At 42.2% G+C, this 565,249-nt stretch overlaps 4 protein-coding genes, 3 long non-coding RNA genes and 1 pseudogene across 7 annotated transcripts; 5 read left to right on the forward strand and 3 right to left on the reverse strand.

Moving 5' to 3' along the window:
• Positions 1–53,788: 53,788 nt before the first annotated feature.
• Positions 53,789–283,763, forward strand: LOC132886008 (B-cell receptor CD22-like). The gene is made up of 18 exons (XM_060920549.1): positions 53,789–53,912; positions 99,837–100,106; positions 100,954–101,235; positions 140,979–141,251; positions 141,375–141,710; positions 145,468–145,725; positions 146,421–146,669; positions 174,402–174,437; positions 178,177–178,446; positions 273,327–273,584; positions 274,611–274,873; positions 274,936–275,074; positions 275,453–275,545; positions 275,734–275,784; positions 277,478–277,552; positions 277,918–278,007; positions 279,243–279,298; positions 282,376–283,763. Exons 1-18 carry the CDS (start codon positions 53,789–53,791, stop codon positions 282,376–282,378), a joined length of 3,126 nt encoding a protein of 1,041 aa, XP_060776532.1. The 3' UTR covers positions 282,379–283,763.
• A 1,719-nt stretch (positions 283,764–285,482) lies between these two features.
• LOC132882339 (uncharacterized) lies at positions 285,483–302,642 on the reverse strand. Its single transcript, XR_009654203.1, has 3 exons — positions 302,575–302,642; positions 294,174–294,314; positions 285,483–293,928 (listed from the first exon to the last, which is right to left on the reverse strand). It is a non-coding gene; the product is annotated as an uncharacterized LOC132882339 (long non-coding RNA).
• A 4,013-nt stretch (positions 302,643–306,655) lies between these two features.
• On the forward strand, positions 306,656–467,632 carry LOC132886016 (B-cell receptor CD22-like; annotated as a pseudogene).
• Positions 351,427–353,715, forward strand: LOC132882377 (uncharacterized). Its single transcript, XR_009654207.1, has 3 exons — positions 351,427–351,512; positions 353,149–353,204; positions 353,643–353,715. It is a non-coding gene; the product is annotated as an uncharacterized LOC132882377 (long non-coding RNA).
• Positions 386,102–387,792, reverse strand: LOC132882317 (uncharacterized). Its single transcript, XR_009654190.1, has 3 exons — positions 387,739–387,792; positions 386,929–387,003; positions 386,102–386,586 (listed from the first exon to the last, which is right to left on the reverse strand). It is a non-coding gene; the product is annotated as an uncharacterized LOC132882317 (long non-coding RNA).
• Positions 388,628–392,699, forward strand: LOC132882180 (uncharacterized). The gene is made up of 8 exons (XM_060915468.1): positions 388,628–388,960; positions 390,095–390,243; positions 390,511–390,721; positions 390,961–391,040; positions 391,484–391,558; positions 391,832–391,891; positions 392,082–392,295; positions 392,552–392,699. The coding sequence occupies exons 1-8, from the start codon at positions 388,765–388,767 to the stop codon at positions 392,644–392,646; spliced, it is 1,080 nt and encodes a 359-aa protein (XP_060771451.1). The 5' UTR covers positions 388,628–388,764; the 3' UTR covers positions 392,647–392,699.
• A 2,011-nt stretch (positions 467,633–469,643) lies between the features above and the next one.
• LOC132886026 (zinc finger BED domain-containing protein 5-like) lies at positions 469,644–471,047 on the forward strand. The gene has a single exon (XM_060920567.1). It carries the CDS (start codon positions 469,644–469,646, stop codon positions 471,045–471,047), a length of 1,404 nt encoding a protein of 467 aa, XP_060776550.1.
• A 57,308-nt stretch (positions 471,048–528,355) lies between these two features.
• Positions 528,356–530,194, reverse strand: LOC132886034 (zinc finger BED domain-containing protein 5-like). The gene has a single exon (XM_060920578.1). The coding sequence runs from the start codon at positions 530,192–530,194 to the stop codon at positions 528,356–528,358; it is 1,839 nt and encodes a 612-aa protein (XP_060776561.1).
• Between the last annotated feature and the right edge of the window lie 35,055 nt (positions 530,195–565,249).

Consider the following 565,249-nt stretch of genomic DNA (forward strand, 5'->3'; position numbering starts at 1 on the left):
AGATGCCTCATTCATGTGCTGCGTTTAACTGTACCAACAGGTTTACCATCCAAACGGGATCACATAGGATTACCTTTCACAGGTGAGACTGGAAAAATACTTTTCAATACTGCTCCTTCAGTCTTCAGTTTCCCAGCTCATCTCCACCGGGTAGGTGTATAGTTATAAGCAGTGAGAATTAGATAATACAGTGCCACACTATGATGAACATTTTTGAAGGTATGATGAATGTTTTTAACCTTTCTGAATGTGAAGGAATCAGTGATGTATTTTGTTTTGGTATGACGTTAGAACCTGGCCGAACTCAGTTTGGCAGTCATTCAGCTCACTTTATTCAACGAGAGTAGGTCTGTGTGGTGACTCAATAAATAAAACAGTACATTTTTATTTTCGTTCACTATTTCCAGTTTTTCCACTATTTCCATCATTTATCATATTCAGTCTTGTAGGTTGGTTATTGCGGCCTCAGGTTTTGGTAGCTTGCTACGGTATGCTGACTGATTAGCTTACCTGAGCTATCTATCACATATCTGTCGCTAGTTTGCAGTGTACAGGGTATTTCGCACACTATTTATAACCATCACATTAAAAGTTATGTGTTGTTTTGATGCCTGTTTGTTTCCCAAATATACGTGTCTCTCTTAATGGGTGAATAAAAGGCATCGAGTTAAATATTATTGTAGAAAGGGGCTTTATGAAGTTCAGTCCATTTACTTGCATTGGTTTATGGGGAAGATTTGCCACATCAAATATGGCAGACACACTGACGTATCCCAGCAACGGGCCACCAGCTCAATGCAGCGTCTATGTTTATATGTCTATGGATGCGGAAAGCAATTCAGTACGGTCCTTAAAAGAAGTTCCATTTCGTCAGCGATCAAATCGAGCTAAATTGGCAACAAAACAAGCTATACCCCCCTCGACCAAATCTAAACATAAAACAAATTTCAACAAGGGGGGGAATCATATACTCAAGGTTTTACTTCAACATGGTCCCAGCGCAAATCCTGGCGAGCTGGCTGCAAGAACGCCTCAGCGGTTTTCTGCTACCCCTGCTTACTTTTCCACCCTGGAGGTGGCTCCACGGACAACACTGCTTGGACGGTCACTGGAGTTTCGGACATGCATCATTTGTCAGAGAAAATAAAAAAACATGAGTCATCAAAGAGTCACATGGGCAGCTGCCTGAAATTTTTGGCTTTTGGGAGAGTGAACATCGCTACACAACCGGATGAGGGCTACAGGCTAGCAGTTTGCCGCCACAACGATGAGGCGAGCAAGAACAGGCACATATTAAACCGGCTCACCCAATGCGTGAAATTTTGTGGAGTGTTCGAGTTAGCTCTACGAGGCAAAGACGAAACTGAGGGCTCTAGTCACCGTGGTGTTTTTCTGGGTTTGGTTGACTATTGACTTGCTACCTAAGTCAATTTACTTCAGTCCTGTGGACATTTATGGTCCGTGTAGACATAACGGGGGAAAATCACCCCCCTGAAAAAAAATTCAGGAGCCACCACTGGAAAGATGAAGTGAAAACCAGGAAGAGAAAGCTTTAACAGAGGAAGAAAAGGAAATGTAGTGCCTATCTAGTGTGTACTGACTAATGTAACCTCATCCATCTCATTATCTCTAGCCGCTTTATCCTGTTCTACAGGGTCACAGACAAGCTGGAGCCTATCGCAGCTGACTACAGGCCAAAGGCGGGGTACACCCTGGACAAGTCATCACAGGGCTGACACAGACAACCATTCACACTCACACCTACGGTCAATTTAGTGTCATCAGTTAACCTAACCTGCATGTCTTTGGACTGTGGGGGAAACCAGAGCACCCGGAGGAAACCCACGCGGACACAGGGAGAACATGCAAACTCCACACAGAAAGGCCCTCGCCGGCCACGGGGCTCGAACCCGGACCTTCTTGCTGTGAAGCATCAGCGCTAACCACTACACCACCAGTGGCTAACCTGTGTTCTTTAAAATATAGATCAACTTATTAGTGTCAACTGAATGTGTATGACTACTTTCTTTTTAAACAAAATACTCTTACTTTTAACCAGTGTTAAGAGGAATTATTAATCTAAACCAGACCTGGGCATTTTACGGCCCGCATCTGGCCCTTTGGTTCATTCTGACCGGCCCGCGTAAGATTAATTAGAAATTACAAAATAAACGTATTTTCTAATTTTACCTCATGAATGGACTGAATGTGCATTGCTTTTATTTTGAAGTTGTGTTCAACAAAAACGCATGAACATGACATGAAATCCCACGAAACCTAATCCCGCGATAACTACTTCCGTAATTTGTCCAGACCAACCACAAACTTGTACGTCATCCTTCAAACGGTCCAGCCAAATCACAGTGTGATGTCACCAGCAGGTGCCGGAGCCGATCTGTAGATCTGATACCTACACCGAGTCGACTGATCATCTGTCAGCTGTGCTTCGCATCTCCACCTCAGACATTCAACCCGACTCTGATGCACTCAAAGACCAACAGAGACTAGATTTCTCTCAATGAACAAATAAAAAACTGAAAAACACCAAATGAGGTGATTAGACTACAAATGTGGGCATCATTATTATAATATGATGTATCTTGCTTGATATTTGGAATAGAAAGACAATATTGTGATGTCTTTGTGTTTTTTTTGGGGTGAATGTGACTGAAAAAAAAAATGGTACAAACGTTCACATTTTGTTAACCATTGTTTTGGGAAATTTGATTGAATAAATGACTTTTTTGTAAGGCAACCTCGTTTCTTCCATACTCTTACCAGTCTTAGCAGGTTGTAAAAACAATATTATTTATTGTTTTATATAAAGAAATACAATTAATATTATGCAGAATTTAGTTCAGCCTTTTGGTCCAGCCCTCCACAAAATTTTCTGTTTCTCATGTGGCCCCATGGAAAAAATAATTGCCCACCCCTGATCTAAACCATGCATTTAAATGTCTTTCACTTAAAATCACCATGCATCAGTTCTAACATTTTACCATTAACTAAAATGTATTTGTAATTACTTCCCTTCTTAATTAACACTTACCCTTTAAATACTCTTTTTAGCTTGAACAAAATTACTACTTGTCTTACTTAACTTAAAATATCAACTGAGTAGTCAGTGCAACTGTTTTAGAACATATGAAAGATTTACTTAGAAAATAGTTCAGCGTTTAAAGGCTTTTCAAATCTCTTCAATTGGCATTCACAGACACATCGAAAAAGAAAGGGGGAAAAACAGGGCCCAAGAAAAGAAAATAGCCGGCAATAAAGCAGCCTAATTTCGAATCCCCAGTTCAAAAGGTGCAGCCTGAATGCAGCTCGTGTGCGGTGTAACCTTAAACAAAATGGCTGCTTCACCGTGCAGGCAAAAACACACACATGCTACCTTTACTCAACTGGAATGTAGCCTTATACACGCAGGGTCCAAGGCAGCAGGAGGAGAGATGGCGAGAAGAAACGCGTGGATGAAGAGAATATTCACAGAGCTGAAGAGAAGACTCACGCAGTTGAGCATCTTGGCAAAGTCCACCATTTGGCAGCGCTAGCCGGCTCCGTCGGGGTCTTTGTGTCCGCAGTCGCTCCACACCGGCTTTACCAGTCGAGCTCGCTGCTCGCTGCTTGTTAGCAAAGTCCGGGCAAAAATACTCGCCACTAAGTCAGCAGCTCACTTAAACTTCTTTCTGTCTTCTTGTGATGAGCATTTCACTCACACTGACAGAACTAGCACCATTAAAGCTTCTCTCAGAGTCCCGGCTGAACACTTCCACTATAAATGGTGTAGAAATCGCTTAAAACTTCGTGTTTCACTCCATATCAGACAACACGCTTCTCACGGCTTCTTCTTCTCTTTTAATGGCAGATTATCACAATCTGTGTATACCGCCACCTACTGTACAGGAGTGTGTAAAGGGACTGGACAGATTCTGTCAGATTACTAGGCTACAAAAAATATATTATATTCTTTTCATTAGACCTGTATCATTAAGATAAATGATTAGTGCTTTAATTCTATTTCGCTGTATTCCTTCTTCCTTTAGTATGTTGTGAATGTCTGAACCTGCTTCAAGCTCCAACCATTTCTGTCTTTGATAACTGTATTTACTACAATGAAATAAAACATGCTCAACATCTTCCTTAACTCTACATCCTTGACAAAGACCATCACTTTTATCTAATATCTGTAATGTTGCATTAAGACCTGTGTGTCCCAGTCTTAATCTTGTATATACTACCTCCTCATTTCTGTTAAATCCCATTGACGTTATTCTTTTCCCCCATACCTGACTCTGCATATTCAAGTATTGTCTACCTTTGGATTCTGTTTCCCACTCTTTTTGCCATCTTTTCATAATCTCTGTTTTAATTAAAGCTTTAGCTTCTCCTTTTCCCAGTGGAATATGAATGTCTATCTGTTCTTTATCAATGGATTCTTTGGCTATGTGGTCTGCTATTTCATTGCCTTTAATTCCTATATGGGCTGGTATCCAACAAAACTCAATAGTAAGTCCCATATTCCTTATGTGAACTAAGAGATGTTTAACTTCAATTACTAAGTCTTCCCTTGTTGAGTTACCTGATAAAAAAAACTTTGTAAAACTGACATTGAATCTGTACATATAACTGACTTGAGTGGTTTAATTTCTTCAATCCATCTTAATGCAGAAAGAATTCCAGCCATTTCAATTGAGTAAACTGATAGGAAATTATTCAGTCTATAGCCATATGTTTTTTTTTTTAAATTCTGGAATATAAATTCCAATGCTACATTTACCACTTAATAGATCTTTTGATCCATCAGTATAAATTTGGAGATATCCATAGAATGAAGAAGTCAAGTATTGTTTGCAAAATAATGCAAAACTCTTTTGATTTGGATAATCTTTCTTTGCCTCTAGCTTTCTCACGGCTTGCTCGGTCGTCACTCTCGTCCCGCTCCCGTCTCGCTCTTCTACATCCGTTTCTCTCACTTCCGGCTCCTCTGACCTCGCATGTGATTGGCTCATTCACCAAAGTTCCGGAAATAAACGAATTGTGAAGTCAGTCAGCAAAACCATGAGCTCACAGCTACTTCAGGCAAACTGTTGTCATGACAACCGAAAATCCCTCAGGAGAGAAATACACCCAGCACACACGCACGCGCCGCTTCCAACACACGTTAATTCACAATTCTGACGAAAACAAACCACAATATAAAACTCAAACAAAACGCTTTCACTATAAAATAAGGGGGGGGGGGGGGGGGGGTTGGAAAAAAAAGTTCACCTCAGATAAATAACCGAAAAAAAACCCGCTTCGCTAAAAAAACCACAAACATTTGTTTAACTCCTTCCTATTCTGACAGGCATATTTAAAGCATTTTCACATATATTATTGCACAACAAATATTTAACATATTAAATGCTGTATTCAGTGAAACATTAACATTACCCAATACAGTATGCATTTCTCTCATTGCGCAACATCATTACTACATTGCTGGTCAATGAATCTTAACATTTTCACCTTAAATACTATTTATTCAACTGTGAACTTATTCATTTATATTCTCATGAACAAATTTCAACAGGGTTACAAATGTGACATCAGGAAAACTACTGTTTATTACTGGAGATGACAACATGTGTGAAAAGTTATTGTACCAACCTGGTGTAGCAGCCTTTAACTGGTCAGCTACATTAATAATAAAACTAACAGTCTTTGTGAAGGGTAGAGATAAAGCAGAGGAGTCAGAGTCTTAATCCATGGCATTTATTTCTGCAACACAGATGACAGGATGGGCATTCACACACTTGGATGGGACAAAATGGTGGTATTCCCCTTCCAAGGCCGAATCCCATTTCACCCCTTGGACCAACCCCTTGGCCCTTCCCCTCCATTTTGCATGTTCACGTGAAGGGGTAGGGGTATCCCAATCCCAGTTAACACGGAGGGGTAGGGGAAGGGGTAGGGCTTCTGTACCCCTCCAAACGGAGATTTTCCTGGAGCTGACTCCGAACGAAGGGGTTTGAGTGATTTCCCACAATGCCATGCGGATTTCAGCGAGATTTCATGAGGATTTCAGAAAGATGGCGGTTCCCGCGGCAAAAGATTGTCATAAATGTATTTTCTCCATTATTTACGTGTTTTAAGTTGTTATCCAGAGGAAACACGCCGCTTGATTCGCTTTCGAGCTGAGAATGAGCAGCGATTTCTGAAATCCAAGCTGCTGCTAAAAAGCTTTGGGAGTGAGTATTGTTTTCGGTTGCTTGACTGTGTACGTTTTGTTCTGTTATTCTTGCTTTTATTGTTTACATGAGTGTTCTGACACCTCATTCTGTCGGATGTGGTGCACGAAGCGCCAAATATCCCATTCAGTGGTGTTAGTTAACAAATCACACCCTGCCAGCAGAGATTTCTGGTTCTGCCTCTGGCTCTGACTGTAGCGGCTGGTCGCAGCCAATGACGCATTTGGTCACGTTTTGCTAACGTAAACGCTGACGGAGGTACGCGATGACGTATGCGATCGTTGAAGGGCTATCCCAATACGTAAGGGTTGAATTTCAAGCCCTATCCCTTGTAGCTCAGTTTCAAGGGGAAGGGCCAAGGGGAAGGAGGAGGGGAAGGGGGAGGGGTAGGGGTAGAAATTAGAATTGGGATTGGGCCCAAGACTTCCCAGACTGTGTGACAAAATACCTGAACTAAACTAGCCAGTATAGTAGGCCTATACTGTGTTAAATAAAAGTATCAAGGCATTCGTATTACAACCCCGATTCCAAAAAAGTTGGAACAAAGTACAAATTGTAAATTAAAACAGAATGCAATGATGTGGAAGTTTCAAAATTCCATATTTTATTCAGAATAGAACATAGATGACATATCAAATGTTTAAACTGAGAAAATGTATCATTTAAAGAGAAAAATTAGGTGATTTTAAATTTCATGACAACAACACATATCAAAAAAGTTGGGACAAGGCCATGTTTACCACTGTGAGACATCCCCTTTTCTCTTTACAACAGTCTGCAAATGTCTGGGGACTGGGGAGACAAGTTGCTCAAGTTTAGGGATAGGAATGTTAACCCATTCTTGTCTAATGTAGGATTCTAATTGCTCAACTGTCTCAGGTCTTTTTTGTCATATCTTCCATTTTATGATGCGCCAAATGTTTTCTATGGGTGAAAGATCTGGACTGCAGGCTGGCCAGTTCAGTACCCAGACCCTTCTTCTACGCAGCCATGATGTTGTAATTGATGCAGTATGTGGTTTGGCATTGTCATGTTGGAAAATGCAAGGTCTTCCTTGAAAGAGACGTCGTCTGGATGGGAGCATATGTTGCTCTAGAACCTGGATATACCTTTCAGCATCGATGGTGTCTTTCCAGATGTGTAAGTTGCCCATGCCACACGCACTAATGCAACCCCATACCATCAGAGATGCAGGCTTCTGAACTGAGCGCTGATAACAACTTGGGTCGTTCTTCTCCTCTTTAGTCTGAATGACACGGCGTCCCTGATTTCCATAAAGAACTTCAAATTTTGATTCGCCTGACCACAGAACAGTTTTCCACTTTGCCACAGTCCATTTTAAATGAGCCTTGGCCCTGCGAAGATGTCTGTGCTTCTGGATCACGTTTAGATACGGCTTCTTCTTTGAACTATAGAGTTTTAGCTGGCAATGGCGGATGGCACAGTGAATTGTGTTCACAGATAATGTTCTCTGGAAATATTCCTGAGCCCATTTTGTGATTTCCAATACAGAAGCATGCCTGTATGTGATGCAGTGCTGTCTAAGGGCCCGAAGATCACGGGCACCCAGTATGTTTTTCTGGCCTTGACCCTTAGGCACAGAGATTCTTCCAGATTCTCTGAATCTTTTGATGATATTATGCACTGTACTGTAGATGATATGTTCAAAATCTTTGCAATTTTACACTGTCGAACTCCTTTCTGATGTTGCTCCACTATTTGTCGGCGCAGAATTAGGGGGATTGGTGATCCTCTTCCCATCTTTACTTCTGAGAGCCGCTGCCACTCCAAGATGCTCTTTTTATACCCAGTCAAGTTAATGACCTATTGCCAATTGACCTAATGAGTTGCAATTTGGTCCTCCAGCTATTCCTTTTTTTGTCCCTTTAACTTTTCCAGCCTCTTATTGCCCCTGTCCCAACTTTTTTGAGATGTGTTGCTGTCATGAAATTTCAAATGAGCCAATATTTGGCATGAAATTTCAAAATGTCTCACTTTCGACATTTGATATGTTGTCTATGTTCTATTGTGAATACAATATCAGTTTTTGAGATTTGTAAATTATTGCATTCCATTTTTATTTACAATTTGTACTTTGTCCCAACTTTTTTGGAATTGGGGTTGTACAGTAAATGAAACAAGTGTCGTTTTCCAGATTGAATGGAATACTTGAATGATCGGATGATACATGGACCATTCTAGGACTACATTCCATCAGAGGCATTGGTGTGTGCAAGGCGCCGTTTCTCTTTCTGATGGGGTAAGTTTATTAATCTAAGGCTGTGTGGTTATTTTTGCATGTAACGGAGAGTATTGTGGTTTGGTTAAGCCTAGGTCACAACCGGACGTACGATTTTTTGGCCATGTGATTTTTGGCGTTTCCCAAATCGCTGCGTTTTTATTTTTTTTGTTCATGGAGAAAGACACGCGTTGGCCGTAAGTTTGTCTTGCAACCTGAAAAAAACATAAGCGCCCGTAGAGTTTGTTTGACATGACAAAGAACCTTTGGCTTGAAAATCAGCGCATCACACGTGCGCTCTCGTGCGTTTCATGTGCGCTCTCCGTGTGTTTCTTGTGTTTTTTGCATGTAGACCGGCCGTAGGAGCACGTACTGTACGGCTGGTTGTGACCAAGGCTTTACATGAAACTAGTGTTGTGTTAGTTATGTCATCATCGTGCTATCTTTCTTTCTTACGGTGTGAGTAATTTTTCAACCACAAAACGTTAAAGTATACTTTAGGACTTATTTTTGTACTTCATAATTGTTTTGGGCATACTTTGCATGGAAGGAAAATTGACGTGGTGATCTTTGTTTACATGAAAGTGGCATCGTGCTAGCTAGTAGGGGGTAGGGCTTTCCTTAATATCATGCAAATGAGCACCATTATGTGCCCGCCCTACACCCAGAGTAGCTGAGATGGAAAACTTTGAGGGCAATTTTCTCCCTTTTCTGTTTTAAGAAGTATACACTTTCAAAAGGCCACACATTCTTCAAATATTGTCAGATCTCCACATGGAAGGCATCATTGGAAAGCTTAGAAACTGTACTTTCTGAATCTGTCAATAACTCAAAATGCCCCCAGGCAGACATGTGTCCCTGGATTCTGTGATCTGCCACATATACTTCATTTCAGTGAAGACTACATATATACTTCATTTCCTACTCAAAGAAAATAATAAAACAAGAAAAGAGAGGAAGTGGAGTAGAGACAAGAAGTGTTAGTGTTTAGGGTGTTAACCTAATCTTCTGGCAAGGTAACGGCAACAGGTGGTTTGGCCAGAAAGCGTGCGCTACTATGGCCAAAGCTGTCAGGAACGCAGACCCCTTTATCCAGCTTGGCGTATAGAGTCGCTATTTGTTTGTGTAGCATGCATGTGATACCAGCAGAAAAGACCCAGCCACAGAGAAGAAGTCCCAAAACAATCAGACTTAGGGCAGATCCTAGGTCAAGTGACTCTCTGACCCGGGTTTGGGAGACTATGGTTGAAATTCCATTCTGATCTACACTAAATTTCACCATTTTGGTCCCTTCAACCAGCAATTGCTGTTGGAGGGTGTTACCAATCTCAAGGTCATAACCTTCGAATGCGTCTATCATCTCAATCTCCGAATCGTACCTGTCAGTACTAAGATGGTGTAGGGTGATGTCACCTATGTGAATGGTGGCTCCCTGTGGTACACTAAGGAACACCGTTTGGTTTGGGATTTTCATTCTTGTGGCTGTGTGGTGCTGGTTGTATGACATCAAGATTTCAGTTTTTGGAGTGTTAACAACCCACCGACTACCAGCTCTCTCTACTCTAGTTTCCATATCCTCGTCCTTTGCAGACATTTGACCTACACACTTTTGTTCGGGCGCTTTCGCCCTCAGACCACACAGGCAATCCGTAGTGTCTCTAATAAATGGGTTGCTTGGGCAGACCCAGTGGATGTCTTTAGTGGAGGTGCACATCTCTACGTTGGGAATAAAATAGACAGAGGGGTTGTCGTCATGGTATGCTACCATGGGTGGTGTCTTTATGTGTATGCGAACATTGTTTTTCCAGAAACCCACATTGAGGACAGACTTGAGTCTATATATGTTGTTTCTCTCAATGATGGGTAGATTTAGTATGAAACCTATCTCTAAATCTTGTGGACTCACAAAAATGGGGATAGCACTGCCAAGACTATAGGCCAGGTGTACTTGCGAGGAATGCACGTCTCTAGTAGTGGTGAATTTTAGTATATTCTCTACCATGTCAAGGGGTGTGAGATACGATGGGACCTTGCCACTACTCAGGGAACTGATCGAGTCACCAACTTCTCTAAGCAGGTCTTGCATTAAATCCCTTACTACTCTGATGTATTTTATCTCGTTCTTGATTATTTCGGCCAATTTGTCTACAGTCTGCATAGTGTTATAGATTAGATCAGTATGCATGTTAACAGTTAATATAGTTCCCTGCAGGGATTTGCCTAAGCCCTGCAGCTCTTCTTGTTGGGCAAGCAGTTTCTCTCGGATCTCTGGCATTTCCTTTTGCAGAATGCTAACTTCTCTTTTCAGCATATTCAAACTGACTGTGTTGGCTGCAGAGAGACCAATAGAGAACAAGGATCCAATGGCAGATGCACCGATAATTAAACCCCCGAGGAACCTTTTCTGACGTGTTTTACCACTCAGTTCTTCCTCGGTGACTATGAATTTTTGTAACTGTTCTAGCATGTGGGTAGTGGTGCGTTTAGTGTGTTCAACTGCGTTAGATATCTCTCCCTTTGGTCCATTATTATCGGTCGAAGGTAGCAGTGCCTTGAAGTGGTCGCGGTATATGACCCATGGGTCTAGCCAGGCGTATACTCGTTGAGTGTGGATGCGACAGTTTGTAAGAAGGAGCCCAGGAGCCTCCTGCAGGATGATGCCAGCTGGGGGGCCAGGCTCCACCACCTCACTTGACTGATTCAGTTGTAGGGTGAGGAGGATGCACAGGATTCCGAGGGAGTCCATTCTGTAACATACAGAAGGTTTTTTTTTATTTTATTGGGTTGGTAAATGTGATCGGGAGTGTTAGTATATGCTTAAAGATAAGTGATGCATACAAGCTAGGCAGACTGGATGGCCTAATTATCACTGCACTTCCTGTTACGCACTTCCTGTTTCCTGAGTTGTTCGCGCCGAGTCCTTTTTCCCGCGAGTGCCGGCGTTAATTACTAATCCTTTTTTAACTTTTTTTCTATAAATAAATTTCCAGTATCGTCTTCATTTTTATTATACTGTCGCTTTCATTTTTGTACTTTTCACTTTCGCTTTCCTTTTTCCGGTTTTTTTTTCCGGTTTTTTCTCTTTCTTTTTTCGGAAGAACGCCGAGACCGGAAGCTTTCTTTTTCTCTCCTCCTGTGTAAAGTCCACAAGCGGAGGCCATCTGATCTGCTTTAATATCAACAGATCTTCATTTAAGGTACGTGAATCTTTTCATCATGGCACACCTTCAGCCTGTTCAGTGTGCTGAGTGCAGGATGTTTAGTCATTCTTCCTCCGTCACTAGCGATAGCTCTATTAGCTTTACTTGTGATAAGTGCAGATTAGTTAGCTCTCTGACGGAGAAGATTTCAGTGCTAGAAGCGCATGTCCAGGCTTTAGAGCAGGTTAGTGAGCGTGAGAACAGTGTAGTTTCTGTTAGGGAAAGTCTGGACGCCCTAGGTGGAGTTAGCAATCCCCCAACTCCGGCATTAGAGCCCTTACAGCGGGGCGAATGGGTGACGGCTCGGCGGCATAAGCGTAGAGCCAAAGCTACCGCTGAGGCTCGCCCACGGGAGCACCACTCCTCTCCGCGTCACGTGTCGAACAGGTTTGCTCTCCTTAGTGATGCACCCACTGAGAAACCTGAAAGAGCTCTGGTTATAGGGGACTCTATCATACGGCACGTGAAATTAGCTCAGCCTTTAGGGGCACCAGCAGCTTTAGTCAGGTGTATACCGGGAGCCAGGGCGCCGGACATAGCAGGTAATCTTAGGGTCCTAGGCAAGCACAGGTTCTCAAAGATAGTTATCCATGCAGGAGCTAATGATATACGCCTTCGTCAGTCTGAGGTTACTAAGAGTAACTTTGTAGAGGTGTTTAAATTAGCGAAGGCGATGTCCGATGCTGTAGTATGCTCTGGCCCCATCCCAATGCGGCGTGGCGATGTAGCTTACAGCAGGTTATGGTCGCTGAACTGCTGGCTGTCCAGGTGGTGCTCTGAAAACAGTGTGGGCTTTATAGATAATTGGGCTAATTTTGAGGGCACTGCTGGCCTGTTAGGGCGGGACGGTATCCATCCCACTCGGGAAGGTGCTGCTCTCATTTCCTGCAGCATAGGTCATAGTCTCAGAACAGGCCTAGTTAATTTCTGACAATCCAGAGCCAAGGCCAGGGAGCAGACGAACAGGCTAAACCGACTGTCTGCTAGCTGCACAGAGTCGTCACTCAGGGCCCACTACATCGAGACTGTGTCTGTTCCCCGAGCTCAACAAAAAGGTAGAAATTTTCAGAGAGTTTGTTCCAGTAACCTAATCAATATAAAATTAGATCATACTGACTGTACAGCTGCTGCCAGCACCTTTGATCTAAAGGTGGGGCTATTAAATATTAGATCTCTTACATCTAAAGCGCTAATGGTTAATGAACTCATTACTGATCAGGAGTTTAATGTACTGTGTTTAACAGAAACATGGATTAAGCCAAATGAATATATAGCATTAAATGACGCAAGTCCTCCTGGATACAGTTATATACACCAGCCTCGTCTAACTGGCAGAGGAGGAGGCATCGCGGTTATTTATAACGATTATCTAGGTGTAACACACAAACCTGGTTATAAATTTAATACATTTGAAGTTCTTCATACTCATATAATGTATGTAGCCTCGAAAAATAAGTCTACCCAGTTAATTCCATTGCTTATTATTTACAGGCCCCCGGGGCCATATTCTGAGTTTCTTTCTGAATTTGCAGATTTTATCTCAGATTTGGTTATTTCCTTAGACAAAGCTTTAGTTGTCGGAGATTTTAATATTCACTTTGATAACCCAGAAGACCCTTTAAAAACAGCGTTTGTGTCCATCTTAGATTCAGTCGGGATTAAGCAGAATGTCATAGGACCGACCCATAATGGTGGTCACACCCTTGATCTAATACTAACATTCAGATTAAACGTAGACAATATAGTCATACTTCCACAGTCTGAAGTTATCTCAGATCATTGTCTCATCTCATTCAAAATATGTCTGAGTAATAATATATGCACCTCACCATGCTACTGTATTAAACGTACTTTCACGTCAACTACTGCACAGAGCTTTATAAATGATCTCCCAGAGCTGTCAACTTTGATTGGGTCACTGTCGGCCCCTGCGGGACTCGATCAGGCAACTGAATGCTTGGAGTCAACATTCCGCCATACTTTAGATAATGTAGCTCCTCTAAAAAGGAAAATGGTCAGAGACAAAAAATTAGCACCCTGGTATAATGATGACACTCGCACATTAAAACAGACCACTCGAAAATTAGAACGTAAATGGCGTCAAACAAAATTGGTAGTGTTAAAATTGGCGTGGAAGGAGAGCTTCCTGAAGTATAAAAAAGCTCTTAGTGCTGCGAGATCAACATATCTCTCCTCCCTAATAGAAGATAACAAAAATAATCCTAGATTCCTATTTAATACTGTAGCAAAATTAACCAGGAATAAGTCCACTATCAACACATGCACACCTGCAGTATGTAGTAGCAACGACTTCATGAATTTTTTAATGACAAAATTGAGAATATCCGACAAAAAATTCAAACTACTAATTTAAGGTTAGACAATGAAAGTGACCTTGTAGTTAACAATATAACTGTATCAGATCATCAGTTAGAATGTTTTACTCCCCTAAAAGAAACTGAATTACTCTCATTAATCTCTACATCAAAAGCCTCAACTTGCGTACTAGATCCCTTACCGACACATCTATTCAAACAGATAATGCCTGGAGTAATTGAACCGCTTCTAAAAATAATAAATTCTTCTCTTATGATTGGCTCGTCTCGTCTTCTTCCGCTTTATCCGGGACCGGGTCGCGGAGGCAGCAGTCTAAGCAGGGAAGCCCAAACTTCCCTTTCCCCAGACACCTCGGCCAGCTCCTCGGGAAGAACACCGAGGCGTTCCCAGGCCAGCCGAGAGACATAGTCCCTCCAGCGTGTCCTGGGTCTTCCCCGGGGCCTCCTCCCGGGGGGACATGCCTGGAACACCTCCCCAGGGAGGCGTCCAGGAGGCATCCGAAAAAGATGCCCGAGCCACCTCAGCTGATTCCTCTCGATGTGGAGCAGCAGCGGCTCTACTCCGAGCTCCTCCCGAGTGACTGTGCTTCTCACCCTATCTCTAAGGGAGCGCCCAGCCACCCTGCGAAGGAAACTCATTTCGGCCGCTTGTATCCGCGATCTTGTCCTTTCGGTCATTACCCAAAGCTCATGACCATAGGTGAGAGTCGGAACGTAGATCGACCGGTAAATTGAGAGCTTCGCCTTTTGGCTCAGCTCCTTCTTCACCACAACGGACCGGTAAAGCGACCGCATCACTGCGGAGGCTGCACCGATCCGCCTGTCGATCTCACGCTCCATCCTTCCCTCACTCGTGAACAAGATCCCGAGATACTTAAACTCCTCCACTTGAGGCAGAACTTCTCCACCAACCTGGAGAGGGCAAGCCACCCTTTTCCGGTCGAGAACCATGGCCTCGGACTTGGAGGTGCTGATTCTCATCCCAGCCGCTTCACACTCGACTGCAAACCGCCCCAGTGCATGCTGAAGGTCCTGGTTTGAAGAAGCCAACAGGACAACATCATCCGCAAAAAGCAGAGATGAAATCCTGTGGTTCCCAAACAGGATTCCTTCTGGCCCCTGGCTGCGCCTAGAAATTCTGTCCATAAAAATTATGAACAGAACCGGTGACAAAGGGCAGCCCTGCCGGAGTCCAACATGCACTGGGAACAGGTCTGACTTACTGCCGGCAATGCGAACCAGACTCCTGCTCCGTTCGTACAGGGACCGGACAGCCCTTAGCAAAGAGCCCCGAACCCCATACTCCCGAAGCACCCCCCACAGAATACTACGGGGGACACGGTCGAATGCCTTCTCCAGATCCACAAAGCACATGTGGACTGGTTGGGCAAACTCCCATGAACCCTCGAGCACCCTATGAAGGGTATAGAGCTGGTCCAGTGTTCCGCGACCAGGACGAAAACCGCATTGTTCCTCCTGGATCCGAGGTTCGACTATTGGTCGAATTCTCCTCTCCAGTACCCTGGAGTAAACCTTCCCTGGGAGGCTGAGAAGTGTGATTCCCCTATAATTGGGGCACACTCTCCGGTCCCCTTTCTTAAAAAGAGGGACCACCACCCCAGTCTGCCACTCCAGAGGCACTGTCCCTGACCGCCACGCGATGTTGCAGAGGCGTGTCAACCAAGACAGCCCCACAACATCCAGAGACTTGAGATACTCAGGGCGGATCTCATCCACCCCCGGTGCCTTGCCACCGAGGAGCTTGCAAACCACCTCAGTGACTTCGGCTTGGGTAATGGACGAGTCCACCTCTGAGTCATCAGCCTCAGTCTCCTCAGTGGAAGACATGACGGTGGGATTGAGGAGATCCTCAAAGTATTCCTTCCACCGCCCGACAATGTCCCCAGTCGAGGTCAACAGCTCCCCACCCGCACTGTAAACAGTGTTGGCAGAGTACTGCTTCCCCCTCCTGAGGCGCCGGACGGTTTGCCAGAATTTCTTCGAGGCCGACCGATAGTCCTTCTCCATGGCCTCCCCGAACTCCTCCCAGTTCCGAGTTTTTGCCTCCGCAACTGCCCGAGCTGCAGCACGCCTGGCCTGCCGATACCCGTCAGCTGCCTCGGGAGTCCTGGAGGTTAACATGGCCCGATAGGACTCCTTCTTCAGCTTGACGGCATCCCTTACTTCTGGTGTCCACCACCGGGTTCGGGGATTGCCGCCACGACAGGCACCGGAGACCTTGCGGCCACAGCTCTGAACAGCTGCGTCCACAATGGAGGTAGAGAACATGGTCCACTCAGACTCAATGTCCCCCGCCTCCCTCGGAAGCTGGGAAAAGCTCTCCCGGAGGTGGGAGTTAAAGACCTCCCCAACAGAGTGCTCGGCCAGACGTTCCCAGCAGACCCTCACCATACGTTTGGGCCCGCCAGGTCTGTCCAGCTTCCTCCTCCGCCAGCGGATCCAACTCACCACCAGGTGGTGATCAGTTGACAGCTCAGCCCCTCTCTTCACCCGAGTGTCCAAGACATAGGGCCGGAGATCAGATGAAACGACTACAAAGTCTATCATTGACCTCCGACCTAAGGTGTCCTGGTGCCACGTGCACTTATGGACACCCCTGTGCTCGAACATGGTGTTCGTTATGGACAAACCGTGACTAGCACAGAAGTCCAATAACAAAACACCACTCGGGTTCAGATCGGGGAGGCCGTTCCTCCCAACCACGCCCCTCCAGGTGTCACTGTCATCTCCCACGTGAGCATTGAAGTCCCCCAGTAACACAATGGAGTCCCCAGTCTGAGCACTCCTCAGTACCTCTCCCAGGGACTCCAAGAAGGCCGGATACTCTATACTGCTATTTGGGCCATAGGCACAAACAACAGCAAGAGCCCTCTCCCCAATCCGAAGGCGCAGCGAGGCGACCCTCTCGTTCACTGGGGTAAACTCCAACACATGGCGGCTGAGCTGGGGAGCTATAAGCAAGCCCACACCAGCCCGCCGCCGCTCACCACGGGCGACTCCAGAGAAGTGGAGAGTCCAGCCCCTCTCGAGGAGCTGGGTTCCAGAGCCCAAGCTGTGCGTGGAGGTGAGCCCGACTATCTCTAGCCGGTACCTCTCAACCTCCCGCACAAGCTCAGGCTCTTTCCCCCCCAGCGAAGTGACATTCCATGTCCCAACAGCCAGCCGCTGTGTCCGGGGATCAGGTCGTCGAGGCCCCTGCCTTCGACTGCCACCCAATCCACATTGCACCAGTCCCCTACTGCTACCTCTGTGGGTGGTGAACCCACAGGAGGTCGGGCCCACGTCAGCTCTTCGGGCTGAGCCCGGCCGGGCCCCATGGGCAAAGGCCCGGCCACCAAGCGCTCGCATACGAGCCCCAACCCCGGGCCTGGCTCCAGGGTGGGGCCCCGGCTGCGTCATCCCGGGCGACGTCACGGTCCTCGGATTTTTCTCCATAGGGGTTTTGGTGAACTGCTCTTAGTCTGGCCTGTCACCTAGGACCTGTCTGCCTTGGGAAACCCTGACAGGGGCATAATGCCCCCGACAACATAGCTCCTAGGATCATTCAAGCACACAAACCCCTCCACCACAATAAGGTGGCAGTTCAAGGAGGGGTTATGATTGGCTATGTACCCAAATCCTTTAAACTAGCAGTTATCAACCCCCTGATTAAAAAACCTGACCTTGATCCCTGTCAGCTGTCCAATTATCGGCCAATATCAAACCTCCCCTTTATCTCCAAGATCCTTGAAAAAGCTGTGGCACAGCAGTTATGCTCATATTTACATAGGAATAACATCCATGAAATGTATCAGTCAGGATTTAGACCTCATCATAGCACAGAGACAGCACTGGTTAAAGTAGTAAACGACCTACTGTTGGCGTCTGATCAGGGCTGTGTCTCGCTACTTGTGTTGCTTGACCTTAGTGCAGCATTTGATACCATTGATCATTCCATTCTTCTGGATAGACTAGAAAATGTTGTGGGAGTTAAGGGAATGGCCCTCTCCTGGCTCAGGTCTTATCTAACTGATCGTTATCAGTATGTTGATATAAATGGTGATATTTCTAGACGTACCGAGGTAAAGTTTGGTGTTCCACAAGGTTCTGTCTTGGGTCCACTGCTTTTTTCTCTCTATATGTTACCTCTGGGCGATATTATTCGTAAACACTGTATTAGTTTCCACTGTTATGCTGATGACACACAGTTGTATGTCTCTGCAAAACCTGATGAGAGACACCAGCTTAATAAAATTGAGGAATGTGTTAAGGACATTAGACACTGGATGCTTATAAATTTCCTTCTGCTTAACTCTGACAAGACTGAAGTACTTGTGCTAGGACCACATACAGCTAGAAGTAAGTTTTCTGATTACACAGTAACTCTGGATGGCCTTTCTGTTTCTTCACGTGCAGCAGTAAAAGACCTCGGAGTGATTATTGACCCCAGTCTTTCATTCGAAACTCACATTGATAACATCACCCGGATAGCTTTCTTTCATCTCAGAAATATTGCAAAGATAAGAAATTTAATGTCATTGCATGATGCAGAAAAACTAGTCCATGCTTTCGTTACCTCCAGGTTGGATTATTGTAATGCCTTACTGTCTGGATGTTCCAATAAGTGCATAAACAAGCTCCAGTTAGTTCAAAATGCCGCAGCAAGAGTCCTTACTAGAACTAGAAAATATGACCACATCACGCCTGTCTTATCCACACTGCATTGGCTCCCAATCAAATTTCGTATTGATTATAAAATACTACTATTGACCTTTAAAGCACTAAATGGTCTCGCACCACAGTACCTGAGTGAACTACTGCTCCTCTATGACCCGCCACGCCTACTTAGATCAAAAGGTGCAGGCTATCTGCTGGTACCTCGTATAGTGAAGGCTACATCAGGGGGCAGAGCCTTTTCTTACAAAGCCCCACTGTTATGGAACAGCCTTCCAAGTAATGTTCGGGAATCAGACACAGTCTCAGCATTTAAGTCTAGGCTGAAAACATATCTGTTTAGTCAAGCCTTTTGTTAATGGTGTTTATGAGGTAAAGGAGTAGATCTGGAGGGTCCTCAGACATAGAGTGTTTTGGTAAACTGGGATGTATGGATGCTGTCAGTCCCCACTCGCTTGCTCACTCGAGTTTGTTGACGGTGCAGTGGCTGGCTGCTTTATGTCCCGGGGCTCCCTCATGCCTGTGTTACCTTCTGGCTCTCTCCTTTTAGTTATGCTGTCATAGTTAGTTGCCGGAGTCCCTGCTTGTACTCGGTGCAATATGTATACTGTTCCTACTTATTCAGGTGACATTGGGCATACCTAACCACCTGTGTTTTCTTTCTCTCCCCCCCCCCACCCCAAATCTGTCCCTCTGAGTTACATGGAGTCAACAGGAAATCTTTTGGTGGAGACGGTGGGGACCTCGACTGGCTATCGTAGCCTGCAGGGAATCGGCCGTCAGACATTCTGTCGCATGTCCCAGACCCGGTGAAATGTAACTGAATTGTCTTGGCCAGGCCTAAGGGTCCCATCTGCATCTCATCATTGCTGAGGAGTGTGCTCCCATCACCCAATCAAGCATCCAGCCAGAGCAGGTCATGATATATTTTTTACCATATTAACATGCCATTGTGCGTCATGCCTGATGTAAAGACTCTCGTCTCTGCGAGCCTACCACACAGATTTAATACTTGTCATTTTTAGGGCATACCTAACAACGTGTTTTCTTCCCCCCCCCCCCCCATCTGTCCCTCTGAGTTACATGTTGATCCTGGGATTGAGATGCTGGCCTCTTCTGCCCCTCGGACCTGCTTGATCCATCCTGGTGCCCTGTGTCTGGTCGGAGTTTTATCGCCCCACTCCTGTGAAGGACGGCCCCATGAGGACAGTTGAGGGTTATACCTGTTAAAACTGTTAATATTATAGTCAGGCTGTCTGTTGTTGCCCAAATGAGGATGGGTTCCCTTTTGAGTCTGGTTCCTCTCGAGGTTTCTTCCTCATGTCGTCTGAGGGAGTTTTTCCTTGCCACCGTCGCCACAGGCTTGCTCATTGGGGATAGATTAGGGATAAAATTAGCTCATGTTTTAAGTCGTTCAAATTCTGTAAAGCTGCTTTGCGACAATGTTTATTGTTAAAAGCGCTGTACAAATAAACTTGATTTGAAACTTGATTATCATCCACCCCCTTTTGGAATGAGGGCTGTTCAAAAGGTTTGATTTGATTGCTATGAACCCATCGGTAGGAGGGCGTCTGATTAGGCCTGGATGTCCTAATGTGGTACGTGACGGGGGACAGTTTTCCCACGATTTCGAAAGGTCCTGACCAGTGTGGTAGGAACTTCTTTGAGATGCCTACCGGCTTGGTAAAATTGAAGTAGAGGACTTTGTCGCCTATTTGGTATTCGTGATGGGAGACTTTTCGATCGTAGTAGGCCTTTTGTCCCTTCACGCTCGTTTCGAGATTCTTTTGGGCCCATGCAAAGGTGGATTGCAGGTGGCGTTGTAGATCGCTGACATATTGATGTGCGGTGTATGCGGTGGCGACGCTCATGTCCTCTGGTCTGTATAGAAGATGCAGTGGGAGAACCATTTCTCGCCCAGTCATCATCTCAAAAGGTGTGACTCCAGTGGTGCAATGAGGGGTGGACCTGATGGCCATTAGCACCAAGGGAAGTTTCACATCCCAATCTTTACCATGGTGGGTGACATACTTTCTCAGCATTCTCACAATGGTTTGATTGGCTCGTTCAACCTGACCAGAGAATTGAGGGTGGTACGCAATATGGAATTTCGCCTCAATGCCTAACATGTTCCACAGTGCAGCCATTACACCAGCAGTGAAATGGGTGCCCTTGTCTGAGTCGATGGATAGAGGAAGGCCCCAGCGACTGAACACATGGTTCATGAGAAGGAGAGCAGTAGTCTCTGCGGTATCATTAGGGGCTGGTAGACATTCTATCCATTTTGTGAAAGCGCATGTGATGGTAAGGAGGTATTTGTTACCCCGGGAAGACTTTGGGACCGGACCGATCCAGTCCATTTGGAGGTTGGACCAAAGAATTACCAAAGGTAATTCCGGGACTTTGCAGGGGAGCTCTATTTAGCGGTTGGGATGGGCAAAATTGACAACAGATCAGGCATCCTCTGACATACTCTGTTATGTCTTTGATCATGAGAGGCCAATAGACTATTGTCTGGAGGGTCTTATAGGTGGCCCTAGCTCTCCTATGGCCTCCACATGGGCTGTCATGAGCATATTGCAAGACGATCCCCCTGTGGTCCATTGGGACGACCCAGCAGGGTGGTCCTTGGCCATGAGGCACGTACACCAGGAGCCCTTTTTCAAACTCCAGGCAGTGCTGGAGGTTATAAAGGTGTTTTAGGTCTTTTGACTGTTTTAGCGCCACTTCTGATATGGGGAATGCCTTTGGGTCTGTAAGAAAGTTGCGAATCTGACTGATATTTGGGTCCCTTTCCTGCATAGTTACCAGGTCTGCATCGCCTGGTTGTCAACCTAAATGGACGGTCAACGACTGGGGTGTTAGGTCTTCGCACCTGTCTCTAGCCTGTCGGCGAGTAATGGCGTTCACAACATGACACGATTTCTCAGGGATCTCAGGGATCCCTCCTGGAACTCCCAGGGGGGGCCGTTCACAGCACCCGCTTTGGCGAGGCAGTCAGCCTCATCGTTGCCAATTTTATCGGGTCCAGGGACTTGAGAGTGCCCTTTCACCTTTTTCCAATACACAGTCATTCCTTTGCCTGCCACCAGTTTGTCACATGCCAGGAAAAGTTCAGAGTGTTTCACTACTTTTCCTCTAGCATTTTTCATGTCATTTAGTTTCCATGTGGGGAAGTGAGAAATGAAACTGTGACGGGCATAGTTGGAGTCAGAGCAGATGACTAGTTGCTCAATGCCCACTTCGCTGGCTTGTTGCAAAGTGATGAGCACTGCCACTATCTCTGCATATTGGCTTGTCCTAGCTCCAATTTGGTATTGGTATTGTCCTTCCAGAGGACCTGTTGTCCAAACAATACCAACGCCGGCTCGCAGTTTATTCTCATGATGGGAGGAACAACCATCCACGTAGACCACGGGAAGGTCTTTGCACGAGTTATCGTCATAATAGTGGTGATCCGACGGAAGGAAGGGTGTTGTTAAGAGGACAGGATTCTGTTCTGCCTCCTTTTTGCAATCGCAGTGTTGGCAGTCGGCTAAGCCTTGGCCCAGTGCCATCTTATGGTTTTGGGCATACTTCACCTCAATGTCGTAGCCCTGTAAGGCCATCATCCATGCCGTGATGCAGCTATTGGACACCCTTCTGTCTCTTAGTCTTTGACTGTTCAAGAAAGAGACAGGTTGGTGAGATGTCTCTATCACCACTTTCTGACCACCAATGTAACTGCGGAAATGTTCGACGGCCCAAACAGTGGTTAAGAGGGCTTTCTCGCAGTTTGAGAATTTAAGCTCCACACTACTAAGTGAACGGCTAGTGTATGCGATGACTTGCCTGTCCTTATCATACTGCTGTGATAAGGCAGCACTTAGGCAGTGAGTGGAGAAGCTGGCTTCAAGGTAAAATGCTTTGTCCTTGTTTGGATAAGCAAGGCAGGGGGCGGAGCACAACTTCTGCTTCATTTCTCTGAAAGCCTGTTCTTGAGGACCGTCCCACTGGAACTTCTTATCCTTTCAGAGAAGCTCGGTAAGTGGTCTCGCAATTTCTGCGTAGTCCTCAATGAACTGCCTGGAGTAATTGCAGATGCCTAGAAAGCTCCTAAGTTCTGACACATTAGTGGGGGCTTGAATGTTTTGGATGGCTCGGATCCTCCCAGACTGGGGTTCGATGCCATCAGGCCCCACGAGCAGGCCAACGTATTAAACTTTTGTGCGACACCACTAGCCCTTAGTAATGGAGAGTTTGGCTCCAGCGTTAGCAAGTTGAGTAAGGACATGTCGAATCTCCATTAAATGAGCTTCGAACATTTGTGATCGGATCAGAATGTCGTCAACATAAATCAAGTTTCCGCGAGCAGCAGCATCGCTCATGGCCTTGTGTAGGAATATGTTAAATTCCGCTGGTGAGTTGGAGTACCCAAAAGGGCATCGGTTCCAGGTGAACCGTTGATTTGCAAAAGAGAACGCCAGTTTATACTGGTCTTTAGGATCGACTTTCATCGTCCAGAATCCACGTCGGCGGTGGAGAAAAACTTAGCGCCTCTCACCTTGGCGAGTTCCTGGTCGAGATGGATCATTGGCCATCTTGACAAAGGGACTTGCTTATTCAACTGTCTGTAGTCAATGGTGAGGCGCCATTTGCCGTTAGGTTTCAGCACAGGCCACAAGGGAGAATTGTATGTGGAATTACATTCTCGAATGATCTGCTTCTCTAGCAAAGTGTTTATGAGCTCTTGGATAGAGTCATAAGCTGCTAGAGGAATTTTGTACTGGCGCACAAACATTGGTTGTGCATCCGGATCCGTGGGGATCCGTACGGTGTGGAGGTCGGTGACTCCGCAGTCGTTAGAGTCCCGTGACCAAGTGTCTTTGAAGTCATAAAACAACTGGCGGAGTTGTTATTTCTGAGAGTCCGAGGTTAGGCTATCAGTCTTAGTAAGCTGTTGTTGGACCTCCAGGTCGAACCCGGGATACGGTTCGCCTATTGAGGGATCTACAGCGTCTGACACAGGGGTGTTTTCATCTGGCTGAGAGGAAAGTGCATATATCGTCATGCCCTCTTCGGTGTCAACTTTAGCCATGAAAACTCTGTCATCGCACAGCATATTGTGTAGCTTGATGCGAATCATGTTATGGGGACAGTAAAGAAGCTAGTCCTACCGTCTTCTGGTCCGACCAAAGAAAGAGGCAGTTCGCCTATGACTGGAATCGTTAGTTCAAAGTCATGGAATGATCTGTCTATCAACAGACCTAGGGGACGGCGTGCAGGCACAGTGACAGGAGAGTTGGTCAAGTTTTGCACCAGGATGTAAGAGGAACGATGGTTCAGCTTAAGCAGAGGAGTACCACAAACTGTTAAGTTGCGTTCCAAGAATGGGGGCAGAGGCTGGAAGTAAGCCTCTGATGATGGGAGCTCTTGACCTTTCAGAATGACTAACTTAAGGGGAAAACCGGCCGTCCTAGCAGGAATGACAACAGCAAACTCACTAGCTACCTGGCATGCCTGAGGGATGGTTTGTCCAGAGAGCATGCGCTCGAGGTCAGCGAGGAGTGGATGTTTGTTGATGTTGGCTTGAGTCCAGATTACCTGGTTCACCATGTCTATCTGGATTCCTAGACTAACCAGAATGTCTGCTCCAATGAAGAGTGGATTGGAGAGTTGAGGGACCACGCTCAAGAAATGTCAACAAAGTCTGGCTGATGGCCGATTTCTCAGACCAAAGCGTCATAGCTGCATTAAGGACCGTGGTTCCGTTGACTTGCACTTCACCCGATAGAATAGGGCAGTATATAGCTGAGTTTGAGTTGCTCAAGGAGCAAAGGAAGGAAGTGTGGTTTTCCAGAGAGTTGTGGCCACTAGGAGGAGTCACGATGTCTGGTGTTCCGACACCAGACTCTGTGTACAAAGACATGAACTGAAGTTCGTCGGGAATTTGGTCTCCCGTGGCGCCTGGTTGATCGGTGTCTGCACGGATCTCGTCACAGCGGGCTCGTGCCTGTTTTGAGGAACTCACCGACTGGTGGGTCATGATTTGGGCACACAATTGACTGCGACGACAATTAATGAGTGGCGCCAACCTATCAAGTAGGTCTTGGCCAATCAGTAGTTTTTCCATACCCACAGAGCTGACATAGGTGGGATGTATGATTGACACACCTTGGAATGTGAGTCTCAACCATGCCATTCGTGTTACTGGGGCTTTGTTCTGTGTGAAGCTGATTAAGTTTATATTGCAGGTCTTTGTTGGAATTGGGTCACCTTGTGAGAGCCGTGTCTGAGAGATGGTGGCGATGACTTTAGCACACATGATCATGATCTCCGATCCAGTATCCAGGAGGGCGTGGAGGGTGATAATACCCTCGACCACCACGGTGGTGTAAATGCGCTTAGCATTGCCCTTTCTGACCAGATCACCTAAGAACTGCATCAGAGGTACGTTTTGTGGGTGTGCCTCCACCACCGGGGGGGCTCTGCATCCGGACCATCGCCTGCTGTTTCACAGAAATCTTCTCCCCATTTCACGAGATATACTCGTGGTTCTCGGCCTAGTCATGCCAACGGGCGGACTTCGCCATCCTTCTTGGGCTCTTTTGTTTTGTTGGTTGAGGAATTTGACTGGTTTTGTAACAGTTTCCTAAATTCAGCCAAGCAGGCCTTCAAAGAGTCCAGTTCTGAGTGGGACTCATCAGGTTGGTCTGAGTCACTGTGTCGGCTACCTTTGCCCCTACGTGGAGTGTTACGGTCGGAACGCTCCTGCCATTTCTGGCCGGAGCGGGGGTTACAATCTTGCCACTTACCGCCTTGTTTCTTATGACTCTTTCCGTATGAGGAGCGGTTGCCATAGTCACTATGGCCTTGCCCTCTGTCCTTCTGAGCCTTACCTTGCTGTTTCTTCCCTTCACCCTTATGATGGTTCAGTGAAGGGCGGTTCGGACCGGGATTTCTCCAATTGGGTCCCCTTTTTGGAGCTTCCCTTCCTTCTAAGGTTAGCGGGGGCCCGTTTGCACCCTGGAGACTAAGGACTCTGGGATCATCGTCATTCCCATTTGCGGGTTTAACGATGGTCTCCCAGGTCATTTGGGCTAGTTGCCTAGTGTTCTTCATCGAGTAGCCATGTTGCCGACACATCAGTGTGACTTGATTCCGCACGCATGGGTGGAGGTTATGTAAGAAAAGGGATTTAAAGCCCCTATCTTCTTCTAAACCTAGTGCATTGCTACCCTGGAAGTAGGCGCTACGTAGCCGTCTATAATACTCACGAGGTGCCTCAGACCGTTTCTGCCTGATTTGTATTGCACACAATGTCACAGAGGTTTCATCCATGTACGGCGCATATTCTTCCCTCATGTAATTGCGAAGTTTCGAATAACTATCGCGAACACCTGGGGGTAGTGTCTCTAAAAAGGGACGGACGCTACTACTGGAGGTCTTCCAGACCAGTTTAAGCTTCTCTCGCGTTGTGGCTCTTGGTAGGTCCATCAGGCATCGGTCAGTTTCTCGTAAGTAATCATTTATGTTGGTTCTTTTATTATCGGGATCGAATCGCTCGATATCTTTGTCAAGTAGGTCAATTTGCCATATGCGGAGGGCTTGGTGCACGTCCTTATGCGACCCCCTTCACTCTCCTGAGTGCTCACTATCTGAGCTACTCTGGAATTGCTCCCATTCCGCACGAGAGTCGTAGTCTGATTCACCCGAAGGCGGATCAGGGAAGCTGTAGCGCACTGACCTAGGTGTGCTACGGGCCTGGGCTCAGGATGAGCGCAGGGCAACTCCACCCTGGCTAGACAATGACGGAGTCATGTAGCGAGTTGATGGAGGTTGGCGGGACGCCTGATGCTCAACCAGGTAATCCTCGGTGTCCAGTTCGGACGCCTCTTCCCGCTCTAAACTTTGACGCATGGTTGGGGGTCTCTCGTGCCCCTCGCGCCCTTCTTTGGGGTTCTGCTCCTTGGCAGCCCTTCTGGCGCCTTTCTCGGCCTTCTCTAGCCTTTCGGCGCACTCATCAAGGGAGTTCTTCAAGAGGCTACGCTCCCTAGATAAATCATTGACCTCGGCTGTCAGCTCGGCATTGCTGGAGGCCAGTCTATCAACTTCTCTGCGGAGGGATCTGATCTGTTGATCAGCATCTTGGAAGTGTAACAGGAATAGTTTACCTAGTGCATCTTGGACACTGATTGTTGTTTTCTTTGGATCTCTCATTTGTGTTATTGAGTTGATTATGCTAGCTTGGCACTCATGCCTACTCATGCCCCTAATGGTTGCCCTATTGGAGTTAGAGCAGTGAATGAGGTCTGCGATGACCTCAAAAAGGGGCACGTCTTGCTCATTGTCTTCAGTCTCTGAGACACGAGGGGATGCCATTTTATTTAGATTGGGTACTGGGTAATTAACCAATCAATGAGTCAATTATTAATTAATTATTATTAATTAATATTAACCATGTAATTAATTAATTAACAAGGTTTGTTTGTTTGGAGATGTTCTCTTATCCTAAGTTATCAATAGGTTGTTAGAATTTGTGATATGTGTCAGATCACAGAATCCAGGGACACATGTCTGCCCAGGGGAATTTTGAGTTATTGACAGATTCAGAAAGTACAGTTTCTAAGCTTTCCAATGATGCCTTCCATGTGGAGATATGACAATATTTGAAGAATGTGTGGCCTTTTGAAAGTGTATACTTCTTAAAACAGAAAAGGGAGAAAATTGCCCTCAAAGTTTTCCATCTCAGCTACTCTGGGTGTAGGGCGGGCACATAATGGTGCTCATTTGCATGACATTAAGGAAAGCTCTACCCCCTACTAGCTAGCACGATACTACTTTCATGTAAACAAAGATCACCACGTCAATTTTCCTTCCATGCAAAGTATGCCCAACACAATTATGAAGTACAAAAATAAGTCCTAAAGTATACTTTAACATTTTGTGGTTGAAAAATTACTCACACCGTAAGAAAGAAAGATAGCACAATGATGACACAACTAACACAACACTAGTTTCATGTAAAGCCTCGGTCACAACCAGCCGTACAGTACGTGCTCCTACGGCCGGTCTACATACAACGCAAGAAACGCATGAGAGCGCACATGAAATGCATGAGAGCGCACGTGTGATGCGCTGATTTTTGAGACACAGACTGGCCGCAGAGGTTCTTTGTCATGTCAAACAAACTCTACGGGCGCTTGCGTTTTTTTCAGGTTGCAAGACAAACTTATGGCCAATGCGCGTCTTTCTCCGTGAAAAAAAAAAAATGCAGCGATTTGGGAAACGCCAAAGATCGCACGGCCAAAAAATCATACGTCCGGTTGTGACCTAGGCTTAACCAAACCACAACACTCTCCGTTACATGCAAAAATAACCACACAGCCTTAGATTAATAAACTTACCCCATCAGAAAGAGAAACGGCGCCTTGCACACACCAATGCCTCCGATGGAATGTAATCCTAGAACGGTCCGTGTATCATCCGATCATTCAAGTATTCCATTCAATCTGGAAAATGAGGTTGTGGTTTTTTTTGCTAGAAATGGTTATCTCTGATGTAAATACCGTGTGTCAGCTCCTCTGCGCTCTGTTTAGCTTGCTCATTCCATAGTGAAATTACATGCCTGTATGCAGGTTAAGTAGCCACGAGCTCAACTCGCATCATGCAGCTGATTCGCGAAAAAAAAAAAAGACTTAAATCATCATGTGAATGGCCCATATGGTAATTTACCCACACCCCCCAGCAGGCTAAAGTCCTGACAAAAAGGAGACAATTTGCAACAAAAAATGTATGCTTTTCCAACAAAACAATCTATTATCTGAAATACTGATTGCATTCTTCAAGATCTCAACTTGCACATGATGGAAAAAACCAAAAATCACAAATTTTGAAAAAAAAATGCTTCTTTTGCAATTATCTCGGATTCGTTTCGGCCGACATGTGTCCCTGGATTTGGTGAGGGGTCACATATGGTTATCACACTCCTGTTAACCGTTTTAACACACCTGGGGATATACCTTAGCAGTTGCTGAATCAACTGGTAGTTTATCTGCTGCAACAATACTCAAGAAGTCGACAAACCAATCGCCTCACACGGGGCACCAATTATGTAGGTGTAATTAATGATTTTGTGTATTTAGGATGGGATAAGTGATCAATCTTTAATAATTACATGAAATCAGTCTCATTGAATCGTTTGAAGTGAATCATTCAAATGAATCATACCATTAATCCTGGTACTTAATAATAATAAATTACCAAACAGCTAAAATGGTATCTTCCAAATTATTATTGATCACTAAATTGATCATTAAATCATCTGCACCTTTTTGAATTCTTTGGGAGATTGGGCAACTTCAAAGTATCGAAACAGTAGATAGACACCACACACAATTTCAATAATAATGGAGTTTATTATAACAGAGATAATAAAATTAATAAAAAGAAAAGGAAAAAATAATATTGAACAATTTAATAGCAGCAGAATTGAATCTTCTGTAAACAGTGTGTGTGTGTGTGATGTGTGTGCGTGTAAAAGAATTAGCTTTGTGGCTAATCAGATACAGGAATGCTAGCTGCCCTATGTGTAGCTACGTGGTTAGCTCTGTGACTAACCAGACAAAGAGATGCTGGCTAGCATATGCTTCTTCAGGCCTAGTAGGCCACGTGTGTTAAAAGCTAAAGTTAACAATTAAAATACATTCAAACGGTCATCCGTGGTATATAATAATAATTTCCTTCTCACCCCCGGCGGGGGTGGGGGGGTGGTATCCATGTCATCCTCAAGCTCGGGTCCTCTACCAGAGGCCTGGGAGTTTGAGGGTTCTGCGCAGTATCTTCGATGTTCCTAGGACTGCACTCTTCTGGACTGAGGCTTCAGATGTTGTTCCTGGGATTTGCTGGAGCCACTCTCTCAGTTTGGAGGTTACTGCCCCAAGTGCCCCCACTACCACGGGGACCACGCAACCCTTGACCTTCCACATCTGTTCCAGCTGCTCTTTCAACCCTTGATACTTCTCAAGTTTCTCATGTTCCTTCTTCCTGATGTTGGCGTCAGCTGGGATCGCCACATCTATCACCACCACCCTCTTCTGCTCTTTGTCCACCACCACTATGTCCGGTTGGTTAGCCAGGATCTGTTTGTCAGTCTGGAAGCTGAAGTCCCACAGAACCTTGGCCCTGTTGTTCTCAGCCACCTTCTGTGGTACTGTATGGCCCATTGGGACTTGGGTACTTCTATTCCATACTGGTTGCAGATGTTCCTGTATACTATCCCAGACACTTGGTTGTGCCTCTCCATGTACGCTGATCCAGCTAGCATCTTACACCCTGCTACTATGTGCTGGACTGTTTCAGGGGCTTCTTTGCACAGTCTGCATCTTGGGTCTGATCTACTCTGGTAGATCCTGGCCTCTATGGCTCTTGTGCTTATGGCCTGTTCTTGTGCTGCCATGATTAGTGCCTCTGTGCTGTCTGTCAGTCCTGCATTATCCAGCCACTGGTAGGATTTCTTGATATCAGTCACTTCCTCTATCTGACGGTGGTACATGCCATGTAGGGGTTTGTCTCTCCAGGTTGTCTGTTCCTCCTCCTCTGCACTCTCATCAGGGTTCTGCTGCCTGAGACATTCACTTAGCAGTTCATCCTTTGGGGCCATCTTTCTGATGTATTCTCGGATTTTCGATGTTTCATCCTGGACCATGGTCTTGATGCTCACTAGCCCTCGGCCTCCCTCTTTCCGCTTAGTGTATAGTCTCAGGGTGCTGGACTTGGGGTGGAACCCTCCATGCATGGTGAGGAGCTTTCTAGTCTTGATATCTGTGGCTTCTGTCTCCTCCTTTGGCCAGGTTATGATACCAGCGGGGTATCTGATGACTGGTAGTGCATACATGTTGATGGCTCGGACCTTGTTCTTACCATTCAGCTGACTTTTCAGGACCTGCCTTACTCTCTGGAGGTATTTGGCTGTGGTTGACTTTCTTGTGGCTTCTTCATGGTTTCCATTAGCCTGTGGGATGCCAAGGTACTTGTAGCTGTCTTGGATATCACCTATGTTGCCCTCTGGTAGGTCAATCCCCTCAGTCCAGATCATCTTGCCTCTCTTTGAGACCATCCAGCACACTTGTCCAATCCGAATGACATCCCTATGTCATCGCTGTAGATCCGGGTGGTGTGGATCAGCGAGTCTATTTCTCGCTCATTCCTGGCATACAGCTTGATGTCATCCATGTAGAGCAGGTGGCTGATTGTTGCCCCACTACGGAATCAGTACCCGTAGCCGCTCTTCGTGATGATCCGACTGAGGGGGTTCAGGCCTATGCAGAACAGCAGTGGTGATAGCGCATCTCCTTGGTATATGCCGCACTTGATGTTGACTTGGGCAATGGGTTTTGAGTTGGCCTCTAGGGTTGTCTTCCACATTTCCATTGAGTTCTGGATGAAGGTCCTTAGGTTCCTGTTGATCTTATACAGTTCCAGACATTCCAGTATCCATGTGTGTGGCATTGAGTCGTAGGCTTTCTTGTCGTCAATCCAGGCAGTGCACAGGTTGGTCTGTCTCTTCTTACAGTCTCGGGCGACTGTTCTATCGGCCAGTAGCTGGTGCTTGGCTCCTCTGGTGTTACTGCCAATCCCTTTCTGTGCCTCGCTCATGTATTGAGCCACATGCTTACTCATTTTTGCCGCAATGATGCCTGAAAGGGCCTTCCATGTTGTGCAGAGACAAGTAATTGGCCGGTAGTTGGATGGGATGGGTCCCTTCAGGGGGTCCTTCATGATTAGGACTGTCCTGCCTTGGGTTAGCCATTCTGGGTGGGTTCCATCCCTCAGCAGCTGGTTCATCTGTGCTGCTAGGTGTTCATGGAGTGCAGTTAGCTTCTTCAGCCAGTACGTGATCATATCAGGGCCTGGTGCTGTCCAGCTCTTCATCTTTGACACTCTTTCTTGGACGTCTGCCATTGAGATGGTTACTGGTTCTTGTTCTGGGAGGTTGCTGTGGTCAGCTCTTAGGTCCACTAACCATTGGGCATCGGTGTTGTGTGATGCCTTTCTTTCCCATATGTCTCTTCAGTATTTTTCCACCTCAGCTCTTGGTGGGTCTGACCGGTTGTTGTTCCCCTGCCACTGAGAGTACACCTTGGCTGGTTCAGTGGAGAACAGCTTGTTTATTCTCCTGGCCTCTCCCTCCTTGATGTATCTCTTCAACCGGGTGGCCAGAGCTGTTAGTCACTGTTTGGCAGTTTCGAGTGCCTCTGGTATGGAGAGTGAGTTGTACTTCCTGGGTGCCCCTTTATTCACCATGTTCCCTTTCTGTAGTTCAGCTAGCTGGCTAACTTCTCTCTGTGCTGCCTTTATCTTGGCCTCTAATCGTCTCTTCCATGGTGGATACTGTTTGTTATGTCCCGAGCCCACCTTGTGTCCAAGCATCTCCATGATTACTGTTGCTGTACTGTGTATCAGCTTGTTGGTCTCAGTGATGGTTCTTGTGGAGATTGTCTTCAGAACAGCATTCACATCTACTAGTAGATCTTCTGAAGGTACTTGGCAACTCAGCTTCGGTATTCGTCGGGGGCTCCAGGTTTCCAATTGGGTCACGATCTTCCTTCTCAGGTCAGCAGCTCTTGTGTTGAGGCTGTTAGCTGTTGGGGCTTGGTACCCAATCTCTGGTTGTGGGGATGATGATGACATCTCCCCGCTGACCTGTCTTCCTGGCTCCCCCTTGCCATAGCATTGTTGTTGTATTGCATTAATCTCTAGTTGTGATAGTAGATTTTGATTACGGATGTTGGAACACTGGGCTAATAGCTGTTTCTTTGTTTCGAAGTATCCAATGGTCCCACATTCGCTGCATGTATCCCCTCTCTCTGGGATTGCTTGTATAGTAGCATTCCAGCAAATCTGTATTTTCTGTCCTTGTCCATCGATGTCTTGTTCCAGTAGCCCATTTCTCATCAGTTTGCCCTGGTTCCCTAGCAACTGATGCAGACCTTGTTGACCCAGGTGACGTCTGAGCCGGTATGACTCTATCAGTTATGTCTTCACTCATTCCTGAGGTAGGCTGATATATCATGAGGGGTCTTGCCTAAGGACCCTTACTGGATGATGTTTTGCCCCGACCAGGATTCGAACCCCGATCTCCCGCATCGTAGTCAGTGAGCATTATCACTGTACTATCCAGCTGATATATATATATATTTCCATGTAGATATGATAATGGAGCCATAGAGAGGACCTCGTGTGTAGTTCACACGATTCAGCTGGTTGTGAACATGGTCCAGAAGGAACCCCCAATCTGAAGGCAGTTGGAGAAAGTGAGACACTTGCTGAACAAGTTCAGGAAGTCCTCTGTCGCCACAGAGCGACTGCTGCAGAAGTGTGCACTCGTTCTGATAAAAGATTGTCCCACCAGGTGGTCAAGTTGCTTTGCTATGATTTCACGCTGCCTTGAAGTCAAGGAACATGTTTCAGCTGTGGCTGAGTCCATGGGCTGGGACAGCCTGCAGCCCAGTGAGTGGCAGAAGATTGGGATGCTGAGAGACCTCCTTCTTCCATTTGCGGAGCACACCAAGTCACTTGAAAGTGATACTCAATCACTTTCCCTTGTTGTACCAGCACTCATGGATCTCAAAAACCACCTGTCAGAGTTCTTGCTTGATCATGGAAGAACCTACAAAGATGCTGCTACTCTGGCTCATAAGATGCTTTCTAGCATGGACAGGCGCTTTAGTGTGTTTCTTGACATAGCAGCTGACAACTTCTCACCACTTCCTGCTGCAGCTTGCCTTGCGGACCCTTGTGTAGCTGAAACCCTTCTGGAAAATGATGACAATGAAGTACAGAATCTTGTCAGAAAGGCAGAGGACTACATAGCTCATCTTGTGCCACAGAGACTGCAAGTCCAAGAAGAGCAGTTGACCGATGATGAGCAAGATACCAATGAGAGTGCAGAGATTTAAGTTCTTCAGTGCCAGTCGTCCATTGAGGCCCAAGACAGCCAAGACAACAAATATTAGACAGGAGATTTTGAAATATAAAGAGGGACTGTCCGAGTTCCACTATGCTGCTGCTACTAGTGCTGAGGGTGAGGAATCTGGCATCGAGTATTGGTTAACTCAGTGTTCTACTTCAGTTCCAACACTGAAACCTCTGGCCTTGGACCTCCTGGCGATGCCAGCCTCTCAGGCATTTACAGAGAGGGTCTTTAGTGTAACTGGTGTAGGGATCATGCGCCATTTTGTGTCTAAGAACTACAACTCCCAGCCAACTTCAGCATTGACTACGTCACGCCTGGGTGGGATCACTCACATCTTCAGCAGCATAGTGGAACTCGGACAGTCCCTCTTTATATTTCAAAATCTCCTGTCTAATATTTGTTGTCTTGGCTGTCTTGGGCCTCAATGGACGACTGGCACTGAAGAACTTAAATCTGCGCCATTTTGCAGGGGTTGCCCCTGGTGCCTCTGCACTCTCATTGGTATCTTGCTCATCATCGGTCAACTGCTCTTCTTGGACTTGCAGTCTCTGTGGCACAAGATGAGCTATGTAGTCCTCTGCCTTTCTGACAAGATTCTGTACTTCATTGTCATCATTTTCCAGAAGGGTTTCAGCTACACAAGGGTCCGCAAGGCAAGCTGCAGCAGGAAGTGGTGAGAAGTTGTCAGCTGCTATGTCAAGAAACACACTAAAGCACCTGTCCATGCTAGAAAGCATCTTATGAGCCAGAGTAGCAGCATCTTTGTAGGTTCTTCCATGATCAAGCAAGAACTCTGACAGGTGGTTTTTGAGATCCATGAGTGCTGGTACAACAAGGGAAAGTGATTGAGTATCACTTTCAAGTGACTTGGTGTGCTCTGCAAATGGAAGAAGGAGGTCTCTCAGCATCCCAATCTTCTGCCACTCACTGGGCTGCAGGCTGTCCCAGCCCATGGACTCAGCCACAGCTGAAACATGTTCCTTGACTTCAAGGCAGCGTGAAATCATAGCAAAGCAACTTGACCACCTGGTGGGACAATCTTTTATCAGAACGAGTGCACACTTCTGCAGCAGTCGCTCTGTGGTGACAGAGGACTTCCTGAACTTGTTCAGCAAGTGTCTCACTTTCTCCAACTGCCTTCAGATTGGGGGTTCCTTCTGGACCATGTTCACAACCAGCTGAATCGTGTGAACTACACACGAGGTCCTCTCTATGGCTCCATAATCATATCTACATGGAAATATATATATATATCAGCTGGATAGTACAGTGATAATGCTCACTGACTACGATGCGGGAGATCGGGGTTCGAATCCTGGTCGGGGCAAAACATCATCCAGTAAGGGTCCTTAGGCAAGACCCCTCATGATATATCAGCCTACCTCAGGAATGAGTGAAGACATAACTGATAGAGTCATACCGGCTCAGACGTCGCCCGGGTCAACAAGGTCTGCATCAGTTGCTAGGGAACCAGGGCAAACTGATGAGAAATGGGCTACTGGAACAAGACATCGATGGACGAGGACAGAAAATACAGATTTGCTGGAATGCTACTATACAAGCAATCCCAGAGAGAGGGGATACATGCAGCGAATGTGGGACCATTGGATACTTCGAAACAAAGAAACAGCTATTAGCCCAGTGTTCCAACATCCGTAATCAAAATCTACTATCACAACTAGAGATTAATGCAATACAACAACGATGCTATGGCAAGGGGGAGCCAGGAAGACAGGTCAGCGGGGAGATGTCATCATCATCCCCACAACCAGAGATTGGGTACCAAGCCCCAACAGCTAACAGCCTCAACACAAGAGCTGCTGACCTGAGAAGGAAGATCGTGACCCAATTGGAAACCTGGAGCCCCCGACGAATACCGAAGCTGAGTTGCCAAGTACCTTCAGAAGATCTACTAGTAGATGTGAATGCTGTTCTGAAGACAATCTCCACAAGAACCATCACTGAGACCAACAAGCTGATACACAGTACAGCAACAGTAATCATGGAGATGCTTGGACACAAGGTGGGCTCGGGACATAACAAACAGTATCCACCATGGAAGAGATAAGGCCAAGATAAAGGCAGCATGGAGAGAAGTTAGCCAGCTAGCTGAACTACAGAAAGGGAACATGGTGAATAAAGGGGCACCCAGGAAGTACAACTCACTCTCCATACCAGAGGCACTCGAAACTGCCAAACAGCGACTAACAGCTCTGGCCACCCGGTTGAAGAGATACACCAAGGAGGGAGAGGCCAGGAGAATAAACAAGCTGTTCTCCACTGAACCAGCCAAGGTGTACTCTCAGTGGCAGGGGAACAACAACCGGTCAGACCCACTAAGAGCTGAGGTGGAATACTGGAAAGACATATGGGAAAGAAAGGCATCACACAACACCGATGCCCAAATGTGCCCAACCTAACAGCTGACCACAGCAACCTCCCAGAACAAGAACCAGTAACCATCGCAATGGCAGACGTCCAAGAAAGAGTGTCAAAGATGAAGAGCTGGACAGCACCAGGCCCTGATATGATCCATAGCTAACTGCACTCCATGAACGCCTAGCAGCACAGATGAACCAGCTGCTGAGGGATGGGACCCACCCAGAATGGCTAACCCAAGGCAGGACAGTCCTAATCATGAAGGACCCCCAGAAGGGACCCATCCCATCCAACTACCAGCCAATTACCTGTCTCTGCACAACATGGAAGGCCCTGTCAGGCATCATTGCGGCAAAAATGAGTAAGCATGTGGCTCAATACATGAACGAGGCACAGAAAGGAATTGGCAGTAACACCAGAGGAGCCAAGCACCAGCTACTGGTCGATAGAACAGTCGCCCGAGACTGTAAGAAGAGACAGACCAACCTGTGCACTGCCTGGATTGACTACAAGAAAGCCTACAGTAGAAGCCATTCATTTGTTTGCCTGTTTCCGTGTCGTAATCCCCCACACATGACGTGTTGATGAAGCCTGGACTGGCAACGCCCCTTAAAAAACACAGCTGCAATACCATTTTTTTCCACGGGGAGGAGCAGTGATTTGTGAAGTTGCATTGACAAGCCAGATCAACATTTCTGAAGAGGATGGCAATAAACCAGAGTTTAAGTCCCGTTGAAAGAAGTGCAGTTTTCTCGCTTACCATGTCCAAAACCTGACTTGAGCTGAGGCAATATTACGCCAATACGGCGCATTGCTCTAAACGTTGGTGGTATATCTGGGTTGTTATTCGTTTGTTCAATAATGCTGATTTGTTTACACTGAGTCTCGATGATTAACTATGCAATATTAGTTAGCTGTACGGCCTTGTAATGTCTGTCATTCATTTGTTATAACAGACAGACAGTTGACGTGGATTATTCAGGCATCGCGTGGGGAAAACAATACAAACATAAACACTTCTCAAAACATCCACTTCAACATGTTCCAGGTTTCCTACAAAACTGGCATGACTTTCCCTTTGTGTTGGGCAATGTATCAACATCGGGTTATTTGAGCTGTTGCTCATTTTATTGGCGACTGTTTGCCTACATCTGGCGCTGTGCATATGTGGAGTACAACGATAAAATAATGTGTTCTTACTTCCCTTTTCTGTTTGCGCATTCCCATTATATTCACCAGTTATTTCATTTTATTAAATGCGGATTGATTTTGTCATTATGTCACACGAAGTTTGCTCCGAGCTAAGCTGGCAATTTAGAAGCACTTCTCCATAAGCAAACGGAGAGAGGGGAGGGGAGCTGCACAGATGCAGCTGTGCATATTCTGATTAATGCAAGAACAAGATAAGTAACAGTAAATAGCTGCAACTGGCTCCTGCTGGGGCTCAGCGCTTGCACTGGCTATGTTTCTGTTTTCATCTTTAAAAAATCTTTATCTCAAACAATCTCAAAAATCATAGCTTGCTACTGGTAACATCATAATAATCTACAGCACAATTGGTCTGTTTCTTAGCACAGGGTGCAGCAGGGTGTCCTGGGAAAGTGAAGTGCGTATTGTAGCTGGCTGACGAGACAGCAGCAAGACCACTAAAGTCCGCAACGCGACTGCTTTTCACTAACCTGGAATGAGCGAAACATTACGCGCTCACTGGTTGATGTCATTCCAAATCTATATATAATGTGAAACCATTCCGCATTGAGCGTCAAGAATACCGATTTTAACTTTGTAACATTTTGTGACAAATTATTCAGAAGGTGGCCATGAGCACACCAGAATCTGCGGTCTTCGCTGGTTACGAAGTTGCATTATTGCTGTCCTGGCCAGAGCGTTGTGGCCACAGCCACTGCTCAAAGTCTTGTGTACAAGCAAATATAATATTCGCTTTTTTTTTTTTCAAATGACGGCCGAGAGATCCGGGGCTATTCCCGGGAGATGAAGTTGCAAAACTGTGCAATAGACACGCTTTCATGCCAATAGTTATTTGCATTTACATGCTTAGGCTACAGTTTTTATCTCCTACAGGAAGTGATTCAACGATGGACATCATATTTTAATGATGGAAAAAATAAACAGAAAGCATGTGATCTCGAATCTCCTGTGTTTTTATTGGTGGGTGAGGAAGGAAGACCGATCAGGAAGGCTTAATATAACGGCGTAATCCTACTGCAGTGGTGAAAACCGGACGTCTCCTTTTCTTTGACTTGGAAGAGCTGATTTTTCAGGCATGTTAGTTTCCTGCGACGCAGCCGAAAATCAGCCCTTCCCAGCGAGACACATTGTATTAGACAAGAATGGGACAGCATTCCTATTTCTAAATTTGAGAAACTTGTCTCCTCAGTACCCAGACGGTTGCAGACTGTTGTATTGAGGTATTTCACCTGACGTCACAGGGTCACGTGACACCCCAGTGTCCGCCATTTTGGACGGCAAGCTAGCTAATGTCAACAACAGTAGCTGGTATGTTACTGTAGCAATGTTTACGTTCAGTCATTTGGATGACTGTTAAAACCTTTCAGTCTCAAGTTTTTCCTTTACTGGATTTACTAGTTTACTGAGCCAGCCAGCCCTGGAGCACTAGCTAGCTAGCCAGCCAGCCGGCCCCGGAGCGCCAGCCAGCCGGCCCCGGAGCACCAGCCAGCCGGCCCCGGAGCGCTAGCTAGCCGGCCCCGGAGCGCTAGCTAGCTAGCCAGCCAGCCGGCCCCGGAGCGCTAGCCAGCTAGCCAGCCAGCCGGCCCCGGAGCGCTAGCCAGCCGGCCCCGGAGCGCTAGCCAGCCGGACCCGGAGCGCTAGCTAGCCGGCCAGCCGGACCCGGAGCGCTAGCCAGCCGGCCCCGGAGCGCTAGCCAGCTAGCCAGCCGGCCCCGGAGCGCTAGCCAGCTAGCCAGCCGGCCCCGGAGCGCTAGCCAGCTAGCCAGCCGGCCCCGGAGCGCTAGCCAGCTAGCCAGCCGGCCCCGGAGCGCTAGCCAGCTAGCCAGCCGGCCCCGGAGCGCTAGCCAGCCGGCCCCGGAGCGCTAGCCAGCTAGCCAGCTGGCCCCGGAGCGCTAGCCAGCCAGCCAGCCCGCCCCGGAGCGCTAGCTAGCTAGCCAGCCGGACCCGGAGCGCTAGCCAGCCGGCCCCGGAGCGCTAGCCAGCTAGCCAGCCGGCCCCGGAGCGCTAGCCAGCTAGCCAGCCGGCCCCGGAGCGCTAGCCAGCTAGCCAGCCGGCCCCGGAGCGCTAGCCAGCTAGCCAGCCGGCCCCGGAGCGCTAGCCAGCTAGCCAGCCGGCCCCGGAGCGCTAGCCAGCTAGCCAGCTGGCCCCGGAGCGCTAGCCAGCCAGCCAGCCCGCCCCGGAGCGCTAGCTAGCTAGCCAGCCGGCCCCGGAGCACTAGCTAGCCAGCCAGCCGGCTCCGAAGCGCTAGCCAGCCGGCCCCGGAGCGCTAGCTAGCCAGCCAGCCAGCCCGCCCCGGAGCGCGCTCAGTAAACTAGTAAATACAGTAAAGGAAAAACTTATAACGGGCCATGTCTCAACAGACTAAGAAGTTATTTCAATGACATTTAATAACATTTTGTTTATCCTGAGGACCGAAAGTAAATGAAAATGTGAACAAATCTTAGCTGTCAGTGAACAATCCTGGTGGAAGCAGGTAAACGTCATTCTCCAAGCCTGCTAACCTCAATTTTTGCAATTACCTCTCCCTCTGCTCGCCCTGTAAATGCCCTACGTCGCTGGATAGTGAAGGTGTTTTCTGCATCTCGCTCCTTTTTCTTTTATGTTTTTCGTTTGTCGCCTTCCTCGCATTCAAACTGATTCGAGCCGTGCCGTCCAAAATGGCAGCGTCACATGACTTGGTCACGTGAGTGAAATACCTCAATAGAGCTAGTGTGCTACACAAAGGAAATATTACAATTGCTGCCATAGATCCCTAACTGTTTAGACAAAAAAAAAAAGTAGACCAAGGAGAGGGGGATTAGATTTAGCAACAACTGAATAAAGATGAGTGAACACTTTCACAACTATAGCCTACATGGGGAGAGCCAAAAAAAGACCAAAAAAAAAAAAAAACAAGTAGACCAAGGAGAGAGGGATTAGATTTAGCAAAAAATGCTGGTACATTGCCTGCTCCCATGCTATTCGCTACTTGATAAAAAAAACAACAGGGAAGTCTGTCACGTCCAGAAGTACACGTCTTTGATATGCAGCGGAAAATCGCCATGGAAAAAAACACTTTGAGGTAAGATTTGTTTCATATTGACTGGGCATTTAAACATATAACTACTTTTCCTGATATATATGAAACATACAACCTACATACAACATACATACACAACCTTTATTCTGTGATTATTGGGCGTGTTACATTGATTCCGATAGGCGTAAGCAATATACCCCCTCTGTGAAGATTCTCGACTTGCCTACAGATTAACTCATGGTATTGAATCCCATTTTCATGTATCTTTCTAAAAATTGATTTAGCTGTTTACACATTCATTGTTAAAAGACATGTTCTTGAATTCAGCACCTTTTGTAAGGCATAAAGCTCATCAGGAATCCCATTTTCATGTATCGTTTTAAAATTTGTTTTCTTTGTTGAGGACGTGTTCTTGAATTCAGCTTGCCTTTTGTAATGCATACAGCTCGTTAGGCTGGAATCCCCCACTAAATGTTCACATTCCAGACCATTCTCACCTCAAGCTGGACCTCCCACAAAACCTGTCCATTTGTGATAAATAGCAAGATGTTGCCCATTTGATTTATTTCAGCATTTTGGTATAGGACAACAAATTTCTTTGGTGACAATGGAGACTGCTGAGTTCTACATGGCACGGACTGTCGACAGACCAAAACGTCTTGTATCCAAAGTAAGTTCATGTGCGTAACTTTCTATGCACTGCAAAAAAATTCTAGTTTCTAGTTAAAAAAAAAAACATCCAGTTTAGGACATCCAGGACTCCAGTAGCCTATGCTACTAACTAAATATTGCTTTGCTTCTTCTAGACAGCACAGCCCTTGCAACACGCTGCCAAAAACGGGGGTCTGGTAGGCCAGCTGGCACTCCTGCAAAATCCAAAGTGCGCCTTGTAAGGAAGAAATCGGTAAGTTGTCTGAGTTAAGACCATCCAAATAAATGACCCTAATGAAGCCATTGTGCATATAATTTATAGGCCTATCTTTTAATGTTTATGAATTGTGACTCACATCTATCATTTTCATTTAGGCTGTGACAGTGGCAACAGCCAGCAGCAGAACAGACTGCTCTGGACTTTACAAGGAAGAGATTAGGATTATGAAAAAGCGGCTAGATGACATGGACAACTGCTTGAAGACAGTGTCGAGAGAATTGGAGGTGGAGAAGCAGTTTAGAAAGGCTGTGGAGGAATGTCTTAACAAGGCAGTGGAGGACCGTGCGAAGGCAGAGGAACGCTTCAAGAAGGTGGAGGAACTTCTGCAGCGGCTGGTTAACCCCCCACCTGCGGCAGCGCAGCTCACAGCTCACCAGGCCACGGCAGCGCAGCCCACAGCTCACCAGGCCACACCAGCACAACCACCAGCACTGCACGCAACTGCTAGTGCTAGACGGCAATTGTCTTTCAACGCCACCCCACCAACCCTTGGACCCAGGGTCCCGGCTGGAACTCCCCTGCCGGACATTGAGCTCAGGGTCCTCTCTGCTGAGCGAGACGATTACCTGTTCAGGCAGAGCCAACAAAGAGGCCAGCACAGGCCAGACATTTATGCCGCGAATGTGTTCATGGCTCTGACGCCATTCGAAGAGTATCAGCGGTGGGGGAAAATGGTTAATTGGAGTGGATCACAAGGCAAGGCCACCTTGCCGCACAATCTAAAGAAAAAAGTGCATTAATTAACCACAGAAAGTTTTCCTGATTTGTCTCCGGACAACTGGGTCAAAATCCGAAACCGGATCAACGAAAGACTGCGAAGCCCCCGAAAAGTAGACCCTGAGGCAGAACGAATTGGCCACTGACATCTTGTTTTTTTAGGCTACAGTACTTGTCTTGTTAAAACGAAAAGTGCTTTTGTGCACATGTCCCCCCAGTGACATCAACCATTTTTATACCTTTTTCCCATTCCAATTTTGTTGTCAAGTTTGCACTAGCTAATAAAATGCACAAATGAAAACACCTTTCTACTGTCGTTCATAATAAAAGCCTGTAGTCTAAGACATTAGGAACATAGCTGATGAAATAACACCAGTGCAGGTAGTTATGCCAAAGGGCAGTATAACGCCTACACAAATATGGATAACTATCTTTTTTCAAGAGTGGATGGGTTCAAAATGTTGTCGTATGGTGGTGGAGGTGAAAAACCGCATCAAGGTGAAAAACCGTATGTCTTCATAATCAAAGCAAAGCAGTAAAAAATATATCTGGATCTGGATATCCTGATCTGCACAGTCTTTGTTACCCCGGAATGCACGGTAGTAGAGCCAAATATTAATTGCAGTCCATTACTTTATCATGTTTTCAGTGAAAAAGGCATGAGAAATGAATTAAATGTTTAGAGAAGTGAATATGTGCAGTCGTAATGCAAGCAATGTTGCGTATATTTTCTATATTTCTATAACGTAGGCCTACTTGACGTATTTGATCATTGAATATGTTTGTTTGTTATTGTAATTTTAAATTTTTGAGTAAGCCAGGATTCCCCTGGCTACCATTACGACACGCCCCTGAATCAGTCAGAAACTAATTTCAGGCACTAATTACACTCGAATCAACATGAACGTTTCGTTCATGTTTCATTCATCTTCATGTTCGTCGCTCATGCCTCATAATTTGAAAAATTCACGTTCGTTCTGTATTTTAGAAATGTGTTGCGTTCAACACAACACAACTGTTGAACGCGACACATTTCTAAAAGACTAGTAAAACTGTTCCCCAGATTTGCATTTGTTTAGCTCAGAGCACTGACATTTACATCTGAAAGCCTCTCCTAATTGGGGGGGGGGGACATGGGGGGCCAGTTGCCACGTCACTTTTGCCGCTTTTCCACTACAAATGCGGCTGAGTCGGGCTGAGCCGTGCCGTGCTGAGTTGGGCTGAGTTGAGCTGAGCGGGGCTATTGAAGTTGCATTTCGACTACAACCGCGCTGAACCGTGCTGGCTGGAAGTGGGTGGACACATTGGGTGGAGTTGGCGAAAGTGGGTGGACGTCACGTGATGTCGTTAAGCGGCGCAAACAGTGACATCAGTGATCTTTTAAGCGGTAGTCTCACAACCCGGATAGTAAACAATAAACATGGAGGACATGGAGTCGTTAGTGTTGCTGGTCTTGGTGCTGTGTCTTGTTGTCACCGACAACGCCAACAGATACTGGCAAGAGCGTATAGATGAGGCGAGGCGCATAAGGCTTCAGAAATTCTCGTAATTCGTAATTATTCTTCTTCCGGGTTTGCGGTGTTTACAGATCCCAGTGTGCTCACGGGGCATGTGTGGGCATGTGAGGACACTCCTCCTCACCAATCAGTGCACAGGGGAGTGTCTGCTCACGCCCCCAGCCTCACTCAGCTCGGTTTGGCTCGCTTCAGCCCCACTCCAAAACCGTGCGAGTTTTGGGTGCTAAGCAGGGCTGAAGCGAGCTGAGTCGGGCTGTTCTAAGGTAGTCGAAACGTGAGCCGTGTCGGGCTGAAGTGAGCTGAAAAAGGGTAGTGGAAAAGGGCCATAAGTGTCAGTTTGGAGTCAGATTTATGTAATTATGTAATTGATTAAGTAAGAGACTCAATAACTCTATCGGCATAAGTGGTCTTGTTTTTTTCGTAGGGAACCATGGCGGCAGTGAGGCATTAGGTTGAAAATACACAGTGAAATAAACAACGCAGACCGCTCACCGGTCAGCACTATTCCATGACTGCACAATGATGTTACAACATAGGCATACAGTTAAAAACAAGAATAGAGACGTTCGTGCCTTTTTTTTATTAAAAAGGTGCACATGTAATCACAAATCTTAAATCACAAATCACAAATTTCAACTGAGTACGCTATTTGAAGACAAGGTATCATTTCCCACTATACCCTCCTTTGTTGCTAATAACCAGATTGATTATATTTGATAAACCTGATATAAGTCTGTTGCAGAAATCCACGGTCACTTTTGTGTTCCAGAACACTTGCATGGCTTTGATAAGCTCCTGCTTTGTACCTGGCTTTGCATCTTTGCGGATATAGTCCTTCATGGCGTGCCAAACCAGTTCGATTGGATTCAAGTCTGGTGATTCTGCTGGAGTTTTAACCCAGTTGATGCCCTCTGATGCTAAGTAAGCCGCAGCTGCGGTGTGCTTTGGGTCATTGTCCTGGAAAAAGCGGTGATCAGTCCCAAAATATTCCCTGATGTATGGTGCTGCAAATTCTTTTATGATGGTCTCCTCAAAATATTCTCTGTCCATTATTCCCTCAAAAATGACAAGGGGACCTGCTCCATATCGGGAAATCATTCCCCATGCATGCAGCTTCAGTGGGTGTTTTGGTCGTGGCTTTGAGACGAAGTGTCCCTTTTTATGGAAACTTTGTCTTGCAAAGTGTTCCAATGCGACTGTTGTTTCGTCAGTGAATAGCACATTGTCAAACAACTCCCCCTCCTCCTTCCACTCAGAAGCTTGTCGCAACCTTGCCTCTTTGTTGCGTTCCTTCAGCATTGGACAGAAACGGGTGGAGGAAAATTTCCAACCCATTCGTCTGCGAGCGCGGCGTATGCTTGTTAAGCTCAGTTCAATACCAAAATCGGCCTTGATTCTTTGTTGAACAGCCAAGGCATTCATTTCAGTGTTGGCTTTAGTCATCTCGTCGATTGCAGAGAGGACATTGCTGTGAAAATAAAATGAAACACGTTAGGTTGGAAAGTCTAATGGTAGGCTATAAGTGGCCTTCTTAAGCCGTTTCACGGGTTGGATACTTACGTATGCAATTTCCTTGGACCAGACTGACGGGGTGGCCTCTCTTTGTAGTGATATCTCACAGCTTGCATTGTAACCTTAATTCCACGGCATGCCAAACTTTTTCTTATTTCTTGTGTGGACTTTCCTTCTCGCCTCATTGCACGAATCTGTTGGGAACTCTCTCTGCTGATGCTCGTCATATTTTTGTTGTACTGGATCTAAGTGCAGTCATATTATATTGACAGGGAGGGGGGTGGGGGTGTGATGGGGTGTGTCAGTGGTCCAGCTTGGATGGCGAACACGTTAACAAGCAGTGCTTTTAGGTGTGAAAAGGGCCGGTCTCAACAGTCTGTTCAATACAGCAGTCTACTGAAGGCACAACAGTGAAATGCACACATTTTGTATTGGGTCAAAGCTGGGTCGGCCAAGATGTGATATACATTGTCTGAGTGATGGGCAGTATTCCATTTATAGTTTGAGAAATTACATACAATTTTACCCATGACAAGTATAGTAGTATGCTGTCAGGTTTGTTTCATAAAAAATAGAGTACAGTGAATGGTTTCTGTTTACAACACGATGTTTCATTCGTCCCGCATACGTGTTTCAATTGTCCCGACAGTGCGGGACAGTTGAAACGAACAACATGTTGCATTCAAAGTTAAAATCAGCGTGATACCTTAACGGCTGTGTGAAATTACATCTGCAACTAATAGAATACACATGTGGGTTGTATGATCTATGACAAAGTAATTTTCATCTGCTTCATTATCTTTGAAAATAACCGTTAAGTAAAAAGTGTTTCATTCGTCCAGGCTCTCCCCCTACTTGGAAATGGACATACCATTTCACCCAAATTACACAAACCAACAAATTCAGCATCTTTGTAAATTTTACTTCAACCACATGTTGCCAGAATTGGTAAATGACTACATGACCAACAACAAGGAAATGTAGACCATGCAGCAGAAAAAAAATGCTCATGTAGGGTACAGCTGACTGTTGTTTAAGTTTCACTGAAAGAATGCCTGGGATCAATCGACCTTAGGGGCTTTGTTATTGTTCCCGTCCTGAATGGGTGTATACACGGCTCTGGTTTTCATGTGAGAGGAGCGCCCTCTAATGGCAACACTATGTAATGCAATGAATGAGCGTGTTTGGGCATGTTTAGACTTTGCATAGAACAAGGGGGGTTCATGGAAACCACATGGGAGACGGCAGGAATCCGCACGGTATCCGCACGGAGAGGAAAAAAGTAGAAGGCTCCTACTGTACGACTCAATGCCACACACATGGATACTGGATTGTCTGGAACTGTATAAGATCAACAGGAACCTAAGGACCTTCATCCAGAACTCAATGGAAATGTGGAAGACAACCCTAGAGGCCAACTCAAAACCCATTGCCCAAGTCAACATCAAGTGCGGCATATACCAAGGGGATGCGCTATCACCACTGCTGTTCTGCATAGGCCTGAACCCCCTCAGTCGGATCATCACGAAGAGCGGCTACGGGTACCGATTCCATAGTGGGGCAACAATCAGCCACCTGCTCTACATGGATGACATCAAGCTGTATGCCAGGAATGAGCGAGAAATAGACTCACTGATCCACACCACCCGGATCTACAGCGATGACGTAGGGATGTCATTTGGATTGGACAAGTGTGGCCGGATGGTCTCAAAGAGAGGCAAGATAATCCGGACTGAGGGGATTGACCTACCAGAGGGCAACATAGGTGATATCCAAGACAGCTACCAGTACCTTGGCATCCCACAGGCTAATGGAAACAATGAAGAGGCCACAAGGAAGTCAACCACAGCCAAATACCTCCAGAGAGTAAGGCAGGTCCTGAAAAGTCAGCTGAATGGTAAGAACAAGGTCCAAGCCATCAACATGTATGCACTACCAGTCATCAGATACCCCATTGGTATCATAAACTGGCCAAAGGAGGAGACAGAAGCCACAGATATCAAGACTAGAAAGCTCCTCACCATGCATGGAGGGTTCCACCCCAAGTCCAGCACCCTGAGACTATACACTAAGCGGAAAGAGGGAGGCCGAGGGCTAGTGAGCATCAAGACCATGGTCCAGGATGAAACATCGAAAATCCGAGATTACATCAGAAAGATGGCCCCAAAGGATGAACTGCTAAGTGAATGTCTCAGGCAGCAGAACCCTGATGAGAGAGCAGAGGAGGAGGAACAGACAACCTGGAGGGACAAACCCCTACATGGCATGTACCACCGTCAGATAGAGGAAGTGGCTGATATCAAGAAATTCTACCAGTGGCTGGATAATGCAGGACTGACAGACAGCACAGAGGCACTAATCATGGCAGCACAAGAACAGGCCATAAGCACAAGAGCCATAGAGGCCAGGATCTACCAGAGTAGATCAGACCCAAGATGCAGACTGTGCAAAGAAGCCCCTGAAACAGTCCAGCACATAGTAGCAGGGTGTAAGATGCTAGCTGGATCAGCATACATGGAGAGGCACAACCAAGTGGCTGGGATAGTATACAGGAACATCTGCAACCAGTATGGAATAGAAGTACCCAAGTCCCAATGGGCCATACAGTACCACAGAAGGTGGCTGAGAACAACAGGGCCAAGGTTCTGTGGGACTTCAGCTTCCAGACTGACAAACAGATCCTGGCTAACCAACCGGACATAGTGGTGGTGGACAAAGAGCAGAAGAGGGTGGTGGTGATAGATGTGGCGATCCCAGCTGACGCCAACATCAGGAAGAAGGAACATGAGAAACTTGAGAAGTATCAAGGGTTGAAAGAGCAGCTGGAACGGATGTGGAAGGTCAAGGGTTGCGTGGTCCCCATGGTAGTGGGGGCACTTGGGGCAGTAACCCCCAAACTGGGAGAGTGGCTCCAGCAAATCCCAGGAACAACATCTGAATCCTCAGTCCAGAAGAGCGCAGTCCTAGGAACATCGAAGATACTGCGCAGAACCCTCAAACTCCCAGGCCTCTGGTAGAGGACCTGAGCTTGAGGATGACATGGATACCACCCCCCCCGCCGGGGGTGAGAAGGAGATATTTTTTTTATAAAAGCTTTTTAAACATTTTAGCCCTTACATTATTGAACTGAATACAGTAGTTCTAATAGTTAACGTCATATGAACTTATTTAGTTTTTATGTATATGTATTAAATCGTGACCAGTTTCACAAATACTTAATGAAAAGCATTATTTTTAATCTTTCAACTTTCTATAGCATTACTTTTTATTCATTAATAAAGATATGACTAGTTACATAAATATTGAATGAATTAATGGTTTCATACACATACTGACCTGTAATCCTCCCCTTCTTGCTGCTCATCGTCATCACTGGCATTGTCGGGCTCTGCATCTGAGTCCTCTTCAGAAGTTGTGGCAACTTCTGCATGTGTGTGGAATGAAGCCACCATGTTGCTGCCATTGTCAGTGATTGTTGTGAGGACCTTCTCTCTGGGTAGCCCCCACTCTTCCATTGACTCCTCTACAAGTCTACTAATTGACTCTGTGGTGTGAGGATGAACCATCTCCTTCAGGTTCAGGAGTTTGTGTTCAGCTTTGTTGTTCTCAGGGTTGAAGTAACAGGCGCTCACTCCCAGAAAGGATGCGGTAAGTCCCTTTTTGGTCAAAATATCCAACCCTATAGTTATTCTGCGTGCTGTGGCAAGGTTTTGTTTGATTTTGTCTTTCTCTTCTTTGTACATTTTTTCAATCAAGTTTAAAATTTTATGTCTTTTTGGCACTTTGAACTTTTTGTCCATTTTTGTCATCATAGTGACAAACTCCTCATCTTCAACAATTCGTGCTGGGAGTCCTGTGCAGCCTATCCACTGCGCTATCCCTTCTTCCTTGGTATGTTGCTCTGGAGAGTTGTCGCTGTATCTCCTTGTGGCAAAGAAATCTTGAGCACTAGTTGGTTTGTCAATCTTCTTGGGCTGGACATGTTTCATTGATGTCCTTTCTGGAATCTAGCACAGGAATAGATACAATGTCAGGACAGAGGCAGGCCCCTGGAAAATCTGTTGTACTAAGTGGCATAAATCTTTACTATTTGACATTCCCCTCAATGACTAACTATTGGTTGTGATTTGGCTATGTTTATTTTCAGCTATGATTGTTTTAGAAAAAAATAGGCATGACAAGACCATAAGGCATGACATTCAAAATATGCATAGTGCTCTTAATCATTTACCAACATCCTTTCCACAAAACGTAATTAGTTCTAGCATTTGGCATATTTAATTTAACTCCACACTGACCATAGGTTGATCACCTAAATCAGTGGTTTTCAAAGTGTGGGAGAGTCAGCCCCCCTCGGAGAGCAAATAAACAACAGCACCCCCCCCCCCCTTACAATTTTTGTTGTTGCTATACTTAATGTTCCATTCGTATTTTTAAAAAATGGTTGTTGTACACATTTTTATTTTTTTATTTTTCACATTTTAAACATCTGTGCTTTTTAAAACATCTTGTTTTACACATTTTAAACATCTCATAGCATCGTTAGCTAGCACCTCTTGGCAGACAACACACTGTGGCAGTGGAGCATCTTCAGATCCAGTCCATGAAAATCCAAACTTTAAATAATCGTGGTCATACTTCCTTCTTTTTTCAGTCCCCCCGGGATTCCGCAGGCCTTTTTTGTGATTGTTGCGGGCTAAAATGTCTGATGTTGCGGGGGGGGGGGGGGGGGGGGGTTCCAAAAAATTGCGATGAAAGTTGTGGTGTTTTTTAGGTTTTTGTTGCGATTACATTGTGGGAGGAGGTGAAAGTTGCGAGAAATTGTTGCGATTTTCTCTTTTTGTGATTAAAATTGAGTGATATGTTAAATATTAAGTTATTACTGAAAAACTATTGATTAAAAAAACAAAGACACTGAGAAATGGTCCTATAAACAACTTTACCAATATAAAAGATTACCAGGACTACAAAAATGCAGAAAAATAGCCTTTACTTATCCAAATGCACCTGTTGGTTCAAAAGTTAAAGTGCATAGAACCTCACAGCACAACATGAAGTTACCTTAAAATATAATATAAATGCCTCAGCTTTCATGTAAGAAAAAAAATCTATTAATGCTAGTACTGTGTGCAGGCAGTCTCTCTTGAAGACTAAATTAAACAATAATTATAAACTAATAAAATAAATGGCTCAGGCTTCATAGAAGAAAAAAAACAATTTGAACAGAATCTCACAGTATGATGCTGAAGCTGCCTAAACAATGGAAAATAAAATACCATTTTGGCAAAAATGTTGGCATCCATTAATTTCTTGTATTAAGTAAAAAAAAAAAATAAAGTGCACACAGTCCTTCACTGTAAACATAACACACTTTCAGTAACAGAATTTAAGCCTACATAAACACTGACTCGCACATCATGCAATGTTGCCAGATACTGCTGACGTTTTCCAGTCCAAAATATGTTCAAAACCCGCCAAAATGCACTTGAAACCGCCCAATCTGGCAACACTGCATGCATGCTGCTTCTCTTGAACGTATACACGGAAGTAAGGCAGAAGGTAGTTTGTCAACGTCACCTCAAGACGACACCAACGATTGGTCAAATTTGTGGGAAAGTTGCGGTGATTGGATATAATTGCAACACCGCCCTGAATTCGCGGGGATTGGTTGAATTTGCAAATCGCAACATCCTGGAGGCTCTGTTTTTTTTTGCTTGGCCCAGACTCTGTCTCCTCACTCACTGTAGCTTTAGGTACTAAAAATCGATCCATTTTGTCTCTGGTAAAGGCTAGCTGAAGTTCACTAAATGTCTGCAATAGTAACTTATTCTGGTTTATTTTCCTCACATTGCGCCCCCCCCCCCCCCCCCCGAAGAACTCTGGCGTCCCCCAGGGGAGGCATGCCCCACACTTTGAAAAGCCCTGACCTAAATAGTAGTACAGATCTGTTTCAATTTTACTCTTAAAAGAAGTGAAACAGGATAGGCTACACGAGAGCAAGTTTTTTTCTTGCCTGTTCCATTTTCAGGCTTGTTATTGACTTGCATGATTAAGCACAGCAAAAAGAACAAAAACACTGCCTATCCTTGTACACGTGTACGGAGTTTTTTTTAAGTAGGCTATTAACATTTTTAAAAAATACAAGGCCACGAGATGCAGAGCCTCAGACACATTCCTAAAACCAGTAGCTCGGTTGTAATGAAAGCTTGGAAGCATAGACCACCGCGATGCATTCAAGATCACTCTAGACGAATATTACAAACAACCTGTTTTCTGTTTGCTAACCATCTAAACTGCCCTTCATACCAAACGCTTCGTACCTTCAAAGTTTGAGCATTTATCCACCAATGCCATGTTATCAGACAGGATTTTGCAAAGATCGCTAAGTATCCATGCATAAGTAATATTATTTCTCCAAAGCGCCCCATGTCTCTAGCCCACGACGTAACGCGAACAAGTTAACATGTTGCCCGAGTTACATTACGTCGTGGAGCTAGATATATTTCATTTTGGAGAAATAATATTGAATACGCATGGACACTCAGGCATCTAAGAAATGTGATTCTGATAAGATAGTGGATAAAGGGGAGACTATCGAGTTGTAGATAGAGGCATTAGCAAGCTACAGCCTACCTTAGACAAGTAGCAAACAGGCAGTGTGTTAACTTGTAAAGCTAATGTCTAAATTTAGCCAACACCTTACAATAACCTTAGGGTAGACATTATTCATCCCGAAGAAAATAACAGATTCTTGTGAAACATACAAACAAACAAGCATAGGCTACGCTTTCTTAAATAGTTTAGAGAGTAACGTGTTCATGGCTTACCTGAATTTCATTGTGGAATGCTTTTAGATGTCTTTTTAAATTTGTAGTGTTTTTTCCAGCGATTTTGTGACTGCATTTCTGCCCGTCTTTGTCTACCACACATTCGGTCTTGTTCTCCACTTCATTGTACAGAAAGTTTGCCCAAATGTCTTCTCTTGTCTTTCGTCCAAAGATCCCCGGCTGGATGGCCATCTCTGCATAGTTTTAAATAATGCCGCGAGGGGGATGAGTAAACCTGTGTCTGCAGTCCCTAACTACACAAGCACGCCTACAGCAAAAAATAATAATGTGCCTAAAAGAGATGAAATAACGTCTCATTTCATTTTTGTCAACAAAAACTAAGAGACATTTTAGCAATGTTTTTATTTCTTAAGCCACATTTCATCTTGTTTTTATTCGTCATCTATATTGCATTATATATTTAATTATAGTTATCGTCACAAGACCAACATTTACGTCTAGTCTCGTCTCGTTTTTGTCACATGATAAAGGTTCGTTGATGACAATATTTAGTCAAAATTTTCGTTGACGAAAGCAACACTAGCAGCAAGCGAATCCTCCAAATATAAGTCATCCTGTTCATCCCCCGACTCACACATCTCACTCAGGATTGACTCATGGGCATCACTGTCCATCTCAATTGGCAAAAAATTAGCCAAGAGGAGCAAATTGCAGTGAACAATCCTCTCCTGACTATTACTTGTGTTCCTGACACGGTAAGTATGGCACCTGGGGTCAGTGGAGACGACGATGTATGGAGTGGACCCCCACCTGTCTGCTAACTTCCTGCGTCCCCGTGCACCCTTGTTCGCCAGCAAGACCCGGTCGCCTTCAGCAATGATGTGCCTCTTCATTTTCCTATTGTACAAGTCTGCTTGGTGTTCTTGGCTTGTGACAGCGTTGGCCTGAGCAGCTGACAGAGCCTCCTTCAGATCTTGCCTCATCCTAGCAACATACTGATCATAGTCCACAATATCACAGTCCCTTTCAGCATTTTGAAACATAACATCGACTGGTAGACATGGTGCTCTGCCGTACTTTAAATAGAAGGGTGCATAACTCATCGATTCACGTGCAGTGCAGTTGTATGCAAATGCTAAGGTCTGTAACATCTGTGGCCATTTCTGCTTCGCTCTAGGAGGAAGGGTTCTGATCATGCTGCCCAAAGTCCTATTGAACCGTTCAACATTCCCATTTCCCATGGGGTGGTACGCCGTGGTTTTGGACTTCTTAACTCCAGCAACTTGCAACAATTCTCAGATCAGTTCACTTTCAAAATTGGCACCCTGGTCCAAGTGAATTCTTTCAGGGAACTCATACACACAAAAATATTTGTCCCAGAGCTGGCGTGCAACTTGTTTTGCAGACTGGTCGTGGCAGGTGTAGGCATGGGCCATTTTAGTAAAATGCTCAGTGACCACTAACACGTCCACGCTTTTCCCATTCAAGTCCTCCGCGGACCAAAAATCAATACACACCAGTTCCAGTGGACTTGTGGTCCTAATGCTTTCAAGAGGAGCTCTAGCTTCTGGTTCAGAAGTCTTGCTGACCACACATCGCTTGCAGGTTTGCACATATTCTCAGACATCCTGTTCCATATCATCCCAGAATAACCTCTGCCTCGCCAGCTATAATGTTCTGTGCTGCCCCTGATGGCCTGCGTCATCATGGATGCCCTGCAGTGCTTGCCTAGCCAAAGAAGCAGCAACCACATACTGGTACCTTTTCTTGCCAGTCAATGAGTCTTTGTTCACTCTGTAAAGTAACCCATCAAGGATCTTGAGCTTGTCCCACTGCTTTAACATTTTCAAGACACTGCCCGATTCATGAGCCCTTTCCCTCCTCGACGGCCACCTACCACGCATGACATAAAAGAGGACTCTGGAAAGAGAACTGTCTTGCTGCTGTTTGCCTTGCAGCTCCTGGATAGAAAACACAGGTAAGGGGCTCTGGCCAGTAGGAGCCAGTTGCTGCACATCATGGACAAGCCAAGAGATGGCTCGCCCATCCGGCCCCATCTCCCACTCAACATGACCCTCGAACATGGCTTTCACTTCATCACAGTCATGTGAAAGATGTTCCAGCCGAGTGGTGTTTGTGCAACAACTGACCTCTTGTTTATTGGCACTCAGCCTAAAGACCTCCTGTATAACGTTGTCTTTAATCTGTTGTGCCTCCTCAAGTAATGCTCCGTATGGCTTAGACACCAGCCTCTTACTGACACAACTCTGGACAAAGGGCTGTCTGCTGAGGGCATCCACCACAACATTTTTACTGCCAGGAATGTACTTGATACTGAAGTTGTACGGGGCTTATTTTGCGACCCATCTCTGTTCGCATGCGTCCAACTTTGGCTTGGTAAATATGTATGTTAATGGATTATTATCCGTCCAGACAACAAACTGGTGACCCTTTAGTCAATGGCTAAATTTATCACAGACTGCCCACTTAAGGGCTAAAAACTCCAGCTGGTGCGCTGGGTACTTTGTCTGGGCATGCGTCAGAGACTTGCTTGTGAAAGCGATCGGACGGGCCTTTCTCTCACCTTCTGGAACTTAGGAGATGACTGCACCCAGCCCATCTAATGACACATCTGTTGACAGGATAAAGGGACGGCTGAAATCTGGATGAGCTAAGACCACTGACTCGAGTAAGGCTGACTTAAGTTGTTCAAAAGATTTCCATTGGTCACTTGTCCAGTCACTAGGCTTGAGCTTCTTAAAGGCAGTCTGACCTCTGTTCTTTTTTGGTGTTGCTGTTAGGGCAAAAAGAGGCTTATCAATGCTCGAACAGTTTTGAATGAAGTGCTGATAATATATCACCATGCCTAGAAACGACTTTATTTTCCTCAGAGAAGGAGTGACACCATCATCCAGCATTAGCGCTTCTTCAGTCATGGCAGCAATTGCTTCTACCTTTTCCAGATCGGTTGACACGCCACTTTCATCAACAATATGACCAAGAAACTTCAAACTTCACCAAAGAAAATGGCACTTTTTAGGTGTGAGCTTCAATCCGTGTGCACTCAGTCTGCTAAACACTGCATCAAGCTGCTTCAGAGCCTCACCTTCATCAAGTGCAAAGACCAGGAGGTCATCTAAATAGCACAGCAGTGTCAAAAAATTCTGGTCACCAAATATGTTGGTCATGAAGCACATGAAACTAGCTGGACCATTACATAGGCCCTGGGGCATGCGACTGAACTCATGCAGCCACATGGGCGTAGTAAAGGCAGTCAGCTTCTTGTCTTCTTCACACATGGGGATGTTATAATATCCTGATGTTAAGTCCATGGTGCTGAAGAATGCACTTCCTCCAAGAGCAGCCAGGCAGTCTGCCTGATGTGGCAATGGATGGGCATCTTTGACAGTCCTAGAATTCAGCCATCGATAATCCACACAGACTCTCAAATCACCGTTCTTCTTCCATACGAATACCAGGGGTGATGCCCACTCACTGGAAGACTTTCGGATCATTTATTTTTCCTCCATCTCAGACAGCACCTATCTCAGCTTTTGGTAATGCCCAGGTGGAACACGGCGATACGGCAGTCTGAATGGGCGAGAATCAGTCAGGTGGATTCGATGAACAAAGTCAGTGGCTTCACCACAGTCTAACTTGTTTCTGGAAAACAGACCTTCATACTTTTTAATCAAGTTGCATAACTGACCTTTCCAATAACACGAAACATCACATGAATCAATGTCACTCAATCCAAGTTGCCTCAAAGCATCACTAAAGTTGGTGGTGGAAGGCGATGAGAGGAGACCACCAGCATCATGCATGCTCTGACTGTGAGCTCAGAGATCTTTTTGAGGGGAATGGGGAACATTCACATCCAAATCTTCCAATGCAACACAAGGAAAAACATCGGATAATTTAGCATTCCGCCTCAATGTCACCTGCTTGTCACTTGGAGTGATGATTTTGACTGGCACCCATCCGTCACCTGACATTGTAGCCACAGCTCTCCCCACCATGATATTCTTATGTGTGTAGGAACTTGGAGCGTCTACGAGTACAGCACTTCCCACTGAAACAGGCGAGTTCGCTGGAAGCCTTCCCCACACAAGATGTTCATGATGTGGCAGCAACGTTACAGCTTGTGTCAGCTTAGCCGTGCCTATGATGTCAGGAATCACATCCCCCTTCCATCTGTTAATTCCAGATAACATATTCAGAAAATGTTCAATTCCCGGGTCATTTGTTGAGTCAGGCTTTCCCATCACGCACCAGTAACAGGAGTTTTGTTTCAGCTGGTGAATCAGATGCTTTATCACATTTGAGCCCAGAATCAATTCATCACATTGTCCTAGCACGACCAGCATAGGAACACTCACTTCTTGTCCATATACATTCATTTCCAACTGATAAATGCATTTAGGTTTAACTTGCACTCCGCCACACCCGACTAGTACAATGTCAGTGCCCAGATTGCTGCTTTCAGGACATAAGCCAACACTCTGTTGTTTCTGTTCGGCCTCTTCGTTCATTGTACAGGCCATGGACCCGCTGTCAATTAGTGCATGCAACGAAACTTGATTCTTCACAGCAACATCAATATAAAAGAGACTATCAGATTTAGCTAACTTGTGCACATTCTGGTACACAATCATACATCCACTAGGGGCACACTTGCAACTTTCTTCATAAACAGATAGCATATCATCTAAACTGAGGGACTGACTAAATGCACCCACATTGTCCCCTCCCACATGTGGGTGGCTTAGTTTCCCTGAGGGGGCACAATGGGGTTGGGTTTTGTGCCGCGCACTGGGCATTCTCTTCTCTGATGGCCAATTTCAAAGCATGCAAGGCATCTCTTTTCTCTCATGCAGTGAGATCTCGTGGCATGAGCAGTGTCACTACAGATGCGACAGGGAGTGACACGAACCCACTGGCCTGGCTGTGAGACACCAGGTGGAGAAGCCCAGTTTGTCTTCTCCAGCACTCTCTCTAGCATACACAGGACACACTCAAATGCACCCCCCTCCACACCTGAAGGCTCGCTGGGTCTGGACGGGCTAGTCAAACTAGGCACGCAAGCACTCACTTCCTCCCTAACATCTGGCATGGAGTAGGCAGCAGCTGCTGTTACTTGGAGTGGTTTAATGCCCCCTGACTTCTTCTTGGACAGGCACTCCCTTTGATACTCATCAATTGCTTCCTGTACCTCAGTTGAAGTCCACCTGCTCATAGGCTTGCTCTTAAACACACTGGACAACTCAGGATCATTGCAGTTCCTAATGAACATCATTGAAATTTCAGCACTCATGTTTTCCAATTTCCTGCCCTGCTTTTTCAGATGACGATCTGCCTGCTCAGTCGCTGTATTCAACCACACCCAATAATCCACTGGATTCTCACCTGCACTGGGTTGGGTGGCATAAAAATCCGCCAACGGTAAGCATGATGCAGGACTCTCACTGAAATATCGCCTCAGGATATCATAAATCATGTCAGGCTAAACTGCGTTGTCTGGTGTCAAGCTACTCTTTAACCCCACCTTCACTATTTTCTTAGACCTCCCCATCAAATGACTCAGGATCTCATCAGTTTGATCTGGGGCTGGACAGTTCTTTTTCCACAAATACACTTCCATCAGCTCTATCCATTCTTGCACCGTGCACTTATCAGACTCCTCTCCTCTGAACACAGCAGGCTCACGAACATCTGGCTTCACTACCACATTAACTTTGGTGAGATCAAGAGTGCTGCTGATGCTGCTGGGGTGATCATGCCTGTCTGCTACTACTGGGGAGACTGGGTCACATGTCGGCGAGATGGGCTGAGTTGTGGTGAACAGCCGGCTGGCTATTGAATCTCCAATTCAGTTCCCTAATTCAGTAATTAAATCACGGAGCTCAGCTGTAGGATCACTGCTACTGGGAGCTAAAATGGGCGTGGAGGATGTGGGCCCTCCAGTGGGTGTAACTGCTACCTCTACCCTCACTGGCAAATCCCCCTCCCCATAGCTAGTATGTGGATGTGGGAAAAATGTAGAACCTACATGGTGTGTAGCCATAGCACCACCCACTCCCAATGTGTCTGTGAAAGATAACTTTTTAACTTCATCCCCCTTGAGAAAATAAAAGCCTCTGCCCCTACCTCTCCCAACTACTGGAGTTTCAAAACTGTCTTTTTCAATACCACTAGCCATATAAGTGGTCTTGATAAACTTGATAACTAAATATATACACTACACATTAAAAAAAATGAAATTACTCCATTCACCTCTTTAGCAAAATAAGTGAAAATTAAATGAAATAGTAAGCACTTATGCAAGAAACATCAATTAACTGAAATCTTTGTTGGTGACAATGACGAGGATCCACTGGTCTCTGCACCATGCACACAATACCTCCACTCTGCAGGCAGCTGGACCCTGGTAATTGGCTGTGGCTGATCGGTTGAATCCTTGAAAGGTCACGGCACCAGTTTATGTAGCAGCCTTTAACTGGTCAGCTACATTAATAATAAAACTAACAGTCTTTGTGGAGGGTAGAGATTAAGCAGAGGAGTTGGGGTCTTAATCCATGGCATTTATTTCTGCAACACAGATGACAGGGCGGGCATTCACACACTTGGATGGGACAAAATGGTGGTATTCCCCTTCCAAGACTTCCCAGACTGTGTGACAAAATACCTGAACTAAACTAGCCAGTATAGTAGGCCTATACTGTGTTAAATAAAAGTATCAAGGCATTCATATTACAGTAAATGAAATAAGTGAAAAAGAAATACACATCTTATTAACTTTGCACAGGCAAACATAATGTTACCTGCAACACAGATGACAGGGTGGGCATTCACACACTTGGATGGGACAAAATAGTGGTATTCCTACAACATAATGCACCAGTTAGCGCCCACTTATCACCCGCTTAGTGGCTAGAAAAACAATCGTCTTTTACACGGGTTTAATTACGCTAATTTGTATATTCGACATCGGAACGTAACCTAAGTATCACAGAATATTATCACATAAGAAAATAAACAAAACTCGCACATAATATAGAAAATAAACAATATTAACAAGTTTTATTCATGGAGGAATCATAAAACCACCTTACCCCTTCCAAGACTTCCCAAACTGTGGGGAAGTTCTCAGGTGTTACACTAATTACCGCCCCATCAGAAACAATAACCACAGGATCTTAACCTATATACAATACAGTACAGATTTGGGGAAGTTCACTAAAGAGATATTTTATTCATGACTACTACACTGGAAATAATGTAAATAAAATGAGCATTAGCATTTAATAGAAAGAATATATTATTTTTCATCTCTCATCACACAAGGTCATTTTAGTTGTGTTAAATCCAGTGATGTTTAACAAAACTCTTAAATATCAGCAACATAGCACACTGCATTTTTGACTCTATCATGGGAAAGGCCTTTTGTTATGAAGTTAAACGTCATTTAAAAAAAAACTTAAACTTGAATGGGATAATCAGTGACTATTATATCCTCATGGCTCACTGCATTAGCAACACAGCTAAAGTCACTAACACAAGCTAATATTGAACCATTAACACCACAGTTGATACCTTTCCCATGTTCTTCCCCCGACTGTGGTCAAGAGATACATGGGAGCATCTGTGTGCAGGTAGCCAAAGATAATACTTTGTTTTGAGTGGCTTTATTACCATTAAACAAATGCAGCTGAAAACAAAGGTCTGCTTTGCAGCACTTTTTCCCCTTTTCCCTTATTTCTCCAGGACTACATTACCCACAATGCATTGTTGTTAAAGCAGCTCCCCAACATTTTACAACACAGTGCAGGTGGAAAATAATGACATTAACCAACATAGCATTCATTACAATCAATCAACAATAAATAAATAAGCAAGCAAGCAAGCAAATGATGCTATAAGTTAAAACTGCAGTGTTCTAAATATTTAGATCATTTATACAACATATTGCCTGATAGGTTCAGCTTTTATAAAATATTTACAGGGATTTCCTTTTCAGGACATTTCTGAGGAAACTCACCTTTCTCCTTCGTGGTCCTGCCTTCAGGTGAAGAGATTTGGTGCCATTCGGAGATGTTTTTGCCTGTGTTTGGAGAAACTTGCACAGAATTTTAGGACTTGAACATAACTCCATCAAATTGGAGATTCAGATGGACAAGTACGTTGGGCATCCCAAAGAGCTGAAATTTGACGATCACCATTTACTAAAAATAAATAAATAAATAAATAAATAAAAATTTTAAAAATCTTATGATACACTGTAGATTCTTAAAGCTCGGAGTGTCCACTCAGAACCACTACTGTGGATTGTGACATGACAAATATATTCAATACTGAACCCAGGCACCCCAAAACAGGCAGAAATCCCATTTACTGGCCTCTGGTTAAACCCATGACAGTCTGAAGGAGGTCAGGATTAAAATTATACTACAGTTACCACTAGAGGGAGTCAAAGGCAATTTATTTTCACTTTTCAATCACTGGCATACTGAGTTACTGTAGCCTTCCTGTCAGTGTGATCCAGTCTGGTCATTCTCCTCTGACCTCTCTCATCAACGAGGTGTTTCTTTTTGTCTTTTTCTTTGTGTAATCAATACACACTGTTGTGTGTGAAAATCCAAGGACATTTCTGAAGTACAAGTTACTGCATGAGTTAATGCATTGTGCTGCTGCCACATGGTTGGCTGATTGGATAACTGCATGAATGAGCAGGTGCAGAGGTGTTCCTAATAAAGTGGACAGTGTGAATATGATAAACATTTAATATTTTTGCCTATTTACAGCACTGCTATTCAGTGTGTTATTCTTGAGTACAAATTATTTTCATTACAGCAAAATGAAACATTATAGATTTTACAGTGCAAGTCTTAAAACAGGCCTAATGTAAAAAATAAAGGGACAGGAGCGACCATGACTGTGTCAACTAAAATATAAAACTGACGTACATACATCCTCCCCCTCTCTCTGTCTGTCTGTCACAGGAAGTGGTAAGGCTTTAACACACACCACTGCTCTGTCAGTCAGTCAGTCATTAGAGTTACAGGATGGAGCTCGGTCCACTCCCTGTGATGCTCTGTGAGTAAATGTTCTTTTTGTGTCTTCATTACAGTGAGTGGTGGGGTATAAAGTTCTTCATCTGCAGTCTGAATGTCCTGAGTGATGAGTTTATTGTGTCATTAGGACATTGTGTGTATTTTGGCATGACTGCTCAGGTGGATCAGTGTATCCATATCTGTTATGAGAAGGGTTTAGTTTGATGTGTAACGACTCTCAGTAACGATGATGGATCAACAGGTAAGAGTGCAAGTAGAGCAGGTTTAAAACACAGGGTTTAAATAATCTCATGAGTGTAAATGAGTCTGTATTGTTGGAATCTGTTCCTGAACTTCTGTGTCCTGCTGTCATCTGCTGCTCAGTGACACCCTCTCATGATCATTTGATCTGCTCAAAGAAAATGACTGGATGGTGTTTGTACTTTCATCAGTGGAAGTCATGGTTGTGATGAACTGAAATGTCTTTAGCTGCTGTGGTGAGACTCTGGAGGTCTTTCTTGTGGTTAGAAAGATTTTAACAAAACCATGTTAGCATTAACTAAATGCCTAGTTTCCATTTTTGTTCCTATTATGGTCTGTGCAGGGAAACATCTTACCACAGGAAGTTCACTATAATACACACTAATACCACACTAATGCACAGAACTTTTTTTTCAATAATCACTATTCATTATTTACCTTTTTGTTAAAAATAATAGAAAATAAGAGCAGAAACAAACATTTCTCATAAGTCCTGTACACACACAGGGCAGTGACCGTGTGAGAGGCCTGAGAGCAGAGACCAGTTCAAGGATGTGGTTTATTTTCTATTTTAATATCAAGGTGCAAATTCAGCTGTGAAGAAGGGGGGAGGTGTGAAAGTGGACATGTGAAAGCAAGAACTAACTTTTAACTTTGTAACTAATGGACTTTACTGTGAACAGAGAAGTTTTAACAAAACCATGTTTGCATTTACTGGACTTACTGAGAAAATGCCTTATAACTCAATACCTAATTTCCATTTTTTTTGACTGAGCAGGGAAATACCTTACTACAGCAAGTTCACTATAATACACACTAATGTCTCGTGTGTGTGTGTGTGTGTGTGTGTGTGTGTGTGTGTGTGTGTGTGTGTGTGTGTGTGTGTTTTAAAATAGTTATTCTTTACTCATTTGTGCAAAAATAAGCACTTATGCGGAAATAAACATCTCATTTGCCTTGCACACACACACACACACACACACACACACACACACACACACACACACACACACACACACACACACACAAGGCAGTGACCATTTCAGAGAACAGAGACATGTTGGCAGTTGTGGTTTAGCTTCTTTTGAATTTCTTTTTAATTCAGTGATGTCAGTTCAGCAGTGAAGAAGGGGGGAGGTGTGAAGATGGATTTTGTTAAAGCAATAAATGACTTGTAACTCTTCAGCTGTTACCCCACTGACACTTATTGTGTTGTTTTAAAGCCAAAAATTGTCCAAACTGAAAATATTTGCATGTTGCATGGATTCATGTTGTTGAGGCCAAATTCTGAACCTACCACCAGCATCATGCAGCAAAAATCAAGGTGTATTAGACCAGGTGTCCAATTTTCAAACACCCAGTTTAGGTGGGCCTGTGCCCACTCTAGTCTCACATTCCTTTTCTTGGCTGACAGGACTGATCTTCTGCTGTTGTGGCCCATCTGCCAAAAGTTTTCACGTTTTTTTTTTTTAGATGTGTTTCTGTTCAGAGTGGCTATTTCAGATCTGCTGCATTTGTCTACAGGTCATAAAACACCCCCTCAACCTGAAATTCCTGCTTGTGAACTCCCAACTACGAGTTCCTCCAAGTTCAACATGGCCATCAGACTTACACCAAGGAGCATCTCTTCAGGTGATGATCCATGGGGCAACTTTTTGGGCAATGATGCTGGGCAGTGTTCCCAGCAATGGGCAACCAGGTGAGACACCGGGCAACTAATTAGGGCAAGAGACAATTGACAACAACCAATCAGATAAGAGCAAATCTGTTGCCAGGGAGACAGACACCGCAAAGATGGACACTGAAACATTTGCAGCTGTCACTTTTGTCTCGGCTTCAGCCTTTATTTCGCTCAAGTCAGTATCACTTCTGGAATAAAACTGAATAGACACTCTGGTCAAAAGATAATGTGTCATTATTTTTGCATTTATAAATAAAAATATTCTGTTCATAGCAAACATTTCTTAAATCTCTTTAAAAATGCTACTAGCCTCAATCACATTTGCTATAACGAATAACTGACATATACATCACAAAAACATAATGGCAAAAACAAAATCATTTATTTCTCATGTCGGCAAAAAAAAAAAAAGGACTGGGACCAGGAGATGCTGCTGAGGAGGAAAAGGGGTGACAGAGCTCCTGAAAGGCTTTCTTTCTTTTTTACATCCCAAAGTTTCACCCTCAGGTCCCAGAAGCATTCGTGCTCTGTATGTGAATTAGATCAAATGATAAGTTAGACAATCTCTATCGCAAATTTAAAAAAAAATGAGCTGCCCACCACTTTTACCTTAATGCAAGAGAGCAAACATTATTCCTACATAGCTAGCGATAGCTAAATCCCATTTAGTTTCTATGGAGCAGTGGTTAGGTAACCCCAGTTTACACTTAGGTCTTGTCTCCCTTTTTCTTTGCTCCACTGCCGCTGAGATGCTGCCATCTTTGTTGAAAATTTCAGAAGCTCTCAGGTGGTCATGTGATTCGCTGCTAGCACTCTGATTGGATGATCTTAAAAGTTGCCCAAAATGATCAAAATTGTTCAGATAGAAATTATGTTGCCCAATCTCAGTGGGAAAGTGTTGAAGTGCAGTTGCCCAGCAACATTGCCTGAAAAGTTGCCCCGTGTATCATCACCTTTACTTTTCAGTGAGTTATGCTGTATATAAAAAGGATTTGCTTTAGTGAAGTCTATAACACTGATCATACAGTTTGTTGTATTGAGAAGGAAGGCTAACAAAAGATGAAGATGGAGGCACCCATGTTTTCCCCCTTTGTACTTTGAAACAATGGAGGTTAAAATGATGTCATTCCGATCTCTAATTTAACTTTTTTGAGGTCAGTCAAATGTAGAATTCCTGTAACTTTACTTTCAGGCCATTCTTCTCTGACCTGTCTCATCAACAAGGCATTTCGACCTATTGGGTTGTGTGGATCCCCCCTCTCCCCATTTCTGTGTAAAGTCTAGACACTGCCTGCAACCATATCACAGTCAAAGTGACTGAGATCAGTTTCTCTCATTATGATGTTTGATGTGAACATTAACTGAAGATCTTGACCTGTATCCTGGGCTGCTGCTGGCAAAGTGAATGGTGGTGACAATTATAAGGACCCACAACATTGCAGTAGTTCACAGGCTCCTTGTTATCACTGAATTGTTGTGTGCATGATTCAGTAAATCACACTAATTGAAACAGAATTTAAGCAAGACCATCACCCTTGATGAAACAAATTTCAATTTCCAAACCTGCTACAGTCGGGCTACTTTTATCTTGTTTCTAATGTTAAGGCAGCGATATTCTGAGAGGAACATCTCTGGCTAACGTGACTGGTTAGCGTTATTTTATTTGAACATTGCTGAAAATATCTTTGTGAAGTGCCCAGGCAGTCGTATCGGTTTGGTGTTTGTCCTGATCCAGTATTTGTGTGCGCCTGTGCTCTCACAGCTAAATGTTCTCAGAAACAGTTTACTGCTTAGCACTTTTCACAATGGTTTCTGTGCTCAAACAAACATCTAAGCAGTGAAATAAGTGTGTGGTAGTTCTTTTACTGAATAGAGAGTGTGGTAGATGACTTTTTTCATATCACGGACCATGGAAATGGTAGGGCTCTACTTCGGGAAATGAATATTTTTTTATAGCGACTTCTCTCCCTTCTCACTGTCCTTTCCTCTCATGGGCAATGCATCTTCGAATCAGTTGCATAGGAAAATGTGATTTGAAACAAAGAAATACAGAAACAAACATTTGAATTCATGTGACTGCTCTATTAGCCAGTCAAACTTCACTAAAATATATATTATTTACCAGCTGGGAGGTCCATATCATGAAATACCGTGACCAAGGTCTTGAAAATACTGACCGAGGCCTCTGGGCAGAGGCCAGTATTTTCAAGGCTGAGGTCACGGTATTTCACGATATGGACCAACCTTAACCTGGTAAATAATATATTTTTTTTTTCTTTACCATATTCTCACAGAAAATATGAGCACCCGAAAGGGAAAACAAAGCCAAGGCAAGCCGGCATTTTGAATCCTCATTCATGGCTGTAATGCAAATGGCTTCCTCCTGGGTATACAAGTGCACTTCCATAGCAAGAAAAAAAAACAAAAAAATATGTTGCTGCCTATGTAGTCCTCTATTTATACAAAATTGAGTCATTCAGGATTCAGCCATCTTTTTGTTCGGCGTTAGCAACAGTTACAGGTTTTCAGCTTTCTCCTGAAATGTTTTCTTTTATTTCATCTTCATCAGGGTAGTAAAACTCACTTTCGCTGTGAACACTGTTGTTATCGCTATCCATGCTGTAAAATTAATGCGATATACTGAGAAACGTGAAAATAAATGTTGCCAAAAATTGCTACTTTGTTTGTCGTTGTGAACGAGCGAGTCGCCAAAGGTCCGTAACCAGGGTCCATATCAGAGGATTCTGGACCGCTTGCGAGCCAATCAGAGCACATGATTTGATGGAAACCAGACCATGAAAAAATTATTAATTTTATTGGTTGGGGAACTGTTGGGCCTGACCAATTCAAAATGTGTTCCACAGTCCATGTTTCATTCTAAGCTGGAGTCTGATCCAATAGGCCATTTGCAGGAATTGGTCACGCATCAGTTTTCCCCATAGCAACAAGCCCATGGTGGGCAAGCTAACTTGATATTCCTTGACAACCACAAGAGTTTGACTGGCGATGCGAAGCAATCCATTTCTGTAATAGCTGTTTTTACCTTTTCTACTGTCTTTTTTTACCTGCATTTTCGTGTGTACTTGGAAAAAGTTTGTGGTTTTAACTTCTGTTGTAAGTTAAAGTGAATCATTGGTCACAAAAGAGTTTTTTGGACTCAAGTTGATCGCCGCTGAAAGAAATTCACATGCGAAATGGCGGCTATACCGGTATCTGTATTTACAGTATATATCTGTATTTATTTTCAAGAATCTTCACACATGAAGCGAATGATAAAGGTAGAAAAGGAGAAATTATAAGTTATAAACATACCTGAGAAATCCACCATTTCACCAATGCGTCTTCGAATCAGTTGCAAAGGAAAATGTGATTAGAAATAAAGAAACAAACAAAGAAACATTTGAATTCATGTGACTGTTCGAAAAGCCAATTAAATTCACTAAAAATATTTAATTTTATTGGTTGAGGAACTGTTGGGCCTGACCAATTCAAAATGTGTTCCACAGTCCATGTTTCATTCTGAGCTGGAGTCTGATCCAATTACAGTGCACTTTCATGTCTTTTTGGAGGGAGGGCTAAAGGGAGGGGGTGGGATTTTTCAGTTGGATACTTTCAAAATCTGGTTTCTCAAAAATTACCTACCCTAGCTTTAAATTGCAAGTCAACGAGGTTAGCTGGCTCGTCTTATGTACTGGGCATGATCATGCAAATAATAGTAGGTACTATTAGTAGTTTCAAGTATGAACTGCTAACTGAGAGCACACAGTGTTAATGAGGAAATTACTTTAAAATCTCTAAGGACACATTTTCCCCTATTGAACTTCCCTGTATATTTGTTCATTAGTCCGACTGCACTATTCTTCCAGAGGAGCCAAGAATTCCTAGCTGTGACCCCACCTGTATCTGCATGATTTAATACACTGTGCTACTGTCACTTGATTGGATGATGGATAATTGCATGAATAAGCAGGTTTTCCTCATAAACTCAGATATCCCAAGTCTCCCGGAAGTTCCAGGAGTCTCCCGCATATTGATAGCGGCTCCCTGATGCCCGCACATTACAAACAATCTCACGGAATCTAGAGCAAGTGAGCAAGCTTCATCCCAAACCTTTCGACCAGTCAGTCAGTGCATAGAGCATGAAGAAGAGTAACAGCTGCTCCAGCCATTTTCTGGAACCCAGGAAATTAATACATGGTACAAATCATCGTTTTTTTTTTTTTTTTTTGGTGTTCAGCTTTCACAGTTATGATAAAGCAGTGTCTCTTTGTAAATGTCATCTTTGTAAGCTCACTTGTTAGGCAGAAGGCTAAATAATGACAATAAATTACTTTCATTTTACAGTGCTGGAGTGGCAGGAGCAGGCGTTGCGCAACAGGAAGGAATTTGTTCGGATTCACCTCCAAAACTAAGTCGCTCATAAAACTACAACCTTTTCTAGTTCTAACAGAACCAATTAGGACCATACACACCCTTTCTATTTTGTGCTACAACGTTAAGTAGAGGTGTGTGTTGGAGGTCAATGCGCAATTACCGTTATTTTTATTTATTTATTTATTTATTTTTTACTAAAATCATCATAGGCGGCACGGTGGTGTAGTGGTCAGCACTGTCACCTCACAGCAAGAAGGTCCGGGTTCGAGCCCCATGGCTGGCAAGGGCCTTTCTGTGTGGAGTTTGCATGTTCTCCCCATGTCCGCGTGGGTTTCCTCCGGGTGCTCCGGTTTCCCCCACAGTCCAAAGACATGCAGGTTAGGTTAACTTGTGACTCTAAATTGACCGTATGCGTGAATGTGAGTGTGAATGGTTGTCTGTGTCTATGTGTCAGCCCTGTGATGACCTGGTGACTTGTCCAGGGTGTACCCTGCCTTTCGCACGTAGTCAGCTGGGGTAGGCTCCAGCTTGCCTGCGACCCTGTAGAACAGGATAAAGCGGCTAGAGATAATGAGATGAGATGAGATGAGATGAGATGAGATGAGATGAGATGAGATGAGACACACCACCTAGTGGCCAGTATTTGGTAAAGAAATAAAACAAAAGAGGCTGGCTATGATAAGAAAATTCTTCAACCCAGAAACAGATGGGAGCTCCGCTTTTAGGCAGTGTGTATGGTAAATCTATATATTACTTTGTTTTGAGTGGCTTTATTGCCATTAAACAAATACAGTTGAAAACGAATGTCTGCTTTGAAGCACTTTTTCCCCTTTTCCCTTATTTCTCCAGGACTACATTACCCACAATGCATTGTTGTTAAAGCAGCTCCCCTACATTTTACAACACAGTTCAGGTGGAAGATAATGACATTACCCAACATGGCATTTGTTATAAATGAAATGAATGAATACACAAACAAATTATGCTCTGAGTTCAAACTGCAGTGCTCTAAATATTTAGATCATCTATTAGTCATCTATTAATCATCTATTTAGATCATCTTAGTCATCTATTACAAACCTATAGCTAAAATTTCCTTTTCCATGGTTAGCTGGGTTGAGTGTCTGTGTGTATGCATGTGAATGTGTACCTGTGTGTCTGTGTGTGTATGTTGTGGGTGTATGTGTGGGTGTGGTTGTGGGTGTATGTGGATGGTTTTGTATTTCATAATTGTGCCAAATGTAGGATGACCAGACATCCTGGTTTTACTGGGACAGTCCCGATTTGGGGTTGTGTGTCCCGAGTCCCGACAAAAGTCTGTTGGGACATGGATATGTCCCGGTTTTCGCCACTCGCGACGTTTGCGACTGAGCAGCGTGGGAATCATTAGCGGAGAAATGTCTGCATTTACTATTTTGATGAATTGACAGGAATCGCAAACTTTCCTGGTTACTGCCCCCTGGCCCTGTGGCATGGGTGTTTATTTAGCCACATTATTCCAGACAACAGAACGTGTTGCCATGCAACAATAAAATAAACATTAACTGGCGTGAATGTTCTTTGTCTAGCAGCTAGCAGCAGTAATGCCACAGCAATTATGGCGAAAAGAAAATGTACCCTTTCCAAAGATTTACAGGGCACCTACCCCTTCCTCCAAGAGGTGCAGAACAATGCGCACGAAGCCTACTGCACACACTGTAAGTGTTCCTTCTCGGTAGCCCACGGTGGTAACGCCGATATACAGGATCACATTAAAACTCTTCTTGTAAATATACGTAGGCTAATGCATTTTGTTTAGGGTGGGTGGATTGACAGTTGCCTTAGCTTTGTTCCTGTGCTTTGTTCTTGTACTGAGTTGGGTAGCCTATGTTGCAAATGCTGTGCGCTCCTGTGGGGGCTTTCCTTGGGCTGTCGCCCCTCTCCTCCTTTATTGCTGTTTTGTTTGAGTGTATATTCTCAAATCACTTGTCTCTTTTTTGTTTCTGTTTAATATACCATTCTGACAGTTTGGCCATAATGTGTTGAACAGCTTGTTGCACCTTCCATTAAAGTGTTCACTTTTGTACACATCTTCTTGCTTTATTCATTCAGTTGTGGGGAATGGTTAGTAAGGTTGATTCTGACCTAGGCTATGTTGAGGTCACATATCTACTTTTTAAGTTCATGCTATACTGCATACATTTTTAGAGATATAGCCTGCATGTGCATATGCATTCTTCTTGGTGTTCTCACAAACAGGTGAAATAAATCAGTTTAAATTTGGCCTATGGACATAGCCTGGCCTATTCTCAGCCATTACAAAATCTGTTGACTGACCATAATTTAACTGATCTATATACCACTATGCTACTAGATAATAAAATGCCTGTTTGTTTTATTTCATGTGAGATGTTGATAAATGTGAGCTTCAACAAAATGATAAGAGCACCTCTCTGAGTGTCACGTTTACGTAAAAAAAAGGTGTGCGTGCACGAGCATGGTCGTGCGCAAAAGTATCCCGGTTTCAGACTAGGGAAATCTGGTCACCCTAGCCAAATGTCTTATGGACCTAGATATGTCATACGGTGATGAGTAAATGCAGGTTGTCATAACTGTTTTGCATATTGTATGCCTGACTATTTTTCTTTGCTGTAATACCTATTACTTACTGTACCATGGGCCCCAGCTTATAAGCTTATTCTTAGCTTCACTTGGGGACCCTTTTCCCCATGCTGTCAAATTTTTTCATTACATACAATTGAAAGTTAAATAATGGTGTGTGTGAAATAAATAAATCTGAAAAATCTATTATACAACATATTGCCTCAGATTTCAGATTTTATAAAATATTTACAGGGATTTCCTTTTCAGGAAATTTCTGAGGAAACTCACCTTTCTCCTTCATGGTCCTGCCTTCAGATGAAGAGATTTGGTGCCATTTGGAGATGTTTTTGCCTGTGTTTGGAGAAACTTGCACAGAATTTAGGAGTTGAACAGAACTCCATCAAATTGGAGATTCAGATGGACAAGTACTTTGGGCATCCCAAAGAGCTGAAATGTGACGATCACCATTTCCTTAAAAAAAAGTGAAATACTCAATTTTTTGGAACTTTTCACTGCATATATTGCCCCAACTAGGTGAGGTTAAAAATAAATGAATGAATGAATGAATGAATGAATGAATGAATGAATTATTTAAAATTTAATCTTCTGATACACTGTAAATTCTTAAAGCTCGGAGTGTCCACTCAGAACCACTACTGTGGAGTGTGACATGACAAATATATTCAATACTGAACCCAGGCACCCCAAAACAGGCAGAAATCCCATTTACTGGCCTCTGGTTAAACCCATTACAGTCTGAAGGAGGTCAGGATTAAAATTATACTACAATTACCACTAGAGGGAGTCAAAGGCAATTTATTTTCACTTTAACTGGTGACTCTAAATTGACCGTAGGTGTGAATGTGAGTGTGAATGGTTGTCTGTGTCTATGTGTCAGCCTTGTGATGACCTGGCGACTTGTCCAGGGTGTACCCCGCCTTTCGCCCGTAGTCAGCTGGGATAGGCTCCAGCTTGCCTGCGACCCTGTAGAAGGATAAAGCGGCTACAGATAATGAATGAATGAATGAATCACTGGCCGCCACATACTGAGTTACTGCAGCCTTCCTGTCAGTGTGATCCAGTCTGGTCATTCACCTCTGACCTCTCTCACCAACAAGGTGTTTCTTTTTGTCTTTTTCTTTGTGTAATCTATACGCACTGCTGTGTGTGAAAATCCAAGGACATTCTGAAATCCAAGTTACTGCATGAGTTAATGCTTTGTGTTGCTGTTGATTGGCTGATTGGATAACTGCATGAATGAGCAGGTGCATAGGTGTTCCTAATAAAGTGGACAGTGCGAATATGATGAACACTTAAAGGGCTGATGACACGTTTTTGACATCTTTGGCAATGTTTTATAACATAAAAAGTAATTCCCGATGATCCATATATTAATTCATGAAGGCGCCTATTTTACAAGTTATGATAAAAAACGCGGCTATTTGGGCAAATTTGATGGGGCTACAGCACCCAGGAGCCGAATGAGGAGGAGGGGCTATATGACGTCAGCGAAAGAATCTTCCTCCTGACTTACCAGTTTGTTGTTGATGCGACAGGTGTTCAGTTTATCATTATTAGTATTATTATTATACATTATATATATATATATATATATATATATCATCTCATCTCATTATCTCTAGCCGCTTTATCCTTCTACAGGGTCGCAGGCAAGCTGGAGCCTATCCCAGCTGACTATGGGCGAAAGGCAGGGTACACCCTGGACAAGTCACCAGGTCATCACAGGGCTGACACATAGACACAGACAACCATTCACACTCACATTCACACCTACGGTCAATTTAGAGTCACCAGTTAACCTAACCTGCATGTCTTTGGACTGTGGGGGAAACCGGAGCACCCGGAGGAAACCCACGCGGACACGGGGAGAACATGCAAACTCCGCACAGAAAGGCCCTCACCGGCCCCGGGGCTCGAACCCAGGACCTTCTTGCTGTGAGGCGACAGCGCTAACCACTACACCACCGTGCCGCCATATATATATATATATATATATATATATATATATATATATAGTTATTATGCCTTCGCGTTGTGTTGCCGGCTTTTGCTACAAAACCCACAAGGATGGGGTAAGTTTATTCAAGTTTCCCAGAGATCCCGAGCTGCATGCGAAGTGGGTGAAGCAAGTCAGGCGCACTCGTGACAAGTGGGAGCCCTCACCAACATCCATCCTGTGCTCTGAACACTTCGATTTGGATTGTTTTGACACCCTTCCCAGCTTAAAAGAATCTCTTGGGTGTGCAGTTCAGCACAAACTTGTGTTACTACCATCAGCAGTGCCTACAGTATTCCGGAGGGGGTCTACTAGTAGCTATGCCGGATCCAGCAGTCACCTGGGACAAGGCGACTCCTCCAAAGACAGTCCTCCTGTCAGAACATGTGTTGTGAAACGACATAAGATAAAGGTACGTAGAGCTATAGAGTGCTCCGAGATGATGCTAAAAATAGTAACACTGCGGTCTGCGCGGCCATCTTGGAAGTGACTCGCTCCAGAGTGCTCATAGAGTACACATCATAGAGTACACATTCATGATAATCATGAATGTAATCATAAAGTCGGCGTGATATCAGTCATGTATTTGCTTGTGAAAGCTTGCGGCTTTCATGTAACTGCCGCCTAGCAACGAGAGGCAAAGGGTAAAGAGGGTAGGCTATCATAGATTCTATTCGGAAGAGATCAACACATGATTGCTTAAAAATTAGGTATTTTAACAATTTGCATCTGTTTTGTGATTATCGTGACACTTGTGTGTTATATAGAACTGTATGTCTTATCAGCACATCGAGGATCTTCCACCGGAGGCTTTAGCAAGTACTCGTAGCAAGACTACACTTTACCCTTTGCCATGCGTTGTTAGGGAATGGTAGCAAGTACCCCGATGACCGACTTCAAGAATATGTAGAAAAAATTTAGAAATTATACTTTCCGAAAGTCATTTGAGCTTAGTGTATTGCATTTCCATTTATATTGTAGGTTCTTGCTGATGTTTTTGCGGAGTATGACGCAGCTGCTGAATCAGAAGCTGCAGAGTTTGTATGTACTAGTTGTGAACATTCACATTATTATCAATCTCATTTATTTAAAATCAGATAAAATCATGCCATCATGATCACTGCTTAAAGTACCAGCATTTGGTTGTTCTTTTGTTCAGAGGAAGAGCTAGCACTAGAGAGTTCACCAGCGTTGTCATGCGCCATTTCCATTGAGTAGAACAGCCAGTGAACCGCAGCGTGTTCTTCCGCTGACGTCACAGCATGGCCGCGAGCCACGGACCCAGTTTTCTTGCGCTGTGCAATTAAAAGTTGGATATTCGCGTAACAACAGCTTCTTTTCACGTAATTATAACAGAAATCTAACGTTTGCCATGTTGTATAGGTTATTTAAGAAATTGCATAGAGTCATGTTCGTGTCATCAGCCCTTTAATATTTTGCCTATTTACAGCACTGCTATTCAGAGTGTTATTCTTGAGTACAAATTATTTTAATTCTGGCAAAATGAAACAATGGATTTTACAGTGTGAGCCTTAAAACAGGCTTAATGTCAAAAATAATGGGACAGGAGTAACCATGTCTGTGTCAACTAAAATATAAAACTGATGTACATACTCTCTCTCTCTCTCTCTCTCTCAGGAAGTGGTAAGGCTTTAACACACACCACTGCTCTGTCTGTCAGTCAGTCAGTCAGTCATTAGAGTTACAGGATGGAGCTCAGTCCACTCCCTGTGATGCTCTGTGAGTAAATGTTCTCTTTGTGTCTTCATTAGAGTGAGTGGTGGGGTATAAAATTCTTCATCTGCAGTGTGAATGTCCTGAGTGATGAGTTTATTGTGTCATTAGGACATTGTGTGTACTTCAGCATGACTGCTCAGGTGGATCAGTGTATCCATATCTGTTATGAGAAGGGTTTAGTTTGATGTGTAAAGACTGTCAGTAACGATGATGGATCAACAGATAACAGTACAAGTAGAGCAAGTTTAAAACACAGGATTTAAATAATCTAATGAGTGTAAACAAGTCTGTATTGTTGGAATCTGTTCCTGATCTTCTGTGTCCTGCTGTCATCTGCTGCTCAGTGACAACCTCTCATGATCATTTGATCTGCGGAAAGAAAATGACTGGATGGTGTTTGTACTTTCATCAGTGGAAGTCATGGTTGTGATGAACTGAAATGTCTTTAGCTGCTGTGGTGAGACTCTGGTGGTCTTTCTTGTCCACAGAAAGGTTTTAACAAAACCATGTTAGCATTAACTAGACTTCCTGAGAAAATGCCTTATAACTAAATGCCTAGTTTCCTTTTTTTTACTATTATGGTCTGTGCAGGGAAACATCTTACCACATGAAGTTCACTATAATACACACTAATACCACACTAATGCACAGAACTTTTTTTTTCCAATAATCAAGAATCATTATTTACCTTTCTGTTAAAAAAATAATAGAAAATAAGAGCAGAAACAAACATTTCTCATTAGTCCTGTACACACACAGGGCAGTGACCGTGTGAGAGGCCTGAGAGCAGAGACCAGTTCAAGCATGTGGTTTATTTTCTATTTTAATATCAAGGTGCAAATTCAGTAGTGAAGAAGGTGGGAGGTGTGAAAGTGGACGTGTGAAAGCAAGAACTAACTTTTAACTTTGTAACTGGTGGACTTTACTGTGAACAGAGAAGCTTTAACAAAATCATGTTTGCATTTACTGGACTTACTGAGAAAATGACTTATAACTCAATACCTAATTTCCATTTCCATTTGTGTTCCTGTGCTGGGAAATACCTTACTACAGCAAGTTGTGTGTGTGTGTGTGTGTGTGTGTGTGTGTGTGTGTGTGTGTTGGAATAATAATCATTCTTTACTTATTCGTGTAAAACAACAACAACAAAAGCAGTTATGCAGAAATAAACGTCTCATTAGCCTTGTTCACTCACACACACACACACACACACACACACACACACACACACACAAGGCAGTGACCATTTCAGAAAACAGACACAAGTTGGCAGTTGTGGTTTTGCTTCTTCTTTTTCTTTTTTTTAATTCAGTGATGTCAGTTCAGCAGTGAAGAAGGGGGGGAGGTGTGAAGATGGATGTGCTAAAGCAATAACTGACTTATAACTTTTCAATTGTAACCCCACTGACACTTATTGTTGTTTTAAAGCCAAAGGTTGTCCAAACTGAAAATTTTGCATGTTGCATGGATTCATGTTGTTGAGGCCAAATTCTGAACCTCCCACCTGCATCATGCAGCAAAAATCAAGGTGTATTAGACCAGGTGTCCAATTTTCAAACACCCAGTTTGGGTGGGCCTGTGCCCACTCTCGGGTCAGATTCCTTTTCTTGGCTGACAGGACTGATCTTCTGCTGTTGTGGCCCATCTGCCAAAAGATTTCACGTTTTTTTTGTTTGTTTGTTTTGTGTGTGTGTGTGTGTGTGTGTGTGTGTGTGTGTGTGTGTGTGTGTGTTGTGAGATGTGTTTCTGTTCAGAGTGGCTATTTCAGATCTGCTGCATTTGTCTACAGGTCATAAAACGCCCCCTCAACTCAAAATTCCTACTTGTGAACTCTCAACTACGAGTTCCTCCAAGTTCAACATGGCAATCAGACTTACCGTACAAAAAGGAGCATCTCTTCAGGTGATGATACATGGGGCAACTTTTTGGGCAATGTTGCTGGGCAGTGTTCCCAGCAACAGGCAACCAGGTGAGACACTGGGCAACTAATTAGGGCAACAGACAGTTGGTAACAACCAATCAGATAAGAACAAATCTGTTGCCAGGGAGACAGACATGCAAAGATGGACACTGAAACATTTGCAGCTGTCGCTTTTGTCTCGGCTTCAGCCTTTTTTTCACTCAAGTTCGTATGACTTCTGGAACAAAAGTGAATAGATACTCTGGTCAAAAGATAATTTGTCATTATTTTTACATTTATAAGTCAAAATATTCTGTTAAAAGCAAACATTTCTTAAATCTCTTTAAAAATGCTACTCGTCTCAATCACATATGCTATAATGAATAACTGACACATACATCACAAAAACATAATGGCAAAAACAAAATCATGTAATTCTCATCTCAGCAAAAAAAAAAAAAGGACCGGGACCAGGAGATGCTGCTGAGGAGGAAAAGGGGTGACAGAGCTCCTGAAAGGCTTTCTTTCTTTTTTACATCCCAAAGTTTCACCCTCAGGTTCCAGAAGCATTCGTGCTCTGTATGTGAATTAGATCAAACAATAAGTTAGACAATCTCTATCTCAAATCTTTTTTAAAAATGAGCTGCCCACCACTTTTCCCTTGATGCAAGAGAGCTAACATTATTCCTACATAGCTAGCGATAACTTTCAGCTAAGTATGCTCGCAAAAACCACTGCTAGTTAGCTAAATCCCATTCAGTTTCTATGGAGCGGTGGTTAGGTAACCGCAGTTTACACTTAGGTCTTGTCTCCCTTTTTCTTTGCTCCACTGCCGTTGAGATGCTGCCATCTTTGTTGAAAATTTCAGAAGCTGTCAGGTAGTTGTGTGATTCGCTGCTAGCACTCTGATTGGATGATCTTAAAAAGTTACCCAAAATGATCAAAATTGTTCAGATAGAAATTATGTTGCCCAATCTCAGTGGGAAAGTGTTGAAGTGCAGTTGCCCAGCAACATTGCCTGAAAAGTTGCCCCGTGTATCATCACCTTTACTTTTCAGTGAGTTATGCTGTATATAAAAAGGATTTGCTTTAGTGAAGTCTATAACACTGATCATACAGTTTGCTGTATTGAGAAGGAAGGCTAACAAAAGATGAAGATGGAGGCACCCATGTTTCCCCCCTTTGTACTTTGAATCAGTGGAGGTTAAAATGATGTCATTCTGATCTCTCATTTAACTTTTCTGAGGTCAGTCGAATGTAGAATTCCTGTAACTTTACTTTCAGGCCATTCTTCTCTGACCTCTCTCATCAACAAGGCATTTCCACCTGTTGGGTTGTGTGGGTCCCCCTCTCCCCATTTCTGTGTAAAGTCTAGACACTGCCTGCAACCATATCACAGTCAAAGTGACTGAGATCAGTTTCTCTCATTATGATGTTTGATGTGAACATTAACTGAAGATCTTGACCTGTATCCTGGGCTGCTGCTGGTGAAGTGAATGGTGCTGACAATTATAAGGACCCACAGCATTCCAGTAGTTCACAGGCTCCTTGTTATCACTGAATTGTTGTGTGCATGATTCAGTAAATCACACTAATTGAAACAGAATTTAAGCAAGACCATCAGCTTTGATGAAACAAATTACAATTTCCAAACCTGCTAAAGTCGGGCTACTTTTATCTTGTTTCTGATGTTAGGGCAGAGATTTTCTGAGAGGAACATCTCTGGCTAAGGTGACTGGTTAGCGTTATTTTATTTGAACATTGCTGAAAATATCTTTGTGAAGTGCCCAGGTAGTCGTATCGGTTTGGTGTTTGTCCTGATATTTGTGTGCGCCTGTGCTTTCACAGCTAAATGTTCTCAGAAACAGTTTACTGCTTATTTAGGACTTTTCGCAACAGTTTTGGTTCTCAAATAAACATCTAAGCAGTGAAATAAGTGTGTGTTAGTTCTTTTACTGAATAGATAGTGTGGTAGATGACTTTTCATATCATGGACCATGGAAATGGTAGGGCTCGACTTAGGGGAATGAATATTTTTTATAGCGACTGCTCTCCCTTCTCACTGTCCTTTCCTCTCATGGGCAATGCGTCTTCGAATCAGTTGCGAAGGAAAATGTGATTTGAAACAAAGAAATAAACATACATTTGAATTCATGTGACTGCTCTATAAGCCAATCAAAGTTCACTTATATATATATATATATATGGGTGTGTCTCAGAAACTGGGTACTGTGGGGGTACCCCATTAAATATACTCAGTCAATAAACTATACAGTTTTGAATGGTGATGTTGGTTTTAATTTGAAATAAAATGATGAAAGAAATAATATAGATAAAACTAAATCTTTGATGTGAATACTCTATTCAGAATTTGGCAAAAATTCTGCAAATTTGTTGAAAAATGGCGGCTTGATCTGGGACATGATAAATGGTTGACTACATCACATTCCCTAAAAAAGGTTGTAGTCCACTGAAAAGTCTCCCGTTTAGATCAAAACACACGATCGTATTGCGTATGCGGAAAATGGAGTTACAACGGTGATCAAATATTTTGCATGATGTTTTATTATGGTTATGATTATTCTGAGAGCGCACCAATCTTTAGGTGTATAAAGTTACAACTTAAAATACAATTCGTGATAGGAAAGCCTCAGGGTCAAGGTCACTACCTCACCGAAAGTAGTAACTTAAAATCACTACGCCATATAAAAATTTAGTTATAAATCTGCGATTTTGTTTTTTTAAAATGAAAGCTGAAAATTAGGTATAGAATATGTTTCTTACAGAATATGTTACAATGGTAGCTGGTCTTGTACGAATTTCTCATCTCATCTCATCTCATTATCTCTAGCCGCTTTATCCTTCTACAGGGTCGCAGGCAAGCTGGAGCCTTTCCCAGCTGACTACAGGCAAAAGGCGGGGTACACCCTGGACAAGTCGCCAGGTCATCACAGGGCTGACACATAGACACAGACAACCATTCACACTCACATTCACACCTACGGTCAATTTAGAGTCACCAGTTAACCTAACCTGCATGTCTTTGGACTGTGGGGGAAACCGGAGCACCCGGAGGAAACCCACGCGGACACAGGGAGAACATGCAAACTCTGCACAGAAAGGCCCTCGCTGGCCACGGGGCTCGAACCCGGACCTTCTTGCTGTGAGGCGACAGCGCTAACCACTACACCACCGTGCCGCCCTGTACAAATTTCTGAGCTATAAAATGAGTTGTGGTCTATTTTTTACTGTAGCATGTTATTTGTGTGCGGGGAAGGACACACATTAACAATTTTCATGTGTAGAATGGAATTTTCCACTCCAACAGTTAGAAATTGATCGTGCTTCCATTTGCAGTCTTTCTGTTACGCGAGTGATCTGTTCAGACGTTATCACTGAAAAGGTGAGTTTTGACAGTTTTATTTTGTTTTAGTCTTGCAGTATAAGGCAATAGAATGTTTCTTTTTCTTCTCCCTTTCATATTTCGTAGTGTTTGCGTATTTTTGGCCAATATTTTGCAACCATGGCCAATTTAGATCGAACTTTTGATAGAATCTACGGCCAGTCATTTTGCCCCGCCCCCGCCTCACGCTCCATCCGGTGCGGTGGTGATGTCCCATTGCTCGCGCGGCGCACCAGAGACCCGCGCGACCTTCAGCCGGTCCAGTCGCTGTTCTTTTACCACCGCCGTTATTCTCATCTTTCCGGTGTGTTCTTGATTTTTCCATTGTGTCCTATTGTCCTATTTCACCTTATCAAATACCCAAAATGTATCATATTATTCATATTTAAGTGAATAATCAATTCCGTCATCATAACTTGGCATTTTTAACCCAAGCAATCAAAAAGAGTAAATTTATTCAATCTTTTCACTCATCTGTGAAGGAGGGGCTTTAATTCTTCATAATGTAGTTATTTTATATGGAAATCAATTTTACAAAAGCATTTGAATTGTAATAAAAAAAATTTCCATAGTGGAGGCCAGATAAAGCATATGCTATCTTTGTTCTTATTCAACATAAAAGAAACATTGAGTGTTAGGTAAATGCAAAAAAAAGAGTAAAATTAGAAAATTTATTTATTTTTCATAATGTCCCAAATGAGAGACCAGTTTCTGAGACGGACCCATATATATATTATTTACCAGCTGGGAGGTACATATCGTGAAATACCGTGACCGAGGTCTTGATAATACTGACCGAATCCCTCTGGGCCGAGGTCAGTATTTTCAAGGCCGAGGTCATGGTATTTCACCATACAGACCGACCTTAAGCTGGTAAATAATATATTTATTTTTTTCTTTCCCAAATTCTCACAGAAAATGAGAGTGCCCGAAAGGGAAAACAAAGCCAAGGCGAGCCAGCATTTTGAATCCTCATTCACGGCTGTAATGCAAATTGCTTCCTCCTGGGTATACAAGTGCACTTCCATGGCAGGAAAAAAAAACCAAAAATATTTTGCTGCCTATGTAGTCCTCTATTTATGCAAAATTGAGTCATTCAGGAGACAGCCATGTTTTTGCTCGGCGTTAGCAACAATTACAGGTTTTCAGCTTTCTCCTGAAATGTTTTCTTTTATTTCGTCTTCATCAGGGTAGTAAAACTTGCTTTCGCTGTGAACACTGTTGTTATCGCAATCCATGCTCTAAAATTAATGCGATTATACTGAGAAATGCGAAAATAAATGTTGCCAAAAATTGCTACTATGTTTGTTGTTGTGAACGAGCGAGTCTCCAAAGGTCTATAACCAGGGTCCATATCAGAGGATTCTGGACCGCTCGCGGGCCAATCAGAGCACATGATTTGATGGAAACCAGACCACGAAAAAAATAATTAATTTTATTGGTTGGGGAACTGTTGGGCCTGACCAATTCAAAATGTGTTCCACAGTCCATGTTTCATTCTGAGCTGGAGTCTGATCCAATAGGCCATTTGCAGGAATTGTCAGTTTTCCCCATGGCAACAAGCCTGTGGTGGGCAAGCTAACTTGACATTCCTTGACAACCATAATAGTTTGACTGGTGATGCGAAGCAATCCATTTCTATAATAGCTGTTTTTACCTTTTCTACTGTCTTTTTTGACCCGCATTTTTGTGTGTACTTGGAAAAAGTTGGTGGTTTTAACTTCTGTCGTAAGTTAAAGTGAATCATTGGCCATAAAAGAGCGTTTTTTCAACTCAAGTTGGTTGTCGCCGAAAAAAATTCACGTGCAAAATGGCGAATATATCTGTATTTATATATCTGTATTTATTTTCAAGAATCTTCACACATTAAGCAAATGATAAAGGTAGAAAAGGAGAAATTATAAGTTATAAACATACCTGAGAAATCCACCATTTCGCCAGTATGTCTTCAAATAAGTTGCAAAGGAAAATGTAGTTAGAAATAAAGAAACAAACAAAGAAACATTTGAATTCGTGTGACTGCTCTATAAACCAATCAAATTCACTAAAAATATTTAATTTTATTGGTTGGGGAACTGATGGGCCTGACCAATTCAAAATGTGTTCCACAGTCCATGTTTCATTCTGAGCTGTAGTCTGATCTAATTACAGTGCACGTTCATGTGTTTTTGGAGGAAGGGCTAAAGGGATGGGTTGGGATTTTTCAGTTGGATACTTTCAAAATCTGGTTTCTTAAAAATGACCTACCCTAGCTTTAAATAGCAAGCCAATGAGGTTAGCTGGCTCGTCTTATGTACTGGGCATGATTATGCAAATAATAGTAGGTACTATTAGTAGTTTCAAGTATGAACTGTGAACTGAGAGCACACAGTGTTAATGAGGAAATGACTTTAAAATCTCTAAGAACACGTTTTCCCCTATTGAACTTCCCTGTATATTTGTTCATTAGTCTGACTGCACTATTGTTCCAGAGGAGCCCAGAATTCCTAGCTGTGACCCCACCTGTATCTGCATGATTGACAAGTGACTGTGCTACTGTCACTTGATTGGATGATGGATAATTGCATGAATAAGCAGGTTTTCCTCATAAACTCAGACATCCTAAGTCTCCCGGAAGTTCCAGGAGTCTCCCACATATTGATAGCGGCTCCCTGATGCCCGCACATTACATACAATCCCACGGAATCTAGAGCAAGCGAGCAAGCTTCATCCCAAACCTTTCGACCAGTCAGTCAGTGCATAGAGCATGAAGAAGAGCAACAGCTGCTCCAGCCATTTTCTGGAACCCAGGAAATTAATCTCATCTCATTATCTCTAGCTGCTTTATCTTGTTCTACAGGGTCGCAGGCAAGCTGGAGCCTATCCCAGCTGACTACGGCCGAAAGGCGGAGTACACCCTGGACAAGTCGCCAGGTCATCACAGGGCTGACACACAGACACAGACAACCATTCACACTCACATTCACACCTACAGTCAATTTAGTGTCACCAGTTAACCTAACCTGCATGTCTTTGGACTGTGGGGGAAACCGGAGCACCCAGAGGAAACTCATGTAGACACAGGGAGAACATGCAAACTCCACACAGAAAGGCCCTCGCCGGCCACGGGGCTTGAACCCGGACCTTCTTGCTGTGAGGCGACAGCACTAACCACTACACCACCGTGCCACTCCAGGAAATTAATACATGGTACAAATCATCGTTATTGTTGGGGTTTTTTTGTGTGTTCAACTTTCACAGTTATGATAAAGCAGTGTCTCTTTGTAATTGTCATCTTTGTAAGCGCACTTGCTAGGCACAAGGCTAAATAATGGCAATAAATTACTTTCATTTTACAGTGCTGGAGCGGCAGGAGCAGGTGTCGCGCAACAGGCAGGAATTTGTTCGGATTCACCTCCAAAACTAAGTCGCTCATAAAACTACAACCTTTTCTGGTTCTAACAGAACTAATTAGGACCATATACACCCTTTCTATTTTGTGCTACGACGTTAAGTAGAGGTGTGTGTGTGTGTGTGTGTGTTGAGGGTCAGTGCGAAATTACCATTATTTATTTATTTATTTATTTATTTTACTAAAATCATCGTATCTCTGCAACCATAAAATATATATTTTTCAAAATTCCAAAACCTATGATCTTGTGGTGTCCCTTTACAGGGAGCTGATTTTCAGGTGAATTGAACCTGTTTGAAATTTTAAGGTAAAGTCCCTACAATAATCACGGAATTAGCGCGAAGGAAAAAGCCATTACAATATTAATTTATAATTTATCACTCTGTTATCAACTTCCCTGTATGTTTCTGAATCTTGTCGTTGCCTTTTTGTCCACTGAAAAAACATGGTCCTTATTTCCTTTTGTGTGGCAGGTAACATGTTGATGCAGTCTGGGAAGTACTGTCTTCAAGTTGGAGTGATTAAAGTCACCCGCAAAAGTAAAGGCAGCCCCTGGGTGCATTTCCTGCTGTTTGCTAATGGCTGCATGCAATTCTCCCATTGCAAGCTTAGCATTAGCGTCTGGTGGTGTGTATATACAGCAGTAACTATAACTGATGTGAGTTCTCTTGGGAGATAAAAAGGTCTACATTTAACCATGAGAAACTCCGCGTTAGGTGAGCAGTGTCTCTCGGCGACAACAGAGTTTGTACACCAAGCTCTATTTATATAAATGCACAAACCTCCACCTCTGGTTTTCCCAGAGCCATCTACAGTCCAAATGAATGGACATGCCATCCTGTTATCTCTCTCAACTAACTCATCAGGTTTTTCAAATCAAATCAAATCAAATCAAGTTTATTTGTACAGCGCTTTTAACAATAAACATTGTCGCAAAGCAGCTTTACAGAATTTGAACGACTTAAAACATGAGCTAATTTTATCCCTAATCTATCTATCCCCAATGAGCAAGCCTGTGGCGACGGTGGCAAGGAAAAACTCCCTCAGACGACATGAGGAAGAAACCTCGAGAGGAACCAGACTCAAAAGGGAACCCATCCTCATTTGGGCAACAACAGACAGCCTGACTATAATATTAACAGTTTTAACAGGTATAACCCTCAACTGTCCTCATGGGGCCGTCCTTCACAGGAGTGGGGCGATAAAACTCCGACCAGACACAGGGCACCAGGATGGATCAAGCAGGTCCGAGGGGCAGAAGAGGCCAGCATCTCAATCCCAGGATCAACATGTAACTCAGAGGGACAGATGGGGGGGGAGAGAAAGAAAACACGTTGTTAGGTATGCCCTAAAAATGACAAGTATTAAATCTGTGTGATAGGCTCACAGAGACGAGAGTCTTTACATCAGGCATGACGCACAATGGCATGTTAATATGGTAAAAAATATATCATGACCTGCTCTGGCTGGATGCTTGATTGGGTGATGGGAGCACACTCCTCAGCAATGATGAGATGCAGATGGGACCCTTAGGCCTGGCCAAGACAATTCAGTTACATTTCACCGGGTCTGGGACATGCGACAGAACGTCTGACGGCCGATTCCCTGCAGGCTACGATAGCCAGTCGAGGTCCCCACCGTCTCCACCAAAAGATTTCCTGTTGACTCCATGTAACTCAGAGGGACAGATTTGGGGTGGGGGTGGGGGGGGGAAGAGAAAGAAAACACAGGTGGTTAGGTATGCCCAATGTCACCTGAATAAGTAGGAACAGTATACATATTGCACCGAGTACAAGCAGGGACTCCGGCAACTAACTATGACAGCATAACTAAAAGGAGAGAGCCAGAAGGTAACACAGGCATGAGGGAGCCCCGGGACATAAAGCAGCCAGCCACTGCACCGTCAACAAACTCGAGTGAGCAAGCGAGTGGGGACTGACAGCATCCATACATCCCAGTTTACCAAAACACTCTATGTCTGAGGACCCTCCAGATCTACTCCTTTACCTCATAAACACCATTAACAAAAGGCTTGACTAAACAGATATGTTTTCAGCCTAGACTTAAATGCTGAGACTGTGTCTGATTCCCGAACATTACTTGGAAGGCTGTTCCATAACTGTGGGGCTTTGTAAGAAAAGGCTCTGCCCCCTGATGTAGCCTTCACTATACGAGGTACCAGCAGATAGCCTGCACCTTTTGATCTAAGTAGGCGTGGCGGGTCATAGAGGAGCAGAAGTTCACTCAGGTACTGTGGTGCGAGACCATTTAGTGCTTTAAAGGTCAATAGTAGTATTTTATAATCAATACGAAATTTGATTGGGAGCCAATGCAGTGTGGATAAGACAGGCGTGATGTGGTCATATTTTCTAGTTCTAGTAAGGACTCTTGCTGCGGCATTTTGAACTAACTGGAGCTTGTTTATGCACTTATTGGAACATCCAGACAGTAAGGCATTACAATAATCCAACCTGGAGGTAACGAAAGCATGGACTAGTTTTTCTGCATCATGCAATGACATTAAATTTCTTATCTTTGCAATATTTCTGAGATGAAAGAAAGCTATCCGGGTGATGTTATCAATGTGAGTTTCGAATGAAAGACTGGGGTCAATAATCACTCCGAGGTCTTTTACTGCTGCACGTGAAGAAACAGAAAGGCCATCCAGAGTTACTGTGTAATCAGAAAACTTACTTCTAGCTTTATGTGGTCCTAGCACAAGTACTTCAGTCTTGTCAGAGTTAAGCAGAAGGAAATTTATAAGCATCCAGTGTCTAATGTCCTTAACACATTCCTCAATTTTATTAAGCTGGTGTCTCTCATCAGGTTTTGCAGAGACATACAACTGTGTGTCATCAGCATAACAGTGGAAACTAATACAATGTTTACGAATAATATCGCCCAAAGGTAACATATATAGAGAAAAAAGCAGTGGACCCAAGACAGAACCTTGTGGAACACCAAACTTTACCTCGGTACGTCTAGAAATATCACCATTTATATCGACATACTGATAACGATCAGTTAGATAAGACCTGAGCCAGGAGAGGGCCATTCCCTTAACTCCCACAACATTTTCTAGTCTATCCAGAAGAATGGAATGATCAATGGTATCAAATGCTGCACTAAGGTCAAGCAACACAAGTAGCGAGACACAGCCCTGATCAGACGCCAGCAGTAGGTCGTTTACTACTTTAACCAGAGCTGTCTCTGTGCTATGATGAGGTCTAAATCCTGACTGATACATTTCATGGATGTTATTCCTATGTAAATATGAGCATAACTGCTGTGCCACAGCTTTTTCAAGGATCTTGGAGATAAAGGGGAGGTTTGATATTGGCCGATAATTGGACAGCTGACAGGGATCAAGGTCAGGTTTTTTAATCAGGGGTTTGATAACTGCTAGTTTAAAGGATTTGGGTACATAGCCAATCATAAGAGAAGAATTTATTATTTTTAGAAGCGGTTCAATTACTCCAGGCATTATCTGTTTGAATAGATGTGTCGGTAAGGGATCTAGTACGCAAGTTGAGGCTTTTGATGTAGAGATTAATGAGAGTAATTCAGTTTCTTTTAGGGGAGTAAAACATTCTAACTGATGATCTGATACAGTTATATTGTTAACTACAAGGTCGCTTTCATTGTCTAACCTTAAATTAGTAGTTTGAATTTTTTGTCGGATATTCTCAATTTTGTCATTAAAAAAATTCATGAAGTCGTTGCTACTACATACTGCAGGTGTGCATGTGTTGATAGTGGACTTATTCCTGGTTAATTTTGCTACAGTATTAAATAGGAATCTAGGATTATTTTTGTTATCTTCTATTAGGGAGGAGAGATATGTTGATCTCGCAGCACTAAGAGCTTTTTTATACTTCAGGAAGCTCTCCTTCCACGCCAATTTGAACACTACCAATTTTGTTTGACGCCATTTACGTTCCAATTTTCGAGTGGTCTGTTTTAATGTGCGAGTGTCATCATTATACCAGGGTGCTAATTTTTTGTCTCTGACCATTTTCCTTTTTAGAGGAGCTACATTATCTAAAGTATGGCGGAATGTTGACTCTAAGCATTCAGTTGCCTGATCGAGTTCTGCAGGGGCTGACAATGACCCAATCAAAGTTGATAACTCTGGGAGATCATTTATAAAGCTCTGTGCAGTAGTTGACGTGAAAGTACGTTTAATACAGTAGCGTGGTGAGGTGCATATATTATTACTCAGACATATTTTGAATGAGATGAGACAATGATCTGAGATAACTTCAGACTGTGGAAGTATGACTATATTGTCTACGTTTAATCTGAATGTTAGTATTAGATCAAGGGTGTGACCACCATTATGGGTCGGTCCTATGACATTCTGCTTAATCCCGACTGAATCTAAGATGGACACAAACGCTGTTTTTAAAGGGTCTTCTGGGTTATCAAAGTGAATATTAAAATCTCCGACAACTAAAGCTTTGTCTAAGGAAATAACCAAATCTGAGATAAAATCTGCAAATTCAGAAAGAAACTCAGAATATGGCCCCGGGGGCCTGTAAATAATAAGCAATGGAATTAACTGGGTAGACTTATCTTTTGAGGCTACATACATTATATGAGTATGAAGAACTTCAAATGTATTAAATTTATAACCAGGTTTGTGTGTTACACCTAGATAATCGTTATAAATAACCGCGACGCCTCCTCCTCTGCCAGTTAGACGAGGCTGGTGTATATAACTGTATCCAGGAGGACTCGCTTCATTTAATGCTATATATTCATTTGGCTTAATCCATGTTTCTGTTAAACACAGTACATTAAACTCCTGATCAGTAATGAGTTCATTAACCATTAGCGCTTTAGATGTAAGAGATCTAATATTTAATAGCCCCACTTTTAGATCAAAGGTGCTGGCAGCAGCTGTACAGTCAGTCTGATCTAATTTTATATTGATTAGGTTACTGGAACAAACTCTCTGAAAATTTCTACCTTTTTGTTGAGCTCGGGGAACAGACACAGTCTCGATGTAGTGGGCCCTGAGTGACGACTCTGTGCAGCTAGCAGACAGTCGGTTTAGCCTGTTCGTCTGCTCCCTGGCCTTGGCTCTGGATTGTCAGAAATTAACTAGGCCTGTTCTGAGACTATGACCTATGCTGCAGGAAATGAGAGCAGCACCTTCCCGAGTGGGATGGATACCGTCCCGCCCTAACAGGCCAGCAGTGCCCTCAAAATTAGCCCAATTATCTATAAAGCCCACACTGTTTTCAGAGCACCACCTGGACAGCCAGCAGTTCAGCGACCATAACCTGCTGTAAGCTACATCGCCACGCCGCATTGGGATGGGGCCAGAGCATACTACAGCATCGGACATCGCCTTCGCTAATTTAAACACCTCTACAAAGTTACTCTTAGTAACCTCAGACTGACGAAGGCGTATATCATTAGCTCCTGCATGGATAACTATCTTTGAGAACCTGTGCTTGCCTAGGACCCTAAGATTACCTGCTATGTCCGGCGCCCTGGCTCCCGGTATACACCTGACTAAAGCTGCTGGTGCCCCTAAAGGCTGAGCTAATTTCACGTGCCGTATGATAGAGTCCCCTATAACCAGAGCTCTTTCAGGTTTCTCAGTGGGTGCATCACTAAGGAGAGCAAACCTGTTCGACACGTGACGCGGAGAGGAGTGGTGCTCCCGTGGGCGAGCCTCAGCGGTAGCTTTGGCTCTACGCTTATGCCGCCGAGCCGTCACCCATTCGCCCCGCTGTAAGGGCTCTAATGCCGGAGTTGGGGGATTGCTAACTCCACCTAGGGCGTCCAGACTTTCCCTAACAGAAACTACACTGTTCTCACGCTCACTAACCTGCTCTAAAGCCTGGACACGCGCTTCTAGCACTGAAATCTTCTCCGTCAGACAGCTAACTAATCTGCACTTATCACAAGTAAAGCTAATAGAGCTATCGCTAGTGACGGAGGAAGAATGACTAAACATCCTGCACTCAGCACACTGAACAGGCTGAAGGTGTGCCATGATGAAAAGATTCACGTACCTTAAATGAAGATCTGTTGATATTAAAGCAGATCAGATGGCCTCCGCTTGTGGAGGAGAAAAAAAGAAAGGGTTTTTCTGTGTTTATAGGCTCTGAAAGAGATTCTCTCACAACATGAGCAAAATGTCCGCTGTTCAATTAATACTGTATCTTCAGGTACTGTTAACACATCATATCCATCTTCCATCAAATATGTGATTTTCCGATGTGAAAATCAGCACTCTCCAGTCACAAGACAAAGCAATTCTACAGATGCGAGAGCATTCTTTGTCAGAATCTTTCAAAAAATAAAGGAAAAATTCCCTGTGAGAGATCAGATCTTGATGAATCTGTCAGTGGTCAATCCTAAGAACTATGATAATGTGAAACCAGAGCAGATTTTGACCCTGGCAGAAAGATTTCCAAATGTAATGAAGGCAGATGCCAGAGAACAGCTCCATTTAGAAGTCCTGGATTATGTGTCCTCTAACCTGGAAGCACTGGTACCAAATTATAAGAATTTACCAGTTGATGAGTGCTGGGGGAAGCTGTCCAAAGTAACATCTGTGAGCTCAGGGCAGTTGAGATTCAGGGAGCTCTATCAGCTGATGAAGCTGCTATTGGTGCTGCCAAATTCTAACTGTGATGGGGAAAGGGCATTCAGCATGGTGCGTCACATCAAGACAGAATTTAGGGGTCAGATGTCTCACCAAACACTTGTTAATCTTGCAAGACATCAGATTCACAAGTTTATTGACACAGAGTGCTACAAGGTGGAGGTGTCTGGAAAATTGCTCAAATCTGCAAAGCAAGCAGCCTCTAAATACAATGAAAGCTTGCAAAAGGAACAGGCATAGAACAGAGGAAAGGAAAGAGCCCTTTAAGCCTAGGCCTACATGTACAATTAGATTCATTGTCATTCATGGAATTCATTCATTGTTCTGTTAGATTCATCTGTGTTTTGGTATCTAAGTAAAGGAATGTTCTGTGGTGAAATATCTATCTATCCTGGTCATCCTTCCTTATTTATGGAGGGCGGGGTGTCCAGATTCACCCTTTTCCACCAAATCAGTTCCAGGGCTGGTTCGGGGCCAGTGCTTAGTTTGGAACTGGGTTTTCTGTTTCCACTGACAAAGAACTGGCTCTGGGGCCAGAAAAACCGGTTCCAGGCTAGCACCAACTCTTTGCTGGGCCAGAGGAAAGAACCGCTTACGTCAGTGGCGGGGCGGAGTTGTTAAGACCAACAACAATAACAAGACCGCGAAAGGTGGCCATTTTTAAGCAATGAGATATCATGGATGCAGTAAAGCAGCAGTGGTCTGTGGAGGAGACAACCTGTCTCCGAGCAATATGGTCCACAGATGAAGTTCAGACGAAACTGGAGGGTGCTACCTGGACCAAGCCCATATTACACCAAATACAAAAAGAGATGGGGGGCGGCACGGTGGTGTAGTGGTTAGCGCTGTTGCCTCACAGCAAGAAGGTCCAGGTTCGAGCCCTGTGGTCGGCGAGGGCCTTTCTGTGCGGAGTTTGCATGTTCTCCCCGTGTCCGTGTGGGTTTCCTCCGGGTGCTCAAGTTTCCCCCACAGTCCAAAGACATGCAGGTTAGGTTAACTGGTGACTCTAAATTGACCGTAGGTGTGAATGTGAGTGTGAATGGTTGTCTGTGTCTATGTGTCAGCCCTGTGATGACCTGGCGACTTGTCCAGGGTGTACCCCACCTTTCGCCCGTAGTCACCTGGGATAGGCTCCAGCTTGCCTGCAACCCTGTAGAAGGATAAAGTGGCTAGAGATAATGAGATGAGATGAGACAAAAAGAGATGGCTGCGGCGGGGTACGAACATACTCTTGAGCAGATCAGCAACAAATTAAAGAAGCTGAAGAAAGACTTCAGGGACCAAAAAAAAGACCTCGGTCGAAGCTGCAACGGGAGGCCAAGGAAGAACCCCTTCGATATTCTGGACTCAGTCCTCAGCGATAGACCGGCAAATAACGCCACCGGAGCCTTAAATTCAGCGACGGCGATGCTGGAGGCGATGGTGCCGCAATCAGAGCCTGGTAAGTTTCTTTTCAAACATTTTCGCCTTGCATAAAGTTTTAGTTACTTCAGTTAATGTTTGTTTGTATAATGTTATAATGAAATCTGACGCATACTTTCATTCACTAGTTCATTTTTGTAACTGTGAACTTAGTTCAAAAATTTTCACTATGAACTGAACTAGCTCATTTTAAAATGTGTGAACTGAACTTTGAAATAGTTCCTGTAGAAAGTGAACTTTCCCAACACTGGCTGTTTTTATGTGGTTTATAGAGTTGTCCACCATCGGGGACGAGGACCTGATGTCTCCACGCCACTGCAGCTCTCCTGCATCATCCAGCAGCTCAGGACAATCGCCGCAGACCAGACCTGGTAAGTTGTTGTGCTGAGTATCCAGTTGTCTGTCTCACTGGATACTATGCAAACATGGATATATACCTAATAGTGTGACTTTATAATATAAATACATGCTGTAATAAGTGACCAGTCATTCATATAAAATCCCCTACCAATCGTAAACAATTAACTAATGCTCTTATTGCTGAGCTGACATGTTTCTTATATTGTATTGCTGGACCTGTGTTAATCTACTTATGAATAAAAACTTTTAAACTCATTATTCTGTTCTTGTACACAGCTAAGAGGAAGTGAGACAGCAACACTGAGCTCCTGGAATACCTTGAGCGGGCGGACGAGAGGTTCCTGCAGCACAGCAAGGAAATGAACGATGCCTTGCTGCACAAGCTGGAGGCAGACAACAGTGCGTTCCTCAGTATAATGGGGCACATGGTGTCTGTAATGGAGGCGCAAGCCAGGAAATAATCACACCACTTTTCTTGTTTTGCACCTTTGCACTGTTCACGTCACTTTATGTTGTGTTTCTATGCACTATGTAAATAAATGTTTTTTCTAAAGAGACATGTCTGCTTGTATATGTTTTCACTAGTGATGTAAAATTATTTTAACTGTGTAATAAGTACAAGTAAAGCTGGTTAGAGCTTGTGAAAACAAGTAATGAAAGAACTCAACAAGCTACCTTTTTCACTCACTTTATTTACAAATAAATGACTCATTTCTATGAACTTATCGAACTGAACAATTAAACAACATTGACATGAAGTAAATAGCAAAATAACCAAACAAATTACTCGTTCCCTCTGTTAAAGTAGGCCATTAAAGCGGCTCTAATGTCAGCCCCTTCTTGACTGCCATGTTCAGGTAATGCCTGAAGAGGAGGCTGGATGTTGGCATGTCTGTCTTGGTGCTCCTCAGTGAAATTGTTGCCATGTTCCTCAAAGATGTTATGGAGGACACAGCAGGTCAGCGCCATTTTCTTGCACAGTTCCAGCTTGCAGTCATTTCTTTTAGTAGGCACCTCCACTGTCCTTTCAGTCTCCCAAATGCCATTTCCACAACCGATCGTGCACTGCTGAGTCTGTAATCATAGGTGTGTTGTTCAGGGGTCAATCTGCCACTGTCAGAAAAGGGTTTCATCAGCCAGTTCTGCATGGGGTAGGCTGGATCACCTATCAGGTAATGTCCAACCTCACAGCCAGAGCCACACTTTGCTTTGACCTAGAAATTCCCCGTCACTTAGGACTTCCCACAAATGTGACTGTTTTAGGACTCTTGCGTCATGCACACTCCCTGGAAAGCCAACACACACATCCCAGAAAAAACCTCTGCCATCTACAACTGCTTGCAGAACAACTGAATGCCATCCCTTCTGGTTGTAGTAGTCTTGGGGATACTGTTCTGGTGCTATAATGGGAATGTGGCTTCCATCTATTGCACCAACACACTGTGGCACTCTCCAATGACTCTGAAAGAGAGCAGCCATTTCCACTAACCTCTCAGCATCAGGGCATGTAATGTGGGCAGGGAGCAGCACCTTGATGACTGTGTTACAGAAATTCTGAACGCAATTAAAGACGGTGCTCATGCCTACTACAAAAAGGATGGTCCCGTATTCACCGCCAGTGGCCAGCTTCCAGATGGCAATAGCCACCCGCTTCTGGTTTGGGACACACAAACGGTAATTTGTGTTCCTTCTCCCCAAGACATGCCTCACCCGACTGCAGATATACTCAAATGACTCTCGGGACACACGGAAATTCTGCACGAACTGGTGAGAGGTGAAATCAGGAACAATTGTGTCCCACCAGTAGCAAGATCCTGGGTGTGCCCAGACAACATGTGATCTCCGCCTTGCCATCAGTCGCAAGATTCCCTGTAAAGAGAAACATGTATAGGTAAATAAACATGTTGTGTGGAGAGTCATCAATACTCAAACAAATATTCATCATGGTACTTAACCCTTGTGCCTCTTTTTCTCCTTAGATTAGAGTGGGATGTGTATTGAGAAATAAATGTGCATGTGTGAGTGTTGGAAACACAAGTGTTACATTTACTTGTGGAGTTAATGTACAGCACATTTGCCGTACTTTATATTCTATTGACCTTATTATATTTCTATATGTATAAACACAGTCAAAATAATAAAGAAAATTAACAACTGACAAGCCAAAAATGTCCTTAGTGAGGCATAAGGGTTAAAGAAACGAGGTTAAACATAAATCATTCACTCATATTTCTATGCAGTTTGTTTACATTCACTTCAGTCAGTTAAGTTCATTACAGAGCTAAGCATCCTCATATCTACCGCTGTGGTAGATATGAGCGGCGACTTAAAAATCGCCAGTAATATGTTTGTGAATTTGTGACGATTCCAGCAGGGACATAACACCGGCTAACGTTAGCTCATAACAAAGGCTAACATAACCATCTCACATTCAGTGTAAGTAAGAGTCAAAACGTTATTAGGTTATTACCTGTCTCCTAGAACGTAATCACTGTCCAATCAAAACCTGTCGATCAACACAAACATATTGGATCTGCCGTTTTCTGATCCCAATGAAGCACTGTAAAGCCAGAAGCAGCAGCTGTACAAACGCGAAGTCATCCATTGTTGTTGTTGTTGTTGCTGCTTCTTCTTCTCCATGGTGTTGTTGCTTCAATGTTCGCGCCAAGGTTTATGCAAACGCAGTGACGTATATGACGTATACAGTGACGTAATGACGTGGCTCCCCTTAGCACCCCGAGCTATGGAAAAGCAAACTGGTTCTCAGCTGGCTCGCAAGTTGAATGAGTTGTGAACCAGCAGCAGCACTGGCCCCGAACCAGCCCTAGAACTGATTTGGTGGAAAAGGGGCATCAGTAAGGAGCTTAATATATGGCACATTGCAATTATCATAGTTTATGGGTTGGGGGCAGCTACTGTAAGTCCCCAAGTCAGGGTGTCAGCTATGAATCTGAGTGAATTGAGTGAATTCAGGTCTTGGTCATCTCCAAAAGGCCACCCCCAAATCCACCAGAATGCAGGAAATCACATCAACCAAATCCAAAATTTTCTGGGCGGGGGGTGTCCCTGAAATGAATTTTGGCAGGTTGGGATGTCTGTAAAGTGTTCTGTGAGTTTATGTATTACCTCCCTCTCACAAGTGATCTGTCTTAAACGTTTATGCTTAAACAGACACTCTTACTTTATTTCCACTTTTTCTTTCAGCTGAACTGTTTTGATATTTACTACTCTATTTATAAACCAACACAGAACAACAATAATAATACACACATTAATTGGGCTTCTGAGAAACTACATACAGAAATAAATATCTTTCACACTTGGCTAGCCTGGCATGGTGGTGTAGTGGTTAGCACTATCGCCTCACAGCAAGAAGGTTCTGGGTTTGAGCCCAATGGTTGATGGGGGCCTTTCTGTGTGGAGTTTGCATGTTCTCCCTGTGTCTGTGTGGGTTTCCTCCGGGTGCTCTGGTTTCCCCTACAGTCCAAAAACATCTAGGTTTTGAATAATTTATGAATGTTATTATGTTTGAATGTGTACCCCACCTCTCACCCATAGTCAGCTGGGATAGGCTCCAGCTTGCCCACGACCCTGCACAGGATAAGCAACTACAGATAATGGATGGATGGATTGACTTAGATGGCCACATAATTTTGAAACTAACATTCATAAATATCCCAGCAATGCTTTGAAAATTAAACACTAAACTCAAAGGAGCTTGAAGTTGGATGAAAGATGAGCAACCTAGAAATTGTAGCTTGTCAAGCTTTAAGCTTCTCTTGATTTAATGCAGTGGACTCTCTACTGTGTGCTCTTTTTTGTATGTGAGAGTTTGAGAAAAACAAAAAGTATTGAAGATTTTTCAGGAAAGAGGAAGGAAGAGCAGATACAGTGCCTGTACACACTAAAAGAGAAATTAAAGATCTGGGATACACTCATCCTCTCTTTCTTTCCTTGTAGTGTGATTGAAAGCAAGAAACTACAGGAAGTGTAGAGACTTGAACACACACAACACCTCATTCAGTCAGTCATTCGAGTTGCAGGATGGAGCTCAGTTCACTCCCGGTGATGCTCTGTGAGTAAATGTTCTCTTTGTGTCTTCATTAGAGTGAGTGGTGGGGTATAAAGTTCTCCATCTGCAGTCTGAATGTCCTGAGTGATGAGTTTGTGTCATTAGGACATGGGTTTATGTCCCAGTGCTGAGATTATCACACTTTTAATCATAATATTTGCTTTAAATAAAGCAATTTTCATTAAATAAAGGCATTAATGAGCAGAATAGTGACTTTTGTATTTCTTACAGCTGGTAGTTTAGATTTTCTGAATAAGATTGAATCTTTTGTGTCTACAGTGTGCTGTTTCCATGAACATACTGAATAATTTTCAGATTTACATCATGTTTTCTGTTTCTGTTCCCTTTTTAGTGCTGGTTTCACTGATACCAGTGGCCCATGTTCAAGGTGATTTATACTGTATACACTTCATCCTTTATATTGTGTAAATTTCTTCTTTCTAATGGGGCTATAAAGGTTGTGTAGAATTTGTTACTAGCTGATTAATAATCATTCACAAGAATTATGTTCATTTCAGATAAATAATGGCAATAAAATGAGAAAACAATGACCAACAAAAATTCTGACGTGAATACATAGTTTTACATGAGTTTCACTGTGGTTCTTTAATTCAACATAAAAATCCCTTTACTTTAGAGATGCATCAATACTGGTACTAAAAATGCTCCAGTATGAACAGACAAAGCCAGGTGATCCCATGTGACATGAGCTTAAGGCCCGGTCACACAGCGCTTTATGGCTTTATCACGGCCAAAACCCGTCCAAAAGTGCTCTCCCGTGAAGCAGACGATGTTGTTCGTGTTGATGTCGAAGTTAAGACGTGTTACAGTCGATATACAGACGTGACAGGACGCAGGGGAAAATCGGAACGGCGTCGGACGCGGCAAAAAGTTTTGGACTGCTCAAAACTTTAGACCGCGGACAACCACGGCCGGCACACGTGGTAAAGACGTGCAACACAGGTGAAAAACACGTGATAATCAGTGTCCCGGCCGTTATTAAAACTTGGGGAGACGTGGTAAGACGCGAAAGTTTGGCGGTCTATCACGGGCAGAGCACGGTCATCGGACGGGTGTTACGCGTTGGTATCACGAGATATAGCGTGTGTTTAGCGGCTTATCACTGAGAAATTGATTTTTCCGCGTACATAGCACTGTCTAAGCCCGTTAAACGACGTCTCAAACAAGTTCTAAATTCGATTGATCACTGTCTAATCACTTCTGCATCACTTCTGATTTGCGGCATGTAAATACCGTAATTTTCTGAGACCTCGGCACTTGCAGTCTAGATGTCAAGGGGTGAACATGAACCCTCAACGCTGTGATGTCCTCATCTTAATGCTCCAGCACCAACAGAACCAACTGATACAGGCTCAACATATCCTACCGCTTTTATATGCGCAGCAAGCCGCTCTTCCAACGACGCTGAGCCGCGGTTACCCGTGATTTGGCAGTGCTGCAGCAGTGAAACAGCCGCCGACGGCCATACCCCGTACAAAGCACGGCAAAGCCAAAATTGACCAAAAATTACCACTTACGACCACGTCCACCAGATTTTTGTATCTTTTTGTACGTGATATAGATGCGGAGTGCTGTGTGACTGGGCCTTTAGTGTATGTTATTGCACTAATGAACAGACGACACAAAACAACAATGATGTGGACATACTTCACAAACTATGATCCCAGCAAAACCAGTGACTGTATATATGGGTTGTCATAGTAACAGGGATTCAAAAGTAAAGCCAAAATTGTCTCTGAGGCCTTCTCGTGGCTGCCTGCAGTACAGTTGTAACCCCACCCATTTCTATGTTACTCAATGGGAAAAGTGTCAAACTTCCATTTTAAGTTACATCTCACCCCAATTATTTTCAGCAACAGTGCTGTCATTTTTATAAATGGACCCTGAGATCGACCTCAAAATCTTATCTCATGATCAATGAATTTTATTGGTGTTATTTGGTGATAAAACAGGGTGTGGTTGATGAGCTGATTGACAGTTTTGGACATGACAATCGAGCCTCATGAACACACATTCACTTTCCAACACACACCTGAATCTCTTTATAGTTCTGCAGCGAAGTCATGTCCTGTTCTGCTGTAAACTCTTCTAACAGACTCTCAGCAGGAAATTCTCTGCAGTTTTTCAGTATGTTGCTCATTCTGATGTCTAAGCGAGCTTATTGTACTGATATTATAACTAGCAAACATGAGTGAATGAAGCGATGGGATAAACCAAGGCAGATAACACGAGCAAAATTTCAAAGCAATTTTTTTTATTGACTGTATGATCTTAGCAAACACTCAAAGTAGCTTGGGAAGGTCAAAAGGTCTGATTTGTGTACCAGCCATCAGGATTTTCAAGATTAATAAATACTTTTGAATAAAAGGTCTGAATTTTAGATTTGAGACGCAGCTCATGACAATAATCACGACAGCAGAGGAAAGTTCCCTTAGAGACAGAGTGCATCAGTGTGTTTAGGGATTTTTATGCACAGTGACATTAAACATTTTACAGTTTGACTTGGAAACTTGACAGAGATTTTTTGGCTCTTGTATCTCGTGCATGTTGTTTTTAAATGTTCTGGATGTCCATAAGATACACAGTGAGTGTGCTGCTGCTTCTGAAGGTACAAAGTATAAATCAGAGCCCTCTGCTTCATATCAGGCCAAATCACACCACATCAGAGTTTTTTATTTTTATTTTTTCTATAACAGCACTTCTCACTTGCCTGGTAAGTCAGGACAGGGAATATTTCTGTGGTTTTTACTCAGATATGTTACACATGAACATGTTACTGATGTAATAAAATGTTTCAATGTTACAGTCGGTCTAAATTCTAAATCTGGATATTTTTTAAAGTATTGGGTGGTTAAAGCTTGCAGGTGCAGAAAATTCATAATGTCCATTTACCCCCCCCCCCCCCCCCCCCAAAAAAAAAAAAAATTGTCAACATTTGGTTCAATACTAACAAGGTAACAAATTTTATTGTGTGCATCAAGAGGTGCCAAAACTATTTACTCATACTCAGTCTGTAAAAATTGCATTGATGCATCCCTAGTTTATGTCTAATTAAGTAATTCATAGTGTTGTTTAAAATGACTATTTCCACCTCTGCACACTTGGGAATTACTTTAGTATATTTTAACAAATCATTATTATTATTATTGTAACAGAGTATGTTACATTATCTTTATTTTGTTTGTATTTTGTTTTATACAGCAGTCTCACATAACATTTTGTTAAGGGCCTTGAGGAAATTGGTTCCGGGCTCTGATGGCTGTTGTAGCCGTCCTGGCTACTGGAGAAACGTTGGGGTCCTTGATGTGGCAAAGATGGGGGTGAGCTGGGGTAGTGTCGTCCCCTTTGGTCTGGGGATTGATGGCGGTGAGAATACCCCTGCTCTGGCGAGAAGCCACGCCTTGGTGACCCAGCATAATGTTGATATCTCTGCGGTGATGCATGCGGAAAGAAGCGTGAAGCTGCTGTTCCCCGCTGATGAGGGGACCATTCTGGTGAGCGCTGGCGCTGCCTGAAGTCCTCATGCCTAGATGGTGAAGACTTGTGTCGTTTTAAGTCGGTCACCGCCAACCTCAAGGTCTGGACTTCCGCTGACAGTTGTTTGATGGCTGATAATACATCAGGGGTTTGGTCTGAGGATGCTGCTGCTTTGGTGGACGCCATTGCTGTGATGTTTGCAATTGGTTGTGAGCCGGTGTTAGAACTTGAAATAGTGGTGGCTGCATTCTGTGGTTGTGCAAGCCGAAGTGCTTCCTGTGCTCGCTCCCACTTACACGCCACTGCTAGGGCCTCCTCCAACGTGGTAGCCCCATGTTCGTGGCACTTCACTTGCAAAACTGGGTCTAGTCCAGCAACAAATCGTCAGAACTGCTCCATAGTTATAGCTGGCTTTCCATAATTTGGAAACGTTTCAAAAACTAGCCTAGTTATCTCTGCAGCAAAAACTTCAAGTGGGTCCTTCAGCATGCGCTGACGGGCATTCACAAAAGTCTGAAAATGTTGCAAAAACTGCTTGCTGCCAAAAACATCAGTCAGTTGGGAAACACACGCATCATAGTCCTTCTGTGTGGCGGGTGGCAGTGATAACCAGTATGCTAAGGCATCGCCACTTAGCCTAGTTGGCAAAATGGTAGTTAAATCCTGTTGCTGAGACGCAGGACACGCTCGTACAGCGAGCTTTAATCTGGCTTTACACAGAGAAAAACTTTCTTTGTCCTTACTGTGACCGTGGGCAGCACGGTGGTGTAGTGGTTAGCACAGTCGCCTCATAGCAAGAAGGTTCCGGGTTCAAACCCAGTGGCCAGTGAGGGCCTTTCTGTGTGGAGTTTGCATGTTCTCCCCGTGTCTGCGTGGGTTTCCTCCGGGTGCTCCGGTTTCCCCCACAGTCCAAAGACATGCAGTTAGGTTAACGTGGGGCGGCCTTGGGCTGAAGTGCCCTTGAGCAAGGTACCGAACCCCTGACTGCACCCCGGGCGCTGTGTGTGGCTGCCCACTGCTCTGGGTGTGTGTGCATGTGTTCACTGCTTCAGATGGGTTAAATGCAGAGGATGAATTTCACTGTTCATGAAGTGTGCATGTGACAAATAAAAAGGTTTTTTTATTGACATACGCTGGTCCCCAGCAGACTCACCCAGTCTAACATTAGCAGCGTCCTCGCTCCTATTTGCTTCAGTTGTAGATGCATTTTGTGGGGCAAACAGCAACTTCCTCATCGGAGCTCATGTTTCGTCGCCTGAGATCAGAAGACTAGCAGCTGATAAACGTTGTGACTTGCATAAGCACTCAGTGATTAGCAATGTTCATCCAAAATGCACTCACTGTCAAACTCAGCTAGCCCCAGTAACTTAGCCCACTGCTCGGTCGAAAAAAACCCACGAATCTTCCAATAACAACGAAAACACCGCTGACACCAGTCTGTAACCCTAAAAGTTGGCGCAAGTGCGTGGAAACTCCCGTCCTCCTTACCGGGGCGTGGAATAAACGGGCTACAGGCGGTTTACAGAAATTCAGTTTATTGCAGACCGAACACTTGCATACAACTTCTTCACTCCTCTCACGTCTTTTTCTCCTCTCTCCCCGTGTTCCTCTTTTCTCCTCCCCATGGTCACTTTCCCCCCGGAACCAATTTCCTCAAGGCCCTTAACAAAATGTTATGTGAGACTGCTGTACAAAACAAAATACAAACAAAATAAAGATAATGTAATATACTCTGTTTTTATTATTATTATTGCAGGGAGAGTTAAAGCTGTGGTGTCCATTCAGCCTGATGCACATGTGTTCATTGGAGAGGATGTTACTCTCAGATGCGACACACAGGGAGGAGGAGACACTCAGTGGTCATACAGCTGGTATAAGAACAATAATAGACTCTACACAGACGGAGGATATCCAGCCTCAACAAAGGAGTTAAATATCTGGTATGCTGGTGTCTCTGTCGGTGGTTCCTACACCTGCAGAGGACAGGATTCAGAGATCAGTGATGCTGTTACACTGACTGTATCAGGTCAGTCTGTGGGGGTTTTGTTTTAATTTAATATGTTTCCATTATTTTTTAGGGTTCAGATTTTGAGCTGTCAGTAACTGAGTCCCTCTTTGTTTAGTTTGTCTCGTCGGCACCAATTTCCGTATATTTATTTATTTTTCTTTCCCAAATTCTAACAGAAAGCGAGAGCGCCCGAAAGGGGAAACCGAGCCGAGCCGCCATTTTGAATCCTCATTCACGGCTGTAATGCAAATGGCTTCCTCCTCGGTATACAAGTGCACTTCCATGGCAGGAAAAACACTACATTCTGCCGCCTATGTAGTGCCCTATTTATACAAATAGGAGTCATTCGGGATTCAGCCATGTTTTTGCTCGACCAAAGTTATCCAGTATTATGACCTTTATATTGCATAAATAAAGCCATTTGGTGAAACTTTGAAGAAGAGATTGTCCTGGTTTAAAGTTTTTACCGAGCGTAATATTATGTATGAGGATAACATGGTCCAAAATGGGCCTCATTAACTAATGAGATCAAACTGTGAGCAAGTTAGAGGTTTTTAGCTTTCTGCTGAAATGTTTTATTTTATTTCTTCTTCCTCAGGGTAGTGAAACTCGCTCTCGCTGTGAACACTGTCGTTATCGCTATCCATGCTGTAAAATTAATGCTATTCTCCTGAGAAATGCTGGCAAACATTTAGGATACAGACCCGCTCGCCAGCCAATCAGAGCGCAGGATTTGCACCGCGAAAAAATTATAAATGTTTATGTTAGAAATCTTTATTAACGCATTTAATGAGCACAGTGAATCTATTGCTTCTGTTGTGAAGTGAAAAGCAGCTCTGACACCTTCATCATTTCATACCAACAGAAAAACCCAAAGCGACTGTGAGAGTGAATCCTCAGAGCTCCGTCTACACTGGAGACACCATCACTCTGAGCTGTGAGCTGCAGCAGGGGGCTGGATGGAGGTTTCTCTGGGTCAAAAATAATCCGTATGTGAACATTGGAGCTACAGACACCATCACACTCAATGTGACAGTTGATACTGCAGGAGAAACCGGGTATCGGTGTAGAGCGCGCAGGCGGAACGCATGGGCAAACACAGACTACTACACAGACTACAGTGATTTTATCAGGATTACAGTAAGAGGTACAGCATAACATTTTCACTTTTTTCAACAGGCTTGAAGTTAGGAGGGGTGTGAATAAAAATATTGCATAATTATAGCAATTCCATGTTATTCTATAATGTTTTAAATAATCTTGAAATAAGTTTTAAAAGGTAGGTGTTATTTGTGGTCAGTGAGGTCGAACAAGGCTCAGTAAAGTCAGTAAAACAGTTGAGTGTGTGTTTATCAGGGAGAGATTCACTCTCATATGTGAGATACAGACTGGTGGATACAGGTGATACAACTCGTATTTCACAAAATATTATTATTATTATTATTATTATTATAATCCATTCAGTGATGATGAGAAGGATGAACACATTCCTAATCTCTTATAAAGGTGTTTATACCTGTATGGAAACAGAGAAGTGCAGAAATACTCACTATAACATTATTCCATGTAACTGTTGAATTCTGGATTCTGATTGGTCAAAAGGTGTTGATTAATTTTCTATAACAGCAGCTCTGACAGTGCACTCATTCTAATATGGTACTGTTTCTATAGTAACAGCTCTTTCAGAGGGACTTGTACGGTGGATGAGTCACATAATCTAAGCCTGATGATAGAGAGATTAAAAACATGTAATTTAACAAAACAACAAAAAAGTGTATAATTGTTATGGTGAAGTTTTCTGTCGGAAGATGTTTGTTTATTTAACTTAAGGAAGGAGTCTCCAGTGTCAGCTCACTGTAACAGTCAGAGGTAAAACTGTAGCTTTAAGTTTTCTGACAAAGACAGAGGACGTGTAGAAGAGAACCACTTCCAACAGTGAGTCAGTGAGCGCTGTCAGAGCTGAAATCTTCAGAGAGAGAGAGAGAGAGAGAGAGAGAGAGACATGTGTGTTTATGTCTTCAGCTTCTCTTTTAGTGGATACAAGTCAGATGCATGAGTGACACACGGTCATTGTATGAGTGACGTGCCTCAGATGTACTACATAAGTATTCCACACTTGCTATTTGTGCGGCCTGCAAGACAGAAGTACATCTCACTTTCTACCCCTATGTGTGGTGTGCACGCAGCGCATGCGACACGAGGGGCAAGACTCTGGGTATATACAGTTAGGTCCATGTATCTTTGGACACTGACACAAATTTTGTTTTTTTTTTACCTGTTTACTGAAACATATTCAGGTTATAGTTATATAATGGATAAAGTCCAGACTTTCAGCTTTCATTTGAGGGTATCCACATTAAAATTGGATGAAGGGTTTAGGAGTTTCAGCTCCTTAACATGTGCCACCCTGTTTTAAAGGGAGCAAAAGTAATTGGACAATTGACTCAAAGGCTATTTCATGGGCAGGTGTGGGCAATTCCTTCATTATGTCATTCTCAATTAGGCAGATAAAAGGCCTGGATTTGATTTGAGGTGTGGTGCTTGCATTTGGAAGATTTTGCTGTGAAGAAAACATGCGGTCAAAAGAGCTCTCCATGCAGGTGAAACAAGCCATCCTTAAGCTGCGAAAACAGAAAAAACCCATCCGAGAAATTGCTACAATATTAGGAGTGGCAAAATCTACAGTTTGGTACATCCTGAGAAAGAAAGCAAGCACTGGTGAACTCATCAATGCAAAAAGACCTGGACAGCCACAGAAGACAACAGTGGTGGATGAACGCAGAATAATTTCCATTGTGAAGAGAAACCCCTTCACAACAGCCAACCAAGTGAACAACACTCTTCAGGAGGTAGGCGTATCAATATCCAAATCTACCATAAAGAGAAGACTGTGTGAAAGTAAATACAGAGGGTTCACTGCACGGTGCAAGCCACTCATAAGCCTCAAGAATAAAAAGGCTAGATTGGACTTTGCTTAAAAAACATCTAAAAAAGCCAGCACAGTTCTGGAAGAACATTCTTTGGACAGATGAAACCAAAATCAACCTCTACCAGAATGATGGAAAGAAAAAAAGTATGGCGAAGGTGTGGTACAGCTCATGATCCAAAGCATACCACATCATCTGTAAAACACGGCGGAGGCAGTGTGATGGCTTGGGCATGCATGGCTGCCAGTGGCACTGGGTTACTAGTGTTTATTGAAGATGTGACCAGGACAGAAGCAGCCGGATGAATTCTGAGGTATTCAGAGACATACTGTGTGCTCAAATCCAGCCAAACTGATTGGTCGGCGTTTCATAATACAGATGGACGATGACCCAAAACAAAGCCAAAGCAACCGAGGAGTTTATTAAAGCAAAGAAGTGGAATATTCTTGCATGGCCAAGTCAGTCACCTGATCTCAACCCAATTGAGCATGCATTTCACTTGTTAAAGACTAAACTTCAGACAGAAAGGCCCACAAACAAACAGCAACTGAAAACCGCTGCAGTAAAGGCCTGGCAGAGCATTAAAAAGGAGGAAACACAGCGTCTGGTGATGTCCATGAGTTCAAGACTTCAGGCATTCATTGCCAACAAAGGGTTTTCAACCAAGTATTAGAAATGAACATTTTATTTACAATTATTTAATTTGTCCAGTTACTTTTGAGCCCCTGAAATGAAGGGATTGTGCTTAAAAAATGCTTTAGTTCCTCACATTTTTATGCAATCATTTTGTTCAACCCACTGAATTAAAGCTGAAAGTCTGAACTTCAACTGCATCTGAATTGTTTTCAAAATTCATTGTGGTAATGTACAGAACCAAAATTAGAAAATTGTCTCTGTCCAAATATTTATGGACCTAACTGTATAGTGGGGAGGAACCAAGGAACCAATCATGTAGTAAGTACAGGGTTTCCCATACATAGACCATTGTGTGGCGCAGCGCCACACAATGGATTCCTAGCGCCACACAATCAGACTCGCGATTTTGAAAAAAAAAAAATCCGTTGCGTATCGTTCCGTTCATTCATAGTGCTCGCTCTTCTCGTTCATGCGCGTGCACACAGAGAGAGAGAGACGGAGAGGCGTGTCCACAGGCCTGCCGGTGCGCATATAGACCCTTTTCAGTCACGTGACCTTCGTAAACGCGACCACCATTTTGGACATGTAGCGGACTTCGGCTCGAATTGGTTTGAATGCGAGGAAGGCGACAAACGGAGAACATACAAGAAAAAGGAGCGAGATGCAGAAAACACCTTCGCTATACAGCGACGTAGGGCATTTACAGGGCGAGCAGAGGGAGAAATAACAGTAACGACACATTAGCAACGCCGTACAGAAATAACGGTTTATGGCACAGACCCTTTCGGTTCTCGCTCATCTAGCTGCTACAATGACTGCTTAGACTGCAACAATAATACCTAACACACATTTAAGTATCCGTCGTAAAGACGTGAAACTCATCGAGTGACGAGAGTGTTCATTGATAAGCTAACACAATCTAAAAGTAGACATACCATCACACTGCCCTGGCGCTGTGTACAGTTTACCTTCTATGGTTTGTGCACTCACTATTTGCCATTATTTTCTCCAACCGTTGTTACAGATTACAGGGAACGGCCTGGATTTAAGAGACAAATACATGTTCCTCTTATTTTGAACACTTATTTGTAGGCAGTGCTTAATTTGTAAAGTGGGAGGTCCCGGAGCGCAGAGGATGAGCGGCTCCGGTGCGGAAAAAAAGAGGGTGGCACGGCGCTTCTGGGCATGTTTTGTAATAACACTGCAAATTAAGTTCATCTGCAGATATTTTGTGGATGTCGTTTCATGAGAGAAATCACCAACAAGACAGATATCAAAATCAGACATTAACACTAAATAAACTTGCATTTTTTTATTTAATTATTTGTTTTTTATTATTATTATTATTATTATTATTATTATTATTATCATTATTATTATTGCAGGGAGAGTTAAAGCTGTGGTAAAGCCCTGACTGTAGGACACTGCCTCTGATCTGTCCTACAGTCTACCAACAGCAAAGGAACACAATGCTAGCTAATGTCATTAGCTAATAGCTACTACAGAAGAACAAAGAGGTTACAATGGGTTATTTTAGCCTATTTGGTTACACACTCGCTGCCACAGAATGTTAACAGCAATGTAATGCCTTTTCTGGCTAATTTTATTCGTCTTACCTCCAACAAAGTGGTCACTACACAAGCGTTGGTGTGCCGCTATCCATCTTCTCCGTCGGTCAGCATCTACCGGGATCCGATAAAATGATAACCCTTGCCTTGTTTGTTGATGGTTACTACATCCAGGTGCACAACAATATAGTGGCATGATGGAAGTCTTGCTGAAAATAAACACTTTCTTTGCTGCCGTTCCTCAATGTTGGCTGTGGTAAACTACTGGTAGTACATGTCCAAAATGGCGGCCGCGTTTGTTGTGACGTCACGTGAAAAGGGTCTATACCCGGATTGCAGGTAGGCCTGTTAGGCTAATTAAAAATAATGCAAGGTAGCCTACGTCGTGCTCGTGATGAGCTTCATCATAGCCTTCTTGGCTTACAGGAAACGGACATCCCTGAGTCAGGCTATAAACCAATTTTGATGCATACAGTAGCAGCTTGACGCGAGGAACCGGCCTTATTGCATTATCCCGTTTAAGCAATCACTTCCCTTACGATAGGGCACTGGAGTTGTTTTTTTTTTTTTTCAGGAAGCCACGCAGAATTAAATAGGGCATGCAGGCTTTGCACCAATTAGGGTAATGCTTTTTCATTATTGTTAGTTGCCTTGGTGTTACCTTAAGTGGTTTCTTGCATCTAATTATGATATTTTATTTTATTATTATTTTGTTGTTACATTATACTATTTATTTCATTTTAGTTTTGGTTGAGGTAAGTGTTGAGCTCAGTATTTAAAATAAAAACCTCCAGCTTGTTTTTTCCAATTTATTCCTTGAATGTCAACTAAAGAATGATTGAAAGATTGCCACCAAAAAGGCAAAAAACTAAGGTAAAAACCAGAGATGCACCGATTGACCAGCTGCTGATCGGAATCGGCCGATTTTCCCGTGATCGGCCATGACCGGCGACCGGCCGGTCAAAATTAAAATATGCCGATTTTCTGCCGATCAAAACTCGTGTATCACATAGAGATGAAAGTGGAAATACTCGTAATTCGCAACTAAAAAGACTGCAGCTCCACTGGCAGCTTGAACATGCTTTCTAGTGCGACTGTGTTGCGCTTGCGCAGAACAGTGTCAGTCCTGCGCACCTAACGAGCTCCGGCGCGTGCGCCGTTAACAACAACAAAATTCACTATATTTGGATATCCACATATACAGAATTTTTTTTTGTGCCAGATATTGGATGTGAAAAGAAGAAAACGTTTGTGGTTGTGTGAATTTCCCATTACAGGAATGTTAGCCTATTACCAAACATCTAGTTAGATTTGTACAAAGAGAGAGAGAGAGAGAAAAAATGCCTTTTTGTTTGTTTTACGACCTTGGTTGCACTTGATTCCATTGGAAATTACTCTACAAATACACATTTGACAAAGATGATAGAATGGCTACGGTATAAGTATGACTGGAAATTATTTTTGTATTTTGATACTGAATGAAGAAATGGGTTGTTCTATAAGGCATAAGTTTTCAGATCTAAATAGGCTTATGAAAGTGTGTTCCATAGGCAAATAATATATGAGGGGGAAGTTGTTTTTGTGCCAAATATTGGATGGGAAAAGAAAAAAATGTTTGTGTGAATTTCCTATTTCAGGAATTAATGTGTTAATACCAAACACGAAGAAAGATTTTACAAAGAACAATGTCTTTTTGTTTGTTTTCAACCTTTGAGGTGTTAAATTTATTACTGAAAATCTGGCAGAATGTTCTATTAAAGAAAAGATAAAAAGAAAAAATAGTCTTTGTGTGTGCTGTGAAGTGGTTTGAAAAAATGAAATCGGAATCGGCCAAAATTGGTATCGGCAGGTCACACTCCATCGGAAATCGGAATCGGCCCAAAAAATTGCAATCGGTGCATCTCAAGTAAAAACTAAACTTTAACTTCAATTTTGGTGAGTAATTTTCATAAATTTAAAAGACAGGTTTTCCACCAACATCAAGCCCAGCAAACTAATGGCCTGCCCTGTAATGTAAAGTTGGGTCGAGGCATGAAACCAGGCAGGGTTCTGGTAAAAATTGTTTTAGCTGTCTAGAGAACTTAAAAGAATTTAGATTGAACTGAATAATCTCAAATGCTTCTTGTAGCTTTAAAATAGTCCCAGCAGGTGACTCTGAAGAAAAATACTGTGTGTTTGAACACCGCCCGCTGTAAACACTTTGCATACACCCCAATGACTGACTCCACCGACCGCCACGACACCACCGCGCACGATTCCCTCATCGGCACAGTGGATCACCACAAATTGCTACCTGGTCTGTGGGAAACACTGCAGTAGCATTGTAGAAGGGAAGAAGACCACCTCATTTGCTGTTTTTGAGTATATATTAATTTACCATGCAAACGTCAAATAATAAAACATAAGGGAATAATGCATATTACATTGTAAAAAATCCCAACTAAATAGCCCAACAGTTTGGGCACTGAAACACACTTGGACTCCGAGCTGCTGTCCTGCTCCTACTCCTGCTGAGTGGTGGGACGGGGTGTCGGGATGTTCTTGTCCTCATCACTGATCATGGCACAATGGCCTGACAGCGATGATGGGATTGCAGTGTCCTCACTTCTGGGCATCATTAGCTGAAACATACACGAAAATCAGCATATATAATATTAATTACATAAGCATATAGATACTGAAATGAATGTTTAAAGCATGTGTATTTACCTGTGAAAATCCCTCTGGCGGGGTGCTGTGCCTTCTGCCGGCTTGAAGGCAAACTTCTCCCTGTCCGTGCAGGGCTCACCGGTGCTGCTACCATCATCATCAAACTCTTCCTCCCCCTCTGCTGTTTCAGGCTGGGTTACTTCACTTTTGCTCACTTCTTCTTGGGTACCATTTTTATGCCTCCGCCACCGTAAGGTGCAGAAGGCATTATGTTTTCGGGTTGTCCGTCTGTCCGTGCGTGCGTCCATCCCGAAACCTTGTGAACGCGATATCTCAAGGGCTAATCAAAGGAATTTCACCAAACTTTCACCATTTGTGCGCTTTGGGACAAACATGAACTGATTAGATTGAGATCAAAAGGTCAAGGTCACTGTGAGGTCAAATGTCTGTCTGAAAACCTTGAGAACACAATATCTCCAAGGCAGATGAAAGGAATTTCACCAAACTTTCACGATTTGTGCATTTGGGGACAAGGATAAACTGATTAGATTTTGAGATCAAAAGGTCTAAGGTCGGCGGCATGGTGGTGTAGTGGTTAGCGCTGTCGCCTCACAGCAAGAAGGTCCTGGGTTCGAGCCCCGGGGCTGGCGAGGGCCTTTCTGTGTGGAGTTTGCATGTTCTCCCCGTGTCCGCGTGGGTTTCCTCCGGGTGCTCCGGTTTCCCCCACAGTCCAAAGACATGCAGGTTAGGTTAACTGGTGACTCTAAATTGACCGTAGGTGTGAATGTGAGTGTGAATGGTTGTCTGTGTCTATGTGTCAGCCCTGTGATGACCTGGCGACTTGTCCAGGGTGTACCCCGCCTTTCGCCCGTAGTCAGCTGGGATAGGCTCCAGCTTGCCTGCGACCCTGTAGAAGGATAAAGCGGCTAGAGATAATGAGATGAGATGAGATGAGGTCTAAGGTCAAGGTCACTGTGAAGTCAAATGTCTGTCCGAAAATCTTGTGAACACTATCTCCAAGGCTAATACAAGTAATTTCACCAGGTCAAGATTACTGAGAGGTCAAATGTCCATCCCCAAGTCACAACTTAATAAGGCGTGTAGTCTACCAGGCGGAGACATCCCCATCGACGCCGTTGGCGTCGAGTTCTATCTAGTCTAAACTTTAAACTGAAAATTAAATTTTTCCCACAAAATATCCAATGTTCCTCAGTTGAAAGACAGATGCAGAATGCTGCAGGAGTGGTTTTATACCCACTCCTGGCTTGCGTCACATGCAAGTTATGAGTGATTGTAACATGCTAATCACATGCATCACACGCGCTTCACAAATGCGGCCCGAACTCGGAGCGCAGGAAACTGGTAAAATGCAAGTCTCATACACTCCACCCTCACTGAACACGCACTGATCACACGCGTCAGATATACGCTTTCCATGGGGTAACGGCACAATTTTTCCCACGCCTCGAGGAAGTCAGGTGTGCAACCTGTACTTGACAAGTACTTTGCCCGTACTCCTCCCCCAAACTTTCCCCCGGGTTCACCGTGACCCTGCGGCACGGCTGCGAGCTACCAAACCCTGTGGCCCGTGCGTGTCCAAAACACTTACAGCAGGTTGTGAGTGAGGCTTAACTGTACATTTTGATATCATGAGAAAAAATAAGTTCTGAAGAAAATACCTTTTGTTATTTCAAAATCAAGAAAGTCATTATATCAAGATAACAGAATTGAGAAAAGAATAAATAAATAACTCATGGTCTTTCTGGACTTCCGGAGTGGTATCTACTGACTGGGATAAGATTAATTTGGCCAATTTAATTTGTTTGATTAAATACAGTTATTATTGCACCTTCTTCTTTTGGCTGCTCCCGATTAGGAGTCACCACAGCGGATCTTTCGTCTCCATTGCTCCCTGTCTTCCGCATCCTTCTCTACCACACCTGCCACTTTCATGTCCTCTCTCACCACATCCATATACAGTGCTCAGCATAAATGAGTACACCCCCTTTGAAAAGTAACATTTTAAATCATCTCAATGAACACAAACAATTTCCAAAATGTTGACAAGACAAAGTTGAATATAACATCTGTTTAACTTATGACGGGAAAAAGTAAGGTTAATAATATAACTTCGATCACACATTTTTCAGTTTTACTCAAATTAGAGTGGTGCAAAAATGAGTACACCCCACAACAAAAACTACTACATCTAGTACTTTGTATGGCCTCCATGATTTTTAATGACAGCACCAAGTCTTCTAGGCATGGAATGAACAAGTTGGCGACATTTTGCATCAATCTTTTTCCATTCTTCAACAATGACCTCTTTTAGTGACTGGATGCTGGATGGAGAGTGATGCTCAACTTGTCTCTTCATAATTCCCCATAGGTGTTCGATTGGGTTCAGATCAGGAGACATACTTGGCCACTGAATCACTTTCACCCTGTTCTTCTTCAGAAATCCAACAGTGGCCTTAGATGTGTGTTTAGGATCATTGTCATGTTGGAAAAGTGCACAACGACCAAGAGCACGGAGTGATGGTAGCATCTTCTCTTTCAGTATAGAGCAATACGTCTGTGAGTTCATGATGCCATCAATGAAATGCAGCTCCCCAACACCAGCAGCACTCATGCAGCCCCACATAAGGACACTGCCACCACCATGTTTCACCGTAGGCACCATGCATTTTTCTTTGTATTCCTCACCTTTGCGACGCCATACAGTTTTGAAGCCATCTGTTCCAAAAACATTTATCTTGGTCTCATCACTCCAGAGTATAGAGTCCCAGTAGTCTTCATCTTTGTCAGCATGGGCCCTGGAAAACTCTAGGTGGGCTTTTTTGTGCCTGGGCATTAGGAGAGGCTTCTTTCGTGGACGGCATCCATGCATGCCATTCCTCTGCAGTGTACACCGTATTGTGTCACGGGAAATACATAGTCACCCCAGTTTGGCTTTCTACTTCTTTAGATAACTGCAGTGAGCTTGCATGTCGATTTTCTTCAGCCCTTCTCATCAGAAGACGTTCCTGTCGAGGTTTTAATTTCCGTGGACGACCTGGACGTCTCTGTGAAATGGTTGCAGTTCCATCTTTCTTAAATTTTGGTACCACTTTTGCTACAGTATTCTGACTGATGAGTAAAGCTTTCCTGATCTTCTTGTAGCCTTCACCTTTGTGGTGGAAATAAATTATTTTCTTTGGGGAATTCTGAAGAGACAAGTTGAGCATCACTCTCCATCCAGCATCCAGTCACTAAAAGAGGTCATTGCTGAAGAATGGAAAAAGATTGATGTTGCAAAATGTTGCCAACTTGTTCACTCCATGCCTAGAAGACTTGGTGCTGTCATTAAAAATCATGGAGGCCATACAAAGTACTAGATGAAGTAGTTTTTGTTGTGGGGTGTACTCATTTTTGCACCACCCTAATTTGATTAAAACTGAAAAATGTGTAATCTAAGTTATATCATTAACCAGGGGCGTGTTTAGCCTATTTTTGGGGTTGCTCAAGCACCCCCAAAAACGAGCTCAGCACCCCCTAGCTCAGCACCCTCAAAAACACTGCTTTTGGATGTAATTTTCAGAAATAAGTGCCCTTGCGCACTGCGCAATGAATGTGTGCCCGGGTGTGTGTGTGTTCTTGAATTCACCTGTTACATGATAGTTCTATGACCAGTAAAATACCTCTCCTCCTTGCGTCCCCTCTGACTGGGTTGCCTGTCCGCGCGAGTGCTTGCTACGACATGGTGGTTTTTTTAACTGGATTCCACGCCGATGAGGAACTCGAAGTAGCACCTGAGTATTACTGGCATAGCGAGATGTGAAGGTACGGACTGGAGTTACAATTGTTAAACACAACACAATAATATGCATAATGCAATATTGATGTTCCCTGGTCTATGAACAGAATGATAAAAATGACATTTATCATCCATATTGAGATACTTTTGTGCAGAGCTGTACAAGTGCTACGGTGCTAGACCACCGTGTGTTAGTCAGTTTTATTTAATGTAACATAGCGTTTACGTTTGCTTATCATTCACAAATCCAAACCCTGGTCATTGTCTGGGGGGACAGTGAGTGTGGTTTGGATATAGCCTACATTTTCAAAATGCAGTAGTAGGTCTTGTTTCGTTAAAAATATAACGTAAATATTTGTGTCAGTGGTTGTAAATGTGTAGATATCATAGTTTATTGGGTCAGCTTCTGTTAAAACATTGCATAAGTCTAGTCTTGTCTAGTCTAGTCTTCTTGTCTCGTTAAGTCTAGTCTAAATGCGGAATAAACTTGGAAACACTGTCGTTCAAGCCAGGTGCCTCTGTCAGCTCTGGGGGCTAAGCACCCCCAAAGATCAGATGCTAGAATCGCCCCTGTCATTAACCTTACATTTTCATGTTATAAGTTAAACAGATGTTATATTAAACTTTGTCTTGTCAACATTTTGGAAATTGTGTTCATTGAGATGTTGTTTAAAATGTTGCTTTTCAAAGGGGGTGTACTCATTTACGCTGAGCACGGCATCTCCTCTTTGGCCTTCCTTGTTTTCGTGTGCCTGGCAGCTCCATCAACATTCTCCTTCCAACATGCTCTGCATCTCTTCTCAGGATGTGCCCATACCATCTCAGTCTCATCTCTCTTAGCTTAATTCCCAAGCTCTCCACATGTGCCGTCCCCCTGATGTGTTCGTTCCTTATCCTGTCCAACCTTGTCACTCCCATCACAAACCTCAACATCCTCAACTCCGCCACCTCCAACTTTGCCTCCTGTCTCTTCGTTAAGGGTCTGGTCTCCAATCCATACATCACAGCTGTCTCACTACTGTCTTATACATCTTACCTTTCACTTTTGCTGGGACTTTCCCATCACAAATGATTCCCGAAATCCTTCTCCAACTTCTCCACCCTGCCTGCACTCCCTTTCTCACCTCACTATCGCAGCCCCCGTTTTCCTGCACAGTTGATCCCAGGTACTTGAATTCACCAACTTTCTTTACATCTACTCCTTTCATCTTCACTACACTCTCATCCCCATTCTCACTGATGCACATGTATTCTGTTTTGCTACTGCTCAACTTCATTCCTCTTCGTTCCAGTGCATACCTCCATCTCTCCAAACCCAGCTCAACCTCCTTTCTACTTTCACCACATATCACTATCATCCGCAAACATCATGTTCCATGGTGACTCTTGCCTCACTTCGTCCATCAAGCAAACAAGAAAGGACTCAAAGCAGATCCTTGATGAAGTCCCATCTTCACCTTGAACCATTCAGTCGTTCCAACTGCACACCTCACTGCTGTTTCACTGTTCTCATACATGTCTTGCACCACTCTAATATACTTCTCATTCACTCCACACTTTCTCATACAATTCCATAACTCATCTCTCGGCACTCTATCGTATGCTTTCTCCAGGTCTACAAAACACAACGTAGCTTTCTCTTCTCCATTAACATTCTTAAAGCAAAAATTGCATCCGATGTGCTCTTCCTTGGCATAAACCTGTACTGCTGTTTTCACAGATTGCTACCTCTCTTCTCAGTCTCACCTCCAATACCCTTTCCCATAACTTCATGGTGTGGTTAATCAATTTTATCCCTCTGTAATTACCGCAGCTCTGCACATCTCCCTTATTCTTGTATATTGGGACGAGCACACTCTCCATTCATTCAGCATTTTCTCATTCTCTAAGATCTTATGAAACAATCTCCATTTATTCAGGCTTGGGATCAGCACCAAGAGTACGCTTATGCACCCCCAGTGGCTGGATTACAGTTATTATTGCACCTACTGGTTAAAAATAGGAACTGCAACAAGCACTGAGGCACAGATTTCTCTCTCTCTCTCTCTCTCTCTCTCTCACCCCCCAATGATTGGGTTGCCAGATTGAGCTATGTTAAGGAAAAGGATAGTGATTTTGTATTTCTATATTGGAATTTTCATGGCACTGTTATTCATATCAAAAGCAGTGTACAATTAAAGTGTTGCTTGAAAGTACAGAAAATCATCATCATTGAACTGAATGACTTCAACATTTATCAGGGTCAGGAGGAAAGTTGAACACCAGACCTCAGCTCATATCTGTGCTCTCGCTGGTTATTTTCATTATCCAGTGTAGTAAGATTATTCTTCCTTATCTCTCTTTCTTTTCTGGCCTGTTTCTGTTCAGTTTTGCACTGCAAAGTCTGATAAATTTCCATTATTTAAACCAAGCTCAGTTTCAGCCTGGCAGCAGTGACCTGGTCCATGAGCTGGTACATTTATGAACACTGGCTATAGTGTAAGCACCATCAACACTTTAGTTTCACTAATTTCCACAGCAGGCTCCGAGTGGCATCACACTGCCAAGTCCATTAGTTTGGTTTTGTATGAAAATCCCAGGAATGCATTGGATTTTATTGGTTCAAATAATGGAAATTTTTGAAATGTCATCTTTTTTCTGTAAATGTTTTCTAAGAATACAAATAAAACACATTTGTAACACATAGCAAAGACAAGTAGAGTGTGTATTCTTTATTTTTCAAATGTTAATGTTAAGATTAAATTATTTCTAATGCATACACTAAGTAATACAATAGGCACTGTGTGAAAACCACTTAATGTTCAGCATTAATTTTGGAAACATGCAGAAAAAACCCTGCTGATTAATTTCTGAATACAAATCATTTCACCCAAGTCATTAAAAATAAACTAGAAAGGCGCTCGGCAGAGTGCATACCTCTGGTGTGCGCGCACACACACAGACTCGCACTGTAAAAACCTATACAATTCCCAGCCACTTTATTAGAAATGAAGTTGTGGTCAGAATTTTACAAAAGACCTTTTCTTTTTCTGTGGCAGAATGATTGTATAACTTTCATAGAAAAAATTATTTGGTGCACTACTTTTTAATTTATTTGGGGATTTCTGAAATCAACACGCAGTCAAAAATATATAGACACACAACACCCTCATATTTGGTTAAATGTCCCTGAGCAAGTTTCACCTTGATCAGACACTTTTGGTCGCCATCAACAAGCTTCTGGCAGAATTCTGGTTGGATATTTGCCCACTCTTCCTGGCAAAATTGGTTGAGTTCAAGTTGCTTTGTATGTTTCCAGCAAAAACCCAACTTTGAAATATATTTTTGAGAGGGTTGAGGTCAGGACTTGCTTAAAGCTTAATGTTAGCCTGCTTTATCCATTCCACAGCCAGATCTGATGCGTGTTTGGGGTCATTGTCCTGTTGGAACACCCAACTCTGTTCAAGCTTCTGATGATCTGAGGTTATGCTGAAGAATTCTGAGGTAGTCCTCCTTAATTATTCCATCCACTTTGTGCAGTGAACCAGTTCCACTGGTAGTCTTTGTTCATTCGTTCACCGACAAACTTTAGTCAAGCACTAACATCCCCATATCATCACAGCTGTTGGCTTTTGAACATTGTGCTAGTAACAGTCTGGATGGTCCTAATCCTCTTCAGCCTGCAGGACGTAACATCCATGATTTCTAAAAACAGTTCTTGTCAGACCACAGCACAGTGTTGTAGTCAAGACTGCCTAAACCGAGACCAAGACAAGACCACAGTGTATCAAGACCAAGACTTTGAGGGGTCGAGACCGAGACAAGACCAAGACCAGACCAGTGTCCCAAACTGCATGATACACTTATGATAAAATGTGGAACGTGCAAACCATAGGCACCCCTCAAATAGACCTGTAAGTAATCCACATTCCCATAAAAACACCCACAGAAAACAAATGAAGATTCTTGTTCATTCACCTCTTTTGTTGACCTATATGTCTGTATAATGAAATGTCTTGATAAAATAATCAAAAGGCACTGCAGAGATGAGTTTCATGTGTGGGAACTTTCCTAAGCTGAAATCAACTTAACCATCTTTAAACACTGTACTGAATGATTTACCATCCATCTAATACAGTACAATTTTTTTGTGCAAGTAGTTTCAAAAATCATGACATCATATGCCAAACCAGAACAAACTGCAGTGCTGAAACATTTAAGTCCATGCGCACCACAAATGATAAACACATGATCTGGACATTGTGAAAGACCACAAAAACGTGGACTTTAAAGTAGAGTTTGGTTGCATTTTAGAAATAGAGACTGCAACATTCTGTGACCTAAACGTGCACGATGGGGTCTCATTATGATGCCCCCTCTACTAAAAACCCTCTCCACTGGTGCTGAGGAGGCAGGGACTGACAGCACCTTTAGTGCCAACTTGTGGAGTTGTGAGAATGGGTCATGGTTTTTGGCCCAGAAGATGAGTGCATTGTCGGTGTCAGAGTCATTGATGGCATCGAAGTATTTGCTTATCTGTGTTATAACACTTGAATCCTGGGCTGAGTTGCGCTTCTTGTGAGCCTTGTAGCGGGACAGAAGGCGTGGGCATTTGACTGGTGGCGAATCTCTAGATGAATCCACATTCATGGCCCCAGAGTCAGTTGCATCTCCTTCACTGTCGATCATGTTCTCCACCTCTGACAACAAAGTGTCTGAAAAACAAACAAATACACAATGACAGGATTAAAACCATAATTCAACTTTGACTATGTAAGGACTTTTTTTTTTTACTATTTCTTTCCCTGGATAATACTAAAAAAGGGAAAAAGGGACAGATGTGATGAGTGATTGAGCAAGCCAGACTCATGGATTAAAGCAAAAAAAAAAAAAATCATCTGACTGAAAAAAAAAGCTCCTTGTCACTGGCCCCTACCACATCAGCGATGCGTCAAATTTTAAACACCGTGTTGTCCATTATCCCCTCGGCCCCTACTTATAGTGCATTTACATAATTTTAACAATGACTAAAGCTAAGGCAAGACTTTACCATTGTCATTACTGGCTATAAATGATGAAACATCAAGTTTTCAGCGCAAAGTGCAAATTTATTTCAACAATACTTTAGTAATGCACAACAGTGGTTAAGAGAAAAGTGCAAGTGCAGTTGAACTTGAACCATGCTTTCAAAAGAGTGGAACAGAAAGAACAAAGTAAAGTGAAAGTTCACTTTTTCTGCTTCTTCGCAGTGAAGCCAAAGGCATCTAGTTTTTTGCCATTGCTTCCATAGACTTTTTTTTATGGCAAACTACACAAAAGCACACACCTGCCATTTTCATCTTTTTGCACCATGAACTAAATGGCTTGCCATTATCGCCCATTTCATTTAGCCAAGCCCATCTCCACTTATTCTTTGCTGTTTTGTCGATGTGTGACACATCTGTGCTTTCATTTAAAAGAAGCGCGTCCATGCTGGCAAAACCGAAAGTAACTTGACGCGCTGTAGTGATGGAAATCGAAGGGCCTGTCCAGTGGCCTTATACACAGTACTCGAGTTGGGGGGGGGGGATGTAGGGGGAGGCATCCCCCTTCTGAAATAAAAATCTCAAATCATTCCCCTTATAAAACGGCCATCCCCCCATCACATCCCTTGTGCCATTTTACCGATTAATGTGGAAGTTAGCCTACTATTATTTTAACAAATATTACTACCATTTCAACATAAGAGGCTTGGCGCAGTGATAGCCTACATGTAGCCGGATAAAAAAGACGCATATTTATTTATTCGGTTGCACCGCTCATTCACACCTATACGGAGGTTTCAGTCACTGAAAACAGCTACTTTCGCAAACTCGGGGCAGAGTGGAGATTTCTGAAAACTCCATCTTCAGACACGCGTGTAAATCAGGAAAACGAAGCAACAGTGGGCGAGAGGGCGCGCGTGAATATAATGAGTCATAGGTGTGAATCTTTCACCGAATGCCAATTGTCCCGGTTCTTCATGAAATTGCACGCGCAAATTCATTAGGTTAACTTTCAAATAACTGTTCTTGTGCACTTGCGACACCGGAGCCACTTTCCTGAATTTTGAGCTTCGGAGTATTGGCTTCTTTATCTATTTAATCAATGAATTTGTCACATACATTAAATTACTAATGTAAAACATTTGTAGCCTATTTAAGCAATCGCTGTTTTCTCCACTGTTTTCTGACCTTTTGTGCTTGGTGAATGAGACACTTCATTACACTCCACTGACCGACTTCCAATTCCGGACTTTTTTGAAAATGTAAAATATAGGCCTACGAGAGATTTTTTTTTGGGACTTAATTCGTGTTGCTCCTTCACTATTAATTTTTGAGACTGACGAGGCAGTAAATACTGTGGAATTATTTTCTCCTTACTATGAAGTTTGGCATCTTAAACAAGTATCAGGAAATCTTGCAGCCCGACTCTGCAGCCTCCAATGTTTAAGCGAACTGCTGAAACCATAATGTTTAAAGACTAAATCGTAGGCTAATCAAACCAAAGAGAAAAACAGCCTTTCCAGAACGTTGTCTGCCGAAGCCTACAAAACGCTTAATAGCAAAGGTCTTGCTGTGGCTTCAACTTTTCACCTGATCACCTTTCAATAGGCAAATATCATTATTACTACTACTACAAAAGGCCTGGTATTAGTAGTAGACAAGTAACCTAGTTGCCTAGTAGTAGGACAGCCAAATAGTTTCTTCAGTGGCCTACGCCGAGCTTCCCCGGGACTAGACAGTAGTGGAGGCTGTATTTATTTATTTATGCCTATCTAGCGCAACAACTTATTCCTTTACATATACTCAAACATAGCACAAGAAAGGGTTCAACAACAGGCAATCACAGCAGCTTGGTGAAGTTCTAAATCACATTGGTGTCAGACCTATGGGCCTACCCCCCCCCCCTTCCCTCGGATCTGCATCACTCTCATTACTGACCTTTAGCGCTCCCAGTTGATGGAAATCCGTTGTAGCGACGGAAAACTTTAATCCATGCAGACTTACTCACTTACACACACAAGCTCTAGTGTTTGACTGCATAAAGTTATATATTTGTGTATGTGACCCCCAAATTAGCACTCCAAGTATGTGATTTTTTTTTTTTGGGTTGCCTACATACTGAAAATAGGCGTCTGTACATGCCAATGCTACCTCTATCACTTGATGCAGCTTGTCACTTTATTCTCAACCCTGTTACTGTTATGCACCTGTGTTCCTTCAGGGACTTGCACAAGTTTATGTATAGTTGTCAGTAGTTTTTTTTTTTTAGTAGTAGTTTTATATTAGTTTCATTGTACATATTTTCCTATGTCTATTTTAGTATTTGTGTGTGCACTGTATGGTGAAGCTTTAAATCTCATTGTACTTGTATAATGACAAAGGCTTTCTATTCTATTCTATGTATAGCCAGGCAAAGCATATTTAATGCGTAACTTCATAGAAGTGGAGCATTAATGTTACTCTGTCTCCACTCTGGAGACTGCTGACTCTAGCTCTCTCACCCAGGAGAGGGAGCGCGGCGTGTATCGTTTACGTCAGAGTTGACATTGATGTAACATAACTATATACACATTAGCTACATAGCTTTACGTCACCTGTCTCGTCATTTTTATCACATAAAAAAAAAAGTAACGTAGGAATAAGACATGTCCTGACCCCTCACTCTCACACAAAGTTAACACTACATTAGCTAACTTAATGTTACATCCATTGTAACATTAAGTTATCTGATGCAGTGAGGTAATGTGCCAATATGCTTGCGCACCTAGCTAGGGGGTAAATAACCGGCAAGCCAATGAAACCGGTGTCCTGAAACATACTGTATACACATGGTTAGCAAATGTGTTTAGCTAGTATTCACTAAATCTCACTTACACTTAGCTTACCTTTCTTTATGCTCTCTCCAAGTGCCGATAAAAGTTGGACGTGGTCCCAGCCGTCTCCGTTAGCGTTGCTTTACAAAATGTATATGTTGTGCTGTTTTCTCTTTTGGTTGTAGTTGTGCAAAAAAAAAAAAAAACCTCTGTGGTTCAGGTAACCAAATTTTATTACAGACGAGTTGGCTGACATCTTCACACGGCCTCTTCTCCTGTCACTCACATGCACGTTTGTGGGGGGCGTGTGAAAGGGGGCGGGAGGGGTGACAGCTGTTAACGGTGACAACAATTTCAAATGATAAATGAGTCAAGTTATTGGTTGTACTCGAAGCAATAAGATTTACACAAAATCACAGCAATTTTATTAACAAGCAAATCCAAAAATGCACAGGCAATTTATTGATATCCCCACAGTTGTGGTCTTGAAATAAAATCCCGAGTCCACTTTGTCCGAGACCGAGACAAGACCGAGTAAAAATGCAGTCGATTCCGAGACGAGACCTTCAAAAAAGTGGTCTCGAGTACTACAACACTGCCACAGTGCATGCATTTTATATATATGTCCAGTTAGACACAAATGAACTCTGAAGGTGTTAATTCAACACTGGGGAATTTGCTGTGTAGTCATATCCTTTATTCAATCATGCTGGTTTTTAATGTCTTGCCGCCCGAGGAATCAAAGGTCACAGGGTTCTATATTAGTTTTCAGCCTTGCCCCTTACTTACATATGGCCCTTTTCCACTACCCTTTTTCAGCTCACTTCAGCTCGCTTCAGCTCACTTCAGCCCGACACGGCTCGCGTTTCGACTACCAAAAACCAGCACGACTCAGCTCGTTTCAGCCCTGCTTAGCCCCTAAAACTCGCACCGTTTTGGGGTAGGGCTGAAGCGAGCCAAACCGAGCCGACTGAGGTTGGGGGCGTGAGCAGACACTCCCCTGTGCACTGATTGGTGAGGAGGAGTGTCCTCACATGCCCACACACCCCGCGAGCGCGCTGGGATCTGTAAACACTGCAAACCCGGAAGGAGAATAATTATGAATTACGAGAATTTCTGAAGCCTTATGCGCCTCGCCTCATCTATACGCTCTTGCCAGTATCTGTCCGCGTTGTCGGTGACAACAAGCCACAGCACCAAGACCAGCAACACTAACGACTCCATGTCCTCCATGTTTATTGTTTACTATTCGGGTCGTGAGACTACCGCTTAAAAGATCACTGAATCAGTGACATACAGAGCATCGTGGACGAGTTCGCGGAGCGCAAGGCTCGTCGTCTGCCCTTCAAATAATGCGCGCAGTAGGCTATTGATGTTTTATTATGAGCCATGTGCAGTATATCGCCGAATGTTTTTTTTGTTTCTGAGTTACAAGTTCGTTTGAAGGACTTGATGTACTAAATAACATAGTTGCACCCCGTAGTGTTGAAATTGGTAAACACAGTGCATTCAGTGAGGTTTGCACCGCCCTCCTTTTATTTCTGACTCTTCCTGTCACCACTCTGAGCGCTCATTCGTATGCCCTTCAAATAATGTGCGCAGTATAGGCTATTGATGTTTTATTATGAGCCATGTACAGTATCCTAATGTTTTTTGTTTCTGAGTTACATGTTCGTTTGAAGGACTTGATGTACTAAATAACATAGTTGCACCCGGTAGTGTTGAAATTGGTAAACACCGCAGTTGCGGACATTTTGTAGCCTAAAATGATGTTATGATAAGCTTTAATAAAGGGCCCGGTCATTTGCCCCGCCCCCGGCCCGGCTCTGACTTGTTCCGCCACTGTCACTGATGTCACTGTTTGCGCTGCTTAACGACATCACATGACGTCCACCCACTTTCGCTAACTCCACCCAATGTGTCCACCCACTTCCAGCCAGCACGGTTCAGCGCGGTTGTAGTCGAAATGCAACTCCAACAGCCCCGCTCAGCTCGACTCAGCTCGACTCGGCACCGCGTTTGTAGTGGAAAAGCGGCAAGAGATTTCTCTGGAGTCTCTGAACCTTTTGATGATATGGATTGTCTATGGTGAAATCCCGAAATTCCTTGCGATTGTTTCTCAACATACATTCTTAAACTGTTGGACTGTTTGTCCATGCAGTTTTTTACAATGTGGTGAACCTCGCCCCATCCTTGCTTGTGAATGATGGAGCCTTTCCAATTGAGTTCACCTCTTTACCTGTAGAATGTTCCAGGCAGGAGGGGTTTTTTTTTTTGGGAACACTCCACATCCGTCCCTCTCTTTTGTTGCCGCTGTCCCAACTTTTTTGGAATGTATTGCTAATCTATCAAATCTGTAAATCTGTGTGATTTCATTTCTACAAATGAAACTACACTGTAATTAAATCCTTACAGAAGTTCAGATGATTCAGAGGAGGATATCTGGATGAATGACAGAAAAAAAAAGATGCTTTTGGCAAGAATGTTTTACTGTGGTTTAATTTCAACTTAACCTGAAAGAATTGCTTTGCCAACATTATTTTTGAAATATTGGGTGGTTAAAGCTTGCAGGTGCAGAAAAATCACAACATCCATTTGCCTAAAAAAACTTGTGAACATTTGGTTCAATACTAACAAAGTACCAAATTTTCATGTCAGTATCAAGAAGTACCAAAACTATTTACTCATACTCAGTCTGAAAAAATGGCATTGATGCATCTATAGTTTGCAAAATTATTTATAGTGTTTAAAATGTCTCTTTCCACCTCTGTACACTTGGGAATTACTATATGTCCTTTTTTTTTTTTTTTTTAAACCTACCTACACGTACATATTTTGTTACAGAGAGACCTAAAGCTGTGGTGTCCATAAATCCTGATACACGTGTTCATTGGAGAGTGTGTTACTCTCAGATGTAACACACAGGAAGGAGGAGATTCTCAGAGCTCATACAGCTGGTATAAAAATCCACTCTCCACAGAGGGAGGACATATATCAGTCCCCCCAGGATTCCACGGGTCTTTTTTGTGATTGTTGCGGGCTAAAATGTCTGATGTTGCGGGGGTTTTCCAAAAAATTGCGATGAAAGTTGCGGTGTTTTTTAGGTTTTTGTTGCGATTACATTGTGGGAGGAAGTGAAAGTTGCGAGAAATTGTTGCGATTTTCTCTTTTTGTGATTTAAATTGAGTGATATGTTAAATATTAAGTTACTGAAAAACTATTGATTAAAAAACAAAGACACTGAGAAATGGTCCTATAAACAACTTTACCAATATAAAAGATTACCAGGACTGCAAAAATGCAGAAAAATAGGCTTTACTTATACAAATGCTCCTGTTGGTTCAAAAGTTAAAGTGCATAGAACCTCACAGCACAATATTAAGTTACCTTAAAATACAATATAAATGCCTCAGCTTTCATGTAAGAAAAAAAAAAAACTAATACTAGTACTGTGTACAGGCAGTCTCTCCTAAAGACTAAATTAAACAATAATTATAAACTAATAAAATAAATGGCTCAGGCTTCATAGAAGAAAAAAAAAAACAACTTGAACAGAATCTCACAGTATGATGCTGAAGCTGCCTAAACAATGGATAATAAAATACCATTTTGGCAAAAATGTTGGCATCCATTAATTTCTTGTATTAAGTAAAAAAATAAAGTGCACACAGTCCTTCACTGTAAACATAACACTTTCAGTAACAGAATTTAAGCCTATATAAACACTGACAAGCACATGCAGTGTTGCCAGATACTACTGACGTTGTCCAGCCCAAAATATGTTCAAAACCCGCCAAAATGCACTTAAAATTGCCCAATCTGGCAACACTGCGCACATGCTGCTTCTCTTGAACGTATACACAGAAGTAAGGCGGAAGGTAGTTTGTCGACGTCACCTCAAGACGACGCCAACGATTGGTCAAATTTGCGGGAAAGTTGCGGCGATTGGATATAATTGCAGCACCGCCCTGAATTCACGGGGATTGGTTGAATTTGCGTTGAAGTTGCAAATCGCAACATCCTGGAGGGTCTGACGTAGTCTACAGAGTCCACACAAACCAGGAGTTGTTTCTCTGGTCTGTTGGTAACTCTGACCGTGGGTCCTACACCTGCAGAGGACAGGATTCAGAGATCAGTGATAAGATAGCCTTTTATTATACCACAAGGGGAAATTTACATTGTTACAGCCAGTGTTGGGGAGTAACGAGATACATGTAACAGCGTTACGTAATTTAATTACAAAATAAATGTAACAGTAATATATTACAGTTACTGGAGAAAAATGTGTAATTCAATTACAGTTACTTACGAAAATATTCAGAATTACAATTTGAATTACATCTGAAGAAGGCAAGAATTTCACGAGGGCCATGGCCGCCCTCTCAATTTGGCCTTGTGCCCTTGGAAAAAAAAAAAAAATATCTGCCATAAGGCCACAGTGGCCTTGATGCCCTGTGGTTTTGTAGTCTGCCTCGTGACTGCCAATAGGCTTTAACATCAGCTGCGTCTATTGAGGAAAAAATACGTCTTCTGCTGACATTCTGGATTCTTATTGGGCAACTCATCAGTGGTGGCTCGGACTCGAGCCTGGCATGAACCGCTCTGACGCGCTATAATGACATCAATCTATCACCAGCCAATCAGGAGACTTAATCAAACGCATCCCCCGCCCACCAATCTATCACCAGCCAATCAGGAGACTTAAACGCATCCCCCGCCCACTCGTGTCCGCGTCTGAGAGACGTTGAATTTTCACAGAAGGAGGGAAGAAATTGACTGAGGTAAGACTGTGTGATAAATTAACGAATGAATAAGAGCGGAATTTCAACATATAGGGCTTAGGTTTGTTACCATTAAATAAGCATTGCTTGTACAGTAACGTTATGTCGTTACAACATTGACCCACTTTTAACGTGCCGAGTACCGACTGTTGGTGCTAATATGCTAATTAGCTTGCTGTCAAAAGTGCAAAGACCTTAAATTGCTCTGTGTAAATTAGAAAATGGCGCAACTTCCTCTGTAGCCGTCAACGGACAAGCACAGACTTGTCTTGAGCCAATCACAGCAGGGCAGCACTGTGGCCTGAGGTAAAACAGGATAGTTTAAGTTTGTTTAAATTACAAAAATGAGTACACCCAATGACTGTCTCATATACTCTTCATATACTCATACTGTTTAAGTAATGCAATAAAAATAATCTTTAAAAGTGGTATTTACTCAAACTGTTTGTATAGAATGAACTTTCGGGTTAACAGTCATTGGGTGTACTCATTTTCGTAATTTAAACAAACTTAAACTATCATGTTTTACCTCAGGCCACAGTGCTGCCCTGCTGTGATCGGCTCAAAACCCAAGACAAGTTGTGTTGCAGTGTTCTGCAAATTTGCAATTTCAGATCTTGAGACATGAACGTGCTATTTAAAAAAATAAAAGGTCAGAAATGTTTTCTTTGTCATCTATTTAGTTCATTTTATTTCCTCAATAATTGTCCTTGATTGAGAAATCGGTCTGGGCTCTTATGGGTTAATCAGTAGCCTGCCTGCTAGTACATGTTCCATTTACAGTCAAACATTTTGATGAACTCCAGGCTCAGTTTTGATTAATCAAAAATCTGCGTAGTAGTACAGTCTGAAGATGCTCTTGCGCATTTGGTGTCAATTGAACAAAAATTATGGGAGGATATAGGTTTAATAAGTTTTACAATTTTTGAAGTGAGTGATGGATTGATAAGTTTAGATGTGTTCAATATTTTCTTATCTTCAGACATAAGTGTAGATGCTTCTTTACCTGCTTGATAGTTTCGACTGGGACTCCAATCTTCCTCAGAAGAGTCATTAGTCCTTAAATTAAATTCATTATAGATGTGAATTCATAATCATTGTTTTATTTTATGGCCTCTGTGCCCTGGCTTTTGGCCTTCGTGCCCTCAAAAAAATTGACAGCACAAAAGGCCAAGTGGCCTTGCCCCTAAAATGACAAATTCCAGGCCTGGTTGTGACTTTGTATGTCAACTCAGATTGATTTTACAGTAAAATGTGTCTTGAAGTCTGACCTTGTGGTGGTTATTATTATATTATCTTTATAAAAGATATGTTAATTCATGCATTAAAAGGGGTTCAGTAGACAGTGTTTAGTATTGTTTTGAGCTTAACATTGCCAGGTTTAAAAATTTGAAAATGGTTAACGGCACAGAATACTCATTCAAAAATTAGAAAAGTAATCGAAAAGTAATTCGTTACATTACTCAGATATAGTAATTGAAATAGTTACACTACTATTACATTTTAAACAGGGTAACTTGTAACTGTAACAAATTACTTTTCTAAAGTAACCTTCCCAACACTGGCTTACAGCAGCAAAATATATAAAGAGAAAAAAATAAGGCAGTGAAGGAGTAGTGCAAAAATACCAAGTATACAATAAAGGATATTATATATAGGAAATAAACTACAAAATTTAGAGAGAAAAAAAAAAAACTTAATTTATATAAATAACAGGTTTGCAGAAATATAGTTAACACAAGTGTATTATGTAGGTGGAATTGCACATGTGAGTATTGCACAGGTAATATTCCCAGTATTGCCCAGGTAGTATTGCACAAGTCAGTCAGTATATTGCACAAGAGCCATTTTAACCATGTGTAGCTCACAATTTGCTGTAAAGAATTGATGCTGATAGTCAGTGCACACGGTATACATTCAGAGGGGATTCTGTAGATGTCGAAGTGATCTGGACAGTATTGTTCATTACTGTGAGGAGTGTTTGGTGCTGTGCTTGGTGATGCTGGTACACTGACTGTATCAGGTCAGTCTGTGGGGGTTTTGTCTTAATTTAATACGTTTCCATTATTTTTTAGGGTTCAGATTTTGAGCTGTCAGTAACTGAGTCCCTGTTTGTTTAGTTTGTCTCGTCGGCATCAATTTCTTTCACAAGAATCATCATCATGTCTTTTGCAGAAGCCTCTGGGTTTTATAATATGTTTACAGTATAATCAAATGTTAAATATAAATGTTTATTTGACATGTTTGTTAGAAATATTTCTGAAAGCATTTAATGAACACAGTGAATCTATTGCTTCTGTTGTGAAGTGAAAAGCAGCTCTGACACCTTCATCATTTCATACCAACAGAAAACCCCAAAGCGACTGTGAGAGTGAATCCTCAGAGCTCCGTCTACACTGGAGACACCATCACTCTGAGCTGTGAGCTGCAGCAGGGGGCTGGATGGCAGTTTCACTGGTACAAAAAGAATCCAAATTCGCAGTATGTGAACATTGGAGCTACAAACACCAACACACTCAATGTGACAGTTGATACTGCAGGAGAAACCGTGCATCTGTGTGGAGCACACAGGCGGAACGCACGGACAAACACAGACTACTACACAGCCTACAGTGATTTTGTCAGGATTACAGTAAGAGGTACAGCATAAAATTTTTACTTTTTTCAACAGGTTTGAAGTTAGGAGGGGTGTGAATAAAAATACTGCATAATTATTGCAATTCCATGTTATTCTATAATGTTTTAAATAATCTTGAAATAAGTTTTAAAAGGTAGGTGTTATTTGTGGTCAGTGAGGTCGAACAAGGCTCAGTAAAGTCAGTAAAACAGTTGTGTGTGTTTAGACCCCGAAGCCGTTTGTTTTCAGGATAATGGCTGGCTGATGAAATTATTGGCTGGCTAGCTGACTCAGCCAAAACCTTAATGGCTGCTGCAGCCACCAAAATGTTTATGGCTACAAATGGCTGATACTGGACGTCACTGTGTGGCATATATCCGGGCGAACGGATCAAACAAATGGGGGGAATAAATAGCAAATTACCACAGGTCCCCTGGTCTCTTCATTGTAAATATAAATCTAGCAAGATTGTAGTTCAATGCTAATAATAAGCTAATCTGGATTGTTCGAGGAAGACTTTCCCACTTATTAATGTCATTTAAACAGAAATAACTCATTAAAGCATGTCACAAACTCTACATGCACACTCACGCTAATATGGTCTGTTAGAATAACATTTCATGGTGCATTAACCGTTTACTGACCTGTATAAAGCAGAGGAATGAGGACACAGTGCGCCTTGTTTCCTTCCCAGATTGCTTCTGAGGAAACAGCGTCAGTTCCGCTCCCTTACTGTTCCCCGGAGCAACTAGTGACAACACAAACGTTCCGCCCCTCCCATTTCCAACATAAGCGAAGCGCCTCAAGGCAATATCTCAGTCTCATCTTCTTCTTCTTCTTTTAATTGGCGGTTGGCAAACAACTTTTTGGAAGCATTACCGCCACCTACCGAAATGGAGTGTGAGTCTGGGTGTAAACTACCTCTACTATAAACAAAATAATAATTAAATAAAAAATATATATTATTATAATAATAAAGAAAAAAAAGGGTAAAGAAAGAGTGAAAGAAATGAAAGAGAGAAGCTATTATATTCTTCTAATCAATCCAGTGACTTCCATAAAGTGAAATAGATGCCTAAAGCACATCTCGCTTGAGTTCCTCTGCAAAATTGCTTTTACATTAAAAGGCACACTTTCTGACTGTAATCCAAGGATGAGGTGCTGCCTCTCCTGGTCAAACTTGACACAATGTTCAATTGCATGCTCCACTGTCTCAATAGAACCACATACACCACACTTTCCATCCTCATGCTTTTTAAAGAGAAATAGAGTACTGTTCAGACCAGAATGCCCAAACCTCATTCTAGATATAATATCCTCCTCTTTGGTGGACCTTGCTGTTGGCCTTGCATGACCTACCACCCTTTGAATTGCATAATATTTCCTCCCAGTAGCTGCACCATTCCACTCACTCTGCCATAACTCTCTGGACTTTGACTTAATTAGTGACTTTACCTCAGTTTTACTATAGGCAATTTCTAAGGTAACCTCAGGGGTCACACATGCTTTTTTGGCGTTCATGTCTGCCAACTCATTCCCTCTTATCCCAGTATGTGCTGGGATCCATAAGAAAGTTACATCTGTACCTGAGTTTATAATTCCACTAACCAATTGCGCAATTTCCAACACTAAGTCTTGTCTGGACTCTGACATAGTATTCTGAATACTCATCAGCGCAGAAGCAGAATCTGAAGCAATAAGCACTCCACCCTTAGGACTATATCCCTCTATCCAGGATATTGCAGTGAGGATGGCTACTAGTTCTGCTGTGTATACTGCAAGATCATTGGTTAACCTTTCTGTTTTGCAAATTTTGAGCTCTGGAACTACAAATGCAATGCCAACTTTACCGCCTGCAGACTTTGATGCATCAGTATAGACCCTAAGTTTGTCCTTGTACTGTGCACTAATATGGCACTCGACCATATCTTTGCTGAAGTCTTCGCTCTTCTTCAACTCCAGAAGTACTAAATCTATTACTGGCTTCTTTAACAACCATGGCGGCACAACTGGATGTGAAACAGCTGGGCACAGAGCAAGTGCCTGCAAGCCCAACGCCTCTACTTTTTGTGGAACCACCCACCCAAAGCTTTTACCTGGTTTATCTCTCTCCTGGCAATGGATTAACGTAGACTTACTAATATGATCATTTCTTTGCCCTCTGAGTTTAGCCCAATAGACCAGGGCCAGCTTATCCCTCCTTATATATAGTGGCATTTCCCCCATCTCTACCTGTATAGCATTAACAGGAGTAGATTTCATGGCCCCACAACATAATCTTAATGCCTTATGCTGGATGACATCTAGTTTCCTCAACAGCGTCTTAGATGCAGATCTGTATGCCACACACCCGTAGTCAAATACGGATCTTATAAGGCTGACATATATAGTCCTCAAAGCTGACCTTTTGGCTCCCCAATCCACTCCACGCAGGCAGCGCATTACATTTAGTACCTTTTTACACTTGTCTAGCATGCTCTGTATATGCCCAGACCAGGTTAACCTCTTATCAAACCATAGGCCCAAGTATTTAAAACACTCAACTCTTTCTAACTCACATCCAAATAAGTTCAACTTCAACTCCATAGGAATATTTCTTCTGGTAAAAAACACAGTTTTAGTTTTATCTATAGAAATTCTAAATCCCCACTGAAGAGCCCAGTTTTGGACCTTATCAATTGACTGCTGCATTTTGTGGACAATGAAATCAACATTTCTCCCCCTTTTCCACATAGCACCATCATCTGCAAACAAAGCAACATTGACTGATCCCTGCACTTCCTTAAAAACATCATTAATCATGATCAGGAACAATATTGGACTGATGATGCTTCCTTGAGGTGTGCCATTTTCCACTGTATGTTCACTGCTGAGCTCTTCATTAATTTTGACCATGTTTCTTCTACCTGTTAGGAAGTCTCTAACCCACTGAAACATTCTACCCATTATGCCCATCTGTCTCAGTTTAATTAGAAGTCCCTCTCTCCAGACCATATCATATGCTTTTTCTACGTCAAAAAACACTGCCAGCACTGTTTCCTTGTTAACCTGAGCTTTCCTTATTGAATCTTCTAAGGCCACCATAGGATCCATAGTACCCCTTCCCTGCCTAAATCCACTCTGGTAGCTGTGCAGAATATTTTGCGTTTCGAACCAGTAGACCAGTCTGTCATTCACCATTCTCTCCATTATTTTACCCAACTGCGATGTCAGCGCTATGGGTCTATAGTTTGTTGGAATCTTTGGATCTTTCCCAGGCTTCCTTATTGGGATTATTACTGCCTGTTTCCATTCAGTTGGAATGACTCCTTCCACCCATACCTTATTAATTAAACCCAGCACCACCTCCTTCCCTTTATCTGTCAGCTTCTCCAACATAATATAGCAAATCCCATCTCTTCCTGGGGTAGACCTTCCCACTTTCTTTATTGCCCTATTAAATTCACTCAAATCAAAGAGCGTATTTAAAACATTCTCATCGCCCATTTCCTCTTCTAAAACATGCCTGTATTTTCCTATTGTCATTTCTCTTTCCCTTGCCTCAGCGGGAGTGAGGTTTCCTGAGCTATGTACCTTTACAAGTGCCTTAGCAAAAACAAGTGCCTTAGGCTTCTGCTTTGCCCTTACTACTTATAATAGCTCTGCCTTCTTCCATCATTACTGGATACTCAAAGTGTCTCCTATTGCCTCTCATTTTTTTAATCATTCCCCATACTCTTTCTAATGGGGTAGTTCTATCCAAAGTGTCACAAAATGCTTTCCAATATTCCCTTTTTGTTTTTTTAATTGTAAACCTCACTATCGCTTGACTCTGTTTGTACTTAATCAGATTCTCAAAATTCAAACTTTTCCTTAAAACTCTAAATGCTTTATTACGCTCTTTAATAGCCTTCCTACACTCCTTGGACCACCAAGGCACTATTCTTCCTTTACTACCTGGCTCAGATTTAGGGATAGCAATCTCAGCTGCCCTTATAACACTGTTGGTGACAGCCCAGCACATGCTTTCAATGCTATCATTGGACCCAATATGCATTAGATTGCCCTCACTTAACTCTGAGTAGCTTTCGCAGTCCGCTTCCCCTAGAATCCATTTCCCTTTTCTCTCCACCAACTCTCTAACTAGCTCTATCTCAAGCTGAACTACTACAGGAAAGTGATCGCTGCCCAATGTGTTGTTTAGTACCTGCCAACTGCACCTGGCGGCTAAAGGTTGAGACACTATTGTGAGATCGATGGCTGAGCCAGTTCCTTTTGTCACATCTATTCGTGTGTATGAACCATCATTTAAACAAACAAGCCTCTTCTCATCTAAAAACTCTTCCACAATACTTCCATTTACATCATCTTTATCCCCCCACAGTGTGCTGTGTGCATTAAAATCCCCACACCATATAACCTTTTCACCCAGCCCCTCCCAGATCACCTCTAACTGTTCCATCTCAATTAGTTTACATGGATTGTAGAAGTTAACTATACTCACACTACCCTCCTTAGTCCATACTTCAATACATAAAACCTCCAGCTCGCCCCCTTTCTTTAGTTCTCTAAATTGCATTCCACTCTTTACACAGATGACGCAACCGCCACCACCAGAACCCCCCACCCTGTCTCTCCTAATGCATGTATACCCTTTGATTGCAAAGTCTAATGAGCTCTTTAGCCAGGATTCCTGAATACAGATAACATCTGGTTCATCACATAGCTCTTGAACAAACCCTTTGAATTCCTGCCCATTAGCTATAAGACTTCTTGCATTCCATTGCAGGACCACTAAGCTAGACTTATTAATACTGGTGGAGAAGATGTTGACTCTGGGGACTCGCTCAGCCTACTCAGGTCAGAACTTATCTTTTCAGGGGACAACTCAGGTACATTCAGGAACTTCCTTGCAGCCTTGGATATTATCTTAATTTTCTCGGACTTAGATTTAACCCCCTCTGAACAATTTATCACATACGCTATGAATAGCACTAGCCGCTCTGAACTAACCATCACCTCACTCTGCTTTTGTCCCTTGTTAATATTTCCACGCTCCCTTTTATCCTTGTCAACCTCCTTCACAGCTTCAGCGTAGGACAAATTTTTTGTAGCTCTGATCTGTTGTACACTCGCGGCCCTTTTCCTCACTGGGCAACCCCCATAAGCGGCTGTGTGATCCCCACCACAGTTACAGCATTTCCTCGCTACCCCCTCACCACACTGTCCATATTCATGGCTCCCCCCACATTTTCCACATCTCTGACTCCCTTTACAAACAGCAGCTACATGGCCATAGCGCTGGCATTTAAAGCACCTAATCGGGGGAGGAATGTATTCCCTCACACTAAAGCTCATATAACCGATCATCACTCGCTCCGGAAGGCGTTGCTCTTTAAACCCCAATAGCAGGGATGTACTTTCAACTATTTCTCCATTTCGCTTAGCCATCAGTCTCTTGACAGTTACCACTGTTCCTCCTTTAATATTCTTTTTAATTTCCTCCAAGTTTTCACCAAGCGGCACTCCTGAGATCACCCCTCTGGACCCACGCTCTCCAACCTTCCTTACTTCTGCTATTTCCTTTTGACATATCACCTGGGCTTTCGTAACTTTATCCCTCTGATTTGCATCTTTACATGCAACCAATAAACTCCCATCTTGCATCACTCTCGCCATCACAATATCACCCCATGCCTTCTTCAACCCTGCTGTTAAGCGAACCAAGCCAACCTCCCTGATGTCATGTCCCTCTTTAAACTTTACCACCAGTTTTAACTCCGATGTTGGTTCCTGCCCTACTCTCTTTCTAACATCCCTACTTCTTTCTCCTACCTCCTCATCACGGTCTTTCCTCTTATTCTCCTCCTTACTACCACCCATCACACTAGTCCATTGAGAGCTACCTCCATGTCCTCTACCCCTACTTCCACTAACAACTCCACTACGTAGGTTCTGACTAATATTCCGTACTTCCGAGGACAGAAGGTCCTCTTCCAAATCCTCATCTCCCATGCCCTAAACTAACCCAGACTCAGTCACAGATCAGTTTATGCCAACACGCCACTCCAGCCTACTCCCCCACACTCCAACGTTCTGTTCCCAAACCCTCTGCAGCTCCCTCATTCTCATCTCATTATCTCTAGCCGCTTTATCCTTCTACAGGGTCGCAGGCAAGCTGGAGCCTATCCCAGCTGACTACGGGCGAAAGGCGGGGTACACCCTGGACAAGTCGCCAGGTCATCACAGGGCTGACACATAGACACATACAACCATTCACATTCACACCTACGGTCAATTTAGAGTCACCAGTTAACCTAACCTGCATGTCTTTGGACTGGGGGGGAAACCGGAGCACCCAGAGGAAACCCACGCGGACACGGGGAGAACATGCAAACTCCACACAGAAAGGCCCTCGCCAGCCCCAGGGCTCGAACCCAGGACCTTCTTGCTGTGAGGCGACAGTGCTAACCACTACACCACCGTGCCGCCCTCAAGGCAATATGCGACTTCTAATTCAAAACATAAATGTATACATGAACAAAAATAATTATAATACTAATTAAAGGAGTCTTACCACCTAAATGTGGTCACCCTATTTTAGGTGTGCCACACACTCATCCTAATATGGTACTGTTTCTATAGTAACAGCTCATTCAGAGGGACTTGTATGGTGGATGCTTTACATAATCTAAGCCCAAAGATAAAGAGATTAAAAACATCTAATTTAACAAAACTACAAAAAAGTGTATAATTGTTGATATGGTGAAGTTTTCTGTTCGAAGATGTTTATTTAAATTAATTTAATTTATGGAAGGATTCTCCAGTGTCAGCACTTTGTAACAGTCAGAGCTAAAGATGTAGCTTTAAAGGAGAGACGCAGAACCTTTATTTTTAAATACATTTCTGAGTGGATAGTATCTCCATCCTTGACTCTTGTATGCTGTATAAATGGGAATAAAAAATGTATATATTTTTGAGAATTAAAATCGACCACAAAGTTGGTATTCGAGCTGCCCCGCTGAGCCAGCCAGCCCTGAGTGCATGACGTCACAGCAGTAACCGGTTTTAAGGCCGAGGCCTTTGACAGCTATAGACCAGTCATATAAATAAAAATTTATGGTGAAAGTAAGAAATACCATGACCGACTTGCCCAACTAAGACTGATTTGACTTCATTGATTGTGGGTTGACTCTCATTAAAACAGGATAGATTATATTATATTAGATAAAACTTTATTGATCTCTTTGGGCGGGTTCCCTCAGGGAAATTAGGTGTTATAACTTATGCAACATACATGTACATGCATGCATTTTCACTGATAAAATGTAAAAGGCTAATTAAATAATCAGATGAACTGAGACAATCACATTCTGAAGCAAATTAAATAATCTTATACCGGTAACTGAAACACACAATACAAGTTACATGTATTAATCTAAATGCAGGTAAACAACGTGTTGTTTTTGTTGTTTTGTATCCAGATGAGAGTCGGAGCTTACCCGTCTGTGTTCTCGCTTCTTGAAGGCCGATCTTGTGGCCGAGTGTTTTGAAACAATCTGACTTTCAGTTGTTCGTTCGGTTCTCCGTTCATTCACTTCTTCCACGTAAGGGCGAGATGGCAACAATATCCAGTGCAGAAATAAGACGGCTGCTCCACTCATTCTCTATTTTGTCCATATGGAGTATTCCACAATTACTGCTCGGCTCAGGCAATTACTAAAACCCGGGACGGAACAGGACATCAACGGTTTTAGCAACAACTGCGGGGAGGTCACTGCCCGAGTGATATGTCACGTCCCATTCCATCCCGGGTTTTAGCAACAACCTTTGGCCCACCCCGGGAGGACTGGTGCAACTGAACTTTGCTTTTTTTAAAAAATAAATAAACAAAATAAATACTTTCCTTTTCTTGTAGTTTTCTTTTTCTTTAATTGTTGATACTGCACCCTCTTTCAATACGGGCTTATAGCCAACGCTCCTCAACAGATCAGAGGTTTCGTACGAGTCTTCAGTAAAATGTGCAGAGCAGAGGAGAGACCAATGTGCCCGTGAACTTCTCGCAAAACGCGTCCAAATCTTTGCATTTTGAACATTCTTGGACCATGAATGCAATGTAAATCCACCTTCTGTCGTGTTGCTGGCAGGTGCAGCAACATATCTACATGTCATGGCGATAAATTAGCTCAAAATGGAGGATCGGAGTTGCAGTCAGATCTGTGTTTTAGGATAGCGGAAGTGGTGATGCAGGGGTGATAGCGTTCCGGCGCCGCGCCGGATTTCCGGCGTACCGTGGCTGGGGAAAAAAAAAAATCTAGTTCGCCCATTGTCCTGTGTCATTCTGAGATGCGCAGATAGACAGTAAAGGGAATTCGCATGATATGGAACTAGTGGGAAAAAAGTGCCATCACGGCACGAATTAGACCCTCGAGGGTCTAATTCGTGCCGTGACGGCACTTTTTTCCCACTAGTTCCATATCATGCGAATTCCCTTTACTGTCTATCTGCGCATCTCAGAATGACACAGGACAATGGGCGAACTAGATTTTTTTTTTTTCCCCAGCCACGGTACACCGGAAATCCGGCGCGACGCCGGAACGCTATCACCCCTGGGTGATGAGACCAATAGACTTCCTGCTGTGACGTTATGGACGTCAAGGTCTTTCACTTAGACCGCTACCTATATGAATCACTTTAATCATAAAAATTACTATATTAGATTTATTATTAATGCTTAAAGGATATGGGACATCATAAAAGCACGCTATATCAGTTTCTTTCCATTAAAAATATGAATTAATTGCATCAACAAATACAAAATCATCTGTTAAATTCAGCAAAATCGTTATATTCGTGATGATTATATGGCATTTCTGCTCGACTTCCGATATGCATTTTTTGCAACCGGAAGAGCCGTTGTCACGTGATCATACGTCACAAAAACTTTCGGGCACAGCACAAGCGGGTAGATGAATGGAGAAGTGGATGACAAGAAAATTGTTTTTATAGTCTTTAAAGTACATTGGACATCATACATTGGACATCATGGTGTATTGTGCTGCTTATGGTTGCAATAATTCCAATGGGAAATGCCCTGGAGTAAGTTTTTTTGCATTCCCCAAGGACCCGAAGCTGAGGAAAGTGTGGGCTCATCTGCGCATGCGCAGTAGGCTTGGTAGGACAACTTTACAGAACACCTGTTGAAAAAAACTTTGCACCTACTGTTTCCCACAAACTGTATTCGGACCATTTCACTGAGGATTCTTTCAACATTAATACTCAGGTACTGAGCGATATTAATTCATGAAACAGGAAGCATAAGGATGAGAAAAAAAAAAAAACAGTTCAAATCGGGAAGCCGCGCACACCTGCGCCAGGCTGCACAAATGTGCGCAGCTTCCCGACCCAAACCGCCTCTCTCTCATCCTTACACTTCATGCCTCATGCTCCATGAACCAACATCGCTATTTTTTTTTTTTTTAAATCGGATCTGCGCGATTCAGCCATGAAAAAGGCGGCATCCACCGAAAGGCGCGCTGTTTGCATCCCTGCACGGAGGCCAGGGGACAGGGCAGGAATATTTTTGTTGATATGAGTGATCCGGTGCGATTTCGCGACCCCCCTGTTGAAGACCTCTGCGCTAAGCGACTGAAAGCCGAGGTAAGGATTAGTATTATAATTTTGGGTGTATCAATTATTGATTATCATAATTCTGACTCGTTTCGCCATTTTGAATGTTTTCATCTCGGACTCTGGAAGCATTGTATCTCAATCAATCTCGAAAAATATCAGCAAAAAAAAAAACTAGCTTGCAACGGACTTTAGCTAGATCTATGATGAACTTTCAATGTATGATACAAAAATAATACTTCTTTCAACAGATCATTAGCCTTTGAGCAGAATTGTTTTTAACTTACCAGGAAGTGTTATCGAGCCGACCGCTTTCAGTTTCATGAGGGCTGAATGAACCCTCACTCTCAGAATCATCTGACCCGTCAGAGTAAAGACAAGATCCATGTTCATGTGAATTTCCAGCTATCGGTTCGAATTGATAGGGTCTAACTTCACATCTCTGTGAAACATCGGGAATGTCACTGTCGATGGTGTCCATTTCGGTAACCTGTTTACATTAGATTCCCAAGTGCTGGCTCCTTGGAAAGTTTTTGTGATGTCACGGGTCACGTGACCACCTAGCTCATTAACGAATCCTTGTTTTACGCTGATGTATAGAAAAACTTGAATAATGTGATGATTTTCACATTTTTGACGCCCTGCAGTGATTTAGATGGCATTTCTTATGTCCTTTATACATAATTATGCCCAGGTAAAAATCCATGTCCCATATCCTTTAAAACTATTCCTGTGCCATTCTCGAGGTCTCAAGGCATTTATAAACGAAAGTGAGGACATGGCTCTGCGTATATGCTTTAAGTTTTTTGAAAAGGACAGAGGAGTTCATGCTTTGCAGTTTATCTGTAATAGGACAAGCTGATTTTTTGCCTTATTAACTAAATGAGAGAGAAACAAATCAAGGCTGGTGAGGAAATGCCTGTTTATACAGTAGCTACAATATAACACATGTGATAACAGGGACACACTTGTTTTGTTGATGCTCCACAACATAAATGGTAACTACAAATTGATAAAAAGTGCGATGTTGTTCAATAAAAAATTAAAAAATGGTAATCATTGGCAAATTGCTTTAGTATCGGAGGAATGAAACACTTTGGTACATGATGTTATCAGGAAATAATCATCTGTAGTAACACAAACTCCATCTTGTCACTGATTATTTTTCTGGAACAACACAACATGGTGTGATTTATTCCTTAAGTGTACATGTACAGTATAATACAGTGTCTCTGAAACTAGAAGTCTCAAATATGAGAAATGTAAGAAATCATCTTCACTTGATTACAGTGTAAATACAACATAGATTGGACAATAAATAACTTATAAATACTCTAGATGTAAATACACAGTAATTAATACAAACCCAGGTCAGAAAATGTTGGGACGGCGTGTTGAAATTGAAATTAAAACTGAAAACAATGATTTGTAAATAATTTTGACCTGCATTACACTCAAAACCAAACAACAGCACATTTGAGTTTTTCACTCATTAATATTATTTTTTCATTTATTTTTTCATTTATTTATTTATTTATTTATTTTTTTTTCAAAGTAAACACTTATTTCAATTTTGATTCTTGCAACACATGTCCAAAAATTTGGAACAGTAAAGCATTTACCACTTTGTAATGTTGCCATTCTTTCTCTCAACACTTAAAAGATGTTTAAGGACTGAAGACTCCAAGTGATGAAGCGTTTCAGGTGTTATTTTGTCCCGTTCTTCCTGCAAACAGGTCTTAACAGTATGGGGTCGTCACTGGCATATTTTCCATTTCTAAATTCTCCACACATTCTCTACTGGGGACAGAGGGGACACGCCCTCTTCTTCCACAGCCAGGCCTTTGTAATGTGAGCAGAATGTGGTTTTGCATTGTCTTGTTGAAATCTCCCTGGAAAAGATTTTTTCTTGAAAGCAGCAGATGTTGCTCCAAAATCTCAGTGTACTTTTCAGCATTAATGCTCCATCACAGAAGTGTAAGTTAGCTTTGCCAAGGGCACTGACACAACCCCATACCATGACACACCCTGGCTTTTGGACTTGTTCCTGGTAACAATCTGGATGGTCCAGAGCACACAGTCTCCATTTCTTCCAAAAAAGACCTGGAACACTGATTCATCTGACCACAATACATGTTTCCACTGTGTGATGAAACATCCCAGAAACATCCCAGACGCCTCCGAGCCCAGAGAAGTCAGCGGCTCTTCTGGACACAGTTAACATAAGGCTTCCTTTTTGCACAGTGAAATTTGAACTGGTATTTGTGAATGTAACTCTGTATTGTAGCTTTACAAAGGTTTGCCAAAGTAATCCTGAGCCTATGTGGTTCTATCAGCGACAGATGAATGGCAGTTCTTGATGCAATGCTGTGTGAGGGATCGGAGATCGCGGGTGTTCAGATTAGGCTTGAGCCCTTACCCTTTACGCACCAAAATTCCTCCAGATTCATTGACTCATTTAATGATGATATGCACCGTAGAGGGTGAAATATCAAAATCCCTTTCTGTCTTTCTTTGAGGAACATTGTTTTGAAACATTTCAGTCATTTTCTCACGCATTTCTTGACAAACTGGAGATTCTCAGCCCTAGTCTGGCTAACGCGACTTCAAAGCTCTGCGAGCATTTGGTCTGGCAAAGATATTAAGCCCGACCGTTTCCCAAAGGCGTGGTTGACCCGCCTCCCTGAAATGCCTCAGTTTGCTACTGGTCGAAGCCAGAAAAGGCTGTGACGAAGCTTAAACCAATCACATCACTCTTTTCTCTGACGTATGTGATGCGACGGAAACTGCTTGAGTAACAGGAAGAACATAAATACCTCCAGGGCTGCTCTTTGCTCCGTTTTCAATGAGAACTTCCCGTTGAATGCTTTCAATACAGCATCTACCGCTGTGTCAAAGGCTTGCCGCTGCTCCATGTTCATAATGTTTCTAGTGAATGAAGTGCTTCCAGCATAGATTCTGTAAACAATCTATGGCTTCTGGTCGCAGTTCTACTACGCCACTGCCTTGAACACGCCTCTACCCAGGGCTGTTGGAGATGCTCAAAGTTGATTGGCTCCTGATTTTTCGGGAGCTTGGAAGAGCTGTAGATAGCTTGCCTTGCCAGACTAAGCTCACAACAGGCCCTCGTGTTGCGTCACACTTAGGATGGGCGGGCCCAGGCTACCTCAGCCCATCTTTGCTCCTCAAATACTCTGCCTAATCTAGGTTTGTCCCAAATCATGATTACAATCACCTATTGACATCACCTGTTTCAAATCACATCATTATTGAAATGTTTTACCTCATTACTCGCCCTAAATTGCCTCATTCCAACTTTTTTGGGAATGTGTTGCAGGCCTGAAACACAGGAATGGATGTATATTAACAAATTTAATGAAGTTGATGGGCGGCACGGTGGTGTAGTGGTTAGCGCTGTTGCCTCACAGCAAGAAGGTCCAGGTTCGAGCCCTGTGGCCGGCGAGGGCCTTTCTGTGTGGAGTTTGCATGTTCTCCCCGTGTCCGCGTGGGTTTCTTCCGGGTGCTCCGGTTTCCCCCATAGTCCAAAGACATGCAGGTTAGGTTAACTGGTGACTCTAAATTGACCGTAGGTGTGAATGTGAGTGTGAATGGTTGTCTGTGTCTATGTGTCAGCCCTGTGATGACCTGGCGACTTGTCCAGGGTGTACCCTGCCTTTCGCCCGTAGTCAGCTGGGATAGGCTCCAGCTTGCCTGCAACCCTGTAGAACAGGATAAAGCGGCTAGAGATAATGAGATGAGAGAGCAATTTTCATAAGCTATGATAGAAAAGATAATGAGAGTTAAACACATTCACTGAAATGAAAACATGGGTTTAATGTGTTTTAAATAAAAATAGTACACCTGTACCTGGTTGAAGATGTAATCTGAATCAGAATATTTCATTTCAACTTTTGCAAATTCTTCCAAATTATTGTTATTTAGTTGTAAATATCACTTAAACTTGGATGTGTAGTTTCACTCATCTAACATCTTGGTGTAATTATGAATTATTTATAACATTTCCTGACTGTGTATTTGGTCTTTTGTAGTTACTCTGTGACTCGGTGACCAGGGCTTTGTAAAATAAAGTGTTTCTCTAAGAAACCATAACTGCTGACAAATCACTTTCATCACATTCACACAAAATGGAACTGCTTACATCACGATCACCACTTATTGCTGATATAGCTGTTTGTCACAGCCCTGTTCTGCTTCCTTTTACCAGTGACAGAAACACGAGTGTGTAAGAATGAATCATAATGTATATGGTTCATAAATACGACAGCCGACATTATCCAGTTCAGTTTGGAAACAGATGATACCTGTTCATAAATACATTGAAAAATTTAGATTTTTTTTTTTTAGTTGATCAAAAATATTTCTTTGTAAATTGGATGATAAACATAATTTCCACTGTTCTGAAATAATCTTTATATATGAATGATGATGAATTAATAATGATAGCTTTGATATTTTATCATTTTTCTACAGTGAGACCAAAACCGGTGGCATCCGTGAATCCTGATAAACAGGTGTTCAGTGGAGACGCCGTCACTCTGAGATGTGACATACAGGATGAAAGTGTCTCTAGCTGGCAGTACAGCTGGTATAAAGATCCTTCACACAGTCGTGTCAGTAGTGAACAGGTGTACACAATCAGTGGTGTTAAAGCGACCCACACAGGTACCTACACCTGTAGAGGAGCAGAGAGAGGGGGCTCACGCTCATCACACTTCAGTGATGCTGTTACACTGACTGTATCCGGTGAGTGTGGAAGGTGATTTTTTTTTTTGAAAATGTACAGTTAGACATGCATGAAAAACTTCTTACTGTGTATTAAATAAATCTCAGAAAATAAACCCTAGTTTTGTGTTTCCTGTGTAACAGAGAGACCACGGCCAGTACTGAGTGCATCTCCACAGAGCTGGCTGACTGAAGGAGACTCAGTGACTCTAAGCTGTGAGGTTACAGGCTCCTCTACAGACTGGACATTCAGCTGGTACACAACTGTTCCCTACAGATCCGGATTAACTCAAATAACAAATAGTCGTGGCTATAACATGTCTGTGGAGCTCCTCTCAGACAGCAGCAGAGGATCTGGAGGCAAATACACTCTCAGTCCTGCTGCTCTGAAACACACAGGAGTTTATATGTGCAGAGGAGAGAGAGGAGAACCAGCCTTTCACACACAGTACAGCAATCCACAGCCTCTATGGATCACTGGTGAGGAACATTAACAATGGGTTTGGGTTAAAGTTTCTGACTGCAAAGTTGAATTCTGGGTAAAATGTTCTATTTCTATTGCTGTTGGAATTTTGAGATGCTTTTTGCTGCACACACTGTGTCTTCTATGTGTAAATGTTTTGCCGAGATAAAATACGTCCCACATTTTACGATTCCGGAGATCGCTGAAGCAAGTGTGCAGTAATATCACATGACCACCGTGGGGCGTGTTGGACCTACTTTTAATTAAAACAAGTCAGTGTGGGCAAACATGGTGGACTCAGCTCTCCTGCCAGCTAAAATCCAGTGGAAATGAAAAGGAAAGCCTGCCTAGTGAGTGTAACTGCAAGATAGAGCAAGGTTAGATGACGTGTCATTTTTCTGGACAGATAACTAAATCATTCGAGCTAGCGTTTAGCTATCTTAGCCTTAGAACCCATGAGCTCGACTCCACGGTAGCGTGTATAGAGTTATACACCTAATGTTTTGATCTTACAGAGAAAGAAACGATAACACAAAAGCAGTAACAGAGAAAATATATATTTGTCTTTTTTTCACTGATCTATTCATGAAGGTCAACCACAAATTACATCCCTGTGACTCAAAACTCTCCGAGGTCGATGCAGAGTCACAATGTTTTCTGCACGTCATCATCCTGGTATGATGCAGTTCCATAGTTTTGCTAATCAGTTAAAGCTCCTCGCATTCGGCTGTTTCTGTAGGGCCGTATTGTTTACCTCAAGAGGGAGGAAAATGGTCCCATAACAGAGAAAAATGACCCTCAGGACATCAAAATGATCACATCTCGTCAGCCTGATCTTGTTCTTGTGAGATGTAGGAAAATACCATGCATGGAAAAAACCTGAACATTTCAGATCACTTTGCAGTCAGCACCGTTAAATAGAGGACGTTATGGTGGTGTGAATATCAGTTGAGATTAATTCAACATTTATTAATAAGTGTAAGGCAGTTAAAGAGCCCTTCACTTCTCGGCCTTTTGGCTTTATTAAAAAACAGTGTGTTCATATTTGTTCTTATCAGTTTAATTTCTGATATGTTCTCTAAATGAGCAAGTTTTTGGGCAGCACGGTGGTGTAGTGTTTAGCACTGCTGCCTCACAGCAAGAAGGTTCTGGGTTCGAGCCCCGTGGCCGATGGGGGGCCTTTCTGTGTGGAGTTTGCATGCTCTCCCCGTGTCTGCATGGGTTTCCTCTGGGTGCTCCAGTTGCCCCACAGTTCAAAGACATGAAGTAAGGTTAACATGGGGCAGCCTTGGGCTGAAGTGCCCTTGAGCAAGGTACCTAACCCAACCCCTAGCTGCTCCCCAGGTGCTGTAGTATGGCTGCCCACTGCTCTGGGTGTGTGTGCATGTGTTCACTGCTTCAGATGGGTTAAATGCAGAGGATGAATTTCACTGTGCTTGAACGTGCATGTGGCAAATAAAGGCTGCTTCTTCTGAATGCTGGTTGAGTTTGGTGACAAAAGCCATGTGCTGTCTTTTTGTTCCGTCTCTGCTCCTCATTTTGTCATTGGTTTATTTTCCCTGATATAAAGAGGATGAAGGAGATGACTGAGGATCTATGGGCTGGAGGGTTTTATTATAAAATCCAGAAAGCCAGAGCAGGTCAACAACACTGGAGATGTAACTGAATATGAATATATTATTTAGAATGAACAGGGGTGGGTTTCCCGAAAGCCTCTTAAGGCCAAGAGAGTCTTAAATTACCTTGTAAGAGCCATCGTCAAGCTAACATGGCTTTCCTGAACAACATTGTTGCCTAAGTAGTCCTTTAGTTGCTCGAAATTTATGAGAGACCCAGACCACTCGTTCAAAACAAAGAGCGACTCTCTCACAGCCAAATACACAGACTGCGTATGCGCTGTAGAGGGACGCTCACAGTCAGCGGGGGAAACTGGTGTTGAATCTGCTGCCCATGTTAAATTATTTTTCTTTTAATTATTTTTCTTCACTTTCTGGTGCAAGTACATCCAGTTAATTATTAAATAAATAAGCAAAACTTTATGAATATATTTCAATATGTTATGGGATTACTTATGCATATTGTCATGTCACATTGATATCGCCACATTTTAATCAAATTTAAGTCCATTAGGCGAGTGATTCACTAATTTAGTGTCATAAATGAGACACATTTCTGCACCTCTAACATTGTCTCTGTGTATGTATGTACGAGAGAGAGAGAGAGAGAGAGAGAGGGGGTTTGACCTGTGTGTAGTGTGTACCAAAGGAGGTTGAATTGACCTCCTGAGAGATAGATAGATAGATAGATAGATAGATAGATAGATAGATAGATAGATAGATAGATAGATAGATAAGGAGGTCAATACAACTTCCTTAGGTACACACTACGCACTGGTCAAAACCTCTCTCTCTCTCTCTCTCTCTCTCTCTGTGTGTGCACTTATAAGGGAGATCATTGCCCACTCTGCACTGTGGATAACAGTTGAAATAATCCTGACTGCATGATCTGGGTGTAATAGTGAAATGAGTGAGCATGAGGAACACATTTACTTAAATATTTAGCTTATTATTTGCTCATTCTTTCATGTGAACATTTGTTCATTTAATTAAAAACATGCTTGGAATAAAAATACTGCCCAAAAACATAAAATGGTTTCATTAATTAATTACCACATTATATTTGTAATGCTTTCAGATGATACTATATATTCTCTTATTTTAAACACTTTATATTTCATTAGATTTTGGTTAAAAACAAATGCCATGTGACCTTATAGACTGGATTCAGCAACTACTAATGCCTTCAGCAACGACAGTACAATTGCCTTTAGCAACTACTAATGCCTATATCAGGGACGCGCATTACAAAGATGCTCTTCAGATTCCTTCTTACGAGTGAGTTCGGGAAAACCATGTACAGAGACAATGTTTGTTGCTGAAGAGTCTCTCAACTCACTCTTTAGCTCTAAAGGGCAACATTACTGGAAAACCCACCCCTGATCATGTGTTCTTAACAGATGCAAAGATGTTAACAGGAGGCACAAGATTCTGGGGTTGTTTTGTTTGTTTGCTTTCAGAAAACTTTTCAGAAAGACAAACCCATAAATACTTCAGGTTTAAACACTAATACAAACACAGATATGGATATTCAGAGGACCACACAGTTACAGATGATGTCATGATGTTAGACTGTTATTAAACCCAATACAAATAGCAGAGCTGTAAAACAGGTAAGAGTCCGACACAGTGAAGTACAATATAAGACCAGAGGGAAAATCCAAAAGAGTCATCAAAAGCAAAGGGTCTAAACACAGCAATGGCAATCACAAACTAAACATGGCTCTGAACTTTACACTGTGTAAATGTATGTGCGGGTCGAATGTAATCTACAATGAGGAAGTGATCTGGAGGTGGTGTGTTAGAGCTCAGCTCATACTGAGATGATGGTGCCCTCTGGTGGTGAGGAGGCATTGCCCTGCTGTCCTGTGTCTGATCATTTTTTTTTTTTTTTGTTCCTTTGCAGCAATTGTAAGACTTTCCTGTGCTCCTCATCCCAGTTTTAATTTTGTCTATTGGTTTTGACCTTTATCTTTTTGCAGTGTTTATGATTATGGATTATCTGGGGTTAAACTTTTCTGTGTTATGACCCATGCTATGGACTGTGGCTTTAATTACTGGATTAATAAACAGAATTCTGAACACACATGCACCTACTGTATATCCTTATTGCATATTGCACTGATTCTTATTTACATGACTCTCTTCTCTGTTTAAGGTGAATCTCCTCCAGTCTCTCTGATCATCAATCCCAACAGAACTCAACACTTTACTTCTGACTCTCTCTCACTGAGCTGTAACTCTACTGACCAGAGTCGTTCTACTGGATGGACAGTGAGACGATACACACACAGTGAGGGAGTGTTAGATTGTTCTCCATGTAAAATCAGCTCCCTCTCCACATCCTACACTGGAGTTTACTGGTGTCACTCTGAATCTGGAGAAAACAGGAATCCTGTTAACATCACAGTGCAGGGTGAGTCTTCATGTAGTGTGTTTATTATTAAAGGAAAAGGGAAATGTTTCATTACAGAATATTCAGAACTCTGAGTTTCCAACTGGGAAAAACTGTTCAAGAAGACAAAAAAACATGGATTTTTTTTCTCTCAGTACATTCCCTGTAATTTCTGTAATTCTGAGTATGGATATGTTTATGCTGTTACTTTCCAGACTGAGTACGAGTCCATGCTTACAGATACCCACACTGATAATGAAATGAGTATTTTATTGAGTATTAATCAATCAGGGATGTCACAAAGCATTTTATTTCTCTCTGTTTATGTTGATTGCTGCTGTGTGCAGTGAACTCATTGTGCTTGGTTTATGATTAATATGTTCTGGTATTAAAACAGTGTTTGTAATCGAGAGTGCAAGGTGGCAACCTGAGTCATATCAGTGAGTTTGGTGATTAGAAATGTGCTGTGAATTTCACCTTCACTCACAAGTAAAGTGTAGACGGTGTGGAGCGAGGGGAAAGGAAGTGTACATGGCTCAGTGCCGTCATGTGTGACAGTTTCTCTACACACTCTCTTCACTGTTCACTCTCACAGATAACTTTGTGCTGCCATAAATAATTGCTTCTTCTGTTTGTATACAGATTATTTACACATTCAAAATCGATCAATGAGAGAAAATAATTTAATTTTGTAAATGTGGTTTCCTGTGTTGTAGATGGTGCTGTGATCCTGGAGAGTCCTGTCCATCCTGTGACTGAGCGACATCCTCAGACTCTACGCTGTTTATATCGAAACCCAAAGCCCTCAAACCTCCGAGCTGATTTCTATAAAGATGGATCAGTCCTCCAGACACAGACTACAGGAGAGATGATCATCCTTAAGGTCTCAAAGTCAGATGAAGGTTTCTACCACTGTAAACACCCAGAGAGAGGAGAGTCACTGAAAAGCTGGGCCTCAGTCAGACGTGAGAAACCTTTTAAATATTCACTTTAATACAACTGTGACTTAATGTGTTGAACACAGTATCTTTCTATGATGTAATCTATAGGGCTTAGTTTATCTAAGTCTGTGTACAATGTGCTGTTACACTTGTTCACACAGGTGTAAATTAATTTATTTTTTACTGCAGATTGAACTAAAACATCCAAACATTTAAAAAATAAAACATCATTTTTATTTTATTCATCGTCAGGTCCATCACGTGTAGAAGCTCCATTCTCAGTGCTCATGCTGATCTGCAGTGTCGTGACGGCCTCTCCGTATCTGCTGGCGACCATCATTCTGCTGGTCAAATGTTACAGAGCTCGAGGTAAGAACTCTTTCAATATGTTTCACATCATGATCAGACGAACTTTGAGTAGTCGTGAACAACATTTTCACTTTCACAAAAGTAGAAATCATTTGACTCACTTTCATTTTAAAAGCAAAAATCCACACTTGAGTGTTAAAGCACTTGTTCTAAAATGCTCTTACAATAAGATTTAAATGTAAGTTTGATATAAAACACAGCACATCTGTTTCTGAGAGTGAATTTACATGTGACAGATACTTCAGGTGGAGTTACATTTTCACATAATTAATAAAGTACATTATGAACAAATAATAAATAGTGCAGAAGAGTGTTTCATACGCAGACGTCACTTTTCACTTCACTGTCATTAATAAACATTAAAACAAACAAACACCCTTTAAACTGTGTTTAAGATGAGATCAAATACAGTTTGGTTAATTTTCTGCCATAAACACCTGAAATAAACTATGAAATGAATTAAATGAATGTTTTAATGTCTTTCACAGCTCACACTGTTGAAGAGAGAATTGAGAATGCAGTCATAGAGGAGTGAGCAAAGTTCATCAGTAAAAAGAGGATGCATTTACTGTAAAATTTCATCATGTCTTCTTTAGGATTTTCTGAGGATTTTAAAAGAATCCTGATTTGTTGTTTTTATGTTAATTAGAGCGGTTGGTGAAAAGCCCAGTGACACTTGAGTTAAAATAAGTGAAGCTTTGTGTGTCTGCAAAATAAAAACTAGTTAATTGACTTATCTGAAACATGGTGGGGAACTAACATTGTGTTTTATGTTCTCAGTATTAGTTCTCCCACTACTGTATTTGTCCTGCTGTGTTCTATTTCTGTGTGAGATTAGCTCTAGATGAATTACAAGGAGTAGACTTACAGTCAAGTTTATTTGTATAGCGCTTTTAACAAACATTGTCGCAAAGCAGCTTTACAGAATTTGAACGACTTAAAACATGAGGTAATTTTATCCCTAATCTATCCCCAATGAGCAAGCCTGTGGTGACGGTGGCAAGGAAAAACTCCCTCAGTCTCAGATACTGTTATATTTTGTTTGACTTTTCAGCTGTGTGAAGTTTAATTGTAGTTGTGTGAGGGGATTTGTGGATGAAGATATTTGATCAATTAAATAAATGCATCATTAATGCACTGAATTATTAACCTGCTCGCAATCATGTATCATATGAAGCAATACACTGAGAAAACTCTTGTGCCTTTGCCAACATCAGCATTTTTACTATTTTGTATTTTTATACAGTGATGTACTGGCATTAAAACATTTACTGAGCCAAAATAATAAATTTTCACCAAGACAATGTTTACTTAATTTCTTTTATTTCATGTTTTAAACCCCCTTCTGCTGCTGTATCATTGTCTTTTCATTGTCTTATATTGTCTGTTGACTCCTGCTGTCACACTGGAATTTCCCACATGGGATTAATAAAGTGTTCTCTTAAAAGCAGATACAGGAACTGGATCCTGCAGTATTATTCAGTGTAAGCAGAGGATCTCAGTGCAGTAAAGTTCAGGACTAAATGAGGAATCAAAGAGAAGTGTTATTACTCTTACTGCATGTCTACACACTGCTACACTGATGTACAGGACTAACATCACACTGAAAATGTCCACAACACAGGAAATTAACATTACAGCAGCAGCAGTGATTCAGACAATCAAAGCTCCTCATGAAGTGAATTATACGGTTTCACTGTTAAACCCTGCTAGATAACTTCCCAGTCCTGGCAGAGGAATTAAATAGTCAGGATGAGAGGTTTGTGAATCAAGCTTGTATCAAAATCAATGCTGTATATGAGCACGAACACAGTCTACACAACTGGGGCAATTTTTTGAAAGGTGTCTGCAGGGAAGACCATCACACACTTCCTCCAACGGAAAATTGTAACAAGAAAATAGTTTCATGCATATTTTGCTGTCTGAATAAACATTTATTCCCTTTTGTTACTCTCAGAGGTCATGCTACACCACCGGCAGCCAGGAGAGGGCAACAGCAGCACACAGTGAGAGAGACCATTCAGGAGAACTCTGTTACCCAGAATTCTCCAGGTTGATTATTCTTGATTGCCTGCACCTGCCAGGCAGGATACTTAAAGCCAGCCTTTCACACAGCCATCTGTCATGCGTTTGTAGAGAGGTGACTGGTATGGTATATCAGGTCTTTGTCTAAGGAAAGGTTATAATGGGAAAATGGAAATAAAAAACACATTTGAAAAAGAACTGAAAGGAAAGGCAGGAAGAAAGCAGAGGAAAGAAGGAACTATAAATAATTAATGCTTGGCCAGGAAAGAAAAAAGACCAATTTATAATTCTGCATCAAATCCTAGCTTGATGGGCACCTCTCCAGAAATCTAGCAACATAGCGCGTAGGCCGCAACAACTGTGATTGGTTAGTCTGCTTCGTAGCATCACATTTCCAATGACTCATTCTTTTCTGCAAAAATCTGAAAAATTTTTACATTATTGCGTGAATATAAATTTATAAAGTGCAGTGTTTCCCACAGAAATTTTGGAGACTATGGGGGCAGCCCGGGGGACGTGTCCGGTTGAATTGCAGGGGTGCGCGGGGGGTTGTTTAGCCTACTAAACTTAGACTAACAAAGAACAAATTTGTTGGTATTGGTTATGCACCTTGTATTTTATTTTAGCATGTTGCTACAGAGGGCAGTCCTACAAGAAGAACATCCTACAGATAGCAACCAAACCAAAAATCCTACAATACTTCACACCCTGAACTCCTACAAAAAGTCTACAAAACAAGGACTTCTAGCTCTGCTGTATGCATGGATTAAAGTTTTCCATTGCTACGACGGATTTCCGTCAACTGGGAGCGCTAAAGGTCAATAATGAGATTGATGCAGATCCGAGGAAGAAAAAAAAGGGGGGGGTAGGCCCATAGGTCTGACACCGATGTGATTTAGAACTTCACCAAGCTGCTGTGATTGCCTGTTGTTGAACCCTTTCTTGTGCTATGTTTGAGTATATGTAAAGGAATAAGTTGTTGCGCTAGATAGGCATAAATAAATAAATACAGCCTCCGCTACTGTCTAGTCCCGGGGAGGCTCGGCGTAGGCCACTGATGAAACTATTTGGCTGTCCTACTACTAGGCAACTAGGTTACTTGTCTGCTACTAATACTAGGCCTTTTGTAGTAGTAGTAATAACGATATTTGCCTATTGAAAGGTGATCAGATGAAAAAGTTGAAGCTGCAGCAAGACCTTTGCTATTAAGCCTTTTGTAGGTTAAACAGGCTTCGGCAGACAACGTTCTGGAAAGGCTGTGTTTTTCTTTGGTTTGATCAGCCTACGATTTAATCTTTAAACATTTATGGTTTCAGCAGTTCGCTTAAACATTGGAAGCTGCAGAGTCGGGCTTTAAGATTTCCCGACACTTGTTTAAGATGCCAAACTTCATAGTAAGGAGAAAATAATTCCACAGTATTTACTGCCTCGCCAGTCTCAAAAATTAATAGTGAAGGACCAACGCGAATTAAGTCCCAAAAAAAATCTCGTAGGCCTATATTTTACATTTTCAAAAAAGTCCGGAATTGGAAGTCGGTCAGTGGAGTGTAATGAAGTGTCTCATTCACTAAGCACAAAAGGTCGGAAAACAGTGGAGAAAACAGCTATTGCTTAAATAGGCTACTAATGGTTTACATTAGTAATTTAATGTATGTGACAAATAAGTTCATTGATTAAATAGATAAAGAAGCCAATACTCTGAAGCTCAAAATTCAGGAAAGTGGCTCCGGTGTCGTAAGTGCACAAGAACAGTTATTTGAAAGTTAACCTAATGAATTTGTGCGTCCACATGTGATTTCATGAAGAACCGGGACAATTGGCATTCGGTGAAAGATTCACACCTATGACTCATTATATTCGCGTGCGCCCTCTCGCCCACTGTTGCTTCGTTTTCCCGATTTACACGAGTGTCTGAAGATGGAGTTTTCAGAAATCTCCACTCTGCCCCGAGTTTGCAAAAGTAGCTGTTTTCAGTGACAAACCTCCATATAGGTGTGAATGAGAGGTGCAACTGAATAAATAAATATGCGTCTTTTTTAATCTCTAGAGTGCGTCAAATTACTTTCGGTCTTGCCAGTATGGACGCGCTTCTTTTAAATGAAGACACAGATGTGTCAGACATCAACAAAACAGTAAAGAATAAGTGGAGATGGGCTTGGCTAAATGAAATGGGCGATAATGGCAAGCCATTTAGTTCATGGTGCAAAAAGATGAAAATGACAGGTGTGTGCTTTTGTGTAGTTTGCCATAAAAAAAAAAGTCTATGGAAGCAATGGCAAAAAACTAGATGCCTTTGGCTTCACTGCGAAGAAGCAGAAAAAGTGAACTTTCACTTTACTTTTCTTGTTTCCTGGTTTTATGTCAACAGATTTTCTTATTTTTCTTTCTGTTCCACTCTTTTGAAAGCATGGTTCAAGTTTGACTGCACTTGCACTTTTCTCTTAACCATTGTTGTGCATTACTAAAGTATTGTTGAAATAAATTTGCACTTTGCACTAAAAACTTGATGTTTCATCATTTATAGCCAATAATGACAATGGTAAAGTCTTGCCTTAGCTTTAGTCATTATTAAAATTACGTAAATGTACTATAAGTAGGGGCCAAGGGGATAATGGACAACACGGCATTTAAAATTTGACGCATTGCTGCCGTGGTAGGGGCCAACAACATGGAGCTTTTTTTTTCAGTCAGATGATTTTTTTTTTTGCTTTAATCCATGTGTATGTCAAAAGTGACCCTGACAAATGCCTGCCCTATTTACAAAGACCACACCCTGCACTTGTGCATTTGATTTTTCTTGGCTTTGAGAAAAAGAGTTCGAGTGCCCTTTCATAATTTATATCTTCTGGTTGTGGCCCGTTAATGGAAATCCTCAAGCAGGCGGCCAGGTGCTCTCCTTGCAGTCTGTTCTGAAGGTCTGTTTTGACCTAAAATGGCAAACAACTTGTTACTACAATGAGTCATGTGATTGTAGAGCTCACTCTGAAATATTTAATTAAGTGAAAGTGAGATTGAACTTAGGTGGGATTTGAGCATTAAAACAATGGGTAAATGTAAATTGAAATTCACATCACTGGTGAATCAAAAACAATCAATTGAGATTCACATCACAAAAACGATCAAATTCGAGTCAAGAAGTTAATTTAATTAAATAGGTAACTAACATTACATTCCCTTAATTATGTGGCCTAATAGCTTCACCTTTAGAAGGTAGCCTATGAGGAAAGGCTAAAAATAATTTAACGTCTTCTGTCTCACCAGTAACAAATCGCGTTAAGGCTACTAGCACTAATTCTCAAAAGTAGCATCGAAGTTCGCTCTCTGTTAGAATAGACTACTTTTCCCTTTTAACATGTACATGCAGACCTAGATTAGTTCATCACTGCTGTTACTTCACGTCTCCATCACTTGGATAGACTGCGCACAAACAATGTCAAGCGGGAAGCACTTCGCTGGTGAATTTGGAAACGACCTGATCCTGGTAGGATGATAGTTAATTTGATGAATTAGATAACAACGTAGGGCTAACTAATATTGCCTCAAAATAGCCTACTGTTGCCTTACAGAAAAGGTAGGTTTGCCAGTACGAAATGGACAAAGTAATTTTACTGAAACAATACACTTAACGTCATCCATCAATGCGCTCTCCATACGCCTATAAAGCACAATAGCGTAGCCTAAATGTCACCTTCTCAATCGTGTCAAAGGCTACATAAAGTTGTATAAACTTACCTTAACATGTAGATGCAGACAGGATGTAGCTTAGAGTTGTCTCCTCGCGCTGTCTCAGATAGGCAACGCGCGCAATGTCAGGCCGGGTGCATCAGTGTCACCGTGCGTGCGTGTGAATGCGTGCGGGCGCAGACTGAGACTATGGTGGCCCAAATTAGACTATGGCGGGGCGCCATAGTCTCCTCAATGTGTGGGAAACACTGAAGTGTGAGGCTCTATAGTGATTGGCCATTATAATGAGCTACAGTTTCATTTCAAGCTGCTCATAGTGCTGAATACAGATGCGTTAAAGCACTTCAGGAATACTTTTAGTGAGAATTCACTTAGTTTATCATTGAATAATATATGCTGAAGTAAAATAGAAGGAAATTTGTTTCAAAACAACATTGTGTCTGTTTTTTTTTCTGTTTATTATTCCTACAGTGAAATATGGAGCTCATGTAACCCAGTGACAATAAAGGGTTAAAAATGTTATTGATGTATTAATATAATGTTCCTGTTTTCTGTGTCGAACAATGAGAGAGATGATCAGCCATATAGTTTTACTGTTTTCTCATCTGACCCAACAGTGATGAGAAAGTTAAAAGTAAAATAAAAAGGTTAAAAAACAAAAAAGTATTTCCAAGCTGACAAGTCAAAACAGCAGATCACTGACGTGTGTCGAGGTGACCTGGAGTTTGGAAAGTCCTGTTTTTCCCTCTCCATCTATTTCAGTAAACTAGTAATATTTTGCTAATTGTGTCTGTACGACCTGCATGTAACTGAGTTCGGTGGAAGCAGGGCCCAGAGCCAAAGTTACTGATTTCTGAGGTGGTTTGAAGCAGTAATATGAATGCTACTGTAGGTGTAATTAATGATTTTGTGTATTTAGGATTGGATAAGTGATCAATCTTTAATAATTACATGAAATCAGTCTCATTAAATTTGAAGGTTAATAATTAAAATGAATCAATCCTATTGAATCGTTTAATTTGACTCATTTGAATTGAATCATACCATAGAATCAGTCTCATTTGAATCGTTTGAAGTGAATCATTCAATGAATCGAGTCAGTGAATCGAGTCAGTGAATCATTTAGTGAATCAGTGAATCATTTAGTGAATCAATAAATCATTTAGTGAATCATACCATTAATCCTGGTAAATTACCAGACAGCTAAAATGGTATCTTCCAAATTATTATTGATCACTTACCGTATTACAAATTATCTACACGTTTCCTTGAATTCTTTGCGATTGGGCCACTTCAAAGTATCGAAACAGCAGATGAATACACACAGCTTTGATAATAAATGAATTTATTATACAAAGATCAAAAATGGATAATCAGTTGGAATACATACAGTGAGGTGTGTGTATATGTGGGTGTGTGTGTGTGTGTGTGTGGGGGGGGGAGGCCCTATGGCCTAGCTAAAGTGTGTTTGTTATCTGCAATCTTGGTATGTGTGTGTGCGTGGGGGAAGGCCCTATGGCCTAGCTAAAGTGTGTTTGTTATCTGCAATCTTGGTATGTGTGTGAATCCTCATGATTTAGTGAGCACGTGTTTTCTAAGTAACAAAGGAATTCCACACTCATAACATTATCAAACTCACTAAAATCTTAATAAGGTCAAAATGTATGTTAAGAATGAAATTGAGGATTTTAGTAAGGAATAAGAGAGAGAGAGAGACATGCACAAACTTATGGATTAACCAATTTTAAATCAACAAACAAATGATAGAGAACCAAAATTCAGTGTACACTTCATTTAACTTCATATAACTTCACATTAAGTGAATAACTAATTCCTAAGACTTAAACTTCTGTTTGCCCAATGCCTTTCTTACTGCAAAAAGTCTTGCCTTTTGTAGGAAGCACAGTCTTACTGGAGAAGTGGCTCTTAGGAGAGGAAGTTTGCGTTTCGGTGAGGAAGAGAGAAGTTTTCTCTGGAGATCTTCGTAGTTGATGAGACGAACAGTCTTTGTTCAGTACCGTGCACGGATTTAAAAGAAAGAAACTGCTTTCGCTCGCAGTTGCGTATGCTTTAAAAGAAAAATAATACTTGCAAACCAGTTTAATAACTCGCTTGAGTTGATGATCGCGTGTTTCCGAAATCTAACTTGATCAGGGTTAGATAGAGAAGAAAACGTGCGGTTTAGATGTCTGATGGTGAGTACTCTTCTTCTGGTCAGTCTCGCTTGGAGTCCGACGCGAAAGAGCAAAGATGGCTGGGTTTCCAAGCCCTTTGTTGAATTCCTGAGGAATGTGATGTACATGATCCCGCCCAGGCGTGACGTAGTCAACACGGAAGTTGGCTGGGAGTTGTAGTTCTTAGACACAAGATGGCGGCATGATACCTACATTACTGATATAGTTACAGTTAATAGTACAAAATGTGATGGAGATATTAAATTGCTATGTTGTCTATTATTGTTATAATCCTGAGAATGTAAATGTTTGAAAAATGTCAAATCTCAGTGTTAACATTTTACTGTGGAAAATGTGTTATTAGGGATACATCAATTGTGAAATGCTTGATCAATACCGGTATTTAAAGGTGTTCTTCCACCAAAAATGTTTAATACTGGCTCTTTTTGAAATACCATAGTTCACTCCGATTTGCATATGCATGCTGCATGTGAAAATGTAATTCTACTCCCATTCCCTGTATTAGGTTATGAAAGAAAATAGCCAGAAAAACAAGAGAATCTGTAAAAACCCTACAAACTTACGTCACTTCGAAAATTAGTATTCATGGCCTCGCCCACCTTGGCTTGCGACCGCCCATGGGAAGAAAGTTCGGATTTAAGCGCGAGGAGAGATAGCAGAGCCCATCTCGTCAGTAGCTAACGAAAAGGACCTAACAGCAAGTTGAAAACATGGCTGAACAAGTTCGTGCCTGTGTTATTTGTGGCAGTAACACATCAACGTTGCATTTCTTGCCCAAGATAGAAGAGCTGAAGAAGAAATGGTTGGAATTTATCTTTGGAACACCACCAGCGAAGTATAATGCAAGGTACTGTGTTCTGATCATTTCAACCACAGTGACTTTTCAAACTTCGGTGCCTTTAGTAGTGGTTTTGCTTCGAGGTTGTTTTTAATACCTGGATCTGTACCGTCAAGACGATCGACCACCAGCTCACAAGCTGTAAGTAATACATGAACTTTCTGTTCGAAGGTTTTTGTTACAAAATAGCATGTTCATATGCTCCATGTTAGCATGCATGACACGGTCACAAGCTAGGCAGGGATGAGAGTTTTCTGCTTTTCAGCAGATTTCCGCTTTTTCTGAGTAAAAAAAACGACCTTTTTATATTATGCCAAATCCGTTGAGAATTTATTTTTTATTAATTTCGGGGGGTTGGGGTATGTTCCTTCATGCTGTTCAAACTTTATTAAGTCCAACGATGTTTACACATTATTTGTAAGTTGCCATCTTTAGTCTCATTTAAATCTCGTTGAATGTGATGTAAAATTTGTGTTATCTACATTGTTATTGGTCAAAACATTGATGTCGAGACCATAATAGCCAATCAAAACAGTTTTTACAAAGACACCCACATCCGCTTGTTCTGACCCACTGGAGGTAGCGTCACAGTGCTGTTAGCCAATCAGAGGTAACACGTTTACTGATTGCTGTTAGCCAATCAGAGGTAACACGTTTACATGTCATGAATATTAATGAGTAAGAGCTGAAATCCTGTCATTCTCCCACCACCCACTCCTCCACCAAACTAGAACAGCCTGAAACAGGGGAATCACAGCATATTTTTCACCAAAACCAGCTCACAGGGCATTCATTCATACTAGAGACCACCACACAATTAATGAAAAAAACGATGCAATGAGACCTTTAAAATAATAATTTGACCGATATGAATGTTTGGCTGACACCGGTGTGCATCCCTAGTTGTTAATACTAAAGATATCTTTACCAGTGAGCACTGCAAATATCAGCAGAGCCATACCCTATGGAACATGTAATCTGACATGTATACTGCCAATTTTTTGTAATATTTGAGTGAGGTAAAGCTTAATGCTGCTGTCACAGTAGCTATGCTATTAGTTTTGTTTAAATCAGTACTTTAGTGTACAAATGTATGCTAGTGTTAGAGTATTGATTTAGATACTGATGGATTAGTATATAATACACTTTAATACAAACTTCAAAAAGATGTCAGAACAAGTGAACCAAAGAGAGAAAGATGAAGTCAAAACCAGGAAGAGAAAGTTTTGACAGAGGAAGAAAAGGAAATGTAGTGCCTCTCTAGCGTGTACTGACTAATGTGAGAGGTGGCTAACCTCATCTCATTATCTCTAGCTGCTTTATCCTGTTCTACAGGGTCGCAGGCAAGCTGGAGCCTATCCCAGCTGACTACGGGCGAAAGGCGGAGTACACCCTGGACAAGTCACCAGGTCATCACAGGGCTGACACATAGACACAGAACCATTCACACTCACATTCACACCTACGGTCAATTTAGAGTCACCAGTTAACCTAACCTGCATGTCTTTGGACTGTGGGGGAAACGGGAGCACCCGGAGGAAACCCACGCGGACACGGGGAGAACATGCAAACTCCACACAGAAAGGCCCTCACCGGCCACGGGGCTTGAACCCGGACCTTCTTGCTGTGAGGCGACAGTGCTAACCACTACATACCGGCAATAAAGCAGCCTAATTTCAAATCCCCAGTTCAAAAGGTGCAGCCTGAATGCAGCTCGTGTGCGGTGTAACCTTAAACAAAATGGCTGCTTCACCGTGCAGGCAAAAACACACACATGGTACCTTTACTCAACTGGAATGTAGCCTTATACACGCAGGTTCCAAGGCAGCAGGAGCAGGAGGAGAGATGGCGAGAAGAAACGCGTGGATGAAGAGAATATTCACAGTGCTGAAGAGAAGACTCATGCAGTTGACCATCTTGGCAAAGTCCACCATTTGGCAGTGCTAGCCGGCTCCGTCGGGGTCTTTGTGTCCGCAGTCGCGCCCCCAACCCATAAACTATGATAATTACAATGTGCCATATATTAAGCTCCTTACTGATGCCCCTTTTCCACCAAATCAGTTCCAGGGCTGGTTCGGGGCCAGTGCTGGTGCTGGTTCACAACTCGTTCAACTTGCGAGCCAGCTGAGAACCAGTTTGCTTTTCCATAGCTCGGGGTGCTAAGGGGAGCCACGTCATTACGTCACTGTATACATCAGTTACGTCGCTGCGTTTGCATCAACCTTGGTGCGAACATCGAAGCAACAACACCACAGAGAAGAAGAAGCAGCAACAACAACAACGGATGACTTCACGTTTGTACAGCTGCTGCTTCTGGTTTTGCGGTGCTTCATTGGGATCAGAAAACGGCAGATCCAGACTCGCTCCACACCGGCTTTACCAGTCGAGGTCGCTGCTCGCTGCTTGTTAGCAAAGTCCGGGCAAAAATACTCGCCACTAAGTCAGCAGCTCACTTAAACTTCTTTCTGTCTTCTTGTGATGAGCATTTCACTCACACTGACAGAACTAGCACCATTAAAGCTTCTCTCAGAGTCCTGGCTGAACACTTCCACTATAAATGGTGTAGAAATCGCTTAAAACTTCGTGTTTCACTCCATATCAGACAACACGCTTCTCACGGCTTGCTCGGTCGTCCCTCTCTTTCCGCTCCCCGTCTCGCTCTTCCACATCCGTTTCTCTCACTTCCGGCTCCTCTGACCTCGAATGTGATTGGCTCATTCACCAAAGTTCCGGAAATAAACGGATTGTGAAGTCAGTCAGCAAAACCATGAGCTCACAGCTACTTCAGGCAAACTGTTGTCATGACAACCGAAAATCCCTCAGGAGAGAAATACACCCAGCACACACGCACGCGCCGCTTCCAACACACGTTAATTCACAATTCTGACGAAAACAAACCACAATATAAAACTCAAACAAAACGCTTTCACTATAAAATAAGGGTTTTTTTTGGAGAAAAAATAAAGTTCACCTCAAATAAATAACTGAAAAAACCCGCTTCGTAAAAAAAACCCCACGAAACATTTGTTTAACTCCTTCTTCCTATTCTGAGAGGCATATTTAAAGCATTTTCACATATATTATTGCACAACAAATATTTAACATATTAAATGCTGTATTCAGTGAAACATTAACATTACCCAACACAGTATGCATTTCTCTCATTGCGCAACATCATTACTTCATTGCTGGTCAATGAATCTTAACATTTTAACCTTAAATTCTATTTATTCAACTATGAACTTATTCATTTATATTCTCATGAACGCATTTCAACAGGGTCACAAATGTGACATCAGGGAAACTACTGTTTATTACTGGAGATGACGACACGTGTGAAAAATTATTGTACCAACCTGGAAATAATAATGTAAATAAAATGAGCATTAGCATTTAATAGAAAGAATATATTATTTTTCATCTCTCATCAAACAAGGTCATTTTAGTTGTGTTAAATCCAGTGATGTTTAACAAAACTCTTAAATATCATCAACATAGCACACTGCATTTTTGACTCTATCATGGGAAAGGCCTTTTGTTATGAAGTTAGACGTCATTTTTAAAAAAAAACTTAAACTTGAATGGGAAAATCAGTGACTATTATATCCTCATGGCTCACTGCATTAGCAACACTGCTAAAGTCACTAACACAAGCTAATATTGAACCATTAACACCACAGTTGATACCTTTCCCATGTTCTTCCCCCAACTGTGGTCAAGAGATACATCGGAGCATCTGTGTGCAGGTAGCCAAAGCTAATACTTTGTTTTGAGTGGCTTTATTGCCATTAAACAAATGCAGCTGAAAACAAATGTCTGCTTTACAGCACTTTTTTTCCCTTATTTCTCCAGGACTACATTACCCACAATGCATTGTTGTTAAAGCAGCTCCCCTACATTTTACAACCCAGTGCTGGAAGGAAGTAGCCTAGTAAACTAGACCCACCCGCCTAGCGGCCAAAAATATTTTTGCCTAGCGAGTGGGTCTAGCCTCGCACCATATAAACAAAACACACCGGGCATCAAATCGTGCCCGCCAATCACAACGCAAGGTTTTTGTTTGGATTCTTTGGGCGGGCTTTTGCAGAAGTGACGACAAAGCTGCGCGACGCTGGAGAAAGCACAACAGGAAAGATGGCTACCGCTAGTGAACAGTGCGCGTTTGACTCCGCTTTGGAATCAGTTGTAGAAGAATTAGACTTGGAGTTTTCGTTGAAACATGAGCAGGAAGAGGCTCTCCGCTCATTCCTTTTCAAGAAGGAAGTTTTTGCTGTTTTGCCGACCGTCTATGGCAAAAGTCTGATCTACCAGCTGGCTCCGCTCGTAGCCAAAAGGATGGGGCTAGTTTGTGCAGTATGAAGAATTAATAAACAGCTTTGAAACATTACTTTTTGATTGTTTCTTATTTTCCCATTATTTTAAATTTAAGGGAAATTATTTCACCAAACACCACTAAATAAAAATAAAAACTCTCAAAAACAGTTTAAGCAAACCCTTGAAAAACACTTGAAAAAAAATAAGTTATGTGGTACAGACTCCAAACTTGTGGTCATTATCTCCAAACTTCTTAATATCTAGAACGTGTTTATTAATTAATACGCATTTTGAAAAATTATTTATTTCAAGGTCTCCCCCACTGCTTTCTGTCACTCTGACTACGTCACAGTCACTGTTGTGCTGATTGGTCAGAGCGTTGGCCTATACGCACAGAGACAGTTTGAAAGACAGCAGGTTGTTCCTCCCACACCCGTCGGAAATGTCTACAGATCGAGGCCAGACTAAATATTCACATTTAGTCTGGCTTGCCAGGCTAGGAAGGAAGATAATGACATTACCCAACATGGCATTCATTACAATCAATCAATCAACAATAAATAAGCAAGCAAGCAAATGATGCTATAAGTTAAAACTGCATTGCTCTAAATATTTAGATCTTTTGTACAGCATATTGCCTGATAGGTTCAGCTTTTATAAAATATTTACAGGGATTTCCTTTTCAGGAAATTTCTGAGGAAACTCACCTTTCTCCTTCATGGTCCTGCCTTCAGGTGAAGAGATTTGGTGCCATTTGGAGATGTTTTTGCCTGTGTTTGGAGAAACTTAGACAGAATCTTCCCACTCCTTTTTCGAACAATCTGCGGTGTATTGTAATGTCTTAGCTCTTTATGTTATTTTATTTAGTTATTTTTTGTCACTTTCTTGTTGTCTTTCTTTTGTATGTACAAATAGTTACATACTTTTTTTTTATACATGTTCGAAATAAAAATAAATTCATTCATTCATTCAATTTTAGGAGTTGAAGATAACTCCATCAAATTTGAGATTCAGATGGACAAGTACGTTGGGCACCCCAAAGAGCTGAAATTTGACGATCACCATTTACTAAAAAAATAAATAAAATAAATAAAATTTTTTAAAAATCTTCTGATACACTGTAGATTCTTAAAGCTCGGAGTGTCCACTCAGAACCACTGGATTGTGACATGACAAATATATTCAATACTGAACCCAGGCACCCCAAAACAGGCAGAAATCCCATTTACTGGCCTCTGGTTAAACCCATTACAGTCTGAAGGAGATCAGGATTAAAATTATACTACAGTTACCACTAGAGGGAGTCAAAGGCAATTTATTTTCACTTTTCAATCACTGGCCACCACATACTGAGTTACTGTAGCCTTCCTGTCAGTGTGATCCAGTCTGGTCATTCACCTCTGACCTCTCTCATCAACAAGGTGTTTCTTTTTGTCTTTTTCTTTGTGTAATCTATACACACTGTTGTGTGTGAAAATCGAAGGACATTCTGAAGTTCAAGTTATTGCATGAGTTAATGCATTGTGTTGCTGCCACATGATTGGCTGATTGGATAACTGCATGAATGAGCAGGCGCATACCGTAGGTGTTCCTAATAAAATGAACAGTGTGAATATGATGAACACTTAATATTTTGCCTATTTACAGCACTGCTATTCAGTGTGTTATTCTTGAGCACAAATTATTTTAATTCCAGTAAAGTGAAACATTATAGATTTTACAGTGTGAGTCTTAAAACAGGCTTAATGTCAAAAATAAAGAGACAGGAGCGACCATGTCTGTGTCAACTGAAATATAAAACTGACATACATAGACCCTCCCTCTCTCTGTCACAGGAAGTGGTAAGACTTTAACACACACCGCTGCTCTGTCAGTCAGTCAGTCAGTCATTAGAGTTACAGGATGGAGCTCAGTCCACTCCCTGTGATGCTCTGTGAGTAAATGTTCTCTTTGTGTCTTCATTAGAGTGAGTGGTGGGGTATAAAGTTGTTATTCTGCAGTGTGAATGTCCTGAGTGATGAGTTTATTGTGTCATTAGGACATTGTGCGTACTTCAGCATGACTGCTCAGGTGGATCAGTGTATCCATATCTCTTATGAGAAGGATTTGGTTTGATGTGTAACGACTCTCAGATCAACGATGATAGATCAACAGGTAAGAGTACAAGTAGAGCAAGTTTAAAACACAGGGTTTAAATAATCTAATGAGTGTAAACGAGTCTGTATTGTTGGAATCTGTTCCTGATCTTCTGTGTCCTGCTGTCATCTGCTGCTCAGTGACAACCTCTCATGATCATTTGATCTGCGAAAAGAAAATGACTGGATGGTGTTTGTACTTTCATCAGTGGAAGTCATGGTTGTGATGAACTGAAATGTCTTTAGCTGCTGTGGTGAGACCACTCTAGTGGTCTTTCTTGTGCACAGAAAGGTTTTAACAAAACCATGTTAGCATTAACTAGACTTCCTGAGAAAATGCTGTAGAACTAAATGCCTAGTTACCTTTGTTTTTCTTTTTTACTATAATGGTCTGTGCAGGCGGCACGGTGGTGTAGTGGTTAGCGCTGTCGCCTCACAGCAAGAAGGTCCTGGGTTCGAGCCCCGGGGCCGGCGAGGGCCTTTCTGTGTGGAGTTTGCATGTTCTCCCCGTGTCCGCGTGGGTTTCCTCCGGGTGCTCCGGTTTCCCCCACAGTCCAAAGACATGCAGGTTAGGTTAACTGGTGACTCTAAATTGACCGTAGGTGTGAGTGTGAATGGTTGTCTGTGTCTATGTGTCAGCCCTGTGATGACCTGGCGACTTGTCCAGGGTGTACCCCGCCTTTCACCCGTAGTCAGCTGGGATAGGCTCCAGCTTGCCTGCGACCCTGTAGAAGGATAAAGCGGCTAGAGATAATGAGATGAGATGAGATGGTCTGTGCAGGGAAACATCTTACCACAGGAAGTTCACTATAATACACACTAATGCACAGAACTTTTTGTTCCAATAATCATCAATCATTATTTACCTTTCTGTTTAAAATAATAGAAAATAAGAGCAGAAACAAACATTTCTCATTAGTCCTGTACACACACAGGGCAGTGACTGTGTGAGAGGCCTGAGAGCAGAGACCAGTTCAAGGATGTGGTTTATTTTCTATTTTAATATCAAGGTGCAAATTCAGTAGTGAAGAAGGTGGGAGGTGTGAAAGTGGATGTGTGAAAGCAATAACTAACTTTTAACTTTGTAACTGGTGGACTTTACTGTGAACAGAGAAGCTTTAGCAAAACCATGCTTGCATTAACTGGACTTACTGAGAAAATGCCTTATAACTCAATACCTAATTTCCATTTGTGTTCCTGAGCAGGGAAATACCTTACTACAGCAAGTTCACTATCATACACACTAATGTCTTGTGTGTGTGTGTGTGTGTGTGTGTGTGTGTGTGTGTGTGTGTGTGTGTGTTTGAATAATAATCATTCTTTACTTATTTGTGTAAAACAACAACAAAAGCAGTTATGCAGAAATAAACATGTCTTATTAGCCTTGTTCACTCACACACACACACACACACACACACACACACACACACACACACACACACACACACACACACACACAAGGGAGTGACCATTTCAGAGAACAGACACAAGTTGGCAGTTGTGGTTTCGCTTCTTCTTTTTTTAATTCAGTGATGTCAGTTCAGCAGTGAAGAAGGGGGGTAGGTGTGAAGATGGAGGTGTGAAGATGAATGTGTTAAAGCAACTTGTAATGACTTGTAATTTTTCAGCTGGAACCCCACTGACACTTACTGTTGTTTTAAAGCCAAAGGTTGTCCAAACTGAAAATATTTGCATGTTGCATGGATTCATGTTGTTGAGGCCAAATTCTGAACCTACCACCAGCATCATGCAGCAAAAATCAAGGTGCATTAGACCAGGTGTCCAATTTTCAAACACCCAGTTTGGGTCGGCCTGTGCCCACTCGAGGGTCAGATTCCTTTTCTTGGCTGACAGGACTGATCTTCTGCTGTTGTGGCCCATCTGCCAAAAGATTTCATGATTTTTTTTTTTTTGTGTGTGTGTGTGTTGTGAGATGTATTTCTGTTCAGAGTGGCTATTTCAGATCTGCTGCATTTGCCTACAGGTCATAAAACGCCCCTTCAACTCGAAATTCCGACTTGTGAACTCTCAACTACGAGTTCCTCCAAGTTCAACATGACCATCAGACTTACACAAAGGAGCATCTCTTCAGGTGATGATACATGGGGCAAATTTTTGGGCAATGTTGCTGGGTAGTGTTCCCAGCAACGGGCAACCAGGTGAAACACTGGGCAACTAATTAGGGCAACAGACAGTTGGTAACAACCAATCAGATAAGAGCAAATCTGTTGCCAGGGAGACAGACATGCAAAGATGGACACTGAAACATTTGCAGCTGTCGCTTTTGTCTCGGCTTCAGCCTTTATTTCGCTCAAGTCAGTCTCACTTCTGGAACAAAAGTGAATAGATACTCTGGTCAAAAGATAATTTGTCATTATTTTTTACATTTATAAGTCAAAATATTCTGTTAAAAGCAAACATTTCTTAAATCTCTTTAAAAATGCTACTAGTCAAAATCACATATGCTATAACGAATGACTGACACATACATCACAAAAACATAATGGCAAAAATAAAATCATTTAATTCCCATGTCAGCAAAAAAAAAAAAAAAAGGACTGGGACCAGGAGATGCTGCTGAGGAGGAAAAGGGGTGACAGAGCTCTTGAAAGGCTTTCTTTCTTTTTTAGATCCCAAAGTTTCACCCTCAGGTTCCAGAAGCAGTCGTGCTCTGTATGTGAATTAGATCAAACAATAAGTTAGACAATCTCTATCGCAAATTTTTTTTTAAAAAAATGAGCTGCCCACCATTTTTACCTTGATGCAAGAGAGCTAACATTATTCCTACATAGCTAGTGATAACTTTCAGCTAAGTATGCTCGCAAAAACCACCGTAAGTTAGCTAAAGCCTATTCAGTTTCTATGGAGTGGTGTTTAGATAACCGTAGTTTACACTTAGCTCTTGTCTCTCTTTTTCTTTGCTCCACTGCCGTTGAGACGCTGCCATCTTTGTTGAAAATTTCAGAAGCTCTCAGGTGGTCGTGTGATTCGCTGCTAGCACTCTGATTGGATGATCTTAAAAAGTTGCGCGAAATGATCAAAATTGTTCAGATAGAAATTATGTTGCCCAATCTCAGTGGGAAAGTGTTGAAGTGCAGTTGCCTAGCAACATTGCCTGAAAAGTTCCCCCGTGTATCATCACCTTTACTTTTCAGTGAGTTATGCTGTATATAAAAAGGATTTGCTTTAGTGAAGTCTATAACACTGATCATACGGTTTGTTGTGTTGAGAAGGAAGGCTAACAAAAGATGAAGATGGAGGCACCCATGTTTTCCCCCTTTGTACTTTGAATCAGTGGAGGTTAAAATGATGTCATTCCGATCTCTAATTTAACTTTTCTGAGGTCAGTCGAATGCAGAATTCCCGTAACTTTACTGTCAGGCCATTCTTCTCTGACCTCTCTCATCAACAAGGCATTTCCACCTATTGGGTTGTGTGGGTCCCCCCATTTCTGTGTAAGGTCTAGACACTGCCTGCAACCATATTACAGTCAAAGTGACTGAGATCACAGTTTTTCTTCATTATGATGTTTGATGTGAACATTAACTGAAGATCTTGACCTGTATCCTGGGCTGCTGCTGGTGAAGTGAATGCTGGTGACAATTATAAGGACCCACAGCATTCCAGTAGTTCACAGGCTCCTTGTTATCACTGAATTGTTGTGTGCATGATTCAGTAAATCACACTAATTGAAACAGAATTTAAGCAAGACCATCAGCTTTGATGAAACAAATTTCAATTTCCAAACCTGCTAAAGTCGGGCTACTTTTATCTTGTTTCTGATGTTAAGGCAGAGATATTCTGAGAGGAACATCTCTGGCTAAGGTGACTGGTTAGCGTTATTTTATTTGAACATTGCTGAAAATATCTTTGTGAAGTGCCCAGGCAGTCATATCGGTTTGGTGTTTGTCCTGATATTTGTGTGCGCCTGTGCTCTCACAGCTAAATGTTCTCAGAAACAGTTTACTGCTTATTTAGGACTTTTCACAACAGTTTTGTTTCTCAAACAAACATCTAAGCAGTGAACTAAGTGTGTGTTAGTGCTTTTACTGAATAGATAGTGTGGTAGATGACTTTTCATATCATGGACCATGGAAACGGTAGGGCTCGACTTAGGGGAATGAATATTTTTTATAGCGACTGCTCTCCCTTCTCACTGTCCTTTCCTCTCATGGGTAATGCGTCTTCGAATCAGTTGCGAAGGAAAATGTGAATTGAAACAAAGAAATAAAGAAACAAACATACATTTGAATTCATGTGACTGCTCTATAAGCCAAGCAAAGTTCACTTACGGTATATATATGGGTCTGTCTCAGACACTGGGTACTGTGGGGATACCCCATTAAATATACTCAGTCAATAAACTATACAGCTTTGAATGGTGATATTGGTTTTAATTTGAAATAAAATGATGAAAGAAATAATACAGACAACTAAATCTTTGATGTGAATATTCAGAATTTGGCAAAAATTCTGCAAATTTGTGGAAAATTGGCGGCTTGATCTGGGAAATGATAAATGGTTGACTACATCGCATTCCCTTAAAAAGGTTGTAGTCCACTGAAAAGTCTACCGTTTAGATCAAAACACACGATCGTATTGCGTCCCTGTATATTTCTGAATCTTGTTGTTGCCTTTTTGTCCACTGAAAAATAATGGTCCAGTGTCTTATTTCTTCTTGTGTGGCAGGTAACATGTTGATGCAGTCTGGGAAGTATCGTCTTCAAGTTGGAGTGATTAAAGTCACCCGCAAAAATAAAGGCAGCCTCTGAGTGCATTTCCTGCTGTTTGCTAATAGCTGCATGCAATTCTCCCATTGCAAGCTTAGCGTTAGTGTCTGGTGGTGTGTAAATACAGCAGTAACTATAACTGATGTGAGTTCTCTTGGGAGAAAAAAAGGTCTACATTTAACCATGAGAAACTCCGCGTTAGGTGAGCAGTGTCTCTCGGCGACAACAGAGTTTGTACACCAAGCTCTATTTATATAAATGCACAAACCTCAACCTCTGGTTTTGCCAGAGCCATCTACAGTCCAAATGAATGGACACGCCATCCTGTTATATCTCTCAACTAACTCATCGGGTTTTTCTGTGTTTATAGGCTCTGAAAGAGATTCTCTGACAACATGAGCAAAATGTCCACTGTTCAATTAATACTGTATCTTCAGGTACTATTAACACATCAGATCCATCTTCCATCAAATATGTGATTTTCCGATGTAAAAATCAGCACTCTCCAGTAACAAGACAAAGCAATTCTACAGAGATGCGAGAGCATTCTTTGTCAGAATCTTTCAAAAAATAAAGGAAAAATTCCCAGTGAGAGATCAAATCTTGATGAATCTGTCAGTGGTCAATCCTGAGAACCATGATAATGTGAAACCAGAGCAGATTTTGACTTTGGCAGAAAGATTTCCAAATGTAATGAAGGCAGATGCCAGATACCAGGGCAGTTGAGATTCAGGGAGCTCTGTCAGCTGATGAAGCTGCTATTGGTGCTGCCAAATTCTAACTGTGACGGGGAAAGGGCATTCAGCATGGTGCGTCACATCAAGACAGAATTTAGGGGTCAGATGTCTCACCAAACACTTGTTAATCTTGCAAGACATCTGGAAAATTGTCTGGAAAATTGCTCAAATCTGCAAAGCAAGCAGCCTCTAAATACAATGAAAGCTTGCAAAAGGAACAGGCATAGAACAGAGGAAAGGAAAGAGCCCTTTAGGCCTAGGCCTACATGTACAATTACATTCATTGTCATTCATGCAATTCATTCATTGTTCTGTTATATTCATCTGTGTTTTGGTATCTAAGTAAAGGAATGTTCTGTGGTGAAATATCTATCTATCCTGGTCATCCTTCCTTATTTATGGAGGGCGGGGTGTCCAGATTCACCCTTTTCCACCAAATCAGTTCCAGGGCTGGTTCGGGGCCAATGCTTAGTTTGGAACCGGGTTTTCTGTTTCCACTGACAAAGAACTGGCTCTGGGGCCAGAAAAACCGGTTCCAGGCTAGCACCAACTCTTTGCTGGGCCAGAGGAAAGAACCACTTACGTCAGCGGGGGGGCAGAGTTGTTAAGACCAACAACAATAACAAGACTGTGAAAGGTCGCCATTTTTAAGCAATGAGATATTATGGATGCAGTAAAGCAGCAGTGGTCTGTGGAGGAGACAATCTGTCTCCTAGCGATATGGTCCACAGATGAAGTCCAGGCGAAACTGGAGGGTGCTACGCCGACCAAGCCCGTATTACACCAAATACAAAAAGAGATGGCTGCGGCGGGGTACGAACATACTCTTGAGCAGATCAGCAACAAATTAAAGAAGCTGAAGAAAGACTACAGGGACCAAAAAAAGGACCTCGGTCGAAGCGGCAACGGGAGGCCGAGGAAGAACCCCTTCAATATTCTGGACTCGGTCCTCAGTGATAGACCAGCAAATAACACCACCAGAGCCTTAAATTCAGCGACGGCGATGCTGGAGGCGATGGTGCCGCAATCAGAGCCTGGTAAGTTTCTTTTCAAACATTTTCGCCTTGCATAAAGTTTTAGTTACTTCAGTTAATGTTTGTTTGTATAATGTTATAATGAAATCTGACGCATACTTTCATTCACTAGTTCATTTTTGTAACTGTGAACTTAGTTCAAATTTTTTCATTATGAACTACAGTATGAACTGAACTAGCTCATTTTAAAATTTGTGAACTGAACTTTGAAATAGTTCATGTAGAAAGTGAACTTTCCCAACACTAGCTGTTTTTATGTGGTTTATAGAGTTGTCCACCATCGGGGATGAGGACCTGATGTCTCCACGCCACTGCAGCTCTCCTGCAGCATCCAGCAGCTCAGGACAATCGCAGCAGACCAGACCTGGTAAGTTGTTGTGCTGAGTATCCAGTAGTCTGTCTCACTGGATACTATGCAAACATGGATATATACCTAATCATGTGACTTTATAATATAAATACATGCTGTAATAAGTGACCAGTCATTCATATAAAATCCCCTACCAACCGTAAACAGTTAACTAATGCTCTTATTGCTGAGCTGACATGTTTCTTATATTGTATTGCTGAACCTGTGTTAATCTACTTATGACTTAATAAAAACTTTTAAACTCATTATTCTGTTCTTGTACACAGCTAAGAGGAAGCGAGACAGCAACACTGAGCTCCTGGAATACCTTGAGCAGGCGGACGAGAGGTTCCTGCAGCACAGCAAGGAAATGAACGATGCCTTGCTGCACAAGCTGGAGGCAGACAACAGTGCATTCCTCAGTAATAATGGGGCGCATAGTGTCTGTAATGGAGGCACAAGCCAGAAAATAATCACACCACTTTTCTTGTTTTGCACCTTTGCACTGTTCACGTCACTTTATGTTGTGTTTCTATGCACTATGTAAATAAATGTTTTTTCTAAAGAGACATGTCTGCTTGTATATGTTTTCACTAGTGATGTAAAATTATTTTACCTGTGTAATAAGTACAAGTAAAGCTGGTTAGAGCTTGTGAAAACATGTAATGAACGAACTCAATAAGCTACCTTTTTCAGTCACTTTATTTACAAATAAATGACTCATTTCTATGAACTTATCGAACTGAACAATTAAACAACATTGACATGAAGTAAATAGCAAAATAACCAAACAAATTACTTGTTCCCTCTGTTAAAGTAGGCCATTAAAGCGGCTCTAATGTCAGCCCCTTCTTGACTGCCATGTTCAGGTAATGCCTGAAGAGGAGGCTGGATGTTGGCATGTCTGTCTTGGTGCTCCTCAGTGAAATTGTCGCCATGTTCCTCACAGATGTTACGAAGGACACAGTAGGTCAGCGCCATTTTCTTGCACAGTTCCAGCTTGCAGTCATTTCTTTTTAGTAGGCACCTCCACCATCCTTTCAGTCTCCCAAATGCCATTTCCACAACCGATCGTGCACTGCTGAATCTGTAATCGTAGGTGTGTTGTTCAGGGGTCAATCTACCAGTGTCAGAAAAGGGTTTCATCAGCCAGTTCTGCATGGGGTAGGCTGGATCACCTATCAGGTAATGTCCAACCTCACAGCCAGAGATGGTCACTTTGCTTTGACCTAGAAATTCCCCGTCACTTAGGACTTCCCACAAATGTGACTATTTTAGGACTCTTGCGTCATGCACACTCCCTGGAAAACCAACACACACATCCCAGAAAAAATCCTCTGCCATCTACAACTGCTTGCAGAACAACTGAATCCCTTCCGGTTGTAGTAGTCTCAGGGATACTGTTCTAGTGCTATAATGGGAATATGGCTTCCATCTATTGCACCAACACACTGTGGCACTCTCCAATGACTCTGAAAGAGAGCAGCCATTTCCACTAACCTCTCAGCATCAGGGCATGTAATGTGGGCAGGGAGCAGCACCTTGATGACTGTGTGACAGAAATTCTGAACGCAATTAAAGACGGTGCTCATGCCTACCCCAAAAAGATGGCTGATGGTCCTGTATTCACCGCCAGTGGCCAGCTTCCAGATGGCAATAGCCACCCGCTTCTGGTTTGGGGGACACAAACGGTAATTTGTGTTCCTTCTCCCCAAGACATGCCTCACCCGACTGCAGATATACTCAAATGACTCTCGGGACACACGGAAATTCTGCACGAACTGGTGAGAGGTGAAATCAGGAACAATTGTGTCCCACCAGTAGCGAGATCTTGGGTGTGCCCAGACAACATGTGATCTCCGCCTTGCCATCAGTCGCAAGATTACCTGTAAAGAGAAAAATGTATAGGTAAATAAACATGTTGTGTGGAGAGTCATCAATACTCAAACAAATATTCATCATGGTACTTAACCCTTGTGCGTCTTTTTCCCCTTAGATTAGAGTGGGATGTGTATTGAGAAATAAATGTGCATGTATGAGTGTTGGAAACATAAGTGTTCACTGGCGCCATCTGCGGGGGGCACGGACCTTTTTGACCCCCCAAAGATAAAGTTGGGGGGGCAAAAACACCCCAATAATGAAAAAAGTAGTAAACAGTACAGATGAACTCATGTTAACTGACGATTGAAACCACCTAAACAAATAGCCTAGCTTTGAATGCAAAATAAGTAATCTATAGAAACGTCACCTAAAATGTTATGATCGGACATGACCCGCCCCCTTTTCCGCTTGCAATATTCCAATGGTTGGCAGTGAGTGATTGACAGGTTGCACTATGCAAAATTTACACGTCCTTTAGTGCTTTGCGCAGACTTAAGACCTACCTGCGGAGCACCATGACTGCTCCGAGACTGAATTACTTGGCTGTTCTTTACACACACAAGGAACATACAGACCACATTGATTTGAAAAAAATTACCAATGAGTTCAGCGCTTGTGACAGAAGGAGTGATGTTTTTGCGAAGTTTTAGGGCTGATGGGCTATTAGGGTGAATATGATTTTCTCATGTTCATGAATATGATTTTCTCACTGCCTACTTGTTAATTTCCGTGGCCATGAAAGAGATGTGTTGTTAAAGTTTGTAAGTAAGATTAAAATTAACTTTGTCATATCCATTAACTCTTAACAGAAACTACATTCATGTACAGTTGTCTGCCGAATTCATCTCAAAGAAAATTGCATGAAACTAAATTTGTTTATTGAATAAATTGTGTTTCATACAATGTTTAAAGTCGTGAGATTTTTTTAATGCATCATAATAAGTTATCGTTAAAATGGGCGCTTCCCACTTGCAATGGTGAATAGTAATGAATGAAAATGACTTACAACTGAGTCTTTGATATTCAACTACATACACTGCCGATGTCATGACGTCACGGTGCAAGAACATAATTCTGACCCCCCAATGTTGACATGAAGTTGGCGCCTATGTAAGTGTTACATTTACTTGTGGAGTTAATGTACAGCACTTTGCCATACTTTATATTCTATTGACCTTATTATATTTCTATATGTATGAACACAGTCAAAATAATAAAGAAAATTAACAACTGACAAGCCAAAAATGTCCTTAGTGAGGCATAAGGGTTAAAGAAACGAGGTTAAACATAAATCATTCATTTGTATTTCCATGCAGTTTGTTTACATTCACTTCAGTCAGTTAAGTTCATTACAGAGCTAAGCATCCTCATATCTACCGCTGTGGTAGATATGAGTGGCGACTTAAAAATCGCCAGTAATATGTTTGTGAATTTGTGATGATTCCAGCAGGGACATAACACCGGCTAACGTTAGCTCATAACAAAGGCTGACATAACCATCTCATATTCAGTGTAAGTAAGAGTCAAAACGTTATTAGGTTATTACCTGTCTCCTAGAACGTAATCACCATCCAATCAAAACCTGTCGATCAACACAAACACATTGGATCTGCCGTTTTCTGATCCCAATGAAGCACCGTAAAGCCAGAAGCAGCAGCTGTACAAACGTAAAGTCATCCATTATTGTTGTTGTTGCTGCTTCTTCTTCTCCGTGGTGTTGTTGCTTCGATGTTTGTGCCAAGGTTTATGCAAACGCAGTGACGTAATGACGTGGCTCCCCTTAGCACCCCGAGCTATGGAAAAGCAAACTGGTTCTCAGCTGGCTTGCAAGTTGAACGAGTTGTGAACCCGCAGCAGCACTGGCCCCAAACCAGCCCTAGAACTGATTTGGTGGAAAAGGGGCATCAGTAAGGAGCTTAATATATGGCACATTGTAATTATCATAGTTTATGCGTTGGGGGCAGCTAAGTCCCCAAGCCAGGGTGTCAGCTATGAATCTGAGTGAATTGAGTGAATTCGGGTATTGTTCATCTCCAAAAGGCCACCCCAAAATCCACCAGAATGCAGGAAATCACATCAACCAAATCCAAAATTTTCTGGGCGGGGGGTGTCCCTGAAATGAATTTTGGCAGGTTGGGATGTCTGTAAAGTGTTCTGTGAGTTTATGTATTACCTCCCTCTCACAAGTGATCTGTCTTAAACATTTATGCTTAAACAGACACTCTTACTTTATTTCCATGTTTTCTTTCAGTTGAACTGTTTTGATATTTACTACTCTATTTATAAACCAACACAGAAGAACAATAATAATACACACATGAATTGGGCTTCTGAGAAACTACGTACAGAAATAAATATCTTTCACACTTGGCTAGCCTGGCATGGTGGTGTAGTGGTTAGCACTATTGCCTCACAGCAAGAAGGTTCTGGGTTCGAGCCCAATGGCTGATGGGGGCTTTTCTGTGTGGAGTTTGCATGTTCTGTCTGTGTGGGTTTCCTCCGGGTGCTCCGGTTTCCCCTACAGTCCAAAAACATCTAGGTTTTGAATAATTTATGAATGTTATTATGTTTGAATGTGTACCCCACCTCTCACCCATAGTCAGCTGGGATAGGCTCCAGCTTGCCCGCAACCCTGCACAGGATAAGCAGCTACAGATAATGGATGGATGGATTGACTTAGATGGCCACATCATTTTGAAACTAACATTCATAAATATCCCAGCAATGCTTTGAAAATTAAACACTAAACTCAAAGGAGCTTGAAGTTGGATGAAAGATGAGCAACCTAGAAATTGTAGCTTGTAAAGCTTTAAGCTTCTCTTGATTTAATGCAGTGGAGTCTCTACTGTGTGCTCTTTTTTGTATGTGAGAGTTTGAGAAAAACAAAAAGTATTGAAGATTTTTCTGGAAAGAGGAAGGAAGAGCAGATACAGTGCCTGTACACACTAAAAGAGAAATTAAAGATCTGGGATACACTCATCCTCTCTTTCTTTCCTTGTAGTGTGATTGAAAGCGAGAAACCACAGGAAGTGTTGAGACTTGAACACACACCACACCTCACTCAGTCAGCCATTAGAGTTGCAGGATGGAGCTCAGTCCACTCCCGGTGATGCTCTGTGAGTAAATGTTCTCTTTGTGTCTTCATTAGAGTGAGTGGTGGGGTATAAAGTTCTCCATCTGCAGTCTGAATGTCCTGAGTGATGAGTTTGTGTCATTAGGACATGGGTTTATGTCCCAGTGCTGAGATTATCACACTTTTAATCATAATATTTGCTTTAAATAAAGCAATTTTCATTAAATAAAGGCATTAATGAGCAGAATAGTCACTTTTGAATTTCTTACAGCTGGTAGTTTAGATTTTCTGAATAAGATTGAATCTTTTGTGTCTACAGTGTGCTGTTTCCATGAACATACTGAATAATTTTCAGATTTACGTCATGATTTCTGTTTCTGTTCCCTTTTTAGTGCTGGTCTCACTGATACCAGTGGCCCATGTTCAAGGTGATTTATACTGTATACACTTCATCCTTTATATTGTGTAAATTTCTTCTTTCTAATGGGGCTATAAAGGTTGTGTAGAATTTGTTACTCGTTGTTTAATAATCATTCAGAAGAATTATGTTCATTTCAGATAAATAATGGTAATAAAATAAGAAAACAATGACCAACAAAAATTCTGATGGGAATACATAGTTTTACATGAGTTTCACTGTGGTTCTTTAATTTGACATAAAAATCCCTTTAGAGATGCATCAATACTGGTACTAAAAATGCTCCAGTATGAACAGACAAAGCCAGGTGATCCCATGTGACATGAGCTTAGTGTACGTTATTGCACTAATGAACAGACAACACAAAACAACAATGATGTGGACGTACTTCACAAACTATGATCCCAGCAAAACCAGTGACTGTATATATGGGTTGTCATAGTAACAGGGATTCAAAAGTAAAGCCAAAATTGTCTCTGAGGCCTTCTCGTGGCTGGCTGCAGTACAGTTGTAACCCCGCCCATTTCTATGTTACTCTATGGGAAAAGTGTCAAACTTCCATTTTAAGTTACATCTCACCCCAATTATTTTCAGCAACAGTGCTGTCATTTTTATAAATGGACCCTGAGATCGACCTCAAAATCTTCTCATGATCAATGAATTTTATTGGTGTTATTTGGTGATAAAACAGGGTGTGGTTGATGAGCTGATTGACAGTTTTGGACATGACAATCGAGCCTCATGAACACACATTCACTTTCCAACACACACCTGAATCTCTTTACAGTTCTGCAGCAAAGTCATGTCCTGTTCTGCTGTAAACTCTTCTAACAGACCCTCAGCAGGAAATTCTCTGCAGTTTTTCAGTATGTTGCTCATTCTGATGTCTAAGCGAGCTTATTGTACTGACATTATAACTAGCAAACATGAGTGAATGAAGCGATGGGATAAACCAAGGCAGATAACACGCGCAAAATTTCAAAGCAATTTTTTTTTAAATTGACTGTATGATCTTAGCAAACACTCAAAGTAGCTTGGGAAGGTCAAAAGTTCTGATTTGTGTACCAGCCATCAGGATTTTCTAGATTAATAAATACTTTTGAATATAAGGTCTGAATTTTAGATTTGAGACGCAGCTCATGACAATGATCACGACAGCAGATGAAAGTTCCCTTAGAGACAAAGTGCATCAGTGTGTTTAGGGATTTTTATGCACAGTGACATTAAACATTTTACAGTTTGACTTGGAAACTTGACAGAGATTTTTTGGCTCTTGTATCTTGTGTAAGTTGTTTTTAGATGTTCTGGATGTACGTAAGATACACAGTGAGTGTGCTGCTGCTTCTGAAGGTCTCATCTCATTATCTCTAGCTGCTTTATCCAGTTCTACAGGGTCGCAGGCAAGCTGGAGCCTATCCCAGCTGACTACGGGCGAAAGGCGGGGTACACCCTGGACAAGTCGCCAGGTCATCACAGGGCTGACACATAGACACAGACAACCATTCACACTCACATTCACACCTACGGTCAATTTAGAGTCACCACTTAACCTAACCTGCATGCCTTTGGACTGTGGGGGAAACCGGAGCACCCGGAGGAAACCCACGCTGACACGGGGAGAACATGCAAACTCCACACAGAAAGGCCCTCGCCGGCCACGGGGCTCGAACCCGGACCTTCTTGCTGTGAGGCGACAGCGCTAACCACTACACCACCGTGCCGCCACTTCTGAAGGTACAAAGTATAAACCAGAGCCCTCTGCTTCACATCAGGCCAAACCACACCACACCAGAGTTTTTTATTTTTTCCATAACAGCACTTCTGACTTGCCTGGTAAGTCAGGACAGGAAATATTTCTGTAGTTTTTACTCAGATATGTTACACATGAACATGTTACTGATGTAATAAAATGTTTCAATGTTACAGTCGGTCTAAATTCTAAACCTGGATATTTTTTAAAGTATTGCGTGGTTATTCCCCGCTGATGAGGGGACCATTCTGGTGAGCGCTGGCGCTGCCTGAAGTCCTCATGCCTGGATGGTGAAGACTTGTGTCGTTTTAAGTCGGTCACCGCCAACCTCAAAGTCTGGACTTCCACTGACAGTTGTTTGATGGCTGATAATACATCAGGGCTTTGGTCTGAGGATGCTGCTGCTTTGGTGGACACCATTGCTGTGAGGTGTGCAACTGGTTGTGAGCCGGTGTTAGAACTGGAAATAGTGGTGGCTGCATTCTGTGGTTGTGCAAGCCGAAGTGCTTCTTGTGCTCGCTCCCACTTACATGCCACTGCTAGGGCCTCCTCCAACGTGGTAGCCCCATGTTTGTGGCACTTCACTTGCAAAACTGGGTCTAGTCCAGCAACAAATCATCAGAACCGCTCCATAGTTATAGCCTTCTTTTCATAATTTGGAAACACTTCAAAAACTAGCCTAGTTATCTCTGCAGCAAAAACTTCAAGCAGCTCCTTCGGCATGCGCTGCCAGGCATTCACAAAAGTCTGAAAATGTTGCAAAACTGCTTGCTGCCAAAAACATCAGTCAGTCGGGAAACACACGCATCATAGTCCTTCAGTGTGGCGGGTGGCAGTGATAACCAGTATGCTAAGGCATCGCCGCTTAGCCTAGCTGGCAAAATGGTAGTTAAATCCTGTTGCTGAGACGCAGGACACGCTCGTACAGCGAGCTTTAATCTGGCTTTACACAGAGAAAAACTTTCTTTGTCCTTACTGTCACCGTGGGCAGCACGGTGGTGTAGTGGTTAGCACAGTCGCCTCATAGCAAGAAGGTTCTGGGTTCAAACCCAGCGGCCAGTGAGGGCCTTTCTATGTGGAGTTTGCATGTTCTCCCCGTGTCTGCGTGGGTTTCCTCCGGGTGCTTCGGTTTCTCCCACAGTCCAAAGACATGCAGTTAGGTTAACGTGGGGCGGCCTTGGGCTGAAGTGCCCTTGAGCAAGGTACCGAACCCCTGACTGCACCCCGGGCGCTGTGTGTGGCTACCCACTGCTCTGGGTGTGTGTGCATGTGTTCACTGCTTCAGATGGGTTAAATGCAGAGGATGAATTTCACTGTTCATGAAGTGTGCATGTGAGAAATAAAAAGAGTTTTTTTATTGAATTACATTGGTCCCCAGCAGTAGACTCACCCAGCCTAACATTAGCAGCGTCCTCGCTCCTATTTGCTTCAGTTGTAGATGCATTTTGTGGGGCAAACAGCACAACTTCCTCATCGGAGCTCATGTTTCGTCGCCTGAGATCGGAAGACTAGCAGCTGATAAACGTTGTGACTTGCATAAGCACTCAGTGATTAGCAATGTTCATCCAAAATGCACTCACTGTCAAACTCAGCTAGCCCCAGTAACTTAGCCCACTGCTCGGTCAAAAAAAAAACCCCACGAATCTTCCAATAACAACAAAAACACCGCTGACACCAGTCTGTAACCCTAAAAGTTGGCGTAAGTGCATGGAAACTCCCGTCCTCCTTACCGGGGCGTGGAATAAACGGGCTACAGGCGGTTTACAGAAATTCAGTTTATTGCAGACCGAACACTTGCATACAACTTCTTCACTCCTCTCACGTCTTTTTCTCCTCTCTCCCCGTGTTCCTCTTTTCTCCTCCCCCATGGTCACTTTCCCCCCGGAACCAATGTCCTCAAGGCCCTTAACAAAATGTTATGTGACACTGCTGTACAAAACAAAATACAAACAAATTAAAGATAATGTAATATACTCTGTTTTTATTATTATTATTGCAGGGAGAGTTAAAGCTGTGGTGTCCATTCAGCCTGATGCACATGTGTTCATTGGAGAGCGTGTTACTCTCAGATGTGACACACAGGGAGGAGGAGACACTCAGCGGCCATACAGCTGGAATAAGAACAATAATAGACTCTACACAGACAGAGGATATCTAGCCTCAACAAAGGAGTTAAATATCTGGTCTGTTGGTGACTCTGACGGTGGTTCCTACACCTGCAGAGGACAGGATTCAGAGATCAGTGATGCTGTTACACTGACTGTATCAGGTCAGTCTGTGGGGGTTTTGTTTTAATTTAATATGTTTCCATTATTTTTTAGGGTTCAGATTTTGAGCTGTCAGTAACTGAGTCCCTGTTTGTTTAGTTTGTCTCGTCGGCACCAGTTTCTTTCTTAATATATTTATTTATTTTTCTTTCCCAAATTCTAACAGAAAACGAGAGCGCCCGAAAGGGGAAACCGAGCCTAGCCGCTATTTTGAATCCTCATTCACGGCTGTAATGCAAATGGCTTCCTCCTCGGTATACAAGTGCACTTCCATGGCTGGAAAAACACTACATTCTGCCGCCTATGTAGTGCCCTATTTATACAAATAGGAGTCATTCAGGATTCAGCCATGTTTTTGCTCGACCAAAGTTATCCAGTATTATGACCTTTATATTGCATAAATAAAGCCATTTGGTGAAACTTTGAAGAAGAGATTGTACTGGTTTAAAGTTTTTACCGAACGTAATATTATGTATGAGGATAACATGGTCCAAAATGGGCCTCATTAACTAATGAGATCAAACTGTGAGCAGGTTAGAGGTTTTTAGCTTTCTGCTGAAATGTTTTATTTTATTTCTTCTTCCTCAGGGTAGTGAAACTCGCTCTCGCTGTGAACACTGTCGTTATCGCTATCCATGCTGTAAAATTAATGCTATTCTCCTGAGAAATGCTGGCAAACATTTAGGATACAGACCCGCTCGCCAGCCAATCAGAGCGCAGGATTTGGACCGCGAAAAAAATATAAATGTTTATGTTAGAAATATTTCTGAAAGCATTTAATGAGCACAGTGAATCTATTGCTTCTGTTGTGAAGTGAAAAGCAGCTCTGACACCTTCATCATTTCATACCGACAGAAAAACCCAAAGCGACTGTGAGAGTGAATCCTCAGAGCTCCGTCTACACTGGAGACACCATCACTCTGAGCTGTGAGCTGCAGCAGGGGGCTGGATGGAGGTTTCTCTGGGAGGAAAAGAATCAGTATTCGCAGTTTGTGAACACTGGAGCTACAGACACCAACACACTCAATGTGACAGTTGATACTGCAGGAGAAACCGGGTATCGGTGTATCGCACACAGGCGGAACGCATGGGCGCAAACAGACTACTACACAGCCTACAGTGATGAAGTCAGGATTACAGTAAGAGGTACAGCATAAAATTTTCACTTTTTTCAGCAGGTTTGAAGTTAGGAGGGGTGTGAATAAAAATACTGCATAATTATAGCAATTCCATGTTATTCTATAATGTTTTAAATAATCCTGAAATAAGTTTTAAAAGGTAGGTGTTATTTGTGGTCAGTGAGGTCGAACAAGGCTCAGTAAAGTCAGTAAAACAGTTGAATGTGTGCTTATCAGGGAGAGATTCACTCTCATGTGAGATACAGACTGGTGGATACAGGTGATACAACTCTTATTTCACAAAATATTATTATTATAAACCATTCAGTGATGATGATAAGGATGAACACATTCCTAATCTCTTATAAAGGTGTTTATACCTGTATGGAAACAGAAGTGCAGAAATACTCACTATAACATTATTCCATGTAACTGTTGAATTCTGGATTCTGATTGGTCAAAAGGTGTTGATTAATTTTCTATAACAGCAGCTCTGACAGTGCACTCATTCTAATATGGTACTGTTTCTATAGTAACAGCTCTTTCAGAGGGACTTGTACGGTGGATGAGTCACGTAATCTAAGCCCGATGATAAAGAGATTAAAAACATGTAATTTAACAAAACAACAAAAAAGGGTATAATTGGTATGGTGAAGTTTTCTGTCGGAAGATGTTTCTTTATTTAACTTAGGCCATTATTAAAAAATTTTCTGTTTCCGGTCTACCCGCCGGGTGAGTGCCGTTTGTGCGGTTGAATATATATATATTTTTTTAACGCCGGTTTTTCGACATTTTTTTTCGGGTTCGTAAATCTAAAATCGAACTTGACATTTACGCATTCCCAGGGCTTTCCACTAAGGCTCATACTAGCCAGCCATGACAAATAAGGAGACGACAGTTCCCCTGTGTGAAATAGTGAGAGTGCTGCAGGTCGCGTATCGCAGGCTATGAGGCTCCGATGCTCTGAGCCTGTGTGTGTGTGAGAGAGAGCAGTCCCGCCCCTCTCTGCTCCCTGAGTGGAGCCCCTCCCCTCTCTGCTCCCTGAGTGGAGCTCGTCGCCTTGGTAACGGTGCTCAGGTGCAGGGAAGAGACACAACATTACAAGCAAAGAGCGCTTTTTCTCAGAGTTTCCTGTCCTCGAACAATGCTGATTTACACAGAAACGAAAGGAGCTATTCACAAAATTCTTTCACATTGAGCGCTACAAGGCTCCCATGAACACATTGATGTAATTTTTTGTCTCTAGTGTAAAAAAATGTGGACAATAGAGCGAGTTAAAAACAAGTGATTTTGTAGTAAAAGCGCTGCCAGGTTTATAATGGGAGTGAATGGGGCAGCGCCTGTCCTCTCCTTACTTTCAGGCTTCTCATTCAAAAACTGTAAATCCTATCATTAAGGTAGACACATTGTGTGAATCAAGACAAGTGTGACTACAACTTTTGAGAAAATTATGTGTGTAGAGTGAAATTTGTGGCTGAAAACACAGTTTAAATGAGAAAGTTTGAGCTACTTTTTCAAGCTCTCTACACTGTAACTTAACGAGCTCCACTGAAGTGTAATGCCATAGACACCCATTATAAAGTCTGAATTTCTCCAGAATTGATCGGGAGGAAACACAAAATAAACTCCTGTGCACGCAGCTCCCAGGGTTAAATGTATTTTCCACAGACCATTTATTTATTCACTTTACTCAAATACAAAGTAAAATGGCAGTAAATCTTCTTTCTTTTCTTGCGTATTGCATCATGAGGCGTTCCTGGCTTGTAAATCTCTTATTTTCGGCGCATGACACATTCACACAGCTGAGCATGCTATGAATTAACAACGACAACGGTCTGCAGTGGGGCTACACAATTACACACTCAGCGAACATTTCTCCATTTGTGTATGAAAATACACTCCAACGACTCAGTTTGGTTTCATTTACAACCAACGGTGTCTTTTGATGCCAGCACGTAATTGAACGAGAGAAGACTGGTTTACCGGAGACAAAATAAGCGTTATCTCTGCTTCTGTTCCCTCCGATGTCGCCTCCGACGGCCCCGACACACTACTGCCTCCGCCGAGTGCGCGCGTACACAATGCATGTCAGGGCCGCGGATGAGTTACTCTCCCCTGATCAACGAAGTCGGCGGGGAATTTGTGGTTATTATCGATACAAACAGCGCGAATCACAACTTAAATGAGTGCGGTTTAGTTTGACATTATTGTCAGTCTGTTAGATAAACATTTAATTTTATTAAAATCAAAAATTAATACTTAGAGCCTGTGGGCTACAAAAATAGTCATTTAAAGTAGCTGGCTGGACTTAATTGTGTAGTCGACCGTATGGCCGGCAGCCGGCGCTTGTGGAAAGCCCTGCATTCCGCGCAGAATATAGAACTGAATCAGCTCTGCGCATGCGCCGTGCGGCACAAAAAAATGGCAGCCGCCATGAAGGAAGGAGATCCGGAGTTTTCAAACATTTGCTTAAGTGTGAAATCGCAAAATGGTATTCTAGCGAACAACAAAATAGTAAAGATTCAGAAAAACAAATCATTCACTGATCATTTTAATAGTGTAATTTCATCTGAACGAGGCCTAACGGTCGATTTAGAACTACAAAAAGTCTGTGTGTCGGACATTTTAAGTACCTTTGTAAAAGTTTTGCAAATGTTGCAGTCAGCATTTAAAATGCTAACTTAGTTTTTGTACAAGTTTCAGTTGATTTAACTGTCATATTTTATTAAATGTGTCTGCTTTTGTAATAAAGTACTGAAAGAAAAAGCAAACACAGCATTGCGATTTCTTATCCATCCATCTCTCTCTCTCTCTCTCTTTTTATATATATATTTATATATATTTCATATTTATAAATATATATTTATATTTTTATATATATATTAATTACATTACAGTGGTGCTTGAAAGTTTGTGAACCCTTTAGAATTTTCTATATTTCTGCATAAAAATGACCTAAGACATCATCAGATTTTCACACAAGTCCGAAAAGTAGAGAAAGAGAACCCAGTTAAACAAATGAGACAAAAATATTATACTTGGTCATTTATTTATTGAGGAAAATGATCCAATATTACATATCTGTGAGTGGCAAAAGTATGTGAACCTTTGCTTTCAGTATCTGGTGTGACCCCCTTGTGCAGCAATAACTGCAACTAAACATTTCCGGTAACTGTTGATCAGTCCTGCACACTGGCTTGGAGGAATTTTAGCCCATTCCTCAATACAGAACAGCTTCAACTCTGGGATGCTGGTGGGTTTCCTCACATGAACTGCTCGCTTCAGGTCCTTCCACAACGTTTCGATTGGATTAAGGTCAGGACTTTGACTTGGCCATTCCAAAACATTAACTGTATTCTTGTTTAATCATTCTTTGGTAGAACGACTTGTGTGCTTAAGGTCGTTGTCTTGCTGCATGACCCACCTTCTCTTGAGATTCAGTTCATGGACAGATGTCCTGACATTTTCCTTTAGAATTCACTGGTATAATTCAGAATTCATTGTTCCATCAATGATGGCAAGCTGTCCTGGCCCAGATGCAACAAAACAGGCCCAAACCATGATACTACCACCACCATGTTTCACAGATGGGATAAGGTTCTTATGCTGGAATGCAGTGTTTTCCTTTCTCCAAACATGAGGCTTCTCATTTCAACCAAAATGTTCTATTTTGGTCTCATCCTTCACAAAACATTTTTCCAATAGCTGTCTGGCTTGTCCACGTGATATTTAGCAAACTGTAGATGAGCAGCAATGTTCTTTTTGGAGAGCAGTGGCTTTCTCCTTGCAAGCCTGCCATGCACACCATTGTTGTTCAGTGTTCTCCTGATGGTGGACTCATGAACATTTAATATTAACCAACGTGAGAGAGGCCTTCAGTTGCTTAGAAGTTACCCTGGGGTCCTTTGTGACCTCGCCGACTATTACACGCCTTGCTCTTGGAGTGATCTTTGTTGGTTGACCACTCCTGGGGAGGGTAACAATGGTCTTAAATTTCCTGCATTTGTACACAATCTGTCTGACTGTGGATGGGTGGAGTCCAAACTCTTTAGAGATTGTTTTGTAACCTTTTCCAGCCTGATGAGCATCAACAATGCTGTTTCTGAGGTCCTCAGAAATCTCCTTTGTTCATGCCATGATACACTTCCACAAACATGTGTTGTGAAGATCAGACTTTGATAGATCCCTGTTCTTTAAATAAAACAGGGTGCCCACTCACACCTGATTGTCATCCCATTGATTGAAAAAACCTGACTCTAATTTCACCTTCAAATTAACTATTAATCCTAGAGGTTCACATACTTTTGCCACTCACAGATATGTAATATTGGATCATTTTCCTCAATAAATAAATGACCAAGTATAATATTTTTGTCTTATTTGTTTAACTGGGTTCTCTTTACCTATTTTTAGGACTTGTGTTACAATCTGATGATGTTTTAGGTCATATTTATGCAGAAATATAGAAAATTCTAAAGGGTTCACAAACTTTCAAGCACCACTGTGTGTGTGTGTATGCGTATGTGTGTGTATGTGTGTGTGTGTGTATGTGTGTGTATGTATATATATATATATATATATATATATATATATATATATATATATATATATATATATATATATAAAATCCCTCCCTCCTGACTGAATTTTTTTGCTCACCCGGTGGACAGGAAACGGATTTTTTTTTTTTAAGGATGGCCTTAAAGAAGGATTGTCAGCTCACTGTAACAGTCAGAGGTAAAACTGTAGCTTTAAGTTTTATGACAAAGACAGAGGAGGTGTAGAAGAGAACCGCTTCCAATGGTGAGTCAGTGAGCGCTGTCAGAGCTGAAATCTTCAAAGAGAGAGGTGTGTTTATGTCTTCAGCTTCTCTTTTAGTGGATACAAGTCAGACGCATGAGTGACGCACAGTCTTTGTATGAGTGATGTGCCTCAGAAGTACTACATAAGTATTCCACACTTGCTATTTGTGCAGCCCGCAAGACAGAAGTACATCTCATTTTCTACCCCTATGAGGGGCAAGATTCTGGGTATATACAGTTAGGTCCATGTAACTTTGGACACTGACACAAATTTTGTTTTTTTACCTGTTTACTGAAACATATTCAGGTTATAGTTATGTAATGGACAAAGTCCAGACTTTCAGCTTTCATTTGAGGGTATCCACATTAAAATTGGATGAAGGGTTTAGGAGTTTCAGCTCCTTAACATGTGCCACCCTATTTTTAAAGGGACCAAAAGTAATTGGACAATTGACTCAAAGGCTATTTCATGGGCAGGTGTGGGCAATTCCTTCATTATGTCATTCTCAATTAGGCAGATAAAAGGCCTGGAGTTGATTTGAGGTGTGGTGCTTGCATTTGGAAGATTTTGCTGTGAAGAAAACATGCTGTCAAAGGAGCTCTCCATGCAGGTGAAACAAGCCATCCTTAAGCTGCGAAAACAGAAAAAACCCCATCCAAGAAATTGCTACAATATTAGGAATGGCAAAATCTATAGTTTGGTACATCCTGAGAAAGAAAGAAAGCACTGGTGAACTCATCAATGCAAAAAGACCTGGACACTCATAGAAGACAACAGTAGTGCATGATCGCAGAATAATTTCCATTGTAAAGAGAAATCCCTTCACAACAGCCAACCAAGTGAACAACACTCTCCAGGAGGTAGGCGTATCAATATCCAAATCTACCATAAAGAGAAGACTGTATGAAGTAAATACAGAGGCTTCACTGCACGGTGCAAGCCACTCATAAGCCTCAAGAATAAAAAGGCTAGATTGGACTTTGCTAAAAAAACATCTAAAAAAGCCAGCACAGTTCTGGAAGAACATTCTTTGGAAAGATGAAACCAAGATCAACCTCTACCAGAATGATGGAAAGAACAGAGACATACTGTGTGCTCAAATGCAGCCAAACTGATTGGTCGGCATTTCATAATACAAATGGACAATGACCCAAAACATAAAGCCAAAGCAACCCAGGAGTTTATAAAAGCAAAGAAGTGGAATATTCTTGAATGGCCAAGTCAGTCACCTGATCTCAACCCAATTGAGCATGCATTTCACTTGTTAAAGACTAAACTTCAGACAGAAAGGCCCACAAACAAACAGCAACTGAAAACCACTGCAGTAAAGGCCTGGCAGAGCATTAAAAAGGAGGAAACACAGCGTCTGGTGATGTCCATGACAGACCTGCCAACCTTTACGCATTTTGTGTAGCAGATACGCATTTAGACATCAAACTATGCTGCTACGATTTAACAGTTCAAAATATGCAAAAAGCCACTGATGGCTTTGAGTTCAAAGATCTTTAATATTCCGGTTCAACTGTCTGCATTCGCGTACGAGGCAACTCGTCTATGGGTGTGACCGCATTGACCAGCAACCTGTAGAGAAAAGAAGCCTTCAACCAATCACAGCGCTGGTTTTAAACTCAACTAGGCCTAGGCTATGAGGCTAAGCGGAGAGCCGAGGAGCCGTCAAAACAAAAGTAACGAAATTGATTTTCATCCCTCTCGGTCGATCTTCATACTGTGACTGGCAGGCGCGCGGGAACACATTTTAGGTCAGGGCTGCTGCATATTAAGTAGCCTGGTTAATGGGGGTCATGGGTTTATATATATGCCGTTATAATGCACTTTAAGATCGATACCTTGACATCACTGCAGCGCGGTACCCGACGTTCCATAATCTGCATGTAAGCAGAACCAACCTGTGATTTTGGGCCAAAATTCCTCACTGTATGGCTATCTCCATAGTAATGAGTTTTTACCTTTGACCTTACAATGTAGCCTACACTGTAAGAAGTGATTTTCGAGAGTGGTAAATATAATCTATGCAAACCAGATAAAATTTACTCGATTATTGCAGTCAGCCAAGGAATTATAAAGTAATCGGTAAATTATACATATGCTACCTATTCGTTAACAGTAACAGCCGTTACATGGAAAAATCTGGTAAAATATACCCCAAAGCCGTGCGTCAGAGTTTGAGTGAGCGGGACAGGGAACTCTTGGACTGCCATCTTCCTCTCTCCGGCTGAAAGTGTTGTTTGCATTAGCCAATTATCCAGAAACAACATTTGAAGCTGTTAGATAGTGAGTTATAAAACAGGTTCATTACTTGAAGTGTTGTGTGAAGCTGTTGTACTGCACTTTATTCTGTTTTTTTTTTTTGAATGATTTTATGGATTAAAAACATTGAGATGATGAACCATCTGAAAGTCTTTTTTTGGGGAGTACATCTTACCTTCTCCGAATAAGTAATGGTTACTAAGTGATATTAATTACCTTTTGATTAGTAATTATCAGGTATTACCTACTAGTAAACAAGAGATAATTTTACCCAATTTCAGTGAGAAAGTAGCTGTTGAATAGATACATAAATGTGAGGTAAATTTTACCCAATTTATTTAAGTATTTCATAGCTTTTTGTTTGTTATTTTATACTCAATATATGGAATTAAATCTACCCCAGACAAGTCAATGCAAATTGTTACCTCAGATTTATTGGGTAAATTCTATAGGTTACTTTTTTCAGTGTACATAAAAACGAATTTTAAATACACATCAGTCAGTTTTATCCATTATGTTTATATTCTGATATGAATTTCATTGTGTGATATTTTAAAATTGCTCAGATGGCAAAATTAGTAATGATTTAAAACGTTTCATCCCTGCTCAGTAGGAGTGCGCAGCACCCTCAGTACTCCAGTAGAAGGCGCTACAGCACCCTCAGCACCCCACTTCCCGTGCCCTTGGTGACTGGTTTTACAAGGGAGGATGGTGCTAAACACCGTTTCGAAGTTAAATGGGCAGGGCAAGGGTATTGTGAATAAAGCAAGGACAACTGTCCTAACGTCATAGTTCAAAGCACAGTGTTCCGCCTTATCTGAAGGAAATATTTGTTCCAGCTTGTTTTGATATTTGACCCAGGCTTCTCAATCCAAAAAATATTGCATAGCCTAAAGTGAAAGTGTAGTAGCCTACTGATGTTTCCATCCAGTCAACGGATAGACGCGTTAAAATCTTCTGAACTTGGCCACTCGTGCATGTGAGATTCAGTGAGCAGTGCATGAAGTGTTTTCACACAAGTGTGTGTGGTGGAGGATGATATGTGTGTGTGTGTGTGTGTGTGTGTGTGTGTGTGTGTGTGTGTGTGTGTGTGTGTGTGCCTTGCAGTTAATAATACACAACGTCAGATGAGGATACTGACAGAGAGAGAGAGGGAAGCAAATCTTTAAAGAAGCGAGTCTATGCCCCTCAGAAGTTCCTAACGAAGTATCAGTGGCCATGCCTCCGCCCCTCTAAACTGCCTAATCATGCATTTTGCACAGTGTGCAATTATGATTTTGACATTAGCCATCAAGGAAATACAGGTAATAATATTGCTAACATAGAAATGCTTGCATTTATATACATAGGCCATTATTTTTTCCAAATTAGGCCAGGTCAGGGACGGCACGGTGATGTAGTGGTTAGCGCTGTCGCCTCACAGCAAGAAGGTCCGGGTTCGAGCCCCGTGGCCGGCGAGGGCCTTTCTGTGTGGAGTTTGCATGTTCTCCCCGTGTCCGCGTGGGTTTCCTCCGGGTGCTCCCGTTTCCCCCACAGTCCAAAGACATGCAGGTTAGGTTAACTGGTGACTCTAGATTGACCGTGGGTGTGAATGTGAGTGTGAATGGTTGTCTGTGTCTATGTGTCAGCCCTGTGATGACCTGGCGACTTGTCCAGGGTGTACCCCGCCTTTCGCCCGTAGTCAGCTGGGATAGGCTCCAGCTTGCCTGCGACCCTGTAGAAGGATAAAGCGGCTAGAGGTAATGAGATGAGATGAGGCCAGGTCAGTGAATATGAATGTTATAAAGGCTATGTTATTGGATAGGCCAGAGTAGCCTATAACTTATTTTCAGTAAATTTTTCTGTAAGTGTGGTTATCAGTGTGCATTTACTAAATATTAATATTGAAAAATATATATTTATATAGGTACTCTGGAATATTCACTTTCAATGTTTAGTGTAGCCTAGTTCAAAGTGTAGCAAGGAGCAACAGAATCTCTTTTACGGTCAAAACTATAAATTTATGAAAAAAGGATTTTGTGTGTGTGTGTGTGTGTGTGTGTGTGTGTGTGTATTTTGCAGATTGTCGGCGTCTGTTTTAAAAGACATATGCTATAGCCCTTTGGTTTTTCTGTTATCTATACAATATAATGCTAAATGTCAAAAGGGACATAGCATGCTATTTGGGATTCTTTGTTGTTTATAATTCCCAATGTATTTAAGACACAATATGCCAAAGGCAGTACATTTATCCCTTATCTTTAAGTTTAAGGTCTGTATAAGGGACATATTTTTTGGGCGCAGTTGCCATGTGCCAAATGTCTTGGTGAAAGCATTGGAAATATATTCATGCATTTTCATTAAAAGAGTTCTTGTTTTCTTCATAGTCTACTTGTATGTTGAATAACTAGATATGGTGGTGAGTGGGAACTCTGTGCTTAGTAATACATTGTAATGAGTGAGCATGTGAACAATCAGTACTGATCAGCAAATGTGCCTGACCTCGTGCCATGCTGCGCCACACCACCGCGATAAGTTGCTACTCAAAATTTTTTTCCAAGGTTGGCAGGTATGCCATGAGTTCAAGACTTCAGGCATTCATTGCCAACAAAGGGTTTTCAACCAAGTATTAGAAATGAACACTTTATTTACAATTATTTAATTTGTCCAATTACTTTTGAACCCTGAAATGAAGGGATTGTGTTTAAAAAATGCTTTAGTTCCTCACATTTTTATGCAATCATTTTGTTCAACCCACTAAATTAAAGCTGAAAGTCTGAACTTCAACTGCATCTGAATTGTTTTCAAAATTCATTGTGGTAATGTACAGAACCAAAATTAGAAAAATTGTCTCTGTCCAAATATTTATGGCCCTAACTGTATCTTGGGGAGGAACCAAGGAACCAGTCATGTAGCAAGTAGCATTGTAGAAGGGAAGACCACCTCATTTGCTGTTTTTATTTGAGTATGTATTAATTTACCATGCAAACGTCAAATAATAAAACATAAGGGAATAACGCATTTTATTACATTGTAAAAAATCCCAACTAAATAGCCCAACAGTTTGGGCATTGAAACAGACTTTGACTCTGAGCTGCTGTCCTGCTCCTAATCCTGCTGAGTGGTGGGACGGGGTGTCAGGATGTCCTTGTCCTCCTCACTGAGCATAGCACAATGGCCTGACGGCGATGATGGGATTGCAATGTCCTCACTTCTGGGCATCGTTAGCCGAAACATACATGAAAATCAGCATATATAGTATTAATTACATAAGCATATAGATACTGAAATGAATGTTTAAAGCATGTGTATTTACTTGTGAAAATCCCTCTGGCGGGGTGCTGTGCCTTCTGCCAGCTTGAAGGCAAACTTTTTTTTTTTTAGCTGCACCATCTCGTATGGGCCCCAACTGAGTGGCAACTTTCAATCCTTGCGAAGTTCGACTGGTCGGGATTCATCCAAACCCCGGGCCCGCTTCCTGGAGTAACTCGCTTCGTGTTCTATACCTGAACGCTAGAAGTCTAAAAGCCATTGTCAAGTCTGTTGATGATAACTACACCTGTCCGTGCAGGGCTCGCCAGTGCTGCTACCATCATCAAACTCTTCTTCCTCCTCTGCTGTTTCAGGCTGGGTTATTTCACTTTTGCTCGCTTCTTCTTGGGGTCCATTTTCTAAACTTTAAACTGGAAATGTTTAAATTTTTCCTGCAAAATATCCAGTGTTCTTCAGTCGAAAGACAGATGCAGAATGCTGCAGACACGCTGGTTTTATACCCACTCCTGGCTTGAGTCACACGCAAGTTATGAGTGCTAATCACATGCATCACACACGCTTCACAAATGCGGCCCGAACTCGGCGCGCAGGAAACTGGTAAAATGCAAGTCTCACACACTCCACCCAACACTGAACACACACTGATCACACGCGTCAGATATACGCTTTCCACGGGCTATGGAGTCCTTTTTTCCTGCGAGTGCTGGTGTTAATTACTAATCCTTTTTTAACTTTTTTCTACAAATAATTTTCCAGTATCCTCTTCATTTTTATTGTACTGTCGCTTTCCTTTTTGTACTTTTCACTTCCGCTTTCCTTTTTCCGTTTTTTTCTTTCTCTCTTTCTTTTTTCGGAAGAACGCCGAGACCGGAAGCTTTCTTTTTCTCTCCTCCTGTGTAAAGACCACAAGTGGAGGCCATCCACATCGGATCTGCTTTAATATAAACAGATCTTCGATTAAGGTATATGAATCTTTTCATCATGACACACCTTCAGCCTGTTCAGTGTGCTGAGTGCAGGATGTTTAGTCATTCTTCCTCTGTCACTAGTGATAGCTTTATTAGCTTTATTTGTGATAAGTGCAGATTAGTTAGCTCTCTGACGGAGAAGATTACAGTGCTAGAAGCGCGTGTCCAGGCTTTAGAGAAGGTTAGTGAGCGTGAGAACAGTGTAGTTTCTGTAGGGGGAAAGTCTGGATGCCTGAGGTGGAGTTAGTAATCCCCCAACTCCAGCATTAGAGCTCTTTCAGCGGGGCGAATGGGTGACGGCTCGGCGGCATAAGCGTAGAGCCAAAGCTACCGCTGAGGCTCGCCCACAGGAGCACCACTCCTCTCTGCGTCATGTGCCGAACAGGTTTGCTCTCCTTAGTGATGCACCCACTGAGAAGCCTGAAAAAGCTCTGGTTATAGGGGACTCTATCATACAGCATGTGAAATTAGCTCAGCCTTTAGGGGCACCAGCAGCTTTAGTCAGGTGTATACCGGGAGCCAGGGTGCTAGACATAGCAGGTAATCTTAGGGACCTAGGCAAGCACAAGTTCTCAAAGATAGTTATCCATGCAGGAGCTAATGATATACGCCTTTGTCAGTCTGAGGTTACTAAGAGTAACTTTGTAGAGGTGTTTAAATTAGCGAAGGTGATGTCCGGATGGCCTTTCTGTTTCTTCACGTGCAGCAGTAAAAGACCTCGGAGTGATTTTTGACCCCAGTCTTTCATTCGAAACTCATATTGATAACATCACCCGGATAGCTTTCTTTCATCTCAGAAATATTGCAAAGATAAGAAATTTAATGTCATTACATGACGCGGAAAAACTAGTCCATGCTTTCGTTACCTCCAGGTTGGATTATTGTAATGCCTTACTGTCTGGATGTTCCAATAAGTGCATAAACAAGCTCCAGTTAGTTCAAAATGCAGCAGCATGAGTCCTTACTAGAACTAGAAAATAGGACCACATCACCCCTGTCTTATCCACACTGCACTGGCTCCCAATCAAATTTCGTATTGATTATAAAATACTACTATTGACCTTTAAAGCACTAAATGGTCTCGCACCACAGTACCTGAGTGAACTTCTGCTCCTCTATGACCCGCCACGCCTACTTGGATCAAAAGGTGCAGGCTATCTGCTGGTACCTCATATAGTGAAGGCTACATCAGGGGGCAGAGCCTTTTCTTACAAAGCTCCACAGTTATGGAACTGCCTTCCAAGTAATGTTCGGGAATCAGACACAGTCTCAGCATTTAAGTCTAGGCTGAAAACATCTGTTTAGTCAAGCCTTTTGTTAATGGTGTTTATGAGGTAAAGGTGTAGATCTAGAGGGTCCTCAGACATAGTGTTTTGGTAAACTGGGATGTATGGATGCTGTCAGTCCCCACTTGCTTGCTCACTCGAGTTTGTTGGCAGTGTAGTGGCTGGCTGCTTTATGTCCTGGGGCTCCCTCATGCCTGTGTTACCTTCTGGCTCTCCCCTTTTAGTTATGCTGTCATAGTTAGTTGCCGGAGTCCCTGCTTGTACTCCGTGCAATATGTATACTGTTCCTACTTATTCAGGTGACATTGGGCATACCTAACAACCTGCGTTTTCTCCCCCCCCCAAAAAAAATCTGTCCCTCTGAGTTACATGGAGTCAACAGGAAATCTTTTGGTGTAGAGGGTGGAGACCTTGACTGGCTATCGTAGCCTGCAGGGAATTGGCCGTCAGACATTCTGTCGCATGTCCCAGACCCGGTGAAATGTAACTGAATTGTCTTGGCCAGCCCTAAGGGTCCCATCTGCATCTCATCATTGCTGAGGAGTGTGCTCCCATCACCCAATCAAGCTTCCAGCCAGAGCAGGTCATGATATTTTTTTAACCATATTAACATGCCATTGTTGTGTATTATGCCTGATGTCAAGACACTCGTCTCTACGAGCCTACCACACAGATTTAATACTTGTCATTTTTAGGGCATATCTAACAACATGTGTTTTCTCTCCCCCCCATCTGTCCCTCTGAGTTACATGTTGGTCCTGGGATTGAGATGCTAGCCTCTTCTGCCCCTCGGATCTGCTTGATCCATCCTGGTGCCCTGTGTCTAGTCGGAGTTTTATCGCATCGCTCCTGTGAAGGACGGCCCCATGAGGACAGTTGAGGGTTATACCTGGAGGATGCTCTGGACTCTTACAGTAATGCTTTTATGGCTGAGGACTACAGTTGACTTGCTAACTTTAGGACTACAGTTGTCATGAACAGTTTTGCACTCAAGTTTCCATCAATGAGTTATAACATCAACGAAACTGTCTTCATGTTAAAACTGTTAATGTTATAGTTATGCTGTCTGTTGTTGCCCAAATGAGGATGGGTTCCCTTTTGAGTCTGGTTCCTCTCAAGGTTTCTTCCTCATGTCGTCTGAGGGAGTTTTTCCTTGCCACCGTCGTCACAGGCTTGCTCATTGGGGATAGATTAGGGACAAAATTAGCTCATGTTTTAAGTCATTCAAATTCTGTAAAGCTGCTTTGCGACAATGTTTATTGTTAAAAGCGCTATACAAATAGACTTGACTTGGCTAACGGCACAATTTTTCCCACGCCTCGAGGAAGTCAGGTGTGCAACCTGTACTTGACCAGTACTTTGCCCGTACTCCTCCCCCAAACTTTCCCCCAGGTTCATCGTAACCCTGTGACCCGTGCGTGTCCAAAACACTTACGGCGGGTTGTGAGTGAGGCTTAACTGTACATTTTGATATCATGAGAAAAAATAAGTTCTGAAGAAAATACCTTTTGTTATTTCAAAATGAAGAAAGTCATTATATCAAGATAACAGAATTGAGAAAAGAATAAATAAATAAATAAATAAATAACTCATGGTCTTTCTGGACTTCCGGAGTGGTATCTACTGACTGGGATAAGATTCATTTGGCCAATATTTCATTAGTTTGATTAAATACAGTTATTATTGCACCTTCTTCTTTTTCTTCTTTTGGCTGCTCCCAGTTAGGGGTCGCCACAGCGGATCTTTTGTCTCCATTGCTCCCTGTCTTCCGCATCCTTCTCTACCACACCTGCCACTTTCATGTCCTCTCTCACCACATCCATGTATCTCCTCTTTGGCCTTCTTTGTTTTCGTGTGCCTGGTAGCTCCGTCCTCAACATTCTCCTTCCAACGTGCTCTGCACCTCTTCTCAGGATGTGCCCATACCATCTCAGTCTCCTCTTGGCTTAATTACCAAGCTCTCCACATGTGTTGTCCCCCTGATGTGTTCGTTCCTTATCCTGTCCAACCTTGTCACTCCCATCACAAACCTTAACATCCTCAACTCAATCACCTCCAACTTTGCCTCCTGTCTCTTCGTTAAGGGTACGGTGTCCAATCCATACATCACAGCTGGTGTCACTACTGTCTTATACATCTTATCTTTCACTTTTGCTGGGACTTTCCATCACAAATGACTCCCGAAATCCTTCTCCAACTGCTCCACCCTGCCTGCACTCTCTTTCTCACCTCACTATTGCAGCCCCCATTTTCCTGCACAGTTGACCCCTGGTACTTGAATTCACCAACTCTCTTTACGTCGTCTACTTGCATCTTCACTACACTCTCATCCCCATGCTCACTGATGCACATGTATTCTGTTTTGCTCCTGCTCGCCTTCATTCCTCTTCGTTCCAATGCATACCTCCATCTCTCCAAACCCAGCTCAACCTCCTTTCTACTTTCACCACATATCACAATATCATCCGCAAACATTATGTTCCATGGTGACTCTTGCTTCACTTCGTCCATCAAGCTATCCATCACTATGGCAAACAAGAAAGGACTAAAAGCAGATCCTTGATGAAATCCCATCTTCACCTTGAACCATTCAGTCATTCCAACTGCACACCTCACTGCTGTTTCACTGTTCTCATACATGTCTTGCACCACTCTAATATACTTCTCATTCACTCCACACTTTCTCATACAATACCATAACTCGGTGTTTCCCACACATTGACGAGACTATGGCGCCCTGCCATAGTCTAATTTGGGCCGCCATAGTCTAAGTCCGCGCACGCACGCACGGCGATACTGACGCACCCGGTCTGACATTGCATGCATTACCTATCTGAGACAGTGTGAGGAGACAACTCTGATAAACTACATCCTGTCTGCATCTACATGTTAAGGTAAGTTTATACAACTTCATGTAGCCTTTGACACGATTGAGAAGGTGACATTTAGGCTACGCTATTGTGCTTTATAGGCATATGGGGAGCACACTGATGGATGACATTAAGTGTATTGTTTCAGTAAAATTACTTTGTCCATTTTCGTACTGGCAAACCTACCTTTTCTGTAAGGCAACAGTAGGCTATTTTGAGGCAATATTAGTTAGCCCTATGTAGTTATCTAATTCGTCAAATTAACTTTATCATCCTACCAGGATCAGGTCGTTTCCAAATTCACCAGCGAAGTGCTTCCCGCTTGACATTGTATGTGCGCAGTCTATCCAAGTGATGGAGACGTGAAGTGACAGCAGTGATAAACTAATCTAGGTCTGCATGTACATGTTAAAAGGGAAAAGTAGTCTATTCTAACAGAGAGCGAACTTCGATGCCACTTTTGAGAATTGCTGCTAGTAGCCTTAACGCGATTTGTTACTGGTGAGACGGAAGACGTTAAATTATTTTTAGCCTTTTCTAATAGGCTACCTTCTAAAGGTGAAGCTATTAGGCCACATAACTAAGGGAATGTAATGTTCGTTACCTACTTAATTTAATTAACTTCTTGACTCGAATTTGATCGTTTTTGATGTGATGTGAATCTCAATTGGTGATCGTTTTTGATTCACCAGTGATGTGAATTTCAATTTACATTTACCCATTGTTTTTATGCTCAAATCCCACCCAAGTTCAGTCTCACTTTCACTTAATTAAATATTTCAGAGTGAGCTCTACAATCACATGACTCATTGTAGTAACAAGTTGTTTGCCATTTTAGGTCAAAACAGACCTTCGTAGCAGACTGCAAGGAGAGCACCTGGCCGCCTGCTTGAGGATTTCCATTAACGGGCCACAACCAGTAGATATAAATTATGAAAGGGCACTCGAACTTTTTTTGTTTTAAAGCTAAGAAAAATCAAATGCACAAGTGCAGGGTGTGGTCTTTGTAAATAGGGCTCTGTAGCAACATACTAAAATAAAATACAAGGTGCATAACCAATACCAACGAATTTGTTCTTTGTTAGTCTTAGTTTAGTAGTATTAGTAGGCTAAACAACCCCCGCGCACCCCTGCAATTCAACCGGACACGCGCGCCATGCCCCCCCCCAGCCCCCATAGTCTCCAAAATTTTTGTGGGAAACTCTGCCATAACTCCTCTCTCGGTACTCTATCGTATGCCTTCTCCAGGTCTACAAACACACAACGTAGCTTTCTCTGGCCTTCCCTGTACTTCTCCATTAACATTCTTTAAGCAAAAATTGCATCCGACGTGCTCTTCCTTGGCATAAACCTGTGCTGCTGTTCACAGATTGCTTCTTCTGGGCTCACGCTAGCCACTCGCACGTCCGCAAATTGCGAAGTTTTATTCCAATTTGCGAAAAGAAAATCATCTGTATTCGCATTTTATGCGAAAGTCACTTAAAGTTTAAGCAAAATCCATCAAACAATTGCGATTTCTCAAGATAAACAGTACCTTTCGTGTCCATCTTCGATGTTTTGATTTATAACCAACGCCCCCAAGTTTCGAAGCTTCTTATTGGTTGACCGCAAATTACGTCTTCCAGTAGCATCGGACCTTACATATAAAATGATCAATTTCCAAGTTGCGCTGATAATGTCGGCAATTCTCGCTCATTAGTGAACAAGATTTATAGCGAGGTTTGTTTAAAATAAATTATCCGACTTTACGTATGACAAAAACTTATCTAAAAAGTGAGAACATATTAGAATATTCTGTTAGCTTTCTCAGTTAGGGATTATTACGTTCCCCGCGGCAAAATAGGAGATGGGGGAAGCAACAGAGATAAACCAAAATGACCCGGGAGGAAAAAGAGGACAAGGAGGTGGACTCGGGGCCGAAACGGAAACCGGTTTTATTCACAAAATAGAAAAAAAAAAACTAAAGTCACTGGTCTCCAAACAAGGGAAAAACAAACAAGAGTCAAGTTCTCTCACCAACACTACAAAAAACCACAACCAAACAGATCCGGGATTACGCATGCTCCTTTCCCCTTAAAGGAGCAGCACACTCTCGCTAGATGCGGCTCACAGCTCTCTCTCTCTCTTAACTGTAAAGACTCTCGTCTCTGCGAGCCTACCACACAGATTTAATACTTGTCATTTTTAGGGCATACCTAACAACCTGTTTTCTTTCTCTCTCTCTTCCCCCCCCAATCTGTCCCTCTGAGTTACATGTTGATCCTGGGACTGAGATGCTGGCCTCTTCTGCCCCTCGGACCTGCTTGATCCATCCTGGTGCCCTGTGTCTGGTCGGAGTTTTATCGCACCGCTCCTGTGAAGGACGGCCCCATGAGGACAGTTGAGGGTTATGCCTGTTAAAACTGTTAATGTTATAGTCATGCTGTCTGTTGTTGCCCAAATGAGGATGGGTTCCCTTTTGAGTCTGGTTCCTCTCGAGGTTTCTTCCTCATGTCGTCTGAGGGAGTTTTTCCTTGCCACCGTCGCCACAGGCTTGCTCATTGGGGATATATTAGGGATAAAATTAGCTCATGTTTTAAGTCGTTCAAATTCTGTAAAGCTGCTTTGTGACCATGTTTATTGTTAAAAGCGCTATACAAATAAACTTGATTTGATTTGATATGCACCCACGCATAACCACACACACGACCCCTGGCACCAGAGTCGTAACAGGGATAAAAACACGATATAACCATTCTAAAGACGTATTTTCTACATAATATCAACCCTGACAGAACTTGGGAAGAACTCACAGATGAACCAGGATATATCGACCAAGTGTACCTTGTTGTCAGAGCGTTTTGACGCACATGGTTCAAAGTTTTGACTGCAAGTGTTTCATTTGAGAAATTAATGGTGAATATCATTATATTTGGGTTATGAGATTAATTTATAAGAAACAACCATTGATTTTAACTCCCTGAGCTCCCTTCATCCTACCCATAAAGACACCCCCCCTCCCCCTAAACACACACACACACACACACACATGGATCCCAATTACACACATATCACAATCCCAATCACACACATACACACATCTCAATCATGAACACACACACACAATCCCAATTATACACACACATATACATACACACAAACCCAACCACACACATACACGCGTCTCAATAATGAAAACACACACGCACACGAGGCAATACCAGTGGTTGAGATGTTAAAATAGAATTTTGAAAAAAATAAAATTAATATATTAGCAAGGCCAGACACTGATATTGGTCAAGTCCGACACTGATGTTGGCCAGGCCAACTTGGCCAGTTCAAATTTATACATGACCTTGGGTTACCATGGACCTCTAATGCCGCTTTTCCACTACCAACGCAGCTGAGTTGGGCTGAGCCGTGCCATGCTGAGTTGGGCTGAGTCGAGCTGAGTGGGGCTGTTGGGGTTGCATTTCGACTACAACCGCGCTGAACCGTGCTGGCTGGAAGTGGGTGGACACATTGGGTGAAGTTATCGAAAGTGGGTGGACGTCACGTGATGTCATTAGGCGGCGCAAACAGTGACATCAGTGACCTTTTAAGCGGTAGTCTCACGACCCGGATAGTAAACAATAAACATGGAGTCATTAGTGTTGCTGGTCTTGGTGCTGTGGCTTGTTGTCACCGACAACGCCAACAGATACTCGCAAGAGCGTATAGATGAGGCGAGGCGCATAAGGCTTCAGAAATTCTCGTAATGCGTAATTCTTCTTCTTCCGGGTTTACGGTGTTTACAGATCCCAGTGTGCTCGTGGGGCGTGTGTGGGCATGTAAGGACACTCCTCCTCACCAATCAGTGCACAGGGGAGTGTCTCCTCATGCCCCTAGCCGCACTCGGCTCGGTTTGGCTCACTTCAGCCCTACTCCAAAACCGTGCGAGTTTTGGGTGCTAAGCAGGGCTGAAGCGAGCTGAGTCGTGCTGCTCTGAGGTAGTCGAAACGCAAGCCGTGTCGGGCTGAAGTGAGCTGAAAAAGGGTAGTGGAAAAGGGCCATAAATGGCCTCTAACTCCCAAACCATGGCAGATGAAGCTCAAGTTTGTATGAGCAGTTAATATGAAATCAGCATTTTCCTGAACATAGCATGCATGACCTCGGGGGACCTTGAAAGGTCAGACTCGAGGTCGCTCAACTTGAATTGCCTATAACTCCCAAACCATGGCAGATAGAGCTCAAATTTGTATAGGCCACTAATATAAAGTGATATCACCTTTCCATTGAACATAGTTTATATGACTCTGTAAGGTTGCTCAACCTTGAATATTGTATACTCCCTAAACCATGGCAGGCAGAGTTCAAGTTTGTGTGATCAGCTAATATAAAGCCGTATAAGAGGATTCAAGAATAAATAAGCATGCTATGAACATAAATCAAGAACATGGAAAGACAAAGGCAGGAAACAAGCTTGCAAACACTATTGAAACTCCAACAAACTACAATAACAATTCATTTTTCAATATTATGTCAGTGCAAGAAACGGGCGGCACGGTGGTGTAGTGGTTAGCGCTGTCGCCTCACAGCAAGAAGGTCCTGGGTTCGAGCCCCGGGGCCGGTGAGGGCCTTTCTGTGCGGAGTTTGCATGTTCTCCCCGTGTCCGCGTAGGTTTCCTCCGGGTGCTCCGGTTTCCCCCACAGTCCAAAGACATGCAGGTTAGGTTAACTGGTGACTCTAAATTGACCGTAGGTGTGAATGGGAGTGTGAATGGTTGTCTGTGTCTATGTGTCAGCCCTGTGATGACTTGGCGACTTGTCCAGGGTCTACCCCGCCTTTCACCCGTAGTCAGCTGGGATAGGCTCCAGCTTGCCTGCGACCCTGTAGAAGGATAAAGCGGCTAGAGATAATGAGATGAGATGAGATGTCAGTGCAAGAAACATTTAGAAGTATAACATATCTTGCTTAAAAAAATTACTTTGCTAAAAAGAAAATTGTTCTTTTAGCGTTTCTTGCTAAGCAAAATTGCTAATTGCTAAAGAAAAATTTGAGTCTTTAGCACTTTTCGCTAAAACAATTTGGATCCTAGAGTGAGCACAGTTCTTCTCAAGCTCACCTCCAATACCCTTTCCCATAACTTCATGGTGTGGTTCATCAATTTTATCTCTCTGTAATTACTGCAGCTCTGCACATCTCCCTTATTCTTGTATATTGGGACGAGCACACACTCCATTCATTCAGCATTTTCTCATTCTCTAGGATCTTATTAAACAATCTCCATTTATCTGGGCTTGGGACCAGCACCAAGAGTATGCTTATGCACCCCCAGTGGCTGGATTACAGTTATTATTGCACCTACTGGTTAAAAATAGGAACTGCAACAAGCACTGGGGCACAGATTTCTCTCTCTCTCTCTCTGTCTCTCTTTCACCCCCCAATGGTTGGGTTGCCAGATTGAGCTAGGTTAAGGAAAAGGATGGTGATTTTTGTATTTCTATATTGGAATTTTCATGACACTGTTATTCATATCAAAAGCAGTATACAATTAAAGTGTTGCTTGAAAGTACAGAAAATCATCATTGAACTGAATGACTTCAACATTTATCAGGGTCAGGAGGAAAGTTGAACACCAGACCTCAGCTCATATCTGTGTTCTCGCTGGTTATTTTCATTATCCAGTGTAGTAAGATTATTCTTCCTTGTCTCTCTCTTTCTTCTCTGGCCTGTTTCTGTTCAGTTTTGCACTGCAAAGTCTGACAAATTTCCATTCTTTAAACCAAGCTCAGTTTCAGCCTGGCAGTAGTGACCTGGTACATTTATGAACACTGGCGATAGTGTAAGCACCATCAACACTTTAGTTTCACTAATTTCCACAGCAGGCTCTGAGTGGCATCACACTGCCAAGTCCATTAGTTTGGTTTTGTAGGAAAATCCCAGGAATGCATTGGATTTTATTGGTTCAAATAATGGAAATTTTTGAAATGTCTTTTTTTTTTTCTGTAAACATTTTCTAAGAGTACAAATAAAACAATTTGTAACACGTAGCTAAGACAAGTAGCGTGTGTGTTCTTTATCTTTCAAATGTTAGTAATCTCATCTCATTATTTGTAGCCGCTTTATCTAGTTCTACAGGGTCGCAGGCGAGCTGGAGCCTATCCCAGCTGACTATGGGCGAAAGGCGGGGTACACCCTGGACAAGTCGCCAGGTCATCACAGGGCTGACACATAGACACAGACAACCATTCACACTCGCATTCACACCTACGGTCAATTTAGAGTCACCAGTTAACCTAACCTGCATGTCTTTGGACTGTGGGGGAAACCGGAGCACCCGGAGGAAACCCACGCGGACACGGGGAGAACATGCAAACTCCGCACAGAAAGGCCCTCGCCAGCCACGGGGCTCGAACCCGGACCTTCTTGCTGTGAGGCGACAGCGCTAACCACTACACCACCGTGCCGCCATAATGTTAGTAATGTTAAGATTAAATAATTTCTAATGCATACACTAAGTAATACAATAGGCACTGTGTGAAAACCACTTAATGTTCAGTATTAATTTTGGAAACATGCAGGAAAAAACCCTGCTGATTATTTCCTGAGTATGAATAATTTCACCCAAGTCATTAAAAATAAACTAGAAAGGCACTCGGCGGAGTGCATACCTCTGGCGCACGCACACACACACAAACAAATGTAGAGACTCGCACTGTAAAACCTATACAATTCCCAGCCACTTTATTAGAAATAAAGTTGTGGTCAGAATTTTACAAAAGACCTTTTCTTTTTCTGTGGCAGAATGATTGTATTACTTTAATAGAAAAATTATTTAGTGCATTACTTTTTAATTTATTTGGGGATTTCTGAAATCAACACAAAGTAAAAAAAAAAATATATATATATATATATATATATATATATATATATATATATATATATATATATATATATATATATATATATAACACCCTCATATTTGGTTAAATGTCCCTTAGCAAGTTTCACCTTGATCAGACACTTTTGGTCGCCATCAACAAGCTTCTGGCAGAATTCTGGTTGGATATTTGCCCACTCTTCCTGGCAGAATTGGTTGAGTTCAGTTAGCTTTGTATGTTTCCAGCAAAAACCCAACTTTTAAATATATTTTTGATAGAGTTGAGGTCAGGACTTGCTTAAAGCTTAACGTTAGCCTGCTTTATCCATTCCACAACCAGATCTGATGTGTGTTGGGGGTCATTGTTCTGTTGGAACACCCAACTCTGTTCAAGCTTCTGATGATCTGAGGTTATGCTGAAGAATTCTGAGGTAGTCCTCCTTAATTATTCCATCCACTTTGTGCAGTGAACCAGTTCCACTGGTAATCTTTGTTCATTCGTTCACCTACAAACTTTAGTCAAGCGCTAACATCCCCATATCATCACAGATGTTGGCTTTTGAACATTGTGCTAGTAACAGTCTGGATGGTCCTAATCCTCTTCAGCCTGCAGGACACAACAAGCATGATGTGTGTGTGTGTGTGTGTGTGTGTGTGTGTGTGTGTGTGTGTCCAATTGGACACAATATATGTGCAATATATTATACATGTCCAAATGAACTCTGAAGGTGTTAATTCAACACTGGGGAATTTGCTGTGTAGTCATATCCTTTATTCAATCATGCTGGTTTTTAATGTCGTGCCGCCTGAGGGATCAAAAGTCACAGGGTTCAGTATTGGTTTTCGGCCTTGGCCCTTACTTACACAGATTTCTCTGGAGTCTCTGAACCTTTTGATGATATTATGGATTGTTGATGGTGAAATCCCGAAATTTCTTGCGATTGTACAACCCCGATTCCAAAAAAGTTGGGACAAAGTACAAATTGTAAATAAAAACGGCATGCAATGATGTGGAAGTTTCAAAATTCCATATTTTATTCAGAATAGAACATAGATGACATATCAAATATTTAAACTGAGAAAATGTATCATTTAAAGAGAAAAATTAGGTGATTTTAAATTTCATGACAACAACACATCTCAAAAAAGTTGGGACAAGGCCATGTTTACCACTGTGAGTGGTAAACATGAATGTCTCTACCAGTGTATTGATCAAATCAATAGCTGGATGTCACAAAATTTTCTTCAGCTGAACACAGATAAAACAGAAGTAATTCTATTTGGAAAAAAGATGAAAGACTCAGGATTACCACTATTCTTGACACAAAAGGGATGAAAACTAAAGAAATGATTAAAAATCTTGGTGTTTTCTTTGACAGCGAGCTAAACTTTGACAGTCACATGAAAGCAATCACTAAAACGGCATTTTATCACCTAAAAAACATTTCCAAACTAAGAGGACTTATGTCAAAAAATGATCTGGAAAAACTAATACATGCCTTCATCTCTAGTAGGGTTGATTACTGCAATGGCCTTTTCACAGGCCTGCCAAAAAAGACCATCAAACGACTTCAGCTGGTTCAAAATGCAGCGGCTAGGGTTCTCACACGAACAAAAAGAACAGAGCACATTACCCCAATTCTAAGGTCCCTTCACTGGCTTCCAGTAAGCTACAGAATTGACTTTAAAGCATTGTTGCTGGTGTACAAATCTCTAAATGGTACAGGGCCCAATTACCTCTCTGATATGTTGCAGCGGCCTAACCCAATCAGATCTACCAGATCAAAACAGAAAAATTTACTATTAAAACCAGTTGTTAAAACAAAGTGTGGTGAAGCAGCTTTTAGCTACTATGCAGTGCAGCTATGGAACCAACTGCCAGAGGACATTAAAAATGCTCCTGCTGTTGGCAGCTTCAAATCTAGACTAAAGACCAAGCTGTTTTCAGATGCTTTCTGTTAAATAATTAATATTGTCTTTTTTATATTCTTTATAATCTTTACTTCTCTGCATGTTTTAAATTTACTTTAACTTTATCCTATTTTATTTTGTTTTTTTTCTTTTCTTTCTCATCCTATTTGAACTACTACTTCATTTTATTATTTTATTTTTACTATTGTTTAATTCTTATTTTCTTTTAATTTCTTTTAATTCTTTTAATTAATTGTTTTAGAATAAAAATAAAATTATTTTATGTAATTTTATTTCTCTATTGTTTACTGTTTTTGTTTTTACTTCTGTAAAGCACATTGAACTGCCATTGTGTTTGAAATGTGCTATATAAATAAACTTGCCTTGTGAGACATTCCCTTTTCTCTTTACAACAGTCTGTAAACGTCTGGGGACTGAGGAGACGAGTTGCTCAAGTTTAGGGATAGGAATGTTAACCCATTCTTGTCTAATGTAAGATTCTAGTTGCTCAACTGCCTAACTAATGCAACCCCATACCATCAGAGATGCAGGCTTCTGAACTGAGCGTTGATAACAACTTGGGTCGTCCTTCTCCTCTTTAGTCCGAATGACATGGCGTCCCTGATTTCCATAAAGAACTTCAAATTTTGATTTGTCTCACCACAGAACAGTTTTCCACTTTGCCACAGTCCATTTTAAATGAGCCTTGGCCCAGAGAAGACGGCTGCGCTTCTGGATCATGTTTAGATACGGCTTCTTCTTTGAACTATAGAGTTTTAGCTGGCAACGGTGGATGGCACGGTGAATTGTGTTCACAGATAATGTTCTCTGGAAATATTCCTGAGCCCATTTTGTGATTTCCAATACAGAAGCATGCCTGTATGTGATGCAGTGCCGTCTAAGGGCCCGAAGATCACGGGCACCCAGTATGGTTTTCCGGCCTTGACCCTTACGCACAGAGATTCTTCCAGATTCTCTGAATCTTTTGATGATATTATGCACTGTAGATGATGATATGTTCAAACTCCTGCAATTTTACACTGTCGAACTCCTTTCTGATATTGCTTCACTATTTGTCAGCGCAGAATTAGGGGGATTGGTGATCCTCTTCCCATCTTTACTTCTGAGAGCCGCTGCCACTCCAAGATGCTCTTTTTATACCCAGTCATGTTAATGACCTATTGCCAATTGACCAAATGAGTTGCAATTTGGTCCTCCAGCTGTTCCTTTTTTGTACCTTTAACTTTTCCAGCCTCTTATTGCCCTGTCCCAACTTTTTTGAGATATGTTGCTGTCATGAAATTTCAAATGAGCCAATATTTGGCATGAAATTTCAAAATGTCTCACTTTCGACATTTGATATGTTGTCTATGTTCTATTGTGAATACAATATCAGTTTTTGAGGTTTGTAAATTATTACATTCCGTTTTTATTTACAATTTGTACTTTGTCCCAACTTTTTTGGAATCGGGTTTGTGTGTTGGGAAATGTTCTTAAACTGTTGGACTGTTTGTCCATGCAGTTTTTCACAAAGTGATGAACCTCGCCCCATCCTTGCTTGTGAATGACAGAGCCTTTCCAATTATGAGTTCACCTCTTTACCAGTAGAACGTTCCAGGCAGGAGGATTTTTTTTTTTTTGAGCATTCCACATCTGTCCCTCTCTTTTGTTGCCGCTGTCCCAACTTGTTTGGAATGTATTGCTAAGCTATCTAATCTGTAAATCTCTGTGACTTTCATTTCTACAAATGAAACATACACTGTAATTAAATCCTTACAGAAGTTCAGATGATTAAGAGGAGGATATTGTAATCATGCATGAAAATCCCTCACCTTTCGGCGAAATTCGCCATTTTGAAACCAAAATGGGTGACCTACGTGAATCGTGTAAATCTGATGAGAAAAAAAAAATTGGGGGGGTGGGGGGGTGGTTTGATATTGACCCAAAGGGCAAGGAGGTCGCTTCGCACCCATAGACAGTTCGTGCCGGTTTGCGCCTCCTCCTCCTGCTTTGATATTGACGCCATAGCGACGAGTACATCTCGCTGCGAAGGGCAAGCAGCATCATTTCGCGCCTCTTCTCCTGCTGGCCAGAGCATGCACACATCAGTCAGAGTGCAGACCAGACCACTGGAAGCTGGATTGAGTCATCGGACTGAATTTCCTACTTTTTTCAAACTTTCCTGATTTGCCATCAAAACAAACAAAACTTCGGGCTTGATTACGTCAGCATTCGAAAGAGGGCGCGCCCGTCTTTTGACAATCCCTGTGTCCGTAATTGCTCGCTACTCACTATATAGGGCACTGTATAGTGGAGACGCCATTTTGTAGTGCTGTCCGTGCTGAAAGAAATCAAATTAAAAGTCTCAAATTTGATTTAATAAAAGACAGCAGCAAAGAAGAAAGTATTCAGCCTTGATTTAAAAAGAACTGAAAGCTGCAGGTACTTCCATATCTTGGCAGGCTGAGTGGTATGCTGGGGCACCTCTTGCCAGTAGACCAGGACATCCAGAGGGAACTTGTGCAGTTCAGTGTTGACCTGACCATCCCCAGCTTTAAGGAGGGAGGGAGCATCGTGGAGTGGTGGGGTCATGTCTTCGACAAACCAGACAAGTACCCCTCCCTGGGTGCACTGGTTAAGTGTTGCCTCTCCATCTTTCATGGACCTAGAGTCGAGTCCTCATTTAGTGTGATGAATGATGTAATTGATCAAAGGAGTGGCAACATGAATGTGGAAACATTTAATGCAATACAGATGGTCAAGTACACGCTGATGTCCAGGGGGAAGACAGCTATGCAGCTCTTTAGAAGGGAGGACGTGAAGTTTGGGGAAGTGGACAGAACATTGTGCAAGAACATTAACTCTGCAGCAGCCACATACAAACACCAGCAGAGGGTGAACAAGGAGGAAAAGCAGCAGCAGCAGAGCAAGTATGGCTCTCAAGCAACTTGCAGTGCTCAGCAGGCCAAGAAACCGACTGCTGAAGGAGAGAAGCGGGCAAGGCTGAAACATGTGGCAACTCGGCGAAAGTGGGCCATGGAGACACTGGTGGTCCAGGCAAATAAAAGGAAAAAATGATCACTATTCCTTGTGTGTTCTCCATTTTCTTCGTTCTATTATTTGCATTTTTTTCCAGGGCATAATTTCACTATAACTACATGCATTTGTACTATATGTCCTTGTGCAAATGTCAATACAGTATACTTAGTAAGAAGGCTATAATATTTATTCTGGGGGAGGACCCCCCAAACAAAATAAAACAACACCAGAGGCCACATCACCACTCCCGCACCCTTCTCACCTTTTTCACCCCTGACCCGTTTTCATGCCTGTGTAATATTCAGACTGCTGTTCTGATAGAAATGCTGGCACGTACTGCTGACGTCAGTACGTTTATGTAGACGTTTATTGAATGTTGCCCCTAGAGGTCGGTCCAGTGATTTGCATTAATAATAAAGCAGTGTTCATGTGAAGCTCCGTGTCAGCAGTAATTTATAAATCAAAATACAAGGTATAAACATTACATTGGCGACGAGGAAAACGGTGAAGACCAAACGACAACATCAGCAACACAGCACTCGGTATTTCTGTTTTTATTAAGTTAGTTTACCTCAGTCAGTTTAGCTAGTCAGGTAGCAATGGTCAACATGCTAGCCCACGGCCCGGCTGTACCACAGTTTGATCCGGAGAGCGAGCCTAGCTCTGTTGGACCCCGATGGACCAAGTGGCTCCAACGGTACGAAAACTACACCACGGCAATGAACATCACCGGAGATGCGAGATTAAAAGCTCTTCTGCTTCATCTGGCTGGTGAGAGGGTGCACGACATCTATGACATGATGGCGAGAGACGCAGACAAGTATGCAGACGTCACGGCTAAACTAACAGAGCACTTCGCGCCGAAAAGGAACGTCCAGTATGAAGTCTATGTCTTCAGGAAAGCTGCACAACTGCCTGGTGAGAGTTTGGATGTTTATACCACCCGACTTCGCATGTTAGCGAAACATTGTGAGTTTAGCGATGTGGACAATGAAATCAAATCACAGATCATTCAAAACTGCACGTCATCCAGGGTGTGTAAATATGGCTTGAGAGAAGCAGACAAAAAGCTAAAAGACCTGCTCGAGTATGGAAGGACTCTTGAAATGTCGGAGTTGCAGTCGAAGGGAATCGAAGAGGGCTCCAGCCTCACCGCGTCAGTAAACCGAGTGCAGAAACATCAGCCCGAGAGAAAAGCCTACCAACAGCACGCAGCAAGACGTACCGGCGGCGGCGGCAACACTCGGTGCAGAAACTGCGGGGGTGAGTGGCCACACTCCAACGACTGTCCAGCGAGAGGCAAACAGTGCAAAGCGTGCGGGAAACGGAACCACTTCGCAAGGCAGTGCAGGTCAAAACAACACACAGAGCAGACGACAGACACACGGACACACAGGAAAAACAGCAGAAGAAGAGTCAACCAGATAGAGACCCAACGAGAACCAGCTCAACATGAACCAGCCCGACGTGAGTCATCTTCAAGCAGTGATGATGAGTGCTATGCGTACACTGTTAAAAGCAGCAAAGACAGCAAGCAGCTACTGACGAAGATCACACTGAATGAAGACAAAGTGCAAGCTCTAATCGACTCCGGTGCTGCAGTAAACATCATCAGTGAAAAGACATATATACAACAACCTGAGCATCCAGCCTCGCCTCCTCTGCACAGACCTTAGAATACTGGCCTATGGATCCAAAGACGCTCTGCCCATCATCGGGAAGTTCACCGGCTGTGTAGAGGCACGGAACAAGAGGAAGACAGACGGCACATTCTACGTGGTCAGAGGTGATGGCTGCTCCCTGCTCAGTTACCAGACAGCGGATGAACTGGGGCTCATCAAAATCATACACTCCATCACGCCCCCACCAACAAGCCTCACAGTTGCGGATCAGCTCGTAAGCAGCCACCCTGAACTGTTCGACGGCATTGGTAAGCTCAAAGATTTCCAGGTCACACTGCACATCAACCCAGACATTCAACCAACATGCCAGCCACACCGCAGAGTCCCGTTCCACGTGCGTGAAAAAGTTGAAGCTGAGCTGCGGAGACTTGAAGCAGAGGACATCATTGAGAAAGTGACCGGCCCAACACCGTGGGTATCACCCATCGTCACACCGCCGAAGCCCAAAGACCCAGACAAGGTGCGCATATGCGTTGACACACGGCAGGCAAACACAGCCATTCTGAGGGAGCGTCACCTGACCCCAACCATCGACGACGTCATTCATGAACTGAATGGAGCGACGGTGTTCTCAAAGCTGGACCTGACGGCGGGGTACCAACAGCTGGAACTACACCCCGACAGCAGGTACATCACCACGTTCACCACACACCTAGGCCTGAGGCGGTACAAGCACCTCAATTTTGGGATCTCCTCAGCGGCAGAAGTCTTCCAAAACACCATTCGTCAGACACTTCAGGGCATCGCCGTAGTGAAGAACCTCAGCGATGACATCATCATCTACAGGGCGACACAGGCTGACCACAACAAAAGCCTGACGGCAGTGTTCCAGCGGCTGAAAGAATGGGGCCCCACACTAAACAGGAAGAAGTGTGAATTCAACAAGAATCGGCTAGAGTTCTTCGGGTTCGTGTTCTCAGATGGTGGCGTCTCAGCAGACCCAAGAAAAGTCGAAAGCATACAACAAGCAGACAAGCCCAAGGATGCAGCAGAGGTGAGGAGTTTTCTAGGCATGGCAAACTACTGCTCACGCTTCATCCCTGACTTTGCCACCGTCACAGAGCCACTGAGGAAACTCATCAGAAAGGACACTCCCTGGCAGTGGGGTGTTGAACAGGACGCAGCGCTGAGCAAGCTTAAAGACAGCCTCACCAGTGACACCACGATGGCATACTTCAACCCCAACATGGACACTGAGCTCATCGTCGATGCCAGCCCAGTGGGACTAGGAGCAATACTGCTGCAGAAAGACAAAAGCAATAGGAAGCACATCATCGCTTATGCAAGCAGAGCACTCAGTGACGTAGAACGGCGTTACTCCCAGACAGAGCATGAAGCACTTGCCATCGTATGGAGCTGCGAGCACTTCCATCTTTACATCTATGGCAAAGAATTCACCATGGTGACGGATCACAAGCCACTAGAGCTCATCTGGAACAATCCGAGGTCCAAGCCACCAGCCCGCATCGAGCGATGGGGACTCCGACTCCAGCCTTACAGACTCAAGGTGGAGTACCGAAAAGGCTCGGAAAACCCAGCAGACTACATGTCTCGTCACCCAATCCAAACACACCCACACAACAAAAACACACATGCAACAAAGGTAGCTGAAGAGTATGTCAACTTCATCACACAGAACAGTACACCAAGAGCAATGACACTGGATGAAATCAAGCGTGAGACACTCAAGGACGAAACCTTGCAAAAGGTCAGTACCCTCATCCGTAACAACACTTGGCACACAGTCACAACAGACACTGTTCTGAAGCAATAAGAACATGTAAAGGGTGAACTTAGTGTCACATGAGAGCGACATCATTCTGAAGGGTTCCAGGATTGTCATTCCCTCTTCACTCCAGCTCAGAGCCCTCCAGATTGCACACGAGTCTCACCAGGGAATCACCAAGACAAAAGCCCTGCTGAGAGAGAAGGTATGGTTTCCAAACATCGACCGGCAAGCTGAAGCGATGGTGAGAGACTGTCTAGCGTGTCAAGCCACCACACCAGAGACACACACCGAGCCTCTGCAGATATCAGACCTCCCCGACACGGTCTGGCAGGACGTCAGTGCAGACTTCTATGGCCCATTGCCAACAGGTGAACACCTCCTAGTCATCGTGGATGAGTACTCCAGATACCCAGTAGTCGAGATCATACGCTCCACATCTGCAAACACGGTCATTCCTGTGATGGACAAGGTCTTCTCGATGCTCGGCATCCCCAGAACAGTGAAAACGGACAACGGCCCTCCCTTCAACGGTGAATAGTTCAGCAAATTTGCGGCCTACATGGGCTTCCACCATCGAAAAATCACACCACTGTGGCCTCAAGCCAACGCCACAGCAGAGAGATTCATGAGGACACTCGGTAAGTGCCTCCGAGTTGCACACATGCAAAACATCCCATGGAAACAGCACCTATACACATTCCTACGGGAATATCGTGCCACACCACACAGCACCACATCATCATCACCTGCCAAGCTGCTGCTCAAATGCAGGATCCACACCAAAATGCCCTCTGTGACCACACACACACACACACACACTACACCCAACAAGGCCCTTCGCACAAGAGACCGCGAGGCCAAAGCCAAGATGAAAACCTACTCAGACACTCGCCGACACGCCAGGCCTCACCCTTTCCAACCTGGCAACATGGTGTTGTGTTCCCAACCCAGGCACAACAAACTTACCCCAGCATACAACCCCAAGCCTTACAAAGTAACCACTGTCAAAGGCACCATGGTCACAGCTGAGCGGAGTGGACACTCGGTAACGAGAAACTCCTCCTTCTTTAAAAAGCTCAGTCCTACACTGCACGACACAGCAGCTGAAGAAGAGGACGATGTCACCCCTGACGTCACTACTGGCACTGCCCCTGTGTTAGCAAGGTATCCGGCCAGGCGCCGACAGCCTCCACTGTACCTCAGTGACTTTGACACAGCCTGAGGAAAGACAGGCAACTTAAAAAAAAAAAAAGAGAGAGAGACAGAGAAGATACTGTGAAATGAAATGTGTAAAAAAAAAGAAACTGTGATTTATACTATTGTAATCGGTTATATATTTCTATGCTCCCTACTTGAAATCACTTTGGCAAGTCTGCCAAGTCTAAGTGCACCCAATTTCGTTAACTGTCTGATCTCTATGCACTACGCTTTGAATCTACTCGGGATAAAGTTTTCAAATCCCAGTATTTACCTAAGTTTGGGTATTGTTGTAGTTTCATACCCTATGCTTGAAATAGGGCGGCACGGTGGTGTAGTGGTTAGCGCTGTCGCCTCACAGCAAGAAGGTCCTGGGTTCGAGCCCCGGGGCCGGCGAGGGCCTTTCTGTGTGGAGTTTGCATGTTCTCCCCGTGTCCGCGTGGGTTTCCTCTGGGTGCTCCGGTTTCCCCCACAGTCCAAAGACATGCAGGTTAGGTTAACTGGTGACTCTAAATTGACCGTAGGTGTGAATGTGAGTGTGAATGGTTGTCTGTGTCTATGTGTCAGCCCTGTGATGACCTGGCGATTTGTCCAGGGTGTACCCTGCCTTTCGCCCGTAGTCAGCTGGGATAGGCTCCAGCTTGCCTGCGACCCTGTAGAAGGATAAAGCGGCTAGAGATAATGAGATGAGATGAGATGCTTGAAATACTATACTTAAGTATTTACGTAACCTCTTCTTTACTTCTCATGGTTTTCATTGCTGCACTTGAAAATGTGTATGTTGTTATTGCCGCACTGAAGTAGTTAAGAAAAATGTGGTTCTTTCTATTCAAATCTGCACTTACCCATCTATGCTGAAACAAGCCAAATACTTACCTCATGGCGTTACACAGTTAATTACAAACTAAGTGAATGTATGATTGCCTACATACTTACCTGTTTATTGCACCAAAGGAGTCTAATCATTTATGCAATTAATGTTCAATGTATTGTGTATTGAAGTAACCAGAAGTGGCAAACATGGTTAAAAAAAAAAAAAAAAGAAGAAGTGATGTAATATTCAGACTGCTGTTCTGATAGAAATGCTGGCACGTACTGCTGACGTCAGTACGTTTATGTAGACGTTTATTGAATGTTGCCCCTAGAGGTCGGTCCAGTGATTTGCATTAATAATAAAGCAGCGTTCATGTGAAGCTCCGTGTCAGCAGTAATTTATAAATCAAAATACAAGGTATAAACATTACAGATATCTGGATGAATGACAGAAAAAAAAAGATGCTTTTGGCAAGAATGTTTTACTGTGGTTCAATTTCAACTTAAACTGACAAAGAATTGCTTTGCCAACATTATATTAGCTATTTTTGAAATATTGGGTGGTTAAAGCTTGCAGGTGCAGAAAAATCATAACCTCCATTTGCCTAAAAAATTTGTGAAGATTTGGTTCAATACTAACAAGGTAACACATTTTCGTGTCTGTATCAAGAAGTACCAAAACTATTTACTCATACTCAGTCTGAAAAAATGCCTGATGCATTTCCAGTTTATGTCAAATAAAATTATTCATAGGGTTGTTTAAAATGTCTCTTTCCACCTCTGTACACTTGGGAATTACTACATGTGCATTGTTTTTACCTATTTATTTATTAATTTATTATTATTATTGCAGGGAGAGTTAAAGCTGTGGTGTCCATTCAGCCTGATGCACATGTGTTCATTGGAGAGCGTGTTACTCTCAGATGTGGCGCACAGGGAGGACGAGACACTCCGTGGTCATACAGCTGGTATAAGAATAATAATAGCCTCTACACAGCCGGAGGATATCCAGCCTCAAAGGAGTTCAATATCTGGTCTGTTGGTGTCTCTGACGGTGGTTCCTACACCTGCAGAAGACAGGATTCAGAGATCAGTGATGCTGTTACACTGACTGTATCAGGTCAGTCTGTGGGGGTTTTGTTTTAATTTAATATGTTTCCATTATTTTTTAGGGTTCAGATTTTGAGCTGTCAGTAACTGAGTCCCTGTTTGTTTAGTTTGTCTCGTCGGCACCAGTTTCTTTCTTAATATATTTATTTATTTTTCTTTCCCAAATTCTAACAGAAAGCGAGAGCGCCCGAAAGGGGAAACCGAGCCGAGCCGCCATTTTGAATCCTCATTCACGGCTGTAATGCAAATGGCTTCCTCCTCGGTATACAAGTGCACTTCCATGGCAGGAAAAACACTACATTCTGCCGCCTATGTAGTGCCCTATTTATACAAATAGGAGTCATTCAGGATTCAGCCATGCTTTTGCTCGACCAAAGTTATCCAGTATTATGACCTTTAGGGCCCGTTTACACGAGGACGCTGTCGGGTAAAAACGACTAAATATTTTATCAGAAGTGCCTTTCGTTTACACGGGGACGGCGTTTCCGAGGCTGAAAAACGGATAAAATTGAAAACGCCTTCCAAAGTGGATAAGTTTAAAAACGGCCCCCATTGCATATCCGTCTAAACTACCCAATACGCGAAACTCTGCTCGGATCTGCTCACGTCGGGTACGCGTTTACGTCATACATGTGTCATATACTGTACATGCCAGCCCGGGAAGCAAGAAAGTAAGTTGGGGTGTCGTGGCTCAGATGGCTAAGGCATCATACCATAAAATCCGGGGACCCAGGTTCGGTTCCGACCCGAGGTCATTTCCCGATCCCTCCCTGTCTCTTTCTCCCACTTATTTCCTGTCTCTCTGCACTGTCCTATCCAAAAAAAAAAAAAAGTAAGAGCATGTCTGATTACATCGATCCAACAGACCTTCAAGCTGCTCTGTGTTTTAATGCAGTAGATGTGTTTTCCTGCTCACCCGCCCGGCTGGAGCTCCTCAGTTTGGTGTCGCCAAGTTACGTGCACGCGCGCGTGCGCCGCCTATTCAAGCCGCTCGTGAAACCATAAACCCGAGACTGAAAACAAAACCAGCAGCCGAACGGGTTTATTTTGCTGAGATGGACACTGCCTTTTCTCTTCTTCACCGAAACAAGAGTGAGTGTTACTTAATAAAGGCAGATTAAAAGAGTTTCGGTTTGCTCCTGCTCCTCCCTCGAGCACTACATTACCTCAGCCGGACCGGTGTTCTGTAAAGTTATCCTAGCAAGTTCGCATACAGACCATTTTATTATTCAAAATAAGTCATTACAAATTATTTGACTCAGCCAAAGACTCGACCAATACGCACAAAACATAAAAATCGGCAAATGCGTGAAATTCTCACCGATTTTCTATCAGTCCAGCTGATCGGTGGGACAAAACTACTGTTAAATTTTCCTACCCTCCTGGATTTCGCACATGCGTAGTAGGCTTGATAGAATAACTTGACAGAACAGCGGTGCAGATCAGACAAGACAGAAGACGTTGCGCATGCGTGCAGACATAGCGGAGACATTTATGCGTCACCGTATAGACGCAGATTTCCTCCTTGAAAACGGTCGTGTAGACGCAGAAAAAGTGGGAACAAAAACGGACTTTTGCGTTTTTGTTTTATACCGTCCCCGTGTAAAGTGGGCCTTATATTGCATAAATAAAGCCATTTGGTGAAACTTTGAAGAAGAGATTGTACTGGTTTAAAGTTTTTACCGAACGTAATATTATGTATGAGGATAACATGGTCCAAAATAGGCCTCATTAACTAATGAGATCAAACTGTGAGCAAGTTAGAGGTTTTTAGCTTTCTGCTGAAATGTTTTATTTTATTTCTTCTTCCTCAGGGTAGTGAAACTCGCTCTCGCTGTGAACACTGTCGTTATCGCTATCCATGCTGTAAAATTAATGCTATTCTCCTGAGAAATGCTGGCAAACATTTAGGATACAGACCCGCTCGCCAGCCAATCAGAGCGCAGGATTTGGACCGCGAAAAAAATATAAATGTTTATGTTAGAAATATTTCTGAAAGCATTTAATGAGCACAGTGAATCTATTGCTTCTGTTGTGAAGTGAAAAGCAGCTCTGACACCTTCATCATTTCATACCAACAGAAAAACCCAAAGCGACTGTGAGAGTGAATCCTCAGAGCTCCGTCTACACTGGAGACACCATCACTCTGAGCTGTGAGCTGCAGCAGGGCGCTGGATGGCAGTTTCTCTGGGAGGAAAAGAATCAGTATTCGCAGCATGTGCACACTGGAGCTACAGACACCAACTCAGTCAGTGTGACAGTTGATACTGCAGGAGAAACCGGGTATCGGTGTGGAGCACGCAGGCAGAACGCATGGGCGCAAACAGACTACACAGCCTACAGTGATGAAGTCAGGATTACAGTAAGAGGTACAGCATAAAATTTTCACTTTTTTCAGCAGGTTTGAAGTTAGGAGGGGTGTGAATAAAAATACTGCATAATTATAGCAATTCCATGTTATTCTGTAATGTTTTAAATCTTGAAATAAGTTTTAAAAGGTAGGTGTTATTTGTGGTCAGTGAGGTCGAACAAGGCTCAGTAAAGTCAGTAAAACAGTTGAGTGTGTGTTTATCAGGGAGAGATTCACTCTCATATGTGAGATACAGACTGGTGGATGCAGGTGATACAACTTTTATTTCACAAAATATTATTATAATAGTCTGTGTCTATGTGTCAGCCCTGTGATGACCTGGCGACTTGTCCAGGGTGTACCCCGCCTTTCGCCCGTAGTCAGCTGGGATAGGCTCCAGCTTGCCTGCGACCCTGTAGAAGGATAAAGCGGCTAAAGATGATGAGATGAGATGAGATTATTATAATAAACCATTCAGTGATGATGAGAAGGATGAACACATTCCTAATCTCTTATAAAGGTGTTTATACCTGTATGGAAACAGAGAAGTGCAGAAATACTCACTATAACATTATTCCATGTAACTGTTGAATTCTGGATTCTGATTGGTCAAAAGGTGTTGATTAATTTTCTGTAACAGCAGCTCTGACAGTGCACTCATTCTCATATGGTACTGTTTCTATAGTAACAGCTCTTTCAGAGGGACTTGTACGGTGGATGAGTCACATAATCTAAGCCCGATGATAAAGAGATTAAAAACATGTAATTTAACAAAACAACAAAAAAGGGTATAATTGGTATGGTGAAGTTTTCTGTCGGAAGATGTTTATTTATTTACCTTAGGCCATTATTAAAAAATTCTGTTTCCGGTCTACCGGCCGGGTGAGTGCCGTTTGTGCGGTTGAATATATATATTTTTTAACGCCGGTTTTTCGACATTTTTTTTCGGGTTGGTAAATCTAAAATCGAACTTGACATTTATGCATTCCCAGGGCTTTCCACTAAGGCTCATACTAGCCAGCCATGACAAATAAGGAGACGACAGTTCCCCTGTGTGAAATATTGAGAGTGCTGCAGGTCGCGTATCGCAGGCTATGGCTACGTTCACACTGCAGGCTGAAGTGACTCAAATCCGATCTTTTCGCCCATATGTAACCTGTAGCCGATCTTTTATTGACAATATGAATGACACAGATCCGATTTTTTTCAAATCCGACCCAGGCCGTTTGGATATGTGGTCCTAATTCCGATTCCTATCCACTCTTTTCATATGCGACTTCAGTCTGAACCGCCAGGTCGCATTCATCCGACTTACATGTCATCAACAAGCCACAAACATCACTATTCTGCGCTGAAGTAGGCGGCGGGTCTCTCAAAAAAAGTTACAACAACATGGCGCATAATCACGGGCGCAGATAGAGGGTGGGACTCGTCCCACCCAGATTTAAATTCACCTCACTCGGTCCCCCCCACTTATAGGGAGGAAAAAACGTCTATGCTGTCTTTCTTTGCATAAGGCAAACCTCACGGAAAAATCAAGACTAATTACCATTCGGTTTATTGAGGTGCACAGCAGTGTATACATAGTTGCAACAACTCACATAAAACAAAGACTGATATTCGATTGGTTGAGCTGCGCAGACTGCACAGGTTGCGAGCTCGAGCTTGGTTGCTATGATAACCCACAACAAGTTTGACAGGCATATTGGGGTTGGTTTGCTGGCAGCTTTGTCCCCCCCAGTTTTTTGTCCCCCCCCCCAGTTCAAAAAACGTATCTGCGCCCCTGCATATGACATCAATGCGAGGGACGCTTCAGGCTGTGAAGGTTCAGAATCTTCTCAATGGAAGGACGCAGAGGTTAGGGAGCTGATTTCCATTTGGGGGGATACAGCTATTCAAGCTAGATTGGATGGGTCATACCGCAACCGGGCGGTTTTACTTCCGTAAACACTGGCCATGCTCACTGCGTGTGACGTCGTCGTATCCTGCAATGCGCATGCAGAACACTTTTAGGTCGCTTTTCGTTCATACTGAGGATCACATACAAGTCGCATATATTTGTTAATGTGAACAACCTCACAAAAAAATCGGATTTCACAAAAAAATCGGAATTGAGCATTAAGCCTTGCAGTGTGAATGTAGCGTATGAGGCTCCGATGCTCTGAGCCTGTGTGTGTGAGAGAGAGCAGCCCCGCCCCTCTCTGCTCCCTGAGTGGAGCCCCTCCCCTCTCTGCTCCTTGAGTGGAGCTCGTCGCCTTGGTAACGGTGCTCAGGTGCAGGGAAGAGACACATGACAAGCAAAGAGCGCTTTTTCTCAGAGTTCCCTGTCCTTGAACAACGCTGATTTACACGGAAACGAAAGGAGCTATTCACAAAATTCTTTCACATTGAGCGCTACAAGGCTCCCATGAACACATTGATGTAATTTTTTGTCTCTAGTGTAAAAAAATGTGGACAATAGAGCGAGTTAAAAACAAGTGATTTTGTAGTAAAAGCACTGCCAGGTTTATAATGGGAGTGAATGGGGCAGTGCCTGTCCTCTCCTTACTTTCAGGCTTCTCATTCAAAAACTGTAAATCCTATCATTAAGGTAGACACATTGTGTGAATCAAGACAAGTGTGACTATAACTTTTGAGAAAATTGTGTGTAGAGTGAAATTTGTGGCTGAAAACACAGTTTAAATGAGAAAGTTTGAGCTACTTTTTCAAGCTCTCTACACTGTAACTTAACGAGCTCCACTGAAGTGTAACGCCATAGACACCCATTATAAAGTCTGAATTTCTCCAGAATTGATCGGGAGGAAACACAAAATAAACTCCTGTGCACGCAGCTCCCAGGGTTAAATGTATTTTCCACAGACCATTTATTTATTCACTTTACTCAAATACAAAGTAAAATGCCAGTAAATCTTCTTTCTTTTCTTGCGTATTGCATCATGAGGCGTTCCTGGCTTGTAAATCTCAAGTTTCAAGTTTATTTGTACAGCGCTTTTAACAATAAACATTGTCGCAAAGCAGCTTTACAGAATTTGAACGACTTAAAACATGAGCTAATTTTATCCCTAATCTATCCCCAATGAGCAAGCCTGTGACAACGGTGGCAAGGAAAAACTCCCTCAGACGACATGAGGAAGAAACCTCGAGAGGAACCAGACTCAAAAGGGAACCCATCCTCATTTGGGCAACAACAGACAGCCTGACTATAATATTAACAGTTTTAACAGGTATAACCATCAACTGTCCTCATGGGGCCGTCCTTCACAGGAGTGGGGCGATAAAACTCCGACCAGACACAGGGCACCAGGATGGATCAAGCAGGTCTGAGGGGCAGAAGAGGCCAGCATCTCAATCCCAGGATCAACATGTAACTCAGAGGGACAGATTGGGGGGGGAGAAGAGAGAGAGAGAAAGAAAACACGTTGTTAGGTATGCCCTAAAAATGACAAGTATTAAATCTGTGTGGTAGGCTCGCAGAGACGAGAGTCTTTACATCAGGCATAACACACAATGGCATGTTAATATGGTAAAAAATATATCATGACCTGCTGTGGCTGGATGCTTGATTGGGTGATGGGAGCACACTCCTCAGCAATGATGAGATGCAGATGGGACCCTTAGGCCTGGCCAAGACAATTCAGTTACATTTCACCGGGTCTGGGACATGCGACAGAATGTCTGACGGCCGATTCCCTGCAGGCTACGATAGCCAGTCGAGGTCCCCACCGTCTCCACCAAAAGATTTCCTGTTGACTCCATGTAACTCAGAGGGACAGATTTGGGGTGGGGGGGAGAGAAAGAAAACACAGGTGGTTAGGTATGCCCAATGTCACCTGAATAAGTAGGAACAGTATACATATTGCACCGAGTACAAGCAGGGACTCCGGCAACTAACTATGACAGCATAACTAAAAGGAGAGAGCCAGAAGGTAACACAGGCATGAGGGAGCCCCGGGACATAAAGCAGCCAGCCACTACACCGTCAACAAACTCGAGTGAGCAAGCGAGTGGGGACTGACAGCATCCATACATCCCAGTTTACCAAAACACTCTGTCTGAGGACCCTCCAGATCTACTCCTTTACCTCATAAACACCATTAACAAAAGGCTTGACTAAACAGATATGTTTTCAGCCTAGACTTAAATGCTGAGACTGTGTCTGATTCCCAAAAATTACTTGGAAGGCTGTTCCATAACAGTGGGGCTTTGTAAGAAAAGGCTCTGCCCCCTGATGTAGCCTTCACTATACGAGGTACCAGCAGATAGCCTGTACCTTTTGATCTAAGTAGGCGTGGCGGGTCATAGAGGAGCAGAAGTTCACTCAGGTACTGTGGTGCGAGACCATTTAGTGCTTTAAAGGTCAATAGTAGTATTTTATAATCAATACGAAATTTGATTGGGAGCCAATGCAGTGTGGATAAGACAGGCGTGATGTGGTCATATTTTCTAGTTCTAGTAAGGACTCTTGCTGCGGCATTTTGAACTAACTGGAGCTTGTTTATGTACTTATTGGAACATCCAGACAGTAAGGCATTACAATAATCCAACCTGGAGGTAACGAAAGCATGGACTAGTTTTTCTGCATCATGCAATGACATTAAATTTCTTATCTTTGCAATATTTCTGAGGTGAAAGAAAGCTATCCGGGTGATGTTATCAATGTGAGTTTCGAATGAAAGACTGGGGTCAATAATCACTCTGAGGTCTTTTACTGCTGCACGTGAAGAAACAGAAAGGTCATCCAGAGTTACTGTGTAATCAGAAAACTTACTTCTAGCTGTATGTGGTCCTAGCACAAGTACTTCAGTCTTGTCAGAGTTAAGCAGAAGGAAATTTATAAGCATCCAGTGTCTAATGTCCTTAACACATTCCTCAATTCTATTAAGCTGGTGTCTCTCATCAGGTTTTGCAGAGACATACAACTGTGTGTCATCAGCATAACAGTGGAAACTAATACAATGTTTACGAATAATATCACCCAGAGGTAACATATATAGAGAAAAAAGCAGTGGACCCAAGACAGAACCTTGTGGAACACCAAACTTTACCTCAGTATGTCTAGAAATATCACCATTTATATCAACATACTGATAACGATCAGTTAAAGCAGTGGACCCAAGACAGAACCTTGTGGAACACCAAACTTTACCTCAGTATATCTAGAAATATCACCATTTATATCAACATACTGATAACGATCAGTTAAATAAGACCTGAGCCAGGAGAGGGCCGTTCCCTTAACTCCCACAACATTTTCTAGTCTATCCAGAAGAATGGAATGATCAATGGTATCAAATGCTGCACTAAGGTCAAGCAACACAAGTAGCGAGACACAGCCCTGATCAGACGCCAACAGTAGGTCGTTTACTACTTTAACCAGTGCTGTCTCTGTGCTATGATGAGGTCTAAATCCTGACTGATACATTTCATGGATGTTATTCCTATGTAAATATGAGCATAACTGCTGTGCCACAGCTTTTTCAAGGATCTTGGAGATAAAGGGGAGGTTTGATATTGGCCGATAATTGGACAGCTGATAGGGATCAAGGTCAGGTTTTTTAATCAGGGGTTTGATAACTGCTAGTTTAAAGGATTTGGGTACATAGCCAATCATAAGAGAAGAATTTATTATTTTTAGAAGCGGTTCAATTACTCCAGGCATTATCTGTTTGAATAGATGTGTCGGTAAGGGATCTAGTACGCAAGTTGAGGCTTTTGATGTAGAGATTAATGAAAGTAATTCAGTTTCTTTTAGGGGAGTAAAACATTCTAACTGATGATCTGATACAGTTATATTATTAACTACAAGGTCACTTTCATTGTCTAACCTTAAATTAGTAGTTTGAATTTTTTGTCGGATATTCTCAATTTTGTCATTAAAAAAATTCATGAAGTCGTTGCTACTACATACTGCAGGTGTGCATGTGTTGATAGTGGACTTATTCCTGGTTAATTTTGCTACAGTATTAAATAGGAATCTAGGATTATTTTTGTTATCTTCTATTAGGGAGGAGAAATATGTTGATCTCGCGCTTTTCTATACTTCAGGAAGCTCTCCTTCCAAGCTAATTTGAACACTACCAATTTTGTTTGACGCCATTTACGTTCCAATTTTCGAGTGGTCTGTTTTAATGTGCGAGTGTCATCATTATACCAGGGTGCTAATTTTTTGTCTCTGACCATTTTCCTTTTTAGAGGAGCTACATTATCTAAAGTATGGCGGAATGTTGACTCTAAGCATTCAGTTGCCTGATCAAGTTCTGCAGGGGCTGACAGTGACCCAATCAAAGTTGACAGCTCTGGGAGATCATTTATAAAGCTCTGTGCAGTAGTTGACGTGAAAGTACGTTTAATACAGTAGCGTGGTGAGGTGCATATATTATTACTCAGACATATTTTGAATGAGATGAGACGATGATCTGAGATAACTTCAGACTGTGGAAGTATGACTATATTGTCTACGTTTAATCTGAATGTTAGTATTAGATCAAGGGTGTGACCACCATTATGGGTCGGTCCTATGACATTCTGCTTAATCCCGACTGAATCTAAGATGGACACAAACGCTGTTTTTAAAGGGTCTTCTGGGTTATCGAAGTGAATATTAAAATCTCCGACAACTAAAGCTTTGTCTAAGGAAATAACCAAATCTGAGATAAAATCTGCAAATTCAGAAAGAAACTCAGAATATGGCCCCGGGGGCCTGTAAATAATAAGCAATGGAATTAACTGGGTAGACTTATTTTTCGAGGCTACATACATTATATGAGTATGAAGAACTTCAAATGTATTAAATTTATAACCAGGTTTGTGTGTTACACCTAGATAATCGTTATAAATAACCGTGACGCCTCCTCCTCTGCCAGTTAGACGAGGCCGGTGTATATAACTGTATCCAGGAGGACTCACTTCATTTAATACTATATATTCATTTGGCTTAATCCATGTTTCTGTTAAACACAGTACATTAAACTCCTGATCAGTAATGAGTTCATTAACCATTAGCGCTTTAGATGTAAGAGATCTAATATTTAATAGCCCCACCTTTAGATCAAAGGTGCTGGCAGCAGCTGTACAGTCAGTATGATCTAATTTTATATTGATTAGGTTACTGGAACAAACTCTCTGAAAATTTCTACCTTTTTGTTGAGCTTGGGGAACAGACACAGTCTCGATGTAGTGGACCCTGAGTGACGACTCTGTGCAGCTAGCAGACAGTCGGTTTAGCCTGTTCGTCTGCTCCCTGGCCTTGGCTCTGGATTGTCAGAAATTAACTAGGCCTGTTCTGAGACTATGACCTATGCTGCAGGAAATGAGAGCAGCACCTTCCCGAGTGGGATGGATACCGTCCCGCCCTAACAGGCCAGCAGTGCCCTCAAAATTAGCCCAATTATCTATAAAGCCCACACTGTTTTCAGAGCACCACCTGGACAGCCAGCAGTTCAGCGACCATAACCTGCTGTAAGCTACATCGCCACGCCGCATTGGGATGGGGCCAGAGCATACTACAGCATCGGACATCGCCTTCGCTAATTTAAACACCTCTACAAAGTTACTCTTAGTAACCTCAGACTGACGAAGGCGTATATCATTAGCTCCTGCATGGATAACTATCTTTGAGAACCTGTGCTTGCCCAGGACCCTAAGATTACCTGCTATGTCTAGCACCCTGGCTCCCGGTATACACCTGACTAAAGCTGCTGGTGCCCCTAAAGGCTGAGCTAATTTCACGTGCCGTATGATAGAGTCCCCTATAACCAGAGCTCTTTCAGGTTTCTCAGTGGGTGCATCACTAAGGAGAGCAAACCTGTTCGACACGTGACGCGGAGAGGAGTGGTGCTCCTGTGGGCGAGCCTCAGTGGTAGCTTTGGCTCTACGCTTATGCCACCGAGCCGTCACCCATTCGCCCCGCTGTAAGGGCTCTAATGCCGGAGTTGGGGGATTGCTAACTCCACCTAGGGCGTCCAGACTTTCCCTAACAGAAACTACACTGTTCTCACGCTCACTAACCTTCTCTAAAGCCTGGACACGCGCTTCTAGCACTGTAATCTTCTCCGTCAGAGAGCTAACTAATCTGCACTTATCACAAGTAAAGCTAATAGAGCTATCGCTAGTGACGGAGGAAGAATGACTAAACATCCTGCACTCAGCACACTGAACAGGCTGAAGGTGTGCCATGATGAAAAGATTCACGTACCTTAAATGAAGATCTGTTGATATTAAAGCAGATCAGATGGCCTCCGCTTGTGGACTTTACACAGGAGGAGAGAAAAAGAAATCTCTTATTTTCGGCGCATGACACATTCACACAGCTGAGCATGCTATGAATTAACACTGACAACGGTCTGCAGTGGGGCTACACAATTACACACTCAGCGAACATTTCTCCATTTGTGTATGAAAATACACTCCAACGACTCAGTTTGGTTTCATTTACAACCAACGGTGTCTTTTGATGCCAGCACGTAATTGAACGAGAGAAGACTGGTTTACCGGAGACAAAATAAGCGTTATCTCTGCTTCTGTTCCCTCCGATGTCGCCTCCGACGGCCCCGACACACTACTGCCTCCGCCGAGTGCACGCGTACACACTGCATGTCAGGGCCACAGATGAGTTACTCTCCCCTGATCAACGAAGTCGGCGGGGAATTTGTGGTTATTATCGATACAAACAGCGCGAATCACAACTTAAATGAGTGCGGTTTAGTTTGACATTATTGTCAGTCTGTTAGATAAACATTTAATTTTATTAAAATCAAAAATTAATACTTAGAGCCTGTGGGCTACAAAAATAGTCATTTAAAGTAGCTGGCTGGACTTAATTGTGTAGTCGACCGTATGGCCGGCAGCCGGCGCTTGTGGAAAGCCCTGCATTCCGCGCAGAATATAGAACTGAATCAGCTCTGCGCATGCGCCGTGCGGCACAAAAAAATGGCAGCCGCCATGAAGGAAGGAGATCCGGAGTTTTCAAACATTTGCTTAAGTGTGAAATCGCAAAATGGTATTCTAGTGAACAACAAAATAGTAAAGATTCAGAAAAACAAATCATTCACTGATCATTTTAATAGTGTAATTTCATCCGAACTAGGCCTAACGGTCGATTTAGAACTACAAAAAAGTCTGTATGTCGGACATTTTAAGTACCTTTGTAAAAGTTTTGCAAATGTTGCAGTCAGCATTTAAAATGCTAACTTAGATTTTGTACAAGTTTCAGTTGATTTAACGGTCATATTTTATTAAATGTGTCTGCTTTTGTAATAAAGTACTGAAAGAAAAAGCAAACGCAGCATTGCGATTTCTTATCTCTCTCTTTTTATATATATTTATATATATTTTATATTTATATAAATATATATATATATATATATATATATATATATATATATATATATATATATATATATATATATATATTAATTACATTACAGTGGTGCTTGAAAGTTTGTGAACCCTTTAGAATTTTCTATATTTCTGCATAAAAATGACCTAAAACATCATCAGATTTTCACCCAAGTCCTAAAAGTAGAGAAAGAGAACCCAGTTAAACAAATGAGATAAAAATATTATACTTGGTCATTTATTTATTGAGGAAAATGATCCAATATTACATATCTGTGAGTGGCAAAAGTATGTGAACCTTTGCTTTCAGTATCTGGTGTGACCCCCTTGTGCAGCAATAACTGCAACTAAACATTTCCGGTAACTGTTGATCAGTCCTGCACACTGGCTTGGAGGAATTTTAGCCCATTCCTCAATACAGAACAGCTTCAACTCTGGGATGCTGGTGGGTTTCCTCACATGAACTGCTCGCTTCAGGTCCTTCCACAACGTTTCGATTGGATTAAGGTCAGGACTTTGACTTGGCCATTCCAAAACATTAACTGTATTCTTGTTTAATCATTCTTTGGTAGAACGATTTGTGTGCTTAAGGTCGTTGTCTTGCTGCATGACCCACCTTCTCTTGAGATTCAGTTCATGGATAGATGTCCTGACATTTTCCTTTAGAATTCACTGGTATAATTCAGAATTCATTGTTCCATCAATGATGGCAAGCTGTCCTGGCCCAGATGCAACAAAACAGGCCCAAACCATGATACTACCACCACCATGTTTCACAGATGGGATAAGGTTCTTATGCTGGAATGCAGTGTTTTCCTTTCTCCAAACATGAGGCTTCTCATTTCAACCAAAATGTTCTATTTTGGTCTCATCCTTCACAAAACATTTTTCCAATAGCTGTCTGGCTTGTCCACGTGATATTTAGCAAACTGTAGATGAGCAGCAATGTTCTTTTTGGAGAGCAGTGGCTTTCTCCTTGCAAGCCTGCCATGCACACCATTGTTGTTCAGTGTTCTCCTGATGGTGGACTCATGAACATTAATATTAACCAACGTGAGAGAGGCCTTCAGTTGCTTAGAAGTTACCCTGGGGTCCTTTGTGACCTCGCCGACTATTACACGCCTTGCTCTTGGAGTGATCTTTGTTGGTTGACCACTCCTGGGGAGGGTAACAATGGTCTTAAATTTCCTGCATTTGTACACAATCTGTCTGACTGTGGATGGGTGGAGTCCAAACTCTTTAGAGATTGTTTTGTAACCTTTTCCAGCCTGATGAGCATCAACAATGCTGTTTCTGAGGTCCTCAGAAATCTCCTTTGTTCATGCCATGATACACTTCCACAAACGTGTTGTGAAGATCAGACTTTGATAGATCCCTGTTCTTTAAATAAAACAGGGTGCCCACTCACACCTGATTGTCATCCCATTGATTGAAATCAGCTGACTCTAATTTCACGTTCAAATTAACTATTAATCCTAGAGGTTCACATACTTTTGCCACTCACAGATATGTAATATTGGATCATTTTCCTCAATAAATAAATGACCAAGTATAATATTTTTGTCTTATTTGTTTAACTGGGTTCTCTTTACCTATTTTTAGGACTTGTGTTACAATCTGATGATGTTTTAGGTCATATTTATGCAGAAATATAGAAAATTCTAAAGGGTTCACAAACTTTCATCCTTCCCTCCCGACTGAATTTTTTTGCTCACCCGGTGGACAGGAAATGGATTTTTTTTTTTTTTTTTTTTTTTAAGGATGGCCTTAAAGAAGGATTGTCAGCTCACTGTAACAGTCAGAGGTAAAACTGTAGCTTTAAGTTTTATGACAAAGACAGAGGAGGTGTAGAAGAGAACCGCTTCCAATGGTGAGTCAGTGAGTGCTGTCAGAGCTGAAATCTTCAAAGAGAGAGGTGTGTTTATGTCTTCAGCTTCTCTTTTAGTGGATACAAGTCAGACGCATGAGTGACGCACAGTCATTGTATGAGTGATGTGCCTCAGAAGTACTACATAAGTATTCCACACATGCTATTTGTGCAGCCCGCAAGACAGAAGTACATCTCATTTTCTACCTCTATGAGGGGCAAGACTCTGGGTATATACAGTTAGGTCCATGTAACTTTGGACACTGACACAAATTTTGTTTTTTTACCTGTTTACTGAAACATATTCAGGTTATAGTTATGTAATGGACAACGTCCAGACTTTCAGCTTTCATTTGAGGGTATCCACATTAAAATTGGATGAAGGGTTTAGGAGTTTCAGCTCCTTAACATGTGCCACCCTATTTTTAAAGGGACCAAAAGTAATTGGACAATTGACTCAAAGGCTATTTCATGGGCAGGTGTGGGCAATTCCTTCGTTATGTCATTCTCAATTAGGCAGATAAAAGGCCTGGAGTTGATTTGAGGTGTGGAGCTTGCATTTGGAAGATTTTGCTGTGAAGAAAACATGCTGTCAAAGGAGCTCTCCATGCAGGTGAAACAAGTCATCCTTAAGCTGCGAAAACAGAAAAAAACCCATCCAAGAAATTGCTACAATATTAGGAATGGCAAAATCTATAGTTTGGTACATCCTGAGAAAGAAAGAAAGCACTGGTGAACTCATCAATGCAAAAAGACCTGGACACTCACAGAAGACAACAGTAGTGCATGATCGCAGAATAATTTCCATTGTAAAGAGAAATCCCTTCACAACAGCCAACCAAGTGAACAACACTCTCCAGGAGGTAGGTGTATCAATATCCAAATCTACCATAAAGAGAAGACTGTATGAAGTAAATACAGAGGCTTCACTGCACGGTGCAAGCCACTCATAAGCCTCAAGAATAAAAAGGCTAGATTGGACTTTGCTAAAAAAAACATCTAAAAAAGCCAGCACAGTTCTGGAAGAACATTCTTTGGAAAGATGAAACCAAGATCAACCTCTACCAGAATGATGGAAAGAACAGAGACATACTGTGTGCTCAAATGCAGCCAAACTGATTGGTCGGCATTTCATAATACAAATGGACAATGACCCAAAACATAAAGCCAAAGCAACCCAGGAGTTTATAAAAGCAAAGAAGTGGAATATTCTTGAATGGCCAAGTCAGTCACCTGATCTCAACCCAATTGAGCATGCATTTCACTTGTTAAAGACTAAACTTCAGACAGAAAGGCCCACAAACAAACAGCAACTGAAAACCACTGCAGTAAAGGCCTGGCAGAGCATTAAAAAGGAGGAAACACAGCGTCTGGTGATGTCCATGACAGACCTGCCAACCTTTACGCATTTTGTGTAGCAGATACGCATTTAGACATCAAACTATGCTGCTACGATTTAACAGTTCAAAATATGCAAAAAGCCACTGATGGCTTTGAGTTCAAAGATCTTTAATATTCCGGTTCAACTGTCTGCATTCGCGTACGAGGCAACTCGTCTATGGGTGTGACCGCATTGACCAGCAACCTGTAGAGAAAAGAAGCCTTCAACCAATCACAGCGCTGGTTTTAAACTCAACTAGGCCTAGGCTATGAGGCTAAGCGGAGAGCCGAGGAGCCGTCAAAACAAAAGTAACGAAATTGATTTTCATCCCTCTCGGTCGATCTTCATACTGTGACTGGCAGGCGCGCTGGAACACATTTTAGGTCAGGGCTGCTGCATATTAAGTAGCCTGGTTAATGGGGGTCATGGGTTTATATATATGCCGTTATAATGCACTTTAAGATCGATACCTTGACATCACTGCAGCGCGGTACCCGACGTTCCATAATCTGCATGTAAGCAGAACCAACCTGTGATTTTGGGCCAAAATTCCTCACTGTATGGCTATCTCCATAGTAATGAGTTTTTACCTTTGACCTTACAATGTAGCCTACACTGTAAGAAGTGATTTTCGAGAGTGGTAAATATAATCTATGCAAACCAGATAAAATTTACTCGATTATTGCAGTCAGCCAAGGAATTATAAAGTAATCGGTAAATTATACATATGCTACCTATTCGTTAACAGTAACAGCCGTTACATGGAAAAATCTGGTAAAATATACCCCAAAGCCGTGCGTCAGAGTTTGAGTGAGCGGGACAGGGAACTCTCGGACTGCCATCTTCCTCTCTCCGGCTGAAAGTGTTGTTTGCATTAGCCAATTATCCAGAAACAACATTTGAAGCTGTTAGATAGTGAGTTATAAAACAGGTTCATTACTTGAAGTGTTGTGTGAAGCTGTTGTACTGCACTTTATTCTGTTTGTTTTTTTTTTTGAATGATTTTATGGATTAAAAACATTGAGATGATGAACCATCTGAAAGTCTTTTTTTGGGGAGTACATCTTACCTTCTCCGAATAAGTAATGGTTACTAAGTGATATTAATTACATTTTGATTAGTAATTATCAGGTATTACCTACTAGCAAACGAGATAATTTTACCCAATTTCAATGAGAAAGTAGCTGTTGAATAGATACATAAATGTGAGGTAAATTTTACCCAATTTATTTAAGTATTTCATAGCTTTTTGTTTGTTATTTTATACTCAATATATGGAATTAAATCTACCCCAGACAAGTCAATGCAAATTGTTACCTCAGATTTATTGGGTAAATTCTATAGGTTACTTTTTTCAGTGTACATAAAAACGAATTTTAAATACACATCAGTCAGTTTTATCCATTATGTTTATATTCTGATATGAATTTCATTGTGTGATATTTTAAAATTGCTCAGATGGCAAAATTAGTAATGATTTAAAACGTTTCATCCCTGCTCAGTAGGAGTGCGCAGCACCCTCAGTACTCCAGTAGAAGGCGCTACAGCGCCCTCAGCACCCCACTTCCCGTGCCCTTGGTGACTGGTTTTACAAGGGAGGATGGTGCTAAACACCGTTTCGAAGTTAAATGGGCAGGGCAAGGGTATTGTGAATAAAGCAAGGACAACTGTCCTAACGTCATAGTTCAAAGCACAGTGTTCCGCCTTATCTGAAGGAAATATTTGTTCCAGCTTGTTTTGATATTTGACCCAGGCTTCTCAATCCAAAAAATATTGCATAGCCTAAAGTGAAAGTGTAGTAGCCTACTGATGTTTCCATCCAGTCAACCGATAGACGTGTTAAAATCTTCTGAACTTGGCCACTCATGCATGTGAGATTCAGTGAGCAGTGCATGAAGTGTTTTCACACAAGTGTGTGTGTGGTGGAGGATGATGTGTGTGTGTGTGTGTGTGCCTTGCAGTTAATAATACACATAACGTCAGATGAGGATACTGACAGAGAGAGAGAGAGGGAAGCAAATCTTAAAAGAAGCGAGTCTATGCCCCTCAGAAGTTCCTAACGAAGTATCAGTGGCCATGCCTCCGCCTCTCTAAACTGCCTAATCATGCGTTTTGCACAGTGTGCAATTATGATTTTGACATTAGCCATCAAGGAAATACAGGTAATAATATTGCTAACGTAGAAATGCTTGCATTTATATACATAGGCCATTATTTTTTCCAAATTAGGCCACGTCAGGGGCGCAGGGTGGTGTAGTGGTTAGCGCTGTCGCCTCACAGCAAGAAGGTCCGGGTTCGAGCCCCGTGGCCAGCGAGGGCCTTTCTGTGTGGAGTTTGCATGTTCTCCCCGTGTCCGCGTGGGTTTCCTCCGGGTGCTCCGGTTTCCCCCACAGTCCAAAGACATGCAGGTTAGGTTAACTGGCGACTCTAGATTGACCGTAGGTGTGAATGTGAGTGTGAATGGTTGTCTGTGTCTATGTGTCAGCCCTGTGATGACCTGGCGACTTGTCCAGGGTGTACCCCGCCTTTCGCCTGTAGTCAGCTGGGATAGGCTCCAGCTTGCCTGCGACCCTGTAGAAGGATAAAGCGGCTAGAGATAATGAGATGAGATGAGGCCAGGTCAGTGAATATGAATGTTATAAAGGCTATGTTATTGGATAGGCCAGAGTAGCCTATAACATATATTTTCAGTAAATTTTTCTGCAAGTGTGGTTATCAGTGTGCATTTACTAAATATTAATATTGAAAAATATATATTTATATAGGTACTCTGGAATATTCACTTTCGATGTTTAGTGTAGCCTAGTTCAAAGTGTAGCAAGGAGCAACAGAATCTCTTTTACGGTCAAAACTAAATTTATGAAAACAGGATTTTGTGTGTGTGTGTGTGTTTTGCAGACTGCCGGCGTCTGTTTTAAAAGACATAGGCTATAGCCCTTTGGTTTTTCTGTTATCTATACAATATAATGCTAAATGTCAAAAGGGACATAGCATGCTATTTGGGATTCTTTGTTGTTTATAATTCCCAATGTATTTAAGACACAATATGCCAAAGGCAGTACATTTATCCCTTATCTTTAAGTTTAAGGTCTGTATAAGGGACATATTTTTTGGGCGCAGTTGCCATGTGTCAAATGTCTTGGTGAAAGCATTGGAAATATATTCATGCCTTTTCATTAAAAGAGTTCTTGTTTTCTTCATAGTCTACTTGTATGTTGAATAACTAGATATGGTGGTGAGTGGGAACTCTGTGCTTAGTAATACATTGTAATGAGTGAGCATGTGAACAATCAGTACTGATCAGCAAATGTGCCTGACCTCGTGCCATGCTGTGCCACACCACCGCGATAAGTTGCTACTCAAAATTTTTTTCCAAGGTTGGCAGGTATGCCATGAGTTCAAGACTTCAGGCATTCATTGCCAACAAAGGGTTTTCAACCAAGTATTAGAAATGAACACTTTATTTACAATTATTTAATTTGTCCAATTACTTTTGAACCCTGAAATGAAGGGATTGTGTTTAAAAAATGCTTTAGTTCCTCACATTTTTATGCAATCATTTTGTTCAACCCACTAAATTAAAGCTGAAAGTCTGAACTTCAACTGCATCTGAATTGTTTTCAAAATTCATTGTGGTAATGTACAGAACCAAAATTAGAAAAATTGTCTCTGTCCAAATATTTATGGCCCTAACTGTATCTTGGGGAGGAACCAAGGAACCAGTCATGTAGCAAGTAGCATTGTAGAAGGGAAGACCACCTCATTTGCTGTTTTTATTTGAGTATGTATTAATTTACCATGCAAACGTCAAATAATAAAACATAAGGGAATAACACATTTTATTACATTGTAAAAAATCCCAACTAAATAGCCCAACAGTTTGGGCATTGAAACAGACTTTGACTCCGAGCTGCTGTCCTGCTCCTAATCCTGCTGAGTGGTGGGACGGGGTGTCAGGATGTCCTTGTCTTCCTCACTGAGCATAGCACAATGGCCTGACGGCGATGATGGGATTGCAATGTCCTCACTTCTGGGCATCGTTAGCCGAAACATACATGAAAATCAGCATACATAATATTAATTACATAAGCATATAGATACTGAAATGAATGTTTAAAGCATGTGTATTTACCTGTGAAAATCCCTCTGGCGGGGTGCTGTGCCTTCTGCCAGCTTGAAGGCAAACTTTTTTTTTTTAGCTGCACCATCTCATATGGGCCCCAACTGAGTGGCAACTTTCAATCCTTGCGAAGTTCGACTGGTCGGGATTCATCCAAACCCCGGGCCCGCTTCCTGGAGTAACTCGCTTCGTGTTCTATACCTGAACGCTAGAAGTCTAAAAGCCATTGTCAAGTCTGTTGATGATAACTACACCTGTCCGTGCAGGGCTTGCCGGTGCTGCTACCATCATCAAACTCTTCTTCCTCCTCTGCTGTTTCAGGCTGGGTTATTTCACTTTTGCTCACTTCTTCTTGGGGTCCATTTTCTAAACTTTAAAATGGAAATGTTTACCTTTTTCCCGCAAAATATCCAATGTTCTTCAGTCGAAAGACAGATGCAGAATGCTGCAGACACGCTGGTTTTATACCCACTCCTGGCTTGAGTCACACGCAAGTTATGAGTGATTGTAACGTGCTAATCACATGCATCACACACGCTTCACAAATGCGGCCCGAACTCGGCGCGCAGGAAACTGGTAAAATGCAAGTCTCACACACTCCACCCAACACTGAACACACACTGATCACACGCGTCAGATATACGCTTTCCACGGGCTATGGAGTCCTTTTTTCCTGCGAGTGCTGGTGTTAATTACTAATCCTTTTTTAACTTTTTTCTACAAATAATTTTCCAGTATCCTCTTCATTTTTATTGTACTGTCGCTTTCCTTTTTGTACTTTTCACTTTCGCTTTCCTTTTCCCGTTTTTTTTCTTTCTCTTTTTCTTTTTTCGGAAGAACGCCGAGACCGGAAGCTTTCTTTTTCTCTCCTCCTGTGTAAAGACCACAAGCGGAGGCCATCCACATCGGATCTGCTTTAATATAAACAGATCTTCGATTAAGGTATGTGAATCTTTTCATCATGACACACCTTCAGCCTGTTCAGTGTGCTGAGTGCAGGATGTTTAGTCATTCTTCCTCTGTCACTAGTGATAGCTTTATTAGCTTTATTTGTGATAAGTGCAGATTAGTTAGCTCTCTGACGGAGAAGATTACAGTGCTAGAAGCGTGTGTCCAGGCTTTAGAGAAGGTTAGTGAGCGTGAGAACAGTGTAGTTTCTGTAGGGGGAAAGTCTGGATGCCGAGGTGGAGTTAGTAATCCCCCAACTCCGGCATTAGAGCTCTTACAGCGGGGCGAATGGGTGACGGCTCGGCGGCATAAGCGTAGAGCCAAAGCTACCGCTGAGGCTCGCCCACGGGAGCACCACTCCTCTTCGCGTCACGTGCCGAACAGGTTTGCTCTCCTTAGTGATGCACCCACTGAGAAGCCTGAAAAAGCTCTGGTTATAGGGGACTCTATCATACGGCATGTGAAATTAGCTCAGCCTTTAGGGGCACCAGCAGCTTTAGTCAGGTGTATACCGGGAGCCAGGGTGCTAGACATAGCAGGTAATCTTAGGGTCCTAGGCAAGCACAAGTTCTCAAAGATAGTTATCCATGCAGGAGCTAATGATATACGCCTTTGTCAGTCTGAGGTTACTAAGAGTAACTTTGTAGAGGTGTTTAAATTAGCGAAGGCGATGTCCGATGCTGTAGTATGCTCTGGCCCCATCCCAATGCGGCGTGGCGATGTAGCTTACAGCAGGTTATGGTCGCTGAACTGCTGGCTGTCCAGGTGGTGCTCTGAAAACAGTGTGGGCTTTATAGATAATTGGGCTAATTTTGAGGGCACTGCTGGCCTGTTAGGGCGGGACAGTATCCATCCCACTCGGGAAGGTGCTGCTCTCATTTCCTGCAGCATAGGTCATAGTCTCAGAACAGGCCTAGTTAATTTCTGACAATCCAGAGCCAAGGCCAGGGAGCAGACGAACAGGCTAAACCGACTGTCTGCTAGCTGCACAGAGTCGTCACTCAGGGTCCACTACATCGAGACTGTGTCTGTTCCCCAAGCTCAACAAAAAGGTAGAAATTTTCAGAGAGTTTGTTCCAGTAACCTAATCAATATAAAATTAGATCATACTGACTGTACAGCTGCTGCCAGCACCTTTGATCTAAAGGTGGGGCTATTAAATATTAGATCTCTTACATCTAAAGCGCTAATGGTTAATGAACTCATTACTGATCAGGAGTTTAATGTACTTTGTTTAACTGAAACATGGATTAAGCCAAATGAATATATAGCATTAAATGAAGCGAGTCCTCCTGGATATAGTTATATACACCAGCCTCGTCTAACTGGCAGAGGAGGAGGCGTCGTGGTTATTTATAATGATTATCGATGTGTAACACAAAAACCTGGTTATAAATTTAATACATTTGAAGTTCTTCATACTCATATAATGTATGTAGCCTCAAAAAAATAAGTCTACCCAGTTAATTCCATTGCTTATTATTTACAGGCCCCCGGGGCCATATTCTGAGTTTCTTTCTGAATTTGCAGATTTTATCTCAGATCTGGTTATTTCCTTAGACAAAGCTTTAGTTGTCGGAGATTTTAATATTCACTTCGATAACCCAGAAGACCCTTTAAAAACAGCGTTTGTGTCCATCTTAGATTCAGTAGGGATTAATCAGAATGTCATAGGACTGACCCATAATGGTGGTCACACCCTTGATCTAATACTAACATTCAGATTAAACGTAGACAATATAGTCATACTTCCACAGTCTGAAGTTATCTCAGATCATTGTCTCATCTCAAACTATGTCTGAGTAATAATATATGCACCTCACCACGCTACTGTATTAAACGTACATTCACATCAACTACTGCACAGAGCTTTATAAATGATCTCCCAGAGTTATCAACTTTGATTGGGTCACTGTCAGCCCCTGCAGAACTTGATCAGGCAACTGAATGCTTAAAGTCAACATTCCGCCATACCTTAGATAATGTAGCTCCTCTAAAAAGGAAAATGGTCAGAGACAAAAAATTAGCACCCTGGTATAATGATGACACTCGCACATTAAAATAGACCACTCGAAAATTGGAACGTAAATGGCGTCAAACAAAATTGGTAGTGTTCAAATTAGCATGGAAGGAGAGCTTCCTGAAGTATAGAAAAGCTCTTAGTGCTGCAAGATCAACATATCTCTCCTCCCTAATAGAAGATAACAAAAATAATCCTATATTCCTATTTAATACTGTAGCAAAATTAACCAGGAATAAGTCCACTATAGACACATGCACACCTGCAGTATGTAGTAGCAACGACTTCATGAATTTTTTAATGACATAATTGAGAATATCCGACAAAAAATTCAAACTACTAATTTAAGGTCAGACAATGAAAGTGACCTTGTAGTTAACTATATAACTGTATCAGATCATCAGTTAGAATGTTTTACTCCCCTTAAAGAAACTGAATTACTTTCATTAATCTCTGCATCAAAAGCCTCAACTTGCGTACTAGATCCCTTACCTACATGTCTATTCAAACTGATAGTACCTGAAGTAATTGAACCGCTTCTAAAAATAATAAATTCTTCTCTTATGATTGGCTATGTACCCAAATCCTTTAAACTAGCAGTTATCAAACCCCTGATTAAAAAACCTGACCTTGATCCCTGTCAGCTGTCCAATTATCAGCCAATATCAAACCTCCCCTTTATCTCCAAGATCCTTGAAAAAGCTGTGGCACAACAGTTATGCTCAGATTTACATAGGAATAACATCCATGAAATGTATCAGTCAGGATTTAGACCTTATCATAGCACAGAGACCGCACTGGTTAAAGTAGTAAACGACCTACTGTTGGCATCTGATCAGGGCTGTATCTCGCTACTTGTGTTGCTTGACCTTAGTGCAGCATTTGATACCATTGATCATTCCATTCTTCTGGATAGACTAGAAAATGTTGTGGGAGTTAAGGGAACGGCCCTCTCCTGGCTCAGGTCTTATTTAACTGATTGTTATCAGTATGTTGATATAAATGGTGATATTTCTAGACATACTGAGGTAAAGTTTGGTGTTCCACAAGGTTCTGTCTTGGGTCCACTGCTTTTTTTCTCTATATATGTTACCTCTGGGTGATATTATTCATAAACATTGTATTAGTTTCCACTGTTATGCTGATGACACACAGTTGTAGGTCTCTGCAAAACCTGATGAGAGACACCAGCTTTATAGAATTGAGGAATGTGTTAAGGACATTAGACATTGGATGCTTATTAATTTCCTTCTGCTTAACTCTGACGAATGAAGTACTTGTACTAGGACCACATACAGCTAGAAGTAAGTTTTCTGATTACACAGTGACTCTGGATGGCCTTTCTGTTTCTTCACATGCAGCAGTAAAAGACCTTGGAGTGATTTTTGACCCCAGTCTTTCATTCGAAACTCATATTGATAACATCACCCGGATAGCTTTCTTTCGTCTCAGAAATATTGCAAAGATAAGAAATTTAATGTCATTACATGACGCGGAAAAACTAGCCCATGCTTTCGTTACCTCCAGGTTGGATTATTGTAATGCCTTACTGTCTGGATGTTCCAGTAAGTGCATAAACAAGCTCCAGTTAGTTCAAAATGCAGCAGCAAGAGTCCTTACTAGAACTAGAAAATATGACCACATCACCCCTGTCTTATCCACACTGCACTGGCTCCCAATCAAATTTCGTATTGATTATAAAATACTACTATTGACCTTTTAAAGCACTAAATGGTCTTGCACCACAGTACCTGAGTGAACTTCTGCTCCTCTATGACCCGCCACGCCTACTTGGATCAAAAGGTGCAGGCTATCTGCTGGTACCTCGTATAGTGAAGGCTACATCAGGGGGCAGAGCCTTTTCTTACAAAGCTCCACAGTTATGGAACAGCCTTCCAAGTAATGTTCGGGAATCAGACACAGTCTCAGCATTTAAGTCTAGGCTGAAAACATATCTGTTTAGTCAAGCCTTTTGTTAATGGTGTTTATGAGGTAAAGGTGTAGATCTAGAGGGTCCTCAGACATAGTGTTTTGGTAAACTGGGATGTATGGATGCTGTCAGTCCCCACTTGCTTGCTCACTCGAGTTTGTTGACGGTGTAGTGGCTGGCTGCTTTATGTCCCGGGGCTCCCTCATGCCTGTGTTACCTTCTGGCTCTCCCCTTTGTTATGCTTTCATAGTTAGTTGCCGGAGTCCCTGCTTGTACTCCGTGCAATATGTATACTGTTCCTACTTATTCAGGTGACATTGGGCATACCTAACAACCTGCGTTTTCTCCCCCCCCCCCCCCCCCCCAAAATCTGTCCCTCTGAGTTACATGGAGTCAACAGGAAATCTTTTGGTGGAGAGGGTGGAGACCTCAACTGGCTATCGTAGCCTGCAGGGAATCGGCCGTCAGACATTCTGTCGCATGTCCCAGACCCGGTGATATGTAACTGAATTGTCTTGGCCAGCCCTAAGGGTCCCATCTGCATCTCATCATTGCTGAGGAGTGTGCTCCCATCACCCAATCAAGCATCCAGCCAGAGCAGGTCATGATATTTTTTAACCATATTAACATGCCATTGTGTATTATGCCTGATGTCAAGACTCTCATCTCTACGAGCCTACCACACAGATTTAATACTTGTCATTTTTAGAGCATATCTAACAACCTGTGTTCCCCCCCCCCCATCTGTCCCTCTGAGTTACATGTTGGTCCTGGGATTGAGATGCTGGCCTCTTCTGCCCCTCGGATCTGCTTGATCCATCCTGGTGCCCTGTGTCTAGTTAGAGTTTTATCGCATCACTCCTGTGAAGGACGGCCCCATGAGGACAGTTGAGGGTTATACCTGGAGGATGTTCTGGACTCTTACAGTAATGCTTTTATGGCTGAGGACTACAGTTGACTTGCTAACTTTAGGACTGCAGTTGTCATGAACAGTTTTGCACTCAAGTTTCCATCAATGAGTTATAACATCAACGAAACTGTCTTCATGTTAAAACTGTTAATGTTATAGTCATGCTGTCTGTTGTTGCCCAAATGAGGATGGGTTCCCTTTTGAGTCTGGTTCCTCTCAAGGTTTCTTCCTCATGTCGTCTGAGGGAGTTTTTCCTTGCCACCGTCGTCACAGGCTTGCTCATTGGGGATAGATTAGGGACAAAATTAGCTCATGTTTTAAGTCGTTCAAATTCTGTAAAGCTGCTTTGCGACAATGTTTATTGTTAAAAGTGCTATACAAATAGACTTCACTTGGCTAACGGCACAATTTTTCCCACGCCTCGAGGAAGTCAGGTGTGCAACCTGTACTTGACAAGTACTTTGCCCGTACTCCTCCCCCAAACTTTCCCCCAGGTTCATCGTAACCCTGTGACCCGTGCGTGTCCAAAACACTTACGGCGGGTTGTGAGTGAGGCTTAACTGTACATTTTGATATCATGAGAAAAAAATAAGTTCTGAAGAAAATACCTTTTGTTATTTCAAAATCAAGAAAGTCATTATATCAAGATAATTGAGAAAAGAATAAATAAATAACTCATGGTCTTTCTGGACTTCCGGAGTGGTATCTACTGACCTGGGATAAGATTCATTTGGCCAATATTTCATTAGTTTGATTAAATACAGTTATTATTGCACCTTTTTCTTCTTTTGGCTGCTCCCAATTAGGGGTCGCCATAGCGGATCTTTTGTCTCCATTGCTCCCTGTCTTCCGCATCCTTCTCTACCACACCTGCCACTTTCATGTCCTCTCTCACCACATCCATGTATCTCCTCTTTGGCCTTCTTTGTTTTCGTGTGCCTGGTAGCTCCGTCCTCAACATTCTCCTTCCAACGTGCTCTGCACCTCTTCTCAGGATGTGCCCATACCATCTCAGTCTCCTCTTGGCTTAATTACCAAGCTTTCCACATGTTGTCCCCCTGATGTGTTCGTAACTTATCCTGTCCAACCTTGTCACTCCCATCACAAACCTTAACATCCTCAACTCAATCACCTCCAACTTTGCCTCCTGTCTCTTCGTTAAGGGTACGGTGTCCAATCCATACATCACAGCTGGTGTCACTACTGTCTTATACATCTTATCTTTCACTTTTGCTGGGACTTTCCATCACAAATGACTCCCGAAATCCTTCTCCAACTGCTCCACCCTGCCTGCACTCTCTTTCTCACCTCACTATTGCAGCCCCCATTTTCCTGTACAGTTGACCCCAGGCACTTGAATTCACCAACTCTCTTTACGTCTACTTCTTGCATCTTCACTACACTCTCATCCCCATGCTCACTGATGCACATGTATTCTGTTTTGCTCCTGCTCGCCTTCATTCCTCTTCGTTCCAATGCATACCTCCATCTCTCCAAACCCAGCTCAACCTCCTTTCTACTTTCACCACATATCACAATATCATCCGCAAACATTATGTTCCATGGTGACTCTTGCTTCACTTCGTCCATCAAGCTATCCATCACTATGGCAAACAAGAAAGGACTAAAAGCAGATCCTTGATGAAATCCCATCTTCACCTTGAACCATTCAGTCATTCCAACTGCACACCTCACTGCTGTTTCACTGTTCTCATACATGTCTTGCACCACTCTAATATACTTCTCATTCACTCCACACTTTCTCATACAATACCATAACTCGGTGTTTCCCACACGTTGACGAGACTATGGTGCCCCGTCATAGTCTAATTTGGGCCGCCATAGTCTAAGTCCGCACACGCACGCACGCACGGCGATACTGACGCACCCGGCCTGACATTGCGTGCATTACCTATCTGAGACAGTGTGAGGAGACAACTCTGATAAACTACATCCTGTCTGCATCTACATGTTAAGGTAAGTTTATACAACTTCATGTAGCCTTTGACACGATTGAGAAGGTGACATTTAGGCTACGCTATTGTGCTTTATAGGCGTATGGAGAGCGCATTGATGGATGACATTAAGTGTATTGTTTCAGTAAAATTACTTTGTCCATTTCGTACTGGCAAACCTACCTTTTCTGTAAGGCAACAGTAGGCTATTTTGAGGCAATATTAGTTAGCCCTATGTAGTTATCTAATTCGTCAAATTAACTTTATCATCCTACCAGGATCAGGTCGTTTCCAAATTCACCGGCGAAGTGCTTCCCGCTTGACATTGTATGTGCGCAGTCTATCCAAGTGATGGAGACGGGAAGTGACAGCAGTGATAAACTAATCTAGGTCTGCATGTACATGTTAAAAGGGAAAAGTAGTCTATTCTAACAGAGAGCGAACTTCGATGCCACTTTTGAGAATTAGTGCTAGTAGCCTTAACGCGATTTGTTACTGGTGAGACAGAAGACGTTAAATTATTTTTAGCCTTTTCTAATAGGCTACCTTCTAAAGGTGAAGCTATTAGGCCACATAACTAAGGGAATGTAATGTTCATTACCTACTTAATTTAATTAACTTCTTGACTCGAATTTGATCGTTTTTGATTGATGTGAATCTCAATTGGTGATCGTTTTTGATTCACCAGTGATGTGAATTTCAATTTACATTTACCCATTGTTTTAATGCTCAAATCCCACCCAAGTTCAATCTCACTTTCACTTAAATATTTCAGAGTGAGCTCTACAATCACATGCCTCATTGTAGTAACAAGTTGTTTGCCATTTTAGGTCAAAACAGACCTTCGTAGCAGACTGCAAGGAGAGCACCTGGCCGCGTGCTTGAGGATTTCCATTAACGGGCCACAACCAGTAGATATAAATTATGAAAGGGCGCTCGAACTTTTTTTTTTTTCAAAGCTAAGAAAAATCAAATGCACAAGTGCAGGGTGTGGTCTTTGTAAATAGGGCTCTGTAGCAACATACTAAAAATACAAGGTGCATAACCAATACCAACGAATTTGTTCTTTGTTAGTCTTAGTTTAGTAGTATTAGTAGGCTAAACAACCCCTGCAATTCAACTGGACACGCACGCCATGGGCTGCCCCCATAGTCTCCAAAACTTCTGTGGGAAACTCTGCCATAACTCCTCTCTCGGTACTCTATCGTATGCCTTCTCCAGGTCTACAAACACACAACGTAGCTTTCTCTGGCCTTTCCTGTACTTCTCCATTAACATTCTTAAGGCAAAAATTGCATCCGACGTGCTCTTCCTTGGCATAAACCTGTGCTGCTGTTCACAGATTGCTTCTTCTGGGCTCACGCTAGCCACTCGCACGTCCGCAAATTGCGAAGTTTTATTCCAATTTGCGAAAAGAAAATCATCTGTATTCGCATTTTATGCGAAAGTCACTTAAAGTTTAAGCAAAATCCATCAAACAATTGCGATTTCTCAAGATAAACAGTACCTTTCGTGTCCATCTTCGATGTTTTGATTTATAACCAACGCCCCCGAGTTTCGAAGCTTCTTATTGGTTGACCGCAAATTACATCTTCCAATAGCATCGGACCTTACATATAAAATGATCAATTTCTGAGTTGCGCTGATAATGTCGGCAATTCTCGCTCATTAGGCCCCGGTCACACCGCCCGAACTTTGCTGGAGCGTTCCTGGAGCGGTGAAAAAAATTCATCACCACTCGTAACCGTTCACCACCGTTTAACAAAAGTTGGCCCCCGTTAAAGCAACGCCGTATACGCTCGGCCACCGCTGATGTTTCTCGAGGGGCTCTCCTACCGCTCCGAGAGTTTTGAGCTGCACAAAATATTGTGAGCGGTGAGGAGGGGGCAATTTTCCACCCCGGCAAAGTTCACCCCCCGCTCTACCAACGCCCAGTCAAAGTTTGGCACCGCTAGATGCAAGTTCGTGGACGCTTGGGTCCGCTAGGCCAACGCAGAAATCTTGAACGCTGGATCACCGCTGCTTCGCCAGCGTTTCCCGGGTGGCGATTAAATGTTGCACAAACTTCGGTGGAGCGGTTGTAAGCGTTTTACGAGCGGACACGGGGTTGCTGGAACGGTGTCGGGCATTGAAGCAGCTATCCATGGCGGCGATGAACTTTGGTTTGGCGTTGGTATAGAGGTGTCGGAGCGGGACCAGAATTTGGCTATAAATACGGGGAGAAATGGACCAGGAGCTCATTTGGAATCAAGCTGCCGTTGAGTTCAGACCTCATCTATATCGAATTTGCTCCAAGTTACAGTAAAACTGTATCACCATGGATGCTGAGAGACTTGCTATGATTGGTGCACTAGTCCAGCAGCAGAATCAGAACCTCCTCAAATTGCAACAAGCTGTTGACAGAAGGAGAAGAGAGAGAAGAAGGAGAGACAGAGTTGTGTGGGTCAGACAGTGGATACTGAGAAGGCCTGAACATGGACTGTATGACAAGCTGATTTTGATTTGATTCGATCATAATGTAAAATGAAATACAAAATACATTAAAATCAGGATTACACAAGAAAGCGCAAGCACTTATTTCCATTGTGGTCCCATTAAAACACGTAAAACAGCAATGGCAAATAATAATAATAATAATAATAATAAATTGACTTAAATTAACTAGACTAGTAGACAATGAAAATGTATTATATAGACTAGACTGGAATTTGATTATAAAATTTGATTTCAAAAAGTATGACTCGTACCTATGGATAACAATTATAAAGTAAAATGTTGTATATATTGATAGTAAATATTAAATGATAATTAGATAATGATAAAGATAATATAATGGCAAATAATAACATTAAGAAAAAGACAGCAAAAAAAAATAAAAATAGAAATAAACTGACTGACAGCAGACAATAAACAAAAAATAAAGTAATATGAATGATAATATTAATAAACGTTTTTATAGATAGAAACATGATCAACTAAACAACAGTGAAAAAAGGGAAAAAGCTATACAGACAACAGTGGAGCTGATGGTGGAGCTTCTATCAAAAATCTATCAGAACTTGTATCAAAACGATCCGTTCAGCTCCGTAGTCACAAGCGGTATGCCGCTAAACCAACTTTATACCCCCGCCGAGCCAAAGCCCGCATGCGCAGAGCGCCGCTATACCAACGCTAAGGCAGCTGGGCCATAGAAGGTTCACGCTGCATGCTACACGTTCACGTGAAGAACCGGACCCTGGGCCATTAAACTTCATGCTTGGATGTTCACGTGTTGCGTCTGTTCTACTTTGACCGAGTAACCAACAATATGGACTCTTCGGATGACGACGATTGCCTCATTCTGCTTTTACTGAGACAGAGGAAGAGAAAAAGGAACAGAATTTGGAGCCGAGAACACTTCCTTCTGAGAGAAACCCGTGGTGAATTTCACCGAACATTCTATAATCTGCTTGACAATCCCGATGAAGAACTATTTTTCAATTATACCATTCAATTATATTTTTTCTGAAGTTTTCCCCTGAAAGCATAGAGTTATCTCCCTAGACCCGTTCTGATTGGCTGGCGCGGCGGTGATCGCATGCATTGACTGGAATTTCCATCTTCACGCCTAGAAAAAAGTGTGCATGTTCATTTCTCGCTTCACGCGTGTAGTGTGCAGCGTGCAACGTGAATGCCGTTCTATGGCCCAGAGCAAGTCATGCTACGTTTGTCCACTTTTCTTTACACGCGTGTAGTGTGCAGCGTGCAGCGTGAACCTTCTATGGCCCAGCTGCCTAAGCCAACGCCCGTGTTTTCGATTTTTTTTCCCATTTTGTGCGCGGTGACGAGCGTTGTCGAAATTCGGCCCCCCCTCCCTACCGTTCAAGGAACGCTCCAGCAAAGTTCGGGCGGTGTGACCGGGGCCTTAGTGAACAAGATTATAGCAAGGTTTGTTTAAAATAAATTATCCGACTTTACGTATGACAAAAACTTATCTAAAAAGTGAGATAACATTAGAATATTCTGTTAGCTTTCTCAGTTAGGGATTGTTATGTTCCCCGCGGCAAAATAGGGGATGGGGGAAGCAACAGAGATCAACCAAAACGACCCGGGAGGAAAAAGAGGACAAGGAGGTGGACTCGGGTCCGAAACGGAAACCGTTTTTATTCACAAAATAGAAAAAAAAAATAGTCACTGGTCTCCAAACAAGGGAAAAACAAACAAGAGTCAAGTTCTCTCACCAACACTACAAAAAACCACAACCAAACAGATCCGGGATTACGCATGCTCCTTTCCCCTTAAAGGAGCAGCACACACTCGCTAGATGCGGCTCACAACTCTCTCTCTTAACTGTCACCGCCACAGCCCACCGGCTCACACACTCTCTCCAAAGGCGTCTCCCTCTCACTTTTAACATGGCCCCTCAACGAGGTGAGTGGGAACAGCTGCGTATAAGAGGAAGGGGCGTCCACCTGAGAGAGAGAGAAAAACACGTATTCTCCCACGCATAACCACACACACGACCCCTGGCACCAGGGTCGTAACAGGGATAAAAACACGATATAACCATTCTAAACACGTATTTTCTACATAATATCAACCCTGACAGAACTTGGGAAGAACTCACAGATGAACCAGGATATAGACCCTTTTCAGTCACGTGACCTTCGTAAATGCGACCACCATTTTGGACATGTAGTGGACTTCGGCTCGAATCAGTTTGAATGCGAGGAAGGCGACAAACGGAGAACATAAAAGAAAAGGGAGCGAGATGCAGAAAACACCTTCACTATCCAGCGACGTAGGGCATTTACAGGGCGAGCAGAGGGAGAGGTATTTGCAAAAATTGAGGTTAGCAGGCTTAGAGAACGACGTTTACCTGCTTCACCAGGATTGTTCACTGACGTACGGAAGTACACGAAGCCCTCGTCTTTACCTGACTTCGGCCCACATGATCTGTATACCCATGTCGTTAAAAACCCACACGCACACGAGGCAATACCAGTGGTTGAGATGTTAAAATAGAATTTTGAAAAAAATAAAATTAATATATTAGCAAGGCCAGACACTGATATTGGTCAAGTCCGACACTGATGTTGGCCAGGCCAACTTAGCCAGTTCAAATTTATACATGACCTTGGGTTACCATGGACCTCTAATGCTGCTTTTCCACTACCAACGCGGCTGAGTTGGGCTGAGCCGTGCCGTGCTGAGTTGGGCTGAGTGGGGCTGTTGGGGTTGCATTTCGACTACAACCGCGCTGAACCGTGCTGGCTGGAAGTGGGAGGACACATTGGGTGGAGTTAGCGAAAGTGGGTGGACGTCACGTGATGTCGTTAGGCGGCGCAAACAGTGACATCAGTGACCTTTTAAGCAGTAGTCTCACGACCCGGATAGTAAACAATAAACATGGAGTCGTTAGTGTTGCTGGTCTTGGTGCTGTGGCTTATTGTCACCGACAACGCCAACAGATACTGGCAAGAGCGTATAGATGAGGCGAGGCGCATAAGGCTTCAGAAATTCTCGTAATGCGTAATTCTTCCGGGTTTACGGTGTTTACAGATCCCAGCGTGCTCGTGGGGCGTGTGTGGGCATGTAAGGACACTCCTCCTCACCAATCAGTGCACAGGGGAGTGTCTCCTCACGCCCCTAGCCCCACTCGGCTTGGTTTGGCTCGCTTCAGCCCTACTTCAAAACCGTGCGAGTTTTGGGTGCTAAGCAGGGCTGAAGCGAGCTGAGTCGTGCTGCTCTGAGGTAGTCGAAACGCGAGCCGTGTCGGGCTGAAGTGAGCTGAAAAAGGGTAGTGGAAAAGGGCCATAAATGGCCTCTAACTCCCAAACCATGGCAGATGAAGCTCAAGTTTGTATGAGCAGTTAATATGAAATCAGCATTTTCCTGAACATAGCATACATGACCTCGGGGGACCTTGAAAGGTCAGACTCGAGGTCGCTCAACTTGAATTGCCTATAACTCCCAAACCATGGCAGATAGAGCTCAAATTTGTATAGGCCACTAATATAAAGTGATATATCACCTTTCCATTGAACATAGTTTATATGACTCTGTAAGGTTGCTCAACCTTGAATATTGTATACTCCCTAAACCATGGCAGGCAGAGTTCAAGTTTGTGTGATCAGCTAATATAAAGCCGTATAAGAGGATTCAAGAATAAATAAGCATGCTATGAACATAAATCAAGAACATGGAAAGACAAAGGCAGGAAACAAGCTTGCAAACACTATTGAAACTCCAACAAACTACAATAACAATTCATTTTTCAATATTATGTCAGTGCAAGAAACATTTAGAAGTATAACATATCTTGCTAAAAAAATTACTTTGCTAAAAAGAAAATTGTTCTTTTAGCATTTCTTGCTAAGCGAAATTGCAAATTGCTAAAGAAAAATTTTAGTCTTTAGCACTTTTCGCTAAAACAATTTGGATCCTAGAGTGAGCACAGTTCTTCTCAATCTCGCCTCCAATACCCTTTCCCATAACTTCATGGTGTGGTTCATCAATTTTATCCCTCTGTAATTACCGCAGCTCTGCACATCTCCCTTATTCTTGTATATTGGGACGAGCACACTCTCCATTCATTCAGCATTTTCTCATTCTCTAGGATCTTATTAAACAATCTCCATTTATCTGGGCTTGGGACCAGCACCAAGAGTACGCTTATGCACCCCCAGTGGCTGGATTACAGTTATTATTGCACCTAATGGTTAAAAATAGGAACTGCAACAAGCACTGGGGCACAGATTTCTCTCTCTCTCTCTCTCTCTCTCGCTCTCTCTCTCTAACCCCCCCCCAGTGGTTGGGTTGCCAGATTGAGCTAGGTTAAGGAAAAGGATGGTGATTTTGTATTTCTATATTGGAATTTTCATGACACTGTTATTCATATCAAAAGCAGTATACAATTAAAGTGTTGCTTGAAAGTATAGAAAATCATCATTGAACTGAATGACTTCAACATTTATCAGGGTCAGGAGGAAAGTTGAACACCAGACCTCAGCTCATATCTGTGTTCTCGCTGGTTATTTTCATTATCCAGTGTAGTAAGATTATTCTTCCTTGTCTCTCTCTTTCTTCTCTGGCCTGTTTCTGTTCAGTTTTGCACTGCAAAGTCTGACAAATTTCCATTCTTTAAACCAAGCTCAGTTTCAGCCTGGCAGTAGTGACCTGGTACATTTATGAACACTGGCTATAGTGTAAGCACCATCAACACTTTAGTTTCACTAATTTCCACAGCAGGCTCTGAGTGGCATCACACTGCCAAGTCCATTAGTTTGGTTTTGTATGAAAATCCCAGGAATGCATTGGATTTTATTGGTTCAAATAATGGAAATTTTTGAAATGTCTTTTTTTTTTCTGTAAACATTTTCTAAGAGTACAAATAAAACAAATTGTAACATGTAGCTAAGACAAGTAGCGTGTGTGTTTTTTATCTTTCAAATGTTAGTAATCTCATCTCATTATCTCTAGCCGCTTTATCTAGTTCTACAGGGTCGCAGGCGAGCTGGAGCCTATCCCAGCTGACTACGGGTGAAAGGCGGGGTACACCCTGGACAAGTCACCAGGTCATCACAGGGCTGACACATAGACACAGACAACCATTCACACTCACATTCACACCTACGGTCAATTTAGAGTCACCAGTTAACCTAACCTGCATGTCTTTGGACTGTGGGGGAAACCGGAGCACCCGGAGGAAACCCACGCGGACACGGGGAGAACATGCAAACTCCGCATAGAAAGGCCCTCGCCAGCCACGGGGCTCGAACCCGGACCTTCTTGCTGTGAGGCGACAGCGCTAACCACTACACCACCGTGCCGCCATAATGTTAGTAATGTTAAGATTAAATAATTTCTAATGCATACACTAAGTAATACAATAGGCACTGTGTGAAAACCACTTAATGTTCAGTATTAATTTTGGAAACATGCAGGAAAAAACCCTGCTGATTATTTCCTGAGTATGAATAATTTCACCCAAGTCATTAAAAATAAACTAGAAAGGCACTCGGCGGAGTGCATACCTCTGGCGCGCGCACACACACACACACACACACACACACATAAACAAATGTAGAGACTCGCACTGTAAAACCTATACAATTCCCAGCCACTTTATTAGAAATAGTTGTGGTCAGAATTTTACAAAAGACCTTTTCTTTTTCTGTGGCAGAATGATTGTATAACTTTAATAGAAAAATTATTTGGTGCATTACTTTTTAATTTATTTGGGGATTTCTGAAATCAACACAAAGTCAAAAAAAAAAATATATATATATATATATATATATATATATATATAACACCCTCATATTTGGTTAAATGTCCCTTAGCAAGTTTCACCTTGATCAGACACTTTTGGTCGCCATCAACAAGCTTCTGGCAGAATTCTGGTTGGATATTTGCCCACTCTTCCTGGCAGAATTGGTTGAGTTCAGTTAGCTTTGTATGTTTCCAGCAAAAACCCAACTTTTAAATATATTTTTGATAGAGTTGAGGTCAGGACTTGCTTAAAGCTTAATGTTAGCCTGCTTTATCCATTCCACAACCAGATCTGATGTGTGTTGGGGGTCATTGTCCTGTTGGAACACCCAACTCTGTTCAAGCTTCTGATGATCTGAGGTTATGCTGAAGAATTCTGAGGTAGTCCTCCTTAATTATTCCATCCACTTTGTGCAGTGAACCAGTTCCACTGGTAGTCTTTGTTCATTCATTCACCTACAAACTTTAGTCAAGCACTAACATCCCCATATTATCACAGATGTTGGCTTTTGAACATTGTGCTAGTAACAGTCTGGATGGTCCTAATCCTCTTCAGCCTGCAGGACACAACAAGCATGATGTGTGTGTGTGTGTGTGTGTCCAATTGGACACAATATATGTGCAATATATTATACATGTCCAAATGAACTCTGAAGGTGTTAATTCAACACTGGGGAATTTGCTGTGTAGTCATATCCTTTATTCAATCATGCTGGTTTTTAATGTCGTGCCGCCTGAGGGATCAAAAGTCACAGGGTTCAGTATTGGTTTTCGGCCTTGGCCCTTACTTACAGAGATTTCTCTGGAGTCTCTGAACCTTTTGATGATATTATGGATTGTTGATGGTGAAATCCCAAAATTTCTTGCGATTGTACAACCCCGATTCCAAAAAAGTTGGGACAAAGTACAAATTGTAAATAAAAACAGCATGCAATGATGTGGAAGTTTCAAAATTCCATATTTTATTCAGAATAGAACATAGATGACATATCAAATATTTAAACTGAGAAAATGTATCATTTAAAGAGAAAAATTAGGTGATTTTAAATTTCATGACAACAGCACATCTCAAAAAAGTTGGGACAAGGCCATGTTTACCACTGTGAGTGGTAAACATGAATGTCTCTATGAATGTCTCTACCAGTGTATCGATCAAATCAATAGCTGGATGTCACAAAATTTTCTTCAGCTGAACACAGATAAAACAGAAGTAATTCTATTTGGAAAAAAAGATGAAAGACTCAGGATTACCACTATTCTTGACACAAAAGGGATTAAAACTAAAGAAATGGTTAAAAATCTTGGTGTTTTCATTGACAGCGAGCTAAACTTTGACAGTCACATGAAAGCAATCACTAAAACGGCATTTTATCACCTAAAAAACATTTCCAAACTAAGAGGACTTATGTCAAAAAATGATCTGGAAAAACTGATACATGCCTTCATCTCTAGTAGGGTTGATTACTGCAATGGCCTTTTCACAGGCCTGCCAAAAAAGACCATCAAACGACTTCAGCTAGTTCAAAATGCAGCGGCTAGGGTTCTCACACAAACAAAAAGAACAGAGCACATTACCCCAATTCTAAGGTCCCTTCACTGGCTTCCAGTAAGCTACAGAATTGACTTTAAAGCATTGCTGCTGGTGTACAAATCTCTAAATGGTACAGGGCCCAATTACTTCTCTGATATGTTGCAGCGGCCTAACCCAATCAGATCTACCAGATCAAAACAGAAAAATTTACTATTAAAACCAGTTGTTAAAACAAAGTGTGGTGAAGCAGCTTTTAGCTACTATGCAGTACAGCTATGGAACCAACTGCCAGAGGACATTAAAAATGCTCCTGCTGTTGGCAGCTTCAAATCTAGACTAAAGACCAAGCTGTTTTCAGATGCTTTCTGTTAAATAATTAATATTGTCTTTTTTACATTCTTTATAATCTTTACTTCTCTGCATGTTTTAAATTTACTTTAACTTTATCCTATTTTATTTTGTTTTTTTTCTTTTCTTTCTCATCCTATTTGAACTACTACTTCATTTTATTATTACTATTGTTTAATTCTTCTTATTTTCTTTTAATTTCTTTTAATTAATTGTTTTAGAATAAAAAATTATTTTATGTAATTTTATTTCTCTATTGTTTACTGTTTTTGTTATTACTTCTGTAAAGCACATTGAACTGCCATTGTGTATGAAATGTGCTATATAAATAAACTTGCCTTGTGAGATCCCCTTTTCTCTTTACAACAGTCTGTCAACGTCTGGGGACTGAGGAGACAAGTTGCTCAAGTTTAGGGATAGGAATGTTAACCCATTCTTGTCTAATGTAAGATTCTAGTTGCTCAACTGCCTTAGGTCTTTTTTGTCGTATCTTCCGTTTAATGATGCGCCAAATGTTTTCTATGGGTGAAAGATCTGGACTGCAGGCTGGCCAGTTCAGTACCCGGACCCTTCTTCTATGCAGCCATGATGCTGTAATTGATGCAGTATGTGGTTTGTCATTGTCATGTTGGAAAATGCAAGGTCTTCCCTGAAAGAGACGTCGTCTGGATGGGAGCATATGTTGCTCTAGAACCTGGATATACCTTTCAGCATTGATGGTATCTTTCCAGATGTGTAAGCTGCCCATGCCACATGCACTAATGCAACCCCATACCATCAGAGATGCAGGCTTCTGAACTGAGCGTTGATAACAACTCGGGTCGTCCTTCTCCTCTTTAGTCTGAATGACACGGCGTCCCTGATTTCCATAAAGAACTTCAAATTTTGATTCGTCTGACCACAGAACAGTTTTCCACTTTGCCACAGTCCATTTAAAATGAGCCTTGGCCCAGAGAAGACGTCTGCGCTTCTGGATCATGTTTAGATACAGCTTCTTCTTTGAACTATAGAGTTTTAGCTGGCAACGGTGGATGGCACGGTGAATTGTGTTCACAGATAATGTTCTCTGGAAATATTCCTGAGCCCATTTTGTGATTTCCAATACAGAAGCATTCCTGTATGTGATGCAGTGCCGTCTAAGGGCCCGAAGATCATGGGCACCCAGTATGGTTTTCCGGCCTTGACCCTTACACACAGAGATTCTTCCAGATTCTCTGAATCTTTTGATGATATTATGCACTGTAGATGATGATATGTTCAAACTCTGCAATTTTACACTGTCGAACTCCTTTCTGATACTGCTTCACTATTTGTCAGCGCAGAATTAGGGGGATTGGTGATCCTCTTCCCATCTTTACTTTTGAGAGCCGCTGCCACTCCAAGATGCTCTTTTTATACCCATTCATGTTAATGACCTATTGCCAATTGACGAAATGAGTTGCAATTTGGTCCTCCAGCTGTTCCTTTTTTGTACCTTTAACTTTTCCAGCCTCTTATTGCCCCTGTCCCAACTTTTTTGAGATGTGTTGCTGTCATGAAATTTCAAAGGAGCCAATATTTGGCATGAAATTTCAAAATGCCTCACTTTCGACATTTGATATGTTGTCTATGTTCTATTGTGAATACAATATCAGTTTTTGAGGTTTGTAAATTATTGCATTCCGTTTTTATTTACAATTTGTACTTTGTCCCAACTTTTTTGGAATCGGGGTTGTATGTTGGGAAATGTTCTTAAACTGTTGGACTGTTTGTCCATGCAGTTTTTCACAAAGTGATGAACCTCGCCCCATCCTTGCTTGTGAATGACAGAGCCTTTCTAATTACGAGTTCACCTCTTTACCAGTAGAACGTTCCAGGCAGGAGGATTTTTTTTTTTTTGAGCATTCCACATCTGTCCCTCTCTTTTGTTGCCGCTGTCCCAACTTGTTTGGAATGTATTGCTAAGCTATCTAATCTGTAAATCTCTGTGACTTTCATTTCTACAAATGAAACATACACTGTAATTAAATCCTTACAGAAGTTCAGATGATTAAGAGGAGGATATTGTAATCATACATGAAAATCCCTCACCTTTCGGCGAAATTCGCCATTTTGAAGCCAAAATGGGTGACCTACGTGAATCGTGTAGATCCGATGAGAAAAAAAAATTGGGGGGGGGGGGGGTTAGATATTGACCCAAAGGGCAAGGAGGTCGCTTCGCACCCATAGACAGTTCGTGCCGGTTTGCGCCTCCTCCTCCTGCTTTGATATTGACGCCATAGCGACGAGTACATCTCGCTGCGAAGGGCAAGCAGCATCATTTCGCGCCTCTTCTCCTGCTGGCCAGAGCGTGCACACATCAGTCAGAGTGCAGACCAGACCACTGGAAGCTGGATTGAGTCATCGGACTGAATTTCCTACTTTTTTCAAACTTTCCTGATTTGCCATCAAAACAAACACAACTTCGGGCTTGATTACGTCAGCATTCGAAAGAGGGCGCGCCCGTCTTTTGACAATCCCTGTGTCCATAATTGCTCGCTACTCACTATATAGGGCACTGTATAGTGGAGACGCCATTTTGTAGTGCTGTCTGTGCTGAAAGAAATCAAATTAAAAGTCTCAAATTTGATTTAATAAAAGACAGCAGCAAAGAAGAAAGTATTCAGCCTTGATTTAAAAAGAACTGAAAGCTGCAGGTACTTCCATATCTTGGCAGGCTGAGTGGTATGCTGGGGCACCTCTTGCCAGCAGACCAGGATATCCAGAGGGAACTTGTGCAGTTCAGTGTTGACCTGACCATCCCCAGCTTTAAGGAGGGAGGGAGCATCGTGGAGTGGTAGGGTCATGTCTTCGACAAACCAGACAAGTACCCCTCCCTGGGTGCACTGGTTAAGTGTTGCCTCTCCATCTTTCATGGACCTAGAGTCGAGTCCTCATTTAGTGTGATGAATGATGTAATTGATCAAAGGAGTGGCAACATGAATGTGGAAACATTTAATGCAATACAGACGGTCAAGTACACGCTGATGTCCAGGGGGAAGACAGCTATGCAGCTCTTTAGAAGGGAGGACGTGAAGTTTGGGGAAGTGGACAGAACATTGTGCAAGAACATTAACTCTGCAGCAGCCACATACAAACACCAGCAGAGGGTGAACAAGGAGGAAAAGCAGCAGCAGCAGAGCAAGTATGGCTCTCAAGCAACTTGCAGTGCTCAGCAGGCCAAGAAACCGACTGCTGAAGGAGAGAAGCGGGCAAGGCTGAAACATGTGGCAACTCGGCGAAAGTGGGCCATGGAGACACTGGTGGTCCAGGCACATAAAAGGAAAAAATGATCACTATTCCTTGTGTGTTCTCCACTTTCTTCGTTCTATTATTCGCATTTTTTCCAGGGCATAATTTCACTATAACTACATGTATTTGTACTATATGTCCTTGTGCAAATGTCAGTACAGTATACTTAGTAAGGAGGCTATAATATTTATTCTGGGGAGGACCCCCCAAACAAAATAAAACAACACCAGAGGCCACATCACCACTCGCGCACCCTTCTCACCTTTTTCACCCCTGACCCGTTTTCATGCCTGTGTAATATTCAGACTGCTGTTCTGATAGAAATGCTGGCACGTACTGCTGACTTCAGTACGTTTATGTAGACGTTTATTGAATGTTGCCCCTAGAGGTTAGTCCAGTGATTTGCATTAATAATAAAGCAGCGTTCATGTGAAGCTCTGTGTCAGCAGTAATTTATAAATCAAAATACAAGGTATAAACATTACATTGGCGATGAGGATAACGGTGAAGACCAAACGACAACATCAACAACAGAGCACTCGGTATTTCTGTTTTTATTAAGTTAGTTTACCTCAGTCAGTTCAGCTAGTCAGGTAGCAACGGTCAACATGCTAGCCCACGGCCCGGCTGTACCACAGTTTGATCCGGAGAGCGAGCCTAGCTCTGTTGGACCCCGATAGACCAAGTGGCTCCAACGGTACGAAAACTACACCACGGCAATAAACATCACTGGAGATGCGAGATTAAAAGCTCTTCTGCTTCATCTGGCTGGTGAGAGGGTGCACGACATCTCTGACATGATGGCGAGAGACGCAGACAAGTATGCAGGCGTCACAGCTAAACTAACAGAGCACTTCGCGCCGAAAAGGAACGTCCAGTATGAAGTCTATGTCTTCAGGAAAGCTGCACAACTGCCTGGTGAGAGTTTGGATGTTTATACCACCCGACTTCGCATGTTAGCGAAACATTGTGAGTTTAGCGATGTGGACAATGAAATCAAATCACAGATCATTCAAAGCTGCACGTCATCCAGGGTGCGTAAATACGGCTTGAGAGAAGCAGACAAAAAACTAAAAGACCTGCTCGAGTATGGAAGGACTCTTGAAATGTCGGAGTTGCAGTCGAAGGGAATCGAAGAGGGCTCCAGCCTCACCGCGTCAGTAAACCGAGTGCAGAAACATCAGCCAGAGAGAAAAGCCTACCAACAGCACGCAGCGAGACGTACCGGCGGCGGCGGCAGCAACACTCGGTGCAGAAACTGCGGGGGTGAGTGGCCACACTCCAACGACTGTCCAGCGAGAGGCAAACAGTGCAAAGCGTGCAGGAAACAGAACCACTTCGCAAGGCAGTGCAGGTCAAAACAACACACAGAGCAGACGACAGACACATGGACACACAGGAAAAACAGCAGAAGAAGAGTCAACCAGATAGAGACCCAACAAGAACCAGCTCAACATGAACCAGCCTGACGTGAGTCATCTTCAAGCAGTGATGATGAGTGCTATGCATACACTGTTAAAAGCAGCAAAGACAGCAAGCAGCTACTGACGAAGATCACACTGAATGAAGACAAAGTGCAAGCTCTAATCGACTCCGGTGCTGCAGTAAACATCATCAGTGAAAAGACGTACAACAACCTGAGCATCCAGCCTCGCCTCCTCTGCACAGACCTTAGAATACTGGCCTATGGATCCAAAGACGCTCTGCCCATCATCGGGAAGTTCACCGGCTGTGTAGAGGCACGGAACAAGAGGAAGACAGACGGCACATTCTACGTGGTCAGAGGTGATGGCTGCTCCCTGCTCAGTTACCAGACAGCGGATGAACTGGGGCTCATCAAAATCATACACTCCATCACGCCCCCACCAACAAGCCTCACAGTTGCGGATCAGCGCGTAAGCAGCCACCCTGAACTGTTCGACAGCATTGGTAAGCTCAAAGATTTCCATGTCACACTGCACATCAACCCAGACATTCAACCAACATGCCAGCGACACCGCAGAGTCCCGTTCCACGTGCGTGAAAAAGTTGAAGCTGAGCTGCGGAGACTTGAAGCAGAGGACATCATTGAGAAAGTGACCGGCCCAACACCGTGGGTATCACCCATTGTCACACCGCCGAAGCCCAAAGACCCAGACAAGGTGCGCATATGCGTTGACATGCGGCAGGCAAACACAGCCATTCTGAGGGAGCGTCACCTGACCCCAACCATCGACGACGTCATTCATGAACTGAATGGAGCGACGGTGTTCTCAAAGCTGGACCTTACGGCGGGGTACCATCAGCTGGAACTACACCCCGACAGCAGGTACATCACCACGTTCACCACACACCTAGGCCTGAGGAGGTACAAGCGCCTCAATTTTGGGATCTCCTCAGCGGCAGAAGTCTTCCAAAACACCATTCGTCAGACACTTCAGGGCATCGCCGGAGTGAAGAACCTCAGCGATGACATCATCATCTACGGGGCGACACAGGCTGACCACGACAAGAGCCTGACGGCAGTGTTCCAGCGGCTGAAAGAATGGGGCCTCACACTAAACAGGAAGAAGTGTGAATTCAACAAGAATCGGCTAGAGTTCTTCAGGTTCGTGTTCTCGGATGGTGGCGTCTCAGCAGACCCAAGAAAAGTCGAAAGCATACAACAAGCAGACAAGCCCAAGGATGCAGCAGAGGTGAGGAGTTTTCTAGGCATGGCAAACTACTGCTCACGCTTCATCCCTGACTTTGCCACCGTCACAGAGCCACTGAGGAAACTCATCAGAAAGGACACTCCCTGGCAGTGGGGTGTTGAACAGGACGCAGCGCTGAGCAAGCTTAAAGACAGCCTCACCAGTGACACCACGATGGCATACTTCAACCCCAACATGGACACTGAGCTCATTGTCGACGCCAGCCCAGTGGGACTAGGGGCAATACTGCTGCAGAAAGACAAAAGCAACAGGAAGCACATCATCGCTTATGCAAGGAGAGCACTCAGTGACGTAGAACGGCATTACTCCCAGACAGAGCGTGAAGCACTTGCCATCGTATGGAGCTGCGAACACTTCCATCTTTACATCTATGGCAAAGAATTCACCATGGTGACGGATCACAAGCCACTAGAGCTCATCTGGAACAATCCAAGGTCCAAGCCACCAGCCCGCATCGAGCGATGGGGACTCCGACTCCAGCCTTACAGACTCAAGGTGGAGTACCGAAAAGGCTCGGAAAACCCAGCAGACTACATGTCTCGTCACCCAATCCAAACACACCCACACAACAAAAACACACGTGCAACAAAGGTAGCTGAAGAGTATGTCAACTTCATCACACAGAACAACACACCAAGAGCAATGACACTGGATGAAATCAAGCGTGAGACACTCAAGGACGAAACCTTGCAAAAGGTCAGTACCCTCATCCGTAACAACACTTGGCACACAGTCACAACAGACACTGTTCTGAAGCAATACGAACATGTAAAGGGTGAACTTACAGTGTCACATGAGAGCGACATCATTCTGAAGGGTTCCAGGATCGTCATTCCCTCTTCACTCCAGCTCAGAGCCCTCCAGATCGCACACGAGTTTCACCAGGGAACCACCAAGACAAAAGCCCTGCTGAGAGAGAAGGTATAGTTTCCAAACATCGACCGGCAAGCTGAAGCGATGGTGAGAGACTGTCTAGCATGTCAAGCCACCACACCAGAGACACACACCGAGCCTCTGCAGATGTCAGACCTCCCCGACACGGTCTGGCAGGACGTCAGTGCAGACTTCTGTGGCCCATTGCCAACAGGTGAACACCTCGTAGTCATCGTGGATGAGTACTCCAGATACCCAGTAGTCGAGACCATACGCTCCACATCTGCAAACATGGTCATTCCTGTGATGGACAAGGTCTTCTCGATGCTCGGCATCCCCAGAACAGTGAAAACAGACAACGGCCCTCCCTTCAACGGTGAACAGTTCAGCAAATTTGCGGCCTACATGGGCTTCCACCATCGAAAAATCACACCACTGTGGCCTCAAGCCAACGCCACAGCAGAGAGATTCATGAGGACACTCGGTAAATGCCTCCGAGTTGCACACATGCAAAACATCCCATAGAAACAGCACCTATACACATTCTTACGGGAATATCGTGCCACACCACACAGCACCACATCATCATCACCTGCCGAGCTGCTGCTCAAACGCAGGATCCACACCAAAATGCCCTCTGTGACCACACACTACACCCGACAAGGCCCTTCACACAAGAGACCGTGAGGCCAAAGCCAAGATGAAAACCTACTCAGACACTCGCCGACACGCCAGGCCTCACCCTTTCCAACCTGGCGACATGGTGTTGTGTTCCCAACCCAGGCACAACAAACTTACTCCAACATACAACCCCAAGCCTTACAAAGTAACCACTGTCAAAGGCACCATGGTCACAGCTGAGCGGAGTGGACACTCGGTAACGAGAAACTCCTCCTTCTTTAAAAAGCTCAGTCCTACACTGCACGACACAGCAGCTGAAGAAGAGGACGATGTCACCCCTGATGTCACTACTGGCACTGCCCCTGTGTTAGCAAGGTATCCGGCCAGGCGCTGACAGCCTCCACTGTACCTCAGTGACTTTGACACAGCCTGAGGAAAGACAGGCAACTTAAAAAAAAAGAGAGAGAGAGAGAAGATACTGTGAAATGAAATGTGTAAAAAGAAAAAAGAAACTGTGATTTATACTATTGTAATCGGTTATATATTTCTATGCTCCCTACTTGAAATCACTTTGGCATGTCTGCCAAGTCTAAGTGCACCCGATTTCGTTAACTGTCTGATCTCTATGCACTACGCTTTGAATCTACTCGGGATAAAGTTTTCAAATCCCAGTATTTACCTAAGTTTGGGTATTGTTGTAGTTTCATACCCTATGCTTGAAATACTATACTTAAGTATTTACGTAACCTCTTCTTTACTTCTCATGGTTTTCATTGCTGCACTTGAAAATGTGTATGTTGTTATTGCCGCACTGAAGTAGTTAAGAAAAATGTGGTTCTTTCTATTCAAATCTGCACTTACCCATCTATGCTGAAACAAGCCAAATACTTACCTCATGGCGTTACACAGTTAATTACAAACTAAGTGAATGTATGATTGCCTACATACTTACCTGTTTATTGCACCAAAGGAGTCTAATCATTTATGCAATTAATGTTCAATGTATTGTGTATTGAAGTAACCAGAAGTGGCAAACATGGTTAAAAAAAAAAAAAAAGAAGTGATGTAATATTCAGACTGCTGTTCTGATAGAAATGCTGGCACGTACTGCTGACGTCAGTACGTTTATGTAGACGTTTATTGAATGTTGCCCCTAGAGGTCGGTCCAGTGATTTGCATTAATAATAAAGCAGCGTTCATGTGAAGCTCCGTGTCAGCAGTAATTTATAACTCAAAATACAAGGTATAAACATTACAGATATCTGGATGAATGACAGAAAAAAAGATGCTTTTGGCAAGAATGTTTTACTGTGGTTCAATTTCAACTTAAACTGACAAAGAATTGCTTTGCCAACATTATATTAGCTATTTTTGAAATATTGGGTGGTTAAAGCTTGCAGGTGCAGAAAAATCATAACCTCCATTTGCCTAAAAAATTTGTGAAGATTTGGTTCAATACTAACAAGGTAACACATTTTCGTGTCTGTATCAAGAAGTACCAAAACTATTTACTCATACTCAGTCTGAAAAAATGCCATTGATGCATTTCCAGTTTATGTCAAATAAAATTATTCATAGGGTTGTTTAAAATGTCTCTTTCCACCTCTGTACACTTGGGAATTACTACATGTGCATTTTTTTTTACCTATTTATTTATTAATTTATTATTATTGTTGCAGGGAGAGTTAAAGCTGTGGTGTCCATTCAGCCTGCTGCACATGTGTTCATTGGAGAGGATGTTACTCTCAGATGCGACGCACAGGGAGGAGGAGACACTCAGCGGCTATACAGCTGGTATAAGAACAATAATAGCCTCTACACAGACGGAGGATATATAACCTCAAAGGAGTTAGATATCAGGTCTGTTGGTGTCTCTGTCGGTGGTTCCTACACCTGCAGAGGACAGGATTCAGAGATCAGTGATGCTGTTACACTGACTGTATCAGGTCAGTCTGTGGGGGTTTTGTTTTAATTTAATATGTTTCCATTATTTTTTAGGGTTCAGATTTTGAGCTGTCAGTAACTGAGTCCCTGTTTGTTTAGTTTGTCTCGTCGGCACCAATTTCTTTCTTAATATATTTATTTATTTTTCTTTCCCAAATTCTAACAGAAAGCGAGAGCGCCCGAAAGGGGAAACCGAGCCGAGCCGCCATTTTGAATCCTCATTCACGGCTGTAATGCAAATGGCTTCCTCCTCGGTATACAAGTGCACTTCCATGGCAGGAAAAACACTACATTCTGCTGCCTATGTAGTGCCCTATTTATACAAATAGGAGTCATTCAGGATTCAGCCATGTTTTTGCTCGACCAAAGTTATCCAGTATTATGACCTTTATATTGCATAAATAAAGCTATTTGGTGAAACTTTGAAGAAGAGATTGTCCTGGTTTAAAGTTTTTACCGAACGTAATATTATGTATGAGGATAACATGGTCCAAAATGGGCCTCATTAACTAATGAGATCAAACTGTGAGCAAGTTAGAGGTTTTTAGCTTTCTGCTGAAATGTTTTATTTTATTTCTTCTTCCTCAGGGTAGTGAAACTCGCTCTCGCTGTGAACACTGTCGTTATCGCTATCCATGCTGTAAAATTAATGCTATTCTCCTGAGAAATGCTGGCAAACATTTAGGATACAGACCCGCTCGCCAGCCAATCAGAGCGCAGGATTTGGACCGCAAAAAATATATAAATGTTTGTTAGAAATATTTCTGAAAGCATTGAATGAGCACAGTGAATCTGTTGCTTCTGTTGTGAAGTGAAAAGCAGCTCTGACACCTTCATCATTTCATACCAACAGAAAAACCCAAAGTGACTGTGAGAGTGAATCCTCAGAGCTCCGTCTACACTGGAGACACCATCACTCTGAGCTGTGAGCTGCAGCAGGGGGCTGGATGGAGGTTTCACTGGTACAAATATAATCAGGATTCGCAGTATATGAACACTGGAGCTACAGACACCAACACACTCAATGTGACAGTTGATACTGCAGGAGAAACCGGGTATCGGTGTGGAGCACACAGGCGGAACGCATGGGCAAACACAGACTACAACTACTACTACACATACTACAGTGATTTTGTCAGGATTACAGTAAGAGGTACAGCATAAAATTTTCACTTTTTTCAGCAGGTTTGAAGTTAGGAGGGGTGTGAATAAAAATACTGCATAATTATAGCAATTCCATGTTATTCTATGATGTTTTAAATAATCTTGAAATAAGTTTTAAAAGGTAGGTGTTATTTGTGGTCAGTGAGGTCGAACAAGGCTCAGTAAAGTCAGTAAAACAGTTGAGGGTCATTCCACGTCAATTCAACCGGGGCCCGCGCACTTGGGTCTCAAAAAATTCTGAAAAAATCACCAGATGTGCCCATGTTACCGAGGAGAAACACTGTAAATTTATTTGAATGTAAGATACTTTCCATGTTACAGACAGTTTTACTGGGGGAGGGGGGTGTCAATTTTGTTCAGACTCTTTTTTTTTTTTTTGTCAAAGTTCCCAAGCCCATAGCTCAAGAACTAAACCATGTAGGAGGCTCAAATTTTGCATGCTGGTGCATAAATAGGAATAGTATGTAGCAAAACTGTCATTTTGGGTCTGGATGGTCCTGCATGGTCATAACACTCCCTCAAAGATGATCAAAATTTTATTGGAGTTTTTGGCTGTGCTCTGTTTAGTCCTTCAGAAGACATATTTTTACCCAACATAGGCTCTTGATTTTTTTCCCTTATTGAGATAAGTAAGTAGAAACACACTCAAAAAAAAAGCAATAAAAAAAGGAAACTCTATCAGTGTTTGAACAGAAGACCTCACAAGTCTGACAAATCATTTTGGATGTCATTTTCAGAGCACCGTAACACCTTGTGGGTAAATAACCAAAGAGTAAATAACCAAAGGCCAATTTTGCCCTGACATGATCACCTGAGAGTGCCTGTGCAGGGGTGGAGGGATCCTTTTCAATTTCAGTGATTCAGTGATTTTAGGGGCATCTGTGGTAACTCTCAATATTGATCCCTCCACCCCTGCACAGGCACTCTCCGGTGATCATGTCAGGGCAAAATTGGCCTTTGGTTATTTACTCTTTAATGTTATAGAAAACATATTGCTCTCAATGGTGCATTTTGCCCATGTTCAGGGTGGAAAATAAAAAAGATTCAAGTAAGACAAGCCAAATTGGTGTTTTTAAAAAGAAGGTATCATGGAGAATAAAGAAAAAAATATTTTAAAAATCTGCACACATTCCCACAAGGTGTTACAGTGCTCTGAAAATGACATCCAAAATGATTTGTCAGACTTGTGAGGTCTTCTATTCAAACACTGATAGAGTTTCCTTTTTTTTATTGCTTTTTTTGAGTGTGTTTCTACTTACTTATCTCAATAAGGGAAAAAAATCAAGAGCCTATGTTGGGTAAAAATATGTCTTCTGAAGGCCTAAACAGAGCACAGCCAAAAACTCCAATAAAATTTTGATCATCTTTGAGGGAGTGTTATGACCATGCAGGATCATCCAGACCCAAAATGACAGTTTTGCTACATACTATTCCTATTTATGCACCAGCATGCAAAATTTGAGCCTCCTACATGGTTTAGTTCTTGAGCTATGGGCTTGTGAACTTTGACAAAAAAAAAAAAAAAAAAGAGTCTGAACAAAATTGACACCCCCCTCCCCCAGTAAAACTGTCTGTAACATGGAAAGTATACATCTTACATTCAAATAAATTTACAGTGTTTCTCCAAGGTAACAAGGGCACATCTGGTGATTTTTTTTTTTCAGAATTTTTTGAGACCTAAGTGTGCGGGCCCCGGTTGAATTGACATGGAATGACCCTTGAGTGTGTGTTTATCAGGGAGAGATTCACTCTCGTATGTGAGATACAGACTGGTGGATACAGGTGATACAACTTGTATTTCACAAAATATAATAATAATTTATTATTATTATTATTATTATTATTATTATTAAGCCATTCAATTATGATGAGAAGAATGAACACATTCCTAATCTCTTATAAAGGTGTTTTATACCTGTATGGAAACAGAGAAGTGCAGAAATACTCACTATAACATTATTCCATGTAACTGTTGAATTCTAGATTCTGATTGGTCAAAAGGTGTTGATTTAATTTTCTATAACAGCAGCTCTGACAGTGCACTTGTTACGGGTCCCAGGGATGGGAGACTGCGGTAACAAATACATGACCTGTATAAAGCAGGTAAAGCAGAGGAATGAGGACACAGTGCGCCTTGTTTCCTTCCCAGATTGCTTCTGAGGAAACAGCGTCAGTTCCGCTCCCTTACTGTTCCCCGGAGCAACTAGTGACAACACAAACGTTCCGCCCCTCCCATTTCCAACATAAGCGAAGCACCTCAAGGCAATATACGACTTCTAATTCAAAACATAAATGTATACATGAACAAAAATAATTATAATACTAATTAAAGGAGTCTTACCACCGAAATGTGGTCACCCTATTTTAGGTGTGCCACACACTCATCCTAATATGGTACTGTTTCTATAGTAACAGCTCATTCAGAGGGACTTGTATGGTGGATGCTTCACATAATCTAAGCCCAAAGATAAAGAGATTAAAAACATGTAATTTAACAAAACTATAAAAAAAAGTGTATAATTGTTGATATGGTTAAGTTTTCTGTTCGAAGATGTTTATTTAAATTAATTTAATTTATGGAAGGAGTCTCCAGTGTCAGCACTTTGAAACAGTCAGAGCTAAAGATGTAGCTTTAAAGGAGAGACGCAGAGCCTTTATTTTTAAATGCATTTCTGAGTGGATAGTATCTCCATCCTTGACTCTTGTATGCTGTATAAATGGGAATAAAAAAATATATATTTTTGAGAGTTAAAATTGACCACAAAGTTGTCATTCGAGCTGAGCCAGCCAGCCCTGAGTGCGTGACGTCACTGCAGTAACCGGTTTTAAGGCCTTTTACAGCTATAGACCAAAGTCATATAAATAAAAATTTATGGTGAAAGTAAGAAAAACCGTTACCGACTTGCTCAACTAAAAGGGTGTTCACACGGCACATATTTGCATCGATGCTGCACCGATGTATTTTGTTGCGATATATCTTACACCGGTGTAAATTTTGCGCAGCGTTCACACGTCACAACCCTGCTTACTAGAGAGAAGCGTGTTAGCACCGGTGCAGCCCCACTTGCGGTCACACGGCAGTTTCTGCGACCGTGTTATAGTAGCAAAAACTATTACTATCATTTCCTTTGATAGTAATAAAGTTGATATTTCCTTTTATTACGATCATTTCCGATCATTATTACTATCATTTCCGATAGTAATAATGCGGAAATGAAATATGCGCATGCGTGAAACTGTACTTTTTCCCGGTTGTCATGGCATCACCAAGCGCCGGGAAAACAACGTGGATGAAGACACCAGTGTTGCCAGATATTGCTGACGTTTTCCATCCCAAAATATGTTCAAATCCGTCAAAATGCACTTAAAACTGCCAAATCTGGCAACACTGGAAGACACGCAGTTCTGTTGTTGTTGATATTCGCCATTTTGGAAGCGCAAAATACCAGGATGCAAATTATGCAATGCCCGTATGTAATCAACTCTCCTCATGCGTAGCGAGTCTACCCCTGTAGCGTTCAGACGTCCCATTTTATATCGGTGCTGCCCCGCAAACTAGCATTTACTCCGGAGTAAATTTCTTAAACCACCTCCCGAGCAGGGTTAGATTTGCACCGGTTTAAGCAGCTTTCAGGGGCTACACCGGTATAACTTTGTACCGTGTGAACGCTCTACCGGGGCAGCCCCGGTGCTACACCGGAGTAAAAGTTGCCGTGTGAACACCCCTTTAGACTGGTTTGACTTCATTAATTGTGGGTTGACTCTCATTAAAACAGGATGGGTGTTATAACTTATGCAACATACATGTACATGCATGCATTTTCACTGATAAAATGTAAAAGGCTAATTAAATAATCAGATGAACTGAGACTATCACATTCTGAAGCAAATTAAATAATCTTATACCGGTAACTGAAACACACAATACAAGTTACATGTATTAATCTAAATGCAGGTAAACAATGTGTTGTTTTTGTTGTTTTGTATCCAAATGAGAGTCGGAGCTTACCCGTCTGTGTTCTCGCTTCTTGAAGGCTGATCTTGTGGCCGATTGTTTTGAAGCAATCTGACTTTCAGTTGTTCGTTCAGTTCTCCGTTCATTCACTTCTTCCACATAAGGGCGAGATGGCAGCAATATCCAGCGCAGAAATAAGATGGCTGCTCCACTCTCTCTCTGTTTTGTCCATATGGAGTATTCCACCATTACTCCTTGGCTCAGGCAATTACTAAAACCCGGGATGGAACAGGACGTCACCGGTTTTAGCAACAACTGCGGGGAGGTCACTGCCCGAGCGATACGTCGCGTCCTATTCCATCCCGGGTTTTAGCAACAACCTTCGGTTCACCCCGGGAGGACTGGTGCAACTGAACTTTGCTTTTTTTTTAAATAAATAAACAGAATACTTTTCTTGTAGTTTTCTTTTTCTTTAATTGTTGATACTGCACCCTCTTTCAATACGGGCTTATAGCCAACACTCCTCAACAGATCAGAGGTTTCGTACGAGTCTTCAATAAAATGTGCAGAGCAGAGACCACTTCATAGGTGCCCAATGTGCCCGTGAATGTCTAGCAAAACGCGTCCAAATCTTTGCAGTTTGAACATTCTTGGACCATGAATGCAACGTAAATCCACCTTCTGTCGTGTTGCTGGCAGGTGCAGCAACACATCTACATGGCATGGCGATAAATTAGCTCAAAATGGAGGATCGGAGTTGCAGCTAGCTCTGTGTTTTAGTATAGCGGAAATGGTGATGAGACCGATAGACTTCCTGCTGTGACGTTATGGACGTCAAGGTCATTCACTTAGACCGCTACCTATATAAATCACTTTAATCGTAAAAATGACTATTAGATTTATTGTTAACGCTTAAAACTATTCCTGTGCCATTCTTGAGGTCTCAAGGCATTTATAAACGAAAGTGAGGACATGGCTCTGCGTATATGCTTTAAGTTTTCTGAAAAGGACAGAGGAGTTCATGCTTTGCAGTTTATCTGTAATAGGACAAGCTGCTTTTTTGTCTTATTAACTAAATGAGAGAGAAACAAATCAAGGCTGGTGAGGAAATGCCTGTTTATAGCTACAATATAACGCATGTGATAACAGGGACACACTTGTTTTGTTGATGCTCCACAACATTAAATGGTAACTACAAATGGATAAAAAGTGTGATGTTGTTCAATAAAAAATTAAATGGTAATCATTGACAAATTGCTTTAGTATCGGAGGAATGAAACACGTCGGTACATGATGTTATCAGGAATAATCATAATATGTTATAATCATCTGTAGTAACACAAACTCCATCTCGTCACTGATTATTTTTTCTGGAACAACACAACATGGTGTGATTTATTCCTTAAGTGTACATGTACAGTATAATACAGTGTCTCTGAAACTAGAAGTCTCAAATATGAGAAATGTAAGAAATCATCTTCACTTGATTACAGTTTAAAGACAACATAGATTGGACAATAAATAACTTATAAATACTCTAGATGTAAATACACAGTAATTAACACAAACCCAGGTCAGGAAATGTAGGGACGGCGTGTTGAAATTGAAATTAAAACTGAAAACAATGATTTGTAAATAATTTTGACCTGCATTACACTCAAAACCAAACAACAGCACATTTGAGTTTTTCACTCATTAATATTTTTTTTTCATTTATTTATTTATTTTTCAAAGTAAACACTTATTTCAATTTTGATTCTTGCAACACGTCCAAAAATTTGGGACAGTAAAGCATTTACCACTTTGTAATGTTGCCATTCTTTCTCTCAACACTTAAAAGATGTTTAAGGACTGAAGACTCCAAGTGATGAAGCGTTTCAGGTGTTATTTTGTCCCGTTCTTCCTGCAAACAGGTCTTAACAGTATGGGGTCGTCACTGGCATATTTTCCATTTCTAAATTCTCCACACATTCTCTATTGGGGACAGAGGGGACACGCCCTCTTCTTCCACAGTCACGCCTTTGTAATGTGAGCAGAATGTGGTTTTGCATTGTCTTGTTGAAATCTCCCTGGAAAAGATTTTTTTCTTGAAAGCAGCAGATGTTGCTCCAAAATCTCAGTGTACTTTTCAGCTCCATCACAGAAGTGTAAGTTACCTTTGCCAAGGGCACTGACACAACCCCATACTGTACCATGACACACCCTGGCTTTTGGACTTGTTCCTGGTAACAATCTGGATGGTCCAGAGCACACAGTCTCCATTTCTTCCAAAAAAGACCTGGAACACTGATTCATCTGACCACAATACATGTTTCCACTGTGTGATGAAACATCCCAGAAACATCCCAGACGCCTCCGAGCCCAGAGAAGTCAACGGCTCTTCTGGACACAGTTAACATAAGGCTTCCTTTTTGCACAGTGAAATTTGAACTGGTATTTGTGAATGTAACTCTGTATTGTAGCTTTACAAAGGTTTGCCAAAGTAATCCTGAGCCCATGTGGTTCTATCAGCGACAGATGAATGGCAGTTCTTGATGCAATGCTGTCTGAGGGATCGGAGATCACGGGTGTTCAGATTAGGCTTGAGCCCTTACCCTTTACGCACCAAAATTCCTCCAGATTCATTGACTCATTTAATGATGATATGCACCATAGAGGGTGAAATATCAAAATCCCTTTCTGTCTTTATTTGAGGAACATTGTTTTGAAACATTTCAGTCATTTTCTCACGCATTTCTTGACAAACTGGAGATCCTCAGCCCTAGTCTGGCTAACGCGACTTCAAAGCTCTGCGAGCATTTGGTCTGGCAAAGATATTAAGCCCAACCGTTTCCCAAAGGCGTGGTTGACCTGCCTCCCTGAAATGCCTCAGTTTGCTACTGGTCGAAGCCAGAAAAGGCTGTGACGAAGCTTAAACCAATCCCATCACTCTTTCCTCTGACGTATGTGATGCGACGGAAACTGCTTGAGTAACAGGAAGAACATAAATACCTCCAGGGCTGCTCTTTGCTCCGTTTTCAATGAGAACTTCCCGTTGAATGCTTTCAATACAGCATCTACCGCTGTGTCAAAGGCTTGCCGCTGCTCCATGTTCGTAATGTTTCTAGTGAATGAAGCGCTTCCAGCATAGATTCTGTAAACAATCTATGGCTTCCGGTCGCAGTTCTACTACGCCACTGCCTTGAACACGCCTCTACCCAGGGCTGTTGGAGATGCTCAAAGTTGATTGGCTCCCGATTTTTCGGGAGCTTGGAAGAGCTGTAGATAGCTTGCCTTGCCAGACTAAGCTCGCAACAGGCCCTCGTGTTGCGTCACACTTAGGATGGGCGGGCCCAGGCTACCTCAGCCCATCTTTGCTCCTCAAATACTCTGCCTAATCTAGGTTTGTCCCAAATCATGATTACAATCACCTGTTGACATCACCTGTTTCAAATCACATCATTATTGAAATGTTTTACCTCATTACTCGCCCTAAATTGCCTCATTCCAACTTTTTTGGGAATCTGTTGCAGGCCTGAAACACAGGAATGGATGTATATTAACAAATTTAATGAAGTTGATGGGCAGCACGGTGGTGTAGTGGTTAGCGCTGTTGCCTCACAGCAAGAAGGTCCGGGTTCGAGCCCTGTGGCCGGCGAGGGCCTTTCTGTGTGGAGTTTGCATGTTCTCCCCGTGTCTGCGTGGGTTTCCTCCGGGTGCTCCGGTTTCCCCCATAGTCCAAAGACATGCAGGTTAGGTTAACTGGTGACTCTAAATTGACCGTACAGTAGGTGTGAATGTGAGTGTGAATGGTTGTCTGTGTCTATGTGTCAGCCCTGTGATGACCTGGCGACTTGTCCAGGGTGTACCCCGCCTTTCTCCCGTAGTCAGCTGGGATAGGCTCCAGCTTGCCTGCGACCCTGTAGAACAGGATAAAGCGGCTAGAGATAATGAGATGAGAGAGCAATTTTCATAAACTATGATAGAAAAGATAATGAGAGTTAAACACAAATTCACTGAAATGAAAACATGGGTTTAATGTGTTTTTAAATAAAAATAGTACACCTGTACCTGGTTGAAGATGTAATCTGAATCAGAATATTTCATTTCAACTTTTGCAAATTCTTCCAAATTATTGTTATTTAGTTGTAAATATCACTTAAACTTGGATGTGTAGTTCCACTCATCTAATATCTTGGTGTAATTATGAATTATTTATAACATTTCCTGACTGTGTATTTGGTCTTTTGTAGTTACTCTGTGACTCGGTGACCAGGACTTTGTAAAATAAAGTGTTTCTGTAAGAAACCATAACTGCTGACAAATCACTTTCATCACATTCACACAAAATGGAACTGCTCACATCACGATCACCACTTATTGCTGATACAGCTGTTTTTCACAGCCCTGTTCTGCTTCCTTTTACCAGTGACAGAAACACGAGTGTGTAAGAATGAATCATAATGTATATGGTTCATAAATGCGACAGCCGACATTATCCAGTTCAGTTTGGAAACAGATGATACCTGTTCATAAATACATTGAAAAATTTAGATTTTTTTTTTTTAGTTGATCAAAAATATTTCTTTGTAAATTGGATGATAAACATAATTTCCACTGTTCTGAAATAATCTTTCTATATGAATGATGATGAATTAATAATGATAGCTTTGATATTTTATCATTTTTCTACAGTGAGACCAAAACCGGTGGCATCCGTGAATCCTGATAAACAGGTGTTCAGTGGAGACGCCGTCACTCTGAGATGTGACATACAGGATGAAAGTGTCTCTAGCTGGCAGTACAGCTGGTATAAAGATCCTTCACACAGTGGTGTCAGTACTGAACAGGTGTACACAATCAGTGGTGTTAAAGTGGCCCACACAGGTAACTACACCTGTAGAGGAGCAGAGAGAGGAGGCTCACGCTCATCACACTTCAGTGATGCTGTTGCACTGACTGTATCCGGTGAGTGTGGAAGGTGATTTTTTTTTTTGTAAAATGTACAGTTAGACATACATGAAAAACTTCTTACTGTGTATTAAATAAATCTCAGAAAATAAACCCTAGTTTTGTGTTTCCTGTGTAACAGAGAGACCACGGCCAGTACTGAGTGCATCTCCACAGAGCTGGCTGACTGAAGGAGACTCCGTGACTCTAAGCTGTGAGGTTACAGGCTCCTCTACAGACTGGACATTCAGCTGGTACACAACTGTTCCCTACAGATCCGGATTAACTCAAATAACAAATAGTCGTGGCTATAACATGTCTGTGGAGCTCCTCTCAGACAGCAGCAGAGGATCTGGAGGCAAATACACTCTCAGTCCTGCTGCTCTGAAACACACAGGAGTTTATATGTGCAGAGGAGAGAGAGGAGAACCAGCCTCTCACACACAGTACAGCAATCCACAGCCTCTATGGATCACTGGTGAGGAACATTAACAATGGGTTTGGATTAAAGTTTCTGACTGCAAAGTTGAATTCTGGGTAAAATGTTCTATTTCTATTGCTGTTGGAATTGTGAGATGCTTTGTTGCTGCACACACTGTGTCTCCTATGTGTAAATATTTTACCGAGATAAAATACGTCCCACATTTTACGATTCCGGAGGTCGCTGAAGCAAGTGAGCAACAATATCACATGACCACCGTGGGGCGTGTTGGACCTACTGTGAACCAAAACAAGTCGGTGTGGGCAAACATGGTGGACTCGGCTCTCCTGCCAGCTAAAATCCAGTGTAAATGAAAAGGAAAGCCTGCCTAGTGAGTGTAACTGCAAGATAGAGCAAGGTTAGATGATGTCATTTTTCTGGACAGATAACTAAATCATTCTAGCTAGTGTTTAGCTATCTTAGCCTTAGAACCCATGAGCTCGTCTCTACGGTAGCGTGTATGGAGTTATACACCTAATGTTTTGATCTTACAGAGAAAGAAACAATAACACAAAAGCAGTAACAGAGAAAATATATATTTGTCTTTTTTTTCACGGATCTTTTCGTGAAGGTCAACCACAAATTGCATTCCTGTGACTCAAAACTCTCCGAAGTCGATGCAGAGTCACAGTGGTTTCTGCGCATCATCATCCTGGTGTGACGCAGTTCCATAGTTATGCTAATTAGTTAAAGCTCCCCACATTCGGCTGTTTCCTGTTTCTGTAGGGCCGTATTGCTTACCTCAAGAGGGAGGAAAATGGTCCCATAACAGAGAAAAGTGACCCTTGGGACATCAAAATGATCACATCTTGTCAGCATGATATTGTTCTTGTGAGATGTAGGAAAATGCCATGCATGGAAAAAAACTGAACATTTCAGATCACTTTGCAGTCAGCACCGTTAAATAGAGTACATGATGGTGGTATGAATGTCAGTTGAGATTAATTCAACATTTATTAATAAGTATAAGGCAGTTAAAGAGCCCTTCACTTCTCGGCCTTTTGTCTGTATTAATAAACAAATACTGTATTCGTTCTTATCAGTTTAATATCTGATATGTTCTCTAAATGAGCAACTTTTTGGGCGGCACGGTGGTGTCGTGTTTAGCACTGTCGCCTCATAGCAAGAAGGTTCTGGGTTCGAGCCCCGTGGCCGATGGAGGGCCTTTCTGTGTGGAGTTTGCATGTTCTCCCCGTGTCTGCATGGGTTTCCTCCGGGTGCTCCAGTTGCCCCACAGTTCAAAGACATATGGTAAGATAAACATGGGGCAGCCTTGGGCTGAAGTGCCCTTGAGCAAGGTACCTAACCCAACCCCTAGCTGCTCCCCAGGTGCTGTAGTATGGCTGCCCACTGCTCTGGGTGTGTGTGCATGTGTTCACTGCTTCAGATGGGTTAAATGCAGAGGATGAATTTCACTGTGCTTAAGTGTGCATGTGACAAATAAAGGCTGTTTCTTCTGAATGCTGGTCGAGTTTGGTGACAAAAGCCATGTGCTGTCTTTTTGTTCCGTCTCTGCTCCTCATTTTGTCATTATTTATTTTCCCTGATATAAAGAGGACGAAGGAGATGATTGAGGATCTATGGGCTGGAAGGTTTTATTATAAAATCCAGAAATCCAGAGCAGGTCAACACTTGAATATGAATAATATGAATATTATTTAGAATGAACAGGGGTGGGTTTCCCGAAAGCTTCTTAAGGCCAAGAGAGTCTTAAATTACCTCGAAAGGGCCATCGTCAAGCTAACGTGGTTTTCCCAAACAACATCGTTGCCTAAGTAGTCCTTTAGTTGCTTGAAATTTACGAGACCCAGACCACTCGTTCAAAACAAAGAGCGACTCTCTCACGGCCAAATATACAGACTGCATATGCGCTGTAGAGGGATGCTCACAGTCAACGGGGGAAACTGGTGTTGAATCTGCTGCCCGTGTTAAATTATTTTTCTTGTAATTATTTTTCTTCACTTTCTGGTGCAAGTACATCCAGTTAATTATTAAATAAATAAGCAAAACTTTATGAATATATTTCAATATGTTATGGAATTGCATATGGATATCGTAATGTCACATTGAGATCACCACATTTTAATCAAATTTAACTCCATTAGGCGAGTGATTCACTAATTTAGTGTCATAAATGAGACACATTTCTGCACCTCTAACATTGTGTGTGTGTGTGTGTGTGTGTGCGAGAGAGGTTTTGACCTGTGTGTAGTGTGTACCAAAGGAGGTTGAATTGACCTCCTTTTATTTATATATATATATAATATATATATGGGGCGGCACGGTGGTGCAGTGGTTAGCGCTGTCGCCTCACAGCAAGAAGGTCCGGGTTCGAGCCCCGTGGCCGGCGAGGGCCTTTCTGTGTGGAGTTTTCATGTTCTACCCGTGTCCGCGTGGGTTTCCTCCGGGTGCTCCGGTTTCCCCCACAGTCCAAAGACATGCAGGTTAGGTTAACTGGTGACTCTAAATTGACCGTAGGTGTGAATGTGAGTGTGAATGGTTGTCTGTGTCTATGTGTCAGCCCTGTGATGACCTGGCGACTTGTCCAGGGTGTACCCCGCCTTTCGCCCGTAGTCAGCTGCGATAGGCTCCAGCTTGCCTGCGACCCTGTAGAACAGGATAAAGCGGCTAGAGATAATGAGATGAGATTATATTTGTAATGCTTCCAGATGATACTATATATTCTCTTATTTTAAACACTTTATATTTCATTATATTTTGGTTAAAAATGAATGCTATGTGACCTTATAGACTGGATTTAGCAACTACTAATGCCTTCAGCAACGACAGTACAATTGCCTTTAGCAACTACTAATGCCTATATCGAGGACACGCATTACAAAGATGCTCTTCAGATTCCTTCTTACGAGTGAGTTCAGTCTCTCAACTCACTCTTTAGCTCTAAAGGGCAGCATTACTGGAAAACCCACCCCTGATCATGTGTTCTTAACAGATACAAAGATGTTAACAGGAGGCACAAGATTCTGGGGTTGCTATGGACTGTGGCTTTAATTACTGGATTAATAAACAGAATTCTGAACACACATGCACTTACTGTATATCCTTATTGCATATTGCACTGATTCTTATTTGCATGACTCTCTTCTCTGTTTAAGGTGAATCTCCTCCAGTCTCTCTGATCATCAATCCCAACAGAACTCAACACTTTACTTCTGACTCTCTCTCACTGAGCTGTAACTCTACTGACCAGAGTCGTTCTACTGGATGGACAGTGAGACGATACACACACAGTGAGGGAGTGTTAGATTGTTCTCCATGTAAAATCAGCTCCCTCTCCACATCCTACACTGGAGTTTACTGGTGTCACTCTGAATCTGGAGAAAACAGGAATCCTGTTAACATCACAGTGCAGGGTGAGTCTTCATGTAGTGTGTTTATTATTAAAGGAAAAGGGAAATGTTTCAATCCAGAATATTCAGAACTCTGAGTTTACAACTGGGAAAAACTGTTCAAGAAGACAAAAAAACATGGAATTTTTTCTCTAAGTACATTCCCTGTAATTTCTGTAATTCTGAGTATGGATATGTTTATGCTGTTACTTTCCAGACTGAGTACGAGTCCATGCTTACAGATACCCACACTGATAATGAAATGAGTATTTTATTGAGTATTAATCAATCAGGGATGTCACAAAGCATTTTATTTCTCTCTGTTTATGCTGATTGCTGCTGTGTGCAGTGAACTCATTGTGCTTGGTTTCTGATTAATATGTTCTGGTATTAAAACAGTGTTTGTAATAGAGACTGCAAGGTGGCAACCTGAGTCATATGAGTTTAGTGTTTTAGAAATGTGCTGTGAATTTCACCTTCACTCACAAGTAAAGTGTAGACGGTGTGGAGCGAGGGGAAAGGAAGTGTACATGGCTCAGTGCTCAGTGCTGTCATGTGTGACAGTTTCTCTACCATCTGTTTGTATACAGGCTATTTATACATTCAATATCGATCATCTCATTCATCTCATTATCTGTAGCCGCTTTATCCTTCTACAGGGTCGCAGGCAAGCTGGAGCCTATCCCAGCTGACTATGGGCGAAAGGCGGGGTACACCCTGGACAAGTCGCCAGGTCATCACAGGGCTGACACATAGACACAAACAACCATTCACACTCACATTCACACCTACGGTCAATTTAGAGTCACCAGTTAACCTAACCTGCATGTCTTTGGACTGTGGGGGAAACCGGAGCACCCGGAGGAAACCCACGCGGACACAGGGAGAACATGCAAACTCCACACAGAAAGGCCCTCGCCGGCCATGGGGCTCGAACCCAGGACCTTCTTGCTGTGAGGCGACAGCGCTAACCACTACACCACCGTGCCGCCCAATATCGATCAATGAGAGAAAATATTTATTTTGTAAATGTGGTTTTCTGTGTTGTAGATGGTGCTGTGATCCTGGAGAGTCCTGTCCATCCTGTGGCTGAGGGACATCCTCTGACTCTACACTGTTTATATCGAAACCCAAAGCCCTCAAACCTCCGAGGTGATTTCTATAAAGATGGATCAGTCCTCCAGCCACAGACTACAGGAGAGATGATCATCCATAAGGTCTCAAAGTCACATGAAGGTTTCTACCACTGTAAACACCCAGAGAGAGGAGAGTCACTGAAAAGCTGGGTCTCAGTCAGACGTGAGAAACCTTGTGTGAATTTATTTTTATTTGATTCTAGTTTTAATAACACGGTTTAGTTGTAGTGTGTTTAAAGCTTAAATTCTGCTCTCTCTCCTCAGTCCCAGGATTTAGATCCAGTGTTGGAACAGTAGGAGTGGCTGTGGGTTTGGGATTTTTCTTCATTGCGTTACTGATCTTAATGATCCTACTGTGGTCCTACAAAAGAAAGAAAGGTCTGATAACTGATTTAGCGATTTTATGTTGAATATAGTCAGAATTTCTCAAGAAAAAAGAAAATTATGATGCGTCACATAATAGTTTGATTGTTTTTTTGTAAATTCTCAGTAATTAATGTGGGTGTGAGATCTGTCATACTGAACCCAGTTTAATAACAGAATCTGGGTTTTTGTTAAATCATTAAGTTCAGTTGTAAATATGACTTTACTACAGGTTGTGCAGTTCATACATGTAGTTTCACTCCTCTAACTCCATATTATTATTAGAATTATATCATACTCCCTCTGTTCATTACGCTGTAATCAGGGCTGTGTAAAATAGTGTTTCTGTTCCTATTTACACCCTGTTCAGATGTAGAATCTGTCTCTCTATAGAAAAGCAGCAGAAAACCAATCAGACATCAGATCAGAATCAGAGGCGGTCAGGAGCTGAAGAGACTCAGGCAGGATATACACCACTTCAGGCTGGTCAGACACTGTCTCAGTGACTGTTTTTTTCTACATTTATTCACAGAAACTCACATCTTTCTTTGAAATCCATTGTAAAATTATAATCTCATAATAATAAAACATTTTATTTGTTTGAAATGTTATGTTTTGTAATCTACAGTCACATTTATAACAAATTCACTTAATCTTTGTTCTTTTTTCTGTAGGAACTGAACACATTTACGACACTGTGGCTCAGGCAGATACGAGTGGAACAGGTACAGTGGTGCTTGAAAGTTTGTGAACCCTTTTGAATTTTCTATATTTCTGCATAAATATGAGCTAAAACATCATCAGATTTTCACACAAGTCCTAAAAGTAGATAAAGATAACCCAGTTAAACAAATGAGACAAAAATATTTCACTTGCTCATTTATTTATTGAGGAAAATGATCCAATATTACATATCTGTGAGTGGCAAAAGTATGTGAACCTTTGCTTTGAGTATCTGGTGTGACCCCCTTGTGCAGCAATAACTGCAACTAAATGTTTGCGGTAACTGTTGATCAGTCCTGCACACCGGCTTGGAGGAATTTTAGCCCATTCCTCTGTACAGAACAGCTTCAACTCTGGGATGTTGGTGGGTTTCCTCACATGAACCGCTCGCTTCAGGTCCTTCCACAACATTTCGATCGGATTAAGATCAGGACTTTGACTTGGCCATTCCAAAACTTTCACTTTATTCTTCTTTAACCATTCTTTGGTAGAACAACTTGTGTGCTTATGGTCATTGTCTTGCTGCATGAACCACCTTTTCTTGAGATTCAGTTCATGGACAGATGTCCTGACATTTTCCTTTAGAATTCGCTGGTATAATTCAGAATTCATTGTTCCATCAATGATGGCAAGCCGTCCTGGCCCAGATGCAGCAAAACAGGCCCAAACCATGATACTACCACCACCATGTTTCACAGATGGGATAAGGTTCTTATGCTGGAGTGCAGTGTTTTCCTTTCTCCAAACATAACGCTTCTCATTTAAACCAAAAAGTTCTATTTTGGTCTCATCTGTCCACAAAACATTTTTCCAATAGCCTTCTGGCTTGTCCACATGATCTTTAACAAACTGCAGATGAGCAGCAATGTTCTTTTTGGAGAGCAGTGGCAACCCTGCCATGCACACCATTGTTGTTCAGTCCTGATGGTGGACTCATGAACATTAGCCAATGTGAGAGAGGCCTTCAGTTGCTTAGAAGTTACCCTGGGGTCCTTTGTGACCTCGCCGACTATTACACGCCTTGCTCTTGGAGTGATCTTTGTTGGTCGACCACTCCTGGGGAGGGTAACAATGGTCTTGAATTTCCTCCATTTGTACACAATCTGTCTGACTGTGGATTGGTGGAGTCCAAACTCTTTAGAGATCGTTTTGTAACCTTTTCCAGCCTGATGAGCATCAACAACGCTTTTTCTGAGGTCCTCAGAAATCTCCTTTGTTTGTGCCATGATACACTTCCACAAACGTGTTGTGAAGATCAGACTTTGATAGATCCCTGTTCTTTAAATAAAACAGAGTGCCCACTCACACCTGATTGTCATCCCATTGATTGAAAACACCTGACTCTAATTTCACCTTCAAATTAACTGCTAATCCTAGAGGTTCACATACTTTTGCCACTCGCAGATATGTAATATTGGATCATTTTCCTCAATAAATAAATGACAAAGTATACTATTTTAATCTAATTTGTTTAACTGGGTTCTCTTTATCTACTTTTACGACTTGTGTAAAAATCTGATTACGTTTGAGGTCATATTTATGCAGAAAATTCTAAAGGGTTCACAAACTTTCAAGCACCAATGTAGCTTTTTCATATCAAATATTTCCTCTTACATTAGGTGACTTAACTGTAGATTAACTCGATACAGTAAAGTACAGAAGGGGCTTGTGATTAACACACTGCACTGTGTTCAGGTGAAGCTGCAACTGAGAGCAGCAAAGCCACTTACGCAAAGGTCATGAAGAAAAAGAAGGCAAACAGGAACAATGGTACAGTGTTTTTAATGCTGAGACATTTCATGCATTTGTTGAGGAACAAAGTCAGCAAATAACACCTGAAAATTTCAGCACATTCAATAATTTAATACATAAACATATCATGATCCGGGGTCTGCATTTTTCATCCAGATCACCGAGCACTAATCATAAATATTTTGCAGATTTAAAAAGATGCCACAAACTGAATGATAAAGGAATCTAAAAGAATTTAAAGATTTACTCTCTAAAAAAGCAGCTCGTGTTCAGTGTAGATTTAGCCAGAGATGGATCATGACTTATGTTTCTGTTTATGAGTTATGAGTGATTTATTACACAGCTAAAGATCACTGGGATGGTTTTGTTCTCTGCTACTCCAGGTGCTGATGCTGAACAAGGTGCAGGTGATGGTGATGTGACTTATGCTGAGATTGAACTAAAACCAACAAAAAAATCGAAGAAAGTAAAAGGTAGAGTGAAATGATGAAAATGTATTTTGTATCATGGATCATCTGCACACTACTCTTGCTTTATGTCATGATGTCACGAACAAAACAGTCAGTGATGTGCTATTACAGGGAAACGTCAAGAACAGGATAGTGTGAAGTAGTGGATTTTCATTTCCTATAATAGCACATCCCTGAGGGTTTTATTCCCCCAGGGCCAGGCCAAGATTTTATGGGGCCCCTAAGCAGATTTTGATTTGGGGCCTCCACCACCTCAGCACCGCTGATACTATTGTTGATGATTGATCATTTGCATATCTACCATAAATCTAACATGCCCATTTTCAATTTTATTAGTTGTAGCTGTTTTTTTTTCTATCCTACCAATGTCAACCTGGCATGGTTTTACCCACCTCTGGGTTGAATTTTCAAAGGTACCAATCTCACAAGAGTGGTCTGGTGTTCATGTGCACTTTAATATTGAAAGTGATACAGTACCAAGTGGCAGACTGAATGTGGTGGACTGAAAAGTAACAGAATAAACCAGCAGACAGTGCACTTTTTGCTGCATTTTCAGTCGATGCTGAGGAGAGGATTGGAACCTAAATTTAATCTGACATCCGTTACAGTGCACATGTGCATGAACATGAGACAAACTTTGACAGAGGCAGTGAGAATTGATTAACCGAAAAGCTTGGCTAGGCAGCCCGTTAACATAATATTGAATTATTTTATGATTACTATTGACATAATACTAATGCAGCTCAAACAATTAGAATATCATGAAAAAGTTCATTTTTTATAATTGAATTCAAAAAGGTAAACTTTCATATCTATATTCATTACATATAAAGTGAAATATTTCAAGCCTTTTTTTGTTTTAATTTTGATGAGTATGGCTTGCAGCTCATGAAAATCAGAAATCCAGTATCGCAAATTATTAGAATATTTCCTAAGATCAATCAAAAATGATTTACAATACAGAAATATCCAACTTCTGAAAAGTATGTTCATTTCTACACTCAATATTTGGTGGGGGCTCCTTTACCATGAATTACTGCATCAATGTGGCGTGGCATGGAGGCGATCACTGCTAAGGTGTTACCGAAGCCATGATTGCTTTGACAGCAGCCTTCAGGTTATCTCTATTTTTGGGTCGGGTGTTTCTTGTCTTTTTTTTTTTCCCCCTTAAGCAATTTAGATGAGCTGGAGTTTTATTCAGGAAATTAATCAAGGATTTGTTTCTTGTTCCCAACTAGAGAAAGCCAGTCTGGGTGATGATACTGTATACTCAGAGCTTCAACAGAACATGAAGGTAAAACTCATGACATTTAGAATGCCTAAAAGACAATCCAAACACCATGAGGTAAAAATGTGTTTCAAGGTGGGTGCTTACTGGGCAGAATTTGGCCACAAGCAGTTATGAGGTGACGACAAAAATATGAAAATGTTCATGTTTCTCCTTGACCCTCATATCCATGTACACAAAAACCTGCCTCTCAGAATCTATGGTGACTGGAAGAGTTCATCCATGTTAGTTTGGTTGCTATCGAGGCAACTTTCCATCATCTCATTCTGCTTGGTCAGTCATATCATACAACCCCGATTGCAAAAAAGTTGGGACAAAGTACAAATTGTAAATAAAAACGGAATGCAATGATGTGGAAGTTTCAAAATTCCATATTTTATTCAGAATAGAACATAGATGACATATCAAATGTTTAAACTGAGAAAACGCATCGTTTAAAGAGAAAAATTAGGTGATTTTAAATTTCATGACAACACATCTCAAAAATGTTGGGACAAGGCCATGTTTCCCCACTGTGAGACATCCCCTTTTATCTTTACAACAGTCTGTAAACGTCTGGGGACTGAGGAAACAAGTTGCTCAAGTTTAGGGATAGGAATGTTAACCCATTCTTGTCTAATGTAGGATTCTAGTTGCTCAACTGGCTTAGGTCTTTTTTGTCGTATCTTCCGTTTTATGATGCGCCAAATGTTTTCTATGGGTGAAAGATCTGGACTGCAGGCTGGCCAGTTCAGTGCCCAGACCCTTCTTCTACGCAGCCATGATGCTGTAATTGATGGAGTATGTGGTTTGGCATTGTCATGTTGGAAAATGCAAGGTCTTCCCTGAAAGAGACGTCGTCTGGATGGGAGCATATGTTGCTCTAGAACCTGGATATACCTTTCAGCATCGATGGTGTCTTTTCAGATGTGTAAGCTGCCCATGCCACACGCACTAATGCAACCCCATACCATCAGAGATGCAGGCTTCTGAACTGAGCGCTGATAACTTGGGTTGTCCTTCTCCTCTTTAGTCCGAATGACACGGCGTCCCTGATTTCCATAAAGGCCCGGTCCCACTGCACTTACGGATGCAAAGAGGATGTAAAACGTAAAAAAATCTTTGCCATCCGTTGGAAAACGCTATGCATCCGTTGTGTACTCATTGCATACGTGCTTCATACGCTCTATCCATCGAGCATCCGTCCACTGTGATTTCATCCGCGCAAAAAGTTTTGAGCTGCACAAAACTTTTAGAACGGATGAACTTTCCACCGTGTACGATGTAAATCCGCGACATATACGAGCAACAAACGTTCTATGTCCGTTATCATCCGTTAAACGTCTGCTGTATCCTCTCTGCATCCTCTGGGCATCCTCACAACTCACATCCGCTGCAGCTGAAAACGGAAAGAGGGAGGAAAGATAAGGTACATGAAACGTCTATTCATCGTTAGTAGCATGGAAATAGAAAGGATGTAAGCGTATGCATCTCGTATATAAAGTATTCAAAACGGACAAAGCGTTTATATCTGGGATGTATCTCGTATATTTAGGATGTCTGGAGTATGTCGAGTATGTAGAAGGACACCTAGCGGACAATCGATATTTTGTATAAAAAGGGGGAGAAAATCATCTAGTAGTAGAGATGTATCGATGTAGCCGCCAGCACGTCTTTCCGCTTTATGCTGACGGCGTGCGTGCTACATCCCTTTATATCCGCGGAGCAGACGCAATTCATACCCCCCGCATGCGCAGTGAACGGTCTGCATCCGATATACATCCGTGCAACATCCCCTTTGTTTCCGTTAGGCGTACGTGATGCATCCCCTTCATCCGCTATGCGTCCACTCTTTCTGCTATGCGTCCGCTTCTCAGTTATCACCGGTAACCCCTTCGGAGCTGTCATCCACTTCCATCCGCTTTCATCCGCTAGGCTTCCTATGAACATGCGTTTAACATCCCCGCTATATACTACCCACGTCCGTTCTTTTCCGTTCTGTTTTCGCAAATTTTCGCCAATTTTGTCCATTTCTGGAGCGGATGAAAACGGATAGAGCCACCCCCGAAATTTTGCTCGTCCGCTGTGTCCTTTTTGCATACGTTTTGTGTCCATCGGCCAGTGGGACCGGGCCTTAAAGAACTTCAAATTTTGATTCATCTGACCACAGAACAGTTTTCCACTTTGCCACAGTTCATTTTAAATGAGCCTTGGCCCAGAGAAGACGTCTGCGCTTCTGGATCATGTTTAGATACAGCTTCTTCTTTCAACTATAGAGATTTAGCTGGCAATGGTGGATGGCACGGTGAATTGTGTTCACAGATAATGTTCTCTGGAAATATTCCTGAGCCTATTTTGTGATTTCCAATACAGAAGCATCCCTGTATGTGATGCAGTGCCGTCTAAGGGTCCGAAGATCACGGGCACCCAGTATGGTTTTCCGGCCTTGACCCTTGCGCACAGAGATTCTTCCAGATTCTCTGAATCTTTTGATATGTTCAAACTCTTTTTGCAATTTTACACTGTCGAACTCCTTTCTGATATTGCTCCACTATTTGTCGGCACAGAATTAGGGGGATTGGTGATCCTCTTCCCATCTTTACTTCTGAGAGCCGCTGCCACTTCAAGATGCTCTTTTTATACCCAGTCATGTTAATGACCTATTGCCAATTGACCTAATGAGTTGCAATTTGGTCCTCCAGCTGCTCCTTTTTTGTACCTTTAACTTTTCCAGCCTCTTATTGCCCCGTCCCAACTTTTTTGAGATGTGTTGCTGTCATGAAATTTCAAATGAGCCAATATTTGGCATGAAATTTCAAAATGTCTCACTTTCGACATTTGATATGTTGTCTATGTTCTATTGTGAATACAATATCAGTTTTTGAGATTTGTAAATTATTACATTCCATTGTTATTTCCAATTTGTACTTTTTTGGAATCGGGGTTGTAGTTCATTATGAACTTACGAACAAGCCTCATAACTTCCTAAATTGTTGCTGTGGTCATTGCTTCAAACTGTTTAATAGTTTGTACCACCATTGATGGCAATATCAGGAGAAATGTATTTCTAAAAATACTTATGCAAGCCCTTTCTCTCTCTGCAGTGAGCCGTGAGTCTGTGCACACTGATGAAGTGACAGTCATCAAACAGATCATTGGAAAACTGTTAATTGTGTCTGTCTTCTGTTTTTTCCTAAAACGCTCAGCTGTTAACTTTAAACTGCTATTGCTATGGTCTAAGCTTGGATGATGCCAAACCTGCCAGCAATTTTGAGAACTTGCTCATATCAACCACTCTTTAATGAACCTGCAGAAGCCAAAACATTAGGCTCTTACTGGAGACATGTGTAAATAACAGAAGTTCAGGCCATGGATCAAGTCAGTCTGAAGAGTTTAATGCCCCAGCATCCCATCAATGGGCTTCCTTGCTCTTATCAGGGTGAAATCCCAGGAGAGTGTGACTTGCCTAAGAAGCTTTACTGACCAAAGAGGTTCTTCATTCAGTTGCTATTTGTTTTCTGAGGCCCAACCCCAGGAAACCACAGAAGGTGGTTGAACAGATATTATTTGAGCAATTCATTACCCATCTTTTATGCTAAGTTTGTCATTGTATGGGTGCTTGTACAGTATCTGGACTTCCAGTTGGGCCATGGAACGGGGCAGCCTGCCTACAACTGGGGACCATTTTGCCCAACATGGTGTAATGGGATGACTGTTCAGTACAGCAGCACTAAAAAGGAATGTTTGACTGACTTTAACTGCACAGCTATGCAAAATGAAAGGCTAAATTAAATACATCAAAGCTTCAATGAATAGAACCTTTTCTTGGACTACTAATGTCACCTTGTTGTATAAAGACTCTCGTAACTTCTAGACTTAACTATTGCATACAGTATAAATAACTGGCTGTGGTGTTGTCTCTTTTAGAAAGCCTCAGCTAGTCCTTATGAGAAAAGAACAAAGTGAGCATATTATTCCATTCTTACCCAATCTAGTTTGGCAGGATTTTAAATTCTACAATGACTACAAAGTTGTTTCACTTTGGCATACTGTACCTTCTTTTAAAAGCAGTATACTCCATCCCAGCAGGTTAATCTCAAGGGCCGCTTAGTTGGTGGAAATGTTTGTTTCATCGCTCCCAAACTCTGGAATAATGTTTCAATCTCTGCAATCTCTCTGTGTATTTAAATCAAGATTGTTGATGAAGGTACTTGTTTATCTTGTTAAATATACTTCATAATTACATTACAATAATTTTGCAGACGCCCTTATCCATAGTGATGTACAACATACCTAGAGCAGCCTGAGGAGCAGTTGGGGGTTTGGTGTCTTGCTCAAGGGCACTTCAGCCATTACTGCTGGTCCAGAGAATCGAACTAGCAACCTTTTGGTCCCAAATCTGCTTCTCTGACCTTTAGGCTTCCTCATGATTAGTAGTAGTATAGTGGGTACGGAAAGTATTCAGACCCCTTTAAATTTTTCACTCTTTCATTGCAGCCATTTGCTAAAATCAAAAAAGTTCATTTTATTTCTCATTAAATGTACACTCAGCACCCCATCTTGACAGAAAAAAAACAAATGCAGAAATTTTTGCAAATTTATTAAAAAAGAAAAACTGAAATATCACATGGTCATAAGTATTCAGACCCTTTGCTGTGACACTCATATTTAACTCACATGCTGTCCATTTCTTCTGATCCTCCTTGAGATGGTTCTACTCCTTCATTGGAGTCCAGCTGTGTTTTAATTAAACTGATTGGACTTGATTAGGAAAGGCACACACACCTGTCTATATAAGTCCTTCCAGCTCACAGTGCATGTCAGAGCAAATGAGAATCATGAGGTCGAAGGAACTGCCCAAGGAGCTCAGAGACAGAATTATGGCAAGGCACAGATCTGGCCAAGGTTACAAAAGAATTTCTGCAGCACTCGAGGTTCCTAAGAGCACAGTGACCTCCATAATCCTTAAATGGAAGAAGTTTGGGACGACTAGAACTCTTCCTGGACCTGGCCATCCAGCCAAACTGAGCAATTGTGGGAGAAGAGCCTTGGTGAGAGAGGTAAAGAAGAACCCAAAGATCACTGTGGCTGAGCTCCAGCGATGCAGTAGGGAGATGGGAGAAAGTTCCACAGTGTCAACTATCACTGCAGCCCTCCACCAGTCAGGGCTTTATGGCAGAGTGGCCTGACGGAAGCCTCTCCTCAGTGCAAGACGTGAAAGCCCGCATAGAGTTTGCCAAAAAACACATGAAGGACTCCCAGACTATGAGAAATAAGATTCTCTGGTCTGATGAGGCAAAGATTGAACTTTTTGGCATTAATTCTAAGCGGTATGTGTGGAGAAAACCAGGCACTGCTCATCACCTGCCCAATACAATCCCAACAGTGAAACATGGTGGTGGCAGCATCATGCTATGGGGGTGTTTTTCAGCTGCAGGGACAGGACGACTGGTTGCAATTGAAGGAAAGATGAATGCGGCCAAGTGCAGAGATATCCTGGAAGAAAACCTCTTCCAGAGTGCTCAGGACCTCAGACTGGGCCGAAGGTTCACCTTCCAACAAGACAATGACCCTAAGCACACAGCTAAGATAACAAAGGAGTGGCTTCGGAACAACTCTGTGACCATTCTTGACTGGCCCAGCCAGAGCCCTGACCTAAACCCAATTGAGCATCTCTGGAGAGACCTGAAAATGGCTGTCCACCAACGTTCACCATCCAACCTGACGGAACTGGAGAGGATCCCCAAATCCAGGTGTGAAAAACTTGTTGCATCAGTCCCAAGAAGACTCATGGCTGTACTAACTCAAAAGGGTGCTTCTACTCAATACTGAGCAAAGGGTCTGAATACTTAGGACCATGTGATATTTCAGTTTTTCTTTTTTAATACATTTGCAAAGATTTCTACATTTTGTTTTTTTCTGTCAAGATGGAGTGCTGAGTGTACATTAATGAGAAATAAAATGAACTTTTTTTATTTTAGTAAATGGTTGCAATGAAAGTGAAAAATTTAAAGGGGTCTGAATACTTTCCGTACCCACTGTATACATTTATAGTTAAGTCATTGAAGTTTTTTTTTTTTTTTACAATTGCAGCAAGCATTCTTTGGTTCCAAGTTCACATTTTTAAAAAAAGTTAGAATAACACTGCTTTATGTGGAACAAATAATAAAATGAACTGCAGTGACTTTAGTTGTAAACAATCACCCTTTTTAATCTATCATCAATATCAAACATCTATACGATTTTGTAGATCATAATACAAAAGATGGGTTTTTCTTATCAAATTGGTTACTTAATAATGTATTTTTGTGTGAATATTTGTGCATCTGTCAGTTTTAAAGTTTGTAACATTTTTAAATCTATAGTCTACATTAAATAAAATAATTTAATTCATCACTTGTCATGTTCCGTCACACATTAGACACAGATCTACTTCAGAAGAATATTTTCTCATCAGCTTCAAAACCAATCTAATTTAAACCTTATTTTTTTAGTTTTTTTTTCCTTTTCCTGATTAGCAAGTATGTAATTTGTATTATCTACAATTATCAGCAACCAGAATACAAAATCACAAGAAGAAGCACAAATTGCTTACAACTTTTAACATTTTATTCCCATTAAGCTGAGATAAACTAAAGACTCAGATTAACAAGCTAAATTCTCTTCCTAATCAGGCAACTTAAACAGTGATGCAGCTATTGAAGCATCTGTGCATTTTCTAAGCAATGTTGAGTATACTGAGAACCATAGCTGGTGTACTGATGGATTTTGATAAGGCCTTGTGCTGTGTATAGTTACGAGTTGAAAAGCAGCATAAATATGATGTAAAACATCAAATTTTCACACGAGTCCTAAAAGTCGATAAAGAGAGCCCAATTAAACAAATGAGATACTTTGTCATTTCTGGAAAATGATCCAGTATTACTTGCTGGGTCAGTGTGGAGTCAATGTGGGGCCAACTTCAATCAAAGGCATGTCAAAAATTTTACAGACAAAAATCCAGTCATTGTGAGACAGTGTAGAGGGCCTTCAGGATTGACACCAGTTTAGGGCAGGAGAGTCGGATTTCTAGCACCCGGAAAAGTGCGTCCCGTGGAACCCAATCATATGCAGCTTTCAGGTCAATAAAACATAGGAATAATGGTTGTTTTTCCTTCTCAAGAATGTGTCTAGTAATGAATATAGCATCACATGTTGATCTATTTCGCCTGAAGCCAAATTGTGTATCCAATAGAATTAGCTCGTAAACTAATCTTAGCCTCTCCACCACAATAACTGACAATACTTTAGACATTGTTGCAATTATCGACAGTCCACGGTAATTTTCAGCCACACTTTTGGAGCCCTTCTTGTGTAGACAGGTAATTGCTGAAATAAGTCAGGTGACTGGAATCTTTAGGCATGTCCATATGGCACCCAACAGGACTATGAAATATTCAAGAATGCGTGTGGAATTGGAGTACTTCAGCTGCTCAGCATATATACCATCCGTACCCTGGCATTTACCATTATTGAGTTTCTGCAAGCAGCGTTCCACTTCTGGTGCGTCTGGGGGTTGTTCGTCTATGGGCTCTAGGTTTTCTGGAGGCAGTATGTGTGGAAACTCTTCAGGGTGTAACAACTCAGGCTGCTGCTGGATTGGCCGTAGGCCAAGGTGGTCAGAGAAATGTTCTTGTAATTTCTTTGGGTGGATGAGTTGTATATTCTTTTTTGGCAGTGACGTGTAGTTCTTGGCAAGGCGGAACTCCTCCTCAGTATGTCTCTGTTCACTAGCTATATTTATCCTTCTCGCTTTCTCCTCAAAATATCTGAAACCTGGGACAGAGTGCAGAAGAGAACAGCCTGCTGATCTATGCCGACCTCTGAGGGGCCGTCCTCCAACGTGTGGGGCACACCCCGGAGCAGCAGCACCAGCGATTCCACGCACTGCGCCTGGAGTAGGTCAGCCGGCCGTTCACGTTTGGCCAGCAACTCCGGGACGCCTGCCAGCAGTGGCTGAGGGCCGACAACCGCGATGCCGAGGGAATCATCGACCTGGTGGCGCTGGAACAATTCATCGCCTGACTTCCGGAAGGAACAGTGGAGTGGGTCCAGTGCCATCGCCTGGCGTCACTGGATCAGGCCATCGAGCTGGCGGAGGACCATACGGCGGCTGTTCCGACAGCAGGACAGCATATCTCCTCTTCTCTCTCTCTCTCCCCCCCCCTTCTGTTCCTCGTCCTCGCCCCGTTCCTCCACCGTGGAGGCGGGGGCCGGCTCCACCCCAGCCGGCCCGCCGCACCCGCGATGCCCTACCGTTTCCTACTTCCGCGTCTCCCCCCCCCCCCTCAGGTGAGTGAGCTCCGGAACACCGGTGCAGGAGGGAAAGCCTGGGCCAGTATGCTGGCGCTGCGGGGAGCCAGGGCACCTCCAGCATCAGTGCTCAGCGATGGAGGTGGGCACGGTGGTCTGGATCCCCGATGCGCCAGGGACTGCCCTCGATCGGGCCGGAGTGTATCGCATACCGGTGAGTATCCAAGGGGATACGCATCAGGCTTTGGTGGACTCTGGCTGTAATCAGACAAGACGAGGCATTGGGAAGAGCACAATTGGTGAAGGTGTTGTGTGTGCACAGGGATGTTCGCAACTACCCTTTCGTGTCGGTCCACGTTTTATTTCGAGGAGAGAAATTTAGTGTAAAGGCGGCGGTTAATCCTCACCTTACCCACTTGATAATTTTGGGGACTGATTGGCCAGGATGCGGGGAATTAATGACACATTTAGTGAAGAGTGGGGCCTGCCATAATTTAGTGGGGGGAGGTCCCGGTGTGGCTTTGGCGGGAGCAGCTGTCACAGAGCCATCTACGTCATCACCGCGTCAGAGCGAGGGGCAGCAGGCTCCTCCTCCCTCTCTCAGGTAATCCCTCGCGGATTTCCCGTCAGAGCAGTCGCGAGACGAGACTCTGCGGCATGCGTTTGACCAAGTGAGAGTAATCGATGGTCAAACGTTCCAGCCAAACACCACCCCATCCTTCCCCTATTTCTCCATTATTAAGGATAGATTATACCGAATGACGCAGAACACCCAGTCTAAGGAACCGATAACACAGCTTTTGATCTCAAAGAGCCACCGGGAATTTATATTCCAGGCGGCTCACTTTAATCCCACGGCCGGCCACTTGGGGCAGGATAAGACACTAGCCTGAATAATGGCCCGGTTCTATTGGCCAGGGATTCGCGGCGATGTCTGTAGGTGTTGTACAGCGTGCCGCGAATGGCAGTTAGTAAATCCAGGGGCCATTCCAAAAGCGCTTTTGCGCCCTCTGCCATTAATCGAGACCCCACTTGAAAGAATTGGGATGGATCTCGTCGGGCCATTAGATCGGTCAACACGAGGAAATCGCTTTTAGTTCTGGTGGACTATGCAACGCGATATCCAGAAGCAGTGCCTCTTCACAATATCTCAGCATGCAGTATTGCAGAAGCACTCTTCCGCGTCATCTCCCTAGTCGGAATCCCCAAAGAGATTCTGACTGATCAAGGCACTACGTTTATGTCACACACACTGCGCGAACCGTACGGGTTACTGGGAATTAAGCCTATCCACACCAGCATTTATCAGCCACAAACGGATGGCTTAGTTGAACGGTTCAACCGCACCCTCAAGAACAATTTGAAAATTTGTAAGCGAGGACGCACGCAGCTGGGATAAATGGCTCGAGCCCCTGTTATTCGCAGTGCGGGAGGTCCCACAAGCCTCCACAGGGTTCTCCCCGTTTGAATTATTATACGGGCGTACTGATCTTACCTGTGATGAAGTGGGCGCTGCAAACCTGCGCATTTTTGATGGTGCTTTCATCCCAGTCTACACGTTTGATGGCTTGTAGCCATAGACGTCGGTGATTTTTTTGGAATGGGTGAGATCCTGCTGGAATTCTGTACATTTTAACCCCATCACTGCTACGATTCTGACACCCGACAACACAACTAGGCATTTCTTCCAAATATTTCTTCTCGTCTCTACCGTCGCCAAAATTCAGTCTGACCGTCGCTGAGTCTTTAGTCCAGGCTGCGCGCGCAATTTCCTCTTATGTATGAATGACGTTTACTGCGAAGGGGTCTATTGTCGGACGGCACCATCACGAATTTTGATTGGTCGAGTTCAAACCCGGAAGCGAATATCAACCAATCAGCGACGACGTATCACGAAAGCTTTGAATGATTCCCGCAGATTTAATCCTTCTGAAAATGCGGAACGGACTGAATTTTCTTCGATCATGGCAGAGTTCAACGTACCAAACAAAAATGCGGAACGAACTGATTTTTTTTCCGATCACTGTGAAATTCGTAGTTTCGAATTAACTGGTCATAGTGGTGCAAAAGTGGCAGAAAATCGTATAAAATACGAAAATTTCATAGTTGTTGGCATCTCTGCAATGCACGGATCACCTGTTGGTATCTGGCACGCCAGCCATTCAAGTTCAGGTGGTCCACAAGTCGGGGGTGCAGATGGACACGGCGGATTTCCTCTCCCATCCGGGGGGGGGGGGGGAGTTCGCTGCAGGCTGGACGGCTCCCCAGCCCGAGTCGGGCGGTGGGGGTATGTGGCAGCGGGGGCGTGGTCAAGCGTTAGTCTGTGAATGGAGGGTGGAGTCAGGGAAGGTAAGTGGCAGAATCACTGCACCTGATGGGAATTAACCTGTGTTTGTGTCTTCCCCAGTGACCACGCCCTATAAGAGGAGAGGGAGAGCAGAGGAAGGGGGCTCTCCCCGAACGAGAACACGCGTGTGTGTGTGTGTGTGAATAATTAAAAGCTGAAAAGCTAAAATAAAAAGGGTTTTTGCAAACTCAGTTCTGGCCTGCCATGCTTCTGTGCTCCACCCATCTTAACTATTTCTACAGTGGTAAACACAAAATCGCCATTGTGTCATTCAAACCTTGTCACATGGTGGAAAATATGAGCAGATCTGTTTTATTTTAAAGACAGTGGAAGATATGCTTTAGCCAATGAGAAGCTTGCATCGGGAAGCCGATGAGAAGTCTGTGTTCAAACAAAGAAAAAAAAAAGTCATTGTACAATGATTTTTAAGAAGAGCCGCCATTTTGTTTTGGGATGGTTCTAGGGTTGGTCCCTTGTAGTGGGACAGAGTATAACAATTAATGGTGGAAGTTTAAGAATTCAGTGCAGTCCAAACACACTCGGTGTTGGAATTGATTTTATGTAAGAAAGGGACTTTTACAGGTAAATTAATTTGTATAAATGTTTGACTACTTTTGAGGTAGCCTCTGCAATACTGCATGCAGAAACGTTATGCCATAGCACTGCTTCAGGGTACTGCATTGCATAGTCCACAAGGACTAAAATAAAGTGATGCCCTTGTGCAGTCTGAACTAGTGGCCCAACAAGACCCATCCCAATTCTTTCAAAGGGGGTCTCAATTAGGGGAAGCGGGCACAATGGTGCTTTAGGAGAAGCCGTTGGATTTAGAAGTTGGCACTTGTGACATGCTGCATACCACCTGCAGACATCCCCCATGAATCCTCAGCCAGTAATTGGGTTAGTGTTTTGTCTTTCCCTAAATGTCCAGCCATTGGATTATAATGAGCCATGTGGACTAGAGGTTCCCTGCAGCTTTTTTGTATTCACAAGTGCATTATCTGCTCTCCAGTCTGAGTGTCCTAAGTCATTTGATACAGCCTGTCCCTAATAAGGGAAAAGTACAGGTGGGAGAGTGCAATGTTTGGAAGATTCTGACCACTGGCAACTTTCACTTGGTCAAATGCGTGCCAGAGTCACATCTTGCACCTGCTCCAGAGGAAAATCTGCTTGGGAATCCCAGAGAGAAAGAGAAGTGGCGGTGCGCTCCCTGTTCTCCATGTTGCTATGATGCATGGCTGACATAGACGGCTCTGGGACGGCTTCGCCACACAGTCACATTGCAATCCCCTCAGAACGTGCTACTGCAGGACCTACCCTCCACCACTCCTTCTTTTAAGCTCCTAAACCCTGGCAAATCTGTCCCCAGAAATCATGGGTGGGTGAGGCGTGGGCTAACTGCTGCCTCAACACTATAATCTATTCCCTAAATTTGGATGTTTTACCAGTATCTGCGGGCACTTGTGAATATCCCCATGCACAAACAAACCTTCACAAAATGTGCTGTATCCAATGCCTCATATTTAACCAACCTTTGGTGGATTGATGTATTATTACAGTCTGAATCCACCAAAGCATGATATGTACCCCCTTGGATACTTATGGGTATGTGGTATGTTCCAGCTTGTTTGGGGGCGGTCTCTGGTGCGTCAAGGATCTGGACCACTGCCCCCACCTCCACTGCAAGGCACTGGTCAATGCCAGCACACCAGCCCAGGCCTCACCTCTGCACTGGTGCCATGAGGATCATTCACCGGGGGGGGGGGGGGAAGAAACAGAAACACAAGTGGAGGAGGGTGGAGAGAAACCATGGGCTTGGGGAGCTGGCTGTAGGAGAGTCAGCCCCCACTTCTGTGGTATATGGAGGGGAAGGGAGGAAAGGGCAAAACAGGAGGAGGGGCAGGACGAGAGAGAGAAGAGGCAGGATGTCTACCTGCCACTGGAACCACTGCCATATGATCTTGAGCCAGCTCAATTGCGTGATCCGGTGACACTTTGCAGTGGCACTGGACATGGTGGCACTCTTGGTAGCAGAGCTATGAAGTGCTCCAGTGCGACTGCGATGATGACCCCCTCGACAGTGTGATCTTCTGCCCCAAACCACCACCAGCATCATCGGGCAGCCCCATTTTTATCAGGGTGACATGGGGGAAGCCCGCTGACTCTGTGGCTGGGTCCCCTGCGGGTACGATGAGATGCAGGAGTGCCTGGTGGTCCTCCTGTTTGGCCTGCAGCAGGGCCTCAAAGCACCGCTCCTACTCGCTGCACATATGCCGCTTTTCCACTACCAACACGGCTGAGTCGTGCCGTGCTGAGTTGGGATGAGTCGAGCTGAGCAGGGCTGTTGGAGTTGCATTTCGACTACAACCGTGCTGAACCGTGCTGGCTGGAAGTGGGTGGACACATTGGGTGGAGTTAGCGAAAGTGGGTGGACGTCAGGTGATGTCATTAGGCGGCGCAAACAGTGACATCAGTGACCTTTTAAGCGGTAGTCTCACGACCCGGATAGTAAACAATAAACATGGAGGACATGGAGTCGTTAGTGTTGCTGGTCTTGGTGCTGTGGCTTGTTGTCACCGACAACGCCAACAAATACTGGCAAGAGCGTATAGATGAGGCGAGGCGCATAAGGCTTCATAATTCTCGTAATTCGTAATTCTCCTTCTTCCGGGTTTACGGTGTTTACAGATCCCAGCGTGCTCGCGGGGCGTGTGAGGACACTCCTCCTCACCAATCAGTGCACAGGGGAGTGTCTCCTCACGCCCCTAGCCTCACTCAGCTCGGTTTGGCTCGCTTCAGCCCCACTCCAAAACCGTGCGAGTTTTGGGTGCTAAGCAGGGCTGAAGCGAGCCGAGTCGTGCTGTTTTGAGATAGTCGAAACTCGAGCCGTGTCGGGCTGAAGTGAGCTGAAGTGAGCTGAAAAAGGGTAGTGGAAAAGGGCCATAAGTGCATTCGAGCATATGTAACATGTAACCACTTTCTAAGCATGGATTTTCATGTTTTTGAGCTTTTAACACATTTTCATCATATTTGTCATTTTAACTGTAAAAGCACGTCTGAAACGAGTTTTCAACATAGTATTGTGATATGCACTTGTTCAGAGTAGGAAAACACACTGTGTCACCAAGTGCATGAAAACAGCTTTCCTAGCGCAGGAGCGCCTTCAGACTGTTTCTAACGCCTTTTCAGAGCATAAAGCAAACGTTTGACAAGGAACATTGATTTTGAGTGAAATAATGCCGCTTTTCCACTACCAACGCGGCTGAGTCGTGCCGTGCTGAGTTGGGCTGAATCGAGCTGAGCGGGGCTGTTGGAGTTGCATTTCGACTACAACCGCGCTGAACTGTGCTGGCTGGAAGTGGGTGGACACATTGGGTGGAGTTAGCGAAAGTGGGTGGACGTCAGGTGATGTCGTTAGGCGGCGCAAACAGTGACATCAGTGACCTTTTAAGCGGTAGTCTCACGACCCGGATAGTAAACAATAAACATGGAGGACATGGAGTCGTTAGTGTTGCTGGTCTTGGTGCTGTGGCTTGTTGTTGGTGACAACGCCAACAAATACTGGCAAGAGCGTATAGATGAGGCGAGGCGCATAAGGCTTCATAATTCTCGTAATTCTCCTTCTTCCGGGTTTACGGTGTTCACGGATCCCAGCATGCTCGCGGGGCGTGTGGGGGCATGTGAGGACACTCCTCCTCACCAATCAGTGCACAGGGGAGTGTCTCCTCATGCCCCTAGCCTCACTCAGCTCAGTTTGGCTCGCTTCAGCCCCACTCCAAAACCGTGCGAGTTTTAGGGGCTAAGCAGGGCTGAAGCGAGCTGAGTCGTGCTGTTTTGAGATAGTCGAAACTCGAGCCGTGTCGGGCTGAAGTGAGCTGAAAAAGGGCCAATAGTGACCCGTGCCTGGTGCTGGTTCTGTTGGGTGGCAGCAAGGGCATGGACGAGTTCTTTAAATGGTGAGGACTCCATGGTGGCAGTTCACTTCAGCATCCCAGGTTTCAGCACCAGTGTAATAAAAATGCTGAAACACAAGGGCAGGTGGGTTTGTGGATTAGTCTCTCTTTTATTGCGTCAAGAAAAATCACTTTGCAGCATTTGACAAAACAATTTTCACTAGTCTGCGCGCACACACACAAACACAGCCAACACTCTGGTTGGAGATTCCCTCTTTTCTCCTCTCCACCCTTTTATCAGCTCACCATCACTGGGAACACACACATGCACAGCACATTAATTAACCAAAGGTGTGATCATTTTGCCACTCACCTTCCCTGGCTTCACTCTCCATTCACAAACCAGTGCTTGACCATGCCTCCGCTGTTACAGTGATCACACTGAATCTGATATTTTGGCTTCTGTTCTAGTCGAGTTGAGGGAGGAGGAGGAGTGTTTCTGTGATACATCACCCTATATTCAAAATATACAGAACAGTAATGCTGTTAATTTAGAATATGTTTGGGTGAAGCTGAAGTTGATGCAATTTCACACTATAAACAGGACAAAATCCACCTCTTTAAATACTGATGACCATGTGAGATACTTGCACTATTATCATCACACTGTATGTGTCAAAATTGAGCCCAACTCAACAAAAACTCATTAGACACAGAGTTGCAGTTTCAGGCTTTTTATTATGTGATGATAAACAGCCATGCTTGTCTGCAGAGAAGCCAATTTTTTTCACTTTTACATAGACATGATGTACTTTTCCACTCTGTCACAGCACCACCCTACATGTAAATAGCCAATGCCTTCTCGAAGTGTGCCACTTTTATGCATGTCCCTTAGATACAGCCCAAAGGCATAATTCTACATCCTTTTCAGCATGCCATTCTTTAAACTCAGCCCAAAGGTGTGTGTTAACTTTGTTGGCTGTCTGCCAGTATTGTGTACGTTTCATAAACTCAGCCCAAAAGTGTGGTATATATTTGCATGCATTCACATACATTCATCACCCATTTCCAGACCTTCAGTGTGTATGAAAATTTCCTACCATTCATTGCAAGGTCTTTAAAAAATAATTCATAATTCTCCACATGACAGTGTGATCATACAGTTTATACACCATATGCCATTGTCACCAAGAGAGCAGTGCAAAAGTCCCTTTTTGACCTTCCTCATTTGTGGTTTTACTAAGAATCAGCTTGAGTGATGCCAGTTTCAGTTTGAACTTTTTTCAACAACTTTTTTTAGCTACAGGATGTAGCTCAGTGCACCCACTCTGTTTTAATGCACTGCTAATACTGTTAACAGTGAAGGTTTACTACCTTAAACAGGACTCTGAACATTGACTCATACAAGAAAATCAGGGGTTTTATGCAATATACTGTGAAAGGATACTTTTAAGAAGTCATTGCTAGAGACAAATGCTTCTATTTTAGAAATCAAAGTCACCTTCTTTTTAGAGTACACTGCGTTTTGGTGGCCCAGGACATTTTAATTTGTTTAACAGTGCTCTGAGTAGTGGTTCAGGAAAAGTGGGTCCTTTATACAAGATTATATGATCTATTTAAGAGTGACAAAGGGTTTAAAAAACAATTCTTACCAACAACCCAATGAAAGCATGTAAAAACACAATTTGCAAGTTGTACATTTCAATGCTTTTACCCACAACATAGTTTTAAAGCACTGAGTGCCCTCTAAAGGCGAAATGTCATATCTGCAGCCATTGAAGGTCTAATTTCAGGACTGTAAAATCAGAGGAGAGGAAAAAGGAAGGAGTAGAACTCTGAGTTTATTATTTACCTGTTGTGGAAATACTATTAGATGTGCTGAAATGCTCACTATAAAATATTAAATTATCTAAAATGATAAAATGTATGTTGTACATCTGAAAACAATTTAATTACAACATATGCTAATAAAATGATATTACACAAAATACCTTTGTAAATGAAAATACAATGTTAATTAAACAAACATTAATGAATCTCTCTTGGGTCCCTCTTAAGTTAAGTGCATGATGACTGTTTTAGCTTCAGGAACATATAGGTGTGTACCAGGGCTTTACATTAGCACCCGCCCACCCGCCAAATGCGGGTAAAATTCGACTTTGGCGGGTAATGACTTTAGTCCCACTAGCCACTTTGGCAGGTGGTTTATTCTGTGGTACGACAGCATTTTAATTGTAGTTTTCTCTGAAGGCATCTGATATAATAAACGCGTTGCAATGTAATATTACGCGCCTACAACTCCCATGAGCACCTGCATAAACATTCTGACAACATATTAGAATTGTTTAGAACGGCTCAGATAAAATCAAATGATCAGACCCTCCAGGATTTCACGATGTTGCAACGTCAACGCAAATTCAACCAATCCCCGCGAATTCAGGGCGGGCGGTGTTGCAGTTATATCCAATCACCGCAACTTTCCCGCAAATCTGACCAATCGTTGGCGTCATCTTGAGGTGACGTCGACAAACTACCTTCCGCCTTACTTCCGTGCATACGCTCAAGAGAAGCAGCATGTGCGAGTCAGTGTTTATATAGGCTTAAATTCTGTTACTGAAAGTGCGTTATGTTTACAGTGAAGGACTGTGTGCACTTTATTTTTTTTTACTTAAAGGGATAGTTCGGGATTTTTGACATGAATCTATATGGTATCCCCGTCAGCAGTGTCGTGCATCCACACTGACTTACCCCCGACAGTGTTCTGTGAGCCTAGATATTGTACAGTGTTGGTCAGTGCACAAGTAGTTCCGGCAGGTTTCCTGGGGTCTGCAAAGTAACACGTTTTTCTTCTCAAAACAGCTCGTGTTCGAATGAGTGATTTATTAGCATAACAAAACCCTTGTAGTCCAAAAAGTCACACCTTGTAATTGCTTGGGGCTACTTTCTCTCAATAGCGATCAGTGCGCGCTGTCACTGTTAACAGTTGTGTGCGAGCTAGCCAACAACTTTCATTAGTTGTTCGACAGAGTGTTTAGCAGCAGCAAATTGCTTTCCTCCTCAGTATACAAGTGCGCTTCCATGGCAGGGAAAAGGAAACTACCACTGCTGCCTATGTAGTGCCCTATTTATACAAATAGGAGTCATTCAGGATTCAGCCATGACACGGAGCAAAAACATGGCTGAATCCTGAATGACTCCTATTTGTATAAATAGGGCACTACATAGGCAGCAGTGGTAGTTTCTTTTTCCCTGCCATGGAAGCGCACTTGTATACTGAGGAGGAAAGCAATTTGCTGCTGCTAAACACTCTGTCGAACAACTAATGAAAGTTGTTGGCTAGCTCGCACACAACTGTTAACAGTGACAGCGCGCACTGATCGCTATTGAGAGAAAGTAGCCCCAAGCAATTACAAGGTGTGACTTTTTGGACTACAAGGGTTTTGTTATGCTAATAAATCACTCATTCGAACACGAGCTGTTTTGAGAAGAAAAACGTGTTACTTTGCAGACCCCAGGAAACCTGCCGGAACTACTTGTGCACTGACCAACACTGTACAACATCTAGGCTCACAGAACACTGTCGGGGGTAAGTCAGTGTGGATGCACGACACTGCTGATGGGGATACCATATAGATTCATGTCAAAAATCCCGAACTATCCCTTTAATACAAGAAATTAATGGATGCCAACATTTTTGCCAAAATGGTATTTTATTTTCCATTGTTTAGGCAGCTTCAGCATCATACTGTGAGATTCTGTTCAAATTGTTTTTCTTCTTCTATGAAGCCTGAGCCATTTATTTTATTAGTTTATAATGTTTAATTTAGTCTTCAGGAGAGACTGCCTGCACACAGTACTAGTATTAATAGTTTTTTTTTCCTTACATGAGAGCTGAGGCATTTATATTATATTTTAAGGTAACTTCATGTTGTGCTGTGAGGTTCTATGCACTTTAACTTTTGAACCAACAGGTGCATTTGGATAAGTAAAGCCTATTTTTCTGCATTTTTGTAGTCCTGGTAATCTTTTATATTCGTGAAGTTGTTGATAGGACCATTTGTTTTTTTAATCAATAGTTTTTCAGTAATAACTTAATCTTTAACACGTCACTCAATTTTAATCACAAAAAGAGAAAATCACAATTTCTCACAACTTTCACTTCCTCCCGCAATGTAATCGCAACAAAAACCTAAAAAACACCGCAACTTTCATCACAATTTTTTGGAAACCCCCCCACAACAGACATTTTAGCCCGCAACAATCACAGAAAAGGCCCGCGAAATCCTGGGGGGACTGAATGATACGGTAACCTACGGTTAATCAGGGCTTTCCACTAAGGCTCATACTAGTCAGCCATGACAAATAAGTAGCCAGCCGGGGGGGGGGGGGGGGGTGAGAGAGAGAGAGCAGCCCCTCCCCTCTCTGCTCCCTGAGTTAACGTGCAAGGAAGAGACACAATATGACAAGCAAAGAGCGCCTTTTCTCTCTCAGAGATCCCTCTCCTCGAACAATGCTGATTTACACGGAAACGAAAGGAGCTATTCGCAAAATTCTTTCACATTGAGTGCTACAAGGCTCCCATGAACACATTGATGTAATGTTTTTGTCCCTAGTGTAAAAAATGTGGCCACTAGAGCGAGTTAAAAACAAGTGACACTTCTGATTTTGCAGTCAAAGCGCTCCCACGTTTATAATGGAAGTCTATGAAGCAGCTCGCCTGTCCTCTCCTTACTTTCAGGCTTCTCATTCAAAAACTGTAAATCCTATCACTCAGGTAGACACGTGTTAATCAAGACAAGTGTGACTACAACTTTTGAGAAAATTGTGTGTGTAGAGTGAAAATTGTGGCTGAAAACAGTTTAAATGAGAAAGTTAGAGCTTTTTTTTTTTTCAAGCTGCCTACACTCTAAACTCCTGAGCTCCACTGGTGTGTAACGCAATAGACACCCATTATAAAGTCTGAATTTCTCCAGATTTGCTCATGGTGTTTGATCTGTGACTGATCAAAGAGTATAGAACCTAGCAAAAAAGTTGAATGCCAGATCCACATAGGAGAATTTTGTCTCCGTTTTAAAGTTTGAATCATGTCTCTAGGTAAAAGACAAAATAAGCGTTATCTCTGCTTCTGTTCCCTCCGATGTCGCCTCCGTTGGCCCCGACACACTACTGCCTCCGCCGAGTGCGCGCGCGCGCACACCGCATGTCGGGGCCGTGGATGAGTTACTCTCCCTTGATCAACGAAGTCTGCGGGGAATTTGTGGTTATTATCGGCACTTAGCGCGAATCACAACTTAAATGAGTGCGGTTCAGTTTGACATTATTGTCAGTCCGTTAGATAAACATTTAATTTTATTAAAATCGAAAATTAATATTTAGAGCCTGTGGGCTACAAAAATAATAGTCATTAAAGTAGCCGGCTGGACTTGTGTAGTCGGCTGTATGGCCAGCAGCTGGCGCTTGTGGAAAGCCCTGTTAATGAATGAAGCAACAAAGTTGCTGACGACTGACAAGCGCACTATGTGGCGGCATATAGCTGGAGTTTCAAGCCCTGCTGCTCAGGGAAAAAGGGGCAGAGATGAGCAGGACTGGAGCAGCATTTTAAAATCACCGAGGTCCGTGATGCACAAAGCACGCGCCGAAAAATTTGACATTTTTTGATTACGTTCATTATGTCTTATATTGAATATTGTTAGTTTTTTTTCTTTTTTATCAGACATCTAATTTTTTAGGTTTGTTTACCTGACATGTTTCGACGTACAACTGTCGTCTTCCTCAGAGTGTCACCGGATGTTATTGGTGACGCATCTTTTTAAAGATGCGTCACCAATAACATCCGGTGACACTCTAAGGAAGACGACAGTCGTACGTCGAAACATGTCAGGTAAACAAACCTAAAAAATTAGATGTCTGATAAAAAAGAAAAAACTAACAAGAAAAATTTGACACATTTAAATGAGAGGGGTGAATTACACGCCACACAAGAGATCTATTCCTGAAATTACTTTTAAAGGTGTTTGAACTGAATATCATCAGTTTTGAAAAAAAATATATATATCATGTATGTGGCAAGAGTAAGAATAGTTTAAGCTTATTTAATGGTTTGATCTGGCCCAAGCAATGAGGACAAAAGATACCCTAACTATGTAGCCTATGTAACTAAGATACATTAACAATCTGGCATCTGCTACACCTACACAAAAAAAAATTCTGGGAAAAAAAAAAAAAATCAGGATACACTGTTTTAGGCAAAGTTATCCAAGGCAAACATAAGTTGAAACTTTCCACTCTATTGCTTTGGCTTATCAAATGGTTTATTTTTAAAATCACAAACAAGGCAGTCTACAACTGCACTGCTTCGAAAATGTCAATTTAGCAACTTGATGAAAGCGCGCTGATGGTGACCATGAAAAACCCGTGTCTCCTGCACTGCGGCCCTCCCCCGAGTCACGCACTCATTCGCTTTTGTGTTCTTGGTCTCAGAGCCGCACGAAACAGACACAGAATCAACGTTTAACATAATTAACAATGCACTTTTTACGGAGAAGTTTTAATGTTATTATTTATTTTTTTATCCAGTTGAATATTTAGCCTACAAATGTATTTTCAGCTCTTAAAAATGACTGAGGTTCGGACCGCAGGGGCCTCATAGCTGGCTACGGCCATGGAGTTGAACAAGATGCTAATAGGAAGATAAGACAGTTCAGTGACAAATGGAAGTTCGGGCGAGATTGGCTAGTTCATAGCAAAACCAAAAATACCATGAACTGTAGAAAGTCTGGCAAAGACAGGCACCAGCAATTTTAAACTCGAAACTATAAAGGACCACAAAAAGTCAAATGCACACATCGGTACTACAGGACAGCACTGCTTTCAAGTCCCTGGCTGTCATGAAGTCGGCTGAGCTGGAGAGGATGGAGCTGCTGTTTAGAAACGTTCACGCGATTGGAAAGAAGTTGATCTCGCCCCAGCTATCAACTTATGGCCTGCTGGAAGCCTCAGGTCACGAAGACCATTTTTCATGGACCATTCAGACTCATCTGATGATAAATGTAATGAGGACATTTAATGTCTCTCTCTACACGTTCACACACACACTATTAAAAGATAATACATAATACACAATACTTGCATATCAAAACACCAAATGTTTTTCAATGATAAATGCTTTGAATTGGACTTTTAATATTAGAATCAGTTCAGTTGTACTGAATGTTATTTTTCATATTATACGATATTTCATATTGTAAGGGGCTTGAATTTGAGTTTAATAAACAGAATACTCTGTTTATATTTTTGTCTGAATTGGTTGCATGTTTTCATATAGAGATCTTGCAGTCACGTGACCGGAAAGTACACAACCGCCATCTTGTCGGTCAAAAACACAGCTGAATACTGCTGCACTCGTGTACAGAATGGATCAATTTCAACCGACGGACTACACGGCTCATTTTTCTAATGAACAGATAACTAGATATATGTCTAAAATAAACGATCTACAGATTAGTGACCCTTATGGCTTACCGGATGGAGTTTTCACGACCGGATTTTGAACTGCCAGCGGAATACCCGGACGTGTATAATTACCTCATTAACTTTCCCTCGCTGTTCAGTGGTGAGGCACTGCGTGCCTATAAATCTCTGGACAGTTATCTTTACAGAAATTCAGGATTTGTCAGCGACTCAGATGTGGCATCTTGTAAACAAGAATCCTCATTGGATGGGTAAGTCACTTAAGTATTGAGTATAGCACTGGCCAGCCGATTACAGAATAGAATAAGGTAATTCCAGCTGTAATTCCAAATTGTCCGTCTTGTTTACATGGATCTGGCGTTGGAGAGGTAGAGGCTTGGCAGTGGAGGTTTGAGTGGCTGTTTTCTGAGCTTAGTCAACAGGCCGGCTCTGCAGCCTCGCTTTTGCTTCTGCTCTCGGCGCCGCCTCCTTCGCTTTGCTTCCGATAACAATCCACGGAGACTCCGCTAGTCTCGCTATCTCGTCCGGAACGTTGTGCATGCGATGGAAATCGCTACAAACCGTCATTTTCTGCTGGAAACCCATGTCCAGTAAGTCCATACGGTTGTAGTGGATATTGAAGTCCGGTACAGACGAACAACACGCAAAAATACACACAAAAAACATAAAAAACGTGCACAGGTAGGGAGAGCTTGTAGCCGCAGACATTGTAGTAGAATTGTATATAGTAGGGTTTTCCAGAAGAAAAGGTAGAAGTAGAACCAGAAGTAGAAGTCGGAATATGGCGTTTGACCTACAAGATGGCGTCTGTCACAATCTGGATCGGCTGTGACGTCACATGCAAGTGCTCCATAGAGAGCTACCTTAACAGCACTGAATACTTGAGTGCTACTGTAGAGATACATTATACGCTGCCATTCATAATTAAATCTAGATCTTCCGAACTTTAACGTATCATTGTGAAGAAAAAACTGCGATTTCCTGGCAACAAAATTGTGGCTAATGAAAAGGCTGAATGGCTAGTGACTCGGGAAAACCACTAGCCACAGTGGCCGGTGAGCAAAAAACTTCATGTAAAGCCCTGGTACAGGAGCTCTAATGTCACTTATTCCCACTTTAACTAGTGCAACTGCAGTCGCGCTCGGCACAAAATGGCGTCCGCGCGGGCAAACTTTCCCACTTATTAATGTCGTTTAAACAGAAATAACTCATTAAAGCATGTCACAAACTCTACATGCACACTCACGCTAATATGGTCTGTTAGAATAACATAACATTTCATGGCGCATTAACCGTTTACTGACCTGTATAAAGCAGAGGAATGAGGACACAGTGCGCCTTGTTTCCTTCCCAGATTGCTTCTGAGGAAACAGCGTCAGTTCCGCTCCCTTACTGTTCCCCGGAGCAACTAGTGACAACACAAGCGTTCCGCCCCTCCCATTTCCAACATAAGCGAAGCGCCTCAAGGCAATATACGACTTCTAATTCAAAACATAAATGTATACATGAACAAAAATAATTATAATACTAATTAAAGAGTCTTACCACCTAAATGTGGTCACCCTATTTTAGGTGTGCCACACACTCATCCTAATATGGTACTGTTTCTATAGTAACAGCTCATTCAGAGGGACTTGTATGGTGGATGCTCCACATAATCTAAGCCCAAAGATAAAGAGATTAAAAACATGTAATTTATCAAAACTACAAAAAATGTGTATGATTGTTGATATGGTGATGTTTTCTGTAAGAAGATGTTTATTTCACTTTAATTTATGGAAGGAGTCTCCAGTGTCAGCACTTTGTTACAGTCAGAGCTAAAGCTGTAGCTTTAAGTTTTCTGAAAAGGACAGAGGAGTTCATGCTTTGCAGTTTATCTGTAATAGGACAAACTGCTTTTTTTTTTTTTTTTGCCTTATTTAGGGTTGCCACCCTAAATTCCGTAAAATACGGAATCGTCCTTTATTTCACAGCACAACATGAAGTTACCTTAAAATATAATATAAATGCCTCAGCTCTCATGTAAGAAAAAAAAAAACTATTAATACTAGTACTGTGTGCAGGCAGTCTCTCCTGAAGACTAAATGAAACATTATAACCTAATAAAATAAATGGCTCAGGCTTCATAGAAGAAGAAAAACAATTTGAACAGAATCTCACAGTATGATGCTGAAGCTGCCTAAACAATGGAAAATAAAATACCATTTTGGCAAAAATGTTGGCATCCATTAATTTCTTGTATTAAGTAAAAAAAAAATAATGTAAAGTGCACACAGTCCTTCACTGTAAACATAACGCACTTTCAGTAACAGAATTTAAGCCTATATAAACACCAGACATGTGGACTCGAGTCATGTGACTTGGACTCGAGTCAGACTCGAGTCACCATTTTGATGACTTGAGACTTGAAATCCCTAGATGAGGAATGACTTGCAACTCGACTCGGACTTGCACGCTGTTGACTCGAGACTTGACTTGGACTATACAGTTTTAGCTTGCAATGACTTGGCGTATCAGGTATAAATATTCTTTTTTTACCCCCCCTCGATTTTGAATCCAAGTACACTCATTATTTGAATGCGGTGTAGCTCCTTGTCCTAGGCTACGGCAGCTCAATCCACTAGCACTAGGTGTCACTCAAGCACTTCAACTGGCTCAAATGAAAAACCAAACGATGATGGGCAATGAGGACGCTGAACATTGATGATGCTGAATGATGAACGGATGGATAAAAACATGATTCCCCGCGTAATTTCCTTTGGATTTAAAGAATACTCCAATACAGATGGCAAACGCATTGCAACGTGCAGAACATGTGGAGCCACAATTTCGGACAGCCAGTCAACCACATCAAACTTCATTCGTCACCTGAGGCTGCATAAGGACAAGTAAGTAACAAAGCTAGGCTACAGCTAGCAAGAATCTGTACAGGCTAGTTGGTGGCTAGAAGTGGAATGTGTTAATATATTAACGCTGTCAAGGATTTGTTTTGCTTTGCTGAATATAAAATAGTGAAGTAGATTTTTTATTGGATTGCTTTTGTGTTCAGTCTAGTGTTAGATTATGTGGGCTAGGCTACCAGTTAACACACATTGGGAAGGCATAGCCAGAAGGTGGTGATTTGGTCAGAGCAGAGAACGTTTACAAGATTGTTATAAAGGCTCTGGTCAGAACGACACAGACTTATGATAAGAACCGGACAGCAAAGGATAAAACGTGAATCAAATAAACAGTTACCCAGGCTGCAAACTAAGTATGTAAAACAGAAGTTCGCTCTTTGCAATGGGAAAGTCAGTGCTTGTCATGAAAGGCATTTAAACCACTGAGACGAGATGACTAGTAATGCAAGTTAAACCAGGCGTTTAACTGTTTGCTACGTACTGCACCAAGTCGTGGACGCTGTGTGATGTGTGTTATTAGTGCTGGGATTACGTGTCATCAGAGACATTCAATTCTATTCTCTTCCTCTCTCTGGTGTCATGTAGGCAATGTGAATAATGGGCCATTTGGGCTATGTAAAATGTAAGCTCAGCTGACGTTTTATAGCGCAGTACATCCCGACAGATTGGAGTGTAGCCTACTCCGACGCGAAGCATTATCCCACAGTCTTACCCAAACGACAGGGCACACAATGCCTCTACATAGCGTGGCTTTACCAGTGCATTTATTAGTCTCTGGCGAGAAACCAAATTCGCCAAAAGCACGCAACTTGGATCTGGAGGATTCCGCTGAACATTCTGAAATTCACAACAATTGTTTATTCTACTTTATTATATGGCTCTCTAGAATGTTGCCAGGGCTTCATTCTCACATTCTGGCCAGAGCCCTAGAGGACTCTGATTCTGGCTACATCGTCACAACGTTCTGTGTTTACTGAGGCTACCGGTATTTTAGCGAGTGTTTAGTGAATGCATTGTGGTCTAGCTAAACTGCTTAAGGGAACATCCTGGCTGGCTTGTATTAAACATTATACTGTATATAAACAAATATGTTCAGATTAAATTAACTCAGACTTTGATATTGAAAATGATAAAAACATGTTAATGTCTACATGATTAAAAACAGAAAACAAGTAGGCCTACTAATTTTACTTTTTTTTTCTTGTTTAGATTTGCAGAATATCTGAAGAACAAGATCATCCCAAGTGAGACAGAGCAGCCGTCCATTTCTGGATTCCTTACTGCAAAAGATACACAGTACAATGCTACCCACCCACAACAAAAAGCCATCACAAATTCAATACTAACAGATTTGGTCATTGGATGCAACATCCCTCTCTCAGTAGTGGAGAACAGATATTTCCGGAATTTTTTGTCAGTTAGTTGGTCTCTCTCACACACACAAACGTACTCAAGTCACGTTGTATTGTTTTAAAGGCATGTCATGTTGTATGTTGGGACAGTGCCTAACTTCAGAAGGAAAACCATTCTTTGATTCTAAAAGTACACAGATCATCTGTTAGCTTGGACTTTGAGTTTCATGTCTTAAAATGCACATGAAAAGCATTTTTATGTGAAAAATGACATGAATGAAATGAAAAGAAAATGATTTTTGTTACACTGTACCAGTACTAGTTTTGTTTAGAATTTTGTTTTAATTTCTCACTAATTTTCCAATAAAAAAAAATTTAAGGAAATGGTCATACTTTCACTCATTCTCACACCCTTAGCCTCAGATGTACACTGACTCACTCAAACTAAACTCACTGAAAATTTAGGATGCTTTACTAACGTTAACTAACTAATCATTGTCTCCTCTGAGATTCTTTGATTGTCTTGGGGCACAAGCTCTAAAACATTTTAAAATGGAAAAGAATGGATGTACTGTAGTTACTTGTGCTGACTCTATGAATCATTGACATTACATTACATTTAGCAGACATTTTTATCCAAGGTGACTGGCAAAGGAGGACATACACTGCAGTGTGGAGAGGTAATACATTTGTGATCAAAAATGTGTTGATTGCCTGTAGAATAAATGGTGACTTGTTAGGGACTTGGAAAAAAATGAGACTTGGACTTGACTTGGCTTGGGTAGGACTTGGACTTGACTTGGTCAAAAGTGCCTTGACTTGTGACTTGAGTCGGACTTGAGTGGTAGGACTTGAGACTTACTTGTGACTTGCACATTAGTGACTTTGTCCCACCTCTGTCCAATACACATGTCTGTCTCACACATATCAACACTAAATCTAACAATAATGAACAAAATAAAACAGGAAATACTCCGTTGCGGGATCCACCCAGGACACAAACCCCTCCTCTCTGTGTCACGCTCTGTGCGTCTGTGCCTGGCTGCCTGCGTCACTGCGTGTGGTGCTGTCACGGTTGCCTAGAGACAGACAACACACACCGGCGCTGCTCAAAAAACCCGGGCCTTTTGAAAATGTCTGCTGCACTCATAAGGAGTGAGCTCCTGATCACTCTAAACTTTGAGCTGTCCTGTTCAGAGTTTTACAACAGCGCTTTGAAAGACAAAGAGTTACTCAGTGCAGCAAGGAGTAACAAGAAGTACACTTGGAAAAAGAAGTGAGGGAAATCTGTTGACTGTTTAAATCTGGTCTACTCCACAGACAAGAGAAACACAACAGTTCCTGATGAACTCAGGACTGTTGAGGGAAGGAGTAATGTTTTGCACTTTCTTATTTTCTGCATTCTTGAATAAGCAGACTAATGCAAGGCTGACACTTGCACGATTCCGTGGCACGCATTGGCACGACTCGAGTCGTGCCAGTGCGCAAACTAGTCGTAAACTGGCGTGAAGTGTGCGTAATCCTGTCGTGACTGCGTGCCATGTCGGGACGAAAATTTTGAAATGTTCAAAATTTTGGTCACGACAAAATTTCGCGACCGGGTCGTGAACTATGCGCAAACTGTTCGTGATCTCATCGTGAACTCGTTGGGACGATGCGGGAGGATGCGTGCCAGTGCGTGGAAGTGCGCGCACACTTTCCTTTGTGTCTTTCTTCGAAGTGGGGTTGCTTTTTCTTGCTCTTCTGCCTCTTCCAGCCTTTTCTGCTGCTCTTCAACAATGGCTAGAGCAGCTGCCAGGTATAGGCATCTTCTCTTCTCTGCAATGATTGTGTCTCTGGTATTCAGCATGTTGTCTCTTCCACAGCCAATTCAAAAATGACCAGGGGTTGGGGAGGCCCCCTTTTTATATGGGGTGCCCAAGTTGGCACGACGCCGTCCGAATTGCGCAAACTCGTCGTGCCAATGCGGGAAGTGCGTAAACTATGCGCAAACTATGCATGAACTCGTCGTGCCAGTTCGTGAATGTGGACCGGCACGCATTCGTGAACTCGTCGTGAACTATGCGTGAACTAGTCGTGAACAGTGTGGGAGCCTCCCAGTTCATGCCCCAAAATGGCACGACTTGCCACGACAAAATCGTGGCCAAAAGTCATGCAAGTGTCAGCCTTGCAATACATGTTTGTTGTGTTTTAGTTGTTTTTTGTTCTCTTTTTTCCTCTCTAAGTAAAAATGTCCCCAAGGTTCACAAAGAGAGTCCCTACACCAAGAACAGTTATGCACTTACATTTACAGTGATATTAAGTTCTCAATATATTTAGATTATATTTTAAAAGTTCATTGTTGCCAACTTGTACATTATACATTTTTACAGCATTGGCAATAAAGCATTTCAAGCTTTAAGTATGAGTAATTGCTTTCTTGATCATCCCTTTACTAAAAACACCTACAAAATAAAACATACCACTGCTGCGGGCACCCCACCCCATGGGAGTCGTGCCCGTGGTGGTCATGGCCCCAAGGAGCCATGGTGGGCGTCCCTTATTTTTATTTCTGAATGGTGGCAACCCTAGCCTTATTACCTAAATAAGAGAGAGGGAGAAATCAAGGCTGGTGAGGAAATGCCTGTTTATAGCTGCAATATAACGCATGTGATAACAGGGACACCACACTTGTTTTGTCGATGCTCCACAACATTAAATGGTAACTACAAATGGATAAAAAGTGTGATGTTGTTCAATAAAAAATTAGAAATTATCATCACTGGCAAATTGCTTAAGTATCGGAGGAATGAAACACTTCGGTACATGATGTTATCAGGAAATAATCACCTGTATTAACAGTAACTCCACCATCACGCCACCTCATCATTAATTATTTATCATATTGGTGTGATTTATTCCTTAAGTGTACATGTACAGTATAATACACTGTGTCTGAAACTAGAAGTCTTAAATATGAGAAATGTAAGAAATTATCTTCACTTGATTACAGTGTAAATACAACATCGATTGGACAATAAATAACTTATAAATACTCTAGCTGTAGGGCGGCACGGTGGTGTAGTGGTTCGCACTGTCGCCTCACAGCAAGAAGGTCCTGTGTTCGAGCCCAGCGGCCGGCGACGGCCTTTGTGTGGAGTTTGCATGTTCTCCCAGTCTCCGCGTGGGTGTTTTCCGGGTGCTCCGGTTTCCCCCACAGTCCAAAGACATGCAGGTTAGGCTAATTGGTGGCTCTAAATTGACCATGAGTGTGAATGGTTGTCTGTGTCTATGTGTTAGCCCTGCAATGATCTGGTGACTTGTCCAGGGTGCACCCCGCCTCTTGCCCATAGTCAGCTGGGATAGGCTCCAGCTTGCCTGCAACCCTGTAGGACAGGATAAGCGGCTACAGATAATGGATGTATGCTCTAGCTGTAAATACACAGAAATTAATACAAACCCAAGTCAGAAAATTTTGGGACGGTATGTTGAAATTGAAATTAAAACTGAAAACAATAATTTGTAAATAATTTTGACCTGCATTGCACTTGAAACATAACAAAAGCACATTTATTATTATTGTTTGTTTTTCCTCAAAATAAACACTTATTTAAATTTTGATTCGTGGAACACATGTCCAAAAATTTGGGACAGTAAAGCATTTACCACTTTGTAATGTTGCCATTCATTCTCTCATCACTTACAAGTTGTTTATGGATGGAAGACACCAAGTAATGAAGTGTTTCAGGTGTTATTTTGTTCCATTCTTCCTGCAAACAGGTCTTAAGGTGTGCAACAGTACAGGGTTGTCACTGTCATACTTTCCACTTCTAAATTCTCCACACATTCTCTATTGGGGACAGAGGGGACACACCCTCTTCTTCCATCGCCACGCCTTTGTAATGTGAGCAGAATGTGGTTTTGCATTGTTTTGTTGAAATCTCCCTGGAAAAGATGTCGTCTTGAAGGCAGCAGATGTTGCTCCAAAATCTCAGTGTACTTTTCAGCATTAATGCTCAATCACAGAAGTGTAAGTTACCTTTGCCAAGGGCACTGACACAACCATGACACACCCTGTCTTTTGGACTTGTTCCTGGTAACAATCTGGATGGTCCAGAGCACACAGTCTCCATTTCTTCCAAAAAAGACCTGGAAGACTGATTCGTCTGACCACAATACACGTTTCCACTGTGTGATGGTCCATCCCAGACACCTTTGAGCCCAGAGAAGTCGACAGCCCTTCTGGACACAGTTAACATAAGGCTTCCTTTTTGGGCAGTGAAATTTTAACTGGTATTTGTGAATGTAACTCTGTATTGTAGCTTGACAAAGGTTTGCCAAAGTAATCCCAAGCCCATGTGGTTCTATCAGCTATAGATGAATGGCAGTTCTTGATGCAGTGCTGTCTGAGGGATTGGAGATCGTGGGTGTTCAGATTAGGCTTGAGCCCTTACCTGTAGTAACAGTAACTCCACCATCACGCACCTCATCACTAATTATTTATCATATTGGTGTGATTTATTCCTTAAGTGTACATGTACAGTATAATACAGTGTGTCTGAAACTAGAAGTCTCAAATATGAGAAATGTAAGAAATCATCTTCACTTGATTACAGTGTAAATACAACATCGATTGGACAATAAATAACTTATAAATACTCTAGCTGTAGGGCGACACGGTGGTGTAGTGGTTCGCACTGTCACCTCACAGCAAGAAGGTCCTGTGTTCAAGCCCAGTGGCCAGCGACGGCCTTTGTGTGGAGTTTGCATGTTCTCCCAGTGTCCGCATGGGTGTTCTCCGGGTGCTCCGGTTTCCCCCACAGTCCAAAGACATGCAGGTTAGGCTAATTGGTGGCTCTAAATTGACCGTGAGTGTGAATGGTTGTCTGTGTCTATGTGTTAGCCCTGCGATGATCTGGCAACTTGTCCAGGGTGCACCCCGCCTCTCACCCATAGTCAGCTGGGATAGGCTCCAGCTTGCCTGCAACCCTGTAGGACAGGATAAGTGGCTACAGATAATGGATGTATGCTCTAGCTGTAAATACACAGTAATTAATACAAACCCAAGTCAGAAAATTTTGGGACGGTATGTTGAAATTGAAATTAAAACTGAAAACAATAATAAATGCTTTACGCACCAAAATTCCTCCAGATTCATTGATTCATTTAATGATGATATGCACCACAGAGAGTGAAATATCAAAATCCCTTCCTGTCTTTCTTTGAGGAGCATTGTTTTGAAACTTTTCAGTCATTTTCTCACACATTTCTTGACAAACTGGAGATCCTCAGCCCATCTTTGCTCCTCAAAGAGTAGGCCTTTCCTGGATACTAGTTTTGTCCCAAATCATGATTACAGTCACCTGTTGACATCACTTTTTTCAAATCACATCATTATTGAATTGTTTTACCTTATTACTTGCCCTAAATTGCCTTGTCCCAACTTTTTTGGAATGTGTTGCAGGCCTGAAACACAGGAATGGATGTATATTAACAAATTAAATGAAGTTGACCAACAAAACATGAAATATCTTGGGTTCATTCTGTTTGCAATGAAATACAAGTCAAAGTAAATTTAGAAATCACTGATTTTGTTTTTTTATCTGCATTTTCCATTTCTGAACTTGATTTGGGGTTGGATATATAAAATTATAATATAATGTTTTGAACTAAACATCTGAACTCCATCAAATGCTGTAAAGTCATATTTATTTTGTTGAATAAAGCAATTTTCGTAAACTATGATACAAAAGATAATGAGAGTTAAACACAAATTCACTGGAATGGAAACATGGGTTTAATGTGTTTTAAATAAAAATAGTACCTCTGTACCTGGCCCAAGATGCAATCTGAATCAGAATATTTCATTTCAACTTTTGCAAATTCTTCCAAATTATTGTTTAGTTCTAAATATCACTTCACCTCAGATAGATAGTTCCACTCATCTAACATCTTGGTGTAATTATTTATTATTGATAGCATTTCCTGGCTTTGTATTTGGTCTTTTGTAGTTACTCTGTGACTCTGTAACCAGGGCTTTGTAAAATAAATTGTTTCTGTAAGAAACCATAACTGCTGACAAATCACTTTAATCACATTCACACAAAATGGAACTGGTCACATCACGGTAACTACACCTGTAGAGGAGCAGAGAGAGGAGGCTTATGCTCCTCACATTTCAGTGATGCTGTTACACTGACTGTATCCGGTGAGTGTGGAAGGTGATTTCAAAAAAAAAAAATTATAATTAGACAGACATGAAAAACTTCTTACTGTGTATTAAATAAATCTCAGAAAATAAACCCTAGTTTTATGTTTCCTGTTTAACAGAGAGACCACCGCCAGTACTGAGTGTATCTCCACAGAGCTGGCTGGCTGAAGGAGACTCAGTGACTCAAAGCTTTGAGGTTACAGGCTCCTCTACAGACTGGAAATTCAGCTGGTACACAACTGTTCCCTACAGATCCGGATTAACTCAAATAACAAATAGTCGTGGCTATAACATGTCTGAGAGGAGCTCCACAGACAGCAGCAGAGGATCTGGAGGCAAATACACTCTCAGTCCTGCTGCTCTGAAACACACAGGAGTTTATATGTGCAGAGGAGAGAGAGGAGAACCAGCCTTTCACACACAGTACAGCAATCCACAGCCTCTATGGATCACTGGTGAGGAAAATTAACAATGGGTTTGGGTTAAATAGAGTATGATATGGTGGTGCGAATGTAAGATGAGATTCATTCAACATTTATTAATCTGTATAAGGCAGTTAAAGAGCCCTGCACTGTAAAAAAGAATAGTTGAGAATACTTGAAATTTCAAGGCAACAGTCTGCATTAATAATTTTATGTTTTGCCAACAATGTGCCCATGATAATCCAAACTATGATAACACTGTTATCTTTATTAAGAATTCTTAATTAAGTCAATTTTCAATTCCTCATTCTGCCAACATAGATTTCTCTTTTTGCTGAACAGTGGCATTCACAGTAGTACAAAAAGGCAATTGAGGTTATCACAATTTTTGGGGGGGCTTTTTTCACCTTTATTTGGATAGGACAGTGTAGAGACAGGAAATGAGCAGGAAAGAGAGCGCTCAGGAAATGACCTCAGGTCAGAATCTAACCCAGGCCCCCGGATTTATGGTATGGCGCCTTATCCACCTGAGCCACGACAACATGAACTTCAACTGGAGAGAGAACCACATTGCCCAGCCCTTGCATTTGGGAGAGGAAACCACGTGTCTTGGTCATTCAGAGCATGCGCTGAATAAACACCTGTGACAATTATGTATTTTCAATTCAGATTATTCACTATTGTATATTTACACATCATTGAGGTGCACCCTATCAGTTTGATGTGGATTTTTCTTGATGTGGATAATTCTAAAAAATAGACTTATGCTTTGTTCAAGTAATTCCATATTCACAATTGAATGGACAAGAAAATATGAATAATTATTAACGAACAGAAAAATCCACATCAAACTGATAGGGTGCACCTCAATGATGTATAAATATGCAATAGTGAATAATCTGAATTGAAAATACATAATTGCCACAGGTGTTTATTCAGCACATGCTCTTAATGACCAAGACACGGGGTTTCCTCTCCCAAATGCAAGGACTGGGCAATGTGGTTCTCTCTCCGGTTGAAGATCATGTTGCCGTGGCTCAGGTGGATAAGGTGCCATACCATAAGTCCGGGGACCCGGGTTTGATTCCGACCTGAGGTCATTTCCCGATCTCTCTCCGTCTCTCTCTCCTGCTCATTTCCTGTCTCTACACTGTCCTATCCAAATAAAGGTAAAAAAAAGCCCCCCCAAAAATTGTGAGAACCTCAATTGCCTTTTTGTACTACTGTAAATGGCACTGTTCAGCAAAAAGAGAAATCTATGTTGGCAGAATGAGGAATTGAAAATTGACTTAATTAAGAATTCTTAATAAAGATAACAGTGTTATCATAGTTTGGATTATCATGGGCATACATCGTTGGCAAAACATGAAATTCTTAATGCAGACTGTTGCCTTGAAATTTCAAGTATTCTCGACTATTCTTTTTTTACAGTGTGAATACTGGTAGAGTTTGGTGACCAAAGCCATGTGCTGTCTTTTTGTGCCATTTCTGCTCCTCATTTTGTCATTCACTGAAAAAAATAACTCATAAGATTTACTTAAAAAATATATTGTAAGTATTTGCACACAAATTATTTAAGTAAAATTTAATGCTGCAACACCAAGTAACACTCACTTGCCAGTATTAAGTAAATTTTACTTACCATAAAACATAACAGTTGTGAAGATATTAAGTAACATTTACTTAATTACATCTAAGTTTTCAGTTATATCGTCTCGTCTTGTCTCGTCTTCATCCACTTATCCGGGGCTGGGTAGCGGAGGCAGCAGTCTGAGCATGGAAGCCCAAACTTCCCTTTCCCCAGACACCTTGGCCAGCTCCTCGGGAAGAACACTGAGGCGTTCCCAGACCAGCCGAGAGACATAGTCCCTCCAGTGTGTCCTGGGTCTTCCCTGGGGCCTCCTCCCAGGGGGACATGCCTGGAACACCTCCCCAGGGAGGCGTCCTGGAGGCATCCGAAAGAGATGCCCGAGCCACCTCAGCTGATTCCTCTCGATCTGGAGGAGCAGTGGCTCTACTCCGAGCTCCTCCCGAGTGACTGTGTTTCTCACCCTATCTCTAAGGGAGCACCTAGCCACCCTGCGAAGGAAATTCATTTCGGCCGCTTGTATCTGCGATCTTATTCTTTCGGTCATTACCCAAAGCTTATGACCATAGGTGAGAGTCGGAACATAGATTGACCGGTAAATCGAGAGCTTCGCCTTTTGGCTCAGCTCCTTCTTCACCACGACGGACCGGTAAAGCGACCGCATCACTGCGGAGGCTGCACCGATCCGCTTGTCGACCTCACGCTCTATCCTTCCCTCACTCGTGAACAAGATCCCAAGATACTTAAACTCCTTCACTTGAGGCAGGACTTCTCCACCAACCTGGAGAGGGCAAGCCACCCTTTTCCAGTCGAGAGCCATGGCCTTGGACTTGGAGGTGCTGATTCTCATCCCAGCCGCTTCACACTCGGCTGCAAACTGCCCCAGTGCATGCTGAAGGTCCTGGATTGAAGAAGCCAACAGGACATCATCATCCGCAAAAAGCAGAGATGAAATCCTGTGGTTCCCAAACAGGATTCCTTCCGGACCCTGGCTGCACATAGAAATTCTGACCATAAAAATTATGAACAGAACCGGTGACAAAGGGCAGCCCTGCCGGAGTCCAACATGCACTGGGAACATGTCTGACTTACTGCTGGCAATGCGAACCAGACTCCTGCTTCATTCATACAGGGACTGGACAGCCCTTAACAAAGTGCCCCGAACCCCATACTCCCGAAGCACCCCCCACAGAATACCATGAGGGACATGGTTGAATGCCTTCTCCAGATCCACAAAGCACATGTGGACTGGTTGGGCAAACTCCCATGAACCCTTGAGCACCCTATGAAGGGTATAGAGCTGGTCCAGTGTTCCGCGACCAGGACGAAAACCGCATTGCTCCTCCTGGATCCGAGGTTTGACTATTGGCCAAATTCTCCTCTCCAGTACCCTGGAGTAAACCTTCCCTGGGAGGCTGAGAAGTGTGATTCCCCTATAATTGGAGCACACTCTCCGGTCCCCTTTCTTAAAAAGAGGGACTACCACCACAGTCTGCCACTCCAGAGGCACTGTCCCCAACTGCCACGAGATGTTGCAGAGGCGTATCAGCCAAGACAGCCCCACAACATCCAGAGACTTGAGATACTCAGGGCAGATCTCATCCACCCCTGGTGCCTTGCCACCAAGGAGCTTGCAAACCACCTCAGTGACTTCAGCTTGGGTAATGGATGAGTCCACCTCTGGGTCATCAGCCTCCGCCTCCTCAATGGAAGACATGATGGTGGGATTGAGGAGATCCTCAAAGTATTCCTTCCACCGCCCGACAATGTCCCCAGTCGAGGTCAACAGCTCCCCACCCCCACTGTAAACAGTGTTGGCAGAGTACTGCTTCCCCCTCCTGAGGCGCCAGATGGTTTGCCAGAATTTCTTCGAGGCCGACCGATAGTCCTTCTCCATGGCCTCCCTGAACTCCTCCCAGTTCTGAGTTTTTGCCTCCGCAACTGCCTGAGCTGCGGCACACCTGGCCTGCCGATACCTGTCAGCTGCCTCCGGAATCCCGGAGGTCAACATGGCCTGATAGGACTCCTTCTTCAGCTTGACGGCATCCCTTACTTCCGGTGTCCACCACCGGGTTCGGGGATTGCCGCCACGACAGGCACTGGAGACCTTGCAGCCACAGCTCCGAATAGCTGCATCTACAATGGAGGTAGAGAACATGGTCCACTCAGACTCAATGTCCCCCGCCTCCCTCGGAAGCTGGGAGAAGCTCTCCCAGAGGTGGGAGTTAAAGACCTCCTCATTACTTTCTAAACTAAAAAAAGCATGGAATTGATAAACTGGTCTCCTAACGAAATTGACACAGTTTTCTCGACAAGAAGCCTGGGTTCAGGGGAACCCGTCTGTCCTGCTGGAACGTTTGCAGCTGGTTACATGATGGATGCATGGGAGCGGTGGTGGGTCATGTGCCTGGCGATTCTTTCTGTGGAGGACATTGAAGATATCTACCTATTCGGAACCATGATTACAGGACTTTTGCTGATTGGATTAGGCATTGCCCTGGTATATCGAGTAAATCAGACAACAGTGACAGCTGTTCAAAGCCCCACAAAGCTGCCTGATATGATTGGAGTGGTGGGCAAAGCTGTTGGCACTTGGACTGTGGACATTCAGAACTTTAACCACAAAATGGTTGTTATCTCGGAGCAGCTTTCAGCTTTGAAAGGAATACGTTTTTCGGAGATCAATTTGAATTTGAATAGAATGGACGGAATGGACAGATATGGATGAGCAGTGTGGACATGCAAAGACTGCATCTGGAAAGACCAAACAATTTATATCTTATCGACATTCGGCTCCCTGAGACAGCACCGGCCTCGGTTCAGGCCGTTGCTGAGGAAACATTTCCCCCTGAAGGTCACTGCCGGGAGACACTCTCGCATTCCTTCTCTAACTTTCCGCGGTCACCATTTTTACCCCCAGTGTGACAAGTGGGTGCATGACCAGCACCTTAATGGCTGCAGGAGCGGACGGCTGCTTGCTTGTGCTGGATTACCTCCTCCCCTCCCCCATCCCCCTTCCCCCCCTTACCCCCTACCCCTGATTCCCCCCCTCAAGTCCTGTGTTTAAAGTGTACTTGTGTTGTTGTGTGCTTATGTGCAAAGGTTTTTTAAATGTTCCCACACTGTACTCCTGACAGGAGCATAGTGGGGGGTGTTCTTTTTTCCTTATCTCTCCTCATGTTGTGTTTCCTTTTTATCTTCATCCCTGTCTTCCTGTCCTGTCTACCCTATGTCAATTGTATGTTGTATATGTACGGACAGGTTGATGGCTAATTTCGCTGGTACATGTGACTAGTGACAATAAAAGGCATCATCATCATCATCATCATCAGAGTGCTCGGCCAGACATTCCCAGCAGACCCTCATCATACTTTTGGGCCTGCCAGGTCTGTCCGGCTTCCTCCTCCGCCAGCGGATCCAACTCACCACCAGGTGGTGATCAGTTGACAGGTCAGCCCCTCGCTTCACCCGAGTGTCCAAGACATAGGGCCGGAGATCAGATGAAATGACAACAAAGTCGATCATCGACCTCCGACCTAAGGTGTCCTGGTGCCACGTGCACTTATGGACACCCCTATGCTCAAACATGGTGTTTGTTATGGACAAACCGCGACTAGCACAGAAGTCCAATAACAAAACACTACTCGGGTTCAGATCGGGGAGGCCGTTCCTCCCAACCACGCCCCTCCAGGTGTCACTGTCATCGCCCACATGAGCGTTGAAGTCCCCCAGTAGAACAATGGAGTCCCCAGTCTGAGCACCTCTCAGTACCTCTCCCAGGGACTCCAAGAAGGCCGGATACTCTATACTGCTATTCGTCCCGTAGGCACAAACAACAGCAAGAGCCCTCTCCCCAATCCGAAGGCGCAGAGAGGCGACCCTCTCGTTCACTGGGGTAAACTCTAACGCATGGCGGCTGAGCTGGGGAGCTATAAGCAAGCCCACACCAGCCCACCACCGCTCACCATGGGTGACTCCAGAGAAGTGGAGAGTCCAGTCCATCTCGAGGAGCTGGGTTCCAGAACCCAAGCTGTGTGTGGAAGTTAGCCCGACTATCTCTAGCCGGTACCTCTCAACCTCCCGCTCAAGCTCAGGCTCTTTCCCCCCCAGCGAAGTGACATTCCATGTCCCAACAGCTAGCCGCTGTGTTCGGGGATCAGGTCATCGAGGTCCCTGCCTTTGACTGCCGCCCAATCCACACTGCACCGGCCCCCTACGGCTACCTCTGTGGGTGGTGAACCCACAGGAGGTCGGGCCCACATCACTGCTTTGGACTGAGCCCGGCCGGGCCCCGTGGGCAAAGGCCCAGCCACCAAGCGCTCGCATACGAGCCCCAACCCCGGGCCTGGCTCCAGGGTGGGCCCCCGGCTGTGCCATACCGGGCGATGTCACGGTCCTTGATCGATTGTTCTCCATAAGGGTTTTGGTGAACTGCTCTTGGTCTGGCCTGTCACCTAGGACCTGTCTGCCTTGGGAGACCCTAACAGGGGCATAATGCCCCCGACAACATAGCTCCTAGGATCATTCAAGCACACAAACCCCTCCACCACAATAAGGTGGCAGTTCTAGGAGGAGTCAGTTATATTTATTTAAACAAATTAAGTAAAGTCTACTTGTTTTTCATAGGCAGGAACATCATTTTACTCAAAATTTTAAGTAAATTTTATATATCTGTATTATTTGCTGTTATGAAGTAATTTAGTAGATTTTAATTATTTTCTTGTGCTTGACATTTTAATTTACTTGGTTGCATTACGTTACATTCCTCATTAAAATTAGGCAATCATTGTCATTATCCTTTTGATAAATGTTACCAAATAATTTAACCAATACTCTATGCATTTTATCTTTATCACATATCACACAACTAAATTACAATGCAATTAAACTGTTTATTTTTTCATTTTAAACAGTTTAACAAACAAGAACCGTCAAAGTAAGTCCACTACCATTGTGGATTGAATTGCCCAATCCTTTATGGGGCAGCCATAAATTTAACATTGGCATGACTGACATAAAAAGAACAAGCAGACAGTATTACATAGTATACACTGCATCCAATATACACTATTATATACAATATACTCCAACTGTCCACAAAGCCCACTGGCTCCTCCAAAGGGCACCCTGAAAATAAAGAGATGCAATTTGTAGTATTAAAACAATGGTCTAAAATATTCAGCCACAATTTTAATATTACGTTATGATGGATGAATAAGGGAAAATAACAAAACAATTTTATATCATGCATACATTATTTTCTACTTGCCTGAATGATGAGAATAATATTCTGTTCTGATTTGCTTCCTGTTGATAGATAGAAAAATATTTTAATAAGACTTAATAAGAAATAAACTGTATCATGAACAAGCGTAAATGAACATTGTTTTGTATAGCTAAATAAAACAATTAACACATGACAGATTTATTTGCAAGTAGAACTTGTAATGAACAATCGATTCTTTCATTTAACTACAAAAACATGAATCCTGAGTAAAATAATACCCCCCCCCACACACACACACACACACAAAAACCCTGCAGTGAGCTGTGCTGTGTGCATGTGATTGAGGAATAAACTTTTTAAAAAGGTACAGTTGACATAAGTAGCAGATCACATGACAGTTATTAAAAAAAGATTATAAATTCTGTTCTGTAAATACTGTTGCAAGAACAGTACATTCCACTCATATATTGGGATGTTTTAACATTCGTCAACAGAAAATGATGCCATGCAGTGTGCAGTAGTGGCAGTCACTTGAATTCAGTCGCACGCATGCACATGGATGGGCACATTTACAGTATACAACTTTAGTTGCCTCAGTTGCGGAAAATAGGTCCTATAACTAGTGAATAACTGTCTACTGTGATGAAAAAAAAGTTGTTAACCCAAATTAGTGCAGACTGGTGAAAACATAGACAATTTATTATGAGTATCGATACTAAAACGGACACATTTGGTATCAAAGGTATCGGTCCGCACATCACGAAGTTGCTGTGGGCTTCACACTGCACAGCACAGCCATGCTACTAGCTGTGCTAACTAGCTTCTTGTCAAAAAAAGAAAAGAAAGAAAACTGCCAGCGATGTCTCTTTGTATTCTCAAGCTGGTGCTCTCAAAGACCTCTGGCGCTTCTGTCAGTAAACGTGTTTTAAAAAACTATTCTGGGGCGTTTCTCCCATTCATCAGCCTCTCCCTCTCATTCTCAATGCACAGCATTCATTCACTAATGGAACGTTACTTCACTGTCGCCGCCAAAAGTTTTACAGACAAAAAAACCATGTTCTACTATGTTGACGTCAGTTGATAAATGTTATAGTACCGTTACGTTAGTGCTTTTTTAATATCCTAACTTTAGTTATTTTTATCGGGAAAAACCATAGACTGTACCGTATATAAAAGAGGGAAAAACTGCAGCCCCCCCCCCCACACACACACACACACACACTTACAGGCTAGCACGGACCAATGTGGCGTTATGCTAACTTTAAATTAACTTATGAACAATGACATATCTTGCGTCAAACTACATGCAGACTTATATATTATCACAAATTTAAAATAGAATGGTAATAACTTACCTGCAAAATGACTGTCTTAGAGTAGAGTGGGGGAAAAAGCCCCCCTTAAGGAAAATTCAGTTTTTCTCCAAGTTGAAATGAACCATGTGTTGTTTTAATCATAGTTTTTGACAACAGTGACATGAACAATAATGCCACTTAAAGTTTGCCTAAAGTTAATACTTAATTTTTTTTTTAACAAAAACAAACATTGTGCCAAGGGGGCCTTTTACCCCCCCAGTGGGGTAAAAGGCCCCCCGAGGTGGGGCAATAGGCCCCCTCACTCAAAAAAAGCTGTTTGGATAGCAAAAGTGTTTACTTAAGCCTATAATGTGAAAGAAACAAGAAAATATCCCTGAATTAATGAACAGATGCATTATTTTATTATATTTCGCATTTTAATTTCAATATAATTTTGTGTGGATTGAACATGAATTAACAAAGAACAAGCTATTCATTAATTCAGGGATATTTTCTTGTTTTTTTTGAGTGAGGGGGCCTATTGCCCCACCTCAGGGGGCCTTTTACCCCACTGGGGGGCAGTGTTGGGGAGTAACGAATTACATGTAACGACGTTACGTAATTTAATTACAAAAAAAGTGTAACTGTAATTTGTTACAGTTACAACAGGAAAATATGTAATTCAGTTACAGTTACTTATGGAAATACTGAGAATTACAATTTTAGTTACATTTGAAAAACAAAAACCTTTGCGACATGAGCAAGGATATTTTTATTGCTTTGCGCATAATTTTGCCATTTCCCGCCACGGCTCCTTGTCTGTCCTGGGTTTTCCTATCATGTTTGCCAGCAGCAGCGCCACTCTGTTTCTGTGCTTGAGCACTAGAGCAGCAAGAAGCGCGCGGTTCGGTTCAGTTCAGCTCAAGCAGCAGTCATGTCAGACACCTTCAAGCATTGGAAATTTAAGAAGCATTTCATCTACATCACTGAAAATGGCTCAAATTTAACTGTCCAATGCAAGCAGTGTTTGCCGGCCATCAAGAAGTTGTCCACGTCGAAGCAGTCTATGTCAAACCTAAGGAAACATTTAGAGGTAAGTGCAACTCACTGGTTTATTTCCGATCAGAAGGCATTCATTTTGAGGTTGTAAGCACATTAACAGCAAGGTAGGCTATGCTGACGAAATATGTTGAACTACCAGCTCTAGAACAACTGACACCCACCTACATACCATCGTTGTTATTAATCCCAGTGGGCAACATAATATAATGATGTACGATTGATTCAATGTCATATATCACAACAACGGTTAAGCACACATGTCGTTTCCCTAGTTAGCTACGTGCTAGGCTACTACCATTCACTTGAATGTGTTTATTGTTTATTGTATTTTTTTGTAATCAACATTCCATTGACTCTTAAATGTTCAATGACTGACTACCCATCGTCAGTCTTAATTCTTGATGGACTGTATTGTGCCATGTTTCATTTTACAAGCAAAGAGAAAAACAAGAAAAATAAAATGTGATGTAAAAGTCTCACTTTGGTTATTTATTACTAGATTAAAGTAGAACACTTCATTGTCATTGCACATGTATGAAGTAATGAAATGCAGTTTGGCATCTAATCAAGTGCAACACGTGCAGACTGCACATAATGCAGTATTTAGAGACAAAATGCCGTTATTTACAGCTAGTGTAAGTAAAGATGGTTATATGTGCAGAGCATGTATGCGCAGAGTATGTACAATGTAGTTATGGCAGTACAATGCACAGGGCAATGAAAAATAGCATGGTATAAATAAATGTGATGAATACAGATGGAATCATTATACAGGTAATCCTATACCACTGTAGATAGGGCTATACAGATGTGAATTGAAGAGGAACACTATATGGATGGTAAGGTGTGGATAGAGGGGAACGAAAGACTGGTCTTTGGGAAGAGTTCAATAAGGTGACCGCTGTGGGAAAGAAGTGGTTTCTGAACCTGCTTGTGTAGTCTGCAAACTGTGAAAACGGTAGAGCCTAGGGGAGGAACAGAAGAGTATGGCCCCTATGACAGGAGTCTGAGAATCACATGCACGGTGCAAGCATCTCTTATGGACCTCCTGTGATTGCTTGTCAGCAATTCCCTCTCAGCTTAGTACTGCTTTAAGGTTCACACTGTCGGTTTTCAAAAATTAAATGGTGAACATGGGTCAATATTCATTAAAACCTTAAAGTAATTAAAAAGTAATCCAAAAGTAACTAGTTACATTACTTTTTAAAAGTAATTGAAAAAGTTACACTACAATTACATTTAAAACAAGGTAACTTGTAACTGTAACGAATTACATTTTTAAAGTAACTTACCCAACACTGCTGGGGGGGTAAAAGGCCCCCTTGGCACAATGTTTGTTTTTGCTAAAAAAAAAAAATTAAGTATTAACTTTAGGCAAACTTTAGGTGGCATTATTGTTCATGTCACTGTTGTCAAAAACTATGATTAAAACTAAACACATGGTTCATTTCAACTTGGAGAAAAACTGAATTTTCCTTAAGGGGGGCTTTTTTCCCCCACTCTACTCTAATTATGATAAAAGGAAACGATGCCCCCTGGGGGCCATTTACCCCGCCATTAAGGGGGTGTTTTACTCCACAGACTACACTTTTACAAAAAAGGGTCTTACTTTCAAAATGTGATTCAACTTTTTATACCTAATGTATTTTTTTAACGTACTGACTTGTCTACTCATACCACATACACAGCTGTGATATCTGACGAAATAGCAGCTATCTAAATACAGTTTTACTGATATCTGAAAATTATATCACTTACCATGAAATTTGATTTCTCTCCGCTGTGTTGCTGATATGCGATCCACAGTGGATATTTGTATATCCCCGTTGTCAAGCCAGTCCATAGCAACAATAGAAATGTAACTTTGCGCCATCTGGTGGTTATTTTAGGTAAAACAGGCCAGGGGCCTTTTACCCCACGGGGGTGTATTACCCCACTCTACTCTATGTGCTACACCTTGCTCTGTGATCCTGTAACGTCTGGAGCAGAGCCAGTCCTGTTGTACTGTGCGCATGCATCGTGCATGCGTTTCAAAATGCTACACTTTCAGAGTAAAGTTTATGTAGTATTTCTAGGTTTATGTACGTACAACTATTAAACATTTAAATAGTATGAGGAAACCTAAGTAAAACTCACTCTTCCCCCATAATTCATGTATTACGTTAATAAAATGTTTAATTTTACTTAAGAAACTCTAGTTCTTACTGAAACTTAAAAATACAAGGTAGAAATTATGACAGTTACTCTAATAGAGTTTACTGCACCAAAAAGTCAATTTTTTCAGTGTTGGTTTATTTTCCCTGAAATAAAGAGGACTAAGGAGATGATAAAGAGATGATTATCTGGGGTTAAACTTTTCTGTGTTATGACCCATGCTATGGACTGTGGCTTTAATTACTGGATTAATAAACAGAATTCTGAACACACATGGACTTACTGTATATCCTTATTGCATATTGCATTGATTCTTATTTCCATGACTGTCTTCTCTGTTTAAGGTGAATCTCCTCCAGTCTCTCTGATCATCAATCCCAACAGAACTCAACACTTTACTTCTGACTCTCTCTTACTGAGCTGTAACTCTACTGACCAGAGTCGTTCTACTGGATGGACAGTGAATCATAAAACATGGGACGAGATGTTAAACAGTCCATTGTGCCAGTAGATGGTATGCATGAGAGAGAGAGATAGAAAGAGAGAGAGAGAAAGAGAGAGAAAGAGAGCGCAACATGAGAAGCTGCCAGTCAAGATTTGAATTTGGGACACATCATCAGTAGTATGCCCTTGATTCATGGGGTGTTTCGGCCTTTAGATACTATACACCCTCCTCAAAGGTGGCCAGCTACAGGTTGATCAAACCTGAGCTTGTGTCCCAAGCCCAAATCCCACCCTGTAGTTTGTTATGATACACACACAGTGAGGGAGTGTGTGGCAGCGGGGGCGTGGTCAAGCATCGGTCTGTGACCGGAGGACGGAGTCAGGGAAGGTAAGTGGCAGAATCACTGCACCTGATGTTGATTAACATGTGTTTGTGTGTCTTCCCCAGTGACTGTGCCCTATTTAAAGAGAGAGGGAGAGCAGAGGAGGGCTCCCTCCCGAACCAGACACCAGACGTGTGTGTGCGCAAGTGTCTGTCTATGTGTTTTCTGAGAGACCACTGAAAAGTGTGTAAAATAAAAAGGTTTACGAAACTTAGTTCTGTCCTGCCATCTTCTGTGCTCCTCCCACTCTTACGAACTGCCACAGTGGTGCTGAAACCCGGGATGTGGAGCGCAGAAGAAGAACAGCCCCATGGAGTCCTCCCCTTTCGCTGACCTGGTCCATGCCCTCGCCACAGCCCAGCAGAGCCAGCACCAGGCGCTAGTCGCCCAACGGAAGGAGCAAGAGCAACGGTTCGAGGCCCTGGTGTTGGCTCAGCAGGAAGATTGACAGGTGTTCCGGCACCTCCTCGCATCGGCGGGGTCCACCACCTCCACCGCCACGGGCCCTTCCCACCTCACCCTAATGAAGATGGGCCCGCAGGATGACCCCAAGGCCTTCCTCACGCTCTTTGAGCAGGTAGCAGAGACCTCGGGATGGCCAGTGGAACAGCGCACGGCACGCCTCCTCCCCCTGCTAACGGGCGAGGTGCAGCTGGCCGCGCTACAGCTCCCCGCCGACCGCAGGCTGGCCTACGCGGACCTTCGCCGGGCCGTCCTCCAGCATGTGGGGTGCACCCCTGAGGAACAGCGACAGCGCTTCCGAGCTTTGCACTTGGAGGAAGTCGGCCGGCCATTTGCGTTTGGCCAGCAACTCCGGGACGCCTGCTGGTGGTGGTTGAGGGCCGACAACCGCGACACAGAGGGAAATCAATCAATCATCAATCAGGTGGTACTGGAGCAGTTCATTGCTCACCTACCAGCAGGAACTGCAGAGTGGGTCCAGTGCCACCGCCCGGCGTTGCTGGATCAGGCAATCGAGCTGGCGGAGGACCATTTGGCAGCTGTCCCAATGGCAGGACAGCAGACAACCTCTTCCTCCCTCTCTCTCTCTCCCTCTCCTCCTGTGTCTCATACTCGCCCCGTTCCCCCACCGTGGAGGTGGGGGCCGGTGCCACCCCAGCCGGCCCGCCGCACCCGCGGTGCCCTCCCGTTTCTCCCTTCTGTGTCTGTCTCTCCCCCCCCAGATGAGTGAGCCCCAGAGCACTAGTGCAGAGAGGAAGCCCGGGCCGGTTTGCTGGTGCTGCGGGGAGCCGGGCCACCTCCAACAGCAGTGCTCGGTAATGGAGGTGGGCGCGGTGGTTCGGATCTCTGACGCGCCAGGAGCCGCCCTCAATCAGGCCAGAGTGTATCGCATACCGGTGAGTGTCTAAGGGGATACATATCAGGCGTTGGTGGACTCTGGCTGTAATCAGACCTCAATCCACCAAAGCCTGGTTCCAGACGAGGCATTGGGGGGAGCACAATTGGTGAAGGTGTTGTGTGTGCACGGGGATGTTCACAACTACCCTTTAGTGTTGGTCCACATTCTTTTTTGAGGGGAAAAATTGAGAGTAAAGGCGGCAGTTAATCCTCGCCTCACCCACTCGATAATTTTGGGGACTGATTGGCCGGGATTTGGGGAATTAATGAGTCATTTAGTGAAGAGTGGGTCCTGCCGTAGTTTAGCAGGGGGAGGTCCCGGTGTCGCATTGGTGGGAGCAGCTGTCACAGAGCCGTCTACATCATCTCCGCATCAGAGTGAGGAGCCACCAGCTCCTCCTCTTTCTATCGGGGAATCCCTTCTGGATTTTCCATTAGAGCAGTCGTGAGATAAGACTCTGCGGCATGCGTTTGACCAAGTGAGAGTAATCGATGGTCAATCACTCCAGCCAAACGCCACCCCGTCCTTCCCCTACTTCGCAATTATGAAGGATAGATTATACCGAGTGATGCAGGACACTCAGACTAAAGAGCAAGTCACGCAGCTTTTGATCCCAAAGTGCCGCCAGGAATTGGTATTCCAGACGACTCACTTTAATCCCATGGCTGGACACTTAGGGCAGGATAAGACACTAGCCCAAATAATGGCCCGGTTCTATTGGCCAGGGATTTGCGGCGATGTCCGTAGGTGGTGTACGGTGTGCCGCGAATGCTAGTTAGTAAATCCAGCGGCCATTCCAAAAGCGCCTTTGCACCCTCTCCCATTAATCGAGACCCCGTTCAAAAGAATTGGGATGGATCTCGTTGGGCCATTAGATCGGTCAACACGAGGGTACCGCTTTATTTTAGTTCTGGTGGACTATGCAACACGATACCTGGAAGCAGTGCCTCTTCGCAATATCTCAGCACGCAGTATTGCAGAAGCGCTCTTCCGCGTCATCTCCCGAGTTGGAATCCCAAAAGAGATTCTGACTGACCAAGGCACCTCGTTTATGGTCACATACACTGAACGAACTGTATGGGTTGTTGGGTATTAAGCCGATCCGCACCAGCGTGCATCACCCACCAACGGGCGGTTTAGTTGAACGGTTCAATCACACCCTCAAGAATATAATTAAAAAATTCATAAGTGAGGACACAAATAATTGGGATAAATGGCTTGAACCCTTGTTATTTGCAGTGCAAGAGGTCCCCCAAGCCTCCACGGGGTTCTCCCCATTTGAATTGTTATATGGGCGTAAGCCGCGCGACATTCTAGATGTGCTGCGAGAAAATTGGGAGGAGGGACCTACACCAAGTAAAAATGAAATTCAATACGTTATTGACCTGCGTGCAAAACTCCACACACTCACACACCTAACCCAGGAGAATTTGCGGCAGGCCCAAGAATGCCAAACCTGCCTGTAAGACAGGGGTATGCACCTTAGGGAGTTCGCACCGGGAGATAAAGTACTCGTACTGTTGCCCACATCGAGCTCCAAATTGATCGCCAAGTGGCAAGGACCCTTTGAGGTCACACGGCGAGTCGGGGACGTTGACTATGAGGTGAGGCGAATGGACAGGGGTGGGGCGCTACAGATTTACCACCTCAATCTGCTCAAACTCTGGAACGAGGAGGTCCCCGTGGTGTTGGTGTCGGTGGTTCCAGAGAAGGCGGAGCTGGGGCCGGAGGTTCAAAAGGGAGCATTGGCATCACATACCTCTCCGGTCCCCTGTGGAGACCACCTCTCCCCGACCCAACTCGCGGAGGTTGCCCAGTTGCAGACCAAGTTTTCAGACGTGTTCTCGCCCCTGCCCGGCCGCACCGACCTCATAGAGCACCACATTGAGACACCCCCGGGGGTGGTAATGCATAGCCGCCCTTACAGGCTACCCGAACACAAGAAAAAAGTGGTTCGGGAAGAACTCGAGGCCATGCTCGAAATGGTCATCTTCAAGGAGTCCCACAGTGACTGGAGCAGACCGGTGGTCTTGGTACCCAAGGCCGACGGGTTGGTCCGGTTCTGTGTAGACTATAGAAAAGTCAACACGATGTCTAAATTCGACGTGTACCCAATGCCTCGTACAGTATTGATGAGTTGCTCGATCAACTAGGCACGGCTCGCTTTTACTCGACACTGGATTTGACAAAGGGTTATTGGCAGATCCCCTTGACTCCATTATCCCGAGAAAAAACGGTCTTTTCCACACCGTTTGGCTTACACCAGTTTGTCACACTTCCTTTTGGGCTGTTTGGGGCACCCGCTACATTTCAGCGGCTAATGGATAGGGTCCTCCGCCCCCACGCCACCTATGTGGCAGCATACCTCGACGACATCATTATTTATAGTAATGACTGGCCGCGGCACCTACAACACCTGAGGGCTGTCCTTAGGTCGCTGAGGCGAGTGGGTCTCACAGCCAACCCGAAGAAGTGTGCGATTGGGCGGGTGGAAGTACAGTATCTGGGCTTCCACTTGGGCAACGGGCAGGTGCATCCCCAAATTGACAAGACAGCAGCAATTGCGGCCTGCCCGGTGCCCAAGACCAAAAAGGGGGTGAGACAGTTCCTGTGGCTGGCTGGCTACTATCGTAGGTTTATACCTAATTATTCGGATGTCACCAGCCAGCTGAATGATCTCACTAAGAAGGGGGCACCAGATCCGGTCCAGTGGACAGAGCAATGCCAGCGGGCTTTTTCTGAGGTGAAGGCTGCACTGTGTGGGGGGGCCACTGTTACACTCCCCTGACTTTTCTCTCCCCTTTATGTTACAGACAGATGCGTCGGACAAAGGGCTGGGGGCTGTTTTGTCCCAGGGACCGCCCGGTGCTGTATATCAGTAGGAAGCTGTCGGTGCTTGAGGGGCGCTACAGCACTATTGAGAAGGAGTGCCTGGCAATCAAGTGGGCGGTCCTTGCCCTCCGTTACTACCTGCTGGGACGCCCTTTCACCCTCTGTTCAGACCATGCGCCCCTCCAGTGGCTCCACCGCATGAAGGATGCCAACGTGCGGATCACCCGTTGGTATCTGGCACTCCAACCCTTTAACTTCAAGGTGATCCACAGGCCGGGGGCGCAGATGGTCGTGGCGGACTTCCTCTCCCGTCAAGGGGGGGGGGGGAGTCGGCTGCAGGACGGATGGCCGCCCGGCCTGAGTTAGGCGGTGGGGGTATGTGGCAGTGGGGGCGTGGTCAAGCATCGGTCTGTGACCGGAGGGCAGAGTCAGGGAAGGTAAGTGGCAGAATCACTGCACCTGATGTTGATTAACGTGTGTTTGTGTGTCTTCCCCAGTGACCGCGCCCTATTTAAGGAGAGAGCAAGAGCAGAGGAGGGCTCTCTCCCAAACCAGACGTGTGTGCACGTGAGTGTCTGTCTATGTGTTTTCTGAGAGACCACTGAAAAGTGTGTAAAATAAAAAGGTTTACGAAACTTAGTTCTGTCCTGCCATCTTCTGTGCTCCTCCCACTCTTATGAACTGCCACAGAGTGTTAGATTGTTCTACATGTAAAGTCAGCTCCCTCTCCACATCCTACACTGGAGTTTACTGGTGTCACTCTGAATCTGGAGAAAACAGGAATCCTGTTAACATCACAGTGCAGGGTGAGTCTTCATGTAGTGTGTTTATTATTAAAGGAAAAGGGAAATGTTTCATTACAGAATATTCAGAACTCTGAGTTTCCAACTGGGGAAAACTGTTCAAGATGACAAAACATCTGGAATTTTTTCTCTCAGTACATTCCCTGTAATTTCTGTAATTCTGAGTATGGATATGTTTATGCTGTTACTTTCCAGACTGAGTACGAGTCCATGCTTACAGATACCCACACTGATAATGTATTTTATTGAGTATTAATCAATCAGGGATGTCACAAAGCATTGTATTTCTCTCTGTTTATGCTGATTGCTGCTGTGTGCAGTGAACTCATTGTGCTTGGTTTATGATTAATATGTTCTGTTTTAATACCAATGTTTGTAATCGAGAGTGCAAGGTGGCAACCTGAGTCATATCAGTGAGTTTGGTGATTAGAAATGTGCTGTGAATTTCACCTTCACTCACAAGTAAAGTGTAGACGGTGTCGAGCGAGGGGAAAGGAAGTGTACATGGCTCAGTGCTGTCGTGTGACAGTTTCTCTCCCGTCTGTTTGTATACAGGTTATTTATACATTCAATATCGATCAATGAGAGAAAATATTTATTTTGTTAATGTGGTTTTCTGTGTTGTAGATGGTGCTGTGATCCTGGAGAGTCCTGTACATCCTGTGACTGAGTGTTAGGTCAGAGATTCACCGTTTCTTCCTCTTGCTCCAACAGGAGCGATCACCCTCTCGCAGATCGGTCTCTCTGTCACCCAGAGCTCTGGGGCGAATCGTGAAGTCAGACAGGAACCAAGAATAGTTTCACAGTCTTTATTCACAACTCACCAAAAGACAAGAGACAACAGAAGACTTTATTTGTGTGTGTGTGTGTGTGTGTGTGTGTGTGTGTGTGTGTGTGTGTGTGTGTGTGTGTGAAGACTGCATGCGAGTAAGAGGACCTTGGCCCTAAGCGGGTCGAGTTATCTACAGCAAAGCAGGATACATTATCGCAATGGTATGCAATAATAAGCAGAATGTTCAGACACATTTCTTATGCACAGGGTTACAAAAGGTTAATGCCTTCTTGGTTAAACTGAGATCAAGAATAAATCCTTACAATTCCCCTCTTTGATACTAGATTACAACTAGTATCACACCCCAGTATTCTGAGTAACAGCAGGATAGTATACATTGGGATTTTCCCTGCGCAAGGGGGTATAGGTAAAAGCAGTTATCATACTATGCATTCTCTCTTCCAAGCGTCTAATAATGCAAGATCCGAAAAAACAGAGCAGGAGGAAGATCACAATAACTGGCACGCACATAGATAAAGTCGCAGTCCATTTTCCAAACAGGTTAGAGAACCATATCCACCCGGGGTCACCATTTTCATCTGCTTGTAATTGTTCAGCAACCTTGCGCATCTTATTCAGGGCCTCGGTGATGTTACCATGATTTCCCTCATTTTCAGGAATGTATGCGCAACAGTGTTCTCCTATCATGACACCCACTCCACCCTCCTTTGCCAGGAGAATGTCGAGGGCCATGCGATTTTGTGTTGTCATTAATCTGAGTGCGGTTAGTTCAGTTCTTATGCCTTCCATGGCCTCCATGGTTGAATTCACAAACTGCGCCACTTGATAATGTACCACCTCAAGCTCATTCCAAAGTTGTGTTATCCCGTATTGTGGGAACAGTGCCTGGAAGAATTTCTTCACCTTGGGTTGCAGCTGATGTTTGGGAGGAGGGAAGTCATCGTCAAAGCTTCTGCGCCGTCTGCCACTTGTCTCAGGGGTTGCTATTATTAGGTGGGCATCTAGTTGGATCAGGGCATAGGTGCCTTTCCAGTCTACAGGAAGAAAGTTATACACATCATGGCCACACTTCCACTGCCAGCCTGGGTAATAGAAGGTTGGACCCGCTAGCTGAGTTAGATTCCCTCCTGGTCCGAGGTTATTTCCAGTAGTCGATTTGTTGCCTTGCTTGTACATAGTGCCATTTAGTCCCGTGCAGGTCACATTTGGATTAGGGACTGAACCCTGCACAGTGCAAACGGTTGAACACTTACTCGTTTCAACCTCTCCCATGGATGATGAATTCGAATCACCTGCTCGCGCAGCGCATAAGGTATAGTTTACCCCCTCTTTTAGTTCATTCACACTGATAGCTGCCTTCAGGACATCTCCCCTGTCTCGATATGTGGCATTACAGCTTGTTTGTCCATTATCACAGACAGCTTCCATCACAGCTCGCCACGCCTGTGCAGTATCTTCATTCGTCATGTTGGCGAGCTCAAACACGAATGGTTGTGTGACGGTGTGTGGCAGGGTTGAGCAAACTAGACAGTTTGACCTATTAGCTTGTTTAGCTGTAAAATTAGCATACTGCCAGTACAAATTATGCATGGGATGTCTCCCTCGTCTTGATTCTGTGTCAGTCTGGGTCCCCTGGATCAACCACCACACGAATCCACCCGTGAGCCCCAGCAGGATCAAAATGCTCAGGCCCACGACTAGACCTAGTTTATAATGATTTACCCCCTTCATTTTGTATTAGATGTATGCTTGAGTTAATCCTTGCTCTTCTTGATGTGTATTGGTGCTCAGAGGGCGGGCATGCCCTATCAGCCCTCGTCCCACCTCACCGGAGCTTAGAGAAACTCAAAACCTCTTCAAACTAGTCTTAGTAGCTGGATATTTTACTGGCCAAAATACTCCTTCTGTGTTGCAGGTTCACCGGTGTATCTGCGTCACTCTGCCTGTGACCCCTCCTACTGTTGGGTTACTATGGAATCCCCTCTTCATCCGCTGCTTTCAGCAGGAAGTGATCTTGACGGTCCTCAACTCCTGCAGGATCTCTGTACAGAGTTTAGAAAGGAGAGAGACTAGAGAGGGACACAGAGAAAACGTTAATAGCAAACTTGTCATTGCAACACTGCTTTATTATGGGGCCTTCTTCAATCGTGTGGCATGGATCCACTGTGGAAAAAGGTCAGTTAGAACAGCAGTATGAGTAATGGCGACTATTTCTGCAGGCCCACTATATCTAGGTTCTCCCAATTGCCCAAATCGTTTAAAAAGTTGCACCAGCACCTTGTCTCCCACGTGAAAGGGGTGTGTGGGTGCTGCTGGTGGAGACGATATTGTACTATTGACCTTGGTACAAATTTTATGCAACTTATCTATAAGGGCTGCAGAATACTCCTCCATATGTGTTTTCAAATCAGAGGTACCCAGAGCCGGAGTTCCCCTCTTCCAGGGGAGAGGGAAAGGTCTTCCAAAAATAATTTCATAGGGGGAATATCCCCCTAGGCTAGGTCTTGGTGTCATACGAATTTCAGCCAGAGTGGCTGGCAATAAGTCTACCCAATTATTCGAACCTGTGGCCTGCATGGCCTTAGTTAGTTTGTCTTTCAATGTTCGATTAGTACATTCTACGATACCAGAGGATTGAGGGTGGTACAGAATGTGAAAACGCCAGTTTAGTGAAAGATACTTGCAAAGGTTTTGTGTGACTTTCGAGGTGAAAGGGGTACCTTTGTCTGAGTCTATGGCGTCTGGAACCCCATAATGAGGTATTATTTCTTTTGCCAGAATATGAGTAACTACCTTCGTGTTCTCTCGAGAACAGGGAAAGGCTTCTACCCATTTGGAGAATTTGTCCACAGTCACCAGGAGATATTTAAATGGCCTTCAGGGAGGCATATGTGTGAAGTCGATTTGCCATTCTAGGAACAGAGACGTAGGTATGGGTAAACACTCATGTTCTGCACCTGCTTTAGAGGGATTATTTTGTGCGCAGATGAGGCATCTCTCGAGAATTGAGTCCACCGAGCTGTTTAAATTGGCTATACAAAAAAGTTTGTTCATGTCTCCCTTCACCCCCCTTCATGCGCGATGTGTCACACCATGAAATTCGCGCACAAGGAAGGGAAGGCAATGAGATGGAAGACAAAGGTGGCCATCCTGACTGTACCATAAGCCATCAGGGGCAACGTAAGCGCCTTGTAACTGCCAAAAGGCAGAGTCATTTGGAGAGGCTGAAGCCTGTAAAGAAAAAAGATCTAAGTCAGGGATCAGCGTGCTGGCAAGGCAAGAGGTATTGCACGGTGAAGGATCTAGGCCAGGAGACATGATACCAGAGGCAGCAGCAAGTTTTGCAATGCGATCGGCGAGAGAATTACCCATTATTTCAGGTGTGTTTCCCGAGGCATGCACCTTAGTTTTAACTATGGTGAGTGACCTAGGGAGATGACAAGAATCAATGAGATTTTGTACTAAGGTAGAGTGAGAAATGGGCCTCCCGTCTGTGGCATGGAAGCCTCGAAACTGCTAAATCTTCCCAAAATCATGAGCCACACCAAAGGCGTAACGAGAGTCTGTGTAGATTGTGACATCCTTGCCCTGAGACAAAATACAGGCATGCGTGAGAGTATACAACTCAGCTGCCTGAGCCGAGGAGAAAGGAAGAGCATATGCCTCATGCACAATATCAGGCAGTGAACACACAGAGTAACCACAGAGGAAAACACCATCTGAGGGTTTAGAACAAGAGCCATCAACAAAAAGTACTTCCCCCATTCCTAGAGGGCTGGAGGAGAGATCGGACCTGATACTAGTAGTATGTATGATTTCAGACAGGCAATCATGATCAATGTCATCCAGAGTGTCATCCTGAGAATTAAGGAGGCATGCGAGAGTGTGACCTACAGTATCGAAAGAGGATGTGGCACAAATTTCGAGATTATTAGTAGAACAGAGAATGGTTTCGTATCTGGAGCGGCGCTGCGCAGTCATATGCTGGGTCTGTAAATTTTGCAACACCTGTTTAACTTGATGTGACGAGTGCAAGATCAGTGGGTGAGACAAAACCAATTTCTCCATGTCTAAAACCATCAGAGCACATGCGGCAACAGCCCTTAGACACGCAGGTAAGCCTTGGGCAACAGTGTCTAACATTTTAGATAAAAACGCACAAGGACGCATCCCCCCCATGCTCCTGGGCCAACACTGCAGAGGCTGTGCCATAATGTTCACAGGCATAGAGGTGGAAGGGCTTGGAGTAGTCGGGTAGACCCAGGGGCGGGGCTGAACAAAGGGTGCTTTTGAGGGAGTGGTAAGCATCCATCATAGCAGCAGCCCAGGTCAAAGGGTGCTGCAGTAGATCATGGTGAGAGATTGCAGAACTGAGAATCTTATCATATAAAGAGCAGTCAGGGATCCATTGTCTACAGTAATTGATAAGACCCAGGAAAGCCATCAGTGCATGTTTAGTTGCAGGGCGCTTTGTGTCTAGAATCACCCGCACCCAGTCAGATGACAGCTTACGACATCCTTGTGAAAGTTCAAACCCCAAATACTTAACAGTGTCCATGCAATATTGCAGCTTGGTCCTGGAAACCTTAAAGCCCTTGCACGCCAGATGTTGGAGCAGGTGTAAGGAGGCATCCTGGCAGATTTCTGGTGATTCAGCAGATACCAGAAGATCGTCAGCGTACTGCAGGACCACAGAGCCCTGGGGGAGGGAGAGGTCACAGAATGCGTCCTGAACTACGGCTGAGAAAACAGCAGGAGAGTCAATGAAACCTTGAGGCAAACGTGTCCAAGTATACTGTCTCCCCCTGTGCATGAAGGCAAACAAAGGCTGTGTCTGCTCTTCAACAGGAACACTGAAAAAGGCAGAACAGAGGTCAATAACGGAAAAACAGCAATGATGAGCAGGAACCTGTGACATTACAGAGGAAACATCAGGTATAATGGGTGCAACAGGGACAATCAGTTCATTAATCTTACGTAAATCCTGCGTAAAATGCCAGGTACCATCAGGTTTAGGTACTGGATTGACAGGTGTATTGTATGAGCTAGTACATGGTCTCACCACGCCTTGCTCGAGGAGAGACTGTAGGATGCCATCAATGCCCTGAGCCTTAGTTTCAGAGAGAGGGTACTGTTTAACATAAACAGGATGCACATGTTTAAGCTTAGCCTCATAAGGCACACAGTGAACCAGGACAACCAGGGAAGAGGGAAGGACACTCAAAGGATCTGTAGGAGAGAATACAACAGGGTTTACAGCAGCAGTACAAACAGCAGAGACATTTGGGACAGCCATACATGAAGAGAGATGAACCAAGGTGGGAGGCAGAGAGTCAGGGGTACAAATAGTCATTCTGGACCCCTGAAACGAAATGGATAAATGTAACAGACTCATTAGATCATGCCCCAGTAGATTAAAGGGACACTGTGGCATAAACACAAAAGAATGGTTTTGCGTACGAAGTGCTGTGTCGGCGGGACAGGTTACCAATAACAGAGGAGTGCAAGGGGAGGAGAAGGGGACCCCATCAATTCCCACAGAGTGAACGGTTTTGTTAGAGAGAGGGCCCTCGTAGGGTTTTCCCACAGAGGACATCGTAGCACCAGTGTCAATTAGAAAAGGAAGCACCTGTCCATCTATAGCTAATTCTACGACAGGCAAGTCGTTGGCTAGGTAAGAGTCAAAAGAACAATGTAGCATTACAGGGTCACAGCTCTGTAGGCAGCTCTAAGGATGATATGGGCCTGTGGGGCATTGCTGCACAAAAAGATTTGCTGTAGGGGCAGCTGGTGGCGGCTGCTGAGGATTAGGAGGAGGAAGGGGAAACATACGCTGTGAATTGGCTTCATCCACCTTTTTCTTTCTACACTCATGTTGCCAATGTCCTTCTTTGCCACAATAGTGGCACGCTCCAGAGCGTCCCCTGCCTTGTGGGCGAATGCTCGGTTTCTGATTCTTTTGTCGTCTATTCATGTCTCCATGGGGCTGTGAGTATGAGTTTCCACCGGCCACAGAGAGGCAGGCTACCTGCTTACTATCCAGAATACCATCTCCCTCCATAGTTCTAATTCTTTCCCCTAGGGTTCTTATTGTCATATTGCTATGGTCACTTAACTGATATTTCAGAACCTTCTGTATGTCAGGATGACAATTATTCAAAAATGTCGAAGTAAAGAGTGGGTTGGCTTGCTGCTGATCTAATTGCATGTTTCCCAGACAAGTCCACGTCTCGCTAAAACGCGTCAGAAACTTTGAAGTGAGTTCAGCCCTCTCCTGTTTACAATTAGTAACCTGTGAAAGATCGCAGTTAGCCTGCTGTCATGAGAGCAGATAATGCTTCAATTGTTCCTTTAATTCCCTCATAGCTTTACTGGTATCCTTCCAGTAGAACTTAAACTCATTCCTTGTGGTGGTTTTGCTGTCACCTACTTCTGTCTTAGTTTTAACCACTTCGTATTCATCATTTATGGGATCGAGACATGGCACTGCAACTATCAATGCAGCTTCATCATAACTGTCGCCGAGGATGGCATGAAGGATAAAACGGTAATCTGCTCCTACCAGCTGGCAGTGTTGTGACATTTTTACGAGCATGTCTATGAAGTTGAATGGTTTGTCTAACGGAGGCAACATTTTAATAATATCTTTCAGGTCTGATGCAGAAAGCAGAGTGATTTTCAGCCCCCTGCCCTTCTGAACCCATACGCAAGCGGTATTCACAGGGGAAGGCGGTGGTGGAAGGGAACCTCTATCTGGTCCCACATCATCATCGTCATCCTCATCAGAGTCATCAGTCTCGTTTTTTTAGTACTGGCATATTTGAGCTTACAGAGGGTTTTTTACCTGCCTTGGGTTTCTCAGGTTTAGCATCTGTCTCAAGAGATGCAGGTGCGCTGGGAGCGCTATCAGCAGGGCATGAATGATTACTTAAATCTGGATATAGTTTTGGGACCGGTGATGGGCCCTGAGGGACCGGTGGGGATGCAGGAGTGGGAACATTATTCGATCCCTCATACGGCGGTGGTAGGGCAGAGGCTGTAGGTGGTGTAGTAACAGGAGGTGTAGACGAAATGGGTTTTGCCTTGTCTTCAGGTTTAGGGCGTGGTACTGATCTTCTTTGTTCCTTAGTTTCTTTAATTCCGTGAAAATCGTCCCATACTGATTTCATTCTGACCCATTCTAAATAGCCTTTAGTCATATAATCATAATCCCATTCTGGGTCGCCCAATCCCTCGTATATTTGTCTATGCGCCGAGGCGAGATACTCTGGTTTAAAAGTTCCTGCACGAGGATAAGTCAAAAACTGAGGCTGGGATTCAGTCCAGCCGGCCAAATCATCTAACCATGGACTGGTGTAGAATGCTAAACCACAGTGATTCATCCAATCCCGTGGGGTTTCCTCGGGGTCCGGTCTGGGTGCCTTAACACAACTTCCCCCCATGGTGGCATGTAAGGACCGTCTCGAGATAAAACTAGATTTTACGCGCGCACACTAATTATTCCATGGTAACTCACACGGACCCGTGGCAACTCTCATGGGGATAAATGGGTTTTCGGATACTACCAACCAGGCGGAAGTCCCTTAAAATAAAAGATATTTCTTACCTGATCAGGAGTATCCCGGACGAGCCCCCAAAACTGTTAGGTCAGAGATTCACCATCTCTTCCTCTTGCTCCAACAGGAGCGATCACCCTCTCGCAGATCGGTCCCTCCGTGTCACCCAGAGCTCTGGGGCAAATCGTGAAGCCAGACAGGAACCAAGAATAGTTTCACAGTCTTTATTCACAACTCACCAAAAGACAAGAGACAACAGAAGACTTTATATGTGTGTGTGTGTGAAGACTGTGTGCGAGTAAGAGGACCTTGGCCCTAAGCGGGTTGAGTTATCTACAGCAAAGCAGTATACATTATCACAATGGTGTGCAATAATAAGCAGAATGTTCAGACACATTTCTTATGCACAGCCTGTTCTTATGATAGCTGGTATTAACACAAAATATTTGCACGTCAGTAGAGCATATAAGAACAAAGGGTTACAAAAGGTTAATGCCTTCTTGGTTAAACTGAGATCAAGAATAAATCCTTACACTGAGTGGCATCCTCTGACTCTATGCTGTTTATATCGAAACCCAAAGCCCTCAAACCTCCGAGCTGATTTCGATAAAGATGGATCAGTCCTCCAGACACAGACTACAGGAGAGATGATCATCCATAAGATCTCAAAGTCAGATGAAGGTTTCTACCACTGTAAACACCCAGAGAGAGGAGAGTCACTGAAAAGCTGGGTCTCAGTCAGACATGAGAAACCTTGTGTGAATTTATTTTTATTTGATTCTAGTTTTAATAACACGGTTTAGTTGTACAGTGTTTAAAGCTTAAATTTTGCTCTCTTTCTCTCCTCAGTCCCAGGATTTAGATCCAGTGTTGGAACAGTAGGAGTGGCTGTGGGTTTGGGATTTTTGTTCATTGCTTTACTGATCTTAATGATCCTGCTGTGGTCCTACAAAAGAAAGAAAGGTCTGATAACTGATTTCGCTATTTTATGTTGAATATCATCAGAATTTCTCAAGAATAAAGAAAATTATGATGTGTCACATAATAGTTTGATTGTTTTTGGCAAATTCTCAGTAATTATTGTGGGTGTGAGATCTGTCGCACTGAACCTGGTTTAATAACAGAATCTGGATTTTTGTTAAATCATTAAGTTTAGTTGTAAATATGACTTTACTACACGTTGTGCAGTTCATACATGTAGTTTCACTCCTCTAACTCCATATTGTTATTAGAATTATATCATACTCCCTCTGTTCATTACGCTGAATCAGGGATGTATAAAATAAAGTGTTTCTGTTCCTATTTACACCCTGTTCAGACGTAGAATCTGTTTCCCTCTATAGAAAAGCAGCAGAAAACCAATCAGACATCAGATCAGAATCAGAGGCGGTCAGGAGCTGAAGACTCTCAGGCAGGACACGCATCACTTCAGGCTGGTCAGATACTGTCTCAGTGACTGTTTATTTCTACATTTATTCACAGAAACTTACATCTTTCTTTGAAATCCATTGTAAAATTATAATCTCATAATAATAAAACATTTTATTTGTTTGAAATCTGTTATGTTTTGTAATCTACAGTCACATTTATAACAAATTAACTGAATCTTTGTTCTTTTTTCTGTAGGAACTGAACACATTTATGACACTGTGGCTCAAGCAGATACGAGTGAAACAGGTACAGTGGTGCTTGAAAGTTTGTGAACCCTTTTGAATTTTCTATATTTCTGCATAAATATGAGCTAAAACATCATCAGATTTTCACACAAGTCCTAAAAGTAGACAAAGAGAACCCAGTTAAACAAATGAGACAAAAATTATTTCACTTGGTCATTTATTTATTGAGGAAAATGATCCAATATTACTAATCTGTGAATGGCAAAAGTATGTGAACCTTTGCTTTCAGTATCTGGTGTGACCCTCTTGTGCAGCAATAACTGCAACTAAATATGTTTCCGGTAACTGTTGATCAGTCCTGCACACTGGCTTGGAGGAATTTTAGCCAATTCCTCTGTACAGAACAGCTTCAGCTCTGGGATGTTGGTGGGGTTCCTCACATGAACTGCTCGCTTCAGGTCCTTCCACAACATTTTGACTGGATTAAGGTCAGGACTTTGACCTGGTCATTCCAAAACATTAACTTTATTCTTCTTTAACCATTCTTTGGTAGAACGACTTGTGTGCTTAGGGTCATTGTCTTGCTGCATGACCCACCTTCTCTTGAGATTCAGTTCATGGACAGATGTCCTTTCCTTTAGAATTTGCTGGTAAAATTCAGAATTCATTGTTCCATCAATGATGGCAAGCCGTCCTGGCCCAGATGCAGCAAAACAGACCCAAACCATAATATTACCACCATGTTTCACAGATGGGATAAGGTTGTTATGCTGAATTGCAGTATTTTCCTTTCTCCAAACATAACACTTCTCATTTAAACCAAAAAGTTCTATTTTGGTCTCATCTGTCCAAAAAACATTTTTCCAATAGCCTTCTGGCTTGTGCACATGATCTTTACCAAACTGCAGATGAGCAGCAATGTTCTTTTTGGAGAGCAGTGGCTTTCTCCTTGCAACCCTGCCATGCACACCATTGTTCAGTGTTCTCCTGATGGTGGACTCATGAACATTAGCCAATGTGAGAGAGGCCTTCAGTTGCTTAAAAGTTACCCTGGGGTCCTTTGTGACCTTGCCGACTATTACACGCCTTGCTCTTGGAGTGATCTTTGTTGGTCGACCACTCTTGTGGAGGGTAACAATGGTCTTGAATTTCCTCCATTTGTAATTCATCTCATCTCATTATCTCTAGCCGCTTTATCCTTCTACAGGGTCGCAGGCAAGCTGGAGCCTATCCCAGCTGACTACGGGCGAAAGGCGGGGTACACCCTGGACAAGTCGCCAGGTCATCACAGGGCTAACACATAGACACAGACAACCATTCACACTCACATTCACACCTACGGTCAATTTAGAGTCACCCGTTAACCTAACCTGCATGTCTTTGGACTGTGGGGGAAACCGGAGCACCCGGAGGAAACCCACGCGGACACGGGGAGAACATGCAAACTCCACACAGAAAGGCCCTCGCCGGCCCCGGGGCTCGAACCCAGGACCTTCTTGCTGTGAGGCGACAGCGCTAACCACTACACCACCGTGCCGCCCCCATTTGTAATTGTAATGGAAATTTCTAATAAACACTTCAGAATGCTTAGCGGTTGTCTTTTCAGTCATTTATTATAGTAGATCATATAAAAGATATATAAAATAGGAAAGGAAAGAGAAGAATAGAAGAAGCCTCCACTTCTGATGATGCTGAGATTACGCGCACTCCGAGTTGTGTTTTAGTGGCTGTTATCTATTATACTCTAAAGGCATTCGCTTACTGCTTGCATCTTCATGTGATTGGCTCAAGATTTTCTATGAAGCTTTGTTAAAGCGTGCACCTGGGGTGCACTGGTATGTGCAGGCGGATGCGTAGTTATGGAGAACTCAGGCACCCTGCTTATCACCAAGGCCACAGAAAAGTGATTACAGCATGTGGAAAAACATCTCTTCTCAATAACTAAGCCACTTTAGCTCAACATACAGAAACACAGAATAATAATGTTCGTCCATTAAATTTCCCTCACATTCTCCCCCCTTTTTATCCTACAGGATAATAATTGCTAAAAGGAAAGAACTGTACACAGTTTCAGTGATAAGAGTTCTCAGAGATTCGACTTAACACGTCATTGAGTGTACAGGGATAATGCTAAGGCTATTTTGTAAGACATAGATGTCTTAAATGAATGCTAGCAAGCCATATACATAGATCAGGAATAATAGAACAGGAAACAATCATAATGAAAGTGTTTTAAGTCAGGACTAGTTTCATGTCAACTGTGCTGATGTCATCAAATGGTGGGTTATAGTCTTCATGTGAGTTTGGAGGCCAGTCGTGCAAGTCATCGGAGTTTATTTTCACCATCTGGTAACCGATATTTGTCAGCTGCCTCTGAAACACAGACATACAACATTGACAGAAAACAGGGAGCAAACATAGTATCACAATCACTAAGCCCAGGAGCGGTATGGTGGATAAAATCAGAGTCTTCCATCCACTGAACTAATACGATCAGCTGTCTTGCAAAGATACAGCCTGCCTGTTTCCAGACTCGTCTCTCGTCCTGAGTGGCAGTGCTCTGAAGGTCCGCTAGCTGTAAACAGGGGGTAGAAACCTGAGGAAAAAACAAGGTTAGAGGGTGAACTGGAAGCTGAGGCTGCACACTTAGCTGCCGCGTCCACCCTGGCATTCCCTTGAGACACAAGATCAGTATTGTTAGTATGGGCAGCACACTTGCACACAGCAATGGCTCTAGGGAGTAGAATAGCATCCAACAACTCAGAGACAAGTTTATGATGTGCAATGGGAGATCCTGTGCTAGTGAGAAAATTTCTGTGTTTCCAAATGGTGCCAAAATTGTGCACAACGCCAAATGCATACCTGCTGTCCGTAAAAATATTGACAGATTGCTCTGCAGCCAATTTGCATGCCTCGATAAGGGCAGAGAGCTCTGCGGCCTGCGCCAATAGGTTTGAGGGCAGACATGACGCCTTGAGGACCTCGTGATCTGAGACTATGGTAAAACCTACTTTGTTCTTTCCCGTCTCTGGGTCTCTGGAGGCTGAACCATCCACATAGAGGACCATGTCTGGATTTTCCAAAGGGTCACTCTAAGTCTGCCCTGGGGGAACAAAAATCATTAGTGAGAGCAACACAGTCATGTGGCTCTCCATCGTCCTCTGTAGGGAGAAGAGAGGCAGGATTCAGAATAGTACAACGTTTCACAATGATGTTAGGCATATCAAGCATGACCGCGTTATACTTCAACCATCTCTGTGCTGACAAATGTGACGTCTTTTCCTCCAACAGAAACAGGGAGACAGCATGTGGGACCAAAAGGGTGAGGTTAGAATACCCCACAATATTTCTGGAGGCAGTTACCGCCTTTTCAGCTGCGGCAACTGCACACAGGCAAACAGGAAGTCCAGCCGCCACTGGATCCAGCCTGCTGGAGAAGTAGGCTACAGGTCTCAATCTATCCCCATGTTTCTGCAAAAGAACAGAGGTCATAAAAACCCTTCTTTTCATCTACACTTTGAAAAAATGGTTTATTGGGGTCAGGCAGTCCCAGAGTGGGTGTGGTCTGCAGAGCACTCTTTAGGGACGTCAGGCGCATGCGGGACAGCCGCAGCATTGACTGCTTGCAGATCTTGGACAAACCTCCACTCATCGGGCTGGGACGGTTTTCTTGCCTTCTTAACTGGAAAAACAGGAGTGCACACTGGAGAGTCCGGGCAAGGGACAACTACACCTGCCTTCAGCAACGAATCAAAGACCAGTTTTATACCTGCGATTGCTTCTGGTTTGAGTGGGTACTGGGTCTGTCTAGGCCTGAAATCTGATTTGGGGGTGATCACCACTGGTTCAGCATTCTTTATTAGGCCTACATCATGTTTACCCTTCGCCCAAACGGAATTTGGAACTCCCACCAATTTGGGGTGCACCTCTGCTGGAGTTATGCCTGTGGAAACAGAGACAAACAGGCCACTATGGCCGGGGTCCCCAGGATCCCGGTCATCAGTGGCTGATATTACGCTGCGCTTAACATGCACACACACAGCATGACTTTGTTTGTAGACCCCAAGCTTTGGCAAAACAACACACTAGGGTCCTTTGTTTGGGACCATTCATTGCCATCGACTGCGCACTTCTTGACCCACTTCCCCACGTCTTTCCAATGGGTGGCTCGTGGCCTTGCTAATGAGACATGGGATATAGAATTAATGATGTCTAAGAAATCATGTTGGCAGCAGTCGACCTCAGAGTCCTCTGACACGAGGCCGTGTATAACATGTTTGAGAACACTGCGATGAACATTGATGCAGCTGTTTGGACAACGAGTAAAATGGACCTGCACAGCGCAATAATGTTTAGACCAATATGTAGTTTTGAGGGTCAATCTTTCACGTACATGGGGGTCTGCAAACCAAGTCTTTTCAAACTCCACATCTTGACCTTGGTGAACATGTGCTGTACAATGCAAATCTTCCTCTTTCATATAATCTGTGTCAACTGATGAGGTGTTCAAGTGTGCAAGCTGTACAAGGTGTTTGGGAGTTTGTGCGAGTTGATCTGAGCAGAGCTGCCAGACATACACATACAGAGGGCTTCCAAACCCATACTGCACACCGCACATTTCACTTACTTCAATAGTTAGTCCATCTGGAGTGGACGCGAGATTTACTCCTAATTTGCACATTAAATCGCGTGCTAACAAATTTATTGGACATGTATGTGAGATGAGGAATGAGTGGGACGTAACTATTCCTCCCTCGCTTTTACACAGGAGGTTGACTGAGAGTTTCAGTTACAGGTCATCCTGAGATGCCCATTGTCTGAATAAAATTTGAGCTGAGCGGTGGGTCTACTGGAAGTACCCTATGTTGTATCACTGAGTGTGCTGCTCCAGAATCTACTAAAAAGGTTAACACATGCCCACATACAGTGAGGGGCATACAAGGGAGTTTAGAGAAGGGAGTAGTTGTGTATTTTAACAAACTTAATGCAACTTCAGGTGTATCTATCTGGACTGGTGTATCGGGCGTTTCTGTGTAGTTTTGCTGTTGCATGCAGGTGCTGCTGCTAATGTGTTTAACGTTATGTGAATGCTCCTGTCTATGTGTATGTGTATCGTCAGGTGTGTGTGTGTGTGTGTTACCTCCCCTGTTCTCTATGTGGGGCCTGTTCCCGGAGTCTGCCCATCAGTCTGCTTTGCTGTACTCCTCACAGGGCTTCTGGCTGCTTCTGTGGAGACAATTTCGAGCAATTTTCGTGTCCCTTCTGATTACAGTTGTAGCAGGTTGCACCTTTTATCCAGGACTCCAGGTTGTCCTGTCTCGGCCCCTACTTCGACCTCTTCCTCTAGGTCCAGGCTGAGCAGTCTGGAGAAGAGTGAGAGTGGCGGCGTGTAGGTCTTGGTCTCTTTATGTTGACTTTGTCTTCTCCTTTCCTTTCATCAGACTTTCTGCATGCACAGCGTACTGCTCGATCTTGGTGAGGCTCAGGAGTGCCCTCCACTGCAGCCAGGGTCATGGGCCTGGTCAGGCCACTGTGTTTTTTTTTCTCATGCGCAGCGGTGAGACGGATGAGAAACGCTGACACACCTTCTCCATCTTCTTGCTTACACATACTGATCTTAGTAATGTCTATGTTCAAGGGAAAAGCACTGTCCAGACGAGCACAGAGAGCAGTGAGGGTATTTCTGTACTCACGATTACCATCCGCTGGTCAGCTTCTGGCCACTCTTTGGAAACCTTGTTCCAATCTATACCCATCTTGATCATGAGTAGGCGGCGAAGCTCATGGGTGGTTGGTCGGAATTCTCTGCAAAATATCAACAGCTCATTACCAAATCTCTTTCCTCCTACCTCTCTCACGTTGGGAAGAGAAGCCATGCTTTCCTTCATGTCAGCTGTCGTCCAGGGTCTGTGGACTAAAAGCACGCCGTCAGCTCCAGCCACTTCCATCATTGGAAGATGAAGGACTTCAGACTTTAGGTTATGGCCTTGTGGACCCACTGGTGAGCACGTGGTCAGGTCCAGGAGAGTGTCTTTTCCATCACCATATGCAAGACCGGATCTTGTGTGTGATGGAGAAGCACTGAGAGGCGCTGATGCTGGAGGCGGCTGGTAGGCTGGGAGAGATTCCAGAGGCTCAGTTTTGTTTTGTTTTTTTTTCTTTGTCTCAACTTCTCCCCCTTTCTGTGGGTGAAGTGCTTGTGGGAGTGATGCTCCGCCTTGCTGAGAAGGCAGTGTGTTGGGGTGGTGGGGCAGACTCCAGGTCAGGGTCCATCTGAAATTTCAAACACTGAGAAGAGGGTGAGAGCCCTGCCTGTCATTTCTCTCTTTTGTACTCTCTCTTAAGTGTTTCTTCTTTCCATGCAGAAGACGCCCTCCAGTCCCCTAAGAACTTAACATTATCTGCAGACTCTTCTTTTTTCTTCTGTTTCAACTTTTCTTCTAACTGTCCTATCTGCCTGGAACTAAAACTGCCCTTCTCAGGGAGTCCTAAGTCCTTTACCCACATGTCAAACTGTGCCAAATAATCCTCGCCATATGAGGTTTTCATAAACTGGATGTTTGGGCTGTCATAGGAACAGCCAATTCTTATTATAGCACATGTAGCTTCACACTTACTTGCTTTTTTCTTTTCTTTCCCTAACTTACTGTTTCTGTTCCTCATTGTACACGGTTATATCAATAGGTTATGACAACAATTGCTGAGTTTTTTTCAGGATCACAAGAAGAGCAAGTTGGACTATGTCCAAAAATGCAACACAATAATCCTTTAGGTGTGTTCTTATTAGTAAGCACTTTATCTGACATTTGCCTTAAACTAAAGTAGGTATCATTTAGCACAACAACCTCAAAGACAACTCACGCATGTGTACAAAATCTGTTTCTCCGTTTCAGAATTTAGAGGAGGACAGTACTCTGTTAATTCATCAATATTTTGCGTGCACACCGGTGTGTCTTTGTGACTTCATGATCAAACCTCTCTATCCCGTTCCTCCAATGGGCTAGTTGTTCACACAGAACAAAGGGAGCAAGATTCAATTCTTTCCCAGTTACGAATCGCTGAACGTGAGTCCATCGAGACACGCACCCGTACTTCCTTCGCTCAAGTAGGTGAGCCGTTACCCAGTGGTCACTTGGGCGGATAATTCTCTTACACAACCCAATAAACTACTCGCAGTTTATTGTCTCAAAATTGTGTTTTATCCATTTTCTGCAAACATATTGATGGCATCACAGCTTAGCAGTCCTCCTGGGCTCAGACAAACTTCTGTCCATCTCTTATATCAGTCTTCCTTGACTGGGACAATCTCTGTCCATTTCTTATATCCTTTTTTAAATACTAGGACAAATCTCTGTCCATTTCTTGTATCATTCTTTAAATACTGTTTCCACTAATTTCTTTACACAAGAATGCAAAGTTATCACTTACTGGTTCGGTGAGCCCTGATGGCCTGGTCTCTCGTCCGAGTTCTCAGCTCCGCACTGTAGCCTTGGGAGTGTTCCATCGTCCGAGGATCAGACGCATAGGGCCCACCCAGGGGACGCCAAATTGTAATGGAAATTTCTAATAAACACTTCAGAATGCTTAGCAGTTGTCTTTTCAGTCATTTATTATAGTAGATCATATAATAGATATATAAAATAGGAAAGGAAAGAGAAGAATAGAAGAAGACACCACTTCTGATGATGCCGAGAGTACGCGCACTCTGAGTTGTGTTTTAGTGGCTGTTATCTATTATACTCTAAAGGCATTCGCTTACTGCTTGCATCTTCACGTGACTGGCTCAAGATTTTCTATGAAGCTTTGTTAAAGCGTGCACTGGTATGTGCAGGCGGATGCGTAGTTATGGAGAACTCAGGCACCCTGCTTATCACCAAGGCCACAGAAAAGTGATTACAGCATGTGGAAAAACATCTCTTCTCAGTAACTAAGCCACTTTAGCTCAACATACAGAAACACAAAGGATAATAACGTTCGTCCATTAAATTTCCCTCACAGTACACAATCTGTCTGACTGTGGATTGGTGGAGTCCAAACTCTTTAGAGATTGTTTTGTAACCTTTTCCAGCCTGATGAGCATCAACAATGCTTTTTCTGAGGTCCTCAGAAATCTCCTTTGTTTGTGCCATGATACACTTCCACAAACATGTGTTGTGAAGATCAGACTTTGATAGATCCCTGTTCTTTAAATAAAACAGGGTGCCCACTCACACCTGATTGTCATCCCATTGATTGAAAACAACTGACTCTAATTTCACCTTCAAATTAACTGCTAATCCTAGAGGTTCACATACTTTTGCCACTCACAGATATGTAATATTGGATCATTTTCCTCAATAAATAAATGACAAAGTATAATATTTTAATCTCATTTGTTTAACTGGGTTCTCTTTATCTACTTTTAGGACTTGTGTAAAAATCTGATTATGTTTGAGGTCATACTTATGCAGAAATATAGAAAATTCTAAAGGGTTCACAAACTTTCAAGCACCAATGTAGCTTTATTTCATATCAGACATTTCCTCTTACATTAGGTAACTTAATTGTAGATTAACTCAATACAGTAAAGTACAGAAGGGGCGTGTGATTAACACACTCCACTGTGTTCAGGTGACGCTGCAACTGAGAGCAGCGAAGCCACTTACGCAAAGGTCACAAAGAAAAAGAAGGCAAACAGGAACAATGGTACAGTGTTTTTAATGCTGGGAGATTTCATGCATTTGTTGAGAAACAAAGTCAGCAAATAACACCTGAAATTTTCAGCACATTCAATAATTTAATACATAAACATATCAGGATCCGGGGTCTGCATTTTTCCTCCAGATCAGAAGAATCTGTTCCATCACAGGCTCCATTAAAAGCAGTGATGTGATCTACCGAGCACTAATCATAAAGATATTGCACATTAAAGGTCCCCTTGCATCGTTTTTTTCATTAAGGGTTGTTTTACAATCAGGATACGCAAGCTTAAAAAAAAACACATTTAACACTTATCTTCAATATCAAAAGGCTTGACTAAATAAACTTGGTTGTTTATTGTAGCCCTGTGATAGCTCTATTTACCATGAAAAAAAAAATTGGTGATAATGTTATTTTTGGTGAATGTATGGCAATATATGTCATATTTAGCAAAATTACTCGTGTCATTTAGAAAAAGTGCTTTTTTGACCACAGGTAGCTCCAAAAGGGATGCACTTAAATCATTCTTTATACCATAAAACAAATATTTGGTTCCATATCATTGGAAACATAGTTAAGTTTTAATGTTGAATGCCAGTAAGTTTTCAGACTATTTTGATCAAATTAGTATGTAATTGTGTCAAAAAAGTCCTCTCCGAGACAGCTAATTTTTCAATATAAAATAACATATCTAAAATGATTATTTTCATCCTAAAATGTGGTCAAGATATTGGGACATAAATATGAGAAACAACTAACACAAAGCTTACAGCCTTATATTTAAAAGCACTATGGAAGTAGTGGATTCTGAATTGTCAAAAAAAAATGTCCTCTCCGAGAATCACTTCATTTGTTTCTCCCAGCCCTGCTTAAAGCTACACTTAATCTTGTTATAATACAAACTATTACACATGCCTATCTGTTCTTTAACTTGTCCTTCACTTAAAAACTGGTACAAGAACCTGTTTGAATCAATTTGAATTTTGGACCCGTGTGACACAAACTTTGTACCCTGATTGTAAAACAACCCTTAATTGTGCGGTGGTCTCTAGTATGAATGAATACCCTGTGAGCCGGTTTTGGTGAAAACATGCTGTGGTTCTCTAGCCTGGCAAGCCAGACTAAATGTGAATATTTAGTCTGGCCTCGATCCGTAGACATTTCCGAAGGAGTGGGAGGAACAAACCGCTGTCTTTCAAACTCTCTGTGCGTATAGGCCAACGCTCTGACCAATCAGCGCATCAGTGACTGTGACATAGTCAGAGCGACAGAAAGCAGTGGGGGAGACCTTGAAATAAATAATTTTTCAAAATGCGTATTAATTAATAAACAGGTTCTAGATATTAAGAAGTTTGGAGATAATGACCACAAGTTTGGAGTCTGTACCACATACAATCATTTTTTTTCCAAGTGTTTTTCAAGGGTTTGCTTAAACTGTTTTTGAGAGTTTTTATTTAGTGGTGTTTGGTGAAATAATTTCCCTTAAATTTAAAATAATGGGAAAATAAGAAACAATCAAAAAGTAATGTTTCAAAGCTGTTTATTAATTCTTCGTACTGCACAAACTAGCCCCATCCTTTTGGCTATGAGCGGAGCAGCTGGTAGATCAGACTTTTGCCATAGCCGGTCGGCAAAACAGCGAAAATGTCCTTCTTGAAAAGGAATGAGCGGAGAGCCTCTTCCTGCTCATGTTTCAACGAAAACTCCAAGTCTAATTCTTCTAAAACTGATTCCAAAGCGGAGTCAAACGCGCGCTGTTCACTAGCCATAGCCATCTTTCCTGTTGTGCTTTCTCCAGTGTCGCGCAGCTTTGTCGTCACTCCTGCAAAAGCCCGCCCAAAGAATCCAAACAAAAACCTTGCGTTGTGATTGGCGGGCACGATTTGATGCCCGGGGTGTTTTTGTTTATATGGTGCGAGGCTAGACCCACTCGCTAGGCAAAAATATTTTTGGCCGCTAGGCGGATGGGTCTAGTTTACTAGGCTAGTGGTTCTCCTGTTTCAGGCTGTTCTAGTTTGCTGGAGGAGTGGGTGGGGGGAGAACGACAGGATTTCAGCTCTTACTCATTAATATTCATGACATGTAAACGTGTTACCTCTGATTGGCTAACAGCACTGTGACGCTACCTCCAGTGAGTCAGAACAAGCGGATGTGGGTGTCTTACTACGGTGAGAGAGAAGGAACAAACCGCGAAGGGAAAAATACCGTGCGCTGACGTCATTGATGTGCGATGCGAGGAAATAAAAATTCAGCAAATGTTTGGGTTTTTACTGAACGAACAAACGAATAAAATGAATGAGTGACTTAAAAAGAATGTGGGTGTCTTTGTAAAAACTGTTTTGATTGGCTATTATGGTCTCGAAATCGATGTTTTGACCAATAACAATGTAGATAGCATGAATTTTACATCACATTCAACGAAATTTAAACGAGACTAAAGATGGCAACTTACAAATAATGTGTAAACATCGTTGGACTTAATAAAGTTTGAACAGCATGAAGGAACATACCCCAACCCCCTGAAATTAATTTAAAAAATTCTCAACGGATTTGGCATAATATAAAAGGTCGTTTTTTACTCAGAAAAAGTGGAAAACTCTCATCCCTGCCGAGCTTGTGACCATGTCATGCATGCTAACGTGGAGAATATGAACATGCTATTTTGTAACAAAAACCTTCGAACAAAAAGTTCATGTTTTACTTACAGCTTGTGAGCTGGTGGTCGATCGTCTTGACGGTACAGATCCAGGGATTAAAAACAACCTCGAAGCAAAACCACTACTGAAGGCACCGAAGTTTGAAAAGTCACTGTGGTTGAAATGATCAGAACACAGAACTAACGCTGCATTACACTTCGCTGGTGGTGTTCCAAAGATAAATTCCAACCATTTCTTCTTCACCTCTTCTATCTTGGGCAAGAAATGCAATGTTGATGTGTTACTGCCACAAATAACACAGGCCCAAACTTGTTCAGCCATGTTTTCAACTTGCTGTTAGGTCTTCTTCGTTAGCTACTGACGAGATGGGCTCTGCTATCTCTCCTCGCACTTAAATCCAAACTTCCTTCCCGTGGGCGGTCGCAAGCCAAGGTGGGCGAGGCCATGAATACTAATTTACGAAGTGACGCAAGATCGTATGGCTTTTTCAGATCCACTCGTGTTTCCGACTATTTTCTTTCATAAGCTAATACAGGGAATGGGGATAGAATTACATTTTCACATGCAGCATGCATATGCAACTCGGAGTGAACTATGGTATTTCAAAAAGAGCCAGTATTAAACGTTTTTGGTGGAAGGGCACCTTTAAAAAGATGCCACAAACTGAATGATAAAGGAAACTAACAGAGTTTAAAGATTTACTCTCTAAAAAAGCAGCTCGTGTTCAGTGTAGATTTAGCCAGAGATGGATCATGACTTATGTTTCTGTTTATGAGTTATGAGTGATTTATTACACGGCTAAAGATCACTGGGATGGTTTTGTTCTCTGCTACTCCAGGTGCTGATGCTGAACAAGGTGCAGGTGTTGGTGATGTGACTTATGCTGAGATTGAACTAAAACCAACAAAAAAAATCGAAGAAAGTAAAAGGTAGAGTGAAATGATGAAAATGTATTTTGTATCATGGATCATTTGCACACTACTCTTGTTTTATGTCATGATGTCACGAACAAAACAGTCAGTGATGTGCTGTTCCAGGGAAACATCAAGATCAGGATAGTGTGAAGTAGTGGATTTTCATTTCCTATAATAGCACATCCCTGAGGGTTTTATTCCCCTAGGGCCAGGCCAAGATTTTAAAGGGACCTAAGCAGATTTTGATTTGGGGCCCCCACCGCCTCGGCACCACTGATACTATTGACTGTTGTTGATGATTGATCATTCGCATATCTACCATAAATCTAACACACCCATTTTCAATTTTATTCGTTGTAGCTGTGTTTTTTCTATCATACCAATGTCAACCTGGCATGGTTTTACCCACCTCTGGGTTTAATTTTCAAAGGGAGCAATCTCACAAGAGTGGTCTGGTGTTCATGTGCACTTTAATATTGAAAGTGATACAGTACTAAGTGGCAGACTGAATGTGGTGGACTGAAAAGTAACAGAATAAACCAGCAGACAGTGCACTTTTTGGTGCATTTTCAGTTGATGCTAAGGAGAGGATTGGAACCTAAATTTAATCTGACATCCGTTACAGTGCAAATGTGCATGAACATGACACCAACTTTGACAGAGGCAGTGAGAATTGATTAACCCAAAAGGCTTGGCTAGGCAGCCAGCCCATTAACATCTCATCTCATTCTCATTATCTCAAGCTGCTTTATCCTTCTACAGGGTCGCAGGCAAGCTGGAGCCTATCCCAGCTGACTACGGGCGAAAGGCGGGGTACACCCTGGACAAGTCACCAGGTCATCACAGGGCTGACACATAGACACAGACAACCATTCACACTCACATTCACACCTACGGTCAATTTAGAGTCACCAGTTAACCTAACCTGCATGTCTTTGGACTGTGGGGGAAACCGGAGCACCCGGAGGAAACCCACACGGATACGGGGAGACCATGCAAACTCCACACAGAAAGGCCCTCGCCGGCCACAGGGCTCGAACCCAGACCTTCTTGCTGTGAGGCGACAGCGCTAACCACTACACCACCGTGCCGCCTGCCCGTTAACATAATATTGAATTATTTTATGATTACTACTGACATAATACTAATCCAGCTCAAACAATTAGAATATCGTGAAAAAGTTCTCTTTTTTTATAATTTAATTCAAAAAGGTAAACTTTCATATCTATATTCATTACACATAAAGTGAAATATTTCAAGCCTTTTTTGTTTTAATTTTGATGATTATGGCTTGCAGCTCATGAAAATCAGAAATCCAATATCTCAAATTATTAGAATATTTCCTAAGATCAATCAAAAATGATTTACAATACAGAAATGTCCAACTTCTGAAAAGTATGTTCATTTCTACACTCAATACTTGGTGGGGGCTCCTTTACCATGAATTACTGTATCAATGTGGCGTGGCATGGAGGCGATCACTGCTAAGGTGTTACCGAAGCCATGATTGCTTTGACAGCAGCCTTCAGGTCATCTCTATTTTTGGGTCGGGTGTTTCTTGTCTTCTTTTTTTTTCCCCCTTAAGCAATTTAGATGAGCTGGAGTTTTATTCAGGAAATTAATCAAGGATTTGTTTCTTGTTCCCAACTAGAGAAAGCCAGTCTGGGTGATGATACTGTATACTCAGAGCTTCAACAGAACATGAAGGTAAAACTCATGACATTTAGAATGCCTAAAAGACAATCCAAACACCATGAGGTAAAAAATATGTTTCAAGGTGGGTGCTCATTGGGCAGAATTTGGCCACAAGCAGTTATGAGGTGACAACAAAAATATGAAAATGTTAATGTTTCTCCTTGACCCTCATATCCATGTACACAAAAACCTGCCTCTTAGAATCTATGGTGACTGGAATAGTTCATCTGTGTTAGTTTGGTTGCTATCTAGGCAACTTTCTATCATCTCATTCTGCTTGGTCAGTCATATCATAGTTCACTATGAACTTACGAACAAGCCTCATAACTTACTAAATTGTTGCTGTGGTCATTGCTTCAAACTGTTTAGTAGTTTGTACCACCATTGATGGCAATATAAGGAGAAATGTATTTCTAAAAATACTTATGCAAGCCCTTTCTCTCTCTGCAGTGAGCCGTGAGTCTGTGCACGCTGATGAAGTGACAGTCATCAAACAGATCATTGGAAAACTGTTAATTGTGTCCAGTGGTGTAGTCTACTTTTTTGCAGTGGGTATACTCAGTGCTTGCCATGTAACGCCCCCCCCCCCCCCCCGGGAAAAAAATTTATACTCACACACACATATAACACGTGTGTGTTGTGGCTATTACTTGTACTCATCCATCTTGTAACTGTCCGATAACCTGAAAGCAACACCTCATGAGCACCATCACTGCCTAATGCAGAGTAATATGCATCTTGAAACTGGTTTTGTGTACAGATCTACTGTATGCAAAACAAATGTGGTTTAAATGTACAAAATTTATAAAATTTTGATTCACCGTTCAACTTAAGATAAGTGGGCTTTTCCATCATTGTTTTTTTTTTATTTTTCATGTATCAAGAAAATTTTACATTGACATGTAAATTAAACACATATCACACAATGTTTTTAACATATTAAATGCATTTCTTATTTCTTATCTATTCAGCACATCAGCTTAAATGAACAAGAAAACATCCTAGATGTGCTAAAACAAATGTTTGCTTCAAAGAAGATAAAAATAATTTAATTAACAAATATGCAATGCCCTTCAGTGTGTTAGTCCACAAGCTCTGCAAAAAAGGTCTACAGGACTTTCCAGGTGTTTTTATATTCTGGCATTTGAGGTCTGCATTGCCTCCTTGGTTGTGTTGCAGAGTGATGGCTGAGGACACTTCTGAAAACACTGAAATAGTGTCGTTTGTTTTTGTTTCATGATTTCGCAAGCTTGATTGAATGCTAGATAATGCCGCGTAGTCTGTCATGACTGAATAAGCACTGTTGCTTAGCAACAAGTCAAAGGCAACAGGCATCAAACTATGTAGCTTCATACGACCTGTATGCTTTCCCCTCTATTCTGACGTCATTTGACTGGCTACATACACGGCAAGTGCAGACGGCTGGCTTGACTGACATAGCAACAGTTGCTAGGGGGGCGGAGCTCCCAGAAGGGTCAATTCTCTGCTCTTGGATCAACTCGCAATGCCTTGAGTGCTGAGTAGGCTCTGTCAGCATCTAATAAATGAAGCCCATAGGATTTGAATTGAATAGGCGCTTGTAGCGCTAAAGCGCGTTTGGTGGACACAGGCATCTAGGAATGGAACTGTGGAACATTCATCTGACAATGTTGACGTTGGTTTGGCCAGTTCAAATAACGAATATATTTTTCGGCAGGCGTATGCGCATACGCAAATCACTGAGCTCTTCAGTGAGTATACGGAAATCGCTGAGCTTTTCCAGTGGGCATACGGCGTATACCTGCGTATCACATAGACTACACCACTGATCGTGTCTGTCTTCTGTTTTTTCCTAAAATGCTCAGATGTTAACTTTAAACTGCTATTGTTATGGTCTAAGCTTGGATGATGCCAAACCTGCCAGCAATTTTGAGAACTTGCTCATATCGACCACTCTCTAATGAACCTGCAGAAGCCAAAACATTAGGCTCTTACTGGAGACATATGTAAATAACAGAAGCTCAGGCCATGGATCAAGTCAGTCTGAAGAGTTTAATGCCCCAGCATCCCATCAATGGGCTTCCTTGCTCTTATCAGGGTGAAATCCCAGGAGAGTGTGACTTGCCTAAGAAGCTTTACTGACCAAAGAGGTTCTTCATTCAGTTGCTATTTGTTTTCTGAGGCCCAACCCCAGGAAACCAGAGAAGGTGGCTGAACAGATATTATTTGAGCAATTCATTACCCATCTTTTATGCTAAGTTTGTCATTGTATGGGTGCTTGTGCAGTATCTGGACTTCCAGTTGGGCCATGGAACGGGGCAGCCTGCCTACAACTGGGGACCATTTTGCCCAACATAGTGTAATGGGATGACTGTTCAGTACAGCAGCACTAAAAAGGAATGTTTGAGTGGATTTAACTGCACAGCTATGCAAAATGAAAGGCTAAATTAAATACATCAAAGCTTTGATGAATAGAACCTTTTCTTGGACTACTAATGTCACCTTGTTGTATAAAGACTCTCGTAACTTCTAGACTTAATTATTGCATACAGTATAAATAACTGTCTGTGGTGTTGTCTCTTTTAGAAAGCCTCAGCTAGTCCTTATGAGAAAAGAACAAAGTGAGCACATTATTCCATTCTTACTCAATCTACTTTGGCAGGATTTTAAATTCTACAGTGAGTACAAAGTTGTTTCACTTTGCCATACCTTCTTTGAAAAGCAGTATACTCCATCCCAGTAGGTTCATCTCATGGGCCGCTTAGTTGGTGGAAATGTTTGTGTTGCATTGCTCCCAAACTCTGGAATAATGTTTCAATCTCTGCAATCTCTCTGCAATCTCTATATGTGTATTTAAATCAAGATTGTTGATGAAGGTACTTGTTTATCTCTGACTATTCATTGTCCATGTTTATCTTGTTAAATATACTTCATAATTACATTACAATAATTTCGCAGATGCCCTTATCCATAGTGATGTACAACATACCTAGAGCAGCCTGAGGAGCAGTTGGGGGTTTGGTGTCTTGCTCAAGGGCACTTCAGCCATTCCTGCTGGTCCAGAGAATCGAACTGGCAACCTTTTGGTCCCAAAGCTGCTTCTCTAACCTTTAGGCTTCCCCATGATTAGTCGTAGTAGTATATATTTATAGTTAAGTCATTGCGCAGTTTTTTTTTTTTTTTTTACAATTGCAGCAAGCATTCTTTGGTTCCAAGTTCACATTTTCAGAAAAAGTTAAAATAACACTGCTTTTTGTGGAACAAATAATAAAATGAACTGCAATGAGTTTAGTTGTAAACAATTATCACCCTTTTTAATCTTTTATCATCAATATCAAACATCTAAATGATTTTGTAGATCATAATACAAAAGATGGGTTTTTCTTATCAAATTGGTTACTTAATAATGTATTTTTGTGTGAATATTTTTGTGCATCTGTCAGTTTTAAAGTTTGCAACATTTTTAAATCTATAGTCTACATTAAATAAAATCATAATTTAATTCATCACTCATCATGTTCTGTCACACATTAGACACAGATCTACTTCAGTCTGTGTACTTAGAAGAATATTTTCTCATCAGCTTCAAAACCAATCTAATTTAAACCTTTTTTTTTTTTTTTTTTCCTTTTCCTGATTAGCAAGTATGTAATTTGCAAGTATTATCTACAATTATCAACAATCATCAGCAACCAGAATCCAAAATATCTGCACAAATTGCTTACAACTTTTAACATTTTATTCCAATTAAGCTGAGATAAACTAAAGACTCAGATTAACAAGCTAAATTCTCTTCCTAATCAGGCAACTTAAACAGAGATGCAGCTATTGAAGCATCTGCGCACTGTTTTAAGCACTGTTATGAGTACACTGAGAACCATAGCTGGTGCACTGATGGATTTTGATAAGGCCTTGTACTGTGTGTAGTTACTAGTTGAAAAGCAGCATAAATATGATGTAAAACATCACCAAATTTTCACACAAGTCCTAAAAGTAAAGAGAGCCTAGTTAATCAAATGAGATAAAAATATTATACTTGGTCATTTATGGAAATGATAAATGACTTGGTCATTTCTGGAAAATGATCCAGTATTACTTACTGGGTCAGTGTGGGGTCAACTTCAATCAAAGGCATGTCAAAAATTTTACAGACAAAAATCCAGTCATTGTGATTTGCAATAAAAATTCTGATTGCAGAGGACGCTGAAACACAAGGCCAGGTGGATTTGTGGATCAGTTTCGCTTTTATTGCTTAAAGAAAAATCACTTTTTAGTATTTGTTAGGACAATGATCACTAGTTTGCACGCGCACACAAACACAGCCAACACTGGTCTGAGACACCCTCTTTTTTCCTCTCCACCCTTTTATCAGCTCACCATCAGTGGGAAGAAACAAACACATAGCACATTAATTAACCACAGGTGTGATCATTTTGCCACTCACCTTCCCTGGCTTCGATCTCCATTCACAAACTGGTGTTTGACCACGCCCCCACTGTCACATACTCAGACCCCCAAAGCCAGATAAAGATTTTATTGCTGAATTCTCAGGCTTTCTTTCTTATTATGTGTCAGTGCATGACCGGTTATTAATATTGGGTGATTTTTAATATTCATGTTTGCTGCCCAGACAAACCCTTGGTAAGGGTGATGTATTGGACTCTTTTGGCTTCACTCGACACATAGATCAACCCACCCATACACTGGGTCACACCCTTGACCTCATTTTGTCATATGGTTTCTATTAAGGAGGCTACTTTCTCTGACCACATACCTATCCTATTCAACACAATCCTTCCCAATCCTCTGCAGACCGTCAGAGCTCTTGGTCACTACTCTAGACGCATAAACTCACTCACTACAGCTCAGTTCTCAGACTGTTTTCTCAGTAAGGCTGTTGCTACTACTTTGTCTAGCTGCATCTGCCTCATCTTGCCCGGATGAACTGATTGCTTTATTCCATTCCTCCTGCACATCTACTCTCGATTTAGTGGCTCCTCTTAGTTATAGACGACCACATTTCAAATCTCAGGTCAGATCAGATGAAGCTACCTGCTCTCTTAGGCAGGCCTGCCGGAAAGCTGAAAGAAAATGGAGGAAAGGTGGTCTCACTATCTCCTTTGAAATCTTTAAATCTTCACTAAAATCCTTTCAGGCAGCTGCCAAAGCTCCCAGAGCTAAGTATTTCTCTGATATTATTAATCAGCACTCCAACAGACCTAAAATTCTGTTTAACACTATAAACTCAATCATAAACCCAGCACTCTCACCAGCTCCTATCACCAATACTGATGCATGTGAGAAATTCTTGGAATTTTTCATTGACAAGATTGAGAATATCAGAGCTCAGTTCCCCCTTCCACCACCAACCCCCCATTATGTCTCCCCTGGCCCTATACCTAGTTTCAGTCAATTTCATAATATTCCCCTTGCAGATTTAAAGGACCTAGTCCTACGCACGAAACCAACCTCCTCTCCTGGTGATGCTGTCCCCTCTCATATTATTAAAGAAGCTTTTGATATAGTTGGTCCCTCCATACAGGTAATTATTAATTCGTGTCTGTCATCTGGTGTTGTTCCTGCGTGTTTTAAGCATGCGGTTGTCCAACCCCTGCTTAAAAAGCATAACCTGGATGGTAAATGCTTGAGTAATTACTGCCCTATCTCTAAGCTCCCTTTCATTTCCAAGGTGCTGGAGAAAGTCGTGCTGTCCCAGCTGCTTCCCTTCCTGTCTGAGCACAACATTCTAGAGCCATTCCAGTCAGGTTTTAGAGCACTCCACAGTACTGAAACGGCTCTGCTCAAAGTGACTAATGATCTACTGCTCACTCTAGACTCAGGCGAGAATGCAATCTTGGTCCTATTGGACCTTAGTGCGGCCTTTGACACTGTGGACCATGACATCCTCCTCTCTTGTCTTGAGGAGTGGGTAGGCATTAATGGGACAGCACTGCATTGGTTCAGATCCTATTTAAAACACAGAACCTTCTCTGTATCTCTCGGTCATTTCTCCTCTTCCTCAGCCCCAGTCTCTTATGGGGTCCCGCAGGGCTCTATTTTGGGTCCAGTACTCTTCTGTTTGTGTATGCTCCCCCTAGGTAACATTATTAGAAAGTATGATATCTCCTTTCACTTCTATGCAGATGATACACAACTGTATCTCCCCTTTAAATCTAGGGATTCCATACAGCCATTATTGGATTGTCTTGAGGACATTAAGTGCTGGATGACCAACAACTTTCTCCAGCTAAATAATGACAAAACTGAGGTTATCATTTTTGGTCCTCCTAAATCTAGATCCTCAGTGGCTGACAAGCTTGCTCATCTCTCTCCATACATTAAGTCATATGCTAAAAACCTAGGTGTCACTCTTGATTCAGAACTCTGCTTTAAAACCCTTTGGTGACTGACCCCTTGAAAATGGTTCCTCCAGGAACGATGATGTTTCAGTTGTCAAGACAACGGAAAAACTAAAATACAAAAACAGAAAGATACGTCACAATGCTCTTGTGCACAAAACAAAATGCTCTTGTATTTGTATTTTAGTTTTTCCGTTGTCTTGACAACTGAAACGTCATGGTTCCTGGAGGAACCATTTTCAAGGGGTCAGTCACCAAAGGGTTAAAAAGCAGATTAGTACTGTTATTAAGAATAGCTTCTTCCAGCTGAGAATGATCTCCCGTCTCAAACCTTCTTTATCCTTTGAAAACCTAAAAAAAGTCATCCATGCCTTCATTACATCCCGGCTAGATTACTGCAATTCCCTCTATCTTGGTCTCCCCCAGTCTCAATTAATGCATTTACAGTTGGTGCAAAATGCAGCTGCTAGACTGCTGACAGGTGCCAAGAAGAGAGAGCACATTACCCCTGTCCTGGCTTCTTTACACTGGCTCCCCATTAGTTTTAGGATCCAATTTAAAGTCCTACTAATAGTCTACAAGGTGCTGCATGGTCAAGCCCCCACTTACATCTCAGATCTTCTGAAACCACCCCCTGCACCTAGGTCCCTCAGATCTGCTGATAAAGGTTTCCTCCATGTGGCCCGGATTCACCTCAAACAAAAAGGTGATAGGGCATTTGCAGTAGCGACTCCAAGTCTGTGGAACTGTTTGCCCCCAGACATTAGATTCACCCCCTCTATTTCCTCTTTTAAATCCAGGCTCAAAACTCACCTCTACGCACTGGCTTTTGCAACCTCTTAGCTGCCCATTCCCTAGTTCTTTTTGTTGTGGGTGTTATTCAATGTTGTTGTTCATTTGTTGTTTGTGTAATTTTGGCCTCTTTGTCTATCTGTCAATCTCTGTGTTTGTAATGTGTACTTTTGTTGCAGCTATTAATGCATCTTTTCTTTTGTGCTGTGTTTGTGCATTTTACCTCTGATTTCTTAGCTACCCTATGTACAGCACTTTGGTCAGTGAAAACTATTTTAAATGTGCTTTATAAATTAAATTTACTTACTTACTTACTCCCACCGTCCCACTCAAGCCAGGGAGTTGTCTGGCCTGTAGCCGACCCTCCTTGACGGGAGAGGTAGTCCACCACCACCATCTGTGCTCCTGGCATGTGGACCACTTTGAACTTAAAGGGCTGCAGAGCTAAATACCAATGGGTGATCCATACGTTGGCACCCTTCACGTGGTGGAGTCACTGGAATAAGGCATGATCTGAGCAGAGGGTGAAACGGCATCCCAGCAGGTCATACCAGAGCATGAAGACCACCCAGTTTATGGCCAAGCACTCTTTATCAATGTTGTTGTACTTAGTCTCTCGCATCGAGCACTTGCAACTTGTGTATAGCACCATGCATGAATTTATGATATTCTACTTAGGAGGTTTTCTAACACTCGGGTCCATTAAGCCTAGGAACAATTTATGAGTTCACTACAAGGTCACTTACATTGTCTGACCTTAAATTAGTAGTTTAAATTTTTTGTCGGATATTCTCAAATTTGTCATTAAAAAAAATTCATGAAATCGTTGCTACTACATACTACAGGTATGCATGTGTCTATACTGGACTTATTACTGGTTAATTTTGCTACAGTATTAAATAGGAATCCAGGATTATTTTTGTTATCTTCTATTAGGGAGGAGAGATATGTTGATCTCGCAGCACTAAGAGCTTTTCTATACTTCGGGAAGTTCTCCTTCCACGCTAATTTGAACATTACCAATTTTGTTTGACGCCATTTACATTCCAATTTTCGAGTGGTCTGTTTTAATGTGGGAGTGTCATCATTATACCAGGGTGCTAATTTTTTTGTCTCTGACCATTTTCCTTTTAAGAGGAGCTACATTATCTAAGGTATGGCGGAATGTTGACTCTAAGCATTCAGTTGCCTGATCAAGTTCTGCAGGGGCTGACAGTGACCCAATCAAAGTTGATAACTCTGGGAGATAATTTATAAAGCTCTGTGCAGTAGTTGATGTGAATGTACGTTTAATACAGTAGCGTGGTGAGGTGCATATATTATTACTCAGACATAGTTTGAATGAGATGAGACAATGATCTGAGATAACTTCGGACTGTGGAAGTATGACTATATTGTCTATGTTTAACCCGAATGTTCATATTAGATCGAGGGTGTGACCACCATTATGGGTGGGTCCTATGACATTCTGATTAATCCCTACTGAATCTAAAATGGACACAAATGCTGTTTTTAAAGGGTCTTCTGGGCTATCAAAGTGAATATTAAAATCTCCGACAACTAAAGCTTTGTCTAAGGAAATAACCAGAGCTGAGATAAAATCTGCAAATTCAGAAAGAAACTCAGAATATGGCCCCGGGGGCCTGTAAATAATAAGTACAACCCCTGGCAAAAAATATGGAATCACTACTCCTGGAAGATGTTAATTCAGCTGTTTTACTTTGTAGCACAAAAAAAAAAAAATCACACATATGACACAAAATTATTTAATTTAACAGCTGAACATTCTGGCTTTGTAAAATATACCTCAAAAAAATTAAATTAATTTTTTGTAATTAATGGCACATTTTTTTCAAGATCAAGTAGAAGAAAAAATTATGGAATCAGTCAATGATGAGGAAAAAATTATGGAATCATAAATAAAAAAAAAATCACAATTAGTACTTTGCTGCACCTCCTCTGGCTTTTATGACAGCTTGAATTCTTTGAGGCGTGTACTTCACTAATGAAAAAGAATATTCTTTATCAGTCAGGTTCCAACTTTCTCATATAGCAGTTGACAGATCAGCTTTGCAGGATGGAGCCTTGTCATGGACTTTTTTTTTTTTCCAATTTCCACCATATATTTTCAATTGGACTGAGATCCAGACTGTTTGCTGGCCATGCCATTGAGTTGATCTGCCTTTCCTGAAGAAAAGTTTTAATGCTCTTTGCTCTGTAACAAGATGCATTATCATCCTGAAAAATGACTTCTTCACCACCAAAAGTACTTTTGATTGATGGAATGAGAAAAGTGTCCAAAATTTCAATGTACACCTGTGCATTTACTGTAGAGGTAATGACTGCCATCTGCCCAGGTCCTTTACCTGACATCCAACCCCATATCATCAATGACTGTGGAAATTTGCTTGTTTTCTTCAGGCAGTCATCTTCATATGTTTCATTGGAACAGTACCAAACAAAAGTTCCAGCATCATCTCCTTGGCCAATGCAGATTCATGATTCATCACTGAATATAACTGTCATCCAATCACCCAGGGCGGCACGGTGGTGTAGTGGTTAGCGCTGTCGCCTCACAGCAAGAAGGTCCTGGGTTCGAGCCCCGGGGCCGGCGAGGGCCTTTCTGTGTGGAGTTTGCATGTTCTCCCCGTGTCCACGTGGGTTTCTTCCGGGTGCTCCGGTTTCCCCCACAGTCCAAAGACATGCAGGTTAGGTTAACTGGTGACTCTAAATTGACCGTAGGTGTGAATGTGAGTGTGAATGGTTGTCTGTGTCTCTGTGTCAGCCCTGTGATGACCTGGCGACTTGTCCAGGGTGTACCCCGCCTTTTGCTCGTAGTCAGCTGGGATAGGCTCCAGCTTGCCTGCGACCCTGTAGAAGGATAAAGCGGCTAGAGATAATGAGATGAGATGAGATCCAATCACCCACAGTCCACGACTCCTTCTCTTTAACCCCTCTGCAACCTTGTTTTCTTCTGTTTAGGTGTTAATGATGGTTAACATTTGGCTTTTCTGTATGTAAATCCCATTTCCTTCCGCCGATTTCTTACATTTTGGTCACAAACATTGACTCCTGTTTCTGCCCATTTGTTTTTCATTTCTTTTCTTGTGCATTGCCTATTTTCAAGCCATCTTGCTTTGAGTTTCCTGTCCTGACGCTTTGATCTACCTGTATGTTTCCCTTTTACAACCTTCCCATTTTGTTTGTACTTGCTCCAAATTTTAGACACAGCTGACTGGAAACAACCAACATCTTTTACCACACTCCGTGTTGAATTACCTTCTTTAAGGAGTTTTATAATCCTTTCCATTGTTTCAACTGACAGCTCTCTTGTTGGGGCCATGTTTTCTGTCAATCAGCCAGGTGCAACAGCTCATTCAGGGCTACAAGCAGTCTCTTTTAACTGCAGACTAATTTGCACATTTAGGCTTGTGCGGATATTTGTTTTAGAAATGCAAGTTATAGCTTGATTCCATAATTTTTTCCTCATCATTGAGTGATTCCATAATTTTTTCTTCTATTTGATCTTTTAAAAAATGTTCCGTTAATTACAACAATTTCATATAATTTGAGGTATATTTTACAAATCCAGAATGTTTCAGCTGTTAAATAAAACAATTTTGTGTCATGTCTGTGATTTGTTTTTTTTGCTACAAAGTAAAACAGCTGAATGAACATCCTCCAAGAGTAGTGATTCCATATTTTTTGCCAGGGGTTGTAATGGAATTAACTGGGTAGACTTATTTTTCGAGGCTACATACATTATATGAGTATGAAGAACTTCAAATGTATTAAATTTATAACCAGGTTTTTGTGTTACACCTAGATAATCATTATAAATAACCGCGACGCCTCCTCCTCTGCCAGTTAGACGAGGCTGGTGTATATAACTGTATCCAGGAGGACTAGCTTCATTTAATGCTATATATTCATTTGGCTTAATCCATGTTTCAGTTAAACAAAGTACATTAAACTCCTGATCAGTAATGAGTTCATTAACCATTAGCGCTTTAGATGTAAGAGATCTAATATTTAATAGCCCCACCTTTAGATCAAAGGTGCTGGCAGCAGCTGTACAGTCAGTATGATCTAATTTTATATTGATTAGGTTACTGGAACAAACTCTCTGAAAATTTCTACCTTTTTGTTGAGCTCGGGGAACAGACACAGTCTCGATGTCGTGGACCCTGAGTGACGACTCTGTGCAGCTAGCAGACAGTCGGTTTAGCCTGTTCGTCTGCTCCCTGGCCTCAATTTCATCACAAGAAGATAAATTTCTCCAAACTCACATGTATATTATTCTTTTTATTACTATAAACTACAGTGTGCTTTAGGGATTTATAGCAAAATGTTTGGAAAACAAAAGACAGACGATTCATGAAAACACTGAGTGGATTCAGGTCAACTTGTCAGATCCCGAAGGATTTCGCAGTGACTTCAAAATCAACATCACTATTTAGAATTAAATTCCTACAACTCATCATTTCTATTCATTCATTTTTTACCCATTTTCTTTCTCTTTCAGCTTGTGGCTTTTCTTGTGAAAGATTTCTTGGCCTTTCTCTCACTCCTTCACCGCTTCTTTCCTTTTCTTCCTCTGGCAAAACTCTCTTTCTCTTCCCGGGTTTCACTTCATTTTTCTCTCTTTGGTTCACTTGTTCTGACATCTTTTTAAAGTGTGTATAGTGGTGATTATTGTGTTGCGCTGTTTGAGTTGTTCTCGGTGGAAAAACCCGATAAATATGAAATTATCTGCAGACAAAAATAAGTTCTGTAGGCGCGCTCGCGCTTCTCGTTCCAGCCAAAATCAAACAGACGATCAGAATCGCGAGGGGCGGGGCCGGCTGGGATCCCTTTGTGTCGATGAAAAATCAACTCGATGGGTTGCCAGATTTTCTTCAGTATGGAGTTCCGCTAAAATGACTTTTCTTTGTTTGAACACAGACTTCTGATTGGCTGCCCAATACAGGCTTCTCATTGGCTAAAACATACCTTCCACGATCTAAAATAAAACCGACCTGCTCATATTTCTTACCATGACATTTTCAGGGTTTTACAACTTCATGGCAAGTCTGTGTTTGTCACACGAAATGCCCTCACAATGATAAGGGGTGAAGAACACAAGATGGTTACACACACAAGACCCTCTGAACATTTTAAACTCGCTGTTCTTTGGCTCAGCTTAATAGAGCTTAGTGTCAGAATACCTCCAAAGTATAATATTATAAATTCAAGTGAAATAGTACAATATAATTTCACCATTAGCTGAGAAAAATAATTGTAGCAAACTAACATAGGAGTGTGTGTGTGTGTGTGTGTGTGTGTGTGTGTGTGTGTGTGTGTGTGAGGCCCATAAAATATTGAAATGAGAGAGTACTGTCTTCCTAAACTGGCTGTCAAAGGAACATTCCACAGTCTGACCCCTGTAAAACAGAGCCTGTCCCAAAAGATAAGATAACTGAAGCCAAATGAACAGAAATCTTAACACATTTTGATGCTCTAAACAGCAATCCTGAGGTATAGAATAATCTTACATGTCATGAAAGCAACTGAAGTGATTTTCAGTGAGGAAAACTTGCTCTAGGCTCAGCTAAAGCTCAATAATCTCCACCCCGCTCAACTCTTGCTCCTCTGTGTTTACATTTAATCTCAGTAGTCACAAAAATTAATTCAGTAACATACATACATGCCAACCTTTTCACAAGAAAAAGAGGTAGATTTTACTCGCGCACGGTACCGTTGCACAAATTGCCAATTTCAAATTTTGGCGGACAATTGTTTTTAAAGATGTTGCTACTAATTCACTTTAAACAAAGCATAAAACACAACTAAACATAAATAGGAATCAAATAAGTACATTTTATTACACAGATTTGATCATCTGATCTAATGTAATGCTTTATATATTGCAGATTTAGCATTTGTCACAAGTTTTTCATCTGGACTCCAGCTGAAACAAGTGGTGTCTTTGAAAATGTTAATTTTGGATGCCAGAATACCACACAATGTATTCCTAATCCCATGGGTGTCTTCATATACACTGGCTTTTGCATGTCCATCTTTCCCTTTCCCCAGCTGACTTCTTTGGTCTGTTGTAATTTTCTTCACCATGCTGAAGAGAGATTCACAATGAGCATTACTGTGTGGAATTAACAGAATATTCATGGCCACTGTGGACAATGTCTGATACCTGAGCTGGCCAGTTACATTATCTCTTACTCTCCCAACAGCTACCCAATAAGCATCTACTCTGTCTCCTAATTTGAAGGCAGGCACATCACAGTCACTATGGTATGGAATGTGCAAAACTCCCTGCACAATGTACACTCTAAAAAATAATGGGGCCAGTACCGGTTCTTCAGGGCGATGCCATAGAAGAACCTTTTTCAGGGCTTCAAAGAACCGTTCATGCAACAGTTCTTTAAAGAACCATTTAAACCATTTGTTTGAGCAGTGAAGACAGATTTGTGTAAACATAGCCTATGTGCATTGACCAGCAAATGGTAAGAGAATGCCAGGCTCTGAAGAACCATTTCCAATGTGAAGAACCTTTCGCATAATGTAATGGTTCATTACAGAGTTTTGACTCTCCATGGAACCATCCAGAGATTTGAAGAACCACTGAAGCACCTTTATTTTTTAGAGTGTATCCTTTGAATGTCCTGTAAGAGAGGAGGGCATAATCTTGATCAGTTCAAGCAAAGAAGTCATGGAAGCTTTCTCCCTGTGCCTGGGCTCAAGAACAGCAGCATGTTTCACAACTGGGTCATGAAGAGGGAATTTCTTTGCCATGTAGTTCAGACAATTTAGATAGAAAGAGCAAACTTCACTTCTAAATTTTTTAACTGCAGATGTCCCTTCAATATCATCTTTCTCTATGGCCTCCATTGCCTGATAGCCAATGAAAAGGTCGTCATCTGTTTTCTGCACTTTGAAGTCGTTGAAGTCAATGGCCAGAATGTCCTTTTCATTCATGTGCTCTGGCAATATGAGACAGCTCATTATGGATCGGAACAAGTTGAGCATGCTTGTGTGGAGCAGGTGAATCATTGGTACCTCAGATTGCAGCAACAAATTAAATGAATCGAAGAGAGGCATAACTGCATGCAGAAACAAGATGTACAGTTTACATGTAGGCTGTTTGAATATTGAAACAAGTCTCCATTCTCATGCTGTACCCTTCTGGATTGATACTCTCTTCTGCTTGTGTGGACCTTTTCCTCCAGGACTCTCATATGCATCATCCTCATCATCCTCAAAGTGCGTTAGGAAGTAACTTCTCAGTCCATCCCACAATTCCAGTGTTCTGTCAAGACACTTGTGCAGGCTCAACCATCTGGTGCTCACATGCTTCAGTACTTTCTTCACTGTAACATCACAAAACTCGAGCATTTCTTTAAGTTGGTCCTTCCGTTTTGCGCTGAAAATATAAAAGGAAATAATTGTACACTATTGCATTCCCTCAGGTGTTTATTTTATAAATATCATATATCAGAGTTCAAAATAGCAATAAATATTAAATAAAAAATAGTAAAGTGTAAACAACATATTTTATCAAGGAACATGTCAGTTCAAAATATCAATAAATATTACATAATAATATTAGCAAAAAATTGTCAAAGGAAACTTTAATAAATGTTTGAATTGCAGTAATGCTCACCTTTTCTGGAAATGATAGTAGAGATCTATGAGGAAATCTTTTGCATCAAACCCATTCAGAGCCTTTCCTCCATTTTTTGCAGCAAGAGCACTCAGATGACATGGACAACCCATCAGATAAATATCCGAGTTCTTCTTTAGCAAGTGTCCTAGTACACCACGTTGTTTACCAGTCATAACAGATGCATTATCAGATGAAAATGCAACACACTGCTCCAAATTTAAACCAACTTTTGTCAGAGAATCCACTATTGCATCAGCTATATTTTCCCCAGTTGCAGAGTTAATAACCGGCATATCAATAAAAGATGTTGTTATCAACCCAGTGTTTTCATCCACGTGTGTAATGAGAATGGGAAAATATTTGTCATCTTCATCACTACTGCCATCAGTTGCAAGTGAAAAGAGCATTTTACACTATGTTCAGACTGCAACCTGAAACGACCCATATCCGATTTGTTGTGAAATCCGATTTTTTTGTTAGGCCGTTCACATTACCAATTATATGAGACTTGTATGCGATCTCCAATATGAACGGAAAACGACCAAAAGTGTCCTGCATGCGCAAATTGACACATAATATAAGCACATCTACGTAATACGTAAACAAAAAAAAAAGCGCACTCTTCAAGTTTGCAAGTAAAGCATGGAGATGAGGCGAGACCTGGCGATGTGGTTTTTGTGGCGGCGGCGGAACTCACACAATAATCTGATTAATGTGGGCAGCAGACTAATGAGACCGAAGGTGTCAAATTACTGGAAATTTCCAGAACAATCTTATAATCTTGTAATACAGGATGGTTTAACATCCAGGTCCCTACCAAATCCACCATTAGCTGCAGTGCTTAATTTGTAAAGTGCCAGAGCGCAGAGGATGACTGGCTCTGGTGCGGAAAAAAAAGAAGGGGGGGGGCGCTTCTGGGCATGTATTGTAATAACACTGCAAATTAAGTTCATCTGCGAAAAACCCCGCTCACACTCTGCACTTGAGATAGGGACAGTGTTGATCGCGGCCAAGAGGCCCTTCAGTTCATCTGGGATGAATTCTCCATTACTTTCCCTGAATTCCCTGAATGCCCTGATGACATGTCGTGGGTCATTGATGCAAAACTGCTGGCAGAGCGCTTCCACTTCTTTTTCCCCGAACAGCGCGTCTTCCTCCCGCGGCCACGGAAGTGTGCACCCTCCTTTTCCGTAATATGCAAACAGATATTTTGTGGATGTCGTTTCATGAGAGAAATCACCAACAAGACAGATATCAAAATCAGACATTAACACTAAATAAGCTTGCATTTATTTATTTATTTAATTATTTGTTTTTGGTTTTTTTTGTTACATAGTCAAGAGAGGTGGCGGATCACTGGATCCAGTGTAAATAGCTGCCGGAGCCAATGTCCGAGGTTCCGGAGCGTGCTCCGGCTTGCTCCCCCTCTAATTAAGCCCTGATTAGCTTGATCAATTCTATAAAAGTCTATTTAAATTCTGAAAACTGTACAAATGTTGTTGTTTTCCACCAAAGAGGCGGGATTAGCCAACGCAGAATAGTGACGTTTGTCTCTTGTTGATGATGTGTAGGTCGCATGAATGCGACCTGTCCGGTCAGACTGCAGTCACATGTGAAAATAACGGATATGCATCGGAATTAGGACCACATATCCAAGCGGCCTGGGTCGCATGTGAAAAAATCGGATCTGTGTCGTTCAGATTGTCAATAACAAATCGGATACAGGTCGCATATGGGCAAAAAAATCGGATATGGGTCGTTTCAGGGTGCAGTCTGAACGTAGTCTTATTCTTGCCAACAAAGTCCGTCACTTTCTTAACTGCATCCCCTCCAATACACATGCTCATGTGTGTTGTTTTTGTACAACCACATGAGTACTGTTTCGCAATATTGCTATCTGGACACAGTTTTGGTAATAATTTTGTGAAATGATCACTCAGAGTCAAAGGCAAATTCCATTAAAAATCCCGTAAATAACACTTCAGCGTGTGTTGCGCCTGTAGTTTTGCTGTTTGGTAGGAACATAAATTTTGATGTGTTACTCACTGCTCTGGAGTTACTTTTATGCTTTTCTGTTCCAATATGCTGAGTTAGGTCATTATATCCACCATTTGAGATTGCGAAATCAACTCAACAATGCTCACAGAAAGCATGGTTTTCTCCTTTGCGTGATGCTTTTATAAAGGGATGACTATCTGTCCACTTTGTCTTAAACTTATTCTGATATCTAGTTTGTGACTTTTTCTTCTCTGGTGTAGCCATATTCCACGTTTTATCCTTACTAGAATCTAAGCAATTTTATCACAAACACACCACATGCACACTGCCAACGAAACTGGAAATAGAGAAGTGAGCAAATGGCACCGAACGAATAAATGGTTGGTCTTGCGCATTTCCGGTATTCATGATGCCAAAATAATGCATGAACCACTGGCAAAGCACGTTCAGAACTTAGTGTGGGATTTTTTTTCTGAGAAATCTAAAAAACGTTGACATTATGTACAAAAGCGGTAGGCGTTGACAGAAGTTAAAAACCGATAGTTTACTGCACAAATCGGTAGTGTTGGTGTGTCTGAACATGGCTTCATATTGGGTGGCATGATGGTATAGTGGTTAGCACTATCGCCTCACAGCAAGAAGGTCCTGGGTTCGAACCCAGCGGCCAAAGAGGGCCTTTCTGTGTGGAGTTTGCATGCTCTCCCCGTGTCCACATGGGTTTCGTCCGGGTGCTCCGGTTTCCCCCACAGTCCAAAGGCATGCAGGTTAGGCTAATTGGTGGCTCTAAGGCCCAATCCCAATTCTAATTTCTACCCCTCCCCCTTCCCCTTGGCCCTTCCCCTTGAAACTGAGCTACAAGGGATAGGGCTTGAAATTCAACCCCTACGTATTGGGATAGCCCTTCAACGATCGCATACGTCATCACGTACCTCCGTCAGCGTTTACGTTAGCAAAACGCGACCAAATGCATCATTGGCTGCGACCAGCCGCTACAGTCAGAGCCAGAGGCAGAACCGGAAATCTCTGCTGAAATGCCGTCTGCTGCTGTTGTGATCACTGTGTCCTGGGCTATAGGCCTCTTTTTATGGTTGTCTGCAGCTAAACGGAGAAATGCCAGTAGACGAAGACGTTTACGACACCTGGGAGCAATAATTAACGATTTGATGGTATGTATAATGTAACGTTACGACAAAACACGTTAGTTTAGCCAAGCTACACAACATACAAGCTAGCGTTAGCATGTATTGGTTACTTTGCATCCTATCGCTTGTGATACACATGAATACATTTTTTCTGTGTTCATCTGATAACTGAAAATAATGAAAATGTGAAGCATGGATGCATGGTAGGTACAGTGAATTCGTTGGTTGGGTGAATGGAAGGCCACAGACACTAGCTAAACAAATCCTTCCTTTTCTTTTTCAGACGAGTCATCCTACATACTGTAGACTGGATTACAAGATGCCCATCCTGCGTCTGTGGTTCAATGTAGAGTCAGAGTTGAAATGGGACTTTCGCCTCAGCAGAAGGGCTATGGACAGTGTGCAGAGACTGCTACAAACAGAACAGGACCATGGCTGGGGTAGTCAGCTAGAAGTCATTGTCTATGTCTACTGGCTGGCTCATGGACTGTCTTATACCGTTGTCTCCAGAGTTTTCAATATACCCAAATCCACAGTTCACCGCATTGTCCACAAAGTAGCAAATAAGATCTGCACCAATCTGCACCGTGCCATCTCTTTCCCCAAGACTGGAGAGCTGCATGCAGTCGGCCAAGGATTTGCCCAACTTTCAGGGAGCCCTGCATTCAGCAATGTTGTGGGTGCAATAGACGGAAGCCACATACGGATTAAGCCACCAGCACGGCACAGAATAGACTATTTGAATTACAAAGGATTCTATTCAATTAACATGCAGGCAATATGTGATTCCAGTGGAAAGTTTTTGGACATCTTTGTTGGCTACCCGGGGTCAGTTCACGACACACGAGTCATGAAAAACAGCAGGTTTTATACAGCAAGACGGTACCCTCCACCAGGCTACATTCTCCTAGGAGATGGTGGCTATCCATGTTTGGACACACGTATCTGCCTCATTACACCATACAAGGAGCCAGTTACTGGACCAGTGCAGGGGCGCTTCAATCATTACCATGCCAAGGGCCGCAGCATAATCGAAAGGGCTTTTGGCGTAATGAAGAGCAGGTGGAGGTGTACTCTTTTCAAAGCCCTGGAGATTAAACCGATCTTTGCACCTCAGGTCATTGCATCCTGTGCCTTTCTGCACAACATCTGTCTGGAGAATGGGGACCTGCTGGAGCCAGATGACGATGTGGTACAGGACCTGCTAGATCCCCAACCTCCCCGGGAGCCCCTAGCAGCTAATGAGACATCTGGAAATGCATCAAGGGACAGACTGGCTGCCCAGCTGTGACTTTGTAGGCTTGTGGAGTGTACTTTTTTTTTTAATACTGAAACTTATTTAAAATCTTCTTTTTTGACACTTGTTTTTGATTGACCTCAGGAATGTATATTGTTATTTTTTTTATCCTAATACATCTTTTCATGCCAATATCCGTTTCAGATGTTATTAATGTGTGGTTGGTGTGGTAATCATGCTCTCAAACTGGTAAAAAAAACATAGTGCACTTTATTAGGCTGCTACATTATTCAAATGTACTAGCGGTACTCCTGTTGCATGATTTATGAAAAAATAAAAAAAATAAAAAAAAATATATATATATAAATATATATATATTTATATATATAAATTATATATATATATATATATATATATATATATATATATATATATATATATTTATTTATATATTTATTTATATATAAATATTTAAATATAAATATTTATTTATATATATAAATATATATATATATATATATATATATATATATATATATATATATATATATATATATATAAAGAAAAATAGAAAAGTATTTTAGTAAAGTAAAAAAAAAACCAGCTGCTTATCCCTTCACATCAGTCAGCGTTGAATTGCAAAAAGTCAGTCAAACATGTAAACATTGCACACAATAGAACACATTAAGAACTTCAAATAAGTCAGCGTTGAATTGCAAAAAGTCAGTCAAACATGTAAACATTGCACACAATAGAACACATTAAGAACACATTAAAAAGAACTTCAAATGAAAAAGAGAAATAAATAAAAATGGGAAGAACTGTACTGAAACAAAAGTATTAAATCGAGTCAACTTTCTTATATTTGAGACATGTAAAGTTTGTCTTTACCTGACATGTTTGTACGGTGTAGCTTCCGTCTTCCTCAGAGGGTCACACTGGTGTTGGGGTGTGACGTGCGCATGTCACACGCCAACACCAGTGTGACCCTCCGAGGAAGACGGAAACTACACAGTCCAAACATGTCAGGTAAAGACAAACTTTACATGTCTCAAATATAAGAAAGTTGACTTGATTTAACAAGAAGACAAAATGAACTCAAAGTTTTTCTACCAACTTTTCAAAAAGACCCAAAAAGCGCTCCGTCTTCTCCTCGGTCTCCTCATGGCGCTTCTGCGCCTTCTCACTCTCCTGTGCAAGGAAATTTATCAAGTCTAACTTCCTCTTCCTCTTCTTCTTTGGGGACGGGGTTGGGGGAATAGGAGCAGGGCTAGAGGTAGTACATGTGTCAGCATCAGAGGTGCTGGCTGCCATGGGAAAAAAGGTGTCTGAGGAGGGCCCGGCGATTTCCTGAAATGAAGAAAATATTACATTTAAGTAGATGCTTTTTTCCAAAGCGAGAAAAAAATGTGAAGGTATTTTAGTCCAGAATTGGTTGGTGTGTACAATTCAAGTAAGTTGAAATATAGTTTTTGAAAACAAAAAGAATAACATACTGGTTTGCATTCCACAACGTTAAACCATACACATTATCAGTCTTTACAAAGACCACCAAAAAAATAATCCATGGCAGCATCTTTACCATCAGAAGTGTGGGATCAGCATCAGGACAAAATGATTCCACTACCACTGGAGGGTCAATGGATGGCCTGGATCCCAACACCTCGTGCATGTCCTCAAAAAACTGCCATGTGCACGCAGTTGTTTGGCCCTCATCTGTCCCACTCCCAGAGAGTGGATTTTTCAGCTCCTGCAGTAAGCAAATAGAAATTTGTATTTATGAAAACATCCTTGCATTGCTAACTGAAAATCATTTAAATAATACATTCATCCATCTACTAGAACGACATTGCTGCCCACATACCTTATACTTCTTTTTCAAGTTCTCCCACTTTTTTGATGCTTGCTGGGAGGTCACCTTTCCCTCCAGGCCAAGCTCCTTGATCAGCGTCCTGTATCATAAATATGAGGAGTGATGTAAACCCTGTGAAGAGCAAGCTAATGAAGGGTGTGATTTGTTAACTAACAACACTGAATGGGATATCTTTGGCGCTTCGTGCACCACATCCGACAGAATGAGGTGTCAGAACACTCATGTAAACAATAAAAGCGAGAACACGCAGTCAAGCAACCGAAATACTCACTCCCAAAGCTTTTTAGCAGCAGCTCTAGATTTCAGAAATCGCTGCTCATTCTCAGCTCGAAAACGAATCAAGCGGCGTGTTTCCTCTGGATTCCCTGCAAGAGCACAGGGATGGGAAGCTGGTTAACGTAACGACACAACAGAAAAAGCAGATCCTCTGTTGTTTGTAATTACTTGAGCTAACTGCTAAATAACAACTTTGTTCACAATTTTCATTGCATCAACCGATCACACAACGTTAATGTTTATAGTACGTTAACGTTAATAGGCTAGTTAACACAATTGTAGAACGGTTATAATGGAGAAAATACTTACATTTATGAAAATCTTTCGCCGCGGGAACCGCCATCTTTCTGAAATCCGCATGAAATCTCACTGAAATCCGCATGGCATTGTGGGAAATCACTCAAACCCCTTCGTTCGGAGTCAGCTCCAGGAAAATCTCCGTTTGGAGGGGTACAGAAGCCCTCCCCCTTCCCCTACCCCTCTGCGTTAACTGGGATTGGGATACCCCTACCCCTTCACATGAACACGCAAAATGGAGGGGAAGGGCTAAGGGGTTGGTCCAAGGGGTGAAATGGGATTCGGCCTTTGTGTCTATTTGTTGGCCCTGCAATGACCTGGCGACTTGTCCAGGGTGTTCCCTGACTCTCACCCATAGTCAGCTGGGATAGGCTCCAGCTTGCCTGTGACCCTGTAGAACAGGATAAGTGGCTACAGACGATGGATGGATGGGCTTCATACTGGCATTTACTGACAAAGTATCACGAGTCCCTTTTGGACCCCTTCTTTAGATCCTGTGTGCAATAGCAGGCATAAAAGACAATGTGTTTTTTTATGTGCTTTTGCTCTGCTGTGCGCATTGCACACATGGATTATAACTAGAAACATTAAAATATTATAGTCACACTTTAATGTGTAATCTAGGCCCTTTTTATGTCTTGTTCACTATTTGGCATGCACAATGTACTGTAAATGAGCAGCAGATAAATAAATAAAAAGAAAATTTACCATACATTATTTATTTATATGCAATTTAAAACAAGGCCAAGTACATCAATATTTGGACATTGACCGAGTCATTGTTATTGGCTCTGTGATGCTCTGTGAGTAAAATTTCTCTGTGTGCCTTCATCTGAGGAGGTGGCTGTTTATAAAATTGTACACAGGACAGTAGTGTAAGAGCAGTGCTAATCTTCACTAACAGCTGAATGTGCTCATGTGCAACTACAAACAGGGGTTCTGTTACCCGAGAATGGAATCTGCTCATGTTACAGATCTGACCTACATAGCTGTATCTGCTTGAAATAAGTGGGATAATTTAGATATACTTGAATAAAATGACCATGTTCACTGAACCCTGAACATACCCTGATTGTCACCATCACTAGCTAACTAGTTTATCAGTATTGTGCTGATTAGCAAATGCAACTTAAACACACTAGTTAAGCGTAAGGTGGAAAATGTAGTGAGCCATTAGCTGCTTACCTTAATCTGGAATATACCATTAAAAGCCAGTTCAGATTCACTGTCACTCATGCATTTTTGTACCTAAACAATGTTCAGTGTGACATCAAGAAAACTACTGTTTATTACTGGAGATGACGACACATGTGAAAAGTTATTGTACTTACCTGGAAATAATAATGTAAATAAAATAAGCATTAGCATTTAATAGAAAGAATATATTATTTTTCATCTCTCATCACACAAGATCATTTTAGTTGTGTTAAATCCAGTGATGTTGAACAAAACTCTTAAATATCATCAACATAGCACACTGCATTTTTGACTCTATCATGGGAAAGGCCTTTTGTTATGAAGTTAAATGTTATTTAAAAAAAAAAATTAAACTTGAATGGGATAGTCAACGATTATTATATCCTCATGGCTCACTGCATTAGCAACACTGCTAAAGTCACTAACACAAGCTAATATCGAACCATTAACACCACAGTTGATACCTTTCCCATGTTCTTCCCCCGACTGTGGTCAAGAGATACATGGGAGCATCTGTGTGCAGGTAGCCAAAGCTAATACTTTGTTTTGAGTGGCTTTATTACCATTAAACAAATACAGTTGAAAACAAATGTCTGCTTTGCATCACTTTTTTTTCCTTTTCCCTTATTTCTCCAGGACTACATTACCCACAATGCATTGTTGTTAAAGCAGCTTCCCGACATTTTACAACACAGTGCAGGTGGAAGATAATGACATTACCCAACATGGCATTTGTTCTAAATGAATGAATGAATACACAAACAAATGATGCTCTTCATTCAAACTGCAGTGCTCTAAATATTTTGATCGATTATGCAACATATTGCTTCATCGGTTGCAGATTTAATAAAATATTTACAGGGATTTCCTTTTCAGGAAATTTCTAAGGAAACTCTCACCTTTCTCCTTCATGGTCCTGCCTTCAGGTGAAGAGATTTGGTGCCATTTGGAGATGTTTTTGGCTGTGTTTGGAGAAACGTACACAGAATTTTAGGAGTTGAACAGAACTCAATCAAATTTGAGATTCAGATGGACAAGTACTTTGGGCATCCCAAAGAGCTGAAATTTGACGATCACCATTTACTTAAAAAAAAAAGTGAAATACTCAATTTTTTTGGAACTTTTCACTGAATATATTGTCCCAACCAGGTGAGGTTAAAAAAATAAATAAACTGTAGATGTAGATCCCGGACCTTCTTGCTGTGAGGCAACAGTGTTAACCACTACACCACCATGCTGCCGGAGTGTGACATGACAAATATATTCAATAGTGAATCCAGGCACTCCAAAACAGGCAGAAATCCCATTTACTGGCCTCTGGTTAAACCCATTACAGTCTGAAGGAGGTCAGGATTAAAATTAGACTACAGTTACCACTAGAGGGAGTCAAAGGCAATTTATTTTCACTTTTCAATCACTGGCCACCACATACTGAGTTACTGTAGCCTTCCTATGCAGAGATTTTTGTTTCTTTATTATCCGTACTCGCAGACACCGTGATCCACGCGAATGATATAATATACAAACGCAAGTACAAAATTCGTGACTTGTAAATTGGGATTGGCACAAAAGTGTACTGATTTATTCAAATGTTTGGAAACTTGTAAAATAAATCATACCAATTTTGTAGACATGCATCAGGTTTTGCATGTGCATCTGTACTGAAATTTCATTTGCGACTCCTACATTCTTTGTGTGAAGTGTTGAATGTGCATTTGCAGATCACCCAACGCGCAGATGAATCCTTGCGTCCGCTTGCGTAATTTTGAGACATTCATTTCGCACTTTTCCAATCCGATCCGCACACACAAAGGTCTCAACCCAGACGCCAGAGGCTTGCAGCCCTTCCCCCTCCAGTAGGTGGCAGTGTTGTCTGGCTCAGCTCAGAGCCGTATATCAGCTCACAAGTGTCCCTCTCCGTTCTTTTAGGGGTTATCTACTTAGCTAGTAATTTCTCACTGTCGCTACTGTATTTGGTAGATGAAATAAGGATCTGACAGGGGAGACCTGACAAGGTGACTAAGTGGGGTGATGCACATTTTAAAGAGAGTGGGTATTGACTTGATTATAAGACACGTTTTGAATAAGTCAAAGGACATAAATGTAATTGAGTTATTTTGCATATTCTTATGTGCATTTTTTTTATCCAAAAGTGTAATTATTACGTTAATGAACTAAGTGGGTGACATGGTTTAATGGGAATGTACATTTTGCAGGAAACAGTAGAGATGATGGCACGAAGATTGCTAGATGCTTTGTCAAAGGCTGCCAGTGTTACTACCAGACCAAATGCCGCTGCCACTACTCACACACCTGCCACGCCAGTCTCCACCCCTTCCATCACTACAGTGAATCAGGCTTTAAAAAGATACGTTACGTATAATATAAGATAAAGATATGAATTAAAGATGATAATTACTAAGTAACAAACTAAATAATAGAATTAATAATTGTGTGTATGGTAAAGGGTAAAAAGAGGTTAAGGCAGTGCAAATATGAGCTGAGACCAGCATTGGATATGGGCTAAATAAAGCCCAATATGTTGGGGGCCTGCACTAGGATGGATTGAAAAATACAGCAATAGATATAGATCAATAAGATGAAAGAAAACTATGTTAGTTTTCCATTTTTATAATATTGGCCTTTTCTTTCTTTTATTTTTGACCCCTTTGTAGGCAGTTTCCAAATATGTTCCAGACAAAACATGAGCCAAAGAGGGGGAAAGGCAGGTTCTCTACTTCTGTAAGGTCTAGTCCAGCTAAGACCATTAACCTGACGATTTTTGCCCTGCCTGGACCCACCACTCACACTCCAAAATCCTCCAAAGAATTGGAGTTAGCCCATGCAGGGCTAGGAAGAAGACTGGTGACGTTAACAGAGGACTGCAAACATGCTGATGTATGTTATTTTAGTTTATGTATGGAATTTGCTATGTGGAGGTCTCTGATCGCAACTGTTTTAATAATAAGTTGCCTTGCTATCAGGAAAACCAGGTGGTCTACACAAAACGCATTGCTTTGCTAATTCTTTAAAACTGTTTTGTTTTTCATGTCATAATGCAGCTTATGTGCCAAGGCTCAGCCCAGGCTCAATGTAATCCCTGTATGTATATGAAACTAACTTCATTTTGATTTGGCTATACCTAGATTGTGACGCAGATAGAAAATGAGTTCAAGAAATTCCACCCTCTTGAAGGAAGACGGATATTTTTCAAAGCAGCAGGTGTGTCATTTTGCTTTCTTTCCTAGGTCGATTAACTTAGGGTGTTGAAAGGTAATCCCACAATGACCTGTAATATTCCTGGATTCATTTTATGGTATGGCATAGGTGGCTGTGGCCAAAGGAAGCTCTCAGCTATTCCCATGGACACAGAGGGTTATTCAGGACAGCAGCTCCGTGCTGTAACCAACAATGGGAAAAATCACCTTTTCCTGGTTCCCTTGCAAGAGGAGTTGGACATGGAACCACTGCCCTATGATTCAGCTGAATTTGAGAGGATGCCACAAGTGCTCTGTCTAACTTGCAATGCCACCATGCCTCTTCAAATGTTGGCACTCCATGCTGCAAACTGCCAGCCAACAGTAAATGTGAGTGAGCATACAGTATCTATTGTAAATCATTAATAGAAGTAGTATGATTGTATGACTGCTATATTAATTAACCAATTACTAAATTAAAACTACAGGTGCAAGATGATGAGGTGGTCATAGAAGATGATACAGAGGAACAAGGGGTAAATGTACCCTCATTTGAACCATTTTACTTGAGGCAAATTAGTTACTGATGTGCACTTCTAAGTTTATGGGTTTCCTTCTGATGCTGTGTTCTGTGTAGGTGTATCCAATTTGCCAAAAAGAATTCCCTATATCTGTGCTGGCTAACCATGGCAGTGAGTGTGCAGAAAGGTAAATATAACTTTATTATGAAATATTTCCATGTGTAAAGTAAAAACTATATCTGTTTAATGACATTTACCTTTACCTGAACTAAAATTATTACAACTCTGCTTGATTGTGAAAGCTATTTGTGAGCATGCCTTAGATGTTTTTTTAATGTTCTGTTGATGAAAGGGCATACAGAGAGCCTGTAAAGGAGAACGTGAATGGCCCAGGTCCTTCATGGCCTTTGCAACCAGATATAGATGCGCCAGGTACATCATCTGGATATGTTGTGGACAGATCTCCACTAGTACCAGTTGAAACAGGTAACAAAAAAGTTCACACATGAAAATGTGCTTGGCATGGTATATTACATGATCACTGTCATTATAATTGCTCAAATTCCATTTTAGCTTCATTGATGTCATGGAAAACAGCAGACACCCCACAGAAAGCTATGCAGCTGTTTCTTGAAGAGCTGAGGCAAGGAGGGGTGAATCAGCCACCTCTGATGCTTACCCTGAATGCAATGGAGGATGATGAAGATCGGGACATCGCCCTCATTTCTTTTTACAAAACTGATCGTGCCAAAAGCCAGTGGGCAGCACCATTCCACTGCCGTATTATAGGTATACATTGACAGAGGCAACAACTTAACAGAATATTGATATTCACAATGATATTCACAATAGTCTGAAATTGTCACACTTGCTTGGGAACTAAAGGAAATGAGGAGAAGTAAAGTTTACAGCTGAAATTCAATTAATCTATGCCCACACTGTGAATTATGTTTCATTCTAGGGGATGCAGCCATTGGTGTGGGGGTCACAAGACACATTCTGTCATCAGCCATTTCCAAGCTGAAACATGGATTTAAGCTGAACTTAGGTTTGTACTTTTGTAAATCGGCCACATGATGGTACCACTGAAGTGTAACCCAGTTGTCACGTATGTGGATGTCTTACCACTGTAATAGATGTACTGTTTATTAAGTCCCTCACATCCCTGGTGAACATTGGCACATCAGAAATCGTTGAGTTGACCATACATTGAGTTGATTTGTGCTTCCTAGGAAATGCAGCCGTGACTACATTGCTTGAAGGACAAACTGACCACCTCATGCCCGTCTTATCTACATCCCTCCTTGAAAGTGACTTGCTTGTGATGGCTGGAAGGATGATTGGTCATTCTGTGATACATGGCGGTCCTACACTGTCAGGACTTAGTCCAGCAGTGGTGGATGCCTTGATATATTCCACAAAGGAGATGGCGGCATCAAAACTCTGTCTAGAAGACTGTTCTGATGTAGAACACTGGGAAACCATCAGTCTGGTGAGTGAAAAAGTTGTAGCCCATCATACCATAATTTTACGTTTCATGTTCAAAACCTGTTTATGTTGATGAGCCTTCATCCCTAGGTTATGAAAGAACGATGGACTGAGGAGGAGTCATCACAAATAAGGGAACTTTGCCTGAATTGGTACTGCCCAGTTCCAACCAATGAGACCAACAGATTGCTGCTCTTTCAGCAGCTTCTTTCTCATGTGGTAATGTGCTCCTGTTTTGTATCTGGATGATTGATGTAGTGGTTCTTCAAAGATTGTGATAAGTCAAAAAGTCCACATTTTGACTTGACCAACACGTTAGCTGACTAGACCAGTTATGTGTTTAGCTTTGGGTCACTGTTCCATTGCAGAGTGTTTTTCCAACCAAGCCTCAAGTTCCTGTACCTTTTTATGTTGTAAGAATGTAGCAATAAATCTAATCGTAAAATGAAGCAGTCCAGGCACCTGATCACATTTCTACCACAACTTTATATTTTGACATACACGTTATACTCCATTTTTTACAGGTGCTTGGCAGAGCACATGCCCAGATTAAACAAATAAGAAAGGGATCTGATCTGCTTTAATATCAACAGATCTTCATTTAAGGTACGTGAATCTTTTCATCATGGCACACCTTCAGCCTGTTCAGTGTGCTGAGTGCAGGATGTTTAGTCATTCTTCCTCCGTCACTAGCGATAGCTCTATTAGCTTTACTTGTGATAAGTGCAGATTAGTTAGCTCTCTGACGGAGAAGATTTCAGTGCTAGAAGCGCGTGTCCAGGCTTTAGAGCAGGTTAGTGAGCGTGAGAACAGTGTAGTTTCTGTTAGGGAAAGTCTGGACGCCCTAGGTGGAGTTAGCAATCCCCCAACTCCGGCATTAGAGCCCTTACAGCGGGGCGAATGGGTGACGGCTCGGCGGCATAAGCGTAGAGCCAAAGCTACCGCTGAGGCTCGCCCACGGGAGCACCACTCCTCTCCACGTCACGTGTCGAACAGGTTTGCTCTCCTTAGTGATGCACCCACTGAGAAACCTGAAAGAGCTCTGGTTATAGGGGACTCTATCATACGGCACGTGAAATTAGCTCAGCCTTTAGGGGCACCAGCAGCTTTAGTCAGGTGTATACCGGGAGCCAGGGCGCCGGACATAGCAGGTAATCTTAGGGTCCTAGGCAAGCACAGGTTCTCAAAGATAGTTATCCATGCAGGAGCTAATGATATACGCCTTCGTCAGTCTGAGGTTACTAAGAGTAACTTTGTAGAGGTGTTTAAATTAGCGAAGGCGATGTCCGATGCTGTAGTATGCTCTGGCCCCATCCCAATGCGGCGTGGCGATGTAGCTTACAGCAGGTTATGGTCGCTGAACTGCTGGCTGTCCAGGTGGTGCTCTGAAAACAGTGTGGGATTTATAGATAATTGGGCTAATTTTGAGGGCACTGCTGGCCTGTTAGGGCGGGACGGTATCCATCCCACTCGGGAAGGTGCTGCTCTCATTTCCTGCAGCATAGGTCATAGTCTCAGAACAGGCCTAGTTAATTTCTGACAATCCAGAGCCAAGGCCAGGGAGCAGACGAACAGGCTAAACCGACTGTCTGCTAGCTGCACAGAGTCGTCACTCAGGGCCCACTACATCGAGACTGTGTCTGTTCCCCGAGCTCAACAAAAAGGTAGAAATTTTCAGAGAGTTTGTTCCAGTAACCTAATCAATATAAAATTAGATCAGACTGACTGTACAGCTGCTGCCAGCACCTTTGATCTAAAGGTGGGGCTATTAAATATTAGATCTCTTACATCTAAAGCGCTAATGGTTAATGAACTCATTACTGATCAGGAGTTTAATGTACTGTGTTTAACAGAAACATGGATTAAGCCAAATGAATATATAGCATTAAATGAAGCGAGTCCTCCTGGATACAGTTATATACACCAGCCTCGTCTAACTGGCAGAGGAGGAGGCGTCGCGGTTATTTATAACGATTATCTAGGTGTAACACACAAACCTGGTTATAAATTTAATACATTTGAAGTTCTTCATACTCATATAATGTATGTAGCCTTGAAAAATAAGTCTACCCAGTTAATTCCATTGCTTATTATTTACAGGCCCCCGGGGCCATATTCTGAGTTTCTTTCTGAATTTGCAGATTTTATCTCAGATTTGGTTATTTCCTTAGACAAAGCTTTAGTGTCGGAGATTTTAATATTCACTTTGATAACCCAGAAGACCCTTTAAAAACAGCGTTTGTGTCCATCTTAGATTCAGTCGGGATTAAGCAGAATGTCATAGGACCGACCCATAATGGTGGTCACACCCTTGATCTAATACTAACATTCAGATTAAACGTAGACAATATAGTCATACTTCCACAGTCTGAAGTTATCTCAGATCATTGTCTCATCTCATTCAAAATATGTCTGAGTAATAATATATGCACCTCACCACGCTACTGTATTAAACGTACTTTCACGTCAACTACTGCACAGAGCTTTATAAATGATCTCCCAGAGCTGTTAACTTTGATTGGGTCACTGTCAGCCCCTGCAGAACTCGATCAGGCAACTGAATGCTTAGAGTCAACATTCCGCCATACTTTAGATAATGTAGCTCCTCTACCCTTGTCAAAATGTTTTTTAGAATTCTATAGAAACTCTATAGAAAATCCTATATAAACCCCTCTTTCTATACAATCTCTATAGAACGCTATAGAACTAATACTCTATAGAAAATAGTTTCAATAGAAGTTGTATAGAAATAGTATAAATTCTATAGAAGTTGTACTCTATAGAAAACAGCTTCTATAGAGTCTCAACAGAATTCTATATAAATAGTAGTCTATAGAAAACGATTTCTATAGAATTGATACAGAGTTCTATAGAAGCTGTACTTTATTAGGGCCAACAGAATTTTATAAATTTCATAATGGTTATTTCCATAAAAACACAATTTGGTGGATTTTAAAGACCCTACAGAAATTCCAGTCTGAGACAAAAGGCCTTGCATCCAAAGAACAACTTCAGTACTTATCTCCAGTAAAAATGTTCTTTATTTTATTTATCTCACATAATAACACTTCTGATCAACAACTCAATTGATCCAAATGTAAATTACAGTTTAAGACAATTTAATAAATGTACTTCCAAAATAAACGCTGATATACGCTATACATTAATTTTCAGTCAAGCTCAATGGCATTTGGAAGAAGTGAAACAAACGTCTTTCTTTGTATTTTCATGTAAATATACTTATTTGCTATATCAGATAAATTACATGCTATCAATTCATTAGTGAGTTCAACCTCTCTAATTTGATGCCCCTTAACTTTATATATACCTGTATTTAACTGAAACATTATTCGAGTAGATGTTAAACATCGAAATATACAGTACAATTCTTTTTTACAGTTACATATATCATCTTCACATTCATTTTTACACACTGCAACCACTAACTGCAGGGTCCCAATCTGACCATCTCTTAAGTGAAAGCAGGAATTATTTCTTTCTTGTTTCTTATGCTTTAACTGTTCAGATACGAAATATAAACCATTCTGAAGAACTAATCGTGGGTATGCCTGGACAGTTCTATCTTTTAATGTTACACCAATATTATACAATGAACATAGCTGTTCAAAGTTGAGGGCAAGTCTGACAGGCAGGCCTAAAATACATACAGTCTCATTATATGCCTCTTTAATACCCTTAGCAAAACCATACACATTTTTTTGGAAAAAGCTTAAAAGGTTAGGGCTATTGGTAAAGGCCCCAATTGATAATGATGGTAATGACTTAATCAACATAAACTTTTCTGATATCTGCTTATGCACACAAGTTGTGCCATGAAACATTTTTGTGAGCTTTCCATTCATGCTCTCAAAAGGAAAAGTTGAATACACCCAGAGCTGTCCCCAGTTTTTCACACAATCCATTACATGGAGCAACTGATGGACATTGTAAGTCATACACTCTTTTCCATAAAGCTGTTGAAATTTAACTACAAAATCTATGAGTAATGATTCACATAGGTGAAAAGATTCATCATCTAGTTTGTCTGCAAGCAACAAATGCATAGCTGTTACAAGTGTCATCCAATGATCATGGTATTGTTTACCTAGGAACCCAACTGTCACAACACAGGAATAATGGAGAAGCCATGCTCTCCATTCACTAGCTTTCCAACTTTTTCTGTGTTGCAAGGCACCAGGAATACGTGTGATTTCCTTTGGTGGTCTTATACATTGAAGGCGGTCACTAAGGTGTTTTATGGAGTTACCAATGTAGAAATTTTTGGCATGATTTGAACTGTCAAGCCATAGACCTGCTACCTGGCGTGCAACACCCAAACATACAGAGTGCATATAGTCAACAACAAAATTGTTTACAATGTCAAAATACATTAAAAGAAACAAGATTGATGGACCTTTGACACCCATACAAGGTTTGTCCTGCTGAACAGCTGTTCTCGCATGTTCTATGTGAGAAGTTTTATTCCTCTTAACTGTTAGTTGTTTCTCCATACTATAAACCCTTGCATGCCCTCTACCAACTGAAACTACTTCACCTTGTGACAAACATCAATTACACCCACACCAACCATTGAACTGTGTCACATTTTGTACAAGACAGCGAGCTACTGAGTCACAAGAGCATGTTGTTACAAACACCCTACTGGTGTGGCTGTCATTTTCTGTACCCCACTTAAAGCCAGTATCTGATAGTGTATTCATTTCAGTGACAAAAGGTTTGAGGAAGGTATTCATGTCAGGTTTAGAGTCACCAAACCATAAGCCACCAAGAAAAATGTTTTTCCTTCTTATAGCATAAGGTAACTCATTAACCATTACCTGCAATGGCCATATTGAATACCTTGATGAAACAAATACTTGAACACCATCTGTGTTGAATGAAACAGTAATGTCATCATTCTCGAGAGGGAGTTTACGATATAATCGACCTCCATAGGAATCACAAAGTCCCCTTTTTGCCCCAATTTGTAGGTGTTTACAAATATCTTCATTCTGTAGCATAGATAACAATTGATCTTTAACATCAAATGTTATAAAATAATTGCCATTATCTATGCAGTCACTTACAGACACATTTGTGTCACAATTTTCACACCACATATCATTACTTCCAATGTAGGTTATACAAGAAGGGCAGTATGAGTGAAATCTTAGAGTGATGTCACTGTTTTTAAAGTTCTTCATAAAAAGATATTGGGAAGCAGGGAATACAGTTCCAGCTGGTAAATGTGCCTCCAAGACTGTCAGTAGGCTCTGCAGAGCTGTTCCACTCACATGATTCCTTATGATGTGTCCCATTATGAGTAGAATACTCTCTCGCCTTGTTATTTGGCACCCATCATAGAGGTTCTGATCCTGAAGATATAAAATAATATACGGTGTGAGCAAATCTGTATGTACATATTGTTTTTTGGCCATTCAGTCTGTCTACCATAATTCCTTCAAGATTTGACTTAAAATTTGTGAAGGGGTCAAATCATGCAGCGTGATATTATCATTATACAACTGGTTCACCACTACTGCAGAAGAGGAAATAAATTGTTAATTGGCCCAAATCACCACCAGCCGAGTCTTGACAAATCATTAGTTTAATTCCTACAATGAAATATCCTTAATTATGTCACTCACAAATTTCAATCCATAGACCGGGACGACCCAATTGGAAGTCCTCAACTCATTTTACATTTTTGTACTCACCAAATCATTAAGTCTCTCAGCCAGTTCTTCATCATTATATCTTTCATATTGATCGAGTTCACCATTTTCAAGATTCTGTAAACAATAATTAATAAATTTATGAATATTATCAGACATCCAGGTTAAATATATAGAAATGAAAATAAATTAAACAGTTCACTGGATTGTAGTTTTAAGTCCACGACGTTTCAAGCGACAACATAAGAGCTACAACTCCTCAGGACAAAATTCAGCAGTTTTCGAATCACACAGACATTACAGGACATTCGTTTACATTAAAAAATGTTTCCATACTAGACAGGGAGTCACGATGGTTTGAAAGGGGAGTAAAAGAAGCAGTTTATGAAAGAGCACTTTGCCCGAAACTGAATCGGAATGGAGGTTTAAGGTTTAAATTATCTAGAACATGGGATACAGCACTGCAACATAAGATAGGATTACCCAGGACAGGTCTACGCAATCAATGACGTCATATGGATGACGCAACTGAATATTTCCAGTATCATACAAACTTTCACCTGATGAAGTGATGGATATCGCTTGAAACGTCGTGGATAAAAACTATACAATCCAGTGAACTGTTTAATTTATTTTCATTTCTAAATAATTAATAAACAACTTTAGTACGGGTATGTCTATTTTCTATTTGGGCTCTTAATATCTATTCAAAATGGGTTTAGCATCTTAAGAAGCCAATCCTCCAACTTTTTACCCTACATGTATCCTCTCCAAAAATACCAAAAGTAACAAGCTGATTTTTGTCATATTAACTTATCTCTATTTCAAGAACCATAGGAAAATGCAACTCACCTCAGGGGTCGAATGACTGGTAGAAGAGAGAGACACTTCACTTTGACTTTCACCATCTGTCGATCCATTGCCCTCTTCACCTGCAATGAAATATTTATTATTACTCTTTTATTATTTTGATCAGACACAAGATATCTAAATACTGGGTGGGAGAAATTGGTGAATTTCACAATCCAACTGACTCTGATTATGTTAGTGCTTACCTCTTAACACTTCATTATTTTTGGGAACAACTTCATCTCCATCTTTGACTTTATTTTCCACATCACGGACACGGTCGTGTTGGGGTAAGCCTAGAAGTTCATCATCCTGTCCAAAAGAGTACTCACTGTCGTTTGATGTCAGAGATGTTTGCGATGATACCACTGAGCCAGTCCTTTCGCTTATACCGTCATTGCAGTCAGACGAAAAACTTGTGTCCGTGAACAATGATGACTTACTACTTTCATTAGAAAGAGATGATGATGCACCATGATTACTAATACAATCACCACCGCGTCCATCATGGCCACATTCATCGGCATTTCCTGACATTTTAGCGAAATCTAAAGACTCAAAACTAGAGTGGTACCTTTTCCTTTTGCTCATTTCCTCTTCTGATTATCACTATATGAACTTCAAACTGGTTATTTCTTCGCAGTACTTATTGATTAGATACTCCTCAGTGTAGCGTGGGACATGGGATAGCGGCTGCCATCTTGGAATGCAGGACCGGAAATGCAGAAAATAAATAACTCGAATACTGATTGAGTTTGACAAATCAAGATAGCTTATAACATTAAAATAATGTCCCTCATAGATATTTGTATTTTCTATAACAATACTAGACACTTTATACACTGTTATTGTAAATAAGCACCAATCAGGACTAAGAACCGCTGCTGCTATATCCGGTTATAACTGGTTTGACCACCACGTGTGTCAATAGCTCAGGAAGGTAAAAGCGCGCATTACAAATATTCTAAAGAATCTTTTGAAAAGTGTGATAATACAGTGCCCAGTGGGAAATCAAGTGGATCCGAGAGAATGGCATCGTCTACCACAACATGGTTACTCTTACAATGGATTGAAGATCCACCACAATGGGATGTAATAGAAGTGGGAAAGTGTGGTGCCGAGTTAAAGTTAATGGCCCTTGGAAAGAAGCTTCAGTCAGCAGTCGGGAACATCTATGATGTGCCTTGGAATGGAGAGACAGCGCCAGCTAAAGTCTTGGATTTTGGTAAGAAAATAAGCCTAGCTGCACATGTCGCATTCATTATAAAATAAAAATATGTTTTTATCATAGCAATCAGGCGATAGCAAACGATTTATGAATATTATTATTAATAATAGGCCTAATGATAAAAAAATTTAATTATATGATAAAATGATAGCATCCTATTTCTAGGCCTATAGTCTGTTTGACGAAACCTTGCCGGGTTGTTTTTCTGTGATAACTTCCTTATTTTTGAAACAAATTCACTCAACCAACATTTTTCTGAATCCTTAGACCTCATTGTGTTTTTAGAAATGTAACACTTTATATGAATTCAGAAGTTAAAAATTCAACTTTTATTGGAGTTTGAATGGGAGAGTGCAGTTTAACATGTTTAAGCAGAAAATGTGGGCAAAACTTGAGATGTTGAATTTCCCTTTCCTATCATTTTAGAATCTGAAACATCCCAGACTCCCAGTTCTTATACTGCTAATACGATGCAATCTCCAGATTCAGAAAAGTATTGGTTTGTAAAAATCTGTTGAGGATGAGGGCATTGAAAAAAAACAACCCGGCAAGGTCTCAGACTATAATCTAAGTAATGATGATGTCGATGATATGACCAAGAAGGGCAAGGCTCAGGGGCGTAGGCAGGATTTTTTGAGGGGGGGGGGTCAAATCCAGGCCCAGGTGCAGGGAAAGAAAAAATATAGGCCTATAACTAGGCAATATCAGATATCAGAGCAAGTTTTATTATCCAAATGCAACCAATGTTTCTACATCATGGTCCATAAATGCCTAAGACCTTAAAATGACCCTACTTATATCACATTGCTGTTCTTGTTTGACTAGACAGTAGTCAGTCTAGTTAATCTCTCTAATTTTTTGAAGGGCTCATTGATTTTTTTAAATTACTTTTTGATTATTAAGTGGGGGGTTCGGACAAACCCCTTGAACCCCCCCTGCCTACGCCCCTGAGGCTGTCCATGTTGTAACGTAATATTAAATAAAAAAGCATGTAAAATTGCCTACCAGTTATGTGTTGGACATGGCTGATTTCATACATTATAATAATATTGTAGATGCTTCTATTTTGTCACCTGGTAATTGAAGAGTATTGTTCTCAAATGTTACATTACATTATGTTTTGTATCATAGGTAAAGATAAGGCTATGGAAGCCAAGCGTACCGAACAAGTTAAGAATTACGAGGCTGCCATGGAAGTTGGTAGGAAGAATGGAAAAAGTTTGCGGTGTGCAAATAAAAGGATGGCTGATGAATTGTCAGAAAGTGAAAGCACTTCTTCAGTAAGTACATATAATAAAAAGCCATTGTCCATTTTTGTCTTTTAGTCTCTAAGGTATCAGTTGCTATATCTTTTTAAAGGGCTTAAATTGCAATCGGCTTCCGAGGAAGGCCTGTCTTCAATGTTTGCTAGATGAAAGATGCAGTGTCTGCTTAGAATCAATTATCTGTCAATTTATTCTGATACCATCTGTAACTGCTGCACATTTATTCCAATTTAAAAGGAAATTATTTTTTTCTGAAACAAAAATTTCTCTTGTATTTTACAGGATGCCAATGAGAAGAGAAAAGTCAAGAGAAAGAAGGTTAGTGATGAAGAAATCCTAATTTCAACATCAGCAATAGAAGACACTGACAGTTCTGAAGAAAACGGTTGCCAAGGCTGCAAAAAATTGCCAAAGCTTAAAGAAAAATACAAGTTGGCAAAAGAAAAAATAAACAGATTAGAAGCTGAGATTGAGCACTACAAGCAAGTTACAGGTTAGTTTGTGGGATTTTTAACCTCAGAAAAAATGGGCTTCTCTTCATTTCTCTTCCTATGCAAATATCGATCCCCAATTCTGAGATCTTTCTTGCTGTTTTATAGGCAGAATGCTAAAAGTATCAGTAAAAATTCATTGAAATAATGGACAAAGTCTTGTCAATTTCAAGTTAAATGCATAGGGTATGAACTGATCATTCAAAGTGTTGATGCATTGTCTACCTCTCCTATCACACAGATGCAAGATCTCTAGTAGACAACCTTAAAATGCTCATTAGGGAAAGTAAAACAAAAGAGGTTGGCCAAGCAGAGTCACAGGTAAGACAATGGCATTCACACAAGATGCTATAACCACCTACTTGTGGATAGAAGAATTTTTGTCCATTCTGTTCAATTTGTTAGGCATAAAGCTAGGCAAGGCTTTCTATTCTTTATTTAATGGCCCTCCAACCCTACAAACACTATGAGAGAGGGATTTACATTATAAGAGCGTTTTTAGTCATGGAATAATTTTGACAAGGATTCAGCTTCTTTAGGACCCACTTATTTATTTCATTTCTCGAGCTTTGTCGTTTAGTCTCGACAGCTTCATCAAGTGGAGTCACCCGGTTTCTATCATCCTACAATCTCCTTGGTGGCAACAAAATAAAAATCATGCATAATTGGTAAAAAAGGGTATTTTTTAAGGAATGTGCCAACCTCAAATTCTCTGTAATACAGGAAAAGCATTACATCTAAAAATGTTTGTTATTCAATTTCAGAACCCAAATATAGGACTTAGGCCGATAACTGCACCGGTAACTCCTACCTCTGCAATTGAAAAAGAAGGAACGAAGGTGAGTTTAGGACTTCTACCAGCAAATATTGTCAATTTTGCCATTCATGTCACTGACTAAATTCAGCTAGGCTTGAGAACTGGCCAGGCTGCAGATTTCAGTATGGCACAGCTGTCATGTCATCATACTGACTCATTTCATATTATTTGGGAGAATACTAATTGATGTGGAAAGTGACTGGTGTCAGTGATTTTTTTTTTTTTTTGGGAGGATATATTATTTGAAATTTGATTGATACTTTTAACTATACTGTGCATGTTTATCCTTTTACAGCAATTAGATGTAAATGATGGCCTACCAGCCACCCCTGGCAGAGTCAAAGAAACCACAAAGGTATGATGAATGAAGAGGGGTTTAATCTAATTTTCTCCAGTAGTATTAATAATGCAGCAAGACTTTGAAGGTTTGATTAAGGCATTTTGAAGGGATGTTGTCATCACGTCGAAAAGGTGTATGAAACCATGGATTTTACCTATTATAATACATTTGCATATTAATCAATTTTGAATCATTGTGTCCTCAGGTTGACATTGGACGAGGTGTGCTGGTTGAGAAAACTAGCCTGATGGCTTTGTCATCAGTGAAGTCGGGTTCAACATATGCCAGAAGACTATTAAAGACCATTTTTACCGATGCAGAGCTTGTTGGGAAAAGTCTGACAGGCAGAAAATCAAATGCCTTTAAAGACCAGGATCAGAAGCCTGCCCTTGACCCAACTAAAGTGGAGGCAGTTGTTGGTAAGTGGTCTTTGTATATTCTATCAGTTGTATAATAAAGGCCAGAATTGACAGTGCATTCATGGAGCTAGTAGCCATATCTGTAAATTCCTGAATTTTTAGATGTTCATGTAGTGCACAGTATTTAAAAAGTCATTTACTCATTTTTGCACTGTTAGAATTGCTTTCTCATAGCTCAAGTGTTATTGATAATAGATTAGCAATGCATTAATTGTATTTCCTTTTTTAAATTTCAAAATCCCATTTTTTGTTTCAGATCTTGCATGCCGTAAATTTGGATGCCCTCCAGCAACTATAAAGATGTCTCTTGCCAACAAGCTAAAGGAAATAACAAAAAAGGCAGCAAACTAGCTTACATGTACTAGTAGGATAAAACTAATAAATTTCAATACTTTCAGCAAGAAGCGCTTTTGTCATACTGTACCAGGGTCTGGCATTTTGGAAGTTAAGAGTGATTTGGTAGGATGTCCTGAATTCTATGGCACCTTGCATCCTTATGTTTTCCGCCTTTGATAGCTTTTTTAGTTGCTCACTGTATTTTCATGGGTAGGTCTTCGAGTATATGCAGGTGACTTCAATAACTATAGCAATCTCTATAGAAATTGCTATAGTCTCTATAGAAATTGCTGTAGAGATTTTCACAGTACTCTATAAAGAATTCTATAGAAACTTCGTTAAATTCTGTTGACTTTCCATAGGAATTCTATAAGATTTCTATGTATAATCTCTATAACATTTCTATTAAAACTCTATAAAAAATCCTATTAAAACTCTATAAAAATCCTATTAAAACTCTATAAAAAATCCTATTAAAACTCTATAAAAATTCTATTAAAACTCTATAAAAAAATCCTATTAAAACTCTATAAAAATTCTATTAAAACTCTATAAAATTTCTATTAAAACTCTATAAAATTTCTATTAAAACTCTATAAAATTTCTATTAAAACTCTATAAAAATTCTATAAAATTTAATTTAGAAATTTTATAGAATTTTTATAGACTTTTTTTCTATAGAAATCTATAGAAAATTTTACCAAGGGTAAAAAGGAAAATGGTCAGAGACAAAAAATTAGCACCCTGGTATAATGATGACACTCGCACATTAAAACAGACCACTCGAAAATTGGAACGTAAATGGCGTCAAACAAAATTGGTAGTGTTCAAATTGGCGTGGAAGGAGAGCTTCCTGAAGTATAAAAAAGCTCTTAGTGCTGCGAGATCAACATATCTCTCCTCCCTAATAGAAGATAACAAAAATAATCCTAGATTCCTATTTAATACTGTAGCAAAATTAACCAGGAATAAGTCCACTATCAACACATGCACACCTGCAGTATGTAGTAGCAACGACTTCATGAATTTTTTTAATGACAAAATTGAGAATATCCGACAAAAAATTCAAACTACTAATTTAAGGTTAGACAATGAAAGTGACCTTGTAGTTAACAATATATCAGATCATCAGTTAGAATGTTTTACTCCCCTAAAAGAAACTGAATTACTTTCATTAATCTCTACATCAAAAGCCTCAACTTGCGTACTAGATCCCTTACCGACACATCTATTCAAACAGATAATGCCTGGAGTAATTGAACCGCTTCTAAAAATAATAAATTCTTCTCTTATGATTGGCTATGTACCCAAATCCTTTAAACTAGCAGTTATCAAACCCCTGATTAAAAAACCTGACCTTGATCCCTGTCAGCTGTCCAATTATCGGCCAATATCAAACCTCCCCTTTATCTCCAAGATCCTTGAAAAAGCTGTGGCACAGCAGTTATGCTCATATTTACATAGGAATAACATCCATGAAATGTATCAGTCAGGATTTAGACCTCATCATAGCACAGAGACAGCACTGGTTAAAGTAGTAAACGACCTACTGTTGGCGTCTGATCAGGGCTGTGTCTCGCTACTTGTGTTGCTTGACCTTAGTGCAGCATTTGATACCATTGATCATTCCATTCTTCTGGATAGACTAGAAAATGTTGTGGGAGTTAAGGGAATGGCCCTCTCCTGGCTCAGGTCTTATCTAACTGATCGTTATCAGTATGTCGATATAAATGGTGATATTTCTAGACGTACCGAGGTAAAGTTTGGTGTTCCACAAGGTTCTGTCTTGGGTCCACTGCTTTTTTCTCTATATATGTTACCTCTGGGCGATATTATTCGTAAACATTGTATTAGTTTCCACTGTTATGCTGATGACACACAGTTGTATGTCTCTGCAAAACCTGATGAGAGACACCAGCTTAATAAAATTGAGGAATGTGTTAAGGACATTAGACACTGGATGCTTATAAATTTCCTTCTGCTTAACTCTGACAAGACTGAAGTACTTGTGCTAGGACCACATACAGCTAGAAGTAAGTTTTCTGATTACACAGTAACTCTGGATGGCCTTTCTGTTTCTTCACGTGCAGCAGTAAAAGACCTCGGAGTGATTATTGACCCCAGTCTTTCATTCGAAACTCACATTGATAACATCACCCGGATAGCTTTCTTTCATCTCAGAAATATTGCAAAGATAAGAAATTTAATGTCATTGCATGATGCAGAAAAACTAGTCCATGCTTTCGTTACCTCCAGGTTGGATTATTGTAATGCCTTACTGTCTGGATGTTCCAATAAGTGCATAAACAAGCTCCAGTTAGTTCAAAATGCCGCAGCAAGAGTCCTTACTAGAACTAGAAAATATGACCACATCACGCCTGTCTTATCCACACTGCATTGGCTCCCAATCAAATTTCGTATTGATTATAAAATACTACTATTGACCTTTAAAGCACTAAATGGTCTCGCACCACAGTACCTGAGTGAACTTCTGCTCCTCTATGACCCGCCACGCCTACTTAGATCAAAAGGTGCAGGCTATCTGCTGGTACCTCGTATAGTGAAGGCTACATCAGGGGGCAGAGCCTTTTCTTACAAAGCCCCACTGTTATGGAACAGCCTTCCAAGTAATGTTCGGGAATCAGACACAGTCTCAGCATTTAAGTCTAGGCTGAAAACATATCTGTTTAGTCAAGCCTTTTGTTAATGGTGTTTATGAGGTAAAGGAGTAGATCTGGAGGGTCCTCAGACATAGAGTGTTTTGGTAAACTGGGATGTATGGATGCTGTCAGTCCCCACTCGCTTGCTCACTCGAGTTTGTTGACAGTGCAGTGGCTGGCTGCTTTATGTCCCGGGGCTCCCTCATGCCTGTGTTACCTTCTGGCTCTCTCCTTTTAGTTATGCTGTCATAGTTAGTTGCCGGAGTCCCTGCTTGTACTCGGTGCAATATGTATACTGTTCCTACTTATTCAGGTGACATTGGGCATACCTAACCACCTGTGTTTTCTTTCTCTCCCCCCCCCCACCCCACCCCAAATCTGTCCCTCTGAGTTACATGGAGTCAACAGGAAATCTTTTGGTGGAGACGGTGGGGACCTCGACTGGCTATCGTAGCCTGCAGGGAATCGGCCGTCAGACATTCTGTCGCATGTCCCAGACCCAGTGAAATGTAACTGAATTGTCTTGGCCAGGCCTAAGGGTCCCATCTGCATCTCATCATTGCTGAGGAGTGTGCTCCCATCACCCAATCAAGCATCCAGCCAGAGCAGGTCATGATATATTTTTTACCATATTAACATGCCATTGTGCGTCATGCCTGATGTAAAGACTCTCGTCTCTGCGAGCCTACCACACAGATTTAATACTTGTCATTTTTAGGGCATACCTAACAACGTGTTTTCTTTCTCTCTCTCTCCCCCCCCCCCCATCTGTCCCTCTGAGTTACATGTTGATCCTGGGATTGAGATGCTGGCCTCTTCTGCCCCTCGGACCTGCTTGATCCATCCTGGTGCCCTGTGTCTGGTCGGAGTTTTATCGCCCCACTCCTGTGAAGGACGGCCCCATGAGGACAGTTGAGGGTTATACCTGTTAAAACTGTTAATATTATAGTCAGGCTGTCTGTTGTTGCCCAAATGAGGATGGGTTCCCTTTTGAGTCTGGTTCCTCTCGAGGTTTCTTCCTCATGTCGTCTGAGGGAGTTTTTCCTTGCCACCGTCGCCACAGGCTTGCTCATTGGGGAATAGATTAGGGATAAAATTAGCTCATGTTTTAAGTCGTTCAAATTCTGTAAAGCTGCTTTGCGACAATGTTTATTGTTAAAAGCGCTGTACAAATAAACTTGAAACTTGAAAACTTGGATTGAAGGACACAGGTGTTTGGCCACTTCTAGCCATTCGCCAAGATGTTGTTCCCCTTTTCTTTCCACGGGAGGCTGAGGTCCAGCTAACTCCAGAAGTGCGTTGACAAGTACCTTCATTGAAAACGGTAAGTTATTTCAACATACAGTGCAGCTCAAAAGTTTGTGATTGCACCCCTTTACCATGGAAACTCACAGAATTGTATTTTTTAAAATATTTAAATATCTTTGCATGTCTTTTGGCCTTTTTAAAATGCATCTTTTTTAAAATGTTTAGTATTCACAATATTGTTATTGTTGCCACTGTAGTTGTAATCTAAGTAATTTAGTTTTGGGTTTTGAAAACAAGAATCTTTCTCTGTGGCTACAATGATGTAAATCCAAGTGACTGTATGCTATCTATACAAACATGTCTGCACACAAATGCACATAGGTCATTGGCATTTTTGTCAGGGTGTTGCAACAACCATTAATGTCTTTCAGAAGCTTGGGCAAACTTAACTCCAGTAGGTGCTGCGGCATAAGTCTTGCCAAGGATTTCCAAAGGCACACTGCTAGATTAAAAAGGCTTTATTGTGGTGGGCCTGGCTCTGAAGAAGACTTGTTCGCAACGCGTTAGCCGAACTTGCACCACAGCACCTACTGGGGTTAAATTTGACCAAGCTTCTAAATGACTGTTCTCCTTGATCCAAAGAGCACCTGCTTAATAGTGAAGCAGCACTCCTGACCACCAAAGTGTTTGGTGTTTTAGTTTTTGAACTGTTAATGTCATTTTGTGTGAAGTAAATCAATTAATTGTACAAAATGTTTCATTTACAGTGGTGCTTGAAAGTTTGTGAACCCTTTAGAATTTTCTATATTTCTGCATAAATATGACCTAAAACAACATCAGATTTTCACACAAGTCCTAAAAGTAGATAAAGAGAACCCAGTTAAACAAATGAGACAAAAATATTATACTTGGTCATTTATTTATTGAGGAAAATGATCCAATATTACATATCTGTGAGTGGCAAAAGTATGTGAACCTCTAGGATTAGCAGTTAATTTGAAGGTGAAATTAGAGTCAAGTGTTTTCAATCAATGGGATGACAATCAGGTGTGAGTGGGCACCCTGTTTTATTTAAAGAACAGGGATCTATCAAAGTCTGATCTTCACAACACATGTTTGTGGAAATGTATCGTGACATGAACAAAGGAGATTTCTGAGGACCTCAGAAAAAGCGTTGTTGATGCTCATCAGGCTGGAAAAGGTTACAAAACCATCTCTAAAGAGTTTGGACTCCATCAATCCACAGTCAGACAGATTGTGTACAAATGGAGGAAATTCAAGACCATTGTTACCCTCTCTAGGAGTGGTCAACCAACAAAGATCACTCCAAGAGCAAGGCGTGTAATAGTCGGCGAGGTCACAAAGGACCCCAGGGTAACTTCTAAGCAACTAAAGGCCTCTCTCACATTGGCTAATGTGAATGTTCATGAGTCTACCATCAGGAGAACACTGAACAACAATGGTGTACATGACAGGGTTGGAAGGAGAAAGCCACTGCTCTCCAAAAAGAACCTTGCTGCTTGTCTGCAGTTTGCTAAAGATCACGTGGACAAGCCAGAAGGCTATTGGAAAAATGTTTTGTGGACGGATGAGACCAAAATAGAACTTTTTGGTTTAAATGAGAAGCATTATGTTTGGAGAAAGGAAAACACTGCATTCCAGCATAAGAACCTTATCCTATCTGTGAAACATGGTGGTGGTAGTGTCATGGTTTGAGCCTGTTTTGCTGCATCTGGGCCAGGATGGCTTGCCATCATTGATGGAACAATGAATTCTGACTTATACCAGCGAATTCTAAAAGGAAAATGTCAGGACATCTGGCCATGAACTGAATCTCAAGAGAAGGTGGGTCATGCAGCAAGACAACGACCCTAATCACACAAGTCGTTCTACCAAAGAATGGTTCAAGAAGAATAAAGTTAATGTTTTGGAATGGCCAAGTCAAAGTCCTGACCTTGATCCAATCGAAATTTTGTGGAAGGACCTGAAACGAGATGTTCATGTGAGGAAACTCACCAACGTCCCAGAGTTGAAGCTGTTTTGTACTGTTTTGTACATACTTGTCATTTTTAGGGCATACCTAACAATGTGTTTTCTTTCTCTCTCTCTCTCTCTCTCCCCCCCATCTGTCCCTCTGAGTTACATGTTGATCCTGGGATTGAGATGCTGGCCTCTTCTGCCCCTCGGACCTGCTTGGTCCATCCTGGTGCCCTGTGTCTGGTCGGAGTTTTATCGCCCCACTCCTCTGAAGGACGGCCCCATGAGGACATTTGAGGGTTATACCTGTTAAAACTGTTAATATTATAGTCAGGCTGTCTGTTGTTGCCCAAATGAGGATGGGTTCCCTTTTGAGTCTGGTTCCTCTCGATGTTTCTTCCTCATGTTGTCTGAGGGAGTTTTTCCTTGCCACCATCGCCACAGGCGTGCTCATTGGGGATAGATTAGGGATAAAATTAGCTCATGTTTTAAGTCGTTCAAATTCTGTAAAGCTGCTTTGCGACAATGTTTATTGTTAAAAGCGCTGTACAAATAAACTTGATTTGATTTGATTTGTACGGAGGAATGGGCTAAAATTCCTCCAAGCCGGTGTGCAGGACTGATCCACAGTTACTGGAAACGTTTAGTTGCAGTTATTGCTGCACAAGGGGATCACACCAGATACTGAAAGCAAAGGTTCACATACTTTTGCCACTCACAGATATGTAATATTGGATCATTTTCCTCAATAAATAAATGACCAAGTATAATATTTTTGTCTCATTTGTTTAACTGAGTTCTCTTTATCTACTTTTTGGACTTGTGTGAAAATCTGATGATGTTTTAGGTCATATTTATACAGAAATATAGAAAATTCTAAAGGGTTCACAAACTTTCAAGCACCACTGTACATGGAATGCATACATTTAATACAATCCATCAAAAATAATAATTTAATCCATGTAATAGTGGCATTAGCTGTAATTGCACCACCTGACTTGTGCTACTAAAAGCGGTAATGACCCTCATACATGGGATAAAATAAACTTTTCTTTGTCTTAGCAACCTCTGGAATTCTGTACAAGCTTGTGAAGTTCTGGACTGGCTGGGAGGTACCACCGAGCACGCTTAACATAGAGATAGTGAAGTCCAGGGGGCGAAACCACCTACCAACTGCCATTCACATGCTACAAGCGTCTACGGATTCCAGATCATTACTGTAGCTATTCTGGCCTTAAACCTGATCTGATGGTTTGTGTTGAGTCTGTCGACAGTGGCTTTGGCTTGGTATAGTTTCCTGCATTTTGACTTGCTTAAAAGGAATGCATGAATGTTTGCCTGACTGTTTTTGTAATTAATATTGAATTCTAGTATGTTTTAGTAATTGAAATGTTCATAATAGTTTGCAGACTTAAAGACTTAATGCCGTTTTAGGAATTATTGTATTAGTGAACCACTGGAGTCTATTTAAAGGTGGGGGGTGGGAGCTACTGCTGTACCCAAAATGATCGGCTCTGTAGCAAAATTCGTTCTGTGTGCAAATTTCGATTATTACCACACATTTCATCCCAAATTGCCTGAAAACAAAAGTTGGCATAAAAAGCACGGAGATTGACTTTTTCCATTCACATTCATGACATTTATTCAGTGTCTGTTACAATGTTTTGAGAAAACGCAAAAAATAAACTCAAGCTCTTAGACTTTCCACATACTCCACTGTGTCTGTATATAAGTCAACACCATTGCAGTCTGAAGGTTGAAGTGGGTCAATGTGGTGTATTAATGCCTCCATTTGCTCTGCAGTAAGTGGGCAATCCACCAATGGAACATTGACATGCAGATGTGGTTCTGGGATTTCGCCACTCTCTTCCCAGTCAATTTCTGGAATGTTGATTTCCTAAAGGTTTGAAAAAAAAAAAAAAGCATTCATAAAAGGCTTGGCTATTTGTAGAGTAAATCAGTGCTTAATTACCCCATCTTAGAATCACATTAAAAATTGGCACATATAGAAAAAGACATGTTAAAAACACATTTCAGTGATACCTGTGGATTAGGAATGGGATGATGCATCTGACCAACTTCAAACAACTGATTTGGCGTTAGGTTTTGTTCGGTTCTGAGGGGGTGATTGTCCCAGCCATCACGGAACAAGTTGAGGCTTTCTTTGAGTCGTGGCAGGAAAACATAATGCAGGCAGAAGAAATGTGTTGCATTTCCTAAGTCAAGAAGGCCATCTTCCTCTAGCCCGTGTAAAACGTGATAGAACACATTGGTCACCCCCATCCAGACGTCGCGCCAAAGTCTCTCAATTCTGTTAGTGACAATACACAATTAGCAGAGGGAACTTGTAGTCATTTGGTAGCTTATACAGGGTGTGCCCTGAAAAAAAATATACATTTTAAATCATTCTAAAGTAGGTGTTTAAGAAAGAAGAAGTGTTAGAATTTACAGACAGCATTTTATTGTTTTGTCACTACCTATTCTCAAACTGATGTTTCAAGCCTACGCTATGAGACCTGCAACAGTCACTGAAAGTGAATGCACAAAAATTCCAAGACTGCGTGATTCACATTGTCAGCAGTGCCCAGACCAGAATGGATGCCAGTTTGAGAACAAGCGGTGACAATATACTAAATTAATGTCTGGACATTCTATTACACTTGAAAATTACATGAAATTTTATTTCCTACTTTACAATGATTTTATGTGTGCATACACTTTTGGGACACCCTGTACATACTGTATACACACACACAATCTTAACACTCACAGGTTACAGGTGGATTTGTGACCTCGTCAGTTCGTGACGCATCGTTTCGTGACATCATGCAGTTGGCTCGTTACACACGGGCACAGTGACGATGATGTCACGAAGCTACAGTCACAAACTGACGATGTCACGAATCCACCAGTAACCCATTCACAGATATAATTAAAGAGTACAAGGCAGCCTAGGGAGTGATTTGAGTGGAGTGAATGCAAGGCCTGATACAGGCCAATTCTTTGATATACTGTCTTAACCATGATAAGGTGCTATGGTCTTGTTTAAAAATATACTCGGTTGAATAAACTGTACAGTACCTTTGATTATGGACACTCTTCCCAGCAATGAAGCTGCCACTGTCTGGTCCACACACAGTAAACATCAAGCGAGCCACTCCAACATTCTCTCCCCCTTGATCTGCTCGAACTCTATGCAAAATATTGTCAATAAAACATAAAATAAGGTGTGGCAAAGAACAATATCATTTAACAAGCATACAAGGAACTTACAAAGAGCAAATAAAGGACAGCTTCTTTACTGTGATATTGGACTGGTGCAGTGGACATGTGGGAAAGGGAAAATGTGAAAAGGGATATGGGACCTACTGATTAGGGACTTGGTTACACGTATGTGGATATTTTTAAATGCTGATTTTTTTTTTACCTGTTTACATAAAAACACAGCATGTGGATAAAAATAAAAACGCCATTGTGACAGGTGTGTTTCAGAAATCTCCACTTAAAACTCCTACTTTAAAAATATCCACTTTAGGGAGCTAAAAGTCTGTTTATGTGTAACAAAAGGCCCAAACGGATACGTTTACAAAAATATCCATATACGTGTAAACAGGTCCTACATGAGAGGGGAATGAATATCACAGATGTCAAGCAATTGTGTTTGTATAATGGTAGTGAAATTGAAGGTGATAGGGAACACATACTGTAATAGTCCTCTACCCCTTTTCGGGCAAGCCTGTTTTACTGTATGTTAACTAATATCAGACAATCATCAGGCTCAGAAATGAATGAAATAATTTAAAGGAAGAGACCACCGTATTTCTATAATGAAATGCATGTAATGGTTGTTAAATGCATCTTGCTGGGTTGAGACAACAAGTCGAGGGTATACAGTCCTGTGATGTTTCACACAATTCCAACCTACTACAAACAACGGCAAGTTTGGATAGCAGCTAGAAGCTAGTTGCGTTACAACTGGATCCCTCAACACTGGAAGTTGTGAAGACCTGGCGAGTTTGCTCTGAGCATTTCACAGAGGAGGACTATAAGAAACCTGGAAAACATCTGAATGACATGGCAACACCGTCAATCCAATGCAATGGCGTGAATGCTCAATATTGTAAGTGTCCAGGGAAAATGTGGAAGAGCTTGGTCATATCTAACGTTAGCCCGAAAAAATGCCACCCACTTTGCTGAGCCTAGCTACATTCTAACAACTTTGGGGGGCGCGTCTAACTGACTGGGGGCACGCACAGAGCTCAGAGAGCTACCTATCAGCCTGTCTCAGTTCAGAGAAGAACACATTTATAGAAATACGGCGGTCTGTTCCTTTAAGGCATGTAGACATGGTCAATAAGATTATCTGAATAGTTGTGCCATGGTTAGTAGTTCCTTGACATAGTGGACCCAAGTGAAATTTCACCTGAGTGGATAGCCGAATTCCTGAACTGCCTCTTGGAAGAAGGCTAGGTTTGTTTCAGACCGATCATAAGGTAAGTCTGCAGCTCTCAGGTACATTATCTGTTGACAAGATGGACACAAGTTTAGAAAAAAAAAACATTCAACCATAGCTTTTGACATAAACAAGCAGGTAAGCAAACACAATGTATCTCAAATTGCCTTTTTGTTTTCAAATTTATGTAAATTGTTACGACCACTAGGCTCAAGTGACCATAACATAAAAGGGAGTCCACACAGTTGTTCCAATTTTAACAATATTTTAATTAAATAATAATAATAAAAAGAAGAAAAATGAGAAAGAACAAAGAAAAACCTGGGCTGGGCAGGCCTTCTCCCAGTGAAGGCCTGAACAGCACACAGCCAAACAACCAAACCAAAATGCCAGCAAAGCACGCCCTCCAACCTGACAGCCATAGGCTGTATTTGAACTGTTCCGCCTGTTTGGCCAAAGTGACAAAATACCAAACAGCTCCTCCTAAAGGACGGGAGGGGGAGAAAGAGCAAGTTCAAGATTAATATATCAAAAAGGTGGAGTAAGCACTCTCAGCATGACCAAGCTGGGCGTGACATCACTCCCCCCCAAAAGACAGAGACCCATCTCTGGGACTCTGTTCACTCTAACAAATCTATTTTCCATAACCAAAATCCCAAAAAAACCCAGTACACCCAATACCTTTTTTTTTTATTATAGATACCCCACCTACATCACAACAAATCACCTCCCTCCACCCAAATTCCCTGCCCCAAACTGCGTTCCATCCAGCAAATCCCGGCGCCTGGATAGCAAGAGAGGAAACACAAGTTACGACACAGAATCAGAGGCCAGAGAAGAGACAAAACATCCCACTAATAGTCATCAGGAGCCCGAGACAATGCATCGGCCATAATATTTTCAGACCCCTTAATGTGCCTAATAGATAAATTGTAGGGCTGCAGAAAAAGAGCCCAACGCATTAAACGCTGGTTAGTATTCTGCAGAGACGAAAGAAAAGTCAAAGGGTTGTGGTCGGAAAAGACCACCACAGGGTGCACCCCACCACCAACGTAAACATCAAAATGTTGGAGTGCCCAAATAAGGGCCAGGGCCTCCTTCTCAATAATAGAATAGTTAAATTGGTGACAATTAAATTTCCGGGAGAAAAAACAAACTGGTCGGTCTATACTATCCTCATCCTTTTGGAGGAGAACAGCTCCTGCACCTACCTGACTAGCGTCTACCTGCAGCTGGAACGGTTCCTCCAGCTTAGGAGCAGACAGGACAGGTGCAGTGGTCAAAAGAGCCTTAGCATTTTCAAATGCTTTCTCACACTCAGGAGCCCAAAGAAATTTAGCTGAACTCTTTAACAAATTCGTCAGAGGGGCGACAACAGATGAAAAATTGCGGCAAAAGTTTCTATAGTACCCAATCATACCCAAAAAACGCATTAATTCCTTTTTAGTCACAGGACGTGGAAAATTATCAATGGCCAGGACTTTAGCTCTTATAGGCCGCACTTCACCCTGACCAACTACTCTGCCAAGATAGACTACTGTAGCCTGAGCAAACTCACACTTTGCTAAGTTTACAGTAAGATTGGCAGCAGCAAACCTTTCAAACAATAAATGAACACGTGCAAGATGATCTTCCCACGTGTCCGAATAACAAACCACATCATCAAGATACACAGCGCACCCCTCCAGTCCCGCAACGACTCGATTCATGAGCCGTTGGAAAGTGGAGGGGGCGTTGCGCAAACCAAATGGCATACGCGTGTAGGAAAATAATCCGTTGGGTGTAACAAAGGCAGAAATCTCCTGTGCCCTAGAAGTCAGAGGTACCTGATAGTAACCTTTAAGCAAATCAAATTTGCTAACAAACTGAGCTGCACCAACCTGATCAATACAATCCTCTATGCAAGGCAATGGATACGAGTCTGGTTTTGTGACCATATTCACCTTGCGGTAATCTGTACAAAACCTGTATGTGTGGTCAGGTTTTTTGACTAACAAACACGGTGAAGACCAACTTGAACATGATGGTACAGCAAGACCATTATCAATAAGATACTGGACACTATCATCCAAGCTCCTGCGCTTTTCAGAACTAACACGGTAAAACCTCTGACGGACAGGCTCTGCATCACCAACTTCTATGTCATGCTCAATCCATGACGTACAAGTTGGAATATCTGAAAACAAACATAAAAACTCCAAAATTAAACTTTTTAACTGTTCTCTCTGCTGCAAGTCCATCTGACTCAGAAGTCCATCTAACTGGGCCAACATCTCGGAATTATTCAAATGAGCATGTAACATGGCATCATCAGGGCCCCTCATCTCTTCCCCCACCACAGGAGAATTAGGCAATGTAGATGCCAACAAACCAAGAGACACCTCAGGTTTAGCATCAGAATGTACTGATGTATAGTATGGCTTCAGTAAATTCACGTGGCATAATTGTGTTGCACGCCTACGATCTGGCGTAGCAACCACGTAATTGGTGTCAGACACCTGACGAACAACACTATAAGGACCCGAAAACCTTGCAGCAAAAGGAGAACCAGGAACAGGCAACAATGCCAAAACCTGATTTCCCGTGTTGAAAGTACGAGCTTCAGTCTTACGGTCATAATTTTTCTTCATTTTTAACTGAGCTTCAGTTAAATTCTCGTTTGCCATCTTACAAGCCAGAAGTAGCCTGCGTCGGAAACCATACACATAATCAGACAAAGTTTGTGGTGGTTCAGATGAATCTAATTCACTGGACAAGACTGACAAAGGAGTGCGAACTTTATGACCAAACACTAGTTCATTTGGACTAAACCCAGTGCTTTCCTGCACAACCGCTCTAGCTACCAAAAGTAACCATGGCAGACCATCTTCCCACTCCCGGCCCATCTCTATACAATAAGTACGCAACAGCGACTTAAAGGTGGCATGGAAACGTTCCAAGGCCCCTTGACTCTGTGCGTGATAAGCACTACTAAAGTTATGTTGTATCTGGAGCTCTTTTAAAGCAGCAGCAAATGTCTTTGATGTAAAATTTGAACCTCGATCACTCTGAATGATCTTAGGGAGGCCAAATGTTGAAATAAACTGAGACAGGCACTTTATAACAGACCTTGTAGTAATTGTCCTCAAAGCATATACAGTAGGGTAGCGAGTAGCCTGACACATAATAGTAAATAGATAAATACATCCAGTCTTAGACTTGGGCAAAGGTCCTACACAGTCAATAATCAAATATTCAAACGGATTACCAACGGATGGAATAGATTTCAGAGGTGCAGGTTTAATGACACTTGGTTTGCCAGCAACCTGACAAACATGACAAGCTCGAATAAACCGTGCAACATCTTTCTTTATCCGTGGCCAATAAAAATATTGTAATAATTGATTGTAGGTTTTTCTCACCCCAAAATGACCCGCTGTTTCACCGTGAGCTGTTTTTAACGCAACCTCACGAAACTTTTCAGGTGAGAGCTTACAAAAGTATTTTGATTTGTGTGAACAAAATAATGATTTGGACCACAGTTACTTTATCAATGATGGTTTATTGCTAAGAAGGTGGTCACCTACTGCAGATGCTGTTGTGAGAGAGCAGGTTTTGCAGGTGGTGATGCCATTCTTTTGAGCTTCCACAATGTCAGAACGAGACAATGGTGCTGGTAATTTGGGAACAAATATTTGAGTAGACATGTTCTTAGATGCATCAAACAGCTTAGAATCTTGCGCACGAGCCATAGCGCGCGTCACAGCACAAGCAGTGAAAACATCTGGAAAATGTTTTTGACAAACATCAGACTCATCCAGTGGAGAAGCTTTATTCCCAACCACTGGTGATGGAGAGACCTGATCAGGAAAAACACAATCATGGGCCAAATTATTCCCAATAATCACATCAATTCCTTCAATGGGCAACAAGGGACGAACAGCTATGGCTACCTCACCATTCACAAAATCAGAGAACAATTGAATTTTGTGCAAAGGCACTGGGAATGACTGTAGACCAATTCCTCGAATCAATACAAAATTTCCTGTGTCAGATTGAGAAGAGAAGGACAAAACAGATTGGGAAATGAAACTTTCTGATGCGCCTGTATCACGCAAAATTTTAACTGGAACGCGACGGGAGTCTCCAAGAAAAGACACAAACCCATCCGTAACAAACGGCGCATAATCCGCTAAACTAGAAATCACCAATTCAGACGTATCACCTTTTAGAGTTACATTATCAATTGACGCTGTACACTGGGTACGATCCAACAAATTCACTGCAGTCTTTTTAAAGTTGCTCTTTGAACACGAAGGCTTAATAGACGAGGTACAGAGGCCAACTTTGCCTCCCTCGCTTTTCACCTTATCACGCCCCAATAATACTGGACAATTTGATTTCCAGTGGTTTTGACCAAAGCAATAATTACAATCCTTTTTAGGATTTAATCCAGGCGGCTTACCCTGCATCATTACATTAGTGTTGGAATTAACAGAAGTGTCCACTCTAACCCCGCTAGGGCAACGAGTGTACGAATGCAAACTAGACAGACGAGATGGAATCTTGTGCGTGAGAGAAAAATTATCAGCAAGAACCGCAGCCTCTGCTGGCGTTTTCACCTTATGTTCGTTAATATAAGTGGCTATACGATCAGGCAAACCGTTTTTAAACTGTTTCAATATCATAAGATTGCACAACGTATCAAAACTCTCCACATTTTCTGCTGTAAGCCAGCGCTGAAAAAAAGTAGTTAAATCCCTTGCCCATTCAGCATATGTTTGTTTGTCCAATTTTTTTCAAGAACGAAAACGCTGTCTATAGGCCTCTGGAATTAACTCATAACATTTCAACACCGCCGCTTTAACACGCTGATAAACTTTTCTATCAGCGGTGGGTAGAGCCACAAATGCTTGTTGGCCACGACCAATTAACGAGGTCTGCAACAATAATGTTTTCTCCTCATCGCTCCAATGCTGTTCAGCCACAATGTTCTCAAACAAGGAGAAAAACACGTCAGGATCACGCTCATTAAATTTAGGCAGGAACTTGATCATGCTGGCCAAACCAGGTTGCGAAGTAGACGGGCTGCCGAGTCTGCCCTCAGCAGTTAACTGCAATCGAGTGTGTTCAAATTCACGGTCCTGTTCTAATTGTTTAAGCCGCTCAAGTTCCAATAAACGTTGTTTTTCTTTTTCCTGAACTTCCAATCTCCTACAAGCCATTTCTTTATCGAGCCTCCTTTGCACTAACTCATCATCCAATTTCATCTGCTGCAGTTTTAGCTCATGTTGAAACTTCAAAAGCTCAATTTGCTGTTCATATGACAACGATGTTACCATCGGCATATATGAAGCTGGTTTACCAAACACATTCTTCTCAATCAATCTCATTCGAACAAGATTCAACAGTTCATCCTTCAATGCTGCCTTTGGCAATACTACATCAAGTTTATAATAAATCAACCACACTAAACAACTGATCCTTAGTGAGGGTAATCAACAAGGCCTCAGAGGGAGCTTCAAAAAATGCTTACAAGGTACTCATTTTTACCGTCAATAATAAACAAATCACCAATTAACAAATCGCCACTGGCCACTGGCAAATCCAAACAATTACAAATAGACACTGGAGTGTGCCACTAATCTAACCATGCAACTGGCTAAACAAAGTAATCCAAAAATATCCACGTATCCAAAAGTAACAAACTACTCCACAAATCCAAAACAATTGGGCAAAATGTAATGCAACTCACGTAAACAGGACAACACCGGAGTTTCCTCCTAAACATTTATCCCCCTATTAAACTAACCTGTCTTCACACTAAGTCTAAGAACAAGGATCATTTACTCACCATTACCATTGGATCCGTACTGTCCCGACCAAAGTCAATTCAGCCGGTTTTCCAAGGCGGTGCCCTCGCCCAGACTTCAGTGACACAGTAGCTTAAACCCCACGCAAACGCGTTCTAACTGGGGAAAATGCCAACTCCACTCTATGCCCTCCCGTAACGCACGCCCAAACACACTTACCGACTCTACTCTTAATCAAACAAAACAAATGGTTAGTCAAACAACTTCCGCAAAAAACTTCAAAAGAGTTAACAATCACAATGTAATCAATCACAACGTAACCAATCGCTTTACAACCAATGCGAACCCCCCAACAAACCACATGGCATAATAGCTTACCTCACTTCGTTTAAACAAACCAAGTGATTAATCCAAACTCCACTATCAAACATTTGGAACGAGCCCCCATATGTTACGACCACTAGGCTCAAGTGACCATAACATAAAAGGGAGTCCACACAGTTGTTCCAATTTTAACAATATTTTAATTAAATAATAATAATAAAAAGAAGAAAATGAGAAAGAACAAAGAAAAACCTGGGCTGGGCAGGCCTTCTCCCAGTGAAGGCCTGAACAGCACACAGCCAAACAACCAAACCAAAATGCCAGCAAAGCACGCCCTCCAACCTGACAGCCATAGGCTGTATTTGAACTGTTCCGCCTGTTTGGCCAAAGTGACAAAATACCAAACAGCTCCTCCTAAAGGACGGGAGGGGGAGAAAGAGCAAGTTCAAGATTAATATATCAAAAAGGTGGAGTAAGCACTCTCAGCATGACCAAGCTGGGCGTGACAAAATACATGGCATTAATGTAAATACATGGCAAAGCCAATATTCTGTGACCACACTTGGATTACCATAAAACGGCATGGATGATTGGACTTTTGTGCTGTACTCACCTTACGGGAAAAGCCATCTATGCAGCCAAAGATGACGATATTGTATCTAGGGGAACAACATGAAAAGACATGCAGTAACACTTCGCATTTTTGTAAACCAAGATACATGCTCAAAATAAATAATGTACACACACACACTACAAGATGTTCAGCTTTATGTATTTGAGGATACTGCAGTAGCTAGTAAAAATGTTATTACAATAATGTTACTTGTTAAACCTAGGATGGTTAAGAACATAATACCATACTTTACTTCATGTTCTGAATTTAATGTTTGTTCTGTCTTTGTCTATGCACAAAACAGTGAGACACGTAATTTTGATTCCTTTGTATAACAATAAAGCTGACTTTCACAATTGACTTAGCTGACTTACCTTATGAGCTTATGATTTGTGTCCATATGCACAAGGTACATAGGGCAGGGAACTGAATAAGTTCTCCTTACAACACACCCCATTTGGGTCATTCTGCATAGTGTCCCTAGACTGTCCACACGATGCATAGCAGCCTTAACACGAATCCATTGGATTCGGTACCCTTGTGCCGCCAGAGTCCCCTTGACCAGCCTGTATCCTGCATGTGGCATTGTCTCCTTTATGGCAGAAACACGCTCATCCAGCTCAGCATCTGTGCAAGTGCTGTACAGTTCTCTGACAGAAATGTTGTACTCAGACATCCTTCTGTACAATGTAGCACGACACAACCCCATCAATCCAGCTATGGTATTCAATGGTAACCGGTGCTTCAAATGATCAGGACAAATGGAGATTTTAGGTCGACCAGCTGTACTTCGGCTTTCAAATTGCACTGGTGCTACAGGGTGGTGCTGATGTTCCCTTAGCATCAGAGCATTGACCAATGCCCTCAAACAGTCAGTTATTTCCTGGGACACTGGAATATGGTGGGATATGATGTCCAGGAAAACCATTTCTTGTGTACACACAAACCGCAGGTAGTCTTCATCCATGTTTGTTTGCTGAAGAACAAGTGTGACCCTGGTCAACAGTCTGTCCAAAACATGCTGTCTCAATAATTCCGACAAAGAAAAATCAAACATAAGATGGCATGCATAATCTCTAAAATTAAAGAAAATAATAAACCCCCCAAAAGCATATCCTAAAAGTATTCACTCCCTAATACTCTATGTTATTAAATGTACCAGCCCCCTAAGCCCTAAGTAAATGCACCTACTGTATTTATGCATTTGATTTATAATCATGTGTGGGCAATAAAGTATAGAGGAAGTTGGAACATCCCTCTTTTTATATTAAATCCAGAGAGAATAAGCTTTCATACATTAATGGTACTCCAGAGATAGCTTTTAGAAAAGTGAATAGTTTTGGCGCATATGAATCTATGATTACAATGTTTGCTGCATACTGTGAACTGTCTGTTTATTAGATAATGCTGTTTTTGTCTCAATCCTGAAAGCTTAAATCTGTCTGAAATCCATAACGCCATCGATCGACTGGAAGCCATTTTCATATATGCAATCTGCATTTGGCTACCTAGACCATACATTTCCACTGTAGCCTACATAAACATCATTTCATTTGGTTGTTTCGTTTGTAGTCAACTAGCCTGCTAGCAATGTGATAGCCTATGTGTGACAACCCTTATGGAATAACTGCAATACACTCTCTTTTTGCATTTGCGTTTTCGTGTTTTTGTGTCAACATATTGTAGGCTATTCAGTAATAGACTACTGTACTTTTTACTGTACATTTCTTCATAAGGGAAATGAAACAAACACACATTGCCAAAAGTACTAGTGAGTCAGTAGACTACTTGCGAAGTCAGTCTAAAGTACTTAACAATCTCTGACTACTTGATCATGTCAAAATATTCGACTCACCCAGGCATTCATTTCTGTTTCCATTTCGTCCTTGAGGTTAACGTGATGTTATTGCTTCCATATTTCGCTCCATTAAAAATTTTCTGGTAGACCTCTGGTAGTACCACAACCGCCTTGGTAGTACAGTAGTTGTTTGCGGGTAGCCGAACCGGAGTGAACTTCGGTAAAATAGAAACACTGCCCTCTACTGGAGGGGGGTGCAAGCCTCTGGAGTGTGGACTGAGACCTTTGCGTATGCGGATCGGATTGGAAAAGTGCGAAATGAATGTCTCAAAATTACGCAAGCGGAAGCAAGGATTCATCCGCGTGTTGGGTGATCTGCAAATGCAGATTCATCACTTCACACAAAGAACACAGGAGTCGCAAATGAAGTTTCAGTACAGATGCACATGCAAAACCTGATACATGCGTGCAAATCCCAATTTACAAGTCATGAATTTTGTACTTGCGTTTGCATATTATATCATTCGCGTGGATCACGGTGTCTGCGAGTATGGATAATAAAGAAACAAAAACGGATAATAAAGAAACAAAAATCTCTCCATACTAAAGGGACAGGAGCGACCATGTCTGTGTCAACTAAAATATAAAACTGACATACATAGACCCTCCTCTCTCTCTCTCTCTCTCTCTCTCTCTCTGTCACAGGAAGTGGTAAGGCTTTAACACACACCACTGCTCTGTCAGTCAGTCAGTCAGTCATTAGAGTTACAAGATGGAGCTCAGTCCACTCCCTGTGATGCTCTGTGAGTAAATGTTCTCTTTGTGTCTTCATTAGAGTGAGTGGTGGGGTATAAAGTTGTTATTCTGCAGTGTGAATGTCCTGAGTGATGAGTTTATTGTGTCATTAGGACATTGTGTGTACTTCAGCATGACTGCTCAGGTGGATCAGTGTATCCATATCTGTTATGAGAAGGGTTTAGTTTGATGTGTAACAACTCTCAGTAATGATGATGGATCAACAGGTAAGAGTACAAGTAGAGCAAGTTTAAAACACAGGGTTTAAATAATCTAATGAGTGTAAATGAGTCTGTATTGGTGGAATCTGTTCCTGATCTTCTGTGTCCTGCTGTCATCTGCTGCTCAGTGACAACCTCTCATGATCGTTTGATCTGCGAAAAGAAAATGACAAGGATGTGGTTTATTTTCTATTTCAGTATCAAGGTGGAAGCTCAGTAGTGAAGGAGGGAGGTGTGAAAGTGGATGTGTGAAAGCAAGAACTAACTTTTACCTTTGTAACTGGCGTTTGTACTTTCATCAGTGGAAGTCATGGTTGTGATGAACTGAAATGTCTTTAGCTGCTGTGGTGAGACTCTGGTGGTCTTTTCTTGTGGTTAGAAAGGTTTTAACAAAACCATGTTAACAATAACTAGACTTACTGAGAAAATGCCATCAAACTAAATGCCTAGTTTCCATTTTTGTTACTATAATGGTCTGTGCAGGGAAACATCTTCCCACAGGAAGTTCACTATAATACACACTAACACCACACTAATGCACAGAACTTTTTTTTTTCCAATAATCACTAATCATTATTTACCTTTCTGTTTAAAATAATAGAAAATAAGAGCAGAAACAAACATTTCTCATTAGTCCTGTACACACACAGGGGAGTGACCGTGTGAGAAGCCTGAGAGCAAAGACCAGTTCAAGGATGTGGTTTATTTTCTATTTCAGTATCAAGGTGGAAGCTCAGTAGTGAAGGAGGGAGGTGTGAAAGTGGATGTGTGAAAGCAAGAACTAACTTTTACCTTTGTAACTGGTGGACTTTACTGTGAACAGAGAAGCTTGAAGACAATAGTGTTTGCATTAACTGGACTTACTGAGAAAATGCCTTATAACTCAATACCTAATTTCCATTTGTGTTACTGAACAGGGAAATACCTTACTACAGCAAGTTCACTGTAATACACACTAATGTCTTGTGTGTGTGTGTTTTAAATAATAATAATAATAATAATAATAATAATAATAATAATAATAATAATAATAATTCTTTACTTATTTGTGTAAAAAAAGCAGTTATGCAGAAATAAACATGCCTCATTAGCCTTGTATTCACACACACACACACACACACACACACACACACACACACACACATGGGGGGGAGAGGTGTGAAGATGGAGGTGTGAAGATGGTTGTGTTAAAGCAATAACTGACTTGTAACTCTTCAGGTGTAACCCCACTGACACTTACTGTTTTGTTTTAAAGCCAAAAGTTGTCCAAACTGAAAATATTTGCATGTTGCATGGATTCATGCTGTTGACACCAAATTCTGAACCTACCACCTGCATCATGCAGCAAAAATCAAGGTGTATTAGACCAGGTGTCCAATTTTTGAACCCCCAGTTTGGGTGGGCCTGTGCCCACTCTAGGGTCAGATTCCTTTTCTTAGCTGACAGGACTGATCTTCTGCTGTTGTGGCCCATCTGCCAAAAGTTTTAACGGGTGGTGTTTTTTTTTTTGTGTGTGTGTGTGTGTGTGTGTTGTGAGATGTGTTTCTGTTCAGAGTGGCTATTTCCGATCTGCTGCATTTGACTACAGGTCATAAAACGCCCCTTCAACTCGAAATTCCTACTTGTGAACTCTCAACTACAAGTTCCTCCAAGTTCAACATGGCCATCAGACTTACACAAAGGAGCATCTCTTCAGGTGATGGTACATGGGGCAACTTTTTGGGCAGTGTTGCTGGGCAGTGTTCCCAGCAACGAGCAACCAGGTGAGACACCGGGCAACTAATTAGGGCAACAGACAATTGACAACAACCAATCAGATAAGAGCAAATCTGTTGCCCGGGAGACAAACACCACAAAGATGGACACTGAAACATTTGTAGCCTGGTGATGGGTGGCCTCTGGTGGAGAAAGGTGGAATTTTACCTTCTTTATGTGCTGTACCTTTAAGAAATCAAAAACGCGAACGGACTACGGCAACCCCACTAGGCCATTGAAGGGAGGCGTGACTTCCTGATAGGAAGAACCGGGAAGATTCACAGGAAAAGCGAGGTTGGGGGGTTAATGGTTTAAAAACCCTGTTATAACACTCGAGTGAGCAATGTAAGTTCATACATTTATACTTAAAATAGTTCAAATACAAATGAAGTGTCATTGAAAAAATTTGAGTTTGAATGTTCTGGTGCACGTAGCAGATGGAGTTTGATTGGTCTACCGTGTATTGGAGACTGGAGAAACGTGGGTGATAGTTGCTAGTAATGAAAGTGAGTATGATTTATAAGACTGTACCGCTTAATTTTTAATTACCAGTAACAATGATGTTATTTAGAGAATAATCAACTGTATGGTTGTTCCATTCACAGCCTGTCCACTGCTGTATTTTTGGGGTTTATTGGTACTGTAACGTGTCGAATCCATTGTTTGCACTGTAACGTATGGGATGTGGTTTATTCCCCGCGCATTTTATGTGTACTACTTATACATTTCGTAAGCACTCAGTTAGGTTTTCTGGTGTTTTGTGTTTGGTAAGATTGTTTCAAGAATAAGACACCTGGTTCACAGAGGGGGACCAAATTGTTTTGATTATATAAACAAACTCTTATCCCAGGCTTCAACTAGCCTACTGGGAACTTTGGTTTTCAATAAATCCGTTTTATATTCAATTGCATTTGTGCGCTGTGTGTATTTCTCCCGGCTACAAATCTTGGTACCAGGAGTGGGGTTACTTGTACATATAGGCGCCCAGGGGTGGTGAGTTATAGTGCAAACAATCCAAAATACGGCAGTGGTGAAGAACGGCTCGGGTCCAGTGAGGAGGAGCCAACCTGGTGTGGTCAGATCACTGTGCAAGGGAGCGTGCGGATTGCAGACAAGGCCAGGTGTGCGTCGTTGGAGGGGACGGCATCCATCCACTCCCAGGGGACACCATTGCAGAGACGTTATCCTTTGATTAGCGTGCTTTAAGGACTGAATCTCTCAGGATGGACGTATCGATTAATCTTGAAAGTGAGGACCCCATACAGATGGACATTCAAGCACAGTTGACTAAACTTAGAGAGGAGCATGAAAGAGCTATGGCTACCATTGCAGGTTTGCGAGGTGAAGACAATAGATCTTATGTCTATATTTCCAGGGAGCATCACATTGCTCCCTTTAGCGGGGATCTTGAGAAAGATGGGAGGTCAGTGGATAACTTCATTGAAGAGATTGAGAGGGTTCTCCGTACAATGGCAAATCGGTCAGCTCATGATTAGTATGATTTTGTCATGTCATTACTGAAAGGGTCTGCTTTAGAAGAAGTACGACTTTGCACAGATGACAAACCCATTCCGGTGGAAGACTTGTATAAGCACTTGAGGGAAGCGTTCACTGATAAACGTAGTGTGCCCCAGCTCCTGCATGATTTCTATAGCTGCAAACAGAGAGAGGGTGAGGACATACTTGACTATTCCCATGCCGTGCGGAAGGCCTTGCAACAGGTTGTCAAACGCTCACCTACTTCAATTTCCAATGTGCAAGTGGCCTTGCGGGACCAGTTTGTGGAGGGGATTCGTGAGCCTACTCTGAGACGGGAACTTAGAAGATATGTGAGAGGTAAACCCGCTAGCACAATGGTAGAAGTGCGTGAGGAAGCTAGTCTCTGGACAATGGAGGAGCCCTCTGCACATGCCAAATCCACCAAGAGTAAGAGTAGAGTATCTGATCAGGGAGATGAGGCCTACTGTGCAGCAGTTGGCGCCTCGGGACAAAATCCCATGAGCTTGAATGACGTTTTGAAGGTGGTCTCAGAGCAAGGGAAGCAAATTAATGATCTAACACAAGCAATAAAAGACCTAACAACTCAGACAGCAACCACCTCCAGGGTACAGCCCCGGGCTCCTTTAAGATTTACACAAGATGGTAAGCCAATCTGTCTGAAGTGTCAGAAAGAAGGCCATATCGCCAAAGAATGTCCACAGAAATACAAGGTGAGGGGGGTGGTTAACTCTGGGGCTCAGGGAAATGACCCACCCCAATTGCTGTGAGCCAGGCAATTCGAGGAGAAAATACAGGCTCAAAGATGTTACTCTCTCATGATGTCTTATTGCAACGAGCAGTAGGCACTTGTCCAGTGGTAGAAATTAAGGTGAGGGGTGTACCCATTTCTTGTTTGCTGGATACAGGGAGTCAAGTGAGCACCATTAATGAAAAATTCTTCTATGAGCATTTGGGTGGGCAGGACAAAGATGTCCTGTCTACCACTGGGTGGCTCAAGTTGACAGCAGCTAACGGATTAGACATTCCGTATAAGGGGTATCTCGAGTTGGAAGTGGAGGCTATGGGGATGAATATCCCTCACTGCGGGTTCTTGGTTGTGAAAGACCTACACGATTCGCGGGGCTCAGCTCCAGGCATAATTGGCATGAATGTCATCAGCCGATGTCGTCAGTTGGCCCAAGCTGAATTTGATACCACATTGGGAGGGAAACTACTTTCTGAATGGAGGACTGCATTCCAGAATGTACAGGAGTGTAGACCTGACAAAACTGTGATGGTGAGGACAGCGAGTAAAGGGTCATTGTATGTACCGGCAGGGGCAGTCACCGTCGTCCAGACTCGAGTACAGGCTGCAATGTTGAAACCGGAAGGGCCATGGTTGCTAGAGCCTAGTAGAATTTCGCTACCTGGAGGGGTAGTGGTCATGCCTACTTTGGTCAATGTGCATGGTAATTGGGTTCCTGTTCAAATTTGTAATTTGTCAGAGGAGGGTGTATGGCTCCATCCAAGAACCCGGCTAGGTGTTCTGATGCCAGTACAGTGCATGGATAATGAACAACAATGAGAAGTCAGGTTTCAACGCATAGCAGCAGACACTGAGCAGATATCTTTGGACATGGGTGAGAAGGACACAGACACTAACATAACAAACCTCTTGGATAATCTGGATGTGGGTGGCACAACAGAACAGTAGGCACAGTTGCGATCGGTATTGTCCAAATATGCGCAGGTGTTTGCTGTGGGGGAGGAGGATCTGGGATACACAGATAGAGTAGTTCATGAGATTAAACTGGTCGATGATGTCCCAGTTAACCTACCTTACCACAGAATCCCGCCCACTCAGTATAAGGAGGTAAAAGAGCATATCTCCCAGTTATTGAGAAAGGGAGTCATACAGGAGAGCTCAAGCGCTTATGCCTCACTGGTAGTGGTGGTTAGGAAATCAGATGGCACCATACGTCTTTGTGTTGATTATAGGAAATTAAACCAGAAAACCATGCGTGATGCATTCCCCTTACCCCGCATCGATGAGAGTTTCGACGCTTTGCGAGGTGCAAAATTCTTCTCCAGTATTGACTTAGCCAGCGGCTATCATCAAGTAGCAGTCGCGGAACATGACCGCCATAAGACGGCCTTTACAACTCCGTTTGGCCTTTATGAACACCTAAGGATGCCGTTTGGAGTCTGTAATGGGCCCACGACTTTCCAAAGATTAATGCAGGCAACCATGAACGACTTGGTTTTTCAGATTCTGTTAGTATACTTAGATGACATTTGTTTGTTCTCTAACACTTTCAGTGAACACTTGGAGAGATTGGATCTTGTACTAAGGCGATTGCAAGAGACCGGTCTAAAGGTAAAGATTGAGAAGTGTCATTTCTTACAAGAAAGAGTGACATTCTTAGGGCACCAAATCTCTGCTGAAGGAATAGGAACAGATCCTCACAAAATAGCTGCGGTAAGGGAGTGGCCAGTACCCACCACGTTAAAAGGATTGCGTTCGTTTCTGGGGTTCTGTAGCTACTATAGGAGGTTTGTTCATGGATTTTCAAAGATAGCAGGTCCTCTGCATGATTTAGTGAATGTGTGCCTTGACGTGGGGCCCCCTGCCAAGGTCAATCAGATGCTAAACACCCTATGGAATGCTGAATGCCAGAAGGCCTTCGATGAGTTAAAGGAGAAGTTTACAAGCGCACCTGTGCTGGGTTTTGCAGATTTTACTGCTCCGTTTATTGTTGAAACCGATGCGAGTGGACTTGGGTTAGGAGCTGTACTGTCACAGCAGCAGGATGGCGTTATGAGAGTGATTTCTTATGCAAGTCGGAGATTGCGAAATGCTAAGAAAAATGACAAAAATTACGGTAGCATGAAGCTAGAGCTCTTAGCCCTAAAGTGGGCGATAGTGGAAAAATTTCGTGGTTATTTACTGGGAGCTAAATTTACTGTCATTACAGATAATAATCCACTGTGTCACCTCAACACAGCAAGGCTAGGAGCCATCGAACAAAGATGGGTGGCACAGCTGGCGACATTTGATTTTGATGTACAGTATCGCCCAGGGCGTTGTAATGCAGCTGCAGATGCCCTCTCTAGGCAGCCCTTAGCAGGGGAGCCTCAGGGTGCCCCAGAAGACATTGAGTATGACAATTGTACTGTGATTTGCAACGTGATGAGGAAGGGTACAGCTCTGCATTCTGAATTGGCTGAAATGGGCATGGCAAGATGTGAGGCAAGAAAGATACGAGCCTCTAGTGCAGTCACTCCCCCTATAAACCCGGCTCAGGGATCGACACTTAGCCTCCCGGGATATTCGAGAGATGAATTGTGTACGTTTCAACGTCAGGATCCAGTTCTTAGTGAATTTAAAACACTTTGGGATCAGAAACATAGACCAAGTGGGGGGGGCAGAGCAGTTTTGTTGAAGCCTTTAAAATCTTTGCTCAAGCAATGGGTCCACATCAGGGAGTGTGATGGGCTACTGTATCGGGTGGTGCATGATGTAAGATACGGTGAGTGCTTCCAGCTCTTGATCCCTGAGGTTCTGAAAAGACAGGTCCTTGAGAATGTGCATGATGCCATGGGCCACCAAGGCATCGAGAGAACCTTAGACCTCTTGTGGCAACGATGTTTCTGGGTTGGGATGTGGGAGGATGTGGACCGATGGATAAAGAGGTGTCAACGTTGCATCTTAACTAAAATGCCACAGCCAAAGATTCACCCGCAAATGAAGTCTTTCCTAGCCAGTAGGCCACTGGAAGTAGTGGCTGTAGATTTTACAGTGCTGGAGCCTGCAACAGATGGTAGGGAAAATGTGCTAGTGGTAACAGATGTTTTTACCAAATTCACACAAGCTTACCCTACACGAGACCAGAAGGCAAACACCACAGCCAGGATTCTTCTCAGAGAGTGGTTCATGAAATATGGCGTACCGGAAAGGTTGCATTCAGATCAGGGCCGCAATTTTGAAAGTGAGGTAATTGCAGAGCTGTGCAAGTTGTATGGCGTCAGGAAGAGTCGCACCACACCTCACCATCCCACAGGAAATGCTCAATGTGAGAGGTTCAATCGGACCCTCCATGAGTTGTTGCGCACTCTGCCCCCTGAAAAAAAACGTCGTTGGCCTGAACACTTACCCGAGTTAGTGTATGCCTACAATGTGACTCCTCACTCAACCACTGGGTACTCTCCTCATTACCTACTCTTTGGAGTGGAACCCCGGTTACCAGTAGATGCATTGTTGGGACAGGAGGGCCCTGGGGTTACCAATCAAGACTGGTTAGCTGTGCATCAAAAGAGGTTGAAGGAGGCCCACGCCCGAGCCAAGGCGTTTACAGAACAAAAAGCAGCTGAGAGAATGGCCTTACAGAAAGGAAAGGTTTATTGTCCACCGATTGATATTGGGCAGGTTGTATACATCAGAAATCGACCTCAAGGACGTAACAAAATTCAGGACGCTTGGCAGTCTGCCTCATACCGGGTAGTTGGTATTAAGGGGACTACGTACACCCTAGAACCTATTGGGGGGGGCCGGCTAAGAGGGTGAATAGGGTGGACATCAGGCCATGTGCGGGTGGGGAGTTGGTTGACTCAGACCCTGAAAAGAGCAAGCGCAGACAGCCTCTAGAGTCAGTCAGAAGCGAGGACTCAGAGTCGGGCAGTGAATGCTCAGATGATGAAATGAGGGGAGAACTTGTTCCCATTGATGAAGTGACTGGTAATACAAGAGTGGAAAATGAAATTGGGGTCGGAATGTCCAATGAAGAAAATCTAGGGGCTGAAGGGATAGTCCAGCCTCACCCTTATGAGGATGAGGGCACCGACCCTGAAGAAGATACCGGTTCAGAATCAGCCAGTATCCCTGTCTGCATCCCCCGTAGAAGCACAAGGCAGAATGCCGGACAACATTCAAACTTGTACCACCAACCTAGATCAGTGTTAGAGTCTGGTCCAGTTTGTCCCACTCAGGATTCAAATTGATATAGCAGTCCTGTGCAAAGAGGTTAAGGTGACACTGATAGTCATCGAGGACGTTGACTCCTTAGCAGGGGAGAATGTAGCCTGGTGATGGGTGGCCTCTGGTGGAGAAAGGTGGAATTTTACCTTCTTTATGTGCTGTACCTTTAAGAAATCAAAAACGCGAACGGACTACGGCAACCCCACTAGGCCATTGAAGGGAGGCGTGACTTCCTGATAGGAAGAACCAGGAAGATTCACAGGAAAAGCGAGGTTGGGGGGTTAATGGTTTAAAAACCCTGTTATAACACTCGAGTGAGCAATGTAAGTTCGTACATTTATACTTAAAATAGTTCAAATACAAATGAAGTGTCATTGAAAAAATTTGAGTTTGAATGTTCTGGTGCACGTAGCAGATGGAGTTTGATTGGTCTACCGTGTATTGGAGACTGGAGAAACGTGGGTGATAGTTGCTAGTAACGAAAGTGAGTATGATTTATAAGACTGTACCGCTTAATTTTTAATTACCAGTAACAATGATGTTATTTAGAGAATAATCAACTGTATGGTTGTTCCGTTCACAGCCTGTCCACTGCCGTATTTTGGGGGTTTATTGGTACTGTAACTTGTCGAATCCATTGTTTGCACTGTAACGTATGGGATGTGGTTTATTCCCCGCGCATTTTTTGTGTACTACTTATACATTTCGTAAGCACTCGGTTAGGTTTTCTGGTGTTTTGTGTTTGGTAAGATTGTTTCAAGAATAAGACACCTGGTTCACAGAGGGGGACCAAATTGTTTTGATTATATAAACAAACTCTTATCCCGGGCTTCAACTAGCCTACTGGGAACTTTGATTTTCAATAAATCCATTTTATATTCAATTGCATTTGTGTGCTGTGTGTATTTCTCCCGGCTACACATTTGCAGCTGTCACTTTTGTCTTGGCTTCAGCCTTTATTTCCCTCAAGTCTGTATGACTTCTGGAACAAAACTGAATAGACACTCTGGTCAAAAGATAATTTGTCATTATTTTTACATTTATAAGTCAAAATATTCTGTTAATAGCAAACATTTCTTAAATCTCTTTAAAAATGCTATTAGCCTCAATCACATATGCTATAAGGAATAACTGACACATACATCACAAAAACATAATGGCAAAAACATTATCATTTAATTCTCATCTCGGGGGGGAAGGACCGGGACCAGGAGATGCTGCTCTGGAGGAAAAGGGGTGACAGAGCTCCTGAAAGGCTTTCTTTCTTTTTTAGATCCCAAAGTTTCACCCTCAGGTTCCCAGAAGCAGTCATGCTCTGTATGTGAATTAGATCAAACGATAAGTTAGACAATCTCTATAGCAAATTAAAAAAAAGAGCTGCCCACCACTTTTACCTTGATGCAAGATAGCTAACATTATTCCTACAGAGCTAGCGATAATTTTCAGCAAAGTATATTCGCAAAAACCACCGCAAGTTAGCTAAATCCCATTCAGTTTCTATGGAGCGGTGTTTAGGTAACTGCAGTTTACACTTAGCTCTTGTCTCTCTTTTTGTTTGCTCCAGTGCTGTTGAGACGCTGCCATCTTTGTTGAAAATTTCAGAAGCTCTCAGGTGGTCGTGTGATTCGCTGCTAGCACTCTGATTGGATGATCTTAAAAAGTTGCCCGAAATGATCAAAATTGTTCAGATAGAAATTATGTTGCCCAATCTCAGTGGGAAAGTGTTGAAGTGCAGTTGCCCAGCAACATTGCCCAAAAAGTTGCCCCGTGCATCATCACCTTTACTTTTCAGTGAGTTATGCTGTATATAAAAAGGATGTGCTTTAGTGAAGTCTATAACACTGATTATACAGTTTGTTGTGTTGAGAAGGAAGGCTAACAAAAGATGAAGATGGAGGCGCCTATGTTTCTCCCCCTTTGTCAATGGAGGTTAAAATGATGTCATTCCGATCTCTAATTTAACTTTTCTGAGGTCAGTCGAATGTAGAATTCCTGTAACTTTACTGTTAGGTCATTCTTCTCTGACCTCTCTCATCAACAAGGCATTTCTACCTGTTGGATTGTGTGGGTCCCCCCTCCCCCCATTTCTGTGTAAAGTCTAGACACTGCCTGCAACCATATCACAGTCAAAGTGACTGAGATCAGTTTTTCTCATTATGATGTTTGATGTGAACATTAACTGAAGATCTTGACCTGTATCCTGGGCTGCTGCTGGTGAAGTGAATGGTGATGATGATAAGGACCCACAACATTCCAGTAGTTCACAGGCTCTTTGTTATCACTGAATTGCTGTGTGCATGATTCAGTAAATCACACTAATTGAAACAGAATTTAAGCAAGACCATCAGCTTTGATGAAACAAATTTCAATTTCCAAACCTGCTAAAGTCGGGCTACTTTTATCTTGTTTCTAATGTTAAGGCAGAGATATTCTGAGAGGAACATCTCTGGCTAAGGTGACTGGTTAGCGTTATTTTATTTGAACATTGCTGAAAATATCTTTGTGAAGTGCCCAGGCAGTCGTATCGGTTTGGTGTTTGTCCTGATATTTGTGTGCGCCTGTGCTCTCACAGCTAACTGTTCTCAGAAACAGTTTACTGCTTATTTAGCACTTTTCACAACAGTTTCTGTGCTCAAACAAACATCTAAACAGTGAAATAAGTGTGTGTTAGCTCTTTAACTGAATGGAGAGTGTGGTAGATGACTTTTTTCATATCATGGACCATGGAAACGGTAGGGCTCTACTTAGGGAAATGAATATTTTTTTTTATAGCGACTTCTCTCCCGGCGGCACGGTGGTGTAGTGGTTAGCGCTGTCACCTCACAGCAAGAAGGTCCGGGTTTGAGCCCCGCGGCCGACGAGGGGCTTTCTGTGTGGAGTTTGCATGTTCTCCCCGTGTCCGCGTGGGTTTCCTCCGGGTGCTCCGGTTTCCCCACAGTCCAAAGACATGCAGGTTAGGTTAACTGGTGACTCTAAATTGACCGTAGGTGTGAATGTGAGTGTGAATGGTTGTCTGTGTCTATGTGTCAGCCCTGTGATGACCTGGTGACTTGTCCAGGGTGTACCCCGCCTTTCGCCCGTAGTCAGCTGGGATAGGCTCCAGCTTGCCTGCGACCCTGTAGAAGGATAAAGCGGCTAGAGATAATGAGATGAGATGAGACTTCTCTCCCTTCTCACTGTCCTTTCCTCTCATGGGCAATGCGTCTTCGAATCAGTTGCATAGGAAAATGTGATTTGAAATAAAGAAACAAACATTTGAATTCATGTGACTGCTCTATTAGTCAGTCAAATTTCACTAAAATGTATATTATTTACCAGCTGGGAGGTCCATATCGTGAAATACCGTGACCAAGGTCTTGAAAATGCTCACCAAGACCTCTGAGCAGAGGTCAGTATTCTCAAGGCTGAGAACACGGTATTTCATGATATGGACCAACCTTAACCTGGTAAATCTCATCTCATCTCATTATCTCTAGCCGCTTTATCCTTCTACAGGGTCACAGGCAAGCTGGAGCCTATCCCAGCTGACTACGGGCGAAAGGCGGGGTACACCCTGGACAAGTCGCCAGGTCATCACAGGGCTGACACATAGACACAGACAACCATTCACACCTACGGTCAATTTAGAGTCACCAGTTAACCTAACCTGCATGTCTTTGGACTGTGGGGGAAACCGGAGCACCCGGAGGAAACCCACGCGGACACGGGGAGAACATGCAAACTCCACACAGAAGGGCCCTCGCCGGCCCCGGGGCTCGAACCCAGGACCTTCTTGCTGTGAGGCGACAGCGCTAACCACTACACCACCGTGCCGCCCTAACCTGGTAAATAATATATTTATTTTTTTCTTTACCAAATTCACACAGAAAATATGAGCACCCGAAAGGGAAAACAAAGCCAAGACGAGCCGGCATTTTGAATCCTCATTCATGGCTGTCATGCAAATGGCTTCCTCCTGGGTATACAAGTGCACTTCCATGGCAGGAAAAAAAAAACATTTTTCTGCCTATGTAATCCTCTATTTATACAAAATTGAGTCATTCAGGATTCAGCCATCTTTTTGCTCGGCGTTAGCAACAGTTACAGGTTTTCAGCTTTCTCCTGAAATGTTTTCTTTTATTTCATCTTCATCAGGGTAGTAAAACTCACTTTTGCTGTGAACACTGTTGTTATCGCTATCCATGCTGAAAAATTAAGGCTATTGTAGCCCTGTGCTATGTTTAGATTCAGTTCATTGGAAGGTTTAAATTCATGGGAGTTATTAAAGGGTTAAAATGTAAAATGAGAGAGAACGTTTGGAAGTGGAAGTGCTGGAACTTGTAAATGTCCTATGCCAATATGTTTTTGTTTCTAAGAATTTGTATTTCATTTCTGTTTCTAATAATGTGACGAATTATTTTCCTAACTTCTGATTGGTCAAGAATTGTGACCCCTAAACTGTTGCAGAGTAGGAAGTAGAGAGCGCAACACAACGTATTCAGTTCGTTGGAGGATAGTGAAGGGGACAGTCGGGTAGTTTGTCTCTTCCTGTTAGCTATGCTAAAGTCTGAACTTTCCCAGGCTTTGGGGAAGATTTCTGCTGCCAAGTGTTCGGCTAGAGCATTAATGAAGCAGGGGGCTTTGCTGTGTGAGACGGGACACTTTCCTTTTGAGGTTCCATGTGAGTTTTAATGACCGACTGTCGTGGAAAGCCGTTAGTGACCAGAGCAAACGCACACTAGTTTCAGTTACAGTTAGAAGTGTTGCTTCAACGTTATTGTGCTACCCGTTGGCTGTGTTTGTGAAACTACTAAGTGCTAGAATTGTCCGGTACACCGGAGGAGTTGGGATTCGTTTAAACAAGACGGTCAAAACCAGCAAACGCGGTGGGGAGACGGGACATTCAACGCTGCTGTTATCCATGCGGGAGGCACGTGATCAGCTAGGAACACGCTACGACTGGGCCCATGCTTCAGCTGCGCTACATGCAGTGAGCAAGTGAACACTCGCAACTGCTTCTTCTACTTTTTGTCTCAACGATCAGGTACAGATCATTTTCATTTTATTTAGCTCGCCGAGTGAAGCGGCCAGTGTTTATTTTCCAGGTCCCAACGCACCCAAGTGACGTTCAGGCCTGCAACTGGGTATATTTTGAGTCCCTTTAGTTATTTTAAAGCCGGCATAGTTTAGGGCATGTACATGTGACTGAGACATTTGCATTTCGATTGCATTTCCTTGGGTTTCCTATTTCATTTCCTATTGCATTTGAAAGAGTGACTTTGACTCTAAGGACTTTGAGTTTAAAGGGTGATTTTTCATTTTAAAGGGGAACTGTGAAATCTAAAGGAGAACTTTTTCCCTTTGAAGGTTATTGTGATAAGGTGACAATATTACTGTGTCTTATTTGTTATAAGAGCAATTCTAAGTTTACTTTTAAGTGGTAACTAGCTCTGAGAGTGTGTCTTTTCAGTTTATTAACAAACAACAACAAGGGAGTTTCATTTCATGCTTTATTCATTTGTAATTTGATTGTAAATAATCTATTTTCTAGTAAAAGGTAAAAAGACATGTCATTTGAATTTCATTATTTCATGGTGACATTTTACTGGTTTAAATCAGTCTAAAAGGTATATTTACAGTGTATTTACAAGGTAATAGGTAACAATACTCATAACCAATCCGATAAAAACTACTGCTGTTTTATCACCATAAATGATAAGAACTCAGGGCGCCCCAAAGTTGGAAGGTTGATTTTAGATGTTTTGGATGTCATGCCAGTAATGTAGGCATGGGGGCGCTACACAAAATGGAGGCACCGCTGGGATTGTTATGATAAATTTGTAACGCTTTTCTTTTGTACTAGTGTGTTTTGAACATTTTTGCCGGATTTTGAAATTTTCATTTTCTATCATGGCAGATAGTAAGCTACAGAAAGAGCTTATTGAGTGGTGTGACAGTGCTACTGTTGATGTTACTCATGCCATATTAGTAGTGGGGGTGGGCGAAGGTCTTGAAGTGGCTAAAATTGAAGAAGAGCTGCATACAGTACGATGCTGGGGTCGAGTGAGAGTAAGGGGGATCAAGCCTTATGATGATAGTAATGGTTTATTAGTTCTGTGTGAATGCAAAGAAGTCATCAATCCACTTGTAGTACCTCCTGAAGTCCGATCTACCGATGGCGCTGTTTGGAAGATCATTACTGCCCAACAACCCACTCCTCCTGTTCCGTCTGATGACTTTTCAGTTAAGTTGCAACGCTTTCTTATGTCAGAGGGAAAAACGTTGGCCGATATTCAAACCTTGTCTACCACTGATGAGTCAGTCTTACGTGCCATGGTAGATGTAGTCAGCCGCACTACTAAAAGTCAAGCTGAGAGCCATGGATATCGCCGCCTGCGAATCTTTTCAGGAATCACTCCCACCCCTGCTGGGGAGGAATCTCTAGAATATTGGCTAGAACAGGCAATGTTAATGGTTCAAGAGAGTGAGCTCACTGAACAAGAGAAGAGACGACGAATCCTGGAGTGCTTGAGAGGCCCAGCCCTTGAAATTGTCAAGTCACTACGCCTCAGTAAACAAGGAGCCACCGCCCAAGAGTTTCTTGATGCGCTGGACAGTGCATTTGGTTCCGCTGAGTCGGCTGAAGACCTGTACTTCTCTTTCCGTCTCATTCAACAGAAGTCTGGTGAGAAGCTGTCAGATTATGTTCGGAGAATTGAACCTTTTCTGGCCAAAGTGGTGAAGAAAGGAGGTGTCTCGGCAAGTGATAAAGACAGAGTGAGAGTAGAACAGTTGCTTCGTGGCGCAATTGACTCGGACTTAATGCTGCTACAGCTGCGCTTGAAAGAAAGACGTAGGAATCCCCCCAATTTTCTTGACTTACTGTCTGAAATCAGAACAGAGGAGGAATACCAACAAACACGGAAGAAAGTGAATGCCCGTATTCGGAGTGTCGCTGTTTGTGATGACTCAGTTGATGAAGACGTAGACATAGAAGTGCTAAAAGCTGATTTTAAAGCTTTGAAAACTCAAGTGTTTGAGTTGCGTAAGAGTTCAGCTGGCGAAGGAGCTAGTGCCCATACAGCTATGCCTAATCCGAGTCACTTAGACAATGACAAGTCAGAAACTGCTGCTTTGCGAAAGAAAGTTAAGAGATTAAGCAAGAAGTTGAAGTCCAAAGGAGGCAATGCACCTGAGCCTTCAGCTACCGTAGCTGCTGTCGGGACCAGGAACCAAGGTCAAGGTTCTAGGCAACCACAAGGTTCGGGAGGTGGTGAACGCTTCTGCTATAGATGCGGAGAGGATGGCCATATCGCCACCAAGTGTTCATCTGCTGAAAATGAGAAAAGAGTAATCAAGAGACTCATAGCTTCTCTTAACAAAGCTAAAGGCAGGCAGGCTAATGAGGGAAAACAAAACAGTGAGGTCACTAACTGTTCCTCCAATAAACAGGAAGTAAGCAACAATACAAATGCTCCTCTTCCTAAAGGTCTCATTGGTCCACCTTCTACAGTGCGGGTGAAAGTGGACGGTAACCCATGTACAGCCATATTGGATAGTGGGTCCCAAGTGACCATCATCTTTGAGAAGTTTTATGAGAAACACTTGTCCGATGTACCCATCCAACCAGTGTCTGGCTTAGCCATTTGGGGACTAAGTGATACAAGTTATCCCTACTCAGGATACGTTGTAGTTGACATGCAGTTTCCAAAGGAGCTAACTGGGAAGTCAGAGACACTGTCAGTGTTGGCATTGATTTGCCCTGGGCCTAACACACCAGATCAGGTCCCGGTGATTTTAGGCACTAACGCTAACTTGTTCCACCGACTCGCTGACCTGTGTGGAAATCCGAAGAGTAAGGCTCTAGCACGGGCCATGAAAGCCAGTGATGCTGGACCTAAAAGAGACCTGGTGTGGCCTAATGTCGCTGATGACAGCCCTGGAAATTGTCTGGGCATAGTGAAGTTTACGGGCCCTGACGAGTTCATCCTTACCCCTGAGGAGAGTCGTTGTGTTCCGTGTCAACTGGACTTCTGCCAGCCAGTACCTAAAGGCATAATCGTGGTGGAGACGAGTGACGCTGTGCCCTTACCACATGGTGTTATGTTCCAGCCTGTTGTCGCTCCTGCTTCTGCCATTGACCCTAATTGCTTCAATCTGTTGATTCAGAACGAGACAAAGAAGGAAGTTACAATCCCCCGAGGGACACCCCTGGGTATGGTTCAGTCAGCTGAATTGGTCAGTTCGGTCGTGAAAAGCCAGAAAGCTGAAGGAATAGATCCAAGTTTGATTGACTTTGGAGATTCACCTATTCCTAATGAATGGAAAGAGAGACTCAGGAGAAAGCTATGTCATCGACGCAACGTGTTCTCACTCCACGAGTGGGAGGTTGGCTTAGCTAAAGGCGTTGAGCACAACATTCATCTTACCGATCCCCGTCCGTTTCGTGAGAGGTCCAGACGTTTAGCGCCTGCGGACATCGAGGATGTGCGTAAACATCTCCAAGAGCTGTTAGACACTGGAGTGATAAAGGAGTCTAGGAGTCCGTACGCCTCACCTATCGTGGTAGCACGAAAGAAGAACGGCAACGTGCGTATGTGCATAGACTACAGGACTCTGAATAGCAGGACAATACCCGATCAGTATACCACCCCACGCATCGACGATGCATTGGACTGTTTAGCAGGAAGTCGCTGGTTCTCTGTCTTAGACCTCCGTAGTGGTTACTACCAAATAGCGATGGCGGAAGAAGACAAAGACAAGACCGCATTCATTTGTCCACTTGGCTTCTACCAATTTGAACGGATGCCACAGGGAGTGATGGGAGCCCCTGCGACGTTTCAACGTTTGATGGAGAAGGCCGTTGGGGACATGAATTTGCTACAAGTCCTCGTTTATCTTGATGATGTAATAGTGTTTGGTGCTACGTTGGAAGAACACGAGGAGAGACTAATGAAAGTCTTGGATCGTCTCGAGGAAGTAGGCCTAAAAGTGTCTTTGGACAAATGCCAGTTCTGTCAGCCCAGAGTCAAATATGTTGGCCATATCGTCTCTGCTGACGGGATTGCGACAGACCCAGCTAAAGTCGAAGCTGTAACACAGTGGCCACAGCCTACTGACCTTAAGTCATTGAGGTCATTCCTCGGCTTCTGTGGTTATTACCGCAGATTTGTCGCAAACTACTCCTCCATTGTCAAGCCGTTAACAGACCTAACTAAAGGGTATCCCCCTGTGAGGAAAGGCAAGAAGCCTACTGTCACAAAAGATCAGCAATACTTTAAGGAGGCTGAGCCTTTTGGCCCACGCTGGACTGATGCATGCACAAAAGCCTTCCGTGAGATCATCAGACGCCTTACCAACGCGCCTGTGTTAGCGTTCGCCGATCCAAACAAGCGCTACGTGCTGCACATCGATGCAAGTCTGAAAGGCTTGGGAGCAGTTTTAAACCAGGTTCATCCTGAAGGTCTCCGTCCCGTTGCATTCGCCAGCAGAGGATTGACTGCTGCGGAACAAAAGTATCACATCCATCAGCTCGAGTTTCTAGCACTCAAGTGGGCAGTGGTAGACAAATTCCACGATTACCTATATGGTGTGAGATTCACGGTGATGACCGACAATAATCCGCTCACATATGTGCTGACCACTGGGAAACTCAACGCAACAGGTCACCGATGGCTTGCTGCACTGGCCACGTATGACTTTGAAGTCAAATATCGCCCTGGGAAGGTGAATATTGACGCTGATTTACTATCTCGCAACTGGTCTGATGTTGATGCAGAGCCTTGGAAGAAGCTGTGTCAGGCTGATGTGAAAACGCTCTGTAGTCAGGTGAGCGCGCAAGATGTGTGTATGGCTGAAAGACTAGGAGTTCCTGCAGAGGGCATTCCTGAGCTCTATTCTCTTGCAACTCATCTGAATGTTGGGCAGTTAGAGCAGTTTTCCCAAGAAGACCTGCGGAGAGCTCAGCTCAGGGACACAACTCTGAAAGTAGTTGCAGAGGCCTTGAACACCGGCCACTGGCCTTCCAACGCTACTGACGGAGATGTATCTTTGCTGAAACGCGAGAGTGCAAGATTGAGACTTGAGAATGGATTACTTTACCGAGTGAGAACCAAAGATTCTGGTAAAGAACACCGCCAGTTACTACTACCCAAGGAGTTAAGAATGCAGGTGTTGTGCTTTGCATGATGATATGGGACACTTGGGAGTGGAGAGGACTATAGAACTGATAAGGGAAAGGTTCTACTGGCCGAAAATGAGTCAGACTGTCGAGACATACATAGGCAACTGTGGGAAGTGTGTCACGTGGAAAAGTCCATGTCCACGAGCCGCTCCGTTACATCAGATCACCTCCACAGGACCTATGGAGCTTGTGTGTATTGATTTTCTTTCTCTAGAGCCCGACTCAAGTGGATTTGCCAATGTTCTTGTGGTGACCGATCATTTCAGTCGCTATGCGCAAGCCTACCCTACTAAAGATCAACGAGCAGTCACTGTCGCCAAGGTATTGGTCGAGAAGTTCTTTGTTCACTATGGTCTACCAGCTCGAGTTCACTCAGACCAAGGTCGTGATTTCGAAAGCCGGTTGATCCAGGAACTACTGAAGACTTTGGGAATCCGTAAGTCACGGACGACACCCTACCACCCTCAAGGAGACCCTCAACCTGAGCGCTTTAACAGAACACTGTTATCTATGTTGGGAACTTTGAGAGATACCCACAAGCGCCAGTGGAGTCGTTATGTGAGTCAGTTGGTACACGCTTACAATAGTACCAAGAACGATGCCACAGGGTTTTCGTCGTACTACATCATGTTTGGCAGAGAAGCAAGATTGCCTATTGATGTGTGCTTTGGTACTGATGAGCATGAACCAATCACTCATTCACGTTATGTGGAAGATCTAAAAAGAGACTTAAAGAGTGCTTACGAGTTAGCTGCCAAGTCTGCAACTCAAGTTCACTTGAGAAACAAGAAGAACTATGAGTGAGTTTTACGCAACCAAGTCTTAGCCAAGGGTGATCGAGTGCTCTTGAAGAACTTGGGGTTGAAGGGGAAACATAAACTGCAGAGTAGGTGGAACTCTTTACCCTACGTGATAGTGGAAAAGCTCCCTGATTTGCCTGTATACAGGGTGAAGCCTGAGACGGGGATGGGGAAGCTGAGGACTATTCACAGGGACAACATTTTGCCAATTGGGAGTTTGGTGAGAATCTCCAAGGAGTCAGATGTTCAAGAACGAATCACAAGACCTATGACTAGGAGTCAGAGGGAGTCAGGGACACGTCAATCACATGTCAAGAGGTCTCAAGACAATGCAGGTTATTCGCTGGGTGAAGAATCTAGTGACTCTGAGTCTGACTACCAGCCTATGCTAAGATGGAGATCAGAACCTGACGATCTTGAAGATCCTATCTCTGAGAGAGATCAAGAGATAGAAGTACAGAACACTGCTGATGAGCAGGACAGTGTGTCTGATCATGATGAAGAGAATGATTGTGATGTGATGTCAGATATCATTGCAGACACTAGTGGTGAAGCGGCTGATGCTGCCGATGAGGTAGAAGCGCCTATTGAACCAATGTGTAGAGCAGAACCTGCAAAACATTCTCCCATACGAGTGGACAAGGAAGTCCAACCCCAGAGAACTTCCCCTAGACGTGAAAAGAGGGCTATTAAGCCAGTTATCAGACTAACATATGAAGAGGCAGGGAAGCCTAAAGACCAGCCTTTGACCATAGTGCATAGGGGTGTGGTCATAAAGATTGGCTAGAAGGAATTTTTCATTTAATCTCTTGTTTCATTTGATTTTGTGTTTCATTCATGTTTCATGGGAACTACGTTTCATGGGGACATGTAACCCATTTAAGTGGGGGAGAGTGTAGCCCTGTGCTATGTTTAGATTCAGTTCATTGGAAGGTTTAAATTCATGGGAGTTATTAAAGGGTTAAAATGTAAAATGAGAGAGAACGTTTGGAAGTGGAAGTGCTGGAACTTGTAAATGTCCTATGCCAATATGTTTTTGTTTCTAAGAATTTGTATTTCATTTCTGTTTCTAATAATGTGACGAATTATTTTCCTAACTTCTGATTGGTCAAGAATTGTGACCCCTAAACTGTTGCAGAGTAGGAAGTAGAGAGCGCAACACAACGTATTCAGTTCGTTGGAGGATAGTGAAGGGGACAGTCGGGTAGTTTGTCTCTTCCTGTTAGCTATGCTAAAGTCTGAACTTTCCCAGGCTTTGGGGAAGATTTCTGCTGCCAAGTGTTCGGCTAGAGCATTAATGAAGCAGGGGGCTTTGCTGTGTGAGACGGGACACTTTCCTTTTGAGGTTCCATGTGAGTTTTAATGACCGACTGTCGTGGAAAGCCGTTAGTGACCAGAGCAAACGCACACTAGTTTCAGTTACAGTTAGAAGTGTTGCTTCAACGTTATTGTGCTACCCGTTGGCTGTGTTTGTGAAACTACTAAGTGCTAGAATTGTCCGGTACACCGGAGGAGTTGGGATTCGTTTAAACAAGACGGTCAAAACCAGCAAACGCGGTGGGGAGACGGGACATTCAACGCTGCTGTTATCCATGCGGGAGGCACGTGATCAGCTAGGAACACGCTACGACTGGGCCCATGCTTCAGCTGCGCTACATGCAGTGAGCAAGTGAACACTCGCAACTGCTTCTTCTACTTTTTGTCTCAACGATCAGGTACAGATCATTTTCATTTTATTTAGCTCGCCGAGTGAAGCGGCCAGTGTTTATTTTCCAGGCCCCAACGCACCCAAGCGACGTTCAGGCCTGCAACTGGGTATATTTTGAGTCCCTTTAGTTATTTTAAAGCCGGCATAGTTTAGGGCATGTACATGTGACTGAGACATTTGCATTTCGATTGCATTTCCTTGGGTTTCCTATTTCATTTCCTATTGCATTTGAAAGAGTGACTTTGACTCTAAGGACTTTGAGTTTAAAGGGTGATTTTTCATTTTAAAGGGGAACTGTGAAATCTAAAGGAGAACTTTTTCCCTTTGAAGGTTATTGTGATAAGGTGACAATATTACTGTGTCTTATTTGTTATAAGAGCAATTCTAAGTTTACTTTTAAGTGGTAACTAGCTCTGAGAGTGTGTCTTTTCAGTTTATTAACAAACAACAACAAGGGAGTTTCATTTCATGCTTTATTCATTTGTAATTTGATTGTAAATAATCTATTTTCTAGTAAAAGGTAAAAAGACATGTCATTTGAATTTCATTATTTCATGGTGACATTTTACTGGTTTAAATCAGTCTAAAAGGTATATTTACAGTGTATTTACAAGGTAATAGGTAACAATACTCATAACCAATCCGATAAAAACTACTGCTGTTTTATCACCATAAATGATAAGAACTCAGGGCGCCCCAAAGTTGGAAGGTTGATTTTAGATGTTTTGGATGTCATGCCAGTAATGTAGGCATGGGGGCGCTACACTATTATACTGAGAAACGCAAAAATAAATGTTGCCAAAAATTGCTACTATGTTTGTTGTTGTGAACGAGCGAGTCGCCAAAGGTCCGTAACCAGGGTCCATATCAGAGGATTCTGGACCGCTTGCGAGCCAATCAGAGTGCCTGATTTGATGGAAACCAGACCACGAAAAAAATTATTAATTTTATTTGTTGGGGAACTGTTGGGCCTGACCAATTCAAAATGTGTTCCACAGTCCATGTTTCATTCTAAGCTGGAGTCTGATCCAATAGGCCAGTTGCAGGAATTGGTCACACGTCAGTTTTCCCCATAGCAACAAGCCCGTGGTGGGCAAGCTAACTTGACATTCCTTGACAACCATAAGAGTTTGACTGGCGATGCGAAGTAATCCATTTCTGTAATAGCTGTTTTTACCTTTTCTACGGTCTTTTTTGACCCGCATTTTCGTGTGTACTTGGAAAAAGTTTGTGGTTTTAACTTCTGTTGTAAGTTAAAGTGAATCATTGGTCATAAAAGAGTTTTTTGGACTCAAGTTGGTCACTGCCGAAAGAAATTCACGTGCGAAATGGCGGATGTATCTGTATTTATATATCTGTATTTATTTTCAAAAATCTTCACACATGAAGTGAATGATAAAGGTAGAAAAGGAGAAATTATAAGTTATAAACATACCTGAGAAATCCACCATTTCGCCAATGCGTCTTCGAATCAGTTGCAAAGGAAAATGTGATTAGAAATAAAGAAACAAACAAAGAAACATTTGAATTCATGTGACTGCTCTACAAGCCAATTAAATTCACTAAAAATATTTTATTTTATTGGTTGGGGAACTGTTGGGCCTGACCAATTCAAAATGTGTTCCACAGTCCATGTTTCATTCTGAGCTGGAGTCTGATCCAATTACAGTGCACTTTCACATGTTTTTGGAGGGAGGGCTAAAGGGAGGGGGTGGGATTTTTCAGTTGGATACTTTCAAAATCTGGTTTCTCAAAAATTACCTACCTTAGCTTTCAATACCAAGTCAACGAGGTTGGCTCATCTTATGTACTGGGCATGCTCATGCTAATAATAGTAGGTACTATTAGTAGTTTCAAGTGTGAACTGTGAACTGAGAGCACACAGTGTTAATAAAGAACTGACTTTAACATTTCTAAGAACAGCCCTGTGATGACCTGGCGACTTGTCCAGGGTGTACCCTGCCTTTTGCCCATAGTCAGCTGGGATAGGCTCCAGCTTGCCTGTGACCCTGTAGAACAGGATAAAGCGGCTAGAGATAATGAGATGAGATGAGATTTCTAAGAACACATTTTCCCCTATTGAATGTCCCTGTATATTTGTTCATTAGTCCGACTGCACTATTCTTCCAGAGGAGCCCAGAATTCCTAGCTGTGACCCCACCTGTATCTGCATGATTTATTACACTGTGCTACTGTCACTTGATTGGATGATGGATAATTGCATGAATAAGCAGGTTTTCCTCATAAACTCAGACATCCCAAGTCTCCCAGAAGTTCCAGGAGTCTCGCGCATATTGATAGCGGCTCCCTGATGCCCGCACATTACATACAATCTCACGGAATCTAGAGCAAGTGAGCAAGCTTCATCCCAAACCTTTCGACCAGTTAGTCAGTGCATAGAGCATGAAGAAGAGTAACAGCTGCTCCAGGCATTTTCTGGAACCCAGGAAATGAATACATGGTACAAATCATCGTTTTTTGTTTTGGTGTTCAACTTTCACAGTTATGATAAAGCAGTGTCTTTGTAATTATCATCTTTGTAAGCTCACTTGCGAGGCACAAGGCTAAATAATGGCAATAAATTACTTTCATTTTACAGTGCTGGAGCGGCAGGAGCAGGTGTCGCACAACAGGCAGGAATTTGTTCGGATTCAGCTCCAAAACTAAGTCGCTCATAAAACTACAACCTTTTCTGGTTCTAACAGAACCAATTAGGACCATATACACCCTTTCTATTTTGTGCTACAATGTTAAGTAGAGGTGTGTGTGTGTACTGGGGGTCAACACACAATTACCGTTATTTTTATTTATTTATTTTAATTTATTTTACTAAAATCATCGTATTTCTGCAACCATACTTTTTTTTTTTCAAAATTCCAAAACCTATGATATTCTTGCGGTGTCCCTATACAGAGAGCTGATTTTAAGGTGAACTGAACCTGTTTGAAATTTTAAGGTCCCTACAATCATCACGGAATTGGCGCGAAGGAAAAAGCCATTACAAAATTAATTTATTTATCACTCTGTGATAAACTTCCCTGTATATTTCTGAATCTTGTCGTTGCCTTTTTGTCCACTGAAAAAACATGATCCCGTGTCTTATTTCCTCTTGTGTGGCAGGTAACATGTTGATGCAGTCTGGGAAGTACTGTCTTCAAGTTGCAGTGATTGAAGTCACCCACAAAAATAAAGGCAGCCTCTGGGTGCATTTCCTGCTGTTTGCTAATGGCTGAATGCAATTCTCCCAGTGCAAGCTTAACATTAGCATCTGGTGGTGTATACAGCAGTAACTATCACTGATGTGAGTTCTCTTGGGAGATAAAAAGGTCTACATTTAACCATGAGAAACTGCACATTAGGTGAGCAGTGTCTCTCGGCGACAACAGAGTTTGTACACCAAGCTCTATTTCTATAAATGCACAAACCTCCGCCTCTGGTTTTGCCAGAGCCATCTACAGTCCAAATGAATGGACACACCATCCTGTTATCTCTCTCAACTAACTCATCGGGTTTTTCTGTGTTTATAGGCTCTGAAAGAGATTCTCTCACAACATGAGCAAAATGTCCGCTGTTCAATTAATACTGTATCTTCAGGTACTATTAACACATCATATCCATCTTCCATCAAATATGTGATTTTCTGATGTGAAAATCAGCACTCTCCAGTCACAAGACAAAGCAATTCTACAGAGGGGGGAGAGCATTCTGTGTCAGAAGCTTTCAAAAAATAAAGGAAAAATTCCCAGTGAGAGATCAAATCTTGATGAATCTGTCAGTGGTCAATCCTGAGAACCATGATGTGAAACCAGAGCAGATTTTGACTTTGGCAGAAAGATTTCCAAATGTAATGAAGGCAGATGCCAGAGAACAGCTCCATTTAGAAGTTCTGGATTATGTGCCATCTAACCTGGAAGCACTGGTGCCAAATTATAAGAATTTACCAGTTGATGAGTGCTAGGGGAAGCTGTCCAAAGTCACATCTGTGAGCACAGGGCAGTTGAGATTCAGGGAGCTCTGTCAGCTGATGAAGCTGCTATTGGTGCTGCCAAATTCTAATTGCGATGGGGAAAGGGCATTCAGCATGGTGCGTCACATCAAAACAGAATTTAGGGGTCAGATGTCTCACCACACACTTGTGAATCTGATGTCTTGTAAGATTAACAAGTTTATTGACACAGAGTGCTACGAGGTGGAGGTGTCTGGAAAATTGCTCAAATCTGCAAAGCAAGTAGCCTCGAAATACAATGAAAGCTTGCAAAAGGAACAGGCATAGAACAGAGGAAAGGAAAGAGCCCTTTAGGCCTAGGCCTATGTGTACAATTGCATTCATTGTCATTCATGCAATTCATTCATTGTTCTGTTATATTCATTTGTGTTTTGGTATCTAAGTAAAGGAATTTTCTGTGGTGAAATATCTACAGTATCTATCTATCCTGGTCATCCTTCCTTATTTATGGGGGGTGGGGTGTCCAGATTCAAACAGTAAGGAGCTTAATATATGACACATTGTAATTATCATAGTTTACTGTATGGGTTGGGGGCAGCTAAGTCCCCAAGTCAGGGTGTTGGCTATGAATCTGAGTGAATTGAGTGAATTCAGGTCTTGTTCATCTCCAAAAGGCCACCCCAAAATCCACCAGAATGCAGGAAATCACATCAACCAAATCCAAAATTTTCTTGGCAGGGGGTGTCCCTGAAATTAATTTTGTCAGGTTGGGATGTCTGTAAAGTGTTCTGTGAGTTTATGTATTACCTCCCTCTGGAGTAATTATAATTGATTTGCACATCACAAGTGATCTGTCTTAAACATTTATGCTAAAACAAACACTCTTAATTTATTTCCACTTTTTCTTTCAGGTGAACTGTTTTGATATTTACTACTCTATCTATAAACCAGTACAGAAGACCAATAATAATACACACATGGATTGGGCTTCTGAGAAACTATATACAGAAATAAATATTATTCACACCTGCATAGCCTGGCATGGTGGTGTAGTGGTTAACACTATTGCCTCATAGCAAGAAGGTTCTGGGTTCGAGCCCACTGGCCAGTGGCTGATGGGGGCCTTTCTGTGTGGAGTTTGCTTGTTCTCCCTGTGTTTGTGTGGGTTTGCTCCGGTTTCCCCCATCATCCAAAAACATCCAGGTTTTGAATAATAGGTGGCTTTAAATTGACTGTAGGTGTGAAGGTGAGTGAATTGTTGTTTGTCTCGAAAATTAAACACTAAACTCAAAGGAGCTTGAACTTGGATGAAAGATTAGCGACCTAGAAATTGTAGCTTGTCAAGCTTTCAGCTTCTCTTGATTTAATGCAGTGGAGTCTCTACTGTGTGCTCTATTTGTATGTGAGAGTTTGAGAAAAACAAAAAGTATTGAAGATTTTTCTGGAAAGAGGAAGGAAGAGCAGATACAGTGCCTGTACACACTAAAAGAGAAGTTAAAGATCTGGGATACACTCATCCTCTCTTTCTTTCCTTATAGTGTGATTGAAAGCGAGAAACCACAGGAAGTGTTGAGACTTGAACACTCACCACACCTCACTCAGTCAGTCATTAGAGTTACAGGATGGAGCTCAGTCCACTCCCGGTGATGCTCTGTGAGTAAATGTTCTCTTTGTGTCTTCATTAGAGTGAGTGATGGGTAAGTTCTCCATCTGCAGTCTGAATGTCCTGAGTGATGAGTTTGTGTCATTAGGACATGGGTTTATGTCCCAGTGCTGAGATTATCACACTTTTAATCATAATATTTGCTTTAAATAAAGCAATTTTCATTAAATAAAGGCATTAATGAGCAGAATAGTCACTTTTGAATTTCTTACAGCTGGTAGTTTAGATTTTCTGAGTAAGACTGAATCATTTGTGTCTACAGTGTGCTTTTTCCATGAACAGACTGAATAATTTTCAGATTTACGTCATGTTTTCTGTTTCTGTTCCCTTTTTAGTGCTGGTTTCACTGATACCAGTGGCCCATGTTCAAGGTGATTTATACTGTATACTCTTCATCCTTTATATTGTGTAATTTCTTCTTTCTATGGGGTTATAAAGGTTGTGTAGAATTTGTTACTAGCTGATTAATAATCATTCACAAGAATTATGTTCATTTCAGATAAATAATGGTAATAAAATAAGAAAACAATGACCAACAAAACTTCTGACGTGAATACATAGTTTTACATGAGTTTCACTGTGGTTCTTTAATTCGACATAAAAATCCCTTTACTTTAGAGATGCATCAATACTGGAACTAAAAATGCCCCAGTATGAACAGGCACAGCCAGGTGATATATATGGGTTGTTATAGTAACAGGGATTCAAAAGTAAAGCCAAAATTGTCTCTGAGGCCTTCTAGTGGCTGGCTGCAGTACAGTTGTAACCCCACCCATTTCTATGTTACTCTATGGGAAAAGTGTCAAACTTCCATTTTAAGTTACATCTCAACCCAATTATTTTCAGCAACAGTGTTCTGTCATTTTTATAAATGGACCCTGAGATCGACTTCAACATCTTATCTCATGATCAATGAATTTGATTGACGGTCACGGTATTTCACCATAAGAACTGACCTTAAGCTGGTTAATAATATATTTATTTTTTCTTTCCCAAATTCTAACAGAAAGCGAGAGCGCCCAAAAGGGGAAAACCGAGCCGAGCCGCCATTTTGAATCCTCATTCACGGCTGTAATGCAAATGGCTTCCTCCTCGGTATACAAGTGCACTTCCATGGCAGGAAAAACACTACATTCTGCCGCCTATGTAGTGCCCTATTTATACAAATAGGAGTCATTCAGGATTCAGCCATGTTTTTGCTCAACCAAAGTTATCCAGTATTATGACCTTTATATTGCATACATAAAGCCATTTGGTGAAACTTTGAAGAAGAGATTGTACTGGTTTAAAGTTTTTACCGAACGTAATGTTACGTATGAGGATAACATGGTCCAAAATGGGCCTCATTAACTAATGAGATCAAACTGTGAGCAAGTTAGAGGTTTTTAGCTTTCTGCTGAAATGTTTTATTTTATTTCTTCTTCCTCAGGGTAGTGAAACTCGCTCTCGCTGTGAACACTGTCGTTATCGCTATCCATGCTGTAAAATTAATGCTATTCTCCTGAGAAATGCTGGCAAACATTTAGGATACAGACCCGCTCGCCAGCCAATCAGAGCGCAGGATTTGGACCGCGAAAAAAATATAAATGTTTATGTTAGAAATATTTCTGAAAGCACTGAATGAACACAGTGAATTTGTTGCTTCTGTTGTGAAGTGAAAAGCAGCTCTGACACCTTCATCATTTCATACCAACAGAAAAACCCAAAGCGACTGTGAGAGTGAATCCTCAGAGCTCCGTCTACACTGGAGACACCATCACTCTGAGCTGTGAGCTGCAGCAGGGGGCTGGATGGCAGTTTCTCTGGGACAAATATAATCAGTATTGGCAGTTTGTGAACACTGGAGCTACAAACACCAACACACTCAGAGTGACAGTTGATACTGCAGGAGAAACCGGGTATCGGTGTATCGCACGCAGGCGGAACACAAACTACTACTACACAGACTACAGTAATGAAGTCAGGATTACAGTAAGAGGTACAGCATAAATTTTTCACCTTTTTTCAACAGGTTTGAAGTTAGGAGGGGTGTGAATAAAAATACTGCATAATTATAGCAATTCCATGTTATTCTATAATGTTTTAAATAATCTTGAAATAAGTTTTAACCCTTGTAAGGTCTTCGGGTCGGTGCTGACCCGTTTTCAGTTTTCATCTTAAGAAAATGATACAAATAAATATTTTTTCAAACTGAGATTCATTGGCCTTGGCTCATTTTCTGTGAGGAACATAAATCAGGAAAAAAAATAATTGACCCCCCCCCCACATCCCCCCCTACACATTTGTATTACATACAGGGTCTTCGGGTCCACTGGACCCAGGGCTAGTTAAAGTGTGGAAATCATAGGTCCTGTGTACCCTCATTTCCCCTACCTCCTTTCTGGGCCTTTCTGTGTGTGTGTGTGTGTGTGTGTGTGTGTGTGTGTGAGAGAGTGTGTGTGAGAGAGGGGGAGGGAGAGAGTGTGTGTGAGAGAGGGGGAGGGAGAGAGTAAAGCAGGTGAATGATGAGCTTAGTGTGAGCCACCAGTGCTGTTCCCACACTAGGTTGCAACATTTCTTGCAACATTTCACCCTCTGCCCTGCAGGAAAGAATCTTGGGGAGACAGTATAAATATCTCGGTCAGTGTGGTTCCATACCACACAAGATGGCAAAGCGATTTTCAGTTCAAACTGCTTTGGAATTGATACTGGAAGAGACAGAAGGATTTGAAGATGATGCAGAGGAAGAAGTTTCAGAAAATGAGGATCATATTTCTGAAAATTCAGAGTCTGACACTGAGTTTGAAGAAGAGGATGAGCATCAGCCAGGTCCAAAAAGTAAAATAGCCTCAGGACCAGACCTTCAGCAGCCTGGACGATATGAGCGGCGAGGACAAGCCTCTGAACAGTTGGCGCCAGGACCAGCCTGTGTGGAGCCAGCCGTAGGACCAGCCCGTCAGCCTGCATCAAAACGAAAGAGAACTTCAGGACCAGCCCGCCAGCAGGAAGTCACAAGATCAGCCACTGAGCAGCCAGGCATAGGATCAGACTGTCAGCAGCTTGAAAATGACAACATATGGATGTCAAAATATGCACACAGTGAAACTCTGCTCCTCATGTGTGGTATAGCCTGGCATGAAAATGGCTGTGTTCAAAGGGCCTAGCAGTCCCAGCATTTTTCTGTCTACCTAGAAGACCCACATAGGGGCCATTTGGCCCGACCGCTTTTCCCCAATAGACTAATCACTCATTTTGTTATGGTAATGAGGCTGTTAGTGGCAGTGTGTGGGGTGAGGGGGTCACATATCACACACTTCACACTTCAGTGGTGAAGTCATGTTGGCTACTTCTGTGTGAATGTGAGAATGAGGAATAAAAACGCATTCTATTCTAAAATGTGAACATGTGAATGTCCCATGTGACCATAACGACTCATGTGACTGCAACCAGACAATTGTTTGATGGATAAATACCTCAGTGCACATGGACTATCGCTTCAGTTCCCTCAAGAATTTTGTGGTGAAAGAAGCTCCTCTCCAAGGAACGAAGATGCAGAGATTCAACATTCAACAGGCATTGTAAGATTTCATTTCTAAGCTGTAAGGTAACTAACAGCCACATTTCCAAAACAAAATGAATGTCTACAGGGAGGACTTGGGGCCAATTGGCCCTCTTGTGGGTTTTCTAGGTAAAAAGGCCAAATGGCCCCTGTCTGGGACTTCTAGTGTTAAATGTTGTTCAGGCAGATATAGTGTAAACTGACCTGATAAGGTTAAATTTCTGATGAAATAGTTCTGGGCAAACTTGCTTAATTTGTCAATTTGTTGATAATTGTCAGTTGTGGCTGTTTTATGATGCAATTCCTTATGTTTTTACATTTTAATAAAAAAATAAACAAAAACGAGTAGCATTTCTATTCATAATCATATGATTTAACACAGGTGAAGGGAACAAATGTAACAAGTTTTGTTTATATTACTTGCAAATGGGATGAAGTAAACATCTGCTGAGTATTTTAACAAAAAAAGGTTTCAATAGGTTGAATTAAGGACCCAAAAATGCCATGGGTCAACCCGACCCAGCAGCTACCCCTGTGTAACACAAAAACGAAGACCCTACAAGGGTTAAAAGGTAGGTGTTATTTGTGGTCAGTGAGGTCGAACAAGGCTCAGTAAAGTCAGTAAAACAGTTGAGTGTGTGTTTATCAGGGAGAGATTCACTCTCATATGTGAGATACAGGTGATAAAACTTTTATTTCACAAAATATTATTATTATAATAAACCATTCAGTGATGATGAGAAGGATGAACACATTCCTAATCTCTTATAAAGGTGTTTATACCTGTATGGAAACAGAGAAGTGCAGAAATACTCACTATAACATTATTCCATGTAACTGTTGAATTCTGGATTCTGATTGGTCAAAAGGTGTTGATTAATTTTCTATAACAGCAGCTCTGACAGTGCACTTGTTACGGGTCCCAGGGATGGGAGACCGTGGAAACAAATATACCTGAATAAAGCAGGTAAAACAAATATATTTACCTGTATAAAGCAGAGGAATGAGGACACAATGCACCTTGTTTCCTTCCCAGATTGCTTCTGAGGAAACAGCATCCGTTCCGCTCCCTTACTGTTCCCCGGAGCAACTAGTGACAACACAAACGTTCCGCCCCTCCCATTTCCAACATAAGCGAAGCACCTCAAGGCAATATACGACTTTTAATTCAAAACATAAATGTATACATGAACAAAAATAATTATAATACTAATTAAAGGAGTCTTACCACCTAAATGTGGTCACCCTATTTTAGGTGTGCCACACACTCATCCTAATATGGTACTGTTTCTATAGTAACAGCTCATTCAGAGGGACTTGTATGGTGGATGCTTCACATAATCTAAGCCTAGCGTGACCAGACATCCCGGTTTGAACGGGACAGTCCCGATTTTGAGTTGTGTGTCCCCAGTCCCGACAAAGGTCCGTCGGGACGCTGAAATGTCCCAGTTTACACCAAACACTAACAAACTGTCCCGGTTACAGCGATCATATATAGCCAACGAGATGTCAATAAAGCTTCTAGCAATTCAGCATCAATGTGTGTGTGTGCTCAGTCAACCTTACAATGTATCTATTTGTACCATCTTGCAATATAGAGGCCGCGTTATAACGTTTTTTTTTCGCTAGTGGTTGTCAACTACTGCGCGACAATGCCGAACGGATGAGCGCCGGGTGGAGATGTTCGCGCACTTCAAAAGTAGGGAGATTCCTTACAGCAATGTCAGCCAGCTTTGCCAGTTTGCCATGTGCCTACCTGGCACCAATGCTCCAGCTGAGCCAATATTTTCACTCATGAGTAACATCTGACTGATGAGAGGAATCGCATGACCATGCCTACTCTCGAAGCCTTGCTCATTACCCGGGCCAATTTCAACAATACTCGCAGTTTCCCCAGCAGGCTCTCGGGCAATAAAGCGCTACTGAAGCAAATTCACTCATCATGTAAATATATGCATAAAATGGCATCTTCTTTAGGGTGGGTGGGTTGGGTGGCTGTGTTCCCTGGTGCAAATCCTGGCCAGGATCCTACCAGGATCCTAGCAGGATCTTACCAGGATCCTAACCAGGATCTTGTACAGGATCTGAAATATAATCCTAAAGGATCTTGTCCAAGATCCTACAAGATCCTGTACAAGATCCTGTAGGATCCTGTAGGATCCTATAGGATCCTACAGGATCTTGAACAGGATCCTGTAGGATCTTGTACACGATCCTGTAGGATCCTAACCAGGATCTTGTACAGGATCCTATAGGATCCTGGTAAGATCCTACAGGATTTTGTGAAGGATCCTACAATATCCTACAGGATCCTACAATATCCTACAGGATCCTGTACAGGATCCTACAACATCCTACAGGCTCTTGAATAGGATCATACAATATCCTACAGGATCCTACATGATCTTGTACAGGATCCTGTAGGATCTTGGACAAGATCCTTTAGGATTATATTTCAGATCCTGTACAAGATCCTGGTTAGGATCCTGGTAAGATCCTGCTAGGATCCTGGTAGGATCCTGGCCAGGATTTGCACCAGGGCTTTTAGATGAATCACATTATTATGAAGGTTATTTTTCAACCAAACATGCTGTTGATTGTACTAGGTTTCATAGTTGAATAAATATGGAACACTGCTCTTTATAACTTTATTCAAGCAAACTCATGAAAACTGTAACTCTGAAATATTATCATGGAATAGTTAAAATTGTCTTCCATATTCACATTATTATGGTTTGTTGAAATAAAGGTCATGTTTAGCTATATTTAAACCCTAAATCACATATAGTATGTGTGAGCCCTCTTCTGCTCTTGTACAGAAGGATATTTATTTTAGTTTAAAAAAATCTTGCAAAAAAACTTTAAATGCACTATCTATTCAAGAATTTAGGGCTAGCAAGCCTTGTTTCCATGCTACCCTGAATTTGCTGAATCAGAGTATTGGGAATTTGTTCGGCAAGAACCTACTCAGGATCCTGTTGGTATCCAGTTAGGATCTTATTCAGGATCCTACTTAGGATCTTGTTAAGATCCTATAAGAACATACCCAGGATCCTGTTGGTATCCAGTTAGGATCCTGTTCAAGATCTTGTTTAAGATCCTACAAGATCCTACACAGGATCCTGCTGCAATTGAGTTAGGATCTTATTCAGGATTCTGGTCAAGGTCTTGTTTAAGATCCTACAAGATCCTTCTCAGGATCCTGTTGGTATCCAGTTAAGATCTTATTCAAGATCCTACTTAGGATCTTGTTAAGATCCTACAAGAACATACCCAGGATCCTATTGGTATCCAGTTAGGATCCTGTTCAAGATCTTGTTTGAGATCCTACAAGATCCTACAAAGGATCCTGCTGCAATTGAGTTAGGATCTTATTCAGGATTCTGTTCAAGGTCTTGTTTAAGATCCTACAAGATCCTACTCAGGATCCTGTTGGTATCCAGTTAGGATCTTATTCAGGATCCTACTTAGGATCTTGTTAAGATCCTACAAGAACATACCCAGGATCCTGTTGGTATCCAGTTAGGATCCTGTTCAAGATCTTGTTTAAGATCCTACAAGATCCTACACAGGATCCTGCTGCAATTGAGTTAGGATCTTATTCAGGATCCTGTTCAAGATCTTGTTTAAGATCCTACAAGATCCTACTCAGGATCCTGAATCATTCGAGTTAGGATCTCATTCGGGATCCTACTCAAGATCTTGTTTAAGATCCTACAAGATCATACTCAGGATCCTGAAGCATTTGAGTTAGGATCTTATTCAGGATCCCACTCAAGATCTTGTTTAAGATCCTACAAGATCCTACTTAGGATCCTGAAGCATTCGAGTTAGGATCTCATTCGGGATCCTACTCAAGATCTTGTTTAAGATCCTACAAGATCATACTCAGGATCCTGAAGCATTTGAGTTAGGATCTTATTCAGGATCCTACTTAGGATCTTTTACAGGATCCTGATACTTTTTCAAGATCTTATACAGGATCATGTTCAAGATCCTATCACTTCCAAGATTTTGGCTCCTTCTAGGATCCTATTTAGGATTCTGCACAGGATCTTATATAGGATCCTATTTCTACTTAGGATCTTAAATAGGAATGTAATCCTGTGCAGGATCCTATTTCTACATAGGATCCTATTCAGGATCTTAAATAGGATCCTGTTCCTATGTAGGATCCTATTCAGGATCCCATTCCTAAATAAGATCCTATAGGATCCTACAGGATCTTACAGGATCCTACAGGATCCTGTGTAGGATTTGCACCAGGGGTTTCTGAAACATTTTTTGTTGTCTTTCATCTGTTTCATCTGTCTTTAATCTGTATCACAGATTGTCTTGACTTGTTTGATGCTGTTGTCAACTCAGGGTTCACGTTTTCAAAATAGTTAATAGCCGACACTGGTTAAGATTAAAAAGAGGCATTTTGGGTAAAGGTTCGGAGGGGACAACGATTAGGTTTATGCGCTCGTTCCTGTTACAATGCATAGCCTATTGTTTAAAAAAAAGTTAATCGCATAAAATGTTGATGTTAATATGTAAACAATGCATTTTCTTGGCGTTTTCACAAAGGTGAAATAAATCAGTTGAAATTTAGGCTATTGGCCCATTCCCTATCATCACATCTGTTGTCTGATTTTCTTACTTTAACTGAATTGTGATGGAAGTACATGTAGATAACAAGAAAATACTTGATTATTCTCTGAAATGTTGATAAAAGTGAGCTTCTACAAAATGATAAAAGCACCTGTCTGAGCCGGCGCATGTTTACATCAAAACGCGTGTGCATGCACGAGTATCACGGTCACGCGCAAAGTGTCCTGGTTTTAGACTCGGGAAATCTGGTCACCCTATCTAAGCCCAAAGATAAAGAGATTAAAAACATGCAATTTAACAAAACTACAAAAAAGTGTATTATTGTTGATATGGTGAAGTTTTCTGTTCAAAGATGTTTATTTAAATTAATTTAATTTATGGAAGGAGTCTCCGGTGTCAGCACTTTGTAACAGGCAGAGCTAAAGCTGTAGCTTTAAGGGAGATACGCAGAGCCTTTATTTTTAAATACATTTCTGAGTGGATAGTATCTCACATAGAAACTCACATTGATAACATCACCCGGATAGCTTTCTTTCATCTCAGAAATATTGCAAAGATAAGAAATTTAATGTCATTGCATGATGCAGAAAAACTAGTCCATGCTTTCGTTACCTCCAGGTTGGATTATTGTAATGCCTTACTGTCTGGATGTTCCAATAAGTGCATAAACAAGCTCCAGTTAGTTCAAAATGCAGCAGCAAGAGTCCTTACTAGAACTAGAAAATATGACCACATCACGCCTGTCTTATCCACACTGCATTGGCTCCCAATCAAATTTCGTATTGATTATAAAATACTACTATTGACCTTTAAAGCACTAAATGGTCTCGCATCACAGTACCTGAGTGAACTTCTGCTCCTCTATGACCCGCCACGCCTAAAGGTGCAGGCTATCTGCTGGTACCTCGTATAGTGAAGGCTACATCAGGGGGCAGAGCCTTTTCTTACAAAGCCCCACAGTTATGGAACAGCCTTCCAAGTAATGTTCGGGAATCAGACACAGTCTCAGCATTTAAGTCTAGGCTGAAAACATATCTGTTTAGTCAAGCCTTTTGTTAATGGTGTTTATGAGGTAAAGGAGTAGATCTGGAGGGTCCTCAGACATAGAGTGTTTTGGTAAACTGGGATGTATGGATGCTGTCAGTCCCCACTCGCTTGCTCACTCGAGTTTGTTGACGGTGTAGTGGCTGGCTGCTTTATGTCCCGGGGCTCCATCATGCCTGTGTTACCTTCTGGCTCTCTCCTTTTAGTTATGCTGTCATAGTTAGTTGCCGGAGTCCCTGCTTGTACTCGGTGCAATATGTATTCTGTTCCTACTTATTCAGGTGACATTGGGCATACCTAACCACCTGTGTTTTCTTTCCCTCCCCCCACCCCAAATCTGTTCCTCTGAGTTACATGGAGTCAACAGGAAATCTTTTGGTGGAGACGGTGGAGACCTCGACTGGCTATCGTAGCCTACAGGGAATCGGCCGTCAGACATTCTGTCGCGTGTCCCAGACCCGGTGAAATGTAACTGAATTGTCTTGGCCAGCCCTAAGGGTCCCATCTGCAGCTCATCATTGCTGAGGAGTGTGCTCCCATCACCCAATCAAGCATCCAGCCAGAGCAGATCATGATATATTTTACCATATTAACATGCCATTGTGTGTTATGCCTGATGTAAAGACTCTCGTCTCTGCGAGCCTACCACACAGATTTAATACTTGTCATTTTTAGGGCATACCTAACAACGTGTTTTCTTTCTCTCTCTCTCTCTCTCTCTCTCTCTCTCTCTCCCCCCCCATCTGTCCCTCTGAGTTACATGTTGATCCTGGGATTGAGATGCTGGCCTCTTCTGCCCCTCGGACCTGCTTGATCCATCCTGGTGCCCTGTGTCTGGTCGGAGTTTTATCGCCCCACTCCTGTGAAGGACGGCCCCATGAGGACAGTTGAGGGTTATACCTGTTAAAACTGTTAATATTATAGTCAGGCTGTCTGTTGTTGCCCAAATGAGGATGGGTTCCCTTTTGAGTCTGGTTCCTCTCGAGGTTTCTTCCTCATGTCGTCTGAGGGAGTTTTTCCTTGCCACCGTCGCCACAGGCTTGCTCATTGGGGATAGATTAGGGATAAAATTAGCTCATGTTTTAAGTCGCTCAAATTCTGTAAAGCTGCTTTGCAACAATGTTTATTGTTAAAAGCGCTGTACAAATAAACTTGATTTGATTTGATTTGATAGTATCTCCATCCTTGACTCTTGTATGCTGCATAAATGGGAATAAAAAAATGTATATATTTTTGAGAGGTAAAATCGACCACAAAGTTGGTTTTCGAGCTGCCCTGCTGAGCCAGCCAGCCCTGAGTGCGTGACGTCACAGCGGTAACCGGTTGTAAGGCTGAGGCCTTTGACAGCTATAGACCAAAGTCATATAAATAAAAATTTATGGTGAAAGTAAGAAATACCATGACCGACTTGCTCAACTAAGACTGATTTGACTTCATTGATTGTGGGTTGACTCTCATTAAAACAGGATAGATTAGTTTATGGGTTGTTTTACAATCAGGGTACGCAAGCTAAAAATCACATTTAACACTTATTATCTTCAATATCAAAAGGCTTGACTAAATAAACTTGGTTGTTTATTGTAGCCCTGTGATAGCTCTATTTACCATGCAAAAAAAAATTTGGTGATAACGTTATTTTTGGTGAATGTATGGCAATGTATGTCATATTTAGCAAAATTACTCATGCCATTTAGAAAAAGTGCTTTTTTGACAACAGGTAGCTCCAAAAGGGATGCACTTAAATCATTCTTTATACCATAAAACACATATTTGGTTCCATATCATTGGAAACATAGTTAAGTTTTAATGTTGAATGCCAGTAAGTTTTCAGACTATTTTGATCAAATTAGTATGTAATTGTGTCAAAAAAATGTCCTCTCCGAGACAGCTAATTTTTCAATATAAAATAACATATCTAAAATGATTATTTTCATCCTAAAATGTGGTCAAGATATTGGGTTATAAATATTAGAGACAACGAACACAAAGCTTACAGCCTTATATTTAAAAGCACTATGGAAGTAGTGGATTCTGAATTGTCAAAAAAAATGTCCTCTCCGAGAATCACTTCATTTGTTTCTCCCAGCCCTGCTTAAAGCTACACTTAATCTTGTTATAATACAAACTATTACACATGCCTATCTGTTCTTTAACTTGTCCTTCACTTAAAAACTGGTACAAGAACGAGTTTGAATCAGTTTGAATTTTGGACCCCTGTGACACAAACTTTGTACCCTGATTGTAAAACAACCCTTATATTATATTAGATAAAACTTTGTTGATCTCTTTGGGCGGGTTCCCTCAGGGAAATTAGGTGTTATAACTTATGCAACATACATGTACATGCATGCATTTTCACTGATAAAACGTAAAAGGCTAATTAAATAATCAGATGAACTGAGACAATCACATTCTGAAGCAAATTAAATAATCTTATACCGGTAACTGAAACACACAATACAAGTTACATGTATTAATCTAAATGCAGGTAAACAACGTGTTGTTTTTGTTGTTTTGTATCCAAATGAGAGTCGGAATTTACCCGTCTGTGTTCTTGCCTCTTGAAGGCCAATCTTGTGGCCGATTGTTTTGAAACAATCTGACTTTCAGTTGTTCGTTCAGTTCTCCGTTCATTCACTTCTTCCACGTAAGGGCGAGATGGCAGCAATATCCAGCACAGAAATAAGATGGCTGCTCCACTCATTCTCTATTTTGTCCATATGGAGTATTCCACAATTACTGCTCGGCTCAGGCAATTACTAAAACCCGGGATGGAACAGGACGTCACCGGTTTTAGGAACAACTGCGGGGAGGTCACTGCCCGAGCGATATGTCACGTCCCATTCCATCCCGGGTTTTAGCAACAACCTTCGGCTCACTCCGGGAGGACTGGTGCAACTGAACTTTGCTTTTTTTAAAAATAAATGAACAAAATAAATACTTTCCTTTTCTTGTAGTTTTCTTTTTCTTTAATTGTTGATACTGCACCCTCTTTCAATACGGGCTTATAGCCAACGCTCCTCAACAGATCAGAGGTTTCGTACGAGTCTTCAGTAAAATGGGCAGAGCGGAGGAGAGACCACTTCATAGGCGCCCAATGTGCCCGTGAACTTCTTGCAAAACACGTCCAAATCTTTGCATTTTGAACATTTCTTGGACCATGAATGCAACGTAAATCCACCTTCTGTTGTGTTGCTGGCAGGTGCAGCAACACATCTACATGTCATGGCAATAAATTAGCTCAAAATGGAGGATCAGAGTTGCAGTCAGCTCTGTGTTTTAGTATAGCGGAAGTGGTGATGAGACCAATAGACTTCCTGCTGTGACGTTATGGATGCCAGGGTCATTCACTTAGACCGCTACCTATATGAATCACTTTAATCATAAAAATTACTATATTAGATTTATTGTAGGGCGGCACGGTGGTGTAGTGGTTAGCGCTGTTGCCTCACAGCAAGAAGGTCCTGGGTTCGAGCCCCGGGGCCGGCGAGGGCCTTTCTGTGTGGAGTTTGCATGTTCTCCCCGTGTCCGCGTGGGTTTCCTCCGGGTGCTCCGGTTTCCCCCACAGTCCAAAGACATGCAGGTTAGGTTAACTGGTGACTCTAAATTGACCGTAGGTGTGAATGTGAGTGTGAATGGTTGTCTGTGTCTATGTGTCAGCCCTGTGATGACCTGGCGACTTGTCCAGGGTGTACCCCGCCTTTCGCCCGTAGTCAGCTGGGATAGGCTCCAGCTTGCCTGCGACCCTGTAGAAGGATAAAGCGGCTAGAGATAATGAATGAATGAATGAATGAGATTTATTGTTAATGCTTAAAACTATTCCTGTGCCATTCTTGAGGTCTCAAGGCATTTATAAACGAAAGTGAGGACATGGCTCTGCGTATATGCTTTAAGTTTTCTGAAAAGGACAGAGGAGTTCATGCTTTGCAGTTTATCTGTAAGAGGACAAGCTGCTTTTTTGCCTTATTAACTAAATAAGAAAGAAACAAATCAAGGCTGGTGAGGAAATGCCTGTTTATAGCTACAATATAACGCATGTGATAACAGGGACACACTTGTTTTGTCGATGCTCCACAACATAAATGGTAACTACAAATGGATAAAAAGTGCGATGTTGTTCAATAAAAAATTAAAAAATGGTAATCATTTGACTTTGACAAATTGCTTTAGTATCGGAGGAATGAAACACTTCGGTACATGATGTTATCAGGAAATAATCATCTGTAGTAACAAACTCCATCTCGTCACTGATTATTTTCCTGGAACAACACAACATGGTGTGATTTATTCCTTAAGTGTACATGTACAGTATAATACAGTGTCTCTGAAACTAGAAGTCTCAAATATGAGAAATATAAGAAATCATCTTCACTTGATTACAGTGTAAATACAACATAGATTGGACAATAAATAACTTATAAATACTCTAGATGTAAATACACAGTAATTAATACAAACCCAGGTCAGAAAACGTTGGGACGGCGTGTTGAAATTGAAATTAAAACTGAAAACAATGATTTGTAAATAATTTTGACCTGCATTACACTCAAAACCAAACAACAGCACATTTGAGTTTTTCACTCATTAATATTATTTTTCATTTATTTATTTATTTATTTATTTATTTTTCAAAGTAAACACTTATTTCAATTTTGATTCTTGCAACACATGTCCAAAAATTTGGGACAGTAAAGCATTTACCACTTTGTAATGTTGCCATTCTTTCTCTCAACACTTAAAAAATGTTTAAGGACTGAAGACTCCAAGTGATGAAGCGTTTCAGGTGTTATTTTGTCCCGTTCTTCCTGCAAACAGGTCTTAACAGTATGGGGTCGTCACTGACATATTTTCCATTTCTAAATTCTCCACACATTCTCTACTGGGGACAGAGGAGACACGCCCTCTTCTTCCACAGTCACGCCTCTGTAATGTGAGCAGAATGTGGTTTTGCATTGTCTTGTTGAAATCTCCCTGGAAAAGATTTTTTCTTGAAAGCAGCAGATGTTGCTCCAAAATCTCAGTGTACTTTTCAGCATTAATGCTCCATCACAGAAGTGTAAGTTACCTTTGCCAAGGGCATGGACACAACCCCATACCATGACACACCCTGGCTTTTGGACTTGTTCCTGGTAACAATCTGGATGGTCCAGAGCACACAGTCTCCATTTCTTCCAAAAAAGACCTGGAACACTGATTCATCTGACCACAATACATGTTTCCACTGTGTGATGAAACATCCCAGAAACATCCCAGACACCTCCGAGCCCAGAGAAGTCAACGGCTCTTCTGGACACAGTTAACATAAGGCTTCCTTTTTGCACAGTGAAATTTTAACTGGTATTTGTGAATGTAACTCTGTATTGTAGCTTTACAAAGGTTTGCCAAAGTAATCCTGAGCCCATGTGGTTCTATCAGCGACAGATGAATGGCAGTTCTTGATGCAATGCTGTCTGAGGGATCGGAGATCGCGGGTGTTCAGATTAGGCTTGAGCCCTTACCCTTTACGCACCAAAATTCCTCCAGATTCATTGACTCATTTAATGATGATATGCACCATAGAGGGTGAAATATCAAAATCCCTTTCTGTCTTTCTTTGAGGAACATTGTTTTGAAACATTTCAGTCATTTTCTCACGCATTTCTTGACAAACTGGAGATCCTCAGCCCTAGTCTGGCTAACGCGACTTCAAAGCTCTGCAAGCATTTGGTCTGGCAAAGATATTAAGCCCAACCGTTTCCCAAAGGTGTGGTTGACCCGCCTCCCTGAAATGCCTCAGTTTGCTACTGGTCGAAGCCAGAAAAGGCTGTGACGAAGCTTAAACCAATCACATCACTCTTTCCTCTGACGTATGTGATGCGACAGAAACTGCTTGAGTAACAGGAAGAACATAAATACCTCCAGGGCTGCTCTTTGCTCTGTTTTCAATGAGAACTTCCCATTGAATGCTTTCAATACAGCATCTACCACTGTGTCAAAGGCTTGCCGCTGTTCCATGTTCGTAATGTTTCTAGTGAATGAAGCGCTTCCAGCATAGATTCTGTAAACAATCTATGGCTTCCGGTCGCAGTTCTACTATGCCACTGCCTTGAACACGCCTCTACCCAGGGCTGTTGGAGATGCTCAAAGTTGATTGGCTCCCGATTTTTCGGGAGCTTGGAAGAGCTGTAGATAGCTTGCCTTGCCAGACTAAGCTCGCAACAGGCCCTCGTGTTGCGTCACACTTAGGATGGGCGGGCCCAGGCTACCTCAGCCCATTTTTGCTCCTCAAATACTCTGCCTAATCTAGGTTTGTCCCAAATCATGATTACAATCACCTGTTGACATCACCTGTTTCAAATCACATCATTATTGAAATGTTTTACCTCATTACTCGCCCTAAATTGCCTCATTCCAACTTTTTTGGGAATATGTTGCAGGCCTGAAACACAGGAATGGATGTATATTAACAAATTTAATGAAGTTGATGGGCGGCACGGTGGTGTAGTGGTTAGCGCTGTTGCCTCACAGCAAGAAGGTCCGGGTTCGAGCCCTGTGGCCGGCGAGGGCCTTTCTGTGTGGAGTTTGCATGTTCTCCCCGTGTCTGCGTGGGTTTCCTCCGGGTGCTCCGGTTTCCCCCATAGTCCAAAGACATGCAGGTTAGGTTAACTGGTGACTCTAAATTGACTGTACAGTAGGTGTGAATGTGAGTGTGAATGGTTGTCTGTGTCTATGTGTCAGCCCTGTGATGACCTGGCGACTTGTCCAGGGTGTACCCCGCCTTTCTCCCGTAGTCAGCTGGGATAGGCTCCAGCTTGCCTGCAACCCTGTAGAACAGGATAAAGCGGCTAGAGATAATGAGATGAGAGAGCAATTTTCATAAACTATGATAGAAAAGATAATGAGAGTTAAACACAAATTCACTGAAATGAAAACATGGGTTTAATGTGTTTTTAAATAAAAATAGTACACCTGTACCTGGTTGAAGATGTAATCTGAATCAGAATATTTCATTTCAACTTTTGCAAATTCTTCCAAATTATTGTTATTTAGTTGTAAATATCACTTAAACTTGGATGTGTAGTTTCACTCATCTAACATCTTGGTGTAATTATGAATTATTTATAACATTTCCTGACTGTGTATTTGGTCTTTTGTAGTTACTCTGTGACTCTGTAACCAGAGCTTTGTAAAATAAAGTGTTTCTGTAAGAAACCATAACTGCTGACAAATCACTTTCATCACATTCACACAAAATGGAACTGCTCACATCATAATCACCACTTATTGCTGATATAGCTGTTTTTCACAGCCCTGTTCTGCTTCCTTTTACCAGTGACAGAAACACGAGTGTGTAAGAATGAATCATAATGTATATGGTTCATAAATATGACAGCCGACATTATCCAGTTCAGTTTGGAAACAGATGATACCTGGTCATAAATACATTGAAAAATTTAGATTTTTTTTTTTTTAGTTGATCCAAAATATTTCTTTGTAAATTGGATGATAAACATAATTTCCACTGTTCTGAAATAATCTTTATATATGAATGATGATGAATTAATAATGATAGCTTTGATATTTTATCATTTTTCTACAGTGAGACCAAAACCAGTGGCATCCGTGAATCCTGATAAACAGGTGTTCAGTGGCGACGCCGTCACTCTGAGATGTGACATACAGGATGAAAGTGTCTCTAGCTGGCAGTACAGCTGGTATAAAGATCCTTCACACAGTGGTATCAGTAGTGAACAGGTGTACACAATCAGTGGTGTTAAAGTGGCCCACACAGGTAACTACACCTGTAGAGGAGCAGAGAGAGGAGGCTCACGCTCATCACACTTCAGTGATGCTGTTACACTGACTGTATCCGGTGAGTGTGGAAGGTGATTTTTTTTTTTTTTTGAAAATGTACAGTTAGACATACATGAAAAACTTCTTACTGTGTATTAAATAAATCTCAGAAAATAAACCCTAGTTTTGTGTTTCCTGTGTAACAGAGAGACCACGGCCAGTACTGAGTGCATCTCCACAGAGCTGGCTGACTGAAGGAGACTCCGTGACTCTAAGCTGTGAGGTTACAGGCTCCTCTACAGACTGGACATTCAGCTGGTACACAACTGTTCCCTACAGATCCGGATTAACTCAAATAACAAATAGTCGTGGCTATAGCATGTCTGTGGAGCTCCTCTCAGACAGCAGCAGAGGATCTGGAGGCAAATACACTCTCAGTCCTGCTGCTCTGAAACACACAGGAGTTTATATGTGCAGAGGAGAGAGAGGAGAACCAGCCTTTCACACACAGTACAGCAATCCACAGCCTCTATGGATCACTGGTGAGGAACATGAACAATGGGTTTGGGTTAAAGTTTCTGACTGCAAAGTTGAATTCTGGGTAAAATGTTCTATTTCTCTTGCTGTTGGAATTTTGAGATGCTTTGTTGCTGCACACACTGTGTCTCCTATGTGTAAATATTTTACCAAGATAAAATGCGTCCCGCATTTTACGATTCCGGAGGTCGCTGAAGCAAGTGAGCAACAATATCACATGACCACTGTGGGGCGTGTTGGACCTACTTTGAACCAAAACAAGTCAGTGTGGGCAAACATGGCGGACTTGTCTCTCCTGCCAGCTAAAATCCAGTGTAAATGAAAAGGAAAGCCTGCCTAGTGAGTGTAACTGCAAGATAGAGCAAGGTTAGATGATGTCATTTTTCTGGACAGATAACTAAATCATTCTAGCTAGCGTTTAGCTATCTTAGCCTTAGAACCCATGAGCTCGACTCCACAGTAGCGTGTATGGAGCTATACACCTAATGTTTTGATAGAAACAATAACACAAAAGCAGTAACAGAGAAAATATATATTTGTCTTTTTTTTCACGGATCTTTTCGTGAAGGTCAACCACAAATTGCATTCTTGTGACTCAAAACTCTCCGAAGTCGATGCAGAGTCACAGTGGTTTCTGCGCATCATCATCCTGGTGTGACGCAGTTCCATAGTTATGCTAATTAGTTAAAGCTCCCCACATTCGGCTGTTTCCTGTTTCTGTAGGGCCGTATTGCTTACCTCAAGAGGGAGGAAAATGGTCCCATAACAGAGAAAAGTGACCCTTGGGACATCAAAATGATCACATCTTGTCAGCATGATATTGTTCTTGTGAGATGTAGGAAAATGCTATGCATGGAAAAAAACTGAACATTTCAGATCACTTTGCAGTCAGCACCGTTAAATAGAGTACATGATGGTGGTGTGAATGTCAGTTGAGATTAATTCAACATTTATTAATAAGTATAAGGCAGTTAAAGAGCCCTTCACTTCTCGGCCTTTTGGCTGTATTAATAAACAAATACTGTATTCGTATTTGTTCTTATCAGTTTAATATCTGATATGTTCTCTAAATGAGCAAGTTTTTGGGCGGCACGGTGGTGTCGTGTTTAGCACTGTCGCCTCACAGCAAGAAGGTTCTGGGTTCGAGCCCCATGGCCGATGGGGGGGCCTTTCTGTGTGGAGTTTGCATGTTCTCCCCGTGTCTGCATGGGTTTCCTCCAGATGCTCCGGTTGCCCCACAGTTCAAAGACATGCAGTTAGGTTAACATGGGGCAGCCTTGGGCTGAAGTGCCCCTGAGCAAGGTACCTAACCCAACCCCTAGCTGCTCCCCGGGTGCTGTAGTACGGCTGCCCACTGCTCTGGGTGTGTGCGCATGTGTTCACTGCTTCAGATGGGTTAAATGCAGAGGATGAATTTCACTGTGCTTGAGTGTGCACGTGGCAAATCAAGGCTTCTTCCTCTTCTTCTGAATGCTGGTTGAGTTTGGTGACAAAAGCCATGTGCTATCTTTTTGTTCCATCTCTGCTCCTCATTTTGTCATTCGTTTATTTTCCTTAATATAAAGAGGACGAAGGAGATGATTGAGGATCTATGGGCTGGAGGGTTTTATTATAAAATCCAGAAAGCCAGAGCAGGTCAACACTAGAGATGTAACTGAATATGAATATATTATTAAGAATGAACAGGGGTGGGTTTCCCGAAAGCCTCTTTAGGCCAAGAGAGTCTTAAATTGCTTCGTAAGAGCCATCGTCAAGCTCATGTGGTTTTCCCGAACAACATCGTTGCCTAAGTAGTCCTTTAGTTGTTAGAAATTTATGAGAGACCCAGACCACTTGTTCAAAACAAACAGCGACTCGCTCACAGCCGAATATACAGACTGCGCATGCACTGTAGAGGGATGCTCACAGTCAATGGGGGAAACTGGTGTTGAATCTGCTGCCCGTGTTAAATTATCTCATCTCATTATCTCTAGCCGCTTTATGCTGTTCTACAGGGTCGCAGGCAAGCTGGAGCCTATCCCAGCTGACCATAGGCGAAAGGCGGGGTACACCCTGGACAAGTCGCCAGGTCATCACAGGGCTGACACATAGACACAGACAACCATTCACACTCACATTCACACCTACGGTCAATTTAGAGTCACCACTTAACCTAACCTGCATGTCTTTGGACTGTGGGGGAAACCGGAGCACTCGGAGGAAACCCACGCAGACATGGGGAGAACATGCAAACTCCACACAGAAAGGCCCTCGCCAGCCACAGGGATTGAACCCGGACCCTCTTGCTGTGAGGCGACAGTGCTAATCACTACACCACCGTGCCGCCCATATGGATATTGTCATGTCACACTGATATCGCCACATTTTAATCAAATTTAACTCCATTAGGCAAGTGATTCACTAATTTAGTGTCATAAATGAGACACATTTCTGCACCTCTAACATTGTGTGTGTGTGTGTGTGTGTGTGTGTGTGTGTGCGTGCGTGAGAGAGAGAGAGAGAGAGAGAGAGAGAGAGAGGTTTTGACCTGTGTTGTGTGTGTTCAAAGGAGGTTGAATTGACCTTTTTTATATATGAGAGAGAGAGAGAGAGATCAGTGGCGGCTGGTAGTCTTTCAAACAGGGGAGGCTGGTCGGTTATGATATTTCCAGGTTTTAAAAGAAAAAAATGCATTAATTTTGCCCATACTCTTGCCTCTGATCTAGCTGATTGTTGGCAGGGTCACAAACTGTGAAATAACAGGTTCTTTTGGCCCATTAGCCTACTGTCCAATATACATGATGGTGGTGTTGGGGGGGTATATTTTAACATTTTATATTTTAAAATTGTGGCATGTTGTTTAAAAATTGATCATTATTGAAAGCAGCTCTTTGTCAGGAACCTCAGCAGTAACAGCAGAGTGTTCTGGAATAGGCACAAGCACTGACCTTGGGGAGCCAAACATTTCATTCAATGACACTTTCCCTATATTTTACTTATTTTGACTGAGAAATGTTTTATTGACAATTTTGATAACCCTTCACTTTTAATCCAGGTCTGTAGTGTGAAATGTTCTCGGCTGTGTTTTTGTTTAAAAATGTTTTCCAAATTGTAGCTGTGTTTAATTCATATCCAGATAAATATATCTTCCAATATAATATACTCAGCATAAACATTTTAAATAGATTCTATATTTTTGGTTCATCCATGACATATTACTAAAGTAGCCTATTTACTGTTGTTGATGTGGGTCACTTGCTGTTAGCCAATTCACTTTCTCGTACCAGGAGAGCTGAAAGAAACGAGTATTATTCCCTACCTTTTTCACCAAGTCAATTTGAGGCGTTGGTCTACCCTGCTCTTTAATTTTTTCCTCGAAAGGAAGACTGGCAAATGGCTTCGCCAAAATTAAATCAGCAATGCTTGGCATCCGTGCGCAGCTTTCTTGCTAGCTGACTAGCCCCCTCAAGTTCAAGTTCAGTCACTCAAAAAACGAAATTTCTGGAACTAAGATAGCAAACTTGACAACACTATATTTACACTTTATTTACAATGAAAATATATACAAACTAAAAAAGCTGGTAGAAACCGTATGTAATGAATGAAATCGAAATGTAAGCTGATCTCTTACAATACAGCACACCACTTGCGAATCCGCATGGGACTGACCTGAAATTCACTGCTGCCTGTCTATATTTGAAACGAGCTGTCAAAGAAAATATCCGGCCGCTTTCACCGATCACCAGTCTCCTCGCGGAAAGCTTTGCCATGTCCCTCCCACTGTGAGGCCGGGAGTCCATGGGCAGGCGTTTTCGCAGTATTTGTCCAATAATTGTCTTGCATTTTGAGATTGAAAAGCGCATAGTTCCCAGTTATTGAGGGAATTGTGAAACCACTCACCCACATCTGCAATCAGGTACATTTCCAGACAAAATGAAAATTGCAAAAGTGATACCACTGTTTAAAACCGGAGATAGACACCATTTCACAAACTACAGGCCTGTTTCTTTACTCCCCCAATTCTTCAAAATACTCGAAAAACTTTTTTTCGGATAGACGGGACAAATTCGTTGAAAAACACAACCTCCTTACAGACAGTCAATATGGATTCAGAACGGACAGATCAACATCGATGGCACTAATGGAACTAATAGAGGAAATCACAAAATATATAGACAATAAAAAAATAGCAATTGGAGTATTTGTGGACCTAAAAAAAAGCATTCGATACCATTGATCATAGTATATTATTAAGTAAACTAGAAAAGTGTGGTGTTAGGGGAGTTGGGTGGAGCTGGCTGTCGAGCTATCTAAGAAACAGGCAACAGTTTGTGCAGATAGGTGACCATAAATCTGATTTCATGAACATTACATGCGGGGTACCACAGGGGTCAATATTAGGTCCGAAATTATTCATATTATATATCAATGACATATGTAGAATTTCGCAAGTACTGAAATTTGTTTTGTTTGCAGATGACACTAATATTTTTTGTTCCGGTGAGAATTTGCAGCAGACTATGGAGACAATCACAACTGAAATAAATAAACTAAAACTATGGTTTGACAAAAATAAATTATCATTAAATCTAAGCAAAACAAAGATCATGTTGTTTGGGAGACACAAAATAGATTGTAATGTAGAACTGATAATAGACAATACTAAGATAGAAATGGTACAGGAAATTAAATTTCTTGGTGTGATTTTGGATCATAAAGTCTGCTGGAAACCTCATGTAGGATACATACGAGCAAAACTGGCAAAGTGCTCGGCAATACTGTGGAAAACAAAGCATTCTTGATTGTAAATCTTTGCATACTCTATATTACTCGTTATTTTTGCCATATCTGACTTACTGTGTCGAAGTCTGGGGAAACACCTACAAAACCACTCTACAGCCGATATGTACAATACAGAAAACAGCAATAAGGACAATAAACAAAACAGGATACAGAGATCACACAAACCCACTATTCATAAAATCACACGTTGAAATTTATGGATCTGGTCAAATTCAGAACAGCACAAATAATGTACAAAGCGAGAAAGAATCTAATGCCAAAAAATATACAAGGACTGTTTAGTGAGAGAGGGGGGGATATAATCTAAGGGGAGACCTACATTTTAAAAAACCAAAGGTTCGAACAAATATGAAAAGCATGTGCGTATCGAGCTGTGGGGTGACTTTATGGAACAGACTGGAGACAGAAATAAAACAAAGTGCAAATATAAATCTGTTTAAAAAAGGTACAAAAAATATTTTTAAACAAGTATATTGAAGAGGAAGTAGGTTAACAGAGGATGATGAGGGATAAATAGAATAGGGTTGATTGTTATATTAGAACTTAGTATATTGTATATATTTATTTATGGGGATAGTTTATATCTTCATAGTTACAGGGATAGGCATGTAGTAGATATTTATTTTTGTAATTATATATTTATATAGATATTTATGAAGTGTATATATGGTATATAGTGTGTGTGTATATATATATATATAGTAATTATATATATTAATATAGATATTTATGAAGTGTATATATGGTATGTAGTATATTTATTTTTGTAACTATATATTTATATAGATATTCATGAAGTGTGTATATATGGTATATATTTTTATAGGTGTATTAATGTAGTTTGGATTTTGGGGTAGTTAAAACGGCGTGGGAAATTAAAAAAGTATTGTACTTCTTCCCACTCCTTTTTCGAACAATGTGTGGTGTATTGTAATGTCTTAGCTCTTTGTTATTTTATTTTTTGTTTGTCACTTTCTCGTTGTCTTTCTTTTGTATGTACAAATAGTTACATACATTTTTTTTTATACATGTTCGAAATAAATAAATTCATTCATTCAAGTCCACTGAGGCTGGGCTGCATCGCGTTGTCACAAGGGGGAAAAACTCACGCGCACATTAGGCGAACTGGGGAAAGTTATAACGGAATGATTTCGCACTGTAGTTGGGTTGAGCACATATATTTCTATGATTCTGAATCTGAAATAGCAATATTATAAGGTCAGCTATAACATAAGCCTAGCGCAATTCATCCTACACGATGTTCATCATTTCTAGAGGAGGCTGAGCCTCCCTCGTTGTCTTAGAGCAATCGCCCATGATAGATAGATAGATGGATGAGGTCAATACAACTTCCTTAGGTACAAAGGTCAAAACTCTCTTTCTCTGTGTGGCACTTATAAGGGAGCTTATTGCCCACTCTGCACTGTGGATAACGGTTGAAATAATCCTGACTACATGATCGGGGGGTAACAGTGAAATGAGCGAGCACGGGGAACACATTTACTTCATTATTTAGCTTATTATTTGCTCATTCTTTCATGTGAACGTTTGTTCATTTAATTAAAAACACGCTTGGAATACAAATACTGCCCAAAAACATAAAATGGTTTCATTAATTAATTACCACATTATATTTGTAATGCTTCCAGATGATACTATATATTCTCTTATTTTAAACACTTTATATTTCATTAGATTTTGGTTAAAAGCGAATGGCATGTGACCTTATTGCCTGGATTTAGCAACTACTAATGCCTTCAGCAATGACAGTACAATTGCCTTTAGCAACTACTAATGCCTGTATCAGGGACATGCATTACAAAGATGCTGTTCAGATTCCTTCTTACGAGTGAGTTCAGGAAAACCATGTACAGAGACAATGTTCGTTGCTTAAGAGTCTCTCAACTCACTCTTTAGCTCTAAAGGGCAACATTACTGGAAAACCCACCCCTGATCATGTGTTCTTAACAGATACAAAGATGTTAACAGGAGGCACAAGATTCTGGGGTTGTTTTGTTTGTTTGCTTTCAGAAAACTTTTCAGAAAGACAAACCCATAAATACTTCAGGTTTAAACACTAATACAAACACAGATATGGATATTCAGAGGACCACACAGTTACAGATGATGTCATGATGTTAGACTGTTATTCAACACAATACAAATAGCAGAGCTGTAAAACAGGTAAGAGTCCGACACAGTAAAGTACAATATAAGACCAGAGGGAAAATCCAAAAGAGTCATCAAAAGCAAAGGGTCTAAACACAGCAATGGCAATCACAAACTAAACATGGCTCTGAACTTTACACTGTGTAAATGTATGTGCGGGACGAATGTAATCTACAATGAGGAAGTGATCTGGAGGTGGTGTGTTCGAGCTCAGCTCATACTGAGATGATGGTGCCCTCTGGTGGTGAGGAGGCATTGCCCTGCTGTCCTGTGTCTGATCATTTTATTCCTTTGCAGCAATTGTAAGACTTTCCTGTGCTTCTCATCCCAGTTTTGATTTTGTCTCTTGGTTTTGACCTTTGCCTTTTTGCAGTGTTTATGATTATGGATTATCTGGGGTTAAACTTTTCTGTGTTATGACCCATGCTATGGACTGTGGCTTTAATTACTGGATTAATAAACAGAATTCTGGACACACATGCACTTACTGTATATCCTTATTGCATATTGCACTGATTCTTGTTTGCATGACTCTCTTCTCTGTTTAAGGTGAATCTTCTCCAGTCTCTCTGATCATCAATCCCAACAGAACTCAACACTTTACTTCTGACTCTCTCTCACTGAGCTGTAACTCTACTGACCAGAGTCGTTCTACTGGATGGACAGTGAGACGATACACACACAGTGAGGGAGTGTTAGATTGTTCTCCATGTAAATTAAGCTCCCTCTCCACATCCTACACTGGAGTTTACTGGTGTCACTCTGAATCTGGAGAAAACAGGAATCCTGTTAACATCACAGTGCAGGGTGAGTCTTCATGTAGTGTGTTTATTATTAAAGGAAAAGGGAAATGTTTCATTACAGAATATTCAGAACTCTGAGTTTCCAACTGGGAAAAACTGTTCAAGACGACAAAAAACATATGGAATTTTTTTCTCTCAGTACATTCCCTGTGTAACACCCGTCCCATGTAGCTAATTGGATATATCTAGTGTTGTAGTACTATGGGCGAGGTCCTGGGTACATATATCTGTGGTTTAACATGAAAGGGACAAATGAAATGAACTTACCAGTTTTCTGAATGGTTAACTTGATAATGAAATGCTGAATTATTTGGCGGTGCCTCCACTTAGCAGAAAAATGCAATAAGTTTTCACCTATTTTGAATCCCACTAAGAATTATGTTAACTTATTACCCTTTTTACTCAAACACCCCTTCATCAAATATACACATGACACACACACACACTTTAAATCCAAATTGTGAATTTAGTTAACACGAATGTAAATAATAATATCAATAACAACAATTAAAGATAGTACAAAAATGTTGCATAGACCTGAATGAGCTTACCTTTAGAATTTCTCAGAAATTATTGTTCTTGTTAATTTACCACTTTTTACACCTTTAGTCTTACCTAACAGGCCCACCACTCACACACACTCTCTGCAACAAAATGAAATAATGTCTCTCTTTGAAAAAGCAAAAAAAATAAAAACCCGTTGCAGGCCTGAGTCGTTGCTTGGGAGCGTGGAGACCTAAAACAAAATGGCCGCTTCACTTGTACAACACAAGCAAAAGAAAATAGCAGTGCACTAATCTATAGTTAATTACTCACAAGTCTTGGAGAGGATAAAGGGAAAAAGAGGGCTGAAACTGGCTAGATGATGAGAGAGGGGGTAACGATGATACCGGGGGTACTGGCAACCCAGTTCACTAAGGCAAACTTGGCACGAAGCACATCTACCCATCCAAAAGGGTCCAAGGATGACTTCCTGGTTCACAGTCTGATAGATGTACAACAGCATTTCTTTAAGTCACTTAGACCTAACACAAACTATTAACTCATCATATCATGCCGAGCTTTACACAAGTCATCATGCTAACACACATTAACCACACCCGGAAACAGTATTTGCTACCAAGTGAATAACGTGTGCTAGCGTGCTAATGCGCTAACGGCAATTAGCATTATCTCTATTGACAGCATGGATCAAAACGAAACATTACACAATATACACAAAGGTTAGTTTTACCTTTGGCAAGCGATATGATGTCTGATACAGCTTAATGAGACTCTGCATCCATCCACGTATCAACACCACACACTGCCACCACGTTTCCACTGTCTTCTACAGCTCGTCTGTTTACCCCTGACTGAGCCCTGTTATTCACAGGACGGGGTTTCCTCTATATCGCGCCTCTATGCACCTCTTACTGGCTAATCAACGAATAAACAACCAGTGTGATTGAATAAACCCAAGATTGTCAACCTTATTCCCTGCAAGGCTGGGTTGTACCTAACACGCTTTCTATGTGCAAATCAAACAAACTTTCTCCAGTGACCTGAATTACATCAAACAATATGACAAAGTTGAATCAACCAGCTTATAATGATTTTAATAATTTAACTGTATTTAACTGTTTTACTGAACGTGTTTTTTATCAGAGTGACTTTTTAAACATTAAAGCTTATTTAATTATTTACACATTTCTTTGTCTCTGTCTTAACTGAAATCTTTTAAGACCGGGCTACACCTGTAATTTCTGTAATTCTGAGTATGGATATGTTTATGCTGTTACTTTCCAGACTGAGTACGAGTCCATGCTTACAGATACCCACACTGATAATGATAATGAAATGAGTATTTTATCGAGTATTAATCAATCAGGGATGTCACAAAGCATTTTATTTCTCTCTGTTTATGCTGATTGCTGCTGTGTGCAGTGAACTCATTGTGCTTGGTTTCTGATTAATATGTTCTGGTATTAAAACAGTGTTTGTAATAGAGACTGCAAGGTGGCAACCTGAGTCATATCAGTGAGTTTGGTGATTAGAAATGTGCTGTGAATTTCACCTTCACTCAAGTAGACGGTGTGGAGCGAGGGGAAAGGAAGTGTACATGGCTCAGTGCTGTCATGTGTGACAGTTTCTCTACACACTCTCTTCACTGTTCACTCTCACATAACTTTGTGCTGCCATAACTAATGGCACCTTCTGTTTGTATACAGATTTACATATTCAATATCGATCAATGAGAGAAAACAATTATTTATTTTGTAAATGTGGTTTTCTGTGTTGTAGATGGTGATGTGATCCTGGAGAGTCCTGTCCATCCTGTGACTGAGGGACATCCTCTGACTCTACACTGTTTATATCGAAACCCAAAGCCCTCAAACCTCCGAGCTGATTTCTATAAAGATGGATCAGTCCTCCAGACACAGACTACAGGAGAGATGATCATCCAGAAGGTCTCAAAGTCAGATGAAGGTTTCTACCACTGTAAACACCCAGAGAGAGGAGAGTCACTGAAAAGCTGGGTCTCAGTCAGATGTGAGAAACTTTTAAATATTCACTTTAATACAACTGTGACTTAATGTGTTGAACACAGTATCTTTATATCATGTAATCTATCGGGCTTAGTTTATCGAAGTCTGTGTACAATATGCTGTTACACTTGTTCACACAGGTGTTAATTTATTTATACTTCAGATTGAAATAAAACATACAAACATTTCAAGAATAAAATATCATTATTTTATTTATGGGCAGGTCCATCATGTGTAGAAGCTCCATTCTCAGTGCTCATGCTGATCTGTAGTGTAGTGACGGCCTCTCCGTATCTGCTGGCGACCATCATCCTGCTGGTCAAATGTTACAGAGCTCGAGGTAAGAACTCTTTCAGTATGTTTCACACCATCATGATCAGACTAACTTTGAGTAGTCGAGAACAACATTTTCACTTTCACAAAAATTATTTGACTCACTGTTTTCATTTTAAAAGCAAAAATCCACACTTGAGCGTTAAAGCACTTGTTCTAAAATGCTCTTACAATAAGATTTAAATGTAAGTTTGATATCAAACAGCACATCTGTTTCTGAGAGTGAATTTACATGTGACAGATACTTCAAGTGGAGTTACATTTTCACTTCATTAATAAAGTACATTATGAATAAATAAATAGTGCAGAAGAGTGTTTCATACGCAGATGTCACTTTTCACTTCACTGGTCATTAATAAACATTAAAACAAACACCCTTTAAACTGTGTTTAAGATGAGATCAAATAGTTTTGTTAATTTTCTGCCATAAACACCTGAAATAAACTATGAAATGAATTAAATGAATTTTTTAATGTCTTTCACAGCTCACACTGTTGAAGAGAGAATTGAGAATGCAGTCATAGAGGAGTGAGCAAAGTTCATCAATAAAAAGAGGATGCATTTACTGTAAAATAATTATGTCTTCTTCAGGGTTTTCTGAGGATTTTAAAAGAATCCTGATTTGTCATTTTAATGTTAATTTTAATAGCTGGCTAAAGTCAGAGCAGTTGGTGAAAAGCCCAGTGATACTGGAGTTAAAATAAGTGAAGCTTTGTGTATCTGCAAAAAAAAACTAGTTAATTGACTTATCTGAAACATGGTGGGGAACTAACATTGTGTTTTATGTTCCCAGTAGGGCTGAACGATTTTAAGAAAACATTGAATTGCGATTTTTCTGGCAGATATTGCGATTTCAACCACGATTTTTTTTCTTTAAATCAAGTTTCAGTGCAAATTAATTCATACAATGAATTCCATAAAGCTAATGCAAGAATGAAAACTGAGGTCAACAGATTTCAAATGTAGGCCTGTTTATTAACATTGAGTGCCTGAGGAACAAGTTATAATAACTTAAAATAAAAAGAGAGCCATCTTTCTTAAACTTTTGCTTCTTTTATTTTTCCCATCTACAACATATCAGACATAAAAAAAAAGGTTGATCAATGGCTCAGCAGCATCAAGATATTGCACTTTTGTAAAAGAATGTACATAAGCATTATAAATTATAACTAGAGCCAACAATTCCCCTGTGGGAAATTGAGAGAGTGATGCAGTGGCTATTGCAGGAGCTGCACTGTACTGTGTGAATGTGTGACTTGCCATTATGCTACAAGCCTGTGTCTCTCTGAGAGGGAGCAGCCCCTCCCTCGTGTGTGTGTGTGTGAGAGAGAGGGAGAGCGAGCATCCCCTCCCCCACCCGCGCGCTGCGCTTAGAGACACAGAAAGTAAAGGATTCTCTCAGAGCGCTCCCTCCAAATGGGGATTTACACGAAAACGGAAGGAGATATTCACAAAATTCTTTCACACTGAGTGCCACAAGGCTTTCCTGAACACATAGATGTAATTTTTGTCTGTAGTGTAAAAAAAATGAGGACAATTTATTGACGAAACAAAACATGGGTCAGTTTAGGAGCACTGAGAAAAACCGCGGCTTTGACGATCCCAAAATCGTGTTGTCCGAGATCGCGATTTTCGGTCGAAAACGATAGATCGTTCAGCCCTAGTTCCCAGTATTAGTTCTCCCACTACTGTATTTGTCCTGCTGTGCTCTATTTCTGTGCGAGATTAGCTCTAGATCTGTGTTTCCCAACCGGGGGTACGTGAACGTACTGCAGGGGGTACGCGGCGCACGGGGAGATTTTTTTTTTTTAAGGCATCACACAAAAGTGTAGTCCCAATAACTCAGCTAACTTGTAATATGTGGACAACAGAATGTCTGCTGTGAAATTTAGTAATAGGCTATTTATTTCATAAAATTTCCAAGATGATAAATATTCTCAGCAATGTGTCATGTCAAGCTCATCAATAAAACAGTACGTTTGCGCTACAACTCATTTCCCCGGGAAGACAATGACCTGTGACACAAAATACAAAAACATAGCAACCGATAATGTCTACAAAAAGTCTGGCTGCTACCTGCAGATGGATAAATGGTTAAAATGTCCAGTTTCTCTGGATCCAGGAGGGGGTTCGGAGGAGACAGCAGAGAAACGCAAGAAAGAGGCCAAAGCTAAACCTAGGCAGTACAATGAAAACTACATTTTGTATGGTTTCACCACATCTACGTCTTCGGAACTACCGCAGCCTCAGTGTTTCTTCTGTGGTGAAATTCTGGCTAACAGCACAATGAAGCCAGCCCGTTTGCAGCGACACCAGAGCACCAAGCACCCTGTAAAAGTAGGGAAAACCTGAAGAGTACTACAAAGGAAAGCTGTCAGAATTTAAGTCAGGTCAGATTCAGAATACAATGATGAAAACCACAAATGTGTGGAGCAAAGCCCTGGAGGCATCTTACGCCATCTCGCTGCTTGTGGCACAAAAAAAATCCTCACTCAATTGTTGAAGAACTAATTCTCCCTGCAGCGACTCGTATGGCTGGAATTATGATAGACAAAAAAGCAGCAAAGACATTCAAGAAAGTTCCCCTGTCAAACAACACCGTGGCCCGTCGGATTGATGATATGGCTCTTGATATTGTGGGACAAGTCGTGGGCAAAATAAAACAAGCCGGTCAGTTCGCTTTGCAGCTGGATGAAATGACGGATGTGAGTGGAGAAGCGCAGCTCCTGGCCTTCGTTCGTTACAAAGATGTGTCGGACATAAACGAGCATATTTTGTTTTGCAAAAGACTGCCAGGAAAGACAACCGGGGAAAAAATGTTCCAGGTTATTGACAGTTTTTTCAAAGAACACGATATACAGTGGAAACAATGCAGCCACATCTGTACTGATGGTGCGGCTGCAATGACGGGGAGCGTGAAGGGACTGTTCGGACAAGTGAAAAAGGTAAACCCCGACATTAAATGGATGCACTGTATTATTCATCGGGAAGCTCTGGCTAGTAAGAGAATGAGCCCTGATCTAAATGCTGTTATGGATGACGCTGTGAAGATGATAAACTTCATCCAGTCCCGGCCACTGAATCACAGACTGTTCGAAACTCTTTGCCATGAGAGCGGCGCGCAACACGACCAGCTACTGCTTCACACAGATGTCTACTGGCTGTCTCGTGGAAAAACGCTACTGAGGCTTTATGAACTTCGCAGTGAAGTTTTTGCGTTTTTGAAGGAGCAGCTGCACCCTCTTGCTGTGGTGTTTGAGGATGCCAATTGGGTGGCACGCCTGGCATATCTCGCTGATGTGTTTACCAAACTCAACGAGCTCAACCTCTCACTCCAGGGCAAGGAGTCACACATCCTGAGGATGTACGAGAAAGTGGAAGGGTTCACAAAAAAGCTCAATCTGTGGCAAAAGAAATGTGAGGAGGGTGATGTGAGCCATTTCCCATTACTTCATGCACATCTTGCCACTACTGATGTCACCAGGGCTCCAGTGGTGAAACAGGTGGAAGAACATCTATCCAAACTCAACTCAGACTTTAACCAGTACTTTCAGGATATTGACAAAAAGTCAGAAAGCCTGGATTGGGTGAGGGACCCATTCACTGCAACTGAGAGCAGCAACAAGCTTCCTGCAAGGCTGCAGGAGCAGCTGCTGGATGTGTCTCCTGACCGGGGCCTGAAAGTGGCACATAGAGAAAAGACATTGACAGTGTTTTCGTGTAATGTGGAGAAGGAATATCCTGAATTGGGAAAACATGCACTGATTGAACTTTTACCTTTTGGATCAACATATATGTGTGAGGTGACATTCTCAGCTCTGACACACATAAAAACAAATAAGAGGAACAGGCTGGATGTGGAGAACAGCCTGCTAGCAGCTGTTTCCACACTGTCCCCAGATCTAGCAAAGCTGATGAAAGACAAGCAAGCTCAAGTGTCCCACTAAAGACCAGATTATACTACAGTAGTGAGTATTTTGAGAAAGGTTTTGTTTCAGATATTAAACAATAAAAATGCCTGTTTATGGAAGACTGTTTATGGAGGCCACTCCAGTTTTGTGATGAATGTTACATGAGTTATGTTAATGTACTCTTAAAAAAAAAAAAAAAAAAAAAGAGAGAAATGTTACTTGTTAAAGTTAGATATAACAAAAGGAAGGTTATTTTGATTTAGTATTTATACTATTTTGGTAAATTATTTATATTCCAAGAAAACATATTCTTATGTTGAATTAAGTTGAGGTTAAAAACAAAAAGAGAGAGAAAGCCTGAGAATTTTATGTTCACGTTAAGGAGATTAAATAAAATGATTTTCATGTAATAACCACTGTATTATGCTCTACTTTTGGAGAATCATCAACGCGTATGTGTGAGGGGGTACTCGTGGTATGTCAAGAAGGCTCAGGGGGTACTCAAGCCAAAAAAGGTTGGGAAACACTGCTCTAGATGAATTAGGCCAAAAAAAAAAAAGTGTGTTTACGGTTACGTAGATTTCAAAACTAGGGTCGGTAGGCAGGCATTTTTTTTTTTTAATTTTTTTTTCAAGATGGCTGCCATAACCTATATTTAGACAGGAATAATTTCACAAAATATAATGAATTTCTTTGCAGGTCACCTGAGTTACCACCTTCTGATGAATCTGATGCAGCATGAGACACCTTTTAACATTAATTTTTCTGTAAATATAACAGCTCAATACACCATGAGAGAGAGCAGCCCCGCCCCTCTCTGCTCCCTGAGTGCAGCTCGTCGCCTTGGTAACGGTGCAGGGAAAAGACACAATATAACAAGCAAAGAGCGCTTTTTCTCAGAGTTCCCTCTCCTCGAACAACGCTGATTTACACGGAAACGAAAGGAGCTATTCACAAAATTCTTTCACATTGAGTGCTACAAGGCTCCCATGAACAAATTAATGTATTTTTTTTGTCCCTAGTGTAAAAAATGTGGACATTAGAGCGAGTTAAAAACAAGTGACTTTTCTGATTTTGCAGTAAAAGCGCTGCCACGTTTATAATGTGAGTCTATGGGAGAGCACGGCTGTCCTCTCCTTACTTTCAGGATTCTCATTCAAAAACTGTAAATCCTATCGCTCAGGGAGACACTTTCTTGAATCACACAATGGGTGACTACAACTTTTGAGAAAGTTGTGTGTGTAGAGTGAAAATTGTGGCTGAGAAAACAGTTTAAATGAGAAAGTTAGAGCTTTTTTTTTTTCAAGCTGCCTACACTCTAAATAACGCCATAGACACCCATTATAAAGCCGGAATTTCTCCAGATTTGCTCATGGTGTTTGATCTGTGACTGATCAAAAAGTATAGAACCCAGCAAAAAAGTTGAATGCCAGATCCACACAGGAGAATTTTGTCTCCATTTTAAAGTTTGAATCATGTCTCTAGGTGAAAGACAAAATAAGCGTTCTCTCTGCTTCTGTTCCCTCCGCCGGCCCCGACACACTACTGCCTCCGCCGAGTGCGCGCACACACCGCATGTCGGGGCCGCAGATGAGTTACTCTCCCTGATCAACAAAGTCGGCGGGGAATTTGTGGTTATTATCGGTACAAACAGCGCGAATCACAACTTAAATGAGTGCGGTTCAGTTTGACATTATTGTCAGTCCGTTAGATAAACATTTAATTTTTTTAAAATCGAAAATTAATATTTAGAGCCTGTGGGCTACAAATAAGTCATTAAAGTAGCCGGCTGGACTTAATTGTGTAGTCGGCTGTATGGCCGGCAGCCGGCGCTTGTGGAAAGCCCTGATTTTCCCAGTGAGTGACAAAAACTTCCGGTTCACGCGGTTGGGTTATATGTAAAAGTCGCGACTGGGGAAAAAAAACGAAAAAAAAAGTTTAGGGTCGGGCCGTACGGATTAGGGTCGGTCGGGTAACCGGAAACTTTTTTTTTTTGGCCTGACGCGGAGTAGACTTACAATCTGTTAGATACTGTTATATTTTGTTTGACTTTTCAGCTGTGTGAAGTTTAATTGTCGTTGTTTGAGAAGATTTGTGGATGAAATTTGATCAATTAAATAAATGCATCATTATCAATGCACTGAATTATTAACCTGCTAGCAATCATGTATCATATGAAGCAATACACTGAGAAAACTCTCGTGTCTTTACCAATATCAGCATTTTTACTATTTTGTATTTTTATACAGTGATGTACTGGCATTAAAACATTTACTGAGCCAAAATAATAAAAATTTTCACCAAGACAATGTTTACTTTATTTCAATTGCTTTTATTTCATGTTTTAAACCCCCTTCTGCTGCTGTATCGGTGTCTTTTCATTGTCTTATATTTCTGTTGTCTCCTGCTGTAACACTGGAATTTCCCACATGCGATTAATAAAGTGTTCTCTTAAAAGCAGATACAGGAACTGGATCCTGCAGTATTATTCAGTGTAAGTCGAGGATCTCAGTGCAGTAAAGTTCAGGACTAAATGAGGAATCAAAGAAGTGTTATTACTGTGACTGCATCTCTATACACAGGAAATTAACATTACAGCAGCAGCAGTGATTCAGACAATCAAAGCTACTCATGAAGTGAATTACAAGATTTCACTGTTAAACCCTGCTAGATAACTTCCCAGTCCTGGCAGAGGAATTAAATAGTCAGGATTAGAGGTTTGTGAATCAAGCTTGTATCAAAAGCAATGCTGTATATGAGCACGAACACAGTCTACATAACTGGGGAGAATTTTTGAAAGGTGTCTGCAGGGAAGACAATCACACACTTCTTCCAAGAGAAAACTGTAACAAGAAAATAGTTTCATGCATATTTTACTGTCTGAATAAACATTTATTCCCTTTTGTTACTGGAAGAGGTCATGCTACACCACCAGCAGCCAGCAGAGGGCAACAGCAGCACACAGACCATTCAGGAGAATTCAGTTACCCAAAATTCTCCAGGTTGATGATCCTGGATTACCTGCACCTGCCAGGCAGGATACTTAAAGCCAGCCTTTCACACAGCCATCTGTCATCCCTTTGTAGAGAGGTGTCTGGCATGGTAGGTCAGGTCTTTACCCAAGGAAAGGTTAAAAGGGGAAAACGAAAAATGGAAATAAAAATGAAAACGTATTTGAAAAGGAACTGAAAGGAAAGGCAGGAAGAAAGCAGGGGAAAGAAGGGACTAGAAATAATTAATGCTTGGCCCAGAAAGAAAAAAAGACCAATTTATACTGTAAATCCAAGCTTGGCGCGCACCTCTCCAGAAATCTAGCAACATAGTGCGTTAATGTAGGCCGCAACAACTGTGATTGGTTGGTCTGCTTCGTAGCATCACATTTCCGACGACTCATTATTTTCTGCAAAAATCAGAAAGCTTATATTATTGCATGAAAATAAGTTTATAAAGTGTGAGGCTCTATAATGATTGTAGCTCATTATAATGGCCAGTTTAATCCTGCATCTAAACCTGTGGATTTAAAGACTGTGGCATTATTTTCGTACCTCGTTCCTGACTGTGCAGTGGGACTTTCATTTCAAGCTACTCATAGTGCTGAATACAGATGTGTTAAAGCACTTCAGGAATACTTTTAGTGAGAATTCACTTGGTTTATCGTTGAATAATATATGCTCAAGTAAAATATCAGGAAATTTGTTTCAAAACAACATTGTGTGTTATTTTCTGTTTATTATTCCTACAGTGAAATATGGAGCTCATGTAACCCAGTGACAATAAAGGGTTAAAAATGTTAATGATGTATTAATATAATGTTCCTGTTTTCTGTGTCGAACAAAGAGATGATCAGCCGTATAGTTTTACTGTTTTCTCATCTGACCCAACAGAGAGATGATCAGCCACTCAGAGCGCATAGTTGGTCAGGTCCTGCCTTAATTGAACATGATTGACAGGTCATGACGCATCTGCATGATCAGATCTGTGTGTGAGACAGAGAGATGATGTGCTTGTGATGAGAAAGTTAAAAGTAAAATAAAAAGGTTAAAAAAAAGTATTTCCAAGCTGATTAGTCAAAACAGCAGATCACTGACATGTGTTGAGGTGACCTGGAGTTTGGAAAGTCCTGTTTTTCCCTCTCCATCTATTTCAGTACACTAGTAATATTTTGCTAATTGTGTGTGTGGCCCTGTACGACCTGCATGTAACTGAGTTCGGTGGAAGCAGGGCCCAGAGCCAAAGTTACTGATTTCTGAGGTGGTTTGAAGCAGTAATATTATTGCTACTGATATAGTTACAGTTAATAGTACAAAATGTGAGAGATATTAAATTGCTATGTTGTCTATTATTATTATTATTATTATTGTTATAATCTTGAGGATGTAAATGTTAGAAAAATGTCAAATCTCAGTATTAACATTTTACTGTGGAAAATGTGTTATTAGGGATACATCAATTGTGAAATGCTTGATCAATAGCGGTATTTAAAATAATAATTTGACCAATATGAATGTTTGGCCGACACTGGTGTGCATCCCTAGTTGTTAATACTAAAGGTACCTTCACCAGTGAGCACTGCAAATATCAGCAGAGCCATACTGTATGGAACATGTAATCTGACATGTATACTGCCGATTTTTTGTAATATTTGAGTGAGGTAAAGCTTCATGCTACTGTCACAGTAGCTATGCTATTAGTTTTGTTTAATCAGTACAAAAGTGTACAAATGTATGCTAGTGTTAGAGCATTGATTTAGATACTGATGGAGAAGTATATAATACACTTTAATACACACTTTAAAAAGATGTCAGAACAAGTGAACCAAGGAGAGAAAGATGAAGTGAAAACCGGGAAGAGAAAAAGAGTTTTGACAGAGGAAGAAAAGGAAATGTAGTGCCTCTCTAGCATGTACTGACTAATGTGAGAGGTGGCTAACCTCATCTCATTATGTCTAGCCACTTTATCCTGTTCTACAGGGTCACAGGCAAGCTGGAGCCTATCCCAGCTGACTACGGGCGAAAGGCGGGGTACACCCTGGACAAGTTGCCAGGTCATCACACAGCTGCCACAGACAACCACTCACATTCACACCTACGGTCAATTTAGAGTCACCAGTTAACCTAACCTGCATGTCTTTGGACTGTGGGGGAAACCGGAGCACCCGGAGGAAACCCACGTGGACAACATGCAAACTCCGCACAGAAAGGCCCTTGCCGGCCACTGGGCTCGAACCCGGACCTTCTTGCTGTGAGGCGACAGCGCTAACCACTACACCACCATGCCGCCGGTGGTTAACCTCATCCTATCATCTCTAGCCATTTTATCCTGTTCTACAGGCAAGCTGAAGCCTATCCCAGCTGACTACGGGAGAAAGGCAGGGTACACCCTGGACAAGTCGCCAGGTCATCACAGGGCTGACACATATGCCGCTTTTCCACTACAAACGCGGCTGAGTTGGGCTGAGCCGTGCCGTGCTGAGTGGGGCTGTTGGAGTTGCATTTCGACTACAACCGTGCTGGCTGGAAGTGGGTGGACACATTGGGTGGAGTTAGCGAAAGTGGGTGGACGTCACGTGATGTCGTTAGGCGGCGCAAACAGTGACATCAGTGATCTTTTAAGCAGTAGTCTCACGACCCGGATAGTAAACAATAAACATGGAGGACATGGAGTCGTTAGTGTTGCTGGTCTTGGTGCTGTGGCTTGTTGTCACCGACAACGCCAACAGATACTGGCAAGAGCGTATAGATGAGGCGAGGCGCATAAGGCTTCAGAAATTCTCGTAATTATTCTTCTTCCGGGTTTACGGTGTTTACAGATCCCAGCATGCTCGCGGGGCGTGTGTGGGCGTGTGAGGACACTCCTCCTCACCAATCAGTGCACAGGGGAGTGTCTCCTCACGCCCCTAGCCCCACTCGGCTCGCTTCAGCCCCACTCCAAAACGGTGCGAGTTTTGGGTGCGAAGCAGGGCTGAAGCGAGCTGAGTCGTGCTGCTCTGAGATAGTTGAAACGCGAGCCGTGTCGGGCTGAAGTGAACTGAAAAAGGGTAGTGGAAAAGGGCCAATAGACACAGACAACCATTCACACCTACGGTCAATTTAGAGTCACCAGTTAACCTAACCTGCATGTCTTTGGACTGTGGGGGAAACCGGAGCACCCAGAGGAAACCCACGCATACACGGGGAGAACATGCAAACTCCACACAGAAAGGGCCTTGTCGGCCACGGGGCTCAAACCCAGGACCTTCTTGCTGTGAGGCAACAGCGCTAATCACGACAGGTGGTTAACCTGTGTTCTTTAAAATATATATCAACTTATTAGTGTCAACGTAATGAGTGTATGACTACTCTTTTTAAAGGAAAGACTTACTTTTAACCAGTGTTTACAGGAATTATTAATCTAAACCATGCATTTAAATGTCTTTCACTTAAATCACCATTTAAGCATCAGTTCTAACACGTTACCATTAACTAAAATGTATTTGTAATTACTTCCCTTCTTAACACTTACCCTTTAAATACTCTTTTTAGCTTGAACAAAATTACTACTTGTCTTAGTTAACTTAAAATATCAACTGAGTAGTCAGTGCAACTGTTTTAGAACAACATATGAAAGATTTAAGCATTTAAAGGCTTTTCAAATCTCTCTTCAATTGGCATTCACAGACACATCGAAAAAGAAAGGGGGAAAAACAGGGCCCAAGAAAAGAAAATAGCCGGCAATAAAGCAGCCTAATTTCGAATCCCCAGTTCAAAAGGTGCAGCCTGAATGCAGCTCGTGTGCGGTGTAACCTTAAACAAAATGGCTGCTTCACCGTGCAGGCAAAAACACACACATGCTACCTTTACTCAACTGGAATGTAGCCTTATACACGCAGGTTCCAAGGCAGCAGGAGCAGGAGGAGAGATGGCGAGAAGAAACGCGTGGATGAAGAGAATATTCACAGTGCTGAAGAGAAGACTCACGCAGTCGACCATCTTGGCAAAGTCCACCATTTGGCAGCGCTAGCCGGCTCCGTCGGGGTCTTTGTGTCCGCAGTCGCTCCACACCGGCTTTACCAGTCGAGGTCGCTGCTTGTTAGCAAAGTCCGGGCAAAAATACTCGCCACTAAGTCAGCAGCTAACTTAAACTTCTTTCTGTCTTCTTGTGATGAGCATTTCACTCACACTGACAGAACTAGCACCATTAAAGCTTCTCTCAGAGTCCTGGCTGAACACTTCCACTATAAATGGTGTAGAAATCGCTTAAAACTTCGTGTTTCACTCCATATCAGACAACACGCTTCTCACGGCTTGCTCGGTCGTCACTCTCTCTCCGCTCCCCGTCTCGCTCTTCCACATCCGTTTCTCTCACTTCCGGCTCCTCTGACCTCGAATCTGATTGGCTCATTCACCAAAGTTCCGGAAATAAACGAATTGTGAAGTCAGTCAGCAAAACCATGAGCTCACAGCTACTTCAGGCAAACTGTTGTCATGACAACCGAAAATCCCTCAGGAGAGAAATACACCCAGCACACACGCACGCGCCGCTTCCAACACACGTTAATTCACAATTCTGACGAAAACAAACCACAATATAAAACTCAAACAAAACGCTTTCACTATAAAATAAGGGTTTTTTGGGGAAAAAAGTTCACCTCAAATAAATAACTGAAAAAACCCGCTTCGTAAAAAAAAAAAAAAACACAAACATTTGTTTAACTCCTTCTTCCTATTCTGACAGGCATATTTAAAGCATTTTCACATATATTATTGCACAACAAATATTTAACATATTAAATGCTGTATTCAGTGAAACATTAACATTACCCAATACAGTATGCATTTCTCTCATTGCGCAACATCATTACTTCATTGCTGGTCAATGAATCTTAACATTTTAACCTTAAATTCTATTTATTCAACTATGAACTTATTCATTTATATTCTCATGAACAAATTTCAACAGGGTTACAAACGTGACATCAGGGAAACTACTGTTTATTACTGGAGATGACGACATGTGTGAAAAGTTATTGTACCAACCTGGAAATAATAAAGTAAATAAAATCTCATCATATCTAGCTGCTTTATCCTGTTCTACAGGGTCGCAGGAGCCTATCCCAGCTGACTACAGGCGAAAGGCAGGGTACACCCTGGACAAGTCACCAGGTCATCACAGGGCTGACACACAGACAACCATTCACACTCAATTTAGAGTCGCCAGTTATCCTAACCTGCATGTCTTTGGGGGAAACCGGAGGAAACGGGGAGAACATGCAAACTCTGCACAGAAAGGCCGTCGCCAGCCACGGGGCTCAAACCCAGACCCTCTTGCTGTGAGGCGACAGCGCTAACCACTACACCACCGTGCCACCCCTGAAGTTAGACGTCATTTTTAAAAAAACTTAAACTTGAATGGGATAATCAGTGACTATTATATCCTCATGACTCACTGCATTAGCAACACTGCTAAAGTCACTAACACAAGCTAATATTGAACCATTAACACCATAGTTGATACCTTTCCCATGTTCTTCCCTCAACTGTGGCCAAGAGATACATGGGAGCATCTGTGTGCAGGTAGCCAAAGCTAATACTTTGTTTTGAGTGGCTTTATTGCCATTAAACAAATGCAGCTGAAAACAAATGTCTGCTTTACAGCACTTTTTCCCCCTTTTCCCTTATTTCTCCAGGACTACATTACCCACAATGCATTGTTGTTAAAGCACCTCCCCTACATTTTACAACACAATGCTGGTGGAAAATTATGACATTAACCAACATGGCATTCATTACAATCAATCAATCAATCAATCAATCAATAAAAAAAAATAAGCAAGCAAGCAAATGATGCTATAAGTTAAAACTGCAGTACTCTAAATATTTAGATCTTTTATACAACATATTGCCTGATAGGTTCAGATTTTATAAATTATTTACAGGGATTTCCTTTTCAGGAAATTTCTGAGGAAACTCACCTTTCTCTTTCATGGTCCTGCCTTCAGGTGAAGAGATTTGGTGCCATTTGGAGATGTTTTTGCCTGTGTTTGGAGAACTTACACAGAATTTTAGGAGTTGAAGATAACTCCATCAAATTTGAGATTCAGATGAACAAGTACTTTGGGCATCCCAAAGAGCTGAAATTTGACGACCACCATTTACTAAAACAATAAATAAATAAATAATTTAAAAAAAAAAATCTTATGATACACTGTAGATCCTTAAAGCTCAGCGTGTCCACTCAGAACCACTACTGTGGAGTGTGACATGACAAATATATTCAATACTGAACCCAGGCACCCCCAAAACAGGCAGAAATCCCATTTACTGGCCTCTGGTTAAACCCATTCCAGTCTGAAGGAGGTCAGGATTAAAATTATACTACAATTACCACTAGAGGGAGTCAAAGACAATTTATTTTCACTTTTCAATCACTGGCCACCACATACTGAGTTACTGTAGCCTTCCTGTCAGTGTGATCCAGTCTGGTCATTCACCTCTGGCCTCTCTCATCAACAAGGTGTTTCTTTTTGTCTTTTTCTTTGTGTAATCTATACACACTGTTGTGTGTGAAAATCCAAGGACATTCTGAAGTACAAGTTACTGCATGAGTTAATGCATTGTGTTGCTGCCACATGATTGGCTGATTGGATAACTGCATGAATCAGCAGGTGCATAGGTGTTCCTAATAAAGTGGACAGTGTGAATATGATGAACACTTAATATTTTGCCTATTTACAGCATTGCTATTCAGAGTGTTATTCTTGAGCACAAATTATTTTAATTCCAGTAAAGTGAAACATTATAGATTTTACAGTGTGAGTCTTAAAACAGGCTTAATGTCAAAAATAAAGAGACAGGAGAGACCATGTCTGTGTCAACTAAAATAGACCCTCCCTCTCTCTGTCACAGGAAGTGGTAAGGCTTTAACACACACCGCTGCTCTGTCAGTCAGTCAGTCAGTAAGTCATTAGACTTACAGGAAGGAGCTCAGTCCACTCCCTGTGATGCTCTGTGAGTAAATGTTCTCTTTGTGTCTTCATTAGAGTGAGTGGTGGGGTATAAAGTTGTTATTCTGCAGTATAAATGTCCTGAGTGATGAGTTTATTGTGTCATTAGGACATTGTGTGTACTTCAGCATGACTGCTCAGGTGGATCAGTGTATCCATGTCTGTTATGAGAAGGGTTTAGTTTGATGTGTAACGACTCTCAGATCAACAATGATAGATCAACAGGTAAGAGTACAAGTAGAGCAAGTTTAATACACAGGGTTTAAATAATCTCATGAGTGTAAATGAGTCTGTATTGTTGGAATCTGTTCCTGATCTTGTGTCCTGCTGTCATCTGCTGCTCAGTGACAACCTCTCATGATCATTTGATCTGAAAATTAATGGATGGTGTTTGTACCTTCATCAGTGGAAGTCATGGTTGTGATGAACTGAAATGTCTTTAGCTGCTGTGGTGAGACTCTGGTGGTCTTTCTTGTGCACAGAAAGGTTTTAACAAAACCATGTTAGCATTAACTAGACTTCCTGAGAAATTGCCGTCGAACTAAATGCCTAGTTTCCTTTTTTTTTTCTTTTTTACTATAATGGTCTGTGCAGGGAAACATCTTACCACAGGAAGTTCACTATAATACACACTAATGCACAGAACTTTTTGTTCCAATAATCATCAGTCATTATTTACCTTTCTGTTTAAAATAATAGAAAATAAGAGCAGAAACAAATGTTTCTCATAAGTCCTGTACACACACAGGTCAGTGACCGTGTGAGAGGCCTGAGAGCAGAGGCCAGTTCAAGGATGTGGTTTATTTTCTATTTTAATATCATGGTGCAAATTCAGCTGTGAAGAAGGAGGGAAGTGTGAACGTGGATGTGTGAAAGCAAGAACTAACTTTTAACTTTGTAACTGGTGGACTTTACTGTGAACAGAGAAGTTTTAAGAAAACCATGATTGCATTAACTGGACTTACTGAGAAAATGCCTTATAACTCAATACCTAATTTCCATTTGTGTTCCTGAGCAGGGAAATACCTTACTACAGCAAGTTCACTATAATGCACACTAATGTCTTGTGTGTGTGTGTGTGTGTGTGTGTGTGTGTTTGAATAATAATCATTCTTATTTGTGTAAAACAACAACAAAAGCAGTTATGCAGAAATAAACATGTCTCATTAGCCTTGTTCATCCCCCCCACACACACACACAAGGCAGTGACCATTTCAGAGACAGACACTAGTTGGCAGTTGTGGTTTAGCTTCTTCTTCTTTTTTTTTTTTTTAATTCAGCGATGTCAGTTCAGCAGTGAAGAAGGGGGAGGTGTGAAGATGGTTGTGTTAAAGCAATAACTGACTTGTAATTTTTCAACTGGAATCCCACTGACACTTATTGTTTTGTTTTAAAGCCAAAAGTTGTCCAAACTGAAAATATTTGCATGTTGCATGGATTCATGTTGTTGAGGCCAAATTCTGAACCTCCCACCTGTGTCATGCAGCAAAAATCAAGGTGCATTAGACCAGGTGTCCAATTTCCAAACACCCAGTTTGGGTGGGCCTGTGCCCACTCGAGGGTCAGATTCCTTTTCTTGGCTGACAGGGCTGATCTTCTGCTGTTGTGGCCCATCTGCCAAAAGATTTCATGTTTTTTTGTTTGTTTGCATGTGTGTGTGTTGTGAGATGTGTTTCTGTTCAGAGTGTCTATTTCAGATCTGCTGCATTTGCCTACAGGTCATAATACACCCCCTCAACTCGAAATTCTGACTTGTGAACTCTCAACTACGAGTTCCTCCAAGTTCAACATGGCAGTCAGACTTACACAAAGGAGCATCTCTTCAGGTGCAACTTTTTGGGCAATGTTGCTGGGCAGTGTTCCCAGCAACAGGCAACCAGGTGAGACACCGGGCAACTAATTAGGGCAACAGACAATTGGTAACAACCAATCAGATAAGAGCAAATCTGTTGCCAGGGAGACAGACACGCAAAGATGGACACTGAAACATTTGCAGCTGTCACTTTTGTCTCTGCTTCAGCCTTTATTTCGCTCAAGTCAGTATCATTTCTGGAACAAAAGTGAATAGATACTCTGGTCAAAAGATAATTTGTCATTATTTTTATAAGTCAAAATATTCTGTTAAAAGCAAACATTTCTTAAATCTCTTTAAAAATGCTACTAGACTCAATCACATATGCTATAACGAATAACTGACACATACATCACAAAAACATAACAGCAAAAACAAAATCATTTAATTCTCATGTCGGCAAAAAAAAAAAAAAAAAAGGACCTAGACCAGGAGATGCTGATGAGGAGGAAAAGGAGTGACAGAGCCCCTGAAAGGCTTAATTTCTTTTTTAGATCCCAAAGTTTCACCCTCAGGTTCCAGAAGCAGTCGTGCTCTGTATGTGAATTAGATCAAACGATAAGTTAGACAATCTCTATCGCAATTTTTTTTTAAAAAATGAACTGCTCACCACTTTTACCTTGATGCAAGAGAGCTAACAGTATTCCTACATAGCTAGCAATAACTTTCAGCTAAGTATATTCACAAAAAACACTGCTAGTTAGCCAAAACCCATTCAGTTTCTATGGAGCGGTGTTTAGGTAACCGCAGTTTACACTTAGCGCTTGTCTCTCTTTTTCTTTGCTCCACTGCCGAGACACTGTCATCTTTGTTGAAAATTTCAGAAGCTCTCAGGTGGTCGTGTGATTCGCTGCTAGCACTCTGATTGGATGATCTTAAAAAGTTGCCCGAAATGATCAAAATTGTTCAGATAGAAATTATGTTGCCTAATCTCAGTGGGAAAGTGTTGAAGTACAGTTGCCAAGCAACATTGCCCAAAATGTTGCCCCGTGTATCATCACCTTTACTTTTCAGTGAGTTATGCTGTATATAAAAAGGATTTGCTTTAGCGAAGTCTATAACACTGATCATACAGTTTGTTGTGTTGAGAAGGAAGGCTAACAAAAGATGAAGATGGAGGCACCCATGTTTTCCCCCTCTGTACTTTGAATCAATGGAGGTTAAAATGATGTCATTCCGATCTCTAATTTAACTTTTCTGAGGTCAGTTGAATGCAGAATTCCTGTAACTTTACTGTCAGGCCATTCTTCTCTGACCTCTCTCATCAACAAGGCATTTCTACCTGTTGGGTTGTGTGGGTCCCCCCCTCCCCCCATTTCTGTGTAAAGTCTAGACACTGCCTGCAACCATATCACAGTCAAAGTGACTGAGATCACACTTTTTCTCATTATGATGTTTGATGTGAACATTAACTGAAGATCTTGACCTGTATCCTGGGCTGCTGCTGGCGAAGTGAATGGTGGTGACAATTATAAGGACCCACAGCATTCCAGTAGTTCACAGGCTCCTTGTTATCACTGAATTGTTGTGTGCATGATTCAGTAAATCACACTGACTGAAACAGAATTTAAGCAAGACCATCAGCTTTGTTGAAACAAATTACAATTTCCAAACCTGCTACAGTCGGGCTACTTTTATCTTGTTTCTGATGTTAAGGCAGAGATATTCTGAGAGGAACATCTCTGGCTAAGGTGACTGGTTAGTGTTATTTTATTTGAATTGCTGAAAATATCTCTGTGAAGTGCCCAGGCAGTCGTATCAGTTTGGTGTTTGTCCTGATATTTGTGTGCGCCTGTGCTCTCACAACTAAATGTTCTCAGAAACAGTTTACTGCTTATTTAGGACTTTTCGCAACAGTTTCGGTTCTCAAACAAACATCTAAGCAGTGACATAAGTGTGTGTTAGTTCTTTTACAGAATAGATAGTGTGGTAGATGACTTTTCATATCATGGACCATGAAAACGGTAGGGCTTGACTTACGGGAATGAATATTTTTTTATAGTGACTGCTCTCCCTTCTCACTGTCCTTTCCTCTCATGGGCAATGTGTCGTCTAATCAGTTGCGAAGGAAAATGTGATTTGAAACAAAGAAATAAACATACATTTGAATTCATGTGACTGCTCTATAAGCCAATCAAAGTTCACTTATTTTATATATATATATATATATATATGAGTCTGTCTCATGGGTGGCATGGTGGTGTAGTGGTTAGGGCTATTGCCTCACAGCAAGAAGGTCCCGGTTTGAGCCCCGTGGCCGGCGAAGGCCTTTCTGTGCAGAGTTTGCATGTTGTCCACATGGGTTTCCTCCGGGTGCTCCGGTTTCCCCCAAAGACATGCAGGTTAGGTTAACTGGTGACTCTAAATTGAGTGTGAATGGTTGTCTGTGTCTATGTGTCAGCCCTGTGATGACCTAGCGACTTGTCCAGGGTGTACCCCGCCTTTTGCCCGTAGTCAGCTGGGATAGGCTCCAGCTTGCCTGCGACCCTGTAGAACAGGATAAAGCGGCTAGAGATAATGAGATGGGTCTGTCTCAGAAACTGGGTACTGTGGGGGTACCCCACTAAATATACTCAGTCAATAAACTATACAGTTATGAATGGTGATGTTGGTTTTAATTTGAAATAAAATGATGAAATAAATAATATAACTATTCTTTAAGTTCGTTTCTTAAGACACATATTTTTTAGGATGTTACCTCGTTTGTTGACAGTTTCGGCAAACACTTCCGCCTTCTTCAAAACAGTCACCAGATGTCGAGTGGTGACGTGCCTTATCAGCTGATGTACTCTATGGAGGCGTGAACGTCCCGCCCAATTTGACAGGTAGTCCACGCCTCCTGCTGTCAGGTCGCTGCCCCAGGTATGTGACAGCACGTACGCTCCCTTATCCCGGTTCATAGTCCTCTGTGCCCGCTTACGTATCTCCACTGCCTCCAAAATCCAACGCTGGTATCTATTCTCTTCAGCGCGAATGACTCTGGCCTCTTCCCAATTCATAATATGATTTTGCCATTTGCAGTGGTCTGAAATGGCTGATTTTAAGTTTTCTTGGTTTGCTTTTTCTTTTTTGGATCTTGAGTCTTTTTGTTGTTTCTTTTTCACATTCTAATTGGTGTTCTTTCCTGCGAGTGTGGAAGCATCTGCCCGTTTCACCAATATAGACTTTATTGCATGAACGGCAAGGGATTTCATATATGATGTTGCATTTATTGTCCAGTTGTATTTTGTCTTTGGGGTGAACTAGCAGCTGTCGGAGGTTCTTGTATGGTTTGACCGGGGTGTTGATGTGGTATTTCCTCATGGATCGTTGGATGCATTCTGTAACTCCTTTTATGTATGGTAGTGTGACAAACCCCCGGTTTGTTTTTTCTGTGTTTTTTCTTGTTTGTTTGTTTTTTTTCCTTTTTTTGTGTCTGTAATTTTCCTTTTCAAATTGCCCACGGTGGATACTGGCAGTTTTTTAATGCCTGTTGGATGTGTTGTTCCTCCTCCTGTCTGTCTTTCTCCTCCGTGATGTTCTGTGTTTGGTCGTATAATGTTCTGATTACTGACATTTTATGTGCTATGGGATGTTCAGATGTCCAGAGAAGATATTGGTCGGTATGTGTAGGTTTTCTGTATGTTGTAATTCTGATATTACCTTCTTCTGTGTGGTGTATTTTTAGGTCCAGAAATGCTATTGTCTTGTCCGTTTCCTCTTCGTGTGTGAATTTGATCTTGCCTGTCTTGTCTATGGAGTTTAAATGATCCGTGAGTTGTTGTGTGTGGCCTGTTTTGGTTATTTCAAGAATGTCATCAATGTACCTTTTCCAGAAGATAGGTTTGCATTCGTCCGGTGCTGTTTCTATGGCTCGGGTTTCCAGATCCTCCATAAAAAAGTTGCATAGAGTGGCAGATAGCGGGTCCCCCATTGCAAATCCCTCTTTTTGTCTGTAGATTGTACCTCTGAATTGGAAATATGTGGACGTGGAAATGAAATGTAATAGTTTTGTTATGTCCTGTGCTGTGAGTTTTGTACATTTTTTTTTCAAGGTTCTGTCTGCTTTTAACCGGTTTTCTACTATGTTGAGAGTGTTTGTGACCAGTGTTTTTGTAAAGAGGGATATGACCAGGGGCGTCACTAGACCCAAGACCATACTGGGGCACAAAAGGGGCACAGGAAATGTATGCGAGCGCGCGAAGCGCGCGAGCTAAAAATTTTGCACTATATTTATATTTATATTTTTTATATAATATATATTACATTTTGTGTGTGTCTGTGCGCGCGCGCGTGTGTGTGTGTGTGTGCGCAGAGCGCGTGCATGTGCAATTGAAATTCGGTTCAATAATTCAATTACAATACTCAACTGGACGTAGCCTCCAAAACAACAGTTGTGTGTCATTACGTTAGGTGGCTATCTTCACACAGTCCATCACAAAACTATCAACGCGATCTGGCAACACGCAAACTGAGGGCTCGCGGCTTGCCACGTTGCAGACGACGGAATGAATGCAAACTTTTCAATATCCCTTCGTTTCAAACAAAAAATCAAGACAACACGAAAACAATGTCCCAACACATATTAATTCTACAGCGTTACAAAAATGACAGTGGAATTACTGTCTACTAACCTGTAAACAGTTGAAAAACACGGAGAGATGGTTTCCCCTGCTCTGAATTTCATTGCATCTGAGGGCTGCTGGAGTCTGCGGTCCCCATAGCACCCAAGATGTTACTCATGTCACGCGCACACTTTTTTCACATTGCTTAGTGTGCGCGAGGCCAGCCAAAACTACCAATGTAAAAGCATTGTAGATGGTCTTCTTCGCGCATCGGTTAGCCTACCCCACGTTATGAATTAATTAAATTGCAGCTATTCCCAAGTTTAAAATTCAGAGCGTTTCGTCACTGGATTTTTTTTACTGGGGCACTACAGATCTATACTGGGGCACGTGCCCCAGTAAAATACCCCTGGCGACGCCGATGGATATGACATCATGTGATACAAAGATCTCATCCTTTTTTATCTTGATTTCCTTTAGTTCTTTCGACAGTTGTTTTGAGTTTTTGCAGTGGTATTCCGTGAGTCTGAGGAGTGGTTTAATTATGTCTGCCAGTGTCTTGGAAAGGTTGTAAGTAACTGATCCTATACTGTCTACTATGGGTCTTAGTGGTGCTCCAGGTTTATGAATTTTCGGTGTGCCGTATATCCGGGGGGTGATGTCTGCTGTGGGGATGAAGTAGTTGTATGTTTGTTTATCGATTTTGTTGTCGTCCATTAACGGTTTGAGCAATAGTTTGTCTTTTTTTCTCTTCCTCTGTCAGGTCTTTTTTGAGTATTTCGTATGTGTATGGGTCCGTGAGCATTTCATTCATTTGTTTTTCATATTGATTAGTATCCATGATAACCATGGTCCTCCCTTTATCAGCCGGTAGTATTGTTATTTTCTTGTTCTTTGTGAGTGTTCTGATGGCTTCCATTTCCTGTTTAGTTGTGTTTCTGGGTGGCGGTTTAGCTGAGGTGAGGATGCCTGCTATTTCGTTCCTTAATGCAGCCTTCTGTCCTTGGTCCTGTAACATGTTGCATGCTAGTTCCGTAGCCAGTATGAATTCTTCATTCGGGATTTTATTTGGTGTGATGGCATAGTTTAGTCCCCGTGAGAGTATAGTGCGTTCTGCTGTTGTTAGTGTGTGTTTAGACAGGTTGCAAATCCATTTTTCATTTATTTGCTTGTCCTTGGATTTATTTTGTTTCTTTTTGATAAGCCTATTTAGTTTTTTAATATGGCGTGGTTTTGGTTTTGAGAATTCTTGATCTTGTATTGCATTTAGATGTTCTTCCATACTTTTTTCCATGTCACTGCTGAGTTTGAACCGGCGTTTGAAATCTTGTATTCTTTGTGTTATTTCTGTATTTAAGTTGTTGATTTTGTTTGTCGTGCATCTAATTCTTTCTCTTACCAGAGTCATTCGCGCTCTTTCAATGGTCCTTTCTGCGTTTCTTGTTGGAATTGGATTTTTTATGTAGAGGCTTGCTGGAATGATGCCTTTGTCCCGGCAGCGGAGATTAAAGCGGAGATGGTTTCTTTGTCGCGCCAGTTTTTTCTTTAGTTTTTCCAGGTAGCGTACCTCTTTGGCACAATCTTCTCCATAACTTATTTTTAATATGTTGTGAAAGTTCATTATGTCTAATTATTATAACTATTCTTTAAGTTCATTTCTTAAGACACGTATTTTTTTTAGGATGTTACCTCGTTTGTTGACAGTTTCGGCAAACACTTCCGCCTTCTTCAAAACAGTCACCAGATGTCGAGTGGTGACGTGCCTTATCAGCTGATGTACTCTATGGAGGCGTGAACGTCCCGCCCAATTTGACAGGTAGTCCACGCCTCCTGCTGTCACTACCATACATAAAAGTAGTTACAGAACGCATCCAACGATCCATGAGGAAATACCACATCAACACCCCGGTCAAACCATACAAGAACCTCCGACAGCTGCTAGTTCACCCCAAAGACAAAATACAACTGGACAATAAATGTAACGTCATATATGAAATCCCTTGCCGTTCATGCAATAAAGTCTATATTGGTGAAACGGGCAGATGCTTCCACACTCGCAGGAAAGAACACCAATTAGAATGTGAAAAAGAAACAACAAAAAGACTCACAAGATCCGAAAAAGAAAAAGCAAACCAAGAAAACTTAAAATCAGCCATTTCAGACCACTGCAAACGGCAAAATCATATTATGAATTGGGAAGAGGCCAGAGTCATTCGCGCTGAAGAGAATAGATACCAGCATTGGATTTTGGAGGCAGTGGAGATACGTAAGCGGGCACAGAGGACTATGAACCGGGATAAGGGATCGTACGCGCTGTCACACACAGGGGCGTCACTAGACCCAAGACCATACTGGGGCACAAAAGGGCCACAGGAAATGTATGCGAGCGCGCGAAGCGCGCGAGCTAAAAATTTTGCACTATATTTATATTTATATTTATATTTTTTATATAATATATATTACATTTTGTGTGTGTCTGTGCGCGCGCGCGTGTGTGTGTGTGTGCGCAGAGCGCGTGCATGTCCAATTGAAATTCGGTTCAATAATTCAATTACAATACTCAACTGGACGTAGCCTCCAAAACAACAGTTGTGTGTCATTACGTTAGGTGGCTATCTTCACACAGTCCATCACAAAACTATCAACGCGATCTGGCAACACGCAAACTGAGGGCTCGCGGCTTGCCACATTGCAGACGACGGAATGAATGCAAACTTTTCAATATCCCTTCGTTTCAAACAAAAAATCAAGACAACACGAAAACAATGTCCCAACACATTAATTCTACAGCGTTACAAAAATGACAGTGGAATTACTGTCTACTAACCTGTAAACAGTTGAAAAACACGGAGAGATGGTTTCCCCTGCTCTGAATTTCATTGCATCTGAGGGCTGCTGGAGTCTGCGGTCCCCATAGCAACCAAGATGTTACTCATGTCACGCGCACACTTTTTTCACATTGCTTAGTGTGCGCGAGGCCAGCCAAAACTACCAATGTAAAAGCATTGTAGATGGTCTTCTTCGCGCATCGGTTAGCCTACCCCACGTTATGAATTAATTAAATTGCAGCTATTCCCAAGTTTAAAATTCAGAGCGTTTCGTCACTGGATTTTTTTTACTGGGGCACTACAGATCTATACTGGGGCACGTGCCCCAGTAAAATACCCCTGGCGACGCCGATGGTCACACACCTGGAGCGCAGTCCTGGGGCAGCGACCTGACCAGGGGCGCAGATAGGATTTTTGAACTGGGGGGGACTGAGCTGTCAGCAAATGATTCCATTTTGTGTATATATATATATATATATATATATATATATATATACACACACACACACACGCACTACCGTTCAAAAGTTTGGGGGCACTTTGAAATGTCCTTATTTTTGAAAGAAAAGCTCTGTTCTTTTCAATGAAGTTCACTTTAAACTAATCAGAAATCCACTCTATACATTGCTAATGTGGTAAATGACTATTCTAGCTGCAAATGTCTGGTTTTTGGTGCAATATCTCCATAGGTGTATAGAGGCCCATTTCCAGCAACTATCACTCCAGTGTTCTAATGGTACAATGTGTTTGCTCATTGCCTCAGAAGGCTAATGGATGATTAGAAAACCCTTGTACAATCATGTTAGCACAGCTGAAAACAGTTTAGCTCTTTAGAGAAGCTATAAAACTGACCTTCCTTTGAGCAGATTGAGTTTCTGGAGCATCACATTTGTGGGGTCGATTAAATGCTCAAAATGGCCAGAAAAATGTCTTGACTATATTTTCTATTCATTTTACAACTTGTGGTGGTAAATAAAAGTGTGACTTTTCATGGAAAACACAAAATTGTCTGGGTGACCCCAGACTTTTGAACGGTAGTGTGTATACGTTATTTCACCTCCCTCACTGCCATCACCAGGAACTACCTGCAGGCCAGGACAATGATAACATTTTAACATAGCCTATGGAAATCCAAAGTTTACACATTATCATCACGCACAGAAACTGCAAAACTAGTTTTAAAACCGCTAAGTTCCAACTGTTAAACATAGCGAGAGGCTGGGCTACGTGTGTGTGTGTGTGTGTAAAGTGTAAACCAGTGCATCCTGACTTTCTAACTATGCCTGTGTGTTGCGTGAGCGGCAGTCAGTCAACAACTCTTTGCAAAGTTTCCTTATGAAACAATATGCTCGCTGAAATTATGGCAGGGAACGCCAGATTAAACATTAAAACTGCCTTCTGAGCACTGTATCTACAGGCTGCCACCGAAAGAAGGAGGCTACCAGAAAGGCATCTCTACTCCGTACGATTTTACTTTCACTTCGACATTACTTTGAACAGACTATCAAAAAATTGCAAGGTGATATGATAAAGTAAGGCACAGTTTACTTACAGTCATTTTTTTTTTTAAACGATGCAATCGTTTTCTGCCTTTTGGCACCCTTCATCATGCCGTGTTGGGGTCCTGAACTAGGAGGAGCTGTCCCTGATATGCCTGTCAGACTTGTTATGGGTAACCATAGCAACCAAGCTCGAGCTCGCAACCTGTGCAGTCTGCGCAGTTGCAACTATGTATGTGCTGCTGTGCACCTCACTAAACCGAATGGTAATTAGTCTTTTGATTTTTCCGTGAGGTTTGCCTTATGCAAAGAAAGACAGCATAGACGTTTTTTCCTCCCTATAAGTGGGGGGACCGAACGAGGTGAATTTAAATCTGGGCGGGACGAATCCCCCCCGTCCCCCCCTCTATCTGCGCCCATGGACCTGACAGCAGGAGGCGTGGACTACCTGTCAAATTGGGCGGGACATTCACGCCTCCATAGAGTACATCAGCTGATAAGGCACGTCACCACTCGACATCTGGTGACTGTTTTGAAGAAGGCGGAAGTGTTCGCCGAAACTGTCAACAAATGAGGTAACATCCTAAAAAATACGTGTCTTAAGAAACGAACTTAAAGAATAGTTATAATAATTAGACATAATGAACTTTCACTACATAATAAATAATATAGATAAAACTAAATCTTTGATGTGAATATTCAGAATTTGCCAAAAATTCTGCAAATTTGTGGAAAAATGGCAACTTGATCTGGGACATGATAAAAGGTTGACTGTATCGCATTCCCTTAAAAAGGTTGTAGTCCACTGAAAAGTCTACAGTTATCACTGATTATATTTTAAGTTGTAACTTTATACACCTAAAGATTGGTGCACTCACAGAATAATCATAACCATAATAAAACATCATGCAAAATATTTGATCACCGTTGTAACTCCATTTTCCGCATACCCAATACGATCGTGTGTTTTGATCTAAATGGAAAGCCTCAAGGTCAAGCTCACTACCTCACCAAAAGTAGTAACTAAAAATCACTACGCCATATAAAAATCTAGTTATAAATCTGCAATTTTGTTTTTTAAAACGAAAGCTGAAAGTTAGGTATAGAATGTTTCTGACAGAATATGTAGAGCTCTTTCCAAAATGCTATACATCCATTTTGATTGTTTTCAGAAAAATGACATTTACCCAGACCCATAAATTTTGCAAATATTTAGTTTATCCTGTTATAATAGATAGTTGGTTCAGTCTGAACATTTTCAATAATAATTGACAAATCTAACAACAATGTTATTGATTATAACTCCAAAGTTTATTATATATTTTTTCAAAACACTATAAATCCACTCATTTTTTTCTGTCTTTGTTTTTAAAACAAGAGAACATGCTGTAGATATATAATATCAAGAACTTTCATCATACAATTTATAATAAATCAAATAAATTATATAAACACTTAAATAACATTCATTTATGTTTAATCTTACATTTTAAGACTGTCCACCACAGAAAACAACTAACTAAATAACAAATGGCCAGTTAGTTCAATTTTTTAAATGCAATCCATTCAAAGTGTCACCTTAAATAGCATGACAAAACCACTAATTAAATAACAATAATCAGCCCGCCACCAGAATAGCGAATTTTCTTCATTTGCTCTCATTCATGGTGATCTTTGTTTAAACGGTGTCTTCTACCACCTGGTGTAGGTCTCAGATGTTCTTCAGAACGATCAAAAAGTATTCACAACCACCATTTGCAAAAGTTATTTGTGCTCAAGAAGCTACACAAGCAAACAAAACTCCTCGCTTCAGGGCACTGCCATGTGGGATAGTGTAGAACGCTGACCGAACTCTGATTGGTCTCGAGGAAATGTCGCACTCGGCCAAAAAAACAGGTGTAGCGCCTATCGCGTTTTGGAGAGAAACTACAATTTGCAGCACATATAAAAAAGGAAATATAGCGATTTGGCATGAAACATTAATGGAGCAGTGAATAGGCTCAGTACACAGCAGAATAGCACGACGAACTCATTTTTTTTTTTAATTTGGCGTTTATCGCGTTTTGGAAAAGAGCTCTTCATATGTTACGATGGTAGCTGGTCTTGTACGAATTTCTGAGCTATAAAATGAGTTGTGGTCTATTTTTTACCGTAGCGTGTTATTTGTGTGCGGGGAAGGACACACATTAATAATTTGCATGTGTAGAATAGAATTTTCCACTCCAGCAGTTAGAAATTGATCGTGCTTCCATTTGCGGTCTTTCTGTTACGCGGGTGATCTGTTCGGACGTTATCACTGAAAAGGTGAGTTTTGACAGTTTTATTTTGTTTTAGTCTTGCAGTATAAGGCAATAGAATGTTTCTTTGTCATCTTACTTTCATATTTCGTAGTGTTTGCGTATTTTGGGCCAATATTTTGCAACCATGGTCAATTTAGATCGAACTTTTGATAGAATCTACGGCCAGTCATTTTGCCCCACCCCCACCTCGCACTCCATCCAGTGTGGTAGTGATGTCCCGTTGCTCGCGCGCCGCACCAGAGACCCGCGCGACCTTCAGCCGGTCCAGTCACTGTTCTTTTACCACCGCCGTTATTCTCATCTTTCCGGTGTGTTCTTGATTTTTCCATTGTGTCCTATTGTCCTATTTCGCCATATCAAATACCCAAAATGTATCATATTATTCATATTTAAGTGAATAATCAATTCCGTCATCATAACTTGGCATTTTTAACCCAAGCAATCAAAAAGAGAAAATTTATTCAATATTTTCACTCATCTGTGAAGGAGGGGCTTTAATTCTTCATGATGTAGTTATTTTGTATGTAAATCAATTTTACAAAAGCATTTGGATTGTAATAAAAAAAAAAATTCCACAGTGTAGGCCAGATGAAGCAAGATGCTATCTTTATTCTTATTAAACATGACAAAAGAAACATGCAAAAAAAAAATTTTGAAAATTTATTTTTTGACCAGAATGTCCCAAATGAGAGAGCAGTTTCTGAGACGGACCCAAATATATAATTTACCAGCTGGGAGGTGACCGAGGTCTTGAAAATACTGACCGAGTCCCTCTGGGCCGAGGTCAGTATTTTCAAGGCCAAGGTAATGGTATTTCACCATACAGACCGACCTTAAGCTGGTAAATAATATATTTATTTTTTTCTTTCCCAAATTCTCACAGAAAATGAGAGTGCCTGAAAGAGAAAACAAAGCCAAGGCGAGCCGGCATTTTGAATCCTCATTCACGGCTGTAATGCAAATGGCTTCCTCCTGGGTATACAAGTTCACTTCCATGGCAGGAAAAAAAAACAAAACATTTTGCCGCATATGTAGTCCCCTATTTATACAAAATTGAGTCATTCAGGATTCAGCCATGTTTTTGCTCGGCGTTAGCAACAGTTACAAGTTTTCAGCTTTCTCCTGAAATGTTTTTTATTTTGTCTTCTTCAGGGTAGTAAAACTTGCTTTCGCTGTGAACACTGTCATTATCGCTATCCATGCTGTAAAATTAATGCTATTATACTGAGAAATGCGAAAATAAACATTGCCAAAAATTGCTACTATGTTTGTTGTGAACGAGCGAGTCTCCAAAGGTCTGTAACCAGGGTCCATATCAGAGGATTCTGGACCACTCGCGAGCCAATCAGAGCGCATGATTTGATGGAAACCAGACCACGAAAAAAATAATTAATTTTATTGGTTGGGGAACTGTTGGGCCTGACCAATTCAAAATGTGTTCCACAGTCCATGTTTCATTCTGAGCTGGAGTCTGATCCAATAGGCCATTTGCAGGAATTGGTCACGTGTCAATTTTCTCCATGGCAGCAAGCCTGTGGTGGGCAAGCTAACTTGACATTCCTTGACAACCATAAGAGTTTGACTGGCGATGCGAAGCAATCCATTTCTATAATAGCTGTTTTTACCTTTTCTACTGTATTTTTTGACCCGCATTTTCGTGTGTACTTGGAAAAAGTTGGTGGTTTTAACTTCTGTCGTAAGTTAAAGTGAATCATTGGCCATAAAAGAGTTTTTTCAACTCAAGTTGCTCGCTGCCGAAAGAAATTCATGTGCGACATGGCGAATGTATCTGCATTTATATATCTGTATTTATTTTCAAGAATCTTCACACATTAAGCGAATGATAAAGGTAGAAAATAAGAAATTATAAGTTATAAACATACCTGAGAAATCCACCATTTCGCCAATGCGTCTTCGAATCAGTTGCAAAGGAAAATGTGATTAGAAATAAAGAAACAAACAAAGAAACATTTTAATTCATGTGACCGCTCTATAAGCCAATCAAATTCACTAAAAATATTTAATTTTATTGGTTGGGGAACTGATGGGCCTGATCAATCCAAAATGTGTTCCACAGTCCATGTTTCATTCTGAGCTGGAGTCTGATCCAATTACAGTGCACTTTCATGTGTTTTTGGGGGGAGGGCTAAAGGGATGGGGTGGGATTTTTCAGTTGGATACTTTCAAAATCTGGTTTCTCAAAAATGACCTACCCTAGCTTTAAATAGCAAGTCAATGAGGTTAGCTGGCTCGTCTTATGTACTGGGCATGATCATGCAAATGGGTCATTCCATGTCAATTCACACACCCTCCCCAGTGACACCTCTTCAATTTGCCTGATATTTATTTTATTAGTGCCTTATGATGTCAAAAGAAAGAATCCAAAATTTTAGCTTCCTAGCTGGAACGGTTTTTGAATTTTGGCCCTTCAAAGTTTGGGTGCCGCGCCCACTTTTGGGGTCTGGGAATTGTACACTTAATTTGCAAGCATTTTTGGAGGCCCATATCTTTTGTTCTAAGGGGAATATAGACCTGTAAATTGCTATATCTATGTATTCTGGCCCTGTCTATCTGATTCTGCACCTAAAAATAGCACAAGTTTACTAACTTTAGAGATATTAACCCCTTAAAAGTGGATTTTTTTAATGACAATTTTTTTTTGACAGTTCAGGGGTCCATATCTTGGAAAGTTTTTGTGTTGATAGGGTTTAAACTGATTTATCATAATATTTGGGAACTCTACTGTGTACTTGGAGTGTTTCAGGGCACTCAGAGGTTTGGTGGGGGTACAGGAGGGCCCCAAATATGGCTTCGGGACAAAATTACCATTTGGTACGCCCTACTTCAGGCCATTAGTTGGCCATGTGGGCACATGATGACTGGAATGAATGTTTAACCCTATCAACCTTTTATCAAACTTTTAAGCCAATAAAAACTTTGATTATCCAAATCCTTCAATATCTCATCTCATTATCTCTTGCCGCTTTATCCTTCTACAGGGTCGCAGGCAAGCTGGAGCCTATCCCAGCTGACTACGGGCGAAAGGCGGGGTACACCCTACACAAGTCGCCAGGTCATCACAGGGCTGACGCATAGACACAGACAACCATTCACACTCACACCTACGGTCAATTTAGAGTCACCAGTTAACCTAACCTGAATGTCTTTGGACTGTGGGGGAAACCGGAGCACCCGGAGGAAACCCACGCGGACACGGGGAGAACATGCAAACTCCACACAGAAAGGCCCTCGCCGGCCCCGGGGCTCGAACCCAGGACCTTCTTGCTGTGAGGCGACAGCGCTAACCACTACACCACCGTGCCGCCCACATCCTTCAATATAAACTAAGTATTTGTATATGGTACTATTTTTGCATATTTTCTGAAAAATCCTAAGTCCAGAAAGTAGGTCAACTGTTGTTTTGACTGCCTATTCATGTTTAAGGTAGTAAAAGCACACCCATATAGTGATTTTAATCTATGGGAAGATTATTTATACCCAATACCCCAATAGTTATATTGACAATTACAAGGGATAAACCCTTTCCCGGCTGTTTCACGATGCTGTTTCTTTTACATTTGACACCTTTCCCTGTATCCAACCAAACTCTGACCACTATACACTTAATAGTTAAATGCATCTTTCAAACAGGAAAGGGAAAGATGCAAACAAGGGGATGATCCCAAGAAAAACATCCTGGTTGCTTTACTACATTTGTTCTGACATCCGATCTGGAAGTTAAACCTAGACTCATCAGTGTATATATATATATATATATATATATATATATATATATATATATATATATATATATATATATATACACAATTTCCTCTTTTTACTAATTGATATGCTAATTATCCCCACATGAGTACCATATACAAATGCTTAGTTTATATTGAAGGAGTTGGATAATCAAAGTTTTTATTGGCTTAAAAGTTTGATAAAAGGTGTCTGTTGATAGGGTTAAAGGTTCATTCCAGTCATCATGTGCCCACATGGCCAACTAATGGCTTGAAGTAGGGCATACCAAATGGTAATTTTGTCCCGAAGCCATATTTGGGGCCCTCCTGTACCCCCACCAAACCTCTGAGTGCCCTGAAACTCTCTAAGTACACAGGAGAGTTCCCAAATATGATGATAAATCAGTTGATTTAAAACCTTTCCAAGATATGGACCCCCAAAATGTCAAAAAAAAATTGTCATTAAAAAATCCACTTTTAAGGGGTTAATATCTATAAAGTTAGTAAACCTGTGCTATTTTTAGGTGCAGAATCTGATAGACAGGGCCAGAATACATAGATGTAGCAATTTACAGGTCTAATCCCCCTTAGAACAAAAAATATGGGCCTCCAAAAATGCTTGCAAATTAAGTGCGCAATTCCCGGACCCCAAAAAAGGGCGTGGCACCCAAACTTTGAAGGACTATAACTCAAAAAATGTTTGAGCTAGGAAGCTAAAATTCTGGATTCTTTCATTTGACATCATAAGATACTAAGAAACTAAAAATAAGGCAAATTGAAGAGGTGTCACTGGGGAGGTTTTGGGCATTTGTGTGATTTGACATGGAATGACCCAAATAATAGTAGGTACTATTAGTAGTTTCAAGTATGAACTGTGAACTGAGAGCACACAGTGTTAATGAGGAAATTACTTTAAAATCTCTAAGAACACATTTTCCCCTATTGAACTTCTCTGTATATTTGTTCATTAGTCCGACTGCACTATTGTTCCAGAGGAGCCCAGAATTCCTAGCTGTGACCCCACCTGTATCTGCATGATTTATTACACTGTGCTACTGTCACTTGATTGGATGATGGATAATTGCATGAATAAGCAGGTTTTCATAACTCAGACATCCCAAGTCTCCCGGAAGTTCCAGGAGTCTCCCGCATATTGATAGCGGCTCTCTGATGCCCGCACATTACATACAATCTCACGGAATCTAGAGCAAGCGAGCAAGCTTCATCCCAAACCTTTCGACCAGTCAGTCAGTGCATAGAGCATGAAGAAGAGTAACAGCTGCTCCAGCCATTTTCTGGAACCCAGGAAATTAATACATGGTACAAATCATCGTTTGTTTGTTTTTTTGCGTTCAGCTTTCACAGTTATGATAAAGCAGTGTCTCTTTGTAAATGTCATCTTTGTAAGCTCACTTGTTAGGCACAAGGCTAAATAATGGCAATAAATTACTTTTATTTTACAGTGCTGGAGTGGCAGGAGCAGGTGTCACACAACAGGCAGGAATTTGTTCGGATTCACCTCCAAAACCAAGTCGCTCATAAAACTACAACCTTTTCTAGTTCTAACAGAGCCAATTAGGACCATATACACCCTTTCTATTTTGTACTACAATGTTAAGTAGAGGTGTGTGTTGGGGGTTAATGTGCAATTACTGTTATTTTTATTTATTTATTTAATTTTTTACTAAAATCATCATAGGCGGCACGGTGGTGTAGTGGTTAGTGCTGTCGCCTCACAGTAAGAAGGTCCGGGTTCGAGCCCCGTGGCCGGCGAGGGCCTTTCTGTGCAGAGTTTGCATGTTCTCCCCGTGTCCGCATGGGTTTCCTCTGGGTGCTCCGGTTTCCCCCACAGTCCAAAGACATGCAGGTTAGGTTAACTGGTGACTCTAAATTGACCGTAGGTGTGAATGTGAGTGTGAATGGTTGTCTGTGTCTATGTGTCAGCCCTGTGATGACCTGGCGACTTGTGCAGGGTGTACCCCGCCTTTCGCCCGTAGTCAGCTGGGATAGGCTCCAGCTTGCCTGCGACCCTGTAGAAGGATAAAGCGGCTAGAGATAATGAAATGAGATGAGATGAGATCATGAGATGAGACGCACCGCCTAGTGTCCAGTGTTAGAAATTGCCAGTCATACACACCACCTAGTGCCCAGTGTTAGGTAAAGAAATAAAACAAAAGAGGCTGGCTATGATAAGAAAATTCTTCAACCCAGAAACAGATGGGAGCTCCGCTTTTAGGCAGTGCGTAAATCGATATATTACTTTGTTTTGAGTGGCTTTATTGCCATTAAACAAATACAGTTTAAAACAAATGTCTGCTTTGAAGCACTTTTTTTCCCTTTTCCCTTATTTCTCCAGGACTACATTACCCACAATGCATTGTTGTTAAAGCAGCTCCCCTACATTTTACAACACAGTGCTGGTGGAAGATAATGACATTACCCAACATGGCATTTGTTATAAATTAAATGAATGAATACACAAACAAATTATGCTCAGAGTTCAAACTGCAGTGCTCTAAATATTTAGATCGATTATACAACATATTGCCTCACAGATTTCAGATTTTATAAGATATCTACATGGATTTCCTTTTCAGGAAATTTCTGAGGAAACTCACCTTTCTCCTTCATGGTCCTGCCTTCAGATGAAGAGATTTGGTGCCATTTGGAGATGTTTTTGCCTGTGTTTGGAGAAACTTACACAGAATTTAGGAGTTGAACAGAACTCCATCAAATTTGAGATTCAGATGGACAAGTACTTTGGGCATCCCAAAGAGCTGAAATGTGACGATCACCATTTACTTAAAAAAAAATAAAAATCTTATGATACACTGTAGATCCTTAAAGCTCGGAGTGTCCACTCAGAACCACTACTGTGGAGTGTGACATGACAAATATATTCAATACTGAACCCAGGCACCCCAAAACAGGCAGAAATCCCATTTACTGGCCTCTGGTTAAACCCATTACAGTCTGAAGGAGGTCAGGATTAAAATTATACTACAGTTACCACTAGAGGGAGTCAAAGGCAATTTATTTTCACTTTTCAATCACTGGCCACCACATACTGAGTTAATGTAGCCTTCCTGTCAGTGTGATCCAGTCTGGTCATTCTCCTCTGACCTCTCTCACAACAAGGTGTTTCTTTTTGTCTTTTTTCTTTGTGTAATCTATACACACTGCTGTGTATGAAAATCCAAGGACATTCTGAAGTACAAGTTACTGCATGAGTTAATGCTTTGTGTTGCTGCCACATGATTGGCTGATTGGATAAATGCATGAATGAGCAGGTGCAGAGGTGTTCCTAATAAAGTGGACAGTGTGAATATGATGAACACTTAATATTTTGCCTATTTACAGCACTGCTATTCAGTGTTATTCTTGAGTACAAATTATTTTAATTCTGGCAAAATGAAACAATGGATTTTACAGTGTGAGCCTTAAAACAGGCTTAATGTCAAAAATAATGGGACAGGAGCAACCATGTCTGTGTCAACTAAAATATAAAACTGACGTACATACACCCTCTCTCTCTCTCTCTGTCACAGGAAGTGGTAAGGTTTTAACACACACCACTGCTCTGTCAGTCAGTCAGTCAGTCATTAGAGTTACAGGATGGAGCTCAGTCCACTCCCTGTGATGCTCTGTGAGTAAATGTTCTCTTTGTGTCTTCATTAGAGTGAGTGGTGGGGTATAAAGTTCTTCATCTGCAGTATAAATGTCCTGAGTGATGAGTTTATTGTGTCATTAGGACATTGTGTGTACTTCAGCATGACTGCTCAGGTGGATCAGTGTATCCATATCTGTTATGAGAAGGGTTTAGTTTGATGTGTAACGACTCTCAGATCAACGATGATAGATCAACAGGTAAGAGTACAAGTAGAGCGAGTTTAATACACAGGGTTTAAATAATCTCATGAGTGTAAATGAGTCTGTATTGTTGGAATCTGTTCCTGATCTATGTCCTGCTGTCATCTGCTGCTCAGTGACAACCTCTCATGATCATTTGATCTGCTCAAAGAAAATAACTGGATGGTGTTTGTACTTTCATCAGTGGAAGTCATGGTTGTGATGAACTGAAGTGTCTTTAGCTGCTGTGGTGAGACTCTGGTGGTCTTTCCTGTGCACAGAAAGGTTTTAACAAAACCATTTTAGCATTAACTAGACTTCCTGATAAAATGCCGTAGAATTAAATGCCTAGTTTCCTTTTTAGGGATGCAGTGCTGCTGCACTGCAACCTATTGTCCTTCTACGTGTTTCTTCTTCCGCTTTCATCTTCCATACAAATTTTGATTTGTAATAACTCAATAACCATACATCACACACAGACAAGCAATATATCAAAAGGTGCGGCTCGATCAGACTCGGTGTGCTATTACTTTGTTCATCAAAATGTGATTTTTTTTCGCGACATAGTCGCGAAAAAAATCACCCAAAATTTCCCATTCATTTCTATGGAATTATTTGAAAAACTACACATATTTATAGCTACCCCTAGAACGGTCTGGCGCAAAGGTGTGAAATTTTGCACACTGCTTCTTGACAACCTCAGGGTTCTTCTCAGCAAGTTTCAAGTCACCACCTTAAACTCTCTAGCGCCACCAACAGCTCAAATTCACAGGTACATTTCTGCTTGTAACTTTTGAACCGTTGGTCTGATTTTCAAAAACTTGGTATCCCTGGAATCCTTGGGCCAAGCCGAATCCAGCGCATCCTATGACGTCATTTTCAACCCCGGAAATTTTCCCGCCATTTTGAATTTTGTGAAAATCAATTAAAATGCTTCTCCTCCCTCAAATTTTGACCAATTTCTCCCAAACTTGGTACATGCCAACTTTGGACTAAGCTGCACAAAAGACATTCCCGGATTTTAGAATTTCCTAAGCGTTTGGCCATGGCAGACAATCAAAATTGGCTGCGCAGACGCGAAACAGGAAGTGTGCTCATATCTCGGCCGCGCTTTGGCGTATCTTAACAGACCTTGGTGGCATTATGCCCCACCCCTCCACGAAGGCCCACAAAAAAAGTGCAACAAGTTGGCCGCTAGGGGGCGCTACAGCTGGGAAAAGTGTCCTTTAGCTCATATCTTGATGTCATATTCTGGAAAAGTTCTGCAATTTTGCACACTGATTCTTGACAAACTCAAGGTTCTTCTCAGCAAGTTTCGAGTCATCACCTTAAACTCTCTAGCGCCACCAACAGCTCAAATTCGCAGGTCCAAAAAACCCCATCTTCCGTACAAATTTTGATTCATAATAACTCAATAATCGTACGTCGCACACAGACAAGCAATATATCAAAATGTGTGGCTCGATCGGACTCGGTGTGCTATTACTTTTTTCGTTATTCTACGATTTTTTCACGACGTGATCGCGAAAAAATCGTCCAAAATTTCCCATTCATTTCTCTGGAATTAATTGAAAAACAACGCACTTTTTCAAACCTCCGCTGCTCTGGCATGCTTTCGCCTAGAGACATGATTCAAACTCTAAAACGTAGGAAAACTTTTCTCCTCTGTGGATCTGGCATTCGACTTTTCTGCTAGGTTCTACACTTTTGGATCAGTCCCGGCTCAAACGCCATGTGGGTTCCGGGAGAAAATCCGGCTTTATAATGGGTGTTTATTGCGTTACACACCAGTGGAGCTCGTTTAGTTAGGAGTGTAGAGAGCTTGAAAAAAATAGCTCAAACTTTCTCGCTTAAACTGTGTTTTCAGCCACAAATTTCACTCTACAGACATGATTTTCTCAAAAGTAGTAGTCACACTTGTCCTGATTCACAGAATGTGTCTACCTAACCAATAGGATTTACAGTTTTTGAATGAGATGCCTCAAAGTAACGAGAGGACAGCAAGTCTGCCTCATTGACTCCCATTATAAACCTGGCAAAAAAGTCACTCATTTTTAACTCGCTCTAGTGTCCTCATTTTTCAGACTAGTGACAAAAAATTTACATCTATGTGTTCAGGAGACCCTTGTAGTGCTCACTGTGAAATAATTTTGTGAATAGCTGCTTTCGGTTTCAAGTTATTCGTTGTTGTTCAATGCCTGCTCCTGAGCAAAAAACAGCAGAAAACTGACAAGATCTTGTGTGACTCAGCGCTCCTGCTCAGGCCCGTTGCCATGCCGACTGGGGCCAGTGAGGGAGCAGAGAGCACTGGCGCTTTAAGGGGGGGGCTTCGGGGGGCTCAAGCCCCTGGGCCACAGCCAATCAGGGGCCTCATAAAGGGGCCTTGTAATATTAATAAAATAATAAACTGTCGGAATCATGGGCCTCCATTAATGTAAGGATAGAAATAAGGTTAGAAATAAATGAGCACACAGTAGCCTTCTGTAAGAGACATGGTGGATGTGGTTCGCGAAACGAACACCCACAACTGTACCAGAATAAAATGTAACAAAATGTAACGTCACGCACAAAAGCGCGCCAAAGACTGCAGACTACAGACTACTGAGACACAAATTTAGAGACTTTGAAAGATGAAGCGTTCACATGTTAGTGGAGGGCATAAAAGGAAAAAAGAGAGAGATGCAGGTAATGATAGAATCGTTGCCTAAAGTCACAGACTTTTTTTAAGGTAAGGATCACCAATCTGTTCAGAATATCAGCTACTTATCAGTTATCAGCCGTACCAGCAGCTAGGCTATGTGTAGCTAGGCTAGATATGCTATGAGGTAACGGATAGCATATTATTACATTAAGATAGCTACTGTTTTTTACGTTTGTGAAGGTGGAGGAGAACCAAGTCAGCGAGGCAGATGAGACAAACTGGAACTGTGCTGAGGAAGAGGAGGGTGTCAACTGCTCAAATGAAACCGTGAGGAGGAGGGATGATGGGGATAATAAAATGTCTAAAACGGCATCTACTGAAGAAATTGATGAAAAGATTGTAGCCTATAATTTTCACAGTTCGGGCAGCAGACAGAGTAAGCAATACTGAGGGGAATAGCAATACAAAGCTAGAGCATATCCACATTTCTCGCTAGCTGTGTTGGGTGTGTTGTTAACCCGTGTGGATTTAAGTGAAATACTTGAGAAGTTCTGTGGTCAAGACGTATTAAGGTAAGGACACTTGATTATTAATGTTTGCCTGCCGTGGCTTGTTGTTGACGAAAGGCCCACATGATTTTGCCTTATGCAGCTACTGCTAGCGTCATGCTTTGAACTAGGTTAAGCTCATTTGTGCTAAAGGATGTGTTTATTGAAGGACTTTGATGTGGCTAGTTTCTTTTTTAAAAATCGTATGCTCAAAACAGGGCGGCACGGTGGTGTAGTGGTTAGCGCTGTCGCCTCACAGCAAGAAGGTCCTGGGTTCGAGCCCCGGGGCCGGCAAGGGCCTTTCTGTGTGGAGTTTGCATGTTGTCCGCGTGGGTTTCCTCCGGGTGCTCCGGTTTCCCCCACAGTCCAAAGACATGCAGGTTAGGTTAACTGGTGACTCTAAATTGACCGTAGGTGTGAATGGTTGTCTGTGTCTGTGTGTCAGCCCTGTGATGACCTGGCGACTTGTCCGGGGTGTACCCCGCCTTTCGCCCGTAGTCAGCTGGGATGGGCTCCAGCTTGCCTGCGACCCTGTAGAAGGATAAAGCGGCTAGAGATAATGAGATGAGATGCTCAAAACAGTATGCCCGTGTTCATCATGTTTAACTTTTTTCTTGATGGAGTGCGTGGAAATATTGTTGCAAGTGGTATTTCGATGCAGTCATGTCAAAGGAGAAGGAAGACTTGCATGATGCTTGAACACAGATCGGTAAAATAGACCCTAGTAGGACTTGGTTTCATGTATTTCGGTCTGTAGAGTTATGAGTTTGGCCGCTGTCCATGGTGTTTACGTTTCATGTGGCCGCCGAGCCAAGTACCTTGACTTGCAGTGAATGTTTGTTTTCATGCCGCCGAGCTATTTTTATGTATTTTATTTTTTAAAAGGACTTGTCTGTAGGTGTGTGTGTTTTATGTTTACAACACATGGGTCTACATTATAGCGCACGCGTGCTTGTGTGGTTATCTCTGGCCATGCCCCCGCGTGAAAGTTACGCAGTATCACTGTCCTGTCCGTGGTAATAATCAGAACCGGCTCTGTAATGATAATGTGCGCGTTCTTCTCTCCCTCTGTGGTCGGATGTGTTGAGCGATGTGAGCGTGGGCCTTGCGCAGCGACGCTGAGCCAAACGTAACCTATCGTAGGCTTCTAGGCTAATTACGCGCTTACACTGTAAATGCTTGACACGTATTGCAAATAAAATAAGAGTGTTTTCCTGGCCAACGGTAAGGCTAGGGTTGACAGGTAGCCTATGAGGGACCTCAAAAAACCCAGTAGCCCCTGGGCCACGGGTGTTGATAAAGCACCCCTGGCAGAGAGGGGAGGGGCTGCTGTCTCAAGCACACACATAATCACAGCATTGTAGCATCGTAGCAGGTCACACATTCACGGCCAGCAAACATGCATGACCAAATTGCTTCGTGCACTGCATCCTCTCACGATTTCCCGCAGGGGAATTGTCGACTCTAGTTTTTTTTTACTATTATGGTCTGTGCAGGGAAAAATCTTACCACAGGAAGTTCACTATAATACACACTAATGCACAGAACTTTTTTTTTTCCAATAATCATGAATCATTACTTACCTTTCTGTTAAAAATAATAGAAAATAAGAGCAGAAACAAACATTTCTCATTAGTCCTGTACACACACAGGGCAGTGACCGTGTGAGAGGCCTGAGAGCAGAGACCAGTTCAAGGATGTGGTTTATTTTCTGTGAAGGAGGGAGGTGTGAAAGAGGACGTGTGAAAGCAAGAACTAACTTTTAACTTTGTAAGTGGTGGACTTTACTGTGAACAGAGAAGCTTTAACAAAACCATGTTTGCATTAACTGGACTTATTGAGAAAATGCCTTATAACTCAATACCTAAGTTCCATTTGTGTTCCTGAGCAGGGAAATACCTTACTACAGCAAGTTGTCCGTGTGTGTGTGTGTGTGTGTGTGTGTGTGTGTGTGTGTGTGTGTGTGTGTGTGTGTGTGTGTTGGAATAATAATCATTCTTTACTTATTTGTGTAAAACAACAACAACAAAAGCAGTTATGCAGAAATAAACATCTCATTAGCCTTGTTCACTCACACACACACACACACACACACACACACACACACACAAGGCAGTGACCATTTCAGAGAACAGACACAAGTTGGCAGTTGTGGTTTAGCTTCTTCTTTTTTTAATTCAGTGATGTCAGTTCAGCAGTGAAGAAGGGGGGGAGGTGTGAAGATGGTTGTGCTAAAGCAATAACTGACTTATAACTTTTCAATTGTAATCCCATTTCACCCCTTGGACCAACCCCTTGGCCCTTCCCCTCCATTTTGCGCGTTCACATGAAGGGGTAGGGGTAGCCCAATCCCAGTTAACGCGGAGGGGTAGGGGAAGGGGTAGGGCTTCTGTACCCCTCCAAATGGAGATTTTCCTGGAGCTGACTCCGAACGAAGGGGTTTGAGTGATTTCCCACAATGCCATGCGGATTTCAGCGAGATTTCATGCGGATTTCAGAAAGATGGCGGTTCCCGCGGCGAAAGATTGTCATAAATGTATTTTCTCCATTATTTACGTGTTTTAAGTTGTTATCCAGAGGAAACACGCCGCTTGATTCGCTTTCGAGCTGAGAATGAGCAGCGATTTCTGAAATCCAAGCTGCTGCTAAAAAGCTTTGGGAGTGAGTATTGTTTTCGGTTGCTTGACTGCGTACGTTTTGTTCTGTTATTCTCGCTTTTATTGTTTACATGAGTGTTCTGACACCTCATTCTGTCAGATGTGGTGCACGAAGCACCAAAGATATCCCATTCAGTAGTGTTAGTTAACAAATCACACCCTGCCAGCAGATTTCTGGTTCTGGCTCTGACTGTAGCGGCTGGTCGCAGCCAATGACGCATTTGGTCGCGTTTTGCTAACGTAAACGCTGACTGAGGTACGCGATGACGTATGCGATCGTTGAAGGGCTATCCCAATACGTAGGGGTTGAATTTCAAGCCCTATCCCTTGTAGCTCAGTTTCAAGGGGAAGGGCCAAGGGGAAGGGGGAGGGGAAGGGGGAGGGGTAGACAGACAATTGGTAACAACCAATCAGATAAGAGCAAATCTGTTGTCAGTGAGACAGACATGCAAAGATGGACACTGAAACATTTGCAGCTGTCACTTTTGTCTCGGCTTCAGCCTTTATTTCGCTCAAGTCCGTATTACTTCTGGAACAAAAGTGAATAGGTACTCTGGTCAAAAGAGAATTTGTCATTATTTTTACATTTATAAGTCAAAATATTCTGTTAATCGCAAACATTTCTTAAATCTCTTTAAAAATGCTACTAGTCTCAATCGCATATGCTATAACGAATAACTGACACATACATCACAAAAACATAACGGCAAAAACAATATCATTTAATTCTCATCTTGGCAAAAAAAAAAGGACCAGGAGATGCTGCTGAGGAGGAAAAGGGGTGACAGAGCTCCTGAAAGGCTTTCTTTCTTTTTTAGATCCCAAAGTTTCACCCTCAGGTTCCAGAAGCAGTCGTGCTCTGTATGTAAATTACATCAAACAATAAGTTAGACAATCTCTATCACAAATTTTTTTTTAAAAATGAGCTGCCCACCATTTTTACCTTGATGCAAGAGAGCTAACATTATTCCTACATAGCTAGCGATAACTTTCAGCTAAGTATATTCGCAAAAAACACTACTAGTTAGCCAAAACCCATTCAGTTTCTATGGAGCGGTTGTTAGGTAACCGCAGTTTACACTTAGCTCTTGTCTCTCTTTTTCTTTGCTCCACTGCCATTGAGACGCTGCCATCTTTGTTGAAAATTTCAGAAGCTCTCAGGTGGTCGTGTGATTCGCTGCTAGCACTCTGATTGGATGATCTTAAAAAGTTGCCCGAAATGATCAAAATTGTTCAGATAGAAATTATGTTGCCCAATCTCAGTGGGAAAGTGTTGAAGTGCAGTTGCCCAGCAACATTGCCCAAAAAGTTGCCCCGTCTATCATCACCTTTACTTTTCAGTGAGTTATGCTGTATATAAAAAGGATTTGCTTTAGTGAAGTCTATAACACTGATCATACAGTTTGTTGTATTGAGAAGGAAGGCTAACAAAAGATGAAGATGGAGGCACCCATGTTTTCCCCCTTTGTACTTTGAATCAGTGGAGGTTAAAATGATGTCATTCTGATCTCTAATTTAACTTTTCTGAGGTCAGTCGAATGTAGAATTCCTGTAACTTTACTGTCAGGCCATTCTTCTCTGACCTCTCTCATCAACAAGGCATTTCTACCTGTTGGGTTGTGTGGGTCCCCCCCATTTCTGTGTAAAGTCTAGACACTGCCTGCAACCATATCACAGTCAAAGTGACTGAGATCACAGTTTTTCTCATTATGATGTTTGATGTGAACATTACAGTAACTGAAGATCTTGACCTGTATCCTGGGCTGCTGCTGGTGAAGTGAATGGTGGTGACAATGATAAGGACCCACTGCATTCCAGTAGTTCACAGGCTCCTTGTTATCACTGAATTGTTGTGTGCATGATTCAGTAAATCACGCTGATTGAAACAGAATTTAAGCAAGACCATCAGCTTTGATGAAACAAATTACAATTTCCAAACCTGCTAAAGTTGGGCTACTTTTATCTTGTTTCTGATGTTAAGGCAGAGATTTTCTGAGAGGAACATCTCTGGCTAAGGTGACTGGTTAGTGTTATTTTATTTGAACATTGCTAAAAATATCTTTGTGAAGTGCCCAGGCAGTCGTATCGGTTTGGTGTTTGTCCTGATATTTGTGTGCACTTGTGCTCTCACAGCTAAATGTTCTCAGAAACAGTTTACTGCTTATTTAGTACTTTTCACAACAGTTTTGGTTCTCAAACAAACATCTAAGCAGTGAACTAAGTGTGTGTTAGTTCTTTTACTGAATAGATAGTGTGGTAGATGACTTCATATCATGGACCATGGAAATGGTAGGGCTCGACTTAGGGGAATGAATATTTTTTATAGTGACTGCTCTCCCTTCTCACTGTCCTTTCCTCTCATGGGCAATGTGTCTTCGAATCAGTTGCGAAGGAAAATTTGATTTGAAACAAAGAAATAAAGAAACAAACATACATTTGAATTCATGTGACTGCTCTATAAGCCAATCAAAGTTCACTTATATCTATATATGGGTCTGTCTCAGAAACTGGGTACTGTGGGGGTACCCCATTAAATATACTCAGTCAATAAACTATACAGTTTTGAATGGTGATGTTGGTTTTAATTTGAAATAAAATGATGAAAGAAATAATACAGATAAAACTAAATCTTTGATGTGAATATTCAGAATTTGGCTAAAATTCTGCAAATTTGTGGAAAAATGGCGGCTTGATCTGGGACACGATAAATGGTTGACTACATCGCATTCCCTTAAAAAGGTTGTAGTCCACTGAAAAGTCTACCGTTTAGATCAAAACACACGATCGTATTGCGTATGTGGAAAATGGAGTTACAATGGTGATCAAATATTTTGCATGATGTTTTATTATGGTTATGATTATTCTGTGAGTGCACCAATCTTTAGGTGTATAAAGTTACAACTTAAAATACAGTTCATGATAGGAAAGCCTCAGGGTCAAGGTCACTACCTCACCGAAAATAGTAACTTAAAATCACTACGCCATATAAAAATTTAGTCATAAATCTGCAATTTTGTTTTTTAAAATGAAAGCTGAAAGTTAGGTATAGAATATGTTTCTTCTAGAATATGTAACGATAGTAGCTGGTCTTGTACGAATTTCTGAGCTATAAAATGAGTTGTGGTCTATTTTTTTACCGTAATGTGTTATTTGGGCGGCACGGTGGTGTAGTGGTTAGCGCTGTCGCCTCACAGCAAGAAGGTCCTGGGTTCGAGCCCCGGGGCCGGCGAGGGCCTTTCTGTGTGGAGTTTGCATGTTCTCCCCGTGTCCGCGTGGGTTTCCTCCGGGTGCTCCGGTTTCCCCCACAGTCCAAAGACATGCAGGTTAGGTTAACTGGTGACTCTAAATTGACCGTAGGTGTGAGTGTGAATGGTTGTCTGTGTCTATGTGTCAGCCCTGTGATGACCTGGCGACTTGTCCAGGGTGTACCCCGCCTTTCGCCCATAGTCAGCTGGGATAGGCTCCAGCTTGCCTGTGACCCTGTAGAAAGATAAAGCGGCTAGAGATAATGAGATGAGATGTGTTATTTGTGTGCGGGGAAGGACACACATTAATAATTTGCATGTGTAGAATGGAATTTTCCACTCCAACAGTTAGAAGTTGATCGTGCTTCCATTTGTGGTCTTTCTGTTATGCGAGTGATCTGTTCGGACGTTATCACTGAAAAGGTGAGTTTTGACAGTTTTATTTTGTTTTAGTCTTGCAGTATAAGGCAATAGAATGTTTCTTTTTCTTCTTACTTTCATATTTCGTAGTGTTTGCATATTTCTGGCCAATATTTTGCAGCGATGATCAATTTGGATCAAACTTTTGATAGAATCTATGGCCAGCCATGTTGCCCCGCCCCCGCCTCGGGCTCCATCCGGTGCGGTAGTGATGTCCCATTGCTCACGCGCCGCAGCAGAGACCCGCGCGACCTTCAGCCGGTCCAGTCGCTGTTCTTTTACCACCGCCATTATTCTCATCTTTCCAGTGTGTTCTTGATTTTTCCATTGTGTCCTATTGTCCTATTTCACCATATCAAATACCCAAAATGTATCATATTATTCATATTTAAGTGAATAATCAATTCCGTCATCATAACTTGGCATTTTTAACCCAAGCAATCAAAAAGAGAAAATTTATTCAATATTTTCACTCATCTCTGAAGGAGGGGCTTTAATTCTTCATGATGTAGTTATTTTATATGGAAATAAATTTTACAAAAGCATTTGAATTGTAATCAAAAAAAATTTCCACAGTGGAGGCCAGATAAAGCATATGATATCTTTGTTCTTATTCAACATGACAAAAGAAACATTGAGTGTTAGGTAAATGCAAAAAAAATAGTAAAATTAGAAAATTAATTTTTTGATTAGAATGTCCCAAATGAGAGACCAGTTTCTGAGACGGACCCATATATATATTATTTACCAGCTGGGAGGTCCATATTGTGAAATACCGTGACCGAGGGCTTGAAAATACTGACCAAATCCCTCTGGGCCGAGGTCAGTATTTTCAAGGCCGAGGTCATGGTATTTCACCATACAGACCGACCTTAAGCTGGTAAATAATATATTTTTTTCTTTCCCAAATTCTCACAGAAAATGAGAGCGACCGAAAGGGAAAACAAAGCCAAGGCGAGCCGGCATTTTGAATGCTCATTCACGGCTGTAATGCAAATGGCTTCCTCCTGGGTATACAAGTGCACTTCCATGGCAGGAAAAAAAACCAAAAAACATTTTGCCGCCTATGTAGTCCTCTATTTATGCAAAATTGAGTAATTCAGGATTCAGCCATGTTTTTGCTCGGCGTTTGCAACAGTTACAGGTGTTCAGCTTTCTCCTGAAATGTTTTTTTATTTTGTCTTCATCAGGGTAGTAAAATTTGCTTTTGCTTTGAACACTGTCATTATCGCTATCCATGCTGTAAAATTAATGCGATTATACTGAGAAATGCAAAAATAAACATTGCCAAAAATTGCTACTATGTTTGTTGTGAACGAGCGAGTCTCCAAAGGTCTATAACCAGGGTCCATATCGGAGGATTCTGGACCGCTCGCGAGGCAATCAGAGTGCATGATTTGATGGAAACCAGACCACGAAAAAAAGAATTAATTTTATTGGTTGGGGAACTATTGGGCCTGACCAAGTCAAAATGTGTTCCACAGTCCATGTTTCATTCTGAGCTGGAGTCTGATCCAATAGGCCATTTGCAGGAATTGTCAATTTTCTCCATGGCAACAAGCCTGTGGTGGGCAAGCTAACTTGACTTTCCTTGACAACCATAATAGTTTGACTGGTGATGCGAAGCAATCCATTTCTATAATAGCTGTTTTTACCTTTTCTACTGTCTTTTTTGACCCGCATTGTGTACTTGGAAAAAGTTGGTGGTTTTAACTTCTGTCGTAAGTTACAGTGAATCATTGGCCATAAAAGAGATTTTTTTCAACTCAAGCTGGTATCCGCCGAAAGAAATTCACATGCGAAATGGCAGATATATCTGTATTTATATATCTGTATTTATTTTCAAGAATCTTCACACATTAAGCAAATGATAAAGGTAGAAAAGGAGAAATTATAAGTTATAAACATACCTGAGAAATCCACCATTTCGCCAATGTGTCTTCGAATCAGTTGCAAAGGAAAATGTGATTAGAAATAAAGAAACAAACAAAGAAACATTTGAATTCATGTGACTGCTCTATAAGCCAATCAAATTCTCTAAAAATATTTAATTTTATTGGTTGGGGAACTGATGGGCCTGACCAATTCAAAATGTGTTCCACAGTCCATGTTTCATTCTGAGCTGGACTTTGATCTAATTACAGTGCACTTTCATGTGTTTTTGGAGGGAGGGCTAAAGGGAGGGGGTGGGATTTATCAGTTGGATACTTTCAAAATCTGGTTTCTCAAAAATGACCTACCCTAGCTTTAAATAGCAAGTCAATGAGGTTAGCTGGCTCGTCTTATGTGCTGGGCATGATCATGCAAATAATAGTAGGTACTATTAGTAGTTTCAAGTATGAACTGTGAACTGAGAGCACACAGTGTTAATGAGGAAATTACTTTAAAATCTCTAAGAACACATTTTCCCTATTGAACTTCTCTGTATATTTGTTCATTAGTCCGACTGCACTATTCTTCCAGAGGAGCCCAGAATTCCTAGCTGTGGCCCCACCTGTATCTGCATGATTTAATACACTGTGCTACTGTCACTTGATTGGATGATGGAGAATTGCATGAATAAGCAGGTTTTCCTCATAAACTCAGACATCCCAAGTCTCCCGGAAGTTCCAGGAGTCTCCCACATATTGATTAGCGGCTCCCTGACGCCCGCACATTACATACAATCTCACGGAATCTAGAGCAAGCGAGCAAGCTTCATCCCAAACCTTTCGACCAGTCAGTCAGTGCATAGAGCATGAAGAAGAGTAACAGCTGCTCCAGCCATTTTCTGGAACCCAGGAAATTAATCTCATCTCATTATCTCTAGCTGCTTTATCTTGTTCTACAGGGTCGCAGGCAAGCTGGAGCCTATCTCAGCTGACTACAGGCGAAAGGCGGAGTACACCCTGGACAAGTCGCCAGGTCATCACAGGGCTGACACATAGACACAGACAATCATTCACACTCACATTCACACCTACGGTCAATTTAGAGTCACCAGTTAACCTAACCTGCATGTCTTTGGACTGTGGGGGAAACTGGAGCACCCAGAGGAAACCCATGTGGACACGGGGAGAACATGCAAACTCCGCACAGAAAGGCTCTCACCAGCCACGGGGCTCGAACCCGGACCGTCTTGCTGTGAGGCGACAGCGCTAACCACTACACCACCATGCCACCCCAGGAAATTAATCCATGGTACAAATCATTGTTGTTGTTGTTTTTGTGTTCAACTTTCACAGTTATGATAAAGCAGTGTCTCTTTGTAATTGTCATCTTTGTAAGCTCACTTGCTAGGCACAAGGCTAAATAATGGCAATAAATTACTTTCATTTTACAGTGCTGGAGCAGCAGGAGCAGGTGTTGCGCAACAGGCAGGAATTTGTTCGGATTCACCTCCAAAACTAAGTCACTCATAAAACTACAACCTTTTCTGGTTCTAACAGAGCCAATTAGGACCATATACACCCTTTCTATTTTGTGCTACGACGTTAAGTAGAGGGGTGTGTGTGTGTGTGTGTGTGTGTGTGTGTGTGTGTGTGTGTGTGTGTTGGGGGTCAGTGCGAAATTACCATTATTTATTTTTACTAAAATCATCATATCTTTGCAACCATAAAATATATATTTTTCAAAATTCCAAAGCCTATGATCTTCTTGCGGTGTCCCTTTACAGAGGGCTGATTTTCAGGTGAATTGAACCTGTTTGAAATTTTAAGGTCAAGTCCCTACAATAATCACGGGATTAGCACGAAGGAATAAGCCATTACAAGATTAATTTATAATTTATCACTCTGTGATCAACTTCCCTGTATATTTCTGAATCTTGTCATTGCCTTTTTGTCCACTGAAAAAACATGGTCCAGTGTCTTATTTCCTCTTGTGTGGCAGGTAACATGTTGATGCAGTCTGGGAAGTACTGTCTTCAAGTTGGAGTGATTAAAGTCACCCGCAAAAATAAAGGCAGCCTCTGAGTGCATTTCCTGCTGTTTGCTAATGGCTGCATGCAATTCTCCCATTGCAAGCTTAGCATTAGCGTCTGGTGGTGTGTATATACAGCAGTAACTATAACTGATGTGAGTTCTCTTGGGAGATAAAAAGGTCTACATTTAACCATGAGAAACTCCGCGTTAGGTGAGCAGTGTCTCTCGACAACAACAGAGTTTGTACACCAAGCTCTATTTATATAAGTGCACAAACCTCCACCTCTGGTTTTGCCAGAGCCATCTACACTCGAAATGAATGGACACGCCATCTTGTTATCTCTCTCAACTAACTCATCGGGTTTTTCTGTGTTTATAGGCTCTGAAAGAGATTCTCTCACAACATGAGCCAAATGTCCGCTGTTCAATTAATACTGTATCTTCAGGTACTATTAACACATCATATCCATCTTCCATCAAATATGTGATTTTCCGATGTGAAAATCAGCACTCTCCAGTCACAAGACAAAGCAATTCTACAGAGATGCGAGAGCATTCTTTGTCAGAATCTTTCAAAAAATAAAGGAAAAATTCCCAGTGAGAGATCAAATCTTGATGAATCTGTTAGTGCTCAATCCTGAGAACCATGATGTGAAACCAGAGCAGATTTTGATTTTGGCAGAAAGATTTCCAAATGTAATGAAGGCAGATGCCAGAGAACAGCTCCATAGAAGTCCTGGATTATGTGTCATCTAACCTGGAAGCACTGGCACCAAATTATAAGAAATTACCAGTTGATGAGTGCTAAGCGAAGCTATCCAAAGTCACATCTGTGAGCTCAGGGCTGTTGAGATTCAGGGAGCTCTATCAGCTGATGAAGCTGCTATTGGTGCTGCCAAATTCTAACTGTGATGGGGAAAGGGCATTCAGCATGGTGCGTCACATCAAGACAGAATTTAGGGGTCAGATGTCTCACCAAATACTTGTCTTGCAAGATTAACATCAGATTCAGGGCAGCACGGTGGTGTAGTGGTTAGTGCTGTCGCCTCACAGCAAGAAGGTCCGGGTTCGAGCCCCATGGCCGGCGAGGGCCTTTCTGTGTGGAGTTTGCATGTTCTCCCCGTGTCCACGTGGGTTTCCTCCGGGTGCTCCGGTTTCCCCCACAGTCCAAAGACATGTAGGTTAGGTTAACTGGTGACTCTAAATTGACCGTAGGTGTGAATGTGAGTGTGAATGGTTGTCTGTGTCTATGTGTCGGCCCTGTGATGACCTGGCGACTTGTCCAGGGTGTACCCCGCCTTTCGCCTGTAGTCAGCTGGGATAGGCTCCAGCTTGCCTGCGACCCTGTAGAACAGGATAAAGCGACTAGAGATAATGAGATGAGATGAGACATCAGATTCACAAGTTTATTGACAAAGAGTGCTATGAGGTGGAGGTGTCTGGAAAATTGCTCAAATCTGCAAAGCAAGCAGCCTCTAAATACAATGAAAGCTTGCAAAAGGAACAGGCATAGAACAGAGGAAAGGAAAGAGCCCTTTAGGCCTAGGCCTACATGTACAATTACATTCATTGTCATTTGTCATTCATGCAATTCATTCATTGTTCTGTTATATTCATCTGTGTTTTGGTATCTAAGTAAAGGAATGTTCTGTGGTGAAATATCTATCTATCTATCTATCTATCTATCTATCTATCTATCTATCTATCTATCTATCTATCTATCCATCCATCCATCTCATCCTTCCTTATTTATGGAGGGCAGGGTGTCCAGATTCACCCTTTTCCACCAAATCAGTTCCAGGGCTGGTTCGGGGCCAGTACTTAGTTTGGAACCGGGTTTTCTGTTTCCATTGACAAAGAACTGGCTCTGGGGCCAGAAAAACCGGTTCCAGGCTAGCACCAACTCTTTGCTGGGCCAGAGGAAAGAACCGCTTACGTCAGCGGTGGGGTGGAGTTGTTAAGACCAACAACAATAACAAGACTGTGAAAGGTCGCCATTTTTAAGCAACGAGATATCATGGATGCAGTAAAGCAGCAGTGGTCTGTGGAAGAGACAATCTGTCTCCTAGCGATATGGTCCACAGATGAAGTCCAGGCGAAACTGGAGGGTGCTACGCCGACCAAGCCTGTATTACATCAAATACAAAAAGAGATGGCTGCGGCGGGGTACGAACGTACTCTTGAGCAGATCAGCAACAAATTAAAGAAGCTGAAGAAAGACTACAGGGACCAAAAAAAGGACCTCGGTTGAAGCGGCAACGGGCAGCCGAGGAATAACACCTTCGATATTCTGGACTCGGTCCTCAGCGATAGACCGGCAAATAACGCCACTGGAGCCTTAAATTCAGCGACGGCGATGCTGGAGGCGATGGTGCCGCAATCAGAGCCTGGTAAGTTTCTTTTCAAACATTTTCACCTTGCATAAAGTTTTAGTTACTTCAGTTAATGTTTGTTTGTATAATGTTACAATGAAATCTGACGCATAGTTTCATTCACTAGTTCATTTTTGTAACTGTGAACTTAGTTCCAAATTTTTCATTATGAACTACGGTATGAACTGAACTAGCTCATTTTAAAATTTGTGAACTGAACTTTGAAATAGTTTATGTAGAAAGTGAACTTTCCCAACACTGGCTGTTTTTATGTGGTTTATAGAGTTGTCCACCATCGGGGACGAGGACCTGATGTCTCCACGCCACTGCAGCTCTCCTGCATCATCCAGCAGCTCAGGACAATCGTAGCAGACCAGACCTGGTAAGTTGTTGTGCTGAGTATCCAGTAGTCTGTCTCACTGGATACTATGCAAACATGGATATACTGTATACCTAATAGTGTGACTTTATAATATAAATACATGCCGTATAAGTGATCAGTCATTCATATAAAATCCCCTACCAACCGTAAACAGTTAACTAATGCTCTTATTGCTGAGCTGACATGTTTCTTATATTGTATTGCTGAACCTGTGTTAATCTACTTATGACTTAATAAAAAACTTTTAAACTCATTATTCTGTTCTTGTACACAGCTAAGAGGAAGCAAGACAGCAACACTGAGCTCCTGGAATACCTTGAGCGGGCGGACGAGAAGTTCCTGCAGCACAGCAAGGAAATGAACGATACCTTGCTGCACAAGCTGGAGGCAGACAACAGTGCGTTCCTCAGTATAATGGGGCGCATAGTGTCTGTAATGGAGGCGCAAGCCAGAAAATAATCACGCCACTTTTCTTGTTTTGCACCTTTGCACTGTTCACGTCACTTTATGTTGTGTTTCTATGCACTATGTAAATAAATGTTTTTTTCTAAAGAGACATGTCTGCTTGTATATGTTTTCACTAGTGATGTAAAATTATTTTAACTGTGTAATAAGTACAAGTAAAGCTGGTTAGAGCTTGTGAAAACAAGTAATGAAAGAACTCAACAAGCTACCTTTTTCAGTCACTTTATTTACAAATAAATGACTCATTTCTATGAACTTCTCGAACTGAACAATTAAACAACATTGACATGAAGTAAATAGCAAAATAACCAAACAAATTACTCGTTCCCTCTGTTAAAGTAGGCCATTAAAGCGGCTCTATTGTCAGCCCCTTCTTGACTGCCATATTCAGGTGATGCCTGAAGAGGAGGCTGGATGTTGGCATGTCTGTCTTGGTGCTCCTCAGTGAAATTGTCGCCATGTTCCTCACAGATGTTACGAAGGACACAGTAGGTCAGCGCCATTTTCTTGCACAGTTCCAGCTTGCAGTCATTTCTTTTTAGTAGGCACCTCCACCGTCCTTTCAGTCTCCCAAATGCCATTTCCACAACTGATCGTGCACTGCTGAGTCTGTAATTGTAGGTGTGTTGTTCAGGGGTCAATCTGCCAGTGTCAGAAAAGGGTTTCATCAGCCAGCTCTGCATGGGGTAGGCTGGATCACCTATCAGGTAATGTCCAACCTCACAGCCAGAGATGGTCACTTTGCTTTGACCTAGAAATTCCCTGTCACTTAGGACTTCCCACAAATGTGACTGTTTTAGGACTCTTGCGTCATGCACACTCCCTGGAAAGCCAACACACACATCCCAGAAAAAATCCTCTGCCATCTACAACTGCTTGCAGAACAACTGAATGCCATCCCTTCCGGTTGTAGTAGTCTCAGGGATACTGTTCTGGTGCTATAATGGGAATGTGGCTTCCATCTATTGCACCAACACACTGTGGCACTCTCTAACGACTCTGAAAGAGAGCAGCCATTTCCACTAACCTCTCAGCATCAGGGCATGTAATGTGGGCAGGGAGCAGCACCTTGATGACTGTGTTACAGAAATTCTGAACGCAATTAAAGACGGTGCTCATGCCTACTCCAAAAAGATGGCTGATGGTCCTGTATTCACCGCCAGTGGCCAGCTTCCAGATGGCAATAGCCACCCGCTTCTGGTTTGGGGGACACAAACGGTAATTTGTGTTCCTTCTCCCCAAGACATGCCTCACCCGACTGCAGATATACTCAAATGACTCTCGGGACACACGGAAATTCTGCACGAACTGGTGAGAGGTGAAATCAGGAACAATTGTGTCCCACCTGTAGCGAGATCTTGGGTGTGCCCAGACAACATGGGATCTCCGCCTTGCCATCAGTCGCAAGATTACCTGTAAAGCAGGGGCGCAGATAGGATTTTTGAACTGGGGGGGACGGAGCTGTCAGTAAATGATTCCATTTTGTGTGTATATATATATATATATATATATATATATATATATATATACACACAACCGTTCAAAAGTTTGGGGTCACTTTGAAATGTCCTTATTTTTGAAAGAAAAGCACTGTTCTTTTCAATGAAGATCACTTTAAACTAATCAGAAATCCACTCTATACATTGCTAATGTGGAAAATGACTATTCTAGCTGCAAATGTCTGGTTTTTGGTGCAATATCTCCATAGGTGTATAGAGGCCCATTTCCAGCAACTCTCACTCCAGTGTTCTAATGGTACAATGTGTTTGCTCATTGCCTCAGAAGGCTAATGGATGATTAGAAAACCCTTGTACAATCATGTTAGCACAGCTGAAAACAGTTTAGCTCTTTAGAGAAGCTATAAAACTGACCTTCCTTTGAGCAGATTGAGTTTCTGGAGCATCACATTTGTGGGGTCGATTAAATGCTCAAAATGGCCAGAAAAATGTCTTGACTATATTTTCTATTCATTTTACAACTTATGGTGGGAAATAAAAGTGTGACTTTTCATGGAAAACACAAAATTGTCTGGGTGACCCCAAACTTTTGAACGGTAGTGTGTATACATGTTATTTCACCTCCCTCACTGCCATCACCAGGAACTACCTGCAGGCCAGGACAATGATAACATTTTAACATAGCCTATGGAAATCCAAAGTTTACACATTATCATCACGCACAGAAATTGCAAAACTAGTTTTAAAACCGCTAAATTCCAACTGTTAACCATAGCGAGAGGCTGGACTACGTGTGTGTGTGTAAAGTGTAAACCAGTGCATCCTGACTTTCTAACTATGCCTGTGTGTTGCGTGAGCGGCAGTCAGTCAACAACTCTTCGCAAAGTTTCCTTATGAAACAATATGCTCGCTGAAATTATGGCAGGGAATGCCAGATTAAACATTAAAACTGCCTTCTGAGCACTGTATCTACAGGCTACCACCGAAAGAAGGAGGCTACCAGAAAGGCATCTCTACTCCGGACGATTTTACTTTCACTACGACATTACTTTGAACAGACTATCAAAAAATTGCAAGGTGATATGATAAAGTAAGGCACAGTTTACTTACAGTCGTTTTTTTTTTTTTGAAAAACGATGCAATCGTTTTCTGCCTTTTGGCACCCTTCATCATGCCGTGTTGGGGTCCTGAACTAGGAGGCGCTGTCCCCGATATGCCTGTCAAACTTGTTATGGGTAACCACAGCAACCAAGCTCGAGCTCGCAACCTGTGCAGTCTGCGCAGTTGTCTGTACTGCTGTGCACCTCAATAAACCGAATGGTAATTAGTCTTTTGATTTTTTCCGTGAGGTTTGCCTTATGCAAAGAAAGACAGCATAGACGTTTTTTCCTCCCTATAAGTGGGGGGGGACCGAACGAGGTGAATTTAAATCTGGGTGGGACGAATCCCCCCCGTCCCCCCCTCTATCTGCGCCCGTGCTGTAAAGAGAAAAATCTCATCTCATTATCTCTAGCCGCTTCATCCTTCCACAGGGTCGCAGGCAAGCTGGAGCCCACCCCAGCTGACCACGGGCAAAAGGCGGGGCACACCCTGGACAAGTTGCCAGGTCATCACAGGGCTGACACATAGACAACCATTCACACTCACGGTCAATTTAGAGTCACCAGTTAACCTAACCTGCATGTCTTTGGATTGTGGGGGAAACCGGAGCACCTGGAGGAAACCCACGCGGACAACATACAAACTCCACACAGAAAGGCCCTCGCCGGCCCCGGGGCTCAAACCCAGGACCTTCTTGCTGCGAGGCGACAGCGCTAACCACTACACCACCGTGCCGCCCAAAGAGAAAAATGTATAGGTAAATAAACATGTTGTGTGGAGAGTCATCAATACTCAAACAAATATTCATCATGGTACTTAACCCTTGTGCCTCTTTTTCCCCTTAGATTAGAGTGGGATGTGTATTGAGAAATAAATGTGCATGTGTGAGTGTTGGAAACATAAGTGTTACATTTACTTGTGGAGTTAATGTACAGCACATTTGCCATACTTTATATTCTATTGACCTTATTATATTTCTATATGTATGAACACAGTCAAAATAATAAAGAAAATTAACAACTGACAAGCCAAAAATATCCTTAGTGAGGCATAAGGGTTAAAGAAACGAGGTTAAACATAAATCTTTCACTTGTATTTCCATGCAGTTTGTTTACATTCACTTCAGTCAGTTAAGTTCATTACAGAGCTAAGCATCCTCATATCTACCGCTGTGGTAGATATGAGCGGCGACTTAAAAATCGCCAGTAATATGTTTGTGAATTTGTGATGATTCCAGCAGGGACATAACACCGGCTAACGTTAGCTCATAACAAAGGCTGACATAACCATCTCACATTCAGTGTAAGTAAGAGTCAAAACGTTATTAGGTTATTACCTGTCTCCTAGAACGTAATCACCATCCAATCAAAACCTGTCGATCAACACAAACACATTGGATCTGCTGTTTTCTGATCCCAATGAAACACCGTAAAGCCAGAAGCAGCAGCTGTACAAACGTGAAGTCATCCGTTGTTGTTGTTGCTGCTTCTTCTTCTCCGTGGTGTTGTTGCTTCGATGTTCGCGCCAAGGTTTATGCAAACACAGTGACGCAATGACGTGGCTCCCCTTAGCACCCCGAGCTATGGAAAAGCAAACTGGTTCTCAGCTGGCTTGCAAGTTGAACGAGTTGTGAACCCGCAGCAGCACTGGCCCCAAACCAGCCCTAGAACTGATTTGGTGGAAAAGGGGCGTCAGTAAGGAGCTTAATATATGGCACATTGTAATTATCATAGTTTATAGGTTGGGGGCAGCCAAGTCCCCAAGCCAGGGTGTCAGCTATGAATCTGAGTGAATTGAGTGAATTCGGGTATTGTTCATCTCCAAAAGGCCACCCCAAAATCCACCAGAATGCAGGAAATCACATCAACCAAATCCAAAATTTTCTGGGCGGGGGGTGTCCCTGAAATGAATTTTGGCAGGTTGGGATGTCTGTAAAGTGTTCGGTGAGTTTATGTATTACCTCCCTCTCACAAGTGATCTGTCTTAAACGTTTATGCTTAAACAGACACTCTTTATTTCCACTTTTTCTTTCAGTTGAACTGTTTTGATATTTACTACTCTATTTATAAACCAACACAGAAGAACAATAATAATACACACATGAATTGGGCTTCTGAGAAACTACGTACAGAAATAAATATCTTTCACACTTGGATAGCCTGGCATGGTGGTGTAGTGGTTAGCACTATCGCCTCACAGCAAGAAGGTTCTGGGTTCGAGCCCAATGGCTGATGGGGGCTTTTCTGTGTGGAGTTTGCATGTTCTGTATGTGTGGGTTTCCTCCGGGTGCTCTGGTTTCCCCTACAGTCCAAAAACATCTAGGTTTTGAATAATTTATGAATGTTATTATGTTTGAATGTGTACCCCACCTCTCACCCATAGTCAGCTGGGATAGGCTCCAGCTTGCCCGTGACCCTGCACAGGATAAGCAGCTACAGATAATGGATGGATGGATTGACTTAGATGGCCACATCATTTTGAAACTAACATTCATAAATATCCCAGCAATGCTTTGAAAATTAAACACTAAACTCAAAGGAGCTTGAAGTTGGATGAAAGATGAGCAACCTAGAAATTGTAGCTTGTCAAGCTTTAAGCTTCTCTTGATTTAATGCAGTGGAGTCTCTACTGTGTGCTCTTTTTTGTATGTGAGAGTTTGAGAAAAACAAAAAGTATTGAAGATTTTTCTGGAAAGAGGAAGGAAGAGCAGATACAGTGCCTGTACACACTAAAAGAGAAATTAAAGATCTGGGATACACTCATCCTCTCTTTCTTTCCTTGTAGTGTGATTGAAAGCGAGAAACCACAGGAAGTGTTGAGACTTGAACACACACCACACCTCATTCAGTCAGTCATTAGAGTTACAGGATGGAGCTCAGTCCACTCCCGGTGATGCTCTGTGAGTAAATGTTCTCTTTGTGTCTTCATTAGAGTGAGTGGTGGGGTATAAAGTTCTCCATCTGCAGTCTGAATGTCCTGAGTGATGAGTTTGTGTCATTAAGACATGGGTTTATGTCCCAGTGCTGAGATTATCACACTTTTAATCATAATATTTGCTTTAAATAAAGCAATTTTCATTAAATAAAGGCATTAATGAGCAGAATATTGACTTTTGTATTTCTTACAGCTGGTAGTTTAGATTTTCTGAATAAGATTGAATCTTTTGTGTCTACATTGTGCTGTTTCCATGAATATACTGAATAATTTTCAGATTTACGTCATGTTTTCTGTTTCTGTTCCCTTTTTAGTGCTGGTCTCACTGATACCAGTGGCCCATGTTCAAGGTGATTTATACTGTATACACTTGATCCTTTATATTGTGTAAATTTCTTCTTTCTAATGGGGCTATAAAGGTTGTGTAGAATTTGTTACTCGTTGTTTAATAATCATTCAGAAGAATTATGTTCATTTCAGATAAATAATGGTAATAAAATAAGAAAACAATGACCAACAAAAATTCTGATGGGAATACATAGTTTTACATGAGTTTCACTGTGGTTCTTTAATTTGACATAAAAATCCTTTTAGAGATGCATCAATACTGGTACTAAAAATGCTCCAGTATGAACAGACAAAGCCAGGTGATCCCATGTGACATGAGCTTAGTGTATGTTGTTGCATTAATGAACAGACGACACAAAACAACAATGATGTGGACGTACTTCACAAACTATGATCCCAGCAAAACCAGTGACTGTATATATGGGTTGTCATAGTAACAGGGATTCAAAAGTAAAGCCAAAATTGTCTCTGAGGCCTTCTCATGGCTGGCTGCAGTACAGTTGTAACCCCGCCCATTTCTATGTTACTCTATGGAAAAAGTGTCAAACTTCCATTTTAAGTTACATCTCACCCCAATTATTTTCAGCAACAGTGCTGTCATTTTTATAAATGGACCCTGAGATCGACCTCAAAATCTTCTCATGATCAATGAATTTTATTGGTGTTATTTGGTGATAAAACAGGGTGTGGTTGATGAGCTGATTGACAGTTTTGGACATGACAGTCGAGCCTCATGAACACACATTCACTTTCCAACTCACACCTGAATCTCTTTACAGTTCTGCAGCAAAATCATGTCCTGTTCTGCTGTAAACTCTTCTAACAGACCCTCAGCAGGAAATTCTCTGCAGTTTTTCAGTATGTTGCTCATTCTGATGTCTAAGCGAGCTTATTGTACTGACATTATAACTAGCAAACATGAGTGAATGAAGCGATGGGATAAACCAAGGCAGATAACACGCGCAAAATTTCAAAGCAATTTTTTTTTTAATTGACTGTATGATCTTAGCAAACACTCAAAGTAGCTTGGGAAGGTCAAAAGTTCTGATTTGTGTACCAGCCATCAGGATTTTCTAGATTAGTAAATACTTTTGAATATAAGGTCTGAATTTTAGATTTGAGATGCAGCTCATGACAATAATCACGACAGCAGAGGAAAGTTCCCTTAGAGACAGAGTGCATCAGTGTGTTTAGGGATTTTTATGCACAGTGACATTAAACATTTTACAGTTTGACTTGGAAACTTGACAGAGATTTTTTGGCTCTTGTATCTTGTGTAAGTTGTTTTTAAATGTTCTGGATGTACGTAAGATACACAGTGAGTGTGCTGCTGCTTCTGAAGGTCTCATCTCATTATCTCTAGCTGCTTTATCCTGTTCTACAGGGTCGCAGGCAAGCTGGACCCTATCCCAGCTGACTACGGGCGAAAGGCGGGGTACAACCTGGACAAGTCGCCAGGTCATCACAGGGCTGACACATAGACACAGACAACCATTCACACTCACATTCACACCTACGGTCAATTTAGAGTCACCAGTTAACCTAACCTGCATGTCTTTGGACTGTGGGGGAAACCGGAGCACCCGGAGGAAACCCACGCTGACACGGGGAGAACATGCAAACTCCACACAGAAAGGCCCTCGCCGGCCACGGGGCTCGAACCCGGACCTTCTTGCTGTGAGGCGACAGCGCTAACCACTACACCACCGTGCCGCCACTTCTGAAGGTACAAAGTATAAATCAGAGCCCTCTGCTTCACATCAGGCCAAATCACACCACACCAGAGTTTTTTATTTTTTCCATAACAGCACTTCTGACTTGCCTGGTAAGTCAGGACAGGGAATATTTCTGTAGTTTTTACTCAGATATGTTACACATGAACATGTTACTGATGTAATAAAATGTTTCAATGTTACAGTCGGTCTAAATTCTAAACCTGGATATTTTTTAAAGTATTGCGTGGTTAAAGCTTGCAGGTGCAGAAAATTCATCATGTCCATTTGCCCCCCTCAAAAAAAAATTTGTCAACATTTGGTTCAATACTAACAAGGTAACAAATTTTATTGTGTGTATCAAGAGGTGCCAAAACTATTTACTCATACTCAGTCTGTAAAAATGGGATTGATGCATCTCTAGTTTATGTCTAATTAAATAATTCACAGTGTTGTTTAAAATGACTATTTCCACTTCTGCACACTTGGGAATTACTTTAGTATATTTTAACAAATCATCATTATTATTATTATTATTATTATTATTATTGTAACAGAGTATATTACATTATCTTTATTTTGTTTGTATTTTGTTTTATACAGAAGTCTCACATAACATTTTGTTAAGGGCCTTGAGGAAATTGGTTCCGGGCTTTGATGGCTGTTGTAGCCGTCCCGCCTACTGGAGAAATGCTGGGGTCCTTGACGTGGCGAAGATGGGGGTGAGCTGGGGTAGCGTTGTCCCCTTTGGTCTGGGGATTGATGGTGGTGAGAATACTCCTGCTCTGGCGAGAAGCCACGCCTTGGTGACCCAGCATAATGTTGATATCTCTGCGGTGATGCATGCGGAAAGAAGCATGAAGCTGCTCTTCCCCGCTGATGAGGGGACCATTCTGGTGAGCGCTGGCACCGCCTGAAGTCCTCATGCCTGGATGGTGAAGACTTGTGTCATTTTAAGTCGGTCACCGCCAACCTCAAAGTCTGGACTTCCACTGACAGTTGTTTGATGGCTGATAATACATCAGGGGTTTGGTCTGAGGATGCTGCTGCTTTGGTGGACACCATTACTGTGAGGTGTGCAACTGGTTGTGAGCCAGTGTTAGAACTGGAAATAGTGGTGGCTGCATTCTGTGGTTGTGCAAGCCGAAGTGCTTCTTGTGCTCGCTCCCACTTACACCCCACTGCTAGGGCCTCCTCCAACGTGGTAGCCCCATGTTTGTGGCACTTCACTTGCAAAACTGGGTCTAGTCCAGCAACAAATCGTCAGAACCGCTCCATAGTTATAGCCGTCTTTTCATAATTTGGAAACGCTTCAAAAACTAGCCTAGTTATCTCTGCAGCAAAAACTTCAAGCGGCTCCTTCGGCATGCGCTGCCGGGCATTCACAAAAGTCTGAAAATGTTGCAAAACTGCTTGCCGCCAAAAACATCAGTCAGTCGGGAAACACACGCATCATAGTCCTTCAGTGTGGCGGGTGGCAGTGATAACCAGTATGCTAAGGCATCGCCGCTTAGCCTAGCTGGCAAAATGGTAGTTAAATCCTGTTGCTGAGATGCAGGACACGCTCGTACAGCGAGCTTTAATCTGGCTTTACACAGAGAAAAACTTTCTTTGTCCTTACTGTCACCGTGGGCAGCACGGTGGTGTAGTGGTTAGCACAGTCGCCTCATAGCAAGAAGGTTCCAGGTTCAAACCCAGCAGCCAGTGAGGGCCTTTCTGTGTGGAGTTTGCATGTTCTCCCCATGTCTGCGTGGGTTTCCTCCGGGTGCTCCGGTTTCTCCCACAGTCCAAAGACATGCAGTTAGGTTAACGTGGGGCGGCCTTGGGCTGAAGTGCCCTTGAGCAAGGTACCGAACCCCTGACTGCACCCCGGGCGCTGTGTGTGGCTGCCCACTGCTCTGGGTGTGTGTGCATGTGTTCACTGCTTCAGATGGGTTAAATGCAGAGGATGAATTTCACTGTGCATGAAGTGTGCATGTGACAAATAAAAAGGTTTTTTTATTGAATTACACTGGACATACGCTGGTCCCCAGCAGTAGACTCACCCAGCCTAACATTAGCAGCGTCCTCGCTCCTATTTGCTTCAGTTGTAGATGCATTTTGTGGGGCAAACAGCACAACTTCCTCATCGGAGCTCATGTTTCGTCGCCTGAGATCGGAAGACTAGCAGCTGATAAACGTTGTGACTTGCATAAGCACTCAGTGATTAGCAATGTTCATCCAAAATGCACTCACTGTCAAACTCAGCTAGCCCCAGTAACTTAGCCCACTGCTCGGTCGAAAAAACCCACGAATCTTCCAATAACAACGAAAACACTGCTGACACCAGCCTGTAACCCAGAGGTTCCCAACCTATTTTGGCTTGTGACCCCATTTTGACCTCGTACATTTTTGGCGACCCCACTGACATTTTTTTTTTTTAATTAGTGTTTGATGTGTTTTATACTGTGTTGTAAATACAGAGTAACCAGTTTATTGCACAAACTCACATTTTATTTTCATCACATATCCTTCAATTTCACAAAAATGGAACTATGTAAAAGAGTCTCTCCACTCACCACATCTAATGAGATGTCTGAGCCTTCACACTTCTCTGCAGCCTTTCAAAGTCCGGTTCTGTGGTAGAGAGTGCGCATCTCATCTCTGACGTAACATCCAAACGCGAGCGGTACTTTGATTTCATACAGACAAGTGCACTAAATCCAGCTTCACAAAGGTAAGTGCTTCCGAAAGGAACCAACAGTTTCAAAGCACGCAGTGCGATCTCGGGGTACTCCTCTCTGGCTCCAAACCAGAATTCTTCCACTGGCACGCGCGAATGTAATTGCTGGTGCATTTTGTCACGAGACATGTCAATCAGCTGTTCTATCGCGGTGGCAGGAAGGTCCACTGCGCTCACATCACAGTGAAACGGATTCCTCACCCATTCAAACTTTGACATATCCACATCTGGAAAGTATGTGGCAAAGTGCTCCTCAAGCCGTTCCAGGTGGCTGCACATCTCCATTGTAGAACACTTGTCGATGCTGTTGTCTTCCAAAAACTGACTTAACTGGGGGAAATGCGTGAAGTTTCCCTTTGCAAGACTTCCTCTCCAGTGTGTGATTTTGGCCCTGAATCCATCAATCCGATCACTCATCTGCATGACATTCTTATTTTTTCCTTGCATGCTTGTGTTCAGTTCGTTAAGTTTTCTGAATATGTCCGTGGCATATGCAAGGAGGCACATTTTCTGCTGGTCACAGAGAAAGTCAACGAAATCGTTTTTTTTCACATCCATTGAAAACGCCAACAGTTCGTTTCTCAGCTTGAAAAACCGCTCCAACGTGTTGCCTCTCGACAACCACCGGGCGTCTGTGTGAAAATGCAGATCTTCATATTCAGAGCCCATATCGACGCATAGCTTTGCGAACAGGCGTGCTCGCAGAGGATGTGGCTTGATGTAGTTCACCATGGCTACCACCTGTTGCATGATGCCTGCGATGGACGCGCTCAGTTCTTTAGATGCCAGTTGTTCCCGATGAATCATGCAATGATTCCACAGTGCAGATGGTGCTCGCTGAATGACAAGTGTCCTCAAACCATTTCGCCGTCCGGCCATAGACGGAGCCCCGTCTGTGCAAAATCCCACCATATTCTCCCAGGGAATTCTGTGTTTCTCCATGTAATCCTGAAGAACATCGTACATTGCCTGTGCAGTCTCGTGCTCGGGAAGAGGCAGGCAGTATAGAATGTCCTCCTGAATGGCATTTTCTGCTAAGAATCGAACAAATGTCAATGCGTGGGCATTTTTGCCTTCGGTGCTTACATCCATTTGAAGAGCATAGGCTGGGGAATCACGGAGTTTCTCTGCTAGCGTGCTCTCCTGATCAGCGGCAATAGCATCGATTCGTCTCTTAACTGTATTATCAGACAGAGGAATCGCTTTAAATTTTCTTCCCACCTCCTCCTCACCCATTGCTTTTGCCATTTTGAGGACAGCGGGCATAATTAGCGTCTCTGCGATTGTGTGTGGGGTCTTGGTTTTCGCAATGAGGTAGCTAACTTCAAACGATGCATTCAGTGCCCCATCACTCACCGTCGCAGCCTTTTTGAAATAAGATCGCTGCTGATTAAGCTCAGCACATTTCTTTTCAAAAAAACTTAGGGGTTTACCGAGATGTTCTTTGTGCACTGTTTCAAAGTGCCTTTTCAGCTTGTTGGGTTTGAGACTCTCCGCAGACAGCACGGCCGAACACAGAAGACACTTCGGCCTTTGCTTGTTTCTTTCCAGCACGCTGGTAAATCCAAATTGTAAGAAACTTTCGTCGTATCTTCTCAGCCTTTTTGTTTTCGGTTCATGTTCATCAGGTGTTGTTTGTCTGCTCTTTGTAGTGTCGGGCGGACGAAGAAATCGTTCCATTTTTTTGTTGCACTTGTAGGCTAATAGCTAGCAAGGCTGTGTGGGCAGCACTGGCTACTGTTCAGTTATTTAGTCAAGCGCGTAAACTGAAGTGGGCGTATCTTCGTGCCGTCATCGCAGTCATTTGAACGAATTTACATAAAAAATCCATATCGATCATGTATGTTCATTTAAGTGTGTGTGTGGTGTTTTAATCGATGGTAATACTTTTTTGATAGTATTATTATTCATACAATTATTTTTTTAGCAGTATTTTTTTCCCACTTCTGGATATTTCAAGCGACCCCATTGCAAGTTCAGGCGACCCCACGTGGGGTCGCGACCCCAGTGTTGAAAAACCCGGCTGTAACCCTAAAAGTTGGTGCAAGTGCGTGGAAACTCCCGTCCTCCTTACCGGGGCGTGGAATAAATGGGCTACAGGCGGTTTACAGAAATTCAGTTTATTGCAGACCGAACACTTGCATACAACTTCTTCACTCCTCTCACGTCTTTTTCTCCTCTCTCCCCGTGTTCCTCTTTTCTCCTCCCCCATGGTCACTTTCCCCCCGGAACCAATTTCCTCAAGGCCCTTAACAAAATGTTATGTGAGACTGCTGTACAAAACAAAATACAAACAAAATAAAGATAATGTAATATACTCTGTTTTTATTATTATTATTGCAGGGAGAGTTAAAGCTGTGGTGTCCATTCAGCCTGATGCACATGTGTTCATTGGAGAGCGTGTTACTCTCAGATGTGACACACAGGGAGGAGGAGACACTCAGTGGCCATACAGCTGGGATAAGAATAATAATAGACTCTACACAGACAGAGGATCTATAACCTCAAAGGAGTTAAATATCTGGTCTGTTGGTGACTCTGACGGTGGTTCCTACACCTGCAGAGGACGGGATTCAGAGATCAGTGATGCTGTTACACTGACTGTATCAGGTCAGTCTGTGGGGGTTTTGTTTTAATTTAATGTTTCCATTATTTTTTAGGGTTCAGATTTTGAGCTGTCAGTAACTGAGTCCCTGTTTGTTTAGTTTGTCTCGTCGGCACCAATTTCCTTCTTAATATATTTATTTATTTTTCTTTCCCAAATTCTAACAGAAAGCGAGAGCGCCCGAAAGGGGAAACCGAGCCGAGCCGCCATTTTGAATCCTCATTCACGGCTGTAATGCAAATGGCTTCCTCCTCGGTATACAAGTGCACTTCCATGGCAGGAAAAACACTACATTCTGCCGCCTATGTAGTGCCCTATTTATACAAATAGGAGTCATTCAGGATTCAGCCATGCTTTTGCTCGACCAAAGTTATCCAGTATTATGACCTTTATATTGCATAAATAAAGCCATTTGGTGAAACTTTGCAGAAGAGATTGTCCTGGTTTAAAGTTTTTACCGAACGTAATATTATGTATGAGGATAACATGGTCCAAAATGGGCCTCATTAACTAATGAGATAAAACTGTGAGCAAGTTAGAGGTTTAGCTTTCTGCTGAAATGTTTTATTTTATTTCTTCTTCCTCAGGGTAGTGAAACTCGCTCTCGCTGTGAACACTGTCGTTATCGCTATCCATGCTGTAAAATTAATGCTATTCTCCTGAGAAATGCTGCCAAACATTTAGGATACAGACCCGCTCGCCAGCCAATCAGAGCGCAGGATTTGGACCGCGAAAAAAATATAAATGTTTATGTTAGAAATATTTCTGAAAGCATTTAATGAGCACAGTGAATCTATTGCTTCTGTTGTGAAGTGAAAAGCAGCTCTGACACCTTCATCATTTCATACCAACAGAAAAACCCAAAGCGACTGTGAGAGTGAATCCTCAGAGCTCCGTCTACACTGGAGACACCATCACTCTGAGCTGTGAGCTGCAGCAGGGGGCTGGATGGAGGTTTCTCTGGGTCAAAAATAATCCGTATGTGAACATTGGAGCTACAGACACCAACACACTCAATGTGACAGTTGATACTGCAGGAGAAACCGGGTATCGGTGTAGAGCGCGCAGGCGGAACGCATGGGCAAACACAGGCTACTACACAGACTACAGTGATGAAGTCAGAATTACACCAAAAGGTGCGTCATAAATTTTTCACTTTGTCCAACAGGTTTGAAGTTAGGAGGGGTGTGAATAAAAATATTGCATAATTATAGCAATTCCATGTTATTCTATAATGTTTTAAATAATCCTGAAATAAGTTTTAAAAGGTAGGTGTTATTTGTGGTCAGTGAGGTCGAACAAGGCTCAGTAAAGTCAGTAAAACAGTTGAGTGTGTGTTTATCAGGGAGAGATTCACTCTCATATGTGAGATACAGACTGGTGGATACAGGTGATACAACTCGTATTTCACAAAATATTATTATTATAATCCATTCAGTGATGATGAGAAGGATGAACACATTCCTAATCTCTTATAAAGGTGTTTATACTTGTATGGAAACAGAGAAATGCAGAAATACTCACTATAACATTATTCCATGTAACTGTTGAATTCTGGATTCTGATTGGTTAAAAGGTGTTGATTAATTTTCTATAACAGCAGCTCTGACAGTGCACTCATTCTAATATGGTACTGTTTCTATAGTAACAGCTCTTTCAGAGGGACTTGTACGGTGGATGAGTCACATAATCTAAGCCCGATGATAAAGAGATTAAAAACATGTAATTTAACAAAACAACAAAAAAGGGTATAATTGGTATGGTGAAGTTTTCTGTCGGAAGATGTTTATTTATTTAACTTAGGCCATTATTAAAAAATTTTCTGTTTCCGGTCTACCCGCCGGGTGAGTGCCGTTTGTGTGGTTGAATATATATATATATATATATATATATTTTTTAACGCCGGTTTTTCGACATTTTTTTTTCGGGTTCGTAAATCTAAAATCGAACTTGACATTTACGCATTCCTAGGGCTTTCCACTAAGGCTCATACTAGCCAGCCATGACAAATAAGGAGACGACAGTTCCCCTGTGTGAAATAGTGAGAGTGCTGCAGGTCACGTATCGCAGGCTACGAGGCTCCGATGCTCTGAGCCTGTGTGTGTGTGTGTGTGAGAGAGAGAGAGAGCAGCCCCGCCCCTCTCTGCTCCCTGAGTGGAGCCCCTCCCCTCTCTGCTCCCTGAGTGGAGCTCGTCGCCTTGGTAACGGTGCTCAGGTGCAGGGAAGAGACACAACATGACAAGCAAAGAGCGCTTTTTCTCAGAGTTCCCTGTCCTCGAACAATGCTGATTTACACGGAAACGAAAGGAGCTATTCACAAAATTATTTCACATTGAGCGCTACAAGGCTCCCATGAACACATTGATGTAATTTTTTTTGTCTCTAGTGTAAAAAAAAAATGTGGACAATAGAGCGAGTTAAAAACAAGTGATTTTGTAGTAAAAGCGCTGCCAGGTTTATAATGGGAGTCAATGGGGCAGCGCCTGTCCTCTCCTTACTTTCAGGCTTCTCATTCAAAAACTGTAAATCCTATCGTTAAGGTAGACACATTGTGTGAATCAAGACAAGTGTGACTACAACTTTTGAGAAAATTATGTGTGTAGAGTGAAATTTGTGGCTGAAAACACAGTTTAAATGAGAAAGTTTGAGCTACTTTTTCAAGCTCTCTACACTGTAACTTAACGAGCTCCACTGAAGTGTAACGCCATAGACACCCATTATAAAGTCTGAATTTCTCCAGAATTGATCGGGAGGAAACACAAAATAAACTCCTGTGCACGCAGCTCCCAGGGTTAAATGTATTTTCCACAGACCATTTATTTATTCACTTTACTCAAATACAAAGTAAAATGACAGTAAATCTTCTTTCTTTTCTTGCGTATTGCATCATGAGGCGTTCCTAGCTTGTAAATCTCTTATTTTCGGCGCATGACACATTCACACAGCTGAGCATGCTATGAATTAACAACGACAACGGTCTGCAGTGGGGCTACACAATTACACACTCAGCAAACAGTTCTCCATTTGTGTATGAAAATACACTCCAACGACTCAGTTTGGTTTCATTTACAACCAACGGTGTCTTTTGATGCCAGCACGTAATTGAACGAGAGAAGACTGGTTTACCGGAGACAAAATAAGCGTTATCTCTGCTTCTGTTCCCTCCGATGTCGCCTCCGACGGCCCCGACACACTACTGCCTCCGCCGAGTGCGCACGTACACACTGCATGTCGGGGCCGCGGATGAGTTACTCTCCCCTGATCAACTAAGTCGGCGGGGAATTTGTGGTTATTATCGATACAAACAGCGCGAATCACAACTTAAATGAGTGCGGTTCAGTTTGACATTATTGTCAGTCTGTTAGATAAACATTTAATTTTATTAAAATCAAAAATTAATACTTAGAGCCTGTGGGCTACAAAAATAGTCATTAAAGTAGCCCGCTGGACTTAATTGTGTAGTCGGCCGTATGGCCGGCAGCCGGCGCTTGTGGAAAGCCCTGCATTCCGCGCAGAATATAGAATTGAATCAGCTCTGCGCATGCGCCGTGCGGCACAAAAAAATGCCAGCCACCATGAAGGAAGGAGATCCGGAGTTTTCAAACATTTGCTTAAGTGTGAAATCGCAAAATGGTATTCTAGCGAACAACAAAATAGTAAAGATTCAGAAAAACAAATCATTTACTGATCATTTTAATAGTGTAATTTCATCTGAACTAGGCCTAACGGTCGATTTAGAACTACAAAAAGTCCGTGTGTCGGACATTTTAAGTACCTTTGTAAAAGTTTTGCAAATGTTGCAGTCAGCATTTAAAATGCTAACTTAGTTTTTGTACAAGTTTCAGTTGATTTAACTGTCATATTTTATTAAATGTGTCTGCTTTTGTAATAAAGTACTGAAAGAAAAAGCAAACACAGCATTGCGATTTCTTATCCATATATATATATATATATATATATATATATTACAGTGGTGCTTGAAAGTTTGTGAACCTTTTAGAATTTTCTATATTTCTGCATAAAAATGACCTAAGACATCATCAGATTTTCACACAAGTCCTAAAAGTAGATAAAGAGAACCCAGTTAAACAAATGAGACAAAAATATTATACTTGGTCATTTATTTATTGAGGAAAATGATCCAATATTACATATCTGTGAGTGGCAAAAGTATGTGAACCTTTGCTTTCAGTATCTGGTGTGATCCCCTTGTGCAGCAATAACTGCAACTAAACGTTTCCTGTAACTGTTGATCAGTCCTGCACACTGGCTTGGAGGAATTTTAGCCCATTCCTCAATACAGAACAGCTTCAACTCTGGGATGTTGGTGGGTTTCCTCATATGAACTGCTCGCTTCAGGTCCTTCCACAACATTTCGATTGGATTAAGGTCAGTACTTTGACTTGGCCATTCCAAAACATTAACTGTATTCTTGTTTAATCATTCTTTGGTAGAACGACTTGTGTGCTTAAGGTCGGTGTCTTGCTGCATGACCCACCTTCTCTTGAGATTCAGTTCATGGACAGATGTTCTGACATTTTCCTTTAGAATTCACTGGTATAATTCAGAATTCATTGTTCCATCAATGATGGCAAGCTGTCCTGGCCCAGATGTAACAAAACAGGCCCAAACCATGATACTACCACCACTATGTTTCACAGATGGGATAAGGTTCTTATGCTGGAATGCAGTGTTTTCCTTTCTCCAAACATGAGGCTTCTCATTTCAACCAAAATGTTCTATTTTGGTCTCATCCTTCACAAAACATTTTTCCAATAGCTGTCTGGCTTGTCCACGTGATATTTAGCAAACTGTAGATGAGCAGCAATGTTCTTTTTGGAGAGCAGTGGCTTTCTCCTTGCAACCCTGCCATGCACACCATTGTTGTTCAGTGTTCTCCTGATGGTGGACTCATGAACATTAATATTAACCAACGTGAGAGAGGCCTTCAGTTGCTTAGAAGTTACCCTGGGGTCCTTTGTGACCTCGCCGACTACTACACGCCTTGCTTTTGGAGTGATCTTTGTTGGTTGACCACTCCTGGGGAGGGTAACAATGGTCTTAAATTTCCTGCATTTGCACACAATCTGTCTGACTGTGGATGGGTGGAGTCCAAACTCTTTAGAGATTGTATTGTAACCTTTTCCAGCCTGATGAGCATCAACAATGCTGTTTCTGAGGTCCTCAGAAATCTCCTTTGTTCATGCCATGATACACTTCCACAAACGTGTTGTGAAGATCAGACTTTGATAGATCCCTGTTATTTAAATAAAACAGGGTGCCCACTCACACCTGATTGTCATCCCATCGATTGAAATCAGCTGACTCTAATTTCACCTTCAAATTAACTATTAATCCTAGAGGTTCACATACTTTTGCCACTCACAGATATGTAATATTGGATCATTTTCCTCAATAAATAAATGACCAAGTATAATATTTTTGTCTTATTTGTTTAACTGGGTTCTCTTTACCTATTTTTAGGACTTGTGTTACAATCTGATGATGTTTTAGGTCATATTTATGCAGAAATATAGAAAATTCTAAAAGGTTCACAAACTTTCAAGCACCACTGTGTGTGTGTGTGTGTGTGTGTGTATATATATATATATATATATATATATATATATACACACACACACACACACACACACACACACACAGTTAGGTCCATAAATATTTGGACAGAGAACATTTTTCTAATTTTGGTTCTGTACATAACCACAATGAATTTTGAACAAAACAATTCAGATGCAGTTGAAGTTCAGACTTTCAACTTTAATTCAGTGGGTTGAACAAAATGATTGCATAAAAATGTGTGGAACTAAAGCATTTTTTAAACACAATCCCTTCATTTCAGGGACTCAAAAGTAACTGGACAAATTAAATAATTGTAAATAAAATGTTCATTTCTAATACTTGGTTGAAAACCCTTTGTTGGCAATGACTGCCTGAAGTCTTGAACTCATGGACATCACCAGACGCTGTGTTTCCTCCTTTTTAATGCTCTGCCAGGCCTTTACTGCAGCGGTTTTCAGTTGCTGTTTGTTTGTGGGCCTTTCTGTCTGAAGTTTAGTCTTTAACAAGTGAAATGCATGCTCAATTGGGTTGAGATCAGGTGACTGACTTGGCCATTCAAGAATATTCCACTTCTTTGCTTTTATAAACTCCTGGGTTGCTTTGGCTTTATGTTTTGGGTCATTGTCCATCTGTATTATGAAACGGCGACCAATCAGTTTGGCTGCATTTGGCTGGATTTGAGCACACAGTATGTCTCTGAATACCTCAGAATTCATCCAGCTGCTTCTGTCCTGTGTCACATCATCAATAAACACTAGTGACCCACTGCCACTGGCAGCCATGCATGCTCAAGCCATCACACTGCCTCCGCCGTGTTTTACAGATGATGTGGTATGCTTTGGATCATGAGCTGTACCACGCCTTCACCATACTTTTTTTCTTTCCATCATTCTGGTAGAGGTTGATCTTGGTTTCATCTGTCCAAAGAATGTTCTTCCAGAACTGTGCTAGATTTTTTAGATGTTTTTTAGCAAAGTCCAATTTAGCCTTTTTATTCTTGAGGCTTATGAGTGGCTTGCATCGTGCAGTGAACCCTCTGTATTTACTTTCACAGAGTCTTCTCTTTATGGTAGATTTGGATATTGATGCGCCTACTTCCTGGAGAGTGTTGTTCACTTGGTTGGCTGTTGTGAAGGGGTTTCTCTTCACCATGGAAATTATTCTGCGATCATCCACCACTGTTGTCTTCTGTGGGTGTCCAGGTCTTTTTGCATTGATGAGTTCACCAGTGCTTTCTTTCTTTCTCAGGATGTACCAAATTGTAGATTTTGCCACTTCTAATATTGTAGCAATTTCTCGGATGGCTTGTTTCACCTGCATGGAGAGCTATTTTGACCGCATGTTTTCTTCACAGCAAAATCTTCCAAATGCAAGCACCACACCTCAAATCAACTCCAGGCCTTTTATCTGCTTAATTGAGAATGACGCAACGAAGGAATTGGCCACACCTGCCCATGAAATAGCCTTGGAGTCAATTGTCCAATTACTTTTGGTCCCTTTAAAACAGGGTGGCATATGTTAAGGAGCTGAAACTCCTAAACCCTTCATCCAATTTTAATGTGGATACCCTCAAATGAAAGCTGAAAGTCTGGACTTTGTCCATGTCCTTTAAATAACTATAACCTGAATATGTTTCAGTAAACAGATAAAAAAACAAAATTTGTGTCAGTGTCCAAATATCTATGGACCTAACTGTGTGTGTGTGTGTGTGTGTGTGTGTGTGTGTATATATATATATATATATATATATATATATAAAATAATAAAAATCCCTCCCTCCCGACTGAATTTTTTTGCTCACCTGGTGGACAGGAAACGGATTTTTTTTTTTTAAGGATGGCCTTAAAGAAGGAGTGTCGGCTCACTGTAACAGTCAGAGGTAAAACTGTAGCTTTAAGTTTTCTGACAATGACAGAGGAGGTGTAGAAGAGAACCGCTTCCAATGGTGAGTCAGTGAGTGCTGTCAGAGCTGAAATCTTCAGAGAGAGAGGTGTGTTTTTGTCTTCAGCTTCTCTTTTAGTGGATACAAGTCAGACGCATGAGTGACGCACAGTCATTGTATGAGTGATGTGCCTCAGAATTACTACATAAGTATTCCACACTTGCTATTTGTGCGGCCCGCAAGACAGAAGTACATCTCATTTTCTACCCCTATGAGGGGCAAGACTCTGGGTATATACAGTTAGGTCCATGTATCTTTGGACACTGACACAAATTTTGTTTTTTTACCTGTTTACTGAAACATATTCAGGTTATAGTTATGTAATGGACAAAGTCCAGACTTTCAGCTTTCATTTGAGGGTATCCACATTAAAATTGGATGAAGGGTTTAGGAGTTTCAGCTCCTTAACATGTGCCACCCTATTTTTAAAGGGACCAAAAGTAATTGGACAATTGACTCAAAGGCTATTTCATGGGCAGGTGTGGGCAATTCCTTCGTTATGTCATTCTCAATTAGGCAGATAAAAGGCCTGGAGTTGATTTGAGGTGTGGTGCTTGCATTTGGAAGATTTTGCTGTGAAGAAAACATGCTGTCAAAGGAGCTCTCCATGCAGGTGAAACAAGCCATCCTTAAGCTGCGAAAACAGAAAAAACCCATCCAAGAAATTGCTACAATATTAGGAGTGGCAAAATCTACAGTTTGGTACATCCTGAGAAAGAAAGAAAGCACTGGTGAACTCCTCAATGCTAAAAGACCTGGACACTCACAGAAGACAACAGTAGTGCATGATCGCAGAATAATTTCCATTGTGAAGAGAAACCCTTTCACAACAGCCAACCAAGTGAACAACACTCTCCAGGAGGTAGGCGTATCAATATCCAAATCTACCATAAAGAGAAGACTGTATGAAGTAAATACAGGGGCTTCACTGCACGGTGCAAGCCACTCATAAGCCTCAAGAATAAAAAGGCTAGATTGGACTTTGCTAAAAAAACATCTAAAAAAGCCAGCACAGTTCTGGAAGAACATTCTTTGGAAAGAGGAAACCAAAATCAACCTCTACCAGAATTATGGAAAGAAAAAAGTATGGCGAAGGCATGGTACAGCTCATGATCCAAAGCATACCACATCATCTGTAAAACACGGCGGAGGCAGTGTGATGGCTTGGGCATGCATGGCTGCCAGTGGCACTGGGTCACTAGTGTTTATTGAAGATGTGACACAGGACAGAAGCAGCCGGATGAATTCTGAGGTATTCAGAGACATACTGTGTGCTCAAATCCAGCCAAATGCAGCCAAACTGATTGGTTGGCATTTCATAATACAAATGGACAATGACCCAAAACATAAAGCCAAAGCAACCCAGGAGTTTATAAAAGCAAAGAAGTGGAATATTATTGAATGGCCAAGTCAGTCACCTGATCTCAACCCAATTGAGCATGCATTTCACTTGTTAAAGACTAAACTTCAGACAGAAAGGCCCACAAACAAACAGCAACTGAAAACCACTGCAGTAAAGGCCTGGCAGAGCATTAAAAAGGAGGAAACATAGCGTCTGGTGATGTCCATGACAGACCTGCCAACCTTTACGCATTTTGTGTAGCAGATACGCATTTAGACATCAAACTACGCTGCTACGATTTAACAGTTCAAAATACGCAAAAAGCCACTGATGGCTTTGAGTTCAAAGATCTTTAATATTCCGGTTCAACTGTCTGCATTCGCATACGAGGCAACTCGTCTATGGGTGTGACCGCATTGACCAGCAACCTGTAGAGAAAAGAAGCCTTCAACCAATCACAGCGCTGGTTTTAAACTCAACTAGGCCTAGGCTATGAGGCTAAGCGGAGAGCCGAGGAGCCGTCAAAACAAAAGTAACGAAATTGATTTTCATCCCTCTCGGTCGATCTTCATACTGTGACTGGCAGGCGCGCGGGAACACATTTTAGGTCAGGGGTGCTGCATATTAAGTAGCCTGGTTAATGGGGGTCATGGGTTTATATATATGCCGTTATAATGCACTTTAAGATCGATACCTTGACATCACTGCAGCGCGGTACCCGACGTTCCATAATCTGCATGTAAGCAGAACCAACCTGTGATTTTGGGCCAAAATTCCTCACTGTATGGCTATCTCCATAGTAATGAGTTTTTACCTTTGACCTTACAATGTAGCCTACACTGTAAGAAGTGATTTTCGAGAGTGGTAAATATAATCTATGCAAACCAGATAAAATTTACTCTATTATTGCAGTCAGCCAAGGAATTATAAAGTAATCGGTAAATTATACATATGCTACCTATTCGTTAACAGTAACAACCGTTACATGGAAAAATCTGGTAAAATATACCCCAAAGCCGTGCGTCAGAGTTTGAGTGAGCGGGACAGGGAACTCTCGGACTGCCATCTTCCTCTCTCCGGCTGAAAGTGTTGTTTGCATTAGCCAATTATCCAGAAACAACATTTGAAGCTGTTAGTGAGTTATAAAACAGGTTCATTACTTGAAGTGTTGTGTGAAGCTGTTGTACTGCACTTTAATCTGTGTTGTTTTTTTTTTTTTTGGATGATTTTATGGATTAAAAACATTGAGATGATGAACCATCTGAAAGTCTTTTTTTGGGGAGTACATCTTACCTTCTCCGAATAAGTAATGGTTACTAAGTGATATTAATTACCTTTTGATTAGTAATTATCAGGTATTACCTACTAGCAAACAAGAGATAATTTTACCCAATTTCAATGAGAAAGTAGCTGTTGAATAGATACATAAATGTGAGGTAAATTTTACCCAATTTATTTAAGTATTTCATAGCTTTTTGTTTGTTATTTTATACTCAATATATGGAATTAAATCTACCCCAGACAAGTCAATGCAAATTGTTACCTCAGATTTATTGGGTAAATTCTATAGGTTACTTTTTTCAGTGTACATAAAAACGAATTTTAAATACACATCAGTCAGTTTTATCCATTATGTTTATATTCTGATATGAATTTCATTGTGTGATATTTTAAAATTGCTCAGATGGCAAAATTAGTAATGATTTAAAACGTTTCATCCCTGCTCAGTAGGAGTGCGCAGCACCCTCAGTACTCCAGTAGAAGGCACTACAGCGCCCTCAGCACCCCACTTCCCGTGCCCTTGGTGACTGGTTTTACAAGGGAGGATGGTGCTAAACACCGTTTCGAAGTTAAATGGGCAGGGCAAGGGTATTGTGAATAAAGCAAGGACAACTGTCCTAACGTCATAGTTCAAAGCACAGTGTTCCGCCTTATCTGAAGGAAATATTTGTTCCAGCTTGTTTTGATATTTGACCCAGGCTTCTCAATCCAAAAAATATTGCATAGCCTAAAGTGAAAGTGTAGTAGCCTACTGATGTTTCCATCCAGTCAACCGATAGACGCGTTAAAATCTTCTGAACTTGGCCACTCGTGCATGTGAGATTCAGTGAGCAGCGCATGAAGTGTTTTCACACAAGTGTGTGTGGTGGAGGATGATGTGTGTGTGCCTTGCAGTTAATAATACACATAACCTCAGATGAGGATACTGACAGAGAGAGAGAGGGAAGCAAATCTTAAAAGAAGCGAGTCTATGCCCCTCAGAAGTTCCTAACGAAGTATCAATGGCCATGCCTCCGCCTCTCTAAACTGCCTAATCATGCGTTTTGCACAATGTGCAATTATGATTTTGACATTAGCCATCAAGGAAATACAGGTAATAATATTGCTAACATAGAAATGCTTGCATTTATATACATAGGCCATTATTTTTTCCAAATTAGGCCAGGTCAGGGGTGCAGGGTGGTGTAGTGGTTAGCGCTGTCGCCTCACAGCAAGAAGGTCCGGGTTTGAGCCCCGTGGCCGGCGAGGGCCTTTCTGTGTGGAGTTTGCATGTTCTCCCCATGTTCGCGTGGGTTTCCTCCGGGTGCTCCGGTTTCCCCCACAGTCCAAAGACATGCAGGTTAGGTTAACTGGCGACTCTAGATTGACCGTGGGTGTGAATGTGAGTGTGAATGGTTGCCTGTGTCTATGTGTCAGCCCTGTGATGACCTGGCGACTTGTCCAGGGTGTACCCCGCCTTTCGCCCGTATTCAGCTGGGATAGGCTCCAGCTTGCCTGCCACCCTGTAGAAGGATAAAGCGGCTAGAGATAATAAGATGAGATGAGGCCAGGTCAGTGAATATGAATGTTATAAAGGCTATGTTATTGGATAGGCCAGAGTAGCCTATAACATATATTTTCAGTAAATTTTTCTGCAAGTGTGGTTATCAGTGTGCATTTACTAAATATTAATATTGAAAAATATATATTTATATAGGTACTCTGGAATATTCACTTTCGATGTTTAGTGTAGCCTAGTTCAAAATGTAGCAAGGAGCAACAGAATCTCTTTTACGGTCAAAACTAAATTTATGAAAAAAGGATTTTGTGTGTGTGTGTGTGTGTGTGTGTGTGTGTGTATTTTGCAGACTGCCGACATCTGTTTTAAAAGACATAGGCTATAGCCCTTTGGTTTTTCTGTTATCTATACAATATAATGCTAAATGTCAAAAGGGACATAGCATGCTATTTGGGATTCTTTGTTGTTTATAATTCCCAATGTATTTAAGACACAATATGCCAAAGGCAGTACATTTATCCCTTATCTTTAAGTTTAAGGTCTGTATAAGGGACATATTTTTTGGGCGCAGTTTCCATGTGCCAAATGTCTTGGTGAAAGCATTGGAAATATATTCATGCCTTTTCATTAAAAGAGTTCTTGTTTTCTTCATAGTCTACTTGTATGTTGAATAACTAGATATGGTGGTGAGTGGGAACTCTGTGCTTAGTAATACATTGTAATGAGTGAGCATGTGAACAATCAGTACTGATCAGCAAATGTGCCTGACCTCGTGCCATGCTGCGCCACACCACCGCGATAAGTTGCTACTCAAAATTTTTTTCCAAGGTTGGCAGGTATGCCATGAGTTCAAGACTTCAGGCATTCATTGCCAACAAAGGGTTTTCAACCAAGTATTAGAAATGAACACTTTATTTACAATTATTTAATTTGTCCAATTACTTTTGAACCCTGAAATGAAGGGATTGTGTTTAAAAAATGCTTTAGTTCCTCACATTTTTATGCAATCATTTTGTTCAACCCACTAAATTAAAGCTGAAAGTCTGAACTTCAACTGCATCTGAATTGTTTTCAAAATTCATTGTGGTAATGTACAGAACCAAAATTAGAAAAATTGTCTCTGTCCAAATATTTATGGCCCTAACTGTATCTTGGGGAGGAACCAAGGAACCAGTCATGTAGCAAGTAGCATTGTAGAAGGGAAGACCACCTCATTTGCTGTTTTTATTTGAGTATGTATTAATTTACCATGCAAACGTCAAATAATAAAACATAAGGGAATAACGCATTTTATTACATTGTAAAAAATCCCAACTAAATAGCCCAACAGTTTGGGCATTGAAACAGACTTTGACTCCGAGCTGCTGTCCTGCTCCTAATCCTGCTGAGTGGTGGGACGGGGTGTCAGGATGTCCTTGTCTTCCTCACTGACCATAGCACAATGGCCTGACAGCGATGATGGGACTGCAGTGTCCTCACTTCTGGGCATCGTTAGCCGAAACATACATGAAAATCAGCATATATAGTATTAATTACATAAGCATATAGATACTGAAATGAATGTTTAAAGCATGTGTATTTACCTGTGAAAATCCCTCTGGCGGGGTGCTGTGCCTTCTGCCGGCTTGAAGGCAAACTTTTTTTTTTTTAGCTGCACCATCTCGTATGGGCCCCAACTGAGTGGCAACTTTCAATCCTTGCGAAGTTCGACTGGTCGGGATTCATCCAAACCCCGGGCCCGCTTCCTGGAGTAACTCGCTTCGTGTTCTATACCTGAACGCTAGAAGTCTAAAAGCCATTGTCAAGTCTGTTGATGATAACTACACCTGTCCGTGCAGGGCTCGCCGGTGCTGCTACCATCATCAAACTCTTCTTCCTCCTCTGCTGTTTCAGGCTGGGTTATTTCACTTTTGCTCGCTTCTTCTTGGGGTCCATTTTCTAAATTTTAAAATGGAAATGTTTAAATTTTTCCCGCAAAATATCCAATGTTCTTCAGTCGAAAGACAGATGCAGAATGCTGCAGACACGCTGGTTTTATACCCACTCCTGGCTTGAGTCACACGCAAGTTATGAGTGCTAATCACATGCATCACACACGCTTCACAAATGCGGCCCGAACTCGGCGTGCAGGAAACTGGTAAAATGCAAGTCTCACACACTTCACCCAACACTGAACACACACTGATCACACGCGTCAGATATATGCTTTCCACGGGCTATGGAGTCCTTTTTTCCTGCGAGTGCTGGTGTTAATTACTAATCCTTTTTTAACTTTTTTCTACAAATAATTTTCCAGTATCCTCTTCATTTTTATTGTACTGTCGCTTTCCTTTTTGTACTTTTCGCTTTCCTTTTTCCGTTTTTTTTCTTTCTCTCTTTCTTTTTTCGGAAGAACGCAGAGACCGGAAGCTTTCTTTTTCTCTCCTCCTGTGTAAAGACCACAAGTGGAGGCCATCCACATCGGATCTGCTTTAATATAAACAGATCTTCGATTAAGGTATGTGAATCTTTTCATCATGACACACCTTCAGCCTGTTCAGTGTGCTGAGTGCAGGATGTTTAGTCATTCTTCCTCTGTCACTAGTGATAGCTTTATTAGCTTTATTTGTGATAAGTGCAGATTAGTTAGCTCTCTGACGGAGAAGATTACAGTGCTAGAAGCGCATGTCCAGGCTTTAGAGAAGGTTAGTGAGCGTGAGAACAGTGTAGTTTCTGTAGGGGGAAAGTCTGGATGCCCTAGGTGGAGTTAGTAATCCCCCAACTCCGGCATTAGAGCTCTTACAGCGGGGCGAATGGGTGACGGCTCGGCGGCATAAGCGTAGAGCCAAAGCTACCGCTGAGGCTCGCCCACGGGAGCACCACTCCTCTCCGCGTCACATGCCGAACGGGTTTGCTCTCCTTAGTGATGCACCCACTGAGAAGCCTGAAAAAGCTCTGGTTATTGGGGACTCTATCATACGGCATGTGAAATTAGCTCAGCCTTTAGGGGCACCAGCAGCTTTAGTCAGGTGTATACCGGGAGTCAGGGTGCTAGACATAGCAGGTAATCTTAGGGTCCTAGGCAAGCACAAGTTCTCAAAGATAGTTATCCATGCAGGAGCTAATGATATACGCCTTTGTCAGTCTGAGGTTACTAAGAGTAACTTTGTAGAGGTGTTTAAATTAGCGAAGGCGATGTCCGATGCTGTAGTATGTTCTGGCCCCATCCCAATGTGGTGTGGTGATGTAGCTTACAGCAGGTTATGGTCGCTGAACTGCTGGCTGTCCAGGTGGTGCTCTGAAAACAGTGTGGGCTTTATAGATAATTGGGCTAATTTTGAGTGCACTGCTGGCCTGTTAGGGCGGGACAGTATCCATCCCACTCGGGAAGGTGCTGCTCTCATTTCCTGCAGCATAGGTCATAGTCTCAGAACAGGCCTAGTTAATTTCTGACAATCCAGAGCCAAGGCCAGGGAGCAGACGAACAGGCTAAACCGACTGTCTGCTAGCTGCACAGAGTCGTCACTCAGGGTCCACTACATCGAGACTGTGTCTGTTCCCCGAGCTCAACAAAAAGGTAGAAATTTTCAGAGAATTTGTTCCAGTAACCTAATCAATATAAAATTAGATCATACTGACTGTACAGCCGCTGCCAGCACCTTTGATCGAAAGGTGGGGCTATTAAATATTAGATCTCTTATATCTAAAGCGCTAATGGTTAATGAACTCATTACTGATCAGGAGTTTAATGTACTTTGTTTAACTGAAACATGGATTAAGCCAAATGAATATATAGCATTAAATGAAGCGAGTCCTCCTGGATATAGTTATATACACCAGCCTCGTCAAACTGGCAGAGGAGGAGGCGTCGCGGTTATTTATAATGATTATCGAGGTGTAACACAAAAAAACCTGGTTATAAATTTAATACATTTGAAGTTCTTCATACTCATATAATGTATGTAGCCTCAAAAAAATAAGTCTACCCAGTTAATTCCATTGCTTATTATTTACAGGCCCCCGGGGCCATATTCTGAGTTTCTTTCTGAATTTGCACATTTTATCTCAGATCTGGTTATTTCCTTAGACAAAGCTTTAGTTGTCGGAGATTTTAATATTCACTTCGATAACCCAGAAGACCCTTTAAAAACAGCGTTTGTGTCCATCTTAGATTCAGTAGGGATTAATCAGAATGTCATAGGACTGACCCATAATGGTGGTCACACCCTTGATCTAATACTAACATTCAGATTAAACGTAGACAATATAGTCATACTTCCACAGTCTGAAGTTCTCAGATCATTGTCTCACCTTATTCAAACTATGTCTGAGTAATAATATATGCACCTCACCACGCTACTGTATTAAAAGTACATTCACGTCAACTACTGCACAGAGCTTTATAAATGATTTCCCAGAGTTATCAACTTTGATTGGGTCACTGTCAGCCCCTGCAGAACTTGATCAGGCAACTGAATGCTTAGTCAACATTCCGCCATACCTTAGATAATGTAGCTCCTCTAAAAAGGAAAATGGTCAGAGACAAAAAATTAGCACCCTGGTATAATGATGACACTCGCACATTAAAACAGACCACTCGAAAATTGGAATGTAAATGGCATCAAACAAAATTGGTAGTGTTCAAATTAGCATGGAAGGAGAGCTTCCTGAAGTATAGAAAAGCTCTTAGTGCTGCGAGATCAACATATCTCTCCTCCCTAATAGAAGATAACAAAAATAATCCTAGATTCCTATTTAATACTGTAGCAAAATTAACCAGGAATAAGTCCACTATAGACACATGCACACCTGCAGTATGTAGTAGCAACGACTTCATGAATTTTTTTAATGACAAAATTGAGAATATCCGACAAAAAATTCAAACTACTAATTTAAGGTCAGACAATGAAAGTGACCTTGTAGTTAACTATATAACTGTATCAGATCATCAGTTAGAATGTTTTACTCCCCTTAAAGAAACTGAATTACTTTCATTAATCTCTGCATCAAAAGCCTCAACTTGCGTACTAGATCCCTTACCTACACGTCTATTCAAACTGATAATACGTGAAGTAATTGAACCGCTTCTAAAAATAATAAATTCTTCTCTTATGATTGGCTATGTACCCAAATCCTTTAAACTAGCAGTTATCAAACCCCTGATTAAAAAACCTGACCTTGATCCCTGTCAGCTGTCCAATTATCAGCCAATATCAAACCTCCCCTTTATCTCCAAGATCCTTGAAAAAGTTGTGGCACAACAGTTATGCTCATATTTACATAGGAATAACATCCATGAAATGTATCAGTCAGGATTTAGACCTCATCATAGCACAGAGACCGCACTGGTTAAAGTAGTAAACGACCTACTGTTGGCGTCTGATCAGGGCTGTATCTCGCTACTTGTGTTGCTTGACCTTAGTGCAGCATTTGATACCATTGATCATTCCATTCTTCTGGATAGACTAGAAAATGTGGGAGTTAAGGGAACAGCCCTCTCCTGGCTCAGCTCTTATTTAACTGATCGTTATCAGTATGTTGATATAAATGGTGATATTTCTAGACATACTGAGGTAAAGTTTGGTGTTCCACAAGGTTCTGTCTTGGGTCCACTGCTTTTTTCTCTATATATGTTACCTCTGGGTGATATTATTCGTAAACATTGTATTAGTTTCCACTGTTATGCTGATGACACACAGTTGTAGGTCTCTGCAAAACCTGATGAGAGACACCAGCTTTATAGAATTGAGGAATGTGTTAAGGACATTAGACACTGGATGCTTATTAATTTCCTTCTGCTTAACTCTGACGAATGAAGTACTTGTACTAGGACCACATACAGCTAGAAGTAAGTTTTCTGATTACACAGTGACTCTGGATGGCCTTTCTGTTTCTTCACGTGCAGCAGTAAAAGACCTCGGAGTGATTTTTGACCCCAGTCTTTCATTCGAAACTCATATTGATAACATCACCCGGATAGCTTTCTTTCATCTCAGAAATATTGCAAAGATAAGAAATTTAATGTCATTACATGACGTGGAAAAACTAGTCCATGCTTTCGTTACCTCCAGGTTGGATTATTGTAATGCCTTACTGTCTGGATGTTCCAATAAGTGCATAAACAAGCTCCAGTTAGTTCAAAATGCCGCAGCAAGAGTCCTTACTAGAACTAGAAAATATGACCACATCACCCCGTCTTATCCACACTGCACTGGCTCCCAATCAAATTTCGTATTGATTATAAAATACTACTATTGACCTTTAAAGCACTAAATGGTCTTGCACCACAGTACCTGAGTGAACTTCTGCTCCTCTATGACCCGGCACGCCTACTTGGATCAAAAGGTGCAGGCTATCTGCTGGTACCTCGTATAGTGAAGGCTACATCAGGGGGCAGAGCCTTTTCTTACAAAGCTCCACAGTTATGGAACAGCCTTCCAAGTAATGTTTGGGAATCAGACACAGTCTCAGCATTTAAGTCTAGGCTGAAAACATATCTGTTTAGTCAAGCCTTTTGTTAATGGTGTTTATGAGGTAAAGGTGTAGATCTAGAGGGTCCTCAGACATAGTGTTTTGGTAAACTGGGATGTATGGATGCTGTCAGTCCCCACTTGCTTGCTCACTCGAGTTTGTTGACGGTGTAGTGGCTGGCTGCTTTATGTCCCGGGGCTCCCTCATGCCTGTGTTACCTTCTGGCTCTCCCCTTTTAGTTATGCTGTCATAGTTAGTTGCCGGAGTCCCTGCTTGTACTCCGTGCAATATGTATACTGTTCCTACTTATTCAGGTGACATTGGGCATACCTAACAACCTGCGTTCCCCCCCCCCCCCCCCAAATCTGTCCCTCTGAGTTACATGGAGTCAACAGGAAATCTTTTGGTGGAGAGGGTGGAGACCTCAACTGGCTATCGTAGCCTGCAGGGAATCGGCTGTCAGACATTCTGTCGCATGTCCCAGACCCGGTAAAATGTAACTGAGTTGTCTTGGCCAGCCCTAAGGGTCCCATCTGCATCTCATCATTGCTGAGGAGTGTGCTCCCATCACCCAATCAAGCATCCAGCCAGAGCAGGTCATGATATTTTTAACCATATTAACATGCCATTGTTGTGTATTATGCCTGATGTCAAGACTCTCATCTCAACGAGCCTACCACACAGATTTAATACTTGTCATTTTTAGGGCATATCTAACAACCTGTGTCCCCCCCCCCCATCTGTCCCTCTGAGTTACATGTTGGTCCTGGGATTGAGATGCTGGCCTCTTCTGCCCCTCGGATCTGCTTGATCCATCCTGGTGCCCTGTGTCTAGTCGGAGTTTTATCGCACCGCTCCTGTGAAGGACAGCCCCATGAGGACAGTTGAGGGTTATACCTGGAGGATGCTCTGGACTCTTACAGTAATGCTTTTATGGCTGAGGACTACAGTTGACTTGCTAACTTTAGGACTGCAGTTGTCATGAACAGTTTTGCACTCAAGTTTCCATCAATGAGTTATAACATCAACGAAACTGTCTTCATGTTAAAACTGTTAATGTTATAGTCATGCTGTCTGTTGTTGCCCAAATGAGGATGGGTTCCCTTTTGAGTCTGGTTCCTCTCGAGGTTTCTTCCTCATGTCGTCTGAGGGAGTTTTTCCTCGCCACCGTCGTCACAGGCTTGCTCATTGGGGATAGATTAGGGACAAAATTAGCTCATGTTTTAAGTCGTTCAAATTCTGTAAAGCTGCTTTGCGACAATGTTTATTGTTAAAAGCGCTATACAAATAAACTTGACTTGACTTGGCTAATGGCACAATTTTTCCCACGCCTCGAGGAAGTCAGGTGTGCAACCTGTACTTGACAAGTACTTTGCCCGTACTCCTCCCTCAAACTTTCCCCCAGGTTCATCGTAACCCTGTGACCCGTGCGTGTCCAAAACACTTACGGTGGGTTGTGAGTGAGGCTTAACTGTACATTTTGATATCATGAGAAAAAATAAGTTCTGAAGAAAATACCTTTTGTTATTTCAAAATCAAGAAAGTCATTATATCAAGACAACAGAATTGAGAAAAGAATAAATAAATAACTCATGGTCTTTCTGGACTTCCGGAGTGGTATCTACTGACTGGGATAAGATTCATTTGGCCAATATTTCATTAGTTTGATTAAATACAGTTATTATTGCACCTTCTTCTTTTTCTTCTTTTGGCTGCTCCCAGTTAGGAGTCGCCACAGCGGATCTTTTGTCTCCATTGCTCCCTGTCTTCCGCATCCTTCTCTACCACACCTGCCACTTTCATGTCCTCTCTCACCACATCCATGTATCTCCCCTTTGGCCTTCTTTGTTTTCGTGTGCCTGGTAGCTCCGTCCTCAACATTCTCCTTCCAATGTGCTCTGCACCTCTTCTCAGGATGTGCCCATACCATCTCAGTCTCCTCTTGGCTTAATTACCAAGCTCTCCACATGTGTTGTCCCCCTGATGTGGTCGTTCCTTATCCTGTCCAACCTTGTCACTCCCATCACAAACCTTAACATCCTCAACTCAATCACCTCCAACTTTGCCTCCTGTCTCTTCGTTAAGGGTACGGTGTCCAATCCATACATCACAGCTGGTGTCACTACTGTCTTATACATCTTACCTTTCACTTTTGCTGGGACTTTCCATCACAAATGACTCCTGAAATCCTTCTCCAACTGCTCCACCCTGCCTGCACTCTCTTTCTCACCTCACTATTGCAGCCCCCATTTTCCTGCACAGTTGACCCCAGGTACTTGAATTCACCAACTCTCTTTACGTCGTCTACTTGCATCTTCACTACACTCTCATCCCCATGCTCACTGATGCACATGTATTCTGTTTTGCTCCTGCTCGCCTTCATTCCTCTTCGTTCCAATGCATACCTCCATCTCTCCAAACCCAGCTCAACCTCCTTTCTACTTTCACCACATATCACAATATCATCCGCAAACATTATGTTCCATGGTGACTCTTGCTTCACTTCGTCCATCAAGCTATCCATCACTATGGCAAACAAGAAAGGACTAAAAGCAGATCCTTGATGAAATCCCATCTTCACCTTGAACCATTCAGTCATTCCAACTGCACACCTCACTGCTGTTTCACTGTTCTCATACATGTCTTGCACCACTCTAATATACTTCTCATTCACTCCACACTTTCTCATACAATACCATAACTCGGTGTTTCCCACACATTGACGAGACTATGGCGCCCTGCCATAGTCTAATTTGGGCCGCCATAGTCTAAGTCCGCGCACGCACGCACGGCGATACTGACGCACCCGGCCTGACATTGCGTGCGTTGCCTATCTGAGACAGTGTGAGGAGACAACTCTGATAAACTACATCCTGTCTGCATCTACATGTTAAGGTAAGTTTATACAACTTCATGTAGCCTTTGACACGATTGAGAAGGTGACATTTAGGCTACGCTATTGTGCTTTATAGGCGTATGGAGAGCGCATTGATGACATTAAGTGTATTGTTTCAGTAAAATTACTTTGTCCACTTTCGTACTGGCAAACCTACCTTTTCTGTAAGGCAACAGTAGGCTATTTTGAGGCAATATTAGTTAGCCTTATGTAGTTATCTAATTCGTCAAATTAACTTTATCATCCTACCAGGATCAGGTCGTTTCCAAATTCACCGGCGAAGTGCTTCCCACTTGACATTGTATGTGCGCAGTCTATCCAAGTGATGGAGACGTGAAGTGACAGCAGTGATAAACTAATCTAGGTCTGCATGTACATGTTAAAAGGGAAAAGTAGTCTATTCTAACAGAGAGCGAACTTCGATGCCACTTTTGAGAATTAGTGCTAGTAGCCTTAACGCGATTTGTTACTGGTGAGACGGAAGACGTTAAATTATTTTTAGCCTTTTCTAATAGGCTACCTTCTAAAGGTGAAGCTATTAGGCCACATAACTAAGGGAATGTAATGTTCGTTACCTACTTAATTTAATTAACTTCTTGACTCGAATTTGATCGTTTTTGATTGATGTGATGTGAATCTCAATTGGTGATCGTTTTTGATTCACCAGTGATGTGAATTTCAATTTACATTTACCCATTGTTTTTATGCTCAAATCCCACCCAAGTTCAATCTCACTTTCACTTAATTAAATATTTCAGAGTGAGCTCTACAATCACATGACTCATTGTAGTAACAAGTTGTTTGCCATTTTAGGTCAAAACAGACCTTCGTAGCAGACTGCAAGGAGAGCACCTGGCCGCCTGCTTGAGGATTTCCATTAACGGGCCACAACCAGTAGATATAAATTATGAAAGGGCACTTCATAACCCCCGCGCACCCCTGCAATTCAACCGGACACGTGCGCCACGCACTAAACAACCCCCCGCGCACCCCTGCAATTCAACCGGACACGCGCGCCACGCACTAAACAACCCCGCGCACCCCTGCAATTCAACTGGACACGCACGCCATGCCCCCCCCCCCCAATATGGGCTGCCCCCCCCCATGGGCTGCCCCCATAGTCTCCAAAATTTCTGTGGGAAACTCTGCCATAACTCCTCTCTCGGTACTCTATCGTATGCCTTCTCCAGGTCTACAAACACACAACGTAGCTTTCTCTGGCCTTCCCTGTACTTCTCCATTAACATTCTTAAAACAAAAATTGCATCCGACGTGCTCTTCCTTGGCATAAACCTGTGCTGCAGTTCACAGATTGCTTCTTCTGGGCTCACGCTAGCCACTAGCACGTCCGCAAATTGCTAAGTTTTATTCCAATTTGCGAAAATAAAATCATCTGTATTCGCATTTTATGCGAAAGTCACTTAAAGTTTAAGCAAAATCCATCAAACAATTGCAATTTCTCAAGATAAAGAGTACCTTTCCTGTCCATCTTCGATGTTTTGATTTATAACCAACGCCCTCGAGTTTCGAAGCTTCTTATTGGTTGACCGCAAATTACGTCTTCCAATAGCATCGGACCTTACATATAAAATGATCAATTTCCGAGTTGTGCTGATAATGTCGGCAATTCTCGCTCATTAGTGAACAAGATTATAGCGAGGTTTGTTTAAAATAAATTATCCGACTTTACGTATGACAAAAAGTTATCTAAAAAGTGAGATAACATATTAGAATATTCTGTTAGCTTTCTCAGTTAGGGATTGTTACGTTCCCCGTGGCAAAATAGGGGATGGGGGAAGCAACAGAGATAAACCAAAACGACCCGGGAGGAAAAAGAGGACAAGGAGGCGGACTCGGGGCCGAAACGGAAACCGTTTTTATTCACAAAATAGAAAAAAAAAACACTAAAGTCACTGGTCTCCAAACAAGGGAAAAACAAACAAGAGTCAAGTTCTCTCACCAACACTACAAAAAACCACAACCAAACAGATCCGGGATTACGCATGCTCCTTTCCCCTTAAAGGAGCAGCACACTCTCGCTAGATGCGGCTCACAACTCTCTCTCTCTTAACTGTCACCGCCACAGCCCACCGGCTCACACACTCTCTCCAAAGGTGTCTCCCTCTCACTTTTAACATGGCCCCTCAACGAGGTGAGTGGGAACAGCTGCGTATAAGAGGAAGGGGCGTCCACCTGAGAGAGAGAGAGAGAGAGAGAGAGAGAAAAAAACACATATGCACCCACGCATAACCACACACACGACCCCTGGCACCAGGGTCGTAACAGGGATAAAAACACGATATAACCATTCTAAAGACGTATTTTCTACATAATATCAACCCTGACAGAACTTGGGAAGAACTCACAGATGAACCAGGATATATCGACCTTGTTGTCAGAGCGTTTTGACGCACATGGTTCAAAGTTTTGACTGCAAGTGTTTCATTTGAGAAATTAATGGTGAATATCATTATATTTGGGTTATGAGATTAATTTATAAGAAACAACCATTGATTTTAACTCCCTGAGCTCCCTTCATCCTACCCATAAAGACACCCCCCAAACACACACACACACGGATCCCAATTACACACACATCATAATCCCAATCACACACATACACACATCTCAATCATGAACGCGCACACACACACACACACACACACACACAATCCCAATTATACACACACATATACATACACACAATCCCAACCACACACATACACATGTCTCAATAATGAAAACACACACGCACACGAGGCAATACCAGTGGTTGAGATGTTAAAATAGAATTTTGAAAAAAAAATAAAATTAATATATTAGCAAGGCCAGACACTGATATTGGTCAAGTCCGACACTGATGTTGGCCAGGCCAACTTGGCCAGTTCAAATTTATACATGACCTTGGGTTACCATGGACCTCTAATGCTGCTTTTCCACTACCAACGCGGCTGAGTTGGGCTGAGCCGTGCCGTGCTGAGTTGGGCTGAGTCGAGCTGAGTGGGGCTGTTGGGGTTGCATTTCGACTACAACCGCACTGAACCGTGCTGGCTGGAAGTGGGAGGACACATTGGGTGGAGTTAGCGAAAGTGGGTGGACGTCACGTGATGTCGTTAGGCGGCGCAAACAGTGACATCAGTGACCTTTTAAGCGGTAGTCTCACGACCCGGATAATAAACAATAAACATGGAGTCATTAGTGTTGCTGGTCTTGGTGCTGTGGCTTGTTGTCACCGACAACGCCAACAGATACTGGCAAGAGCGTATAGATGAGGCGAGGCGCATAAGGCTTCAGAAATTCTCGTAATGCGTAATTCTTCTTCTTCCGGGTTTACGGTGTTTACAGATCCCAGCGTGCTCGTGGGGCGTGTGTGGGCATGTAAGGACACTCCTCCTCACCAATCAGTGCACAGGGGAGTGTCTCCTCACGCCCCTAGCCCCACTCGGCTTGGTTTGGCTCGCTTCAGCCCTACTTCAAAACCGTGCGAGTTTTGGGTGCTAAGCAGGGCTGAAGTGAGCTGAGTCGTGCTGCTCTGAGGTAGTCGAAACGCAAGCCGTGTCGGGCTGAAGTGAGCTGAAAAAGGGTAGTGGAAAAGGGCCATAAATGGCCTCTAACTCCCAAACCATGGCAGATGAAGCTCAAGTTTGTATGAGCAGTTAATATGAAATCAGCATTTTCCTGAACATAGCATACATGACCTCGGGGGACCTTGAAAGGTCAGACTCGAGGTCGCTCAACTTGAATTGCCTATAACTCCCAAACCATGGCAGATAGAGCTCAAATTTGTATAGGCCACTAATATAAAGTGATATCACCTTTCCATTGAACATAGTTTATATGACTCTGTAAGGTTGCTCAACCTTGAATATTGTATACTCCCTAAACCATGGCAGGCAGAGTTCAAATTTGTGTGATCAGCTAATATAAAGCCGTATAAGAGGATTCAAGAATAAATAAGCATGCTGTGAACATAAATCAAGAACATGGAAAGACAAAGGCAGGAAACAAGCTTGCAAACACTATTGAAACGCCAACAAACTACAATAACAATTCATTTTTCAATATTATGTCAGTGCAAGAAACATTTAGAAGTATAACATATCTTGCTAAAAAAATTACTTTGCTAAAAAGAAAATTGTTCTTTTAGCATTTCTTGCTAAGCGAAATTGCAAATTGCTAAAGAAAAATTTGAGTCTTTAGCACTTTTCGCTAAAACAATTTGGATCCTAGAGTGAGCACAGTTCTTCTCAAGCTCACCTCCAATACCCTTTCCCATAACTTCATGGTGTGGTTAATCAATTTTATCCCTCTGTAATTACTGCAGCTCTGCACATCTCCCTTATTCTTGTATATTGGGACGAGCACACTCTCCATTCATTCAGCATTTTCTCATTCTCTAGGATCTTATTAAACAATCTCCATTTATCTGGGCTTGGGACCAGCACCAAGAGTATGCTTATGCACCCCCAGTGGCTGGATTACAGTTATTATTGCACCTACTGGTTAAAAATAGGAACTGCAACAAGCACTGGGGCACAGATTCCCCCCCCCCCAATGGTTGGGTTGCCAGATTGAGCTAGGTTAAGGAAAAGGATGGTGATTTTTGTATTTCTATATTGGAATTTTCATGACACTGTTATTCATATCAAAAGCAGTATACAATTAAAGTGTTGCTTGAAAGTACAGAAAATCATCATTGAACTGAATGACTTCAACATTTATCAGGGTCAGGAGGAAAGTTGAACACCAGGCCTCAGCTCATATCTGTGTTCTCGCTGGTTATTTTCATTATCCAGTGGAGTAAGATTATTCTTCCTTGTCTCTCTCTTTCTTCTCTAGCCTGTTTCTGTTCAGTTTTGCACTGCAAAGTCTGACAAATTTCCATTCTTTAAACCAAGCTCAGTTTCAGCCTGGCAGCAGTGACCTGGTACATTTATGAACACTGGCTATAGTGTAAGCACCATCAACACTTTTTAGTTTCACTAATTTCCACAGGAGGCTCTGAGTGGCATCACACTGCCAAGTCCATTAGTTTGGTTTTGTAGGAAAATCCCAGGAATGCATTGGATTTTATTGGTTCAAATAATGGAAATTTTTGAAATGTCTTTTTTTTTTCTGTAAACGTTTTCTAAGAGTACAAATAAAACAATTTGTAACACGTAGCTAAGACAAGTAGCATGTGTGTGTTCTTTATCTTTCAAATGTTAGTAATCTCATCTCATTATCTGTAGCCGCTTTATCTAGTTCTACAGGGTCGCAGGCGAGCTGGAGCCTATCCCAGCTGACTACGGGTGAAAGGCGGGGTACACCCTGGACAAGTCGCCAAGTCATCACAGGGCTGACACATAGACACAGACAACCATTCACACTCACACCTACGGTCAATTTAGAGTCACCAGTTAACCTAACCTGCATGTCTTTGGACTGTGGGGGAAACCGGAGCACCCGGAGGAAACCCACGCGGACACGGGGAGAACATGCAAACTCCACACAGAAAGGCCCTCGCCGGCCACGGGGCTCGAACCCGGACCTTCTTGCTGTGAGGCGACAGCGCAAACCACTACACCACCGTGCCGCCATAATGTTAGTAATGTTAAGATTAAATAATTTCTAATGCATACACTAAGTAATACAATAGGCACTGTGTGAAAACCACTTAATGTTCAGTATTAATTTTGGAAACATGCAGGAAAAAACCCTGCTGATTATTTCCTGAGTATGATTAATTTCACCCAAGTCATTAAAAATAAACTAGAAAGGCACTCGGCGGAGTGCATACCTCTGGCGCACACACACACACACACACACAAACAAACGTAGAGACTCGCACTGTAAAACCTATACAATTCCCAGCCACTTTATTAGAAATAAAGTTGTGGTCAGAATTTTACAAAAGACCTTTTCTTTTTCTGTGGCAGAATGATTGTATAACTTTTAAGAGAAAAAGTATTTGGTGCATTACTTTTTAATTTATTTGGGGATTTCTGAAATCAACACAAAGTCAAAAAAAAATTATATATATATATAAAAACACCCTCATATTTGGTTAAATGTCCCTTAGCAAGTTTCACCTTGATCAGACACTTTTGGTCGCCATCAACAAGCTTCTGGCAGAATTCTGGTTGGATATTTGCCCACTCTTCCTGGCAGAATTGGTTGAGTTCAGTTAGCTTTGTATGTTTCCAGCAAAAACCCAACTTTTAAATATATTTTTGATAGAGTTGAGGTCAGGACTTGCTTAAAGCTTAATGTTAGCCTGCTTTATCCATTCCACAACCAGATCTGATATGTGTTTGGGGTCATTGTCCTGTTGGAACACCCAACTCTGTTCAAGCTTCTGATGATCTGAGGTTATGCTGAAGAATTCTGAGGTAGTCCTCCTTAATTATTCCATCCACTTTGTGCAGTGAACCGGTTCCACTGGTAATCTTTGTTCATTCGTTCACCTACAAACTTTAGTCAAGCACTAACATCCCCATATCATCACAGATGTTGGCTTTTGAACATTGTGCTAGTAACAGTCTGGATGGTCCTAATCCTCTTCAGCCTGCAGGACACAACAAGCATGGTGTGTGTGTGTGTGTGTGTGTCCCCAATTGGACACAATATATGTGCAATATATTATACATGTCCAAATGAACTCTGAAGGTGTTAATTCAACACTGGGGAATTTGCTGTGTAGTCCTATCCTTTATTCAATCATGCTGGTTTTTAATGTCGTGCCGCCTGAGGGATCAAAAGTCACAGGGTTCAGTATTGGTTTTCGGCCTTGGCCCTTACTTACAGAGATTTCTCTGGAGTCTCTGAACCTTTTGATGATATTATGGATTGTCAATGGTGAAATCCCGAAATTTCTTGCGATTGTACAACCCCGATTCCAAAAAAGTTGGGACAAAGTACAAATTGTAAATAAAAACGGTATGCAATGATGTGGAAGTTTCAAAATTCCATATTTTATTCAGAATAGAACATATATGACATATCAAATATTTAAACTGAGAAAATGTATCATTTAAAGAGAAAAATTAGGTGATTTTAAATTTCATGACAACAACACATCTCAAAAAAGTTGGGACAAGGCCATGTTTACCACTGTGAGACATCCCCTTTTCTCTTTACAACAGTCTGTAAATGTCTGGGGACTGAGGAGACAAGTTGTTTAAGTTTAGGGATAGGAATGTTAACCCATTCTTGTCTAATGTAGGATTCTAGTTGCTCAACTGTCTTAGGTCTTTTTTGTCCTATCTTCCTTTTTATGATGCGCCAAATGTTTTCTATGGGTGAAAGATCTGGACTGCAGGCTAGCCAGTTCAGTGCCCGGACCCTTCTTCTACGCAGCCATGATGCTGTAATTGATGCAGTATGTGGTTTGTCATTGTCATGTTGGAAAATGCAAGGTCTTCCCTGAAAGAGACGTCGTCTGGATGGGAGCATATGTTGCTCTAGAACCTGGATATACCTTTCAGCATTGATGGTATCGTTCCAGATGTGTAAGCTGCCCATGCCACATGCACTAATGCAACCCCATACCATCAGAGATGCAGGCTTCTGAACTGAGCGCTGAGAACAACTTGGGTCGTCCTTCTCCTCTTTGGTCCGAATGACACGGCGTCCCTGATTTCCATAAAGAACTTCAAATTTTGATTCGTCTGACCACAGAACAGTTTTCCACTTTGCCACAGTCCATTTTAAATGAGCCTTGGCCCAGAGAAGACGTCTGCGCTTCTGGATCATGTTTAGATACGGCTTCTTCTTTGAACTATAGAGTTTTAGCTGGCAACGGTGGATGGCACGGTGAATTGTGTTCACAGATAATGTTCTCTGGAAATATTCCTGAGCCCATTTTGTGATTTCCAATACAGAAGCATGCCTGTATGTGATGCAGTGCCGTCTAAGGGCCCGAAGATCACGGGCACCCAGTATGGTTTTCCGGCCTTGACCCTTACACACAGAGATTCTTCCAGATTCTCTGAATCTTTTGATGATATTATGCACTGTAGATGATGATATGTTCAAACTCTGCAATTTTACACTGTTTAACTCCTTTCTGATATTGCTCCACTATTTGTCAGCGCAGAATTAGGGGGATTGGTGATCCTCTTCCCATCTTTACTTCTGAGAGCCGCTGCCACTCCAAGATGCTCTTTTTATACCCAGTCATGTTAATGACCTATTGCCAATTGACCAAATGAGTTGCAGTTTGGTCCTCCAGCTGTTCCTTTTTTGTACCTTTAACTTTTCCAGCCTCTTATTGCCCCTGTCCCAACTTTTTTGAGATGTGTTGCTGTCATGAAATTTCAAATGAGCCAATATTTGGCATGAAATTTCAAAATGTCTCACTTTCGACATTTGATATGTTGTCTATGTTTTATTGTGAATACAATATCAGTTTTTGAGGTTTGTAAATTATTGCATTCCGTTTTTATTTACAATTTGTACTTTGTCCCAACTTTTTTGGAATCGGGGTTGTATGTTGGGAAATGTTCTTAAACTGTTGGACTGTTTGTCCATGCAGTTTTTCACAAAGTGATGAACCTCGCCCCATCCTTGCTTGTGAATGACAGAGCCTTTCCAATTACGAGTTCACCTCTTTACCAGTAGAATGTTCCAGGCAGGAGGATTTTTTTTTGAGCATTCCACATCTGTCCCTCTCTTTTGTTGCCGCTGTCCCAACTTGTTTGGAATGTATTGCTAATCTATCTAATCTGTAAATCTATGTGACTTTCATTTCTACAAATGAAACATACACTGTAATTAAATCCTTACAGAAGTTCAGAGGATTAAGAGGAGGATATTGTAATCATGCATGAAAATCCCTCACCTTTCGGCGAAATTCGCCATTTTGAAACCAAAATGGGTGACCAACATGAATCGTGTAGATCCGATGAGAAAAAAAAATTGGGGGGGGGGTTTGATATTGACCCAAAGGGCAAGGAGGTCGCTTCGCACCCATAGACAGTTCGTGCCGGTTTGCGCCTCCTCCTCCTGCTTTGATATTGACGCCATAGCGACGAGTACATCTCGCTGCAAAGGGCAAGCAGCATCATTTCGCGTCTCTTCTCCTGCTGGCCAGAGCGTGCACACATCAGTCAGAGTACAGACCAGACCGCTGGAAGCTGGATTGAGTCATCGGACTGAATTTCCTACTTTTTTCAAACTTTCCTGATTTGCCATCAAAACAAACAAAACTTCGGGCTTGATTACGTCAGCATTCGAAAGAGGGCGCGCACGTCTTTTGACAATCCCTGTGTCCGTAATTGCTCGCTACTCACTATATAGGGCACTGTATAGTGGAGATGCCATTTTGTCGTGCTGTCCTTGCTGAAAGAAATCAAATTAAAAGTCTCAAATTTGATTTAATAAAAGACAGCAGCAAAGAAGAAAGTATTCAGCCTTGATTTAAAAAGAACTGAAAGCTGCAGGTACTTCCATATCTTGGCAGGCTGAGTGGTATGCTGGGGCACCTCTTGCCAGCAGACCAGGATATCCAGAGGGAACTTGTGCAGTTCAGTGTTGACCTGACCATCCCCAGCTTTAAGGAGGGAGAGAGCATCGTGGAGTGGTGGGGTCATGTCTTCGACAAACCAGACAAGGACCCCTCCCTGGGAGCACTGGTTAAGTGTTGCCTCTCCATCTTTCATGGACCTAGAGTCGAGTCCTCATTTAGTCTGATGAATGATGTAATTGATCAAAGGAGTGGCAACATGAATGTGGAAACATTTAATGCAATACAGACGGTCAAGTACATGCTGATGTCCAGGGGGAAGACAGCTATGCAACTCTTTAGAAGGGAGGACGTGAAGTTTGGGGAAGTGGACAGAACATTGTGCAAGAACATTAACTCTGCAGCAGCCACATACAAACACCAGCAGAGGGTGAACAAGGAGGAAAAGCAGCAGAGCAAGTATGGCTCTCAAGCAACTTGCAGTGCTCAGCAGGCCAAGAAACAGACTGCTGAAGGAGAGAAGCGGGCAAGGCTGAAACGTGGCAACTCGGTGAAAGTGGGCCATGGAGACACTGGTGGTCCAGGCAAATAAAAGGAAAAAATGATCACTATTCCTTGTGTGTTCTCCACTTTCTTCGTTCTATTATTCGCATTTTTTTCCAGGGCATAATTTCACTATAACTACATGTATTTGTACTATATGTCCTTGTGCAAATGTCAGTACAGTATACTTAGTAAGGAGGCTATAATATTTATTCTGGGGGAGGACCCCCCAAACAAAATAAAACAACACCAGAGGCCACATCACCACTCGTGCACCCTTCTCACCTTTTTCACCCCTGACCTGTTTTCATGCTTGTGTAATATTCAGACTGCTGTTCTGATAGAAATGCTGGCACGTACTGCTGACTTCAGTACGTTTATGTAGACGTTTATTGAATGTTGCCCCTAGAGGTTGGTCCAGTGATTTGCATTAATAATAAAGCAGCGTTCATGTGAAGCTCTGTGTCAGCAGTAATTTATAAATCAAAATACAAGGTATAAACATTACATTGGCGATGAGGATAACGGTGAAGACCAAACGACAACATCAACAACACAGCACTCGGTATTTCTGTTTTTATTAAGTTAGTTTACCTCAGTCAGTTCAGCTAGTCAGGTAGCAACGGTCAACATGCTAGCCCACGGCCCGGCTGTACCACAGTTTGATCCGGAGAGCGAGCCTAGCTCTGTTGGACCCCGATGGACCAAGTGGCTCCAACGGTACGAAAACTACACCACGGCAATGAACATCACCGGAGATGCGAGATTAAAAGCTCTTCTGCTTCATCTGGCAGGTGAGAGGGTGCACGACATCTATGACATGATGGCGAGAGACGCAGACAAGTATGCAGACGTCACGGCTAAACTAACAGAGCACTTCGCGCCGAAAAGGAACGTCCAGTATGAAGTCTATGTCTTCAGGAAAGCTGCACAACTGCCTGGTGAGAGTTTGGATGTTTATACCACCCGACTTCGCATGTTAGCGAAACATTGTGAGTTTAGCGATGTGGACAATGAAATCAAATCACAGATCATTCAAAGCTGCACGTCATCCAGGGTGCGTAAATACGGCTTGAGAGAAGCAGACAAAAAGCTAAAAGACCTGCTCGAGTATGGAAGGACTCTTGAAATGTCGGAGTTGCAGTCGAAGGGAATCGAAGAGGGCTCCAGCCTCACCGCATCAGTAAACCGAGTGCAGAAACATCAGCCAGAGAGAAAAGCCTACCAACAGCACGCAGCGAGACGTACCGGCGGCGGCGGCAACACTCAGTGCAGAAACTGCGGGGGTGAGTGGCCACACTCCAACGACTGTCCAGCGAGAGGCAAACAGTGCAAAGCGTGCAGGAAACGGAACCACTTCGCAAGGCAGTGCAGGTCAAAACAACACACAGAGCAGACGACAGACACATGGACACACAGGAAAAACAGCAGAAGAGTCAACCAGATAGAGACCCAACAAGAACCAGCTCAACATGAACCAGCCTGACGTGAGTCATCTTCAAGCAGTGATGATGAGTGCTATGCGTACACTGTTAAAAGCAGCAAAGACAGCAAGCAGCTACTGACGAAGATCACACTGAATGAAGACAAAGTGCAAGCTCTAATCGACTCCGGTGCTGCAGTAAACATCATCAGTGAAAAGACATACAACAACCTGAGCATCCAGCCTCGCCTCCTCTGCACAGACCTTAGAATACTGGCCTATGGATCCAAAGATGCTCTGCCCATCATCGGGAAGTTCACCGGCTGTGTAGAGGCACGGAACAAGAGGAAGACAGACGGCACATTCTACGTGGTCAGAGGTGATGGCTGCTCCCTGCTCAGTTACCAGACAGCGGATGAACTGGGGCTCATCAAAATCATACACTCCATCACGCCCCCACCAACAAGCCTCACAGTTGCGGATCAGCGCGTGAGCAGCCACCCTGAACTGTTCGACGGCATTGGTAAGCTCAAAGATTTCCATGTCACACTGCACATCAACCCAGACATTCAACCAACATGCCAGCCACACCGCAGAGTCCTGTTCCACGTGCGTGAAAAAGTTGAAGCTGAGCTGCGGAGACTTGAAGCAGAGGACATCATTGAGAAAGTGACCGGCCCAACACCGTGGGTATCACCCATCGTCACACCGCCGAAGTCCAAAGACCCAGACAAGGTGCGCATATGCGTTGACATGCGGCAGGCAAACACAGCCATTCTGAGGGAGTGTCACCTGACCCCAACCATTGATGACGTCATTCATGAACTGAATGGAGCGACGGTGTTCTCAAAGCTGGACCTTACGGCGGGGTACCATCAGCTGGAACTACACCCCGACAGCAGGTACATCACCACGTTCACCACACACCTAGGCCTGAGGAGGTACAAGCGCCTCAATTTTGGGATCTCCTCAGCGGCAGAAGTCTTCCAAAACACCATTCGTCAGACACTTCAGGGCATCGCCGGAGTGAAGAACCTCAGCGATGACATCATCATCTATGGGGCGACACAGGCTGACCACGACAAGAGCCTGACGGCAGTGTTCCAGCGGCTGAAAGAATGGGGCCTCACACTAAACAGGAAGAAGTGTGAATTCAACAAGAATCGGCTAGAGTTCTTCGGGTTCATGTTCTCGGATGGTGGCGTCTCAGCAGACCCAAGAAAAGTCGAAAGCATACAACAAGCAGACAAGCCCAAGGATGCAGCAGAGGTGAAGAGTTTTCTAGGCATGGCAAACTACTGCTCACGCTTCATCCCTGACTTTGCCACCGTCACAGAGCCACTGAGGAAACTCATCAGAAAGGACACTCCCTGGCAGTGGGGTGTTGAACAGGACGCAGCGCTGAGCAAGCTTAAAGACAGCCTCACCAGTGACACCACGATGGCATACTTCAACCCCAACATGGACACTGAGCTCATCGTCGACGCCAGCCCAGTGGGACTAGGGGCAATACTGCTGCAGAAAGACAAAAGCAACAGGAAGCACATCATCGCTTATGCAAGCAGAGCACTCAGTGACGTAGAACGGCGTTACTCCCCGACAGAGCGTGAAGCACTTGCCATCGTATGGAGCTGCGAACACTTCCATCTTTACATCTATGGCAAAGAATTCACCATGGTGACGGATCACAAGCCACTAGAGCTCATCTGGAACAATCCGAGGTCCAAGCC

This window comes from Neoarius graeffei, chromosome 1, assembly GCF_027579695.1.
Source record: "Neoarius graeffei isolate fNeoGra1 chromosome 1, fNeoGra1.pri, whole genome shotgun sequence".
Lineage (NCBI taxonomy): Eukaryota > Metazoa > Chordata > Actinopteri > Siluriformes > Ariidae > Neoarius > Neoarius graeffei.

What these genes read in the sequence shown, in the direction of transcription:
- LOC132886034 (XM_060920578.1), bottom strand. Translation starts at nt 530,194, where the DNA reads ATGGAACGATTTCTTCGTCCGCCCGACACTACAAAGAGCAGACAAACA.
- LOC132882180 (XM_060915468.1), top strand. Translation starts at nt 388,765, where the DNA reads ATGGCATCGTCTACCACAACATGGTTACTCTTACAATGGATTGAAGAT. An exon ending in GAGTCAAAGAAACCACAAAG is followed by an intron (nt 391,892 to 392,081) that starts GTATGATGAATG and finishes TTGTGTCCTCAG; the next exon opens with GTTGACATTGGACGAGGTGT. An exon ending in TAAAGTGGAGGCAGTTGTTG is followed by an intron (nt 392,296 to 392,551) that starts GTAAGTGGTCTT and finishes TTTTTGTTTCAG; the next exon opens with ATCTTGCATGCCGTAAATTT.
- LOC132886026 (XM_060920567.1), top strand. Translation starts at nt 469,644, where the DNA reads ATGATAGACAAAAAAGCAGCAAAGACATTCAAGAAAGTTCCCCTGTCA.
- LOC132886008 (XM_060920549.1), top strand. Translation starts at nt 53,789, where the DNA reads ATGGCTTTCACTTCATCACAGTCATGTGAAAGATGTTCCAGCCGAGTG. An exon ending in ACAGCCTCTATGGATCACTG is followed by an intron (nt 141,711 to 145,467) that starts GTGAGGAACATT and finishes TCTCTGTTTAAG; the next exon opens with GTGAATCTCCTCCAGTCTCT. An exon ending in ATATACACCACTTCAGGCTG is followed by an intron (nt 275,546 to 275,733) that starts GTCAGACACTGT and finishes TTTTTTCTGTAG; the next exon opens with GAACTGAACACATTTACGAC.